Source organism: Marmota flaviventris, chromosome 5 (genome assembly GCF_047511675.1).
Source record: "Marmota flaviventris isolate mMarFla1 chromosome 5, mMarFla1.hap1, whole genome shotgun sequence".
Classification (NCBI taxonomy): Eukaryota; Metazoa; Chordata; class Mammalia; order Rodentia; family Sciuridae; genus Marmota; species Marmota flaviventris.
Genome location: NC_092502.1, coordinates 114,647,210 through 115,108,197, shown reverse-complemented (window position 1 = coordinate 115,108,197; position 460,988 = coordinate 114,647,210). Strand labels below are relative to the sequence as shown.

Sequence of the window (460,988 nt, the reverse complement as noted above, 5' to 3'; positions counted from 1 at the left end):
TGAGAAATACATAAATTCAAACCTTAGCAGGAAGAAACCATTACTTTATTTATAACAACTCCTAGAGGCCACCCACACTCCTTAATGCACAAAGCCCCCTTTCTACAGGTTGAAAGCCAGGAATATAGCCTCTCTGAATCTGCTTCATTGCCACATCGTCTTCTGTCTCTCTCTTCTGACTCCCTATTCTGCTTCTAAGAACCTCTGTGATTATATTAGACTCAATGAAATAATACAGGATAATATTCCTATTAAGGTACACAACCTTAATTCTATCCACAATTTTAATTCCCATTTTCAATTTAATTAACACAGTCACAGATTACAGGAATTAGGACATGGACATCTTTGGAGGAAAGAGAATTAAAGTTAGGGGTAGCCATTTGACTCATTATGGTCAACAAAATGGTACATGAAAGTAATATTTGCCACTTTTTAGCAGAAACTTTAGAAGTACACTACAGTGGTCATTGAAGCATTTGTTGATATAAAAATCTCAGTTTTCTGGGTTTCTGACCAAATACTATGATCAAAGACCCACTGCCAATCTTCAACAGATGTGTGATTTGGGAAGAATATTTTCTTGCTTTAAATCACTGAGATTAGTCTTTATTTAGTTACAACAGCATCAACTAGCCTATCCTGATAACTATGTCTTTCAATATGAACACTCTGAAGTAATATCTAAATTGTATTTTATTTGCATTTCTCTAATGAACTATTGATGTTGAGCAATTGAGCAATTTCCTTTTTTTTAATGCTGAAGAGTAAACCCAGACAAAGACTATATTTTTAATGTTATGGAATTTTCTAGAATTTTTTAAAATTATCCTTTTTGTGTTTTGCAGTAGGGGGAATCATTGAACCCAGGGTCTTGCATGTGCTAGGCAAGTACTTTACCACAGAACTACATCCCCAGCTCTTTTTATTTTTATTTTGAGAAAGCATCTCACTAAATTTCTTAGGATTAACTCCAATCTATAATCCTCCTGCTTCAGCCTCCTGAGTAGCTGGGATTATAGTTGTGCGCCACCATGCCCAGCTGTCTTTTTGTTTTAATGTAGACTGTATAACCTGAACCCCATGGAATGTTTTGAGTTTTCTATTGTACCCTATGTTGTAGGGGGAAATGTCCACAGATTCAACCTTTCAAAATACTACTCTTGCTAAGTGCACATGCCTGTAATCCCAGTGGTTCGGGAGGTTGAGGTAGAAGGATCATGAATTCAAAGCCAGCCTCAGCAAAAGCAAGGCTCTAAGCAACTCAGTGAGACCCTGTCTCTAAATAAAATACAAAATAGAGCTGGGGATGTGGCTAAGTGGCTAAGTGCCCCTAAGTTCAATTTCCAGTACCCCTCTCCTCCACAAAAATATTACTCATATGATTTACTGTTGACCCTCATACAGAAAAAAAAGGAGTGATCAATCATCAGCCAGATGTCAGAGACTGTCATTCTTTGGAATTTTCCATATGAATTTTAAAGATTCTCCTCTATGTAAGAGTGAAATATAAAATTCTCCCATGAATACCTTCCATGAATAGTTTCCAGTCATACATGGAAAGGAAGGCATTACATTTACAAGTAAATAAATATATAAGATGTAATTTTAAAAGTAGGGAAATCACAGCAAACTGATTTAAATATGTAACTCCAAAAATACAAAGTATCTGTTCAGAGGATGACTGGGAAAGACATTGAAGATCTGTTATGGACTACCAGCTATTATTCAATGACTAAAACAAGAAGAGTATCTTTGTTAGTTACAAGTTAACTTTTAAAATTCTACTTATACTTATTTACTTAACAGTTCAGTAAATAATGAAAAGAATGTGTATTCTATAGGGTGTGAAGTTCCCTGTATATCCACTTGTTCTGACAGCATTTATGCATTCTTTCTTTATCTGATTGATCTTTTCATTTCTAAAAGCGTTTTAAAATCTGCAATAAAATTATTGATTATCTGGTTTTTTCTCCATAACTCTGGCAGTTATTGCTCTATTTCATGACTCTTGCTAGACACAAATAATTATTTTTTATGACCCTCTATTTCATTGTGCTAAGAAATATGCTTCCTGTCTTTCGTATTTTTTGCCTTGAAATTCTACTTTCTAAATCATTGTTAATTAAACTTCCTGTTGTTTCACACTTTCCTGTCATATGTATCTTATCTTCATTTTAATACTTATGTAGCTTTTCACCTTTAAAGTGTTCCTTACAGACATTATTGAATTTTATTTTTAAAAAATCTAGTCCAAATCTATCTTTTAATGGATTTAGCCATTTACACAATTTTAACTTGACATTTTATTTTATTTTTCCCATATTTTTACTGGTGCATTATAATCATACCATATGTAATGGTGGACTTTGTTGTTACATATTCACATATGCACATAATATGACAATATAATTTGGTGGATATCATTCCCCAGTATTTCCCCTTTCCCTTCTTTCCTCCTTCCCCCAGTTCCCTTTACTTTACTGATCTCCCTTCAGTTTTCATAAGAGTCCCCTGCATACACACACACACATCTTTTTCCCCCTTTATCCCCTCTAGCTTTAAACTATGAGAAGAAACATACAACCTTTTACTTTCTGAATTTGACTTAGGTCACTTAACATGATGTTCTCAAATTCTATATATTTTCCTGGAAATATGTATTTCATTCATCTTCATGACTGAATAAAATTCCATTGTGTGTGTGTGCGCGCGCACACACACACACACACACACACACACACACACACACATATATATATATATATATATATATATATATATATATATATATATATATATATATAAACATTTTCTTTATCCATTTATACATGGACAGACATCTAGACTATTCATAGTTTGGGTATTGTGAATTGTACTGCTATAAATATGGCTATGTGTGTATCATTATGATGTGAATTTAATTCTTTAATCCTTTAGGATAAATACCGAGGAATGGCATAACTGGGTCTATGGTGGTTCCATTCCTAGTCTTTTGAGGAATCTCCTCTGTGATTGTACAAATTATACTGATTTACAGTCCCACTAAGAGCGTGTTTCTTTTCCCCCACATCCTCTCCAGCATTTTTTCATTTGTATTCTTAATGGCTGCCATTCTAACTAGAGTGAGAAAAATCTCACTATAGTTTTGATTTTCATTTCCCTAATTGCTAAAGATATTGAATATTTTTTGATACATTTGTTGCCCATTTGTATATCTTCTTTCGAGAAGTGTCTGGTTAGTTAATTTGCACATTTATTTATTGGGTAAATTGTCTTTTGGTGTTTTTTTGAGTTCGTTATTGTGGGTATTAATCCCATCGGAAGAGTCACTAGCAACTTTTTCTTCCATGCTGTAGGCTTTCTTTTCATACTCTTAATTATGTCCTTTGCTATGCAGAAGCTTTTTAATTTTTTGCCATCATATTTGTCATTTCTTGGTATTCTTTCCTAAGCTTTATGAGTTCAATTGAGGAAGTCATTGCCTGTGTTTCTATATTAGAGTGTTGACCCTATGTTTTCTTCTAGAAGCTGAAGTTTCTGATCTAAATCCCATATCTTTAATCAGTTTTGAGTTGATTTTTGTGCAGGGTGAGACATAAAGGTCTAGTTATGGGAGTATAGGAAAGCTATTGATTTTCATATGTTGATTTTGTAACATGCTAAACATGCTACTTAGATGAATTTGTTAGCTCTGATCAATTTTTTTGTATCGTCTAAGTATAGGATCATATCCTCTTCAAACAGTGATAATCTGACTTCTTTCTTTCTTACTTCTAAATCTTTTATTTATTTATCTTGCCTAATTGTCCTGGCTAGAATTTCTAATACTATATTGAATAGGAGTGTTCAGAATGGATATATATGTCTTGTTCTGGATTTTAAAGGACATGCTTCCAGTTTTTCTCATTCACAATAATATTGGCTTTGTGTTTTTCATATAAAGCTTTATTATGTTGGGGTAGATTACTTCTATTCCTAGGTTTTTAAAAATGTTTTTAACATTAATGGGTGTGGAATTTTGTTTAATAAATTTTGTCTTTATTGAGATGGCTGTACAATTTTTGTCCTCAATTTTTTTGTGTGTGTTGAATTACCTTTATTGTGTATGTTAAGCCACATTTGCAAATCTGTAATAAAACCCACTTGGTCATGGTATGCAATCTTCTTAATATATTGTTGAATATTGTTTGCTAATATTTTATTAAGGATTTTTGCATCTAAGTTCAACAGGGATATTGGTCTGTAATTTTCTTTCCTTGACATGTCCTTTTTAAATTTTGGTATGAGTGTGATATTGGCTTCATGGAATGAATTTGTAAGTATTCCACCTCTTTCCATTTTATGGAATATTTTGAGAAACATTGGACTTAGTTCTTCTTTAAATGTCTGATAAATTTCAGCTGAGAATCCATCTGGTCCTAGGCTTCTGTTTGTTGGAAGGCTTTTTATTACTGCTTTGATCTCATTGGTCTGTTTAGATTTTCTATGTTCTCTTGATTCAATTTTGGCAAGTCATATATGTTTAGAAACATATCCATTTCTTTTAGATTTTTCAATTTATTGGAGTGTAAGTTTTAAAAATAGTCCCTAATAATCCTCTGGAGTTCTATGATCTCTGTGGTGATTTTTCTTTTTTCATGTCTAATTTTATTAGTTTGGATCTTCAGTATTTTGTTTTGTTTTGTTAGTTTGGCTAAAGGTTTATCAATCTTATCTTTTCAAAGAACTAACCCTTCATTTTATTTATGTTTTGTATTGTTTCTATTCTCTACTTCATTGATTTTAGCTCTGATCTCAATTATTTCCTTCCTTTTACTGATTTTGATATTGGTTTGTTCTTATTTTTCAAGTGCCTTGAGATGCAGCAGCAGGTTGTTTATTTGGTATCTTTCTAATTTTCTTTTGTATGCACCCATAATTATAAACTTTCCTCTTAAAACTGTCTTCATAGTGTCCTAGAGGCTCTGGTATGTTGTATCACTACTCTCATTTGATTCTAAAAATTTTTAAATTTCTCCTATGATTTTTTTCTCTCACTCATTCATCATTTAAAAAGCTTAATTCCCATGTGTTTAAATAGATTATGTACTTTTTTGGAGGGTGTGTATTGATTTCTGATTTTTTTCCATTATGATCAGATAAGATGAAAGGAATTATATTAATATTTTGCATTTGCTAAGAGTTGCTTTATGGCCTAAAATATGGTCTATTTTTGAGAAGTTTCCATGAGCAGCTAAGAAAGTGTATTCAGCTATTGTTGGATGGGATATTCAACAGATGCCTGTCAAATTTATTTGACTAATTATGCTTTAGCTATGAAGAGTCTTTAATGAGTTTACGTCAGGATGACCTATCTACTGGTGAAAGAATTGTGGTGAAATCACCTAGTATTATTATACTGGGGTCTTTCTAAGTCTTTAATTTGAGTAGTGCCTGTTTTATGTAATTAGTTGTACTAATATTTGGGGCATAATATTTACAATCATTATATCTTCTTTTTTATTTTTATTTTTTACCAGTATGAAGTGACTTTCTTTTAGTCCTTTGACTAATTCTGGCTTGAGGTCTGCTTTGTTGGATATGAGAGTAACTATTGCTGCTTGTTTCCAGGTTCCTATTGCATGAAATATAAATTTCCATCCTTTCCCTTTCACTCTTTCTTTACTGTAAGGTGAATCTCTTGCAAACAACATACAGTTGGGTCTTGTTTTTCAATCCATTCTTCCAGCCTATGTCTTTTAATCGGAGCATTGAGACTATTACATTAAATATTAGCATAGAGAGATGTTTGTTAAGTCCTGCTATTTTACTTTATTCTTAATATTAATTTGGTCTTGTTTCTCATTTGCTTTGTGACTCTTCAAATTAGATTTGTCCATTTGTGAGGTCTAGAATTTGTTTTTCAGTTTTTCTTCTTTTTTATTATTTATTTATTTATTTTTATTGAGTTTTTTTTTAAATAAATGAAAGCAGAATGCATTACAATTCATATTACACATGTACAGCAATCAGTTCTTCTTGGTGTAGTATTTCCTGAAGTGTTTTCTGTAGTTCCAGTTTAGTTCTCATGACTTCTTTTAATTTCTGCTTATCTTGGAAGATTTTTATTTCTTCTTTAATTCTGAAGGATAGTTTTGCTGGGTATAGCAATCTTGGTTGATAGTTATTTTCTTTTAGGGCTTGAAACACATCACTCTAAGACCTCCTGGATTTTAGAGTTTGTGCTGAAAAATCAGAAGTAATTCTGATTGGCTAGCCTCTAAATGTGACCTGATGTTTTTCTCTTGAAGTTTTTAAAATTCTATCCCTGTTCTATCCATGTTCAGCATTTTAATTATAATGTGTTGCAGAGAGGTCTTTTTGGTATGTTTTGTTTTGTTGTTGTTATTAATCTTGTCTATTTGGGGTTCTGAATACCTCCTGTCTATGTGTCCATCTAAGTCTTCTGGGATATCATGTTGTTATGAAATTTTTGATGTATTTCTTAGTGAGTTTTGTGGTAGTTTCCCTGAATGTTCTTTGTTGATGGTTAATGTATTTTGATACAATGTATGTTGTATAGAATTTGAGAATTCCACTTTCTGTGTAGGTCTCAAAATGTTGGGTCAATCTTGTGGATCTGGCAATTGTGCAGAGTATGTGAGGAACAGCATCTGTGTATCTTCACTTAATTATATATATTTTTAAAGGTATATAGGAATGATATAAATTGAGTGCCTCATAGGTATGTTGTTTATACTCTTTGTGTTAATTCCATTTTTTTGTAGGGGTGGATTTCCTTGAGTGGGACCCCTCCACCAATAATCCCTACTTGGACCTAGCCATTAGTTTTGGGGTTTTGTCTCTTCTATTATTTATATTAAAGTAGCATTGAAGTTTGAGTATTCATATTTTGTGTGTGGATTATGGTGCACTGTCTCTTAGCTGGGTTTAACTCAGCAGAAAAGTATCTAATCTGTGAACTTTTAATGTCTCAGTACATTCCCAGCACCTCAAATAAAATGTCAAAACAAACAACAAAAGCAGAAGCAAACAATATACAGCATTAAAATAAATACCCAGTGTCGATTTTGACTTCTACAATACTAATTACCAAAAAAAAAAAAAAAAACAGGAATGAGAGGATTAACAGTTGCTAACAGAAAAACCAATAAATAGCTGTGAATTTGATCCAGCATTAAACAGCAGGTGTCAACTACTCCAGCTTCAGTGCTAATAACATGAATGGTGGGAGCAAATAATTATACAAATAAAATAGTTCTAAGAGATAGCAAAAATACAGTTTATTAAGAGAAAAGAAAAATGATAAGCAGGTAAAAGTTTAGGATGTTCAAAATGTGAACAGAGAGAAAGAAGAAGAAATGTAACAAGTAATGGCTGAAAGGAGAAAAAAATAAATAAAAGAAACAGAGACAGAGGGAGAGAGAGAGAGAGGGAGAGAACAAGAAAAATTGGCTATTAAAGAGAGAAGAAAGTAGAGAGAGGGAAAGAAAAACAAAAACAAAACCAAAAAATAACAAAAATCCCTAACTTTAAAAAGATAGGATAAAGGAAAATAATAATATTTTCAAAAGATGCTAAAAATAAGGAGAAAAGAAACAAATACGTACATGTACATATATCCATGAACAAATCAGCACAGCAAGAACACATATGCACACATACAAAAAAAACTTAATGAAGAATGAAGAATTGTCTTCACTGGTTGGTCAACACTGTCAAAGAGGATGATGATCACTGCCTTTTCTGTTTCTTCTTTGGGCTCTGTACCCTTAGAGAGAGTAAGGGATGGAGGTTGTTACCCTTCCTCTTTTTGTGTTGCTCACAAAGCTGCCAGCTGGAGTGGCCTATAATTGAAGCGGGTTGAAATAGCTTTTAGCTTCCCCTCTCATCAGTGTAAGGTAGGACAGAATGAGAGGTACTATAGATTGTTGTTTTGTCAGGACAGACCAGATTGATGCACTCCTAGGGTGGGGCTGTTGCAGAGTTCTAAGTGGGGAGTTGTGGCAACCGGGTTTAGTTCTCATCAGATTTTTGGAACTTTGTTGGGTGATATATGCTCTGGAGAGATCACATTAATACATCCCTAAGGCCAGGCAGATGCTAATCTCTGCTGGGACTCTGGATCTCAGGAGCCTCCTGAGAATTTTACTCATAGAGAGAACCAACCTCAGCAGGTCTCTCACACTTCCTTGTCCACAGATAGTGCTTTCCCTGGCTCGGTCCCCAAGTGTAATCACATCTGTCTGTTCTGTTTCCTGACCCTCCAGTTTATCACATGAGCCACCATACTTAAAGGGAAAGTAAGTTGAACTCTCTTCATGTCTCTGATATGACTCCTCCCTGGGTACAATTTTCTCTGTGCCTGTTACACTCATGTTCTGTTAGGTACATTTTAGGCCTAACAGTAGGTGCTTGCTAGGACAGTACAGCAATATTTGCTATGATCTCTAGGTCTCCTGCAGCAGCAAGCTGTAACATGGCCTCTTCACCTCAGTTGAAAAGCACAGAGCACTTTTCAAACAACAGCTCACTCTGTTGCCTCTGGTTCATCTAAGTTCCGATTGCTTTTCTGATCTACAGGTTTTTCCACGCCAAATTTGCTTTCCTCTCTGTTTGTGTCACCCCTCTGTTCTGTGGTGAATTGGCATCACTGCCACAACTGGCTTGACTCCAATGTATTCTCTCCCATGCTTTGTTCAGTGAATTCAAATTTCTGGGCCTCTAAGAGTCTACCACTGTCCAATATTGAATTTTAGTGAATTGTCTCTCACCCACCTCACTTAGAAGCTGTACTGCTGCTCAAATCCCAAGCCATGGAGCAATTGGATATTCAAGGCTTCCTCTAATCTTCCATCGTGAATCTCCTTAACTTGACATTTTAGACCTTGTGTCTATCATCTTATTTGAGTTTGCTATTAAACAAAAATTATGAGAGACCATTGTTTTGGACTGACCTCCTTCAGTAGGCCTCAACAGACCATATGAAGTAAAAATGGAGTCACTCATACTAAAGGGCATATGATTAATCTGAAACTTTAAGGAAACAGATCTCAAACAGACCGGTTTTTCCCGAGAGTCTACCAGTATCAATGCAAAGAAAGTCCTGTCTGCTTTAACCCTTAAAAAAATAAATAAAGGAACAAAACCCAAAAAACTGAAGTAATCTAATGTTAACCAATTTTTTTCTTGTCGTTCTTGTTCTGTTTCCTTGTTCCCATGTTACAAAAGCTACTGTTCTACATCTCCCAGTGGGAGTTCTCATTCTGTTTTGTAGAATAGGAGTTGCCCCTTTCATGAATCATGAATAAAAGGCAATTAGATACATAACAAGACATAATTTTGTCTTTTGACACTACCATTAACTATCCTTTATTTTTTTTTCTCCTTTGTTGTTTTCCATTTGGGAGTTTGAATAATTTTTTCTTTGTCTAATAGTTGTACATTATATATATTTTTTTCTTTCAGTGACTGTCTTTCACTTACTACCTATCATCAAGTTTATTTTCCCCTATTAATTTCTTAAACTTATCACCATTTGTAATTTCAACAAAATTCATTTAACACACTCTTGTCTTTGTAGTAGTCCCCATCTCATTTCCTGCTTATGATGTTGATATCTAAAATTTTAATTTGTTTTTATAAGTATAATTTAATTTTTTTCTTTAGTTTTGATTTTCAAAGAAATAATAGACCTTAGCGAGTTGTTTGGTCATTCTCATACTTCTTGTCATAGACATTTCACTCTTTGTCCACAAGTATTTTCAATAAGAATCTTTGTGTGGCACACCTTCTGAGACTCATATAGGTGATAATATTTTCATTATGTTTGTGAATTTGTTTGACAATTTGGCTAGATAAAATTGTTGTTTTGAAAATTTTCTCTTACAACAACAAATATCACTTCATTACCATTTTGTGCCTTATACTGCTAATGAGAAATTTGATAGGAATATGATTCTTTTCTGTTGATCTAATTTTTTGTCTTAACAGTATTTCTTATTGTTTTTGTTTGTTTTTTCAAACCCAGGACCTCACAAATGCCAGGTAAGCGTTCTACCACTGAGCTACATGCCAGCCCTGTCTGTGATCCTCTTAAATTTCATTGTCATTTCTTTCTCTTCCTCTCCCCTCTCCCCCCCCCCCCCCCGCCTCTCTCTTTCTCTCTTCTCCCCACCCTGAACCCATGACCTCATGCATGCTAGGCAGGTACTTTACCACTAAGCTTTATCCCAAGTGCAGATACCTGGATATTATTACTAGAGGATGAGAGCAAACTGTAGAGTTATCCTCTGTTCTTGGGTGTAATGCCTAAGATTAGAGCAATTACCTCAGTGCAGAAACACAAGTGCAGCAAGGCAGAGATGGTAATTACAGCAAGTTTACTGTAGGGTAAGGAAAAGCAAAAGTGAAGATACAGCTGAAAGAAAAACAGGCAAATCGGCTAGGGGCCAAAGTGATTAGACTTTGGGATTTTGTTAGAATAAAGGGTGGAAATTCCTAATGGCAGATTGCCACAACTCTTTGGGCCCAGTGTATTTGTGCAGCTGTTGCCTGTTTGAGGGAAGTTACAAGCCTGTGCTGTGTCAAAACTGAGAGCTATGCCTTGGGTCTTTGATCACTTTGCCCTCTCTGGTCTCTCACCACTAACAGATCATACAATGATCAATTGACTCTTGGAGCAGATTGTGGGCCCATGCTTCATCTCAGGAATACTGTTTGCCCTGAAACTCCATGGAGGAGGGAGATGGCCTCCCTTTGTGGAATGGGGGGGAGTGCTGGTGGTGCCATTCAGAGGGACAGGAGAGTGCCATTCAGATGAGTCAAGGGCACCAGGGAACCACTACCAGTACTCTGCTGCCACCTCAAGGCTTTACCATTTACCGTTGAACCACAGGGAAGAGGAGCATGGGCAATAGACAACTTTGAGGTCCTATCATGAGGGTTTGGAAGGTAATGTTGTCAGGCAGATATTAACCTGTTCTCATTAACACTTTTCCCTATCAGGACATCAGTTCTTCCCTGATTTTGTCCTCAGGGATCCAGAATCAGAGATGAAAGGGCAGATGATAAATGTCCCAAAGCAATCCAAAAGAGATACAAGAGCAGAAATTACAAAGTTTTCTTCAGTTTCTCCTCCCACTGCCACATGTAGTAACCCTCCACCACAAGCTGAACCATTTAACCCCCGCACTGTTTAGGACACACTTCAATCTTCCCAGGGATTTTAAACTGATTAGAATTGTTGTTGGTATAGCACCTGGAATTTTTATTTTCTGCTCAATTCTATAGTTACTCCAGAATTGCTTTGGGGGAGCAGAAATCTGCAACCCATCCTAGTCAGTCATCTGGCAGAAAGCAGCAGCAGACATTTTTTTCCAGCGTTTGATGTATGGGGTCATCGTAGGGCCCAAAAATATTGAAGCAACTTGTAAAATCAATAGAATGTACCATAGTATCCACTACTGTCTATGCTCATCAGCAAGGTGCATAATTATTACATATTTTTCCTAATTCAATAGAAAAAGAAGCAAGGCTCACTGGAGATTTGCGTGTCTTTGTTCACTAATGAGGTTGAAATGTTTTCTCCTGTTTATTGAGTAAATAGCTCTCTTTTCATGGAAATTAGCTACCCATGCATGTATTTGCTTATTAGCTATTTAAGGCTTAGAATTTTTCTCATTTATTCAGTCTTCTATAATTTACTTTGATTTATCGTTTCTTCATTTATTTTAATTGGCACTGAAGATTTTTGGTAAAGCATATTGTCAAAGGTCTTTAGAGCATCATAACAGCAATAATAAAAGACATGGTGATACCACAGTGAAAGGATCTCCTATGAGATCTCTGTATGACAAAAAGACCAATTCTTCATTTTTATATGCAAATGTTATTATTTATGTGCATTTAAATCTGTCAATATTTTACATCTTTATTTTACCTATTGTTTCTAAGCTTGTTATTTTGAATAATATCTTTTTACAGTCTTTGAGCTGCTAAATTATATTTAATTCTGATTTCTAAGTTTTGGTAGTTTATTAGTTAATCTTTTAATCCATCAGAAGTGAATTTGGGGGATGAGGAAAAAAGTTTAAAATGCAAAAATTACAAATTGACTTTCAAAATAGACTTTCTTTGTACCTTTTATCCAGCAAAGTTATTATTACAGTGGATGGCATAAGACTATGAATTCAGGCATTACAGGGAAGATAAATACTCTGTTGTCAAAGAAAGATTGCTCAGCCCAAAGAGAATAATGACAGAAAGGAAACTCATAAAATGTCCATATCAAGAGACTGTTTCGGTTTTATTTTGCTCCTCTGATAGCTTGATTGTTGGGGGAAGAGAGGAAGGAAAAATGGAAAAGGCTAGCTTATTTTAACTCTTTATCTTATTGCAAAATTGCCTCTAACTAAAAGAGCTAGCTTGAGTAATATACTACAGCCGGTACAGCCCAGACTAGACAACAAAGAGTTTGGGGGATGAGCTGAACCTTAATTGTTATATTTTGCTGATTCTCCTTTTATTTCCTGAATAAAATCAGTACCTAAGATTCACTATTTTTTCCCCTTCAGTTTTCCTTTGAGTCATTGTTAATGAATATTATCATATTGTTTACAGATCACACTCAGCTCCATTTGCCTTTCTGAGATCTGTCACTAATTTCAGATCCTTATTTCGGGCTTCTAGGCAGTCTTTATAAAACAAGGGGGTAAAAAAATCACATGGTTCCCTTTTGCTAATTGTCTGGAAAAAACAGATACTCAAATGACAAAAATGTTCTCAGCACCCCTCCCGTGTGCTTTCTCCCTGTGGAAATAATTTGCTTTATTGGATTTATATAGTTCTTGCTTTCACTCCAGTGGAAGGTAGTTATCAAACCGCTTTCAGACTTCACACCTGGATAATTCTGTTGCTTGAGCGCTTTTGCATGTTGGTTGTCAAATAATTTGAACTAAGTCAGTTTCCTTCTTTGTGTCTTAACATTGCATTTGCAGTAATGTTTGTTTCTCTCTTTTTGAGGATTAAGTTACTCAAAATTTATTTGTATAATTATTTGAGGATCGTAGTTGAGTTTCCTAATTGCAAAGGAGACTTAAAAAGGAAATGAGAGGAAACAGAGTTTAAACTAGTTTACCCTGACAGTTAATAGAAGCTGTTCATTTTTAAATTTTTTTTTTAGTTGTTAATCGACCATTTATTTTACTTATATGTGGTGCTGAGAATCAAACCCAGTGCCTCACACATGTTAGGCAAGCGCTCTACCACTGAGCCACCACAGCAGAAGCTGTTTATTTTTAAAGTGATATTTTCTGGCTTTTGATATATATATATATATATATATATATATATATATATATATATATATATATATATATATATATATACATACATACACACACACACACACACATATTTCTTTGAAAGACCACAATTTCTAACATATAGAAGTATCCTTTAAATAAATTAATAGCAAAATCCAACAATCCAAATGCTATATGTACTTTAAAATTAGCTAAAGACTATATGGTAGCTTAAATAAACCCATTTGAGCAACTAATTTGAGGAAAGTACATTAAATCATTAGACAGGTCCATTCTTTATTTGAAAAATAAATAAATAAATGTAATACTATTTAGTAACTTTAAAAGCTAATACTGTAAGAAGGCAATTAAAAACAGCTCTGCAGTACTTTGATTTGGGCTGGTTTTCTTATTCTATTAAAATAGCTAATTAATATTCATGTTGAATGTGTTTAATTCAGATTAAATGAAGAAAAACAACAGACTTTCCTATTTTCAAGTTCTTACTATACCGTGGTTTCCACTGGTCTTACTTCTCTATATTAGAATACCTTTCTTAGGTGTGTTTCACCTAGTGTAAGCTGGCATTAAATGATAGGTTCCAAGGACTGGGAATGTGGCTCAGTGGTAGAGTGCTTGCCTAGCATGCACAAAGCCAGGCTCAATACCCAGCCTCACCATAAAAAAAAAAAGGTGATTAAACTATCCCATTGTTACCCCCAACACCGTCCTAGAAGAATAGACCCAATGTGTGTAAATTTTCAAGAAGGTGGAATAGGAAGAGACAAAAGGAAAGGGTGAGGGAGTTATAAGGCAGCAGGAGGATACCGGACATCTCTTTGGTTATAGGGGGCAGCAGAAGGGAGATAATTACAAAGGAAATGAAGTCTGTCAAAATGATAAGGAAGAACTTCATCCAAAACTATCTTCACTTACTATCCATTTTTTTCAACCTATCAACATTTATTGAGCATCTGCTGTGTGTATTACTATGACAGATTCTGTAGTAGAAAAAATGAGGTTTTCAAAGACATACCCTCTTTCAGTCTTTGGAGAACTTACAATCTAGAAAAGACAAGATAAAAACATACATAATGATACAAAGAGAAGGTAGAATGAAGGTCATGGGGTTTCTTTCGTGCATTCACTCCTCCTTTACTTCTTCTCTCATTTTCTTTTAGATGCACTCTATGGCTTCCCTCCACCATTCCTCCAAAATTGCTTTCATAAAGATCACCATTGACCAACTTCTAAATCTAAAGGCCATTCTCCATCCTTGTCTGACCATCAGCAGTGCTTTTCATGACTTATTATTCTTCCTTGAAATACTGTCTTCTCCTGGCTCCCAAAACAACATATTTTCTTGATTTTCCTTCTTCCCTCTCTTTATTTTCTTGGTTTTCCTCCCCTCCCCCACCCCACCTCTCTTTTATTGATTCATGATCCTCTCTTAGATCTCTTTATGTGGAAGAACCTGGTCACCAGTGCTCTTCTCCATCTACACTCACCCACTTGATAACTTCATCTAGACCTATCATTGTAAATACTACTTTCTTGCTGATGACTTCCAAGTACCTATCTTCAACCTAGACCTCTCTTCTGACACTGAGATCCATATGTCTCACTGGGTTCTGAACAACTCCACCTGAACATCTTCGATGCAGCATGTTCAAATCTAATCCTGATCTTTCCCCCTAAAAACCCACTTAACCCACAATTTACTCTTCTCAGTTTATGGCAACTCTACGCTTTCTTCTGCTCCGACTAAAAACCTTGCACTCATACCTAGTTTTTCTTTTTCTCACATCTCATATGCTATCTTATATCATATGCAAAATTTGACCATTCAACCATTTTTCACCATACCACTATGATCACTGTGGCCCAGACAACCTGGTCCTATCAGATTTTTCTACCTTTTTACTGGTCTCTTTGCTTTTACACTTGCCCCGTTCCTTTTTCTCTCTGTATCAATCCAGCTTCTCTAGTGTTTTTCGGGTTTTGTTTTGTTTTGGTATCAGGAATTGAACCCAGTGGCTCTTAACCCCTGAGCCACATACCCAGGCCTTTATATGTTTTATTTAGAGACAGGGCCTCGTTGAGTTGCCTAGTACCTCGCTAAGTTGCTGAGACTGGCTTTGAACTTTCGATCCTCCTTCCTCAGCTCAGCCTCCTGAGCTGTTGGGATTACAGGCGTATGCCACCACGTGGCCAGAGTAACTTTTTAAAAATACACATCAGATCATGTCATTCTTCTTCAACACTCTAAAATGACTTCCCTTTTTACTCAACATAAAAGTCAAAGTCCTCAAAAAAGTCCCAGAACTCTGGTCTATAGTATATGACCTCTTGTCCTACTCTTTTCTTGCTTGCTCACTCTGCTCTATACACACTGTGTCCTTTATTCCCCTCCAAACACTGTGGATGCTCATATCTCTAGGAGCCTTTGCATTGGCCACTCCCCCACCTGAAATACTCTTTCCCTAGATGCCACCATTGCAATGGGACCCACCTGTTAAAGGCAGGGAGGCTGCTCCTCTGGAAACTCCTGTGTTTAAATTCCCCAGTTTGAGAATGCCCAGATCGTGCTGGCCTCTGTCTTAGCTCACAACCTTAGGATCAAACCACCTCTCCAAGATGGTTGTAGCTTGCCAAACGCCAATCAACCTATTTACCACAAGACCCCTGCCACCCTGAGAAGCAACCACTGAAAGGAGACTCCCGCCACTGAAAACCTTATCCCTGCCTTTAAAAAATTTCTTTTAAATAAAGAATTGGGGCCTCTTTCAGTTGTTCAGTTTCAGTTCCTATCAGGACTGGAAGACCTATTAAATGCTCCACTTTTTTTTTTTTAAGTTTGTATATTGTAAGACTTTAATATTATCCAAGTTGTGTACAATTTCAGTAATATATCCAAATTCTGGTTATCTCTTTTTTCTTACAAAATTATCTGATTTAGTCACATTTTTCAATTAATGATTTTACATAGTCCATAAAGTTTAAAAGTGATCTTAATAGCCTATAAAATATCCAGTATGTCCACATATCCCTATGGTGCTGGGCATATAAAAAAACTTACTGATCTAAAAATAAACAAATTTAAATTTAAAAGCATGCTTAAAATGATATCAAGATTGCTCTTTAGGCAATATGGGCATAGGAATGGCCAGTATTTTTAAACTTATCTACCTATCAAACATGCTACATTTACATCATAAAGCACAGATAACTTGTGTTTAGAAAATTTTGCAGAATGCATTACTACACCTCTAATAATGAAGAATTAAAGGCTAAATGAATTCAATATGCCTGTTAAATTTCTTCAGTGGTTCACTTAATGAATTTTCTAGTTCAAGTTACTGGTCTTAAAAAAATTATTTAAAATTAGAAATGACCAATTACAAAAAATAATTACCTTCATAAGAATTAACTTATGAACTGTAAGAATACCAAGACATAAACTCTTGAACTCATCTATATAAATATCAATATAAGCCATATATGTAAGCCCAAAATGTCATTTTTTGAAATTTTACAAAAGAGAGGATATAACTAACTTAATCAGCCCTGGCACTTTACTGTTATTACAGTATTAAATATTTTAGACATTAAAAGAAACATGGGAAGACCCTGTCTTTATTTATGACAGCCATAAATAAAAGACTCTAGCCAAATGTACATTTACAACCATTCCTGCAAACACTGCAAAAACTTTGTCCTTAAATATTAGGACAAGGATGGCAGAGTTTTGAACTCACTTATTAACTGCTAATGAATGGCTAAGTGCCTGTCTCTAATACTACACTGAGACTGACAACAACTTGAGGTTTAATGACAAAGAGGGCCAAAATGGATTATAAAGACTTATCACTGACATAAAGTATGGTATCCTGTGCTATTCTTGTCCTTAGCCATCTGCTGATGAACTTTGTACTGCAATACTTCACTTTTGCTTCTGTTGGACAGGGTATTTCACGGTTGCTTCTCAATCAGATGTGTACTCCAATATAAAATATAACAAGGTATGCAAACAAAATACTCATTTTGCTGTATGTGACAAAACAAGCAATAAACAATATTGGTTTTCTAGAAAGTACTATCTAATTGATAGCTTTGGTTGAAATGAAGGGTACCTTTGTCTCAAACGTTTATTCATCTAGAAAATTCAGTTATTTATAAATGTTATACACATATATAAATATACTATTTTAGGAGAAAACAGCATTTCATCTTGATATTTTAAATAAGGTCAGTTAAACATGTTTATTTGTAATAGTAAAACTTCCCATAAGTGAAACACATTACAGTTACCTATAAACATTTTCACTATTTACAATTTGAATTATTATGGAATGTCTGTATATTGCAACCAACTGAGTTATAGAAAAGTCACATAAACAATATAAACCTGATGCCCAATCCTTTACAAATATGAAATCATTTTTATGGGTTTTTAAACTGGGCTTTTAAATAGGATGAGGTCAGTGATACTTAAGATTGGGCACTTTAACAATTACCCAAAAAGGTTAAGTGTACAAAAATGTAAAACAAAATCCTTGGTATTAATCTTATCTCTAATTTCAGGTGTAATTAATCTGAGATGGTCTATATTAGGAGTGATATAAACTTTTATTTTTTGCCTTTCTGCCTCCACTTGACCCAAGGCAACAAAACTGTAGAATACATAAACTACAGACATCACCACACCACCAGGTACTGTACTCACATACAAATGAACTGAACATTAATTAGTAACACTTGGGTTTCAGAAAGTGACCACTTCAACATTAAAACTTCCACATAATTTTTCATAATCATATATAAACATATTAGCCTCCCAAGGGCAAACAGCATCTTTACCATACTTTTAGACAAGACTGCCTTCAAATGCATTAGCTGAATCACACTTTATGTCTTGGTATTCTTAAAACATTAAATTTTAAAAATACTTACTTAAAAATTAAATTTATCACTATTTTCCAGATTATAATTTTAAGATTAAAAAAATAACAAAGAACAGATGCTATATTTAACCAACCTTTTGTTAAATATCTTTTAAACACAAACATTTGGCCAACTCATTTTCAACCTTAAATCATGTTGTCTATATTCCTATGTTGCATGTTTTAGTAGTTCAGATAATTACTGGTTTACAAAGAATTCCTGTTGTTTCAAAATTTATTGTACCGTATTTTTCCCAGCTGTCTGAATTTGACATTCCTTTATTACTACAGAAAATGAGTATCAAAATTTAAAGTTTATGCAGAATGGATTAAAATTTGGCATGGAAAAGAATTTGGAGACCCATCAACTGTTTTAGGTAAAAGTAATTAAATCTCCTTAAGCCTGTTTATTTCTGGCAGTTTATAATTTGAATAATTTCTAGCCCAGATACCAAATACCCAAATATCTTTTAAAGAAAACAGGAATCAATACTCATTTGAACATGGTTAGCTATTCCAAGTCCATTCTCAAAACTGAGTGCTCTATGTGCTTGTGTATACCTGTACTCCTTGATTCCCTACAACAGTTTTGATCCTCTAAAAAGAGAAATTAGGCTTCAGTCAATATGCTACCAGACATTTAAGTCTCTTCTAGAATCAGAAGCTGGCTAATTTTAAAATAAAAGGAAAGAAGAAATACGTATGTAGACTGACAAAATTTAAGCTTGGCAAAAGCAGTGACTTTTATTTACAATTGCTTGTATCAAGATTACAACAGAAAGACTAGTGATACCATCTGAACAAAAGCAATGATTTATTGGTAATGGCAATGAATGAAACATTGACAGTCTCTGGAGAGAAACAAGCAATTATCCAGGAGCTGCAAATCTGATTGCAATAGGTCTTCCAGTATCTTTTGTACCTTAGTGGCTTTCTCCTTTTTTGCCCACTACCTGGTATTAATTTTTATTCTTGAATTTCTGCACATGCAGTGTACTTTCACTGTGGAAGCAAACTGTGACACCCCTTCCCCAGGCCACAAGGAATTGAAAATGAAACACATGCAGGCTATTTTTGGTTTCCCACCTCATTTGAAGTCATTCATATTTGTTGCCTGAACTGGAGTACCAATAAAAGTAAAATACGAAATTCTTGTTGTTTCTTCTTCATTCTGATTAGACTGAACAAATATAGTTACACTGTTAACATTCTGAAACTTAACATAAGGAAGTGGAACAATGCCATCTTCTTTGATATCATCCTCTGTCAGTTCCAGAGCTTGAGTTGGTTCACTTCTTTCTGTCTCTTCAAAATCCATAGATCAGGGTAGGTTGATAAAAAATTTTTACATATTTAGGACCCTGACCCTTATCTGGCCCTTGAAATTTCATGGAATAAAGCTTAACAGGTTGATTGAATGCCACAGTAATAAGTAGCTGTTCATCACAGTCAGATTCCAAGAAGGTCATGTCTTTTCGTAAACAGTTGTCAAAACCATGTTCATCGTGTTCATTGAGACATTCACAACCAGTCTTGTTAATAAAAGACATTAAATGCATATAGCCTTTTGGAATATCTGTGCCCTCATTGCTTCCAGGGTCATTTTCTAAGTGTTCCTTGATTTTTTTCTTCTAATCCAACAGCATCTGCTCCTTGATATTGATCAATTCTCACTTTGTTTCGAAAAAACAAAAACGTAGGTGTTGCTGATATATTGTTTGTGGCAGCAGTTCCCTGACACTGATGTACATCTACTTCCAAGAAAACAGCCTGTGGATATTTATTACTCATAGAACTGAAAGCTGGGGCAATCCTCAAACACGGTCCACACTCTCTCATGGTGAACTTGACCACGACAAGTGTGGAGCCCGCGCTGCTCAGCTCCGGCTGGAAATCAGGGTCGCTCCTGACCGGCTTCACTCCCACCATCCTCACAGAGAGCTTGGCAGGGCAGCTTCAAAACTGAATGAGAAGACAACCCGGGAGAGGAAGGAGAGAGGCTCAGGAAGGCTGAGGCCTGGACAGTGGAGCTGACGACAGCGGAGTCTCCTCCCAGGGATCTCAGTCAAGCGCTCCACTTTTTGAATCTAATCTTTAACTTTGTCTTATTTCTTACTGTCTATTTCAGACTTTTTATTTCCCCAGGTGGCTCATGTGTCCTGAGCAGGAACCTGCTTTGTCAAGGTACTGGTCACCCCATCACACCCACCCTAACCATGTAATTCAGTACTGAGAATTGGGTGCCCCCATTGTCCTGCTTTACTTTTTATTTTTCCATAGCACTTATTATTTTCTAACATATTACACAGTTTATTTATCATGTTTAGCATCTGTGTCCTCCTGCTAGAATCTAAGCTCTATAAGGAAAGTGATTTCTGTCTTTATGCACTGATAGACCTTGAGCCCCTGAAACACTGCCTGGTACATTGTAGGAGCTTAATAAAATGTATAGAATTAAAACTGCATTCATGCAATGCTACTTGGCAAATATATATTTAGTACCTTCTATGTGCCAGGTTGCCGGCTGGAGGTTTGATATTCAGATGTGAATAAGGTAGACCTGTCCTCACATTCATGGAATTCAGAATATCAGGGGTCGGACTCAGCAAGTGATTGCACTGTGATGACAGTTATTGGGAAACACATATAAGCCTCCCAAGTGAAAGGATTTAAGTTCACACCTAAATAAAATATGAGCAGGAGTGGGGAGGGCAAGGAGAGAGTTCTAGACAGAGGGAACAGGTAGGGATGGCACCAGTGAAGCATGAACAGAAGGAATAATTCATTTATGGCTGAGAATGGAAGAAGGCAGCAAGGATGAGATCATATTTGAAAAGCAAATTGAATTAGACAGGGAATGTGGTAGGGATTGATAAGAGGGTGGAGGTGAGAGTGTGCAGGTGAAGGGACCAGTTCGAGCTTAAAATTAAGAAGTAGGAAAATGTGTTCTTATGAATTGGTTTGCCTCAAGCATAGGGTCCAGTTTCTACAGGGAGAAGTGAGAGAGAAAGATAGGTCAGATCAGAAAGCAGCAAGGAAGTCCTGAAAGTTTCGGTGCAAGATTGTAACATGATCAAAACCACTTTAGGGCAAGATATCATTTAGTTTCAGGTTGTAGACACTAGAAGCAGATGGAAGCACTGCAGTGGAGGGTCTGTAGCTGATTCTCACGTTCTACCCTGTAGGCCCCAAACAAGGACCTTGTTTCCATCAAGGAATGAAAGACAACATCATCATCATCATCATCATCATCATCATCATCATCATCATCATCATTTACAGGAGCCAAATGAACACAGGGATCCCAATTTACATCTCTTCTGTGAGAAACATAACTGCCAGATGGACTGGAAGATTCTCCAGTTAATAAACTGAAAACTTCATTTTTGATGCCTCCAGAAATAACCAGCTCTGCACAACTTGACACTTCTAGGCACTTTCTCTGGGTTTGTTAATCCATCCTAAGTTTCCTGAGCAGAGGTTTCCCTGCAGCCTTGGGGCCATCCTGCTTTAACCTCCTGTTTCCTGTCTCTGCTCTTTCCCTTTGAAGTGCTCATATAACTTTTTTAAATGGTGAGGCCATCTTCACTTTCAAGTTCTTGGGGCAAGAGGGTATTTCCTAAGATATTAGATGCACCTAAGGGAAACACAAGAGATGGAAAGACCAGTTAGGAATTCACACAAGTCTACACACTAGATTGTAACTAGGATGAAGGCAGCAGGGCAAGAAGGGGGTAGGAGGGAAGGAGAAGAGCAGGAAAAGAAATGGAAGATTTATTGTATTTGGTCTCTTCACACAAAACTTTTAAAAATTTGTGGAGAAGTAATTTAAGTCATAATTAGAAGAGACTCACAGAGCATCATAACTTAGGAAATTATGTGGAAATTGATCTCTGTGACATTGATTCACTGACAATCTAACCACTGTTTTTAATTTACCATTTGTAATTTTTTATTCCTAAGCAACTTTGAATTTATCACCATTTCTCTGTCCCTGAATTATATATTATATAGCAATTAGGCTATTAGGGCAGAGGATGCAATAGAAGGCTCAAACTTTCAATAAATGAATTTTAGAAACTCTACTAAGCACTTGGATAATGCAGGTGTAGACCACACATACATGTATAACCACCATGGTATAATCAAAATGATGTCTGATTCAGTGGTATTAAAAATTTTGCAGATCTTAGCTTTTCTTTGCATGGACAGGCAAGGAGTTAAAAGGCAAATAGACAAAACAAAAATGTTTTAAAATAACCACTAAAATGAGTATATCTTACACATTGGTCTGTTTCTTTTTCAGACACAGAGATAGAATTGAATTTTATCAGGGTTCCTAGAGATAGAGACAACATGTTGTTTACCAAATCCCTTTCATATCTTTTTTTTCTTTGTGTGCAGGAATTTTGCACAATTACATAACTATTGATACAGCTGCCCACTGAGTTCATAATAGCACACATAATTCTTCGTTTTAAAGGTTTCCTCTTTTACTATTTAGATTCAATGACAACAAGTAAACCAAATTGAAAAGTTTTTAAGAGAGGTGAAATATGAATATCTAAAATTTTAGAAAACCAAACATTTGCTAAGTGTTAAATACAATAGCTTTAAATATGGATTTAAAAAAAAAAGTGTACACACACACACACATAAACTTTCCAATTTCATACAGCAGGCCCTGGGGACTTAATGCTCTTGAAACACAGCATATACAAATGCCTGTGGGAACTGGATATTAGTCAGTCTCATTGGAATTTGAGCACAGACTACTGACAGTAGTAGATACTCTGAGGTGTTTGTTCTATCCCTGCTGCATCAATCAACTTTTGCTGCAGGAATAGCACACCTCCCCCCAAATCTCAGAGGCTTACAACAACAGGTCTCTGTCTTTCAGGTCTACAGATATGCTGCTGCTCAACTGGTTAAGGCCTGGCTCTAGGCTATAGTCTTGGGTCTGTGCCCTGTGTCTCTCCTGTGTTTTACATTCTGCAACATAAAAGTAGAAGGGATAAGTATGAGTGCATGGTGTCTATTAAAGCTTCTGCTCAGAACTGCCCTCATGTTCCATTAGTCAAAGCAAGTCATGTGCTTTGAAGGAGTTAGAGGGGCCTCAGCAGTTTTTCTTCCTCTCTTTCACTTCCCAGCTGTGAGGTAAGCAGGGTTTCTTTTTTTTTTTTTTTGGGGGGGGGGTTTGTTTTGTTTTGTTTTTTGTTTGTTTTTCTTTGCTCTACCACGTGCTTCTGTTATGTTATCTGCTTGGCCACAGGCCTAAAAGCAACAGGACCAACCAATTATAAGTAAATTATCTCAGGTATTTGTTATAGTGAGAGAATACCGACCAAGACAGGTGGCAACACCTATTTTTCCCACAATTGTTACTACTACTGTTTAGTTGATTAAATGGTATTTGTTTTAGACCAGATTTTCTATGCATCTCCATATTATTTAAGGTTCAGTCACTTGGATAACTGGAAGAATAGTACCTCTTTACCTTCCCTTACTCATTCCTCTCTCCTCTTCCTATCTAGGCTTCAGGCTGTGCCTGACACACTGATAGAGCTTGATAAGTGTTTATTGAATAAATTAATGAGGAATGAATAAAGGAGCTGAAGTTCAGAGAGTGTCACTATAAACTGATGTGGCAAGTTAGATGGCAAACCTCTTCTCTTTCCAGAAACACACTGCTCTAGTCTTTAGTCATGTAGGCTACAAAAATTGAACTATAAATTGAGATATTTTTCCAAACAACACTCAACATTCTACAATATAAATGAGGTCTTAGTGTGTCCCCTTTCTGTTCCGAAGATCACATGTCCACTACAAAGTTTATTTAATTAACTTCCTCTGATAATTCTCTCCCTGGTTCATGTTCATGCTCCTTCACTTATCTATTGACTATTTCTTGTATGCATTGCCTTGTGTGAAAGTTATTCTTGTAAGAAAATTAATTTTATATTTTTTAAAAGTCAGTGTTCTCAGCAAACAAAAGACCAATAAAAATAATGAAAGATATAATTCCTAGTCTGTAAATTGAATTTGCAATAATAGGACCTTAAATAGTATATAGCTTGGCTGCCAATGATGAGCCAAAAATGCTGCCATGTTAGGTAACTTGTGAAGTACTTCATTGCCTGGTCTCATTTCCTGCACATACCAAACCCTGTCAGACTCCATGCCTTCAAGAGAGTTCCCTTCACCTAGGAGACTTTCCCCCCAAAACCCCATTTAACTTTGAAGGCTTCAAATTATTTTTGAAAGTTCAATTTATGCTGAACCCTGAATCAAAATTGTTCAGGGAAACCTTCAGACCACCATTCAGATCCAATAGTCTCAGTCACCCTAGTGAGGAGCTCTGCAGCCCACATCACTGTGATGGTTAGTGTTATGTGTCACCTTAGACCATGGCTAAACATTATTCTGGGAGGAAACACACTCGTGATTTTTTTTCTCCATGCACACTAGTAAATTTGAATGCCTTATTCTCCTTTAGTAAATAAATAAATAAATCTATGTTATTCTAGATATTTTTGTTAAGGAATTTTTTAGATGAGATTAACACTTAAATCAGATTCAGAGTAAAACAGATTATCCTCCACAATGTCAGTGGGTTTCATCCAAACAATTGAAGGCCTTAATGGAAACAAACAAAAAAACTGGCCTCCCCTAAAGAAGAGGCAATTCTGCAGTTCTTCCATGGGTTTCCAGCCTGCCAGCCTAGATTACATGTAAGCTTCCAAGATTACATGAGCCAAGTTGCTAAAGCATCTCTCTCTCTCTCTCTCTCTGTCTCTCTCTCTCCCCCCCCTTTCTCTCTCTCCCCTCCTGCTGCCACCAACACACACACACACACACACACACACACACACACACGTACACACACACACACACAATGTCCTATGGGTTCTATTTCTCCCGAGAACCCTAATACAGATTTTGATACTGAAAAGTGGGGTGCAACTGTAACAAAGACCTAAAAATGTGCAAGTGCTTTTCACTGGAAGAGTTTTGAAATGCACATTAGAAAAAGCTTAAACTGCTTTAATGAGACTGTTGGTGGAAATATGGATGATAAAGGAGGTTCTAGCGAGAAGCTAAAATAGACCTGCAGAGAGAGCTTCTGTCATCTAAGAGGTGAACATATGTCATCATAAACAGAATGGTGTTAGAAATATGAATGTTAAAGTATTTCTGGTGAGGTTTTTGACAGAAATGAATAATATTATTGAAGATTGGAGGAAATGTTATAAAGTGGCAACGAACTTAGCAAAATTCTGTCCTAGTGTTTGGTATATTTTAAGTGACTGAACTTGGATAATTAACTGAATGTTGAATAATTAAGCAGAATGTTGAAGGTGATTCCTGGCTTCTCCATGCTATTTATAGCAAAATGTAACAAGACAGAAACTGAAGAAATAATTATTAAAAGCAGAGGAGCCAGAACCAGATAATTTAGAAAATCCTCAGCCTTTCCCTATTACAAAAAGTGAAAGAGTGTTCTGGAGAGAACACAGGGTGTAGGTGGATCTGCTTGCTAAAGAGACTACAGGGGGCAACTCAGGGGTTGGGTCATCTGTGTCAGCAGAACTGCTGCCAGTCTGGACTGCAGGGGACTGAGATGGGACAAAGGAAGACAAGGTGACTTAGAGGTCAGCAGTAAGCCCACTGCCACCATGGCTGAGAGGACACAAATGATAGATAGGCGGGGATGGGAGATAAACTGTCTCCTGGTTTCAGTAGGCAGGACTGCCACCCTGGACTGACATCCCAGTAGAACCAGAAGTCAGGGCCACCACACTGGTAAGACTCAAAAGGCAAGAAAGGATTATTCTTGAGCCATAATCAAACAGAATTTCCCTTGCTAGGTTTTGGATTTGCTTGAAACCCACAACTGCTTTCTTCTTTTTAGTTTCTGTCTTTTGGAAAGGGAGTGTCTCTGCTGTGCCTGTACAATGGCTGTATTTTGGAAGCAGATAACTAGTCTGATTGTGTTAGTCAGCTGTTCATTGCTGTGACCAAGATACCTGATTAGGACAAGTTGGAAGAGGAAATGTTTAATTTGGGCTCACAATTTCAGAGGTTCAGTTCATGGTCTGCTGGATCAGAGGCAGAAATATCATGGTGGAAGGGAATGGCAGAGGAAAGATTCCCAGCTCACTGTAGCCAGGAAACAGGGAGGAGAGAGAGAGAGAGAGAGAGAGAGAGAGAGAGAGAGAGAGAGAGAGAGAGAGAGAGAGAGAGAGACTCCCAGTGGCAATCCCCCAGGGACCCACATCCTCCAGTCATGCCCTATCCCTGCTAGAGTTACCAGTAGTCCATTTAAATTATTAATTCATCAAATGGATTAATCTACTGATGAGGTTACAGCTCTAATAATCTTATCACTTCATCTCTGAACATTCCTGCATTGCCTAAAACATGAGCTTTTGAGGGCCCCTCAGATCCAAATCAACACTGGTCTTATAGATTCACAACTATAGAAAAATTTGGCTTCAGGATGAGTAATATTTCATCTCACCTGTACATGATCTAAATGATATTTGGATAAGATATGGGACTTAGCTAGTGCTAAAATGGGGCTTTGGGAATGGAGTTACTGCAAAAAGGACATTTATTTTAGAGAGCCAGAGAGCAGAGTGCTATAGGTCTAATTGTATCTCACCTATTGAATTCCTAATGCCTGGTATCTCATTGGTTGAATTCCTAATACCCAGTATCTCAAATGTGACTATATTTGGAAATAGGGTATTTAAAGAGGGAATTAAGATCAATCAATACAACATGACTCATATCCTTATAAGAAGAGGAGAATAGAACACAAATAGGTGCACACAGATAAAAGATCACAAGAAGGCAAAGGGAGAATACCAGAAGATGGCTTTCTATAAGCCAAGGAGAGCAGCCTCAGAATGAAACCAATCCAGCTGACACGTTTGTCTTTGACTTCTAGCCTCCAAAACTGTTGGAAAATGAGTTTGAGTTGTTTAAGTACTTCTTGTCGTGGTAGCCTTAGTACACTAATACAACCACTCACCTAGTCACATAGAAATGACCAGGTGCTAGTATCCATTGTCCTCAGTCATTGGACAGGGGCTGGTGGAAAGAAAGTGACTTCAAAGCTGCAGTGGATCAGGAAGACCCTGCTGTTAAAGGCTGGTCATTCCTTCCTATAGCTGAATGTTCTTCTCACAGCTGAAAGGCAAGTCCTTTCTTAAAGGATGAATCGAGCGGGGCACCTCCAAGCTGCTCAATAGATGAGGGAACAATAGAGAAGAAAAAAATAAGAAAATATTCTGCCTTCAGCCACAAACATGAGACAACTTTGCTAATGCTCTAATTTATGCTGATTATTTTTGTGATAGATCTGTACTGAGTTGACTTAGTGAAGCTGGAAAACATTTACAGGAATTCCCTTTCCTGTATAGTTTCAGGTTAAAGAGGGCTGCCAGAAATGTTTTGGATGAGATTCATAAGAGGGAAGTAGAATCGCAACCACATTCTTTTTATACTTATAAGGTCAGAGTAGGGCATGGAGCACCCTGGCAGCTCACACATACATCATGTATTATTTGATGGCCCGTCCTAACAGCAAGGCTGCAACTGGTCTTGTTTTACTTCCAGTCTACTATATCTCTTTCTTCAATCAGCATCTGAGACCTTGAATTAGGTACATGTTTAGATCCTAAGGGTCCTCTGAAAATCCTTTAGAAAAACAAAACAAGTAGGATAGATGGATAACTGGATGGATGGATAGACAGATAGATAGATAGATAACTGAGGTACTTTACCACATAATTATGAAGGCTAAATTCCATGCCCTGGCATCTGCAAGCTGGAGACCCAGGGAAACTCGTGTTATATTTCCAGTCTGAGTCTGAAGTTCTGAAAACCAGAAGAACCAATAATGAAAATTCTATTCTGGGGCAAGAGAAGACCAATATTTCAGTTCAAGATATCAGACTGAGAGCAAAATCTCTCACTCTCCACTTTTGGGCTGTTCAGACCCTCAGTGGATCATGCCCATCCAAATTGAAGAGGGTATTCTGCTTCACTGGTCTACAGATTCAAATGCTACTCTTACCCAAATACAACCTCACAGTCACACCCAGAAATAATGTTTAACCAAATATCTGAATAACTCACCACCTATCAAGTTGACACATAAAATGAACCATCAGAGCAGGAGATAAAATAGCTCTATGGTGGAGTAAGTGCTTAGCATATGCAAGACCCTGGGTTGGATCCCATTCATCTCCACTCTAAACCAAGAAAAGAATTAAACATTATAGACACTACCTGTTATGGTTTTTATATGAGGTGTCTCCCAAAGCTCATGTGTGAAACAATGCAAGAAGGTTCAGTGGAGAAAGGATTGGGTTGTAGAGTCTTAACTGAAGTAGCAGGGTGTGGCTGGAGGAGATGGGAATTGGGGCATGACTATAGGGTGTATATTCTGTATCTAAAGAGTGGAGACTGACTCTCTCTCTCTCTCTCTCTCTCTCTCTCTCTCTCTCTCTCTCTCTCTCTCCTTTCTGATCACTGTGATGTAAGTTGATTCCCTCCACCACACTCTCCTGCCATGACATTCAACCTCCCCTCAAGTCCTGAAGAATTGAGCTAGCCTTCTATGGACTAAGACCTCTGAAACTGTGAGCCCTCAAATAAACTCTCCTCCTCAACAATTTTTCTGATCAGATCCTTTATGTCACAACAGCGAAAAAGCTGACTAAAGCACCACTGTTTGCTGGAAGAGAATCTTATCATCATGGTTGGAATCTTGGCATCAGTGAGAGACACAAGCAAGTCACAGTCTACTCCCAAGGGTGCCACTCATTCTCTCAGGTTCCAGTTTGCCCCCACTTCCTTTGTGTCTTCTCTTCTGACTGCCTGTCCTGCTGAACTTAGCTGCAGTTTCAGAGACAAGACACCAACTCCCACAAACAGTTCGATCAGCTCCCACAATTATGTAAGGCCAAATCCCTAATCAAATCTCCCTTATTAAATGTATTGTTTAGTGGTTCTGCTTTCTGTTCAAGCTCTGACTGATAAAATGATTATTCTTAGGGACAAGACTGACTCGATTTATAGTCAACCTGGAATTTGCCTAGAAATTACTTTGGAAGAAGGACTACACATCATTAAACTGGAGGATTAAAAACTCATGGCACATGTTCTGCCACCCCTACTCCTTCACCTGGGGTGGCATTGCTTCTCAATGGTAAGATTCTTTCCTGTCTGACTGGATACACCTCAGAATTTTTTCATTAAAACAGTGCTTAAATTTGATTATGTTCAGCATCTTAATTGAAACCTATTTTTTAAGGGACTAGCACAATTAAATTTTAAATTTCATTTAAAAAAGCTTCAGAGATCTTTATGGAAATCACCATCACATGTTTCTTCCACAATAATGAATTTTTAATACATAATCAGAGCAAACTATAAGATGAAAGAGAGAAGATCATATTTTTATCCTGGCATTGTAGGGGATTGAACAGTGGTCTGCAAAAGATATGTTTACATCCTAATTCCCAGAACCTGTGAAAGTTACCCCATTTATTTTTTAAAAAGTAATATAATTACTTTTCAAATGTAATTGATTTGAGGATCTGGAGGTTAGGGGATTGTCCCAGATTATCCAGGTAGGTACTAAATCCAGGGACAAGTGTCCTTATAAAGGAAGGGCAGATGGACACTTGAGACAGAAGGAAAAGGAAAAGAGAAAAGAGGAGCGGGCGATGAGACCACAGTGGCAGAAATTGTAGTGATGTCGCCAGAGTCAAGGAATGCCTGCTGTTTTAATTGAGTCTAGTAACCCCTTTAGGAAGGAAAGATTCCCACTCCAGTGTTTTAGGGAAGATGAGATCACAGCAGTTTATTTGTCACCAGTCACTGTGGAGAGCAGACTTTGTAGTATCAAGAGGATGGAGCTAACCATAGTTTCTGCAGGAGGATGTCATAGTCTTTCACGACTAATTCTATGGCTGGCATGAACTGAAACTTGCTACCTGGGGTTAAAGAGGAACTGTTTCTGGTCCCTTTCATAGGGTGGGCTTTCTCTCCAAAGAATCTTATCTGAGGGAGGAGAACGTGCAGTTAGGCCATTCAAGACTCTTCTGTCTGTCTCTGTTGATGTCCAGACAGCATGTAGAATCAAGCCTCAGATGGTATTACACTATACCTATAGCCACCACAACCTGCAGAGGCAAAGAATAGATTCTCCCCTAGAGCCTCCAGAGGGGTGTGGGTTTGCTGACACTTTGAACTCATACTTTGGGCCTTCCAAACTCCCATGAGACAATAACATTCTGCTGTGTTATACCACTCCGTTTTTATATTTGTTACAGCAGCCTCGGGAAACTAATAAGGCTCTCTACCATTTCCCCGGAACTGAAAGAACATTGTTCTGGTTTGGATGTGAGGTGTTCCCCAAAAGCTCATGTGTGAGACAATGTAAGAAGATTTAGAGGAATAATCAGATTATGAGAGCCTTAATCCAACCAGTGAATTCCTGACGGGATTAACTGAGTGATGGATGATGGCAGGTAGGGTGTGGCTAGAGCAGGTGGGTCATTGGGGGCATGCCTTTGGGGTATGCATTTTGTATCTGGTGAGTGAAGTCTCTCTCTCTCTCTCTCCTTCTCCCTCTCCCTCTCCCTCTTCTGATCATCATGTGAGCTGCTTCCCTCCACCACACTCTTCCACATGTTGTAAAGCTCTCCTCAAGCCCCGAGGAATGGAGTTGGCTGCCTATGGACTGAGATTTCTGAAACTATGAGCCCCCACAAAAACCTTTTCCTCCTGTACAATTGTTCTGGTCAGGTCTTTTAGTAACAGCAGCAAAAAAGCTGACTAAAACAAGCAATGAGTACTTTGGGTTGGGAAACCTGATCTGACTTACATCAAGATGACATGCTTAAGGTATTAGGGAAGGAGAAAGAACCATCATCTCTTAAAGAGCAAAAGTAAGAAAAGTCAAAGTTATCCCCCTGCCTATTCTTAAAATTATAAGATTTTCTATTTCTATTTTGACTATTTATAGTTAGTCTTTAACAATAAAATAATCCTCAATGTACAACATATGCATTGAGGCTAGGATTTCATGTGAAATTCTATGCTTTTGGCCTTTAAGATAAAAATCCCTATTATTTTAGCATCCTTTAACCATTTATAATTTTTTGTTTCTTCTGTTTTCCTAATTAATGTCTTTGAGGATTTAAATATTTTCCTGATTATTTATTTTCCAATTTTATTTGTAGGAGGAGATTGAAAACTTCATTAGAACCATATATTTATAAGAGATTAAATTTATACCATATTTGGCAGCTTGAGATTTTTATTATATTGCATCCAAGATTTCATAACTCATTACATGTCTATGTGTATATTTTCTTATTGCAATGTATTTTCTATTTATTTAAAGGTTCAGTTTATTAAATCAAGGATTAAAATGTGGTGGTGTCTTCTATTTACAGTGTGTACTTATGCTACCAACACCACACATTATATGAGTTGCCTTCGATATTTTTCTACTTGTTGGACTTTCTGTTCTGATTTTTAATTTCTTGAGGAATGATTCTTATGAGAATAACTTGTGTATAAAATGGAATTTTAATAAATGATGTTTTAATTACTCTATGTCATGTTATTTCTCAGATTTTCATGCCTTTTTATACATCAATTATGAAATAGTCTCAAACTTAAAATTTTCCAGTATTTATATTAGTTTATTTGTTGCTCTCAAGTTGACTGCTTGACTATTTGTTGCCTTTTTGCAATCTTTTTTCATCTGCAATATGAAAGAAAAATTATTTATTTTTGTCATTTTTTTACTTGGTACATTAAAATTATACATAATAGTGGATTTATTATGCCATATTCATACATGCACACAATTTGATCAGTCTCATTCCCAACTACCTTCCCTTTCCTTCTCCTTTAGCCTCCCCTGATACATTTGTTCTACTCTACTGATCTCTCTTCTACTTGTTATTGTTATTATTAGTAGGGAATTATAACAATATACGTAAGCAGGATTCATTGTGGTATGTTCATTCATTAACATAGCATAACCTGGTAGATTTTATTCCCCAGTACATTCCCCATGCTCTCCCCTCTCCCTCCCTCTAAATCCCCTTCTACTCTATTGTATTTTCTATTTTCCTCTTCTTTTTAAAAATTCCTCTTTTTTTCTTTCTCTCTCTAGTTTTCACATGAAAAAAAATTGATCCTTGATTTTCTGAGTCTGGGTTATTTCATTTAGCATATTGTTCTCCAATTCTACTTATTTTACCAGAAAATGATAAGATTTAATTCTTCTATATGGCTGGCTAATCCTCCATTGTGAATATATACCACATTTTCATAATTCGTTCATCCCTTGATGGGCACCTAAGCTACTTTTCATAACTTTGCTATTGTTAATTGCACAGCTATAAACATTTTTATGTATGTATCACTATGATATACTGATTTTAATTCTTTTGGATAAATACCAAGAAGTATGTGTTAGTCAGATTTTTATCACTGTGACCAAAAAGACCTGACAAGAACAACATAGAGGATGAAAAGCTTATTTTGCCTCACAATATGAGAGGTTCATTCCAGGATCAGCTGACTCTATAGCTCAGGTCCCAAGATGAGGCAGAACATTGTGACAGAAGGATATGGTAGACAGCTGCTCAGTTCACAAGAGACAGGAAGAAGAGAGAAAGAACTCCACCCTCCAGAGACAAAACATAAGCCCTGAAGTCATTCCCTGTGTTCTACTCCTCCAGTCACATCCTACCTGCCTGTAGTCATCACCCAGTATGGTGGTCCTTTCAAATTATTAATCCATCAAATGGATTATTCCATTGATTATGTTACAACTCTCAATATAATCATATCACCTCTGAACATGTCTGAATTGTTTCACACATGAGCTTTTGGGGGACACTTCATATCCAAATTATGACAATAGACTAGCTGGGTCATATGATGATTCCAGTCCGAGTCTTCTGAGGAATCCCCACACTGCTTTTCAAAGTGGTTGTACTAATTTATAATCCCTCCAAAAGTGTAAAAGTTTTCCTCTTTTTCCATATCCTCTCTAGCATTTGTTGTTATTTGCATTCTTGATGACTGCCATTCTAACTGAAGTGAGATAAAATCTTAGTGTAGTTTTGATTTGTGTTTCTCTGTTGCTAAGGATGTTGAACATTTTTTCATATTTTTGTTAGCCATATGTATTTCTTCTTCTGAGAAATATCTGTTTTTATCATTTGCCCATTTATCAGTTGGGTTATTTATTTTGGGGGTGTTAAGTTTTTTCTAGTTCTTTGTACATTCTGGGCATTAATCCCCTGTCAGAAAAAGTAGTTAGCAAAGATTTTCTCCCATTCTGTGAACTCTCTATTTATGCTCTTAATTGTTTTCTTTGATGAACAAAAAGTTTTTTAATTTGATGCCATCCCAATTGCTGATTCTTCATTTTATTTTTTGAGCTTCAGAATTCTTATTAAGGAAGTCATTGTGCCAATATATTGGATTATTGATCCTATGTTTTCTTCTAGCAAAGTTGCCGGTCTAGTCACTAGGCCTTTGACCCTCTTGAAGTTGATATTTGTGTATGTGGAGTGTGATAAATAAGAATCTAGTTTCATTCTCCTATATATGGATATTGAGTTTTCTTAACAGTATTTATTTTAAAAAGACATCTTTTCTACAACTTGTGTTTTTAGCACCTTTGACAAGGGTGAGATTACTATGTATCTGTGTGGGTTTGTCTGTTCTATTCCACTGGCCCTCATATTTGTTTTTATGCCAATACTAGGCTCTTTTTGTCACTGTTGTTCTGTAGTATCATTTGAGATCAGGTGTTACGATGCCATCACTCCTATTATTCAGAATTGCTTTGAAGAATATCATTGATATTTTGATGGAGATCACTTTGAATCTGTAGGTTGCTTTTGGTAATATGGCTATTTTTTTTTTGTATCATGTAGATGGACACAATAACTTTACTTTTAATTAATTTATTTTTATTTGGTGCTGAGTCTCAAACCCAGGGCTTCACACATGCGAGGCAAACACTCTGCCACTAAGCCACAACCCCAGCCCAATATGACTATTTTTGACAGTTTTAGTTTTGCCTATCCAAGAACACAGGAGATCTTTCAGTCTTCCAAAGTGTTTTTCAGTCTCAAGAAAGGAAAATTTAAATAACTTTATGCACCCATAGAGACACTTCCAATTAATTTTATTAGAAAGTGTTACTTGTTTTTCACAGTTTTTTGTATGTAACAGTTTTAACAGCTTTATTAAGAAATAATCCACATACCATACAATTCACCCATTTAAAGAATACATTTTAGTAGTTTCTGAAATGTGTTTTTAATTCTTAATTAATTCTTTGTATAGGTCTCCCCATTAAACATGGTAATTTCATTGCATGGAGGATTTGCAGCCAACTTGTTGAAGCTGAAGAAGCTATAACCTAGGGTTTGTAGATGTACTACACATCAGCAGGGGGAACAATTCCCTCACCACACAGTGCTCACAGGATGTACAGATACCTGGGACTGTGTCAAAGGCTCATGGGAAAGTCTGTAGAGGACTCAAGACAGCCTTGACCTGGAGGAAAGCCATGGGTCTAAAAACAGAGTGAGTGACAATATGCACAACGAAACTGGGTCTATAGTCTTCTATAGTGACTAACCCACTCCCCCAAGTGCCAGTAGCCAAGATAACACATATTAGAGGATTCTTTTCTGGAAAAACTGAATAATCCAGAAACAAAGCCTTCCCTCAAATGGCATTTAGTGGTTTCCCAATACAAATCTGGCAAGCCCACACAACTCACAGAGCTTCACTTGAGATTTTTGGTATTTTACCTTTCAATCTGAACAGAATCAAATATCACCAGCATTTAAAGAAAGTTCTAGTATGAAAGAGAGAGACCAAAATAGGCACACACAGAACTTGAGAGAAAATGGAAGAGATAATGTACCATGAGGAATGAAAGAATTTCAGGATGAATAAAACATTACATAAGAAAGAAGCATGATCCCATGAGATGACTTCATGCATAGTGAATAGCTGCAACAATTATTAACTATATCATTGTAATGCAAAGGTAGACTAGTGAGATGATATAATTATACTGGTAAGAAAAGGAAGGGTGAAGAAAAATTTAAAAAGGTAAATCATCTATCCCAAAAGTAAATCAATATATAAGATCTAAAATTGATAAATCTGTAATAGCAAATAAAAGTACAGACATGAACAAGATAGTGTCGTTTCAGTAAATGATACACTACTGTGGTGGCCCATAAGATCACTCAGTGATGTAGCAGCTGTCATAAGGTCATAATGAAATGCATTGCTTACATGTTTGTGGTGAAGCTGCTGTAAACAAACCTACTATGATGCCAGCTGTATAAAAGAATAGCACATACAACTACGTACAGTATGTGATACTTGATAAAGGTTATAAATGGCTACCTTACCAGTTTATGCTTTTACTATACCATACTTTTATCATTATTTTAGTTATTATTCAAATTATGAAAACAACTGTTTACTATAAGACAGTATGCCAGAATATGCTGGTAGCAGTCTCATTTAAAATAAAACATAAAAAGGGCTGGGGTTGTGGCTCAGTGGTTAAGTACCTCTGAGTTCAACCCCTGGTACGTGCTGCCCCTCCCCCCCCAAAAAATAAGATCTGCTTCACTGAAGGCAACAGAACTAGAAAAAATTTGAGAAGGATCTATATCAAATATAGAGGAAATCTAATGGTCTGGATCGAAGAACAAACACAGAAGCATTTCCCTCTGAGCACTTGACAATCAGGTCCAAAGTAAAAACTCTGTGATGTCAAAAGTAAAGGTCAAATCTGACTATGATGCTAAATTTCCTGCCAATTCTGGGTGGTTTAAGTGATTCAAAAATGAGCAATGTGAAAGTGAGCAGTGTGTCTGCAAGTGCTAATATGGAGGCAGCTGAAGAATTTTTGGAAACACTAGATAAGCTGATAGTAGAGGAAAATTACTTGACAGAGTAAATCTTCCAATATGGAAGAAATCCTATATTCTGAAAATAGATATTGGAAAGGACTTTCATCAACAAGGCCAGATCAATGCTGAGTTTCAAGGCTTTTAAGAATGGGATAACAGTCTCCTTTGAGGACACATTGCAGGCTACAAATTGAAATCCTTTCTGATGTAGCACAGTTACATCCCCATGGCTATAAAGCATCTCAGTAGACACACTCTGCCTGTATGCTACAGGAGCAAAAAAGAAGTCAGAAATGACCCAGCTCCTCTTCCAACATGCCCTCCTGAATTGTTATGCTAGCAAAATGGAGAAGTACTGCTTTGAGAATAAGGTAACTTTCATGAGTTTGTTTATTGTTGAAAATGCACCCCCACATACCCTCCTGTTTTTGGTGATCTTCCTTTCAATAACAACCTGCTTTTTCTCCCTCAAAATATCACTTCTTTGATCCAACCATTGGATCAAGAGTTATAACAGCTTTTAAGTCCTACTGCCTGAGGAAGTTCTTCTCCCAGACCAGTGCTGCAGCTGAGGAAGACACTGATGCAATTCTGGAAGGATTACAACATCTATGACCGCATCAAGAGTTTGCTTGAGCTGGGATATCCAATAAGGACTGTGAGTCTGAAAGTAGACACTAGAGATTCATCCATGACTTAAGAAGATTTGCCAAGGATGAGAAGGTTGCAAATATCACTAAGGCTTTGTTGAGAGGGTGAGCAGCTTTAACCAAGTGTGGATGAGGATGACACTGTGGAGCTCCTAGAATTGGTCACTAAGGAACTGAGTAACAAGGAATTGTTGAAACTAGAATAAGAACACATAGCTGAAGAAGAGGTGAGAGAGAAAGAAAAAAAATGCAGGGCAAGAAAAAAAAAGAGAGTTTCCAAGAAACTCTATTGTGAATGCTTTAACAGAAACTTTACCAGACCTCAACAAGCTCCTTAATAAGTTCGAAAGTATTGACCCCCAAGCCAAAAGGTTTTCATTACTATAGAGGAAGGTTCACGGTGTATTATCTGCTTCCAAGCAAACCTGTGATATAAAAAAGAAACAAACCACTGTGGACATATTTCTAAAGAGTGACACCTCCATAAAATAGACCCAGGCAGGTCCTTTAGAAGGGATTCCAAAAGAAGACACTGTTATCACATGACACCAACTCTGTGCATGTTATGACCTCTGAAGACCTTCCCAAAGAACCTTCCAAATGAAGACAATGATATTAATGATCCTAGTCCTGTGAAAGCCCAGGTTCATGTGTGTTTGTGTCTTAGTTTTTAATAAAAAAGTTTAAAAGGTAGAACTCAAAATTTTTAAATGGATAAAAGTTTATAGAATAAGCGTATGAAGAAATAAAAATACTTTTGTATGATTAAACAATTGTTTGTGGTTTCAGCTAAGTACTATTACCAAAGAATCAAAGTTAAAAAAAATAGGAAGCTAAAGTTAGAGTAAACTAAGTTTAATTTATTCTAGAAGAAAGAACATTTTTTAATATATTTAATATAACCTAAGGGTACAATGTATATAAATTCTATTGTAGTACACAATAATGTCTTAGCCTTCACTCACCAATCACTGTCTCAGCTGGAGCCACCTCAAGTCCTTCAAGTCTTATTAGGTAAATGCCCAATCCAAGTGTAGCATTTTTATATTGTATTTTTACTGCATCTTTTCTATGTTTAGATGTGTTTAGACACACAAACACCATTGTATTGCAATTGCCTACAGAATTCAATACAGTAACATGCTGTACAGTTTTATAGCCTCAGATCAATAGTTATACATATAGCCTCTACCTTATAGCCATACATAGGTGTGCAACAGGCGATTTCTTCTAGGTTTATAAATACATTCTGTGATGTTCTTGCAACAATGAAATAGTCTAACAATGCATTTCTCAGAATGTATCCCCTTCATTCAGCGATGCCTATGTGTATATTATTTTTAAATGCAGAGAAAATTATAAAAATTAAGAGTCCAACCAATTTAAGTGATTGCTTCCAGAAAGTGAGATTTTATTTGGATGGAGACGAAATGGGGCAGAAGAAAACTGGTAAAGGACTACTGTTTTTCATTTTAAAACTTTCACTGTTAACTTGAATTTTTAATTATCCATGTGCATTACTTTGATAAAGAAAAAATTAAATGAAAAAATCTAGGTATAGTATTATAGTTGGCACTGCTTGGTTTATTTTTTGAATTACAGTTTCAAAGGAAGAGAGCAAGCACTTTGGGGCTGATGGCTATATAAATTAGCCAATCACTTAGTTTTTTTTTTTTTTTTTTTTTAAGTAAACTAGTTACATCCTTAGATGATCCCCCAGTAGAGAAAGGGAATGGGAAGAATGGGAACATAGTAACTTATTGAGAAAATAAACTTTGAAATTTAAAAATGAAACCAGGCAACAATTTCTACTATGAGAAGAATATAAAGACCATCAAGGGGTGGTAATAACAATTATTTTCTCGGACATCTGTGCCTGGATTGCCTAGAGACTGTGAGGAGAGCCAGGTGAGTGAGGAGGCTCACACGTCTGACTCCCTGTCCATCCACCCCTGCCTCCTCAGCCCTTCCACTTTCCTGGCCTTCCCTCCTTCTTACCTTCTTCCTTCCCCACATTTTCTCCTCTCCTTTCCCCTGTCTCCTGCTGCAACTTTTATCAGTACTAAGTGTAACATGACCTAAGGGTTTCTTTATTTAGCTATACCTCAGTGAATAAATAGACCACGGTGAATGAAATGGTAAAAAGAATTTTTAAAATTCACAAAGACCAAAAGAAATATGTATACTTTTTCTTGCATGAGAACCTTTGTTGATGTCAGTATGAGTGTCAGTGATACCAAAGGAAAAGTGATTTTAAAGGAAAAATAATGGTCAGGCATATTTTCTTGCAGGCTGTGGCTGGTGAAGACATGGAGTAAGGGCTTTACTAGATAGACACGTAGACTCTTTCAGCTTGCTGCTCTAGGCACAATTGCCAACAGATTTGGACTCCATCACTGGCAGTAGAATGTTTCCCAGCTAACAATTTGTCGGGTGGGGAAAAAAAAATTCAATCCTTAACCTTGACTTTGTAGAACTGTTTTGAGCACTATTATGTCATCTAATTGATGAATTGTCCTTGATCTACCTTTCAGAGAACAGAATTTCCCAATAGTTTTAAATGTTAACACTTAATTACACACTGCCATTCTGTGTGTGTGTGTGTGTGTGTTTGTGTGGTGTGTGTGTGTTGCTGGGGATCAGACCCAGGGCCTGTGCATGCAAGGCAAGCACTCTACCAACTGAGCTCTATTCCAGCCCCACACTGCTGTTCTTGAGAAACATCTCTGGCCCATTTTAATCCAGAAGTTTTAGGCTTTTGAATGGACAGACATGTGCTTTTCTTTGCATTTGAAAAAAAATCAAATGATTTTTATACTAGAATGAGAATGACTATAAAAATATTTTAATATTTAAAACATGTCTTCTAGGATTTAAAATCTCTCTCTCTCGTCCACCCCACTCTTCACCCAGGATATACGGATTCCATAGAATTTCCTTCAATCCTTCCTTCCCTCTGCTCTCCATATTTGGGTTCAGCACAGTGTCCGTCTTGTTGCTCCTGGTACTTAGAGCTCCCTGTACTGAGAGTGTACTCACTTTTAGTGGCAAGTCAGCTTGTAACTGGTTGGACAACCAGGCCTTTGCCTTGTTCCTTGTAGACCCCATGTACCTGATTTCATAGTAGATAGCTAGAGGGAAAAAAAAAAAAGAGAGAAAACTATGACAACTCTGGTAATGAAGGAGGTGGTTGTTGCTAAGCAACGGAGAGGAAAGCAGGATGACTTGTGCTGGGGTCTTGGCAGTGTGCTAGGAATAAAGAAGACCTTCCAATCACTCCTTGTCCTCAGGAGACCTTTTCCACAGGCAGGTGCAGGGTGGCCCCTGAGTACGGAGATACAGCACTAGTATCTGGCTCCTCTCCCAGGCCCCAATTTGCAGCTTACCACCACTCTTTTTCTGATGTCTTACTCTGATAATGGGGTTCCTTTGCCTCAGTAAGCACCTCATCCTTTAATACATTCTCCCGACACATTTTTATTTCTAAGAGCCCACTTCTCAATGGTCCCAGCTGGAGATCTTGCTTCATTCTTAAGATCCTGCTTAGAGTTCCCAATTGTAACTCCAACCTTGGACAGGTGTGTCAGTATTGGCAACTATTTCCTTACAGCTGTCATCTTCCCTGGCTTTACTGCCATTGGGTCCTAAGTATTAGGACTTCCTGTATTCTCCCTGATTTCTGACTCAAAGGGACTATTTTCTGGATCTTTCTGGGTCCCAACCCAGATTTTGCTCTGCCTGACTTAGAGACTAATGCCAGGCCATAGCCTTCACCCTCCTTCTACCTATCTTCCTATATCACAAATTCCAGCATCCATGACTTTTCAATAAATCCTGAAGTGTGATACCACTATCTATTATTCCTTGGTGTGATGTCCTTATTTTTATCCTTTGTTTGACCATGGAGGCCCTTCCAGTGCTTGTGGAATAGCCTAGAGCACCGTCCAGACTATATGTGAATTATCGGGGGGATTCTAATTTACAAATGGGCTTTGTTCCCCCAGAAAAGTCTATTATAAGACAATAATTGAGCCTATAGGACCATACTTTTTGGAGATGACCTTATACATTGTATAACCAAAAGAAATATGTATACTTTTTACTTGCATGAGAACCTTTGTTTATGTCGGTATGAGTGTCAGTGATACCAAAGGATAGAAGATTTTTTACCTGATTTTAAAGGAAATATTATTTATTTATTTATTTATTTATTGGTACCAGAATTAAAGATCTGATGTCAGCCTGTAACACAGAGCATAAATGGGTGGGTTCTTTGTCTCCCAAATTTAAAGAATGAAATCCACTGACACAAGGGTAAGTGCAAAGTAACTATATTTATTAGAGTAATAGAATTAAAGCAGAGCTCCCAAAGGGGAGGGGTCCCAGCCAAGGGTTGCCAGTGGTTGTCTGTTGTCTAGGGGTTTTTATGGGCTTCATCTGTCCCTAGGTGATTGGTGGGACAACATGTAAATATAAGATTCATAAAGGGAGCCAATCAACTCTATTTTGTCTTCTTTAGCAAATCTAGAGAAAATTGACATTTAAGCCTTCATTAGCACAATGTTGGGGGTAAGGGTCTGTTGGTGCAAGAGGAAGTAACTTTTACTATTGGTTGTATCTGGGGGCTGTTAAGGGACTGTCAGAAGTTTGATATCCCAATCCTCTCTTCCTTTTTTTCTTCTCCAAGACCCTTTTCCTGGCTGCCTATGGGTGGTCTATCTCTATCTCAAATCTGCATTAAGCCCATTTGAATCAAAATGCATCAGATGTACCATTTACCATCCTCTCATTTTATTTCAATTGGCTCTGTGGGAAAATAAAATTTGGGTTTTAACTAGTACTCCCAGAATCAAGCTTCAGCCGTTGAAAAGGAAACTTCATTCGTTTCTAACAAAGATAGGTGGAATCAGTAAGGCACTGTTGGATGTAAAGACTTAACTATGACTGGGTTGGAATGGAAGGGTTAGTGGTAAACTGACCTCTGTTATTGGTACCAGAAGCTGAGTGGTGGGGGAACCCAACTAGTGGGGAAAGGCAGATGGCGAAGATACTTCTCCCGTTGAGAAGCCTCATACCTGAGCTGCCAATATGACTGGCAGAGTGACAGGGGGCTGAAGATTTAGCTCAGTGGTACTTTCCTAGCATGTGTGAAATCCTTGGTTCAATCCCCAGCCCTATCGATAAATAAATTAATAAAATAAAACCCTACCTAAAAAAATGCTATAGAGAGAGAAAGCAAACTAACCTGACTTAGGTAGATCACAGAAAGATTTGCTATATCAAATTTGGGACAAGACAAACCTTGGACAGAATAAAGATCATGAAGAAGAGATATAAGGAATGATAGAACCTGTGGGGACTTCTGCTCAGAACCCTCTTTGGGGGAAGTGTTTTCTGCTCCCCACCTGTACAGAGCCATGCCACCACAGCCTGGAGCCACCAGGGTAATTCAGTGACTTCACCTACACCAAGTAGATTGAACTAATAATGGACCTTTCATAGGTATTTTATTCCAGGTTTGGAAGAACTGAGACAATTTCAACATACCCAGTGGCAAACTACAAAACTCCAGGGAACATGTGCCATCCTGTTAGGCCATGGGGCCATGCAACAGAGAGAACTGGCTTGAGACAGAAAGGAATCAACACATTGGTCCATCCGTTTATTCAGTGACAGGGGAAAGAAACTGGAAAGGGAAGGAACTAAAGTTTATTAAACACTTATTATGTGCTCATCAGAACCTTATACCAAAGGTGCTCAGGAAACCAGACTATGGTTCAAGAAGGGGAGATGTGGTCAGTGGGCAGCCATTTGGTTGTGATGATTAATTTGGTAAAATGTGGAATCAGAGACTAAGGGGCTACTTTGGTATTTTGGGGTATCCATACAGGACTTCCAGTCCTACCTGTAAAGAGGGTTACCCTTGCTGAGTACACTTAGATCTAAGAGAACCTCCATAAACATCTTCTGAGAATTAGTAACTTCTTGTTTATTATACCCACCTAGGAAATTAACCATCTAGTCTGAATATCCACCATGTTCTGAATGGAAAACCCAGGGCAGTGTTTAGAAGAACAGAACATCCTGAGACAGAATCCCCAACAATTGGTAGGATGAGTTAAGTACTTTTGTACAACATTATGCACAATTGGGTGGTTGAATGTTTAAAGACCCATGGTTAAACCCCAAGGTTTAATTGATATATTCCATCTTACAAAAATGCGATCTTCTATTATCTGCAAAGAAACACTATCACCCACATTATTCACAGTAACACATTTTACTGAGAAGACCACAGAACAATAATATAATCAGGGATGAATACTGTCATAGCCCACAAAAATAAAGCCAAACTGTAATTAACAAATTCAGTGACTTAAGTATGATATTTCTAAGCTGTTTGATTTAAGGGTACAGAAAAAATGCAATCATTTTTACTTCTCTAAAGTGATAGTTCCTTACTTGCAAGAATTGCTGTGTAAGTAGAAGTCCACAGTACTCTTGACTAAAGTGGCAAAATAATCCAAGAGAAAAAAAATTAACTCTGTGTATTAGTGTTCTCCAGAGAAACAGAGCCAATAGGAATTGGAGAGGAAAAAGCTTATTATGAAGGATTGGCTCACATAATTATGGAGACTGAGGGGCCCCATTATTGCATCAGTAAACTGAAGGACCAGGAAGCTGGTGGTGCAGATACAGTCCAATCCCAAAGGCCTGAAAACCAGGGGGAACAATAGAGTAAGTCCCAGTCTAAGCCTAAGGGTCCAAGAACCAGGAGCACTAATGATCAAGGGAGGAGAAGATGGGCATCCCAGCTCAAGCAGAGAGCATGTTCCCCTTCCTCCATTTTCTTTGCTCTATTCAGGTCTTCAGTGGATGATGGATGATACTCTCCCAAACCGGTCAAAGCAATCGTCTTTACTCAGTGAACAGATTCAATGCTAATCTGTTCTGGAAACACCCCCATGTAACACTCAAATATAATATTTTACCACCTACCCAGGCATCACTTAGCCCTGTCAAATAAAATTAACCATCACATTATAGTCATGTTTCTAATTTCAATCAAAACAATGAGATATATTCCTCCAAATTCCTTATCCCCACTCTAGCTTATCTGCTTCTAGTGAGAAATACAAAGAGAAGAAATTTGAGCTTTACTTGCCCTAGGGCTGTACTTGAGAGAATTTTGTTTTCATAAACATAGACAAAAAGCAGAAATGTTCAGCAAGGCAGAATTGATGGGCAGTATGTGCATACTCAGGAGCTATGCAGACTCTCCCAAGGACTGTTGGGTGGAGCTGTCACCTATCACATTTGAACTGATCTTGAGGCCACCTCAAGATCACTTTTGAACTGATCTGGATTGAATACTAGGGCAGGATATAGTCAGCACATTTGACACTAAGAGCCAATCATTTTTTTTACATGTTTTTCTCTGTATGAAAAAATTATTTTCAGAATTAATCAAATATTAATAATAATTACTTTCTTGATTCACTCCGTAGTTTTAAAACAACTAACAAGTACAAATGTAAAATTTTTAATTTAAAAGACATTATACATGGCAACAATCAAGAATCCATGTAACAATAAATATTGGCAGGGATGTGGGGAAAAGGGTACATTGCTCGTATGACTGCAAATTGATTCAACCACTCTGGAAAGCAGTATGGAGATTCCTTAGAAAACTTGGAATGGAACCACCATTTGATCCAGTTATCCCACTCCTTGCTATAGTTCCAAAGGACTTAAAATCAGCACACCACAGTAACACAGCCATATCAATGTTTATAGCAACTCAATTCACAATAGCTAAGATATGAAACCAAACTAGGTGCCCTTCAACAGATGAATGCATAAATAAAATATTGTATAAATACACAATAAAATATTAATAAATAAAATATTCAGCCATCAAAAGGATGACTTTTGACTTTTGCCAGTAAATGGATAGAACTGGAGAATACCACGCCAAATGAAATAAGCCAATCCTCCCCCACCAAAAATGTCAAATGCTGTCTCTGACATATGAAGGCTAACATACAACAAGGTGAGGGTGAAGGGGAGGGGCACAATAGAAGTTCATTGGATTAGACAAAGTGGAATGAAGGGAAGGGAGGGGAGATGGGAATAGGAAAGACATTAATTTCCTATGTACATATATGAATACACCACAGTGAATCTTCATTTCATATACAATGGTAAGACTGGGATCCTAATTAGAATAAGATGTACAGCATGTTTGTGTAAATATGTCAAAATATATTCTACTTTCATGTATAACTAAAAAGAACAAATAAAAAACAAGACATTATACAAATTCATTAATACAAATATGAACTAAAATACACAAAAATAATAAGCACTGCAGTTTGCACTCTGATGCACAGTTTTAAATTTTAAACAGAAATAAGAATTCCAAGATACCATATAGAACGAAAAATTTGAAGTGACTAAAGTTTTGCATCTGTACAATCACTATGTTATTATTGTTTCTTTGGGGTCTACTATTTAAATGTAGAAATATGTAGCACCACGGGCTGTGGCTCAGTGGTAGAGCACTTCCCTAGCATGTGTGAGGCACTGGGTTCGATCCTCAGCACCATATAAAAATAAATAAATGAAATAAAGGTCCATCAATGACCAAAAACAAAATTTAAAAAGGAGAAGTATGTAGCACAAATAGGTTCACTGAAATAATTCCTAACTTTAGTAATTCATTGCTAAACAGATGTGTATAATTGGTCTTTGACAGGTGTGGGAAGGGATGGAGTAGCAGGGAATAACTAACTGAAGATTCTTCTATTCAAAGCCCATGTAGACTGAAACATTTATTAAAGAATAAGTAATCAAAGTGCCCATCCATAGCTTATATTACATATTATTAAATTTCAACAATATACATAGCACTTGTTTGGAATTTAGATCCATGAAACATTTTTGTTGAGGACAGAATGTTTTATCAATGACTGTTTAAAGCTGCAAGCATATGGTGATCATAAAAATCAGGATGACTTTATATTGGCATTAAATTGGTTTTAATTTCCTACAAAAATACAACCTCTTATTCCTGGACCTGGGGCAGATTGTTCCTCTTCTTAGTACCCGCAAGTTGTTTTGAAGTGCATACATATGCTCCCCAGGACATTTGCACAACCAGTGGGAGAAAAAAAGTTCTTACAAATGTAACTGAGATCTCCTATCAGGTAGACTAACATTTGGTGTCAGATTTCATTTGACTTCAAGAAAAAGATTGAATGTGTCCTTTTATCTGAATGATTTAAATTCATATCAGTTATTATAATATTTTCATAACCTAACATAAGTGGTATATTATATAAACATTTGGGTTTTTTCTAAATAAAAAAACCCCTAAGCATTGAAGACTTTTTTAACTATTAAAATATGGGAAGAGATGGTCAAATTTTCAAAATGTATAAAATAAATAAACCATAGAACTTTGTAAGAATCTTTTCTAGACAATTCTACTGAAAATCTTTATGTAGAGATGCTTAAAAAAAAAGGTGCATGTGCACACATATGTGTGTGTACACACACACAAACACACAAACACACACATATAATTTTTCCCCTCTTCCACCTGGGAATCACTAAGTGTTCCAAGCTTGAAAATTACTCAGCCTGTAGGGACAGGTTGTACCAGGTTGTCCTCAGTTTATACCACTTTAAAAGTAAAATGGTATTGTGCACGCGTAACAGTTGGCAGCATTTCTCTACCTCAGCTCCACCCACTATTCAGCACTTTGGCCACTTTCCACCTACTTAATTACCTGCTTTTACTTATAGGTGAGTACAGGAGGAAAGCTAATTTTGCAAATAAGCCCTTTGAGTCTCCATTAACTCACAGATCTCTGCTTTTTGCAAAAGCCCTGAAGACTGCCTAGGCTGCCACCATGGCCCTCTGTTTCCATCAAGGACTCCGTGCCACCTCCACAAAGGTTTTACTCTTGATGCTGTTTACAGTGGTGGTGCAGTGGCCCAACTTAGGCTTAAGCCATGAAACCTCTATGGACATTTTAATATGGGCAGCAGCACTCGAGGTTACCACCCAAGTTAATACTACAGACATTTTTATTCTAGGAGAAGAACAGGAAGGAGTCTTCCCCAGGAGGCATGAGGACTCTGAGGTGGCCAAGGGAGAGTCTCATGCCCCAGTGTATAAAACACATGATAATTTCTCCTGGGAGACACATCATTGACCTAGGGATAGTAAAGCCTAACTTCATCTGATTACCAGATGCACACAATCTAGCTGAGAGAGAGGCAGAATCTTAGAGCAGTTATTATTTTAGTCAAGTTTCTCTGGCCATGTATAATAAACAGAACCTTAGTATATGGACTGTGAATTTTGTCCTTGGGAACTTCTAGTCCCATGAATCAAAGATGAAGATCTAGATGTGTTAGGTCTCCTATCTTAGTCCATTTTCTACTTCTCTAAAAGAATAGAGAATGAGGGCTGGGGTTGTGGCTCGGCAGTAGAGCACTTGCCTTGAACTTGTGAGGCACTAGGTTCCAGCCTCAGCACCACATAAAAATAAAATAAACAAAATAAAGGAATTGTGTTTATCCACAACTAAAAAAAAAAAAAAAGAATAGAGAATGAGATAACAGAATAACAGAATAAAACCGGACAATTTATAAAGAAGAGAATTCCATTCAGCACAGTTCTGGAAGCCAGGAAGTCTAAGATGAAAATATATATATATGTGTGTGTATAATATAATATATTATACATATAATATAGTATATATTATAGTATGTATATACTATATACTATATAGTATATAATATAGTATATTACATATTATACTCTATTATAGTATACTGTACTATATACTATATATAAATATGTATCTGGTAACAGAAACCCTAATAACTTTATGAGCATAAAATACATGAAAAGTATATATATAAAATGCATAATTTAAAAGTATGAAGGTGAATATCCTCTCACAAATCATTGGAGGGTTTAAAGGGTAGAAAAGTGGGTATGGCACAGAAATTAAGAGAATGGAGTATTCAGGCTAAGAGATGAAAGTCAGATAGCAGGGATGGAATTCCTACTCTGCCCTTACTAGCCATTCCATCCTACTTGCTGTGTGCCTCAGTGTCCTCATCTTTGAAAAGGAAAAAGCCATAGTCTTACCTCAAAGGACACTAAAGACTAAGTGACATAATACATGTGAAGTGTTCATGAGAGTGCCCAGGATATGGACAACAATCCATAAACAGTAATCATTAGTGTTGATTTTGACTGTATGTGGTTGCGACCTTCTAGTAGAAAGAAATGGGAAGCCGCTCTGCTTTTCTCCGGTAATGAGGGAATTACACATGAGAACAAGGACTGTAAGTACTGGCTAACTTCCTAAACTATGCTTCTGATTTCTCCCTAGTATTGGGGATTTGCAGTTTTTCTGTTTCCATTTTGCATATAAAGGATGCTCTACAATCTGCCAACTAAGACTGCTGTTGTCACTGATGTCTGTGTGTCAGCTATAAAAATTAGTCACATGGCTTTTAATCTAATGCATGATGTATTCATGACACCACTGTCCCTTTAGTAATTTACAGTGGAACTTAGGCTGCTGGACTCCCAGTTGAAGCTCCAAAACCAGGCTCTAGAGCACAGAAATTATTAGCTTTTGACCTGTACTTCCTGCTCCAACCTTCTAAATCACCATGGCAGGGTATGTACAAATTGGCCAAAATGATGTAATGTTCCTCTTCTTTCTGTAGGTTATCCATAAAAGAACATCAAAGGAACACCGTGTTTGGTAGGATTCTCCAGCTGAAGTAACAGAAACCCTAATGCAAAGAGTTAAAAGTATAGAAGCAATGAATTGGTTCATGTAACAAAAACCTCATGGAGCTGGCTGACCAGCGGCTCTGTGTGGGGAAAGGACCCATTTTTTCTTCTGCCCCTCAGCTCTGCCATCTCTAGTGCCCTCTTAATCCTAAAACAAGCTCCCATCAGGGTTCTAGGATAACTGACTGCCAACTGCATCCAGGCCTGTGCTTCCCTCATATCTTGCAGAAGACAGACAATTTCTGTCTTAGTGTTTTGAGCAAGAACTTGAAACTTACCCTGATTCAACATGCTTGGTTGGGTCAGTTGTATGCTGAACCTTGAGCCAATGACTGGTGCCTATCAAACAGGGGCCATCCTGGTGTTGGGGAAGGATCAGCCACTCCCAAAGAGTGTGGTCTGAGTAGAAAAACAAATCTATGAATAATCTTAGAAAGGAGGGCAGGAGGAATAGATGCTAGTAGGCAACAACAAACATACTTCATAGGGATTTTATGGTTTGGAATTTTTATGGAATGTGTATTTTGATGATCTGTGTTCCAAATAGCTGTGATGTAGAATATATTCAGGAGGAGCATCCCTCCCCATAAGACACAGGAATCCAGGAATACTAACTCTGTGGTAGACTGGTACCATGAAGGACATGGCTCAGCTCTAGGGATGAAGATGGTTCACACTTTCTGCATCAAGAATTAATCAGGCTGGGCATGGTGGTACATACCCGTAATCACAGCAGCTCCGGAGGCTGAGGCAGGAGGATTGCGAGTTCAAAGCCAGTCTCAGGAAAAGTGAGGCTCTTAGTAACTCAGTGAGACCCTGTCTCTAAATAGAATACCAAATAGGGGTAGGGGTGTGGCCCCGTGGTCAAGTATCCTACTTCAATCCCAGATATGCCCCCCACCGAAAAAAAAAAAGAATTAATCAGCACCCTTCTCATCCAGTTTCTCTCTTCTCCGTTTGTAATCTTTCTTTTACTGTCATGAATTTTATTCATATGTTCTGTTGCCAGATGACTTGTAAACCAGAACTTCAGCTCTCTCACAATCCTTCTTTCCTCTTGGCCTTTCTGTGTTGTCTTTTCAAGATCTTACTCTGTCCACAACTGCTCACTCAATTCTATCAATTTTGGTGAGAAAATCCTGGAACTGGGCATTGAGAACTGGATGAGATATAGAGACAGAAGGAAGTCATAGCATTCCTTAGATAGAAAAACAAACATTCAGATATTTGGGGGACAGGAAGAAGACTAATTTTTATAACTGGCACACAGACATCAGTGACAACAGCAGCACATTAGAGATGATCAAGAGAGAAATTAAGTTAGAAAAATAGAGTAGCATTGATTACATGTGCTTTTAGAAATAAGGATCTGCAGAAGATTTTTGAGCAAAACACTCATCTGGCCTCTTCACTATTTCTACAGCCAAGTTGACTTTGTTGGACTTCTTATATCCTTTTATGTACTTTCTTAGTCCTACTCTCTGGCCACTTGTTCTATCAATTAGAATTAAGGAGCACCATTCACCTATGTGGCACACTATTTACTACTGTCTGAACGAGAAATTGTACCAGCAATTCTCAGTCCTGTCCGACTCAATGTCCCCATTTGATAAGAAGTACTTCTAATTTCTCCTTTTGCTATCTTGAAATAAAATTTGTACGTAGAGATGATGTGTCTTACCTTCCATAATTGTTATGGGTTTAATTGTGTTCCCTCCTAAGAAGTTTACATGTTGAGATCCTAACCCCCACTATCTCAGAATGCACCTGTATTTGGAGATGGGCCTCTAAGGAGGCATTTAAGTTAAAATGAGATCATTAGTGTGAGCTTAATCCAATGTAACAGGTGGACACAGACACATACAAGAAGAAGACCCATCTCCAAGCTAAGAAGACAGGCCTAGAACAGATTCTCCCTCACAGGGCTCAGAAGGAACCCCTCTGCCACTTTGATCTCAGATCCCTACCCTCCAGAACGGTGAGAAAGAGATTTCTGTTCAAGGCTGTTCTGGTCTGTGGTACTTTATTACAGCAGCCCTAGAAAATGAATATATTAATTATATGTATATTTGTGTATATGTAGACTTAGTGTATTATAAAGACAAAATAAGTGATACTTCATTTGCAATAAAATATGTATTTCTATACGTAAATGCTCAAGCACAATACAGCAAAAATCATCATTCTTACACCAATACTCTGCATGCAACAGCTATACATTACTTTGGAGTGACAGTACAAATGCAGACTGGCACAGTGTATGACTCTAGCAACACAAATACAAAACCTTTAGCAATATTGCTTTTGGCACAGGATTTTCTGAAAGAGTGAACAGCTCTTGGTAAAGTTCCAAGCAAAACAAAGAACAATCTTCCTTCAATTTACATGGTAGTTGCATTCCTGGAAAATTCAAGAAATACATTGTATTTATTTGGAACACACAGATAGGTTCTAGTCAAAAATAATTATAGATAGGTTTTTCACCTACATGAATGTCTTGTAGAGCATTTGAAAAGTCACAGACAGTTCATTTTGCAAGATGTCAAGTTGTCTAGCAACCCTGGCCCACATCCCTCAGTGCTACTAGAGTATCCTGTTAGAGCAACACACCAAAACATCTCATTTCCAAAATATTCCCTAAAGGGGAACCTTTGCTGATAATCGCTTAAATAAAAGGAGAAAATGAAAGATATAATGGAAGGCTATCTTTTGGTTGTTGGACCAGTCACACCCCACTCCCTGTCAGAACTCCTCCTACCAGAGGAGGCTGAGGGCTACAGCCACAAAGCAAGCAAGCCAGAGGTGAGGCATTTTCTGAATGATTGAAAGCCAATCTTTACAGTGCTCTTAAGACTCGCTTCTGTGCCTCAATGGTTGAATGCTCATTGTTGGAGAAGTTCTGCTGGAAACACATGGCTTCTCGCTAAAACTGGGCCTTCAGCAAGGTACCTACTCTTTTTATTCCATTCTGCCTGCTACCCAACCTTGTTCCCACATTCTGTCCTGTTGACTCAGGCTCCATAGAACACTTTACATGCTTTATTGTGACAATCAATATTGCCCCAGATCACTTTCTTTCTTATCTCTAAATTTCTTTTTTTTCTTGTTCTATTTATCTCCCTTCCAAGGGAAGTGTTCATTAATTAAATAACTTCAGTTTTTCTTCAGTTGCCTTTTCTCGGCACTTTTCCCTATAGATATTTTGCCTGAGGCTCTTTGGTTTGCAAGAATAGACAAGCATCATCTGTCAAGGACACATTCTGAAAAAAGTCACTGTTAGGTGATTCAGCCATTGAGTGAACATTTTAAGAGTATACTTATGGAAACTAAACCCGCTATAAGGTCACTAGGAAATATAATCCTATAGAACTACTGTTGTATATGTGGCCCATTGTTATCCAAAATGCAGTTATGAGGTAGGTACACAGCCATAGTAGAAACCACCTTGAATGCACTTTCACCAGAAAGGGCGATTTTTCTTTTAGGTAACAGGCATCTCAAGAATTCCAGGGTAGGTATGCCATGGTCCTTGGAAAAGAAGAACAAAAATTGCAAGACCACCTTTCAACCATTCTTTTCTGCTCCCCTTTGCTTCATTTTTCTCTTTCCTGTACACTAGCTTCTTGTGGCCTCCTGTCAACAATAATGGAATTCTAGTTCCAGGAGAGAAACCCTACCTGACCTAGCTTGGATCAGGTCTAATTCCCCAGATGACTTCAGCACTGAGACAAGTAAATAATCAAAATGTATGACACAATGGGTTCTGGACATGGTTATCAGGCAGTGCAGGACAGGGATACCTACTCCCTGTCTGGAGAGTTTGCAGGCTGTACTGCAGGGAGGGGAAGCCCAGGTAGAGCCAGGTAGGCTCCCTAAATTGAGAAGGCAGAGCTGGGAGACCAGGGAAGCCATAGAGGAAGAGGGGGCAGGACCCAGTGCCAGAGAAGAGAAAACTGAGGTAGGGAGGAAGGGAGGGGAGGAGAGAGAGGAGAGAATGCACATATGGGCATTAGCTTTGGAGATCACCAGAGTCTTTGAGTACTGATCAGTGCATGCCTGGGAGAAAACTGCTTCCGGCCAGGTAAAGAAAGACCTGAAAGGAACAGAGGGAACAAGCCTCAGCACTGTCACAGGGCTGGAATATTGGGTAGAGTACTCAGAAGTATATGGACTCAGTAGTAGGGGAGAATTTAGTCCTAATGACGGTTCTATTCCTGCCTAACAAAGCTTAAAAGCACACCTGAAAGAATCAATCTGTTTCCAAGTAACTGTATTGCAGAGCATATTTCTAGAATATATATAGGAATATAAAAATATCCTGTTCACAACAAGGTAAAGTTCAAGATGTCATCACTCAATCAAACTCCTGGCCAAGGGAAGGAAGCAAAGAAAAGGAGAAGGAAACAATGCTCTATCTATAAACTCTGAGTGTTAGCACCTCCTGCCCTCCCATCATAAGGCTATTATTATTTTCTTCTACATACCCCTATGTATTATTTGGCATATTAAGTAAGCACGGATTCGCTATTATTTTAAAAGACTGTGAATAAGCCAATTAGGAAAATGAGAATACCAAGCAGGAAGGGGACAAGAGCCCTTTCTGCAATCCTTCAACACTGACTGAAGGTCTTGTTCTTCCTATTTCCTCTGTCTCTCTCCTTTTCTGCCACCCTTTATGGAAAGTTCTTGCTTTCTGAGACAAGAGGGAGCAAGGAGGGGAGGGGAGGGAAAGGGAAATGCGGGGAATGAGCAAATTATATTGTGACTTTGTGTGCATGTACGAATATGTAACAATGAATCCCAACATTATGTATACTATAATGTATCAATAAAAAATGGAGGGAAAAAGTTTTAGTTTTCTTTATCTCCATCTCTTCCTTCCTTTTCATGTTGTTTATCTGGAAAAAGAGCAACAGTATTATGTTTTTAAAACACATGGCTAGTTTTTTAAAAAAAAAAAAAATTTTATTTTTGAGTTGGACACAACATCTTTATTTCACTGATTTATTTTTATGTGGTGCTGAGGATGGAAACCAGGACCTCGCACGTGTGAGGCAAGGGCTCTACCACTGAGCCACAACCCTAGCCCCTCATGGCTAGTTTTTGGAGAATTTTTTTCTTGTTTTTGACTTTAAAATCAGCAGATTTTAAATATTTCATGTGTACTTTTCAAAGAAGGAAATCACCCACCACCCTCACTAGCAGTTCAGCTGCCTTTTATTTGATCCATTCCCCCACTCTTGGAGTCAATGGCCCTGGAGGCAAATGCTCAGCTCTATTTGCCCGAATCCATCTGCCCAGTCCCTGGGCAAACAGAACTGCGACTTCAGCAGCATCTGCCCAGATTGCAAACATGTTCAACTCTCCCACTTTTTCTTCCTATGAGAGCTCTCTGGCACAGAGCGGGGACAGCTCTTGATGGAGTGAGGGAAAGTAGAGGGGAAGCAGCAGAGCGCAACAAGAGTCGAAAGGAGCAGGCGAAGAGGTCTAGAGCTGAGACCGGCAGATAAAAGGACCACTCAGTAGCGAGAGACTGTAGGCGAAAGTAAAGCGCGTGGACCGAAAGAGAGCAGAAGGGGCGCGCGGAGGCTGAGCATCCAGGCAGCTAGACCCCAAATCAGAAAAGACCAGCTGGGCGGAGCGGCCCGCGGGCGCCAGGGACAGCACGCGCTCAGTCGGAGGGCGCATCGCTCCGCCGTGCAGACAGCCACCCGCGATGAGTGAGACCAGCCGGCTGTGCTCCGGCTACTACAGCCTCAACCATACCTTCGTGGAGTCCTTCCAGTGCCCTCGGCGCGGCGAGGGGGCCGCGCTTCTCTACTGCTGCGGCTTCGCGGACCTCAAGTACTGCTGCAGTGAGCCGGGCAGCTACTTCCCCTACAAGCACAGCTACATGTGGAGCCTCAGGTGGGCTGGGCTGGGCTGGGCAGGGCAGGGCAGGGCAGGGCGCCCGCGCGTCCCGCGCCCGGGGCCGTGTCTAGGGTGGCGATGAGTGGTGTCGCGCTGGAGCCGGGGAGTTCACCTGGACTCCTCCACCGGTCCTGGTCAGGTCCCTTGGAAGCATGCGGAGCCTCCAAAGGGTTTGCGAGGGCCCAGGAGAGAAACCTCGCGGGGGCTCAGAACTCCGCCAGGAGCCAGGAGCGGAGGAGGGCGGACTCTGGGTCCCGGGCGCACCCGAGACCCGCCAGGACTGACCAGGCTCGGTTTCCTGTCTGCCTTGCGGACCTCTGGCCTTGGATAGGAGGAGAGGTCAAATAGATAAGTTAGGGTGAAGGTTTTAATTCCTCTTTGATTTGTTCATTTGATTCATTTAAACACAAAGGAGTCACCTGTGGGTCTCGTTTTAATGGATTAACCAAGGACCAGAGTATTTAGTCTCTTTGGAGGGCGGTGAAGAGTTGGTTTTGTTCCTTCAAACGTTAAAAAAAAAAAAAAAAAAAAAAAAGATGTGTGTGTGTGTGTGTGTGTGTAGGAAGGCGACTGGGCTTCATAACTTGCTCTTTTCAGAGGATCTGATACTGACCTTGCAAACCAAATTGAAGAGATTCCCAGGGAAAGGTAGAGCCTTTCCTTGCTCTGATTACACCCGCTGAGTAACCTTTCAAGGGCACCCTTTTTCCCCAACACCTGAGTCATTTGACCATTGCAGAAAAGTGAAGAGCCTTTCCAGGCAGTCTTGTTTTTCCTATGATGGGAATTTTACTTATTTCGACTAGTATTTACACAGACATTTTCATTGTGCAATGACCCCATTCTAAAAGTTTGAAATTGAACTTGATTCTTTGATTTTTGCCTGGAGAATAATGGGGTTCCAAGATTGTAGGAAAGAATCCCCTCCCACCTTGAACTGTTTCTTTCAAACTAATTAGTTAATTTAATTAATGTATGGGCAAGGAGGTCTGGAGGGAGGTGTGTGTGTGTGTGTGTGTGTGTGTGTGTGGAGAGAGAGAGAGAGAGAGAGAGAGAGAGAGAGAGAGAGAGAGAGAGAGATTCTGCTAGGAAGAGTTACAGTATTATTTCTCCCAGTCTCATAGCATGATCCTGAGTCCACAATAGATGACTAAACGTTATTTCTTGAAATAATAAAATAATTTTTTTCTGTATTGCAAATTTTGAAAAACTCTCAAAAGGAGTGCCTGCTTACAAGTTGTACTCATTAAGTTGTACTGGAGTGAGGCAAAACAGCAGAAAATGCCAGCTTCTGCTTAGCTTACTTGAGGAAGGAATCTGTATGGCACTGGCATATTACTTGGCCTTTTGGAAAATAGCAGTAATCCATCTCTGAGTCTTTGAAGGTGTTAATAACAGCAGAGCATTTCCAACAAAGACTGGCAACGCCTAAGTCAAACTCAATTGGAAACTATGCCTGAGATTCTCAGATCCCTAAATAATTCCAAAAGTGACAAGCAGCAGAAAATATAAAACCTTTCTAAGATTCATGAGGAAACAAAAGAGTGAACGACTTGCGGGGGCTTCATTCAGCACTGGCATAATGGGCAGTACAACTCGGTTCCTGAGAAACAGAAAAATTACTTTGATGGCATCAGCTGGCAATGTTAAACCTGTAGTTCTTGTGAGTTCTTGAGCTCTGAGAATACAATGGGGAGGTAAATTTATTAGAGCTTCATTTCCCTCCTAGTCTTTGCTTTTCACTTCTAATTTAAAATAGTTCAACTGTGAAAAATAATCCAGAAGTCACTAGCCCTTGTATTGAGATTCTGCATTTGCTGGAGAGAGACACACACAGTGGTAGTTCCCACAGGGTAACTGCAATCGCTTAGTAGGAACATTGCTACAATAATGTGAAAGCAGCTTCCAATGTTCTCTGAGGGCTTAAAAAACAACTGTTACCTGGTGCTATGAGGAGAGGAGAGCTTTCCCATGTGTTGCCCATTCCTGTTTTCTCTCCCCCTATGAATCCCTAAGTTCTTAGGATTTCCTTTGATACTTTATCTAGGACCCAGAAAGATAGTGCCTATTGGACAGGGCTATGCATAAATGGATTTAAGCATTTGTTGAAATGTATATTGAGGAGACTCCTACAGCTCCATCTCTACCCAGAGTTTAAACTAGAGTTTTGCATACATAAAGCAATGCTTTTATAGCCTGGAGCTGTGACATTTTCAGCTTGAGACATTTTCAAGATTATGAAGAACAGCTTTTATACCAAAAAGCAGAAATGGCATGTTTTCTTTTTATCTTCCCTTCAAATTTCATGGCCTGTTTTTAAAATGTGTACATGACAAGTTCATATAATAGATGTTGTCTTTATTTAAATTGACAATTTTACTTTTTAATTGACTAAATCACTTACTCACTTTGAAGACTTTTTAAACTTCTCATTTCAGGAATCTATAGATGTCTAATCTCCTGTGGGCCTTGTTCACCAAATAATATTAAGTGGATTACATTTCCATGTGTTTGTATAGAGCAGAGAGATTCCAACCCACCCTGACACTTAGAATGTACAAGTCAGCTTTGGTGCAAATATGAAGAGCTGCCACACACAGAGAATCTATCCATTTAGAGGAAAGTGCACCAAATGGGGGCAATCCCCAAGTTTAAATATATAACTCTGTACTTCCTCAGCCATAAAATTATCCAGTCTTCACTTAGGTGCAGGGCTATTGAAACTGGGCCAATATTAATAAATCAAGCACAAGAATCTCTGGAAGTCTGACTCCATGTTGTAGCTCAGAAGGTGATTTCTTATTTGCAAGGATGATTTATCTCCTCAATCAAGAGTAAGTAGAGTGTCCTTAGCCCTTCTCCTTTAATACTATTCTCCTTTATCCCAAAACAATGATGCTTCTAGCATTTCTCATCAAATTCCCTCTTCCCTCCCTTTTGTTAGGCTTGTTAGGGCTCTAATCTCTGCGAGACAGCAGAAGCCTTAAGGCAAGCCAAGAAGATAATGAAAACGGTTGTAATTTTCAGTGATGTATGTTCCATATTACTACAGATTGATCAATCAGCAGTCAGTTATTACCTACTTTCATTTTTTGAATATGTTCTATAAGCTAAGCCCTTAATAAGTGTTTACAGCACTATGAAAAAGTCAACTGAAATATTTGCTCTTGAGCAGCTTAAAATCCAATTGTAGGGACTGGGGTTGTGGCTCAGTGGTAGAGTGCTTGCTTAGCATGTGTGGGATCCCGGGTTCAATCCTCAGCACCACATAAAATAAATAAATAAAATAAAAGTATTGTGTCCATCTATAACTAAAAATATTTTAAAAATCCAATTATAGATATGCACACACACATATGTGGTTCGAGAAGCATATGTTTGAATGGTAGTCATTCAAAATGATGCTTTTTTTAAGCTCCTATTTTAATTTAATAGAGCTAAGTTCACAGGTTCAAGAAGACTAAATTACTTTTGAAATGGTTAGCTTTATGGGTAACTGCATAAAAGGAATTATTGCAAATTTACTGCAGAGAAAATATGATTGAATATATATCATTTTTGGAGAAAAGTACAAGAGCTTTTTTTTTTTCTAGGTGCTGGAGGGCATAGTATTAGGCCTTTCTAGACAGGAAAAATTCAGACTGAAGATGGAATAAACAGTTTGTGTACACTGTTTTTCTTTCATTCAAAGCTTTTTCTCTTTTATAACAATTATCGTTTTTTATATCAATAAGTGGTATCTCAAATATGTTTCCAAAAGAAAAGTTTTATGTTCCTAAATATAAAATAAAAATGTTCCTAAATGTAAAACATAAAATATATGTTTTATATTTAAGAATATAAAACTTCATGACTTTCACAGAAGCAAATATATTTTCTATTCATCTTTTATTGGTTAGCCTGATATTTCTTTCTAAAAGATGGTAATTGGAGATGTTTATTTGAGATTTTTTAAAGTTATCTAGGGATCATGTGACCTTATACCTATATCATGAATTCACAGTTTTCCCTACTTACAAATACATTTAAAAGGGCCTTGAAAACATATAGAGAAGATTTAATAATAACATGTTGGTAGAAAAAAGTGAAGTACAGATTTTAGTCATTTACTGTTTATGTGAAGGTATAATTTGGTTATGAATGATCGAAAATGTGAACCAACTTGTTTAACCCTGCTCCATAGTTTGTGTGCATACCAGCCTGTGTGACATGGTTTTTCTGTTTTCCTCAGCATTGGTGCTCTGATTGGATTGGGGATTGCTGCCCTTGTTTTACTTGCCTTTGTCGTCAGCGTCTGTGTCCTTTGCTATTTATTTCTGTATACAAAACCTCAAAGATTAGACACTGGCCTTAAACTTCATCACCTAGAGGCTTCTTCTGCTCAAGAAGGTAATCAGCATCCATTAATTGTAATCAATTACCTGTGCTCTATCCAAAATGCTAACTGTGCCTAGGTAACCTATCATACTGTTAACAATGAATGCCTTTTAAAAAATCTAGTTTATTATGTATCTTTGTAAAATTTACCCTGAATCAGACCTTAATGATGAGATACCTCAAGGAAATTGTACTCAAGGAAAAGTAGCAGCAGGATATAAATGTTCTCATGAACAGTAAATCGTTGTTCTAGTAAATCCACTTTTATGTCCTTTTCAGTTATTAAGGTAAAGCCTCTTGAAATTTTTAAATTTTGGTTTTTGATGAAGCCAATGAAGTCAAGTAATTAGAAGAACAAAATATCTGATAGTTGATTCTCACTGTTGTATTGCTTTAAATTGGTTAGTCCGTGGGTGGTTAAGAATTTACTTGTGTGCAAAATCTGGAGGAGCCATAAAAAATAGGTATATAAAATAATTTCAAAATTAGAACACACTTTCAGTTCTCTGTTATTGAATATATTACAAACTAGTTAATTTATATGTGAGTATAATGTGACTATAAAGTAGAAAGAAATTTTTATGTATGGTTTATGGAGTAGCATCTCATTAGTCTCTCAACTATAAAGTGCTGTACAAATCATAGTTGTTATCATTATTATAATCAGAAAGAATTGTTAAAATTTTGTGAAAATAAGTGTTTATTAGTGCATTAAAAAGAACTAGTCATGAATTCTATTTTGACATGAATATATTTAGAATATAAAGTATAGATATGTATCCTAAATATATATATTTAGGATACATAGAGAATATGACAAATTAGAATATATGTTTAGAATCTATATACATATTTAGAATGACACACAGTGCTTACTTGCTTCTGTTTAAAAGAAAAGGAAAATCTTTATTTAAAAAAACGGAGAAAGGCCCCGCTCATATGATTTTTAGCTGAACACTGAAACTTATCTTGCTTATGGAATATCTGTCCTTAAGGAATACCTTACCTTATAAAGCACATCACCATGGAGTGATTCCATTAGTTCTAATCTTCCTCTCTGTAGAGGAAGGAGAGGAGTCTCCTCTCTCAGAAGGTGTCCTGTGTCACAGAATAGGGGGCCAAGATTCTTATGGAGTTCTCTTCCTGAAACACTGGTTGGAGACTGCGTAACCAAATTGATAGGTTGGTAGCTGAATTTAGTCCAGATGATTTATACCTAGTTTCTCTACAGGCACAGTGATGCAATGGATGGTGATTTTCAAATAATCGGATAGTAAAATCAAGTTTTTTTCAATTGCTTAGATAAAGTCTCAGTTCTTAAATTTTACTGTGCCTAAGAATCACTTAGGGACCTTGTTAAAAACAGAAATTTCAAACTCTGCCTTTTTGAAACAAGTAGCTCCTCTTCCAGCTTCTGCCCTTGCTCACCTGCTTTCTTCTCTCCACAGAGAAGCCAAGGAAAGCCTGTTAAAACCTAAGTCAGACCATGCCACTCTTCTGCTCAAAACCCTAACCTCCCCATTTCTGTACATAAATGAAACTCTATACTGTGAGCTACAAGGACTTCCATGGTCTGCACCCTTGTTTCTCTCATCTCCTTTTGCCAAGCCACATTGACCTCTTTGTCATTCCTTGATATTCTGAACTCAGAAACTCTGTACATGCTATCAGCATTGTTTAGTATGCTCTGCCCTTAGTTATCTACATGACTTTCTACTTTCACCATCTTTACTCTAAAGTCCCCTTCCCAAAAGTACTTCCCTGGTCACCCCATCCCTACCATATTTCATACCCGCTTTGTGCTTTATTTTTCTCATAAGCATTGACCACTAACACACTTTATATTTTGCTGATCAATTGTCTGGCTTTTCTCTACTCCAAGTAGAAAATGGTTTCTAAGAAAGTAGGATTTTTTGCCTTGTCTGCCCACTATTATATCCCTAGTGCCCAGAATACTTAACAAACATTTCTTGAATTAAACAAAAGGAGTAGCACTGCATCTCTAGTGGAGGTGATCAAAGGAGCATATTTTGAGAAATACTGACAAAGTATTGTCACTGTTATAGTCACCCAACATTCATTGAGTGCCTCCTTTGCACAATACATTGTGCTAAATAAAAATTGATTATTTTTCCTGATTTACATTTGCTCCCAAATTTTGTTTTATGTTGGCTTTTTGATTCAACTTTGTAGTCTGCTTAGCTAAGGCAGTGTGTAAATGTTTTTCCTATGAAGTTAGATAAGGCTGCTTTCTTGCAATGCAATATCCCCATTCTGCTCCTCTCAAATATATTATATGTATCAAACCAGTAAATTAATTCAGTACACCTTTTTCTGAGTCATTGCTATTGGTAAAGCAGGGATTTTATGATCTGCCTTCCTGTTGGTTTAAAACGGGATGGATTTGGTCCCCCTGGTTGATTTTAACCAAATCAGATATAGTAGAGACCCCCAAACAAAAAAGTAATCTAAATGCCACTGGAATAGGGAGAGAAAATGGCTTATATTTGAAGTGATAATTGAATATTGCTGTACAATTTGTTAAATAGCATGTTCCATTCTAGTGATTCTCCCACCTAGCTAAAGATGCCATTGTTATAGCTATTGGGAAAACAAGTCAGGGGACTTACTTCATTTAAGAGATATCTTAAAGGTTAAAAACATAATAAAATATTTGTATATCAAATCAAGCATGGAAACTACACCCAGGAAAATTGGTTTCACCCGCTAGGGCTCTTTCCTTCAAACCTATCTATTCCGAAAGGTCAATCTCCCATTATTTTAGATTAATTTTTATAATTGAGACTCTTTTTGTTGTGGGCAATTTAAATGGCCTAAATGGAAATGTGCTCTTTTGCATATGTTAACACTGACTTAGGGCGCTGGACTTTTTCTTTTCCTACAAATAACAATAGTCTAAGTCTAAATTAGTCTAATCTTATCTTAAGTCTAAGATAAGGGGTAAGAAAGATACCCCTCAGTGTATCTTTTTCCTATTATATTTCATTTAAAAACATTTTTTTGTAGTTGTACATGGACAGAATGCCTTTATTTTATTTGTTTATTTTTGTGTGGTACTGAGAATGGAACCCAGTGTCTCATGCATACTAGGCAAGCACTCTGCCACTGAGCCACAGCCTAGCTCTTGTATTTCATTTTTAATATATACAGTTTAAGGCTTTAAATGAACCTGGAAGAATCAGGTCTGTTCCTGGTAGGGATTGTAGACTTCAACTGGGATACTTTCCATGCTCACTCTATCCAGAGCACCTTTTGCTAAGCAATTGGTGGGCTTTTAAATTGTGTCCTATAACCATTTTCTTCTTAACATTTAAAAATTTGTTCTAATTAACTATACATGAAAATAGACTGCATTTTGGCATGTACATAAATGGAGTACAACTTCTCAATCTTTTAGTTGTACATAATGTAAATCAAACCAGTCGTGTAATCATATATGCACATAGGGTAACAATGTCTGATTCATTCTACTATCCCATTTTTGTGTTTTAGTATATATATATTTCAAATGCCACTGACTGAGTACCATGACTTGTGGATTGTTCTGTATAGGACATTCAGTTCCTGAGCAAAAGATGGTTCTGTAAAGGACATTTTTGTGAGCGTGCAGTCCTGGAGGTGAGGGCTCATTTCCTAGGCTGTGGAAGAATTGATGGCTAATAGATAAGCAAACAGAGGAGCAAATGTCCTAGATTTCAAACTTTTCCTTTGGTGAATCCTTTAAGGTTTATCAGAAAGGAACTCAGCTCCCCAGAACTCTTAAGGAGTGGAAATTCTAGAGGGGAAAGCTCTGCTTCCAGCCTTATATGCTTAAAATTTGAAGTTTCCTATTTTGTTTTTAAAATTTGTGGAAATTTTCTATTTGACTGCATAATATAATGTTTGCTTTACTGTGAAAATGACATCTTTTGCCTCCCATGTCTGTGTAAAATTGCTCCAGGAAGATAAAGCATATTTATCCCCTGGCTTTGATTATCCATTGATACCCTGGCATTGTGGAGGTGATGGAGAAGGAGCAAATAGAAGTGTCCTTAGAAGCAGAGGTTTTTTTAAAAAATAAAAATTAGAAGACGAGATTTTACTAGAGTTGCTTGGCACACACACACAAAATAATAGTCATGTGGGAATAATAAACACCTCAAGTCTGTATTTGATGGTTTTGTTTGTAAAAGCAACTGATATAAATGAAAATGGGTTAAATAAATTAGCAGCAAGGCATTGTCTTGGAGAAAGACATAAGTTATTTTTGGAATACTGAAAAGTAAACTGGAAGATCACATAATCATTTATTTTGCCTGTGATCAAAGTAGGACTAATATTGGCTTAGAATGGTCTGTTAAATTTCTTCTTCTTAGAAGATACCCGTGCTTCCTGAGAAAACTTTTCTTTCAGTTCATGTTCATTGTAGAAAAATTAGAAAATACATTGAAACAAACAAATAAATGTCACTCATGATCCCAGCACAGAGAGGAGAGATATTAACACTGTGGTGAATTGAACTTCATGGACTTTTCCCCCTTTGCATCTATGCATAGATAGATGCATGTAACAACCTGGGAAAAATGGGTCTTATGTTCTCTTCCACTATAAAATATTGACATCTTTTTTGCCAGTAAATACCTTGCCATCAATTTATTTTATTTTTTTATTTAATCGATTTTTTAAATTTGTTTTAATTAGTTACACATGACAGTACAATGACCTTGACATATCATACATTTGAATCAGATGAGAAATAATTTCTCATTTTTCTGAGTGTACAGGTTGCAGAATCACATTGGTCATGCAGTCACATATATACACACAGTAATAATAATGTCTGTTTCATTCTACTATCCCTCCTATCCCCCATCCCCTCACCTCCTCTCCCATCACTTCTCTCTACCTAATCTAAGGTAACACTATTCTTTTTTTTCTCACACTTTCATACACGTATTTTGTGTAATGATGAGGGTCTCCTTCCACCATCCATACAATTCCCCTTCTACCTCCCTTTCTCTCCCACCCCTCTTCCCTATGTAGAGGTAATCTTCTTTCCATGCTTTTCCTCCCTACCCCATTTTGAGTCACCCCCCTTATATCAGAGAAGACATTCGGCATTTGTTTTTTGGGGATTGGCTAACTTCACTTAGCATAATCTGCTCTAATGCCATCCATTTCCCTGCAAATGCCATGATCTTATTATTTTTTAGTGCTGAATAATATTCCATTGTGTATATATGCCACATTTTTTTTTTATCCATTCATCCATTGAAGGGCATCTAGGTTGTCTCCACAGTCTAGCTATTATGAATTTTGCTGCTATAAACATTGATGTGGCTGTGTCCCTGTAGTATGCTGTTTTTAGGTCCTTTGGGTATAATCTGAGAAGAGGAATAGCTGGGTCAAATGGTGGTTCCATTCCCAGCTTTCCAAGGAATCTCTATACTGCTTTCCAAATTGGCTGCACCAATTTGCAGTCCCACCAGCAGTGTATGAGTGTACCTTCCCCTACCCCCCGCATCCTCACCAACACTTGTTGTTGTTTGTCTTCATCATGGCTGACACTCTTACTGGAGTGAGATGATATCTTAGAGAAGTTTTAATTTGCATTTCTCTGACTGCTAGCGATGATGAGCATTTTTTTATATATTTGTTAATTGATTGTATATCCTCTTCTGAGAAGTGTCCCTTCAGGTCCTTGGCCCATTTGTTAATTAGGTTATTTGGGTTTTTTTGGTGTTTAGCTTTTTTGAGTTCTTTGTATACTCTAGAGATTAGAGCTCTATCTGATGTGTGAGGGGTGAAAATTTGTTCCCAGGATATACTTGCCATCATTTTAATCCATTTTGTTACATTTATGATGTAGCATGATTTTAAAATTTTAAAGTATTTTTATACTTCCAGGAAAGTTTCAAGAGAAGTATAGAGCACCAATATATATCTTTTCCTGGGTTTTCTAATTGTTTATATTTTGTCTCATTTATTTCATCATAGTGACTCTGTTTTCTGAACTATGTGCCTTTTTAATGATACATATGTCAGTGTGTATTTACTATGAACAAAGATTTTCTCTTACATAATCACTGTACATTAACCTAAGTCTGGAAATACAACACTGGTGCAGTAACGCTATCTAATTTGGAGTTTATATTCAGATTTTTTCCATGTCCTTAATAGCTATTTTTTTCTTATCTATGATCTAGTCCAGAATTACATCTTGAAATTAGTTGTATTTCTCTTGTTTCCTTTAATCCTCAGGCTTTGTTTGCCTCACGATCTTGACTTTAATTTTTTTTTTGTAGTTGTAGATGAACAGAATGCCTTTATTTTATTTGTTTATTTATTTAGTTATTTTTTATGTGGTGCTCAGGATTGGACCAAGTTCCTCCTGCATGCCAGGCAAGCACTCTGCCACTGAGCTCCAGCTCCAGCCTGATCTTGACATTTTTTTGAGAAGTAAAAAAAAAAACCAGAAAACAACTATTTTATGTAATATTGCTCAATTTATGTTTATCTGATGTTTTCTCGTGATTAGAGACAGATTATCCATTTTTGACAGGAACATCACAAAAGTCATAGTCTAATGGCATCACAGGGGACACATGATATTGGTTTGTCCCATTATCAGTGATATTAACCTGGATTACTTTGATTAAGTTTGTAATTGCTGGGTCAATCCATTGTAAAGTTACTATTATTTTTTCTTTGTGATTACTAAGTAGTTTGTGGTAAGGTAATCCGAGAGTACAAAAATATCCTGTTTCTCTTCAAACTTTCACCCAGTCATTGATGATTAAAATGGAGACTTTCTAATCTAATTTTTTCCTTCTATGTTTATTAGTTGTTATTTCACTACAAAGAAGAGATTTCCTTCTCTTGCCTATCTTAGTCTAATTGTGCTACTATAACAAAATACTTTAGACTGGGTAATTTATAAAGAACAGAAATTAATTTGTACAGGGCCTGAGGCTGGGAAGTCTTGGATCAAGATGCCACCAGATCCAGTGTCTGGCAAGGGCAGCCGTCTCTTTCCAAGATGATGCCTGTTCCTGTGTGTTCACACGGCAGGGGAAGGAGTGGGAGAGTGGAAAGGAGCTACCTGGTTCCCTAAGCTGTTTTATAAGGGGCACTATTATATCTAGGAGGGTGGAACTCTCATGGCAAATATACCTCTTAATACTAGAATTTAGGGGTTAAGTGTCAAAATATGAATTTTGGAGGGACACATTCATTCGAGCCACAGCATTACCTTTATTCATTAATATTGGTGTGGACCCACGAATTTTTCATTCTAAAATACTCAATTTCAATTACTGTTTACTCTGATCCATGCATTATCTAAGATTTGATCAGTGGAACTCTATTAAATTGGACCTTGTGTCCTTTTGAAATTTGTTCATCATTTTAGGAACCCAACATTTTTTTTACTTTTATCACAAGATACTCCAGGGCATTTTGTACTTTCCCTGTTTTAGTCCTGGAATCTGCCATTTCTCCAAGAAGCCTAGTTCATTTTAGCTGGGAATGGTATTTAGAAATCAAGATCTCAGTGTAACATATTTTATTGAATTATTGACTTTGAACTAGTTTCCCTTTTTTTCCCCTATTACACATACAGTGGACATTAAAGAATTGTCTTAGCATAAATTCCCAGGAGTAGAATTCCTGGTTGAGGGAGGGCACAAATATATTAAAGGCTTTGGATACAGGTTAACAACTACCCTCCAGAAAATTATCATTTCATACTTACTTGTTTGCATATGTCCTCTGTGATACTGAGGATTATTATTTTAAAAGATATATATTAATTTCATTGAGGAATAGTGTTTTATTTTAAATTTAATTAGCATTTTTTATCTTTCCATTTATTTTGTGGTATATTGTTTACTCATATCTTTCACCCTTTTTTTCTATGAAAGTGTTTACTCTTTTTCATCCACATTATGAGTGTTTTTTATAATTGTTTCCCTTTTAGTTTTGTAGTGACAATTTTTCAGTGGTAGAAGTTTCTCTTATTGTGGTTTCTCATTTTGGTTCGTAATTTGAAAGCTCTCCCCTCACTATAAGAGATAAATATTTTTACCTACATTTATTTTAATATTTATGCCTTTTGTACACATTTAAGTCTTTAATAGTCCTTTCATTTTGGTGTAAAATGTGAGATAGATATCTGCCTTTCTTTTATTTTCCAGATAATGTGCCAGTTGTTCAAATATTTATTGCCTAATCCATCTTTCTTGTGACAATTTAGATTGTCATTTGTCATAAACTAAGTTTTTATGTATACTATGGTTTGTTTTTAGGCTTTTTGTTCTGTTAAATTGATTGGTCTGCTTATTCTTAAGCTAGTAATATACTTTAAAATTATTGTTGTTATGTAATTTAATATGTGATTAAGTAAGACTACCATCTCCTCTCTTCTATTATGCTTTTCCTTTTTAAAAAAGGTTCTTGGCTATTCTTACAATGTGCAAGTTTCCAAATAAACTTTTTAATCAGATTGCCAAATTTTAAAAAGTGATATTTTAATGAGTTTATCCTCAATTTATAGATAAACTTGGGAATCTACTTTTCTAAATAGACTTAACAGTCTCCCCCGCCCCACAAAAGAAAAAGAGAAGAAGAAAAGAAAAGGAAGAAAAAAAACAAACTTCCACTCAAAACACTTATTAATTAGACTGTCAAAAATATTTAGTAATATCACTTTTTGTTTCAGCAAGACTTTTAAAGAACCATTGCATTTTTCATAGGAAATGGGAAAATTTGTACTCAATGGCATAAAAAGCCACCCATATCCCCCTAAAAGGAACTTTCAACTTAAAATAACAAGCCTGGAACTCCTATGACTGATTTTGTTCCTAGAAAGTAGCAGCAAAGCTACTGCTACCTTTAGCATTTTGAGAGCTGAATGCCTTCTCAGGGTATACAGTCAGGTGGTTCTAGCTCATGCTGGAACCATCAAGCAAAATATAAAAATACTGTGAAATATTCATTTTAAAGAATTTAAAATATCTGTTAAATTTTCTTGTAAGCCATGTTAATATCAAGGGTTGGAAAAATTTAACAAAGCAGAAAATGAAAAAACAAATGACCAACTCTGGGAAAAAATTAGAATAGGGGGAAAAATTCTGCATAGATCTGTCTCTACTCATTGATGAGTGGGTGGAGCAAATATGCAAGTCTAAGAGTCTAATTTTCCTGATGATTTTTAAGCTGTCTTTATGTGAAATATCATACATATCAAGGGAAAGACAGGGCTCTGAACAATGGAGACATGAGTAGACCGATAGACCACATGGCAAGTTTTATGCACTTCACTTTAACTCCAATTCAATCCCATAAATCCTCATGCACAATTTAAACAGATAAATTTCAAGCAAGAAAATAGAAGGTACCATCAAAAGCCTACCAACCAAGAAAAGCCAGAACCAGATGGATTCGCAGCTGAGTTCTACAAGACCTGCAGGAAGAATTAATACCAATTCTCCTCAAATTATTCCATGAAATAGAAAAGGAAGGAACCCTTTCAAACTCATTCGATGAAGCTAGTATCATCCTGATACCAAAACCAGGCAGAGACACATCAAGGAAAGAAAATTTCAGACCACTATCCCTGATGAACATTGATGCAAAAATTCCCAATAAAATTCTGACAAATCACATACAAAAACATATTAGAAAAATAGTGCACCATGATCAAATGAGGTTCATTCCAGGGATGCAAGTTTGGTTCAGCATACAGAAATCAATAAATATAATTGATCACATCAATAGACTTAAAGATAAGGATCATATGATTATATCAATTGATGCAGAGAAACATTTGACAAAATATATCACCAATTGATCATGTTTAAAAAACTAGGAATAGTAGGAACATACCTTAACATTGTAAAAGCTATCTATGCTAAACACAAGGCCAGCATCATTCTAAATAGAGAAAAATTGGAAGCATTCCCTCTAAAAACTGGAACAAGACAGGGATGCCCTCTTTCATCATTTCCATTCAACATAGTCCTTGAAACACTAGCCAGAGCAATTAGACAGACAAAAGAAATTAAAGGATACAAATAGAAAAAGAAGAACTCAAACTACCATTATTTGCTGATAACATGATTCTATCCTTAGAAGATCCAAAAACTCCACCAGAAAACTTCTAGAATTAATTAATAAATTCAGCAAAGTAGCAGGATATACAATCAATACCCGTAAATCAAATGAATTTCTATACATCAGTGATGAATCCTCTGAAAGAAAAATTAGAAATACTACCCCATTCACAATAGCCTCAATAAAATAAAATACTTGGGAATTAACTTAACAAAAAAGGTGAAAGACCTCTAGAATGAAAACTACAGAATACTAAAGAAAGAAATTGAATAAGACCTTAGAAGATGGAAAGATCTCCCATGCTCTTGGATAAGCAAAATTAATATTGTCAAAATGGCCACACTACCCAAAGTGCTATACAGATTAAATGTGATTCCAATTGAAATCCCAATGTAATTCCTTATAGAAATAGAAAAAGCAATCATGAAATTCATTTTGAAAAATAAGAGACCCAGAATAGCCAAAGCAATCCTTAGCAAGAAGAGTGAAGCAGGAGGCATCACAATACCAGACCTTAACCTATACTACAAAGCTATAGTAACAAAAACAGCATGGTATTGGCACCAAAATACACCTGTTGACCAGTGGTACAGGATAGGAGACACAGAGACAAACACACATAAACATTATTATCTCATACTAGACAAAGATGCCAAAAACATACTTTGGAGAAGAGATAGCCTCTTCAACAAATGGTGCTTGGAGAACTGAAGATCCATATGCAACAAAATGAAAATAAACTCCAATCTCTCACCCTGCACAAAACTCAACTCAAATTGGATCAAGGACCTAGGAATTAGACCAGAGACCCTGCACCTAATAAAGGAAAAAGTAGGCCAAATCTTCATTACGTTGGATTAGACCCCAAATTCCTTAACAGGACTCCTAAATTGCAAGAAATAAAATCAAGAATTAATTAAAGGAATGGACTCAAACTAAAAAGCTTCTTCTCAGCAAAAGAAACAATCAATGAGTTGAAGAGAGAGCCTACATTTTGGGAGTAAATTTTTGCCACATGCACATCAGATAGAGCACTAATCTCCAGGATATATGAACAACTCAAAAAATTTAAGATTAAAAAAACCCCAAACAACCCAACCAATAAGTGGGCTAAGGAACTGAACAGGCACTTCTCAGAAGAAGATACACATTCAATCAACAAATATATAAGAAAATGTTCAACATCTCTACCAATTAGAGAAATGAAAATCAAAACTACTCAAAGATTTCATCTCACTCCAGTCAGAATGGCAGCTATGAAGGATACAAACGAAATAAGTGTTGGTGAGGATGTTGGGAAAAGGCCACACTCATACATTGCTGGTGGGACTGCAAAATGGTGCAGCCAATCTGGAAAGCAGTATAGAGATTCCTTGGAAAACTGGGAATGGAACCACCATTTGACCCAGCTATCCAATCCTTGGTTTTCAACCAAAGGACTTAAAATCAGCATATTACAGGGACACAGCCACATCAATGTTTATAGCTGCACAATTCACAATAGCTAAATTGTGGAACCAACCTAGATACCCTTCAGTAGATGAATGGATAAAGAAAATGTGGTATATATACACAATGGAATATTACTCAGCATTAAAAGAGAATAAAATCATGGCATTTGCAGGTAAATGGATAGAGTTGGAGAATATAATGCTAAGTGAAGTAAGCCAATCCCAAGAAACAAAATGCCGAATGTCTTCTCTGATATAAGAAGGCTGATTTATAATGGGGATGGGGAGGAGCATGGGAGGAATAGAGGAACTTTAGATAGGGCAAAGGGGTGGGAGGGGAAGGAACAGGCATGAGGGTGGGAAAGATGGTGGAATGAGACAGACATCATTAACCTAAGTACATGTATGAAAATGTGAATGGTGTGACACTACTTTGTGTATAATCAGAGACGTGAAAAAATGTGCTCTATTTGTGTAATATGAATTGAATGTCATTCTGCTGTCATATATAACAAATTAGAATTAATAAAAAAAACAACTACTCTAAGATTTCATCTCACACAAGTCAGAATGGCAGTTATCAAGAATACAGAGAAAAATAAGTTTTAGCAAGGATGTGGGGGAAAAGGCATTGCTGGTGGGACTGCAAATTAGAGCAACCAATCTGGAAAGCAGTATGGATATTCCTTAGAAAACTTGGAATGGAACTACTATTTGATCCAGCTATCCCACTCCTCAGTATATACCCAAAGGACTTAAAAATCAGCTTACTATAGTAATGTAGTTACATCAATGTTCATAGCAGCTCAATTCACAATAGCTAAACTGTGGAACCAACTTAGATGCCCTTCAATAGATGAATGGATAAAGAAACTGTGGTATATATACACAATGGAATGTTACATTAAAAGAGAATAAAATCACAGCATTTGCAGGTAAATGGATGAAGTTGGAGTGGGACTGCAAAATGAATCAATATGCATTTTGTTGTCATATATACCTAATTAAAATAAATAAATTAATTAAATAAATTTTAAAAATCAGGCTGGGCATGTGGCTCAAGCGGTAGTGTGCTTGCCTGGCATGCGCGGGGCGCTGGATTCGATCCTCAGCACCACATAAAAATAAAATAAAGATGTTGTGTCCACTGAAAACTAAAAAATAAATATTAAAAAATTCTCTCTCTCTCTCTCTCTCTCTCTCTCAAAAAAAAAAAAAAAAAAAAATCAAAGGAAACTGTTTTATTACAAAAGCCAAAACCGAAATCCTTTTAGGGAGCAGTTTTGAGATTGCCTGTTTGTAGAAGTGAACCAGCTAGGTTAGTAGCTGCTATAAGATTTCAGCATGGTACCCAGAAGTTAGGAGGCTCTGCCAGACAAAGCAGAAAAGCTTAATATAGTTTTGCCTGAGAGTGAAGAGATAAACACCTACAGAGGTCCCAAGATTTTAAAAATATTATGAGATAGCAGTCAAGAGCAGAGTTCACAAGGAGAATGGTAGGATAAACAGATCTCTGAGGAGTTGCTCTGAAAATAAATGCAAAGTTTAAGTTTTAACATAAAAAGTATGTTGGTCTAGCTGTGATGAAGACAGGTAGAAAGACTGTGGCTGACAAACTGGATTTAAATTTTGACAGAGGCCAAAGATTTAATTAATTAATTAATGTTTAAAATTTTGTTCTTTTTAGTTATACATGTCAGTAGAGTGTACTTTGACGTATTACACATACATGGAATATAACTTATTCTAATTAGGATGCCAGTCTTGTGGTTGTACATGATATGGAGCTTCATTGGTTGTGTATTCATATATGAACATAGGAAAGTTATGTCCAATTCATTCTACTGTCTTCTATTCCCATTCCCCCTCCTTTCCCTTTATTACCCTTTGTCTAATTCAACTTCTATTCTTCCCTCCCGTACCCTTACTGTGCATCAGTATCCACATATCAGAGAGAACATTCAGCCTTTGTTTTTTTGGGATTGGCTTATTTCACTTAGCATGATAATTACTAGTTCCATCCATTTACTGGCTAATGCCATAATTTCATTCTTCTTCATGCTGAGTAATATTCTGTTATGTATATATACCACCTTTTCTTTATCCATTCATCTGTTGAAAGGCACCTAGGTTGGTTCCATAGCTTAGCTATTGTGAATTGAGCTGCTGTAGTCACATCACTGTAGTATGCTGATTTTAAGTCCTTTGTGTATATATTGAGGAGCGGGATAACTGGGTCAAATGGTGGTTCCATTCCAAGTTTTCTGAGGAATCTCCATACTGCCAAGTCTTTAATTTAAATGCCAGTCTAGGAAGCATTGGATTAAAGAAGGTTGAGATTTACATATGATAACCAGACCCTGCCCCTCAAAAACCAAAACAAAACAAAACAAAACAAAAGAATGGCAATAGAAATCAAGCTACATAAAGAGGAAGGTGTCAATCCAAGGAAGAACTGAGATGCTGGATTTTAGCGATTTCCACTCAACTAAAGAAATGGAGGAATTAAATCAGAGAAACTCTTTATGTGCAACAAATCCCTTAGGAGTTCAGCGATTTTATAAATTTCTTATTTAAAATCAAATCCATTTTGTAACTTTGTAACAGAAAAGAGGCAGCTTCTTTTATCCCTACTTTGTTGGTTAAGAAATTCATTTCTAGTTTATAAAAGGAAAACTCTGAAAACCAGAGGTCACTGAGATGCTTCCTTTTTTTTTTCTTTTAAAATTATCCCAAAGAGATGTTGACTGAAGTCTGTTATCACCTCAGCTCCATTCATTGAAGTTGTTTTTCTGTATATTGAATTATTCTAAATTACTGGGGGGGGTATTCATTGAAAGCATTTTAGTATTTTTATGAACTACAGGAAAAGAGTGAACACTAAAAATGTTTGAATGCTTATTTAAGAAGTATTTTCTTGTTCGCATAGCAAATTGGTTTTGCTGGGAGAACTGCTTTGGCCTAAGAAGTCAAACAAGAAATTATCTTTGTACCTGATACTGGAAGGATCCAGTAGCCAAGTAAATAAGGAAGTGGAATTGGGGAGTGAGAGTCTTTATAAGAACTAGATGAAGGAAAATTGATAATACTGGAATGTATTTTGAAAATCTTTAAACCTCACAGGGCAGTAGATGGTTCAAGAAATTCCTTCAGTTGTTAAGAGAAATACATAGTGGAGACGAGAGCTGTTAGAATGGAGACAACTTTAAGAGAAGCCCCAAGTAACAAGGTTAGGAAGTTATGTTCAGGTTTTTTCCCATTAAATAATAGTGATGACAAAAACCTGCATTTGACGAAGTAGGAAAAAACACTTGGAAGTCTGATGAAAATATTATGAATTTAAGTATATATAAAAACTTAGGAAAAATGAAGGAATTGATTTAAGAAACACTACATTTTTTTCAGGCTTTCAGGAATTTCAAAAGATTAAAAATTTAGATGTTGAAACAAATGCTAGAATAAGATACAAAGGCTACATAGATAGTATGACACTAATTTAGATGTTGTAATCTTTATCCTTACCTGCTATGATACTGAAGAGTAAAAACAATGCTAAGCAAATAAAAAAAATATCCCATAAATATCTTAATTCATGTCTTTTTCTTTTTAAAATAATAGTGAAAAAGTGGATATTTAGAATTAGCCAGTTGGACTCTGTTTAGATCATCCCAGTTTTGTTGGCAAGATTCAAAGCATCAGGAGGCAGTGGGATATAGGCCTTCTTCTCTCCACCAGGCCTGACCAGGGTGTTGGTCTTGGCCACATCAGTCACAGAGCTTCTTGACAACCTATTTGAGCTGTTGCTAGTTGTCTTCACCTTCTTCATCAGCCACTCAGGGGCTGGGGATCTTGATGGCACAGTGATCAAGCTTCTTTCTGCCAAGACAAGGGTATTTGGATAGCCTCCACATCTGCAGTTGTTTTGGCCACTAGAAGGTGAGTGGTGTATCTTTGTGTGGTGTGTGTGGTGTGTGTGCGTGTGTATGTGTGTGTGTGTGTGTGTGTGAGAGAGAGAGAGAGAGAGAGAGAGAGAGAGAGAGAGAAAGAGAGAGAGACACTAAGGATACCTTCTGCCTTTTTGGCCTTCAAGACCTTTGCTTTGGCTTTGGGAAAGGGCAATAGTTTCCAGCTTCTCTTTTGGCACCATCTTGGTGAAAAGGTTCACTTTGGTTTTCAAATATTATGATAAATAATTTCAAGGACCACTATGTAGAATATATTCCATTCTTAAGAGTTTAGTGACTAAATTTGAATCTAATGTATGTTTCAGTCTACTTTGTAAAAAAAAAAAAGCCAAGAATTTTCCAGTTCCTAAGTTTCATGCCAGCTTTCCCTACTACATTTATCTTAAAAAGCTTGTTATTGGGCAAAGGGCTATTTCTCAGGATAAAGAATCTTGTACCTATAACAAATTAGCTTTAAAAAAATCTAAAATTATTGGTTAGACATTATGATGGATGTTTGGAAGTAGAACATTAAATAACATTTTACCACCAAAAAAGTTCAGAAATAATGTAATAAAACCATACAGTATACTACTCTAGACTCTGGATATTAAATTTACAATATTTTAAATACCTACCCCAGAGATCTATACTCATGTTTCAGATCTTTGGACTGAATCTGAGAGCTGCAGGGAGACATCATCCTTCAAAATTTGTAAATAATATTGCCCTTTGAGTGATGAACCATAGAATTGACCCAGAGTAGGGGAATCCTGTTTGACCCTAGAAAGTTGTTTACTTATAGGAAAGTATTTTTTACTTACAAAAAGCAGTTTACTTACAGAAAGCAGGTGTTTTGAAATGAGCAGAGCCAGGAAGTATTAACATACCTAAAGTGAGGCTTAGACTTACCCAAAGAAAAACAATTGAAAAAAGGCTAGTTGAGCCCTGCACGTTGGTGTATGCCTGCAATCCCAGCAGCTCTGGAGGCTGACACAGGAGTATGACAAGTTCCAGGCCAACCTCAGTGACTTAGTGAGGCCCTAAGCAACTTAGTGAGACCCTGTCTCAAAATAAAAAATAGAAAGGTCTCAGTGGTTAAGCACTCCCGTGCAATCCCCAGTAAGGGGAAAGAGCTAGTAGTGACTTTCCTAATAGAATAGGGAGTGTTGTCCATTGGACTTCCTCTTAGGCAGGTCTGGACAGATTTTCTAAAGTCTGGTTGCTGGAGAATAAGGGACACTAGAATGCTGAAGGTGGCGGGGAGAGTTAGGTAGATAGATTGCGCCTACATGCCAGGCAAGTGCAAGGAAATACTTGTGTATACTGAAATGCCAAGTATAAGAATGGCAGTGGGGAGGTTGAGCCAGGAGAAGTAAGCAGGGCCAGATCTATAGCCAAACCAAGTTTAGATATGACCCTGAAGAGTTTTAAGCTGTCAGCTCTTGGTGCTTTGTGAGTCTAAATGTTGACTGCTATGATATTGTTGATAATGATGCATACTTTCTCAGTTGACACTGTGCTTTGATCATTTTCTTGGAAGCCACCTTTTAAAATTAAATGGCTGCATAAGACCTCATGCATGGTCCTTTAGTTAAAAATCCCCCTATTGGAAATTTAAGGTGCTATTTTTAAAAAATTGAAAATAATTAGTGAACATCTTTGTGCATATGTAGAACTTTTTGATCTAATTTTCAATGTTTTTCTTGGGAATTTCATATGAAACTGGATCACAGGATAGGAGCATTTCAGATTTCAGATGTATGGCTTTACACTCTCATCATGCTATACCTTTCATCAAGAATTACTTTTTAAAAATCTGTGCCCAATTGAAAGATGAAAAATCATCTTACCTTTTAAATTTACTATTTTAATTAGCAAGATTGCAGGTTTTTCATGTTTAGGAGCCATCATATATTATCTATTTATTTATCCACTAAGAGGTTTTACTGTTTTATGTATTCACATGTAAGAGTTAGTATATCAGACTTGCATCATTTGTTCTAAACAATGTTTCTTAGTTGGTTTTCCATTTTGTCTTTTGCCACCCACAATTTTAAAGTTTTTATTATTGTGAACTTTCAATCTTTTAATTTCACTTAAACCAAATTTGTTGAATACCAGCTACATGCATTTTTCTAGACATGAATGTCGAGATATATGAATGAACAAAATAGCTAAACATCCCTTGGCATGTTACATTTTAAGTAATGAGAGACAATATATAATAAAACAATAAATCAGTAAGCTATATTAGAAAATAAGTGTTTTGGGAAATGAAGGGCAGAGAAGATTGGAGATGGAGGGAATATAGGCTGCAATTTTCAAATGTTTAGGTTCTAACTTCTGGGTCAGGACTTGAAGACAAAGGAATTATTGTACAAATTGGCTTGGGGAAAAGCTACTTGATACAGTGAAGTCAATACAAAGGTTCTATGGTTGGAACATGCCTGAAATTTTTGATCAAAGTGGTTAGTAAACTAGGTAGTGAGTAGAAAAAGACAAAGTTGGGGAGTTGGTAGTATGAGTATGAGATCATGGGGACCATTGTGAATACGCAGGAGAAATGGAGAGTTCTGAGAAGACATAACTTATTTAGTTTTTTAAAAAATTTTATACCTTTATTTATTTTTATGTGGTACTGAGGATTGAACCCAGTGCTTTGCACCAGCTAGGTGAGTGCTCTACCACTGAGCCACAACCCCAGCCCCTGCCTTATCTCTTAAAGGATTACCCAGAGCATTGTGCTGAAAAGAGAATAAGGGTGGTAGTAAAGGTAGCGAGAAGCAGTAACAGATATATCTCAAAAGTATAATCAATAAAGCTGAGTGTGGTGGCACATGCCTGTAGTCCAGTGGCTCGGGAGGCTGAGACATGAGGATCGCGAGTTCAAAGCCAGCCTCAGCATCAGCAAGGTGCTAAACAACTCAGTAAGACCTTGTCTCTAAATAAAATACAAAATGAGGCTGTGGCTTAGTGGTCAAGTGCCCCTGAGTTAAATCCCTGGTGATTGTGTATACACATACACACACACATCTGGTTGGATATAGGGTTTGCTTATATTTTAGTGCCTAGGATACTTAACAAACATGTCTTAAGTGAATTGAATTGTGTAGCACTGCATCTCTAGTGCAGGTCATCAACGGAACATAGTTTGACATAGGTAACAGGTGGTCAAAGAAAGGGCATCCTGGAAGCCAAGTGAACTGTGTCAAATGGTGCCAATAGGTCAAATGAAGATGAACTAAACTGATAATGTAGCAACAGGGAAGTCATTAGTGATGTCTGTGATTTTTTTCCATTGCATCTTACACATTTATGTATTATTTAATTATCTAAAATTTTATGTATTGGTAAAACATACATTCATTATTTCCACATTCAACTTTTATAACACTGTTCATTGAATAATGATCCATTTCTTTGTTATGTTCGTCAAACTGCTGATTAGCGAAGATCCATATTCCTCTATCTTGCTCATTTTTGACTATTCACATCAAAGCTGATTATGATCCAAAGACGTAATACTGTTGCAAATTATAATTATTGATTTTAAAGTAATTATTCAGTTTATGCATAGGACAGGGACAGATACTTTGATGAAGCAACCCAGAAATTTTTCCCTCCTTATCAAATGTGTAGTTTCATTATAGAAGCATGAAGGAAAAAGGTAAGCATGGAATTAAATTTTTACTCCTGCGACTGAATATTTCCTTTACATAACTTTTAGAAGAATGATTTAAAATCAACTTTGAAATGACTCTTTCTTAACTCATCCACATAGTATTTTCAGGACACCATGCTTAGAACACTGCTATAAATTTTTTTTTAGCACAAATGTTAGGCCAAAATTTTTAATGTTATAATTTCAAATATTTATTTTTTTTGTGTTTACAGGCAACCTAAATAGAAAAACCAAAGCCCTCAATTCAAATGCAGCATCAAATTCTACAAATGAAACATTCTATGAAGCTGAAGATAAAATTCAAGAAAAAGAAGTGGATACAATACAAATTAATATTGCTTATTAAATAAAAATCCTGTTTTCAAAGCTCACTGGAGAGCAATAAAAATGAATTTTAAACAATAGTTCGTAATGTTGCTTTTCAAATATTTGCCACTCACAAAGCAAGACACAGCTGCATTTTAGTCATTCAATTTATTCAACTCTAAGATTTTGATTGATATTCATGTGCATAAGTTTACTTTTATTTCTAATTAAGATATTTCTGCATTACATGGAATTATACTAATTCTTCAGGAGAAATAAGAATGTATTGACAATACAGATAAACAAACATCTCAGTGAGGAACAGTGAGAAATTTATGTCATATCACTACATTTCACAACTTTTTTGATATAAGCAAATATTTTTATAACATATGGAATTGGATAGGTAAATGTTAGGGGAAATTGTCTTATAAATTTATGAGAGCTAGCATGTTCTTAAGTCTCTTAGAAATCAACCCATGCCTTTTGGAGGATTTTCTAGAGATACAACATATTATTCCTTATAAAACATAACAAAAAATCACATTATATAATCTGTGCAGTATTTTCTGTATTTTAAGGGATACCATAACAAAAACCCTTTGCTTGATAAATTCCCTAAAATCTCTAAAATGAATAAAACCAACCAGTTCTCTGGTTCTACCTAATACTTACCACCCAAACATGTAGAAATAACACTTGATTTGGCAAATTACAAATGTTTTTAAAGACTTATTTTTAAGTCCATAAATGTGATTTCTATTTTAAGAACACAGACATGGTTTTATAAAGGAATTCAACAGAAAAAAGGAATAACCAAGACAGCTCCTCTGTATATATCTGCTGCAGTATGTAAGATTTCTGTAGTTAGAACACCAGCCTTTCAAAATGTACTGAACACAGCTTCTCTGGTCTTGTATAACAAAAGAATGCCTTATTGTTCTTGAGCATGCAAAGCTCAGAAACTTTTCCTCATTAGGCTTTCAAAATTTCTATGAAAAACCATGGATATCTATCTTCTAGACCAGTATCGTCCAAGAGAAGTTTCTGTGATGATAGAAATGTTCTTTCTATAGCTTTACCATCTGGTACATTAGCCACCTAAAATGAACTTAAATACCCACATGAGGCTATATTGACAGCAGAGTCCCAGATCATTATCACAACATCCTACTGTTTGAGTTGGATTTCACATTCAAAAGGAGTACAACTTTGCCAAGGTTGGAATATTAAAATTGCTCAGAGTGTATGTGAAGTTTGAAAGCTGAGATATTTCATTATAAAAATTATATTTTACAAGGTCATAAAAGTGGGGAATTTTCAATTATTTTTGTAAAGTCATATTGAGCTTTTAATGCTTTACATAGCTTTGATCTTAAAAAAACATGAAATTTGCTATCTTGACACAGAAAGTAATAATTAATATTACTATTTTGTTTTAGATGAATATCTAGGTTGAGAAAGTTTAGTTAAGGCACAAATACAGTTCAACTTTTGTTGTTCAGGGGCAAGGGCAGATGCCATATGACATGAGAATCAGGAAACTTAGACTCAAGGCCAGTCAAGTGCTCATGTCCCTCCGACTCCTCCCATCCTATGGGAGAAGCATACAGAGGCTGGGCCTGGCTGGATGCATCATGTGTTGTGCCCTAGGTAAGGCACCCATTTCCCTGATATTCTGCATACTTTTAGAATAGTTGAGAAGAGACAAGTGAGGTCAGAAGCCCCTGGGTATGGTAACTGGAGTTCTTGGATGCCAAAGGCCCAGAAAGTTTGAATTCCAGCACTAGCATCAGCAGAGCTCTGCATGCTCCCTGCTGAGGTAGCTTATCACCAGGTTACCTGAGGAAGAGTCAGGGCTCCTCAAGTGAACTAACTGGTATGTGTCTCTGGTAGCTCAGAAGCAGTTGTGCTTCATAAATTGAAATAAAATACCAAAAGCAAGAAGTCTTATTAAATTATGGCCCCATCTATACATTGAAAAATATATTTTACATTTGAAATGATTTATTATTAACAGTGATAACTTTGTCTTTTTTAAAAAAAAACTAAAATTAAAAACCAAACACATTTCAGAAAATATATATGTACACATAATTCTAGAAATGGGGATGATAAAAAATACAGTAGAGTTTTATGTGGTTTTAGATAACTTAAAGTCACTATGGAATTTTTGATAAAGAATTTATCAGATCTTAGGAAGAAAAGTGGGTCTAGAAGAATACAAATAATAAAGCATAAAAATTATTTTTGATGTGGCCTTCTGATGACCAACTTCATCTTTTAAATATTATAGAATATGATTATGAAATGAATGAAACCAAATCCCAATAAGTTATTTCCTTCCTTCAAACACTTGAATGCTGTCTTATTGCTTATAGATTTAAGTCCAAACTCTCAAACATGGAACTCGAGACCTCTTTTAAGACCTCTTTTTCTTGATACCAATAATCTAAAATGGTAGTATCAATTTTTTAAAAATATCTTTATTATTCTTTTTTATTTGTTTATTTTTACGTGGTCCTGGGGACCAAACCCAGGGCCTCATGCATGAGAGGCAAGCACTCTATGGTAGTATGAATTTTTACTGCTTCCTGCCTTACATGTGGCACACTAGCAACACCAGATTTGATTATAATTCCTACATACAGCACATTAACTCAGCTTTTTCTGAATATGATATTTGTTCACAGTACCCACTCTGTGGGGAAATGACAGAGGGCCCACCATTGTCTTCAATCAATATGCAACTCAGAATTACTTTCTCTTGGTGGCCTCTTTTAATTTCTCCAGACTAGATTAGGTACTCTCTTTCTATAAATTCAGGTCAATTACTGCACTTGTTATATAATGGTGTGTTCTAATGTTTCTCTTACCAATGAGACTGTGAATTCCTTTAGGGAAGCAAATTTATCTGTGTCCTCACTACTCAACCATGTTCGTCAGGCTAGGGATCCAATAAACGTTAAAGAGAGGAATCAATGGCATTTTTATCAACATTACTAACAACTCTTCCACTTAGTTTACTACTGAAGGTGACCTAATTATACAATTTTAAGTAAACAGGAAACAGACACACATTTAATTGTTTTACTTCTCATTTATTGATTCTTTGGCCTCACAGAACTAAAGATGTAAATGGAGATATATTAAGTGTGAAGAACTAAAAATACCTCTGAGGGGTTGGGGATTTAGTTCAGTGGCAGATTGCTTGCCTAGCATGCTCAAGGACCTGAGTTTGGTCCTGGGCCCTGGATAGGGTTGAGGATGGGGGAGGGGAAAACTCAGAAAGATTTTAGCCAACAGATGATATGGAAGAAAAAAAATGGGAAAACTGTGTGGGAGTAGGTCCATCAGCCTAAAAATAACAGCCTTACTGCTTCTTAAAATCTGGTTACAAATGCAAATCTAAATATGAAGTCTGTCTGCATCTGGTGAAAACAACATTGGATGGGAAGAAAATTAACCAAATATCATTTATCTGCTTAGATAATAGATGAATTAATAAGCTGAAGGCAGACTGCTTATCTATAATAAAGTTCTAAAATGAATATCACTTGAATTTTGATTAAATACTGATACTCAAATAAAGACTGGAAGAGATTTCAGAGATAATCTAGTACAATATTTTATCTATAAAAGACATCAAATCAAGGCCCAGTAAAGCTAAATAGGTCTGTTGACAGTTATACAGGTTGGTAGAATAGCGAGAACTTAATTGTTACTATTAAATTTAGTTTTCCCTCTGTTATATTCTATGTGGGAGGAAATTTCATGAATTTTCTTCTTAAATATATTAGGTGAGATTTGTATAGAACCCCATTAATAATAGGATCATCATAGAAGAAAATTACTTTAGAAAAAATTAAATGACTTTCATTCAGATGGAATTTATAAATTATGCTAATATGGGAAATTTAGTTAAGAAAAATTCTGAAAATTATTGAAGGAAAAATTACAAAGCCATTAAAATCTTTTATTTTCTGTACTAGTAAATGAGGGCTGACTTTTATATATCTCTTCTGAGTCATTAATTGTGCCACCATTCAGAAAACAAAACTCAATGAGGTAATTTATAATCTTTACAAAACACATATATAAAACTAACAAATAACTTGATTAACTGTTTCACTACGATTACTGTCACTTGTTAAGCATGTTATACTCTCAATGGGATGAGGCCATCCTTTCATATGAAGTATCTGCTAATCATTTTTAAAAGCTTTTGAAAAAACTTTTAAAAAATCTTAATAACAAATGAATTATATTTTATAACATGAGAAGCAAAGACAAAACAAACCCTTAAATATCTAATAGTTTTGTGTTTCCTCTTAATTCTTTAAACTAAATAATTTATTTCTGAGGAGCCCAAATGAGTAAATTAGGTTATGGAAAACTGGGAAGTGTGAGAGCTTCCATAGTTGCAAGGCTAGGAGAGTAGTGTGTACCAACCACTTTGCTAGAACTTGAGCTTGGATGAAAAGAGTTATGAGGCTTCTGTGTCTTACTTGGGGGCATGCCAGGTCAGGTGCTGGTGAAGGAAGAATCAGTAAACTTTCCAGCCTGTGAGAGTAATTATACTTACCTGATTTCACCATCATGAATTTACCTGCAGCCGTCTCTTTAGAAGTGTACCACAATGAGGTACTTGCAATCTTTGGTGCTATGTCATGATGACAGGATGATTTGCAATGCAGTTATAACATAAGTATTTAACTAAATGAGCATGAAAGGATACTAAGTATTAAGCAAATTAAGTAACACTGATCACTGTGAAATTAAAAATGTAAGAAACATTTATATCTAATAATAAATGTTTGAAAATGCTTACTCATATAAAACTTCCATCATTATATAAAGGCTTTCATGATGTGACTCCCTGGTTCTTAACATTTTAAAATGTACAGAATAAAATTCTAAACTTTTGTCACTGCTACTGAGATTTGTCACTGAAGTAAAAGAGGGAAACACCTCAATAGTTGTTTATGAAACCAGAAGTTCTGTGTGAAACTTGCTTCAAAACTATAAATCATTTCAGACAAAAGAAATATAAATGCTAACATTTATAAAAATTTTCCACATTACTCATAGACACAAGCTTCATAAAATTCACGTAGTAAATACAATAAAAATCAGTGCTAATGAAGATTTAGCTGTCTTCCTAAATAAAATTTCCGTGTTTGAGGTATCACTGTAAAATATGCCAATATGGCACAACTATAAAACAACCCAGGAGTCTATCCTAAAAATCCTGACCAACACAGCATCATCTCTGCCAGATTTCTAATAGGCTGAACTAGTCTCTAAACAAAGAAGAAATATTTTAAGTGTTATAAAAACAAAGAAGACAGGTTTTAGAAATTCTGCCTTTCATAAAATAATAAAACTTTTGTTATATTTTCATTGTCATCTTCCTGCAGACACTATTCATTTAAAAAGTACTAAAGATCAGTAAAGCAGCTTCATCTCCTACAATATTTAAAAAGCTCAGAGATCTAAAAACAATAGTGAAGAATTTCACTACTTTTAAACATTATATCAGAGTATATAAAGCTAGTAAAATATTCAGTATCAAGAGCAAATCATTACCCGCAGCTTTATCACCGGAAGGTAGACACTTGATTCAGCACTACTAGTTAACACTAGGTACATTACTTGTATTAACTGCAGTAAAGCCATAATCAACATAGAAGTAATAGCACTAGCCAAACACACAGAGACACAAATGTCAAAAAGGATGTTTCATATGTACAAATATCTATACTTGGGGCATGGATACTAAGTAACAAGGCTGACTTAATACATATGGCCAGAGGGATAATGGTTCTACACATGAAAAATGTCTATGTGAAAAGGTTGGGATATATTGCAAAGCATAATCATACAGCAAATTCTAAGGAGGGCAAATAATTTTTATAAATGAATTTTTAAATTTAGTGACTCAGGCCAAAGTTTCAGTTACTTTTTGGTGAATTCAGAACGATAAGAAGTAGAAGAATGCTTTTCTTTTTTTCTCTTCTTTTTTTCCTTTTTATGATGTTTCCCTTTTTTTGATTTGGTCTTTTTTTCTTTTTTCTTTTCTTTCTTCTGACATTTCTGTTTCTTTTGTTTTGAAGTATCCTCTTCAGTGGAACTGGAATAAGACCTATGGGCAATAACACACACTGATTGAAAATCATATTTATTACTGATAGGTAATTTTAAATGGGATTTGAGCTATCTTAAATTCTTCTTGGAGTAAAGAGGAAGTATAAACATAAAGAAACTCAAATGTACTTTGTATTCTCCAAAAATGATGAATTAACTATTTTTCTGCCTGGTTACAAAAACTGACAAAAACTAATATCTCTATTCTGCTTGATTTTAGTAATGAGTTTTTAATTTAACAAGGTTGAAATTACTTTTTCTGTGATTTTCAGTTTGGAGGCTGTGCTACCCTTCAAAATTTATAAGGCAAACAAAGCGATATTCATCAAGCCTCATTATATACACAAGTGTTTGTATACAATGTATTATATACATCATATTTGTATATAATGACTTGTTAGCATATTCTCTTAAAAGAGCACAAAAGGCTGCAATTATCATACATAAAAAAGATGGCTAAAATTATACCTCAGTATGAATGAATAAAAGCTGAAAATGAACAATAAGAGCACTTTTATAATTCCTTTAATTTTTCAAGTTAATGTACTTGATCCCTTTAGTTGCAGAGTTATACAGATGGATACTTGGATTACAAAGTAACTTTCATTAGTTACAGAAAGTATACTTTTATTTATTTAATTATTTTTTTTTCAGAAAGGATACTTTTATTTTTTATTTTTTTTTATTTTTTTTTTATTGTTGGCTGTTCAAAACATTACATAGTTCTTGATATATCATATTTCACAATTTGATTCAAGTGGGTTATGAGCTCCCATTTTTACCCCATATACAGATTGCAGAATCACATCAGTTACACATCCATTGATTTACATATTGCCATACTAGTGTCTGTTGTATTCTGCTGTCTTTCCTATCCTCTACTATCCCCCCTCCCCTCCCCTCCCCTCCCCTCCCCTCCCCTCCCCTCTTCTCTCTCTGCCCCCTTTACTGACATTCGTTTGTCCCCCTTGTATTATTTTTCCCCTTCCCCTCACTTCCTCTTGTATGTACTTTTGTATACCTCTGAGGGTCTCCTTCCATTTCCATGCATTTTCCCTTCTCTCTCCCTTTCCCTCCCACCTCTCATCCCTGTTTAATGTTAATCTTCTTCTCATGCTCTTCGACCCTACTCTGTTCTTAGCTACTCTCCTTATATCAAAGAAGACATTTGACATTTGTTTTTTAGGGATTGGCTAGCTTCACTTAGCATAATCTGCTCTAATGCCATCCATTTCCCTGTAAATTCTATGATTTTGTCATTTTTTAATGCAGAGTAATACTCCATTGTGTATAAATGCCACATTTTTTTTACAGAAAGGATACTTTTAAATGAATACATTATACACATAAATGAGTACGATTTATCATTATTCTTCATTTTTTAAAATATCACACTAACACAAAGTTGGGAAAAACAAAACAAAAAATGCTTCCCCTAATATTGAAAAAGAAAAAAAAAAAACCAAAAAAGCCATCTTTTAAGATTTTATATAAAGAGGTATGTAACACTCTATTTATGACCTAAGCCCCAAATACATATGACAAGATGGAAATTGAGTTATTTTAAATTAAAGCAGGCATCTAAAAAGTTAGTGCAGTGATGTAACTATTAGGAATTAAAACCCAAACTGAGACTAATATAAGAGAGGAACAAAATTAAATGCATGAGACTATAGGGTTTCAAGCTATCTTCAGTCTTCAGAGTGACTTCCGTGACTCAAAGTTTCTCTCATTTCTATAATGTTGCATCTTTTCTGCTTGTCTATCTACTGCCTTAGACTTCTGATCACCTACTAAGCTTATTTTCTTATGTATTCTCTGGCTCCCTTTTCAGCTCTGCTCTTGTCAAATTTGGTTTACTTTCCTGTTTAAAGACCCTGCTTGACTTCTGTATTCTGAATAGAATGACTTCTCTGCTTGCTCTCTTTTCTTTTGATTTTGGGTTCTGGATTTTTATTTTTAAGGAAAAAATTTAGGCCTAGCATAGCATATTATAAGGTGGCCCTATCTCTAACTACATAAAGGTTTTAATTTCAGGCCCTAAGATCTCTGAGGTTTGAGAGACAGCCCTGAATAAATAATCTGTTATTATAAAACAAGTATATCAGAACTTAGAAGACAATGAATAATCTCATGTTTCATGTAAGCAATTCACCCTACTGAGCTGGCACAAATATGTCAACAATAGTCAGAAACGGTTCCTAGCAGTTTCTATGTTAAAGATTATTATTTACTCCTAAGACCTGAAAGTGAGTTAACTTTTCCAACACCGAAGTGTTCAAATACATGTAATTACAAAAACAAAAAAACACTAAAAAGTAACAACATCAAATATAGAGAACCTACTGAGAGAGGTCCAAATAAGACCTAACTATGGTCAATTGGTCAATTGCTTTTAAAGAAAAGGTATATGTGTCTATATGTGTATATTTATTCTAGTCTGAATGAAACTACTCATTCATTAACCAGGGAAGAAGTAGCCTTTTACTACTTTTGATTAATTTATTTAATCAGTTAGTTGTTAAAATAATAGTAAAAATTTGAAGGTGGTTGATGAAGGTTCTGAAAGACCCGAAAGAATTTTTAGCTTGACAAATTCTATTAAATTATATTAATAAATTAATTACTTAGGCATGATAATGATTATATGAGAATTCAAATATTTAAGTTCCAACTTCATCTTTATGAAGATAAAATGTGAAAAGTAGCTTAGCTACTATTCTGAAATTTAAAACTTAAAATATAAATAAATAAAATATAAAAAAGAATAGGTGTTATCACACATTTATAACTTGATTTGTTGTAAAAAGAAAAATTAAGGTGAATGAGTACTGACTTTATTTTTGATTCTTTACCTGACTTTACTATTTTACTGAAACAACTGAATATCTAACTTCTATTAAGAAAATGTTAACATTAAATTAACTGAACTATATATCAAAAATAAAGGTTTATAATCCTTCCTGGAATCATGGTTCTACTTTTTTCTTTTTTAAAGATGCTATTTATAAAATACCTTTTTCTTTTTTTTTTCAATTTGATTTTCTCTTTGCTTTTTTCTTTTTTCTTCTCCTCTTCTTCATTTATTCCTGTAAGAAGAGGGCAAGGAAAAAATCAGATTACCATGAAGCTACCGATATTAATATGATGTGAAATATTTTAAAATTTTAGTTGTTGGTTAAATAGATGGAGACATATGAAATGGGAACAGGCAGTAAAGCCAAATGACAGAAGCCTCAAAGATGTGTTTTCTTTTCATAGCTGGTAAAGGTAATACGATGATATCTTCAACATATAAAGACACATGTAAGAGTTACTGAAAAAAAAAAGAAGAAAATAGAAATCATTGAGAAGTACTCTGTAGATTAGAGAAAATGTGAAGGAAAAGTGGGGGGGGGGGGAGAAACAAACAAACAAAAAAGAAAAAATGGCCAGACCAAATATAAAATATATTAAGGGGAAGAAAATTTGTGAAAGTCCAGAACCATGTTTAATGAATTCCAGTTCTCAGTTACCCGTTTTCCTTTCTAATTCTGATCACCTCTTTCTCAAATGCTATAAGCAAAAGATGTGAAAAAGGTAGCTTGGTCAAAATTTTGAAAAAAAAAAAAAAAAAATGAAAAAGAGCCAAGGGAAGTAAAACAGGATGAGGGAATAAAGCAAGCATTTAAAAAGACATATCAGGCTGGGGATGTAGCTCAGTGGTAGAATGTTTGCCTAGCATGCGTGAGGCCCTGGGTTTGATCCCAAAGCCTGTAAAATAAATAAATTAAATGAGTAAATAACAAAAACTAAATGACAACATGTATGCACAGACTCAAATCGCAAAACCAAAACGAAGTGACTTATCTCTAACTCATCTCTGTTTCTGGTATCCAGGTTTTGTTAGTTATGCCAGCAGCTATTTAGTAAACTGATGAATGCCAGTTGCCTGGAAAAATTCTCCATTACAAGAGAAAAACTAAAATGGTGCAAGTGATAGATGCTAGAAGAGATTCTGAGCTATTTTTTTCAGTCCTACAGATTGAACCCAGGGGCACTTTATGAGCCACATCCCCATCCCCCCCACCTACAGCTTTAAAAAATTTTTGAAACAGCGTCTCACTAAGTTTCTTAGGGCCTTGCTAAATTGCTGAGGCTGTCCTTGAACTTATGATCCTCCTGTCTCAGCCTCCCAAATCACTGAGATAACAGGCATGTGCCACCACATGAGCTATTTTATTTTTTACTTTTAATTAGTTATACATGAGCTATTTTAAACAGAAAAAATATGATTTTTGATGTATGAAATGGACACTCTATTACTCAGTGACTTCTGTTAGAAATACCAAGAATGGGGTGCCTGGGAGCTTTAAAGGGAAGGTCAAGCCAACATGTATGTCAGAGGTTGTTGACTCCATCAGAATACTAGTACTTTTGTATTTTTTTTTTACTTCCTTTTATCTCAAATTAGCTTTTATTTCCCAATTATGAGTTTTGTTACTAGAGGAGAGACATGTACTGAGAAAATATGTCTAACAAACTTAAAAATTTTGTATATTTATCATGAGAAACAGGCATGAGAGGCAACACGCAGAGCAGCTTTGGAGTTAGGCAGACTGATCTTTGCATGTAGCCTACTGAATTACTAGTTATATGAACTTAAGCAAGTTTCAAGCTAAAAAGGGAACAGAACATATTAACTTCATTAAGTTATTGAGGATAAAAGAAAGCAAGGTATAAAAACATAGTGCTATTTTGGCATATGATAAGTGTTCCATCAGTGGCAAGCATTATAATTACTACTTTATTAAGATATTAACTGGCATATAATAAACTGCATATATTTAAAGTATAAAATTTGATAAGGCTTGAGACCACAATCAAGACAAACATTCCCTTTACTCCTCTCAGACTTTTGCACCACATTGTAATCCCTTCCTACCCCAGGCAACTACTGAACAGTTTCTGTGAACAGATCTATTGTATAGACATACCACAATTTGTTTATCCATGAACCTGTTGAAGCCATCTAGGTTGTTTCTAGTTTGGGGGTATTATAGACAAAGCTTCTATGAACAGTTGTGTAAAAATATATGCTTTCATTTTTCTTGGGAAAATATCTAGGAGTAGAATAATGGCCATATGATAGGTGTATGCTTGATTAACTTTGAAGAAACTAACTGCTTCCCATAGTGGTTGCATCATTTTACATTGCCAGCAGTGGTTAAGAAAGTTCTAGTTGTTCAACAAACTTATGAACAGTTGGCATTTTTAACTTTTTAAATTTAAGACATTCTGGTAGGTACAGAGAGATATCTCACTGCAGCTATAATTTATATTTCCTTAATGAAAAATGATGCCGAGCATCTTTTCATGTGCTTGTCATTTGTCATGTTATCTTTAGTGAGCTGTCCAAATCTTTTCATTTTAAATTTTACTTTATTACTTAATTCTGAGAGTTCTTTGTAAAGTCTAGATACAAGCCCTTTATCAAATATCATTTGGCAAATATTTTCTCCCAGATTATGGCTTATCTTTTTACTTGCCAACAGCAAAGTCCTTGATATGATGAAATCCAATTTATCATCTTTTTCCTTTTATGAAATGTGCTTTTTGTGCCATATTTAAGTAAACATTACTTAACTGAAGGTCACAATGACTTTTTTTCTGTTTTCTTCCAGAAGCTTTAGATATTAAACTAAGGCCTATGATCCATTTTGAGTTAATTTTTTTATACTTGTTGCATCATAGGGATTAAAGGTTACTACAATATAATTCTTCTAGCATTGTTTGTTGAAAGACTCTTCTTTTTCTACAAAATTACATTTTTCAACTCTGTCAGAAATTAGTTGAATTTCTCCTTCTGGGAAGATGGAGTAATTTTCCCATTTCTCTCATTAAGTACAATTAAAATTCCTGGATACTATAAAAACAAATAGAAGATGACTCTGAAAGATAGACAAAGACAGACCAGTTAGTGAGTCTGAAAAATATAGGGAATGACACGGTAGTAACTTCTCTGAGATTCCTTTTGGCCTCATATATCCTAGATTTGCAGCTGAAAAAGCTGGCATCCTGGCAATGCTAACAGTTTACCAGACAAAAATGTCTCCCTACCCCCTCAAAAAATGTCCTTCATAGTCAGAGAACTGAGAAAATGGCAACCTAAAAAGGAAATTTTAGAAAATAACTGCCCTATACTCCAGCTAAATACTAAAGAAAACATTATGGCACCAACTGTACCCATGCCGGTAAAGGCCAAATGGGAGTCTAGGCTTCTACTCTTAGGCATCACCTTGCTTGGGCATTTGAGAAAATTCCAATTACAAAGCCACAACTTTAATCCCCAAGGGCCAGTAAGGAGACCTTCACTAATGATGTCAATGGAAACCAAATGGAGAGCCTCAATTTCCATCCCAATATCTGGCAATAATGAGCTATCCCTCCACCCAAACTAAGTGTTATCAGGGGAAGCCTGGTGAAAGCCAGAATTCTTACCATTACCTAATGGAAACAAGACGACCCACTTAGGGTGTATCAGTGGAGACCATATGGGGAGTTGGAACTCCTACCCTGACCTAGCAGTAGGAAGGAGCCATGCTGACTTTGGGTGTTGATGATTGCTGAGTGGGGAACTAGACTTCTTACTCTGCCTGTTAGTAAGAAGTCAGCACCCCCAATTTTCCTTCTGGAGTGAACACCAGATAAAACAAAAGGTTTAAAGACAAGACAGAATTTCATAATACAAATTTTAAAAGTCCAAATTTCAATGGAAAATAACTTATCAAATCAAGAACCAGGATGAAAAATGAAATATTCATTAGATGACACCCCCACAAAAGATATTAGAATTATCTGAAACAGTTTTCAAAACATTATAAAAAACCATTATAAAAATGCTTCTATAAGTAATAATGCACACTGAAACAAATGAAAAACAGAGAAGAAATAGGAGATACAAAGAAGAACCAAATAAAAGTTTTAGAACTAAAAATATAGTAAACTGAAATTTAAAAGCTCAGTAGAAACCAGGCTTAACAGAAGAATGCAAGGAACAGATAAATAATCAGTGAATTAGAAGGCAGATCAACAGAAATCACTCAAACTGACCAAGAGACAAAACAGACTTTAGAAAAAAAATGAACAGATTTTTAGAGACCTATGGAGAAAAACATCTAACATTTGTATTGTTGGAGTTCTATAAAGAGAAGAAAAGAAGGCAGGGCTAAAAAAGTTTTGGAGAAATAATAGCTAAAACCTCTCAAATTTGGCAAGACATAAACCTACAGATTTAAGAAACTTAGTTAACCTCAAATAGGATAAACTCAAAGAAATCCACATTAAGAAATATCATAACTAAACTTCTGGATTTTTTTTTGGGGGGGGGAGTACAGGAGATTGAACCCAGGGGCACTTAACCACTGAGTCATATCCCCAGTCCTTTTTAAAAAATATTTTATTTAGAGACAGGGTCTTGCTAAGTTGCTTAGGGCCTGGCTTAGGCTGGCTTTTTACTTGTGAGCCTCCTGCCTTGGCCTCCTGAATAATTAAACTTTTGAAAGTAAATAATCAAAAAATCTTGAAAGCAGCTAGAAAAAAATGATAAATTATGAACAGCAGTAAAACAACTAAACCTCCCAGAAAAAACTAGAAATGGAAGAACTTCTTTAGTTTGATAAGGAAGAAAAATACAACAAACAAAAACTCATCTGCTTTCTTGATACTTAATAGTGAAAATATGAACTTTTCCCTAGGATTGGAATGAAGAAAGGATGTTATCTTTAAACACTCTTTTCAACATGGTGCTCTAAATTCTAGTCACTACAATAAAACAAGAAGAGAAAATAAAAGAGATACAGCTTAAAGGGAGGAAATAAAACTCCATACTTACAAATGGCATGTTTTACATAGAGAATCCCAAAGATACTACAAAAATCTAGAAAAGATTGATGAATTCATCAAGGAGAAAAGATAAATATACCAAACTTTATCTACCTATTCATCCATCCATCCATACACCAGTCCTGCGGGTTGAACCCAGGACCTCATGTATGCCAAGTAAATGCTCTACCACTGAGCTATACTCCCAACCCCAAAATCAATTCAATTTTTATTTATTGGCAATGAACATGCAGATAACAAAATTAAAGGCATAATGTCATCTATAATTTTTTTAAAAAGCACTAATCTAATGAAATATATACTGTATAGAACATGGATGATAATAAAAGAAATCAAAGACCTAAATAAGTGAGAAGACATGTGGATATCATATTGTTAACACTCAGTGTATCCAATTCAAGACTTACAACACAGCTGTATCAATCAAGATTATGTGGCCATTAGTAGAGGGAAAGACACAAAGATCAATAAAAAAGAGAAAGACTCTAGAAATTTACTTATAGAAATATGGCCAAAGGACACTTGGCAAAAATGTAAAACAAGCCAATGGAGGAAGATAGCCTTTTATTCAAACAGTGCTAGAACAGTTGGGCATCCTTAAGGAAAACGAACAAATGAGCAACAACAACAACAACAAAGAAAAACCCTTGAGATAAATCTTCCACCTCATAAAAATTCCAATAAAAATGAGCCACAGACTTAAATGTAAAAAAAAAAAAAAAAATCAATTGGTCATATATATTTGAGTCCATTCTTTTTCATGGGCCTATCTTTACATCAACAGTACAATGTTCTGATTACTTGTAACTGTATAATAAATCAGGAAATTAGGTTGTTAGTCCTATATTACATTATTTGTTTTGAGAGTATTTTGACTATGTTAAGTTCTTTACGTGTCCACAAGAACTTTAGAATTGACTTGTAGATTTCTAAACAGACTGCTGGTATTTTGATTGTGATGGTTTTCAATCTATAGATCATTTGGAAAGAAATGACATTTTAAAAAGACTGAAGCACCCATTCAATAAATATGGTATATCTTTCTGTTAATTCATTTAATTTTCCTCAACAATGTATTGTATGTTTCATTCTTGCATATATTTTGTCAAATTTATTCTTAATACTTTTCAAAGCACTTGTTAGTTCTAGAAGATTTTTGGTGGATTCCATAGGATTTACTATATAGATGATAATTTCATCTTTAAATAAAGACAGTTTTTACTCTTTCCTTTTCAATCTGGTTACCTCCCCTGACCCCCTTATTGTACTGGTTATGATTGCCAGCAGTTGAGGGGGTAGAAGTGGATATCTCTGTCTTTTCCTTTGTGTCATGGAAAACATTCAGTATTTTATTACATATAATGTAATCTTTTAGTTCTTTTTTTCATAGTTTTTATCACGTTGATGAAGTTCCTTTGAATTATAGTTTGCTGAGAATTATCAGATATGTATATGACATATCTATATATATATCTAAATATATCTGTATATTTCTAAATTTTATCATATATATCTCTATAATCTCTAAATGATGGATGGACTTCCTCATATAAATTTTCCTAAACTGTTTTCTTTTTTAGTCTATTAAAATGGGTAAATTACATTGATTAACTTTTGATTGTGAAACAAATTTTGCATTCCTGGGGTAAACTCTCGTCATAATACATCGTACTTTTTATATATTGTTGCGTTCAATTTGCTAAAATTCTGTTAAGAATTTTTGCATCTGTATTTATGTGACATTCTAAGTTATTTTTTGTAGTGACTTTATCTGGTTTTGTTATCAGGGTATTCTGATCTCATAAACTGAGTTAGGAAATAGTTTCTTCAACTTAAATGATATTTTATACAGCAATAATATTATTTCTACTTTAAATGTTTAGTGGGATTCATGAAAGAGGCCATTTGGGCATGAAATTTTCTTTGTTGAAAGTTTTAAACTAAATGTTTAATATCTTTAGTAGATGCAGGATACTCTATGTATTTATTCACTTTTGAAAGTTTTTCTGGGTTGTATTTTTCAAGTAATTTTATCTAAGTTTTCTAATTTATCAGTATATATCTGCTCATAATATTTCCTTATGTCTTTAATATTCATATCTGTAATGCTGGTGTTTCTCTCTTTACCTACTTAGTTTGGATAGTGATTTTTCGACTTTATATATCCTCTATAGAATCAGACTTCACTTTCATTAGTTTTCTGTTTCCCGTTTCACTGATTTCATCTCTGATTGTATTACTCCTTTCTTTTAATTTCAAGGGTTTCATTTGTCTCCCCTTCCTACACTTGGTAAAGTAGAAGGTAAAGTCATTAATTTTGACACATTTCTTCTTTTCTGACACATACATTAGTGCTGTAGAGTTGCCTTTAAGTCCTGCTATAGAGCTACCCCAGAAATATTCTTTTTTTTTTTTTGGTTCTTTGTGGTACTGGGGATTGACAGGGTTAACTCTATCCTCTGTAACATCCTCAGCTTTATCTTTTAAATTTTGAGATAGGGTCCACTAAGTTGCCTCAGACTTGCAATCCTCCTGCCTTAGCCCCCTGAGTTACTGGGAGTATAAGTATGTACCTCCATGTCTAGCTATACTTTTATTTTCATTCAGTTCAATATATGTTTTAATTTTCTTTTGCTGCTTTTTTGATGTAATTAATTATTTGGAAGCGTGTTACATTCTAAACATTTGAGAATTTTCTTGGTAGCTTTCTGCTATTGATTTGTAATTTAATTTCCTTGTGGTCAGAAAGCATCTCTGTATGACTTGAACCTTTAAAAATTTATTGACACTTGTTTTATGGCACAGAGTTAAATCTATCTTCGAAGATGTCTATGTATGTTGCTTCTGTTGGATGACATGTTATATACATGTTAAGCAGGTCAAGTTGTCAATATTGCTCTTCATGCCTTCTGTATCTTTACTGATTTGCTGTGTACTTGTTCCACTAATTATTGAGAGAGGTGTTAGAAATTTTAACTGTGATATTTTTCTTAATCCAGAAAGATTTTTCCTTATAGATCTATCATAGTTTTTGTTACTCAATGTTATTAAATACATAGAATTTTTATGTTCTTTTGACTAAGTGAACTTTTATCATTATGAAAACCCCCCCCCCCCCCTTTTTCTTGGTAATATTCTTTGTTTTGAAACCTTCTTTGTCTGACACTTTAACTTCCTTTTGAGTATCAGCCTTTTTTTTTGTAACTGCAATAATTTTGGAACAGTTTGTAAACATGTTCAAAAACAAAGTTACCAAAAAAGTAAGGGAATAAAAGAGTAGCTGAGGGAATGATTTCCTTTTCCATTTAGGGATGGTGGGTAAGATGTCAACTTTCTACATTATACAGACCATTTAGTTCTATTAAAAACAAAATAATCACAGACTTCAATAAATCTGTTTTCCTGACCATCTCCCTTAGAAACCAGCAGCATCAAGAATAATAGGATCTGAAAACTCAAGCGAAGACAAAAGTGAATTTTGGAGGGATGGGGTTGTGGCTCAGTGGTAGAGCACTTGCCTAGCATGTGTGAGGCCCTGGGTTCAATTCTCAGCACCATAAATAAATAAATAAACAAACAAACAAACAAACAAAGGTCCATTGGCAACTAAAAAAAAATTTTTTTTAAAAAGTGAATTTTAGATGGTTTAGTATTTCTCTACTACTGCAAATTCTTAAAGTTCTTCCACTTTTATTTATTGAGATTAGTTCTGAGACAGGATGCTGAGATGTGCAGAGGTTAACAGGAAAAAAAGACTGAGTTTTTGTAATATAAGAAGATGTTGGAAAAGAATACAACTTATCTTTTGTGTACAAAATAGTCGGGGATAGAAACCAAATTAAGCAGATTCTATGTACCATGTGACATATTCTAGTATAATGGGAAAAAAATAAACAACAAAAAGGCAAAAACGAGGGTTATGGAATCAGAAACAAAGTTACCTCCTGGTTCTATGAGGAGGTTTTCGATCTTAGGCAAATTACTTACAATGTGAAAAGCTTATTTCTTACCAATATAATAGTAGCTTTTACATAAAATAGAGAAAACTTCTTAATGATAAATACGATATATGAGCATAACATAACACAGCAGGACATCTAGAAACATTAGGGATGAAAAAAATTATTGCTTACGTTTTTCCTGTAATGCCTGCAATTTATTCAGTTCTTCATTCTCTTCATCACTATCTTCACTGCTTGTACTGCTGACATCCAAAACTATGTCCCTTTTGGGATCTACTCGGAGAAAATTGCGGCACTCAAAAGTCAGATGACCAGCTAAGTGAACAAAAGAGAGAGAGAGAGAGACAGAGAAAGAAAGAGAAATAAACTATACGCTGTGTATTTTTATTTTATTGCCTCTTGGTAAGCAACAAATTACAATTTCAATAATATAACATATAAAATACTTTAGTTTTTATTTAGTTGATGGTAGTTTAGTTATTTTCCCTATACTTTTCTTCTGAAAAGAGATCCTTTACCTTTCTTTGCTGGAAGTTCTAATTCAATTAATATTTTGGGGGACACTTCGTATGAATTTTAGAGTGTTGAATTACTGTATTTTCCCTTTCTAAAAGTATGTAATATTTTAAACTAAACTAAGTACTATTATATTTGAAATGATATATTTTACTCCTTTCTATTCTTTCTCAGCTTAACTACTATATCATGCAATTATACAGTTTTCATCTAATTAAAATTGTCACAATTATATACATGCATTAAATTAATGTAACTGAATATGCTTTTTTCTAAAGAATACCTAAAATTTTAATTCTGACATCATTTTCCTAATGACTCTCCCTATAAGAAAACTGTAATAACTGTCTACTTACTGTGTAATACATTTTAAAAAAATCTAATATACAAATACCAGAAAAGTACAGGAAACAATTTAATCAATACTTAGATACCTATCACATACATGTCAACATTTACTTTCTTTTAAGGCAAATGTTCACACACACATGCATGTGCACACAAACACACACAAAGGTAGGCAGTTTATATTACCTTTGAAACTGTCTCAATCTCATTTATTCTGTCTTCGGAATTAACTACACTGAGGTTCATGTCTACCTTTCCCAAACAATGCTATTGTATGTTGTGTTTTCAAGAAATAAACACCATTATACCTATCATTCTGTAACTTGTTTCTGCCACTCAGTACGGTTTGTGATTCACTTACATTACCATAAGTAGAAGTAATTTTCTTATTTCATCTAACAAATCATATTTCATTATATAAAAATCATATTTATTTATTTATCCTACTACTGATAGAAGCTTAAGTTACTTCTAGTACATTCTAATTAACTACCAGTTTTCTCTAGGGCAGTAGCTTTCAAATTTTCTTGATCATGATTGACCAATGGTTACACAAAAATGATTATGATGATAATGATGATAATGATAACACACACAAAAGAGTAAAGGTGAACTCCTCACTTCATACCACATGCAAATGTTAACTCAAAATGGATTAGACACCGCAGAATGTAAGAGCTAAAAGCATCAAACTCTTAGACAAAAGCACAGAAGTAAATATTCATCATTTTGGATTGGCAACAGACTCTAAGATGTGACACTAAAACTACAAGCATTCAAAGAAAAAAATGATAAAACTGGATTTAATCAAAATTAAAATTTTTTGTGCAAAGAATGTTTTCAGGAAAATTTTAAAATTACTATGGTAGAGGAGAAAATATTCGTAAATCATCTGTCTGGTAGGGTTTAATATCCAGAATATATATAAAAAAGAAAAACAACAAAAAGACAAACCAGTTTAAAAAAATGTGCAAGTAACTTAAATAGACATTTATCCAGAAACGAAATACAAATGGCCAAGAAGCACATGAATACATTTTTCACTAGGAAAATGCAAATTCAAACCACAAGAAATAACTTCATGTCTTTTAGGATGGTTCATACTTTTCTACTGTCAAAATTTCTGACACCAAGTTTGTGAGTTTCTTCCACACTTCAACAAGCAGTTCTTTCTGGACACTAACTGGGTATTCTACAATTAAATTAATTTGACATTACCTGGAATTATTGTAGACCCTACAGATTAAGGGCTCAATCCCACAAGATTCCCCCAAATCCAGATGCCCATCATAAATCTGGGCCACCCATTCTTTTGACTGGCTATATAGTCAGAGGTTCTCACAAGCCCCTCTTAAGTTTGATAATTTGCTTAAATGGCTCAAAGAACAGAGGAAAAAGATTATTTACCAAGAGCAGAAACAATCAAATGGAAGAGCAAAGTGCAGGTAAGGAGAATGGAGCTTCCATGTTCTCTCTGGGTATGGGATGCTTCCAGGACCTCGATGTGTTTCCCAACCCAGAAGCTCTCTGAATCCTTTAGTTCAGGGTTTTTTGTTTGTTTTCCCCTATTACATAGGCATGACTGATTAAATCACTGACTGTTGGTAAGTAAAGTCAGTCTCCAGCCTCTTGTCCTTATTCTTCTCCTTCTGGATTGATGGAAGCTGGGCTAAAAGTGTCAATCTTATATAGTTGGTTCTTTTGCAACCAGTTCCCATGTTGACGCTGTCTAGGGGTCCATAAAGAGCCATCTATTTGTATTAGTATAAACTTAGGTTTGGCTAAAAGGGACTTGTTAATGAATAACAAAATATATTCTTATTACCCCTATCAGTCAGGAAATTCCAAGTGTTTTAGAAACTCAGTGTCTGGAATCAGGCACAATGATCAAATATATATTTCTTATTATCACAAATGGCTACAATTAAAAAAAATGGAAAATAATAAATGTTGGTAAGGATGTGGAGAAATATCAAGACGCTGTATATTTTTAGTGGGAAATAAAATGATTTAGCTGCTATGCAAAGCAGTTTAGAAGTTTTTCAAATGCCAATAGGTGACCTAGTAATTCCACACCTAGGTATATACCTAAAATTATTGAAAACAGGGACTCGAGCAGAAACTTGTACAGCAATGTTCACTATAGCATTATTCAAATATCTATCAATGGATGAATAGATAAACAAAACATGGTATATCCATACAATGGAATATTATTCAACCATAAAAAGCATGCCACAATGCATGCTATGGCATGGCTGAACCTTGAAAACATTAAACTAAGGGGAATGAGCCACATGAATATCTTGTGATTCCATCATATGAAATATCTACAACAGGCAAATTCATAGTGGCAGAGAGTAGAGAGAAGTTGCCAGGGGCTGAGGAAAGAAGGGAGTAGAAGAAAGATATTGCTTTAATGTTTATAAAGTTTCTGTTTTGGGTGTTAAAAATGTTTTAGAATAGAGTGTTAATAGTTGTCCAGCATTGTGAATATAATTAATGCCACTAAATGATACACTTCAAAATGGTCAAAATAGTATATTTTATGCTGTATACATTTTACCAAAATAATAATAATAAAAAGGAATAAAAAAGGAGCATAGTACAGTGTAAAATCTTACAGATAACCAGAATCCCACTTAGAATAACCCCAAGCCTCTGTTTTCTAAGTTGTTAATAACAATAATCCATACCAATTAATATTTAAAAAATTTTTTTTGGTAGTTGTAGATGGACAGAATGCCTTTATTTTATTTGTTAATTTTTATGTGGTTCTGAGGATTGAACCCAGTGCCTCATGCATGATAAGGAAAGTGCTTTGTCACTGAGCTACAGCCCCAGCCCATCCATAGCAATTATTGAGGACTTCCTGTGGCCAGGCATTGATCTAAACACTTGACTTGCATGAATTCATTTAATCTTCACAGCAACTCTATGGAATTAGGTAATATAATTATCTCAACCTATAGAAAGAAAAATGAAGGACACCACAGCTAGGCAATTTGCCTAATATCACATAGCTAGTAAGTGCCAGCTGAAGTTTGTTGCTTAGTAATCTGGTGCCAGAGCCACTAATCTTGAATGTTCATAAAAACCAAGATACCTATTTCATAAAGTTGTTTTAAAAATGAAAAGCAAGGAAATTTAGTTTTGAAGTGTTTAGCAAACAGTCTAATACCAAATAAGTATTTAATACATGATACTAGCTTATGACCATATATTGTATCAATATAAACAAAAGTATATTCTCTTGTTTCCTTATTCCAGGAGTGGTCACATGGGCAACTCAGTAAATGCCAAGTAACAATAAAGTCTCTAGTTTCATTTTGACTGTGGCAGATAAAAGCCTGCCAATGCATAATTAAAAACAAAACTCTTGTTTTATAATTAGGGCTCCTAAATGACTACTTCTTGGCCTATGGTATATATAAACCATGCTAACATACTGTTAACTTAAGCAAGCTTTGGCTCTACCTAAAATCCTCAGATTTAAGAATGCAAAAGCTACTAAATAGATAATTAAACTCAATTAAATAATTAAATCCCAATTAATCAAGCTTCATACCCCTCTCATTTTGGTTAAAAAGATATAGGCCTCTGTAGTTATTGAATCCTAGCCATGTACTACAGTTTATGCTCTCCTGATCACTGCCTTCCTCTTCTTGTCTTTTTACTATAGTTTCTGAAACATACTGAAAGTTAACTCCAGTTTGGACAGTGTCACCATTTATCTACAAGTAAATAAACATTAACCAATTCTAAGATGAATTGGTAACTTTAAAAAGTTGACCTCATATTCTGGGATACACAAGGAAGACAGCTCACTTGTCTAGTAAGTGTTTTCTATTATATAGATGAACAGCCACCTGCTGCAGGTGAATAGCTCTATTCAGTGAGGTCTTTGGAACTTCTTACCTGCCATAAGCTTTAATGGGCAAAGCAGATTGTTGGCTTTTCTTGGTTCCCTGATATTCTATCTTCCATGACTACACTCCCTGTCACCTGCAACTACTGTATCTCTGAGAATTTTAACTTCAGTATTGCATTGACTTTCAATCTTCTAGTTTTCTCATTTCTTCACACCATGCATAGATATATTTGTGAATCTCATTAAGACCTACAGTGCCTCAATCCCTTCATTTTCTCCTAGCCTCAAATCTTTCATTACTGATCAACTCTTGTGTCTCTTTGACTCTTTCATACCCTTGTCTGTCTACTTACTATATTTCATTGCAACATAAGGTTTGGCTCAAATTTTCTGGATTATTCCCACCCCTGCAAAGTCAAGCTATGCTTGAGAACAACACATACTCATAAAGATTAGCATAAAAATAAACTAGTTGTCTCACTTTTTATTTGTCCTTAGTCTACTTCCTTTCCTACTTCTAAATGACTTTTCCAAACCTGTGCCTGACTCAAGAAATTCCTTAGCCCAGTTGTCCTATTCCACTCCAACCAACTTCCTAAAAAGACAAGTCTATCTCCTAGTTTATAAAGAAAATTGAGATTACCAGGCAATATTTCATTTTACTTTTTGTCTCTATACCTAAAAAATTTATTCCTGCCCTCATTTAGTTTCTTCCAAACTGAAGAGGTATCCTTGCCATACCTCCTTGGGGAATTTACTTAATCTTTTAATCTTCTTCTGTGTCAGATATCTGTAATGTCTCTGCTAATGCCTCCTCAGTCTATATAAACATAGCTCAAAAACCCTCCACTTTCTCCACATTACCTTTTAGGAATTTCTTATTTTTCTTCTAAATTTCTTGAAAATGGAGACTACATTAGCCTTCTCTACTTCTTTATCTTCCCATTCAGGCCAGAATCTACACAGTTTATTTCATGACCTACATTCTAATTAAACTACTCTTGCTAGAAAAGCATCCAACTTGCCAAAGCCAATGAACATTTTCAATTCATTACTTACAAGTCTTACCTGACAACTTTCCCTCAACATAAAACAGTCTGATTCTCTGGCCTATGTGATACTGCACATTCTTGCTTCTACTGGCAATGAAACTTTTCAGTCATTTTTCTTGTCCACTCATCCCTATACATCGTATTCCATCAGTTGATATTTTACTCTACTAAGAGTCTGTTAGTGATTGATTATTCTGCAATCTGTTTAATTAAACATCATTTAGACAAATAAAATGTGAATGTAGAAAAAAGAAAGAATGATAGTTTTTATGAAACAAATCTGTACTTATGGAAAGACTTGATTTAAATAAGCAATTGTGAAATTAGAGATTGGCAAGAAGGCTATGGAAGATAGATGAAATTCTAAAACGATGAGGGGCAGAAATCTCTTAATTTTCCAGGATGTGTGTCCATAATATGGCAGGAAGCTTATAATTCCAGGGTTCTACATTTCAAATGTAATAGTGCTTTCCCTGCACCCTGTTATTGTGAGCTACAACCTATCTTCACAGATTTCTAGGTAGATAGTACTGTTTCTAGTTGAGAAGTAATGACAGAAGAATTCTACACTTAAATTCCTTTACATGTATCTTAACTTGTTCTTTATCTTCAAAGAAACAAACTATAAAAAGTAGAAAATTCATTTGAGATGTGAGTTCCAAACAAAACATTTGTCAACATTAATAAGCAGATTATAGGCAAAAAAATGTAAGGGCTCTATATAAAAAAAGTTAAATAAAACATTAGAGGTATTGAGACATCTACTTTTATTTCCTGCCGTTGTATACAAATATCCAACCAATGAGTCTACTATATTGATCTTTTTAAAATTGTGTTTTCTGAGAACTGTCATAATTATTTGATATTTACTCCATAGAAAGGCTTAGAGTACTTATAGTTATTCATACATTTCCAACTTCAAAAAAATCTAATAAAACTCACTGTAATAATGCTTTCTATAAAATTCTTTTAAACTAATTTTGCTAAGGAAATTCTGCCATGAAAAGGAGACATTTTATTTAGCAACATGTTCATTCCTACCTTGAAATTAACATGAAGCAGCAATATACCCACTATTGAAACATAAAGACAATAAAATATTTTCAAATACTAGAATTCTTAAAATTGTACAATTGATAGAGAAACAATATTCTTTTGTAACTAAATGAAGAATGCTCATATTTCTGAGCACTAAGACATTTCAAATAATCTTATTTGTCTTTCCCTTACCTCTACACTAGCAACACAAAGATTCTGGCCCCCAAATAAAAGATGAGCTTACTTTTAAAATGTAGTTTCTATGTCAAAGATATATAAAATGAGGAGACTACCATTTCTAACAGTTGTAGGGATGTAACTTTAACAAAAAAGGGAAATATTACTAAAATTTTTCATATGAGACAAATTAGAAATTGTTTAATAATTTAATCACTAAAATAATAATAATAATCTGAATAATAAAAAAGAAAGAACTAAAGTTGGAAAGAAGGTGAAACTATTTGCTAACTTGGCTTCTTTTAAAAACTAATTGCTACAGATGCTTCCATTGTTATCTAAAATAAAGTAGCAATTAGGAGACTAGATGAACAAATATTCTGTTTCCAGAAAATGAGTTTAACTGCCTTCCTAGAAGTCTTAGTTATTAAAAGAAGTCAAAGAATAAACTGATATAAATAGAGAGACTAGGAAATCCATTCCAGACTTTTAAGTAAATGTAGCATTTCTATCTGTAAAAGGTTCCTAAGTTTTCTAGAATAATGAGACATGTAAATCAGCAATAATTGAAACAATGTAAATAAAGCAGAAATAAACATGAATAAATTAAAGAACAGAAAAGAAGGCAATCATTTTTTACATGCAAGTCTGTCCTTCAGTTTTCATTTATATGAGAGATATATACTTATGCAATCACTTTTGCTTCTTGAGCAAACTTCCTCTGAACCAAATGTGAGTCTTTGCTTGGAAGCTTGTGACTTACCTCCGTGGCATCTTTCATTGTGTCCATCTGATGGAGATGTATATCCTGAGTGCTCTTTTAAACTATACTCTTGCATGGATTTTTTTTTTTTTTTTTAATTAAACCACCCTTACATTGTTAAACAATCCAGGCTGATTTGCACAGTCTCCAAACAACTTAGAAAACAGCAAACACTGTCATAATAGCTATTAGTAAAGCCTTAGGAATTGTTACAAAAAATTCAACTATGAAAATGTTACTTATTTACAGTATAAAATTATAATTTTTTTAGTATTATATATAGTTTAACCTGTTTAGGTTTATCTTTTCAGTTTATGACAGTAATCATAATGGAGATTAATGGTTGTTTAAAACAAGTATTTTTTTGTCCATGAGAAAAATTTCTGGAATCAATCAAACCCTAATTAAAAAAGGATAAATATCTCAATAAACATGAACAATTTTCAAAAATAGTTTTCAATGCCTTCACCTCTTTGTCTAGTATCCAGGTTAAGGAATAAAAGAATAAGTATATATAGATTTGAAAAAAAAAATATTTTCTCCAAACTCCTAAATCTACTACTAACCACTTGTACTTTATGACATCTTTGCTAGTCATCAGATAGATGACTACCTGTTACTGGGTCTACAGCAAGAAAGAAAACTGCATATTTAATGCTAACAGAAATTTCTGAATCAACTGTAAACCTTAGTTTAGGAATAAGAAACTCTGCACAGAACCCCTGAAATTAGGATGCCAAGGTATACTGCCCAAAGAGCAAGGAATCCAGTAAGAGCAGTGTACAGAATGCTGCCTTTAGTATACTTACGGTAGCCACATTTTTTACAGCCTGCTCTGACATTGTCCTTGTTGCAACCTGAAATGCAATTGGATACATTTTAGGAAATGTATATAAACAAAAACATAAAAACATTGTAAAATTTCTTGAAAAGAAAATACAAAAATGATGTCCAATTCATCTTAGTAATATTACTCAATTATAATTAGAAATCAGTTTGCTCAAGGCCAGTTTACTCAGATTATTTGATAAATACTTCAAAGAATTTTTTTTCTAATTCAATAGAAATGCAGTCACATAGCCAAGAACTTAAACATTTTAGGAATTCTACCTCACAGAAGAAATTCCAGGGTACTTTGGCCTGTCCCTCAAATGTAAAACAATTGATTTACTAGATACATATGTGAACATTAAGGTTAATAAATGTTCTTCTGATATCCATTATAAGAAAAACAATACAAACTTTCTTAAAAGAATTGGTGAAATTTTGGGAAAATCACTGTAGCTGCTAGGTATTATAATAAATATCTAAACTCAAAACTCAAAACTCTATTTTTTTGTTTTGAAAATTTAACTACTTTTCATTGAAAACTGCACTGAATGCTAAATGTCCACCTTTACAATAAACAAGCAGAGTAATGCTAACTCACACTAAAACAAAACACTTCTGATAGCCATTTTTCCTTTTGGGACAGGTTAAAGTTTTTCTTTTGTCACAAAAACAGGAATGTACCTATATAAAAGCTCAAAATAGGCCATCTTTTTAAACAAAAAGGCAATGATTCACAAAAGGCTATGAATAGAACATGCAACTAGTTGATACAAATCTAATAGGATTTGTTAAAATCAGTCACATATAATAACACATCTGAAGTCAACAATCAAATTTGATAAACATTTACAAATTTTTCTAGTAGCTCTGGGTAATCAGTAGTACAGGCAGGTAATTCGGAAGACATAAATAGATAAAACAAAAACTGAGTTTTTATTGTGGTAAAGCATACACAACGTAAAATACACCATCTTAACCATTTTAAATGTACAATTCAGTAGCATTAAGAATATTTAGTGTTATACAACCATTAGTATTATCCATTTCCAAAAGAGTTTCTTCATCCCAAACAGTAACTGTACCCACTAAATAACTGTGTATTCTCTACTTTTTCCAGCTACTAGTAATCTGTATTCCACTTCCTGTCTGTAAAAATTTGCCACATGTATGAGGAAATCATACAATATTTATCCTTCCAAGTCTGACATATTTTACTTAGCAGAATGTTTTCAAAGATCATTTTACAGCATATATCAGAATTTTATTCCTTTTCATGATAGAAAAATATTCCATTATGTGCATACATAGTTAAAACTAATTTTCACCACTTTTAAGAAAGTTTGGATTGTTTTTCTTATAATGGAAATCAGAAAACATTTATTTTTTTAATATTTATTTTTTAGTTGTAGTTGGACACAATACCTTTTTTATTTTATTTATTTACTTTTTATGTGGTGCTGAGGATTGAACCCAGGGCCTCAAACATGCTAGGTGAGTGCTCTATCACTAAGCCATAACCCCAGCCCCAGCAGAACATTTATTAAACTTAATGTTCACATATATATCTAGTAAATCAAAATTAGTGGCTTCCATCAAACAATAAGAGGTCCAGTACAGTATTATTCCATTTTCTTGATGAGGGGTATCTAGCTATTAAAACAATGTAATAATACATTAAAGTATATTAACACAAATATGAAAGTGTCAATTTCAATGAAAAATCATTTTTAAAAAATTTCTTTAATTCTTGAAGCCAAAACATTGATTATTTCCCACAATTCCAATTTTCTTTAAAAATATACATATAGAGCTACTCTAATAAAAATAGAGTATATTTACTCTAGTATAAATAGAGCTATAATGCTTGTTCTAAAAATGAAAACGTTATTTCTTTTTTTTTTTTTTTTTTTTTTTTTTTTTTTTTGAAATTTCCAATTCCTTTTATTGCCTTTCCTACTGTCACCATTCTGCATTCTTTTTTTTTTTTTTTTTTTTTTTATTTGGAAGCTTCATATTTACTTTATTTTTTTTTTTTTTTTAATTTTTTATTGTTGGCTGTTCAAAACATTACATAGTTCTTGATATATCATATTTCACAATTTGATTCAAGTGGGTTATGAGCTCCCATTTTTACCCCATATACAGATTGCAGAATCACGTCAGTTACACATCCATTGATTTACATATTGCCATACTAGTGTCTGTTGTATTCTGCTGTCTTTCCTATCCTCTACTATCCCCCCTCCCCTCCCCTCCCCTCCCCTCCCCTCTTCTCTCTCTGCCCCCTTTACTGACATTCGTTTGTCCCCCTTGTATTATTTTTCCCCATCCCCTCACTTCCTCTTGTATGTACTTTTGTATACCTCTGAGGGTCTCCTTCCATTTCCATGCATTTTCCCTTCTCTCTCCCTTTCCCTCCCACCTCTCATCCCTGTTTAATGTTAATCTTCTTCTCATGCTCTTCGACCCTACTCTGTTCTTAGCTACTCTCCTTATATCAAAGAAGACATTAGACATTTGTTTTTTAGGGATTGGCTAGCTTCACTTAGCATAATCTGCTCTAATGCCATCCATTTCCCTGTAAATTCTATGATTTTGTCATTTTTTAATGCAGAGTAATACTCCATTGTGTATAAATGCCACATTTTTTTTATCCATTCATCCATTGAAGGGCATCTAGGTTGGTTCCACAGTCTAGCTATTGTGAATTGTGCTGCTATGAACATCGATGTAGCAGTGTCCCTGTAGCATGCTCTTTTTAGGTCTTTAGGGAATAGACCGAGAAGGGGAATAGCTGGGTCAAATGGTGGCTCCATTCCCAGCTTTCCAAGAAATCTCCATACTGCTTTCCAAATTGGCTGCACCAATTTGCAGTCCCACCAGCAATGTACAAGTGTACCCTTTTCCCCACATCCTCGCCAGCACTTGTAGTTGTTTGACTTCATAATGGCTGCCAATCTAACTGGAGTGAGATGGTATCTTAGGGTGGTTTTGATTTGCATTTCTCTGACTGCTAGAGATGGTGAGCATTTTGAAAACGTTATTTCAATGCAACTGATATATTAGGGGAAAATTTGAGGATAATGTAACTTTCATCCATAACAAAAGTAGGTGAATGCAGAAAACTGCAAACAGTTGGTCTGAGCTGCTGAGGAATCCACAAAACATATAGGAACATACTCTAAACATTTCTGGTGATTTCAGTTCACCTCAGTGTTGTGGACAGCACTCATCCACATCTGGTGTTAAGATTTTTCTCATCAATTTCACATCATCACCCTCCTTCCACCTTTTTATAACAAGTGACTAACTGCATCTCTTCTGAACTCTACTTCCACAACAACCTCCAGGTCTTCTTAAAGGTGAGTGCCATACTTATTGTAGTATTTATGTACTGTATAAGCAATTAACTTATTATATAACTATGCTACTGTTTTTATCAGGTTCCTATCCTTTTTTTTTTTCTTTTAGTATGCCACTAATGACGTTTTGAGCATTATGCCCCAAATCCCATTTTCCCCATAAACCTGTGGTTTTTACTGCACAGCTGAGGAACACACATGCCACACTATATTGCTGAATTGTGAAATGAAATTGGAATAATATATAATCTGAGGCTCTTCCATTATGAAAATAACTGCATATTCAGAAAAAAAGCTCTGAGAATAGGGGCAAATGGTAAGTCTGTTTCCATAGAAATTTCAGATGCTGAATAATGCTAAACAAAACTTCAATAAATGCACCATTACATTACCCACAATATACTAAAAAATATTGTAATGGACAGATCTGAAATAATCTTAGTATATATTAGAAGTGAATTCCTTAATGAGAAAACATACTGATAAAATTCATTGTTCAATTTTTTCATATTTTTTGAATGAACAAAATATAAAACGTTTTCTAGGAAATCATCTTTATCAAAATTGAAACTTTTACATAAAAGGGAAATATAACAAAAACTTTATATATAAAGTAACTCCCTATCAGTTATTTCCTGACCAGCCTTTGCTTAAATTAAGATTCCAGGGCCAGGTACAGTGGAGCATGCCTCTAATTCCAGCTACCTGGGAGGCTGAGGAAGGATTGAAAATTCAAGACCAGCCTGCGCAACTTAGTGAGACCCTGTCTTAAAATAAATAAATAAATAGATAGAAAAATAAATAAAACTTGTTTCCAGCTTCATTTGTCACTAATTTTCATGACTGCTTGGCTAAATGTCTGGGTCTTTGAATCCAGGGCAAATGACAACAGATCTATGTCTTAGATCTATATGACAATTAACACAATGATGTGGAGACAATTCATTTTGTCAGGATTCGCTGTCTAGTAGCATTGATGACATGGGCAGCAGCAGCCCTAACCAGGTCTCAACCCATGCAGGATCTTCAATACAGATTCCCTTGGACTTTTCTATTTTCCAAGAATTATCATCCAGGCTTTTCTTAGATTCAGTAATACCTTTCTTTATTCTACTTAAGTTAACTAGTAATTTTCAGTTGTTTGGAAGAAGTACAATGATACTTGTAACCTATGGCAAACTGAACAGTTAGGCTATCCTGTGAGGCCCCTACTCAGCTATCTATTTTCCCCCTTTAGGCTCCTTTGGAACTCTTTGTTCCATTCCTTTCTAAAATCTGCTAAGGTTTTTAAGAAAAATGCTGCCTACCCACCTCAAAGTTTACCTTTCTATTCATGACATGCAATCAAAATGCTTTCAAGACAAACATAAATTTGATCAGGAATAAAAAAACATGAATAATGGCAAAAACCATCAAAAGCAAACTCAAAAGAAGCTTGAGGCAGGCATGGTGGCGGACACTTGCAATTCCAGCAGCTTGGGAGGCTGAGGCAGAGTATGGCAAGTTCAAAGCCAGCCTCAGCAACTTATCAAGGCTCTAAGCAAGTCAGGGAGACCCTGTCTCTAAATAAAACATATTTTTTAAAAAGGGCTGGGGACGTGGCTCAGTGGTTAAGTACCCCTCTGGGTTCAACTATTGGTACCAAAAAAAAAAAAAAAAAAATTAATGTCCATTTTGGATTTGGAGGATGCCTGTCAAATTTTTCTTTAAATTATTCTCTATAATCACTTAAACTTAAAAGTAAACAGCTTAAGTAACTAAATTTTCTTTGGATTAAACAATTAGAAATTGTAATCACTGCTGTCATAGGATGCATTATTTCATTTTTAATTTGATTAGATTTAATTAGACTAGGCTATGTTGTTTTCCTTTTTGTAACAAGTTTTAAATTGGTTATTATTCCATTGTGGTTTTAGTTAATATAATTTTAGGATCCTTAAACAGAGCATCAATTTACTGAGCTTCTAATCTCCAAATTGTGGTCAAATTTTATACGATGTAGGTGCTAATATGTATATAACATCTGTATGTCCTGCTGAAGTGGAATACAAATAAAACCCCAAATATTTAAACTTTTATATTGATTTATATGAATAATTTAGATACACTCCTTGTTTGGGATCCCAAATATTGAAGGGAGGATAATTAGCAGAACTTAGAAATTCTAAGAAATGAATTTAAGAAATAGATTAAATGAGTTCCTTTTTGAAAATATATTGAAGGAGCAGATGTCCTAATGTTCAATTAAAAATGTCTTCATAATTTATTTGACTCCCAAAAGAGTGATAAAAGTAAAACAAAGAGTTGATAACTGATATGAAAGCACTAACATTTAAGTGAATGCATAAAACTCTTTCATCCACTTGCCTCACAAAATAATCTATGAAGAAAATTGTTTTAGGTATTACCTGTCTCAAGAGACAGAAATTCATTATCAAATGAAACAGTGAAACAAAATCAAGATTGCCATCTAGACAAGTCTGTTTGCTTTAGTACTAGATTTTGCTTAGCAGCAATTCTAGTGATCAATCATCTAAGTATTTATTATTTACTTATCATTGCTATAATTCTGAATTGGATGTTAGAAAAGCCACAAAGATAAATAAAGGTAAAGTCCCTCATTCAAGGAAGCTATGATATCAGGTGTGTTAGTTATTTTTCATAACAAGAACAAAATGCCTGGAAAAAAAAAAAAAAACAACTTAAAGGGAAAAAGGTTCATTTTTCTCATGGTTTCAGAGGAGTAGGTCATGTTTTGTTAAGTCCACTGCTTTGGGCCTGACATGAAGCAGAACATCATAGCAAAAGGGGAAGGTAGAGGAAAGCTGCTCACTTTACGACAGTTGGGAAGGAGACTGAGAGCTAGAGAGCAAGGGAGAGAGAGGGGAGAAAGAGGGAGAGAAAGAGAGAGAGGGGGAACGAGAAAGAGAAAGAGAGAGAGGCATAATAGATTGAGCTTGGCCTTTCTTGAGGTGGTTCTGATAGTGATTATTATAAGGTATTGCTATACTTATAATAGTGAGAGAGAGGGCTGGGGACAAGATATAGTTACCAAGTACTTGCACATCCCAAGGGCCTACTCTTCCAACTGTCTATAGTTTTCATCAACTCCCAATGCCATCAAATCCACTGATGAGTTTGGGAACTCTCATGATCCAATCACTTCCCCAAAGCCCAAAAGTCTTCAAAAACATGAACCTTAGGGGATTCATTCTAGATCTAAACCATAACACCAGGTTATTTAGGATAATAAACCCTTATTGTTATACATGACAGAATGTGCCAGGTGTCAAAAAAGACATTATTTTTTCTGCTAATAAGCATGAAGAAGCAGCAGACAAGAACCTCAGCTGAAAAACATGGAATGGATAATAAAAGGTATAAGTAGTAAAAGTAGGCATGGATAATAAAAGTGGAAATGGACAATAATAACAAAGGCAGGTAGGCAGGAAAACATCTAAGAGGCCAGAGAATCTGGCCAAGTCAGATTTTTGCAACACTGCAGAATGCATGAGAAGAGTGGTGGAAGGAAAGGGTAAAAAAAGCGATTTGGTTTGCATTTCTCTGTTTGCTAGAGATGATGAGCATTTTATGCTCAGGAGTACGTACTTCATTCTTGCAGAGAGAGAGAGAATTTTGATATTACAATGCCTTAGAAGCTTAAATCTAAGGCATCAACTTGTCATTATGCAGACAAGGAAACTGAGTTTCAAGAAGGTTAAGTGGTTTGAAGAGAATCACAAAATTCACAGGTAGAAGTTTAAAATTAATTTACTGCCTCCCAGAAATGACAGGATTAGGTATATGATTTAGGAAAATTATTTCAATAGCAATTTGCATCATGAACAAGAAAGAAAAGTAATTACCTATATAGTTTAGGAGTGAAAAGAAATTGGATATATTGTAACTTAGACATTCTTTTACTAAGGTGCTATAGTAATATGTTTAAAAATCTTATTCATTTTGATATGCCAGGCTGAATGAATTGTTGACTTAGCCATTAATAATTCCCTACCTTGGCTACAGACTTCACTAAAGGAAAGGAAAAACAACAACAACAACATCAACAACAAAAATAGACCTATCTTCCCCAAAATTGAGTTTTTGTGCTGACTATATCAGTAACATATATTGCTATTTATGCCATGTCAATTATTCATGGAGAATGGTGAATCACTGACATGATTTCAACAACTGAGTTAATTTCAACAACTGTGAATGGGAAAAGCAATTTTCCAAAGAAAGTAAACTTCAATGAAACCTATGTTCAAATGTCATTTCTCTAAAAACAACTAAGCATCCAAGATTTTTCTAAGAGTCTACAATATTTCATTGTGTAACTTACATAATGGTTTAAGCTAACACACAATGCTAAGGAAAAACAGCAGAAGCATGTGACCATAAAAAGACAAAGCTGGTTTTCCTGTGTGGTTTGTGGAAAGTAGCCTCATTACTTTATAGTCATACCTTATAATAATCACTAGCAGAACCACTCCAAGAGATGCTGAGCTGAATCTATTATACCTAAAATAATAGAGCATAACATAATACTTGTCCTCCTTGATGATTACCTTAAAAGGTTTCAATAGAGCTCTATTTTTCTTTTATATATTGTCTGGATCAATCATCCAAGAAATTATCTTAACTTTCTCTGTATCTATATTTTCTAATGGCACTTGCATTGTACTTTTATAGCACCTGCCATGCCTATTATCTCACTTTCTGCTGAGTTTAAATAGTTTATCTATGTCCTGCCATCTAGCTTAATGGCACAATTTATTATTATACCTTGAAGCATTATTTTGAATTGAAAGAAGATTAACATATCTATAACACTGGTCTAAGTTTACTGGAGTTAAATGGGGCTTTGGAAAATCACTTTGTCTTCTTCCTTAAGTAGCACAATGACTAAAGTTTTGCAAGGGCACAGACTATGACATTGTGTCCCTCAGAGTACCCATACCACACAGGTATTTTTTAAAAGCTTGCTCAAGTAATGTAATGAACAATGACAACAGTCCAATTTGGATGCAACCATGAGAAGCTAAACTCACCAGAGCTAATTTGGTCTATCAGGATACCCAGAAATCTACTGTGCAGGTTTGTCTCTCTCTCTCTCTCTCTTTTTCAAACTGGTCACTTAGATTGTGACATTCCCCAGGCTTCAGTCACAGATCTTCCTTTCACACTGTACACATTCCACCAGATCAGTTATACATTCTTTCAGCTTTAATCTTTCCTAAGTGCATGTGGCTGACAGATCATTTTCTTTGGTTTTTATTTTTTTTCCTAATCTAAATACTATATCTCATAATGTCTACTAGATATATCTATTCTTATGTCAGACTAACCTCAACACAAGCTTGGAACAGGAGTCATCATCATCCACCTACACTCTGCTCCTTGTCTTATCAGTAACAAGCCCCACCCAACTACCTAACAGTGAAACCCAGATAAACTGCATTTCCTCTTTTTCTTTTATTATTATTATTATTATTATTATTATTGCATTGCAATTCTTAATACACCATTATACCACAACTTATCATGTCTCTGATTGTATATGAGGTATATTGACACCAAATTCACATCTTCACACATGTATTTTGTATGATGACACCCATGTCAAATCAATCACCAACTGCTAGTAATTCAGCCACCAAAAATATGTCTCCAACCTATTTGTTTCTGTCCTTTTTTAATGAGACCATATCTTAGCAGGCATTATCATGACTTAATCAGAATTACTCCTAACTAGTGACTGTACCTCCAGGCTAACTCCCCTCCAATCTACCCTATAGACAGAATGATTTTTCAAAATATGAGTTTGCTTAAAAACTCTTGAATGACTTCCTATGATTTCTAAGATGGCATCCAAACTCCTTGTCACTATTTGCAAGGTCCTTCAAGAGCCAGAAACTACCTTGTAAATCAATAATATAGTGTGGCAAAATGAATTAATGCACATGGTCTAGGAGCCAGATTGATTGGTCAGTTATGAACTTTCTCATAATAGAGGCAAGTTACTTGATTTCTCTGTTCCTGTTTTCTTATGTGTAAAATGAGAACATCAATGCTTATCCCATAGTGTGGCTGTGAAAGTTAAAGGAGATAAAATACAATATTTTCCATAGTATCTGACACATATGATAACATAGTAAATCCTTAGTAAATATTAGCTATTTTTGTCATCTCTTTTTAGTTAATTTCTCACTTCTCTTCATTTGTTTGCTGAGTGACATCTGTAGCAAATCTTTCATGTCCTCTTCACCTATCACCTCTTCCTTTACATATCTAGTGCCTCTGACTGCAATCTCCCTTCCCAGAACTCTACCCTTCCCATAATTCTTTAGGTCTAATCCCAAATGCTACATTCACTGGAAAGTCCTTCTGGCCTCTGTTGTACCCTGTTAAGAGTCCCCTAAGTGCTCCCCAAGGCCTTGTGTTTTCCTTGACATAGTACTAGTCCCATTTTGTGTAAATTTCTCTTCACTGCTAAATTGTAATTTCTGTGTGAAAAGCAACAGTGTCTATCTTGTTCACAACTGTATTCCAAAAGCATACCTAGGATAGTGCCCAGCATATAGTAGGCAGTTAATAAAGAGTGTACATTTCCTCTCATAGATCCAGAGATGCTCCTCCCCAAACTGCGGAAGGTAGAAAAGTAGTGTTCCTATAACCGCTTTCTTCAAATAATCTTCAGAAAAAGCTTCCACAGAACAAAAAAACCTGCTCTAAAAATCCTGGGAACCCTTTACTTAGGGATAAAGTAAAGTTGGGGCTCTAAAGCAATACTTTTCAGAATCTTTGTTATACTAAAGTGCGTTGTTAATCTCCAAGTAGGGGGAAGGGGTCTATTTACCAAATATTCTGCAACCAGGGTTCTGCAGATTTAAGTTCCCCTACTAGAACTTCTAAATGCTGGGAGTCATGAGCAGGACATCTCTGGGATACTTAGTCTGCAGGGTTTGTCACTTTTAGGAAGGACGTACTCTCTGGACACAGAAATTAAGAGCCAGAAGGTACACTACTAGTTATCCTTTAACAATGTAGCTCCTTCTTAAACTGAGGCCACAAAGGGAAAAGCAACTGGTCTACTGCCACACAGCGACTACACACAACAGGAAGAGCTAGAAGTACACTTGCATTTCGTCTCCGTGTCTTCCAGTCCAAATGTCTCTGGCTACCTGGGTCCACCAAGTATTCCCACTTCAAATTTTATTTTTAAGGCATACCAAAGTGAAAGTCATTTCTCCTCGGCCGCCGGTCCCCTTTGGCCTACCATTCCTCACTTCTCTCCCTTCCACAATACACTTTCCCTATAATCCTGTGCAGTCGGGGCTTGGCTAGGGGCGACGACAATACGTTTTTGTTGTGTGTTTTTTTTTTTTTTTTTTTTTTTCCCTTTAGACTTGTAAACTTCTTCGTGTAGGACAACCAAATCAGGTTAGGCCTCCGCCTAAATCCCCATGGGCTCTGCTCCCTACCCCACCGTACCCTATCCTACTTCACCCCACCGGTTCCCTTCCTCTCCCGGACACCGGGGCCCCTCTGTTGGTCTTCACCTGGGACTGCCATGATGCTCCTAAGAGGGGTCGTTGAAGCCCTTAGCTTTCGAGAACGCGTTTGCTTCCCGCCGGCTGTGAAGACAACACACAAAGCGACCTCTTGTACCCGTGCCTCGGCACCTTTCCGACGGTGGGGAAAAGCCTGATAAGCCTCTGGGGCTGGCGGAACCAAGTAGCCACGGTTGCTGTTTCCGGGCGACTAATATTGCAGAACATACATGGTCTGAACCATTACTGCCAGCTTCGGGAACTATGTGTTACCTGCGCCCTAGTGAAGTGAACACCGCTAGGATTTACATATTATTTCTTTTTATTTCGTTATAAATAATAAAGTCGAATATTATATTAGTATATAACAGCTTTGTAATCATTTTTTGTTTTCTGGAGAACACGGGAGTCCCCCTTCTCATGGTTAGCGGTGCTCGGGTCCAAGAGCAACATGGCGGCGTCCGTGAGGGGCTAGTTTTGAGGCAGGATAGTATTTGGTGTCGCTGTCTTGGGTGACAGTGACCGAGTGGAACTTTTCCTGACAACATAACTTAAGGAATTGTGTTCTGATAGGCGTCTGGATTTAGTGACTGGCTGGCCTCTGGCGTCCTCACTAAGGAGCGGATTCCTGAGCACTGAGCAGGATGAGCAACATCTACATCCAGGAGCCTCCCACGAACGGGAAGGTGAGAACCTCACCTATGGTTCCTGGGCTCCTCAAATGAGATCTGCCCGATAGAGGGGTTCAGGGATCTTAGGGTTGAAAAAAGACCACAGAAACCTAGTTCCTTTCCCTGCCTAGGGACAGTGTTGCATCTAAAACACCAAAGTTGGCACTTCTCAGCATAGACTTGAAAAAGTCCTGAAGTGGAGATGTCTCTGTCTGCTTTCTGGACCGGTTTCCTGCTTTGTCCCAACTCTCGCAGCCGTCTTCTAGCGTCTCCGGGTTTTTAATAAAAGTGCAATTTTGTGCAATTTTGAGTTTGATATATTCTTAGTTTAACTTGGAGAGCGATCATTCTCCATTCTCTCTGTACTTATTTATTGAGCACTTGCTAGGGACCAGGCACTATCCTAGCTGTTAACATAGGATAGCTATGGTTTACTTTGAGAGGCAGGCAGGTGAACAAGAACCTTTGGCATGTCTGATAAATGAGCTTTTGGAAAGAAGATTTTTGTCGCTATGGCAGTGATTTAGGAGTAAGCAACTGGGAATGTTGGGGGAAAGAACCATGCAGCAGACATCTATTGAGCTGGTCTTAAAACAAAGCAGTTATCAGAGAAAATGGAGAATGTTACCACATTAGAATGGGAGAGGATTTTCTTTTTCTTTTTTTAATACTTAGTTTTTAGTTTTCGATTTTTATGTGGGGCTGAGTATTGAACCCAGCGCCCTACACATGCCAGGCTAGCGCGCTACCGCTTGAGCCACATCCCCAGCCCCAAGGGAGAGGATTTTCTGATAGATTTGATGTCCAAGGCATGTCACTTCCCATCCAGGGTGTTCATGTAACTTTGGATGCAAAGGAGACAATTGTGGAATGTGTCACCTGAGTTCTTGAACAGAGACCTAGTCCATATCACATATTAAATGTGATAAACCAGCAAAATGGCAAATATAGTGGGATTGGAAGTATGTGGTTGAGGGATTGGGGACTGTCCGTAATAGAAGGTTTATTTATCATGCACAAGACCCTGGGTTCAATCCCCAGTAAAACACACACACACACACACACACACACACACACACACAAATGTGTAAAGTTGAATTGAGATAAAACTACATTTATATAAAATGCAATTCTGTTGGTAATTTTATCACAAATCACTTATACAATCTTTTATTCATTAAAATTTGGTAATGTAATCAGGGCAATTTGAAAGTCAAAAACAAAAATGCTATAATTCCCAGCGCCCCCACCAAAAACAATTAGTGGGTATCTGGGGCAAACACTTCTTTGCTGTTTGAACTTTTCCTGGGCATTATAGGTGAGCATCCCCATCCTAATCTCCATTCACACCCCACCCCACTTCACATCAGTGTGAAAACTCAAAAACACCTACCTCCTTCTATTTCTAAATGTTTCTTGGGGGGCTGTGTTAACACCAAATGGTAAACACTGGTAGAGACTAGATTGCCTGTCTCACCAGGCAGGGCCTTCACAGTTGCTATTCCTCTTTCCCGTGTGCTGTTTTACTGCTCCCATGTCAACCTTAGCAAGAAGGCCTTACTTATCTATTTTCTGTGAAATTGCAAACCTTAATCAGGCCCTGCATCCCATTATCCCTGGCTGTCTTAACTTCTTTATGTTTTTTTTCCTACAGTATTTATTATTTGTTTATTGTATCCTGTCTACCTTTACCGTGTAGAATGCAAACACTGTAGGTGCAGAGACAAGAATCTAGAATAGTGCTTGACACATAGTAGAAGGAGTTCAAATATTTACTGAAAGAATGAATGAGTGGATGGGTGAATTAATATTACATTTCTCTTAACTTCTGAAATATACTAAGCATTGAGGAGTTTGAAGTTATACTGTTGCTCACTGAAGGCAGATTTAGTTGCTTTATTCTAGAGGATAGTTTAACATGGTCATACAGATGAAAAGCTTTGACAAGGATACATTATAAATGTTTATTGAGCATCCAACACATGTCAGGCTTTATATTAGGTTTTAGAGATGCTCTGGGGAGGGGGGGAACTGCTTCGTACCTGTTATGCACTCAGTTGAGTGAAATATATGTTGAACAAATAATTATGTAAATAAAGGTATAATTACAAGTTGTGATTAATACAGCCTGTCTTCTGAAGAGAAATGGGCTGAAAGAGAACATAAGGCATGCCTCATCCAAGTTTTTTCCAAAATCCATTTGGGACTTTTTCCTAGCACAAGAATTGAGGAGATTGAAAATTTAAAGTTCTGTACTGCAGAGAGCATGGGCCAAGAAAGAATGTAAAGCAGATGTAATAATTACAAGTGTGTCAATGAATGTTTAATGCCTTTACTGTCTAATGGTACATTAGGCATTGAAAGTGTACAGAGATATTTAGAATGAATGGGACAAAATTCCTCCCTTCAAAGATCATGGTATCAACTTAGAAAATAATTGATACACGATGGCAGTTATTGACCCCTGGATGTTGTCCATAAGTGTCTTATTTTGCTGTGTTGTGCTCTAAACTTAGCTCCTAAAGGTAAGGCCCAGAAATGTAGCACTTGATAGAGATTTTCATAAGTATAAGGTAATCTATTGAGGTTGAAATTTCTCCATATTATGATCACATAATCTAAATTGCCAACATCTTATTTGGGTCCTTTAAGAAAAAGAACCACTGAGGTCTGACAAAGTAGTCATGGCCAAAGGAGGAAGGAGTCATGCCTTCTTTATTAATTCAGTAGCTTTGTCAAATGAAACAATTAAGAAATCAGGTAGTCAGGGTAGCCCAACCATATGTGCATTCTTACTGCTAGGAATAAATTGCCTAGAGCAAAAAATATGTATATTTATCTATGAATAATAATTAGAATAATAATGGCTATCATTTTAAATTTTATTTGTTCTTTTTAGATATACACGACTGCAGAATGCATTGTGGCATATTATACTTCCCTGGCGTATAACTTATTCTAATTAGGATCCTATTCTTGTGATTGTATACGATGTGGAGTTACCCTGGTCATGTATTCAAATCAAGGATGGGAAAGTTATGTCCTATTTTTCTACTGTCCTTCCTATCCCCGTCCTCCTCTCTTCCCTTCATGCTCCTTTTCTAATCCAATGAACTTCTATTCTTCCCTTCCCACCCTCCCTTGTTGTGGGTTAGCATCCATATCAGCGAGAACATTCAGCCTTTGCTTTTTGGAAATGGCTTATTTCACTTAGCATGATATTTTCCAGTTCCATCCATTTACTGGCAAATGCCATAATTCCATTCTTATTTATGGCTGAGTAATTTTCCATTGTGTATTTATATCACATTTTCTTTATTCATTCATCTGTTGAAGGATACTTAGGTTGGTTCCATAGCTTGGCTATTGTGAATTGAGCTGCTGTAAACATTGATATGGCCGCATCACTGTAGCATGCTGATTTTAAGTCCTTTGGGTATAGATGGAGAAGTGGGATAACTGGATCAAATGGTAGTTCCATTCCAGTTTTCCATAGTGGTTGTACAAATTTGCACTCCCACCAGCAATGTATAAGAGTACCTTTCTTCCCACATCCTCACCAACATTTATTATTACTTGTTTTCATTATGATTATGGCTCTCATTTTTTGAGCACTTATTTGTGAAGCACTACTCTAAGCAGTCTTTATAGTAGTTCATTTTGTCCTGCAGCAAACCTATGAAGATATTATCCCTGTTTATAGATGGAGAATTGAATCATACACATGTTAGATACCTTGCCCAAGCTAAGAAAGATAGTAAGTGGAAGTGTCATCTTTGATGTTGGGCAGCCTGTGGTGGGAGGGATGATGTGCATTGGTTTGTTTTTTTTATAGCAGTGATTGTACGTACATACATCCTAAAATGTGAAAAGCCATTCATTCTTGGGAGTTGGGAGAAAAATCTACATCTATTTGTATTTATCTTCTCTTTTATTTGTTTAAGTGTAAGAGTTTATATATATTTAAAAATCATGTAAGTTCAATTACTTGTTCAGTCACTTTTTTTCTATCATGATGTGGTTTAATGACTGGCTAACTGGATTTAGAAACCTCACAAATTTCATATTGAAGATAATATTAGTATAAATATAATCAAATAATAAGAAAATGGTAGAATTGATGCCTCAGAATGGGAAGTCTGTGAAAAATTTAGAATTATGAATTTATTATCAAGATTATTTGAAATATGAATTTTTGTTTATTAATGTTCATGGTAAACTTTAAAAATATATATATTTGTTTGAAATACTTATCACTATAAGTATAGAAACCATTGCACAATCTCTCTCTTTTTGTGGAGGATTGAACCCAGGGGTACTTCACCACTGAGTCACATCACTAGTCCTTTTTATTTTGAGATAGTCTCCCTGAACTGCTAAGGGTCTCATTAAGTTGCTGAGGCTGGCCTCCAACTTGTGACACTTCTACCTAAGCCTTCTGAGTTGCTGGGATTATAGGTGTGTACTATCATATCTGACCTTTTTATATTCTTTATTTTTTTATGACTCAATTATTTAATAATGTTCAATTTTGCAACAAAATTATAAATATGTTTTTTATGAAGTATACTGGTCTAATATTTCTGATGAAAATAGTATTTAAATTGAGATATGCTATGAGTATAAATATGTATTATAATTCAAAGAGTTAATAATAAAAAAGAATATAATATTATTCATTAATCATTTTATATAAATTATACACAATGAGATTTTTTCATACATATACAGCACAATTTTTCATATCTCTGGTTGTACACAAAATAGAATCATATCCTTTGTGTCTTCATATATGTACTTAGTGTAATGATGACCATTGCATCCACCGTCTTTCCTACCCCTATTCTCCCTCCTTTCAGCTCCCTCCTCTTTTCCCCTTTGTCCTATCTAGAGTTCATTTAATCCCCCCCTCAGCATATTATGAATCAGCATTCTTAAATCAGAGAAATCATTTGGCATTTGGTTTTTTGGATTGGCGAATTTCACTTAGGATTATATTTTCCAGCTCCATCCATTTTGCAAATGCCATGATTTTATTCTTTTAATGCTGAATAATATTCCATTGTGTATATATACCACATTTTTTTTATTCATTCATCTACTGAAGGGCATCTAGGTTGGTTCCACAGTTGTTTAGCTATTGTGAATTGTGCAGCAATAAACATTGATGTGGTTGTGTTCCTGTAATATGCTGATTTTAAGTCCTTTGGGGTGTAAACCGAGGAGTGGGATAGCTGGGTCAAAAGGTGGTTCCATTCCCAGTTTTCCAAGGAATCTCTATACTGCATTCCAGATTGGCTGCACCATTTTGCAATCCCACCAGCAATGTAAGAGTGTGCCATTTTCCCCACATCCTCGCCAAAACTTATTGTTGTTTGTATCTTTCATAGCTGCCATTCTGATTGGAGTGAGATGAAATCTTAGTTTTGATTTGCATTTCTCTAATTGGTAGTGATGTTGAACATTTTCTCCTGTATTTGTTGATTGTGTATCTTCTTCTGAGAAGTGCCTATTCAGTTCCTTAGCCCATTTGTTGATTGGTTTTTTTTGTTGTTGTTGTTGTTGTTGTTTTTTGGTGTTAAGTTTTTTGAGTTCTTCATATATCCTGGGGATTAGTGCTCTATCTGATGTGCATGTGGCAAAAATTTGCTCCCAAAATGTAAGCTCTCTCTTCAACTCATTGTTTTGCTGAAAAACAATCTTTTTAGTTTGAGTCCATCCCTTTTATTAATTCTTGATTTTATTTCTTGCACTTTTCATATTCTTGATTGAGTTTTCAAGACATTTGAAAACTAAGTGTGGGAAAAAAGAAAATAGACCTTTTGAATAATTTGAAAGCAACATTATACCAAATGAAAAAGCCAGAACAAAAGGACACATATTCAGTGATTCCATTTATATGCAATGTCCATTTGGCAGGTACATGCAGATAGAAAGTAGATTATTGTTGCCATAGGGAAATGGGTACTGATTGATAATGGATACAAGGTTTCTTTTTAGGGTGATAAAACGTTATGGAATTAATGGCAATGATTGCTCAACACTGTGACTATACTAAAAACCACTGAATTTTTTACTGTAAAAGGGTGAAATGTTTGATATGTGGATTATATCTTAATAAACAGATTCATTATACCATTAATAATAAATAAGAATTATTTTAAAATACTGTTTATTTAATCTTATAAAATCTTATTTTATTTGCTATATATGTTACAGCAATATAGTACTACATATATTTAAGTTTTAGAAATGAGCTCTAAGCCTTTACTTATTCTCCACCCTCACTTTTCTTTCTCTTCCCCCATTCCCTCCCTCCCTCCTTCCCTTCCTTTCTCTCTTCTTCTCCTTCTTTCCTTCACAGAACTAGGGATTGAACCCAAGGGTATTATACCTCTGGGTTACATTCCCAGCACTTTTTATTTATTTACTTATTTTTGAGGCTGGTTTTTGCTAATTGCCCAGCCTGGCCTGAGTTTGTGATCCTCCTGCCTCAGGATTGCAGTAACTGGGATTGTAGTACCACTGTGTCAGGACTTTTTAAATTTTTTGCTAATTAGTTTGCACACTTTCAAAAAATTTGGAGAGCATTGCTTTACAAAGTAAAGAAAACGTGTTAACATTTTCTTTACCAATAGTGCCTCATTTTAGCTATATAAGGGGATAATGAAATAGGATAGGATATTGTCTTTTTAGGTGTACAATACTTTAAAGATTTGGATGTACATCAAGCTTCATGGAAAAATCAGAAGACACTGCATAGTTTTGTTCCAGATCCGTTCTCAGTAGAAGGAGTTTTTCAGTCTTCCTATTTATAGCCTAGTGTTTATTTCCCAGGGAAGTGAGAATCAAGTTGGGTTGGTTTGTCTCTATCCATTATAGAATATCTCTTGTGCACTGTTTCATGCCAAGCTATGCTAGAAGGTCTTACTTTCCATATATTCAGCCAATATATAATTGCTTTTGACTTAAGCATTTTTCTCTACTCAAATCAGTTGTGACCAGGGCAATCTCAGGGATTTCTTTTGAGATATATGGCAGGGTTCTAGAACTTGAAGGACTTTTTTTTTTTTTTTCCAGAATAGTATAGAAAATATGGAGAACTTTTTGGAGGCAGTATGATGATATAGGGAAAACTTTATTCTTTATATTCTTTACAGTCTGAAAACTTTTGGCTTAAATTCTATATTCTTTATAGTCTGAACTTTTGGCTTAAATCATTCACTGTGAAATCTTGGATAAAGATATTCTGAGTTTCTGGTTTGTTCATCAGTAACACGGGATTAATAATACCTACCTTGTAGGTTAGAATTTAATGGAATAAAGTATCCAAAATGTCTGGCATAGAAGCTGACATGGGAGACATTTTAACAAATGTTCCCTGTTTGGTACTAAATGGATTAAGAAAATTGTGCATGTTTGCATTTCTAATTCTTTTATATTTCCTTAGCAGTTAAGGAAACTATTTAAAAATCTACCTCAGTGCAGATATTTTCATTTCTCCCATTCTCGTGGTCACTGAAGAGTAGTTGTAGCAGAACTATGTAGCTTGTAGAAGCCCAGAAAGATTTAATGAATCCATCAATGTTATAAAAATTCATGACAGCATTATCTGAACTTTTGAAATAGAAATTGAAGGGTAGTTGTAGCAAAAAAATGTACTGAATAGAAAGAGGTGATTGAAATGCTTTTCTTTTTTAAAAAATATTTTTTAAATTGTAAATGGATACAAAATGTGTATTTACTTATTTCCATGTGATGCTGAGGATCAAACTGAGTGCCTCACACATGCAAGGCAAGTGCTGTGCCACTGAGCTACAGCCCCAGTCCTGAAATGCTCTTCTTGCTTTGCTAACTCAGCTTTCTTAACTTGGGCAGTTTGCAACTCTTAGGCATCCCTACAAGGCAGGGGCATGGACTTAATTGAATGATTTGTATGCTTCCTCCATTTCCAAAAAAAATGTTTTTGTGAAAACTAATGTAGGAGTTGTAGGGGAAAAAAAGAAGTATGGCTTCTATCAATGATAGTGACTTTCTCTGAGAATCAGTTATTTTTAAAATAGTGCACACTGCATATACTTTATTTGTAAGAACTTTCTAAATTATTGTGGTGGCCACAATCTTGACATTGATCAAGTTTGGTGTACTTGGGGCAAAAAACGGAAAAGATGGATGCCATAGTGTTCAAACTTAGGGTTTAACATTCCTCCTCCTCTTCCTCCTCCTCCTCTTCTTCTTCTTTTTGTTATTTGTGGTTATTAGTAAGTCAGGTATAAACTGTTGCCTCCTGCATACTCAGTAGGGGTTCTGGTTGTTTCCCAAGAAGTAATCACTGCCATGAGCAAGTGGAAAGGAAGCTAGCAAAGGCTTCTATTTACTTTTAAAACATATCATTTTAGTCTGAATCAGAATTAGATTAAGAATATTATTCCATAAATTATGAGTAGCAAATGAAAAAGTAGAGTGACAGTGTAATTATAAAATTATAATGTCATAATTTAATGAATCTGCATTTAAATTTCTTAATACACCAATTTTATTGGAAGTGATGATGAGAAACAATTATAAAAAGTTTGATTATCATCTTTAAATAATTAAGTTCTTTTCTGTGATTAAAAAATGGTATATATCATTTTTTCTTAAATCCTAAACTATTTCTGAAAATGATATATTGAGAGATCTAAATGTATAATAATTTACAGTGCATATTTGAAATTTTGTTTAGTATAAAAACAAAAGTCAAGCAGTTTCTAATGTTCTGAAATCAGAAAATCATTGGTGAATGCTTCAAGTTGAATAGTGATTCAACTCATTATCAAAATGTTAATATAATGATATAATATTCTTTCTGCAGGTTTTATTGAAAACTACAGCTGGAGATATTGACATAGAGTTGTGGTCAAAAGAAGCACCTAAAGCGTGCAGAAATTTCATTCAGCTTTGTTTGGAAGGTAATTATAATTCTTGAGAAATCATAGTTAATTTAAAAATAAACTGTAGTGTATTTTTCACAACATTGAAGATTGGTGTTGGATAGTGGTAATGAGTAGTGCGTGTTGATATGAGTGATATGGTCTTGAGCTATGTGTCAGAAAATAGAGAGGGGAGATAACGCTTTCTCCAAAATAAACCTATATGGTTTTAACAAAAATTTATTTTAGCAAATAATACTTTGATCATTTTTTTCTTTCTTTAATATTCTAAATACAGATATTTCCTAAGATTGTCTCTAGTTCTATTGTCTTCACTCTTCTGTTATTACTTTCATGCAAATGGCTGTTACAACTAGAACTCCAGCCATTTCTTCCCTTCTTAGCACCAGTATGGAATTACTTAGTGGACTTTTCTTCTGGAACCTTCCAATGTCAGCTACAACTAAACTAATGTAAGACTAAATTTATCAAATTTTTTTTCCCCAGATTGCCTTGACTTTCACCTTCCTAACTGCAGTTGCCTATTATCTGGTCTTCCTGACTTTCATCTTTAATTTCTTTTTCTTCTATTTAATCTTCTAATATTTGAATTCTCAGGCAGTTTGGCTTTCTAGCTTTCTAATTTTATTTCTCATTGCATTAACCATTTGGTTTCAGCTATTACCTTTATTTCCTGAATATTTCCTTCTCACTTTCATTTTCCTTACACTTTCATGAATATCCTCATACTGGTTTTCCTTTGTTGTTGTTGTTGTTTAAGAGTGTTTTCTCTTTTCATTTTTTAGTACCTAGCTTTTAATATCTGTTCAAAATTCCAGTTTTTCCGTAGTCTTGGCATTCACTAATGTTATTATCAATGTCTATTTTTTTTTAAGATTTGAATCATAAGGTGATGACTTTTCTTTTAAAAATGTTACAGAAATTTACATTCACTTGAGTGTTTTTTACTTCACAATATTTTCTTATCAAACATTTCTAACATTTTTAGAATGTCTTGTTGGGTTTTAGAATACATTGCATATGGTTTTGAATATCTTTAGTGGGGGCAAATCATAGTCCTCCTAAGTTATATATGATTTTTAGAGAAAATATGTTTTAAAGTATCAGAAAATAGCATTTTGGGCCAGAAACAAGATGTAAAAAGAGAATCCATAGTATCTAGTATTATGGGATAGTGAGAACTCTCCAAATAGATAAATACCAGGAGAAGATTTAAGAAATAAAATTAAAACAAAAAAGACAAAGAGAGAGAGAAGAGAAAGAAGATGTCTGCAAAAACCATTATTAATAATTGTTATGGCAGGCAGGAAGGAAATAGAGTCAGACAGGTAGTTTAGTTAGAGAGGCCCCAAATAACTGTCAACAAAGCTAAGAAGCACATGAGACACAAAAAAGTCAGACTTGCTTCTGGTAAGAAGTTTTGAAGAATAAAAAGCTCAAATTTTACAGGAGGAGAGTTAAATTACAAAAACATTAGAAAGAATGAATGGTAAATTGCAAATCATATCCAGGTAAATGGAAGAAACAGAAAATATCTGGATATAAAATAACAATGAAGAAAAATAATGAGGTTGGTAAGTTGGATGATGAGGAAGCTCAATTATGGCAACCAAAAAAATCATTCTCAATTTATAAGAATACAAGAAGAAAGAAAAAAGAATAGAAAAATAGTAAGAAAAATAATCAGAGTAATTCTCCTAATTTAGCAGATAAAAGATTGAATTGTTATTGGAAAGGCTAACAAGAAGGCTGACAAGAATGATTTGAAAAAGATACTCACAAATGAGTAAAGTCAAGGTTTTAAAAATATAATTCAGAAAACCCCAGTTAGATTCTTTCAAGTCTTTGATTCCTTGATCTTATAACACTCAAATCAATACTACATATATATATATACTACATATATATATATACTACATATATATATACTACATATATATATACTACATACATATATATACTACATATATATACTACATATATATATATATACTACATATATATATATATATATATATATATATATATAGGGAGAGAGAGAGAGAGAGAGCGCATTGTTTAATGTAAAATAGTTAAAGGGAAGATCACAGCCTTTCCAAAAACAAAAGATCTACTATTATACAAACTAAATCTTGGATTTTAGGTCTTTGTAGTATAGTTAGGTGAACATTTATGATGAGTGTAATTTTTAATAAATTGTCAGGTCAAAAATGTATTATAATGAATACCTTTTATAATTTCATTAGTTATCTGAAGTGCGAGGAAGGAATAAAATTAATTCATGCCCATAATATTTATGCCAATATTTTGCCTTGTCTCTTCATGATATATCCTTCAGTTATTTTTATCCTCTATTTCCATTAACAGTAGTTTATTCATTCTTTAGAAGTGAAAAATATAAATGTGTACATTAACATGCCACAAGTTATAAAAGTTTTTTTAATTAAACTAAAATATATGTTTAAAAAAATACTGGAGAGGCTAAAGTAAATAGGGCAGACTCATCACAAATGAACTTTAGATATAAAAAAGTTATCAGTGACAACAATATGCAAAATTAAACACAAAACACAATTCTATTAGAAAAAATACAGAAAGCTGATATTAAAATGCAAATATAAATTCCTGTATGTATTTGGACTGGAAATGTAAATTAGTCAAGACATATCATAAAACCATTGGACAGCCAGAAATAAAAACTGTAATGAGAAATAGTAGAATTACAGTGGAAACATAGGAACTCTGTTTCGTATTTGAGATTCATTTAACTTTGTTTTTTCAATAGTAGATAGCATTCAGGAGGATATTATGAGTATATGTGATGAACTAATAAAGCTTCTTTATTCAAAAAACTTATGAATATGATGCATAAATATAAGAGTAAAATAAACTGAAAACTGCAAAATCTATATAACACATGGTTTGCTTCCGGAACAACTTTAAATTCATAGTTCAACAGCAATTATTAATAAGTTATAGGGAAGTAGAAATAGTAGATATAAAAAATTTGTGGAAATTGGAAATGCCAACCATGATATAACACAAAATTATGGTGTAAAGATTCTAGAAAATTTATACTCATTTATATATGATGTTATAAAATTTTATGCATTCCACAAGAATATGATTGGGAAAATTATAAAGAAAACCTTAAAAGAAAAAGCTGACATCATGAAAGACTTCATAGGAAGTAAGGAAAAAGAATAGGATGGCATAATTTAAAATTTGAAGACATAGGTTAACAACGACCTCTTTCGTCTCCCCCTTCCCTCCGCTGTAATATATATATGGGTCTTAAATATCCTGCTTTTTAAATGTGTTGACTTGGGACAATAGCGTGTTTGCACATGAGCTCTATTTCTCTGATTTTTATTCTGAAAACAATAATCCAGAGATTGAGAGAATCTTGGAAATAAAAACAAAACAACCACTACCCAAGGTTTCTGTTGAAGCATGTGCTGTTTTGAAAGTAAATACTTTATAAGAAGTAGAGAAAAAAACAGTTTTGATTTGGAAACCTATTTAACATTCTTGAAAATAAATCTTGTGATTCTGGTGACATATTAATTCTGATAACCATAGATAACACTTAATTTTAGAAATTGATAAATTATTTAAAAACTTTTTTTTCAGCTTATTATGACAACACCATTTTTCATAGAGTTGTACCTGGTTTTATAGTCCAAGGGGGAGATCCTACCGGCACAGGGACTGGCGGAGAGTCTATCTATGGAGCCCCATTCAAAGTAAGACTGAATTACTATTATCATTATTATTTTGCAAGTCAGCTTGGATTGTTTAACTGAAAATGATTGTGCTCCACAAGAAGAAAAATCATTTCACATTAGTATACAAAACCAACTGTCATTTAGAATTATACAAGGATAAGAGCAACACTTACCCTACCAAATATTCTTTCTAAGTTGTCTTATTGCAAGCGTTTTATGTTAGATTGAGTACAGGTAGAACTAAAGATGGTAGTGAAAATAATGTGATTCATAAAAAAGACCATATAGCATATTTTCTGATGTCTGACTTTTTCTAATCTTTGCATCTCTATAAATATAAAGCATTTTTAGAATATTGCATATGCTATTTTATTTTAAAACAATTTACTTAAATCCTTTGGAATCTTAGAGTTGTTTGCTTAGGCTGCTATAACCAAATACCACACACTGCGTGACTTAAACAACAAAAGTTTATTTCTGATGGTTCTGTGGGGGCTGGGAAGTCCAATTTGGCAATTTGGATCCTGGTGAGGTCTTTCCCTGGTTTGTATTTGGCTTTCCTACTCTGAGGTCTCACATAGGGCAGAGAGAATGAACTTTGGTGTCTTATTCCTCTTCTTGTAAGGACACGAACCCTGTTGGGTTAGGGACTCATCCTTATGACCTCATCTAACCTTTATTGCCTCCTACCAGACCCAAATGTAGTCATATTGGGGATTAGGGCTTCAATGTAAAATTTTTGAGGGAATACAGTTCAGTCTCACTTAGCAAAATTTATTTTCAATTATACACAATAGTCTCTAACACAGAATGCATGCCACAATGGGAAACCACAAGGAGAATAGAAGAAGCAACATAAGAAAGCTTTATAAAAAGGTATATTAGTTAAGAGTAAGTGAGAAATTTCTTAATTTCCAACACAGATCTAAGAAGAAAAAGAATATCATACTAAAGAAATTAAGAGGCCAGGGGAATAGCACATTCGTAGAGTGCTTGCTTAGCATGTGCGAGGTGCTGGGATTGATTCCCAGTATCGCAAAAGAAAACAAAGTAAGGAACAGTAGAGAGTTTAAGTAAAAAGCTAAAAATTGTGTTTGTTATTAGTCTGATGGTACCAACATTAATTCCTTTGGGTGAGTAAAAATTAATAGTTCCTAAATAGGGGAATTTTTAAAGAACTTTGTGTTTGTTCTAATGGGATAGAGTATCTGGAGTCTCCTTTCATCTTTTACTGGATCATAGTCTGATGTATGATTCTTAAGAAAAATAGTTAAAATTTTGCTTTAATTTCTAGATAATGATCTTAGAAAATGTGAATGGTTATTAAAAAAAACTCAGATGTAATTGTTAAGACTATTTTATATTTTACTAAAGTGAAATGTCTCATGGTTTTAGAGCCTACATTCTTGTAGGAAGCATTCCTTTATTCTATTATTTGGTGTAACAGAATAGCTCTTTTTGACAGTTCTTTCCTAACTTGAAATCTTTGTTTTGTTATTTTCAGTTAGGTCATTTTAAACACATTATTCAGAGTTATGATGCATTGAGTTCAGATCTCTTAAGAATTATTCATTACTTCTTTTATGACAAGTATTGATTACATAACATGCTATATAACATATGATTCCAGTATCAGGTCTGGATGCAAATTATGTTAACTCAGAGACTAAGGAATCTGTTAAGTAGTCCTATAAAAACAAGAAAACCACTTTAGAAAGGCTTTTACCTGCTATTTTGAAAACTGGCAAATGAGTTCAGTACCAGGTAAGAGAATATTTAACTTAGGATTGTGTCAAATCACATTAGCACTATCCTGGTAGGTTCTTTGAATCAAAAAAAAAAGAAAAAGAAGAAGAAGAAGAAGAAAGGATTATTTCTTGACATTTAAAAGAGTTTAGGAGGAGCAATAGTTGAAGACTTCACAATGGTTCAAAGCTGAATTCCTTGGAGAAATAATAGGTTTTAAAAGTTTTGATGATTTTGACTATGAAAATAAGGAAATGAATCTTAGAAATCTATTCCCCTTTGAATGAGTTCTTTGCTCTATGTGTACGTATGCAACTTTCCACAAAATAAGCTATATTTATGGCTGAGTATATTTAGAAGACACAGGCTAGTGAATTCAAGTTTAAGAGTACTGAATAGTAAATTTTGGATTTGATTATACTTGAAAATCAGTTAAATAAAACTTTAGCAATTTTTTATTAGACATTATATGGGACCTTGCTGGTTAGCTGCATAATGATTGAATATGAAATGAAGTATCTTGTAACTGAGAACATTCACTGAATTTTTTTTTTATGCTTCAGGATGAATTTCACTCACGGTTGCGTTTTAATCGGAGAGGACTGGTTGCCATGGCAAATGCTGGTCCTCATGATAATGGCAGCCAGTTTTTCTTTACACTGGGTCGAGCAGATGAACTTAATAATAAGCATACCATCTTTGGAAAGGTTTGTGTCCTGTTGTCCTAAACCTGTGATTTGGTTTTTGGTTTTATGTGATTCTTTAGGCTTCTGTGACAGATATGATGAATTTATCTAACAGCTGCCTTCATGAAAATATCCCTTGAATTGATTTATTATTTTAAAAAATGATGGAATATGTTCCTATTATAATGAACTTTAAAAGACTTGTGAATTCTTTATCATGTTTCAAGTCAGTTGTTTGTTATGAATTTAATGTTTTCTGTCCTTAAAAATCATACTAATGGTATCAGCTACCATGCCATTCAGCAATGATGTTTTTTACATTTTTAGAAAGATACTTAGGGGCTGAGGGTGTGACTCAGTGGTAGAGTGCTTAACAAGCATGTGTGTGAAGGGCCTGAGTTCTATCCCCAGCACTGAAAAAAAAAAGTCACATAACACTAGTTTAAAGTTTTCTTTATTAATGGTAATTTTATTAATTCCCTTTAGTTTAAAATAGAAGTTGACATTGAAAGCTTTTATTGGAAATGTTACTTTGGATAGTACTAATTTAATTCTGCTCACATTTAATGCCTTTCAGGGCATATCCTTTCCATAGAATTTTCAATAATTCCCAATAAATAGGGATCCTGAAAGTTTTCTTCTATCTTCTCATAAATATATTCTTATATATTTTAATTTTTAGACCTATTAGATACCTCTAGCTTATCAGCCCCCTGTACTGGTTGAGTAAGAATTGTTTTCTCAGATCCTAGGCAAAACTGGATTTTGTGATGATAAAAGAGGAAAAAACAAACAATACAATTGAAAAACTCATTTTTATATCTTGGGAAATGTTGAATTAAAGGAATCACATTAAAATCATGAAATGTAATTAGTTGTCTTTTTTTTTTTTTTTTTTTTTTTTGGTGCTAGAGATTGAACCCAGGGCCTTATGCATGTGAGGCAAGCAAGCATTCTACCAACTGAGCTATATCCCCAGCCCCTATTGTCTAATTTTTAACACCATGTTTAGAAAATATACATTAGCCTATTCTTTCAAGACACTCCCATCTCAGGTTTTCTAATGACCATAGATTTTTCCTCCATATTATTTTTTACAAAAAAAGAGTGTAATAGAGGCTGGGATTATAGATCAGTGGCAGAACATTTGCCTCACACATGTGAAGCATTGGGTTTGATCCAGCACCACATAAAAATTGAATAAACCAGGCTGGGGTTGTGGCTTAGTGGTAGAGTGCTTGCCTAGCATGTGTGAGGCACTGGATTTGATCCTCAGCACCACATAAAAACATAAATAAATAAAATAAAGGCATTGTGTCTATATACAACTAAAAAAAATTCTTAAAAATAAATAAATAAATAAACAAACAAAATAAAGATATTGTGTCCATGTATAACTAAAAAGCTTTTTAAAAGAGTGTATAATAAAATGATATTTAAGTTACATTTGTACTCTCTTTTACAAATGGTACTATATAATTTATACATTAGTGAAAAAATTTAGCAAAGTGGTTATAAGTTGGAAAAGCCACTACTGTTGACTCTATAACCTCTTTGAGTCTCGGTTTTTTTAAATATAGAAGAAAAATAATGATTGTTATTATTAGTTAGCTGTTTATGTGGATTGACTGAGGTGTCTGCATAATGTTTATCACATTGTTATTACTTACTTAGCCTCTTACTCTAAAAATCTAATTTTGTGTATGATGTTTGAAAAGTTGTCATTCAATAAGATGGTAATTGGCATTACATTTTTAATTTTAGTAAAAGATGGTACTAAGTACATATTGGAAATTTATCAAAAAGCCTAGCAAGAGATTGAACCCATCTGTGCTTTTCTCCCTTAAAATGAAGTCACCTTATTTGCATTATGTTTAATACATATATTCTTATGGAATAATATGAAATTATTTTTTTATGTATGTATGTATATTTTTAATAATATATGGACACAGTACTTTTGTTTTATTTATTTATTTTTATGTGGTGCTAAGGATTAAACCCAGTGCCTCACACATGTTAGGCAAGTGCTCTACCACTGAGCTATAATTCCAGCCTCTGAAATTCTCTTTTAACTATTTACAAAATATTTACAAAAGTCCCTTAATTCAAAGGATAAATAAATATATTTGTAATTACACTTTATATTTATATTAGGTTACAGGGGACACGGTATATAACATGCTGCGACTCACAGAAGTAGACATTGATGATGACGAAAGACCACGTAATCCACACAAAATCAAAAGCTGTGAGGTAGGAGCATGATTATTATGAGATATGGGACTTCAATTGCCATTTAAGAGGAGTTGACTTACTCTGTTTAAACTATTAGATGATGGTTTTGTACTAAATACAATGATTCACTTATGTATTTAGGCACAATTTATGATTTAAGAATTTTTTAAAGTAAAAAAGTAAAGGTTTTGAATTCAAGATGAAACTTTATATGATAGTCCAATGAATGAAAAACTCAACTCATGTTGGAAAGTTGGAGGAGTTAGATTTATTTTAGCCTAAAGAAATGACTTCATAGTTAAAGAGTTATTTTTTATGAAGGGAACAAGGCCCTTAAAAGCATTTGATTTGGAGTCAAATTGTCTGATTTTGTTTCTCTTACTGTGTGTCATTTACATTTTCCTAAGTATTTTTCCTTTTGTGAAATAGAGATAAGAGAGAATATCCTTTACTTAATAGCACATAGGTTTCTTGGAAGAATCCAGTGAGACATATAAGTTTAAGTACTTCAAGTAGTAGATCTATCACTATGCTAATAATATTTATGGGGGGAAATATGGACACTTTTGATGCAATTGAATATTGTGTTTTTTGAGTGAAGTTTAAAAAATAGAATAATGTTTTCAACATATTTCTTTTCATAGGTTTTGTTTAATCCTTTTGATGACATCATTCCAAGGGAAATTAAAAAGCCCAAAAAAGAGAAACCAGAAGAAGAAGTAAAGAAATTGAAACCCAAAGGCACAAAGTAATCATAGTAGAAACATTTTTCTTCAACTGGGAAAAGCAACACTAATTTATTTAGTTTTTCTATTTCCTTTTAAACTAATTGTTGACTAGCAAAGGAAAGACCCGTTTGAACCAGGGAGGTATCATAATATAAGTCTATGGCTTTTTTTAAATGGGCATTTCTTGTATTTAAGTACATTATATAACTTTAACTTAAACTAAAAATGTATCATTTCAGATGTCCACATAAAATCTGTGTTAATAAATACATAAGTGCCTTGCGTTCTCTATACCAATTATTTATATAAATTATTTGAGAAACATTTTTGCTTTCTTTTAAGTTAATATATGCTTACTTAGTATAAAGAATTTGGATAGTATAAAGAATAATATAAAAAATATTTGTAATCTTACTACATGATTGTATAATATCTTTAACTTTTTGACTCCTTTTTTAGATACTCTTAAAAATAATCTTTTTATAAATGTTTTTTTTTAATTTTTTATTGTTGGTTGTTCAAAACATTACAAATTTCTTGATATATCATATTTCACACTTTGATTCAAGTGGGTTATGAACTCCCATTTTTACCCCATATACAGATTGCAGAATCACATCAGTTACACATCCATTGATTTTAAAAATACTATTCTAGATTCATTATTCTAGATTATTTATTGAAGACAGTCTCTCCAAAAGTAAATTTTTTTAAAAAAAGAAATTTCAATAGTTTGTGTTAATATTCTTTACATTATTATCTGTTTTATTAAAGTAGATACTGCAGAATTAAATTTCAACCTACTCCTTTACTGAATTATAACATTCTTTTTAGAGATTTTATTGTACTTAGGAATGTTAGATTCAGACAACTCTATGTTTAATCCCATCAAACACAGTTGATAAGAATTGAAGTTTATTAATCTTTGTAAGCTTCAGTTATCTCATCATGTAAAAATGGTGCTTATCATAACTATAACATCTGGTTGTTAAGAAGATTAAATGGAAAGGTCTATGTGAAGATACCCTATAGGTGTTCAGTACACGTTAGTTTCTTTCCTTGATATCCTACAAAATAAAGTAAACTAAATTGCTTCTATAAACTCTCAGACAGGACTAGGCACTTTAATAAGCAGTTGAGACTTTGTGGCAGTGTAACTTTTTTCATTGCTATATATTGGATTTTCTTTGTTCTTTGATTCTTTTATTTTGACTAATTTATCTCTGGATGAAAGGTCATTGTCGCTATATTTATATATAGTCTTTCAGCACTATAATTACCTTGACAACAATCTCAAAAGGTTTTTTTGTGTGTTTTATAGTGTTTTGTTTTTATTCATAGCATATAATGTTAGGATGATATTGTTGTCATTACTTACATCTAGATTTTAATGTGAAGGATCAGAGTAGAAAAACAGTTTTTTTCTCTCCTTGGACATACATACACAGACAACACACACATATATACATATATATGTATATATAATCTGACAATTTTATATTTCTGATTAATTTTAAAATATTAAGATATATTTTGCCAAATACAAGAATAATTGCTACTTTATAGTGCTCTCAGGTCCGTAGATTTATTAGTTTTTCAGAAATCTTCATTTTGCTACTAGTTTTGATAAACATCAAAAATTTATTTCTGTTATACTTCACTCAGTATATATGGTAATGTTCAGGTTTTTAGTCATTAGTTTTATATATGTAATATCAATGGTCTGAGTCCAAAAGCCTTTACTGAAAATTATAGATGCTTAGGATACTTCTGCTGAAGACTAAATAATATTCTGTTCTTTAAAAAAGTGTATTTTTTCTTGCAGATTCTGTCCTATTACTTTAAAAATAGGATGTTTATGAGTTTTAACTTTTTCTAATTTTCTCTCTTTATTCTTTTCTTTTTTGACTAGAAATTTTAGTTTACTTTCATTTGGAGAAGAAGCTGAGGAAGAAGAGGAGGAAGTAAATCGAGTTAGTCAGGTAATTTCTAATTTGTCCTTTCATCTGAATTACAAAAGAGATCAGAATGTACTTCTTCGTCATTTTTATATCTCCTGCTTCTGCTGTACTTGGAACAGTACGTTTTACATGGTACACACTCAAGTCAATTTACCTTGAATGCTTTGTAAAATAATTGGTGGTCAGTAAAATAACTTTTGAATTGATTTGCCTTCTTAAAATTGTTGAATTTTTTCTTTATTTTTAATATTGGCATTTTTCTATCAGTTAAAACTAGACCTGAAGACTTTTGAATTGTTCAACTTTGTGATTCAGATTTTAATTTCTACTTGTTTGGTTTGCTAGATGATAATGATTATTACTATTTTTATAATGGTCACAGGCCAACTCATTTTCATATCAGTGTTACTTGCATATATTTTGTTTGCTTCATTAATTCTCATCCAAGCCTTTTGAAAGGTGTTATTATTACCTCATTTTAGGTTATAATTTGCTCAAAATCACATAAGTCGTAAGTAGCTGGAAATTGAACTCAGGTCCAACTATAAAATCTGTGTCTTTGTATGTTGTCTCTTGGCCTTTTATTTCACCAATCCTTCCAGGCTTCTAACTGTGGTTTTCTTTTAACCCACTTTTATCACAAAAGGTATTGCTGAAAGGCCTGCAGTCTCTTACCATTGTTTGGATTAGGTTCAGGTATATGTGCCCCAAGAAAATCACCTTCATAGGGATTTTACTCCCAAAGGTTCTGCTATGGCTTCCTTTCTTGAATGTAAATTAGTACTGAGGCCTCAATTCAAAATCGTTATCATAGTAATCATAACTTAGTTACTTCATACTGCCTTAGTTACTTGACATAGTCACCTATTTTTTTACCAACACTAATAATAGCATTGACTTAGAAGTACATTATTATTTTTTTTAATCTTTTTTTTTAATCCTTGTTTTTTCTTCTTTATCTCTGTGCTTCTTTTATTAGTGATCATGGTTTGGGGAGATAAATATTTTTAATGTTGGGCACATTTATACTCCTTGCATTAAAACTAAATTAAAATGGGTATTTCTCTCTCTCTCTCTCTCTCTCTCTCTCTCTCTCTCTCTTTGATACTAGGGATTGAGCCCAGGGGTACTTAACCACTGAGCCACATCCCCAGCCTTTTTTTAAAAGTTTTTTAAAATTTTTTATTTTGAGACAAGGTCTTGCTAAGTTATTAGGGCCTTGCTCAGTTGCTGAGGCTGGCTTTGAACTTGTGATCTGCCTGCCTCAGCCTCTCAAGTCACTGGGATTACAACAAATGTGTATCACCACACCCAGCTCATAAGTTTTGTTAATCTTTACTGTTTCTTTAAGTAATCTGTTAGATACTCTTGATTCAGTTACTACCTCCAGTATACCAACATTCTAAATTCTCGGAGATAAAAGTGGATGTTTTTTTTGAATTCTTATCCATTATTCTAAGCAGCTTTAGGAAATGTCTCCATATTAGATGTCAAAACTAATTTCATTTCCATGAAAATAGGAGATCAGTGGAGAAGAGGAAAGGGATTGAGGGGGAAGGAAGAGGTACAAGAAAAGGGAAAAACTGTGGGATGAATTCTGGCTTAACTTTCGAATGTACATATATGAATATACCACAGTGAATCTCATCATCAAGAAAACCCATAAATAAATAGCAGAAAGATCAGTAGAACAGAGGGAGAGAAACTGGGGGAGGGAGAAGGAAGGGGAAGAGGGAAGCACTGGGGTCTGAATAGGAGGGTTTATATTCCATGATTGTATGATTATGTCAGATTATGTCAAAAAACCCTAATATATGTATAGCTAAAAGGAAATAATTAAAAAATTTAAAAAAACTGAATTTATTTTTACATGAAAACCTTTCCCTAGTCCATATAAATATCATGAATCACTGCCAACTTGATATCTCAGGAATTATCTTCTGTAGATGTCAATGAACTAGTTTTGTATTGTTCATAATTCAAATTTGCATCTTATCAAAATAAAATATTTACTATATGCCATGTTTTTTTAAGTATATATGTGAATGGACAAAACTATGGATGTTAGTTCCTGGAATTACCAGTATTCCTTTATATTGATGTTTTCTGAAGATGTCAAATTGCCTTGCATCCACCCATGCCTTCTCATAGTAGTAACTCCACCCCTGTTTTCCCTTTAGTTAATCTGGAGTATGCACTCTTATCCTTTTTGGTTTTTTTTTAATCTCATTTTTCTGTTTTAAGATTAGCTTCACTATTACCCCATAATTATTTCTACCTCCCTCCTTGTTATGGTTTAGATATTAGGGTATTCCCCAAAAGTTCATGTTGAGACAATGTAAGGTTTAGAGGTGAAGTGATTAGGTTATGAGCTCGTTAATCTAATCAGTGCAATAATCCCTCTGTAAGGATTTAACTGAGTGATAGCTATAGACCCGGAGGATGTGGAGGAGGTGGGTCCCTAGGGGCAGGTTTTGGGGGTATATATTTGCTTCTTATTGAGCAGAGCTCTCTCTGATTCCTGGTGCTATGCTCCCAGCTACTTTCCTATGTCATACTCTCTACTGTCATGACATCCTGCCTTACCTCAAGCCTCGAAGAATGGAGTCGGCCGTCTATGAACTGAGATCTCTGAAACCTTGAGCCTGCAAATAAACTTTTCCTCTTCCAATTGTTCTTGTTAGGTATATTGGTCACAGCAATGAAAAAACTGACTGAAATCTCCTTCACCAAACTCCCACTCAGGTTGAGCTAAATACTTCTTTTTGTGATAATCTGTCTATGCCATCAAAGTATTTATTATACTTCATTATAATGATTTATTTTCCCATCTTCTAACTGTGCTAAATATTTATTTATATAATTTCTGTAAAAATCATATAGACTTTTTTAAATTCCCAATTTATAGATAAAGAAATGAATACTTGGGTTAAAATTGTTCAAGAACATGTAATTAGGAAGTGATGGAATCAGAATTTTGAACTTATATTTTTGAAGCTTTTTAAGTCTCTGATTTGAATGTGAATGCTGCAGAAGCTGTCTCCCGAAAGGCTAAAAGGCTGCTGAGAAATTTGACTCTTAGAACAGAATCCTGAGGTAGAAGGCAACTGTGCAGCACAGTGACTGACCACCTGCCCTTCCCCAACTCCCATAGGGTCCTTAATAATTGGTTGAGCAGGCTTGGAAAGCAGGGGTAAGAAAGCAGTTATTTTATGAATATTTGTTTTGAAGTTAAATTTCTGGTCTAAAGAAAGTTTTGAGCAGAATTACTTTGACTTCACTAGGAAATTAGTTTGATTCTATGTAACAGCAGCATGTGTTAATGTTCAAAGCTTATCTTCTTTCTGCTGCTTCCTATTGTGTCAGTTAGAAAAAATGATATATTTAATTTGATTTATTTTGAGAAATTATACTCCAAAAACAATTTGTGTTTGCTGTTAAGACTGCACTGTGAGAGAATACCACGAAGATAATGCTGGCTTGCTTTTTATTTTCACTCTTCAAACTGAGACAAACACTTTGAATGATTTAGGAAGACTAAGTAAAGTCTTTCCTTTCTGCCAAGAAAATTACAACCCACAGTTCATTATCAAAGGAGCATCATTATCCTAGTATTGTGTCATTGTTATTTCTCTCATTTGACTCTTTAACAGGAGTGCGGGGTGCTGTGTGATAAAATGATCACCACACATCTATATTTTAAGACTTGTTTATTCTTCTTTTCCCTGGCTGCCTACTGGATACCTTTCTATGTGAATATGTCACTAGTTATCCAAGTCCTGGCCAAGGCTTACTTCCTTATCTTTTCTTCCCATACTTCTTTGTTTTGTGACTCCTCTTTCTATTCCCTGGTGTCAGTATCCTCCAAAGAACTTTAGATTCAGTTCGACTTTTGTCTTTTTCTCTGTATTACCAGTTAGTTGCACTATTCTAGCAAGTTTTCACCAAAGCAATATCTCAGATCCATTTTTTTTTTTTATCTGCTACTGTCCTTGTTCAGATCCTCCATATCTCTAGTCTGAACTGCTGTATTATTCTGCACACTGCTCTGCTGTTCCTTCCACTCATAGCTATCAGAGTGGCCTTCCTGAAGCTTAATATGTTACTGTTGCTCTCTGCTGATTATAAAAATAAACTAAATTTCTTGGCCTGTTATTTTCAAGTCTCTACTTTTCAGGACTCTCCTTCACCAACTTGGCCCTTTTATCTATCACTTCTTAAACTTCTCTGGTGATAGAATAACTTGTGCTACCTTCTAAAAAACAAGATTCTTAGGTCCCATCTCATATCCCCTCAATCAGAATTTCCAAGGAAGGGGCCTGGGAAGCTGGACTTATAAGGAATTTTCCTGGAATGCATGACAGGAAAATGTAGGAACTTTGCAGTAGCAGATTTGATTAGCCGATATTCTGCATTTGTGCCTTCTTTCTCTCCCACTTCTTTTGTGCCTTTGGGCTTTCCACTATATAAATTGTCCAATTGTCCCATCCAGCCTCTGGATATCAAAATCATATTTATTTTCAAGCACCCAATATACTATTTTTCTAAGTGTCTTTTAGGTTTTTCCTAATCTTCCTAATTTAATCTAGGCCTTTTTGTATTCCTTTATATTTTCCTTTTAAAAACCTCTTCCCCCCCCCATTATCATTACAAGAAGCATATGACTGTGTTCTCATTTTATACTACTCTAACATCATGCACTTTATTCTCTGCCTTTTTAATTGCATAGAGTCGTGGGCTACCAGCTCGTTGGAGGTAGATTCTGAGTCATAAATGAATGACAGTGTGTTGGAATCGATTTGGTTTGTGATCATACAAACCATACTGAACCTTCATTTCCCACTGACACTATGTGATTTTGAATAACCTAGTCTTTCTGAGTCTCAGTTTTTCTTTTTGCAGTATAGAAATAATATGTACTAGTTAAGATTATGAGATAAGGAGGTGGATAATCATTATTTTGCTACATTATGAAATCTTGAAAAATGTCTTTGAAAGTCAAATATCTTAAAATAGAACAATAAACTATATTTTATAGTTGGTATTTTATTCTCAGCTAAAAAGTATAAAACAATATCTAATATGATTATAATTATTATGTAGACACTGAAGTCCTCATGCCTAACCAGTCCAGAGGGCTGAAGAGCAGCTCAGCCTCTGGAAGCCAAAAGCTTGGCACAGTAGAAGTACTGCCCTTCCTGAGGGTCTCTGATAATAGTTTGAGCAGCCCTGGGAAGCATGGGTATACACATGACATCATGCCCCATCAACAACCTATTTTCCTCTGTGAGTACGTCTTAGTACATTGCAACATTTCTGGCCTACAGAATTTAGCTGGTTTGTCTACTTTATATAATGGACAAGCAGGTAGTTTTGTTTGAGAAAAGAGAACAACAAAAAATTGTTGAAATTTGTGTGCTTAGAGAAAAGGAAATTGCTCTAGAGTGCATGAAATAAATTTTGGACTGATTTCAAATGGAAGTGTCTTTTTGTTTATTTTGCTTAGGTACAGTTCTTCAGACTGTGAGCATGCCTCAAGTACATTTTATCTTTTTGGTAATATAAAAGCTTGGTAAGAAAAAGGAAAGCTAGCTGACTATTGAGAAAATATAACCAATGTAGTTTTTAAAAATTTAGCCTTACTATCTTTAAATTTGTGAAATAACTAGTGTCAAAGCCAAGTAAATGCCTTTTAGAATCACTAATAACAATTTGCAGTTTCAGTAGTTGCATGAAATTAAATATTTCTAAAGGGCTTTAAAATAATGTTTTCATTATTATTTGCTTATCAAGTTTCTTATTTCAGTGACTCCTTAGTGTTAAGCTTTATTCCAGAACCCATCTGATCATAAGTTAATAATTGGTAAGGTCTGAATTGAAGCATTACTTTATGTGAGAGGAGAAATAAGATAGTCCTCTCTGGTTTGTGGATTATCAGTGTGGGATTACAGGCACTCCATCACCCCACTTGTTTATTCATGACAAGGTGTCTCTCCCACATGGGTTAGCTTTCCTCCCTTATTTATTTCAGTATCTTTCTACTACCTGATAAAATCTCTTTAGAATCATAGAATTTTATAGCACAAAGGGATCTGGTCCAACTTCCTTTCTTTATAGATGAGGAAACTAAGACACTGGTTAAGTGACTTGCCAGACTGACTTCATTTCCTTTTTGATAGGATTGCATGATAGAGGGATGCCATAATAATCGTATCTTGGATTCAGAAAAACACATTGTCAGACTCTCATGGTATTCTTGTGAATAACGTGAAGAAATGTGATCCAGGAGATGGTGTAGTCAGATAGATTTATAACTAATTGAATATTTCTGTCTCATGGGTGCTTTGTTGTCAATCTGTGCCTATTTTTTTTAAAGTAAGTAGAACTATATTGGGTATACATGTAAATTCTATACTTTAGTTCAATAAAATCATCAGAATATATATGGCTTAATAAGCCCCAGTTGAATTATTAAGATTAACATATCTGGAGTAAGGAATTTAACATTCTCTGCATTGTCTAGATCACATTTGCAGCATTTTGTTCAGTTCTATACATATTTAAGAAACGTATTAACAAACTAGATCTATCCTGAACAAGGGAAGGTGGTGAAAGGGATGGGAACAATGCCCAAAACCACTTGAATAGAGAATGCTTAAGGGACAGGATATACTTGGAGAAGCAAACACTAAATGAAAATATGATCTTAGACTTCAAATATTTGAAGAATTTTATATGGAAGGTCCCTTCGATGATACTGTTTTTCTTTAATAGTAGTTTCATACAAATGTCTGTTTGGGTTTTAAAATTCATTCATGAATACTTGTGTACAATTTTTGTGTAAATCTTAGAAAATATTTTCTAAGTAAGTGCTTATAGTCAGAAAGGTAGTTTTCATAAGGCCAGTTAAATTATAGGTCCATTAAAAAGTATCTCAATAACTAGATTTTGATACAGTGATGAAATTACTCCATATTCACAGCAATACACAGTATTTCTCTCACTGACATGTTAAGATTTTTACATCAGACCCAGAGTTGTAGAAGAGCTTTTTCTTACCCAGAAAAGGCTATATTGATAGACAAATAAACTGCTTTTGAGAATAAATAAGAATGTTTTGTCCTATTTTACTTTAGCCTATGAAATTAAACTTACCCCCAAAGTTGGGAGTTGTGTTAGCATGATACAGATTGCTGCCATTGGCACAGAGGTTGTCAGAATATTGAACAGTCTAGTTTATTAGATATATCTGTCACACCAAGTTATATGCAACTTTAATTTACTTAACTTTCTAGTTGTTTATATTTTATTGATTTAAAAAAGATGCATTACTTTATTAGTTTTGGATTACTATGGTGACATTTCCATAAATTTAGTAATTTGAAGCAAAACAAATAAACTGTCTTACAGTTCTGATGGTCAGAAGTCTGCAATAGGTGTAACTGAGCTGCCTTCTTTCAGGAGGCTCTGGGAGGATCTATTCCCCTGCCTTTCCAACTTCACTGCCTGTATTCCTTGACATAGCCCCTTCCTCCATCTTTAAATCCAGCAATGACTGGTAAAGTTTTCTCATTGTATCATCCTGAAACTGATTCTCTTGTCTTTCTCTTTCACTTATAAGGACCTTTATCATTACATTGGACCCACTCTGATAATCTAGGATAATTTTTCCATTTCAGAATCTTTGCTATACATGCAAAGTCTCTTTAGCCATGTAAGGTAATATTTACAGGTTCCAGGAATTATGATATAAACATCTTTAGAGGCCATTATTCTGCCTTCCAGTCTCTATCTGAATTAAACTCTACATAGTATATCTTAATAACAGGACTTGTTTGTAGTTCATTTATAGTTCTAGAAGGTAGAACTAGGGTTGGTTGGATGGTGGGAAATTACACATAAACCTTTTTCTCCAGCTAGAGAATTTTTTCATTAATGGTAACTATTTAGAAATAATTGTGTGTGTGTGTGTGTGTGTGTGTGTGTGTGTGTGTGTGCATGTGTGTCTGTGTGTGTGGGAGTGAAAGAGAGAGAGAGAGAGATCCTTTTACCTGAGAGACATGGGTGACCAGTTAATAGTTAGGTCAAGGAAATTCTGATGAGGTGGGAAAATACAATAAGTGGACTCTAAAATTCCTTTATTTTTAACTAAGAGGAAGAAGAAGGAGAGGGAGAGGGGAAAGGGAGGAGGGAAATGGGGGAGAGAGGGAGAGGGAGAGAGGATTTATCTATGAGTTTACAGTAATTGGCTCATGTCATTGTGGGAACTGGCAAATATAAAATATAGAGAGTAGATCAGCAGACTGGAGACACAAGGAATAATTAATGAGTCTAAAATACACAGGCTGGAAGCTCAGGCAGGGTTTCTATATTGCAGCCTTGAGGTAGAAATGTTTCTCCTTTGGGAATCTTCTTTTTCTTAAGGCCTTCAGTTGATTAATGAGGTTCATTTACATTATGGGAGTAATCTCAAAGCTTACTGATTTAGATGTTAATCACATTTAAAAATATTTTGATAGCATTATCTAGACTGGTATTAGCTAAACAATTGGACACTATGCCCTAGACAGGTTGCCACGTGATATTATCATCACTCAGAATTAGAGGCTGAAGCCAAGGTCTAACTTCTTGGCCAGTGTTGTTCCCTGAACCACATCCTCAGTCTTTCTTCCTTTCTCCCTCTATCTCTCCCTTCTTCCTTCTTCTATTTCTTTCTTCCTTTCTTCCATTTAATTCCTTCTGTTTTGCTACTGTTTTATTCTTTAGTATAAAGTTCAAGATAATAATGTGATTTTCCTACTTTTTTTGATGTTCATTTTTAGATTTGCTTGCAGACAGTTTTGAGTTTTCTGTGGAGCTCCTCACAATGAATTCACTTTGTATACTTAAATTTTTTTTTTTTCCAGTAGCTAAACCCTTTAAATAGTCAGCTTTCTCTGTACAACTTTTATAACATTTAAAAATATTTTGGGGGGCTTGTTCTTTCTTTAAAATTATTATTATTCAATGGCATAAATAAGAGACTCAGACTAGATGACTTGGGAAGAACAGACATTAAAAAGAAAGTTTAAATTCATTTTTACCCTCTTTGGGTAAATTTATTTTCTTTGCCTTCAGGATGCAAGAGAGAGGAAGATCTGAAAAAATTACTTTTAATTCTATATTTCTGTGCTAATTCAATTTAAAAAGCTAATTAAAATTTGAAATGATAATGATTATTCAGGTTAGTTCACAGATTCTTCCTGTTGTTGGGTTTTATTTTAAATTAGTATAAAAGAGTTTTGTGCTTTTTCCCTCAAGCTGTTTAAAGTACGCTTTGGGAGATAAACAAGAACCTTTTATTTAAAAAGTAATAACTTATTCTAAACTGACAAATAAAATTGATATATATTTATCCTGTACAAAATGATGTCTTAGAATATGCATACATTGTGAAATGGCTAAATTGAGCTAGTTAACATAGGCTTTGCCTCACATGATTTTCATTTTTTGTGATGAGAACATTTAAAATGAACTTTCTTAGCCACTTTTAAAAAAGCAATGCAATAAGAAGTCTCCTGCCCTTATTTTTTTGCTGTTTGTGTATGCTAGGCAAGCCCTGTACCACTAAGCTACACCTGCCAGTATCTCATTTTAAAAAAATGGATAACCACAATTAAAGGAACAGTTGTAAACTAACATTTACAAATAAGTGAAATAGTATAGCTCATTAATGAAACAGGAGTTTAGAGACCTGAATTATAATCTTACTCCTGCTCTTTATTAGGGTAACTGTAATTTTCTGATCTGTGAACCAAGAGGCTGGAGTAGAGGGTCAGAGGCCAACTCTGGCTGTGGTGTTTATGATTGTGAGGGAGGGAGTCAAGTGGGGAGAATTTATAAGAGTATATTTACTAGGGTAGATGTAGACAACCTGATGTCCAGAGATACAGGGGGAAGGAATTTTAGGGATAGAAAGCATTGAACAAAATGATATTCAGGTTTTGTTCTAGTTTAGGTCACATTTTGTTCATTGTACACTTTTGCATATATCTCTTTCTCTTGTGTGAAACAGACAGGGCTGCTGTTCCCATTTTGCAGGGAAATGTTTGGAGGTCTGATGAAGTCATTCTGTTTCTAAAAATGGCAAAAGATTATGGACTAAAACTTGTAGAATTATAAAATATTAGGTTTTGAAATAACAACTACCATTTTTTAATTTTGTGTTCTTTTTACTATACCACTTGCTGTTTTTTGAAACTTTTGTTCCATTTTTTATAGTTGGACAAACATTATCAAGCAATTATTTTACATTTTTTTTCTTTTTATCACTTCTTAGTTTTATATAAGGTTATAGGATTAAAAATACATAATTAATTACCTAACTCAGATTGTATATCTTTTTAAAACTGCAAATAATAGTATATTTAGATTAATTCTTTGAGAAAGTTTTTTTTTGTTTTATTTTGTCTGGTAAAACTGGACTCTAAACATGTTTTGATTGGATCTTTAAAATGTGGGGAATTCTATGTTAATGCAGAAATTTAAAAATCTGTTATTTTTATCATGGAAGTTATTTCTTAAGGTATGCGTCCACCTCAGAGTAAAACCTGACAAATTTAAGAGCCCATTCTCAAAATTAATAGTGGTACAGAGGGCTTAAAGGAAAAAGGTATTTTCACTTCTCTGTATCTAGGCATTTTAAATATGCAGTTAATATATTTTGTTATGAACTTTTCAACATAAAATTCCTCTTCAGAATAAATAGAAATTATTCTTTCTGTCAATTATAACCTCCTACTGTGCACTTTTATTTAATTAGTTGTGGGGTAGGGTGAGCAGCTTCCACCTCAAGGCACAAAGTATGCTCTGAAACAAGGCCAGTGTTCTGGATCCATAGGGACCTGTAGCAAAAAAAAAAAAAAAAAAAAAAAAATGGAAACACATGAATTTTTTATATATTATTGCCAGACAGAACTGATTTTTTTTTTAGATCCTCTTCCACTTACTAGCTTTGTTTCCATTAGTAAATTACTTAATCTTAAGCATCTATGTAGCATAGCTTATAATCATCTCTTATCCTTTCATTTGAGGAAAGAGGAAGTGAGGGATAGAAATACTGTTTATAGCACAGTGTCTGGCACAGATATCCTAGCAATTTGGAGGCTGAAGCAGGAGAATCACAAGTTCCATGCTATCCTTGACAATGTAGTAAGGCCCTCAGCAAAAAATAAAATTAAAAGGACTGAGAATGTAGCTCAGTGGTAAAGCTCTCCTTGGGTCAATCCCTAATACCTAAATAAATAAATGAATAAATAAGACCGATGACAACAGTAGTAGTTATTTTATAGTTGTACTTCTTATAGTAACTTCTTGTAGTAACTATTCCTATAGATGTTTCTTCTTAATTATTTATGCTAAAATGTAAATTTATTGAGAACATGAACTTTCAAACTAAAGCACCTGAAAAACATTAGTTCCTGATGAATATTCCCATACTTGAGAGGTTCTTTATTTATCTGTTTTCCATTTATTAAATAGTATCTCATGGATGTACTTATCTGGTTACTTGAGTATTTTTTAAAATACAATTCTGTGCATTATAGATGGTATATTTGAAGAATACTTGTGCGTATTTATTTCTAATTATTCTTATGATCTTCTAAGTTTTAATATGAGTCATAATAAATTAGTGATTTTAGTTGTATGTGAATTATGATGGGGATTTAGTGCTTAAAATTGGTAATTAATAGACTTGGTTTTAATGATGTGTCACTTTTCAGAAGAAAAGATTGTTTTTTAAATATTTATTTTAGTTGTTGATGGACCTCTATTTTATTTATTTATATGTGGTGCTGAGGATCAAACTCAGTGCCTCACACATGCTCAGCAAGCGCTTTACCACTGAGCTACAACCAAAGCCTGAAAAGATGTTTTTAAAATAGTATTTTCAGTCAATGAAAGGGTGGGATTCTTTTTTCTTTTTTTTAAATATTTATTTTTTAGTTTTAAATGGGCACAATATCTTTCTTTTACATTTATGTGGTGCTGAGGATCGAACTCAGTGCCTCAGCATGCTAGGTGACCACTCTACCACTGAGCCACAACCCCAGCCTTGAAATTCTTATTTCTAAAGCTTTAATGTATACAGAACTTTTTTTTTTAGTTGTCCATGGACCTTTAATTAATTAATTAATTTATTTATATGTGGTACTAAGGATTGAACCCAGTGCCTCACACATGCTAGACAAGTGCTCTACAACTAAGCTTCAACCCCAGCCCCATGACAAACTTATCAGGAACTTATTTTTGCCAAACACATTGTGTCAGTACTAGATTTTGTGTATATTTGTACTTTTGCAAGACTGTTTATTTCTCTGCTTATGGTGGTATTATACATTTTTTTTCCAGAGCATGAAGGGGAAAAGCAAAAGCAGTCATGACCTGCTTAAGAATGACCCGCATCTCAGTTCTGTTCCAGCTGTTGAAAGGTTAGTCTGGTGCTGGTATGATCCTAAGTTCTTATTTTCAGGCTCAGATCATTTTCTTGTTTCCTTTGTCAGCAAATGCTCAGATCTCATAAGTCAAACTTTTAAAAACCCAACTCCTCCCCGCCAAAATAAACATTTTAATAATGGAGGTAGAGAAGAACTTCTAGCATGATGGAGAGAAGCACTGTAGTCACTTTCACTCTTCTCGGTATCTAACTTTGTTGAATTAATTACATTTAAAATTAATTCTCAAACTTTTAAATCTTAGAATAATCTGAATACTTGGAACTGTTTGCTCAGAAAGTTTAATGTTTAAGTTGTGTTTTTAACTTTATTTGAAACATTTTTATATTGGTTGGTGTCATGGGTAAACAAATCAAGATTGAAAGGTTAGTGTGAAGAAGTCACCATATTTTGGGCCATACCACTGAGTGTAAATTCTCACATCCTTTTAGAGATTAACAGAAAATTGTCTTACTTTCTTGGCTCTTTTTGCAAAGATATTGCTTAGTGTCAGATACAATTGCACATGATTATTGGGCCAGTGTCTCAAAATGGGGAGCTAAAATAGCATTGTATTGAGTTTAATTCATTTTCAAAAGTCCTATTTCAAAACGTTCTTTTCTTAACATTCTTTTATTTGAAGAATTAGGTTTCTTTAGCCAGAATACTGCAAGTTAATAGAAAAAAAATTATTTTCTACAGTTAGTTGTTCATTAAAAAAAGTTCGTTGGTGGCTTTTGCTTTAAAAAAGAAAATTTCTGGGCTGGGGATGTGGCTCAAGCAGTAGTGCGCTCGCCTGGCATGCGTGCGGCCCGGGTTCGATCCTCAGCATCATATGCAAACAAAGCTGTTGTGTCTGCCGAAAACTAAAAAATTAATATTAAAAACAATTCTCTCTTTCTCTCTCTAAAAAAAAAAAAGAAAGAAAAGAAAATTCCAGTGAATCATTTATCTGTTAATGTAGCATACCTCTTATTCATTTTATTAAAAATCATCTGCTGTAGAGTGCCATTTTGAGATTCCTAAGATGAAATAAATTTTGGAACATTAATCCCTGCAAACTATTCTAATTTTTTTAATTTTTAAATAATTTTATTTGTTTCACTTTGAAGCTAAAACTTATTTGTTTTACTTATTTTTTGTAGTGAAAAAGGTGATGCAACAGGAGATTTAGATGATGTGAGTATTAATTTTAGTACATATATGGCTTGAACAATTTGTAGAAAGTTTACATTTTACAAAAAATTAATTTTTTTCCTTTAAAAGATAACATAGAATTGGAGATGTAACTAAGCGGCAGAGTGCTTGTCTAGCATGTACTAAATCCTGGGTTTTATCCCTAGAACTAAAAAAAAGTAACATATATTACTTTTATAATTTTACATGCAAGGTATTGAAAATTTTGAAAAATAAAAATTGTAATATTTTGATATTAGAATATTTTCTTCCAAATATATGTGTTGTTTTCTTACAAAAGTTGAGTCATATATTTGATTTTCTATCCTGATTTTTCTCCTCAGTGATATTACATGAATGAGATGTTGTAATTTTGGTTTATTATGTTAATAGTTTAAAGGTGGATGGGTGAGCATCTGACATGACATATGGGAAATGCTTGCATCAGTTGTTTGTAGCAGTATTCCTTTTTATACAGACATTTCAGAAGATTGTCATATAAGACTCTAGTGATCTTTATTAGGTACACTGGCGAATAAAATTAACAAAATAGAAGGAAGGTGCCCTTTTAATATGTATGAAATAAAATTTTTCTAATTATCCATATGGTACTTTATATAAAAACCCATTGATCTGTGCATTGTATAACTCAATGGAAAGTACATAACTTTCCATTTATGAATATAGATTTATTTATTACTATAGTCAAAAGAGAGGATTCTCAGACTATCTCTAAACTGTTATGTGTTCCTTTTAAATGACTCAATCTAGGAGTCCTTTCCCAGGAAAATGTACTATATCCACAAATAAAATTGTGTGTCTTTGCAGGGTGTGTGTGTTTTAGATCTGAGGCCTAAGCAAGGCACATATATGTCAGTGATTATCAGCTTTCAGTGCTTAAGAATTTAAACATCTTGCTAAAACATTCACAGTTTCTATCCCGAGAGGTTTTGGTTCAAAAAGAATGCAATGAGGACTAGGATTTTACTCCTCCCACCCCAAATAGCCATGTAAGTAGTTTGAGAACCAGATTTTGAAGACCACTCACTGATGTAGGGATTCACAAGCCTCAAATTAAGAATCCTGCCTCACCATGAATCACAAGATCAAAGAATCACAAAAGGAAAACTTGATATAGTTTCTTCCTTCTCTTTCTCTCCCCTCTCCCTCTCTTCACTGCTCCCTCTATTAATGCTGGGAGCTCTTCTAGAAATCAAAGATATAGCAGTAAGCAAAACAGTCCAGAATTTTAGCTCTCATGGAATGTTTTCCTTAATTGGTCGAGAGACGATAAACACATAGATACTAAGTGCTTTGGAAAATTAGCCAGGGAAGGGTAATGAAGAGCACTGGAAGTGGGAGGTTGGTTCTGCCATTTTAATGGGATGATCAAGAAAAGCATCACAGAGAGAGTTGTATATGAGCAAAGAGCTGAAGGAGAGAACAAGGCAAATGATGCAGATACCTAGAATATGAGTTGCAAGTTAGAGAATAACTCCAAAGTTGGCTAGTGTTCCTGGGCTGCAGTTATAGAACATTAAATTATGTCAGGGAGAGAAGCGTTTTGAGTAAGTTGGGAATCCATTGCATGTTTTTCAGGAGAGAATTAATTTCTATGACTTAGATTATAGGAATAAATCTCAGCTTCTGCATTATACCTCCTCTACTTGAATTAATTCCCTGGTTGAGGTCTATTCTGGCCAACTGCCTCCAAAACCACTTTCCCATTGGGAGAAGAATAGGAATGTAGATAAGATACAATATCCCTGGTGATATAGATTGAGTAGTCTATGCAGTACAGAGGAACTAGATATGAATTGAGCATACAACCCTTTCTGGGGTTATGTAGTTGGCCTAGAGCAGACCCTAGGGGCATTCCCACCTGGGGCGGAGTATTCAAGCTTTTAACTAGTTAAAAACACAAAGCTGGCTGAGAATGCAATAAAGAGAGTCTGAGATAGATTCCTTGAAGAAAAGGGGAAATTAAATGACTGACAAATACTCTGTTTCAATTTCTGCAGGATGGAGATGAAAGTGCTGAGCATGATGAATACATTGATGGTGATGAAAAAAACCTGATGAGAGAAAGAATTGCAAAAAAGTTAAAAAAGGACACAAATGCAAATGTGAAATCAACTGGAGAGGGAGAAGTGGAGAAGAAATCAGTCAGCCGCAGGTGAGTCAATTGTTGTGCTCTGGCTATTAGAGTTTTTTGTCTTTTTAGGTTTGACTGAGTCCTTTACTAAACTTATATATTTTTTTCAAACTGCCATATCATAATGTTTAATAAATGTAACAGTTGTGCAAATTGTCCCATTTAGGGGCCTCAAAGAAAATGGACTAGGCTTAAAGAAAGTCTGTTCAGCAATAATAGTCCCATGAGTCAAATTCCACTTCATTTTTCTCTGATCCCTTTGTGGAAAGGCTCTGTATACTTTTATATGTAGGGAAAGCAATGTATTAGCTAGATGTAGAAAGTTGTGTTTGTTTAATACCAACGAGAATAGTTGAATCATTTTCATAGAAAGAAGAGAGACATCCTCAAACAATTTAAGTGATTAAAATTTTTCAAAATTGGTGAAGAAAGTGTGTGGGCCTGAAAATATTCTTAAGTGTATTTCCAGGTCTGATTTACCAAATACCACATACCCCTCCTAATCTCAGTAGTATCATAAAAGAAATTTCAGTAAATGATGAGGAATTCACTGTTGGATGGTAAAATTTTGTTGGATTTTGTGACTCAATGTTTTATTCTTCTGAAATTCAACTCAACTGAAAAACTCCTCTTTATGATTCTGTGATCACACTTAATGGTATACATTTTAAATGTTGCTTTATGAAAGTAATGGTATTTTTTTTCCTCAGATGGTCTACATTTGGGTAAGATAGATGTAACTACATATAAATAACACTTTTTTTCTATTATATTTTTCAACCTCATGTAGGAAAAAAAAAGCAAATTTTCATTGCAGAGGTCCTTCAGTTTTCTTTTTGTAACCAGAAACAAAAGTGATTCTTAGGAATTTTCCCTGAAGGTAGAACTTTTTGCATTCAGAAATGGTATTTAATTATCTCTTTTTTTTCCCCCCAGCCTCATTCACCTGGCAGTCAAGTAATCGCTGTTGAATAGTTTAATATAGATTAACTTTGGGCCAAACTGAGGGAAGATATTAGTGATCAGATAGATGCTTCTACATACATGGAGTTAGAGCCTCCCATTGACTCTCTAACTTTTAGTCAAATCATCAGTATAATCAAGGATGTGTAATGTTTTTTCTCTCTCACTCAAGGCAATGTGTCTTCTGACTTTTAAAGATTAAGTTTATAATAGAACAAAACCTTTAAATTTCAAATAAATAAACCACATACTTATTTATATTATATTTAAATGCTCCTTAGGCCTTTGACTATGTCTTCTTGGTTTTTGTGTAACTTAAAATACTTACATATGCAGTAGTTAATGTAAATTATAATTTGGCAAAACTGAGTTTTCCGTAAAAACTAAATAAAGCTTATTTTACATGTAACTTTCATAATAGTCTTTATAAAATTGGTTGCTTAATAACAAATAATTAAGAGATTACATTTTGCAAAATATGTTCATTTTTAAAACAAAGGGTTATCCTTAAACGATCCTCTTATTATATGGCCTAATGAGCAAACACAGCATTGATGGCTAGATGTAGAAACATGATCTTGATTGGGAGACTAGTAGGGGCCATTTAAAAGTTTTTACAGGTGAATGATACATTGAAATTGTATTTAGTGGAGAGAATGAATTTATGGAAGGGTGTGTTGGGTTGCTAAAGAAACTGATAAAATACCATAGACTAGTGGCTTCAACAACAGACGCTTATTCTCAGCTCTGGACACTGAAGATCAAAATCAAAGTGCTAGCCAGTTTGTTTCTTGGTGAGGACCCTATTCACACTTTCTTGTTGTGACTTTACATGACAGAGAAAGAGGGCTCTGGTGTCTCTTCCTCTTCTCATAAGGACATTGATCTCATCATGGGGGTGTACAGTTAATTAGCTCCCAAAGGCCCCACCTGCACTTAGCATCAGAATAGGGTTTAGAGCTTCTACATGAATTGGGGCACAAACATTTGGTCCATAATGAGAGGGGAGAATGGAGGAGCAAGTTTGAAAGCTTTTTCAGTAAATCCACTTGAGAGATGGTGTGAGCTGAACTAAGGAACTTGCCATTTTATAGAATTTGCATGAACATGGATTTAAATAATAAGAAATATTCTCAATCTCATTTGAAGCTTAGTTTTATGATAATTCTTAACATAGGAATGTCTTGGTAGTATCCACTCATGTTAACAATTTTTCCTTTTTTTATAGGTGAGAATAATTTGCACAGTTAAAATCAGATAACATTAACTGCATGAGTATTTTGTGTATTCATTGTATTGAAAGGAACTATATTCAAATGGTTTAAGGGTCTACCAAGAAAAGTAAACTAAATGAGAAAATTAACTCCCAAGATGACTTAAAAATTTAGATAAATACATGAACATTGTAGGCATTATTTGATTTTATCTTTTAGAATAAAATAGTTGGCAAAATGAACCTATAAAATGTAGTGCAAACATTTATTTAAAACTGTTCTTTTCTTCACCCCATATTTTCAACTTTGAAATACTTTTCTCTCTTTCCTTCATCCTACCTCTCCTACCCACAAAGAGAAACAAAAGAAAAATAAAAGAGTTCAGACAAGAGGAGAAAATATAGATTTTTAAGAGAAAATTCAGTTTTTCTTTCTGTTCTAGAAATTTCCATGATTATCTCATGATCACATATTTTTAAGTTCAGAAAATTTCCAAAACCGTTAGTACTTTTTGTTAGTTATATCAGCTTCAGTATTGCTTAAGTTTCTGGAGTTAATTTTATAGTTAAAAAAATAAATAAAAAAACAACAACAAAAAACAAGAAACTCCCAAGTTTTAAAAAATTATAATGTGGCAAAAGAATAATTATATCTAAAGGAAGTTCACTGTTTAGTTTGAGTTACATTGGGTATAGTCAGAAAAAGAGGTCAGTGTGAAATCATTATCTATTCAAATCAGTGTTCTGGATGTATACAAACTTTCATCTGGATGTACTTGAAATACTTACTCTGTTATCCTTCGGTAATTTTCTTATTTGAGCAGTGGGATCAGAGACTAGACTAGCCTACCAGCCCTTTAGGCAAGGAGCTCTTCAAAAGTATACTTTTACTGAAAATTTATGGTATTGCTTCTTTTGGTAAGAAAACATCTGGAATCTGTTAAAGTTGTTTATCACTTTGGATGTTAAAACCTACAAGCAGGTTTACTGAGTACATAATATTTAAGCTGGAGAATGGTATTTGACAATGTAATTTTCAAAAACAAAAAAAAAAATACAGTAGAATCTTCCCCTAATAATGTATTCTCAATGTCTCTGGTCATGTCTTTGAAAAGTACTTAGGGGTTCAAGGGAAAATCCAAAACTTTCCCTGACTCTGTCCTTATGGAATAGGTAACCTTATACCTATTCTGATTTTTCTAGGATTTCCCTTGCCTCCTCTATTTTTTAAAACTTGTCAATTTATCTTTCTTTCTTGTTCAACCCATTTTGATATGCCTATATCTTGACTATGGATGTTGTTCAACAGAATCACATAGCTGCGTACAAGTGGAGTTTTAGTTTCCAGCCTCAGCTGTGCCACTTGTGCTTATCTTATGCCCCACAATGTTTACATCAAACCTCCAGCTCACTCTCAGCACATCACCTAGCTTCCTGTTTTATAAAATAAAAGGAAACTTCTTCAATTCTTACTCTTTTCTCTTTCCTCTTACCCTTTTAGACCAATTCACACCTCCTTCTGTGCTTGAAATGAAGGAATCTCTCTCCCCATTCACAAGGGACTATCCTCTCCCTTGCCTTCAGTTTTCTCCTTTCAACTGGTCATTTCCCTCAGCTTGTGAATACAATTAAGCCTGTCTAACATTTGAGAGTAGGAAGAAAAGCATTCTATTTTATTTCCTGTCCCACCTCCTTACTTTTTCATTTTTTCTAAGTCCATATCATCTGGCTTTCATTCCATCACTTGACTGAAATTACTTTCATAAAAGCGATCTGCAGGCAAATCAAATGGGATTTTCTAATTTTTGTGTGTGTGTGTGTATGGTCTATCTGCTGTGGAAATTATCTTTTCCCTCTTGAAACTCATTTTCCTCAGGAATTTTGCCATTTAAATTGTTGTATGTGATTCAGGAGCATTAGTATAATGTAGGAACTTAGTCTCAGACTCCACCCCACACCTTTTGAATCAGAATCAGCTCTTTAACAAGATTCCCAGGTGGTTTGTATGTACAGTACATTAATGTTTAAGAAGCAGTTTTGTAGAATCCTAAGCTGGGGACATTAGGGGGAGTGGGAATTGAATCCAGGAGTGCTCGACCACTGAGCTACATCCCCAACCCTTTTTAATTTTTTTATGTTGAGACAGGATCTCACTAAGTTGTCCACACTGGCTTCAAACTTGTGATCCTCCTTCCTCAGCCTCAGTCCCTGGGATTGTGGGCATATACTACCGCATCTGACTGGAATACTAATTATTTTCTCTACTGAAACTTGACTGCAACTCAAGTTTTATATTATATTACCTCCAAGGTCAGCAGCTTGGTACTATATTCTCTAACTCTAGAGGGTATACCTATTATACCCTAGTCACACTTGCATGTTAGTGAGTATGATATTAAGTTATACTTTTTTTTCTTCTTTGTATATCCTTATACTTCCTTGAATGTATCCATTTTTTTTCTTTTTATCTTCATGGCGAAATCTTATAGATACCCAAATATTTATATAAATGAATGAATAAAGGCTGGGTAAATCCTTTGTTGACAAACTATTTTCTCCTCTGGATCCTATAACTTGCTTGTATTTCACATGGGATTTATTGATTTGTCTATTCTTTGCCTGAAGTAACTAAGCTCTTTTAGAAATATCGTCTTATTCTCAATGAGCATATGGTGATTGGTCATTAGAATTTGTGGAATGAGTAGATGAATAAATAAATTATTATGTTGTGTTTATTATAGGTTTTCACTCCCAATTTCACATTAGATTTTCTAAGGAAGCACTAAAAAATACTGATGCCAAGGCCATACATAGCGATTCTGAATCATTTGGTCTGAGGTGAAATTTGGACACATCCTTTATTTCTTTTTTTCTTTTTCACTTTTAATTTAAGTGTAATATACATGCAGATTATAGCTATATAATATTTCATAGTGCATGCTATACACCTTGCCAAATTTCTGTAAACTACATGCTTCCATATACCCATATACCCATTATCATGAAAAGGAAAATTGCCATTATTCAGAAATCCTCTTCTGTCCCCCATTCTGATCACTTTCTCCTAAACACTTTTCTAACTTCTATGAGCATGCATTGATTTAGGGCAACAGTATTTTTAAAAGCTCTCCAAATATTCTAATGAGAAATCCTTCTCTTCAACACATATTCTCTTGATTGCCTCTAAGGTTTAGAAGAATAATGTAGAAGTAGAAGGTATTTCCATAGGGTGAACTTAGATCCTTTTGCAATATGACAGAGGTGTTTACATCAGATCTTATGAATTTATCTTGATTGGTTTAAATCTTGAAAGATTAGTGAGAAGGTCAATTTACAAGGTTATTTTAGTGAGAATCAAATAATGTAAGAAGAAAAAATATGATATTTGAGTATACCTGATGTTTTAAAAGATGTGTGTTGGTAAAGTATTAAATCAATGTCTCAGTCTTGTTTGTACATTTAATCACCTGAGAACAGGCCCTATCCCCGATCAAGTTAATCAGAATTCTTTATTTACAGCCAAAATATAAATTTAAAAACACTCTAGTTTATTCTGATGTATACCTAAATTTTGTTAAGCTTTTGAGACAGTTGCAGCTTATTTTTCAGAAAGTCCTATTTTAAAGTTTATTGTGAAGAATCTTTTTGTTGCCTGTAGGTGGAGCTCAACAGCTGCAAATTAATCATATAACCCAAATTGAGCCTTTTGCCCTGCTTGTTTTCAGCATTTGTTTATTGATTCATAGTAAATGACTAGATAGTAACATCGGATGTAACAAGCAGACCAGATAGTCAGAAGTCAGTTGTTTGTTGTGATGATTACAGTCATGAAAAGGCTATCTCTTATTGCGTAATATCTATCTGTAATTTTATTGTGATTATTTTTCTAACTTTATTTTCGTCAAATTGAAATATAAATCAAGGAAATCTTGACAGACTTGTAATCTTTTAAGTTTCAGTCTTGGTGTTTGAACAGGTTCTGGTTTTATCAATGCTCTTCTATTCACCTGACATATTTAATTGACTGCAGCATTGTTTTTATTTCATGAAACAGCTCTCTTATTTGGTAAAATTTGCATTTTACAAATGAGCTGTATTGGGTTGACTAAATATGAAGTATCTCACTATAATGATAGTAACATATTAAAGTTGAGGTTGAAGATCTTATGAATTGATTATACTTTAAATTATGAATCAAGGATAATACAGACATAAATAATGTAGTTATATCTTCTGAGGCCTGTATGAATACTTACATGAGCTGCTACTAATTTTAGTCTCTCTCATCTATGTTGGATTTGTGATATGTGACTAGCATTTCTTATTGCACTTTGAATTATTTTCCTCCCCAGGATTTCTAGACCTCTCATAGTAATTGATAAGCTTTCTTTCAGAGGATTTTTGAGTCATAGTATACTTTGTGTTTTGGTTTTGCTTATTTTATGGTCAGACTGAGAAAATATAGAATAGTCCTATATAATCTTTGCTTGATATTCAAAACGGTAGTTCAGTATTTACATTTTAAAAAACTTAAAAGGTAGTACATATTTTTAAATAATAGTACAAACTTAAAAGAGAGTATAGTAACAAATATTGAAATCCACATTCTAACAAATCAATTTGAATCATCATCTTTATGATAACCCCTTCTTACCTCATCACGATATTTACAGGCAAGAAATAAAATTAACCAGGTGGAGTATTTTTGTTTCCTTTCATCTCTTTTCCCCAAGATATTGGACTGAAGAGGACAGTAAAAAAAGAAGAAAACTAGAAATGCAAGATCTAAATGCAGCGTAATTTGCCTGTAAATAAAGAAAATTTGCAATTATTGTTCGGTACAGTATTATAGAGTATTTTCAGGAAATGTTTGGATCTAACAGCAAATGCTAAACTTTGAGCTAGTCTTGGTTTTAATGAAGTTTGCATGCTTTTACTAGAACTTAATTTTTTAAAAAATACTTTTTCTCCTAACCATACTATTCTTAAATATGTTATTCTTATTGCCAAGTGTGCAAGAACTATTATATGATAGGTTCCAGGAAAATGAAATATAGGGAAAATGGTTTCTGTCTGCACATGTTCATAACATAGTTGCTGTGGTTTAAACTTGTGCCCAAAGTTCATGTGTGGGAAACCCAATTCTCAAAACAACAGTGTTAAGAGGTGGGACCTTTAAGAAGTGATTAGGTCATGAGGGCTCTGCCCTCATGAATGGATTAATGTGATTATTATGGAAGTAGGTTAATTATCTTGGTAGTGAGTTCCTGATAAAAGGAAGAATTTGGCCCCCTCCCACACCCCCTTTCTCTTGTGCTCATGCACCTGTCTATTTCCTTGCCCTTTTTCCTTTCATTATGGGATGATACAGCAAGAAGGCCCTTAGTAGTTGTAGGAGCCTTGACCTTGGACTTCCCAGTCTCTAGAACTATAAGGAATAAATCCCTGTTCTTTGTAAGTTGTCCAGTCTCAAATATCTGTTATAAAAGCACAAAACATTTTAAGACAGTAGTGTAAGAGTAGGAATTGTAAGTAGTTAATTGCCATTCAGTATAACAAGTACTCTACTTCCAATTTTCACACATGCAAAGTATTAGGGATATTAGTAAGTAATGTATATATATATTTCATAGAAAGATCAAAATACCAGGTTAAAAAAGAACTGAAGATAAAATTATCAGTTTGCAAGACAAAAACAGTCAAATGCCTCATTTCATATGTATCACCTTTATGCTGGTAAGATAAATCATATCTCAGAGCCAGTATTTAAAAGGAATAACACCTTAGCATTGAGTTTATTTCTTTTAATTAATGTTGCATAATCTCGCAGATTAGATATTTTGGTTTATTGTCTTTACCTGTTATGATAAGAATTTTGGAATAGTATAAATTATAATATAAACCATATCATGGTTTGGTATTTCTGGCAAGCTCCTTTTTTCTTCTGTTTGGATTTTTGTAGCAAGAATTTTTGGATATTCTAAAAAAAAAAAAAAACAAAAAACTGTTTCTTGAGCTCTTTGAAATAAAATACCACTTTTAAAATGCCGAGTCAGTTCATTGAGAACCAGTTAATCCATATCCAAGGAATCAACTTCAAAATAAGACCAAAAAAAGTCCTTGAACTTAAGTTACATTGTCCAGAAGTCTGATGTCCTTGCTGTTTTTACAATTAGAGTTTGTATGGCAGACAGGAAGCAGTGAAATGCACATATGGAAGAAGATTCTTATGTCAAAATGGATAAGAAGTATTGACATCTCATTTGAACGTATTGATTTATATATTACCCTTGAGAGTTATGATCTTTTGATCTCACAGCATCAGCTGTTTATAGGGAATAAAATTGTACATTTGAAATACATTGAGATTATGTACAGAAAAACATTAAGTTATTTATCATTTAACAAAGTGTTTTCTTCATTGGAACAAATGCATTCATATGGAAGAATTTTGAAAAACTCATAGTAGTCATGCCTTTCTAGGCTGTACATTGTGAATTCACCTGTAAATTAAATCAGCAAGTGTAGTTGGGAAAGATAAGAAAGAGAAGGGTTTTGTTTTGTACCAAATTAAAAGTGCATGAAATTTCACAAGGACCCAAGAGAGCTTTTCTCTTTTCTTGCTATCCTTCAGATATCACTTGGATTTTGCATATTCATTGAGACTCTCTTTTGTGCCAGTCAGTGTGCTAGATCCCAACATACACAGATTAGTGTATCTCATTCTCTTTTCAAGTTGCTTAGTGTCTAGTCAAGGAAGACAGTGAATAAATAAATAAGGGTTATAAAGTGTTCATAGGTGCTCTAGTCAAGGAGTTGTTCTGTTATTCCACAAATATTCTTCATCTACAAATTTTGTCAGATTTTTTTTCTCCAGTTTGAACCCCACAACAAATCTACAGGTATAGTTTGAGTTGTTATACTTATTTTACAAATAAAATAAAACTGGACCTTAAAAGGTGAAATGGCTTGCCTTATGTCCTATGGTTAGAAAGTAGCAAAGCCTAAAGAGGGAGTTTGTCAGAACCAAATTATGTGTGTCCAGCTAGGAGATTTACCTGGACCATTTCTACCAAAGGTGTGATATCATTTTAGATATATTACTCTGGATAATTGTAAGGGATAAATTGGAGGAAGGAGGCTAAAACAGAAAGAGAAACTAGTAGATTATCACATTATTCCAAAGAAAAGCAATAATGATCTAACTACCTAAGGTAGTATCTGTGGGGATGAATTTGAGAGTTAAGCAAGTAGAATTATTAAAACTTGATGACAGATTGGATGTAGGAGACCTGAAAGGAAAATATATTCTAAGTGACTCCTAGGCTTCTAGCTTAAATGAATGACTTAAGTAGTGGTGACAGCACTGAGACAGGAACACTGGATGTTACTAATACTCCACTTAGACATTTTTATTCTTATTGTCCTTCCTGATCAACCTCAGTATCCCTGTACATAAACATACATCCTAAATTGCTTCTGAGTCAGTTGCTTCCTTTATTAGTCAGCTTAGGTTATTATGCTTTGGTAACAACAACAACAACAAAAATCCCAAATCTCAGTGGCTTAAGACAACTGTTTGTTTTCTTGATTTTTCTGCATCCTGGTGGGAAGTTGTATATCTGTTCCACATCTTCATTCTAGGGCCCAGAATGAAGAAGCAGCAGCTTTCTGAGATATGCTACTCATGGCAGGATGAAAGAGTGATAATGGTGTCATATACTTGCTCTTAAAGTTTCTACTTAGAAGTGGCACACATCACTTCATCATTTCATTGGCCAGACCAAGTAATATGGTCACCAATAGGGTGAAGTTTAAACCTTTCACATGGAGTATCAGTGAGTGGTTGGGAACAGTAATTCAATCTACTATGCATTAATCAAAAGTTTCTTTAGATACCTATGGCCATATAATAAATTTAATCATAATCCTCCTGACATCTTCTTTGTCCTCTTCCAGGATCAAGAAGATATAATGAAGATGATATAATTGCTATTACCAGATTTTTTAAAAGAAGGAATTCAATTTATAATTATTCAGACTTTTAGAAAGTAGAGAATTCTAAAGGAAATTCTGTCTTACTAGTCTTTACACCAGGGATCTAGAAGAAAACAATGGACATCTCCCACAACTTTCACAGGTGCTGCAAAAATACTTTATATGCACAGCACATTAAATCCTAACTTTCTTATTAGATATCTTAAGGATCTTTTGGTTATAGGGATTAGAAACATTCAAATTAATTTAAGTAAAGGAATTTCTAAAGGGGTAGGGTAACTACCCTATCAAAATCCAGATAAAATAATTTTGTACAGTTCTCATGAAAAAGCCAATTATCAGAAAGTTATGTTTTCTCTTTTACAGCTTCAGATTCTCTTCTTTCATCTGTTCTTTTGTTTCACTAGCTTCTGCAAACCTGTTTTTTCTATAAGGCTGTATGTGCTCCTTATTGCAGATCAGCTCTTCAGAAGAAAAACCAACTTGATTTCTGTGTCCTAAATACAAACATGAAACTGAGGATCTTACTGGCTTGAGTTAAGAGGAGAGGGAGTTGGGAAGCTATGAGGTATGTTGATAAAACAAGGTGGTTTAGTCCCTCCATCATCTAGCCTTCCCTTCTCAGTTGGTAATGTGAACTCCAGTGTGCAACTGGATTCATAGCTGCCTAGCTGAAAGCATTTGCTAGTTTCCTTTGTAATTAAGCATGGCCACATTGACCAAGTCTGGCTTATGAGATGAAAGAGAAGTATGTCAGGCAGTTTTTTGGTACCAGGAATTAAACCCAGGGGTGTTTAAATACGGAGCAACATCCCAAACCCATTATATTTTTTATTTTGAGACAGGGTCTCACTGAGTTGCTTAGGGCCTTGCTAAATTGCTCAGGCTGGCTTCAAACCTGTAATCCTCCTGCCTTAGCCTCTTGAGTTGCTAGGATTACAGGTTTGTGCCACCACACCTAGTCAGGCAGTCTTTTTTAAAGAAAGGAAGGAAGAGGCTATCCCTCCTTCATTCCTTTCTCCTCCTGCCAACCTGGCACACAGATTCATCTGCTGGAGCTAGGGATGAGCTAGGGATGAGAGAGGTAGAAGGAACCTGGATCCTTGAAGGCTTTGTGGAACCACTACTCCAGCACAAATTTCTTACCTGTAGACTTTTTCTATATGAGGTAGACTAACCTTCAAGTTGTTCCAATCACATTATTTGGGCTTTCTGTTATGTGTAGCAGAGCCTAAACCTAAGTGACAAAATAAGTGCTTTTTTTCAAGATAGGTCTCCTCAGGTGAGAATGTGGGCAGGGAGAAAATGAATAACTGTTTCTTTATTTCTGATAGGTTTCTTAGTTGATTTTCTGATTTTTCCTGAAAGATAATCACATTAGTTTATAATATTCAACATTGCTTCCCCTTCTTACTTTTGGCTGATCAGCTTGTTATTCCCTTAGGAAAATTAGAAAAAAGAGAACTTGGCTGAGTGCAGTCGCTCATGCCTGAAATCCCAGCAGCTTGGGAGGCTGAGGGAGGAGATCTGCAAGTTCAAAGCCAGACTCAGCAAAAGCAAGGTGTTAAGCAACTCAGCAAGACCTTGTCTCTAAATAAAATACAAAATAGGGCTGGGAGTGGCTCAGTGGTCAAGTGCCCCTGAGTTTAATCCCCAATACCCACCTCACCCCCCAATAAAAGAAAGAGAACTTTGTTCATTTTCGTAACACTAAATCTACCCATTTGCATCTGAGTCCATAGTCTTCTGGCAAAGGCAGTTCCTTCATTCTGTGTCCTGGTCTTTATACCTTTCACTTTCTCACCTGCTTTGTCATACTTCTATCCATTTTACTCTTTCAGCTTGCTTTGCACCAGTGTTGTTATGCTTCTTGCAGTTCCACATGCATACCAATCTCATATCTCTTTTAGGCCTTTGCATTTTGTGTTACCTCAGTTTAAAACTGCCTTCCCTGAGATATTCCTGGTAATAATTCCTTCTTTTCATTCATTCCCTTGCTCAAATACCATATGAAAGAGGTCTTTTCACACTATACTGTTTAAAATAACTCCTTCCATTTCTATCAGCAATACCTATTCCAGTAATCCAGGGACAGATTTATAAAATTTGTTTGACTTTCATGAATATATATGTATGTTAGGATCTACTTCCCTCCAAACAAAATAATCTCATTCATTAGTTCTAACATGTGATGTAGAAATCAGTTTTTCTACTAAGTTTTACAATTTCTATAGAATCAGCCTTATAACGTTATATCAACATTAACCTTCTAAATGAGAGGATTTTATTTTTTGGTTTTATTGAATCTTTGTCTTTACTAAAGTTGTCTTTTTTTTTCTTCTTTCTTTTTTTTTTTATTTTTTATTGTTGGTTGTTCAAAACATTACATAGTTCTTGACATATCATATTTCACACTTTGATTCAAGTGGGTTATGAACTCCCATTTTTACCCCGTATACAGATTGCAGAATCATATCAGTTACACATCCACTGATTTACATATTGCCATACTAGTGTCTGTTGTATTCTGCTGCCTTTCCTATCCTCTACTATCCCCCCTCCCCTTCCCTCCCCTCCCCTCTTCTCTCTCTACCCCCTCTACTGTCATTCATTTCTCCCCCTTGTATTATTTTTCCCTTTCCCCTCACTTCCTCTTGTATGTAATTTTGTATAACCCTGAGGGTCTCCCTCCATTTCCATGCAATTTCCCTTCTCTCTCCCTTTCCCTCCCACATCTCATCCTTGTTTAATGTTAATCTTCTTCTCATGCTCTTCGTCCCTACTCTGTTCTTAGTTACTCTCCTTGTATCAAAGAAGACATTTGGCATTTGCTTTTTAGGGATTGGCTAGCTTCACTTAACATAATCTGCTCTAATGCCATCCATTTCCCTGCAAATTCTATGATTTTGTCATTTTTTAATGCAGAGTAATACTCCATTGTGTATAAATGCCACATTTTTTTTTATCCATTCGTCTATTGAAGGGCATCTAGGTTGGTTCCACAGTCTTGCTATTGTGAACTGTGCTGCTATGAACATCGATGTAGCAGTGTCCCTGTAGCATGCTCTTTTTAGGTCTTTAGGGAATAGACCAAGAAGGGGAATAGCTGGGTCAAATGGTGGTTCAATTCCCAGCTTTCCAAGAAATCTCCATACTGCTTTCCAAATCGGCTGCACCAATTTGCAGTCCCACCAGCAATGTACAAGTGTACCCTTTTCCCCACATCCTCGCCAGCACTTGTTGCTGTTTGACTTCATAATGGCTGCCAATCTTACTGGAGTGAGATGGTATCTTAGGGTGGTTTTGATTTGCATTTTCTGACTGCTAGAGATGGTGAGCATTTTTTCATGTACTTGTTGATTGATTGTATGTCCTCCTCTGAGAAGTGTCTGTTCAGGTCCTTGGCCCATTTGTTGATTGGGTTATTTGTTATCTTATTGTCTAATTTTTTGAGTTCTTTGTATACTCTGGATATTAGGGCTCTATCAGAAGTGTGAGGAGTAAACATTTGTTCCCAGGGTGTAGGCTCCCTATTTACCTCTCTTATTGTTTCTTTTGCTGAGAAAAAAACTTTTTAGTTTGAGTAAGTCCCATTTGTTGATTCTAGTTATTAACTTTTGTGCTATGGGTGTCCTATTGAGGAATTTGGAGCCCGACCCCACAGTACGTAGATTGTAGCCAACTTTTTCTTCTATCAGACGGCGTGTCTCTGATTTGATATCAAGCTCCTTGATCCATTTTGAATTAACTTTTGTGCATGGCGAGAGAAAGGGATTCAGTTTCATTTTGTTGCATATGGATTTCCAGTTTTCCCAGCACCATTTGTTGAAGATGCTATCCTTCCTCCATTGCATGCTTTTAGCCCCTTTATCAAATATAAGATAGTTGTAGTTTTGTGGATTGGTTTCTGTGTCCTCTATTCTGTACCATTGGTCCACCCGCCTGTTTTGGTACCAGTACCATGCTGTTTTTGTTACTATTGCTCTGTAGTATAGTTTGAAGTCTGGTATCGCTACACCGCCTGATTCACACTTCCTGCTTAGCATTGTTTTTGCTATTCTGGGTCTTTTATTTTTCCATATGAATTTCATGATTGCTTTCTCTATTTCTACAAGAAATGCCGTTGGGATTTTGATTGGCATTGCATTAAACCTATAGAGAACTTTTGGTAATATCGCCATTTTGATGATGTTAGTTCTGCCTATCCATGAACAGGGTATATTTTTCCATCTTCTAAGATCTTCTTCTATTTCTCTCTTTAGGGTTCTGTAGTTTTCATTGTATAAGTCTTTCACCTCTTTTGTTAGGTTGATTCCCAAGTATTTTATTTTTTTTGAAGATATTGTGAATGGAGTGGTTGTCCTCATTTCCATTTCAGAGGATTTGTTGCTGATATACAGGAATGCCTTTGATTTATGCGTGTTGATTTTATATCCTGCCACTTTGCTGAATTCATTTATTAGCTCTAATAGTTTCTTTATAGACCCTTTTGGGTCTGCTAGGTATAGAATCATGTCTCCTGCAAATAGTGATAATTTAAGTTCTTCTTTTCCTATTTTTATGCCTTTAATTTCTTTCGTCTGTCTAATTGCTCTGGCCAGTGTTTCGAGAACTATGTTGAACAGAAGTGGTGAGAGAGGGCATCCCTGTCTTGTTCCAGATTTTAGAGGGAATGCCTTCAATTTTTCTCCATTCAGAATAATGCTAGCCTGAGGCTTAGCATAGATTGCTTTTACAATATTGAGGTATGTTCCTGTTATCCCTAGTTTTTCTAGAGTTTTGAACATAAAGGGATGCTGCACTTTGTCGAATGCTTTTTCCGCATCTTATCGAGATGATCATATAGTTCTTATTTTTAAGTCTATTGATGTGGTGAATAACATTTATTGATTTCCGTATATTGAACCAGCCTTGCATCCCAGGGATGAATCCTACTTGATCATGGTGCACAATTTTTTTGATATGTTTTTGTATCCGATTCGCCAGAATTTTATTGAGGATTTTTGCATCTACGTTCATTAGAGATATTGGTCTGTAGTTTTCTTTCTTTGAAGTGTCTTTGTCTGGTTTAGGTATCAGGGTGATGTTGGCCTCATAGAATGAATTTGGAAGTTCTCCCTCTTTTTCTATTTCCTGAAGTAGCTTGAAAAGTATTGGTATTAGTTCCTCTTTAAAGGTTTTGTAAAACTCTGCTGTATACCCATCTGGTCCTGGGCTTTTCTTAGTTGGTAGTCTTTTGATGGTTTCTTCTATTTCCTCAATTGATATTGGTCTGTTTAGGTTGTCTATATCCTCCTGACTCAATCTAGGCAGATCATATGACTTAAGAAATTTATCGATGCCTTCACTATCTTCTAATTTATTGGAGTATAAGGATTCAAAATAATTTCTGATTATCTTCTGTATTTCTGAAGTGTCTGTTGTGATATTGCCTTTTTCATCCCGTATGCTAGTAATTTGAGTTCTCTCTCTTCTTCTCTTCATTTGTATGCCTAAGGGTCTGTCAATTTTATTTATTTTTTCAAAGAACCAACTTTTAGTTTTGTCAATTTTTTCAATTGTTTCTTTTGTTTCAATTTCATTAATTTCAGCTCTGATTTTAATTATTTCTTGCCTTCTACTTCTTTTGCTGTTGTTTTGCTCTTCTTTTTCTAGGATTTTGAGATGAAGTATGAGATCATTTATTTGTTGGTTTTTCCTTTTTTTAAGGAATGAACTCTAAGCAATGAATTTTCCTCTTAGAACTGCTTTCAATGTGTCCCATAGATTCCGATATGTTGTGTCTGTGTTTTCATTTATCTCTAAGAATTTTTTAATTTCCTCCTTTTTAAAAAAATTTTTTTTAGTTGTTCATAGACCTTTATTTTATTTATTTATTTTTATGTGGTGCTGAGAATTGAACCGATGCTATATAGTTGAGCTGTGAAAAACACTTAGTATAATAGAATATGCAGATTTTTAATCTTGATGGTACTAGAGAAGGGTCTAGAAATAGAAGGCCATGATGACACTGCAGAGTATTCAAAAGTCTTAATTATTTGGCTTTATGCATATTGTAATATTCTTGAGTAGGATTTACCAGCATTCCAGTAAAGTTTTAAAAATTGTATTCTGTTTCTTTTATTGTTTTGGCCTATGCTGTGTAATATGGAAAGAATTTTGAAACAAAATGTATATCATTTTATTAGATATTTAAAGGTCTTTGCTCACAGTTTTTATAATCAATTAAATGCATATTTGCTTAATCTTTCCTTATGTTGGGAGCATAGGTAAATAAGATAAATAAAGTTAAAAGCAAGTTGGAATGTAGATTATTTTGTCTTTTTCAATGCTACTCTCTGATGTTTATAGAAGACAATGGTCACTCTAAGAAAAAGTGAGAAGAACCCTTTTCTAGCAAAACTAGCTCTATTTTTAAGCTGTGTCAGTGAATTGCAACAATTTTCAGTAGGAAAAAGGGAACAATGACATGTTACAATACTTAGTCATAGGATCCTGGCATGATCATAGTTAGGTTGCAGTGTCACTGCTCTGGGTTTTGGTGCTATTTTCATAATAGGGGGAGATGTTTGAATTGCCTCAGTTCATGGAACCAAAGGTCATTCAGAGCTTCTTACTATGTTCTGAAACTCCTGGCAACTGTTTTGTGTTGTTGTTGTTTTAAGTTTTAACTAATACTTTAAGAATATTTGAAAGTTCGTTCTGTATATATCTTTAGTATTCTTTTCTTAAACACTGTAATTGCTGAAGATTATATTATACAAGTTAAAATGAATGCAAACAAATAAAAACCTTACAAAGCTATAACTGACATGGAAATAAACTGTGCCAAAGGGATTCGCTTCATCTGGCTTATTTGAGTTTGAAAAATTCCCAATTTTCAGGCAAAGCAATTGCCTACCCTTGATGTAGTATTGTATACTGCAACAGCCTTTATTTGTTTCATATTACTCAAATTCTGTTTAGATGTTTGAAATAGTGGAGCTACTTGTATATATGCTGTTTACCAGACTCTAGAATATTACATACCTATTGAATATAAGGAAAAACATAATGGCTTAAGGATAGAGAGATAGATTAATAGGACAGAATACAGAAATCTGAATGAGATCCACACAAACATAGTAAACTTACTTTTTACAAAGGTTCAAAGATAATTTGATTGAAAAATAGCAGTCTTCTCAACAAATGGTGCTGAAACAATTGCATACACACATATAAAATGAACCTTGATACATATTTCATACCTTATAACAATTAATTCAAAATGGCTCATAGACCTAAATGTAAAACTATTAAACTTTTAGAAGAAAATGTAGGAGAAAAATCTTTATGAACTTGGGTTTGACAGTGAGATTTTAGACTTCATCAAGATTAAAATAAAACTTCGTTTCTGAAAATGAAAAAGATACTATAAGGACAAGCCACAGACTGGGAAAGCAACATTTTTGTAAATATATAGCTGATAAAAGACTTAGATCCATAATATGTAGAGAATATTAAAAACAATAAGAAAACAAACAAGTGTTAAAAATGACAATAAGATCTGAATGGATACTTTACCAAAGAAGATATTTGAAGCAAGTAAAGATGAAAATATGCTAACATCCTTGCTCCGTTGGACCATTATTGTAAGCCCAAACAGGATTTAAAATTTTCTATGCACTATTATTTCACATTTTAGCATATAGTGAATAAGGAGTTAAAAAAATGTTTAAAGCTTATTTGTTTTAAAATCTGGAACTCAATTACTTCTCCTTGCAAAGAAACTAGAGCTTAGATTATAATGCTTACTCTTAGTTTTGTGTTTTGCAGATAATGCAGAAGTTGCTCACTTTAAAATAGGAGCCAAGTAGTGTTACAAAAAAGAATAGGGAAAGAATGATGACACTAGAGAGATTTCTAATCTGTCCCCTATTGTATTTTTAAAGTTTAACTTATTCAAGATTACAGTTCCAGTAATGGGCAATCTAGGATTTAAACATATCTAAGTTTTACTTAACTTTTATATCATGTTTCCCCTGAGATAACATTTATAGAATGAGATATTAGAATGGTGCATCAAGGATGCAGATAATAGGTGCAAGGGAATAGGTAAGATATTGCTTTTTGATAACTGCAAGAACTTGTTTATGCATAGATGTATGTTTGCAGGATTTTCGTAGAAACTATTAGAGAAGTAAATTGTGACCAGGTCATAATGGGTTTTGTGTCATATATTTGAAAATTGGACTGTGTCCTTTGAATGATGAAGAACAATATAAAGATCAAAAAAATTGGAAAATGACATGATTAGGTTTTTATTTTAGAAAACTCACCATTGTAATGATATGGAATTTAAACTGGGGGAGCCAAGATTAGAGTTTAGAGGGAAGGATATGATGAAACCGTAAACTAAGGCAGCATTCTGTTTGCTAGGCCCCTTTTATTCAAACATCTACAGTAGCCACGTAGTATATATAAAGATAAACACTACTCTTGCCCACAAAAAAGTTCCCAACTGAGCTATCAGATAGATAGCCATCTGTACAGAATGAACTCTGTATGAAACAAAAGCTCAGAGAAATCACAGCAGCTTCATGTATATGGAGAGACTAATTTTGATTTTATGGATCAGGAAGTCTGCATGTATGCAAGCAGATAGCATTAGTAGTAGGCCTTGAAGAAAGGGTAGAGTTTGAATACTAGGAAATGGGTGGGGAAGGGAATTTCCAGCAGAGGAAACTAAGAAAAGTACAGACTATATTTGAAGAACAATCTATTGTGACTAGAAGAGTTGGTGTACTTGGAAATAAAACTGAAAAGATATGTTGGGACTAGATCATGAGGTACTGTCCAGGGTAATAAAGTGTAAATATAACTCCTTTTGATTTATTTATGTATTAATCAAATGTACAGATAAACATAGATCAAACTTTTTCAACTACATAAATGAATTTAAAAGATTCAGATGGGTAAATATTGGATTTTCTACATTTTGAGAGAGGAATAATATGAATAGGAAGTGTTGAATAGATTACCATTTAATTGTGTTATTTTTCTTTTTTGAATTTGAAAATGAATACCAAATTACTATAATTATGGTATCTTGATGAAGGTATGCTTTCTTTCATTTGAATACATTTCTGTGCCCGTGTGTTTTAAAATCCAGAAGACAACCAAAGCACAGGTTAACTCTTAACATGATTATATATAGTTAACCCTATAGTGTGCAGCCCTTTTGAAAAGCACTGATGCACCCAACAGTTATATGGATCATTTCAAAAAGAATGACACTGAGTTTGTCATCTTAAACATTTATTTAAATAATGACTGTTACTCAACTTAATGACAACAATGCTCTATGAAGATCATAATAGCAGTGATTTTAGTAGAAATGAGATCTGAGTAAATCAACCTTTTGAACCTGTTTTTTCTTATTTTTACATGTGATTAATACCTGCCCTTCCTATTTCGATAGGGTTTTAGTGAAATTAATGAAATATGTGAAACTACATTTAAAATATGCCATTAAGGCCCTTTGATGTCCACAGTCAAATTCTGTCATTTAACAATCACAGCATAGCTCACTTTCTGGTACTCTCTTCCAGCCTTGACATATTTGAAAATAAAATTAAAATTAATTTGTTAGGTAATTGATCAGAGTTATTAAACATACGTGGTTACCATAGCAGTATTTAAGGACTCCATGTATTTTAAAAGTGTAATACCACTGAAGCAGAAGAGATGAACGAGTTCATTGGGATGATTTGGACAGACAAGTGAAGCCTAACTAGAAAATTAGTACCTGCCATTCTTCCTAAGCATCCTGGTTCTCCCACCTCCTACATCCCTTTCTTGAGTTACAGAAAATGTAATTCTGTATCAGATGCAATTGTTGTTCAAATCAATTTTTGTCAGATGAGCACATGAAATTACTTCAGAAAAGAATAAGTTAGAAAAATATTAAGTCGGGTAAGTAGACTGAGTACCCTAAATGAATACAAAATTTCAAATAAAATGGTAAGTCAGATGAGGTTAATAATTTTTTCCTGAAGGTGTTTTTAAAGGCAGATTTATACTGCTGACAGCCAGTAGATTGTATGGATGATTTTGTTAGTAAAAGGAATGATCTTACCTAAGAAAATGTGTTTAATAATTTGTTGTATTTTCCCTACATCATTAATTTACTATTTTTATTTCATTTGTTTAATATTAATTATTTATAAGAATGAAAGTATTATTTTTGAGAACATTCTGTTTATAATAAAACCTTTATGAAAACGTCCTAAAACAAAAATAACAAGTATTTACAAATGTGATTATGGACATGTTCGCTTAAGGCAACAAATTTAAAAGATAACGTTTTAACTTTGGCTAGTGTATGCAACTATTTTATTTTTGATGGATAAATGTTCTTGCTAAAAATTCATTGACATTTATTGCTTAGGAAAACATTTTTTTTTATGTTTTTTCATCTATGTGTTTTTTAACTATAAATTACTACAGAAACATTTCAAATCTCACTGAAGAAAACATTAAAAAGCTATTTTTTTAAAACAAAATATTGGGAATAAAGTTCTTCTATTCTACTCTTGACGTTGTGATTTTTGCTTGAATATTTACAATTTGAGAACTTGGGCATGCCAGAAGTTTTAAGACAATAGTTTTTTGTTTATTTGTTTGGTACTGGGGATTGAACTCAGGGGCACTCGACCACTGAGCCACATCCCCAGCCCTATTTTGTATTTTATTTAGAGACAGATTTCACTGAGTTGCTTAGCACCTCATTTTTGCTGAGGCTGGCTTTGAACTTGTGATCCTACTGCCTCAGCTTCCCAAGACCTGCTGGGTTTACAGGTATGCACCACCATGCCCAGCTTAAGATAATAGTTTTAAAAGTCATTTTCCTATGTGGAACTAATTTATAAATGGAATATTATTATGGAATGATATTACTTGATTTTCTGCATTGACAAGATGGGGAATGATTAGTAAGCAGGGTTACTGAAAATGGTTATATAGGTTATAACCTTAAGAAGGTTATTAGCCATGTGGTGTGAGTCTGGGCTGAAATCTAGCTTTCTGCACTTGTGAGAGACCACATCAGCCCCGAGGTATGGATGCTGTTTTCAGATCCTTTAGTTTAGAAAAAGTGTGTTTTTGTTGTTGGTTGGTTTTCTTGTATTTCGCTTATTTTTTCTTTCTCTAGTTGGTATTTCTAGAGAGTGTGCCCTTTCTAATTACAAAACAATGCCTCATGTGCTGGCCTGTGGATAAATTTAAAAAGCAAAAGAAAATGAAAAGATAGACACGATGATTTGTTAGGCCAGTGGCTACAGCACAGTGATCTAGATGTGGCAGATTTTTACTAACATCTTGGAGACAATATGTTGCAATGGAAGGAGCTGTAGGAAGGAGTTTAAGAACCAGAAGTTTAGATCTTCTACATCTTTTTTTTCCAGCTTTTTGAATTTGGGTGTTCTTTTCTTGAAAACAAAGTACTTGAGCTCCCTTGATGAGCATATCTAGCCCTGGACCTCTATGAAAGCTGTATCTGGAATATGGTAAACAGGGAGAGAGTAGAGCTGAGAATTTTCCAAATTGACAGATGTCATATGTAATTCAAAGTCTTTAATATAGCTATATGCATCTCAAAGCATGCCTTAAAATCAGGTAGTGTTCCAACTTCCTTCTTTCTACTTATTTCATTTATTTCTCTTCTTTTTTTTTTTTTAACTTCCACAATAGATCTTACATAGTTGATTTTGGGTCTTTCTTCTTTTCTAATGTAAGCATTTAAAACTCTGAATTTCCTTCTAAACATTGCTTTCTCTGCATTTCACCAATTTTTAGTATATTGTTATGACCATCAATTTTATATGTCAACTTGGCTGGGTTATAGACTCCAGTTGTTCAAACACTAATCTAGGTGTTTTTATGAAAATATTTTGTATATGTGATCAGAATCTATAATCAGTGACTTTAGGTAAAGCAGATTATTCTAGATAATCTGGAGACCTGATTTGATCAGTTGAAGAGCAGGGCTGAAGCTTCCCTAAAGAAGAAATTCCATCTGGATAGCAGCTTCAGTTCCTGTCCAAAAAGTCTTCAACTTGTCTTTGCTGATGGCCGGCTTGTGTTACAGATTTCAGACCCAGGGAATTGCCCAGGTATTGGCTCATCCACAATTACGTGAGCCACTTCTTTGCAATAAATATCCCACCCCCTCTCTATACATATATACACACATACATAAACACACACACACACATACACATACACACATATCCTACTGGTTCTTGTTTTTTCTCTGAAATTGACTAATAAATTGTGTTTTTATTTTTATTCAGTTCAAAGTATTTCCCAATTTCCCTGTAGCTTCTTCTTTGATCTATGGGTTGTATAGAAGTGTACTGTTTAATTCCCAAATATTGGGGAATTTTCCAGGGATTTTTCTGTTACTGATGCCCAAGTTAATTTCACTGTGGTCAGAGGACATATGTATGATTCCATTTATTGTACTCTGATGGAGACTTTGTTTTTTGGCCCGACATATGGCATATCTTGGTACATGTTTTATGTGCTCTTGAAAAAAAGTGTATGTATTCTGCTGTGGTTGTTTGGAATATTCTATAAATACCCCCAATATATTTTTTATTACATTTTGACTTGCATTTTAATGTTTACATTATTATGGGAAACCTGCACATTATTTTAATAAATCAATTTTTTTGAGAATTGCATTCCTAAAAAACTGAAGGACCATATAGTAAGTTCTAACTTTATAATCCATTAATTATTTTTATTAATAAGTGAGTAGTAATTTGTTATTTTGTTTCTTGCTATAGGTCATAATATAATGCACACATTAGTTTTATATCTTCAACTTTCAATTTTATCTTGTATAGTACTTAGAACCCTTAGTTTCCTTTTGATTATCCAAGAATAAAATTTTAGTTGGTAAATTTTCTTGGACTTGTCACGTTTAATTTTCTTCAGAATATTTTTTATGTATGTGTGTGGCAATTTTGTTTTCTCATCCTAAGAACAGAAAGTGAATGGAAATGAAAAATCAAATCACTATATTCTTTTCTGGAGCAAGTTTTCCTCATCTTTGAGAAAATTGCGGTAACCAGGATTAATATGGCCTTTTGAATTTTCACTGTATTTTTCTTTAAAATAAGCACAGTGGGAAAAAAATAGTTAAAAATAATTGGTCTTTGGATTCTTTCCTTAGATTTCCCATATTACTCCTTTAAATAGTATACTTGCTATCTGTGATTGCTTCACAATTTATATAATACAAAATTGTAAGTTTCTGTAATAAGTGGGAAAAAGTATTAGATAACCAGTTTAAGTTTTAGTGAATTGAGAATATTCTTTGAGATTTGGAAAGGGCCTTAAGAAGCCATCTAAGGCCAGCTTCAGAGTCATTTTATCAGAATATATTTGATGTTATAAGCAATTATATCATGTTTAAGTAAGGCTTTTTTTCCCGTGTTGCCCTTTTCCCAATACTATTAGTAGTTGTGCAGCTATAAAAAGGGGACTCATTTGTAGGAGTCAGAAATGTTTTATGTTTTAGTAGTGAAAAGAGTATTGACTTAGAGGTGAACATACCAAGGCAAAATACAAGTTGTTACAGTTTTTAATCAGTTTCTTTGAATGAATTATTTAACCTCTCTGATCCTAAGAAATAAAAGTGCCCATCTTACCATATTGTTGTAACAATGGAATGAGTTAGTAGGCATTCAATAAAATCATAGCTATTTACTTCAATTATAACATTTTATTTTTCTGTTTTTAAGATACTACATATAAACTATGTTTTTAATATACTACATTACAAAGGTATTCTTACTATAGTTTCAGAAATTTTCAAGTGATTCAGAATACTTTTTTTAAATAGTATAAATCATTTGTACTATGACTGTTTTCCCATTAAGTAGCATTTAATTTTCTGCCTCACTTAATCTTCCTTTACCAAATGTTTATAGCACCTTAATAGAATTATTGAAGTTTAAAGTTGGAAGTGTCATGTAAACCATCTCCTAGTGTCTTACCCCGTTTGGGCTGCTGTGATATAATATCATAAACTGGCAAGCTTGTGAACAACTGAAATTTTCTCTTACAGTTCTGGAGCCTGGGAAGTCCTAGATTTAGGCACCAACAGATTCCTTGTATCGTGAAGGCTTGATTCTTTGTTCATTGATAGCCATTTTTCACTGCATCCTCATCTGAAGCAAGACTCACAGGGCCCTCATATTTTATACGGGCATTAATCATGTTCATGGGGGTTCCACACACAAGGACAGAAACACTCAGAGCATTCACTCAGTTTTCTCATTTTTCACATAAACTTTTGAGAGGTTAAGTAATCTGTTGAAGATTCTTTTGCTGCTGACAATGTAGGTAGTGACACATCCATGTAAATCTGGCATCCTTTTTCCTTTCTCCCAAATCACTCACCAGTCTACAACATTTACTCTGAAGCAGGTACTAAACTCACATTATTTTCTTTGCCCACTAAATTATTTTAAAAATGTACATGCAGTGGACCTCCCTCAAAAAAACTAGGAACCACCTTAAGACCTATCTTTCTCATTCCTCAGTACATATCAAAAAATCTAAAATCAGCTTACTGTAGGTATGCAGACACATCAGTGTTTATAACAGCACAATAAGCAATAGCCAAGCTCTGGAACCAATCTAGGTACCCAAAGAGTGGATGAATGGATAAGAAAATGTGTTATATATACACAATGTAGTACTGCTGAGCCATAAAAATAATGAAATTAGGGCATTTGCCAGTAAACAGATAGAACTGGAGACCATCATGTTAAGTGAAATAAGCCAGACCCAGAAAGTCAAAGGTCAGGTGTTTTCTCTGATTGGCTGAAGCTAGACCAAAATAAGGAAAAGAAGAAAAAGAAAAGTAAAGGGGGCAGGGAATTCTATGAAAATAGAAATCAGTGAAGTAGAGGAAGGAGATTGATTGAGGGGCAAGACAAGAAAAGGGAAAAGTGATAGAATGAATCTGATCAAACTTTTCTATGTTCATGTGAAAATATTACATTGAAACTCACCTTCATGTTTATCCATAAGACACTAATCAAAAAATAAATAAATAAAGCTATGAATAAATAGAAGAAAGATTAGAAGAGTAGAGAAAAGGGAACAGAGTGATGGAGGAGGGGAGGGAAAGGTGGGACACTGGGGATTGAAATGAAATAAATTAAGCTCCATGTATGTATGATTATGTAAAAAATGTACACAACCATTATGTGTGACTATAATGCACCAATAAAAAGGGGGAAAAAAAGGTTCATGGGAGTAAAAGGCTTGGAAGCCACTGTTGAGAAGCTGTTCACAGCAGTTGTTCTCTGTGGTGTATGATATATGAGGGAATGGTTGTTTTGATCATATTATAATTATTGTGAAAAATGGAAATGTGATTTTTAGTGTTTTTGTATTTATTTAAGGAAAATTCCATTGCAATAGAATAATCAGTTTATTACTGTTATTTCTTATAAAATGATTTTCCTTGATTTGGGTTTTCTACAAACAAGCCTTTCCCTGAATCCCCTGACTCATTGTTTTAATCTTTGACCTATGAGATTATTTGTTAGATTCAGGAAACTCAGTTTCCAATTTTAGAATTATTGGTTCAATGTCAGGGTACATAACTGACTCAACTTATATGTGGATCATGTTTGCGCTTTTATTTGCATGTTATTTAGAATTTAAGAAAAATTTTTCTCTAGAAGCAGTCTGTAATTGATAATTGCTCTTCCCTGATTTGGGGCAATTTAATTTGGAGCTATTGGAACTCCACAAGGAAAACAATAAATCTCAAATATTAAATATGTAACTATTTGTATGCATATACAAATACATGTTTATATATATAAAGTCTATGAAATGTCATTAGAACTATACATCAGGCCACATACACTTGATTGCTGAAAATTTGTGACAATAATTTCATTGGCAAATCTGAGGAAAGATCATTTAAATCAGTTTATTCCTTTATTTTTTCAGTTAACATTGAGTATCTGATGTGTGTGATATATAAGGTTCTTATATATGAGACGGATCTTTGAATAGATGGTATATTACATTATGTTGTGTTTATATCAGTAATTTACCTTTTATTAGAATAAATGGTTTATTTGCAAATCACACTTTTGATTTTGTGTTCTTCCATGCATTCAGGATTGTTCAACTCAGTTTGTTGGCCATTTCTTTCTCATAGCTTTCCAACTTATTATTACTATTTTATGTTTAGTCAAGATACTGCATTTTATTAAATGTTGATAATTTCTTGAATTGTGAAGTAATTTTCATGTTTAGTATATTCTCTTCTTAGTCGGTGAGTAGAGTATCTTAACTTTTTTTTTTTTTTTTTTTTGAGTATCTTCAATTCTAAAGCCAGAGTTCCAAAGCCAGAGTTCCTGAAGATGAGCTCCAGACTAACCAAGAGCTAGTGTCTTGCTTCCACTTATGCAAGCTCACAGTTGTCAAAGAGAAACACTGTAGTTTGGCTTCAACATTTTTCAAATATTTTGGTCTCAGGACCCTTTACACTTAAAAATTATTTAGTATTTCAAGGAAATTTTGTTTATTTGTGTTATGTGTATCAGTATTTTTTTGTATTACAAATTAAAATTAAGAAAAAACTAAATATGTAATAAATATGTTTAGAAATAGCAATAATAAATTCCATCAAATCATAATGTAAATACCATCTATTTTAGAAAAAAATGACTATTTTTCCCAAAAACATTTAATAAGAAGAATGGTATTGTTTTACATTTTTGCAAATTTCTTTAATTACTGACTTAATGGAAGGCAGATGAATTTTCATATCAGCTTCTTCGTTTGATCTATTGTATACACTATGTTGTTTTGGTTAAATTATAGGGAAAAAATCTGACTTTACACAAATATGTAGTTGGGAAGAGGAAGGGATATTTAGCATCCTTTTCAAATAAGTATGGTTATTCTTTTTGATACCCCCAAATACTATGCCAAACCTCAACAGGTAGTAATTTCTTATAGGTTAGAGGCACTATGAAATCCAAAGCTAAATCAATAATTAAAATTAAATTCATTGATTTATTTCACAATTGAAGTAAATTATTTCCCCTCACATGATTTTGTAATATTATGCATTGGTCATTTGGAAAATACTGGTTCATCAAGTTAATCAGATATTCCAAATGTTAATACATTTTGTTATGTAAAAAAATCACATTTGTTAAAATTATCATTGATCCTCAAATAGATCTTCCAGTGTTCAGTCAGTTTCACCATAGTTCTTTCAAGTTTTTTAAAATTCTAATTTGTGCTAGCGTGCTCAAACTTTATCATTGTCAACAAATATTTTCAATCTTTCTTGAAACAAGAAGCTCACTGTTTCCAAATCTGAGTAAACAAAGTTTGTCAGTTATTCTTTCAAATTTCAGGTGTACCATGAAGAAAACCTGACAGTTATAGCTTACAACTTGAATAATTGTACAAGTGTTTTTCCTCCAAACAACTCTCATACTTGTGTGTTCAGTAAAAGAGTTTTATACATACTTCTTTTATTACATAGAATATTGTGCTCAAAGGCTGAAATTTCTTAAAATTAATAACTTTTACTGTGTTATCAAGATATTTTTAAGTGAAACTGGCTTTTTTTTTTTTTTAACTGTGGTTATCTGGGAGATACAAATACAATGACTTCAATGACTTCTAGCACAGTTTGCTGACACTGCTCTAATTCACGCTTCAATTCCAGCAGTTTTAACCACCATCGCGTTTGTACCATCAGTGAAAAATGTCAAAAGAGTGAAAAGGACAAGTCACATCTTACTATTATTAAATAGTTTCAATCTCATGGTCTCTCTTGAAATGGTTTCAGAGCCTTCTAAGGTCCATGAGCCATATTTTGAAATTGCTAGTATAGTCATTTAAGAATGTAGAGCACAGACTCCAGGCCCAAAAGTATCTGGCTCTGCCTTGTTATGAATCCTAGAGCTCTAGAGCAAGTATTTACTTTAGTTTTCCCATTTGTAAAGTGAACTTATAATTGTACTGTATATATAGGATTAATCTGCAGACACTGGGTGTTATGGTGTACCCAGTCACTCAGGAGGCTGAGACAGGAAGATTACTTGAGGCCAGGAGTTTGAGGCCACCCTGGGCGACGTAGCAAAAGTCTGTCTCTTAATAATAATAATAATAATAATAATAATAATAATAATACAGATTAAAGAAACTCGACAAACAAATGCAGTGGGAAAATGAATGAACCTAGAATCGGGATAAAAAAGACTTGGATTGGTGTACAGATGAATGAACTAGTATACATATATAAAGCTCTTAAGATAGTATACAGTAACCTTATATGTTTACAAATTATACTGTATTTTGCACTATACACATACATACATAGGTATATATTCTGTTAACTCTGGATATTTTGAAAAGACTGTTCAGATTCATCTCACTGCTCACATTCACTAGACCAGATAAATGACACATATTTTAATTATAAAAAACCCTTAGAGAGAGTTCTTTGTCTATCTTGTTTATACCACTTTAGATTGCCAAGAGTTTACTTTGAATTGCTTTGATAGCAGTGGTAGGGAAATAAATATTATTGTCTTTATAACTGATTTCTCTTACTGATGTACCTACAAGTTGATTCCTTCTGTAGTTTAAATGGCTTTGGGAGGTATTTCCAGTGTGATGTAAAAGAGTTGGTTGGATGATGATACAACTTGGCTAATATTAAAAGTTAAATAACTATTTGTATTGCTCTCTTTAGGCTTTTGCTTTTAGTTCATTTATTCTTTGCAACCTGGATTTATTAACAAGTCTGTGCATGCTCAAATAGTTTTGATTCTCCTTTCCTGTGGGCTTCATCCAGAGCTTTGTGTTAAAAGACTAGTTATTATTTTTCCACATAGCATAGAAAGATAATATTGAGTCTTTGACTTTAATAAAAATTAATCTTTCCTTAAATTAATTTTATTATTTATTCAGGGCATACAAGCTATTGATTGCTTCTATCTTTCTTGAATATATTTGTCAGAATTTCTGATTTAAAGTAAAAGTAAATTAACTGTACTTTGGGGTCCAACAGGGGCTTTTGTGCTGTTGATTAATCATAGTAAATGAAATTATTCTGTTAGAATAGTAAATAATAAAGAAGGATTACTTAAGTCTGGTAACATCTTAAACATAAAATGGAAGGGAAATAAACTTTGAGTATTTTTAATGGAGGCCATCTCAAAATTTGTCCTTCATTTTTAAGAACTGATGTTATCATTAATATTCAAGTTGTACCTTTAAAAGAAACTAAGTTGAAATTAGTTTTTTGAAAAATCTCTACATTTATTAAATTATATCTATTTGAATAATAGTGTAATAAAAGTAACTTTTTTCCTTCCGTCTTTGGAACCAGAAACATGACCCTGTACTTTTTGATCCAAACTTCATCTTCAAATGAAGTCTTCTATGAAGCTCTGCTGTTATGTCTCATACTACCTCAGTATTCTTCTATGTATCATAAGCACAAAAGGAACTTTTCTTTCTTTCTTTCCTATTTTAAATCAAGTGAACTTTGATGTAATTTTTTAGGCCCATATAAGAAATGAGTAATTTCATATTTTGTTTTAATCTCATGTTTATAATTTGGGATTTGGAGTTCTATGAAATGCCTTTCACTCTAAATTAGGCTAGATGATAATCACTCTTCTCAATCTGGCCAAAAGGTAATTTTCAGTGCAGTGACACCTTCAGAAGGAAAGTTGAGAGACTTCTAAGTATAAATCTTTATTGTTAATGATTTTGTCCTTCCTTGTATTTTCTGCTGTTTATTTTCTTTGAAACAAACTAAACTGTTTCTTTGTAGACTCCAAGGACACATATGTGTCCTATACCTAGGGTCCAAAAGTTTCCCATTCCTATGCTTATATTATGCTATTTCTTCAGGCTTGTGTACACCTAAGCTCTTAATCCTTTCCCCTGAGCCATCTCCAAAAGCTAGCTTCATATTTGGTGAAGAAAGAATTGTTTCTGAAGATTGTCCTTGGATTCAGTTGTAGAACAGGAAAAGAGTTTGCAATTCTGGGAGTTCCCCTGGTCCCACCGCCAAAACAACTGAAGGTTTCTGGAGTCTGCATTGATCCCTTCTTAATAGCATAGAGACATATCTTTTAAATTCTGAATTCACAAAACAGAAATGGAGAACACTATGAAAATGTATATTTTCTTTTTCTTTTTTTTTTTTTGGAGAGAGAGAGAGATTTTTTTTTTTAATATTTATTTTTTAGTTTTTGGCGGACACACAACATCTTTGTTTTGTATATGGTGCTGAGGATCGAACCCGGGCCGCACGCATGCCAGGCGAGCGCGTTACCGCTTGAGCCACATCCCCAGCCCCGAAAATGTATATTTCCTTATGGGCTTTAGATTAATAAGCATAATTTAATTTATTTTGATGAATAAAAGGCTACCTTTTCAGGTACATAATAGTAGACTTTTCTAACAACAGAATATTTCCACAAAAATTTTTAATTATGTTTTAACATAGTGTTTTTAAATAGTTAATATCTTCTAACATCCCAATTGGAAATTTTATTTTTCAAAATGTTAAAGGTCTGAATCAAATTTTTCAAAGGATTATAGTCTAAATCAATGTTCCTCTTTCCTTTACATGCATGTTCATAAAACAGATGTAATCCTGGCTATGACTGTCTTATGCATTCAAACTGTGTAGATTGCTGAACATTTGGCAAAGACAATTATATACTTTGGCTTGGGATGTGGAAACAGCAAACGTTTCCACTTTCCATTATGTAAATTAGCAGTGGAAATAGCTGTATATTGCTCTATGATGTTATCTTGCTAAATATAGGTAACTCAGATTCATTCCTGTTGGAAGGAATAGTTTGTCATAAATTTATGGTGAAGTTTTTAGTATAACAAATATATTTGTTTATCGTAATGGACATTCAGTCTCTTTTAATTTTTTTTTCCTCTAAACATCTACAGGATCATAAATTCTAGCAACATTGATCAGATTTCTGTAGTAACTTTTATTTTCAATCTTTATATTTTATAATTTTTTATGATGGTGAGCACTATATTCAAGGAAAAAATATTTTAATCTTATGATGAATATATTGTTTGTGTATCTCTCTCTTTTTTTTTTTTTTTTTTTTGAACCTATTTCTTGGTCATGTTGAAATAAGGCAAGAAAAATCAAATAAAGATTTAGAACTTCTTAGTTTAATTTTGGCAATAAAATAGGTAGACATTAAATTGTAAACTCAAGAAGATTTTTAAGGAAGCAGTGATTTAGTTTATAAATTATACCCCACATAATTTGGATATTATGTTCAAATAAGTATTAAGTTATTATGTTTAAGCCAATTGGTTGACATTATATTGTTTTTACCATGTTTATAAGTATTAATGGCATCACCTAGTGAACCTTCAGCAAATGGTTTACATTAAGTTTAAATATTGCTGAGACCCTAGTTTTTATCAAAGGGCTTAGAAGTGCCACACTTCTGAGGTAACCTAATGTTCATAAGCGGCTCTAGGAGACAATGGACAGGAAGAAGAAGACAGACAGATCTTAAGGCAGTCCAGCACACAGAACCCTGATTGTTTGCCTGTTGCTTTGCAGAGCATTATATGATATATTCTATTTTGGGATTTCATCTTACTGTTAATGTTTTTACTTTCATTCAATTGTTAATCAACAGTTTCCTCTGTGAAGATGTTTTTGCCATTCTTGGAACCACATAGAATTTTTCCTTTAATAATACTGTTTGTAGAGGTCCCAGGCATGTGACCTTTAAAAAAAAAAAAAAAGAGGCAAATCGTTTTCCTACTTTTAGTATGTGGTTAGAGTGAGTTGGCCCATTCACATCAAGCCTAATTTAATGTGAGTTAGTATGAACCTTTGACAAAATCCATGGTTTAAAATTTAGACTGGAAGGAGACAATAAATCTCACTGTTTAAATCACCCAACAGAGTAACAGTACTGTTTGTAACATTTCTCCAGTCTTCATTCCTAAATCTGTTATTCTGTGATGTAAAGCCTGGTTACTTTTCAGTACTTTTAAATTTGTTTGTAGAAGGTGGAGCCCAGAAAATGTGCCCATCATTGAGTGCTCTAAGTTTAGCTAAGGAAAGCAAGGCTGCTGTAATGTTTCTATTCCAGAAGAGTTGTATTTATCTGAGTTACAGGACTGGTTTACATAAATGAGAAACTAAGATTTTCCATACACCAGGAAACGTTTCAAAAGGATGGCTTTTGTACTTGCCACTTCATACCCACCAAATGTTACAAACACTCATGTCTGCAGTAGGTCATTTGTGGGTGTGTGTAATTGCGGTTCACAGTCATTCAAGCTCAAGCCTTTTCCAGGTACCAATGAGAAACCATCAGAAAATGAGTGTTCCCTCTGCATTTTGGAGTTAATTCAGCTTTTAAGGTTTATGTACCTTTTTTTTTTGCACAAAAGTAGATATATATAAAGAGAGGGTCTTTTTTTCCAGAAAGGAATTCCAACAACTTTGATGTGAAATGGCAGTATTATAATCTTTATCATATGTAATTACTTTTTTGGTTGTTGGTACTTGAATTTAAAAATGTTAAATCTTCAATAGCCTACTTTATTTTAGTTACTTTTTCAAAAAGTTCTATTTTCAAAAATAGAACTTCTGTACACTGATAAGTTTTTTAAGGTGACTACTTTGCTAACTTTGGCTACTAAAGTGTCAAATTTGGTTTCAGAACTCATAAGAAAAGCTTGATATTCTTTTTAATGGAGGAACCAGAAAAGATTCAATGAAGTCTTTGTGTTTAATATCTAACATTAGTCTTGTCACTAAAAAGTAGCAAAATACTTGTTCTTAGTGAAGCCAATTAAAAAGAGGTCCAGACTTAAGGGAATCTATTTTGCTACTATATTTTTCATTTTTGATGCTTAAGGAAAAAGGAAGAAGGAAAGAAAGAAAACCTCACTTTACAGGACTCTTTCTTATTTGGAGTATACAAATTAGGTTAGTGTGAAATTTTGGTAAACTTGTTCCAAAATATAAATAGTTTTTGCTGTTCTAAAAATCCTTTTCCTTTCTGAGTATTTTTGTAGTTGAAAACTTTCAATAGTATTTTTCAGGAAAGCATTTTAACATTTCCATTGTTTTGGGTATTATTTCTAAAAAGTTGAAGTATACTTAAAGAGCACCTAATCCTACATTTTTCCTAGAAATTTTTTAATATCGACATTTATTCCAAGCAAAACCATTCTCTGCAATTAGAATTGATTATATAATTGATTTCTTCCTTAGTAATTAGCATGCTTATTCAGTTGAGGTGATCAGATTGCCTTTGCTATCTTAGTTTTTCTGTAAATCAGTATACTGTTTGGGTAGTTTATGGATTGACCAGTAGAGAACATACATGCTTATATACACATTTGTGCTTTTGGCTTTGTTTTACCAATTTAATTAGCTAAAAATTCTGTGTTTTATCCGAAGGAAAGTCAGGGTAGAAATAAGTGTATTACATCTCATCAGTTTCTCTTTGCTTCTAAGGACCTTAATAGGGATAAACAGCTGCTAATAATAATATACAAGCAAGATAGGATTCCTGAGTCAGGAAAGTTCATTTCTTACTGTTCCTGCCCATTTATATTCGCTATTCTAAAAGAGCTAACAATCTGTGAACTATTCAATTTTCATCAGTATTCCAGAAGAACTTGAACTAACAATCTGTAGGCTTCCTTTTAAGGAAATGTTTATAATTACCAGACTTTCCTAGTTCTTGAACCAGCGTCAGCAAGGACACTTTCTCATCCAAAGGGAGAAAGTAGAATTAATACCTAGATGTCCTCTGCCTCTAACTTAGAAGTGTTCTGGAAAGCCTATTTCCCCGTAAGCATTAAAGCTAAAATTTATAACTTTGAATCTTAGAATAACCAGTAAATTCCTGATTTTTTTCCATCAAAGAAAAGGAACAGAGTAGAATAATCTAAATTGAACAAATTTGTAAAATTACTTATGTTTAGATTTAGAATGATTTCTATACTCAGGTCTGAATGTGGTCATATCTGTTTAAGGAATTTATGAAAAATAATGAGTCATACTGTAAAAACTTGACCCAAGAGGAACAAGAGAAGCTGTCTAATCTGTCTCTTTTATTGATAGGAAGAGTATCTTTCAAAACAGTGGAAGGTTGGATCATTTTCAAAAATGTAATTTAATCTTTTTCTGAATTCTTAATTGCAATGCCTAATATATAGCAGGTGCTATGTCTATTGAATGAGTGAATAAGTGAAATGCATGTATCTATTGAGTACATTCATTAGGCCTTAAATGTGTTGGGTACACAGAAATTTGAGATATGAAGACAGAGTTTTAGTTCTTAAAATAATTATTGAAAAGGGACATTCATTCATTCTTCATCTACTGTATATTGAATTATGTCAATCCTGTAAAAATTCCAAGGATGAAGAAGATGAGGGTTATAAAGAAATAATGGGGCCAGGAACAGAATTTAGTCAGTAGATATGTAGATAGAAACTGTGTTATTTTTAAAAAAAATAATAGAAGAATAGTTACTTTTGTGAACAAGGAAAGTATAAGGGAATAGGCAGCATTTAAGCTAGGTTATAGAAGTTTAGCAGGATGAAGGAAGCTGTTCCTTTTTGGAGGGAATTGAAGAAGTACCTGGAAAGAAGAAAGGACAAAGCCTAGTGAGAGGAGGAATTGCGAAAGGTCCAACTATCTCCATAGACAGATACTAGGAAAAGAAGTTTTGGACTGGAGAGTAGATGTCTTCAGGCAGGCTGTTTCACATTTCTTTGGGAGTCTCTTTAAAGTTTCTGAGCACTACCTTAATAAAATAGATTATAGTGGGGGAAATCTGGAGGCTAAAAGATCAGTTAGGAATCTATGGCAGTTGTATAAGGAAAAGATTAAAGCCCTTGAAAAAACACAGAAAAGATGGAAACGAGTTGGTATGAAAGAAGAAATGGCAACTAGATATGGCAGCTGAATGGGTGGCCAAAGAGGAAGGAGTCAAAGAGGACTCCTGACACTTCTTAAAAGGGACATGGTAACTTCTTGAGCAGGGTCATTTGTGGCACAACACTACAAATTATAAATTCCCTTAGATCTAGTCTCCAGGAGCTGTTTTTATGTGGAAACTATTGCAGATAGGCTCCCTATCAGGGACATAGCCCTTTAGGCTTGCCCTTTCCAGAGCCAATCTCTGAGTCTATAGCTAGGATTCAAAGCAGAAGAGTCAATGTGTGGAAACAGTAGCTAGAAGTGCCAGGCAGAGAAATGAGCTCTGCATGAGCTCTGTGGGAGCTTACATGTTCTGGAGGGCTAATAGCAGGAGCCAGATAGGGAGGATTGACTACTAAACCCAGTATCCTGCAGGCTTCCCAGGGACTGAGCAGGAATTGGCAGAACATGGAGTTGACTGTTGTTGGTTTCTGTCTATATTTTTAACTTTCCCCTTCTTTTCACTAAAAACATAATATTTATTCATGAGGGACTTTTTAGAAAACAGAGACATGTGATAAAGAACATCTTTCACTATCTATAAAGAACTGTTAAAATTTTGCCATAAATGCTATGTACAAATCTTTCAATGATTCAGGTATGTTTTTTTCTTTTTCGAACTAAAGATAACATCATATACTATATAAAGACAAAAAGGCTACTAGCTTGCTTGTTATTATTAGTTATAACAAGTAAGATAGGAGTCAGATTTACAATTTCCAATATATTTTTTTGTTTTTTGGCTAGGGCAGGGGTGGGTGCTTAGTGTGGGCAGTGGATCAGAAAAGACACCAATGCTTAAAGCCTACAACCAATTCCAAGGTCAGGTCATAAGGGGCTAAACAGGGCATTGGGTAGAGGCAAGGGGAGTAGCAGAGAAATTTGAAAGCTTATGGGAAAGAATTGGCAGAATGTGGTGATTGATAAATTGTGGATGTACAAAAATACATTGTACCATCTCAATTAGTTCTCTCATAGGAACCTCAAGTTCATCATGTCCAAAACAAATTATAATCATTCTTAACAAATTTACTCCCATCCTGTATTGCCTGTCTCGTTGAATATATTCTTCCGTATCTAGTTACCTAAGCTAGAAATTTGGAAGTCATCCTAGACTGTTTTTTGTTATGTCTACCTCTATATGTAGTGAGCCACAAAAACCTATCAGATATTCTGCTTACATCTTTAAGGCCCATTTCTCTACACCTTTATTTCTGCTTTGTCATCCTCATTTTCCAATTTCAGGTATTTATTTCTGACCTAAAAGAGTGATTGGCAAACTACAGAGTACAAACCAAATCTAACCTGCTGCCTGTTTTTGAAATAAAGTTTAATAGAAAATAGACATATTTTCTTAGATTATATCCTACCTATTGCAGCTCTTGTGCTATAATGGCAGATTTGAATAGTTGTGAGCAAGACCATGTGACCTACAAAGATTAAAATAATTACTATATAGTCCTCTACAGAAAGTTTGCTGGTTGCTGGTTTGTAATAGCATAACATACATAGCTGATTCCCCTGTACTGTGTCTTTAGTTGGCTTTTACTAAAACACTGTTCTACTCATGTAGTGGAGTGTCCAGCACCCTGGAAGACCAGATTCCTGCTACGAGGGATAAGCTGCCTGGGAAATAAAACATCTGAAATAATCAGTAAGAATTAAAGACAAAGCCAAAGATTGGATTTAAGAAGGCGGGGTACCTGATGGGTTTTCCAGCCTTGATATGATCTGGAACTGAACAATTGAAAAAGGACCCAGTTCTTTATTTAAGGGGGAGTACATCAATGGCAGGGATAAAATTTCTGTGGGAAAGGTCTTGTTTCTTGGTGTGGCAGGGGTCTTGCAATAAACAGATTGTTTGGTGTTTGGAAGGTTATACCCATCTGCCCATCTCCAGGAGGCTGTATGTGCATGTATCTATTGTTTGAATTTAATGTTTGATCCTAAGGCTGTGAGCTAAGACAGGGTGCCATCATGATCTGGGCTTTCTCAAACTGGGGAATTTTACCCAGGAGTTCCCAGAAAAGCAGCTTCCTTGCCTTAACATTGGCTCAATCAAACCCATAGTCCCTATACAGCTTCCAACACTCATGTCAACCCCCCTTGCTCATGTTTCTTTAATGGCACACACCAGCCAACAGAATTCAATCTGCATCTCCTTAGCATGGAAGGTAATGAGTTCTTACATAGTTTTTCAAATTCTAATTCTTCCTCAAAATGCTTTTGCCAATTAAAGCCCTTTGTAATGATTCACTTTCAGTGGAATTGCCTATGTAAGAACAGTTGATCTCATTAGTGTTATGAGTTTTAATCTTTCCAGGTCTTATGTGGGTTTCCTTGATGAATGTATGTTTTTATTAAATAATATATATTTTTTAAAAATCCTAGTCTACTGGTTGTTGGTTGCATGTGTCAGTAAGAAGGAAGATAGTGGGCTAGGGTAGTAGCTCAGTGATAGAGCACTTGCCTAGCATGTGTGAGGCATTGGGTTCGATACTCAGCACCACATATAAATAAATAAAATAAAGGTCCGTCAACAACTAAAAAAATATTTATTTTTAAAAAGGAAGATAGTATATTGCCAGATATAAGTTTTACTTGTTCAGCAAAAACTCTAAGGGCTTTTTAAAGATATTAACACCTCTGGCTGTTCATCTTTATTTTTTGAGATTCTAAAAACACCACTACTATATATTATCAGGAAACTCAGAGAGCGTTTCATTGACATCAAGATTCACCATGATGGAAAAAAAAATAAAAATAGCAGTTTTCTCTGTAAGAGAAAATAGAATCAATGATTTGTTGCATTTATTTGGGAATGTTGATTTTAATATATCACTTCTAATTGAATTATATTGAGGTTATATTTTTAAGTATTAAGGTATTTCATTTTCAAATTTAGTCACAAATGAACTCCATTAATGATATAATTTCCTAGAGAGACAGGCAATATTCAGGAATTAGTCCTGTTTACTCTTCATCCCAATAAAATTTAAAACTATGTAAATGTTTTGATCTTTCTGCATTTGGTAGAAGTCTAATACAGGGAAGATTCTTATTTTTTAGAAGAAAAACCAAAGAAACTGATACTTTTCATTTGGGGAGCATCACAGATATTTCAAAAAATTACTTCCTTATGTCTTCCCAACATTAACAATTTTTTATAATGTTGGAAAATCAGGATGAAAACATAGGTAGAGTCCTTTTAATAACTGCATGACTTTTAAAAATAATATATACTGGAAACCAAACTTACCATAATTTAATGTAAATACTAGTTAAGCAAAAATACAAAGTAAAAATCTTTGCTTATTTTAATCAAAGATTTACTTAACACTTAATGAGTATAAGGAAATAATGCTAGATGCTCATTTATTCAATACTTTGCTGAAAAATTAATCACATTTAATTTATTCCACTTCTTTTCTATTTTCAGAGCTAATAATGTTTCAATTAAGTACTTGAGACCAGTAAGTTTTCAAAAAACTATTTCAGCACATGGCATAGCCTATCAGTATAGTTTAGACAGAATGATATTATTAGTTAAATTACTTTTATATCCAGAAATAAACTTGTACTAGTATTAAAGCTCAAGAGATTTCCTTAGAGACGAAAACATAAATTATTGATTGTAATGCTTCAATCATTTAGTATTTGTTGGTAACTATGCCTAGTATTAATCCATGTTTACTTATATACAAACAAACTCAAAGATCAGTGACTGAAAACATTTTCATCACTTTAGGTTGTGAAAGTGATTAACAGTTAAGTCTCCAATTCAAACAAAAATGAAATAAATTATATAAATAAATAAATAAATTACTAAGAAGATATTATGACTCTGTCTTAAGTTTTAGGCCAAAGCATTTTTGCTAATAGAATATCTTAGATATATTAGAGTTACAAGAGGGAGAAACCAAAGAGCCAGACAGGGGTTGGGGATATAGTTCAGTTGGTACAGTGCTTGCCTCACATGCAAAAGGTCCTGGGTTCAATCCCCAGCACCAAAAAAAAAAAAAAAAAAAGACAGTATTTCAGAGTCTGGCCACAGCTGATTCAAGAAATAAAACTTAGTTTTTAAATTAAGGGCTTTTCGTATTAAATAGAAAATCTAAAATTATACGTGGCTTCAAATAAATTAGCATTTATATGAAAACTTCTACTTATAACAACTTGAATTCTTAATTTTAAGAGAAAAAACTTAGAATTGTATGGATCCTATGGCTTATTCTTTATAGCATTGGGGTAATAGACTTGTTAACAAACTAGACTATGACGTGGCATTATCTCCTAACCCTTTTATACTGAAAGTGTCCAAATGAAAGAAAGACTAGGATATTTTTTTCCTCCCTAGAGCTTCTAAAGACAGAACCAAGGTCAGTGAATGAAAGTTACTAGGAGGAAAACTGGGACTCAACAATAAGGACAAACTTTTTTAACAGGCAGACCAGGACCAAAATGAAATGAGGTTGCTGTATCGTAATGAAGTCCCAATATTCAAACAGGAGTTATTGCCCTCTGCCAGCAATGCTGGATGGTGAAATTTTTCTTTGTAGGTACAAGAAATAAGCTTTAGTGCTACTTTTAGCTCAAATGATGAACCTTGATGAACTATGAGAGACTTTATTTTCAGCATATCATCAAGAATCTAATTTATTTAATATTTATTGAGGACCTATTACATGCAAAGTATTGACATAATCTTTTTCCTCCCAGCCCCCTTAATTTACCTTTAAAAATATGTATATTTTTATTTTTAGTTGTAGTTAAGTACACAAAATGTAAAATTTATGGAGTGGGGAGCAGCTCCAGGCAGTGATCCTGGGAGAGCAGATCCTCCTCAGAATGGTGCTGCAGGTGTGGTAGGTTCTGGACCTGGGCACCAAGGGGTCCTTGATGACTTACCCAGTTGCAGGACCCTGCCTCTAGGTCCTTAACACTCACCCACCATGGTACAGGTGTTGCTATGGTGATGGGGCATCTTCCTGCCCTGGCCTTGATTTGGACTTTGGGAATCACAGAAAGTAGACCCTTCTTGTGCCAAGCCACCTGACTACCCTCCAGCACTTGGAGGCAATTCTCTGTGTCCTGTCTCTTCCCAGGAACATTGAACTCCACTCCTTCACATATTCTTTCCTGAAGGCCTGCAGGCAGCTCACTAGCTGTGGATCTGTTAGGTGAGTTCTGCCCCAAGCCAGCCAGGGCAAGTGTCCCATCTGTAAAATGGGACATAGGCCTTTCTTTAAGGATTCAGTGACCTGAGCTCTGCCCCTCTGCATAAGGCCAGGTATGTGATAAATGCCCAGATTGCTCCCCAACCCCACCCATCATTATTTGGGTTAAAATGTGGTGCTCAGCAATAGATATTTTGTGTAGGGCCTGGAGCACGTCTCCATTGGTACCAGGTCCTAGCCTCTAGTCACACTGGCCAAACTGCACCACTGGCCACAGGCTGAGAGTCCATCCTCTTTGTCTGTACCTCCGAACTCCAATGCAGAGGTAAGTCACTTTTTAGCCCATCTTTTTAACCTCCAGATCCCATCCATTTTATGCAGTCTGCATACTTGAGAGGCCCACCTTCTTTGCCTTTAATATAGTTCTGTTTTTTCCAGTGCTATGGATGGAACCCAGGGCCTATGCATGCTAGGCAAGTACTGTACCACTGAGCCGTATCCCCAGGCCACAAATAAAATTTTTTACTGGAAGATAAACAAAGATGAGTTAGCAAAGCCCAAGAGAGAGGCCTGTGGACCTCTGGGGATGACTGTGGGTGAGCTCTGAACAGATTTGATCAGCTTCGGCAGCTGAGGGTAGCCTTGGAGGGATGCCCATGGGTCCAGCAGGGGAGATTCTGGTCAGGTGGGAGTCTGAGTAAGAGAAGCTGAGCTCCAGCTTTAGACCTGTAGACTCCCATTCCACCCCTACCCCCCACACCCAGCAGGAAGCATCATGGTAATTTAACCTTTTCTTGCCTCAGTTTCCCCTCATCCCCTCCTCCTTGATCACTGCCTCACCCCCACTTTACCCAAGTCTGAGTTCAGAAGAAAACTCATACTTTTGAAAGTATGTCCATTCGGTGGGTGATGGCACCTCAGTAGCACCTCAGATTCTAAAGCAGTGGCACAAAGTCACCAACGCAAAGCAGAAGAGCCAAGCAGGCTGAGGCGGAGTAGCAGCTAGTGTCCACTGAGGGCTCATCACGAGTTTTAAGAACTGTGTTAAGTATTTTCAAGGTTAAATTTATCCTTGCCACAGCTTTATGAGGTTATAGTTACTATAACTTTTAAGATGAGGAAACTAAGGCACATAGAAGTTAAGTAACTTTCCCAGTGATTGGGGCAAGAGTCCTAACTGGGGTGCCTTCACTATATCTGACCCTTAGAGGCACATGCCTACCAAACCCACTGACCTAACCAGGACAGAATGGCCATCCTGTGTAAGGGCCTGCCCCAGGGCTTCCTCTACCCTCGACCCTGAGGCGCAAAGTCAGAGGCTATTTAACATCTTATACAAAGTCCATTCCACTCTTTTACATTAATTACTGGGCCCCTAGGAGCATTTTGACTCCTTAAAATAGGGAATAGGGAGGGAATATGGTAAATTGGGAATGTATCCCTTGTAAAGGACCACACCTCCAAAAAGGATGACCCACCCTTAGCTCCATCTGATTGTGTCCAAGTGTATTATTGGTGGCCTTGTATTGCCAGTGTTATAATTTTTAAAGAGATTCTGGAATTCTGGGTTTTGGATTTTTTTTACATGAAGTCTCCCAAATTTTAAGGTTGGTGCCTAAGTATAAAGTGTTTAACACACACAGGCACACACACACACACACACACACACACACAGAGTACAATTTATTATCTTAATGTACTATCTTAACCATAATTAAGTGTAGAGTTCATTGCTGTCAAATATATTCACATTGTTGTGCAAGGAAATTTCAAAACTTCATCTGGCAAAATTGAAACTCTACCCCATCCTCCCAGCTACTGGCAGCCACCATTCTACTTTCTGTTTCTATGAGTTTGATTATTCTGGATATATTATAAAGTAGCTGGTATGTGTAGGGTACTGCACAAGGTACTGATGTCAAAATTATGTCAATACTCTTCAAATCTATTAGGATGGCTACTATTGAAAACAAAGAAGAAAAAAGTTATACAGGATTATTGTGTGTGTGTGTGTGTGAGAGAGAGAGGGGGGGGAGAGGGAGAGGGAGAGGGAGGTGGGAGGGAGACTAGCTTATGTCACTTAGCATAATATCCTCAAGATTAATTCATTTTATACTATGTGTCATAATTTCCTTCCCTTTTAAGACTGGATAATACTCCATTGTATGTATATCCCTCATTTTCTTTATCCATTCATCTGCATAGACATTCAGGTTGCTTCCATCTCTTGACCATTATTAATAATGCTGCTACGTGCAAGTAATCTCTTTGCCAATCTGCCATCAGTTTTTTTGATATATCCTCAGGATAGGATTACTGGGTCATGTGACAAGTCTTTTTTAAATTTTTTGAGAGACTACCTTATCATTTTCTATAGTAACTGCACCATGTTACATTCCCAACAACATTACATAGGGTTTCAATTTCTCTAGGTCCTCTGCAATACTTCCTATTTTCTACTTTCTCTTGTCTTTGTTTTCAGTAGTAGCTATCCTAATAAATGAGAAGTATTGACATAATTTTGACATCAGTACCTTGTGCAGTACTGTATACATACCAGCTACTTTTTAGCTCATGCCTGAGATGTGCTAAAACATTTTCATAATGTGTTTGCTTTATAAAGTTGATATTGGATAGAGATTAAGTCAATGTTCTGTACTTTAGACTAAAATAAGGACACATCTTAGACTTATTTTAGTCTTCTTATAACTCTTCTTCTTGTAACTGTTACTCTATTAATATTTTAATTTTCAGCACCAATGTTGATTTTTATGTGTTATTCTTATAAACATCCATCACCGCCCTCACTTAGGATTATAAACTAGCCATGGCTTTACTACTCTGCTTCTCTCCTTGATTCCAGCCATTTTTTCTAGCACTTGTAAAACATAGACTTGATAATTCCTCTACAAGAAAACTATTCAATACACCTAGAAATTAAGATTTTTGAAGTTTTTTTATTTACAAAAAAATCTTGTAAAAAATGATCTAGCTTAATACATTTAGAGTTGTGTTATTTCATTTTTTCTCTTCTCCTTTCTGTTTCTGCAGTGCCTACAGGCTGATATGAGATCACTGGTTCTCTGAGCCAAGTTTACAGTTAGTGTGGTCATGTTTAAACTTTTGGTATCTTGAATTAATGCTTGGTAACCTCAATATTAATGGTCTAACAATAAACAGTTCTTAGCCCTTGAAAAAGAGGTTTATTGTTGTTGTCATATTTGGAAAATGATGATTTGGGAATAAATAAAAAGAGCAGTAAGTTTTACTTCCAAATATTATTGCAGAAGAATGTTATAAGTAGTATTTTATTAGCAGTGAGTGAATTATTCTCATTGACTGTCGTGCTTGCATCCAGAAAATATGTCTTACTCTGAATATGTTGACATAATCAACAGTCAGGTGCTTTGTAGCTGTTTCACTAGGTATAGATAGCTCATATTTAAAATGAGAAGATTTGGTTCGTATTTAAAATGAGAAGATTTCAATTAGCTTCTTAACTGTGTATGTAAGAGGTTCCTAGATTTTAATCTGTACGTTTAATAGTTTAGCCTTTAAATGAGATTTATGTTTTTTAATGTTGATATTTGGGGATGAGAAATTGATAAGATTAACTTATTGCTTTAGGTTTAAAAAAAAAATAAAGTAATCCTGGAAAGAATTTAGCAGCTTGGATCATCAAGTAGGGTTACATGTTCATTAAATGAAAGGAGCATATTTAAGAAGTGGTTGTTTTAAGGGGTAAAATTGGATTAAAGAAGAGCATTTGAAGGCAACAAAAACTAACTAATTTAGTTGTCTTTTCACAACCATTCTGTATAGTAAATTCCATTTTTTATAACTCTGAAAATCAAATCTGCAGTATGCTTTATTATTTCTTGTAAATTATCTTATTAAAATAACATCTTGTGATGGACGACAGATATTGCTAGCTAATAAAATTAACCCAACTTGAAAATATATTACATGTTGATAAAAATATATGAATATATAGAAACTTATAAAGAATTGTAATATTTTAGTAGCAAAAAAAAAAAAAGTGTCAGTTGAGAATGCATTTTCCAGCCATTCTCCCTGAGAAGGTACCAGATTGGAGACATTATAAGATTGCTCTTGATTTAAGCTTTGAGTAAGTTACCAGCTGGGCAGTATATTGTTTTGAAGCATAAAGTCTAGGTAGCACTGTTTATTACTGGTTTAAATTTCAGTATTCAGTTCATTCATCACTGCCTAATAAAGACTGTACTTCTTCCTTTTACCACATTTATTCACTGACTGGTATTCTACCACTGTCCAAAAAAAGACAAAGACAGACCTGCCTTTGTGTGGGCAAAATATGCACAGTCAAGCTGGCTACATGTTGTCTACCAGGCTTAAAAATAATCCAGCAACATTCAGCAATAGAACAGGTAATTTCAGGCTGCCATTCGCCTGTGGCTTGCAGACAGATTACTCAGGCTCAGTGCCTGAGTGCTTCTTGGAGCCTGCTCTTATCAGAGCATACACCGAGCACGGAGCGGCCGAGTTCCGGCTCCCAGAACTGCCCTGGCCCAGGGCTAAGGAGCCCACGAAAACTGCTTCTTGGAGCCTGCTCTTATCAGAGCATACACCGAGCACGGACCGGCCGAGTTCCAGCTCCCGGAACTGCCCTGGCCCAGGGCTAAGGAGCCCGCGGAAACTGCTTCTTGGAGCCTGCTCTTATCAGAGTATACACCGAGCACGGAGCGGCCGAGTTCCGGCTCCCGGAACTGCTCTGGCCCAGGGCTAAGGAGCCCGCAGAAATTGCTTCTCGGTCCGGGTCCTGCTGAGGGCCGGTCAGGACTCACCCGTTGCTTTGGTTACCCGGCAAAGGGAATGAAATGCTGCCATTCACATAGGATACCAACATGGCAGAGATCTGATGTCATCAGAAAGCGGCAGAGGAGAGAACTTCATCAATACCAGCGGCGACAGAAACGGTCTCCTGGTAGGGAGGGTGAGGCACAGACACCCGAGTCTCTCTCGATTTGTCGTTGAGCCGGAGGGGAGGAACCGGGCCGCCGCCCACGCCCGGAGCAGGCCCAGTGGCTCGCTGGCATGGTGATCGCGTGACCCCAATTGGAGAGGGGGCGGAGCGGAGCCACCACCCGCGCCCGCAAGGTGGGCAGACCCGCAACCCAGTGGTACACGGGCGTGGTAGGAGGGACAGGGCAGAGCCGCCGCCCGCGCCTGCAAGGTAGGCAGACCTGCGACAGACAGGCGGATCAGGCCAAGGAGCCTACCGGCGTGGTTCACACGTCACCCCAATTGGAGTAGGGGGAGAGCAGAGTCGCCGCCCGGGCCAGGAACAGGCCCAGCGACCTGCCGGCATGGTAGTCACGACACCGCAATTGGAGTAGGGGCACAGCAGAGCCGCCACCCGTGCCCGAAAGGTGGGCAGACCTGCGACCGACCAGCGGGACAGGCCCAGTGGCCTGCCGGTGCGACAGACACATCACCCCATTTGGAGTAGGGGCAGAGCAGAGGCGCCGCCCGCGCCTGCAGGGTAGGCAGACCTGCAACCGACCGGCGGATCAGGCCCAGTGGCCTGCCGGCGTGGTACACTCGTCACCCCAATTGGAGTAGGGGCAGAACAGAGCTGCCGCCCGCGCCCGGAACAGGCCCAGTGACCTCCCAGTGTGGTAGTCACGACACCGCAATTGGAGTAAGGAGAGAGCAGAGCCGCCGCCCGCGCCTGCAAGGTAGGCAGACCGCCGCCCGACCCTGCAAGGGAGACTTTTCAACTATACAAGAGCAATATAAATATATAGGAGAAAAAAACATTTCAAAAACACAACAGTTTCACCAAGCAGAAAGAAACGCAAGCAGTATGAAAAGACAAGGAAAGAAAGGACCACAAGCAATGCAGGTCAACTCAACTTTAGAAGAGGTAACAGCTGCAGCAGATGGAATGTCAGATTTAGAATTCAGGATATACATGCTTCAGATGATCTGGAGTATCAAGGAAGACATTAGACAGCAAAATCAGACAATGAAAGATCACTTCGACAATGAATTACACAAACAAATCCAGGAAGCAAAGGATCAACTATACAGGGAGATAGAGGTTATAAAAAACAAACAAACAGAAATCCTAGAAATGCAGGAAGCAATAATCCAACTTAAAAACTCAATGGAGAATACTACCAGCAGAGTAGAACACTTAGAAGATAGAACATCAGACAATGAAGACAAAGTATTTCAACCTGAAAAGAACATAGACAGCTCAGCAAGACTGTTAAGAAACCATGAGCAGAACATCCAAGAAATATGGGATAACATGAAGAGACCAAACTTAAGAGTCATTGGGATACAGGAAGGTACAGAACTCCAAACCAAAGGAATGAGCAATCTATTCAATGAAATAATACGAGAAAACTTCCCAGACTTGAAGAATGAGACAGAATCCCAAATCCTAGAAGCCTACAGGACGCCAAATGTGCAAAATCATAAGAGATCCACACCTAGACACATTATAATGAAGATGCCCAACATACAGAATAAGGAGAGAATTTTAAAAGCTACAAGAGAAAGGAAGCAGATTACATTTAGGGGTAAGCCAATCAGGATAACAGCTGATCTTTCAACACAGACTCTGAAAGCTAGAAGATCCTGGAATAACATATTTCAAACACTGAAAGAAAATGGGTTCCAACCAAGAATTGTGTATCCAGCGAAATTAAGCTTCAGGATGGAAGATGAAATTAAAACCTTCCAAGATAAACAAAAGTTAAAAGAATTTGCAGCTAGAAAACCATCTCTTCAAAACATCCTCGGCAAAACATTACAGGAAGAGGAAATGGAAAATAACAATGAAAACCAACAGTGGGAGGTAGGACAGTAAAGGGGGGGGGGAAATAATCAAAGAGGAAAACAAACCATGTTTAGTAACAGAAATAAACAAATATGGCTGGAAGAACAACCTATATCTCAATAATAACCCTAAATGTTAATGGCTTAAACTCACCAATTAAGAGACACAGGCTAGTAGAATGGATCACAAAACAAGACCCAACAATATGCTGCCTACAGGAGACGCATTTGATAGGAAAAGACATACATAGGCTGAAGGTGAAAGGTTGGGAAAAATCATATCACTCATATGGACTTCGGAAACAAGCAGGAGTGTCCATACTCATATCAAATAAAATAGATTTCAAGCCAAAGTTAATCAAAAGGGATAAAGAGGGACACTACATACTGCTTAAGGGAACCATACACCAACAAGACATAACAATCATAAATATTTATGCCCCAAACAATGGTGCAGCTATGTTCATCAAACAAACTCTTCTCAAGTTCAAGAGTCTAATAGACCACCATACAATAATCATGGGAGACTCCAACACACCTCTCTCGCCACTGGACAGATCTTCCAAACAAAAGTTGAATAAGGAAACTATAGAACTCAATAACACAATTAATAACCTAGACTTAATTGACATATATAGAATATACCACCCAACATCAAGCAGTTACACTTTTTTCTCAGCAGCACATGGATCCTTCTCAAAAATAGATCATATATTATGTCACAGGGCAACTCTTAGACAATATAAAGGAGTAGAGATAATACCATGCATCTTATCTGATCATAATGGAATGAAACTGAAAATCAACGATAAAAGAAGGAAGAAAAAAGCATACATCACTTGGAGAATGAACAATAGGTTACTGAATGATCAATGGGTTATAGAAGACATCAAGGAGGAAATTAAAAAATTCTTAGAGATAAATGAAAACACAGACACAACATATCGGAATCTATGGGACACATTGAAAGCAGTTCTAAGAGGAAAATTCATTGCTTAGAGTTCATTCCTTAAAAAAAGGAAAAACCAACAAATAAATGATTTCATACTTCATCTCAAAATCCTAGAAAAAGAAGAGCAAAACAACAGCAAAAGAAGTAGAAGGCAAGAAATAATTAAAATCAGAGCTGAAATTAATGAAATCGAAACAAAAGAAACAATTGAAAAAATTGACAAAACTAAAAGTTGGTTCTTTGAAAAAATAAATAAAATTGACAGACCCTTAGGCATGCTAACGAAGAGAAGAAGAGAGAGAACTCAAATTACTAGCATACGGGATGAAAAAGGCAATATCACAACAGACACTTCAGAAATACAGAAGATAATCAGAAATTATTTTGAATCCTTATACTCCAATAAATTAGAAGATAGTGAAGGCATCGATAAATTTCTTAAGTCATATGATCTGCCCAGATTGAGTCAGGAGGATATAGACAACCTAAACAGACCAATATCAATTGAGGAAATAGAAGAAACCATCAAAAGACTACCAACTAAGAAAAGCCCAGGACCGGATGGGTATACAGCAGAGTTTTACAAAACCTTTAAAGAGGAACTAATACCAATACTTTTCAAGCTACTTCAGGAAATAGAAAAAGAGGGAGAACTTCCAAATTCATTCTATGAGGCCAACATCACCCTGATACCTAAACCAGATAAAGACACTTTGAAGAAAGAAAACTACAGACCAATATCTCTAATGAACCTAGATGCAAAAATCCTCAATAAAATTCTGGCGAATCGGATACAAAAACATATCAAAAAAATTGTGCACCATGATCAAGTAGGATTCATCCCTGGGATGCAAGGCTGGTTCAATATACGGAAATCAATAAATGTTATTCACCACATCAATAGACTTAAAAATAAGAACTATATGATCATCTTGATAAGATGCGGAAAAAGCATTCGACAAAGTGCAGCATCCCTTTATGTTCAAAACTCTAGAAAAACTAGGGATAACAGGAACATACCTCAATATTGTAAAAGCAATCTATGCTAAGCCTCAGGCTAGCATCATTCTGAATGGAGAAAAATTGAAGGCATTCCCTCTAAAATCTGGAACAAGACAGGGATGCCCTCTCTCACCACTTCTGTTCAACATAGTTCTCGAAACACTGGCCAGAGCAATTAGACGAAAGAAATTAAAGGCATAAAAATAGGAAAAGAAGAACTTAAATTATCACTATTTGCAGATGATATGATTCTATACCTAGCAGACCCAAAAGGGTCTACAAAGAAACTATTAGAGCTAATAAATGAATTCAGCAAAGTGGCAGGATATAAAATCAACACGCATAAATCAAAGGCATTCCTGTATATCAGCGACAAATCCTCTGAAATGGAAATGAGGACAACCACTCCATTCACAATATCTTCAAAAAAAATAAAATACTTGGGAATCAACCTAACAAAAGAGGTGAAAGACTTATACAATGAAAACTACAGAACCCTAAAGAGAGAAATAGAAGATGATCTTAGAAGATGGAAAAATATACCCTGTTCATGGATAGGCAGAACTAACATCATCAAAATGGCGATATTACCAAAAGTTCTCTATAGGTTTAATGCAATGCCAATCAAAATCCCAACGGCATTTCTTGTAGAAATAGAGAAAGCAATCATGAAATTCATATGGAAAAATAAAAGACCCAGAATAGCAAAAACAATGCTAAGCAGGAAGTGTGAATCAGGCGGTATAGCGATACCAGACTTCAAACTATACTACAGAGCAATAGTAACAAAAACAGCATGGTACTGGTACCAAAACAGGCGGGTGGACCAATGGTACAGAATAGAGGACACAGAAACCAATCCACAAAACTACAACTATCTTATATTTGATAAAGGGGCTAAAAGCATGCAATGGAGGAAGGATAGCATCTTCAACAAATGGTGCTGGGAAAACTGGAAATCCATATGCAACAAAATGAAACTGAATCCCTTTCTCTCGCCATGCACAAAAGTTAATTCAAAATGGATCAAGGAGCTTGATATCAAATCAGAGACACGCCGTCTGATAGAAGAAAAAGTTGGCTACGATCTACATTCGGCGGGGTCTGGCTCCAAATTCCTCAATAGGACACCCATAGCACAAAAGTTAATAACTAGAATCAACAAATGGGACTTAATCAAACTAAAAAGTTTTTTATCAGCAAAAGAAACAATAAGAGAGGTAAATAGGGAGCCTACACCCTGGGAACAAATCTTTACTCCTCACACTTCAGATAGAGCCCTAATATCCAGAGTATACAAAGAGCTCAAAAAATTAGACAATAAGAGAACAAACAACCCAATCAACAAATGGGCCAAGGACCTGAACAGACACTTCTCAGAGGAGGACATACAGTCAATCAACAAGTACATGAAAAAATGCTCACCATCTCTAGCTGTCAGAGAAATGCAAATCAAAACCACCCTAAGATACCATCTCACTCCAGTAAGATTGGCAGCCATTATGAAGTCAAACAACAACAAGTGCTGGCGAGGATGTGGGGAAAAGGGTACACTTGTACATTGCTGGTGGGACTGCAAATTGGTGCAGCCAATTTGGAAAGCAGTATGGAGATTTCTTGGAAAGCTGGGAATGGAGCCACCATTTGACCCAGCTATTCCCCTTCTCGGTCTATTCCCTAAAGATCTAAAAAGAGCATGCTACAGGGACACTGCTACATCGATGTTCATAGCAGCACAATTCACAATAGCAAGACTGTGGAACCAACCTAGATGCCCTTCAATAGACGAATGGATAAAAAAAAATGTGGCATTTATACACAATGGAGTATTACTCTGCATTAAAAAATGACAAAATCATAGAATTTGCAGGGATATGGATGGCATTAGAGCAGATTATGCTAAGTGAAGCTAGCCAATCCCTAAAAAGCAAATGCCAAATGTCTTCTTTGATACAAGGAGAGTAACTAAGAACAGAATAGGGACGAAGAGCATGAGAAGAAGATTAACATTAAACAAGGATGAGAGGTGGGAGGGAAAGGGAGAGAGAAGGGAAATTGCATGGAAATGGAAGGAGACCCTCAGGGTTATACAAAAGTACATACAAGAGGAAGTGAGGGGAAAGGGAAAAATAATACAAGGGGGAGAAATGAATGACAGTAGAGGGGGTAGAGACAGAAGAGGGGAGGGGAGGGGAGGGGGGATAGTAGAGGATAGGAAAGGCAGCAGAACACAACAGACACTAGTATGGCAATATGTAAATCAATGGATGTGTAACTGATGTAATTCTGCAATCTGTATATGGGGTAAAAATGGGAGTTCATAACCCACTTGAATCAAACTGTGAAATATAATATATCAAGAAATTTTTAATGTTTTGAACAACCAACAATAAAAAATTAAAAAAAAAAAATAATCCAGCAATAAAAAGTCTATAAATGTGGGACCCCTGGCAGGGGCCTATCATTAGGTAATTTAAGAGTCATACCCACAGAGGACCTGTTAATGTCTTTTGGCAACCTGGAGGGTATATTGAGTTCTTGTGCCTTGTAATATCCATTTTGTTGACTTTACAACAGGAGTCAAGATAATACTCAGTGTATTTACATAAATAAGGTAACTCAGCTAACATACTAGAAGTTAGCTGGGTGACCATAAAAATAGCCAGTCAGGTCAGATGTGTCAGAGCAGTGGTGGAAACCCTAATTTTAGAAGTCAGTAACAGATCTAGGTCTTTTATTGAAAACTCTTCTTGGACCTTGTTGTGTTTTATTTTGGATTTAATAAGTGACTTTTAGCATTTTGATTGCACTTTACATTATTTCAGTATCATTATACTTTAAAGGGAAAGCAAGGACTTAAGCAAAATTTAAATCGTCAGTTTATCGAGATAAAATATTAAGATTAGGAGAAAACATTTGTAATATAAAAGACTTGTATCTAGAAACTTACTATTCACAACTAAGATAATTTTAACAATGGGCAAAAGACTTGAATATAGGAAGACAAATAGCCAATAAGCACATGAAAAATGTTCAACATCATATTCAAGGAAGCACAAAAACACAAAACAAAAAACACAAAACCCAGTAGATTGGCTTTAAAAAAAGAAAAGAAAAGCAGAGAGAGAAAATCCTATCAAGGATTTAGAGAACCAGAACTGTCAAAGACAATTGCTAGTGGGCGTATAACCTGTGCTAAGCAATTCAATAGTTTTTGTAAAAACATACACATACTCTATTAATTTTCATGCATGTATCAAAGAGAAATGAATGCATTTACCTACAAAAAGACTTTTACATGTATGTCATAATGATTTGTGGAAGCAACCCATCCGGTCTATCCTATCCAATAGGATAATGACTAGATAAATTGTGTATGAAATCTGTGCAGAGAATACTACCTAGCAGTAAAAAGAAACAAACTATTGATACATACTACAGCAATTTCTGTGACTCAGAAACACTGTGTGAAGTGAAAAAGCCTGACACTGAAGAGAACATACTGTATCATTCCACTTATATTAATTGTTAGATTAAGCAAAACTAGTCTATGATGATGAGAAGCAGAACAGTGGTTGTGGTTGGAGAGGGAATAATGACAAGAAAGAATAGCAGACATGTGGAAAGGGGTATAAGGGAGCTTTCTGAGATGATGAGAACTTCAATTACACAGGTGTATGTATATTTCATAACTCATTGAGCTGTAAACACTTAAGCCATTGTTCTTTGCATTGTATCTAAATTATATGTCAACGAAAACAATGTTGAAATATTCTAAAAAAAGAAAGTAAAAGTGATTCAAATTCAGAGTAGAATGGTAAACAATAACTTGTGAAAGAAAGTAGACCTATTAGGAATGATAAATTCCTAAAAGATTGAGCTCACTGTTAGAAACTGAACAAACCATTTGTATAAAAGTTTGTCTGAGGAAGGTACTATGTGTGCAAACAATAAGGAGGCAGAATTCTAGAAGCAGAATCAGATGATTTCTTATGATCCTTTTCTATCAAAATTCTATTACTAATATTAGTGTTTATTGTGTCTCAGGGACTGTATTTATCCTTATGTTCATTTTTCTTGCTTTCAGTGAAACCTTTCCCAAAGTGTGAAGGTTCACAATGTGTTGTGCTTTTGAAACTCTACTATTAACATTTTATTGTTGGCAAATGTAAAATGTAATGTTAATTGCATATGCTTACTTGGTATACTATATGTACAAACTCTTCTATGCTAACTCATTAAAACTTCTCAACAACCTTACTAGGTAGTTACTATTATTAGACGCATTTTCCAGTTAAGGAGCTAATAACAAGTTAAAAAATACCAGAACCAAAATTCCAACTCTGTAATCTTACTTCAGATAACTATGCATTTTTCTTGCTATTCCATAGTGAACCTACCAGTACATTCTCAAACTTAAAAAAAGTCACACACGTTAATCATTTTATTTATTTGTTGATATTTTAATGAATTAAATATTAATAGTGGAAGAATTACAATATTTAGTACATTGTTGCTGTATTTTTAAACGTATTTAGACCCTCAGTGTGAATAAAATGCAAAAATTATTGATATTTAAAGTGAATTACCAAAAATCAACAACTGTCTAAAGAACTTTTGCCTGTTAACACTGTTGGGACTGAGAGTCTACATCACCCCTTCATCAACTGCCCTGGATTTGATTTCAGAGTATACCACTATCCTGTGATAGATGTCATCTGATAAGGCTAAAGTGTCAGCCCAAACTCCAGGTTTTCAGGCTAAATTTTCAATTTTACCTATGATTGTTTTGACTATGTTTTATGATGAGCACCTATAAAACATAAGGGCCTCATTTAGAATCTGCTTTGGTTTTTAATATTGTTAATATAGCAGCATTAATTTTTCTGCCATTAAGTCTCCCATCAAATTTTTGAGTGGGTATTTTATACATATAACAATATTTTTTAAACTTTTGTAATATAAACATTTGTATTTCCTTATAATTCCAAATACTTTGATCTGTATCTCTGTGGGCATGATTTGAAAATATAAACAATGGTGAATTTCTTCAAAAGATATCCTTAGTTAATAGCTTATGAGTATGTGATTATGCATGTTATATTATCAAAATAGAAATGACTACACATCATAGTATAGTCTTGCTTCAGTTATCTCTGTGTTAAAATTACCCCAAACTCAATATCTGGAAGAAAAACTTGTAATTCTGTAGACCAGGAATTGGAGAGACTACAAAGTAAATGGTTTAATCTGCTCTGCAGTATGTGGGACCTTAGTTGAGGTTGCTCAAGTGTCTGGGAGTTACCTGAATCAGCCTGTGGAATGTCTCAGTGGGACATGTCCTGGACCTTGGCTCTGTGTGTTGGATCAATTCCTCTGTTATCTGTTATGAGTGATCTTTTCATGTGGTAACTTGAGTTATCTCATTTCATGGTCTTAGGTCCAAAAGGATATATTCCAGTAGTGCAAGCCCTCATGTGCTAGTGATTATCAAGCCTCTTTTTGTTTTGTTTTGTTTTTTAGTGTTTTATTAGCCAAATCAGATTTTAAACCAGTTTTCTCCACTTTAGAGGTGTCTTATCGCTTCCTAGAGTCAGTGTAGGAAGGGACTAAACAAGGGTGGAAACACCAGAAGTAGTGGTCCACCAGGAGCTGCGCATGTAACAGTTTATTGCATGTTCTTAGCATAGTTTGTTCATGTCATGTCCCCTGTACTTAGTGCCAATTTAAAAATCAAGGGCATTTTTATACATGCTTTTCCTTTTATAAGAATTTTTTTATTTTACTATATTAACTTTTATTTATATATTAAGGTTTGAAGAATAGAGAGATTTGAATAAGTAACCATTTTAAATGGAGATCCGTGAATGGACATCCTTTATGCATAATTTAGCAGGAAGATAATTTCAGATCTCAACTATCGTTATACTGTCTTACATTACACTTCCATATAAAATTTGTATCTCAATATGAATTTAGGTCATTAAGGTGTCAGTCTCATTACTTTCCAAAGGAATATTCAATGTCATGCTATTTTGAAAATTAAATATGATAATCATTTTAATACAGTATCATTCTTCTGATGCTTTTATGCTGATATCTATATTATCCTATGCATCTTGTTATGAGGATTTTAAAATCCATTTTAGGGGAAGTTTTTATGTGCAGAGCACAAAGTACTAGACTTAAAGTAGGTTTGGTTTATTTCTTTAAGTTCTTATTGCTATGTAACAGAAACCCTTTTGGTTAAACCATAAATGAACATACCAGAAGGTTATTAATGAACTTACAAAATTGATGGGAAGCCTGAAGAGCCAAGCTGAGGGAGGATGCAGGGTTCCTCAGCAGATGGATCCTTCCAGCAACATCACTATTGCCTATCTGCCAGCACACTTCCCAAGTAGAGTAGTCCCTCTGCATAGTCACCATTGTGTCAGTGGATTTTGTGCCAATATGGCCCACTTGAATAATCTTTTTAAAACTTTTCATTATAAAAAAAAAAATGTAGACACATCAGAAAACAACATATAATAATACCAAAAAGAAAAAGAAGCCACATGCTTGTAATCCCAGCGGCTTGGGAGGATGAGTCAAGAGGATTGCAAGTTCAAAGCCACCGTCAGCAACTTATTGAGGCTCTAAGCAACTTAGTGAGACCCTATCTCAAATAAATAATTAGGTAAATATTTTAAAAGGGGTCTGGGGATGTGGCTTGGTGGTTAAGTGCTCCTGGGTTCAATCCCTGGTACAAAAAAAAAAAAAAAAAAACAACTCATGCCTATAACTTAGATTTAACCATTATTAAGTTTCCCCTATTTGCTTTAAAATACTTTAGCACAGAAATAAATTACAAAGGTCATGATGTCTTACCACTAAAATCTTCCATGTAAGACTTATATAACCATAATGATATTCTTATATTGAATTATATCATTATATTTAATAAATTAATAATTCCCTAATAATCATCATCTAGCCCAGCCCACATTCAAATTGCCCTGTGTTCTTCAACAAACAGGCAATTAACAGTCATACTGAGCAAATTTTTCAGGATGAGTCTGTCTAGTACTATATATTAACATTATCTTCTTAAAATATTAGTATTAAAATAATATATCTTGAATCATCTTTTTAAAACTTTATTTGAAGTCTTCCAGCCACCTCTGTCATATGTTGTTCCTACAAGAAAATGGATCTGGAGTTAAGATGGTTAGAACTCCACATAAATCATTATAACCAAAGCATATGAGAAAATCTTAGTAAAACTCATCACAAATGTACATAATAGAGATTTCAAAAGTTAAGGGAACTGAGACACTATCGTTTAAGGAGCCCTCTTACCTGTACACTCAGAAAAATGAGAAATTATACCCATCTGATTCAAATGTATGATATGTCAAGATCATTGTACTGTCATGTGTAACTAATTAAAACAAATAAAAGAAAAGAAAAAAAGAAGGAAAAAAAGGAGCCTTCTTAATTTAAACCTCAGTTATAAAATAGCCTCATCTATAAAACAGATGATATAAGCCCATTCCTATTCTCTTGAGACTCTAGTGAAATTATATGTGTATACATATTTTGCTGATATAATTTGAATATTTGATTCAAGGACCAAGGACCAAAGCCAGTGAATTTTGTCTCCAAGTCATTACATTAACATTTAGGACCTCCTCCCCAGAAGCACAGTTCCCGATTTGTAATTGATGAGAGATAGATTGGTTTTCTAAATATATTTAGAAATTCACTGGCTGATTGTTTTCTTTTTATTTATTAATTTTTTTACTCCATCTGCTATTATTTTTATTTATTTATTTTTATGTGGTGCTGAGGATCAAAGCTAGTGCTTGGTGAGCACTCTACCACTGAGCCATAACCTCAGCCCCATTCGTTTCTAGATATATTATAGGGAAAAATGCCAAAGGTACCAGGCCATGAGAACAATGTTATTGATGGCTTATGTTTATCTTAGGCTTATACAGTACAAAGCAGTACAAAGCACTTTTCTACTTTTAAGATCTTTCTTCTTTAATATACAGCTGTAAATTTCCCTCTAAGATTGTTTTGGGTTAATCCCATAAATTTGAGTATGCTGTTTTCATTTATTTAACTCAAAAATACCTTGATTCCTCGGAGACCTCTTTGATCCAATTAGTTATTTAGAATTATGTTGTTAATTTCCACATATTTGTAAGTTTCCCAAATTTCTCTGTTATTGATTTCTTTGGCGGGGAGGAGTGGGGTACCAGGGATTGAACTCAGAGGCACTCGGCAAATGAGCCACATCCCCAGCCCTATTTTGTATTTTATTTAGAAACAGGATTCATTGAGTTGCTTAGCCCCTCACTTTTGCTGAGGCTGGCTTTGAACTCTCAATCCTCCTGCCTCAGCCCCCCAAGACTCTGGGATTACAGGCATGCACCACCACACCTTTATGCTTTCTGTTACGATTTCTAATCTCATTCCATCTGGTTGGAGAACATACTTTGTATGATTTCAGTCCTTTTAATTGTGTCAAGGCTTGTTTCATGAGCTTGCATATGGTCTATTTTGAGAATGTTTCATATGCTCTTGAGAAAAATGTGGATCCTTCTCTTGGGTTAAGTGTTCTATACATTAAAGCCCACCCTTTTGATCACTCACTGTAAAGTATGGGGAAGAACTTATATGTGTATACATATTTTGCTGATTAATTTGAATATTTGATTCAAGGACCAAGGACACTTTAGCTTTGACATTTTCTACTGAAGTACATAATCATTATTTTACAAACATGAGGATTATGGATAAATAAAATTTAGCATCTCCTAGCAAAAAGGGAAACAGTTTGGGTTAGTTTTAAGATTTGTTGAAACTCCTATCACTACTGTGGATCTTCCTTCTTTTCACATATTAGATAGAAGCCTCAGGGAGTTTTATATAAACTTTCCCAGTGTTACACAGCTGGTGAGCTTTTGAACCAGGACTTGAACCTGTATCTTTGTGATTATAAAATTTGTGATCTTTTCATGCAGAACTTATAAGTGGGAAAACATAAGTGATACTTGCTTTGGTATTATCATTGTTATGAAGTTTTAATGCAATAAGAGGTATCACAGTATGAATTTGCACTTTAATAAGAACAGGTTTCTATTTTATTGGCACATGTTTTGCATGGATGTTGAGAGAAAACATCCACTAGTCAGCAGTTAGTGCTTTATCGTTAGCTTATTTTGAACAGCCAAGGGAACGGAGCCAATCAGAATCTGAACCATGTGGAAGACTGCAGCAAGTCTAAGTTTATAGACTGAGTCAGAGGTCCTGGCAAAGAAAGCCTTGTCAGGCATTAGTACAAAACTCCAGTGTCAATTACAAGGAATTGCCCTGCAAATTAGTGGAACATGGGAAAGTAATCTCAGCCATAATATTTCAGCATTTTTAAGTAGACCTGACCTCCTGTGACGTCTGAGCCATACTTCACTGAATGACATTGCAGACCCCACTTCAAGATACCTGTAGCATAGTGAGAGTTGTAGGTTAGTTTTAATGCAGAACATTAGGACTTACCTCTAATCCTAACCTCTTCTTTTTAGAGAAAGAGGCTGCTTAGAAGAAGAGGAGGAAGGACTTTTTAAAATATACCTCCAAAACTCATTTGTTCTGTTTTTGTTGCATTAGCTTTGTATATTTGCTGCCATATCACGTACCAGATTTGTATCCTTTTGAAGTAATAGTAGTATTTTATAAAGAATTGATTATATATATTACATAGTGCAGGTTCTAAATACACATAAAAAATGCAGAGTACAGTACTACCCACAAACTAATGGCAATTGTTGAAATTTATCAAGAAATTATCAAAATGTTAGAAGACTACTCTTCTCACCCAAAACTTCTTATCCCCCCAAACCACATTTAAGGAAAGTCATGTGAAAACTCTGTTAAATGCAGCAATGAATTACTCTTATAGAGAAGCTTATTCTCTGACTCCTGGAGAATACCTGAGTTTACTAAAGACTCTGAGAGAAATTTTTTTTATTTACTTACGTACCATTTTCCAGTTGTCTCTTAAGTTTTTAGTGTGTCCAACTATAAATACTGAAGTTTGACCAAATGTAAAGTAACTAATTCTGTTACCTCCTTGAAGAGGTTTATTTTCAAAGCTAATAGAATAATAAATTTGCATATTCCATGTGTAACATTTCTTTTGAACCATTGGTTCTCAAAGCTGGTCCCCCGACTAGTAATAGCTTCCCCATATATTTGTTTGTTTGTTTAATAAACACAATACTTTTATTTACTTTTTGTGGTGCTGAAGATTGAAGCCAGTGCCTCACACGTACAAGGCAATGCTCTACCACTCAGCCCCAGCCCCACGTATTTGTTATAATTGGAAATGTCATACCCCACCCAAACCTACAACATTAGAAACTCTGGAATCAGCATCATGTGTATAATCTATTCTTTAGGCAATGATGATATTTGCTACAGTTTTAGAAATGCTATTTAAACTGTACTCCATTGAAAATACTTTCCACCTAGCACCTATTGTTTTCTTAAGTGATCTTCAGGTTCATATGTCCAATAAAATTTTATTTTCATATTGATGATGTAGTATGTGTGAAATATATCATTTTTTTCTCCCAGGTTTATTCTTTGTGTTTCTACTTATTGTACACTATAGTCCATGTAAGCTGGAGTATTACTTCATTTTCCTTGCTGTTTCTTACTACATTATCTTTGTATGTACTATCTTCTTTCCAATTCCCAGCACCATTCCTTGTGGTCGATTCCTGCCTGTAAAAATAACATCCGTTTAGAATTTGATGTGAGGGTGTAATGACACATGGTTATGCTAGCACAGCATTTTTGGGATAGGGAAAAAAGTAAAAGCAGCCATGTAAAATTTTAATTATATTACTTTATTGATTTTATATTTTTAATGAGCTTTTTTGCAAAACAAAATTTTTGTTTATTCACAAAATTAAGGACAAATAGTGATTCTTGCTACATTTCTCATATGGGGTTAGTGAAGCGTGTAAGGGTACATGAAGGCCAAGTGTTCACCTTATTCTATAAAATAGTAGTTTTTATTCATGAAGCATGAATCGAGCCTAAATTAAGAACTCACATAAATAAAGTGTCTTTTCCATTGGACTGAACTACTTTGGATTTCACATTGATTAAATTAAAATATGTTTTTATTAGGTGTAAGTAGTTTCCAAAGTGCTTTTCCTGGCTCCTGTCTTGTCCTTATTTTCTTGAAGAGGTGGTGTAGCACAGTTCAAGCAGGCTTTTTGATTTTGTTTTTCTGCCAGGTGGTAACAAAGTAGGAAACCCATGGAGAGGTTAAGTCTTCATAGACTTGTGTAAAAGAAAAACTGGCATTTTCTGCAGCAATCACCTGGGAAAGAGTCAGCCCTTACATCCAGTCACTAGTGCCTCAGGATGTAGCTTGTTTTCACCTAAATGCCAGCCAAAGTTTCAGAAGCAGAGAATCTACAGATTCATTTAGAGTATATCTTTAAGCCATAGAATAGGTAAGTTTATTATGAAAGTCAGGTAACATCAAGTGATGGCCTCTGCTATGGCTCTGTGCCTGTTGTATCCACTAGGCTATATACTCTACTATGTGTTACGTGACTCTCTAGAGAGGAAAGGCCACAAGATTTAGTTTTTTTTTTGTTTGTTTGTTTTTTTCCTCTGAAATTAGAGGCCTAGTTTTCACTGTTAGGAAAAAAAAAAAAAATCATCCCTCTTCTTCCCTTACTATCCCCTTGCTTCTTCCCCCTGTCCCCTTCTCCTAAGGGCTCTCAGAATTAAAAAGAAGCTTAAAAAATAAAAAAGTAAAAGTTTGTATTAATTCTCCAAAAATACCCTGTTAGTGGCATAGTACTTTTGTGTAAAAACTGACTCACTCCCAAAAGTGTATAGTAGTGTAGTTACCAAAATGTTTCATTTTGAGAGTTGAGATCAAATTTGAACAAATTATTTTTTAGTTAGTCTCACAATTTTATCAAATTCATACAACCAGTGTATTTGTCCATACTTATGAAGAGTAAAATTGTAATGGAAAGCTTAAGAAATCTTTGCTTAATGTCTCTGTACTGTCACTGAAGTTATAGATTTATTACTTGGTACAAATTGGAACATCCCCTATAATAAAATTAATTTATTCCACAGAATATGTCACACCTTTTGTTCTCTTCTTTACTTAATATATTTACTTCAAAATAGTTGAGACCGTGGTGGAAATCAAAGTTTTAACAACTGGATACCTAATAAATTAATTAATAAATAAATATCCCTGAACACCAGAAAACTTTTTTTTTATTAAATATAATTTCTTAATTATTATTTGTGTTTTAATTTTTGAGAAGGGCACAGAAGGAAGGATGACTCATAATACCTACCAAATTTGTTTAAAGAAAATTATTTTAAATGCTACCCTGTTTAATTTCTTTATCTAAACAAAAATAAGTTTATCTTTATAATCAGACTTAAGAGTTTATAAAATCATTAAGTCACATGAAATTGAATTCTACAGGACTAACATTGTTTTCATTTTAGTAAACCACATCTCAAATCTTTACTTTTGTATGTTGGCATGTTTTTATGTAAATGGAATAATACTCTGGTTTTATTAGGTAATTTATATGATGTAGTCTAGTTATTTGAAATGGAAATTCCCCACTATAAACAATGTTGTAATGAATACCCTATACATTCTTTTTTTGTGCTTGAACACTTTGGCTCCTTAGGATGAATGCCTGGAATTGCTGAGTGGAAGGGCACATACCTTTATCATTGATACATTTTGCCAGTAGTGAAGAATTATTTTTAGTGCTAACTGTACTTTTTAACCTACCATGTTAATGAAACATTACAGCACTACCAGTTTAGTTCTGTTTGACATCTTCATCGACTACTGAGTATTGTTTATTTGTCAAATTAAGTTGTTAGAGTTGCAAAAGTGGAATGTCAGTTTTGTTTGACTACTGGACTTGAGGAAGAAGTGAACAGGGCATTAAATTATGACATAGTAAATGTGACAGCAAGAATAAATATAATAAGTAGCTTGCACATTGGTATTGGGGTTTCAGAAGAATCTTTGTGGAGAAAGTGGCATGAAAACTGAGATCTGGAGAATGCTTGTGAGCTCTGAGGAGAAAGGCTGTGGGAGGGAGAAGTGTTTTAGGCCTTCCTTAAGGGAAAATGTCAATGATTGTAGTAGGTTTTGAGAACTAATAAGATTTTAACATGTTTGGAAAGCATATGAGAAGTAGGATAAGAGATAAAGATGTTAAATAAAGCAGAACAGATGCCATGAAGAATATTATAGTAATGAATTTGGATCCTGAGAATTAAGTAGTGCTATAGCAAGGAAATGATGAGGTCTACTTGGAGCTTTAAAAATTTCTTTAGCTATACTTTGGAGAGGGACTTAAAGGCAAGCAAAATCACAGAGCCACAAGGGCAAAAGTGTAGTGACCTTGATTTGGGCAGACATATGTACTGAGAGTCTAAACTTACCAATTGAATAAAGCAATAAATAAGGGCAGTTTTCAATGTCAGGTAAGCAAAAGCACCATTTATCTAATAGCTTTATCTGTCTTGAAAAAGCAAATAGTGTTTCCTGTAGGACTGGAAGACTGGAGAACTCCCACCCCACCTCAGTAAGGAGAATCTGGAATTAGAAACAAGGCAAAATAATAGTATCATCATCAACATCATCATCATATAATTATTATCAGGAAGGCTACATTTAGGTACACTTGATTTTGGAATTAAAACAGAATGACTCATTTTAGAACTTGTTCTTGAGTGGAATAGAATAAGTTTATGATATACCTTTCTTCTTATCACAAATAGTTGAGGAGTTAGGTGGAACTGGTTTGCAGGTGAAGGAGAGACCTCCTATGTGTACCTGCATTGGATGACACAGGCAGGGCCAACGGTGCCCAAACTTAAAATGTTTTGAAAAGTTTCAGTGATTTAAGAGGATCATCTATGTATATCTCCCTGTGTGATACACTGTATAAAACCTTATTGTCCTCTAGAAGCCATTTTAGATCATTCTGGTCTATACTGATCAAAGTAGCTGGTCAGCCAGAAAAACTTCCACCTCACTTTTTTTTCTTTATTCAATCCATACCATGTGTACTATATTTAAAATCTTTTGTCCATGTATTCATTCTTTTACTTAATGTGGATGTCAGTAAAGCAAATTTAGCAAAGCAAGAACTCTGTGGGAAAATCTAACTAATGTACATAATGGTTACTGTTATGGAGTATGGCCTTCACAAAAATGACCTCATCCTTCTCAGATGTACATTTTTTTTAATATGCTGCTTTTTCTCAGTGATTTTTATCTGATGTGTTACATCTAAGCTTTCTTTATTTTCACCAAACTCGTTCTTTTCCCAGCTCCCACATTTTCCTCTGATAGTTTCCAGAATTCATATTCTGGTATACACTTTGTCCCTTAGTTCATGCCTTTGTTTATTTGCACTAACTCCATATTGAATCACAGTGTCAGATATTGTGACAAATGTAACTTATTAATTTTTTCAAATGAATTTAGTTTTTTGTAAAAGTTAAGCCTAATCATTATTAAAATATCAAGACAATATATTAGTGAAAGAGTAAATAGAAAATTGAAAAGAACACACCTCAAAATATCCAGCAATAACAATCATTGAGTAAGTCAACATTCTTCCTAAACATTGCTTCATGCATATAGAGAGGGGAAAAAGCAAGCTTAAGTGATTTTACTAAAAGAGAATTATATTGCATTTTTTAAAATTCTGTATTTTACTTTACTTGAATTTAACATAAAAATACTAAATGAAAATAAAATTAAAGAAATTTATTCTTTCTGGGACTCATGCATGCAAACACTCTACCACTGAGCCACATCCCCAGCCTAGGTTAAAGAAATTTCTAATTTCTATATAAATATTTCCATTTAAAGAAGTATCTTCATTTTACACAAAAATGTTATGAAAATATTGAAATTGGATTTTTTTTCAAACTGCATAATTCAATTGTTAGATTGTCCTGATTAACCTGTCCTAAAAGTTGAGAAAGTTAGGATATTTAAATTTTTTTTCGCTTTTCTCATCCTTCAGTTTCCAATTTGGGTTAGTTACATCATTATTTTTACATTGTTGATGTTCATAACATTTGTATGGAAAATGTTCATAGTTGTGCATCTTTAGTTCTATATTTAAATGAATTCATCCTTTACTGCCATCTCTTTTACCTTAGTACCTCTAATCCTGAGTGCTTTATTTTTTGTAATTTTGTTTTTTATTCTAATTTGTTATATATGACAGCACAATGCATTACAGCATTACACATATAGAGCACAATTTTTTATATCTCTGGTTGTATACAAAGTATATTCATACCACTCGTGTCTTCATATATGTACTTATGGTAATGATGTCCATTTCATTTCACTGTCTTTCCTATCTCCATGCCTCCTCCCTCCCCCTCCCATCCCTTTGCCCTATCTGGAGTTTATCTAATCCTCTCTTGTGCCCCCTCCCAACCCCACTTTGAATCAGCCTCCTTATATCAGAGAAAACATTCAGCATTTTTTGGGGGGTGGAGGAGATTGGCTAACTTCACTTAGCATTAGATTCTCCAACTCCATCCATTTACCTGCAAATGCCATGATTTTATTCTCTTTTATTGCTGAGTAATATTCCATTGTTTATATGTGCCACTTTTTTTTTTTATCCATCCATCTACTGAAGGGTGTCTAGGTTGGTTCCACAGTTTAGCTATTGTGAGTTGTACTGCTATAAACATTGATGTGGTTGTGTCCCTGTAGTATGCTATTTTTAAGTGCTTTGGGTACAGACTAAGGAATGGGGTAGCTGGTTCAAAAGGTGGTTCCATTTCAAGTTTTCCAAGGAATCTCCATACTGTTTTCCAGATTGGTTGCACCATTTTTCAGTCCCACCAGCAATGTATGAGTGTGCCTTTTTCCCCACATCCTTACCAACACTTATTGTTGTTTGTATTCTTAATACCTGTCATTCTTACTGGAGTGAGATGAAATCTTAGAGTAGTTTTGCTTTGCATTTCTCTAATTGCTAGAAATGTTGAACATTTTTCATATATTTGTTGATTGATTGTATATCCTCTTCTGAGAAGTGTCTATTCAGGTCCTTGGCCCATTTATTGATTGGGTTATTTGTATTTTTGGTGGTTACCTTTTTTAGTTCTTTATATATCCTAGAGATGAGTGCTCTATCCAATGTGCAAGTGGTAAAAATATGCTGCCAAGCTGAAGGCTCTCTATTCATCTCACTGATTATTTCTTTTGCTGAGAAGAAGCTTTTTAGTTTAATAAATCCACCCCATTTATTAATTCTTGATTTTAATTCTTGCACTATAGGAGTCTTATTAAGGAAGTAGGAGCCTAATCCGATATTTCGGAGATTTGGGTCTACTTTTTCTTCTATTAGACGCAGGGTCTCTGGTTTAATTCCTAGGTCCTTGATCTCCGTTGAGTTGAATTTTGTGCATGGTAAGAGATAGGGGTTTAATTTCATTTGGTTGCATATGAATTCCAGTTTTCCCAGCACCATTTGTTGAAGATATTGTCTTTTCTTCAATGTATGTTTTTGGTGCCTTTGTCTAATTTAAGATAATTGTAATTATGTGGGTTAGTCTCTGTGTCCTCTATTCTGTATCATTGGTCTACAAGTCTATTTTGGTGCCAATGCCATGCTGTTTTTGTTACTATTGCTCTGTAGTATAGTTTATGGTCTGGTATAGTGATGCCACCAGCTTCATTCCTCTTGCTAAGGATTGCTTTAGCTATTCTGGGTCTCTTATTTTTCCAGATGAATTTCATGACTGCTTTTTCTTTTTCTATGAGGGAATGTAATTGGGATTTTGATTGGAATTGCATTAAATCTGTATAATGCTTTTGGTAGTATGGTTATTTTGATAATATTAATTCTGCCTATCCAAGAACAAAGGAGATCTTTCCATTTTCTAAGGTCTTCTTTAATTTCTTTCTTTAGTGTTCTGTAGTTTTCATTGTAGAGGTCTTTCACCTCTTTTGTTAGGTTGATTCCCCTGAGTTCTTTATTTTAATGCATATTCTGTTTATATAGATTTCATCACCATAAACTCTGTAAAAAGGCCTCACAGAGCTTTATACTCTTCCTCTGTATTTGATATTGTGTGTCCAGTCTGTATAACTGAATGATAACTTGGCTAGATATGATATTCTTGTATCCCTTTTCTTTTCCCTCATTAAATTGTATACATTTTTCCCCTTGTCTTCTTGCACTATCTATGTAAAAGCCTGAAGTCAGTCTGCTTCCTCCATCCTTTGCCCATACTAACTTGTTTTTACTGCCTGATTATTTAAATGTTTCACTCCTTATCCTTAAAAGTTATTAATTTAATCAAGACACCTTCGTTATCAGTCATCTTGTATCATCTTTTTTATGATTAAATAACACCTTTTGTATATACAGATTGTTTCTTTCCATAAATTGTATATCTTTGAATTATTTTTCCTCTACCATTGTTTTGTCTTTTTTTTTCCTAAAGAGAGAGGAGTGTCTCTTGATAGATATTTGAGGAGAGAATAATTGATTGTGTTTCATCTGACTACTTCATCTAATGGCCCATTATCTCATTTAAGCTCATGATATTATTCCCATTTTAGCACTTCTAGGTATTTGATCACAAGAGTTTTTATGTTATGTAGTATGCTGTCTTACTGGAAAGGGAAGTCTTGTTTGTTTTTCATGTTGAATTAATATCATTTGTAGAGTTGGATTGTAGAATGGACACAGGGCTAAAGACTGAATTTCTTCCACAGCAGATTTACTTCACTTCTGTAAAGTATTTGCTAAGTTCTTGTTATGAAATAACATGTTTGATTCTGAAACTTTTACTTAGTGTTTAGACAGTATAGCAGTATTACCCAGTGTTAATCATGGACATTTATTTTTGTTTATGTGTTTGTTTGTTTGTTGCAGGATTTACATTTATTTAGTCTGTTTTAAAAAAAAATCTTAAGATTTGGAAGCAATCTTACAAAGATTAATGACATTCTATATCAGATATCTCATATTTTTATTTAAAAATACATGCAATGTTTTATAGAAAATAAATAAGATTATAAGCCTAAAGCCACAAATGGACTTAGATTCCCTTGTCTTCTTCCTACTTTGCAGTATTCTTAATGCCAGAGATTTTTATTTCTAAGTATTGATGTAGCATATTATAAAGGGCATAAAGAACATATATCTCTGAGATTAAATTTTATTTTCTGATGATGCTTTTCAGAATTACTTAGACTAAAATAATATAAGTTCTCTGTTAGCCTTCCTCATAAAATTTTTAAGTATATATATACACGTCTTTATTTGCTTTCTTATTTCTTACCTTTCAACTAGGTTATACAGAAAGTAAATAAGCAATTCGGGTCTAAGTTTTTAGTGGCCAGAATTTGGATAGAAGAAATTTGTAATTTTTAATTTGTTTAAAATGTTACATTTTTTTACTGTTATAGCAAATGATATTTTGTCCAAGCAGTATATCAAACTCAAAAACTTATCAGTAAGCTTTGAAAATCTTTGTATCCATGAAAAAAAAATGGAAAGATTTGTCTTGTTACTCACTTTGACTGAGTTCTCATTTTATCAGTAATTTATTATTTAGATTCTTTAAATAGTAAGAGTACCACTAGTGTTGGTGATGGAGGTGAGAACAATAACAGTAATAACACAAGCAGATTTCTATTGAGTACATATTCTGGACCGAGCATCATGTTAAGTATGGTAACTTCTACAGAATCATCTTTGTTTCTTACAAAAACCTACCATTATTCTTGTTTAAAGATGAGGAAACTGAGGCTTCCATTGGCTTACTTAGTTGTCCAATACCATACTACTTGTAATAAGGGTAACAGAGCTTTGAACCCACACAATGGGGTTTCCCGGGTTTCATTTTGTTAGATACTTGCTGAATAAATGTATTTTTTTTTCAGAATTCATCTGTAACTACAGTATATTATGGTATTTTTTGCAATGTAAATCTATGTCTCTGTTCCAACTGATGATATCATAATCCTAAAAATTATCCCATACATCTATAGTTAGTACTTATGATGGGATTTTATTGTGGTCATTTTATGATTTCGTCAACAGCCAAGCTTTTGTATCATTACAAACATATTTGATAGCTTTGTGATTAAAACAGCAGACTAACAACCATGAAGGGTGTACTGTTTGGTTTTCAATCATTTCCATGTGTTGTGAATTCTTATCAGATGTAGGGAAATAGCATGATTAAGCTAACTACAAGTGGTACATCCATGGTCCAAGAAACAGTGATCTGTAATGGACATGTGTTTAGCCATCAGCTTGTTTAACAAAGCCTCTAAGCAAATTTATTTATCATCTTATGTAAGAAGCTTACACATATTTCATTTGATTTTTGTAGATTAAAGATCTCTGCAAAGGTTTGTCCAACACTCATGTAATCTTGATAATCTTTGCCAATTTTTAAAAAAATGTAACTGTTAGTTCACCTCCCTTGTAGTAAGATAATATTTCTCATGAAAGAAAAAGGAACAGACATATAGATATATAACTTAAAATTTTTCTAAGTCACATTTATGGAAACTAGAGAAAATTATCTGGGAATAAATAAAAACTGACTGAAAATTTATCAGTGATATGAGCTGCCATTTTTTTTTTTAATTTTTTTGTGCTGAGGATCAAACCCAGGGACTCACACATGCAAGTCAAGCACTCTTACTGCTGAGCCATACCTCCAGCCCAAGATTGCCATTTTAAATCTTCAGTCTCAAGTTCAGATGCTGCAGGATTAAAGAAAAATTGCAGGGAACTCTTTTAGATTGCTGGTAGGATTGTAAATTATACTACCACTATGGAAATTCAAATGGAGGTTCCTCAAAAGACTAGGCATGAAACCACCATATATGATCCAGATATAACACTCCTTGATATCTGTCTTAAAGAATTAAAATCATCATACCAGTGATACCCATGTTTATAGCATCACAATTCACAATAGCCAAACTATGGAACCAGCCTAAGTGTCCATCAACAGATGAATGGATAAAGAAATTGTAGTATATATACACAGTGAAGTCTTATTCAACCATAAAAATTGTCATTTGCAAGAAAATGGATGGAACTAGATTATGTTAAATGAAATAAGTCAAACTCATAAGGTCAAGGGTCATATACTTGCTCTCATATGTGGAAGCTAGAGAGGCAAATGGAAAAGAAAGGTAGCAGCAGGGAGAGGGTCTCATAAAAATCAAAGGAAGATTAGTAGAGGAAAGGGACCAGGAGGTGGAAGGCAGGCAGACTGTAGGGAGAGAGCTGGGGAGTAATATTGGCTGAATTATATTGTTACATTGTGTGCATGTATGCATATGTAATAACATATGATTATGTACATTATCATACAACTATGATGTACCAATTAAAAATGTGGGAAAAAAGAATTTCAGGACTTTAAAAAACTAATAAATGATTCAAATAGTCTGATAAAAATGAAATTATAATAACTTACTACAATTTTAAATTTTTCTTGTGTAGTTATTTATTCATGGTGTCTTCTGTTATATCAAAAATATTAGTTTAAAAGTAAAGTGGAGCTGGGCATGTAGCTCAATGCTTGCCTAGCCATGTGTGAGGCCCTCAGTTTAATCCCCAGAACTGAAAAAAAAAAAAAAAACACGGGCGGTGGCTCTCAGGGTTATACAAAATTACATACAAGAGGAAGTGAGGGGAAAGGGAAAAATAATACGGGGGGAGAAATGAATGACAGTAGAGGGGGTAGAGAGAGAAGAGGGGAGGGGAGGGGAGGGGAGGGGGGATAGTAGAGGATAGGAAAGGCAGCAGAATACAACAGACACTAGTATGGCAATATGTAAATCAATGGATGTGTAACTGATGTGATTCTGCAATCTGTATACGGGGTAAAAATGGGAGTTCATAACCCACTTGAATCAAAGTGTGAAATATGATATGTCAAGAAGTATGTAATGTTTTGAACAACCAACAATAAAAATTAAAAAAAAAAAAACGATAAAAGTGAGAGGTACAAATCTAGACATACTTTTCATTAGTGGGTAGTTAGTTAACTTGGAAACCAAATAAAAAATTAGGATGTCTATATCATATTTATATTTCCATTATTGACTTGGGTAATTTTGAAATACCTCTTACTATCTCTATTCTTGATCTTCTTTTTATCTACAATGTATGTGAAAATATTGGCATCTCACTATTTCCTTAGATGTGAAAACTAAGAGGAGATTGTTTTAATTCATAATGTGCTTTAATATCCTAAATCCAAAGAAAAGAAATAAAATCATCTGGGTAGTATAGTAACTCTTAGACTTATATAATAGTTTTGGTCGTGCATTTCAGAACTATTAATGTATATCTAACTCACATTCTTCTTATATGATAATAAAACTGAGGTCAAGAAAGAAAATTGATTGCTTTCTTGGGGCTATATAATGATGTTGGGCCTAAATCTGATAACCAAGCTCTCCTCCACTTGTTTTGTCTAATGTTTTAGAATGTTAAGAATGGACGTTAGTTTTTCCAGGAGTGGTGGCACAGGCTGAGGCAGGATGATTGCAAATTAAAACCAACCTCAGCAACTTACCTAGGCCGTAAGCAACACAGCAAGACCTTGCCTCAAAATAAAAAATAAAAATGGCTGAGGATGTGGCTCAGTGTTTAAGTGCCCCTGGGTTTAATCCCTGGTACCAAAAAACAAAGAATAGACATTTAAAAGGAAAAAAAGAAATCAGTAACATTAGAGTAAATTTCATTAGTGTAGTAATTAGTATCATTTAAGTTTTAAAATTTTTAGTTCTTTAAACTGCTGATGCAATTTAACAGTTGTGAGTTAATTGTAGTATATTTGGATTATAAAAATAACTCTCTTCTAAGCCCCTGGTAAGATGCTTAATCAGAGTAATCCGTAACCTTTGTATCAGTAGTATTATGATACATATGTTGGATAGAACCACAGTTTGTGGATGAGAAAACCTTCCCCATTGCTATGCCCAGGTACCACTTTCTCCATGAAGCCCAAAAGATAAAGAAGACTTTAGTAGGAAAATAGGGATAAAACACTATTTTAAGTCACATAAATGGCTTGAACAAAAGGGTATGTGTGTCCAAGCTCAAAGTTTGCCAAGGTGATTACGACTAGTATGATTTGACTGAAATTGAAAGTAACCATAGAGGATATATGGGAGATATATATGAAAAAAAATATTTCAAAGCCAGCTTAAGAGAAGGACTTAAATACTTGAGAAAGAAAATTAGTGAATACTTTAGTGGGATTTAGGAATCTGTGAAGCTCAGGGGAGAACAGTCATAGGATTTAGCATATGTGTTACAAAATGAATGAAAGAAAGGTCAGACCAATGGCATATAGACCTAGTAAGTAGGAGGTTGTTGCAGGAGTGAAGCCAAACCAGATGGCTATCACTGATGACAGAAAGGAAGAGACTAAAGGAAAAAGGAAGGATATAGTAAGTAAGGAAGTGATACTAGAAGGTGGGTATGATGATAGACATTATGGTGGCTTTATCAGAAATAAGATAAAGGAATAAGATGATTTTTTTGAGGATGCAATGTGATCAATCTGACTTTAAATATGATAATTTTGATGCATTTGTGTAGAATGTTTAATGGAGGTATTGATCTGGCAGTTAGAAATGTAACTTTAAGCTTGAAAAGAAATGTATTAAGAGAATCAGGCTGTTTGATTTTGTATACTGGTTGCATTAAGATAGAGGACATTGAAATCCTCAGTGTGGATGAAATTCATATGGAAGGAAGAGGGGAATGAGGGTTGTGTCTGGACTACTGAGAAGCAGATAAGGTAAAAGAGTAAAGCTAGTGTAAACAGAAGGAATATCAAAGAGGTGCGAAGAAATCTGGCATGACACTCTCTGAGACAACAGAGAAACTGAAAGAAGTAAAGTGGTCAACAGGGTCACATTCTTCTGAAGGGCTGTTAAGTCTAAAGGTAAACCATTGGAATTAGTGATTAAGAGAACATAAGTTACTTCTGAGAGAGCAATTTAAGAAGTGTATGAATTACTCGTAAGGCAACTAAAATGGATGAATAGTAAAGTGAAGATAATAAGAGCAGTTGAGAAATTTGTTGTAAAAATAATTTTCAGCTTAAGGGTATAAAAATATTGAAAAGAAATATTTTGACTGTTTGCATTTAAACTTTACCACAGGTATTCTTCCAAGTTCTGTTTTTAATTACTAGTTACTCCTCCACCTTTAAATTATTTTACTCTATAGCTAAATACCTTTTAGCATACACCCTGTGTTTTTGCACTTTTCTGTCTAGATTTAGGCATGCTGCTTGGATTCATTTTTACACTGACTTCACAAGGATAATTCCTTTCCATCTTTCAGGGTCCAGTTCAGATGCCTTCTTTGTGAAGCCATTGCTTGTTTAACTTGCAGTAATCTTTCCTTCATTTAATTTAAAATTGCTTCAGTTATTTCTTTTTCATGGTAGTTAGCACTCTTTATCATGTACTGTTTTTGTTATGTACATGGTTTATGACCTTTGTTGGTATTAAAGTTTCTTTTGAAAGTTTACCCAGGTGTTTGTAGCCTCATGAAAAAAATATAGACTTAGGATTCAGAGTGTTTAGAGTGTCATCTTCAGTTTTTAGCTCTATTACTTACAGAGTATGTGACTTCAGTCAAGGTATTTATTTAATGCCCATAAACGTAAGCCTTCTTGTAAAATGCCTATATCACAGATTATCAAGAAGATTAAGTGGGAATTGAGAGCTTTAAAGAACAAATGAATTTAGATTCTTTAACTTCAACTTGATTTCTGTGCCTATACCAAGAATGGTACCATTTAAATATTAGAAATTTTTGAATGAATTAGTAATTTATTTGCCATTACTAAATATATAAAGGCTACTGTAATTTTTAGGCTATTAGTACTTTGTTAGGATGAATTTTTTAAATGGAATTTTTTTCAATTAGGACAGGAGATATTATAGATTTACCAGATTTATATATATTATATATATTATGTTATAGAAATATACACATAACATAAAAAATATATATAATATAATGCAGAATTTCCTGGTGGTTAACAGTGATATATATGAACAATATTAACATTCAAATGAATTCAAATTAGAAACATACCTATTAAGAAAAAAATTAATTAACTGAGAGTTAATAGCAATTTATTAAAGCCATTTCTTTTATCATTCAAGTAGAACTAGGCTTTGAGGGGGCCAAGAAGATGCTTTCTGAACTCTAAAGCAAGCCCTTGATGTGGCAGTACCATGCCATATATTTCAAACTTATATTTTTCACACTCATTTTAACAGATTTAAATATATTCTAGTGCCAACTGATAGGATTATTCCAGAGGATATAAGATTGGCACCTTAAAATTAAACTCTGATCTAAAGAGTAGTTTAAAAAGTTATGCTTCATCCCAAGAATTATGGATTCCACAAGTATTAACAAATGGTGATGTTTGAATAGTCTGAAAGATTTTGACAACATTGCAAATCCTCAATCACTTGAAAAATTTAACACAATGAAACAAGTTTTAATAATATGTGTAGACTTACCCTTTCTTTCTCAATTTGTCTTTTTTGAGCCTTTATTCATCATTGTTCACTTTGTATTAGATTATACACTTCAATAGTATGTCTAGTATGACTATTTAAGGATAAAGTTTTAGAAGCAAGCATTATGCATTCAGTGCCCTTTTAAAATTATGAACAGAGCTGAGATCCATATATAGTAAAGGTAGCAATTATGTGTAATAATAACATAATTAAGAAATATTCCTAAATAGCAAATAGACCATAATAGTAGTGTTATTATAAACATATGACCTAAATAATGATAGCTACATTTGTTGAACCTGTATTGTGCTTGATATTTTACATCTTTCCCCTGTTATATAGTTGAGGAACTGAATCTGAGAAGTTAAGTACTGTTCTCACATCATTCAACTAATAAGTAATAGAGTTAGCTTCTAAGTCAGGACTTTTTTGAATTCAAATTATCTCTTTTAATAATTGTGTTTTACAACCATGTCTCTACAATAATATCTTCCATGGTATACACTTTCTTTGCCTCATCATTTGAAATTATTCTCTCATCTGCTTCATTTTGCCTAGTAAAGTAGCATTTCCTCTTCAACTTGCAAAGTCACCTTAAAGAGCTTAGTCTTCAGAAACATCATCTAAATTACTGAATGACTTACCAAATTAAAAAATATGCAAACTAGCATAATAAATGGTAGGGAGATTCAGTGGATGGAGCAAATATGTGGTTGCTGTTCCCTGTGTAGGTTCTATACTATTCCATTAGAGCTCATGCTGACTAAAGAAGAGATTTCTAAAATTGTATTCATATAACTTCAAGAAAGAGGAAGTAACTGCACTTGTCTGAGACATACATAAGGAGAGACTAAACTTGGCAAGAAGAATTGTTATACGTGAGTGAGATTGGAAAATATACTTCAACACTGATTCAGTGAAAGGGAAAGGAAACAGAGGTTTAAAATCTGTTCATTAGAAGGATAGTGGTTCTATGATCAAATAGATTCATTTTAGAAGAAGGAATAGATTTGGGTAAGAAGGAAATAACTTAAGGTTTGAAAATAAAGTATTTGTAATAATGTCAAGACATCTGCATGTTGTCCATCTAGATCAGAGTCCTTGAACTGTAGCTAGTTGAAATTGAGATGTGCTATAAGTGTAACATAAACACCAGATTTTGAAGACAATGCTGTCACATTGATTTTTTTTTTTTTTATTGGTTGCATGTCCAGGTAATACTTTTGAAATAATTTAAGCTTTTCTTTTTGCTTTATCAAAGTGTATTGCTTGGAAACTTTAAAATGCTTTATGTTTTACCATATGTTTTACCTTGACAACATTGCAAATCCTCAATCACTTGAAAAATTTAACACAATGAAACAAGTTTTAATAATATGTGTAGACTTAACCTTTCTTGGATAACACTCACCTACATAGATGTTTGTTACAAAATTTAGAAATACAGAATCAAAATTAAGGCAAAACCTCTAGGTTTGGGAACAACTTATATAGGAATGATGTTTGATGAATGCCGAGTACAGGGTATGGAGATGAGAAAAATGCCAATAATTGTAAGACAGGAGGAGAAAGAATAACCAGGAGAAGAATTGGAAAGCCAAGAGTCCAAAGTGATATAAAAGTCTCATTAGGATAGAATTTCAGGAAGGAAAGAGTATTTAATATCATTGAATGATAGACCAACGAGGAAGAGAGAACTGTGAAAAGGCCATTGAATTTGGTTTATATAGGAACAGTTTCAGTAGAGTATTAAGAGGGATAGATTGCAAGAGATTATGAAGTAGACTGTGTATGCAAACTATTCTTTCAGAAATGGAGTCCATTTGTGGAGATGATAATCATTTGATTCAGGCAGAGTCCAGAGAAATTTGAGCATGTTTATTTGCTGAATAAAAGGATCAGTGAAGTAGTAGTGCTTAAAATTGTAAAAGGGACACTATAAAGTCTATAGTAAAGTGCTAAGCAATGGGTCCCAAACCTGAGTGTATAAGGGAATCATCAGTAAAAGTTGTCACAAGGGCAAATCCCCAGACAACATCTCACATCTAAAGTTACCCTGTTCTTTGGAGGTTTGTCTCCTGGAACAGATCCCTTGAGGGGAAACAACATGAAACCATATTCACAATTTCTTTTAGATGATTGTGATGTATCTGCAAAGGTCAAACAAGTCAAGAAAATTAAAGGAGCTGATGAGGAGGACATTAGTGAAATGAATGACCATACCATCCACAATAGGTACAAAGCCAATGAGGATTACAGTGAGGCTGATGGAGCATGAATAACAATTAAGGAATTGGCTTTCATTATTATGAGTGAGTGTAAGTTCAGTAGTAATGAAAGACTGAAAAAATAAAGAGGTAATGGATTTTGATCAGAGAGCGTTGTTTCAGATTTCAGGGTCTTGAAGTCTAAGCAGACACAAAATGTGATTGTGTTTTTCTCATGTGGAAAACAGTTAGAAAGAACTGTTAGGCACATTATAAAGCTTATCAATTTTGTAAATGTAATATAGGATAGTGAATGGTAAAAAGATATATGAGATTTAGGATAGGTAGGAAGCACTAATGGTTGTATATAAGTGTGGAATGATCTTTACGATTCAATTAAACCTTGGCTTGGAGAGCATTAGAGAACATTTCCAAAGTGGGCTGACTGCTTGAGCTTACAAGCTTCTCTGAGTATCCTTCATCCAGTCTAGTTTTTATTGACAATAGAGTGGATGCTTGACATTCAAAGACACAACACATATAACTTGACTATTCACAAGGGATCCTATGGGTTTATATTAGTCATCTTTTTTTGTTACTATATAACAAAATATCTGAAGCAGACTTTTTTTAAAAATGAGATTTATTTTACATTCAGTTTTGGCTGCTACAAGTATAAACAACATAGAAGTCTCTGGAATGGATCCCCACCTTAGCTGTGTCACCTCATAGCAGATGGCAATGGTGATGACACCTGTGAAAGATTATATCTTGAAACAGGAAGCCAGAGAGAGACTAGGGTACCACAGTACCTGCATTTGATCTAAAGACCTCCCACTAGGCACCATCTTTAAAGATTTTATCACCTCCCAATCCCCCCTCCCTCTCCTCCCCCCCTCCCCCGACCAAATGTCCAACACATGAATACGGGGGTGGCACACTTAAACTATATCCAAATCATAGCAAGGTTTATACATGAGTAGTTAATAATTTCCTCCAAGAAATGGATTTTGTTCTCATATATGTCATCAACACATGTCTCAGTTTGCCTTTAACACCTGAAAGCAGTACATTAATCATCAGAGTACTTTGGTGCATAGTACATTTCACAAAAGAGGAAATTATATGCCAAATTATGGTATTAAGTGAGTTACAAATTTGAGTTTGAATATGCAAATGAGTTTTTGAAGTTTTAAGCAGTGGACCTAGCATGTAATAATTGCTTAATAAATGATAATTAGTGGTGCCAATTCAGGAATTCAACAAATTTGAAGCCAAATTGTTTTGTATAAATACAGGTTTAGTGAATATACTTACATTAAAATTTTTGTTTTGACTTCAAATCACCATGAAATATTAATTGAAACTAGAATATTTAATCCTTGTGAATTAAGAAGGTATTGGGTCATTTATTACTTACCTTCTTGTGTTTGATATACTTGAAAAGAGAAATATTTTGTAGTAACTCAAAAAGGTTTTGGTGAAAAATTACAACTTTAAAAATATCATTTTAGTGTGTTTCTGTACAACAAATTTATGTGTATAGAAACAAAATGAGTGAATTATATTATTCCCTTTTTCGTAGACTTAGTACACCTAAAAGCCTATATTTCTGTTTTTGCTAAACAATTTTTTGTCATCATACTCACATATAACTGTTTTTGCTTTATAGTGAAGAGCTCAGAAAAGAAGCAAGACAATTAAAGCGAGAACTCTTAGCAGCAAAACAAAAAAAAGTAGAAAATGCATCAAAAGCAGAGAAAAAAAATGAAGGTAAGGCCATTTATCAGGCTTATATTTTCTCTTGTAACTCCTCCTCCCATTTTGCTTAACTTTTTCCTTCCTCTCTATTCTTCTGCCTTCCTCCTTTTCCTTCTTTCCTCCCTCCTTCTTGTGGTGGTGTTGTTTCCCAGATACATGCTTTGGACAGTTAGCTAATAAAATAAATTTCCACTGAGGACATTTTTCTGAGAAGTAAATTAAATGTAAACATGATATTAACTATTGCTCTTAAGTAGGCCTAATGAGAATTTGAGAGTACTTAAAATCAAGCAAAACTTCCTGTTGCTATAGCATGTAACTGGAGTAAAAATGCACAGAAATGGGATGCTCATTTTTTAAATATCACATACTTTAAAAAAATTATAGAAAATTATTTGGGACCAATGTTTAGGACTTGTATAAACATTTGTGTGTTGGTTTGAATAATATTAAATATGTTATTGCTTTTTGTTTTTACTTTTTCATCATGTGTTAAGACAGGAAATCTAAACTATTGATAAAAATGATCAAAACACACTTGCTGTTTGTACAGATTGAATATGTTATGTGCTTCACTATGATTTTAATTAAACTAGAATAGCTTCCTAAAAAGCTATTTCCTTTCACTAAAAATCTTTAATTTATTTTAAACTGTTTTACAATAAAGTATGTAATGTTCATTTTCCAAAATTGCAGCTTGAACACTCAAATCCATTTTCTTCTTACAACAATAAATTACAATCGTAGATCATGATTGAAAGTTTTATTCATTTGCCTCTAATAATGTATACTGTTTGATGTGATAGATTTGCTTTGCATGTATTTCATCTGTATCCTCATACTTTTGGAAACCTTGAAGTCTTTTTATTATCTACTAGATTCTGTAGATAAATATAGTCTGTAGAGGCATATTAAAAATAGGATAAGGGCTAAAGATGTAACTCAGTGTAGAGCACTTGCCTAGTATGCACGAGGCCATGGGGTTCAATCCCCAGCACCACTAAAAAAAAAAAAAAAAAAAATACAGCATCTAGTCCTAAAGCATACATACTCTGATATAGAATAGCAGGTAACATTTGGCCAATATATTCTTATTGTTTTAAATAGCACAAGCAATACCATAAAACTGTTTGAAGTGCATAGGGCTTAGATTATTTGTACCATATCCCAGTGACCATTATAATAAAGGCAGGTACTTTTTGACAAATTGAAAGTCTCTGAAATATGTATTCAAATGAAACTAATTGCTAAAAAAATTAATTCACCCATAATGGCACAAATTATAAATGAAATTTAAGAGAATGGGTAAATTTATTTATGACTAGTTATAAGCAAAATATAACCCAGAACAGAAGTAAACTGTATTGACAATATTAAGATTTGAAAAAAATACACTGAGAATTATTTTATTTTTAATTTTATACATAATTTTCCCAGGGAATTGCTTCTTATAATTAAAAGCACATTAAACTCATGAAAGTAATTCCATTCAACTAGAAAGAACTTTTTTGGGGGGGTACTGGGGGTTAAACTCAGGGGCACTGGACTACTGAGCTAAACCCCCAGCCCTATTTTGTATTTTATTTAGAGGCAGGGTCTCACTGAGTTACTTAGCGCTTCGCCATTACTAGGGCTGGCTTTAAACTCACAATCTTCCTGTCTCAGTCTCCCGAGCTGCTGGGATTAGAGGTGAGCTCACTGTGCTCAGTTTAGAAAGAACTTTTACTAAGGAATTTTATTCATTTTTTGAGCTAATAAATATGAGCACCCCCATGTCTCAAGAACTGTGCTGAACTAGGGCTATTAAGTTGGTAATAGATGGATAGTTCTTGCTTCTATTGTTCATGATCTTCTAGGAGTGAGAGAAATGCAGTAATTACTATACTGATGCTGTATAGGTACAGACTATGTTACACATAAACAGTATATGTTCTTATCTGCCTTTGAGATACTGAATATAATTAGGTAAAGAAAGGTTTGAGTCTTAAATGACTCATTTCTTTAAACAAAGGGAAGCTTCTTTAAGAGCTTATTTTAGTCTACTAATATAAAAGTTAACCATGTTAAAATCATTTTTTTTTTCACACCAGGGATTGAACTCAGAGACATTCAACCACTGATCCACATCCCCAGCCCTATTTTGTATTTTTATTTAGAGACAGGGTCTCACTGTGTTGCTTAGTGGCTCACCATTGCTGAGGCTGACTTTGAACTCACAATCCTCCTATCTCAGTCTCCCCAACCACTGGGAAGGTGTGTAATCTTTTTATATACCACGATTATATAGATATTTATATAAGTAATTATTTTTCTGAGTTTAATTCTTCTCATATCATAGAGAAATACCTTGATTTGCCCTAATCTGGATGACAATTAAAATTACTTCTAAAAAAGTAGGTCCATGTAATTGCTACCATTTTGTTTTTCTAGTCTTGAAACTAGAATATTATTTACTAATTTTTCTTATTTTTTAAAATAATTTTAGACTTATCCAGAAATTGCAAAAATAATTCTGAGTTTCCACATAATTTTAATGTTAAGATGATAACCAAAGTGCCTAGGTCAACATCAAATAATTAATGTTGGCACAATACTGTTAGCTAACTATAGACCCTATTAGAATTTCACACCAATATTTTTTTTGTGTATTATGCTTTTGTCCAGAATTCCATATTGCATTTAGTGATCATTCTCTTTCGTGTTCACAAATCTGGGACTCTTCTTCAGTCTTATCTTTCATGACTTTGACACTTTGAAGACTCCTCGTTAGATCTTTTGTAGAATGTTTCTCAATTTGAGTTTTGATGATTTTTTATGATTGGATTCAGGTATGCATTTTTAGCAAGATTGCTACAAAAATGGTTTGCTTCATCAGTTCATTTTTCAGTAGTAACATGATGTCTACCATCTTATCACTGGTGACATTGCCTTGATCGCTTGGTTAGTGATATCTGCTGAGTTGTTACTTTGTACAATTACTCTTTCTATTTTTGAGATTTAGAAGAATGTGGGGGAAAAAACTTTTAGACTGTACAGTTATCCTCTTTTAAACTCTTCAAACTATTCCCCATTAATTTTAGCATTTCTTGGTAGATGATAGATCTTGTCTACAGAAGATATTTATTGTGGTGTTCTAATGATGACATTTTATTTCCCTTATTCCTATTACTTTTACTACTTAGAATTTCATAATAAAAACTCTTTTTCATTATTTACTTATTTAATATGGGTTTGTATTTTATTCTGTATATTCAAATTATGTTTAGATATTTGCAATTTTGGCCATTGGTAGCTCTTCCAAGGTATCTTCTGTCTTTTCAGCTTTCCACATACTTTGAGCACTTCCTTACTTTCTACCACAGGCTTATCATGCATTCTCCCTTTTTCAGACCTACCATAAACTACTTCTCCAAGGAACTCTGGTTCCTCTTATTTGAGTATTGTGTTTAGAAAAGAAGAGCTGGGGGACTGGGGCTGTAGCTCAGTGGTAGAGCACCTGCCTTGCACATGTGAGGCACTGGGTTTGATCCTCAGCACCACATAAAAATAAATTAAAATAAAGATATTGTGTTCATCTACAATAAAAGATATTTTTAAAAAAAAGAGAAGAAGAAGAGCTGGAAAGTAAGTGGGCCATTCTATTTTGATTCTGATGTTTTTAGAATATTATTAGAAGCCGTATTATCACTATCTTGTTAGAAGGCTCTTTTAGAACTTACTTATGATGCACATTATAGATTACCTTTTTCTTGAAATCAAATTTCTTATAAACTTACTTTGATCTTTTAAAATTAGCAGGTATTGATGCTATGCTGATAGAAACTTGTTTATTATGAAAGATTTATGTATTTCAGTAAATACCATATTATATTGGAAAATCAAATGTTGCTTTGCAGTTTCTAAGTCTAGTAACTTAGATCCTGTGGTTACAAGTGATATACCATGAGCCATCTCACAACATAACATTATAGAAACGAAGTAGAATTTTAAGCATCTTTTAATGTATGTCATAACTTAGCCTGTCTTCCCAGTCAGCAGATATTCCAAGGTTAGAACTACGTGAACTATGGGAACAGATCCAGAGGTTCTCATGTGTATATGAATAATAAGATTCTCACATGAAAGAAGTTGGAAAATGTTTTTTGACCTTGGCTTTCTAACTTCATGCATTGCTTGAGCTGAATACTCTCATGAATCCGTTCAGAAAAAGATTTCTTGATTGGGATATATGTCTACATATCTGGCTTTTATAAACCATTTTAGTTTATTCCAAGACTAAATTATCTAAGTATTCTGGCAATTCTTTATGCTTTGGTCTTTTGAACATTTTCTGCTCTATCTAGTAATTTAATTTTAACAATAAACTTAGAAGCAGATAGTATATTTTAAATCCATTTGGAGTAGCAAATTAATATGTAATATAGACCTGACTTCTGTAAGAATTTCCACTTGATGTATGTGCTACCCTTGCTAATACAGAGAGACTAAAAATACATTTCTTTTGGTATTTTTGATAGTTATTCTGATAGTAATGTGAGGTGCTTATTTTATGTAGCACTAATGGAATATTATAGCTTCTCCAAAATATAAGTAAGGAAGTATTAAAATTCTTTATAGTTACTGGCAGTAAAATTATTTAAGCCTTGATGACTCAGTTTTTGTATCATAAATCCAGAGATAAAATGTCTTAGAATGTACCCCTTAGGCTTCTTGTGGAAAGTAAAACAATGAGAAACTTTTTAATAAATTGATACTACTGTATAAAAATAATTTTAAATTTGTAAGAAGAAAAATATACCCATTTTTTTTCCTATCCAAATCCAAGAAATTGAAAATATTAATTTTCATGCTGTGTTAGTTGTAGTTACAGCCTGTAGTCAATATGGTCATATGTAAACATGACATAATTAAAATCTCAAAATAAACTTTGTGTTTTTATGTTTTTCAGAGTTACACTTCTATAATGACATTCTTTGTTAAAAGGAATGTATATGTATAAATTTATGTGCATTCTTTAAGTAAAGCTCCCAGTCATATTATTTCCTGGGTTTTTTAATCCATCTGGCAAGTCTTAACACTTGCTGACTATTGCCACTTCATTTTAGAATAAAGTGTATTATACTTGGATTAAAAGCACTTGGAACGAAATTTCTTATAAGAACAAAAAAGCCTTGTGTTCTAATGCCCATGCATTAAAATACCTAGTTTTGTCCTCTTGCCTGAATGGAGGCCTCCCATTGAGCCAGGTGGTCTGACAGATGTTATGCTTTCTTCAGGGATTCTCCCATCTTAGGAAATCACCTTTGATTAAGGGATTAATATTCCATTGGTTTTATAATCTCTACCCAGTTGCCCAGGCCAGATCCTTTGCCAGATTTGTAAAGACAATTAAGGACTTACATTCTAGTCATAGTTCTATTTTTAAGTCTATCCTGTCACTTTGGGGAAGCTACTGTAAAATCTGGACCCATCTGTTTTTCCATTTATCAATTTAAAATAAATAAGATCTTTGATTCCTTGAGTCATAAGGATGTTTTCAGTTAATAGATATAAGTATACTACAAAGGAAGATATGCAGTATTTAAATATAACCATAATTTTGCCATTTGTTTGCTTTCTACTTTTTTAATGACTTCAAATATTATGTAAAGGAGTAAGTGAAAGAAATCAAATGTCAAGGAATAAATCATTAGTATACTCATATAATTAAAATTTTGAATTAGCATTAAAGTTGACTTTGTAAAATCCAAAACAGTTGACTTTCTAAGTTGAGTACAGAATCTTCAGTAGACTCTAAAACCCCAATTTAGATAAATAAGGAATGTGATATTTTACTTTAGATATCAGCAACGTCAAAGGAGATGTACTGCAGGACAATCCTATTTACAGCCTTGGAGTCTCTTTAGTAGCACTGTAAATCATCCCAGCCTCTGCATAGAATTGTTGCAGGGAGGGTAATAAATTTCAAATAAGTTTGATAATTAAGAGGAGATAAAGTTGTTTTCCCATGTTGGCTCTGTCAAGTTTTTTAATAAACTATATAATCCTTTTCATTAAATTATGTCTCTTAAGTCCCTTCCAGGTTTTTATTATTATTATTATTATTATTATTATTATTATTATTATTATTATATCAAAACCTTTAACAATCTGAACATAGTAACAGAGAGAGATACAGGTTTGGACATATTCTCTAATCAGCTTTAGGGAGATAAGGTGTCAGATCCTCTTTTCAGAGTTCTGAGCAGACAATACCTGTTCTATGACTTGTGCCAAAAATTAGAGAAGGAAGAGCAATCTGAGCTTGTAAATCAAGAAAGAATTTTAAAGCCTCTTCATGAAATACATCCCTGAGGTGCTTAGTACCTCTCAAGTTGCACTGGGCCATTTCCAGTTTCTTCAAACTATTTTTTAATACTGGATTAAATTAGACTAGGGCCTCTCAGGCTTGATAGGTTGTGAAAGTATATAGTTTTTGACTACTTTTCATCTATCTAAGATATAATGTTAAACTAGCTTAATCTTGGTTTTAATAAGAAACAGAAACCCTCTTGGAATATTGGCTCTGTGTTATGCCTAATACTACACAGAATTATTTTTAATTTTTAAGAAATAGCCTTTGAGTCGTCATTTTTTCTTGGAGGCCAAAAGTGTCAGACTTATTTTTCCTCATTGTCTACTCTTAATCCATGTGCTTATTTTAACTTATTTACATGAAAAAGTGAAAGTATATGTGTACTTGATCTATAGAAAGCCTTTCTGGTCATCTGTCATCTTTATTTTCTCCTTACTTTGGGCATGGTGCTAACAAATGATTTTTTGGTGTTTTAAATTCAAGGAGATTAAAAAGCAATGAAAGTGAGGGCAAGTATACCCTAAAATGGTGAGTTTTATGGTATGTAAAGGATATTTCAATAACTTTTAGGAAGAATAAATTAGCAAAACAAAGCCAGAGCAGAAGTCAACCTGTGGATCTTTCTAGCCCAGTATTAACATTAAAAAAAAAAAAAAATTCTATAGTCCAACGGAAAAACATGGCTAACAATATTCATTCTAGTAGCAGAAAGAGGTAATAGGCAGGCATTATCATACTAAGTCAGGACACATAAGAAACTAGTGGTTGAATATTATGGCTATATCTACTATAGATATTTCTTTTCCTCTGTTGTTGCTGCTGCTGCTTTATTTTGGTATTTAGATTCTCTCAAGGGAGGAACTAATATCATTATTAAAGGTTTGATTATAACCAGTATTCCCATTTGGGAATGGAGTTGTTAACTTTTCCAGTCTGCTGTCAAGATCTTATTTTAAGTAAGATTTCTTTTATATGACATTTTCTGAGATTTTGATAGAAATTACATCAAACATATAAAGTAATTCGCTTGAGTTTCTTCAACATCTTTCAGCACTTAATCAAATTTGAAAATGATATTCTTATCACAACTTTATAGTGTAAACCTGTGAATATGTTGCATTAAAACTGATTTTGAACAGTTTAATCTGCATGGTATTACATTGATTTTCCTAAATAATTAATACAGTATGCTGAAAGTCTTAAATGATTATATTTTCAAAATTCCTCATAAAAATTCCTGGCAGATGATATAGGTTGCAGCTTTGGAATGTTAGCATTTTTTCATTCAAACATAGATAATCCCTAAATTAATTAATAACTATGTAAAAGAATTTGAAATTCAAGAAAGAATAAAAAGGAATAATAAATTTCCCTGAACTAGTAAGATATCCAAATATAAATAAATCATGAAGTTTTTTTTTTTTCAGTACTGGGTATTGAACCCAAGGCCTGGCATATGCTAAGCATGTGCTCTATTACTGAGCTACATCCCCAACCTTTTCTTATTTTATTTTGAGACAGTGTCTCACTGAGTTTCCCAAGTGAATCTTGTTATTGCAATCCTCCTGCTTCAGCATCCCAAGTAGCTGAGACTATAGGTGTGCACCGCTGTGCCTGGCTAAGACTCGATTTTTATTTATATTTTGTATTTTGTTTGTTTTTTTTTTAAATGGACACACCACAATGTAGGCTTATTTCAAATATTATGCTGAAGTATATTTAAAAGTAAGCTAACCTTAAGGAATATGCTATGTATCAAACTATGTTCTTGATGCTCTATTTATATTGCATATATCTGTACATAGTTTTGATACTGAAAGAATTATCTGTTCCTACTCCTCTGTTATATACATCAGAAACCAAGAGCCATCCAATTAAGGGGCTTACTAAACCATCACACAGCAAAGTCATAGCATTAGAATTCAGACCCTCTAGCTTCCAGTCTGGTGTTCCACTACTTTGTACTTCAATTTGATCCAGCCTTGAAGAAATTAAGTCTGTAAGTTTTAATTGATATTTATTAAAGTCTGTTCTCAGTTTTGCTAGTATAATTGTTTCTAAAAACCCCTTGGCAGACTTGCAATCTTTAAAAGAGTATATTACATCATAAACTTGTGCCATTTCAAAAATTAAACATAATTACAAAAGATTTTCTTTTTAATGTTATAGAAAATATAAATTTAAGTTATGCAAAGTTTATGGGAAATAATGCAAAACCTAAGGTCTTCCAAAGATGGGGTAGGTCTCTAGGTGGGGACCCAATGGACTTCATCATTAGAGGCAGGGAGAATTAGAAAAAGAAGGATCATTGCAACCCCAATGGAAGATGACAAGGAAAAGTTCCTATCTAGAATCATGGCACAGAATATTTTGAGGCAAGAGCAAAAGTTCCTGAGGATTCTAGCAACAGGCCACGTTATGGTTAATTTAGAACCCAAATTTACTTTGCCTGGGCAGTCTCAAAATCTTTCAGCCAAAATTTGAGTAGAAAATAATCCTGAATCCTGAGTGCCCCCAGAAGCAACTTAAATCCTTTCAGGAGGAATCTACTTTCATTCCCAGTCCTAAAGAAAATACAAGAAGAAAGTGAATGTTTCAGAGTTAACACACAGCGCACACACACACACACACACACACACACACACACAAGAAATTCAGACATCCTGACCAAAATCTAATAGAAACATCACACAAAACGACCAGACCCACAAAAAATTCTATTTTATTCAGACACTAAATGTTAAGTATGCAGTATACTTTTATAAGTTTGAAAATGTAATGAAGCAACTTTAAAATAAAGAAGATTGCCTACAAATGAAAAATGTAATAGTTGATAGTAAAAAATCAATAGGTTTTATAGCAAATTAGATTAAAAAGAGCCTTAGTATCACAGGTGTGATGGTGCATGCCTGTCATCCAAGTGACTCCAAAGACTGAGGTAGAAGGATCTCAGAATAAAAAAGACTGGGGATGGAGCCCATTTTAAAGTGTCCATGGGTTCAATCCTCAGTACAAAGTTGAGAGCCTTAGCTGAACATTTTCTATGACTAATGAAATATATTAGTTCACAGGGTAAAGAAGCTCCCCTACAAACTAAAAGAGGATTTTAAAAAACAAAAATCCTTTACCAGTATAAATTCTGATACTTCAGAGCATTCAATATGAAGAAATCGTAAAAGTAATTACAAAGAAAAAACATTGTGACTTTAGAAAAACAAGAGCTGATTTCTCAACAGCAACAAGTGAGGACATAGGGCAAAATATTATCTTCAGCATACAGAGGGAAGTTGTCCTTCTGATAAAGACTGAGAATCTTTGCTACCTGCAGACCCTCACTGAAAGGAATTTGAAAGTCCAAATTTCAGGCAAAAGATAAGTGAGCCCAGCAGAAGATCTGAAATTCAAAGATTAAGGCCATGGAAATGGGAAATATATATTATGTAATATGTATGCACATAAATAAACATTGAATAAAACAACAATAATAATTATTTCATTGCATTCAAAATAAAGATAAAACTAAAATGCATAACAACACTGCATTAAAATTCAAGAGACAGGTAAACATTTTGAAAAGCATTCAATGGGTCATATCTTTGGGGGAAGAAGGTAAGGAAACACATTAACTTTGGATTTGGGGTTGGGGATGTGGCTCAAGCGGTAGCACGCTCGCCTGGCATGCATACGGCCCAAGTTCGATCCTCAGCACCACATACAAACAAAGATGTTGTGTCTGCCAGAAACTAAAAAAATAAATATTAAAATTTTTCCTCTCTCCTCTCTCTCTCTCTCTCTCTCTCTCTCTCTCTCTCTCTTTAATAAAATACCTTTAAAAAAAACTTTGGATTTAATAAATATGCATATCAATATTTTTAGGAGAGCTGCCAAAGGTATAGGAAAAGGTCATAATTTCCAAACTAATACAAGAAAAGATGGACTTATGGAAACAAAAATCAACCCAAAGGAACTAGAGAGAAAACATAATGTTAGACTGGCAAGACATTAAAAATTATTGCACAAAATAGGATACAAATAAAATACAGACATATTAATAATTCAATTGAAATAATGCAAAAGGTCAGATGCTTTAGCTAAAAGATCAGCTTTCTCAATCAGTGCTGAAAGATAAATTCAATTATATGCTGTTATGTGAAAACTATCTTAAATGTATTGGACAATCAAATCTTTAAGAAAAAATATGAAGGGAAGGGAGGGGAAATAGGAACAGGAAAGACAGTAGAATGAATCTAACATAATTTTCCTATGTACCTATATGAAGATTTCTAAGTGAATCCCTCTATCACATATACCCACAATAGGGTCCTAATTAAAATAAGATTTTTCCATGCTTCTATAATTATATCATAAATGGAGTCCACTGTTATATACAACTAAAAAAAACTAGTATATAACATCATTTAAAAAAAATTAGGGATAAAAAAGGTCTCTGTGTAATCATAAAACTTAATAATTTACCAGCAATACACTTGAATGGACCTAGTAACAGACTTAAAATGTATGAATCAAAAATTGATAGACCTGTAATAAGTAAGCAAGTCCATCGTAGTGGGAAAGTTTAATATATTTCTCTCAGTAATAGATTAAATAAGCATATAAAAATTTTAAAATTAGTTTGGACCACAGAGGTACCAGGCTTCATATAATTAGCATAAAGAGAATATTGAATGCAATAGCTTCAGAATAAACATTCTTTGATGAAACTTCTGTGTGTGTGTGTGTGTGTGTGTGTGTATGTGTGTGTTGCTTAGAATCAAACCCAGGGCCTCACACATGCTGAACACACACTCTACCACTGATGCCCCAACCCAATTTTAGCACTCTTAAAACATTTGTAAATAGTGGCCACTTAGGGAACCAAAAAGTAAGTTAGAGAATCTTTAGAGTGTTATTTACAAACAGAGCATATTCTCTAATATAATACAATTATTAGGAATTACAGTTGGCTCCATATCTGAGTTCTATATCCATAGACACAGTCAACCAGAGATCAAAAATATTCAGGAAAAACTTGTATCTGTACTGAACATGTACAGACTTTTTTTTCTGGTCATCCCTTAACAATGTAGTATAACAACTATGTACATAGCATTTACGTTGTATTAGGTATTATAAGTAACTGGGGATGATTTGAAACACACAGCAGGATATGTGTAGGTTATATGTGAATACTGTGCCATTTTATTTAATAAGGGACTTGAGCATCACAGATTTTAGTATCCACAGAATGGTGGTATTCCTTGAACAAATCTCCCAAAGATATCAGGAGTTGACTACACTAACAATGATATTAGATTATTGATTTCCGAGTATGTTATAATTATTGCAGTACTTGGAAGCAAAGTTATTGCTTCAGAAGCCAATATTTCAGGATATTATTGTAGAAGTTCCCCATTTAAAGTTGACGAAATTAACCCAGTAAAATAGAAGAAAGGAAACAATAAAGAACAGAAATCAGTAAAATAGAGAACAGTTTTTAGAACTGTTTATAATAAAAATGACTAGCAGAATAACTTCTAAATTCCTTACACATAGTAGATAACCAGAAAATTCATTTGATTGTATTATGTTAGATATTTGTCATTTGTTCTTTCCAGACTGCTTTATAACAGAGAAAGTAAGATCTACTTGTTATATACAAGGAGTATAATAAGCAAAATTTCTGTTAACACTGCTAATAGTATTAGGTACAAAAGATGTTACTGTTAAAAAAAAGCGGGGGTGGGGGCAAACAGGCAGCTAAAGACTCAAGAAATTCTGTTTACATTTCTCAAAAGTAGAAATACAAATGTCCAACAAATAGATGGGAAAAAATGTTTAATGTCTCTAGAAATCAGGGAAATGCAAATCATTTAAGATTTCATCTCTCTCTAGTCAGAATGACAGTTATCAAGATATATTTTCAGGTACACATATGAAAATACCTAAGTGAATCCTACCAACATGTCCACTGACAAGATTGGGGTACTAATTAGAATAAGATATATTCCATGCCTGTGTAATTTTATCAGAATGGATTCTACTATCATATGTAACTGAGAAGAACCAATAAAAAAAGAATACAGGTAATCAATGCTGGTGAGGATGTGGAAAAGGTACACTCACAATTTTTTTGTGTGTGTGTGTGGGCTTCAAATAAGTACAACCACTCTAGAAAGCAGTATGAAGATTCCTCAAACAACTAGAAATGGACTACCATATGACCCAGCTCTCCCACTCCCTGGTATTTATCCAAAAGAAATAAAATCATCCCACTGTAGCAATACAGCCACTTAAATGTTTATAGCAGCATAATTCACAACAGCCAAATTATGGAATCAATTCAGATACCCATCAGTAAATAAATGGGTCAAGGAAATATGGTCTGTATATAAAATGGATTTTACACAATCAGAATTAAGAATGAAATTATGGTATTTAATGGCAAATAAATAGAAATAGAAGCTATTGTGCTAAGTGAAATAAGCCAGACTCAGAAAATTAAGGTTCAGTGGTTTTCTCTCATATGTGGAAGCTAGAGCAAAAGAAAGGAAAAAAGCCAGGATGAGGATCAGCTATATCACATAGTAAAGGAAAGATCAGTGGACTAGAAGATCAAGAGTGAGGGATGAGGAAGAATGGGAAATGGAGGAAATATGAAATAAATTTAACAAAATAATGCTATATGCATATATGAATATGCCACAAGGCATTTCACCTCTATGTATATATAGAAAGTACCCATCAAAAATAAATGAAGGAAAGAAAAATCAGTATACTAGAGGAAGGATATTAGGGGGAGGGAAGAGGGAAGGAAAAGGGGTGAATAGATTTTGAAGTCAAATTCCATGCATGTATGATTTTGTAAAAATGAACCCAACTATGTATAACTGTAAGGCCTTGATTTTAAAAATGTGATTTTAAAATGTTGCATTTAAATAAGATTGAAGGTTATTTGACTCATACAAAACAGTCTAGGGGTAAATCTTCAGGGCCAACAGGTCATTCTGGGAACCAAGTTTTTTTCATTTTGCTTTTCTGTCATCTCCTCAGGAGTTATTGTCCACATGATTGAACCTGGTTCACCTTCATGTCTATGTTCTAGCTAAGGGGGAAGGGAAAAGAACAAGTATCAATGAGTAACTTCATGTTGAAGGAGATGACCCAAAAGTTGCACACAGCATACTATTCCTGAAATCATATAGGCATACTTACCTATAATTAGACTGGGAAATTAGTCTCCACTTGGGTGTCCAGGTGCCTGGCTAAAACTTAATGTCAAAGGTGGAGAATATGACATTGGTTCTTTTACTGAAGATAAAAGGGAAAACTGCATTTATGAAGAAAATTAGGCAATTCTGATATATAATATAAACAAAATTCTAGGAAGAATCAAAGACACAGTAGACCATTTGTTCACGAGAAGCTTGACCAAGTATTTGAGTCATGTTTTCAAGACAAGTAAGATTCCACTGCCAAATAGGACAATAAGTGATACAGTAGTTGGAAAGGTGCCCTGCAGGACAGAAGTCAGGACATCTCTGTGTGTTTGGTATCTGACTCAATGACTGACAGAATAACAGGCATGCAAAAAAACATTTGCTTAAAGTTGAATGAAACTGACCCTTATTTGAATGAATAATGATATAATTTATAAGCAAAGAAGAAAGAGCTATTGAGAATGAAGAAATCTCAATATAATGTTTTAAGTATGAATCCACAGTAAAATGAAGGGCTCAGATACTCAAATAATGAACAAAGTAATTTCATAGAATAAGAAATATGAAAGTAATATGAACAGGACAATGTGATATAATGGTATGAATCAGGAAGGGACCAGTCAAGAGGCAGAATCCACAGAGAGTAATTTGAACACAGAGAAAAATGTTTTAATAAATTCATTGAAAAATTTATTTAAAGTGAATGGTTTAAAAGCAGAAGCATAATATAGTGATATAAGTACATCAATGTTTAAAGCAGTGCAATTCACAGTTACCAAGTTATGGAACCAGTGCAGGTGCCTATCAACAGATAAATGGATTATGAAAATGTGGTACATATATACAACGGAGTTTTGCTCAGCCATGAAGAAGAATGAAACTATGGTATATGCTGATATGTGGATGCCATTGGAGAACATCATGCTAAGTGAAATAAGCCAAACTCAGAAAGTCCAGGGTTAAATGTTTTTTCTCATATTTGGAAGATAGACCAAAATAAGGGGAAAAAAATGGGGAGGTCGCATGAAAACAGAAGGGAGATCAGTGTAGGAGGGGAAGGCAATAGAGAGGGAGGGGAGAGGGAAAGTGAGAAATGGTGGATTATGCTATGTACATATATGAATATACCACAGTGAAATTTACCTTTAATTATATCTATAAAGCACTAATTTCAAAAACTAAAATAGAAGAAAAATCAGTAGAGTTGAGAAATGGGAGTGGCGGGAGGAAGGAGGGGAGGTAAAGAAGAAACACTGAGGACTTAAATAGAGTAAATTATACTCCATTCATGTGTGATTATGTCAAGATAAACCCTCATATTATGCATAATTATAAAGTGCTAATAAAAACACCAAAAATAAATGTATAGATTGAAAAAAATAAAGTGAATGGTTTGACATGTTTTTAAGTAGAGTTACACACACACACAGACACACATCTATGAGGCCATCACCACAATCAAATTATTGAACATAGCTATCAATACATAACATGTTCTCATGTCCCTTATAACCCCTAGTACCTACTGAAGTCTATCACTATAAAATAGTTTGTATCTGATGGAATTGTGTAAATGGAATCATATACTGCCTGAACCCTCTTTTACCTGGCTTTTTACACTCAGCATAAGTATCTTGAGATTCATCTATAGTAGGTGTATTGTACTTTATTTTATTGCCAAATGTTATTCCATTGTACAGATATACCCCACATTTTTATATAGCCAAATGCTTTTATTTCTCTCAGACAAAAATACAAAAGTGAAATGGAGAGGTCATATGATAGGTGTTTGTTTAAATTTTTAAAAACTGCCAATTTGTTTGCCAAATTAGGTGTGCCAGTTCATAATTCTACAGATAGTGTATGAGATACCCAGTTACTCCATACCCTCACAAATACTTTGTATAGCCATTCTTTAATTTTAACCTTTCTAATAATTTGCAGTGTTACCTGGTGGTTTCAGTTTGCTTTTCTTTAGGTTCTTTAGGTTAATAATTATGTTCACCATCGCTTTATGTACTTATTTGCCATCCATATATGTGCTTTGCTGCATTCTCTATTCAAATCTTTTGCTCATTTTTATAGTGTGTTGTTTATTAAATGCTATTGGATACAAATCCTTTATTACATGTATTATTTGCAAATATTTTCTCCTAAACAGTGGCTTATTTTTTCATTCTTTTAACAGTATCTTTCAAAACACAAAATGCATATTTCAAGGAAGTTTTAATTCATCAACTTTTCTCTTATTTGAATTGAGTTTATGGATCTAAGAAATTTTGCCTAACCCATGGTTACAAATATCTCCTCTGTGTACTAAAAATTTTAGAGTTTTAAGATTTTATAATGAGATGTAGAATTTACTTTGATATAATTTTTGTGTATTATGCAAAGTATGGATGCAAATACTATACACATATTTCCAGATTGATACCCATTTTTTTCTAGAACATTTGTTGAAAAGACAATCTTTTCTCTACTGAATTGTCTTGGAACTTTTGTTGAAAATCATTTGGCCATATATGCATGTGCTTATTTTTGTTATCTCTATTCCATTCATTCCTTTTTTTGTCTTTATATTGGTATTACACTGTCTTGCTCAATATAGTTTATAATAATTCTTGAAGTCACATATAAGTCCTCCAACATTTTTAAGTTATTTTGTCTATTCTAGATCCTTTGTATTTCCATATGAAATTTAGGCTCATCTTGTCAATTTCTATTAAAAAAAAAAGTCTGCTAGAATTTCGATTAGGATTGCATTGAATCTGTAGGTCCACTTGAAGAAAATTAATATCTTTAAGCTATTGTGTATTACTAACAATGAATGTGATATAGCTTTCCTCTTAATAAGATCTTTATGTTTTGTGAAGCAAAACATATAATTTTTAGTGTAGAGTTTGCATGTATTTGTCATATTTCTCCATAAGTATTTCTGATTTTGATGCTAATGTATATGATTTATCTTTTGAAATTAATAAACTTAAGGTTTTTTAGAAGAGTTTAGAATTATAGAAAAACTAAGCAGAAAGTATAGAAAATTCTCACATGGTCCTCTCTTCCCCCATTCCATAGTTTTACCCATTATTAACATCTTGTATTAATTTTTTTGTGACTGGCTTCTTTCAGTTAGGATATGATTTTTAAATATTCTTGTGTATTCACTTTGCTTTATGCCTTTGCCAACAGTTTCCTCAAGAGCCATCATACTTTATAGTTTTATTAAGACTCTTGAAGCCCCATTAACAAATTCCTCAAAGTCTTCCAGCTTCTTCCCATTGCAAAGCTCCAAAACTAATGACACATTTTAGGTTTTTCTTTAGGGCAGCATCGCACTTTCAGATACCAAAATCTATATGCCTATTGCTGCATAACAAATTACTCCAAAATCTAGTGGTTTAAAAATAAACATTTGTTATCTCATAGTTTTTGTGGATTGAGGATTGAAAGCAGCTAAGCTGGGAAGATTTGCAACTTATAAGGTTGTAGGGAAATTATCAGCCAAGACTATAAATCTGAAGCCTTTTTTTTTTTTTTTTCCTTTTTTGTAGGGGGTAGGTAATTTGTTTCTAAGATGGCTCTCTTAGCTGTTTATAGGAAACAGGAGGCCTTTATCTTTACCTTATGGGCCTCTCCATGGCACTGTTCACATCTTTATTGTAAGGTATCTGAGTTATCTAAAAGCAAGTAATTCTGGTGGCAAGTCCAGTGGGATTGGGGCAGGCAGGGTAGTATGTATAGAGGATGATCAGGAGAAAGCATCAATGACTACTGTTTATTGGTTTGTAAAGTAATACATGTCACCAAGTGCAGCCAACATTTAAGGGAAGGAGAATTAGGCTTTATCTTTGGAATCCCTTCAAAGAATCTATAGATATATTTTCAACAACCACAGCAACCAGAAATAAAAATTGATTGATAAATACAGTTAACACAACCACAACTCAGGTAAGGGAAGGAATAATTTCCTAAAATCTCTTTCAACATATGATAATCTGATCACAGTATCTTCTACACAGCCTGAGTAGTCTTTTTAAACTACTAATAAATACTTATCTTTTCTGTTCTGGTCAAGCTCCATGATTACACCTTCTCCTAAGATGCACTGGATAGGAACACTTTCCTAAATATCAGATCAGTTTCCTCTGGTAGTAAAGGTTAACAGGAAGTAGACAGGCATCTTTAAGTATACAGCTTCAAATCATCTCTGACCCTGAACTTAGATTAAATTGAACAACAAATATACCATTTACAGTAACTTTGAAATAATTACCATGTTTACAGAATTGAAAAGTTGGAACTTAATGAGTTAAGGAGGTCTTGGCAGCCAAATGTAAATTGACCCTAGAAGAACATAATATCATCCTAGGCATCACATTTTTCTCTAAATAATTTGACAAATTCAGTGTCTAGTGCACAATAAAAAATAGTCAAGTACACAAAGAGACAAAATCAGTTGACTAAAACCCAGCAAAAACAACAAATAGAGTCCTAAAGGGACAGCAAATATTGAAATTATCAGAAACAGACTTTAAAATAAATATGCCTACATTGTACAAGTAATTCAAAGATAGAACTGAATGAGTATCCCTCTCAAGAAGATTTTGAAAAGAACAGAAAATTAAATCCAAAGAAAGAAAGGAAAAATAAAATCAGAAATTAGTGTAATAGAAAACATATAGTATGGGATGATAAAACCAAACACTTGCTCTTATGAAGACTCATTAAAAAAAAAACTCATAAGAAATTTGCATAAGAAAAAAGAAGGTAGAAATAATCTTCAAGAATTTTTTAAAGGTCATAATTTTTACCAACATTAAAATGCTCTAAAAAGGCTTAATATACAACCTCTGCTGCTAAGAAATACTGCCAATTACCAAGACTAGTGTAAGAAAAAGTAGGATGCTGAACAACCTTCTTAAGAGAAATCAAAGCCAAAATTGAGAGCTCTTCTTCCACATAAACTAATCTTACAAAAATTCTTCCAGTTAATAGAGAACAATTTGCTGTTCAGCTTATGAAGCCAATATAACCTTGTTATGAAAACCTGATGAAGACATTATAGGTAAAGAAAATTATAGATCAGTTTCCTAAAATTCAAAACAAAATACTAGCATGTCAAATGTAGTAATATTTTAAATGCATAATACATCCTGACAGATTTGGATTTATTCTAGGAATTCAAGCTTGACTTATATTTAAAATCAGTCAATATAATTTATCATGTTAATTAAATTGGGAAAATCATTTCATCATTTGATAGAAGAAAAAATATTTAACGAAATTCAACATACATTCATGATTTTAATGTTATGTAGTTCACTAGAAATAGGAACATACTATTATTCACACACACACACACACACACACACACCAAAAAATAAAAAACATAGCAAATATAATTTATAATGGTGTGGTGGGTCATGAGATAAAGAGATCCACTATAAAGGCTTTTATATAATATTATTTCTTGAGTGAATATTTACTGGAGATCCTAGCCAGTATAATAAGGCAAGAAATATAAATGGAACAATTTAGAAAAGAAGAAACTGTCTTTCTCAGATAAAATTATTTACATACAAAATTCAAAGGCTGTATGGAAATTATAAAATTAAAAAGTGATTATATATGATAGCCAGATATAAATTCAGTTTATAAAAATCAATGTTATTTTCTACATACAAATAACAAGGGTTTTGAAATACCACTTATATTCTAAAAGTAGTCCTATAGATATTAGAATAAAATGTCAAATACCTCGGAATAAATATTATACAGACATTCAAGACAGAAAATTTCAAAACCTTATTGAATGACAATGACATTAACAATTATCTAAAAGAATGAAGAGTATGCCATATTTATGAATTGGATAGATTTAGTATTATAAAGATAATTTTCCCTACACTCTTCTAACTGCAATTTCAGTCAGAATCTAGCAGGGTCTAAAGAACCCAATAAGCTTATTCTTAAATCTATATGTTTCTAATTTAAAATTATATCATACTGCAAAACTGCAGTAATCAAAACATTGTGATACTGGTATGAAAAACAGACATTTAGGCCAATGGAACAGAATAGAAGGCTCAGAATAAATCCAAATTTATATGGTTAAGTAATTTTTTACACCAACAGGACACCAAGAAGACCCATTAAGGAACAGATACTCTCTTCAACAAATGCTGCTAAGAAAACTAATTTTCTGGATACAAAAGAATGAAATTGGACCCTTATCTTCTACCATATACAAAATCTACCCAAAATGAATAAAAATATAAAACTTCTAGAAGAGAACATAATGGGAATGCTCCCTGTTGCCTTGGCAATGATTTTGTTTTTGTGTGTCATACCAAAATTTCAGGCTACAAAAATTAAAATAAAGAAATAAATAGAAAGACATCCAATTAAAAAACTTCTGCACAATAAAGGTAACCAGAAAAATAAAAAGGCAACCTATGGACTGGGAAAAATAATTGTAGAAGAATAAGGAGGCATAAGTCTTTTCTGATAAGGGTCAATATCCAAAAACTTGTAAAGAACTGTTGCATCACAAAATGGAAAAATAAATAGCCTAATTTAAAAATGTCCTAAACAAACATTTTGCCAAAGAACATATGAAAATGGCTAAGAGGTATATGAAAAGGTGCTCATCATCACTAATCATAAGACAATTGCAAGTTAAAACCACTATGAGATACCATCTTATATCTATGATGATTGCTAATAAACTATTGGTGGGAATTTAAATTGGCACAGCCATATTGAAAAACAGTATGGAGGTTCTTAAAGAAATTAAAATAGAATTACATAATGATCCATCAATCCCTCTTCTGGGTATGCACCCAGAGAAGATGAAGTCACCACCTGTACAAATATCTGCACTTTCATGTCATCACAGCATTATTCATAATAGTGAAGATGCAGAAATAACCTAAATGTTTATTAATAGACAAATAGATAAAGAAAATGTGATCCTGCCTTCTGTCACAACATGAATGGACCAGGAGGATGTAATATTAAGTGCAATTATTTTCCTTTCTGTGTCTGGGGTTTGTATGTGTGTTTCTGTGTGTAACAGCTCAGGGAAAGGATAAAACAGGTTATTACAGGTAGAGTAGAAGAATCGGAAGGCGTAAGTCAAAGAATAACAAATATGTAGGATGAACAAGTCTGGAAATCTAACATACAATATGAAGAATAAATAAATTGTGTTAGGGATTTTTTGTTAAATAGTATATTGTAGCTGCTTTCTCACAAAGAAAAAATATTCACATGAGATGACAAATATTTAATCTGCTTTATCATACTGTTTTTTAATCCATATATATCCAGTAGCATCATGTGATTAACCTCAAATATGAAAAATAAAATTTATTTTAAACATAAATAAAAATTACAGAAAATTTTAAATAGCTAACACAGTCTAAAAAAACTTTTTAAAAAAGGAAATGAAATTCAAAATTCTATCTGATATTAATGGAGTGTTATTACAAAGATTGGTAATTGAGACAGTGTGGGATTGGTATAATAGAGGTCCTGGACACATGTAAAAGGTGGGACTTCAAAGCAGTGAAGAAAGGAGAGTGTTTTCAGTGATGTTGCTTATATTATTGGATTATTAATTTTAGGAAAGAAAAATACTGAACCCCTAAATCACATCAGATACACAAATCAATTCCAGATGGACCTTAGATCTAAATGTGAATGACAAAACAATAAAACTTCTAGAAAACACTTCAGGAAAATGTTATTATGACATTGGTTTAAAATTTTAAGGATTAAGTCAAGTAAAAGAACTAATCAAAAAGGAAAAGTTGCCTGGCTTGGTGGAGCACGTCTTTAGTCCCAGTGGCTCAGGTGGCTGAGGCAGGAGGATCATGAGTTCAAAGGCAGCCTTAGAACTTACCGAGGCCCAAAACAACTCAGTGAGACCATCTCTAAATTTTATATTTATTTATTTTATATAGAAAAAATATATATAAAGGGCTAGGGATATGGCTCAGTGGTTAAGTTGCCTCTAGGTTCAATCCCCAGTACAAAAGAAAAAAAAATTTCTCAATTTTTTATTTTATTGAAATTAAGAACTTCTGTTCAAGATTTCCTGATGTGACCCAGCACTTCAGAAGGCTAAGGCAGGAGGATCGTGAATTCAAAGCCAGCCTCAGCAAAAGTGAGACAATAAGCAACTCGTTAAGACCTAGTCTCTAAATAAAACACAAAATAAGGCTGGGGGTGTGGCTCAATGACTGAGTGCCCCTGAGTTCAATCCCGGTACCAAAAAACAAACAACATATCCTGATGTAAATGAAGAGGCAAGCCATAGACTGGAAGAAGAAATTCACAGCATACAGCATAGTCTGGATATATAAAGAACTATTTTTAATCAATAAGAGAAAGAAATAACACAGAGAAAAATGGGCAAGAGATTTCAATAGGTACCTCACAAAGGAAAATAGCCAGTGTCCAATAATCATAAGAAAATTAACTCAATTTTGTGAGTATGTAAGGAAATGCAAATTGATGCCAGACCATAGAAGATAAATACACACATACACAAATACTCTCATCCTCTGGTACTTGGAATGGAAATTTATACATACAACCATTTCAGAAAACAGTAGGCATTTTCTGCCAACATTAAAAAGGCACATACTCCATGACCCACTCATTCTACTCTTATGTGTGCTTAATTATGAGAAATGTGTGTATATATAGGAGTATCATGATAGGATTATCTACAATAGCTAAAAACAAGAAACAGCACAAACATACATAATAATAAGTTGTACTCATAAAGGAAATACTATTTACCAATGAAAATAAAGGCACTATAATTATGTAGAACAATATGGATAAATGTTGTAAACATAATGATCTGTAAAAGAAGCGAAATACAAAAGAATGTAAATAATGTGATTCCCTTTATATAGTATGGAATGAGATAAAAATAAAAACCAGGAAAATTAAGTAATATTGTGTTTGATTTTGTATTATCGGGAACATGTCTGGAAAAAATTTAATGTTTTTGTTGTTGTTTTTAGAAGAAGTGCTGTTTTTTGTGCTGCAACTTCTTCCTACTCATTCAAGATAATTCATTTGCTTGGTGTTCTCATATACTCTTTGAAAGTGGATAATGTAGGTTTTGTATCTGTACAATAGCAAAAAACAAGTGGTAGTGTTTAGTAACACGTGGTTGAGTGGTAAAACTGTAAAGAAAAGAAAATATGAGATTGTCACATAGGGAAAGGTAATGGTAGCATTTTTAAGAGAGGGAGAGGTTAGTAACTGGGATGGGCAACAGGGTTGCTTCTGCAGAGCTGGCAAACCACAGAATCTCCTGACTTGGGCCTTAAATTTGTGACAAGTCATTGAGGTATACATTTTAATTTGTGCACTTTTCAGTATGTATGTTATATTTCATAATACATGGAAGATATACACAACAAACGCAAAGATAATTTGGTACTAATAGAGTTAAAGATTCCTATACATAAGAAACTTCTAACCTTTTTACTTACAACTGTGTGTTACTCCCAGGCTCTTCTCAGCAGGCTTCTCCTGTCAGCTCTCTACTGTTGTCACATGACTCAATCTAATGACCTCTACCTCAGCGATAGCAGCTACATTTCATACATACTCAATGTATGCCAGAACATTTCACAGTTGTGGAACTGGAAGAATCTGGATGATTGGTTCTTTGCATTGGGTTAACCTACAAAAGAAAGCCTGTGCTCTTCTCACAGTCTTCACCTGCTTCAAAGTTTTTTGTCATTCATTATTACTGATTGTGAAAGAGCATAGCTGAAGTATCATTTTCTTATATCTTTGGCTATCCCTTTATACAACATCCAAATAACCCAACTCAAATATGCCCATTAAAGATTTTCCCTTTCAACAATGGAATTATATTTTATAAGGTTATTTTACAAGATTTTCCATGTTAGCTTAACTATTTCAAAAAACTTACTAAAGAATCCAAGATATAAAACCCATAGAAGCTATAATTTCTTTTGGTGGCAAATAATATTACAAAATCTCAGTTTTCAAAAACCAGTGGGGTGTCCTGGTTAAGAACATAGTCTTAGAAGTCAAAAATGTAGATTTGAATCAACTCTTCCAAAGTAAGCCTATGTGATCTAGGATAAATTATGTAATGTAACTATGTATTTCTTAAGTTCTCTTGGCCACAACCAACTACATTTTAAGCCACAGGATAGGATACTTAGATACCTCATCAAAATGGAACACCAAAATGGAACTAAGCACTGAACAGTCAAGCTTCAAGTGGGATGAGATGATCAGGGGTGACTCCAGGGACTTCAGTGCAGGAGTGTATTCTTCCCAGGTTCTGTCATTTAGCATCTTTCCAGCCTGCTTGAGCACTCACCCCTCTGGAGAGAGATACTGATTGATTCATTTTGGTCACTCTGTTATCAGGAACAGGATCTGTTAATCAGAAAAAAAAAAAAGGATGAAAATTAGATACGAGGCTAACAAACTAGGCAAACCTACAACATTTGGCCTCTCCACTTCAGTCTCATGAAATAAGCTTATTCGTTTATTTATTATAAGATTTAAGTATATAAAGTCTACAACATCTGAATATATGGTAAGTTTGGGGGCAGAAGTGACAGTAGTAGATTTATATAGAAATGCTGGAAGAAATTGTTGTATAAAAATTTTTGGAAAGTGGTATTCAGATTCAGAACCTAAAGTGGAGAGTCAAAGGGCATATTATCCCCCTTTTTATTATGAGCTAGCCAAAGACAAATTCCCCATGTACCTATAAGGTTATGTTCTCATTCCTCCAGAAACCTGGCTCTGTTCCCTCTTAACTCTGTAACTTGGGGCTGACAAATTAGTTTGCAATGCTTTATGATGTCCATTTCTTTCTCTGCATTCCCTCTTCTTCCATCCATGTTCCCAACCAAGGTATCAATGATTTTTTGTAGGCCGCTCCACAAACATTGTGATTAGAAGAGACAAACTGAGGTACTACAGTATTTTGACATTAGTTTGGTTTTCATGGTCCAAATAGGGAATCTCCTTTATATGCCTTATTACATTGACCTCACTGCTTCAGGAAAAATGAATTCTGTTAGTTTTTTCCATGGAAGAAACAAAGGCCATTTAACCTGATATGATGGTTAATTTTATGTGTCAGTTGACTTGGCCATGGAATGCCTGGATACTTAGTCAAACAGTATCCTGGATGTGCCTGTGAAGGTATTTGGGGATGCAAGTAACATTTTAATTGGTAGATTGAGTGAAACAAATTGCCCTTCCTAATGTGGGACCCTCATCCAATCAGTTGAAGGCCTGAATAGAATAAAAAGTCAAACTCTCTCTCACCTAAGAAGAAATGCCTCCCACCTTACTACCTTGACCTGAACCATTGGTGTCTTCTGCCTTCAAACTTAAACTGAACCATTGGCTTTTCTTGAGCCTAAGCCCTACTGACTTTCAGAACTTAACATTATCAGCTCTCTAGAATCTCAAGCCTTTGGACTCAGAATGGAACTATATCATTCTCTCTCCAGGGACTCTCTCTTACTGACTAAAGAACTTGAGACTTCTCAACCCCTCTAACCATGTGAGCCAATTTATTGTTTTTCATAAATAGACTCTCCCCCCCCCCACCCACACACACACACAACACTTTAGGGTTTCATTTATTTGAATAACTTTGATTAATATACCTAATAAATTAAAAAAAAAAACAGCTTTTTTTTTTTTTCAGTATCTTGGTCTCAACCTAAAAAGGGAAGGGAGGAGGGGACAAGGAGTCTTCAAAACTATAACCCCTCAAAAATATATTAATCCAATGATAATTTAACTTTCAAGATGGAATGACAGTTGGAAAACAGACCACTACCCACATAAAAAAACACTATAGAAAATGGAATTCATTTAACAATAAAAGGCTGGTTACCAACCAGGAGCTAGGACTGGGGATGATGATGGGTGGAGATTGAAGAAATGTTGGTCAAAGGGTACAAAATTTAACTTACACAGAAATAATAAACTAAGTAGATATATTATACAACATGGTGACTATAGTTAGTAATACTGCATTATTTATTTGAAAAATCTCAAGGAGAGTAGATTTTATGTGTCCTCCCCCCTCCCCATCCCCCTCAACCCCCCAGCTCTCATGCATACACACACACACACACATACACACACACATACACATACAGAAAAATGATATGAGGGAGTGAAGTAATGTATATGTTAATTAGCTTGATTCTGCCATCCCGTAGTATTTAACATATTTCAAATTATCATGTTGTACACCATAAACATGCAATTTTATTTGTTATTAAAATAGGCTCAAAAAGAAAATGGAGATTTAGCAGATTTTTTTATCTTGAAAGTATTCACATATGATTCTAAGATACAAAAATTAATTTATTAATTTTTTTCAGACTTAAGCATAATATAGTCTTAACTTGGACCTCTTCTGCTCTTCTTTACTCATGGTTTCAGTTTAGTAATGTGTTTTACTTCCTTTTTAAAAAAACTGCTGTGTTTTATGGAACATCTATCATAGTCCTGTCCATCTCTCCACCCACCCCCACCTCATCCCTCAGTGGATTGCACATTTAACATGAACAAAGCCATTGTTCTAGGACTTATAAAGCCCTTCAGGGTTATTGAGAATGAATGGTGTTATATAAACGTCAGATTGTTTCATAGCAGTTCTTAAAACAATGAGATAATGTCTGTTAAAGGATTTTAAGTTCCATGAAGATATGCAGGACATAAATATAAGTCATTTTTATTACATTATTTCCATGTATGTTCCCTGTACAATTTAAAACATTATTATATCCATTAGAAACATAAATGTTTTGTTTGTTTCTATGTGTGTGCCTGCTTACTATATAAAATTCATAACTAGATTTTATTGCTTCATTTTGTCATTTGAGCTCAGTAAGTTTGTCACTATAAATACTGATTGAAGTAAAATTAGAAATCTAAAGCAGTATCTTTTTGGAATTAAATGCAGTGCTTATCTCTTCATTTTAAAGATTTGTACTTGTGCACTTTTTTATCTGTGTGCATTGATTTCTTGAATTTTATAAAGACGTAGTGAATTCTCTTATTTACAGATAATTCCCAAATTCATTTTCTATCTCTATTCAATTCTCTCACATTTTCAATTCTTTTAAAATATATTTACTTAAAACTAAAAGTGACCAAAATTAATTATATTGTTTCCTACAATAATAATCCCCAATGCAAGTCCCTACTACAATTATTAATAGTACCACTGTTATAATCAAATTAAGTTCTAACCAAGTTAAACAATTTAATATCATCTTTGGCTTCTTGTGCTTTACTTAACTACTCATCCCAACCACCATACACTGCCTTTTAAATTTTTACCTGTCCTTTCACCTGTTACCACATCCCTTGTTCTAGATGTGTCATTCAGTATCTGTTTCTAAATTATTCTAGTTATTTCTTAATCATTTCCTTATTTCTGGGATTTCTATGATCCAGTTAGTCCCATATTTGTGGAGTTAAGATGCATAAACCTAGATTTTACTCCCCATTTCAACTCATTCTTTCTGTTATCTTGGGAAGTTTACTTGAAGTCTCTGAATCTATTATCTTGAAAATAACTACCTAATAGGTTGCTATGATAATTTACTTAGATGATGTATTGTTTCTGGTCTGTACTTCATTGATTTCTTGGTCCAAGAATTATTCACACCAGCTTAAGTAAAGGGGAGGTGCTTGTAAGCATACAGTGGAATCTTGTGAATACGCAAAAGATAAAAAAATAGAGTAGAGATTTGGAATGTGATCAGAAACTGAGGCTTATCTCCTTCCAGTCTGTATAATCTGTTCCTCTCTTTGCATCTCTGATTCTTTCTCTATACCTACCCTACACTCTTTTTACTCACAATCTTCTCCTTTTAGTTTCCTTTATCATTTGGTCTCAAATTACTACCCCAAATCTGAATGTCCACTTCCTTTTGCTACACCAGTTGGCTCAGGTCACCATGTTTTCAAGGAAGCAATTCGATTAGCCTATCTCATATTTTGATTGGCTTTATAATTGGTGAACACACATGACTCATGCTATCTCTGGTCCCAACATCTGAAGAGAATGGAGGGAGCAGCAGTCATGAATGAGAAAGATTTTATTAGAAGTGGATATTGATAAGCTGGTAATGATCAGCATCTATAGAAATTTTATGTAAAGTACTTAGCACTGTGCTCAAAGAGTTGGAGTTATTATTTTTATATGCCAAAATAAAGTAACCAAAGTTTTATTTTCTCTCTCCCTCCTACTCTTAGACTCATATATGTGAAAACTCACAAATAAAAAAAACTATAATGAACACTGTGGGCTTAGAAAGTTATCAGATACAAATTGACACTGTAAATCTGTTATCTAAAACATAGTAATCATGGACAAATTACTTACTTTCTCTATCCTTCAGTTTATTCATTTGTAAATTGGGAAGGGCATTTTACCAGTTAAGAATTATGTTTTCTAATGGCTAATATGGCTTATACTAAAATGCTTACACTGGAACTATTGGCAGAACTGATTTCAGGCACAGCTTTATCAAAGACTACAGATGACAGGTGCACCTGAATTTTTTTATTGTTGATTCTGATTCTGCTTTCACATCTCCATTCAAGCCCCTACATATGAACCCTTATTTGTGCCATTCTGAGACAGGATTTCCCCACAATGAATTTAAACAGTCAAACAAGTCCTCACATCTTCCAAGACTCTAATCTAGTGGACAAGAATGCTTACCTTCATCCCAGATGCGAACAGAATCTTTTACGATCTTATTATTGCTGATTCTGTTTTGTATCTATCCTTGAATCAGTTACTGTAGCTGGGGAACTAAAGGTTCTCATTGGTTGATGCTGGATCACATGCCAGTTCTCAAACCAGTGATAGAGGCAGTACCATTAGAATCATATGGACTTAGGAGTACAGGGAGAAGCACCCTGAGTGCCTCTTACCACAATGATAATACCAACTTACATGATGGTCAAAAGAATTAAATCAAAGCAAGTAAAGACCCTTCATCTGTGCCCATCCTGTTCTCTGGCAAATATTTAGACTCTTCAAGATCCACAGTAATATAGATCTCAGGGCCTTTCTACTGTTCCTTCCCCATGCAGATTCATAATTCTCCCCAAACTATCTTGATGAATCATTGTCTATTATCTAGGTCATGTTGCTTGTACAATTCCATTGGCCTGAACATCTTCCACCATTTTCCCCTGTGGAATTCATGTTTCACCTCAAATACCTTTGCCTCTTATGAACATTTCCCAAATTTCATTTCTAGCTCCAGGCTTCACACACACATTTTTAAAAACATGTGCTGGATATCTCAGTGAACATCTTATACTACTAATTACATTCTGCTTTGTGTTATTCTTCTGCATCAATCAATATCTTATACTCTGTGGGCTCGCAAAAATACTTATTTCATTGAATAATTTCAACTAAAAGTAGATTCTTTGTGAAACTTGATTTTATGCAAGACAAAGTTTTAACTTAAATTCTTTAATTAGGAATTTTACAAACTCTTGACCCTGGTATGTACATATTTAATAATGATCTAGAAAACCAAACGTATTCTTAGTAATTCACAATGCAAATTTCACTCATAACCATTAGAACCCATTTTGATCTGGCTTGCTATTTTCTTATGTACATTAGTGTTCTATGTTTGATTTTCCATTAATGAATCCATATTTATTTAGGGCTTACTACATTCTAAGAGTTTTTCAAGTATTCATAATAAGTCATAGAACAAACTACAAACTGATAAAGTGCCTTGGGGCTTCAAGTGAATATGGACAGCAGTGAAGAGGTAAATACACACGGCAGTGTTAGGTAATGGCCATTCCACTGGTTTTCAGTTGTCAAAAAGCAGTTTGAAAGTAGTAAGATTAGTATCTGAAAGGAAATTCTTAGGGGATAGATTTCAAATAAAGAGAAAGAAAAGGCCATATTATACTACTTCCTTCCCAGAATTATCCCTTTTTATCTTTAACTTCCTTACTTTTTAATCTTTTCTCTGAGCTAGAACTATTTTCACCATTTTATATTATGAGTAGTTGAGTTCCTTTGATTTGCTTTAAAAATCAAGAAGCATTCCTAAAAACTGTTCTCCAAGAATGGTGAGTTTTACGATGTAATAGCATGTCTATTGAAAATTAAACTTTCATTCAGTTCATTTTCTTAGGTATATATAATAAGAAATGGAATTACTTAGTTCATATTATTACTAGTTTATGTGATGGACACCATTATCCAAAGTACTTGTATGAAAACATGAATTGGTGTGAATATATTTTATATACAAACAGAGATATGAAAAATTGTGTTCTATATGTGTAATAAGAATTGTGATGTATATTCCACTGTCATGTATTTAAAAAATAAAAGCAATTAAAAAGTAAAATAAAAAATAAAAATTGCAAGTAAAACTGAAAAAAAATAAATAAAATGTAAGTAGAATCATAAATAATGCAGATTGAACAAGCACTGTATTTTTTAAGTTCGGCTTTCAATTGAGTTTTATATATTGTTTGTGACTTTATAGGAAAGCTTAAAATCTTTAGTTGAGTAAGAGAAGCATGGCAACAGTTTCAGAACAGTTGAATCATGTAGTAAACCTGGCAAGTACTCCACTAAAATAGGGAAAAATCAAAAGAGTTCACTTGTCATTGACATCATCATTTTTAATGTAGGTAAGTGCACTCTACATTATTAAATTCCCACAGATAAAGAAATTTCAACATAGATTGTCATGTTTATAGCGTTCATTCTGTGCTGTTCTCTACATGGCCTTTCAATACCAAGCATTTTCCATAGTCCTTATATCCCTAATGCCAACCCTTACTCCTGCCTGTTCTTAACAAATTACTTCATCTTTGCTTTGTAAAAAGACCATCTATCATGAACTTCTTCAACTCTACTCCCCTTAACCACCAAATTTCTGTTTCACCACACGTTTCCAGCCTGTCTTTTATCTCAGGACAGAGTGACCCTAGTTCTTTTCAAGGCTAACCACCCCCTTCCTTCCCACAAATTGTCAGGATTTTTCTCTTTTCCTGCTTCCTTTGCCAAAGTCTCTCCATCTTTGTTAACTTTTCTCCTTTGCTCACATGCCTGCTTATTTCCTCCCTGGCCTCAAAGATAATTTTTTAACCTTGTTTTTTCCTTGTGCTCCCCTCTAAACCCTGCCTTCTACTATTGAACATACTTCTGAAAAGTCTTAAATTCCTTGTTCACAGCTGCTAATCATTTCCTGAATCTGTCTTATTAATTTCTCAACTGTACTGAAATTGTTTATAAAAGATAATAGTAACAGTTACCCATATTCCCTGCCTTTCTTAGTACTCACACTCCCTTGAGGGACTTTGCCGCAGTCCGGCTGCAGCAAAATAACCGGGAGGTGACGAGCAACTTGTGTACATTGATACAGCAGGAGTGGGAGCCGTTTATTGAAGGACAAGAGGGGTATATATACATTTCACACAGCTTATCTTAATTAGCATAAACTAGATACAGCAGTCAACCAATAAGGAATCTCCACACTTAATGGCTCGCTGGGGTTACTTCACAAACCACTCCCTCTGGCAAAATGCCAGGTGCCATCTTGACTTGTTTACAGACCCTAACAGGACTTGATTCTTTTTCTTATCACCCTTGCCTCCTCAGGCTTTCAACATAGTGATCCCAAGTACTTCTCCGAAATACATTCTTTACTATTCTGTAGCAAAAACAAACAGTTAAAAATCCATATAAACATAATATAATATTTGGTAATGACAGTCCTGCTCATTTTCAATTATCAGAAAGTGTTTTTTATTTTTCTTTGCTTTTTATAATCTATGTTGTAAGGCTAGAACTAGAAAGGGAGTTATTAGTGGGCAAACTCAAATAAAAGCAGGGAAAGAGCCATAATGTACCACTTCCTTCCCAGGACTGTCTGAGGAAAATACCTTTTTAGGATCTTAAATGTTTTGGGTTTTTTTTTTTTTTTTTTTAGATTTTTTTTATATTCATTTTATTTATCTTTTTACTTTTTTGAGCATTATAATTATACCTAGTATTTGGGTTCATTTTGACAAATCAATACACACAAGGAATCTGATTTCAATCTCTATTAACCCCCTCCTCTTTCCCTCTCCTCTCTTCTGTTGATCATCCTTTCACTCCTTTATCTATTTATGTGTGGTTGGTATTTTCTACAAATGAAATTCTTTTTAGTGCATTCTTATATGTATATAATAGGCTATTAGTTATTTCATTTCATATTTCTACCCCCTTCTCTCCTTTACTCCCTCCTTCTTATTCCCTTTATTCCACTGATCTATCTTATATTCTTATGATATCCAATCTCCTTTCCTGCCACCTTTTTTCTCTTATTTTGCTCTAGCTTCCACATATAAAAAAATACATTCAGCTCTTGATTTTTCTGAGTCTGTCTTATTTCACTTAGCATGATTTTCTCTATTTCCATCCATTTACCAAAAAATGCCATTATTTTATTTTTCTTTATGAATGAGTAAAACTCCATTTTTGATCCATTCATATGCTTGTTAATGGGCATCTGAATTCATTCCATAATTTGGCTACTGTGAATTGTGCTGCTATGAATATTGCACTGGCTCTATCTCTATAGTATGTTGATTTTAGTTCTTTTGGATACATACCATGGAGTGGGATAGCTGGGTCATATAATGGTTTTAGTCCTAGTTTTTTGAGGAATCTCCAACACTGCTTTCCACAGTAGTTGTACTACTTTACATTCCCTCCAGCAAAGTATGAGTGTACCTTTTTCCCTACATCTCTTTAACATTTATTAATGTTCGTGTACTTGATAATTGCCATTCTCATTAGGATGAGATGGAATCAGTGTAGTTTTGATTTGTATTTCCCTTATTGCTAGAGATGTTAAACATTTTTTTATATATTTGTTGGCCATTTATTTGTATTTCCTCTTTTGAGAATTTTCTATTTAGTTCTTGGACCCATTTATTAATTGAGTTATTTGGGGGTTTTGAAAGTAAGTTTTTTAAGTTCTTTTATATTCTGGGTATTAATTCGCTGTCAGAAGTATAGATGTTAAAGATTTTTTTTCTCTTTCTGTAGGCTTTCTCTTCACTTTCTTGATTGTTTCATTTGATGTGCAAAAGCTTTTTAGTTTGATGGCATCCCATTTATTGATTCTCGGGTTTTTTTCTTGAGCTTTAAGGGTTTTATTAAGAAAGTCATTGCCTGTACCTATATGATAGAGTGTTGACCCTGTGTTTTCTTATAGCAGTATTATGGTTTCTGGTCTAATTCCCAAGCCTTTGAGGATCTTAAATTTTTTTATCTTTTGAAAGTAAGTGGGAAAAAGCTAAGTACAGATCAATAGATGTCACACACATACACATACCCTCCCTTACTTTTGCAAAAATAAACTTAGGAAGGATAAGATAGAAAACATTAAAGATGGTTATTTACAACGAGGGTAGGAAGTGGAGAAAAAGTGGAACTAATTGGGAGAGAGGGACACTTTAGTTTTGACTGTTAGAAATATATTCATATTCTATATATTTAAAAAATTAAATCAGCAAGCATGGGCAGGAAAAAAAAACTAAGACTGAATACAAACAGGAACAAACCTAATTCTGTTTCAAATGAATAACATTACACTGATGGGAGTTAAAAAATTCAAACTTCGAACAAAGTATTTTGACTATATTCTCTAGGGATGTGGAAAGAACTATAAAAACAAATCTTAAATTCTGCTGTGGTGGGTTTGTTTGTTTGTTTGTTGCAGTATCATAGATGTTCTAAGTATAAAACTATTTAATGTATATAGTAAGATTTAGTAAGTAAACAATTAATGTTGATGTTGTAGGGAATTAGGGGTTTCATTATAAAGAGGAAAGGAAATAAAAATATGAAATAAGGGGAGATAAAAAGTTTGAGGGATAGAGTGGTAGGTGTGAATAGATTGCATTTGCGTGAACTTATGGTTTCTTATATAAACATATACACATACATTTCCTACCTCTAATTGCTAAAGAGACTACAAGCAAAGGATCAGTGGTACTCAGCACAACTGGCACCTACATCTTGGTTTTTAATACCATTTCCTTCTGAAAGGAATAAGGACTCTTTGGAGAAATGGCTGATTCCCAAGGTCAGAACACTTACTGTTTAAGACTATTGAAAGTACTCTAAAAAATGATAGCAGCATGTCAAGGCACGATAGAAGCCTTCTTGAAAGGGCCCACCCCCACTGGCCAAATCTGAAAATTACTTGAACTTGAGATAACTGAGGATACACAACTCACTAATAAGAATAAAACCCAATAATTTAAGGAACAAAGCATTTGAATACTACTTCATAGCAAGCAAGCAAGCAAAAAGGACAGAAAAGGAGGGAAGGGAAGGGAAAAGGAGAGGAAAGGGATTAACAAATTTTGGAAAGGATGTGGAGTAATTGGAACCCTCATAGATTATGAGTAGGATGATAAAATGGAGTAGCCACTCTTGGAAAAAAATTTAGCAGTCCCTTAAAATGTTAAACATAGCATTATCATATGACCCAATAATTCTCCTAAGTATGTGCCGAGATAATTGAAGACAGATGTTTGAACAAAAATTTGTGCTCACATAATCATAGCAACATTATTCATAATAGCCAAAAAGTAGAAACAATCCAAACAAACAACCTAAACAAAAGGTGATATGTCTTTACTATGAAATACTATTCAACCATAAAAAGGAATGGGATGACTGATTTATGCTACAACATGATAAAACTTGAAATCATAGACACTAAAGGAAGATTAGTGGTTGCCAGGAAATTCAGGGAAGAGGTAACTGGGACTGTGTTTCTCCTAACAGGTATATTGTTTGTTTTTGAAGTGAATGATATGTTCTAGAATTAGGTAGTGATAATGGTTCTACAACATCATGATTATACTAAAGACCACTAAATTACACACTTAAAGATGGTAAATTTTGTATTATATGAATTTGATCTCAATAACAAACAGTAAATAAATTTCAACCAAGGGTGGGGGAGAAATAGGAATTCATTACATACAATGATATAAATCAATGAGAGCTCTCAGAAGGGAAGTCTGCTCCTTACAAAAAGATGTCAACCAGTAAATATGAAAGGGAGTGTGGAGTTGGAAAATTACCATTTTCATCGAAAAATTGGTTTGGGCAAAAGGTTATCAATAAATACTAAATATAGAAGAATGTTGACTGAATAGAAGGATATTTGATTGATCTTAAAAGCATCTCCTCACTAATTACTCACTAGTTAAATGGGAAACATGCATTCTTTCCTTCTATAATAGAGGAACTGGGTAATACTGTGATTAATTAGAATTTATATCAGCAGTGGGGAATATGTGAATACCACATGTCTCTTAACAGTATCCAGAGGACACAAAAATCACTTAATACAGTATTCTGACTCAAGATGCATAAACTGACTCTTATCATAGGGAACATCAGACAAACACAAATTAAGGAATATTTTATTAGAAAAGCAACTGCCTTGTATTCTTTGAACTGTTTATTTTTTTAATACCTTTATTTTGTTTATTTATTTTTTTATTTATGTGGTGCTGAGGATCGAACCCAGTGTCTCACAGGTGTGAAGCAAGTGCTCTACCACTGAGCCACAATACCAGCCCCTGAAATGTTTATTTTTAAAAAGTCCTTGGTTAAGAAAAAACTATATATGCAAAAGGAGAGAAAATTATAAAACAAACACAGAGTATTAAATTGGTAAGTTTGGGTGGAAAATGAATTTTTAATATTTTTCAAAAGTTTTTAAATTATTTCAAAATAGAAATATATTAAAATATGAGTTTTTAAAATGCATTAAAATTGATGGCTTTTATCTATCAAGTTTTCTTTCAAGTTTTTCTTTATCTTATGAAATATTTTAAACATATAGAAAAGTACAAGACTTAATTTTTTTCAAGTTTTCCTTTATCCTATAAAGTATTTTAAACATAGAGAAAAGTATAGGATTTAATTTGTTAACCAGCTAATCTTAATACTTTTCATATTTGCTTTAGACACTTACAAATATAGTATTAAATCCCCCGTATACTTTCCAGTTTGCTTCCTTACCCTCCCCAAAAGTGTTCAGTACACATCAGTGAGAATATTTCCTCCCTATGCACATTTTTAATTGTTTTACAACATGTGTTTGTGTGTAGCCATTGAAATGATATTTGTGTTGCTATATGACTTTATATAAGTGTCATCAAATGGTATCTATCCATTTGCACCTTGTTTTTTCTACTTAACATTATGCATTTGACATTTGCCTGTTTTATATGTAATACATATTTATTTATTTTAGATGACATATAGTACTCATCGAATGTATATGCTACTTTTTTGTGTGTGTGTGTGTGTTGTGTGTGTATGTATTTGAGGTTCTTTCCATACATTTTCTATTTAAACATTTGGCAGAAAACAACCTTGTGCCTTTCTCCTATGCAAGTAAACAAGAGTTTCTATAAGGCATGTCTTATATAACCAGTACAGTTATCAAAATTAGGACATTAATAACAGCCAAAATTTAAATTTTCTCTTTTCTCCTAATAATAGGTTTTATAATTATTCCTTCTTCCCAATTCATCTAATCCAAGATAAGGAAATTTTGGTGTAGGACATTTTGAGATTATGTAAATATCTCATTCCTCAACAAACTTTTACCATTTTGGTATGCATACGTGATTTTCCAGCTCCATTCTTTCTTTTATATTTATAGTTTCCATTCCATTATATAAAGGACTTTTCTTTCTTCCCCATATACTATATAGTATAAACTCATAGAATCTTATCTCATGGGTTATAGTTTGTTTTTATGGTTACTTATTTTGATGCACAAAATGTATATTGTTTCATTTTTTATTTGGTATTCCTTCTAACTGACTCTGTGTTCTTTTGATATAATCCCATTATTATTTGAGTACTTCCTTATTTTTCTAAGAATACGTAACAAGGTGTTCTAGGTTCATATTACACTTTGCCTTCTTGAGTCCTGAAATCACCAAGTTTTCTAAGGAGCTGTAGTTACTTTAAAAAGAGAATAGTTGTATATAGAAATCAAGAACTGGGTGCTAGAGTGCTCATTGACATTGCTTCTAGGCTCTCAAAGTGAGCAGAGCAAGGAGATATGCTAATAGGCCAATTACAGATCCACACCAGAATACATTCTAGTTTTCCCTTCTTTCCATATTATAACTATGGTCTCAACAGTAAGAATCTTTTCTCCTTTGCTACTTTTTTTATTCAGGCACACATATTATTTAAAAATTAATATGTGCTTACTATAGAACATTTTTATCATAAAACAAAAGAATAGAATAAAATTACCTTTATTTCCACCCAGACACAGCCAATGCAATTACACTTCTATTCTTTTTATTCTCTGAACATAAGAGTATATCAATATAAAAATAATGGGTTTTTAAACTTTAATCTTTTAAAAGAAGTTGGGAATTTAAATGCTAAATGTAAAATTTTATTTTTGTGAAGCATTTTTGTCCCTGTTTCATACTTTTGGGGGTATGATTTCACAGAATCTTGCTATTTCAAACATAGATAGGCTTCATTACTTGCTCTGATTTGGGACTAAGCAATCTTGAGCACATCATTTCTTTTTTTGGGGGGTGGGTAATCAGGGATGGAACTTAGGGGCACTCAACAACGGAGCCACATCTCTAGCCCTATTTTGTATTTTATTTAGAGACAGGGTCTCACTGAGTTGCTTAGCACCTTGCTGTTGCTGAGGCTGGCTTTAAACCCCCGACCTTCTTGCCTCAGTCTCCCGAGCTGCTGGAATTACAGGAGTGTGCCCCCATGCCCAGCTGATCATATCATTTCTGAGTGTTAGTTTCCTTATCTGTAAAACAGGATTATAAAATATTAAATAATATATACATAAGTCACCAGTTATAGACTTGGTATGCAGGCAGTTAGCAAATTGTAACCCTTTTGCAGGTTACTAAAGCAGTAATTTACGTATGTAGGAAAGTAGCTTATTAATAAGTTTATCAGTATGCTAAATATATTATCCTAGCTTAAAACACTTTTAAGGGCAAAAAATGCTATATTTTATACTAGTAAAGAATTTGCAGTAAATCTTTTTAAAATAAATGAGCAGCATGAAACACATACGCATAATATATTTAAGATAAAGTTAGCTATGCCCATACTGTATATAAATCCATAGATTAGGAATACCAGTTTTATATGCACCAAAAGATTAATGAATACTTGTGTTATTTTGCTGTCAGAATGTGCTTGGTCAGCCTGTTTTTAGCTTTTATGCTTATAACAAGAAATGAAAACATTGGTTTTCCACAGTCAACCAAATATTTGTTTTGCTGCTACTTACTCATTACTGTAGACTAAATAATTTTTCTTGCCTTCAGCAGCATAAATATGGTTTCGGTCCAGGCTTTGAACACTTCAGCTTTAATTTTACTTCTCCGCATATAATGCCACATGTGTTCTTGTATAATAATGTTGTAAATACTTTATCTTGTGTTGTATGGTGAAGGAGCTCATTGTGCTCAGGTATACAAAAATGCTTCCAGAAAAAAAGATACTGGTATCTGCTAAAAATGAAAAGAGGAAAAAGCATGCTGGCATAGAACATAGAAATACAACTCTTCTAAAGAAAAATACAGCCATTGAAACTCTTAAATGTTTAAAACAGGGCATCTTGTATGGTTTTCAATAAAAACTGGTGATAGCTGTGGTAAAAAGTTTTGTTAGTATGATTTTTCCTAGGTCAAGAAAAAAAAAAAAAAGGATGGAGACAAGAGAATGGGGAGTTAATGAATAAAACAAATGTTACCCCAGATCATGGCCCCATGTGTGTCTTACAAAGTAAAAATATAAGGATTTATGAAATATATTTGTTTTCAACTTATTTTTATAAAAGAATTAAGGAAATTACTGGAAAATACTGATAGGGAACAAAGCATGAGTGTCAAGCTGACTGTCACTACCATATATGATGCAGTTCATTGCATTTAAAGTCAAGGGTAGCAAAACCTGCCTCAACATTCTGAACTACCCCTGTCATACATTTACATCATGGAATGTAATCCCTTTATCTCCTGTTGTAAACTACCATACTATGAGTTTCTGACAAATGTGACACATCTTGATCATACTTCATTTCAACAAATACTTAACTCAACGTGTACTATGTGGCAGGCACTCTTTTGAACTGTATATATACAATAGGGGAACTAAATATAGACCACTGCCCTCATGAACTTTACATTCTATCTATATTTTCAAAGTTCCTGGCACACTATAGATTTCCTATCATGGTCATAAAGTGTCTGTGGCAACTCTGTACATCTAAGAAGTTCTACATAATCTGTATCCTCTCTACTCCTCTTTACCTCTCTGATCTCATTTCCTTCTCTCTTGTGCACTCTGTTCTAGTCACAGCAGCCTCTTTGCTGTCTCAGTATTAGAATCTTGACAGAACAGCACCCAAAGCAGGAAGGAAGGTAAAGGAAAATGTCTTTCTCCTCTGCACCTTTTTATGGAAAGGAAAATCTTTCCCCAAACCACTTAACAGACTTCTGTTTGTACATCATTGGCCAAAACGAAGTCTACTAAAAATGAACATATGACCTAGACACTTCACTTGGAAAAAGTAGAATTTCTGGATTATAAGCAACCAGAAGAAAGCTTCTATTACTACAACTACCAACTCTCCTGCATCTGTGCTGTTTGGTTGCTTGCCTTCCTATAGTTACAGATGAGCAATCTATACTGCTAGGCCAACTCCAGCACTTGTACCTTACTACATCTTTCCCCCTCTCACCTACGTTACTCTGACAGTTCTCATATTTCTCTCCTTTATCATCCAGTTTCTCTCTTTACTGAATTGTTTACCATCAACGTTACTTAAAACAAGTAGCAATTTCTCCATTAAAAATTCTTTGGCCTCGGGCTGGGGAAGTGGCTCAGCAGTAGAGCGTTCGCCTAGCAGGTTTGAGGCCCTGGGTTCGATCCTTGGCACCACATAATTAATTAATAAATAAATAAATAAATAAATAAATGTATTGTGTCCAGCTACAACTAAAAAATAAATATTAAAAAAATACTTTGGCCTCACATCTCCCTCTAATGCCTTTAGTTCTGCTCCCCTTTGTCTTTCAGTCCCATGGATCTATACATCCTCTATATAGTAATAATTATATGTTAATAATTCACAACATGGTTAATAGGCTTCTTAATCTTAATATGTCCCAAAGTAAACTTACCTTCCAAACCTATTCTTCCTGAAATCATCCCTGTCTTAGTTAGTATTAGAATGATTCTTGACTCCTTTTTCTTTAGCACCCTCCTCCCCAGGCAATTGATTACCAACTGGTCAGAGCCATAATCATCTCCCACATAAGATTGGTGCATTTGTCTCCTAATTGATTTCTACCAGGGTCCTCTGACAGTCTACTTTTAACATTGCTGGGGTGGTCCTTTAAAATCTAAGTTAAATCTTGTCATTTGTTAATTCACTAATGGGTTTCATTAAAGCCAAAGCCCCTGCATCTAAGAAGTTCTACATAATTTATATCCGCTCTACTCCTCTTTACCTCTCTGATCTCATTTCCTTCTCTCTTATTCGCTCTGTTCTAGGCACAGCAGCCTCTTTGCTGATCTGAGTACATGTCTGGCATGCTCCATGTCTCAGGGCCATTGCATGTGTTATTACTTTCTTTGGACTGAAGTTCTTCCAGATACATGCATGGCTCATTCCCTTACCTCTCAAGTCTTTTCCCAGATGTTATCATCTCATTGAGACCTTCTTTGAGTACCCTGGCTGGCACTTCCTAATTGTCCTCCCCTACTGTATTCTTCTCTATATTATCTCTTTCTGACATATGCTTTATGTATTTATTGTTTCCATTTTGCCTTCCCTCCTAGAATTTTTGTCATTTTTATTGTTATTGTTGTAACACCTATAAGAATATTTGACATTCTTCAAAAATAAATTTTGGAAAATGAATAAGTTGAATAAATGAATGATGATAATATAGCTTTAAATAGTCATAATTTGTCATTTGAGGGCTGAGATTGTAGCCCGGTGGCAGAATGATTTCCTGGCATGCAGAAAGCACTAGGTTCAATCCCCAATGATGCAAAAAAAGGAAAGACAAAAGAAAGATTCCTGATTTGTGGTTTAATACTAAGCATTCAGGTGCCTAAAACAAATCTGATTTAGTTACCAAAAAAGAAATTAGGAGAATTATTACTTGAGCAATTAACTGTGTATAACACAAGTCTGTACTTATGAAACACTTTATATTTTTTGCTCTCCACCCACGACCATTTTTCTTTGACAAAAGCCCATGAACAAAATAGGATGAGAAGGATTTTGCACAGCAAACTGTGACTCAACATAAAACTTCGTTGATTGACCTCTAAGAGCACCAGCATAGGTGATAAGACCTAGATTGCCAGATAATAACTGAGTTCCTCATTCCATATGGTAACAGTCAATATTGAGTACAGTGTTTTGTAAGATGCTTTAAAACCTTCGTGTGAGCTAAGAGAGCAACCCTTTACTTACAGAAAAGTGATGTGAATCATTCTTTGTGTGGTAGAGGGGAAATGGCTGTTACTTTAGAATGTAAAAAAGAAAATATCTTGCTATATATTTAACATTTGGGTATTTTTTCTATATCTTGGGTTGAAATCTTTTGTAATAATTGATAAAGTAGTTTCTTATGTTTACTGTCTTACATGTACTTTTTACACAATGGAATGCAGAATATGTTGCTTTGCCATCAGATTCCTCCAGATTCCACCCACATCATCCCCTTCTCTTCTCAAACAGAGAAGCAACTTCAGCAATTATTCAAGCCAAAACCACAGTCAGAATACTCAAAATACTAAATAAATTTGCTATTTTTAATCAGTCAAGTAAGATCATAATTTGGCTAATTAATGTCAAATAATTATTAACTTTTTTGAGGTAATAGAGAAAAAGATATTTGTACACTATTGTCTAGAAGAAATTATTTAAAGTTATTAACTATGCTAATTGCGTACACACTATATATAGCATATATATACATATGTATGTGTGTGTATGTATATATATACATATATATATATACTACAACTAAAAGAATATATATATTCTTTTAGTTGTAGTTGGACACAATACCTTTATTTTATTTATTTATTTTTATGTGATGCTGAGGATAGAACCCAATGCCTCACACGTGCTGGGCAAACACTCTACCGCTGAACCACAACCCAACCCTATATATAGCATTTAATGAAATATCTAACACTAAAACTGTACAGAATGTAATTTATTTCCTGTTGATATTTCAAAATACACTTCTGGATTTTGTGGGTCCTGTCAGTAGACAATCAGGGTTATCGGTTATCACTGCATTGTGGGTAAACAGATGTTCAGAGTCACAAAACTAGTGCAGAAGAGTAATGAACATTCAGGTTCACTATTCTTTGGAGAAAACAAATAGCTGCCCTGGTACACTAATTTGAGATTAGAGGAAAGAGCATATGAAAGCAGATGTGGGTTATTGGTCTGGGACTTGAGAATGAATATATCATTTTAGTAAGAAAGATGTTTAAATGAAACTACTGTTTCCATTTGCCCTTGGTATTAGCTTAGTAAAGCTATCTCAAGTTTTACTTCTTTTCTGCAATTGGATAAGAAATTTGATTTCCATCTGTTTTTTATATTGGCATCATAGTTTGAATGTGGTTTTTGATTGGCAGAGTAACTAGTCAGCCTTCTCAGCAGACTAGAACTTACTATTTTTGTCCTTACTATTCTTCTCTTGCTTAATCTGCCTAGTGCAAAAAAAGTCCAATTAGAACTTGGCTTAATTGCTAATACACGTGTTTAGAGTACCACTTATTATTTCTTTTAGACATATTTTTCATGTGAGTATTTGAATGTCTTCTTATATGCCTTTTCCATTTATTTGACTTTCTTAGATCCTTTGATTTTTAAAAATTAGAACATTCTTGTATCAGCAACCTGTGATAGTTCATTCCAACCATGTTTCCATGTATCATCTTACTGCTACTTCCTAAAAAGGAAACATTCCCTCCAGTCAGCAACTATTCCACCTTGTTTCTCATCAGTAAGTTTGGCACCCGTTCAACTTCTGTCAACACTGTTCCATCAGATAAATAGCTGTTGGTAACATAAAGGATGAGGGGGAGTGGTGTGCCTGGATGCCATGCAAGCACCAAGGAACAGGCTAACAGCATTCTCACTGATTTCGTATTAGCCATGTTCCTGTGCTCCTGCTTGCAGTCTAGTCTAATTTAACTGTACCTTAGTGCTGGTGGTGACACTTGTGTATGCAAGTATCAGCATCTGTCTGACAACACTTGAGTCATTTGATTAAGAATGCATGTCTTCTGGTTTTCATTGACAAAAATGGTTAATTAAGCTTTTGTATATGCTCTTTATATAAACATCCTTTTTAATAAGTTAAAAGCCTAATCAGAATAAAGCATTATGTCTTCAATCTGCTATCCTCTGAACTGTTTCACTAGTTATTAGCAGAACTGGATAAGAAGCTTCACTTTTAGAAAATGTTATATAGCAAGCTGAGTTTCAGCACATCTAACACAATTATGATCTTCAGGAAAGCACAAATGTCAGATAGAAATGCTCCCTATGAGTTCTGTCTCTTTGTAGAAAGAAAATATGACTCCATGTATAAATGTGTACGTATGTATATGCAAATATATATAATATATACATTATATTATACATATATATTCTATATATTTATATAGAATATATATGCACACACACACACCTTTTTAAAAAATTCAGGAAAGGACTGTGGAGTCTTCTAAGACGTATCAACCAACCACACTGAATCATCTTCTGTATTATGTAATCAGTTTAGTTCTGTCAAATTAGAAAAAAAAAAAATTAAGTCAAAGCCTTTATTCTTCGAATGTTCTGCCTTTATTATGGTCCTTGTCAGTCTGCTAAGTGTTCATGGATACATAGAGAGTTTTCAGACAGAACACTATCTTGATTACTTGCTTACTGTTTTTTCTGATTCAGTGGACCACTTATGGGCCTTTAAGAAACATTTTATACCATTAGTTTCAGGCTTAAGCTAGAGGCAAGTCTCTAAGTTAGAGGTTAGAACATGGTTTTTTAAATTATATGCAGTAATTTGTTGGTGGATCATGAAATTAATACTGTATTTCAACTAGCATTTTTTATTTAATGGACTGGCACAGATCAGAAAACATGAGAGGATATCACATGTAGTAAGCCTAAATAGTGTTTTTTGAAATTTTGATTTTTTAAATTGTATTCAGTTGAATATGAAATTAGCATTTTGTAAAAAAAAAATGTAATGTCAATAATTTTATATGGTTCGAGCTTATTTATACAGTTTTGTACTATTAGACCTATTCCAAACATCTATAGAGTTCAGATTTAAGATATAGTTTTTAATACAATTCTAATCAAAAGAATTTAAAGCCACCAAGTTAGAACACATCTAATAGCACTGTGTTAGGCCCAGAAGAATCCCACAAGACACTTTCCCCTAGTTTTGAAGGAGCTAGACTCTGCTAAATAGAACAAGACCAGTTCATGGGAAATAAACATTTTATAGTTAATATTTTAAAAGAATTAATAATTAATAGTTATAATGAAGCAGTATTCATGATTAGTAGGTAGTATTTCAAGTGCTAAAATTTGGTGTGCAGATGAACTATGAAGACATTTAGAGCAATGAGGACTAATATCAAAAAAAGTTTCTCACTGAGCAATGTAAATGAAGAAATGATTCTGGCCAGATGAAAGGAGACAGAATGCTCATCTTTCATTTATGGAACATGAGTCTAGCAGTCATCTAAAGAACCTGATCCCTGGGAAGAAATAAGCTGTATAAAGCAAAAAATCATCAGTAGTAAATAATTTTGGTGAAACAGAATCAGAAAACAGTTCAGCTTTGGAAGACACTGGCTTTAACATGGTCAAGACCATACTGTTTGTAAAGACTTAAAATCTCTCTTTAGAGCTTATAGTATCTCATAAACAATTTTAATTTCACTTAGATTTTTCTTTTAAGAACTTTGGGTTATATAGAAAATATTACTTCTAATATTACTATTTTACTTACTAAATTAAAAATTACTAAGACTTCTTAAAATGGATATGAAATCCAGAACTTAAGAATGATTATTTGGGGGACTGTTTCATTGTCTAGATACCTAGAAATATTTTTTGAAAAACTAATTTATCATATATTAATGAGGATTAAGTATTTGAATTTTTTTCTGAGTGAATTGAATTAGACTTAAATTGCAAAATACTGGGATATCCTCAAAACAAATCTGCTCTTTGTATTTTTCTCTTGCAAATGTCACCCCTTTCCCTACAGGTTTCAAGTTGGAGCCTTATGTTCTACTATGACCATTTTAGCCACAGTACTTCTCTTGGGCTATTTTAACAACCTGCTAACAGGCTGCCAACAGATTTTTGTTGCTAATCTCAGATCCTGCCAATATGTTCTGTGTGTGGCTTTTCTTAAACACAAACATGATCATGTGTCAATCCCCTTCATAAACTTCTTTAATGGTGTCTCATTTCCTACCGGATAAAGTCCTGTGCATGCCATACAAGGTCCTACATGGTCTATACTTTGTCTTCCACACCAATCTCATCTCTTGCATGGATTCTATGCTTCATATAGACTAAATTTTTCTACATACAAACTCTTTTACACATGGGCCCTTGCTGTCATGGCTCCCCCTTCTTGGAATGCCTTCTATTTCTATGAATACCAATATTATTGTCATTGCTTAAGATCATTTCTCTAAGATACCTTTCCTGATCCTCTTTCTTCATTGGACTGGTGGTTTCAGATTGTTCTATACATTACAATAATCTGAAAATTCCCAAGCTAGAGGGGCATAAAGCTGTTGGCATCCCAAGCTCCTTGAGCATCAGTACTTTTTGAAGATCTACTGGTAATAATACTATGAATTGAAATGTGACTAGTTTAAACTAGGGAGTGCTATAAGTATAAATATACACCAGATTTTGAAAACTTAATAAAAACTAGCTCTTTAATAACTGTATATTGGTAGCATATTGAAATAATTTTATACAATGGATTAAATTTTCAAATTATTTTAATTTCATCTGCATCCTTTTATATTTTTAATAAATTGCTAGAAAACTTAAGTTTCTATTGGTGGCTTACATTATATTTTTATTGGATAGTGCTAATCTAGAATAAATCATAATGATACTGAACTACAGTCATGTACCACATAATAAAATTTCAGTTGACAAAAGATTACATTTACTACACTAATCCCATAAGATTATAATGGAGCTGAAAATTGTTAATACCTAGTGATATCTAGTCATAATAAAATTATACCACTACATATTACTTATGATTTGTGGCGATGTGGGTACAAACAAACCTACTGCATTGCCAATTTTATAAAAGTATAGCACATACAACTATGTACAGTACATAACACTTGACAATGACAACAGTATGGTCTTGACCGTGTTAAAGCCAGTATCTTCCAAAGCTGAACTGTTTTCTGATTCTGTTTCACCAAAATTATTTACTACTGATGATTTTTTGCCTTATACAGCTTATTTCTTCCCAGGGATCAGGTTCTTTTTTTTTTTTTAATTTTTTATTGTTGGTTGTTCAAAACATTACAAATTTCTTGACATATCATATTCCACACTTTGATTCAAGTGGGTTATGAACTCCCACCTTCACCCCATACACAGATTGCAGAATCACATCAGTTACACATCCATTTATTTACATATTGCCATACTAGTGTCTGTTGTGCTCCGCTGCCTTTCCCATCCTCCACCATCCCCCCTCCCCACCTCTCCCCTCCCCTCCCCTCCTCTCTCTCTACCCCCTCCACTGTATAACCCTGAGGGTCTCCTTCCATTTCCATACAATTTCCCTTCTCTCTCCCTTTCCCTCCCACCTCTCATCCCTGTTAAATGTTAATCTTCTTCTCATGCTCTTCATTCCTACTCTGTTCTTAATTACTCTCCTTATATCAAAGAAGACATTTGGCATTTGCTTTTTAGGGATTGGCTAGCTTCACTTAGCATAATCTGCTCTAATGCCATCCATTTCCCTGTAAATTCTATGATTTTGTCATTTTTTAATGCAGAGTAATACTCCATTGTGTATAAATGCCACATTTTTTTAATCCATTCGTCTATTGAAGGGCATCTAGGTTGGTTCCACAGTCTTGCTATTGTGAATTGTGCTGCTATGAACATCGATGTAGCAGTGTCCCTGTAGCATGCTCTTTTTAGATCTTTAGGGAATAGACCGAGAAGGGGAATAGCTGGGTCAAATGGTGGCTCCATTCCCAGCTTTCCAAGAAATCTCCATACTGCTTTCCAAATTGGCTGCACCAATTTGCAGTCCCACCAGCAATGTACAAGTGTACCCTTTTCCCCACATCCTCGCCAGCACTTGTTGTTGTTTGACTTCATAATGGCTGCCAATCTTACTGGAGTGAGATGGTATCTTAGGGTGGTTTTGATTTGCATTTCTCTGACAGCTAGAGATGGTGAGCATTTTTTCATGTACTTGTTGATTGACTGTATGTCCTCCTCTGAGAAGTGTCTGTTCAGGTCCTTGGCCCATTTGTTGATTGGGTTGTTTGTTCTCTTATTGTCTAATTTTTTGAGTTCTTTGTATACTCTGGATATTAGGGCTCTATCTGAAGTGTGAGGAGTAAAGATTTGTTCCCAGGGTGTAGGCTCCCTATTTACCTCTCTTATTGTTTCTTTTGCTGAGAAAAAACTTTTTAGTTTGAGTAAGTCCCATTTGTTGATTCTAGTTATTAACTTTTGTGCTATGGGTGTCCTATTGAGGAATTTGGAGCCAGACCCCACCGAATGTAGATCGTAGCCAACTTTTTCTTCTATCAGACGGCATGTCTCTGATTTGATATCAATCTCCTTGATCCATTTTGTGCATGGCGAGAGAAAGGGATTCAGTTTCATTTTGTTGCATATGGATTTCCAGTTTTCCCAGCACCATTTGTTGAAGATGCTATCCTTCCTCCATTGCATGCTTTTAGCCCCTTTATCAAATATAAGATAGTTGTAGTTTTGTGGATTGGTTTCTGTGTCCTCTATTCTGTACCATTGGTCCACCCGCCTGTTTTGGTACCAGTACCATGCTGTTTTTGTTACTATTGCTCTGTAGTATAGTTTGAAGTCTGGTATCGCTACACCGCCTGATTCACACTTCCTGCTTAGCATTGTTTTTGCTATTCTGGGTCTTTTATTTTTCCATATGAATTTCATGATTGCTTTCTCTATTTCTACAAGAAATGCCGTTGGGATTTTGATTGGCATTGCATTAAACCTATAGAGAACTTTTGGTAATATCGCCATTTTGATGATGTTAGTTCTGCCTATCCATGAACAGGGTATATTTTTCCATCTTCTAAGATCTTCTTCTATTTCTCTCTTTAGGGTTCTGTAGTTTTCATTATATAAGTCTTTCACCTCTTTTGTTAGGTTGATTCCCAAGTATTTTTTTTTTTTTTTGAAGATATTGTGAATGGAGTGGTTGTCCTCATTTCCATTTCAGAGGATTTGTCGCTGATATACAGGAATGCCTTTGATTTATGCGTGTTGATTTTATATCCTGCCACTTTGCTGAATTCATTTATTAGCTCTAATAGTTTCTTTGTAGACCCTTTTGGGTCTGCTAGGTATAGAATCATATCATCTGCAAATAGTGATAATTTAAGTTCTTCTTTTCCTATTTTTATGCCTTTAATTTCTTTCGTCTAATTGCTCTGGCCAGTGTTTCGAGAACTATGTTGAACAGAAGTGGAGAGAGAGGGCATCCCTGTCTTCTTCCAGATTTCAGAGGGAATTCCTTCAATTTTTCTCCATTCAGAATGATGCTAGCCTGAGGCTTAGCATAGATTGCTTTTACAATATTGAGGTATGTTCCTGTTATCCCTAGTTTTTCTAGAGTTTTGAACATAAAGGGATGCTGTACTTTGTCGAATGCTTTTTCCACATCTATCGAGATGATCATATGGTTCTTATTTTTAAGTCTATTGATGTGGTGAATAACATTTATTGATTTCCGTATATTGAACCAGCCTTGCATCCCAGGGATGAATCCTACTTGTTCATGGTGCACAATTTTTTTGATATGTTTTTGTATCCGATTCGCCAGAATTTTATTGAGGATTTTTGCATCTAGGTTCATTAGAGATATTGGTCTGTAGTTTTCTTTCTTTGAAGTATCTTTGTCTGGTTTAGGTATCAGGGTGATGTTGGCCTCATAGAATGAATTTGGAAGTTCTCCCTCTTTTTCTATTTCCTGAAGTAGCTTGAAAAGTATTGGTATTAGTTCTTCTTTAAAGGTTTTGTAAAACTCTGCTGTATACCCATCCGGTCCTGGGCTTTTCTTAGTTGGTAGTCTTTTGATGGTTTCTTCTATTTCCTCAATTGATATTGGTCTGTTTAGGTTGTCTATATCCTCCTGACTCAATCTGGGCAGATCATATGACTTAAGAAATTTATCGATGCCTTCACTATCTTCTAATTTATTGGAGTATAAGGATTCAAAATAGTTTTTGATTATCTTCTGTATTTCTGAAGTGTCTGTTGTGATATTGCCTTTTTCATCCCGTATGCTAGTAATTTGACAGATCAGGTTCTTTAGATGACTGCTAGACTCATTTTCCATAAATGAAAGATGAGCATTCTGTCTCCTTTCATCTGGCTGCTGATGTACATATACTCTACTTTTTGTTGTTATTTGAGGGTGTATTCTTTCTACTTATTAAAAAAAAAAGTTCATTGTAAAACAATATGTCATGCTATGCTAGCAGCAGCCTCAAACATCTCATGTTTAGTACTAAACATCTCTTGATTGCATTGAGGCTCCATCAGATGATTAATTTATACCTGTAAGTTTGTGTCAGTATACTCTATGATGCTGGAATAATTATGAAATTTGCCTAATGACACATTTCTAAGAACATATCCCTATCATTAAACATCACATGAGTATATTATACAAATTGTTACTAATTGTCATCTATGATATTCATCTAAAGTATACATTGGTGTTTTTCTGATCCTTTTTTCCTTCACTGAAAAATTAAGCATTAGAGAAAGTTTCATTATACCAGAATTTTGCCCACAAATTCTTCATTCATTAATTTCTTAATTCAGCAAACATTCAAATGCTTATTATATGTAAAATCCTGAAAATTAACCAAAATAATGATACAAAAGTAAGCTATCAGGTACAGATTTCAGAGGAGTGAGAACTATAACCAAAATTATTTAAACCATTTGAATTATTTTGCTGTTTTCCATTATAGAGAATTAAGATAAGATGTGGTACCTTTAAAAATCAGCTTTATGGGGGCTGGGATTGTGGCTTAGCGGTAGAGTGACTCGCCTAGCACAGGCGGGACTTGGGTTCGATCCTCAGCACCACATAAAAATAAAGGCATTGTGTTGTGTCTATCTACACCTAAAAAAATAAAATATTTTTTTAAAAATCAGCTTTATGGAAGTATACTTTATGTACAACAAAATTCACCCATTTTAAATATTCAATGAGAGTTGACAGAAGTGTACAGTTGTGTAATCACCAGTACAGTGAGGACATAGGACATTTCTATTACCTCTCAAATGTTTTCAAGTGTCCCTTTGCAGCTAATATCCTCCAATCAGAAACCTAACAACCAATAATCTAGTCTCTTTTCTCTTTCTCTATAGTTGTCTCACTAGAATTTTATATGAATGGAATTTTATATGAATGGAAGAGAAGCCAGTATTTGTCTGGCTTCTCTTACTGTGTTAGCTTTTCATCATTATGACAAATACCTACAAAAATAACTTAAAGAAGGAAAGATTTATTTTGGCTCCTGATTTTCGAAAATAGTGACTGATTCCATCACTTTGGGTCTGAGGTGAGACTGACCATTTTGTTCAAAGGGTACTGTGGAGGAAGGACACAACACAATGCCTTTATTTTTTATGTGGTGCTGAGGATCGAACCCAGGTCCCGCCTGTGCTAGGCGAACACTCTACTGCTGAGCCACAATCCCATGAGTTAGCTCATGGCAACTGAGAAAGAAAAAGGGGAGATGGTGGAGGACAAGAATTACCCTTCCAGGGCATTCTCCCAGTGACCTACTTCTTCCAACCTGGCCCCACCACCTATAGTTTCTACCACCTCCCAGCAGTCCTTTCAGCTATAAGTGGATTAATCCACTGATGAGGTCAGAGCCCTCTCATCAATCACTTCACAAAAGCTTCACCTTTAAACTTTGCTGCATAGGGCACCTACCCCTCAAAACACAATTTTGGGGGGAACGTTTTATATCCAAACCATAAAGCCTTAGCATAATGCTTTGATGATTCATTTCCTGTATTAGTAATTTGTTCCCTTTTATTGATAAATAGTATTCCCTTGTATGTGTATACCATAATATGTTTGTCCATTTATCATGAATATTTGAGTTATTTTCCATTTTTAACTATTATGAATGGCTGTTATGAACATTCATAGTACTCATCTGTCTTGTAAATACCTTGAAGTAGTATTTCTGGGACATATGATAGTTATGTATTTATAAGAAACTACTAAATTGTTTTCCAAAGGAGCTATACCATTTTTGTTCCCTCCCAGCAACGTAGAAAACTTCTACGTTCAAATCCTTCGAATTATTGGTACAATCAGTCTTTAATTTTAGTGATTCTAGAGAATGTGTAATGGTATTACGATTATAGTTTTAATTTGTGTTTCTCTGATCATGGATGTCAAACAATTTTTCATGTGCTTATTTGCCATTCCTTCATGAAGTTCTTATTCAAATCTCTTTTTTTAATATTTTTTAGTTGTAAATGAACGCAATACCTTTATTTATTTATTTTTATGTGGTGCTGAGGATCAAACCCAGTCCTCACATGTGTGAGGCAAGCCCTCTACCACTGAGCCACAATCCCAGCCCCTATTCAAATCTTTTGACTCTTTTCTGATTTTTTTTTAAATCAGAGTTCTTACTTTCTTTATTTATTTGTTTATTTATTTATCTATTTATTTATTTGCAGTGCTGGGGATCAAACCCAGGGCCTCATGCATGCTAGGCAAGTGCTAGACCACTGAATTATATCCCAGCCCCTCTTTTTGCCAATTTATAAAATCAGGTTGTCTTTTGTTATTTTAATCATATTTTATTGGATTGTCATCTTGTTGTCTTATTCTAGATACAAGTCCTTTATCAGATATGCTTTACAAATTTTCCCCAATCAATGGCTTATTGTTTTGTTTTCTTAAGAGTATAATTCAAAGAGGAGTTTTAATTTTTTGTGAGGTCTAATTCATCAGTACTTTTCTTTTATACTATAACAAATCATCACCTAATCCAATCACAAAAATCTCCTATGTTCTTTTTATTTCTCATTGGTTCTTTTTAGTTATATATGAAACTAGAATCCATTTTTATGTAATTATAAAAGTATGGAATATATCTTGTTCTAATTCAGTCTCTAGTAACTCCCCTCTTCCTCCTTTCCCCATGATGCCTTCTTCCTTTTCTCTACTGATCTTTCTACCATTCACCCAGTTATTTATTTTTTTATTACTTTCTTGTGGATGTACAAATCGTGTGATTCACTGTAGTATATTCATGTATACACATAGGAAAGTTATGTCAAGATTCATTTCAGTCTTTCCTTTTCCCATCCCCACTTCCTTCCCTGTGTTTTCTTATAGAAGTTTTATAGCGTGAACTTTTACTTTTACACTTATCATTGAGCTATAGTAAATTTTTATGTGTAATAAGGTTCTTTTTAATACGCGTTATCAAGCTTTTATTTTCTTGTCTGTGAATACCGCGTTTGTTGAAAATCCTTGTCTCTTGATTTACCATGGTGAACTATCCTTTCCCCTTTTGCCATTGAATTATGTCAGCACTTTTATAAAAAAAAATAATTGGCCACTGGGCCCAGTGGCTCACACTGGTAATTCTAGCAACTCAGGAGGCTGAGGCAGGAGGACTACAAATTCAAGGCCAACCTGGGCAACTTAGTGAGACTCTGTCCAAAATAAAAATATAAAGGGCTGGGGGTGGGGGGAAGAAAGGAGTTTGGGGATGTAGTTCAGTGGTAAATTGCCCCTAGGTTCTATCACCAGTACCAAAAACACAAAACAAAATACTTGACCATTTATGTGTACATTTATCTCTAGACACTGCTTATTCAATATATACCTGTCTTGACACCAGCATCACATTGTCTTAGTTAATTTATGTTTACAAGAAGTCTTTGAATAGACCAGTCCTCCAATTAAAAAGTCCTCCTGCTTTGCACTATCATGCCCTTGCTCAGTCAGGATAAGAATCAACTTGCCAATTTTTACAAGTCCTGTTAGACTTATGTTTGCAATCATGTTAGACCTACAGATAAATTCGGGAGAATTGATAGTTGAATAATATTAAGTTGTTTTTTTTCATAAATATACTATCTCTCTTTTATATGTATTTTTAATTTCTTTCAACTATGTTTTATAGTTTCCCAGTATCCAAATATTTCACTTATTTTTAAAATATATCCCTAGTCATTTTACATTATTTGATATTCTAAATGGTATTTTTGTTTCAATTTCCAAATATTCTCTGATAGTATAAGGAAATTCAATTGAATTTTGTTTATTACCTTTAAATTCTACAATTTTGCTAAGCCTTATAACTTGTACTAGTGGCTTTTCTATGGATTTCTTATTTTTGTAATTTCTTTTTAACTTGAATTTTTTATGTCTAAAGATAATTTTATTCTACTTATTTTAAATTTTCCTTTCCTGCCTTATTGCTGTAGAAGCACCTATGGAATAGAAGTGGTAAATACACATATCCTTACCTGCTTTCCAGTCTTAGAAAGAAAGTATTCAGTCTTTCACCAACAAATTTGATGTTAGCAAAGACTTTTTTGTAGATACTCTATTCTGATGAAAGTAGTTTCCTGCTACTCCTATTTTGCTAAGAGTTTTTTGTCATGCATGAATGTTGAATTTTGTCCACTGCTGTTGTATCTATTGAGATGATCATGTGATTTTCATTTTTAGTCTTACTATAGTGTGTTATATTGATTACTTTTCTAATATTAAAGCAATCTTGCATTCTTGCATCATAAACCCCACTTAATGATGAATTAATTATCCCCTTTTCCCCCATGTTGTTGAATTCATTGTCAAAAAGATTCATGAGAATTTTTACATCTATTTGCAAGAAAGCTATTGGTCTATAGTTGTTGGGGTTTTTTTAATATTTATTACATGTTGATGGATCTTTATTTTATTCATTTATTTATATGTGTTGCTGAGAATCAAACCCAGTGCCTCATACAACTAGGCAAGCTCTCTACAACTGAGCCACAACCCCAGTCCTGGTCTATAGTTTTGAGGTTCATTTTTTGTAATATCTTTATATAAAATTTGTATCAGAGTGCCCAATTTATAAAATGAGTTAGGACACATTGCCTCCTGTTTTGTTTTGGGGAGAGTTTGCATAGAATTAATGTTATTTCTTATTTAAATAAGCTTACTATTTTTACCATTGCTTTGTAGTTTATTTCTGAACATCTTAGTGTCAATATTATGATATCACATTTATTATTAGACATTTTTACATGAAAATTATTTACCTGATGACCAGAATATCTGATAAAAATTGCTTAAGCAAATCAGCCATATCATCCTCTATTTTATCATTTTACTTTTATTTGCTCAAACCATCTGAAAATTATTTTAGTCCATAACGGGAATAAAGATAAAGACTTATAATTTAGCAGAGGGAGGTATATATTCTCATGAGGTTTAAAGGAACAAAGAAAAAGCAGTTAAATCCAGAAGGCACCATTATTTCTAGATACGTAACCCAAGTAGAATCATGTGTTATTAAGACCAGTGGTCTCCAAAAATATTTTATTACACCTGAAAAATAAAGATATTTCAATTTATTTTTAATAGCTTTTTGAGATATAGTTCACATACCATGTATTCGCCCAGTTAAAGTGTATAACTTGATGATTTTTAGTACATTCATAGATATTTGCAATCATCATTACAGTCACTTTTAGAACAATTTCATGACCCCCCACAAAAAAACCATATATCCTTTAGCTATCACCTCTACAGCCCCAGGCCCCACTCCTCTAGACCTAGACAACCACTAATCTACTTTCTATCTCTAGATTTCTGTCTCTGGACTGCTTGTATAAGATGCAGTCTTTGGGGCTTCTTTTTATTTTGCATGTTTTCAAGATCCATCCATGTTGTAGGATGTGTAAAGTATTTCTTTCTCTTTTATGACCAAATAATATTCTACTTTATGGATATACTATTTGTTATATTATTCATTTGACAGTTGATGGACCATTGGATTGTAAAATAAATGTTAGCACTTTCAAAATAAATGTTGAACTGTTTCAGAATATGTATTTTTGAAATTTATTTAAGACTCCTGTGTAGGTACAACTAAATATATACATGGGGTATTATTTATCATATAGCCAACAAAGAATAGTTGAAAAGATATAATTAAAATAAATAGCATTTCAACATTTTCTTTTTACTTCTTGGTGGGTCATTTTGTGTACTAGAAACCCTTTGCTTATATAAATTTTTTAGACTACTGCTTCAGGTCAATAAATTAGCTGAATAAAGGTGTTTCTGACAGAGGATAAGCATGTACAAATTCTTGCTGATAAGAGAAAGCATCATGTTATTTCTTACAAATTGTATCTGAAAAGGTGTGGAATCTTTCATTCAATATATTTTACTCTTCCCTTTACACTAATAATTTAAGGCATAATGACAGAACATCTATATTCTTTCAGAACACCTAAGAAAGAATTTTAAATTACAGCTTTATTATATTGTGTAAGTCTATAATTTGATGATTACCATGTGGCAATGCATACTAGATACTATATTACTATTCTTTCTCTTTAGAAGCAACTTACTTTGGATTCCTTTCAAATAATTCCAACCAAGAATTAACAGCATTAATTTTCTTTTTTTCTAATTTTCTGGTTTATTTCTGAATACTTAGTTGCAGTTTTATTTGAGACTTCAGGAATCTGGCTTGAGTCTGCTATAGAAGAACCTGAAAAATAAGTCCTTTATATTTTCCCTTCTATAAAACCCATGAGGAAGTCCCTTATTCTTCATTCCATACTGTGCTAAGTTGCCATATGAGACATTTATAAAAGAATAATTATTTTTATTCTCATCCATTTGATTGTGGTTGAAAAGAAAATGGTTGCAACATTAGCTCTTCTACTACCATACATATCTTGTGAAAATGCTGGGAAGACTATTGGGAAAGAATCCAGTAAACTCAGCTTCTCAGAAATATTTCTCAATTTTGGTTACTTATTTTTCTATTATTCAGACTGTTATTCTGGGTAGTGTAACAGTGTATTACATGAGTTAATTCACTATATACCTGAAAAATAATACTAATTAATAGTGTGGTTTTCATCTTAAAAAACAGGTAAGCATTTGTCAGGCAGCTCGAACCTTCACCCTAGTGAGTGACAGCTGGGAGTAGAATATAAAGCTGCTAACTCAAATATTCAATCCACTCAATGTGTTTACTTTGTATAGTGACTGAGCCAGAGGTTAAAAAAAAAAAAAAAAAATAGTAGGGGCTGGGGATGTGGCTCAAGCGGTAGCGCGCTCGCCTGGCATGCGTGGGGCCCGGGTTCGATCCTCAGCACCACGTACAAACAAAGATGTGTCCGCCGAAAACTAAAAATAAATAAATAAATAAATATTTAAAAAAAAAAAATAGTCATTGAGAATGTGTCTGTAATTATGTTCTAATCCAAAATAAGAAGGTGATAAATTTTTCACTTCACCAAGAAAAAAGTGTAAGATTACTTTAGTGATGAATTCATTTTAGGGAACTTATCAGACAAACCCAAATAATCTCTTTACCAAAGGATCAATTAATGCCATTCCAAAACAAAAACAATTTTAAAGTACTTTTGTAATATACAATTAAGAGGCTTTGATTGACAGAACACCTTGATGAGCCTTATATTTCTATTGTTTCTTAAGAACTCCTTTGGTGTTGAGTATCTGAAAAGAAATGCTCCGTGACATTAAGCCTGAAATGGCATGTGATGATGACCTCTTCTGTGTTTAGAACAAGGAAAGTTGGTTACTGACCCTACTCTGTTTTGTCCATCTCTCCAATTTTTGACATGGTTTTTGGTGACCTTAAACTCCTGAGCTAAGATAATCTTCCCACCTCAGCCTCCTAAGGAGCTAGGACTACAGGAACACTCAGGCTGTGCCCAGCCCTCCATTCTCTAAGAATACATTTTCCACTGAAAAATCATTTTCCCTTTTTTAAAAAATCATTCATTCAAATAATATTTTTCAAATATAAGCTAGATTAGATAATATTCTAGACTCCAGACAGAAAATAGTGAATAAGAAAGAAAAGTCTCTACCCTCAAGAAACTCATATTCTTGTATGTGACATTGGTGGCCTTCTCAGCCAGAACTCACAGACATTCTCTCATCACATACTTTTCCTCAGTGTTTAGCTTTGACCAGAACGTTAAGTATCCAGGGTAAAACTGTGGTCTTTCCAGTGGCAATCATTATATTTAAGTGAGTTATTATGCTTATAGTGCTTTGAATACTGCCTGGCACATGGAAAGCACTATATATAAAAGTGCCAACTATAAGTAGAAGATAAGAGTAGCAAAGCACTTTCCATCATGTCAGCATGCCAGCAAATACCTTTTTTTGAGAGAGAGAGAATGTTCATTTATTTTTTTAGTTTTTGGCGGACACAACATCTTTGTTTGTATGTGGTGCTGAGGATCGAACCCAGGCCGCAAGCATGCCAGGCGAGCGCGCTACCGCTTGAGCCACATCCCCAGCCCCAAATACTTTTTATTCTTCAAGTAAATTCAGAAATATAGATGAGCCCCATATAAACAATACTACATTTAAGCATTTGAATTTATAGAAAATATAAATTAAATTTTGATGATTCACTTCACAAAAGAACTTTCTACATTTCTTTGATTTATAAGTTTTATTGAAAATCGGATTTAAAACATAAAAATAATTTTGAACAAGATTATTACTAAAATGAAAAATATTGTACCTACTACCTTCATCCTCAAATGAGATTTAATTATTTGAAAGGAGTCATAACTATAAAATCACTTAAAATACAGTGCCTAGTATTCACTGCCAAATAATAATATCTCATATTTATATAACATGAACATTTTAGAAAGTCCTGTCACATGCTTCATTACATTTAGTTCTATAACAGTCCTGAGAAGTGGATTGAACAAGTATTATAGTTTCCATTTTGCAAATGAAGAAACCAAAGCATTAAAGATCTTTATACCCTAACCATTTGAGGAGGAGTCAGAACTTCTGTCCAATATTCTTTCCACTGTAAAATTGCAAAACATTGTTTCCTTAAAAAATAAAATGAACCACAAGCAACATGACCTGTTACTTGTTGCCAGAATCAGCAGACTGAGTGTGAGCTTACAATTCACAGGATTACCACTAAAATTGAGCAGAGTGATCCCCATCCAATTCACCCTACAATCCTAGGTTCCAGAAGCCCATTTGGATACAAACAAAGCATAGTTTGGTGACCTTTTTCCCACCTTCACTCCATGTCAAAATTGAATTTGTTAGAGCTGTCATTAAAGATGGGGTTGATAAAAAAGGCTGAAATCTGAACTAGAATCTGTGTACCTTGTTAGGGAATATGGTGTAGGCAGGTAAACATTTTGAGACAGTGAAAGAGGGCCAGAAACAACTGGACATGGTGCTTTAAAATCATTGTACATATTTTCCCATTTAAATTGGAATATTCTTATAGGTATGGAAAAATAACTACTAGGATATTTTCCAAAGTTCCTTCCTAAAATTATTAAGGAAAAATCCCAAGTTTTGGGGAGCCAATATCTCTCTCTCTCTCTCTCTCTCTCTCTCTCTCTCTCTCTCTCCTATTGAGAATGCATTGTTCATTGATTAAGTGTGGGCATCTAAAAACTTGGAACTTCATCTTCACTTTGTCAACTAATTTAAGCTAGTACCAAATTTTTTTTAAATAACTCATTTAAAAAATTCAAGCAACATAACAGTCTAGAGTGGTACACACTCCATTTAGTTTTATGAAAGGCTCACAAAAATTTATGAATGATTTCTTTGCAGTACAGACCAGAAAGAAAAAATGTGGCTCTTTAATTGCTTACTAAAACGAAGTTTCAGTTCTTTAATCTGATACTCAGGAACTTTTACAATTAAACTTTTGTCTTATTTTTCTAATTCCCCATCTTATTCGCTCATTATTCATTTTCAGAGAACAGCTTTTTCTTTTCCTTTTGTGCCTCCTGCACTGTGTTGCCTTCATGCCTTGGTTACAATGTCTCTTCTATGTGCTATGACTGTCTTCATTTCTATTTCAAGGTCCAATTTACACTGCCAGTTCCTCCATCAAACTTTCTCTCTTGCTCCTCTATATGAATTTCCTGAATACTTGATCAGGATTTCTCTCATGTCGTCTGTTCCACCACACAGTTAACGATGTATGTCTTGTTCCTTATCCAATATACAAACTTCTGACATAGGGATCTGTCATTGATTCCCTCATTCCCATGCATAATATCACCAACCCCCTAACCATAACTGTGTGTGTAATAGAGTAGAAGCGATGTGGGCTTTGAAGTCTGACAGCCCACATTTCAAGTCCTTGCTCTGTCATTTACTAGCCATACAACCTGGGGCAAGAGACTTAACCTCTCTGAATCTCTGTTTCCTCAAGCAAAAAATAGGGCTAAGAATACCTCTTCTGTTGTTACAGAATTAAGTGAAGTGAAAAAGCATGCATAGAGCTCTTAGTATTTTATATCAGATATGCCAGGTCCTAAAATGTGTTCATAATGCTGGTAGTAGTGGTCATATTTACATTTTAGAAGCCACTATATTTATTGCTCAGTTTCTGCAATCATGTCAGAAAAATAAAGAAAAATGCCATACCACATACACAAGTTATTGTGAGGACTATTTTGAACTGGTTTGTAAACTCTTATAACTCTTAGGTAAAATTATCTCAGGAGTTTATTAAAAAATAGTAGAACCCTCCTTTAAGTAGTGTTAGAAACACAGATATTCTTTGATATTTAATTTGCTGGTATAATCATACCTGATTAGCTTCATGAAATCTTTTCATCTTGAAGAATTTTAGGGTTTTTTTTTTTCCTTGTTGCTACAGCACAGCATACATAATTTGTAGTTTCCATATCCAGAATGACAGGGCAACATGGGGATGTTGTCAAAATGGTCATCAAACTACAAGAATTGTGGGTCACACCATCTGGAGAAGTACAAAGTATGTTCTGTTGAAGGACCTGAGGGCAACATCAATCAGCCTCTGTGCTAGTCTAGAGGTTCTCATGAGAGACTAGGAGGTGAGTGTGAACAGAAGCAGCAGACTACAGCTGATAGGTAGAAAGCCGGAGACCCCAGAAGAAAAGACATTCATGTCCCTCAATAATTCTCAAAAATCTTCATAATCATTTGTATATTAAAGTTGTTTCTTGGAATCATTATTAAGAAAAAGGGAGAAATACCTGGTTAAAAGCTACTATTAGAGAGTTCAAAAATCTCTCAATTTATAGAGTAAATGCACTACTTGTTTTAGTAAAAGATATGACATCTAAGGCCGATTCAAACCAATTTGTTTTGTTCAGAATTTGGCTTTTTTAAAAATTTATTTTAGTATGTTTTATAGTAGCTTAAATTATGTGCTATTTTGACTATAAATTATTACCAATGTGACTGCTATTTGAATTATAAGCTCCGGATAATATCTAAAAAGATGAGATAAAATTTTGTATTTGGAAAGGAGTAGAACTTTAAAACAAATTTTTTTAAAGTTTCTTAAATCTTAAAGGAAAATAACAAAAATTATAAGAAATCTTTATTGGAGAATTAAAGTTATAATTAAGGGTATATTTCATTTCATAAATTTTCACAGTGTACAGTTCCTAAATGGCTATTAGATTGTGATGAAATATATCTGCAGTGAGTATTACTGCAAAGAAGAAGTGCACATGATCATATATATAGAAAGGAAACAATATCAGCTTGTCAAGAAATCTGGCTTCTGTTATTTCCAGTTTAGCACAATCATTTAATTTCTCTGAACCTGTTTTGTTCATCTGTAAACTAAGCAAAATGAGCAGATTGTTGGTGCCTAAGAACTTCTGACACTAACATTTTATATTGTGATTTTGGACATACTCCTTTTATTGAGTTTAAAAATCAAGATTAAGCATCTGTAAATGTGTAATATTTCTAGACATAAGCTACAACCTACTTTTCTGGAAGCATCTCAGGGAAAATACAGCTGAAAATTAGTGGCTATTTTTATAGTTTGTATTCCAAAATATAATTCAGTCTGAAAATCTGGATAAATTTTAACCATATTACTAATTCTCTGAAACAACTTGTACCTATACATTTCTCAAATTAAGTAATAGAAAACTATAGAGGAAAAACATTTTTTGTTATTTTAAGCCCCAAAATAATGCGAAGCAATGAATCTAGGGTTAACTATTGGAGAAAAAATTAACACTTCCATCTACATTAAACTGAATTGCACTTAATCAGTGTTCAGTGTTGAGGCATACTTCATTGTTTAAGTATATTTCAGGTAGCTCTTAAATTAACAACTTGTGACTAATTTTTGTGAAACTATAGAGACTTACTGACCACCAGATGGAGCCAGTATTGTTCCATTTGTAGTATGAAAGTATGCTGAAAATGAAAATTGATTGAACAGAATGAATAAATGGTAGATTTCTTATTGTAGCCCACAGTACAGGAAAATTAAACTTTTGGCATTATTCTGCCTCGTTTTTGTAAGTGCATATATACAGAGAGACAACCGCCCCCATTAAATAATTTCTTTATTGTAAGTAAGTTTTTATTTTGGCAGTTTCATTGGATGAAGAGAATGGTTGTCTTCTTACTCACTTTTTGAAGATATCATCTGAACAAGTATCTTTAAAACAAAATAAGTAAATATTATGGGTCCTAATTATAAAAAATTATAGTAATGAATATATTTTATGTAAGCTATCATTTTAATATTACTTAGACTATTTTTATTGAAGTTACCTCTGTAGTGGATTTTTTAATAGTGAAAAGGCATTCTGACTTGGAGAAGGATATATCATTCATCCCCAGTAGCTCCTCAAGGAAGATGGTAAAGGAGATGGTAGAACATCTACCTCAGTGAATGACTGCAACTCATACAGGAATTCAGCCAGAAAAATCAGTGTCCAGGGGCTTTAATCAGGGGCTACTGCCTTAAAATAAAGTTCACTAACTCCTTTCACCTCTATTTAACAAAAGTCAGAAAATATCTAATTCTTAAAACTCAATGTAATTAGGCATCTATCTATTGAAATAGTATTTGTATTCTAAAGGCTATAAGACCCTGCAGGCTCCAAAGGGACATATCCCATCCAGCAATAAAGTCACTTTAGACACTGTTGTAATTCAAGACCTAAAAATGATCAGTTTGTTTTTCTGTTTAACTACTATTCATGGAGTTTATAATATGTGTGAGGATTCAGCCTGGGTGAGCTTGCGGCCTTGGGGGCAATAGAGATAGAAGCAATTATGATACAGTGTGCTTAGGCGCTATGACATGCTTTAAAGGTTCAAATGAGGGAAAAGTATGATTCATTAGGGAGAATCAAGACAAAGCCATAAGGCATCCTTCCTGCATGGAAACTGCTTAAATTAACCCACTGTTTGGCAGGCTGCTCTTCTCTTATTTTTCCATTATCCTTTGAACCATATATTCTGATCTAGGGGAAATAAAGGATCCTTTTTATATAGGCTTTTATTTCATCAAGACATGGATATGTTATCTGATTCCTTTTTATGTCCAATTGAAATGATCTTCCAAGTCTTCTTTTTTCTCAAGCATAAAAAAGAAATAACTAAGCTAGAGCTCATATTTTAGATCTAAACATCATGGGTTTGTATTTCCAGGTTTATAATCCCTGCGATGAATCATTTAATCTCTTGTTAATACCCTAGTTTCTTCATTGGCAAAATGAGGTTAATAACTTGTCTTTCTCAGAGAGTTATTGATTTTGAGGATTAAACAAGTAATTCACCTACTAGTGTCTGGCTCATAGCAAGTACTTAAAATGTTAGCTATCTTGTTAGCTCTTTTTAAGTCTGGAACTTTTCCTGAAACTAATTAAGATCTGACATTAAAATTTTTGAAAAAACACTTTATTCAGAATGATGATAAGATATAGCTAGACATCTGTAGCATTAATAGTTTTCTATATCTGTTAAAGTCTACCACTTTTGTTATTCAAATGAAGTTTACGGTTATTACCACATAATCTTTATTTATGTAACAGTATTCTCTTATTATGGGAATTTTGAAAAAAAAAAATCCTTGAATTAATGAAGCTATTTAAATCATTCACAACAGTTTTTGGGATATAATAGCCACTCAATTCACTTCTCTTTTATTTTTTAAATGAATGAATTTGCAGTTACTTGGAACTGATAGCCTCAAGCTCTGGTCCTGAGACAATAAAAAATGTGGATATAATGCTCATTTTATAGATGAAATGAGATTTGTGAATGGATATATTTGAATGATTAGCTAGGTAGCCAATGAAAAGATTCAAGTGGAGCAAGTATTCAGTTTCTGACTAGCTCCTAGGAAGAGGGTTAGGGACACTATAACATTCAGGAACAAAAGTTTAGTGTGTACTTAATTTGCAGTCTTACTACAGTTTGTTCTCTCTACTAGGTGTTGAAATTCAGTAAGTTTTAACTCAGACTCTGCTGCTAACATTTATGGAACACTAGTTAAGTAACTACAGTTATCAAGAACTTAGCTACTTTATCTATAAGCTGAAAAGTTAAATTAGAAGATACTCAAAGTACCATCTAGCTCTGCTGCCCTAGTAGGAAACTGATGGTTCTAGTGATATTCTCTTCCCCAAGTAGTTTTATGTACATTACCTAATTTTATCTCATAAAGGCTAATACATTTTAAAAGTATTATTCTAATATCATAACATCTATAATCTTTCAGTTCTCTAGGATCCTGGTATTACACCCATGAATCTAAAATTTTATACTTACACAGTATATTCAATGGCTTGATTTCTTAACTATTTTCACAAATTAGGTTCATTTTGCCCTTTAAATTACTTTCTGGAATGAACAACATGTATCATATATGTTTTATATGTCTTTCATCTCTCAAAGTACCAGGCTCATAGAGGATACTTTAGAGTTTTATTTTCTGAATTTAAGTTTTAGTGAAAACAATAGGACAGAGTGGGCTTTAGTGTAAAACAGACCTGGGCTCACTTCCCAGCTTTACCATATCCCAAGTGCAATCCTATCCTCTTTCTTTGTTTGTAAAATAGAATGATGGATACTTTTTCCAAAGATAATCAAAACACCTTAGAATAGTGCCGAGCAAATAATAAGTTCTTGTAAATGTTTGTTTTTATCCTACTTATTTAGCGTGTTTCATGGACATTTCAGTTAATGATAAGCAATCATTATATGACATCTTTATTAGTAGAGCACTCTCTATATAGAGCACTCTCTTTATTTACCTGATATGTTTTCCATTTTGGTAACTCTAACACATCTACATTATGAAAACTTAGAGGTCAGTTTTCTGAACTCAATTTATTGCACTGAATCAGTCTTCCTGAGCCAAATTTTATTCCTATTCATTCAATCATTATATTACATCTTGATTAGTAGAGCACTCTCTATATAGAGAAATTAATTTTTTTTAACTTCCTATGCATTTAATTAGCCAGTATTACATCACTAAAATTAACCTTAGATTAATTGCTTATTCAATTTTTGCTTAATCAGAAAGTAGCATATAAGAAATTAATGTGCTACTTTCTGTTCTGGCAACATAGACTGAGCTGATACTGAAGTTTCTTCTAAATATATATGGAAATGCTGGCTAAAATATGATCTAGCCCAATTTAAATTTTTTGCCAATCTGGGGGGAGGGGTAGAAATTTCTAGGTACCAGAAACAAAGGGAAGACATAACCAGAACATTAAGAAATAAAGCTGTGGAGCTTGGGCTAAAGCTTAGTGATAGAGCACTTGCCTAGCATGCTGAAGCACTGGGCTCAATCCTCAACACCACATAAAAAGAAATAAAGGTATTATGTCCATCTACAACTTAAAAATTTTTTTTAAATAAATCAAGCTGACTACATTTATCTAAGAGGATATTGGACCTAGATGTAGGCTCTAATAGGAAAGAGCTGGAGTCTTAACTCACATTTGGATAGAAGATGTATCCTTGGGTTAGAGAGGAAAGTCTAAATGTACACTATGTATAAGGTATAAGAATCTTAAATCAAGAAATTAATACAGACAAATAAATGGCCCTGGACCAATGAAATCCCTTGATTATCTAGCAGAAAGAAATACAAAACCTTTCAATGAACCTTTATACAATATTGGATGCCAAGAATTCCTGTGGAGTGTGATAAAGATGCTGCCCTAATTGAAAGTAAGGTCACAGTAAAAAAATTAGAAAACATTTAGAGGAATTATCACTCTAGGAAGAGAGTGGACATTAACATATCTCAAAAACAATTGGAAAGGTGCAACATAATGTGTGTTTTACATAATTGAAGAGATTCTAAAAGAATAAAAATCATAATAAAAGACTAAAGCTATGAAGAGTGGATGAATCTGAAAAAGAGCCAAATAGAATTTCTTTAAAAAAAAAAGAGAGAGAATTTTTTTTAATATTTATTTTTTAGTTTTTGGCGGACACAACATCTTTGTTGTGCTGAGGATCGAACCCAGCGCTGCACGCATGCCAGGCAAGCGCACTACCTCTTGAGCCATATCCCCAGCCCAAGTAGAATTTCCATAAATAAAAATTGTTACTATAATCAATGACTTAGTTTATGATTTAAAAGCTGAGTAGAGCCAAGCATGGTGGCACACGTCTGTAATCCCAGCAACTGGGGAGGCTGAGGCAGGAGGACCACAAGTTCAAAGCTAGCCCCAGCAACTTAGTAAGGCCCTAAGCAATTAGTAAGACCCCATCTCAAAATTTAAAAATTTTAAAAATAAACAAATGAAAGCTGAGTAGATACAAATAAACAGAGAATTAGTGAACTAAAATATAGAGCTAAGGAAATTACTCAGAGTGTATTGATGAGAAATTAAAACATAAAAAAATGAATGTCTTGTGATTATTCATAGTTGATTACACTTTATACTAATGTGCTATACCCAGTCAGGAAATAGAAGAGTTGTCAGCTTCTTTATATAGATGGGTTTGTGTAGCAGGTATCACTGCATTCAGCTTTATGTATTATAAAAAATGTTTTTTTTTTACAGTTTCCATGCAGTCCAGATGGAGCCTTAGCAGGTTTAATCCTAGTATGACAAGATTTGTAGAGTGAAAGACTAGGAGACGTCACAGCTATTCTCAAGCTGTTAACTGTTCATTTGGGGCAAGAAAAGCAAAAGGAAGAAAAGACATCCTTAAATCAGGTGATTAAAAACGTTTCACAAAACAAAGAACTAGAGCAGCTAATGAGCATACCCAGAGGTATGCCTAGGATTGTCTGATCTTAATGGTTTAGATTTATGACTTTCTAGGAAAAAAAAAACTGACATACCTTGAATTTGATTGAGTTTCTTTATTTACCTGATATGTTTTCCATTTTGATAATTCTAACACATCTACATTATGAAAACTTAGAGGTCAGTTTTCTGAACTCAATTTATTGCAATGAATCAGTCTTCCTGAGCCAAATTTTATTCCTAATTCTTGATGCAAAGCTGACTTTCATTTTCAATGGCATTTGGCAAATGGCTAGGATAAATTACCAAATTAGTCTTTTCCACCTGGAATTTTTGTGAACACTGTTAACCACACTTGACATTTTTCTTTTCCTTAAATTCATTACCAAACTGGAAGTCTGAGAGTAAGTCCTTACTATGAAGCAGTTGTGAATATTAATTTGGATAGGGAAATTGCTTTTGTGAGAATTAAAGTTTTGGACTCTTTTTTTCTCTTCTTCTTCCTCTTCCTTCTCTTCTTCCTCTTCCTCTTTTTTTTAGTGCTGGAGATAGAACTCAGGACCTTGTATGTGCTAAGCAAGCACTCTACCACTAACTTACATTCCCACTCTGACTGAAGAATTAAAGATTTTAAGGATTCTATTAGTTGGGATATTTAAATTAGTATTAACTTTAGAAAGTCTTTTAAAATCTTAGGATGGAATACCATTTCTATATGATAGGATCTGTCCTTTTTATTTTATCTAACGAGAATAATTGAGTAGTATATGGCATCTTAATTATTTGGAGTTTCATCAAATTAAGTAATCCTTCATGTAGGCAAGCAGACAAAATATAGCATCAAGTTGTCCTTTATCTTTACTTTAAAGAACATTGGTTTTTATTTTATAACTTTTTGCAAGAAATTATCACAAGATTAAATCAACATAGGCCAAAGTGCTACATGTTTCACTGCTAAGATTGTGTATTATGGAAATAGACTGATTAATGAGAACACTCTTTTTCACACCTCTATTGAGTATATCTTTTTAAAAAAATCAAATTGAAATTAAATGATTAATATCCACGATCAAATTAAAAGTTTCAGAATGTATCCAAGAAGTCAAACCCAAAGATAGTTGAGTTAAAAAGCCTAAGTCCTAAGCAACTAAAGAATCTGTGACTCTTTTTAAAGCATTCTTTACTAGGAGGAATAGCAGAGCATTTACAGCTATGTAATGATAGGGTATAGCCTGTGATTTACCCATTCAACCCTGAGGCATCAAGAATTTGAATTCTTAACTTTCATTACAAAATCCAGTAGTTGTATTGAAGTCAAAATGGTCTCGCTCGTGACCAGAAAGCTGAAAGTCTAGTTTTTACACACTTTCCCCCTTAGGAAGCCAAAAGCTGCAGTCAGGATAAGATTACAGCCCAAAACCTTATCAGATGACAGTCGGTTTAGGAATTGAGGCATAGATGGCATCCTAGAATTCTGTACATTCTCCCTCCATCTGTTGAAAATTGCTCAACTGGAATATTGCTAAGACTGGATATAGTTAAAGATGTGGTAGATACAAGTAGTATTGGAAACAGTTTTCAGCCCTGTGAAAAGAGAAAGTAGTTATTTGATCTGGGATCATTTAAATAATGATGAAAAGCCCTACAGTTTTTACAAACTATTTACTTAACATTTTTCAAAGTAAAATCCATTTCATTCATCACTCAGAATGCAAATAATCTCTTTATCATTTTAAAATTTACTCCTATTACAAAATTTTAGGATTCATTTCATACAATCCTAAAATTTATAATGGCCTTATACAACACATTTATTAAGATGGTTATGACTACATTTAAGAATGAAGACAATGTTTAGCTATATCAGCAGATATGTTCAGGTATACTGGTACTACATACTGTGTTTTCATATCATATCTAGAAAAAATCAAAAGAAATGTGGTTCATGAATATTGAGAAAATCAATTCATTCAAATTGTCTTAATTAACTTTTCCATTTAAGTTAAAATGCAAAGAATGCAAGGGAAAAGTAAAATTAAAAAATGAACCATCGTGGGCTGTGTGTGTACTATGTTGCGCATCGTTGCCTAATGAGGGGATAAATCTGGCATTGGGAACCTCCCTTGGCACCCCCACAGGGATTGACCGCCTGATTGCAGATGAATTTCCCCCTCAATCTCTGCCAAAGATCCCACACAGCACCTGAGATAGGTATGACCTGAGAAGATGCCAATCAACCTACTGTCTACTAGACATCACAAAGCAAGACTCTGCCCTTGAAACCTTATCCTTGATTTTGATGTACCCCCCTTAAATAAACCACCAGAGCCATCTTTTCTTTCTCTAATTCCAGCATCCATGTGGACTAGATCTACCAGGGGCTTTGCTTTTGTAAATATATTTCTGGCCATTTGTGTTTTGTTATTCACTAATTATTTGAGACTTTAAGTCTTAGGGTAGCTTATATCCTCCTGGGCAGGAAGAAGAACCCCAATGAGATGCTGGCTGTTATTCCATTATAAGAGCATCACTACTGAGGAATCCTTATCATTATTTTTTCAACTGTCAGTTGCTTCATAGTTTGGCCAAAAATGAATAAATAAATAAAAGTTTCCCTTTTCCTTCCATCAAAATAAAAAAGTTCCATAATATAAAAGGAGTATATTTATATGTAGAAGAAGATCAAGATAGGTTCAACTTAAGCAAAAGTGTGCAATATCTCTTGAAAGTTGTCAAAGTCAATTGTAACAAAGAAAAATATATATAGTATTAACATATAAATATGTAGTATATGTGAGTATATTTTGATACCATGACATTTTGTATCTGAATGGGATAGTAATAAGAATAGCTTGTTAAGTGTTCACCAGTGTGTCTGACATTTCATTTATTCTTCACAATAAGTTAAGTAGATATCATTATCCTCATTTTACAGCTAAAGAAATAGAAACACAGAAAAATGATACAACTTATACCTATGTCACACTATATAATAAATTCTGGAACCAGAATTCAGATTAGTCTCACTCCAGGGACTGTTCTAATCATACCTTGCTCATTGACCCCTTCTGTAATAGGCTTTTTGTAACCATCAGAGAAAAAGTATGAGTTCTTAGTTCCTGTGCTAGTTTTACTGCCTTAAGAATACCTTCAGAGTTAAATAAGATTGCTCACAGATTATAACTATTGGCAGTAGGTGATGTGTAAAAGAGGTTATTGTACTGTTTTTTTTTTCCTTTCCTCATTTTTATTGGTGCATTATGGTTGTATAATGATGGGATTTGTTGTTACATATTCATATAGGCACACAATTTAACAATATTATTTAGCCAATATCATTCCCCAACACTTCTCCTCTCCCTCCCCATCTCTCATTCCCTGGTCCCTTTCCTCTACTAATCCCCCTCTGATTTTTATGAAATCCCCACCAGCCACCACCTTTATTTTCTTTTTTCTTCTAGCTTCCACATGAGATTAAACAAACAACCCTGGACCTTTTGAGTTTGACTTATTTTGCTTAACATACTGCTCTCTAGTTCCATTCATTTTCCTGCAAATGAAATAATTTCATTTTTCTTTACGGCTAAATAAAACTCCATAGTGTATATATACCATATTTTCTTCATACATTCATCATTGATGGACACCTAAGGGTGGTTCCATAGTTTGACTATTTTGGATTGTGCTGCTATAAACACGAGTATATGTATCACTGTAGCATGATGACTTTAATTCTTTAGGATAATACCAAAGAGTGGTATAGCTGGGTCAAATGGTACTTCCATGCCTAGTCTTTTGAAGAACTTCATTTGATCTCCATAATGGTTGTACTAATTTACAGTCTCACTAACAGTGTAAAATGTTCCTTTTTCTCTACATCCTCTCCAGCATTTATTATTATTTGTATTCTTGATAACTGGTGTAAGGTGAAATCTCAGTGTAGTTTTAATTTGCATTTCCCTAATTGCTAATGTTGAATTTTTTTTCAAACATTTCATTCTTCACAGAACTAGAAAAAGCAGTCCAAAAATTCATTTGAAAGAATAAAAGGCCCAGAATAGCCAAAGCAATTCTAAGATCCACCCCCCCTCCAAAAAAAAAAAAAAAAAAACAATGTCGGAGACATCACAATACCTGACTTCAAATTATACTACACAGCTATAGAAAAAAAAAAAAAGCTGCATGGCAGAAAAGCAGTCACATAGACAAGTGGTACAGGATAGAAAACAAAGACAAACCCATACAGATGCAGTCATCTGATCCTTGACAAAGGTGCCAAAAACACCTTGGAGAAAAAACAGCCTTGTAAACCAGTGGTGCTGGGAAAACCGATTATTTATGTGTAGAAGAATGAACTAGACCCTTATTCTCTCACCCTGAACAAAAATCAACTCAAAATGGATCAAGACCTAGGAATTAGATCAGAAACCATGCAACTTCTAGAAGAAAACATAGGATCAACACTCCAGCACAGACAATGACTTTCTCAATCGAACCTCTAAAGCTCAGGAAATAATAGCAAGGGTTATTAAATGAGATGATATCAAATTAAAAAGCTTCCACGCAGCAAAGGAAACAATTAGGAATATGAAGAAAGAACCTACAATATGGGAGAAAATCTGCTAGCCAAAAACTCTTTTTTTAATATTTATTTTTTAGGTGGACACAATATATTTTATTTTTTATGTGGTGCTAAGGATTGAACCCAGTGCCTTATGCATGCTAGGTGACTCTATCACTAAGCCACAACCCCAGCCCCTAGCTACTCTTTTGACAAAGGATTAATATCTAGAATATATAAAGAACTCAAAAAACTTAACGCCAAAAAAATCAAATAACCCAATTAATAAATTGGCAAATGAATTAAATAGATACTTTTCAAAAGAAGAAGTACAAATGGTCATTATACTATTTTATCTTTATTTGTGTTGGAAACTTTCCATAATAAAAAATGTATTCATTGTTGTTGTTTTATGAATACTTTTTACCAATTAATCCATTTTGGCGGGGAGTTGTTCACTGATGTGTTCATCAGTGAATGTTCACATGAGAATTAATTGCATTGCATATACCTTTTTTTATATTCTAGTGATGTTTTATGCAAAAGAGGTACAACTATGTTTTTCATCCCATAAAAACTGTTTGTTTATTTTTGCCATGCAATTATTTTTTCTAGAATGAATATAAATTATTCTGCAACTACCTGTAGTTGTTTCAAAACATTCCTGTCTTTGATCTATTGATCCTGGGATGGTTACAAAAGTTAAAACAAATAACTACTTCCCATTTGTACCTCACAACTAGCACCACCACTCTATATGATGGCTGGAATCAAGTCAGTAAAATTTATTAAATTCCATATTGTTAAGATTGCAATTCTCTCCAAATTAATTTATTCATTCAGTGCAGCTGCTATCTAAATCATAGCAGATATCTTTTGAAGTAATTGCCAAGCTGATTCTGAAATTTGTATGAAAAGGCAGAGGAATCAAACTCAATAAAATAGTATTAAAAGAAGACAAAGTTAGATGCTTTACACTAGTTGATGTCAAAACTTACTATAAACCTACAGTAATCAAGATAGTATACTACTGGCAAAAGGAGAGGCATAGACTAATAGAACATAGGACAGTGTCCAAAAAGACACATATATGACCAACTGATTTTCAAGAAAAGTGCCAAGGTAGTTCCATGGGAAAAAGCCTTTTTCTAAACAAATAATGCTGGAACCATTTATCTGTATATACAGAAATTAACTCAAAATAAATCATATGTCTTTTTAAAGAGCTAAATTAATTTTATTCTTTTAGGAAAAATTCTTGGAAAAATCTTTTGTGACATTGGGAGAAGCAGATTTCTTAGAGAACACGCAGAAAGTACAATATATAAAACAAAAAGTTGATAAAATACTATTCATCAAAATGTAACTTCTGCTCTTCAAAAGACACACCAAAGAAAATGAAAAGGTAAACCACAGACTGAGAGATACCATTTCAGAAAATATTCCTGACAGGGGCTTATACCTAGAATCTATTTTTAAAACTCTTAGAATACATTAATAAGACGAAAAAATTAATGGGCAGAAGATTTGAACAAACAGTTCAAAAGAAGATATATGAATGCCCAATAAAACCCATAAAAAGGTTTAATATCAGTTGTCATCAGAAAAATGAGAGTCAGAAACATAATAAGATACACCACCTAGAATGGCTAAAGTTTAATGATAATACCAGATAGAGTTGAGGATGTAGAGCATCTAGAACTCTCCTACATTGCTGATTTTGGCTGGCAGCCCAAATGGTACAAGCCTGTTTTAAAAACAGTATGACAGGACTGCAGTTGTGGCTCAGTGGTATAGTATTTGCCTAGCATGTGTGAAGCACTGGGTTCAATCCTCAGCACCACATAAAAATTTATTTAAAAATAAAGGTATTTAAAAAACAATATGACAGTATCATATAAAATCAAACATATTCTTATAAAATGACCTGGTATTTGCTAGATTTTTACCCAAGATAAATTAAAATATATGTCCACAAACAGAGTTGTGAATGTTCATCAAAGTATTCATTATACTAGACAAAAACTGGAAGCAATTCAAATGTCTACCAACTGGCATAAGAATAAACAAGGGCTGAGGTTGTGGCTCAGCAGTGCACCTAGCACCTGCAAGCCCCTGGATTCAATCCTCAGCACCACATAAAAATAAATAAATAAAATTAACTTATTGTGTCCAACTACAACTAAAAAATAAATTTAAAAAAAAATAAACAAATTAGAGTATATCCATGCTATGAACTTCTATTCAATTATGTAAAGGAAAGCCCCAAAACATAGTTGAATCTCAAGAATATTTGCTTAGTGAAAAAAGTCAGACTTAAAAAGACCACATGTGGTTTAATTGCAGTTATATGAGTTTCTGGTTATGGCAAAACTATGGTAACAGAAAGCAAATCACTGAAGCCTGGTGCCAGAAGAGGAAAATTAACTAAGAGGTACTTTATAGAGCTGTGAAGCTGTGTTATCTTGATTACAATGGAAGTTATATACTCTATACAACAACAAATTAATTAAATTGTATACCAAAAATGAATTTTACTATATATGAAGTATACCTCAATATAGCTACTTTAAAATTTTTTCACCATATCCTCACAAACATTTATTGTTACTTGTCTTCTTGATAATTGCCATTCTGACTAGAGTGAGATGAAATCTCAGTGTACCTTTAATTTGCATTTCTCTACTTGCTAGAGATGTTGAACATTTTTTCATATATTTTTTGACCATTTGTATTTCTTCTGTGAAGTGTCTGTTCAGTTCCTTTGCCCATTTATTGATTGGGTTGCTTTTTGGGTATAAACATTTTTTAGTTTCTTTATATCCTGGAGATTAATGTTCTCATGTGTATCTAAAAACAACAAATAAAAAAATGCAATAACAATTTTAAAAAATACCTTGTCATTTATCCTGCCAGGCAAATCCCTTTTCATGTACATATATATTTAGATTGTGAATTTGTTTTTCTTAAAATAATAACAGAAAGTCTTATGAAGAAAATTTTTATCATTACCAGTTTCCAAGATGAGATGACTACTTTTTTCTGTTATTAAAAGACTTCCTAATATTATAAATAGCATAGCTATAGATTTTCTTTACTGTATTATATATCTAAATTTACCTATCCTTGACTTTTTGAAATTGATTCTTAAGGCTTCTTTCTGGCACAGTTTTTTTTTTTTCTTTCTTTCTTTCTTTTTTTCCTACACAGTCCTAAAAAGTGAAATCAAGTGGTCCTGGTTAAAGGGGACCACATTTAAAGGAATCCACGTTAAGTACATTAAAATGAGATCACTGTATCTGTTTTGAAGGTTGTGAGATTGACTTACCTCTGACATGAGTAGCTGAATTCCTACCCATCAGCCTTTCCATTTACTTTAAGATTGTCACCAAAAATAAAGGTTTTCAATCATTTGTAGCTGAAATTCTGCTTAAATAAAGAACTTGTCCTTTCTTTTTTGCATTTGTTTTAACTATTAAAACATTAGACAGTTCTAAGGATACTTATCAGAATTTACCTTAGGATTTTATGAGATTCCTGTGATAATGGCAAAAAAAAAAAAAAGAAAGAAATATCATTGGCTCCCTAAGTGTGAGGAAGCAGGAGATTCCAAGTGCATGGCAAATATTGCTGTAACTGTGAAACTGGGGGGTTAGGGGAATCAGCCTACTACCTGCTAATTTTCCCTTTCTCCACTTTTCTCCACTTCGACTATTTTCTCCACTTTGACTATTTATTGAGCTTCCAGCACTTGCCAAGCACTACCCTCAGTGCCAGGGAAATGTGACTTTTCCTCAAAGAGTTTAATGTCCATTGAGGATTAAAGAAGAATAAACAGGAAATTACCATTAAGTGTGATAAATGGTAAAGAGTGCTGTGGAAGCTCAAAGGAGCAACATCCAAACCTAACTTTATGACTGGAATCAAAAAAAGTCTACCTGAATGAATTGGCAACAAAGCTGACATCTAAAGAATAGGTAGGAATTAAGCAAGGGGAAAATTAATTGGAAAATGTAGAGATGGAATGTTTTTAGTATTCCTGGAAGAAGAAACAGCAGGTGCAAAGCCTCAGGCTCAAGAGAGCAGTATGAATTTAAAGAATAATATTTAGGAAACCAAGTGAAAGGATTTCAAGGTGAATGTGGCAAGAAGAGTTGTGAGGTCAGACTGGAAAACAGAGCATTAACTGCTGCATTTGGGGATCCTAAGATGTTAAGTTGCTTGTTCTTTATCTCAGGACAATGCAAATCCAACTATTATAGGATTCAAAGAAGATATAATTCAAAAGAAAAATATGAAAGTAATTTTAAATCCTATTATAAGAATCACTTTATATATACCAACATCTATAACATCCTGTCTTTGCTAGTCGTTTCTAAGCATATGTGCCTCAGATATTATTTCTGTAATAGCTCCTTGTTCATTAATTTGCTCAGCTTTTGGCATTTACAGCTGTTAGTCTTGAAAGCAGAGTACATTAGAATTGTTTATAAAACAAATTATTCCTTTCAAGTTCTATCAAACCCATATTAAATAACCACAAAAAGACAATTTATTAGTTCATTCTCTGAATAAGATTTTAATATATTACACATGTGTAATGTTCCTCAAACTAAGTAACAGTGCAGCAAATAACTTAGGCTTCAGTAGAAAGACAACAGTCTTCTTTTGTTTGTTTCTTCTAATTTGTTATACTTGACAGAATGCATTTCAATTCATAGTATACAAATGGAACACAATTTTTCATTTCTCTGGTTGTCCCCAGTAGAGTCACACTATTTGTGTCTTCATACATGTACCTAGGGTAATGATGTCCATCTCATTCCACCATCTTTCCTACCCCCATTTCCCTATCCACAGTTCTTCCTTTCCTCCCATGCTCCCCATTCCCACCCCCATTATGGATTAGCATCCACTTATTGGAGAAAACATTCAGCCTTTGGTTTTTGAGGATTAGCCTACTTAACTTAGCACGATATTCCCCAACTTCATCTATTTACCTGCAAATGCCATGATTTTATTCTCTTTTAACGCTGAGTAATATTCCATTGTGTATATATACCACAGTTTATTTATTCATTCATCTATTAAAGGACTTCTAGGTTGGTTCCACAATTTAGCTATTGTGAATTGTGCTGTTATGAACATTGATGTGAGTGCATCATTGTAGTATGCCGTTTTTAAATCTTTTGGGTATAAACTGAGGAGCTGGATAGCTGGGTCAAATGGTGGTTCCATTCCACGTGTTCTAAGGAATCTCCATACTGCTTTCCAGATTGGTTAAACCAATTTGCAATCCCACCAACAATGTTTAAGAGTGTGCCTTTTTCCCCACATCCTTGCCAACACTTATTGTTGCTTATATTCTTAATAACCACCATTTGACAACAGTCTTCTTGATCACATCTGATTCATGTTTATTTTCCAAAGACAAAAAGTGATAGGTTCTTTGAGGCTTATATTATTTTGTTTTAATTAGTTTTGTTTTTAGTCATAATATTCATTAATATATAATATATACATATAAGCCATTGTGTTAGTTACTTATATTTTTTAGGAAAAACTGTCCACATTTTTTATGTGAAAATAAAATGTTAACTAATCTTCACATGGAATTATTACAGGATCAAACCCATAGATTTATTTTCTAAATTCTAATTTGGTGAAAATTATTTTTGTCTGCTTCTGATCTCTATCCTGACTGATTTGTTAGATATATCTATTTATTTTCTATGGTACCATCAAGTTGAAGTTTGTCATTGTTATTGTAACTGGGGAAGGAAATTGACAAGTAATTGTAACATCAACCAATATTTTAAAGGTTCTGTCTTATAAGGCAGGAAAACAATGTAAGGTGAATTATTTTAAAAGTGAAAATAGGTGATTTTATGATCTTACATTTGCCTGAAAAGAAAAATTAAACTAGTATGGGATAGAATAAAGATCTTCATAAAACTGGTTAATAAATTAACACCAGTCAGTTTCTAATGGAAGAAATGGTTGTGGAACTGATGAAAGTTATTACTTTTGTTTTGAAATTAAATGGAGAAAAACCAAACCCAAATTTAGATTTCCTCTTTAGTGATATGAGCATATATATTAGTATAAATCCACAGAGCTTTGTTTTACTTATTCTTATTCTCTTCTACTATTTTTTAGAGGAAGAAGCTATTCCAGATGGTGCTGTTGCAGAATATAGAAGAGAAAAGCAAAAGTATGAAGCTTTGAGGAAGCAACAGGCAAAAAAGGGAACTTCCCGGGAAGACCAGGTAACCTCAACAAACCAAAATCCTGGGGCTGGGGATATAGCTCAGTGGCAGAGCACTTGCCTAGCATTTGTGAGACACTGGGTTCAATCCTTATCACTATATATATATATATATATAGGCATCCCGTCCATCTACAACTGCAAAAAATAAAAATAAAAAAATCCATCCATACATTGTTTTCCAGTGTTGCTAAATTGAGCCTATTTTGATTATATTGGGAAAAGCAAGATCTCTTTTTAAAGGATGTATTTATATAGGATAGGGTGCAAAGGACTTGGGCCACTCATATCAGGATCCAAGTTCTAGGGTTTTTTTCAGACATTTAAGTGAAAAAGCCTGACACTTTGAAGTTTTAACCTGGTACTCCCATATCAAGTACAGGAACTTCATAGACACATACCTTCAGAAATTCAGTGAATATTATGAAATGGAAAAGAGGTAATTGCAAATGATGGAAGAATCTCTTCCAGCCCAGCATGTAATATGCTAGCTATCCAACTCAATTTGAAATGGTAAACTACCTAGAAATAAGGCATTTGACCTACAAGTTGATTTCACTGTAATAAACCCTGTTTATTGCAAGTAATCACTGAATCTTTAGGTAGCAATATTAGGAAATTACTTAAAATCAGGGATGAGAAGAGAAAGATCTAGCACAACAATTTGGGAGCCAGCTGCATACACCATGCAATATTTGGCACTTGATAAAATAAATCTCTTCAGCAGCCCTTTATGTTGAAAAGGTAGGGGGGCAGACCAAAATCAATTAATTTTGATGTTGCCATATATATACAAGGACATACCATTTTAGGCATAATAACTAAAATAGGCAAAATGAAAGTAAATTAAAAAGCCCAAACCTATTTGTTTAAATTAAACTAATCAGAAACTATACTATAAATGACACCTAATTACTGGTAAAGAAAGATTACCAGTAATTAGGTGTCATTTATAGTATAACTGATCATGCATCAGTTTTTAGCATAGGGAAAGTTGGACAAGAAGTTTGGTATAGGAAATTTTAATTACAGAGTACTGAGTTTTATGCAGTTTTCAGAAGAAATGGCACATCAAGTGAAAATAAGATGAAGTGCATTATCAACTTGTTTTCATGGAATCATAGAATCTTTTGAATAGTAATCATAGTAACTATTCTACCAAAGATGCTGAGGATCACTCTTATTCATGCATTTTTTTCTCCCCATTCTTAAAGCAACTAATATTTAAAATATATCATATACTAATAACTATATTAGTGGTGGTCAACAGAAAGACCCATTGCTGCCCTTTCCAAACTGTTAGGGAAAGGAACCAGTTAAACAAGTAATACCAATAGAAGGGATTAAGCATTATGAAAAGGAGAGGTTCAGGGAACAATGTAAATGGGTAACAGAACTAAACACAGCCTAAGAATTTGGAAAGGTCTCCCTGAGAAATGACTTGTCAGCCAAATTTTAAGTTTAATAGGAGATAACCAGATGAAGTAGAGACAAAAGGAATAATATGTGAAAAGTCTTTGTCCTCTTTGCAAAGAACTGAATGATATTATAACCAAGAGAAGGAAGGAGATGAGGCTGAAGAAATAGGCAGGAGTCAGTTTATGAAAAGGTATTTTTGATTCACAGGAAGGATTCAGTTGACCCTAAGGACAGTGAGGAACCATAACAGAAGTGACATGATCTCATTTGCATTTGGGGAAGATCTACCCAACCTGGCAGCAGTGTGAAGAGTAGATGGGACCCAGGGCAGAAGTGGAGGCACAGACATAAAATGGGAGACTCTAATGTAGATATGCACCAACAGTCTACTAAGGCTGGGCACCTTCTCCAAGTGGAGAAGTTTCTGTGCTGAAGAGCCATGCTATAAATGATTGACAATTCATTCCTTCAACAAAAATCAGAAGACTAAATAATTCCCCATGTGATGCCAAACAAAAATGTCTCCACATAGATGCTTCTTCCCTATAATGTGTGTCTGTATTTTTGTGATGTTTTCTTTCCTGCCCATTGTGTTCTCTTGTTTTGGAATGCAGCTAGACAAAGTCTAGTCAAATATAGGAAAAGCTAAGAAAGGCCCAAGAAGATTTTTTGTTTGTTTGTTACACTCCCCACTTTTGAGCCAATGCCAGTAGCACATTAATTGGCTCTAAAAACAAATTGGTGCTGGGAAGAGTGATGCATGCCTGTAATCCTAGCTACTCAGGAGGCTGAGTCAGGAGAATTGCAAGTACAAGGTCAGCCTGGACAATTTAGCATGATTCTGTGTTCAATCCCTGTACCAACAGAAAGGAAAGGTGGTGGGGGGTGGGGGGATAGAATTACAGGTGTGCACCACCATGCCCAGCCTAGTCACATGTTTAACTCAATCAGTCACACATCTTTTTCCTTATGAAATGTGAGAATTTTAGTTCAAATTCACCATGCAAAAATCACTATTAAGCCCTTGATTTTTCAGAAACATAGTATTTTATGCCACTTCACAAGGATGTACTCTTTAAAAATGTAGAACAGAGAACGTTTTCCTAGCCCATGTTCTCTGCTTAAATTCTGGAGAGGCTGGTAAAATATAGCCAGGAAACAATGTGATTTTAAGATTGTCACCACTTGGTGCTTCTTGCCTACAAAGGATATGGGAACCAAACAAGAATTCAGAGATATCTCTCTCTCTCTCTCTCTCTCTCTCTCTCTCTCTCTCTCTCTGTCTTTCTTTCTTTTTAATATATTCAACATGATACTCCTTCTTTCACTCAAAAATATAGTATAATGCTTTTTGGTATAATTTTTAATTACAATATAATAGCATATCTATTGCTTGTTACCAAATTTATGTGTTTTCTTATTGATAGACATTGAATGTTTCCATTTTTTCCATTTATATGAATATTTCTACATAAGCCATATTCTCTGTTTCAGATTATTTTTCTAGAATATATTTGCAGGATTAGAAATACTGCATCATCAGAGAGTAATCAAATTCAAGTTTTTGATAGATGTCAACAGCTTTCTAAAGCTATTATTCAATTTGCCCATCTTCCAACAGCTAGTGGGTTCATTCATTCCACTTTCTCAATATTGATATTTTTACATTTTTAGAGATTTATTAAATGAAAAATATATTTGTTTGTGGTTGTTTTTGCTCCCACATATCTTAGTGAATTACCTTTCTGTTTGGGGAGCATTAAAAACCTAACTAGTAATAAGCAAATTTTTTTTTAAATGAAAGTGTCTTCTACATAAGCAAATATATTTTCCCAGAATTAGAAAATGGTGAACTATCTCTGAGGAAAAATGTCACCAAAAATCCAAACAGAACAATGTCAAGGTTTATTAATATCATTGTTACAGCCTGAAGACAGTTATTTTCCTTCAAAATTCAAACATTTTTGTAAGTGCTTTATATCCAAGTAGAATATTTTCTTAGCAATCAAATTGTTATTTCAGACCCTTGCGCTACTGAACCAGTTTAAATCTAAACTCACTCAAGCAATTGCTGAAACTCCTGAAAATGACATTTCCGAAACAGAAGTAGAAGATGATGAAGGATGGTAAGAGCTTTGATTTCTTTGTATTAACCATGAATGAACAGACACAAATAAGAGACACTATGCAAACATTTCCACTATACCATCTTTTTTTTTTTCATACTTCACCATCATATTACAGGGCCTCAGAACTCTTTTACTTCATTTCAGTTCAATATAAAGTGAAATATTTACTATAAAGTAAAGCATTTATTGAGTGTGTGGTGTGTCCCCAATATTGTACTAGCCAGTTGAAAATGTGTAAGAAACATTGGACTCTATCCCTGCCCTAAGTACTTCTAAAATTTTAGAAAAGGTAAAATTCAAGTTAAATAACTGGGAAACAGCCTTAAAAACAGTAAATCAATAATTTTTTGCACTTTCCCACAAACATTTTAAAACTCAGTAATCTATTTCATAATCCTTCTAACTTCCTCTTCAAGTTTATGATCTACAGGCTCCTAGCAACACATACATAGTTAATCTTATTTTTATCTTTGAATACTTTTCAGCTCTTAAAGACACTGATAAGAAATAAACTAACGACATGTACGTGTCCTATGCTTAGAACTTTATCCTATGCTGGCAAAAAAAAAAAAAAAAAAGAATAAGAATCATGTTTTCCCTTATCACAACCCTCTGTCCTCAAGTTGACTTCACATGCAGTATATTAGGCCTCCCCACACCTAACTGCCTCCACCTCCCTCTACATCCTGGCTCAGGCATGTTGTTGCAGACAAGCCAGGGTATCCCCCCACACATACACTCATGACTCACCCTCTGAACCATCAAATATGCCATTACCCCAACCCAGAATCATGGCCTCAGAGTCCCCTGCCAAACAGCATCTCCTCTATTTTAAACTGTTCAACACTCCCATCCTCCAGGAAACCAGTCAGCATGATTTGTTGAGCACTCACAAATCTGAGGTTGGAGGAAGGAGGGCTGGGACACACATTTAAAAAACATAAAAACACTTATTAGGGAAACATTTAAACTAATAAGATTCTGCAACTGCATATAACTTTAAGTAAAAGGGCTGAGAGGATTATGATTTGAATGGAATGAAGACATAGAACCCTGAAAGCACTTGTGTACTTCTCAATTAATATATAGTTTCCAAGTTATCTGGTTTATGATGCCAATTTTTATAAAATCCTCTATCTCTTGTGACAGGTTTCTTTTACTTATGTATTTATTTATGTTTAAATTTAAAGTTTCTTGAAGACAGAAGCTGGTTCCTTCCATAGTTCCAGGCCAAAGATGAAGGCTCAGTGAATGTTGATTGACCCATAGAGATAAATGCATATTTGCATAAAAGAACTTTCTGCTTTTTTATTTTGGATTCCTTGAATATCTCAAAATATCTTTCAAATATTTTGGGTTCAGCCACCACACACACAAAAAATGTTTTGCCAAGTCTTCTTCCCCTTATTTTTGAATCCATATGCATTTTTTAAGGAAATATAACCCATGTGTTTCTGATTCATTTACACCTAACTCATCAAGATGGTGTTTTGTAAGAGCAGTTTGATGCCCAATAAGTTTTTTTAACCTTTTTATAAGCCATATAAGCCTTTTTTTATTGAACAGAAAAGTCACCAACAAATTCAAACCCCAGAAGTTTCATTTGAAACTCATAACCCACAGGATTCAAGTTTATTTTCAACTTGGCAAGATCATTTTACTTCCCAAGGTTCTTCCTAGCCCCTTGGCTCAGTATTCTCACATTTTGAATTCTTCATTATCTTCACATATCAATTATGTATTTTTAAAAGTGCCATTCTTATTTTTGGTGGGATTTGATCATACAATCAATGTTCCACCTAACAACCTTATTAGAAAGTTGAACAAATGGGAAATCTTTGCCAGATGGGGGGAAAACAATCACTAGTCAGTGTTGGCTAATTCTTCATCTGAAGAAAAAAAAACGTCATAAAAGAGGGGGAAGTAAGTTAAAAGAACCATTAGCAGGTCTTTAGGGGGTTCACTTCTGCTTTCAGTTGCAGTCTCCTAAACAGAAAGTCAGATCTATATACTGTGTGCCTCCAGAATAATTTGGGTATTTTTTTTATTTGACATCTAATAAAAATACCTGTAGTGTTCAAGGCACTGTGCAGAATCATATAGAATAATAGGTACCTTATGTAATGCCTTCTTATTGCAATGTAGACCATTGGAATTTTATAACGTTATAAGCAATATCATTTCTGTTCATAAATAAACCAGCTCAGCTTTATCAAGTCTTTGGCAATTTATATCTTCTCTCATAAAGTATATTCTACTCAGGAAAGGAGTCTTGTATTCAAAATTATTTATAGCAAATATTATGAGTGGATGGCATGTGCATGTGTGTTATGCATAAATTACATGGTTCCCAGACTATTTTGTAGGTCATGGTTGCCATTTTTCTAAGAAGTCAGACAGCCAGTGTGCTGAACTACACTGTCAGAGTCTGTTATCTGAGGTAAAATGATTGCTTCTAAGACGTTTTTATGTGTCCGCATGAGTGGCCACACATTGAGGGATCATTTTCATTTTCTGTCAAGATAGAAACCATTACCAATTTGTTATGTTTTCTTTTACTTGGCAAACTATTCTATTTGCATTTTTGGCTGGGCTGCTGTATTGGCATGGTATACAACAGACATTTGGGTACCATTCAGCAGCATTCTACTTTTTATGCAAAAAAAGGGGGGGGGGGAGTGGGAGGGGGAGAAAAAGAAAAGAAATCTAATTCTATTGTAAACAGTGTGTATGGTGCTTGATAATTATTCCCAGATTTCACTGTCTAACAAGGCATTTAAAGAAGTGTTATTAGTAGATCTAAGCTGAAATGCATGATACAAATTTTTTACTCACAATTACTAGTATCCTTCCTTCGTCCAGATATATATCGCCAATATTTGGTGGCATTGATGGCACTAAATTCTAGTTTAGCAGCTGGAGCAGTCTCTATGCCACTGTATTCCTTAGTCCCACTGCATCAGATCCAAGCATGGATTTTATAAAATGATTAGACACATGGCAGAAGTCATCAGCCAAAGGATTCATATGAACTTGTGGATGAAACCCATATGCCAGTTTGGGTTTGGTTAGATAAAGCTTGATGAGCTCAGAAAACAAGTTTTGAGCTATAGCTAACAAGGCAGTGGAGAAACATATAAAAGAGAAAGCCACCTGTTCCTTTATACAAAAAATTAGATCTGTAAGAGTAGACTGAAATCTTAAGAACATTAACTATTCAGTAATATATTCTATTGAAAATTTTTTTCCAGATTATCAAGTCTAAAATTGTCTTAAAACTTTGTATATGTATATATTCAACAAATATACATGATAAAACAATAAATCATATGATGATCTATCTGCATTCTCCTCTTTCTCTTCCTTTCTCTCCCCTCCACCATATTTCTCCATCGTATATATAGTATTCAATATTATAAAAATTTGAGAAACCTTAACAATTGCATGGTTGCCTCAATTAAATATTTAATGATTATTATATAAGTAAAAAAATTGACTATAGAATAATTAGATTACCAGACCTTTCAAAAGAAATCAGCAAAAATCAACCAGAGACATAGTTCAGTGTAGACACCATATTGGTACATGACCCCCTTCTCCTTAGAATATTCTCTTGCTTTTGCTTATTAATCTCAGATTCAAAGATTAATACTATTAATTTGCACATAACAATTTATACTAAATATTTAAACATGTTTATATTATAAATTATACATGTGGATGCACATATACATTTAAAGCAGAATTGGGATCATATAGTACTACTACATTTATATTTATAACTTGGTGGGTTTTTTTCCCTTAGCAATATATAGTGACTTCTTATACATAATTCTGATATAATTTTAATATATTATGTAGTAGTTCCATTATATAATGAACCACAATTTACTTGACCTCATTATTTTATATTTAGGCTCTTTCCAGTTTTTAACATAATAAGCAGTGCCAAAAGGAATATCCCTGTATCTATGTCATTGCCCATTTTTCTCAGGATAAATTTCTAAAACTAGATTTGCTTAGCCTGGGAGTATGAATGTTAGGCTTTGGCTAGATATTTTCAAATGGCTCTCCCAAAATGTCATTCCATTTATACTCTCAAATAAATATCATTTAAGACTTGCCTTTAGGTCAGTTAGAATCTCAAAAATTAATTAAGGCTCTTTGAAGTGCTTAGTGAAAGAGAATCACATTTTAGAAGAAATGCTTTTTGACTTTGGAAAAAAGAATTTTAAGTATACATATGATGTCGTTTGCTTCTGTTTTTAATAAAATTATACATGTTTTAATATAGATCCTCTTCTCAGGCATGTCATCATCTCTAAGGAGTCTTATTCTTGATTTTAAAAAACTCTCCAAGATTATCCTGAGTTAGAACTTTTGAGTCTGGACTTTTTTTTTTTTTTTCCAGTTTTGTTACTACACCTTGGCTTGTGTTAAAAATCAGTTTGTTTCTGCTAAAGATTGAAATTTCAAGAACCCAAATTTAGCTTCAAGATATTATAAAGCCTTCCTCTGGAATTAGCATTGTGCAAAAATGACAAATGCCAGTTGTCTTGAGCATATGAAACAGTGAAATACCAACAATGCAGATATTTTTTTAAAAATTTATGGACTTTTAGATCCACCTAGTCAGATCTCATTATAAGGTGCCATTACAGACATAGCTTCATCTCATTGCTTTATGATGTATGTCATTTTATATCTCCTTTAAGAAGGCTTTTACCATCTCCAAGGTTATAAAGACAGCAACTGTTTTTTATTAACAATTTTAAAGAAAGGTCTTGTAATTTTCTTCACATCTTTGCACATTTTCATTAAGTTTATTACCAGACACTCTACATTTCTGTTGCTGTTGTGAGCTATTTTTTCTAATACATTTTCCATTTGGTTGTTTCTGGGATCGAAGAAAGTTACTGAACTTCTTGTGTGTGAACAGTGTTTTGTATTCCCTCGTTAATCCTAACAGTTTCTTGGGTAATCCTCTGGATCCTCTTTTCTCCTTTCCCCTTAGGGAAGGAGTGTTGACATATCCTGTTGAGCCCATTCCTTCTCTCCCTAAGAATCTTTTTATTAGTTGAATCTATTTTATTAGTTGTGTCTTTCTGTTTCTGTCCCTCTCTCTTGCTCTCCTTTTTTTTTTAGTTGTCCTCTTTCTCCTGTATCTTTCTCTCCTTCCTTAACTTCTCATCATCATTAAAACATGCTTATGTATCTCTCTCCCAACAAAAAACAAGGACTACCTACTCCTCTTCTCTCTCTCCCTGATCTTATGGGCAAAATTGTGCACTATTGTCTTCCCCCACTGTCTCCACCCAACTTGATTTATTTGGTTCATAGCACACTACTGCTCCATCAGAATGCCTGCCAATGTTATGAACCCCCTTTTCATTTAAAATCTACAGGAGGCTTCCCAAACCAGAGACATAGTTCAATGTAGACACCGTATTGGTACATGACTCCCTTCTCCTTAGAATATTCTCTTGCTTTTGCTTATGTAAGAGCAATATAGCCTGATTTTTTTTCCCCATCTCTTCAGCCACGTCTTTCCATCATTATATGTTCTTCTCCCACTTCTTTAATGTCAGATTTCCTCTTTTCTGGAACCTCATGCTTTTTATTTTGGTCCTCTCATCCACTCAATCCTCACTGAGTGAGTGGACCTAGTTAGTCCACATAGTGATCTATACACTTACAGCAGTTCCTGCTAAACCTCCGCACAGACTTCTTTGCTAAACCATACAGCCAATATTCAGCTTCCTATTAAGCATCCCTATGTGGATATGTCCTAAGCAATTGGATGTTTCTTAAACACAACATACACATATCTGAGTTTATCAGCCCTTAACTTGCTCTTCCTGGCTTCTCTCAGTTTAAGCCCCCATTATCTCTTGTCTGAATAACTACATTTCTTAGCTGATCTCCTTGAAGTCATGCTCCTTTTTAGTCTATTCATTATTGTGCAGCCATATTGACTTTTCTTATTCACAGATTGGATCTTACTAGTCCTTCTTTAGAACTTTTCCTTAATTTCCCTTACCTTCAAGATAAACTCTACTCCTTTTAGCCTGATTTACAAGACTCTCAAAGTCAGGCCTCTACTTGCCTGTCTTCCCTTGTCTCTCTGGGCCTAGCACATGTTGTCTCCTCTACTTAGAAAGCCTTGCTATCCCATTCCCTTTTTCCTCCTCCTTGATTTACCTCCCTGGCACTTTTTCTTGGGAGACTTAGCTTTAATGTCACCTTTGTTTCATTTGTTAAAAATTCTGTTTTCTCTAGTGAACCATCTTTGCAACTTTATCACATATCAGTTCAATATATTTATGTGGGTCTTTTGCCTGGGCTCTGTATTCTATTCCATCAATCTATATGTTTATCTTTTCACCAGTACCACATTAGCTTGATTGCTTCAGCTTTATAGTAAGTTTTAAAATCAGTTTGTCTATTGATAAAATAATAAGATTTTTATTTTTATAAAAAATTTTATTTAAAAATCTGCTAAGATTTTTATTTGAGTTTCATTAAGTTTATTGATCAGTCTGAAAAGAATTGACATCTTTTCTATGTTGATTTTTTTTTTCTGTGTTGAATTTTAGACCCTTATTTTCCTACAGGACCCTAGATTCTGTTATTTTTTTTTTAAATCACTTTTCTTTCAATTCACAATGGACAGTTTCCAATAATCTGTCTTCAGGTTCACTAATTTATTTCTCTGTTACCTCTATTCTGTTACTGAGACCATCCTGTAGGTTTTCAATTTTGATTTAATTGTATTTTCCAGTTCTAAAGCTTCCATTTGTATCTATTTTTATGTTGAGGCTTTCTATTTTTCCATTTATTTCAAGAATACTTCTTCAAATAGTTTTACAATACCTGTTTTAAAGCCTTAATCAGTTAATTACAGTCTCTAACTCTGTGTTCCTGTCTATTGATTGTCTTTTCCCATACAGACTGAGATTTTCATAGTTCCTCATATGCTGAGTAATTTTTTTTATTGCATCCAAAGTAAGTTGAATATTATGGGTTTCTGGTCTTGTATAAATCCTATGATAATTTTGCTACAGTAGACAATCCATTTTAGTTCAGTCCACAAGTTCTAACCTGTTTTTGGTGAAATTTGGTTTCAATGTCAGTGTTTAATTTCTTTGCATTGCTATTTATGTCTGTCTTTCATAGAAACCACTGCAAGACTGGGACGTGGCTATTGACTATCCCTTATTTAAGTTCTCCAAGTCTTTGGCATGAAGTTTAGAATTATAACTGACTTTATGTGGTCTCTTTCTTCACAATATCCTTAATGTCTTCTACCATCCTGGGCCTCTCCTTTTCCACCCTCCAGCAAGAAATTTGGAGTATCAGTTACACCATTCCACTGTGCACTTCCTGCACTGAACCCACATTCACCACTAAGCTGTGGTAGGAAAGACAGAGTGAAAAGAGCAACAATATTATTACACCTTCTTGGGGCATCAAAGCTGTTTAACAGTACTCCCTACCTCCTTTGGATATTCTCAAATCTGCACTGTGCTCCTGTTCTTTTAAGACTTACACATGACTAGTGATTTGTCTCACTGTGTATTGTGCTGAATTGTTTCACCCAGCCAGATGTCGTGTCTTGTCTCTTTCAGATAGTACCTATTAAGATCCATTTTTTATTGTCAGAAAACTCAGAGGGTACTGAATTCTTAGCATGAATAATATTTTTTTCTTTAAAAAAAGTTTATTTTAATAGTTGGCTCTGAATTGATCTTAGTAAGAATAATGTATTTCTTGGGAAGAATATCAACCTCAGTTGTTGAAGAGCAGTACCTTAGTGCATCCTCAGATCACAAACAGTAATCACCAAACTGCTATGCTGGTCATTATCAACAGGTGCCATACCAATGTGAACTATAAGAATCTCTTAACAGCCTTTAGTGAAATTGTATTTATGTGGATGGTATTTACTTGAAATTCAGGAAAATCGTGAAACAAATTATTTTGATACAGTGTAGGCCAGAAAAAGCTACAGTACAAGGGGCAAAGGAGGCTTGAAGATCAAAGACATGCTGACAATTAGCAGAAATTTCTGGAGGTATTTCTATTTCTGTGGGCTATGGAGGGATACAGAGGGCCCACTAAGAGATGGGAAATAGGATAATACCTGAAGTTTTAAATCAAATTAATAAAATGTATTTGGCTCAGTTAATCTGAACAAAGCAATACTGACAGTTCTCAGAGTCAAAAGGAGATTGTATTTTGTTATAAACATTTGTTAATAATCTCTAAAGAAGTTACTTTTTATTCACTAGTTACAAATCACTCCCCCTTGTTCTTTTTGGCAAGACTTGAGAACCCCTTAGCATTAGAATTTCAACTAAATGATCTGCAAATCACATATTCATTCATAAACTTATAGGGAATAATCTTTTCAGTAGTTACTGTAATTGTGCTTTATGTAGCCTTTCTTGGAGCTCTAGAGTTTGTGTTCAGATGCTGTACTTACCTCAGAAATTCTAATTTCCAGCTGAAAGGTAAATTGTCCTGTTGTCTTTCATTCAGATCTGAACCATTTGTATTCATTAAACTGCTACTGTCATAAAGACCTTACTACCAACCTAGATGTCCTTCAATAGATGAATGGATAAAAAAAATGTGGCATTTATACACAATGGAGTATTACTCTGCATTAAAAAATGACAAAATCATAGAATTTGCAGGGAAATGGATGGCATTAGAACAGATTATGCTAAGTGAAGCTAGCCAGTCCCTAAAAAACAAATGCCAAATGTTTTCTTTGATATAAGGAGAGTAACTAAGAACAGAGTTGGGAGGAAGAGCATGAGAAGAAGATTAACATTAAACAGGGGTGAGAGGTGGGAGGGAAAAGGAAAGAGAAGGGAAATTGCATGGAAATGGAAGGAGACCCTCATGGTTATACAAAATTACATACAAGAGGAAGTGAGGGGAAAGGGGAAAAAAAAACAAGGGGGAGAAATGAATTACAGTAGATGGGGTAGAGAGAGAAGATGGGAGGGGAGGGGATGGGGGATAGTAGAGGATAGGAAAGGCAGCAGAATACAACAGACACTAGTATAGCAATATGTAAAACAGTGGATGTGTAACCGATGTGATGCTGCAATCTGTATACGGGGTAAAAATGGGAGCTCATAACCCACTTGAATCAAAGTGTGAAATATGATATGTCAAGAACTATGTAATGTTTTGAACAACCAACAATAAAAATTAAAGGAAAAATAAATAAATAAAGACCTTACTTATGTTTATCAATTAAGACCTCTAAATAATATGTCCTTTTTTTTTTTTTTTTTTTTCTTAAAAAGTACTTAAAGGGCTGGGCCTGTAGCTCAGTGGCAGAGTCCTTGCCTGGCACATGTCAGGCACTGGGTTTGATCCTCAGCACCACATAAAAATAAATAAATTAAATAAAGGTATTGTGTTCATCTACAACTAAAATATTTTTTTTAAAAGTACTTAAAAACATGTAGGATGCATGGCAAGTAATTATATGTCCTCAAGTTTTATATGAATGTTTTTAATCTAATGAAACTAAAATCTTTCAGTGGCATTAATATTGTAGTCCAGTATTTTTTTTATTCAAATAGGTCAAATTAATTAAGTTTGTATATTTTGAAAGCTATCCTCATTTGAATGATGTTCATGTAAATAATGCATGAGGTGTGTAATGTGAAATAAAGCTAGACATGACACTCATCTATATTATTGAAAGTCTAAAATCTTAAATGAGATAAATGTCATTGTGAGGAAGATTTCTGCTTAGAACAGACATTAGGAGGAAATGATGCGGTGCTTTCATAGTCATTGACAAGGAACCTTGCATTCACATAGAATCCTTAACTCTCCTGGTGTGGTTTCATCTTTCCCATATAACTTGGTACTGTTGTCCTCTTGTTACCTGAGGAAACTTGAGGTTCAAAGATCATAAGATGTAGTATTACTAACACACCAGGGGCAGGAATCCAGGGATGTTTTTGATAGTACTCTACAATGTCCTTCCATATTTTTTTAGGTATTTACTTGACCAAAGAGGTTTCTGAACTCTACTATCATTTGTTTAACCCAAGTTTGGTTCTTGTCAGTTCACTGCATTTTTAAAAAGTGGGAATTAAGTAAAGGATTAAAATGAACAAATTTGCCCTGCCCAAGTAGCATATATATTTCCATGGGCTCTTTTGGCATTTCTGAAGAGTTTAATGAAAAATTTTTTCATTTCTTTTGAAACTACTCATTTAGTATATTTTTAAGCAATCATAAGTTATTCAGATTAATTAGTAAAATATACAAAAACAACCGATATTAGGAATCACTCATACTTCATTTTTAAATCAAATATACATCCTTTTCATTAGTTTTTACTCTTACACTGGTAATAGGAGATGAAGGTGACTATGGGTCCCATCAGTTTATACTTGAGGCAAGCACTCTACCAATTGAGCTATATCCCCAGCCCTTTGTTTATACTTGAAACAAATATTTGCACGTGCTATATTTCAAGCACCCCTACTGCCTTTATTCTGTTGCCTCTCATTTAACCTTCACAATTCCATCAGATAATTATTATTTCATACTGTAAATGAGAAAGTGAGTTGAAAGAAATTAGGTTATTTGCCCCAAATTACATGGTAATAAGTGGTCAAACTGTCTGTCACACTTCAGAAGAGCCCATGCTACTTCCAGAACTCCAGATTTGACCAACAGTGATTCTAACATGAAGTAATAATCACTAGGATAAGAAACTTGACTGAACTTGACTTTGAGAAGCCTTTGATTCTAAACAATATTACCTATCTTGAAGAACAGGTTATTGCCACTATCCCTCATTCCCATCTTTGAAATACTGTGCACATTCTTTTAAATGAAGCACCATGGAGGCTCCCTTTGAAACAATCATTCTTTTTTCCCCTGAGAGTTCTGAGATCAAAACCTACTCTGTTATCCCACATATTGAATTATCACATAATCATACACTGGGCTATCTAATAAAACTACCTGGGTTCAAGTCCCTGCTCTGACAACAACTGCTGAACGACCTAAGTAAGCAGCCTGACACCTAAGTCTCAGTTGCTTCACCTGTAAAGTGAAGATAACAATACCTATCTCAGCGTTACTAGAATTGAATGAGATAACTTACATAAAACACTAAGAATCAGTGTCTGACTCTTAGAAGAAGCTTTGGACATTCTAAATTAAATTGACAAAATGTTATTTATACAGTCCTCTTGATCTAATAATTTCAAAGTAATATATGAAGAAAAGACAAATGTTAATTTACATCAATTGCTATCTATAACCTAAATGGAATGGGGACATATTTGTTAAATTCACTACTAGTGCTCAATGTTTTATTTTATAAAATGCTGATAAAAAGAGAATAATATAGCCTGTTTGTTTTTTTGTTTTGTTTTGTTTTGTTTAAAAGCATGTTCTTTAGCTGAATCCAGATTATAAACTGCTAATGTTGGCAGAATTTCGCTAATACACATTTAGCAATCATAGAAAAGGAGGAGGAGAATGGGCAAGATTACCTTTTTTATGTTGGGAATATAGAGTGATATATTATGGACTTCCTGCAGAATCTTTTTTTTTTTTTTATTTTACCTGATAGGAACATTGTGAAACAGGAAAAAAAAAAAATACTCTACATGCATGAGTCATTCACTTATATTAGAAAGTTTAAGGAGCAGAGGTCCTTGGGATTGGCATGATAATATAGTTTTTAAAAAAAAAAGTTCTTTCATGATGATTGTTATAGATAGTAACAAAACCAGTGCAAAATGAGTTACCCTGGTACATAGGCAACAAATATATTATCACCAAATGTTCTGATCTTTTAACTATATCTAAGAGAAAGTTAAAGAGTACTTAAAACAGGATAGAAAAATCCAAGTGGTAAGATTCCAAGTGAAGTTTAGTGAGATCAATGCATAGTTTCTACATAGTTGTTTGTACTTCTTCATAGGCAATTTTAAATAATGCATCAACTTCTTTATAGTTATTAAATGAAATAAATACTGTTATCATACTAATTTTTCAAATAACAATCTGTTTATAATACATGTTCATTTTTCATATCATTATTTATTCTTCACATCTCATTTGATGTCTGTAATATTCTATCATGCAGATATAGCATAATTTAATGTGTATCCTTTTGGATAAAATTAATTTAATGTTTTATTGTAAAACTTTCATCAATGAATAAAATAGTAGTTAAATATTTTATAAATCCATTATTAAGCTAAAAGGAAATCAAATTGCTGAGTCAGGTAGACTTTTTTTAGGGGAAAAATTTAATTAAGGTATAATTTACAAATGAGAAAACACAGTTGTTTTCTGTTCACTTTGAAGAAGTGAATTATATACAATTGCCAAAATTTGTAAACCCACCAGAACAAGATATAGAACATTTGCATCACACTAAGAAAGTTACCTAGAGCCCCTTCCCAGCTGATGCCTGCCTGGCCAGTTTCTAATTTCTGTATGCCTTTGGAAACACTTTCTTTCACTATATTATATTCTAGAAAGTTGAGTCATTTATACCTATACAAGGATTGTATGGAATTACTGGTTTCTCCTTACCCTGGGAATTGTGTGTGTGTGTGTGTGTGTGTTGTAGCATAGATTGAAGATATAGATTTACTGATCCTTGCTTATTTCTACCTTATATTAATTTGTATTTCTTTGTTTACTGGCCAAGTTGAACTTTTTCCAATATGTCAACTGATTATTTGTATATCGTTATTGTGGCGGTGGTTGTTAATTGTCTGGTCTGTTATGTTTATATATTTCTTATTTGCCTTATAAAAGCTCTTAAATGTGAAATATTTTGTTGTTGTTTTTGTTCAAAATAGTTTTACCAGTTTGTCATTGCCATATAATTTTCTTATGGAGATTTTTGTTTGTTTTGAACGTGGACTTTTAAATATTTGCATTGCCAAATCTGCCAATATTTTCCTGCATGTTTTCTGCCTTCTATTATTCTTAAGGCCTTCAAAATCCCAAGTCTACATAGTTAAGTCTTTCTCTCAAGTATTTTATATATATATATATATATATATATATATATATATATATATAAAACATTTATTTATTTATTTATTTATTCATTTTTATGTGGTGCTGAGGATCGAACCCAGAGCCCTGTACGTGCTAGGCACGCGCTCTACCATTGAGCCACAACCCCAACCCCTCTCTAGTATTTTTATTGTTTTATTTTTAATTTTCAATTTACATCAAAAACCCACCTGGATTTGATTTGGCATATTAGGTCAATATTATAACTTTTTTTCTTTTTCTAAATTGTTAACCACCATAACTAAATAATCCTGTTTCCCTCACCAGTATCAAATGTGTGCTTTATTATAGAGTGAGAGCTTTATGTATACTTTGGGGTTGGTTTCATTGTTTTACTTTTTTTTACACTGATTTTTTTTCTGCCTATTCCTATGCTTGCTTATTGTAGCAGTATAATACTGTTTAGTATCTGGTAAGGCAAGTTGGACCTTTATTATTCTACATTTATATTTTTAGTTTCAAAGCCTGAGTGGATAATATGCTACATTCTTATTTTCTTGTAGTTATCCACACCTGGAAAAAGCTTAGACAATAGACCATGGAATCAATAAAAAGGCCCCATTATTTAACAGGTGGCCACTACCTGAATTGCAGCCCCAGTGCCAAGAAGGAAATAATTAGTCTTTAGACAAATCCTTCAAAGTAATGGAAAAGATCGCATATGGAAAATAAGTAGCATGAGGAATAAAAAAGAATGAAATCTAGCATGTTTGATTGCCTTTTACTGGTATAGAGGTATATAAGTGTTTTTATGAGAAATTTGATCAGAAGTTTTTCCATTTCCCTACCCACTGACCAAAAACATGAAAGATTAACAAAGTCTCAGAATATGTACCATCTCAATTCCTTCTATTTTATCTGATATGAATCCCCAGGACATGTTTAGGTGGCCATGTAGAAATGCAAGCTACAAATTGCTCTCTCAAAGACTTTGTTACTCTCTAAATTAGCTGCCATTTGAAGTAAGAATATCCCTCCTCTCTTGTATTAATGCAAATAATCAAGTTAAATATATCAATAATATTTAGTTCTTTCTATATAGATAATTCATTTGACCATAATAAGCAACTATTACAATTGAGTGCTGGTTTTTTAGTAGAAATAGAAGTCAAAGTAAGAAGCTAGTATCTACTGAACATTTACAAAGCAAATTTCTTTTAAACCTGTAAGGTAGATATTGTTACTGTGTCCATATTATATGGGCAGAAATAGAGGCACAGATAAGTAACATGGATAAGTTCTCATAGCTAGGAAGTGGTAGAGTTCAGAAATAGCCAATCATGCATGGCTCAGCAGTTTGGTTCTATTTATTTTCAAAGTCATTCTGTCTCATTTGAAATTTTGTATTGTTTACATGTAATATCATCACACTTTATGCTATTTTTTAAAAAAAGCATTACTAGCTTATCTGGTGAAACTTAATGTGTCCACGTTTTCTTAGTATTATATATCAGAGGTTATCCCACCCACGTGACAATTTCTCTGAGATAGCCTGCATATTTTTCATGTCTTCTAATACAGCTGGTTTGTTGTTGATGTTGTTGTTGGTGGTGGTGGTGGCATTAAACTGTCATAGTAAGCCCAAACAAGTGACTCTTAGTCAAAAATTGTCTAGCTCCTTTTAAATCTTGGAAGATATGAAATTTCATCTCTCTCATGTGTTAGTCCCTGTATTATTTGAAGGATTAAAATTCAGAAAGTTATTTTAAAAACTTCTTTAACTTAAACAAGAAGCTCTTGCCACATTTATTCATAATTTTTCAGAGGAATATAAATAGTAAAGTGACTATGAGAATGGGATTTGGAGTCAGACCTGAATTTCAACCCCAGCTTGAAAACTCACTAGCTTTGTGATCTCAAGAAAATTACACAACTTTTCCAACTCTGTTCTTCAAAGTGTAAACTGAGGATAATAATAGCACCTTTTTGATAGGTCAGGTTATGGATTAAATGAGATGCAATTTTAAGGATTATTGTAGGGTGTCTGAAACAATCCATGCTCTACAAATGTTCTATTGTTCTCATCTTTGTTGTCATTGTTATTTTTAAAATTTAACACTGTCAGTTGATCGATCAAGATACTGATTGGAATTTGTACCATTTCTATAATGTTTGTCCATTTTTACAGTCTTTTCTTCATTCATAATTATTCATAGTGGTCAGTGTTAGTTTAGTGTCTATCATGATTCTCACATTCTGAGATAAAAGAAATTTGAATTTTGATATTTTTTTCAGTGACTAGTAATGCCTCCATTAATGAAATGTTGGTTTTTTCCTTGAGGCTAATACTTAAAAAAAAAAAAAAAAAAAAACTTGGGCAAAGCACATATGAAGGAATAACCTATAAAACAGAATATCATTACTTTGTAGAACATAGAATTATAAGCTCAGTGTAATATAAATGTTTTTATTCCATCCCTCTCTCTTAGCCAAGTTCTAAGGTAGTGATAAAATGAAGCAAAGGAATATGATTCTCCTGTTAGTGTTCATTTTATACAGGACTATAAATAGTGCTTCAAGAAAACCAATGTGGTTCTTTATAAATAGGATTTTGTCCAAGTTGCTGACCTGGAATGGTGATTGTTTTAATTCTGAGCTGTATAGCTGTTAGTCCCTGAAGTCACCTGTTTTTTTGTTTTGTTTTGTTTTGTTTTTTCCTGGATAAAAAAAGAAGCTCTTCTGTATTCTCTGTGCTTTCATATGATTTGCCCTAAAATAAGTTTCTATCACATTAGAGAAGCTTTCTTTGTTCACAATCTGAGAGACAGGCAGCCAGCCATGTGCCCAGGCTGATTACCAGTCCTTTTTGATTTCGAACTCCATCGAACACATCTATGTTGTGCTATTACTCCACTGGCCATAGATTACATATTATTAGCTAAGCGGTTGGTTAAACCCCAGGCAGGTGTAAGAATACATATGACAGATTTATTCTGGAAAATTTCTTAAATCTTTCCACCTGTGCCCTGCTGAGTGTTAAGCATATTAGATAGTCAAGAAAGCCAAGAAACTGTATTCCCCTATTTCTGGAGATATTTTGAAAATTACATCTTTCACATTTAGTCCAACAATACTCATTATTTACCAAAGACATTCTGTAACATAAGGATTTTTTTCCTTAACTGAGCAAAACAAAGACATTTTTTAGAGTTGGCTTTTCAAAACCCCAAACTGAGGGGGCAATATTAACATTCCTTTAAAATTCAGAACAAAGGAGGTTTTTTCCATGTAGTGGTGAACTGTAAAAGAAAATCCATTGGTTTTCATCTTTTTTTTTTTTCTTTTTCCAAAGGTCTGTGTCTATTTTTCTTTTTGCTTGACTTTTCAAATGTTCTATTTTCCTATCCTTGTTTTTGTTTGCTCAAGTATTTTAATTTTTTGCTCCTATTTTTTCCTGTCAATTTTTAAATCTCTCTTCTGATTTTTTTGTTTGTGCTTTTTAAACATTTCTGTCTGCATTTTCTCTGCTGCTTTTAAGCTATTGTCTCTGTTGTCTCTTTAAGAAATTCTTCCTTTGTCTTTACTTTTCTTTCTTGATTTCTTTTCTTCCCTTGACCTCTCCTTTTTCTCAGTCATCTCTCTCCTGTACCACCTGCTCTGCTAGACGTGAACAGTATCACTGACCTCATTTTTCTTAGGATTTTTTTTTAATATACATTGATCTCTAGACTCATTCATGTTTTGTCTATCTGTCCCTCTCTCTTCATATGAGCTACTATTTTTGCTGTTCTCTACTTAATGTTGAAAAAAGATTTACACCTTTCTTTTTCACATGTGCTGGTTCTTAAACCCTCTACTATCTAATTCCTATAGATGCTTTGAACATGTGTGAAAAGAGAGCCCTAAGTTACTTGTAATTACTGATGGAGAAAGCCCTAAGATTAAAAATTCATAAGGTTTTTACCCATGAATTACATTTTGATAGTAAAAATGAAGAAGTGAAACCATACAATCAATGTTTCTAAACATTCTAGAAATCATAAGAAAATGTCAAAAAATTTTAAACAAAAAAACCATTCATATGCTAAATAGTAGCGAAAATATGAACTGAGAATAACAGAAGAAAAATGGTTATGATATTTGGGTTAATAATGTTATTCTTTATATATCTGGTTTAATTCACTTGAAGTGAATCTTAGAGTTTGTGATTTTTGAATTAGTTGTGCTTTCTTAGCACAACTATTATAATAAGCACCAAATGTTTGTTAGCATAGTTATCAAATTCTCTAAAAACTATTTTGATACTTATTTTCCACTAGCCGCAAAAGTACCTATAAAAGTATCAGTTGTATTTAGGCTTCCAGATTTCCTAGGCTGTAAACTAGAACTCTGACTTCACTTGGTAGCTAACTCTATGATCTTTGATGGCTTTCCTTCAGGAGATTATCTGTAAAATGGAATAGAGAAAATTAAACTACTTGCATATATAAAAATCCAAGACTATCTACCAAAAGTTCTCACAGTTCATTATTTTAGCCAGTTACAAAATAAATAACAAAAGTCAATAATTGCTCAGAAATAACCACTTAAAATCAGAATATTCTTAAAAGAATCTAATTTGACAAATATAAATTATCTAGAAATAAATAAATAATTTTCAGAACCTTTATGTAAATGAATAAAATTGCACACTATTATGGAAAAAGATATACTATGTTTCTAAAATAGTTCTTACTTTATAAAAACCAAGTTACTTCAGAATTATTCTATAAACCTAATATAATCCAAATAAAAATACCAGTAGAAAGAAAGAGAAGAGGAATAAAAATAGCCAAGAAAATTTTAAATAAAAAGAATAAGAGAGGGCTGGGGGTGTAGCTTAATGATAGAGCATTTGCCTAGCATGCAAACTCTTGGGTTAGATCCCTAGCACCACCAAAAAGAATAAAGGAAGTCACCGTGCACTCCTTTGGTGTACGTTTTGCACAGTGACTTCCTTCTAAAGAGGACAATGTAGAAGACAGGAGAAAAGAGTAACAATACAGTGGAAACACACAAGAGGCACTACCTCAGCAAGGTGATTAAGGTTCACATTAGCAATCATAATTTCTGCTGATATTGTCTACCCTAGATATAATGTGATGAAAATATACTTTAATGGCTCTTTATATCTGGGATCTTGCTTCCAGTAACACATAAACCATCATGAGAGAAATATTAAATTGCAGTGGTGAAGCATTCTGATAAATACCAGTATGCTTCAAAAGTGCCAAGATGATTTTTTTTAAAAAGGAAATTTTGATAAATTGCCACAGCTGAGAATAACCTAAGGAGACATGACAAGTAATGAATGAGATCCTGGAACAGAAAAAAAAAGGACATTAGGTAAAAACAAAGTATGTTAGTGTGCTGAGACTGCTATATAACAAGATAACACTGATTGGCTGACTTTGATAACAGACATTTATTTTCTCACAGTTCTTTAGGCTGGAAGTTCAAGAACAAGATGCTGACCAGGTTGAATCCTGGTGAGGCCTCTCTTCTAGGCTTTCAGATAACCACCTTCTCTGTGTCCTCATAATGACCTTTTCTCTGTACATAAGTGTTCCTGGTGTCTCTTCCTCTTCCTATAAAGACATGAGTTCTGTTAAATTAGAGGTCCACCTTTATTACCTCATTTAAACTTAACTACCTCCATTAAAGAAAGGCCCTATCTCCAAATATAGTCATTCACACTAGAAGTTGCGGCTCCTACATAAGAATTTTGCAAGGATACAGTTCAATCCAAAGCACTTAGGAAATCAAAATAAACTATGTGCTTTACTTAATAATAACATCTATATTGGTTCATGAAGTATAACAAATGTACCATATTAATATAGATGATAATAATATAGGAAACTGGTTTTGAGGTAAGCAGGAACTCTCTGTTCTATTTGCTCAATTTTTCTGTTTATCTACACTTGTTCTAAAAATAGTCTATTAAAAATAAATTTTGAGAAACGTGTAAAGGTAAAGGTATTCACTATAAAGTTATAATAATTAAAACAATGAGTCACCACTGTACAGAGTAGATTATTCAGTAAATGAAGTTGAGACAATGAGGTAGCCATTTAGGGAAAATAATTAAATTAGAACTGTATCTGGCCCAACATACTAAAATAATCTTCTCACTTGATTAATGATTAACAAATAAAAAAAAAAGAACTGTGATAGTGACAGGTGAAAATATAGATGAATATTTACCTGGTCTTGATGTGGGGAAAGACTTAAGTATGACCTTAAAGACAGCCCATAAAGAAGAGACTGCTTGCTATGACTAAAAAATTGTGAAGTTATGTGGAAGAAAATAAAAAGAGAAGAGAAGGATAGAGGGAATAAGACAGGAAATACATAGAGGAAGCTCCACTAAAACAAAATTAAAGGGCAAATTACAAGCTCGGAAAGATATTTGTAATTTAAGTGATAAAAGGGGATTTACATTTATAACACAGGTAACATTCTCACAACTCTATAAGGAAAATATTAATGTGCTGTTTTTTAATGGTCAAAAGACACAAACATACATGTCACAAATAGCCAAAAACACGAAAACAAAATCAATTTTACTGGTAATCATAGCAAAATAAAGTACCTTATTCAGGACAGTATGAATGAATATGTATAACCTTTCTGAAGGACAGTCAGACCATATTAATCAAGAGACTAAAAATTGTATAAGTCTTTAAGAATTCTAATTATAGGAATTTATCCTAAATATTAGTAGAGATTCTCTATTACAAATGATAGAAATCGCTTCTAAAATGGGAAAATTGGTAGTATGGGAAACTTCAGGATAAAGCTTGGGCATGGATGGACCAGAGAGTTCCACCAAAGTCAAGTACTTTTTTTGTTAGTTTGTTTCCTGGCTCCATTTTCATTTCTGTGGTCTCTTCTGTAGCCAGGCTTCCCCAGGGTGGCAAAGATGACCTCCAGAAGCTCTGGGTTTATATTTCCATTATACTAACTAACCTGTGTAGTTAAAAAAAAAAAAAAAAGTACCTGAGCCAATTCTGTTTGCCCTTCCTGAGTTCAAATGTCCATGCTGTGATTCAATCACTGGTTATTCTGGGAAGTACTATCCCATGTGTCCCCTTACTAGGATGAGGATGGAAAGCATCATCATCCCACCCCAACTACCTGGACTGAGAGTGGAAAAGAATTGTTTCTGAAAGGAAATAAAGGACTATGTAGATGCTTCCTACAATTAAGAAAATTCAAATATTGAGTCACATGGATTTTATTCACAGCATTTTTTGTAAAGGTGAAGATTTGAACAAAAGTTTTATAATAAGGGATTGATCTTAATTATATGATCCAGTGCTAGACAATTAATAAAATTATATATAGTTATCTACATAAAAAGATAATTGTGGTATAGTCAGATAGGAAAATCAAGTAATAAAATGTATGCATTCTTATCCTGTATGTGTGTGTGTATGTAAATATACATGCATGTACATATAGATACACACAGAAAAATGTGAAGGAAGTGATGTGCCTGTGTATTTTCAATAGTTATTGATGAACCATGGAAATATAGGTATTTATTTTATCTTGTTTTTCCTTTTTGTCTTAAAAAGGAAAATTACCTACTGGGCAAAAAGCAAAACACAAAAGCATTGAATGTGTATTACCTATTGTAATACACTTTGAAAGGGGTATGCAATATCATAGAATACCAAATTATAAAAAAATGATAAATGTGTAATACATATGTACACCATTATGGACTGAAACGTGCCCCCCAAAAAAAAAATTTCATATGTTGAAGTTCTAGCCAATATGGCAGTATTTGGAGGTAGGACCTTTGGGAGCTGGTTAGATGTAGATGAAGTCATGAGGGTGAAAACCCAAAATGAGATTGGTGTCCTCATAAGAAGAAGGGACCAAAGCACTCCCTCTGTCTCTCCACTCTTGTACTGAGGAAAGTCCATGTAAGGACACAGCAAAAACTATAGCCATCTGCAACCCAAGGAGAGAGTCCTCACCAGGCAGATACTCGCCCTGCTTGATCTTGTACTTCTGTATTCAGCACTGTGAGAAAATAAATTCCATTGTGTAAGTTACCTAATCCATGGTATTTTGTCATGGCAGCCAAACCTAGTAAGGCACATACACAAACTACAATATAAGTGGTAGTAAATATTTGAACCACTCTTCACCATTTGCAAAGACCTTTTGAAGGCATGATGTTTGATCCTCATGCTAACCACAATGAGATAAATAGGGAGCACCTTACCATCCCTTCTTCACAGATGCGGGGGAAAGAGACCTGAGAAGCAATGTGACTTTCCTCTAGTCACAATTAATGACCAAATTGTAACTCCAAACTCAGGTCTTCTGACTTCAATCCACAAAGGTTTCCATAGAAATTCAAAGGCAGGAGCAGGTCCTGAGGCCCAGAGTAGTCAGAAAAGACTCTTGGGAGGAAATGGGGATTAAACTGGGGCTTGAAAGAACCAGGCACATTCATCAGGGAGCCGGAGGTGGTACAGTGTTCCAGAAAAGTGACACTCAAAAAGTATGTACAGCCCATCCCTGATACAGAGAAGTGTGGTCTTTTCAAAGAATCAAACATGAGCAACAGTTAAAAATTGTTTTGTCTTGCTGAAATTTTTATTTAAAAGCAAAAAAGACTGTTTTTGCTTTTCAAGTACAAGCCGCCTTTCAAGCCACCCCTCAAAAAACTTAAACCAGATCATTTAAGTTTGTGATCCATAGTTCCACAGAATGACAAACTTAGGGAATAACCAGGAGCTGTTTAGTTGGGTTTCTTAAGAATTTTAACTTAATAGAGAAATGAGAAGCTGTCAACACAGTACACAAATTATATGTATGACAAATTATGTGTATGCTGTTCACAGAGAGCACCAAGGTCTTTCAACCCACATAGGGAAAGGCTGTCTGAGGACAATGTGTGCATTTTCCCCCTACTTCAAAGCTAAGCAGACCAAAGACAATGTTAATCTTTAAGCAGTTTAACTGACCTGTTTGAGAAAGATAAGTGCTGGATTTGCACAGCACAAATTTAGTGTTGGTGGAAATACCTTGTGGTTGTTTTTGAATACTGTCCTATTCTCTGGTGTTGTAGAATTTTAAAGGTGAGTTGCCTGCTGGGAAAACCAGAGGTCTGTAAAGATAATTGCTAAGTAATTTGGAATTACATATAGATACTATCAAGGAGAAACATGAACAAAATAAGAATTCTAGCCAAAGATTTTGGAGGTGACTGCCTTCCCAGAAACATTTACTTATTCGCAAGCATTTATTGAGAATCTTCTTCCAAACATTACTGAATGGTGCCAGATACAAAGTCCAATAAGACAGAGCCACCATTCTTAAGCACACCTGTGGCCCATTGAGGGTGACAGCATGAGGAAGACTAAACCAGAATGAAATTCAGGGATCCAGGAACCCAGAAGAGAGTCTTTATGCTGGCAGAGAAACAGCAGACCAGCCAGGAGAGGATAAGGGTGCTGCCTCAGGGGGAGGGAGGGGGGGAGTTTATGGTAAGTAGAGAGGCAGCAAGGAGGCAGGAGAGTGCAAGTAAATTGAAATGTCTGGAAGTTAAGATGTGATGGGGAAGGTGATGCTAAGGGAAACGAAAGCCAAATTATAGAAGCGACAAAAGAAATTTAAGTCTCCTTATGTAGACAGTGGAGTCACCAAAGGATTTAAACCACGGTAGGGAGTATGGCTTGATTTGCTGCATTTTTGAAAAACACATAGAGCAGAAAAGACCTGGATATCCTCATAGACCACAGGCAATCCTTAGTAATTTGATGCCTGAGAGGAGATTGTCAGACATCATCCCCACAGGGCAGGCCATTGCCCTTGGTTCTGCCCTCTTTGGACCTCTAGCTGAATGGAATCTTATGTGGCACCCTAATTTTAGGAAGAACAAGGAGAAACTGGGGCTGAGGTTCTAGAAAGCAGTGACTTAAGGCAATAATGGAATAAAAATTTATAGCGGAAATTAATGTTTTATTTCTAAGTAACGTTTTTCCCAAAGATGTACCCACAGGTCTCAGGACATTTTGGGACTTCTCTTTTGGAATTGCTCTAAAGGCTAGACTGGGAGCCACACAAGTAATTGTGTGCTGCATTTTGAAAATTTTCTAGTACAGGATAAGCACTACCCAATCTGATTTTTTTATCTTCCTTTCTGCATCTAGCACTGAATTAGCATTTGACTTATTCCCAAAATGAAATCCATCTTCATAGAATGGAAGTTTGCTACCTCCGAAGACATTCAAGAAAGTACCTAGGCAACAATGTACCAGCTCCAAGTTTCTTAACCCTCAGTCTTGGAAATTGCCTATGAAATGGGCTGGGGGTGTAGTTCATTGGGAAACTCCTTACTTACATACGTGACACACTGAGTTTGATTCCCCATCACCACAAAAAAAGGAAGAGAAAGAGAGGTGGAGGGAGAAGGAGGAAGACAGGAAAAGAGGAAGATAATATCTTTCTACTCCATCATCCTGTTTATTGTGGATGCTACCAGAGAATATGGGAAAGCTTTTGGTAGACCACTGTCAGTAGATGCTCTGTTTGTTGTTTTACACTTTGTAGGCAATTCCAAAATGTGTGTCTGCCATGTTATGGTGTCATTGTGTTCTCACTAGTAGAAAATTTACTTCAGGCGAACAGGGCCTGGGTCCTGCTGATCTTTGTATCACCAGTATCTAGTATTTGCCTTGCCTATAAAAAGCCCTCAGATGGTGAATGGAAGCTTGGCATTCATAGTTTTTAAATCTACCCAGGTGATTTTAACATGCAACCTACATGTTAAAACTACACTTTAAGAAGCATTGCGTTAGGGCTGGGGATGTAGCTCAAGCGGTAGTGCGCTCACCTGGCATGTGCGCGGCGCTGGGTTCGATACTCAGCACCACATAAAAATAAAGATGTGTCCTCCGAAAACTAAAAAATAAAAAAAAAAAAAGAAGAAGCATTGCTTTAGGGCTGGGGTCGCAGCTCAGTGGTAGAATGCTTGACTAGCATGTATGAGGCACTGGGTTTGGTTCCCAACACTGCATGTAAGTAAATAAATAAAAATAAAAGGTCTATGAACAATTAAAATATAATTTAAAAAAAAAAAAAACATTGCACAATGGTGCATGCTGGTAATCCCCATAACCTGGGACACTGAGTTGGGAGGATCGCAAGCTCGAGACCAACCTCAGCAACTTAGCAAGGCCCTAAGCAACATAGTTGAGATCCTGTCTCCAAAAAATATAAAAAGTGCTGGGGATGTTAAGCACCTCTAAGGGAAGGAAGGAAGGGAGGGAGGGAGGGAGGGAGGGAGGGAGGGAGGAAGGAAGGAAGTTTTAAAAAAACAATAAAATCCTCTCTCCAGTTCTACATTAGGTTCCATAGGAGATGGAAAAGAACATGAGGTATTCTCGTACTGTAGTCTATCAAAAAATGAAAGCTTGCCATCTGATATGAATGCAGTGTAAAAGCAACTACCAGTATGTGCTGAGCTGTGAGAGGTCATGAAAAGATGTACTTGAGACTTTCTGCAGTCTGGTAGATGGTTTAGAGAGTTTGTCATTAAAATAAAAGACTGCCCTTCCCACAAAATGAGGTCAAGTGTTAGCTTAGCAAACCGTCTAGTACCAGGCAGCAGTCTTGGCCAGCATAAGCAATCTGAAGGCTTCATTCCCATCACAGATCACTATGCTGGGCATTGGGAATATATCTATGAACAAGGCTCAGACCATCTCAGACAACTGACAATCTGTTCACAATTCAGTAAACAAGCAATTACTAAATGGTGAGAGTTAATGAAAAGAAACAAAGTAAGTTTGGTGAGATAGGAAGCAACCAGTTGTTAGAAAGTTTTAAGGATCAAACTGAAGTATTTCAGTATAATATAATAGCCAGTTATTCCCATTGAAAGAAATGCTATAAAAGAAACTTATTAGAAATATTATTTTAGAGCTTTTGGAAGAATTTGGGAAGGGAGCAATAGTACAAATGTAGAACAATTAGGATACCTGCAATAAAGATCATAAATATTAAAGTTTCTTTCAAAAGGGAAAAAATGTTCCTAAATTATGATGACTTGGAAATGAGATGGAGTGGTATATTCCCTATGAACAGAGAGCTGTTACATTATATCAGCATAAATAAATGCATATCAATCAAGTGAATTGCTAATACTGGAATTCTATATTGGGATGTTTACTGTATGTCTGAGAATCAGGTCCCCTTTTTCATTCCCCATTGATATTAATTATAATCATAATCTATTTCAAAGTTGAGTGAGGAATGAAAAATTGTTTACTTTTGTTTATAATTTTTCAGTTCCATATCAAGAAAAAGAAAAACTTACAACCTCTAAGTAAGTAGTAAGTCTCCTTCTTTCTGAAACACACTATGGTCAATGTTTTTGAGACTCTGAACCTGTGTTAAAATATTTATTAATCAGAACTAAATTTTTGTCTTTGCCTTCAGAAATTGAGCAAGTTCTAAAATATTTATGTGTAAATAATTAGTGTGTAATTAATTCCAAAGAATTCACTGCCTTTATTAGATCAATTCTATGACCACCACAGAGTGGATAGTATTGTTATTAGGACATACAAGATTGTAAACTACCAGACCCTTGTACTCGAATTAAGTCTGTGTTCTCAGGCTTCATGCAAATCCTCAAAGGAGACCATGAAGTGTGGGCATGCTTTCAATTCCTTCAGTCTATGATTTATGGAGGCATGTAGGTCAGGAGTTTCTATGCTGAAAATCATAATAACTGTTTTGTTTGCCTTTTTTAGATGAAGTGACCAAAGCATGTTGAAAGATAAATGGGTGAAGCATTTTGACTATGCTTTTATTCCTATTAAATATTATTGCTGAGTAACCATCCATGCTAAGTATTATGATATTAATCTGAAGTAGTTTGTAAACTGATAGCTCCTTCTTTCCTTTGGGATTAGGTTTGTTATTAATCAAAATGTTGGATTTGTTTAGTACAGTGGTGTATGAAACAAACAGTTGAAACAGACAGCTCCTTTAATTTACGACTTTCTGTTTTTTCAAGTTTATAAGAAAATCTGTTTCTTCTTGTAGACTTTAGGCTGTTGTTCACATGTCTTAATTTCATTTCTCATACCAGAGCCAGCTAAATCCAATAGCTGCAGATACTCTTATGGCATAGAAAGGAGGAAGGTGCCTTTGTATGTTTTCAATCGACTAAGTCTGGTAAAGTCATTTTTGAAGCATGGAAGTTTCTGCTAGAAATGAGTATTTCAGAAAAATCTATATGTTGGTGCAGAGAATGGGATCATTTTTAAAACAGAAAGATCTATATGTGGAAAGGTATTAATAAGTTCACTCGGATAATAGGGTTTTTTAATACCAGTATTGAATAAAACTCTTTTAAACACCGTGTGATTCCAGCAACTTCCTGATGTTGGCCTAAATACCAACAGCACCTTTAAGAACTTGGAAAGCTACAAAGAACTTACTGAAATGCAACATAGGAGTTTGGGCTCCCCTGATGTCTGGTAAAGGACCTTCACAGGACAGTCTTGGCACTCTTCTAAACTTGTTTCCCTTTGGTAGTAATACACTTCATACTTTGTAGGGAATGCAGTATAGATTGTAAGAAGTGTTGTAGAAAACCCCATCCCTGAAAAGGGTACACTTGTACATTGCTGGTGGGACTGCAGATTGGTGCAGCCAATTTGGAAAGCAGTATGGAGATTTCTTGGAAAGCTGGGAATGGAGCCACCATTTGACCCAGCTATTCCCCTTCTCGGTCTATTCCCTAAAGACCTAAAAAGAGTATGCTACAGGGACACTGCTACATCGATGTTCATAGCAGCACAATTCACAATAGCAAGACTGTGGAACCAACCTAGATGCCCTTCAATAGATGAATGGATAAAAAAAATGTGGCATTTATACACAATGGAGTATTACTCTGCATTAAAAAATGACAAAATCATAGAATTTACAGGGAAATGGATGGCATTAGAGCAGATTATGCTAAGTGAAGCTAGCCAATCCCTAAAAAACAAATGCCAAATGTCTTCTTTGATATAAGGAGAGTAACTAAGAACAGAGTAAGGTCGAAGAGCATGAGAAGAAGATTAACATTAAACAGGGATGAGAGGTGGGAGGGAAAGGGAGAGAGAAGGGAAATTGCATGGAAATGGAAGGAGATCCTCAGAGTTATACAAAAGTACATACAAGAGGAAGTGAGGGGAAAGGGAAAAATAATACAAGGGGGACAAATGAATGTCAGTAGAGGGGGCAGAGAGAGAAGAGGGGAGGGGAGGGGAGGGGAGGGGGGATAGTAGAGGATAGGAAAGGCAGCAGAACACAACAGACACTAGTATGGCAATATGTAAATCAATGGATGTGTAACTGATGTGATTCTGCAATCTGTATATGGGGTAAAAATGGGAGCTCATAACCCACTTGAATCAAAGTGTGAAATATGATATATCAAGAACTATGTAATGTTTTGAACAGCCAACAATAAAAAATTAAAAAAAAAAAAAAGAAAACCCCATCCCTGTTATCTGAAACAAAATGCTAAATATATTTCTTAACTATGAAGAGTTATGCATTCTTTTTTTTTTCCCACTCAGTACTGGGAATCTAACCCAGGGCCTAACACATGCTAGACAAGTACTCTACTATAGAGCTATGTCCCCAATCCTTTTTTTTGCCCCCTCTTTTTCTTTTTCTAAGTTGCCCAGGTTGGCCTTGAACTTGCAGTTCTCCTGCCTCAACCTCCCAAGATTTTAGGCACATTCTTTCCATGCAAAGTAGTTGCAAATTTTTTTAGTGCTTTTAAAGTCAGGACTTATTTCCGAGTTGACATAAGCTCAGAAGCACCTATTTGAAAGTGACTGTTACTGATTGGCTGGCCTTCAGATGCACTTCACAGGAGTGAGTCTGCCACTGATTGGCACAAGACTGGCTGATTAGTTGGCTTTCAGAGGTGTATTTACTGGAATGAGTTGTCACTGATCATTTAGACCTAGATGAGTCATTATTAATTGGTTGAGTTCAGTTTAACTGTTTCCAACTGGTTGTAATGGTTATTCATTACCATAGCAATGGAAGAATCCACCTTTTTCTAGGAATTGGAGATTGTTTTACTTTCAGAAGCTAATACTGAAACACTGTAGGAAATTGAAAGTACTAGAAAATCAGACACTGAGGAATTCATCTAAGTGTACAATAGTGTTAAGATGCATTTTCTAAGTAAGGGTATTTACTAAAGCAACAGAAGTTTAAAAAATCAGCGCTCATGGGTGACATACATGTTCGTGTATTGAGAACAGTTATGAAATTTGATGCAAATAATATTAATATAAAATATAAAAATGTAAATGTGATTTACCTCATTTTGTAAAGTAGATTCTAGGTCATCCACATACCACTCATACTCACTGCATTCTGATAAGCCTCCTCAAGTGGAATAGAAGGTGTGGGAATGGCACAGAAGCTTCAACTTGTCAGCCCTTCAGCAGCTCCTGAACCCTTAGAAATGGTAGCATCACGAATATTGTAGCACTTTATTTCCGTCCCAATATCTCTGTTAGGCTTCTTCAAAATCTGGGTATATCCATAGGAGTTTGACACACAAATAAATGCCACTCGTCTTTTGTGCTACTATGCGGGGCGGGGGAATAGGGGATCTTTGCTAGCATCTACTGCCCAAATCTCTGCTTGTAAAGTAAAAGAAATTAATATCATATTTGGGTTTCATCTGAGAATTACAATGGTATATACAGAATATTAACCCTATAGGCAGCTTAGTTCTATCTGCTGGGATGAAGAGACATGCATGTGGGATGGTTTTGTTTAACTAGAAGGAAAAAAACTTAACAGTTTTTTTGCTTATATAAAGATTGAACTTTTCTCTTCCCAAATTCATTCAACTGCCTAGAAATCTGTTCTTTTGACTTCCCTGTTTATTCCTGACACCTTCTACTGGGGGCATATCTAGTAACTTACACAGTTCCCTGCTACTAAGGATAGCCAGCTTATGACCACTTAGGATTCAAGTACATGTTGATACCTTAAGACCAGTAAGCATTTGTTAAAGTAGGAAAACAGGATGGTTAGATTTGTTGTAATCAATGGTAAAAGGAGAAAATAAGTCCGGGTAGTTATGCCATAAGTTTGATTTTCATTTTATGAAAAAAAAAAAATATTAACCTAGCTACTCCCCAGAAAAGACAGTCATAACATTTGAATATCACTTATATTTTCATAATGTGTCCCCTAATATTGACCCATTGAACTACTGAAAACAAAACAAAATCAGATAGAACTGATTTATTATCTAGCATTTTGCTCTTCAACCTGGCTCGATCTGGTTTAGTGAGTGTGCTTTTCAAAGGAAGCAGAGTTCTTTGAGCATGGTTTGAAGAATACTTTGGGTTAAAACTCTTTTTAACCTCTTGCTAGGAGAGGAACTTCAAGTAAAGACCATGGCAGAGACACTCACTACTAGAAATACAAGCCAGTGGAACAAACTCTGAGCATGTTTTTCAAATTTAAGTGTTTTCTGAGAAGTTGCTTTCCATGCAGTATAAGCACCAGTAAACAATAACTCTGTCTTGGTATTCCATACCCTTATAGCTCATTGTGCTGGTGATAGTGGAGTGTAGAATTTCTACTTTCAGTTCTCATACCAAAATCACTGAACCCTCTCTTTCCTTTAGGATGTCACATGTACTTCAGTTTGAGGATAAAAGCAGAAAAGTAAAAGATGCAAGCATGCAAGACTCAGACACATTTGAAATCTATGATCCTCGGAATCCAGTGAATAAAAGAAGAAGGGAAGAAAGCAAAAAGCTGATGAGAGAGAAAAAAGAAAGAAGATAAAATGAGAGTAATGATAACCAGAACATGCTGGAAAGGTACCTGCAATAAATGGCCTTGTAGTGGCCATTGTTCCCAACAGCATCAATTAGGGGTGTGAAAGTATTTTTGAACCTATTGTCTGGTTTTAGAAAAGGATTATCTTGTTTGGTAAATTGTGGAATGATGTAAGCAAATGTTTTTGGTTACTGGTACATGCTTTTTTCCTAATTGACCTTTTATATTGTTAAATCTGAAATAAAATCTGTTTCTTTCCAGTTTATACCTTAAGCATTTGCAAACTGTACAAACTTGTTTAAACCCTTTTTCCCTGAAATATGTGAAGGCTTTCTCTTCAAGATTTTTTTTTTATAAGAATTTCTTGCAGAAAAAATATTTGAGGGAAACCTCCCTGGCCCTAACATTGGAATATAACTTAAAAACTGTAAAATATAATAAAAATAATATAAATATCAGTGGAATGTTTTGCATACAAATATCTAAAAAATAGCCAAACCTGTAAATCTCAGTAGCTTCATATGTTAAATCTTGAGGAACCCTCAAATGAATGTTCACACCTCCATCTAGGCCAACACCCAGGTTTTATGGATGCAGTCAAGACTAACACTCTACCTACTGTCAGCCAAGTTCACCAAACACCCCAGGCTGACACCATGCCACCTGCTCACTCCTCTGTTCTTCTCAGCAAATAATAGCAGGGGCACATGCACAAGTCTCATTCTGGCAGTAGAACTCGTTGAGAATTTTACCTTTGATGACAATCATTCATTTTGGGTATTTATATTATCTATATTTAATCTGTTCTAGAATTTGAATGCCACAATTATACCACAGGGTAATTTCATTCACCTAATAAAACCTTACCAGCCTCATCTTTTCAGATAGTGTCTTATCAGATCTTTCAACAAACAGTCTTTTTAAAAATCTTTTTAAAAAATGTAATCCAATAGGCTTTCTGTAAGCACAGTTTTTCAAAATGTTGTTCCAGTTGAAACACTACAGCAGCAGCAGCCCTGGCAGACATGTTAAAAATACAAACATTTACCTTACTACCCACCACCACCCTCCCTCTCTGCTGATTTTTCAGCTGCTTTGGAGATTAGCAGTGTATGGTGAAGTTAAATATATGTATGTTCGGTGCTCAAAATATGATGATCATGAACCTGTACCCTAAAGAAATTTTCAAACATTGCTCAAGGAAACTAGAAGATACTAAACTGTCCTTTGAAGCATCATCCAGATGGTGGATAGTTGTATACCACACTATGGAATAATTTATAGAGGTAAAAGTCAATAATCAGAAACTATGAATATTAGCATATCTTTAAAATATGTGAATAAAGGAAACCAGCTATGTAACAATTTGAAACCTAACATCATTATATATTTTTTATACATGTATAATATGTAGCAAAAGTATGAAAACAGTGGGTTTTGCTAAGGAAAATGAGAAATACAAAGTGCTTCACTAGTGTGTGGTTTTATTTCTTAAGCTAGATGATTGGTACTTAGTTCTCATTCTATACACATTTTGAAATGCCTGAAATATTTCATCATTTTTTTCTTGATAATTATATCTATAACCTGAGGTGAGAAGACAGGAGGACTCCCAGTATTGATAACTTTTCTTTTTTGCTTCAGGAAGGAGAAAGTTTCAAAGAAAAGGTGAGGGAGATAATAGGGGTGTTCTGGTTTGATGGCAGTTAATTCAAATGTAGGTGACCATACTCAGTGCCACCCAAAAATAAGCACCTTTAGGAGTGCACTCTATCTTCCCCTCACCACAAAGGTTGTATTATCAATTTCATTTCAGATATTCAGAATTTTAGTTTCCGAATTCACAGTCTTTGAGGTTATTATAAACTGTGTTACCACTGAGCCTGTATTAAAATACGCTGTACATTTTTCAGTCATTCCTTCTCAAATACAACCACCTTTACCAATGCAGTATTATCCCAAGAATGAGAGATCCACAGACCTAAGGCATAAGTCAGAGATCAATATTTGTAGTTTTAAAAAATAATAGACAAAATTGAAACCTCAGTTTGGTAAAATGTTCCTTATCTTACTTAAACCTACTCTGAAGTTCTAGAGATTAGACTTTTAACAGAATAATTTCATCATGATAACAAAAGTCACTAGGAATTTAACAATGTTAGCAATAGTGGGGTTTTTTGGAAGAACAGAAATTACCTGTTAAATGTTGTATTTTATCTGCCCACAGTAAAGTCTTTGGAAATATCACAGGAATATGGTTGGGCCAAATGAATTAATTGCAAATAAAAAAAAAAAAAAAAACAGAAATCCAAAACTATAAAAAATACAAAAACATATTTAAAAATTAGCCTTTAAATTTTACTGTAATTATATATTTCGGTTTATTTTTTCTTTTTATATCCTGCTCTGAGAACGTTATCTTGAGACTCATTGTCTGACAATGCTGAATATTCTGGAGAGCAAAAAGAAAAGCAACTTTGGGCTATTTTTGTTCTCATTCTATGACAAGACATTTCTTTCACTTTGATTAAAACTTTTGGCAAGGTGAAAGTTAAAACCTTTGACTTTTCTTTTCTCAATAAGTAACTGAAGTAAATACAGATCTCTCTAGAATTTTTAATAGTGTAATATCCACATGCACATCATCACATGCCCTCAGCTCTCTATATCCTCTGAGGCCACACAGTCAGTAATGCATCTAAAAATGGGGACACCATAGAACAAGGTCATTAAAAAGTGTGAGGAGATGAGTGGTTTGCTGCTGTTGTTTTTAGAACAAGTTTAATAAGCTATGGTGGCTGTCTTTATCAAACTGTCACTACCAAGTTTCTTGATAAGATCTGAGGTGTGAGGTACATAAACCTTTTGTGCTGTGTCAGTGTGGCCTGTATGGAAAAGGTTAGATAAATGCAGAATATTGCCTAAACACATTGTTTAATCTTGGTGATAACAAGAAAGAAAACGGAGGTGTGAAGTGAGTTACCATTGAGGGTTGTTATCAGTATAAGCAATTTGTATGTATGGGGTGTAGAGAAGTTAAGAGGGGTTACATTCTTCAACACTGTCATTCACAAAACAAGAGCAGATATGCTTTCTCTATGGTTGTGACTCTCTTCCAGTAACTGAACAGTTTATCAGGAGGCACCGTTTCTGCTTACTAGAAAGCAGGAAGTTTTTCTGTCCCAAGTGTATTTTATCTCCTTTCTTCATTTAGCTTTTAATGAAGAGAAGTGAGACAGGAACCACATTGTGGAGAAATCCTTTCCAAGAGGAACTTTAAATTTGAATTCCAAGAGAGGCAGTAAAACACCAGATCTTACTAGGATGGGTGTTAAAAGTCCTGTTTGTAGAAATAGTCCCAAACCGCCCCCTCTCACCAAAGGTATAGGTGACCAACTACCTCTGTCACAGGTGCCAAAAGTGTCACTGATCCCTGTGGAAAGGTATGGTAAACCAGCTCAAGGAAGGCAGGGAGGGAAGACCCTGATTTGCCTGAACTACAGCATTTGCCAGTTTCCATGGTATTGAGTACCCTCACCATTACAGATCTCAAGTGACCAAAGGTGGCTCCAGTATACAGCTTGTTCTTTTCCCTCATTAGGTTTCACTTCTGGCTAAAAGCTTTGCTTTGGTCATCACTGTGACCAAAACACCCTACAAGAACAACTCAAAGGAGGGGAAGTTATTTTGGTTCATAGTTCCAGAGGTTCAATCCATGCTCAGCTGAGTCCACTGCTCTGGGCCCAAGGTGAGGTAACATGTCATGGTGAAAGAACATGCTGCTCCATTTATGGCAGCCAAGAAAAAGAGATAGAAGCAGAAAAGGGCCACAAGAAAGAGGAATCCTTCCAGGGTGCGTACCCAAAACCCTACCTTCTCTAGCCATGCCACGCCTGCCTACAGTTACTACCAGTTAGTCCATTCAAACAAGGATGGACTGATTATGTTACAGCCCTCACAATCCAATCATTCCATCTCCAAAGATTCCTACATTAACACAGGAGCTTTGGGGAACACCTCATATCCAAACCATAACAAGCTTGGCATAACTGTTGGCATCAGCACTAAAGAGCTCATAAAAAGGGTTTTGTTTTGCTACTAAGGATTGATCCCAGGGGTGCTTAACTACTGAGCCACATCCCCAGCCCTTTTTAAAATATTTTATTTAGAGACAGGGTCTCACTGAGTTGCTAAGTGCCTCACTAAGTTGCTGAGGCTTGCTTTGAACTTGTGATCCTCCTGCCTCAGCCTCCCAAGTCACTGGGATTACAGGCGTATGCAACCACACCCGGTTCATACAAAGGTTTTAACCCTTTACCAGTATTACTATCCTTATGCATATTTCTACTTTATGTGATTATTTAATAATTTGGTCAAGTTTTGAGCTCTAGCAATATCTACACTCTATATTTTTATGACAAGTTTGTAACTAATTTTCCAAAACTACTTGCCTTACATGTATTTTTATCCTGCTTGTCTACCCACCCCACCAAGTTATTCATATATCCAATTCAAAAAAATTTCCAAATCTTAGAAAAAAGGGAGCAAGGTTGTAATGATACTTCTTTGAATTAATCTATGTAAGCAATAATGTAAAAACTCATCGTTTAACTTTACAAAATGGTATTTTGGGCTAAGGGGTGGGATATCCTACCTGGAAAGAATAGCTTCTAAATGAAATGCAGACAGGAGTCTGGTCTCTCTCTTCCACATCTGCTGAGAATTATTCCCTTAAGATTAGATCATGGTATTAATTCATGTTACTTGGTCAGCAAAAACATCTTCTGGAGGCTTTCTACAGCAATAGTGAAAAAGAAGGTGTTCTTGGTCTTTTAGGAAATGATTATTTTCTTGTCTTCATGATGCCAAAAATGATGGTCATTGCTAAAGTTCTGGCACTTTTTTAAAAATTAGGATAATTTTGAAAGTAGGAAACTCTTAAGTGACTTTACCATTTATTTTCTGACTTTAATCTAGTTGGAAATTTATTATGATATTCAAATATTTGACCAATAATATGTTTGAAATGGAAGGTATCGCATTTAGAAAATAAATGAATCCTTTAAAATATATGCTATATGGTTAGTTCTCAACACTTATAAAGTAATCTTGCAATTTGTGGGTTTTCAGTTTTTCATGTGGTATGTACAAATTGTTCTTTAATTTGCAATCTTTGGGGAAATATTTAGGATAAGAAGAATGTGACCATTTTATCTCCGTTCTAAAGCCTTGTAATAATAATAACTGATATAAATAAACTTATTAAGAATAGATACTATCTCCCAACCAAAGAATTCAACAATTGATTTTTTAATTAATTTATAAAAGAGATCTATATGACTTCATGTGAGGTCTATTTCAGAGTGAAATCCCATGTCTACCAAACCTGATAGGTTCAAAACTGAACTTCCTGGCCCAAGCGCTACCAAACTGCTTCACATGGCAGTTTTCCCATCTGTTATTGGCAATGCTGTCTTTCCAATTGCTCAGGCCAATAGCTTGGATTCCTGTCCTTACCTCACACACCCAATCTCTTATGACACTCTGTTGGGTCTACCTTCAAAAAAGATCCAGAACTTCACCATTATTTACCCCTCTGCATTGCTCCCACCCTAGCCCAAGCTTTCATGTGGGTAATGAGAATAGTGTCATAATTGTCTCCACATTCTCATCCATGTTTCCCTGTAAATTGTTATCAACAGAGGAGTGAATGAAACCTTTTAAAATATAAGTCATATTATTATACTTCTCTTATTAAATTCCATTTAATTCAGAGTAAAAGCCCAAGTCCTTCCAGTGGCTACAAGGCTCTCTGTAATTGCCACCCCTTCCCCGCAATCCCTCTGACTTCCTTTCTTACTCCCTGCCATCTCTTTTTCTGCATCATTCATACAATCATTCAGGCTGTTTATCAAATCAGCTATGTGTGGTTTATCTCAGGGCCTTTGTACTGGTCATTTCCTCCACCTAGAACTCTCCCTCCACTCCTTTAGGTCTTTGCTCAAATGGGACCTTCTGTATGAGGTCTATAGTAATCTCTCTATTTTAAAATTGCAACCCACTCCTCCATGTATGCTCAATCACACAACTGCCTATTCATTTTTATTCAATAGTACTATTAGCTCCTATGCACTTTGCCTGATTAACTTATTGAATTTTTACAAAAAATTCAGTGAAAAAGGGACTCTTGTTGTCTATTTACAGATGAGGAAACAGCCTTAAAGGTTAATTATTTTTGTTTTTCATTCATCTCTCACCCTTGAATGCACTGCATGAAACCAAGCATTATATTCACTATTGTCCCAATGTCTACAAATAATAGACAACAATAATATAGTAAAGAATATAATATAATGTATTATATAATATAAATAATATTTGTTGAATTAGTAAATAAACCAGTACATTAAAAAAAAATCTTGGGGAGCCAACATGGAGTTATTACATATGTTAAGGTTGAGTTTCACCACATTTAATTAAGACAGGACTTGCTTACAGTAAAAATGAAGGACGGATACTGCCTCAGTTCAGGGGCAACTCTAACAATTGAATAAATGTTGCTGCAGGAAAACCTCACCACGTGTCCTTTGGTCATTTTAACATAAGACACTCTGTCGCAGTTGTTCAAGGAAACAGTCTAGAGGAGTCAGGTCTGTAGCAAAACACATGTCTACCTATATTATTTCCTGAAATACCTGTTCTTTATAGAAAGCAATTTTCTAATTCCTGAGACTAGAATGAAGCAAGGGCCAGCTGCTAATATTTAAAAAAGAAAAAAAAAAAAAAAAGGTCATGAGAAAGCAAGGCCCTGAGGCTTCAGACCTGAAACCAATTGCACGGGCAGATGACAAAACCTCTAGATATGTTTCCTCCTCTCAGATAGGGTCAGTAACAGCTGCCTTACCCTCTAGCTAGGTGCTGCCACAGTCAAGAAAAGACAGGAAAACCAGGCTTTTACAGAAGTAAAGACCCTGAAATGATAAGTGCCAGCATTTAATGGACTTACATCAGCCACTCTTTTACACACTTTCTCAGTATTAACTCACTTAATCTTTATAAACAGCTCTGTGAAGTAGGCTTGATTCTTATTAGATTTTACAAATGAGGAAGAGACCTGAGGCTTAGGAAGTTAAACAATTTGTCTAAGTCACACAGTAAGTAGAGGAGCTAGAGTATAGGACAAGACTGACTCCAGAGCTTTTGCCCTTGAGCACTCACTACAAAGGCTAAATTGCCTTCATGGTAGTCCTTCTATTTACCTGTCCTATTTATACTCTCATGATGTAGATAATGAGGATAACGCCCCCAAATAAAAACACAAAACAGTGATTTCAGTTGAAAAGAATTACATATGCGAAAACTATGTGAATGCTAGAATGGTCCAAGAGATGAAGTTAGTGGGATTAATCTAGAACTGCTTCGTAGCAGTGGGAATTCTGACCATAATTTGGAAGGAAAAAACATAGTATTGAAGAGACAGGTTATGTTCCAGGTGGAGAGAAGGTTGTACAGACAAGCTATTAAGACAAATGTAAGAGACAGCAATGTGTCTTTGTAAGGCCAAAACATCTGGTCAATTCAGTGGGAAAAAAAAAAAAAAAACCTCCATCAATATAGTGTTATTTCTTCAGTCAATCCAGATGTTTGGCGTCTTGTAGACAAAACATCCAGATGATTAACTGAAGATTTGACAGAGTTGACTGGATTAACCAGATGTTGTAGTATTGTATAGACATAGTATCAGGACGTTTGCTTGGCTGGAGTGAGGTCCAGCTGTAAAGGAGATAGATGGTCCAGGCAATGAGAGGGAGCTTTGGAGCAGAGGACCTGAGGCCTGGATTGGATGCAATTGGAAGCTGCTGGAAAGGCTTAGAGTCTGATGGAAATGATGCTCAGGAAGAAGATTCTGTTTGAGAAGATTAAAAAAAAAAAAAAAAACCAGAAAAAGTTGTAGACAGGAAAGAGGATATTAGGAGAGTGCAGGTGTGTGTGAGGTAATTAGAGCCTGGACCAGAATCAGGCTTGGGAAGGCAACAGGAAGAAGCGGATCTGAAAAACATTACAGAAAAAGAACAGGAAGTCATGATGGGCTTGACAAGGGAGTAAAATTGCACATCACCCCAAGGTTGGGAACTTGAAGGCCTGGGAAAGCAGCTGCCGGCAGACTCACCACAGTAGTAGACCTGGAGGGAAGCCCCAAGAGATGCCTCCCCAAAGCCTCCCATCTGCCAGGCCTATGGCAGGGGGAACACAGAGACCACAAACAAAAGCCTCATCTTCACATCACTTAATCATTTTAGAGCTACCCAAATGAATTTCCCTTTAAATCTAGTTTAAAGTGAAGATCAAGAATGCTAGATTTAGATTATCAACAGATATAACTTCAGTGAAAAGTCTGTAAAGTCAATGACATTTGATTTGATGCAGTATATAATGTAAACCAGGATGCATGGGGGTATAAATAAATTAGGTGAAATGAAATTATGAGAATTGCAGCATATCTTCATTATTGACATATTAACATTTTTTTGGTGGGGTTGGGTACCAGGGATTGAATTTAGGGGCACTCAACCACTGAGCCACATCCCCAGCCCTATTTTGTATTTTATTTACAGACAGGGTCTCACTGAGTTGCTTAATGCCTCACTTTTGCTGAGGCTAGATTTGAACTAGCAGTCCCCCTGCTTCAGCCTCCTGAGATTACTGGCATGCGCCACTGTGTCCAGCTTAGCATTTTTCCTTTTCTTCCTTTTTTCTTATTTTTTTTTTAGTTGTGGATGGACACAATACCTTTATTTTGTTTGTTCATTTATTTATTTACTTACTTACTTATTTATTTTTTATGTGGTGCTGGGGAACTAAACCAGTGCTTCATGCATACTAGGCAAGCGCTCTACCACTGAGCCACAACCCCGGCCCCCAACTTAGCATTTTAAAACGCCTTTTTACAGACAAGATTTAAAGGCTGAATCCAAGCATTTATGAAATCTTTTAAATCCCTAATTATAAAACTTTGGAATGTAACAAGTCTTAGTTTAGATATTTCACAGATTTTTAAAATTTCAAATATATTATTTGATAAAAATCAAATCTCTTTGGAAATAATCACAAATTTGAATTTATTAGGATTCAGACTTTAAGAGTTGTAGGACAGGGTGCTAAGGTTTGAATTTTAAATTTCCCTCAAAGGCCCCTGTGTTAAAGGCTTGGTCACCAGCCTTGGTGCTATCAGGAAGTGGTGGAACCTTTAGAAGGTGGAACCTAGTGGAAGGAAGTTAGGTGTTTGTGTGTTCCTGAAGGTGATCCTGGAATCCAAGTCCCTTCCTTTCTCCCTGTTTGCTTCTTGGCCACTATGAAGTGAGCAGCCTCCTCCTGCCATGCACTCCCACCATGGTGTACAGTGCTACCACAGGCCCAAAGCAATATAGCCAAATAAGTATGGACTGAAACCTCTGAAACCATGAGCCAAAATAACTTTGCCTCCCTTAAACTTTGTTTTTCTAAGGTATTTGTCACAGTGACGGAAAGCTGACTAACACACAGGGAATGTTCCATTTTATTAAGAGGCATTCTGAATATCCGTGCAATTCGCAGTTTTGCAAATTTGAAGTTTCAAATATTTTTAGTCCAAGGTCTATCAGCCCACACAACCAGTTGTGTGCCCTTTATAAATACACCCAGGTTTTCTCCAACTACTTCCTTGCTCATTTCAACAGAGAAAAACTTTCAACAGAGGCTGATCTGTCTCTGTTCATGGTTTGGTACTGAATTAAGGATCTTTTCTCTCTCTCTCTCTCTCTCTCTCTCTCTCTCTCTCTCTCTCCCTCTCTGTCTCTCTCTCTCTAATACACACACACACACACACACACACAACACAAAATGTAAGATTATAAATTTATTAATGTGCTTCAGAATCACCCTGGAGGAGATGAAGCGGTCAGGAATCTTGTCAAAATCAGTTTCCCAAGCCTCAGAAATGACAAGACCATTGGTCTATGCTGGGATCCAGAAATCTGCGGATTTCGCTTTTTAATAAACTTCACCCAACTAGTTCTGAGGACATTTTTCTGAATATCAGTCTTGGAGAGAAACTGCAGAAAGCTGAAGAGTGAAAAACATTAATGAATGTGAGACTCTAAAATGGCAAAATAAACCTTTCTCTTTCTTACCCAAGAGTCATGTTCCCTTCAGTGTTACTTTATGAAATGAGCAGGTTCATTGTATTCTTTGATATGCAGAATTTTTCACAGAAGCCACATAAAGTCAAGGCCATCTAAGAAGCCAACCTGAGAAGCCTATCAGCCAAGTCAGAGAGCTTGTCGATCCTGAAGTCCCAGCACTGCCCCTTCCTGAACACGATGATTACATCGTGGGGAAACATAATTAATGATCATGGTAAGTCTTTCTAGTGCTCCAAGGCTAAGCCAGTCACTTGTTTATCAGATAGGATAAAATGGTTCAGTTCACTGAAACAATGAATGATTTATCCAGGTGTTTGAATATACCCTTGCCATGGCCATTTCATAAGAAATACCTCAAAGCTAGTAGATACCAAACTAGTTATTCAAAAAGCTAATCAATGGAATGCCCTACATTATGACATCAAGATTACAGTGTTTGTTCTCCACCTATAATCTCTTTGGTGCCTCTTTTTTGGCAGCACAAACTATACCTACAAGAAAGATTAGTGGATTCCTGCCCCCAACCCCCCAAGTACTGTGGTCTCATTTATCTTAAGCTAAACTCATGTTCCTAAACTTCTTTTTCTCAAGAATATAGGAAAGAAAATAAGAAATTGGCAGAACTTTATTAGAGGACATTCATTATCTAGGGTGTTATAAATGAAAGTCAAATTTGCATTTAACTTGCTTTGAATGCTTCTTTTAAAAAAAATAAAGGATTTCATACCTAAACCAAGTAGATTTGACTTGAGTAGTCATTCTTTCTCACTTACCCATTCTCTAGTGGCTTGCAACCACAGGAAATGGTGTCATGCACTAGTGGGTGGGAGTTTGGACAAGATCAGATTGCAAAAGAAAATCCTTGGGAATTTTCAGAACATAAAATACTTGTGTTCTGATACAGGTTAAGACAGATTCATTTCCATTGATCTCTTCCTTATCTCCCATAAAAATATTAACTTTCAATATCTCCATCTGAACCATAATATTGATAAGGGTAGGAAATAAAAAGAAGTTCTTCTTTAGGGTATGTCATTGGTTCTACTGATCTAATGTGATTTATTACCTGGAATGGCTTTTGAATACATTTTCCTCAGGGTTATTGTCAGCCCATACAGTACCTTTGTGTGAACTGGTTAAAGGCACCCATTTCCCAAGACACTTTACTCCCAAATGTCAAAAAAGTGTAGCAACATACTGACTTTGTTTAAACAAGACACTTTAGTGAATTTTCAGAAAATTTTGTCAATATAAATGTCAAATTTATATTGCTGCTGATGAGAAGCATGTCCTTTTAGACAGGATACCCCTGTGCAACACTCCTCTGCACAGCTTTTCCTTCCCTCCCTCTTCACTGTCCATCTTCCTCATCTGCTAGCAGGCCAAATGCTCCTCATACTCCTACTGAAACTGCTCTCTGAAGATCACTTGTGAAAATTTCCCACCAAATCAATGTCTACCTTTCCAGAATTCTCTTCAACCTATCTTCCTCCTTTCCCCACCAGCAATTACTGTCCTGCCCCTGTTTTCCGTGAACTACACTCATAGACTTCAGTTCCAAGGAACCAGTCAATCCTCCCTAAGATAAAATGGGCCTTGGAGCCAAGAAGTTTAGCAGGTGGAAGCTGTAGGCATGTCTGTTCCATGTGACGTGGCCTGTGCCACTTCACAGTTGGCCACACAAAAATTCCAGTCAAACACTCCACAAATTTGCAGTCAAACTTGGGGCCCAGGCCTTAAGATTTAGTAACAGGAGTCTATGACTTGGGCCAAGTAATGATTCATATCACCTGCAGAGGCTCAGGGTTTTTACATGAAAAAGTCCTAGGAGTTCAGACTTCATATAACTGAAGAGCCCTCAGTACAATCACTGCCCTGGACCACAGCCCTCTGCCTCTGGCCCCTAACATCTGAAGTGCTCTGGGGAAGATGGTTCTTCACCAAACCTGCAATACAATAGCCACCCCATTATAAGAGGAGCAAAGCCATTCCTCCTAGCCCTGTGCATGATATGAGTAGTAAATGCACCTCTTCCATTAGCTGGTGATGGTCCCAGGTTTAAGAATAGGTTGCCACGAGCTGCTGAGGCGAGGATCAGCATATTCCTGGATGACATTCTGATGTGGTTTATGACCTGCCTCTAGCTCCTGGGTGAACCCTCTCTGTATGCATAATGTGGGTAACTTACTCATTGTCCCCTCCCCAAGGAAAATCTCCTATTAATGAGATTGGTAATGTTTTAGAATGGTACCTTTACCATACTCTCTCTCACTCACTAAATATCCCAAACATTCAATGTCCCCTAAGGTTTATTGTTTTAATAACATGGCTTTCTTCTTAATCTCTTAACAATCTCATTAGAACCACTGGACAGACTGAGGATGCAACTCAGTGGTAGAGCGCTTGCCTGGCATGTTCATGTCTTTGGGTTCAATCTCCAGCATAGAGAATGAAGAAAAAAGAAAAGGGGGGTCGGGGGAAGAGCTCCCTAAGAAGAAGCAGCTTGTTCAAAATCTGTGGTGGCCAAAAGAAGTCTTCAGTATCTAAATGTCTTCTTTCTTTGTGCTTTATTCTACATTTTCCTTTCCATTGGTGAGTAAAATCTTATCCCACCAACAGGGGGAGAAATGTTTTGTTTTACTTTGCTTTTTCACAAGTGGACATTTTTCTAACCACTTGATGTACAGTACTGGAAATGATGTGATTATTAACCAAAAAATGTTAAAGCACCTTCAAGAACCAAACCATATTTTTTCCCTTCTCAGCCAATATAATAGGGGCAAATTTTGGCATTTACATAGTGTTATAAAATTGCTATCAGGCTAGAAAATGGCCATGGTGGTCATTGGCCTTACATGTGTCTGGTTAAACCACAGGGGAACTGCCTCCAAGACAGAACTTAGGGGCTCCAGAATTTGTTGACATGTGATCAAAAATGAAAATAAAAATTTAAATCCTTATTTACTTTGCCTGAAGGACCTCCATGAGGCAGATTCTATACAGGGAATAGTTCCATCTTCCAGAGTGAATATTTACTCCTTTGCTTTTCCAGCCAGGAGTTTGGAAGAAGCCCGCAGGCCATGTAGTCATTTGGTAATGTTCTTCTCTCTGCCAAGATGGATTAATGCTGGGAGATCTTACAACTGGTGAGTAATGGGCAGTGCTTGCAGATCCTCCAAGATCCCCAAGGTGTGATTATTTTCAGACATAGATTTCTGTCATCATCCTCCAAAGGGTGCTTTGTCATTTCCTTTACTCTTCCCTCAGTGGACTCTCAAGTCTGTATTACAAGGACAACAAGGTTTCCAAGTCATGGTCAATCTTCTCAAACCAAATTGGTGAGCACTTTAGAGACACTGCTAAAAACGGTGATACCAACAAAATCACACTGGTTTCCTTTTAAATGATTCTGGAGAGGTACACATAGCTATTTATTAAAATATGATTTTCATAAGCATCCTCTAGGACAACTGCTTGGCTTATGATGCCCTACCTAACCCCCAGGTTGATTCTAGATGTCATAAGCTTATTCAGTTCTCAGACTATGAAACAACAGCCCCCAAATATTTGAGGTTTTAAAAACTAATTGCTCTTTGCATTGTTTAGTGTTATTGTCATTCATTCCCTTGGCTGTGGTCATTAGTACCACCCCAACTCTTCACTTTGTAACTGCTTCCTTTCTGTGACTAAACAGTGAAATACCTAACAAAAAAAGAAGGTCACACTCTACAAACAGCCCTCAGATTAAGTTCTGTCTCTGCAACAAACTAACCGGAAATTCTTAGATGATTTACCTAAACTCTTTGAGCCCCAGGAGCCTATCTATAAACTAGACACATAGTAATCTCAAAAGAGTGCTAAAATTTGTAAAGTGGTTAGCACAGTGTTCAGTAAATGCTAACCACAATAGCATCAGTTTCTTTAATGATTATTTCCTCTTTCAGTCGAAGCCAGAGTAGTTGAGAACACCTGACTAACTCTGAGTCCTAGACTCCTGTAAGATTATCTTACCATTTTTTAGCCTACCTGAGCAGCTGGATGCCCCACAGAGCTGAGCAGCTGCCTTGGATTCTCCCATTATTATCCTCTGCACCATTAGAATTATTGTCATGCATTCCCTAAACTGTTGTCATTACTACCACCCCAACTCCTCAACTTGTATTCAGTTCTCTTTTGAGACTAAACAGACCTGTGAAATGAGATGTCTTGACATCAAAGAAGCCCGCACTCTAGGAGTCAAATGGCCCTAAGTTCAAGTTCTGCTCTCTGCTCCCAACTACATGGAGTCTGACCTGAGCCTAAAAAATCTTCACTATGCCTTTCAGTACCCGCTAAGCCACTCAGGAGACTCAAATCGTAAGGCCACCCCTATGGCAAATCCAGAATTTTGGAAAACTGGGCCAAATGTATCTCCAGAACCTGGGAAACTTATCAGCATCTCCACCCCCAGGGAAACACTGTGTCACCTAAGTAAAGAGCTGCCCCCTGACGCAAAGAAGCCAAGGCCATAAGCCAATGGTCCTGCCTTGGCTGATGTCAGTCATCCCAGAGCTTTGAAAACAGAGGTCTGCCCTACTCCCAACCCTGGGACTCTGTATTTTTTTTAAAGTTTCCTGAGAAATTTTGATGATTATCCCAGTTTTAGAAGCTCTGATTTGAACAGCTACCAAACATCCCTATCTATTCCTCCCCTGCGTTGGAACTAGATTATCTTTCCTGAGCTACAGAAACCTACTGCTATTTCTCCTAAACCCAGTTGTTATTGATGCTGATTATCCTTTGCTCCAAATCCTCATAGGGAATTGAGCTGCTGCTTTTGGCTTAAAAACCCTTTTGCCCTACACCCAGCCCCTTGAGCCCACAAGAAAGCAAGGACATCATTTTTGAGCCAAAGAAATATAATCAAGAAAGAACAGGGGTTGTAGAATCGGTAGCAGCTAGTCTGGAACAATGGATGTGAGTTCAAAAGATTTAAAGGTCTGAGACTCCAACAGTGATCAAAAGTAGATAAAAGGCCTTTTTCCCTGCCAAGGCAATCTAACATGCTATATCACTTACTGTGCTGGTAACCCTAGTGAGACCTTTGTTTGTAAGAGAAAGGAAAAAGGAAAGGAAAAAAAAAAGATTGTGATAAGCCTTGGTGTGATTAAAACAAATGAGCAGAGTGGTCTGTGATTTTGGGGGTGGTGATTTTGAGAGTTGCCAGTTCTGCTCACCTGGAGCCAGACTCCATCCCCGGGTTCCAGGTCCTTTCCTACATCCTGCCAACTGGATCACCAGGCCTCTGTGGCTCACTGTTTTCACATCTGCCTAATCAACAAGACTACAAACACAAGATGAGGCAGCTGGGGTGCTGAGCTCCACTGGGAACTCCTTCAAGACTGACCACATGGCCAATTTAGTTTAACAATCTGCTGCAAGATGAAATGCCCTAGAAGCAAGATGGAGGTGTCCCTCACTCATCTGCGGTTCCCTGTCTTCTCCTGAGCAGGGACCAGTGGTTTTCCCACTTCATATGCTTCAATTCTTCTTCCTATTTACTCTGGCTAAAAACAGCATCTAACCTCACCCAGAATTCTTAGAAGATTTTGCAAAATCTAAAATGAACACCTGATGTTACCAATTTTTGACCCCAGACTGGGTCTTTTTCTATTTTACAATTGTTGAACCAATAAGAATACTGAGCATACATTGAGTAGCAAAAAATAGGCTAGTAGAGGGGAGGAATAGTCATATCTTTTCCGGAAATGGGCAGAGATTTGGGGGAAGTTCAGATGCCACCCCTTTTTGCTCATTTTGCAGGTCTTTCCCATCTTGATATGGCAGTTCTCAACAGTCATGGTGCAGGGTGAGGGGTGTCTTTAACATACAGGTGTATAACTATAGTGAAGTCAGAGGTTGTCTGGCTGTGACTCTGGCAACCATCATAGATCCAACTGGTTGCAGCTCGCCCACCTGAAGAGGAACTTATGGACAGGATTCCTGTCCTCAAAGAAACAAGATTAGGGCAAGGTAGAATTTCAGCGAGTTCGCCTAGGCACTACAAGATTAGGGCAGCATCCCATGGGCATCCCTCCTTACTCCCGGTCCCAATCTTTAATCACTTTCTTTTCTCCTCTTTATGCAATTTTTTTTTCAGGATTTTCTGCAAGGAAAGACTGATTACAGGAAGGTTGTTATTTTTTCTGAAGTCCTCCTCAGGAATCAGCAAATCTGTTCCTCAAGACTGTTAGGTGCCCTGCATGGCACCCATTCTCTCTCTCCTGTAGACCCTCATGGTTAGACCAAGTGGGGAACATGGACCTCCAGCCTGGCTGTAGACTCAAATCCTACCTTCCTGTTTTACTCAACTTTTTCACTGCTGTGACTAAAAGATCTGACCAGAACAATTTTAGCGGAGGAAAAGTTTATTTGAGGACTCATGGTTTCAGATGGCTTAGTCCATAGAAGCCCAGCTCCATTCCTCGGGGCTCAAGGTGAGGCAGAACACCATGGCTGGAGACTGTGGCAGAGGGAAGCAGCTCCCATGGTGATCAGGAAGCAGAGAGAGAGAGAGGTCTCTACTTGTCAGATACAAATATGTACCCCAAAGCCACGCCCCAATTCCCACCTCCTCCAGCCACACCTACCACTTCAGTTACCCTCAGTTAATCCCTATCAGGATTAACTGGTTAAGACTTGCATAACCCAATCATTTCTCCTCTGAACCTTCTTACATTGTCTCACACGCAAGCTTTTGGGAGACACCTCACATCCAAACCATAGCACACCTTCCAACGGTGTACTGGGAAAACCTCCTCGTCATTCTTTAAGGTTGCCAACTGCTGTTTTGACAACAAGATGAAATCAGTTAAATATGATTTAAACAAAAATAAAATTATGTAGAACATGTGACTATGGTACAGGTGACTATAAAACCCTATACTTTTAAGAAGCATGATGTCTCCCTGTAGGTGTCTTCCAATGAACAGTCTAGGCTCTAATACGCCCATTTTGGCTCAAGTACCAACACAGGATTTGGCCAAACAACTATCTCACCAACAGTAATAATAGCCTCCCCCACCCCCTGCCCTGCTTCTTTCTTTGTGTGGTGCTGGAAATTGAACCCAAGGCCTTGTACATGCTAGGCAAGCACCCTACCACTGAGCTACCTCCCCAGCCCCACTGATTCCTGCACAACCACAGATCAGCAGAGACCTGGGTGAGAGGCACCCAGCCTAGGGCCAAGAGCAGAGGGCCTGTGGGGAATGAGCTGCAGGTCAGCCTGTAGCCTGACACAGTACAAGGGCCAGCCAGAAGCCCAGTGAGGTGAGATGGGGTGGGGCAGAGCAAGGCATCCGAGCAGGCAGTTTCTTCTGGGGCACCCTCGTGTCTCATCCAAGTGCACTTCTTTTCGGGGATTAGTCCTGACTTTATGATTAATCAGCACTTTCTGGTTTTCTTAGTGTGCCGTCATCTCTGCTCAGAGATAAAACAGGTCCCTCTTTGATGGCTGTTGCCTAAGCAGAGGCCTGGATCTTGGGCTGTCCCTGGGACAGCCAGATGCACCTTGGGTGAACAGGGTGCTCTAGCTATAGCACCTCTATTTATGGCTTTAGCTGATTGGTAAGTATACAAGCTCATAGTTTTCTTCCCTTTTAACCTAATTATAAATGTAAGACATGATCTTTTATTTTTATTTTTTTAAGATTTATTTGTTTTAAACCTTTTTTTTTTTATTTTTATGTGGTGCTGAGGATTGAACCCAGTGCCTCATGCATGCTAGGCAAGCACTCTACCACTGAGCCACAACCCCAGCCCAACACATGCTCTTTTAAAAGGTGAAAAATTACAACTGGAGTTGTAGCTCAGTGATAGGCCTCTTGCCTAGCATGTTCAGGGCCCTGGGTTTGATCCCCAGCACCACAAACAAACAAAAATGGAGAATTATAAGAAGCAATTGCCCAAAGCCCCACCCTCCTGACTCTATCTTAGTTAATTTTGAGGCATTTCTTTCCAGTCTTTTCTCCCTTCCTTTGCAACCAATTTTCAGGTCTTTAACATTACTTACTTGCAGTCATTTTATAATTTTTTCACTTAATTGTTTTTCTTTAGCAGAGATATTTTATGTATTTTTTTTCCAAACATTGCTTTAAAGTTCAGAGTCTTCTCAGTAGCTGTACCATCAAGTATTTAAATCTTATTTCCATTTACGGGCCTCTCTGTTTACAGTTTGAAAGTGTACACAGGGAGTGAGTGAACCATCCCTTTCACCCTTCCCCATATTTGTAGGATTTGAAGGTTAGTGGAGCACACAAGCCCAACAAAGTCTTTGATGCAGTATATGTTAGAGTTACTAGAACTTTGTGTGCTTTTCCATATTTTTGACAGTAGACAGTAGACTAGGGTAGAATTTGATTGTTTGAAGAAGTGTTTTCATGTTTTTGACCTAAGGCCCCAGCCTCAGTGGCAAGTGGAAAGCTTTGCAGTGGGGATGGAAGCTGGTGCAGAAGGGGAGAGCAAGAGCCTAGCCTGGAGGGGCTGACTTCATTGAGCTGGATTGCAAGCAGGAAACTATTCTTCAGAAACAGGAGCAGTGAGAGTCCCAGGAGATGCAAAGAACCAAGCAGACGTGGAGATCTGGGAGCTAGTGGGTTTATTGCTGGCAGCCACATCTGAAGGGTTGCCCTCAGAAGTCTGGTCTCTTCTGTTTTTTTGTGCAAAGCTCCCCCTATGGAGACATGGTGACCTACCTTCTAGGCGGAGATCACAGAGGCCAGGCAGGTGGATTAGTGCTGTTCCCAAAAGGCAAAAGGGAGACCAGCAGACACCACTACTGGGTCCAGAGAGAAGAAAAAGCCACCATAACCCATCTCTCCCTTCTGGAATTATATCGTTTCTTCACTGCTAATTCTTAGATGGCTCAAGAATTGTCAGCTACTTTGCAAAGTATATGCCAGTTACACAAATTTGCCTGCTTTATCATCTTTCTCTCATTTAGGTTGATTTTTCTCAGGTATTTTGTCACAGTAACAGAAAACTAATATACTGTCCCACTTCATGAAAGAGCTATAGGAAGTTTCTGTAAGATTCCAGATATGTAGGATAAATAGAGACCATGAACCATTCAAAACTTCTCTCTTAACTAAAATTATGTTATGTGCATGTACAAATATGTAACAAATCCCACTATTATGTATAATTATAATACACCAATTTTTTTAAAGGCTCTTGGAGGTCCTGCATAAGCCTCCTTCTATTTACCACCTGCCAACCACTTTGACTGAAAGTTGTGGTAATGAAAGGAGATGGTGAAAGAAAGGCTGAGGTTTGGAGAATAAATTCTGCCTCCTGTGGCCTTTTGTCCAGAAGGTCTATACACTACTGTTAGTTAGTCTGGTTAGTAAAGGGAAAGCCACACTCAATCTTATATTAATACCAAAACATTGTGGGCTCCTGTGCTCAGAGCTGTGACTATCTATGACACAGGTTTTAGCTGGAAAAGCCACTCTTAGCACCTCCCTCTTTCCTTGATCTGGAGTGACTTTCCCTTATGAGAGAAAGTGTGACACAAAATCTGTCTCCAGCTGAACCAGTTTTCTCAATGCTGAATAGATCTATAAGGAAAGCTAGAATGACCAACTGGCTGAATTCTCTGTCTTGGTTTAATTTGCATGATAAAGCAGGCAAATTTGTGTAACTGGCATGTACTTTGCAAAGTAGCTGACAATTCTTGAGCCATCTAAGAATTAGCAGTGAAGAAACGATATAATTCCAGAAGGGAGAGATGGGTTATGGTGGCTTTTTCTTCTCTCTGGACCCAGTAGTGGTGTCTGCTGGTCTCCCTTTTGCCTTTTGGGAACAGCACTAATCCACCTGCCTGGCCTCTGTGATCTCCGCCTAGAAGGTAGGTCACCATGTCTCCACAGGGGGAGCTTTGCACAAAAAAGTAGAGGAGACCAGACTTCTGAGGGCAACCCTTCAGATGTGGCTGCCAACAACAAACCCACTAGCTCCCAGATCTTCACATCTGCTTGGTTCTTTGCATCTCCTGGGACTCTCACTGCTCCTGTTTCTGAAGAATAGTTTCCTGTTTGCAATCCAACTCAGTTCTCACTATGTCCAGTGAATTCAGTCCCTCCAGACCTGGGCCCTCAGCACCCTTCCTCCAAGTCACAACATTCTCTAGACACTTATTGACCTGGCTGTGTTGTCTTGTTAAAAGGTCGTCCACTTTTTGAATTCTTTCCACTCTCCTCCCAGTTATTTGTGATAGCCTCTTAGAAGCTTAAAAATAACATTTATTTCCTCAGTGGTTTTGTATATTTCCATTTGGCAAACTTTATTTTGTTCCGTGCGTTTCTAAGGGAACAGAAACAAAAAATGGTTTATGTCCTACTTCCTACTTTGGCCTGACTGATGTTGTCAGAACTGGAATTGTCCTTCTGTCCAAAGTGGGTACACCCAGGCACAAGCTGAGCCTTAATGTAGATACTGTATAAACTACAAAGACAATGGACATTGTGTAGTTGTTGGAAAATCTACTAGCATTGTACTTCCTTTAATCAAGCAGAGAATTTTTTAAAATAGATTCAAGCCACTTTGTATGGACATAATAACAAGGTAAAAGTGGTTCGTATTCTAAGCATGACCATCATGCTGTGTTCTATTATTAAAATAAAAATGAGGGCACTATAAGAAGTCAAGATAGAGGGTAGTGGTTACTGGAAGGGATGCATGGTGGGCCTCTGGAAAGCAAATTCTTTTTGAGAAACCAGGTGATAGTTACATGAGTGTGTTCACTTTGTAAAAATTCATTCAGCTCCATATTTAAAGTCACATTTTTCTCTATATGTGTCCTACTTCATTATGTTTACCTAAAACAAACAAAAGCAAACAAATTAGAGCTTTTGTTGAGGTTGGCAACTGAAGCAATGAAAGTAATTACTCCTTCATTTAGCAAACATTGTTTTAGTGCCCAGCTGTGCTCATGGTAAGTCTAGGTTTTTGCATATTACAGAAATGAATAAGTTAGAGGCCAAGGGGCCTGACTTCAAGGAGTCTACATTTTACGGGCAGCTAGTGCAAAGTGAAAAGTGCCCAACATTTATAACAATATTAAATTCTTAGTTGTGTCAAATGTGCCATAGTAATGTAAGCTGTGAACATTAGGGGAGCTTAGGGGTAGGTGGAAATTCTCTATGGAAATTCTCTATGCAGCTTTTCCTAAATCTAACCCTATTCTAAATTTAAAATGGTATTTTTAAAAATTTATATATATATATATATATATATATATATATATATATATATATATTTTTTTTTTTTTTTTTAAGTTGTTGATAGACCTTTATTTTATTTATTTATATGCAGTGCTGAGAATCAAACCCAGTGCCTCACACATGCCAGGAAAGTGTGCTACCGCTGAGCCACAGCCCCAGCCCAAAAATGGCATTTTTAAAAAACAAGTATATTTTTAAAAAAAGACTCAGTGTCATGAGAATGACTGTGAGGGAGATATTATTTTGGGACCAAGGGAATCAAAAGTAACTGTTGAAACGATGTTTGCATGGGGCTTTTACAGGAAGAATGAGACCATGATAAAGGGAGTGGAAGAAAAGGTTTCTGGACAGGGGAAGCTGTCCACAAGAAAGCATAGAGTGCAAAAAAGGGTTAGATAGGGTTCTGTCAGCCTGGGAATTGTTTGGGAGCCAAAGCGAGTAATATGTAGGACTAGAAAAGCAGAAGTCCCTATGAACAAATCCGGAAGAGTCTTCAATTTTATTTTATTTTGCAGTGCTAGGGATTGAACCCAGTGTCTCCCACCTTCTGGGCCAGTGCTCTGCCCCTGAGCTACATTCCCAGACCCCCAGTCCAAATTTTAAAAGTTAGTATACAAAAAGTTTGCTCTGAATTGCTGCTGAAATTCATTGTTTTACAATGAAAAATGTTCATTTGAAAATAGATAGAAATTAATGTAGTTAGATCAACTCCTCATATCTGTGTTTATCTACAGCAGAGCTAAAGGAATTAAGACATAATATTTATGGAGCACCCACTATGTACCTTTTATGTCTATTATTTAATTACCCTAATATCCTCATGAAGCAGCTGTTCTTATTTTACAGATAGAAAATCGAGAAATGTTTGTTTCCAACAAATACAGAAGAGTCATAAATATAAAAACCAGATACAGCCACCTGAGATCTTGTTTGTTTCCAACAAGCACAAAAGTCATAAATGTCAAAAATAAATATAGCACTTGTGCCAGAATGTGCTTCAGTGGTAGAAATGGGATTCCGAGTTGGAAATAGGCTTACATTTACATTTTATTTAAATTTATTTTTTAACTGAAAAGAAAATCATCTGGGACTAATTTAAGTTCCTCAAGACATAATGGTCTTGATAAGCCCATTTATCAAGTATGTTTTATGGAATAATTCAGACAAGCATGTTTGGCAAGGGGTAATTATCACAGAGTACCAAAAACTGATAAAGTCTGGCTTGTTCAGACTAGACATGGGACAGGAGGGCTTTTTCCCAGTTGGGTTGGAAAGACTTGTTTTGTGGAGTCAGAGACAATACAGCTATATTACATGGATAATGGGACGACTTCTCAGCTCTGAGCTGTGAATATTTCCAAATCGATCTGAAGAAAATCAGGAAGACTTAACTTTCCCTATCTTGGGGTTTCTCTGAGCTCTTGATGTGCCTTTAAAGTCAAGTCACTGTGTTTTGAGAGTCATAAGGCTCAATAGTTAGTAATGTCATTTTTCCCCCCTTGGATATGACACAGTGAGAAATAAAAAGTAGGTTTTATTTTGGCTTTTAGTAACTCTCTAATCATACAGAAATAAAAATTTCTTCAAAGATTCATTTTCCATTGAGAATTTTCTTCCTTTGGCTTTTTTCTAAGACTTCCCCTTTCTCCATAATAAGCCACAAAACATACCCCCTCCCCCGCCCCCTCCCCCCGTTTATATTGGTTGGAAAAGAATGAAACTCTTGAATGGAAATTTTGCTTTCTTTTAATTCCCAACAAACTATATCCTACACCTGACAGTCACAAGGTAGGAAGGTAGCTGAGTTAACAATGAAGCAGTTTGTTCTTGATCTTACCATTTAGTATCAGAGGGTGTAATGAAAACTGGAACAAATATGGAAATCACAGAGGTGCCAGAACATTACATTTAAAAAATGGAATTATTTGAGTCAATCTGGAATGTCTGGTTCTTTTGGTTTAGGCCTCATGGGTAGCATTGTGCTTCAAAAACAACTTGAATTGGCTACCAGGATTCCAGAAGGGTAACATAATCCTGTACCTTTGTGGAGAGATGCTTATCTTTGTCTACTGTTAGCAGAAAGAGGCTGGATTCTTCCATCCTTTCATGTTTTCAAAATGAAAATTGTTCAAATAAGTTCCAAACCTGAATGGAATTTGGAAATATGAGTGGGTGGAGATACTTCCTCCAGTCTTTTTGGTTTGTGCTGGGTTTTATTTGAAATAAATGCCCTACCATGAGTCAATATCCTTTAGAGCTACAGAAATACAGGCACTGGGGAAGGTTCATCCTCACCACTTCCCTTTATGTGATTTGGCAGTTAGAAAAAAGTCCCAGCAATGGTTAATAACCCTGAATATGGCACTCAGCTTGTCTGAGGGGACAGGCACTTCAAGTGAGACCCAGGAGTTGGTGACAGCTCACCTCTTCTGAAAAATGCTGCTACTTCTGCAAAGGGCTGCATACACTGGGCGAGTCTCACTTCTCTCTTGTATCCAACAGACAAAATTGTAGGGGTGTGTCTGGCTTTGATAAAGGGCTGGGGATACCAAAGGGAATTACAACATCTGAAGGAAGGAATTTTAAACTGTCATCCAAGAAGGGGGGGAAATTTCCCATTGAGTTTAGGGAACACTCCCGAACTCCTAGCCTTGATGACTTGTTGTTCCATAGTGGGAAGGAATCCCTATGTACCTTTGGAACTCAGAGACCCCCTCCCTTGGGGCTTGGTCTGATTCTAGTATTTTCCTTTTCCAGTGTAGCACATGTCTTCAAGCCTGGCCTATCCAGCCTAGAAGATTCTAACGGCTCAAGGACAATCCATGGTGCCATCCAAGAGACTGGATTATAACATGCTTCTGAATTCTACTTGGAAGACTTCAGACAAACTCAGGCAATGCTACCACTGCTGCTGATCCACAGCCCACACTGGGTAGCAATCTAGCATATAATCTATATTTAACTTTCTTCAGTTGTCCCAAAATATCTTTTATAGCTCTTAGTTTTTTCCCACTCGGTATCCAGGTGGAAATCGTGCATTACATTTCCTGTTGTGTCTCTTTGGGTGGAGGATGTGAACGATTTATTGGCTGATCTCTTAGTTACACAGAGATCCAGTGAAATGTTGGGATTTTCCTTTGCAAGACACTCCCTTCCCCAAACAAATACCTGGGCAAGAACCACACTCATGACAGTTGAAGTAAGAAAGGGACCAAGAAGAGAGGTATCTTATATAGTGACTTCAGGAAGAATGCACTTCCCACCCAGTACAATATCCACCTACAACATTTATATAGTGGTGTTTTAGTCTCTCCATGAGCATTTACTGTGTGGGGTCCACAATATGCCTTCATTCTCACAGAGCATATAACACTAATAGCTAGCAGTGAGCAGTCAATGTCAGAAGCTATTGAAAGTGGCAATGGCTAGGCGCTATTGTGTTTTTTGTTTATGAAAACCACACACATTTACCAGGAGGGATATAGTGCCGCTTCTGAATAGCAGCACATTCAAACACAGCTTCAAAGTCGTTGTGCTGTTCTTGTTCCTAGACTTAAAAGATCTTATATTTTCTCTTCAAAGATATTAGAGTTCAATACCACACACAAGCACAGTGCACATCCATCATCTCTTCAAGTGTCATTTCCTGTTTTCCAGGGTTTAGAGTTCAGATCAATTTAATCCCCTCTAGATTAACCCTCCCAAGGGCTCCAAGCCCTTAGGATGGGCCCCGGGGACCTACAATTGTCCAAATTTCTCTGATATGACCAGTGTAGGCTCTGCTTTCCCTGCCCTCAGTTAGCATGCTCGTACTTCAGAACCTGCTGCTTCTTCACAGGGGCCTCCATGAAGGGCAAATATTGCCCAGAAGGAAGGATTGTAGATTAGTTCTTCCAGTCAGCTGGCTGGCAAAGACTCTTGAAGAGTCAGAACTCAGGATAGGGTCCTTGTCAAGCTGATACAAGGGATATGGTATTGGCATACGAACTTATCCAGTGGAGGACTGGATACACAGAGGGAACCCAGATGAGCAGGAAACAAAGCAGATCATTGGCATTTAGGGCAAGAATAAGCAACTCATGAAGGGATGCAGCATTGCAGGAGGCCCAAGAAGTTCCCATTCACAAGCCACACATTTTGTCCTAAGGTCAATACAGTGTATGCCTAGGCAGCAGATAAGTTGCTTGGTAGAAAGAAAAGGAATCTACTATTAGAAGATGTTAGATCCAGGGCCTCAACTTCCCACCCAGTACAATATCCACCTACAACATTTATATAGTGGTGTTTTAGTCTCTCCATGAGCATTTACTGTGTGGGGTCCACAATATACCTTCATTCACACAGAGCACATAACACTAATAGCTAGCAGTGAGCAACTACTTTCAACACAAGCACCATCCTAAAGTCTTTTCACATGTTCAATCATTTAATCTCCGTAACAGTTCCAAGGTAGTAGTGCTAGTATAATTCTCATTTCCCAGATGAGGACACTGAGGCACTGGGAGATTTAATAACACAGCCAATACAACTCATTTCTAATTTGGAACCAAGAAGTAGGATTCCTCCAACCTAGATGCCATTTCATAGATGAATGGATAAAAAAATGTGGCATATATACACAATGGAATATTACTCAGCAATAAAAGAGAATAAAATCATGGCATTTGCAGATAAACGGATGGAGTTAGAGAAGATAATGCTAAGTGAAGTTAGCCAATCCCAAAAAACCAAATGTTGAATGTTTTCTTTGATATAAGGAGGCCGATTCATAGTGGGGTAGGGAGGGGGAGTATGGGAGGAATAGATAGGGCAAAGGGGTTGGAGGGGAAGGGAGGGTGCATGGGGTTATTAATGATGGTGGAATGTGATGGCCATTATTATCCAAAGTACATGTATGAAGACACGAATTGGTGTGAATATACTATGTATACAACCAGAGATATATGAAAAATTGTGCTCTATATATGTAATAAGAATTGTAATGTATTCTGCTGTCATATATAAATAAGAAAATTTACATTAAAAAAATAAGTAGGGTTCCAAGGCTAGTAACCCTGTTTCTCTAAACTGCCTCCTAAGGAGACACAAAACAAAAACAATTGCTGCCTTACAGAAGTTTAAATCCTAAAATAAGTATCACCCATCTATTATAACTTAACTTTTTTAAAAAATTTATTGCACATTGCAGTGCTCTTGTCCTTAAATTTTCTGGCCTTGGTTTTCTGCTTTTCCTATTTTCTATATTTTACTTATTGAGGGCTCAGCACAGACCTCCTGGGGAAACACTTGTGCCAGAGAGGAAAGATAAAGATTCCATCCATAACTCACTCTGGACAGGGGCCCTCTCCAAGGCTGCAGGTGGGATTTGAAAAGGGATTTATAGGGGAAGGAGAGAGGAGGGCAACAGCCTATTGGATGGGTGTTGTGAGGTTTGCTGAGGCATATGAACAGCAAAACGTTAGGGAGATTATGTTATTTGTGAACATACTGGCAGAGAGCCCTTAAAGGTCTCCTCGCCACATTCTTCTCATTACTGATGCCCACCACCATATTGACCCTTGCCTCCTTCTTCAGGGAGAACATAGAGGCCATCATGTAAGATCACCCCACCTCCTACTTGTGCTGCTACCTGCATCTCTTTCCATTCTTGCCTCCTTCCTTCCATCTCAGAGGAAAAGTTGCCCCCATTAGAGATGAGTCCTTCACACTGTGCTTTAACCTCCATTTCCTCCTTCCTCCATCTGTCATCTACTGATACTTCTGTACTTCCATTGACCTCTTCCTCTCAGGATAGGTTTATACTGAAATTCTTCTTCCTAAAAACTAAAAATTTCCCTCAATCATGCCTCCTTGTAGAAGTTTTCTCTCCTTCCTTCTCGAACACAGGTCTGAATTTATCCCTTCCATTCCTCACCTCCTCCTCTGCAGGACACAGCCTCGCCTCCGCCTCCGCCTTCTCTGCCATTGAAATGTCCTAACAGCTGACTCCAGAGGGTCTTTGTGTCTGGCCCACCTGCTTTTTCTTTTTCTTCTTTAGTTCTTTTTAGTTATACATGACAGTAGAATGTATTTTGACATATCATACATATACGCAGTATAACTTCCCATTCTTGTAGTTGTACATGATGTGGAGTACATATGTTCCTATATGAATACATGAACATAGGAAAGTTATGTCCAATTCATTCTACTGTCTTTCTCATTCCCATCTTCCCCCTAGTCCCTTCATTTCCCCTTGTCTAATCCAAAGAACTTCTATTCTTCCCTTCCCCCACCCCCTATTGTGTATCAGCATCTGCATATCAGAGATTTGCAGATCTGCATATTTTGGGGATTAGCTTATTTCACTCAGTATGATATTCTCCTGTTCCATCCATTTACCATCAAATGCCATAATTTCATTCCTCTTTATAGCTGAGTAATATTCCAGTGTGTATAATACACATTTTCTTTATCCATTCCTCTGTTGAAGGGCACCTAGGTTGGTTCCATAGCTTAGCTATTGTGAATTGAGCTGCTGTAACCATTGAGGTGGCCATGTCACTGTAGTATGCTGATGCTAAGTCCTTTGGGTATATACCAAGGAGTGGGATAACTGGGTCAAATGGTGGTTCCATTCCAAGTTTTCTGAAGAATCTTCATATTGCTTTCAAGAAGAGTTACACCAATTTGCAGTCCCACCAGCAATGAATGAGTGTACCTTTTCCCCCATATTCTTACCAACATTTATTGTTGCTTGTATTCTTGATAATTGCCATTCTAACTGGAGGGAGATGAAATCTCAGTGTAGTTTTAATTTGCATTTCTTTAATTGCTAGAGATGTTGAATATCTTTTCATATATTTGTTGACCAATCATATTTCTTCTGTGAAGTGCCTGTTCAGTCCTTTTGCCATTTATTGATTGGGTTACTCGCTTTTTGGTGTTAAGTTTTTTGAGTTCTTTATATATCCTGGAGATTAATGGATGATCATCTTTTCCTCACAACCTCTCCTGTCTTTCAAGGTTTCTGGGTCATGATTCTCTCCTGCTTCTTCTTGTGCCTGCAAATCCATCTCAATCTATTTTCTGAGGAAGTTGTCTCTGTTTGCTGGTGTTGCCTAAGTTTCCATCCTCAACTTCTCATATCAATTTATACAGTTTCTCTGAGAAATATCAGCTGTGCCTATGACTTCAGCTACCACTGTGCACTTAAACACTTGTCCACAATCACTGTTGATTGACCCCACTTTTTGCTTTCTACTTGCTCTTGAGCCTCCCTACATAGCTGATCTCCCCCAGCTCTCCACTTAAATTGTACTTGTGAAGGTTCAACCAGTAATTTCCATGCCACCAAATCCAATGGTCAGTTCTTTGACTTTTCTTTACTTAAACTTTTAACAAAATTAAAAATATTGATTACTCCATCTTGAATCTACTCTTTTCCTTTCTTGATATTTGAAAGAGAACAGCCTCCTGGTTTTCATTTTCACCTACTTAAACTCTACTGAAGTAGAGTTTGGGCCTGAACAAAAGGCTCAATCTTAAATCCCCTTCTCTAGGTGCACTCATGCTGGTGACCTCATCCAGTTTTGCAGCGCTAAATACTGAGATGATGATTTGTAAATTGATAAATCTAGACGCAACTTTTCCATTTATTATTATTATTATCATTATTATTACCATCTCCAACTGAGATCCAAACACAAATATTTGATTTCCACCACCATTCCCCACACTTCTACCTCAGTAAAACCTATCAGCTGTCACCTGATTCCCCAGCCTAAAAACAAAAGAATTATCCTAGATTTCTTTCTGCCTAAAAATCCCATAGCAAGTCCACCTTGTACCTTCTAAAGATATCCAGTATTCAACTCCTCCTCCACTGTGCTCAATGCCTCTTTAATTCACCATCACTTGTAGCAGGAGTTTCAGCACCAATCTCCCAACTCATTTGCCTTCTACTCTTTGAACCCCTAGAGATTCAGCATGGCAGCTGTGATCTTGCAAGCATTTCTGCCCCTGCACAAAACCCTCGAATGGCTTCTCAACCAACAGAATGAGAGAGAGATCTCTCATTGTGGTCAATACTATAGACTCTGTGTGATCTGGTCCCTGCTTCCCTCTATCATCTTCTACTCTTCTCCTCTTGCTCACTTTACTCAAGCCACATTATCCTTCTCTGTGTTCCTTACATACCCAAATCTTATTTTTCTCTTCACAATTGCTGTTCCCTTTACTTAAATTGCTTTTCCCTTCTCCCCAAACATTTGTAGGCCTCGGTCGCTGATTCTCCCCAAATGTTGCCTGCTCAGAGAGAATTGCCCTGGGCACCCATTCAAAGATAGCTGTTCAGCCCCATCTCCAAACATCACCATTTGTGTCTTTGTTATGCTCTGTTTTCTTGTAACATCTGTCACTCCTGAGATTATATTTCACTGCGGCTTGTTTAATTATTCCTGGTTTATTCCACTAGATTATAAGTTTTATGAGAGCAGGGGTTTTGTCTTATTCACAATTGTTTCTTCAGTGTCTGGCACATTGTATGTGCTTAGTTACTACTAACTTAGTAAGTGTATCTGACAAGTCCTAAATCTGGATTTAGCCTTTTTTTGCTGATATTGAGATTCATATTCTTACTGTCTTTGATCCAGAAGTCTCAAAGGAAACTCAAACTCAGAATGTTGGAAACTAAACTCATTTTTACTTCCCATTCTCTTCCATGAACTGCCCTTCTCCTCATCATCATCAAGCTTAGTTAATAGCCCTATCATTAAAAAAAATTGCATTATCATTCACCTAAGCACCCATGGGAGAGATCTGGTGTCATTCTAAATTCTGCCCATCCCCAATCTATTTTTTTAAATATTTTTATAGAGGTTGATGGACATTTATTTATTCATTTATTCATATCCGGTCCTGAGAATCAAACTCAGTGCCTCACACATGCTAGGCAAGCACTCTATCACTGAGCCACAACCCTAGCCCCACCAATCTATTTTTGAATCTTGTCATTTTAAGCCAGGCTCGGTGGTGCACACCTGTTATCCTTGCTACTGGGGGGTGGGGGTGGGGTGAAACAGAAGGATCACAAGTTCAAGGCTAGCCTCAGCAACTTAGTGAGACCCTCATGAACTTAGCAAGACCCTATTTTAAAATAAAAATACAAAGCACTGATAATGTATTCAGTGATAAAGTGCCCAGGGTTCAATCCCTGGTACCAACAACAACCACAAAAGAATCTTGTCATTCCTACTCCTCTCAGATTGTGTTTTAATTGTAAATAACAAAACTGCTCTACTTTAATGGGGGGGGGGAAGGATTAATTATTATTAGGTTGCACACAGGATATTCAGGAGGGCCCACTGGCCTAAGTCAAAAGCTTTACAAGTAAGAACAAAGTCCAAATCACCCTTCCAGGCTGTCCAGTGGAAACCCTGCTAGAGCCACAGATTACACACCAACTTTACGGTGAAAAATAGCTGGTTAGGACTGCTGTCTGTCAAAACTCAATGTCCCACCACTATCCTTGACAGAATGAATTCCATGTGATAGCTCCTTCTTCATATGCGTATCTTCCAAAAAGCTCTTGAGGCATTTGATGGGCAGGGCTATTTTGCTGGCTTATACCCATCAGCCAGGAAAACTGGGAAAGATGGTATCTGGCTTTCTCCTTGAGGAAGATGAACTCAGGACTTTGGAACTTCCCCAACATAGGAAGAGTGTTTGAGAAATGCCTGGCAGCCACAAAGTATCCCAGATGTCAACTGACACTACTTTCTACATCCGGAGTCTCCTCCCCCACCACTGACTCAGCTCTAATCTTCAGTTTGTGGTCTTGACTAATGTGGTATCCACCTCTAACTGGTTCCCTTCCACTCTTCCATCCTCCACACTAATGCTAAAGGCACAAAGCAAGTCTTACCACTCACTTATTTGCAATACAAAAGCAAAATGTCCCTCAAAACCTCTGCATTGCCAATAGATGATGTCCAAACTCCTTGGAATGGCATAGGAAACTTTTTGCACTGTGATTCTCATATTTTGAGGATCCTCTCCTGGCTCAGGATCCTGTGCTTTGCCCTTCTCCAAATGTCACCCATTCTCTCCTACTTATTTTCTCTTGTACCTACTTGTTTATGCCCCTTGGAATAACTCCCTCCCTGACAAACTCTTACTTAACCTTCAAAACGTATCTCACATGTCACCTCCTTTCTGCATCTATCCCAATCCCTCATTCAGTATGAGATACTCCCAATTTTGCTCTCCTTTGACACCTATCTCTGTCACTATTTATTCTACTGTTTTATAATTGTTTACTTCCACATCTGTCCTCAGGACAGGAAGGAACTAGACTGTGAGTGCCTTGAAAGTAGAAATCCTTATCATTGCCTTATTTTTGTGTCCCCAACATGGCTTCTGGCTCAGAAGCAGACACAGACTTTTGTTGGAGTGAACGGCAATGGTGCTGCTGCTGCCTCTGCAGGTGATAGTTGCACCCATTGATGGAACACTTACAGTGCCTTCCTCTGTGTTAGGTAAAAAGACACACACATACACACAGGTTTATAAATGTGCATCCATACATTCAGTCACCCTTGGTTTATCTGCAGGGGATTGGCTCTAGGGCCACCCCACTAATACCAAAATCTGTGGAAGGTCAAAGTCCTTTTATAAAATGGTGTGGTATTTGCATGTGACCTATGAACATCCTCCTATTTTTTTTTAAATAATCTCTAGATATTTATAAAATTTAATACAATGTAAATATAATGTAAAAGATTATTATACTGTATTGCCTACATATGTTCACTACAGATAGAATTTTTCAAATATTCTTAGTCTGTAATTGATCAAATCCATGGATTTGGAGCCTATGGATATAAAAGACCAACTGTGTATATATATATATGAATATGTGTGTGTGCATATACACATACAAATATAGTGCATATACACATTATATATTATATATATGCATATTGTGTATATACACATTATATATACTATGCATGTGTGTTTTATAATCCATATAATGACCTTGTGAATAGGAATGATTATCCTCTTTTTATAGATGGGGAAATGAATCTTAATGAAAATATATAACTTTCCTATATCACATGACAAGAAACAATCAGAGCTGAAATTTGAACTTGGGTTCATTTGACTCCAAAGTCTATACACTTAATGAACATATTCTACAGTCCCTTGTGAATAAATGAAACAATATGTGAAAGAAAGAAAGAATAAATAAAATGTGCAGCTTTATGTTGTACTCTACAGTTACAAGTGCTCACTCCATAGCCTGTACCTAGAACACATCTTTATTTTTTATTATCTTAATTCATTCTCCTTTAAATAACATCTGTTCATGCCTCCCCCCTCCACCTTAGAAGACATTAAGCTCCTAGAGGGCAAGAAGTCATACCTTTTTCATTTCAATGTCTGTCCATTTGGATTCATTTCCTAGAGTTGCTGAAATATGCTGGTTGTCTTAAACAACAGAAATGTGTCATGGTTCTAGAGGCTGGAAATTCAAGCTCAAGGTTTGGGGAGAGCCCTGTTCCCTCAGAACCTTCTGCAGGAGGATCTGCTTCAGGCCTGCTTCTTAGTCTGCTCAGGTTACTATAACAAAATACCATAGACTGGGTGGTTTCTAAACAACAGAAACTTATCTCTTGTCTTTCTGGAGGTTGAGAAGTCCAAGACTAGGAAGTTAGCAGAGTCAGTGTCCGGTGGAGACCCACTTCCTCATTCACAGGCAGCAGTCTTCTTGCTGTGCCCTTTCATGATGGGTACAAGGGTCTTATTTTGAGATAAAGCCTCACCGAGTCACTCAGGCTGTCCTTGAACTTGCAATCCTCCTGCCTCAGCTTCCTCAGTAGATAGGATTACAGGTGTGTGCCATTGTCCAGCTCCTCTGGGATCTCTTATGAGGGAATTAATTCCATTCATGATAGCTCTGACATCATAAACTAAACACCTCCCCCAAATCCCACTTCTTTGTACCCTCATATTGGTGGTTAGAATTTTAGTATGTGAATTTGGGGGGGACACATTCAGTCTATAGCAACCTCTCTCCTAGCTTCTGAAAACTCCTTGGCTTGTGGCAACAGAACTCTTGTCTTCATGTGGTGTTCTCCCTGTTTCATGTCTCTGTTTCCAAATTTCCCCTTTTTATAACACCATTCATACTAAATTAGGGTCCACCCTCATAACCTCTTTTTAACTTATCACCTACAATGATCTTATTTCCAAATAAGGTCACATTCACAATTTGATCGATAGTACCACGTGCCTAGCAAAGTGTCTTGCACTTATGAGATGCTCCAACAAGTTCTCTTAAAAGACATTAGGGACTAGGGATGTGGCTCAAGCAGCAGCGCGCTTGCCTGGCAAGCACGGGACGCTGGGTTCGATCCTCAGCACCACATAAAAATAAAAATAAAGATGTTGTGTCCACTGAAAACTAAGATAAATAAATAAATAAATATTAAAAAATTCTCTCTCTCTCTCTCTCCCTCTCTCTCTCTCTCTCTCTCTCTTAAAAAAAAAAAAGACACTGAAGCCTGGCTGGGGTTGTGGCTCAGTGGTAGAGCACAGGCCTAGCATGTGTGAGGTACTGGGTTTGAGTCTCAGCACCACATATAAATAAATGAATAAAATAAAGGTCCATCAATGTCTAAAAAAATATATTTAAAAAAAAAAGACATCGAAGCCACCTATGAGACATGGTCTTCAGCCAGCCTGTAGGAGACCTTTGAGCAGGGGTGAGGTGGACATGCTCTATCTGGTGGTCACATCACTCCCTGCTGAATCTCTAAAGAGCTGGTGGGCTGGAGCAGCACATGGTGAGGCATCTTCTTCTGAGCAGTTGGTATTATGGCAGTCCTGCCAAGGGTATAATATCCCGGAGCTGATTTATACATAAGAAGAAAGGGTTTGGGGCTGGCTGCTTTTACAGCAGTGGTGTCAGACTAGGAGGCTGTAGACATGCCATCCTCTGGAATGCATCTGCTCTGTTCACTTGGCAGATTCCTCAAGGGTTGGACAAGCTCCAGCCAACATCTGAGTCTCTGCCTCCCACATGTGGGCCCATGAGAACATGTCCTGCTGCTCACAGCCCACCCCTCTGCACCCTCCTGTCTCATGGAAGAACTGTTTCATTCTGTGTTTTAGATTTAGACATATATCAAATTGAGAACTCCTTAGATGTCTGGCATTTTATGTGTCTTGTGTCATTCAATCTTTGCCACAATATTAGATGAGTTTTCATCTAATTGGCAAATATATCATATACAAAAATGAATCAAGGGTATCCATAGAGTTTAAGAATAATAATGAAATGTATGACCCACCCAGGATAAGAAACAGAGCATTATCAGAGTTATAGAGACTTCTGAGCACATCTCTCCCATCATATCACACCCTCCTCCCTGCCTGGGAAGCAGCATGTGAATTTTCTATTATTCATTCCTTGCTCTCCTTTATAGTTTATCACCTCTTAAAGTATAATGCTTAGTTTTGCCAACTTTTATTCTTTACATAAATGGGATTACAATGTCTATAGTCTGAGTAGCTCTTATTTTTATCAAAATTAGGTTTTGAGATTCACTCATGTTGATAAGTGTAATAGCAGTTCATTCATTTTCTTCTGCTGTGCAAATATTCCTTTGTATAAAGATACCACAATTTATCTCTTCTACTCTTCCTGGGCATTTGAGGTGATACCAATCAGAGCAGCATGTACAGGCTGCTGGTGACTTTCTTCTACATTTTTGCCCACATACTTAGAGAAACAAGGGAACAGGTAATGCTGAAGTGTGTTTACAAATCCTTATACCAAGTTACGTTCCTACTACCAAAGAATTAGAGGTCTCATAGCTCCATGTCCTTGCTAACATTTGGACTTATCAGAATTAAATTTTTCCCACCCAGTTTGCATGAAATTGTAATTTTCTCTGATTACTAAAAAAGATGAGCACTAATGAGGTTAAAGTCCTCTCTCACAAAGTGTCTCATTTTTCTATTGAATTGTATGTCTTTTTCTTACAGATTCATAGAAATTTTTCATATGTTCTGGATACTGGTTTTATATTTCATGTGTTGAAATATTGTCTTTATGATTTCTCTTTTCACTCTATGCATATATCTTATGATAGAACTGAATTTTCTAATTTTTCTTCTATGGTTTATGTTCTTCTATCTAGCTTAATTTTTTTAACCATTAGAATATCATAAGAGTACTCACCTAATTTGTCTTCTAATAGTTTTTCTATCTTTTCCTTTCATATTTGTCTTTATTCCACTTGAACTTGATGTTTGTATATGGTATAAGGAAGGTTTTAATTTTAGATTTTTCCATAAATATAACCAATTGTCTGAACACCAGTTTGTTTTCTTCATATTGACCTACAATGGCTACTCTGTCTTAATCAGAGTTTTCATGTGTACTTCAAAATTTTTGTTTAGTACCCTTTAGTCTATTTCATTGGTCTGTTTAACTATTCCTGCATCCATACCACATTATTTCCTGTAGCTTTGTTGTGTTTTGATGACTGGTAGAGCAAATATCCCCAGTTTTTCTTCTACCAAAGAGTATTGGCTATTCTAGGCCTCTGCTCTTCGATAAAAATTTTAGAATTAATTTTTCAAATTCTAAGAAGATCTCCAAAAGAATATTGACTGGAATTCCTTTGAATCATTTTATATTTAACTTAAACTATTAAATCAATCTATATTGCAAAACCTGATACAATAGCTCCATCAACTTAGGTCCTCTTTAATCTCTTCAATAAAGATCTGTAATTTATACCAAGTTACATCCCTTATAACTTTTTCTTTTCTTTTTTTCACAAATAGATGTTAAATTTTACCAAAGGCTTTTCCCAAGTCATGCTGTTTCTGCTGGTTCTTGTTTTGTTTTGCCTTTGTGGGGAGGGTATGTATGTATAGAAAGATTTTAAAATGCTAACCCAACTTAAAAATTATTATAGGACTCTTCAGATTTTCTACTTTTAATCAATTTTTATGAATTACACAGTTGTAGGAATCAATGTATTTCTGTTAAATATTTAAATTTATTGCCACCAAGTTGTGCATAATGTCTTCTTTTCATCTGTTAAATTTTTCATAATTTTAGTTTTCATAAATTCTAATTATGCCTCTCTTTTCAATTCTGATGTCAGAAGTGTCTATCTTGTCAGAAATTTGTGTATTTCATTAATTTTTTTCAAAGAACATATTTGAGGTACTATTGATTTAATGTACTTCATTTTCCCCATTAACTTTCCTAATTCCTTCCAACTACTTCCTTTGGTTTTATTTTGCCTTTTCTTTCCTAATTTCTTAACTTGGATGGTCAACTTAGTAATTTGAAATTTTCCCTTTTTCATAATGTAATTACAGTCTTTAAAGTTTTAACTTTCCTTCTAAGTATAGCTTTAATTGTAACCCACTAGTTTAAATATGTAGTATTTCTGCTGTTATTTGATTTTAAATATTTTTCTCACTTTCATTATTAGATCTCCTTGAATTTCAGGTTATAAGGAAATTTAAAAATTTTTTCTAGTATGTGAGCATCTCTCTTTTCATTTGATACTTTAATTGCTGTGTTTCATCCTTAATTGCACTTTTACCAAGGATGATGGTCTGTGAGTAGTCTTTGACATTTGTGTGGAGGCTGGCTTTAGAGCCTAGAATAATGTGTGCATTTATTTCTGTGCTCTCTCTTCTGTTCACTGGTCTGTGTGTTTGCTTTTTATACCAGTACCATACTGTTTTGGTTACTACAACTTTGTAGTAAATTTCAAAATCAGGTAGTATGATGCCTTTAAGGGGTTTGGGGTTTTATTTTTGTTTTTTTTTCTTTTTACCCCCTCAAGATTGCTTTGTCTATTAAAGGATTTTTTGGTGGTTCCTTATGAATTTTAATATTGTTCTTTTCTATTCCTATGAAAAATGCTCACTTTGCTCTCCTTGTGAGGTGTATATCTCTCCCAGACTGTGCTGTGTGGGCTTTGGGGAGGCCACAGCATAGGTTATGTGAAGCTGTTTTTCCTACCATATTCAATGCATCTTTTCTTATTTATGTACTCCACCCATGTGGTGTAATCTCTCACCTGGATTCCTTAGCCCTTGTGAAGGAATTTTAGAGAGTGAATGGTCTTTCAAATTCATGTTTATGTGAGGGGATGAAGACAGGAACTTTTTCTCCATCTTGTTCTAGATCCTTTTTTATTACATAGTGATACACTTTAGCTCTAGTAGCACTTTTTGCCTTGAAGTCTCTTTTTCCTAATATTAATGTTTGCTTCAGCCTTCTGCTGGTTACTATGTACCATCTCATCTTTTGACAATCTTTGTGTCTCCTTGTTTTAGGTTTGTCTCTTCTAAACAGTATACAGAGGAAATTGAATTTTATTCAGCCTGTGGTTTTGTCTTTTTGCTTGAGGATATAGGTCATTGAAACGTATTGCAATTGAATTTCTGCCATTGCATTATATGCTTTTCGTTTCCCTTTTTCTCCCACTTCTCCTCACTCTGCTTTAGCCTTCTTTTGGATTGATTTTTCTTTTTATTTATTTTTTTTTCTTGTCTAAAACATATTCCCCCACAATTTGGACATTGTTTTTTATGGTATTTATGATTTGTTTAACTTGGGGCTGGGGAGATAGGTAAGTGGTAAAGCACCTGCCTAACATGAGGCCCTGAGTTCAATCCCCATCACCACAGAAAAAATAAACAACCATAACAATTACATTTTTAAAATTTGCTTAACTTTACCCACATACTTAATAATTTTCCTATAAAAATTCCTTCTCTGCATCTCAGATCTTCCATGTGGTGAATCATTTTCCTGTTGCCTAATGGGCATTCCTATGCATTGGTAACATGATATTTGCTTTATAATATAGAGTCCTAAGTTAACAGAACATTGGAAATAGTGTTCTACTATATTCTGGCTGTCACTGTTGCTGCTGAGAAGAGTTAATTGTCATTGTAACTATTGGTCCTCTGATGGCAATCTGCCTTGTCTCTGTTTTTTTTTTTTTTTGAAACAACTTTATTGAGATATAATTCACATGCCATAGAAAACATGGAATAGAACCACCATTTGACCCAATTATCCCACTCCTCTGTCTATACCTGATGGACTTAAAAACAGCATACTACAGTGAGGCAGCCACATCAATTTTTATAGCAGCACAATTCACAATAGCTAAACTGTGGAACCAACCTAGATGCCCTTTAATAAATGAATGTATAAAGAAACTGTGGTATATATACACAATGAAATATTACTCAGCATTAAAAGAGAATAAAATTGGATTTGAACTGTAGTGGCAGGGCACTTGCCTAGCATGTGAGAGGCACTGGGTTGGATTCTCAGCACCACATAAAAATAAATAAATAAAAGCATTCTGTTCATTTACAACTACAATTTTTTTTATTTAATAAAGAAAATAAAATTTTGACATTTGCAGGTAAATAGATGGAGTTGGACAATATCATGCTAAGTGAAGTAAACCAATCCCCAAAATACAAAGGCCAGATGTTTTCTCTAATAGGAGGAGGGGCATAGGCTGAATGGACAAATTTTGGATTGGGCAAAGGGGGGGGGAGGAGAGGGGAGAGGACATGGAGTAGGAAAGATGGTGGAATGAGATGGACATTATTACCCTAGGTACATGTACGATTGCACAAATGGTATGACTCTACTTTGTGTACAATCAGAGAAGTGAAACATTGTGCTCCATTTGTGTACTATGAATCCAAGTTTATTCTGCTGTCATGTATAACTAATTAGAAGAACAAATAAATAAATAATTTATAGATTTAATTTTTAAGGTATATAATTCAGTGTGTTTTTAGTACATTCGAAGTTATGCAGGATCACTATCTTTTAGAACATTTCCCTCACCCCTGGCAACCTAGCACCTACCTTCTGTGTCTGTGTGTTTGTCTGTTGTGGACATCTCATATTGATGGAGTCACATAATGTGTGTGACCTTTTGTGACTGGCTTTTTTCACTTAAGCATAATGGTTTTCAGGTTCATCCATGTTACAGCAGGCATCGGTCACACTTCTATGGCTGAGCAACATTCCCCATTATGTAGCTATGCCATATTTTACTTATTCATGCATCAGTTGATGGACAGTTAGGTTATTTCCACTTTGAGTTATTATGAGTAATTCTACATGAATGTTAATTTACAAGTTTTATATGAACATATGTTTTCAGTTCTGTTGAATACATACCTGGCAGTGGAATTTCTGGCTCATATAATAATTCAATGTTTAACACTTTGAGGACCTGTCAAACTGTTTCCCAAAGTGGCTGCACAATTCTCTCTGCTAGCTTTTCATATCCTCATCCTCATCATTTTATCATTATCATCATTACTTGTTTTCAACAGTTTTACTCGCAAATGTTTATGTGTGGATTTCTCCTCTAATACTTTTGGGTATCATTGGGATTCCTGGACCTGACGATTGTAGCCTTGAGATTGTTCTGAAAAATACTCAGCTACTAATGCTTCACCTCTATGTTCCTTCTGTTATTTCCTTATGCTTTAAAAAGTATACTCTATCTTTTCAATATATTTCCATTTAATCTCATTCAAGTTCTCCATCTACTTTTATTTTTGGTGTTGCATTGTGAGTAAATTAACTTTTTTTTTTTGGGGGGGGGTCATTATTTTGAAGTGCTGGGATCAAACCCAGCATTTCACATACTAAGGCAAATGCTCTACCACTGAGCCATAATCACAATCCTAATTTCTTCACTTCTAATATCCAAGTCATCAATTTTCTCTTAGCTTAAATGCCTTTTTTTAAAAAGTTCGTCCATTGAATTTTGAATTAATAGGTTTTTTTTTCAGAAGTTCTTTTATTATTGTTTTTTCAAATTCACTTGTGTTCCCTAATGTTTTGGGGTTTTTTTGTTTGTTTGTTTGTCTTTTGTACTAGAGATTGAACCCAGGTGAGCTTAACCACTAAGCCACATTCCCAGCCCTTTTTATTTTTTATTTTGAGACAGAATCTCATTAAGTTGCTTAGTGCCTTGCTTAGTTGCTAAGGTTGGCCTTGAACTTGTAATCCTCCTGCCTCAGCCACTGGAATCACTGAGATGACAGGTGTACATGTGCCACCACGCTAGGATATTCTTTTGTTTCTTGAATCCATTAAGCATCCTTGTCAAATGGTCTATGTCTGATTGTTCTGATAGCTGAAAACTGGTTATGCTCTTGCTGTCACCTTTTTCTCATTCTTACAATGACTTGTTTTCCTAGTCTGTTTCTTGAGTTTTATTTTCTTAAGAGTTGCTCATATTCCTTGTAACTTTATCTGCAAAATTCTTTGAGGCCTGGGCTGAAGCTGAGTTCCTCTCAAAAAGTTTCAAATCCTTTCTGCTCTTATCCTGGGGACACTACCCTGTTAACTACCTGAAGTCAAATTCTTCACTCTGTAGTTTTTAAGCACATAGGTGGCATGAATTCAGACTGATAAATCCTATGAGGGCTTTGTTATGATTATGTCATCTTTGGAAAGGGTTTTTTTTTTTTTTTTCTCCACCCAGAAACCAGGTCAACATACACAGGTCTCCTTGCTCTCCTTTCTGTGTGGCAGGTTTTGTTTGTTGTTCTTGTTCATGCCTTTAGGACCCCAGTCTGTGCCAGGGTACCATATTCAGTCCCCACATCCAGCACGCTCCAGGTTTAGTCTCCTACTTGTTGAGTCCTTTACATCCATCAAAAGCGTTTAAGTTTCTTGGTCTAGGCAAAAAGCCTCCAGGTGAGAATCACCTTGGTGCTCAGTTACCTCTGGGTTTCGACTGTCACTTCACTTTGGGGATTTGAAGATTCGTTAGTTTGAAGACAGCTCGACAACGTGTACTTTAAGTCCCAACTGTGTTTTTTTCTTTTTCTTTCTTTATTTTAGTTGCTTTGCTTGAAAGGGTCATTCATTTATTTAATTTGTTTTACTTTCAGAAACTGAAACTCAGGTGGTCTTTCCCAGATGAGTAAAACAAGACTTAGTAAAGTTATATCTGAGTCCAGAAGCCAGCCAGCAATGCTGACACCTGGAAGGGCACAGGCAGTCTAGCCTGGCACACAGCGCTCTGGGCAGTGGACAGGGGCAGGAAGTTTAATTTAAAGCCAGAGACTCTCAAGCGAAGAGTCCCAGACAGGATCCTCTATCTCTTGGAAAGTGGAAGATCCTGTAAAGTGGCTATCCCCCTTTTCCTATGTCATCGGCCTTTTAAAATACCATCTTTACTCATGAATCTTGCAATTCTGTGTGTTTTATAAGGTACGAAGAGATAGGAAAAGGGACCTTTCTATAGTCAGCCAAGGTCAGAATTTTGACCTAGAGGTAATCCCTTTATCACTTCATTTTACAGATGTTTGTGGAACACTATTCCAGATCCTGGGGGACTCATTGGAAATGAGACCCAGTATTGCCCTCATGGAACTCAGCTGGCAAAGCAGACAGAATGGAGCATTTTGTAAGGGGAGGATAGCTGTTGCAAAGGGCCAGGCAGCAGCTGGTATGGCAGCACTGAGGGTGGGGGTGGCAATGGGTGCTTCCTGAAACAAGCAACATCAAAGATGAGACAGATTGGCCTGGAAAAAAAGGAAGGGGCTGCAGTGTTCCATACACAGAAACCACCTGCAGAAAGCCTGGGATTTGAAGTGAGGAGTCAAAAAAAGCAGGCTGGAAGGTAGGTAAGGGCACCAGGGAAAGGGCTTATCAGTTGCCTTAATAAGTTTGGACACTGAGTAGAGAGTAATAGATATATAGATGGCTTTAAAGAGAGTTCATTTAGAAAAATTGCTGTGGTACATTATGGGGGATGAGTTAAAGGGAGACATAAGATAAAGGTGGCCTGCAGGGAATGATCAATATTTACATGGTAGGGTTTTACAGTCACAGTGCTTGGGTTCCAACCTTGGCTCCATCACTTCTGAGCTATGTGACTTTACGCAAGTCACTATTGCCTCAGTCTCCTCTTCTGTACATTGTGACACACTCTGCCTTACAGAGTTCCTGGGAGGTTCAGATGAGTCAACAAGCCTGACATACAAGAAGTGCTTAATCTTACCGTCATTTAAATGGACAGGATTCAATGGGTGGTGGAATAAAGGAGGTGAGGCAGAGAAAAGGGTCAAAATGATCAAGGGATGTGGGGGTGAATGATAAAGATCCCAGGTGGAAACACAGGTTAATTCAGTCTGACAAGCCTGGGGGATGTCCAGAGAGGTGTCTAGTCACACTCGGGAGTCTTTCCTTTCTTGTTCCCCAAGTGCCTCTGAAGCAAAGGACACTAACACCTGGGGAACAATGGCAATAGGATTCAGCCTCTGCCTTTGAGGAACTCACTGATCAGAGTGGGAAGTGTTTGACAGGAGAGGCCGGAGTGCACTTGGGATGCCTAAGCTCAGGTGGGTGGGGAAAGACTGAGCTGAGCTGTGAAGGACAGCTGATGGGGAGCAGGAGGAGGAAGAGGGCTGTTCTGAGGGAGCTGGGAGCAGGAACAAATGTGCAAGAGCAGAACAGCGGGAGGATAATATGGTTGGAACAAAGACGAAGGAGAGAGAAAAGCTAGAAGAAACTAAGAGCAGGCAGGGAGCTCTGATCAACAGAATTCAGGCTTTACTTTCTTTTTTCTACCACTACAACCTGAAGTTGACTTTTCTTTCCTTTTTTTCTCATTTACCTTTTCTAGAAAATTCTAGCTTCTTAAAATGTCTCCAATACACCAATGCCCTTGACCCACTGCTTGCACTTAATGAAAACAGTCTATTATGATAAAATAGACCTAGAAGGTCTATTTTATCAGTACGGTGGGTTTTTACACATTGTCTTTTGTGGCTCTGGACTCCTCTGTAATTCTGCATCAAAGAGGCTTGCTCCAGGGGTATAGCCTCGCCATACCTTTCTCTCCATGGGACCCCCAGAGAGAATAAGAGTTTGACGGTAACAAGGAAGCTTCTCTGCTCCTCTTCATGTGTCAAGTCTATGGCAAAGAGCCAGCCAGCACTCAGGTCTTGCTCACTCGTCAGAGCGCCTGCCTCTCTCAACATGATTTGTTTTTTCCGCCTTTGAGGCTTGGTAAAGCCACCCAAATTTTCAGCCAGAAATGTAGCTGCAGGCCAGCGTTGACAGAACATCCTCATGATTTTCCAACATGAGGAGCCCAGGTGCGCTGGTCATGACTCTTCATGCCCTCTCCCTCCCTCTTTACAGACCCACTGTGAACCACCTGCAGGGTCCCATTAGGCAGCCTTCCCCCCGATTCAGTTGCTGACTCCCCATCCCCAGAGAAATTTCCAGAAAGCCCACATTTGGTGTGTGTGCACACAGTAGTTTTTCAGGAATGAAGATCAATGGTCTTCACAGCACTTTCCAGAACAGCTAACCTCCCCAAGTAGATTAGGTCCTCTTGGAGCCACAGGTTCCTTCAGGACTGGGGAGGCAGCTGGGAGTAGGAAAGCTAGATCTGGGTTCAAATCCTAATTCAGCTACATCAACTGTGTGACCTCAGAAGAGCTAATCCTTTATTTCTTCACCCATAAAATGTCCTGTACAGATGGGGATGATAATAACTACTTTGGAGAGTTGTTGAGTGGATTAGAAACAATTATATAAAGAGCCTAGTATGAGGTAAGCATTCAGAAACTGACGACTACAGTTAATAATAGCATTTGGTAGAATTTGAACCTTAGGGTAATGGACTGCATGATTTCAGAGTTTCCGAGGGCAGAACATGGACAGGCAGTTTCCTGACACGCTAGGCAATGAGTAGGTTGTGTAGGGAAGTGATCATAACCTGTACTCTGGGGACTAAGACTCTCCCTGATTCCTGGCCTGTTTCCCAGGAGACAGCCAGGAAGTTAAAGGGTAAATTTTTTTCAATGATTCACCCCTTCTCTGGTCAGGGCACAGACACTCTCCAACTTCAAGAAACTCTTCTGTCTTCTTTATGAATCTCTTGTGCAATTTCTCCAAAGCTAATATTTAAAATGTAATTTTACAGTTAGCATTTCCCAGGTGCTATCTCCAATAGCCTGGGGAATTAGCTGTGACCAGGCTTTAATACTTCCCCTCGTTACAGTTGGCTGAGGAGGCAGGTGCAGGGGAGTCTCTCCCTCATTCCTTGTAGGTCCATTCCAGGCATTTCCTCAGGCATGGCAGGTTGGTGCTGAAGTCCAGCTGTCATCTTTGTTCTGGAATCATCCCAGACAGGGATGGTCAGATATACATAATGCACTATAATTTACCTTTCAGGCCTATGAGCTTAAAAATCCCCTCCGAGAGTGTGTCTGAACTTTAGGGGAAAACAGGACACTGCCAGGCTCCTCAGGATAATCATCTGGGATTTGAGCAATCTTCCCAGCCAGACGTTACAATGTGCTAACACCCTTGTGAGTCATGAGCTAACTCATGGTCAATTCTGTTTGGAGAACAAGATGAATAATTGAAAGTCACTGGGTGTTTGCCTGAATTGGGGCCTAACCCAGCATTTATTCTGTTTTCTTGTCTGTGTTTGCCTAAAACAAACATGTCTATTTTCCCATCTTCCTGCACGTACCCTCCATAATCCTTCACTGTTTCTTAAAGTTCAAAGTCTTTAACATGGTCTGAAATCCTTATAGGGTGAGCTTGCTACTTCTCCAGCATCTCTGTGTTAAGCTGACTGAGGGCAGCCACCTCCTTGGGTTACATGCCGAAAAATCACAAACTTAATTCTCTTTAACTTTTTCTCTCAGGATGATTTTAGTCTTACAGACAAGTTACAAAAATAAAACAGAGTGTAGCTTCCCTTTATGTTAACATTTTATATAGCCCTAGTACAATGATCCAAACCAGGAAAATAACATTGGTCTATTATTATTAATTGAACTACAGTCTTCATTTGAATTTAAACAGTCCTTTTTCTGTTCCAGGATATGGTCTGGATTACCAAATTGTACTTTATTGTCTTTTTAGTTTCCTCCAAAATCTGTGAGTTTCATAATCATTCATTATCTTTCATGACCTTGACTCTTTAGAAGAGCTCTGGTCAGTTATTTTGTAGAATGATTATGTCTGATCTTTTCTCTTGGTTAAATTAAGATCTTGCTTTTTTTTTTTTTAGCAAGAATATCACAAAAATGATGTTGTACCCTCTTGGTATGTCATTTGGGGGCATACATGATGTCACCATTACTACTAGTGATGTTAACTTTGAACATTACTGACTAGAAATACCTTTCTTATGCTTAGTTATCAGCATTTGTTCCTCTTCTATAGTTGTCCTAATTCACTTGGTAAACTTGCCCATGAGTTTGAATATTTTTTACCTTCACCTCAAATATTCCCACATTTATATTTTTACTCCAGATTGTTCCTTTGAATTTCAACAGCTTACTCATACTTTAGACTGAGATATCTACTAAGAATCTCAAACCTAACATCCAAAATCAAACTCCTGAATTTCTGGATGTCTTCTACATTTTAGTAAATGACAACCATCTTTCCAGTACTAAATCCAAAATCTTGGAGTCATTCTTCCCTTTCTTTCTCACTATCTCCAATCCATCAGAAAATGCTGCTAATCTGTATTGTGCTACTGATACAACAGGTCAACCATAAATATTCAAAATCTATCTAGGATGCAACCATCTTCTAATTAGCACCCTGATCTAAGTCCACCACCATCTTTCATCTGGATTATGGAAAACAACACCCAACTGGTCTCCTTGATTTTGGCCTTGTCCCCTTGGAGTCTTTTCTGTATACAGCAGCCACAGTAATCTTTCAAAAATGTAATTCAGATCATATGATTCCTCTGCATGAAACCCTCCAACAACTACCCATAGTACCCAGTTAAAAACTAAAATTTTTTTCCAGTGGCCAATAAGGCCCTACCAGATCTGATCTACCTCTCTCTCCAATCATACTTCTATGACTTTATCTTCCATTAGAGGTTGAGTATCCCTTATCTGAAAAATGCTTGAGATCAGAAATGTTATGGATTTCTTATTTTTTTTTCAGATTTTGGGATATTTGCATATACATAATAACATATCTTGAAGATGAGACCCAAGTCTAAACACCAAAATCATTTAGTTGCATGTACACCTCATATATAGAGCCTGAGAGTAATCTTATATGACATTTTTAGTGCACCTGCGTTTTGACTGTGACTCCTGCTTCAAGGTCTTTTCTCAGGATTTCCCCCCCATAATTTAGACCTTCTTTTCACTATTCCCCCATACAGTAAATGTGCAACAAAGCCAGTCACAAAATTGAAATCTCTCAATCATCTTTAACAATTGCCTCCCACTTATTCCTTATCTCCAGTTCATCTTCAGTTTCTGTGTTTCCCCATAGAGATAATGCTCAAATCTATTCACTTCATATCTTCACTGCTAACATCTGGTTGACCATGATCTCTCCTATCTGATCTCTGACCACTGCCCATCAGTTCTGCCCACTGCAGCCCAAGTCATCTTTTCAAAATACAGATCCGAGCCAACTTTGGCCCTGCTTAAACACACTTTGATGACTCCTCTCTGCTAGAGGATTACAGACAACGATTCTTAACATGGTCTACACAGCCTTCCCAGTAAGGCCCTGTTCTCTAAGCTAGCAGCACTGGCCACTCAGGTGGGGTCATACTTACCCCTGACTTTCTCCTTCCTCTGTTTGGAATATGCTCTACCCACCCTCTCTTGATGCTCATGCCCAACCCCTCCTTCATCTAGTTAAGACCTACACATGCTTCACAGGGAAACATGCTGATCAGATCCTTAGGAGAGCCTCTTCTCACTCATTAGGGAAGTCCCTTTGTTTCATATCACCAAAGAATCTTGTTTCTTGCCCACAGAGTGCTCATGCTAGCTTATTATACATCTAATGGTTATCTGTCAAATATCTGACTCTCTCACTATGCTGTAAACCTTATTATAGCAGAGAGCAAAATGCTTGACCCACAGTTGGCACTCAATAAATATTTGTTAAATTAAAGGATAAATAGACTGATGAAAGTAAAATCATGCTTTCTAAAGAGAAGCCTGGCAAATCAATTAATAGAAGGAAGAGAAAGTAAAGAGAAGGAGTTCTGAATAATTAAGAGACCGGTAGAGCAACACAGGACAGGAAAGAGGAAATGAAATCTTAAATTAGGGTGTTGAAAGAGGGAATGAAAAGTAACTGTTTTTTTGGGGGGGACTGTATTGTGCTACTGATATAACAGGTCAACCACAAATAGCCCAGAAATACCCAAGACTGTGCTCAGTGCCAGCTTCTCACCCCACATGTGGGTGGGGAAATCAACAAACTCTTGGCTTGGGTAGCAGTCTCAACACTGAGGGAAGTTCTGTGGCAAGGACAGAGACACTTTCTAGGACATCTTGTCTTTTAAAAAAGACAAAGTCATTTAAACAACAAAGAAATCCCAGCACTGTTTTGCCATCCTCTGGACCTTGGGGGCTCATAAAAAAAAAAACAAAAAAAAAAAAACTGGTTCCTGTGTTTTTAACAGCCTCTGATGTATTTGATTACATTCTCAATTCAGATGGTTCCATTACTACAAGAAGCAACTTCATTACCAGGAGGGCCCAGGGCCCAGACTATACTAGCTCCCTGTCATATAATTTAGCTTCAGTCATACCTCAGACAATATTTATACAAGGTCACTTCTTCAAACTATGTCTAGCCTTCCCAAATGACAATATTATTTATGCCAAATGCTTCTCCTCAAGGATGGAAAACTGCCAACTCTGGTTTAATAGGCTATGTGGACAGGCTAGAAAAACATCATTTGTAGCACACACAGTTTATGTATTTGGTATATAACTAGCAGTACAGACTGATCATTGGAAACATGGCCGAAAACTGGCCCCAGGAAAAAAAAAAAAGCCACAAAAGCACTAAGGTTTGGATCTTTCCTCTCCGATATTAGTTTTGGAAGCCCTAGATTTGGCCAGAATTATGAATGCACAAGAGAGAGCTGCCTCGGAATTTAGTGGCTACCTGAATATCCAAAATAGGGGGGAAACCTGCAAAAGGAAATTTAACTTGGGCGTATGTGCCCAGCAGCCATCCTTCTGTGGTTGCAAGTTAATGTGACCATCCAGTGGAACAGGCAGCCCAGGGGCTTTTGGTAACAAAGAACAGTCTAACCCATTGATGTTAATTTACCAAATTATTCACATCCCACAATCTGGAATAGAAATCAGCGGCCAAAAAAATGCCTCCTCTACACCTCAGTCAAAACACCTATAAAAATCTAGATACCAGGAGGCAAAGTCTGGAACATAAACTACTTCATCATGTCGCCAGTGAGTTATTAAAGCACAGATGATGGAGCTGCCAGGGTGTCTGCTCTGCCCTGGCTTCCAAGCTCCATTCTTGGTGGTGTCTTTAATAAGGCATTTGGTCAAAATATATCGGTGACAACTCCTTCCTCTTAAAAGCTAGTGAAGGATACAAGTCATACATTCCACTTAGTCCTTTACGGACCACTAGGACTTTAAAATATCTCTGGCAGGGAATTAGCAAACTTTAGATTGCTGAGCTTTCAAATAAAGTACAGAATGTCTGTCTGACCTTGCACAACTTCTTATATATACCACTAATAAACAATTCATATATTATTGTCCCTTAAATAGATGTTTACAATTTCCACACAAGAATACTCTATCTAATTTAAATTTTAGAAAGTAAACCTGTCTGACTGGAAATTCAAAATTGTTTCTTCATATTGACAAACTTGGAATGGATCTTATTTCTTAAAACACATTTTTTCAAGGCTTAAATGTTATCATTTTTGCTCTCGAACATTTTCTCCAAAGGAGTTGCCACCCAATGGAATAATGTTTAATAGTACACAATTTTATTATCATTACTTATTTATAATAATAACAGACAATTTACAGTAAATACCTCCTCTAGCATTTATTTATTTCAGGACAATAATTAGAAATGAATACAAAGGCATTCACCATGGAATTGTTCATTTTGAGGAATAATTTACAACAATAGGGGACTGGTTAAACAAACCCCCATGATGGAATCCCATATAACCATTAAAAAATTATGCTACAGAAAAATATCTTGCCCATTGATGAAAGTTCATAGTACATTTTAAAGTGAAAAAGAAGATGAAAAAGCAATATATACAGAATGAATGTCTGGAAGAAATGATATCATATTAACCCATGCAGGATATGGGTTCCCAGAATGATGTGGATGGGCTTTAAAAAGGAGGCTGAGCACCAGGTATAGTGGTTTATGCCTGTAATCCCAGCAGCTCAGCAGGCTAAGGCAGGAGGATCACAAGTTCAAGGCCAACCGGGCCGCTTAACAAGAACTTGTTTCAAAATAAAAAGTGCTGGGGATGTGGCTCAGTGGTTAAATACCTCGAGGTTCAATCTCTGGTACTGAAAAAAAAAAAAAAAAAACAGAGAGAAGCTGAGGAGTTCGTATCAATGAGATTTGTTTATATCTGCAGACGAGTGAGACTTATGAATATAAGAACCCTGGGAATTTTTCCTTGCACTTTTATTTTAGAAGTGATGTGCTTCCCAGGTGTCATTATCCAAATGAAGATGGAATGGCATGGGAATTTTTTGCTGCTCCTAGCTCAGTGGCAGCTTGGACAGAGGCCGTGTAAGACTCCATGCTCCTGACACTCCACCGGAATCTCTTAAGTCAAGAAGAAGCCTGGCTTGAATCTCACACAGTCAGTTCCCTGTGTCCTTGACAGTGAAGCATTGCCATATGCTCCATACATTACAGTACTCACAGTAACCTTGAAACCATCTTCATGTCCATATGGTCCTATAGCACAGAGATTTATTAGGATATTGTAAAAATATACTTGGAAAAACAGAAGCATGAAATGGGAGACCCCACAGGTTAAAAAAAAAAAAGTCAGAAAAATAGATCTGCTTCATCAGCCTCTTTGGCAAGCATATATGACCTGTGATTTATTAAAACAGGAGCTTTTTTCAAGGCATGATTACAGACAAGAAAAGATGAATGGAATTTTTGCTGAAGACTGTCTCTGTGTGTACTAGGAGACATGGACCTGCTGGACTCTTCTCTTTGGACATCCTGCCGGACTCCCCAAGCTCGAAGTTTTGGACGCAGGGATTATTCTCCTATTTTTCTTGGCATCATTCTGGATGGCACCTGGCTAGAGGTAACAGGTAAAGCAATAGGGAAGACTAAGATCTCTGTGGTCAGGAGCACTGAGACTGGGGAAGAATACCAAGAATACTCTGGGGATAGTCCCACATTTGATGGGAGGGGAGGAAAGAAAAAAGTCAATACAAAAGAACCATCCAACAAGTAGGAGTATGAATGAGTCTTTTCTGCATCAAACCATATAAATATCATTTGCCTTAAGGTAGAAATTTCAGTCAAAAATATAGTTTGAAGACAACATAGTTTTGTTTCATGTCATGCTAATGGATCATTGCCTAGGGCAAAAGTAATCCAGATGTACTGGATAAAACAAAGCAAAACTGTGCTTAAATAATTCCAAGAACTCAAATATTTCACTGCCCCCCCCCAAAAAAAAAAAAGATTTTTTTTTTTTTATAAGAAAGTGCTTCTTAGGGAAGCAAGTCAATAATTACAGACATGTAAAGAAGATCCAATACTTCGAATATATCAAGAAAAACATACAAATGGGTACACCTCAAAAGGCTGGTTTTACTGGCTTTATAGACCAAGGACTCTCATTCTTAAGAGTTACATTGACCTTTTTGTTTGACTATAGTATTAAAAAATGGGAGATAATGTGGGTTCCCTTTTGTTTCCTAGTTCTAAGTGCTGTCTGGCTCACTCTGCACTGAAATAACCAAAGGGCTCACTCACTGGGCAGCAAGGCTGGGAGGGGCCTCCAGGACTGGAAGACTGAAAACTGTTGCCTCTGTGGTTCCTGAGGCTGGGTTCAGACTAGAGCAATTGTGCAGTCAATTTGGCCCCTCTTGGGAACCTTGGCTTTCAAATGGCAGGGACTGTTCAGACTAAACTAGAGGTTATTTTACAAGGACCATCAAAATCCTCATTTGCATGTGTGAAATTCCTGTGGAGAGGCTGGTTTTTTGGAATCAAGCTGAACCAGATGACAAGTGGAGTCTGCTAGTGTGAGCATGAATAGCACTAGCCAGCTTTCAGCCCTTCCTAGTCAGCCTTTCCCTTCTCTGGACCAAATCACTAACCAATTGTTCTGAGTTTCAGCACAAGTGATTTCAACCCCTTCCATTCCCCAAGTGGAGCAAGTGGCCTTTCAGCTAACAGGAAGACCATGAGGCTCCCATGAATAGAATGGAGTTTTGGACAAGAGCAGCCCCCATCACTACAGTGACACCTTTACAAGGTGCTGAGCACTTTGCATACACCATCTCCCCAGTACCACTCAGCCTCCTCACAGCCTCTCCTTGAAATTTGGTATTACCATTATTTCCATTTTTTAAAGGAGACAACTAAGGTTTAAAGTCAGTCAAGGTTAACGCATCCGGGCCACACAGGAAGAAAACAATAGATTTGAATGCAAATAGTTCACATTGCACATCTATATTTTTAAGACTTTATGCCTGATGCCATTTTGCTCTCTTGTTAGCAGGCTGGCCTTGTTCAACAGCCAATAGTAACAAAGCATACTGGGACCAAAACCCAAAGGCTGTGTGACCTGGATCGAATCATAAAGTTTTATGCTGGGGATAGAGCACAGGGGCAGAGTGTTTGTCTAGCACACATGAGTCCCTGGATTTAAGCCCCAGTACCCCCAAAATAAAATGAATTAGCACAAAGTTTTATTAGCAATCAGCTCATTAGAGTTGTGTGAATCACTGGAAGCCCTACCACTTCTGGATGGTGCCGTAGTTCTTACAAAATCTAGGCCTCATGGCTAAGGCCCAGCCACCACCGTTTCTTTATTTCCCAGTAGCATCCCGTATGTGATTTCAGTGGTTCTGAGATTCAGAGCACTCTTTCTATCTATAAAGTCTTAGGGGAAAAGAAAGCAACCTGTAGACAAACACTTAAATCTGAGTTGTCAGGGAGGGTGCCCAGGTTATGGTTGGTGCATAGCCTCACCCTGCCCCATCCCTCTTTCTGGTACAGTGCTAGGGATCCTAAGGAAAATAAGCCACTTGTTCTTCAGCCTGGAGAATCTTGAGTCATCAGGACATACTTGGTATTGGAGATGTGTGACACAGGTCCCTGATGTCCTTTTCAGGGAAGAATGCAGCACAGTAGTTCCAAATTTCCCAGCTCTCAGTCCCTCCAGATCATCTTGCACATATGGAGGGAGGTGTCCTGTACTCATCACCTGGACAGCAGTCTGGCAACTACTGGCCAAAAGTGGTTTATAACATCTGCATAACAGTTTCCAGATGTGGCCTTTCCCTGAAACACTTGATTAAAAGTTTCACACTCAGCATCTTGTAATAACTGACATGCAGAGAGCTTCAATCGTCCGGACCCAGGGTGAAACAGTGGGGTCACTCCAAAGACAAGAAACAAGGACAGTTCAGAGGATCTCAACAGCCAGGAACACTGTGTGGCAGAGTTCCTATTGGGTCCTGATGAAAGCCTGGCCAGTGGAGCTGAGCCTGGAAGCTATAAAGTGGACTGGACAGAGCGAAGGCTTTGGAACCAGACAGATTTGCATCCAAATGCTGACTCTACCAATCAACAGCAGGAGCCCCAGCGAGATACTTATCCTCTTAGAGCTTCAGATTTCTTCTCTGTAAAATGGGGATAGCAAGACCCACTTCAGAGGAGGAGCATCAAGTGCCCAGCACCTAATTGGCCCTCAATATATGGTTGCTCCTCTTTTTTATTGTTAGTTGAATCTCTATACACAAATCACTATATTATTACAAAAACTGTTAGTTAAACACAGGACTAGAAGTTCCTTTTTACTCTTTAAACAGAACAATAACATGTTTAAAACACAAACAATAGTAGCAGATGTTTATAACATGTCCCTTTGAGGAACAGCTCAAACATTCCATCAAGTAAAGAGCAAAAACAACCAAAATAAAAATATTCAACCCTGGATTTCTGAATTTGTTTTATGAATAGATTCAGACTTAAGTCTTGAAGTCCTTCACATCTTTTGGAGCTAGAGGTCTCAGGGAAGATGAATGTCTGCCAGACCTAAAGCTAAGACTCTTCAGATTTGTGAAAATGATCTTCACTTAATAGGTCCAAGGTAATTCTGACATTATAAGTGTTGGATTGAATGTTTAGTCCAAATGAGAAAAAAAAATTTCATTCATTCTGAAACAATTTTCCTTTATTTTGAAAACCATTATTAACCTAATTTTTCCATAATCTATGGAGTAGCTACAATATTCTAGGGCAAGGACAGGCAATTTACAATCTTATTTACAACCTACCTATAAAGAAGGTATTGTTATCATGCCCATTCTTAGGGTAAGGAAATTGTAATTCAAAGCTAAATAGCTTACCTCGAATTTTAAAGCCAATCAGGGGAGACCTGGAATTTAAACCCACCGACCTGCCTCCAAAGGCATCTCCCAACAGCTTTCAAACAACACTTTTACTTTAAAATTCAAAGTTCATAAAAACTAATGAAAATTATTTTTCTGTTCATCACCTAAAATCATTGATAGTTCCACCTGTGATGACCCTTGTTTACTGTGTCCACAACTAAGGCCCTGTCCATTGTACCTCACAACCCCTGAAACCCTCATCTTGTGCTCCGAATGCCTGGACGGACAGGTGTTCTGTACAATAGCCCTTTTTTCCCCATCTGCTTCTCCTTGCTCAGTGGGGCGCTGACCGTCATGGACGGCTGCTTCCCACATGTGCTTGCAGCCCCAATGATGAGAAATGGCAGAAGCAGGTATTAAAGGTGGAGGTTCTTCTGGCTTATTGCTCCAAATGTATTAAAAACCATTCCCAGACTCCACATAAAGAGTTTTACACACACAGCACATATAATACAAGGGAGACAGAGAAGCAGACGTGGGGATAACCACAGTGAGACACGTAACCACAACAGAAGTCTGGAGAGACAGGCGCAAGGAAAGCTACTTTCACAGACTGGGGTGATGGATCGTCTCCTCAGCAGACAGACAGACAGCTAGAGGTACTTATTTTTATAAAAAATTGACAGAACAAACTCCAGACATCCAGGCCTGCTGTCTTCTAATTCTCTTGTCCAGAGCTGACTCAGCCCTGTCTGCTTCCTTTTGCAGGAGAGTGAGTTATTCCATGTGCTCCTGCTAATTATCTACAACCCCTCCTTCCTTTCCTCACAGGTCATTTAAATGTCTATTGTCTGGGTTAGAACTTGGGTGGATGTTGAATTCCCTTCTGTAGTCTTCCCTGTGATGGGTTTCTCATACCTAGAATAATGGTTTGTGGAGAAATTCTTTGAATTGAAAGCCCCTGGAGGTGGCTATCCAAAGAATTTGTTTTACTGGGCTCTTGAAGAAGATACTTACCCTTTATTGAGTATACAGCAAGTGCCAAATAATTTCCATAAGCTATCTCCCATAACCCTCCAGGGAATCATATAAATAGGCATATTAGTTTCACTTGTCCACAGGGTATACATTTGACAACCCCCAATGGATGCCTGAAACTGTGGACAGCACCAAACCCTATCCATACAGTTCTTTCTATACATACAAACGTACGACAAAGTTTAACTTACAAATAGACACAGTAGAAGGTTAACAACAAGTAATATAAAATAGAACAATTATAAAAATATGCTATAATAAAAGTAATTAAAAACTTATGAATTGTGCATTTCTGGAATTTTCCATTTAGTTAACTGCAGGCAACTGAAACTGGAAAGTGAAACTGTTGATAAGGGGGGACTACTGTATTTGCCCCATTAGACAGATCACTAGCACATAGGAAATATGCAATAAAAAAGAAAAACAAAGCCAGATAACATATTGACTTTCCTGAAATCCATGAGCCAGAGTGGCATGGTGAAAGGAACCGTCCCTGAGCCAAGAGACTTAGATTCTTATCCTGGAATTGCCACCATGCATGCACTTTTGTGGTCTGGACCAAAAAAAGACAGTTTACCTCTGAGTGTGCTTCTACACACACACACACACACACACACACACACACACACACATTTATTTATTGCTGGGTGGACTCTTCCTATAATTTTCTATGGCTATTGCCTATTTTTTTAAATTTCCATTTTTTTAATTGTAGATGGACACAATATCTTTATTTTTATTTATTTATTTTTATGTGGTGCTGAGAATCAAACCCAGTGCCTCACACTTGCAAGGCAAGTGCTCTACCACTGAGCTACAACCCCAGCCCTATTGCCTACTTTTATACCTAGTCAATAATAAGTTAGACTCTCCAAGAATAAATTACTAGCACATAACTAGTCTATTGGTATTGAATTGATGTGCATCACTACCCAGCTGTGGAGAGTGACACATTCAAGCCACCTTAGTGTAGCAAGTTAGAGCAGCTGCCTCACCTTTCTAGACTAATTGAGCATGTTATACCTTTTAAAGGCAGATGTTGAAGCAGAACTTAAGCCCTGTTGCACAACCACAGATTCAGTTGTTTTACTACTTTGGATCTAAGAGGTTTTCCTACAAAAAAGAGATAGATGGTATTTCAATAATCTATTGCAGCACAACAAACTACACCCAAAATTTAGTGGTCTACAACAAGTTAATATTGACTTTCATGGTTCTGGGGGATAAAGCGTTCAGTTGAGTAGTTCTCTTCTGAAGTCCTTCACATAATTGTAGCTGGATGGAGGCAGAAGCTGGAGTTTTGTTTTGTTGTACAGTGCTGGAATGGAATCCAGGGCCTTACGCATGCTAGACAAGCACTGTGTCCCAGCCAAAGAGTCCTTAAAGGTGTCTATCTGGGATGAGGAATTGTTGATTATATTTTAGTCAACATGACTTCTTTTTTTTTTTTTTTTTTTTGAACTGGGAATTGAACCCGGGGCCTTGTGAATGCAAGGCAAGCACTCTACCAACTGGGCTATATCCCCAGCCCATCAACATGACTTCTCCATATAGCTACCTTGAACTTCTTTGTGGTATAGTGGTCTCAGAATGTCCTATCTCTTATGTCATGGCTGGATTCCCCCAGAGTAAGCCTTTCAAGAGAGGCCACAAAGGAGCTGTAAGCCTTTTTTGCAGCACAACAAACCACATCCTAGCTTTACTTCTGCTTTATTCTATTGGTTATAGCTTTCAGAGGCTAGACCAGACTCAAAGGAAAGCAGGCATATATTCTACTCCTTGATGGGAGAAGGACTTGTGCATACAAGAAGGGAGGGAATTGATGGCATCCATCTTGAAGATCAGTTACTCTATTTGGCCTATCTCTGAGCAAAAGGAACTATAGGTAAAGGAGTTAGAGTCTCTTTCTCTCTACTAGAGCTCTCTCTCACACACACACATGCATACACACATACAAACACACACACATTTTAACACAAACCATTACAAGTGGTTCTCATTATAGTATCACACTTAACTGTAAAAGCTGCTTACCTAACATGAAATGGGACTTGCAGGTTGAGTCTATCTCATAAAGAATAAAAGTTGATGACCAAAAGGACTTTTCAACTTCTCTGTAAGGTCTGTCATTGACAAAAAAAGGAGAGCAATGTAATTGGGGAAAATCACTTCAGAAGAAATTATAAAGGCATGTTAGAGATCTAGTCAAGTCTGTCAGGATGGACATTGATATTACAGTATTCTTAAGACAAACCCAGATGTCCATTTGCAATCATCCCTGAATGAAGGCAAACCCAACAGGATGAAGTTGCCAGACTGTGTTTCAGACAGCCACGCAGATAAGCAGGCCTGATGTGTGGCAGTTTTGATGGGCAGGCTTAAGAATGTTGAGAAACAAACTGAGGGTCTGGACAACATCACTATCAGGAAGGCATATCATAAACCTCAGAATGTGACATAGTCCCAAGAAAAACAGCAACTGAGAGGCCAGCTAAAAAACTGGAGATGTGGGGGAGAAAAGCAGAGAGAAGTCTGGATAACATGTTGGAACCCAATGAGCATGGCATAAGCCCTGGAATTAAAGACCCCTAAAGGGCTGAGATTATCTGTAAAAGAAAATATCTGCAGCTCTTGGGGAAGGAAAGAGAGTTAAAGAACCATCAAGGAAGCAGCACAATGATCCTTTGGGTTATGGATGCCAGAACAAAGCTAGAATTACTGTGGCTTGGAAGATGAATCTAAAGGCACCCGAAAGAAGCATTTCTTTCTCTTCATGACTCAGAGAAAGTCAGGAATGAATTCCCTAGACGTGAAATTTAAGGAGGTCTCTGGCCTGTATCTGGAATATTTAGGAGCTGTCAGCCTTGCAATCTGATGGGCACTGCAAGAAGCGCCGTGAGTCTATGGGGCAGGAAGATGGAACAGAAAGTTATTTTCCTTTCTAGGTCGGCCTCCAGATGGGAATGTGAGGCATGTTCTTTAAGTTATAGAACTTTAAAGGCAGAGAACCCCAACTGCCAACCAACCCACCAGCCAACAGAGGGCACTAACTGGACCAACCCTCAGGTTAGTGCATTAGGCCACACCAACCCCTTTGGTTCTTAAAGCACTCTCCTGAACTTCTGGCAAGTATAAAAATCTGCAAGTCCTTTAAACACATAATCTCCCTTCTGGAAATTGAATAAACAAACTAAGCCATTCACAAGCAGAAGAGAATATGTTCATGAAGATGTTCACAGCAGCATTATTTACAAGTGGACTAACTCAGGGCTTCTCAAAATTTGAAGTGCATTACTTGGAGATCTTCTTCAAAGGCAGACTCAGTAGGTCTGGGGTGGGACTCAAGATTTTGCATTTGTAACAAACTCCCAGGTGATATCCATGCCACTGGTCTGCAGGTCATATTTTGAGTAGCAAGAATTTGTATGAAGCTTAAAACTAAACAACAACAACAACAAAATCAGACACTGGTAAGACGTGACCAAATAAATCCTAGGGACATCATCTCCTAATGATATTGAGATAAATGTTAAAATCATTCTGAAGACTAGCAACATGCAAAGGTGTATATGACACAACCGCCTCCCTACCAAAAGTACCTCAGTTGATGCACTGTGTGGTCCTATTAGGTATAGACCATGTCTGGTGGCTGCTTGTGTTTTTTTCTCTGTTACTCCAAAACAAGTTGAACTGTCCTCCTGAGGGAGGGTGTGAGGAGGGAAGAGGCCATCTGGCATGCACATTCTTTTTTAAGGGTACATTTAGATTGCTGTATAAGGCCTCAACAGTGTAGGCATAGGAAATACTTGACAAAAATAAGAAAGCTAGAAATTCTGAAACAAGGAAAATTTAGGTAAACCTTTGCTATCCTTTTAAAAACTCTTTCTTTTAAGGTAGCTCTTTCTTACTTTTTCTCCTTATCACATACTATCATCTCATAAGACAATGCCCCATATGTCTTTGGACAATACAGTTTTCTCCTATTATTGCCAAACAATTTTTAAATCCATTGATTTTTTTTAAAGAAAAAGTTATTATTTAAGAGAAAAACCTTAAAACAACAACTGAATTAACCAAGTGCAAACTAAATTGTTTATAATACTTCCCACCATTTCAATTCTTTATTGACTTGGAATGTTATTATATTAAGTATTATATTTAGAATTTTGAATCATCAACTGCAACTTAAAAAATATCTTGCAAATATAGTTTCTGTTACATTTTATTAAAATTAAAGTGCAATGTTATATTTTGGCCTATGATGTATATTGAGTTTTCATTGTTCATATACAAATTATATATTTATATCAATAGATAGGTAGATACACATGCAGTGGTAAGAAACACTTAGGTTCTAGGCCTGATGTGTTTGTTGTGCTGTGTCCTCTGCTGGTGATAATAGGTGGGGACCCAAAGAATAAGGATTCTTTGTTCTTTTGTTCCCCAGATGTATATTCTATTTCACCTGAACAGAGCTAAACTTACACCCCAAAGGACAAATGACACTAGGTGGGTGACAATAGGAGATTCTAATTTGAGAATAGCTGTCTAATATGGGTGGAAGTTCAGAGCAGTGGCGCTTTTAGAAACAAACAAAAATCAGGAAACTTTGGGATGGATGTTAGACTTTGCCATTTAGGCATTTAGTTCACTTTAAATAGCAGTGAAAGACAAAGGAGAGAGAAAGGGAGAGAAGCAATAGATTGCTATTCCAAGGAAATAAAAGAAGACAATAAAGCCAAAAAGCAATACCTTCATATATATATATATATATATATATATATATATATATATATATATATATATATATAGAGAGAGAGAGAGAGAGAGAGAGAGAGAGAGAGAGAGAGAGAGAGAAAGAAACAAACAAACAAAATAAGTGAAATGAAGTGTGAACTAACTCAAGGGAAAGCTTAAAAAACAAAAGTGCTTAGGGGACAAAGTGTTGCTAAAGAAAGGAAACCCTAGCTTGTGAGACTTCACTTAAAACAAGAAGATAAAAATCCTTTATACAATCAGCAAACAAAAGTAAGGAAATATAAAATTTCAAATCCCACGGAGAGCCTGGAAGGGAAGTCAGCGGGACAGTGCTGAGCGTGCAGTGGAGAGGATAAATCATTTCTTTACCTCATTCTGTTCAAAAAGATAACAGACCAGGGATGAGGCGCCTTTCCAGTGGAAGGGTAGGGGATTGCTGGAATGCATTTCCTTACCACAGAAAGCTCACAGAACACCCGACTCAAATGAACTGGATTCTCACAGAGAGGCAAAGCCTAAAGAAAGGAACGTGGATGAGGTATTCGGGGATGAAGGAGAAGGAGGTTGTCCCCTTAGGCACTGCACAGAACAGGGAGTTGCTGATGAAGCAAGATCAGTGAGGACCTTAAATTTGCTGTACCAGCCTCTACTGAGGAAGGATTTCAAGACTCTCTGGGGATGCAATCCCTGAGCAATTGGGAAGGGGAATCCTTGGGGGTAGTCAGACCATGAGTTTCCCACCCTAACCACAGTGATAGAGGGGAATTCAGATTGCTTAAAATAATCAATACTTCTTAAAAACACCGTTTACTTACATGTCTCAGCATTTACTTAAAACAACAACACATACACACACACACACACACACACACACACACACACACGACCCTAAATTCCAAGAAGCAGAGGCCCACTAAATTCTTACAAACTTAAAAAAAAATGGCATAATACTGAAACCAAACATATTTTATCTTGGCCAAAAAGCATTTAAAGTTCATCTCTCATGATAAAACACAAGACTGAGGAAGAGTTTAACACATACATGCAATGTTTATTTTTAAAAATAGTTGGAAAAATAGGTAACCAGAGCATGGAACATCAATGCCTATTGCAGATTAATTTTCCAGAATCAGAGATAGAGGGGAGGTCAAAGGCAATCCCCTGAGTGACATGAGGACTTGGAAAGGGGCAGTCTCAGGGCTGGATTTTAGAATCACTAGTAATTCTTACACCTGCAAAAATTAACTCTGTGATTTTATTGGCTTTTCTCTATGCTGGCTTTTTGTTAAAACTGATATTCAAATCTATTTTCAAATGCTTAGAAAAAGGTCTAAGAGTCTCTGAGAAACAGTGTTGAAATCAGCTAGAAGCTTAGTAATTCAATGCAAATTAACTTTTATACAAAGTTGGACTTCAGTGCTATGAAGAGAGAGTTTTAAAAAAATTGGATATCTTTTCCTGAAAAGTCTTTTCTGGTTAGAAAGAAATCATCATGGAGTTATTAGAGGCTATAGGAAACCTAGTGATATCTTGAACTACCCCCACCACCCACCATTCTTGTTTTTCTGATTTAGTAATTTCCCACTTGGCAAGGAAAATGCAATAATTGTAGGAATAAGCAAATACAACTTACATTTTCCCTGGCGAAATGCAGGTTTCTCTCCTTTTGGGGGCATGAAAAGATCATCTCTCCAATGGGAAACAAATCGATAGTCAAAGCCTTTGATGTCTATGAGCAGCAGGCATAAAGGAGATTATCAATAGAGAATTTCCTGCTCTTTGAAGCACCGTGTGGAAATCGGCTTTTCTCAAACTAAGCTAAGAGAAAACAAAGTTAGTAAAAAGTGGTTATAAAGGATTAAGTGTATGAAAGTATTTAATTTGCTCCTAGGGGGTTTATTTCTTTAAGAATTTGTTTAGATTATGTGAACATACATCTTTAAAACATCCTTTTTTTTTTTTTGATAGGGATATCGCCAAAGGAATGGTCCTTAACTTTTCTGCATAACCAATAGAAGCCAAAGTTAACTATTTATATTCACAATTATTTTATGAAGTCTTTTGTCCAGCAATGTGGTTTTGGATGTTCGGCTATAAATGTCTTTAGACTACGTGTTTGTCTTGTATGTTTAGCTCTGAACTCCAACATATTAGCCTATTTCATTAATTATAAAGACTTTTTTGAAATAAGAAAAAAACCCTGTGCTATTGAAAGATGATAACAAGTAAGAAAAGAGACCTTTAAAGCATAGTTTCCATGTTTTTGCTAGTCGACAATGATTTTGTTATGGAAAACTTCTGCTAAACCAGGAAATCCTGTTAGAACTCAGAAACTTGTTGGATTATCTGAGGTCAATGTGCTTTTAGTTTGTAGTGAATCTCTTCACTCAAAGCTATTAGGAATGAAAGTCCAGTCTAGAAAATAACCCTTTGGTTTGTTTCTATGTTTGAAAGAATTGATTTGCCAGTATTAAATTTTTTTCTAGGACAAATCACACTGACTTTTCAAGTGCTGTTTTTTTTTTTTTTTTCAGGTGAACCCAAGGGACATTTCTAAGTCTTAATAGGGGAGAGGCTGCTTCGAGGCCAGGCCTTCCATTCATTACTCACCAAAGCATTCCGATCAGTCAGAGCAGGACCTGCACTCTGGCCCCCAACCTGAAATTTGGCCAATTACCCCTTTCCTCCTCTTCATCTTTGCTTGTTCTTCCTTTGTTCTCTTCCCATTTTTTCAAGATATAATATGTAGGTATAAATAAAATAACCTTTTGGTTTTAACACTGCTTCCAAAGGTATAGGAAGATCTCAAATTGTGAACTGACACAAGATCATTGAGATAACTTTATAGCAGCTAAATCTACCTACCTACCTACCTACCTACCTAACCATCTACCTATGTAAGTATATAGATAAATTAATTGGTAGGGTCTAATTTTTATATATATTAGATATATAACATATATTCATATGTTATATATGAGTATATTAATATATTTTATAATTTTGTGTTATATAAAATATATTCTTATATTCTATATGAAATATTGATTTATATTATATATAGAGAGAAACCCTATTAATTAGGAAGTTTTGATAATTTGATCTGGTTAAGACTAGAACTTATTTTCTTACTATTTAGAAATGATTTTGTAGGAAAGTAATATTATAGTATGAATAGCATTGAGGCCAGGCATGGTGGTATACACCTGTATTATCAGCTACTCCAGAGGCTGAGGTCACAAGATCCCAAGTTCCAGGATAGCCTGGACAACTCAGCAAGACCCTCTCTCAAAATAAAAAATATATAAAAAGGGCTGGGGATGTAGCTGCATGAATATCTGGGTTTTATCCCTAGTACTAAAAAAAAAAAAAGAAAAGAAAAAGAAGATTAAGAAGAAAAAAAATATAGCATTAGGCTTAGTTGAAAGTGTTTGGATACTTTGGTTAGAGCCAAAAGGATATTATTATCTACTCAACAAGATACATTCAATAAGAAGTCTCGATGACATTTTCTTATCAGCTAATTGAAATTACTGTCGTATTTTGAAAGAAAGACACCAATAAAACTTTAAAATATGCCTTTAAATCAAATCTGTGTGTGTGTGTGTGTGTGTGTGTGTGTGTGTGTGTGTGAGAGAGAGAGAGAGAGAGAGAGAGACAGACAGATAGATGCTGGAAATCAAATCCAGGAACTTGCACCTGCTTAGTAAGTGCTGTACCACTGACCTGCACCCCCAATCCCTAAATCATATTTTAAAACATTAATTCAGAATATCTTCCCCTTTGGGTTGTTAATGAAGTTTGACTATAATTAGCTGCCCTACCAGCAACAGGGTCTCTTATGAGGAGGTGATTCTGTGTCTTCCACTGATTTCTGGAAAGAGACCTAACATCGAATAGCAATATAATCCCTTTATAAAGGTCATTTTTCAGGTGACCTTAGTGTCAAAATATATTTTGTATGAGAAATTGAACAGAAATCTCTGAGTAGTGAAAAATGACTCTTAAAACACACTGAATCTCTTGCATTAACCCAGAAGGAAATCTCTTAGATGCTCAACTCATGTTCTACTCAGTTTGATTTTTTTATATTTCTAAGAAACTTGCATAACAGTCTCTCACCCCCTTGAGAAATGAATTAACAAATTAAACAAAGCAATGTTAGAAGCCAATTCATTGACAGCAGCAAAAAAGAATGACTGATAGACTTCAGACTAAACTCTATAAATGCTGAATATCACCTCAGAATATCTAAGACAGTTTAGAGTGGGCACTCCACAGTTCAACATATTTCAGTAGTACCCAACAAGACAAATGAATTCAGCATCATGCTAGGACTGAATGTCCTTGACACTGGCCCTTGAGTAACGTATTTAAGAAGGCAAATTAGATGTACTGTATTTCAGAATTAGTCTATCTAAAATTATTAATGGAATTTTTAAACTTCAGAGGCAAGAATCATAGTTATCTGGAAAATTTGTTCATATCAACCATCATACTCCTTGAAGATGCCAGAAAAATGAAACCTCTGTGACTGTCAAGATTGGAAAACTTTAGAAAGTAGCTGAGTAAATTGCCTCTGAGCTATAGAATAGTGTCCATTGCTTTTTATTTTCTCTTAGAAAAGTAGAGAACAAGTCGCATAGATACCCAAACAGTGTGGCCAGTCAGACCATGGGCTCTTTAACAGCATTCTCTGCTTTTGATGGCAAAAGCACAGCTTTTGAAGTTAAATGTCTTTCACCCCTGACTCTGCCACCCACTAGCTTGATAGCTTTGAACCCACTACTTCAGACCTCACTTTTCTATCTGTAAAGAGGGATGATAATACCTGACTTCAGTGAGCTGTTGAAGTGGACAGTGCAGGATTTCCATTAATTCACCAACCATTCAAGCAGCATTTATTATGAGAACATCACCTTCCCAGAACTGCACCAGACACTAGCTCAAAGGCAAAGCTTCTAAACTCAGGCCTGTCATGGCCTGGTAGACACACAAGTGGCCAGAGCCTTGGCACTGAAGGTGTGGTTTACAGACCAGCAGCATCAGCATGACCTAGGAGCTTACCGGAAATTCAAGGCTCTTGGGCCTAAAAAATCAGAATCTGCACTTTCATAAAATTACCAGATGGTTTATGTGCACATTATAATTCAGAAAACACTGTTTTATTTTTAAAACAGCTGATGGGATTGTGGGATACATCTGGGACAAGGTAGGGCACATTTATTTGAATTTTGTGTGGCTCAAGAAAGACTGTACACTAAAAGTGATTTGTTTTAGTTTGGTAGGACTGCCATTAAAACGGACCGCAAACTTGGTGGCTTTAACAACAGAAATTCACAGTCTCACCTTTCTGGAGGCAGGAAATTTTAAATATTGGTGTCAGCAGGATTGATTCTTCTGAGGGTTGTGAGGAAGAATGAGTTCCATGATGGTGTCCTAGCTGCCAAGGGCCTCAGTTATTCCTTGACATGTAGATGGCTGTCTTCTCCCTGCATCATCACATTGTCTTCCCTCTCTGTGTGTCTGTCTCTGTGTCCAAATTTCTGATCAGGGCCCACTCTAATGATTTCATTGTCCCATCTGAGAGGTGATCATTTCATGTCCCCAGAAGGATCTAGACTGTTTTGAACTATGGGAGAGAAACCTGCATTCCACCAGGGAGCAGGTAAGTTGTGTCTGCCTGTAACTACAATTCCTGCATCGTTTCCTTCCAAGTTGGAAATTACAAAATCAGAAGACAAGGGAACAGGGAGAGAAGATGGAGATGTTAATAGATTTCCCAGAGCCTGCAAATACCCTGTTTCCAAATAAAATCATATTCACAAGTACTGGGGTTAGGACTTCCACATCTTTTGGGGGGATATAATTCATCCTTAACATGACCTTTGACCCCAACTTGGAAAATGATTAGGTGTTAGTGAAGCAAACTGGGGAGGAGCAGAGAAGGACACTTCAGGTGGTGGAACTGCAAGAGTAAGGGCAGGGGTGAGAGAGTCTGCTTAAGGAACTGCATACCTCTCAGTAGCCATGGTTGAAGGGTAGGTACAGACGGAGGTAAAATCAGGAAACAGGCAGATCTCAAAATGCTGTGGCAGAGTTGATCTTTTATTCTGTAAGCAATGGGGAGTCAAAAGAGAGATTCTACCCTTTGTTGACTCCTTGGAAATAGGCTATAAGAAAGACTGCATTTGCTTTTGGGATTGGAGCCATCAGTGACGAGGCCACTGCTATGGTCTCAGTAAAAAATGATGAGGACCCCAAGCCAGGGACCATCAAAGAGGATGAAATGAGAGTCTGAAAGAAATGGTGATGGACACCAACACTGGAGCTTGTTTAAATCTTAGGTTTTGACTCTGTGGGTGTGGGCAAGGAATTACTCTATCCACCTTAGCCTTGGGATTTGTGTTCCTTCAGAAAGAGAATGTTTGGCCTCAAGAGAAAGCAAGACAATAGATGTTCTCCTTTCCACCCTCTTCCCCTTAGCATCTGCCTGTAATCAGCCTAGAGGACACCAGAAGACCAAAGAGATTCAAGACACCCTAGTGTTCAGACAAAGCTGCAGCCCAGAAACATTCATGTCTCTCCTGGGATTCAGATCAAAGAACAAAGAGGAAGAATCTGGATTGAAAGGCAATCTCTATCAGACTAGAAAGTTTAGGAATTAATTTAGAATCTTATCTCCCCAACTCACCTTGGAGTTGGGCCAATTCTCAAAGAAAGGTATTGGAAGAAAAATACTGAGCTATCAAATGGCTCAAAAGATCTGATAAATATGCATGCTTGCTCAAAGGCAGGCACACTGGAAGCCCTGCCATGGCTGGAAAGTTAGAGGGGATCTTCTAGTTTGTGTTCATTCTAACTTTTTGTAAGTCTTGGTTCTCCACCCAATCACCCAGTGAACACAATATACAGCAGGCTTGGTTGGAGGGGGTGCTATCCGAAAGTGGTGTAGGACACCCCAAAATTACACACAGTTCTCATAGAGTTCCTTAAGTCAAAGCCAAATTCATCTCCCAGGCCCACTGACCAATGCACATGGATTTTGAAGGGGAAAAGAAGCAGCATGGCAGCCTGAAATGAGAAACTTATTTATCATTGCACCCTCATAGTTTTCGTTTTTGTTTCTGTTTTTTTTTTTTTTTTCTGAAAAGGGTCAGGTGATAATTTTGTGGGCCACATACAGTCCCTATCCCAAATTCTTTGCTTTGGGATTTAAAATAATAATAATAATTCTTTAAAGTTATTTTTAGTTTGTGGGCCCTGCAAAAAGCCAAAGGCCCTCAGTTAGCAAACCTCTGGCTTGGAGCGGGCCATGATGCCTTAGACAACATCAGATAAGCAATCTGTTTGTTTATTCATTTGAAGGTTGGGGTGTTATTCTTCACGCCTTCTCCTACCACAGAATCTGATTGATTGGACTCTTGCAGTTAGCAGACTTGTTTGAGCGCTCTCCAATAATTCAGGAGTGAGGCTTGTGTGGCCTGTCTCACACAAGCATAGCCTGAGGTCTCAGGGCCAGAAGTGATTGATGTGCAGGAAGCAAATGGCCTCTTGTCTTCCATGGGCTGCAATAAAACCATCAGCACTATATAGGAAACAGGATCCCCACTGAGAAGCAGAAGGGATGGGCCTGCTGCTAGGATGGTTTGACTTTGCCTTCCCCAAACAGTCCAGGGTTGTACTTCCAATTAGCTCCATCCCTCACATCCCCCTGTGCAGCAGCTCTTGGGGGAGTCATCTGGCCAGTTCACACATGTCAGGTGTTATATTAGAAGCACACATCACAACACCAATACAATAGGCCTGGTGTTTGCTTTCTGACTCATGGGCACAGTTTCCATGGAACTGTAGCACATACCACCAACAATGCCCACTCTGTTCAAGGTACAGACTCTTTTAGGAGTGTCCAGTCTAAAGCCAGGTGGAAATTTTAAAAAAAGAATAAAAAAATCTATATAGGCGGTTCTCAATTCCAAATCCAAGTCTCTATTCCAACATTATAAAACACAGATATGACTGGGTACTTATATATTGACACAATGGAATAAATTAGGCTCTACCATAGTCCATGCAAAGATGTGTATTTATGACCCAAATGGTGGAAATGTTTTACTCTAGAATTATTGCCCAAGAAGTTGATTGGCATGTACATGGGGATAGTTGGACATTTTCCTAGTGACCTAGAGGAAACAAACACTCAGTGCACACTCTTTGCGCTGCTGGAAAAGAGAAAAAATTGCTTGGGCCACTCTGTCAGTTTCTCCTTTCCTTCTCATCCTTCAGCTCTGCTTAGCACTCAGGCTGTTGTCAGCTTATAGTGGACATTGTTCCAATAACCAGAAAGAAAATGATGTATATGTCACTTGAGTGTGAACTTTTTTTGTAACATGAGCCCAGAAGAAAACCATTATCTTTTTGATGGACAAGGCTGTTCCTGGCCATATTCATGGTGTTTTTCTGCATACCTTGAAATCCCCACAAAGTGAGCTCATACTTGTGTTATCTGGAGGGGTATCAGGTAAAAAAATAAAAGCTTATTTTTCAGTTATTGTATTGTTGGCTTGATTTATGTCCAGAATTTGTATTTAAGTGGGGCATTTGTAGAACTTAGTATAACATGAAAAATTCTCATTAGAATTTCTATATTATCAGTGTAAACCTGTTTGGCTTGAAATTTAAACAGACTCATGAGCTACTATTGAACTGCTCAGGCTGAAAAAAAACACCTATAAAGAAATGAAACTGACCAATATAGTAGACCTATATAATAGGATAAAAGATGAAAAGTAAATTGCCCTCTAAATGACCTTCATTTTAATAATTGAAATCATTGTACTGCACATGAAGGATTTTACAAGCTATAGCATTTTAATTGCTGTTTTTCAATGCATTCTTCTATCTCTTCCATCTTCTTCTAAAATGCCATAACCCAAGGCCTTACAAATGCTAAGACAGGACAGATTATGAGTTATTACACTGGGCTCTGCTACGCACATCTGCCTTTTTAGAATAGTAGAGCCCACTGCCAAAATAAATGAACAGCATCTTTTTGTGGGACTTACTGTCAAAAACGCTCTAGTCTCACGTCTGCAAGTTTGATTGGTAACAGAAGCAATCCAAGGAAAAATATGTATCGCCTGCACTCTGCTTAATGGTGCTGTCTGTACATTTGTTATTTCAGACCCAGCTTTTCATAGCAGGCACTGAATATGCAAAGTGAATTTAGGGGTGTCAGAGTTAATTAACACCAGCTCCACTTGATGGACGAGCTTTGTAAACAATCAGGATTTTAACTTCTCTGTACTTGAATTGGAGAGCCTGACAATTTTTATCCCATGGTGTTAGGACTTTTGAATAAAATATAAATAGATGAGTTCAGATTGCATTTGCTTGCCAAAATATGGAACACAGATTGGTAAAGATGCTTTCACATGCAGAGGCTACTGAGTGTAGGAGGATTTTCATGTTTAATGTCCAGCAGTAATTCTTAATTTAAATTCAGAGAGCTGTCCAGGCCTTCTCTTCATGCAGAGACAATGACTAGCTTATACCTTGAGCAGGCTCTTCAAAGTCATAGATTTTAACTTTTGCTAAATTTTCTTCTATGTGTTTGAACTGACTATCACTTCGTAGTTCTCACAGTGACCATGGAGTTGGTTGGATGTAACAAAAGAAATTTTAATTTTTTTCCGTATTATACAGTGACACAGATTCTTGCCAAAGACAAATCTCCATCTTCTCTCCCAAGCTGCTTACTTCACAGTTCCATTTGAACTGTTCCCCACACAAATTCATCCATTTGCCACAACCCGGTTCATCCCATATTTCACACCTGGTACTGGAGGCTCACATTCAGAAGTAATGAAGCCAGGAAGATCCTAATCTCTGGGACACTTGTGGACTCCTGTGGATTCTTATCTTCCCTGCGGCTCTTCCCCTGGCTATTTGCCTTTTGGCACTGTACTACCCATTCACACCTCCACCAGAGCCTGGGCATGGGAAGCCAATGAGGTTAGAATTCAGATCGGCCAATTTTGTACCTTCTTGTTAACTGCCTGGTGAAGGACTTGGCCATGAAGTTTGCTGCCATGTCAAACTCATTTTAAAATATAAATTATCTATGGATTGCAGGCATTCCTGTTGGTGACAAGAACACTTTTTTATATTTTTGGGAAATGAGCAACTTGGTCCTGCATCCTAGGAGGAATGTCAAAAGAATCAGGATCCAAAGGAAATGAACCAAGAACCAAAATATGGAGGAAGTTTAAAACACTGTGTCACTGAATCTGAAAAAGGAAAAGCTCAATATTGACTGTTTCTTGATCTGTAAAATGAAGGAGTCTTGTTGGATAGCAGCTGCAGCTCTTTTCCAGCTATTGCTTTCTACAATTGTATGGCTCAATATAAGACTGATTCAGAGATGTACTCTTTTCTGAAACTTAAAAGGCAGTCATATATATATATATATATATATATATATATATATATATATATATATATATATGACTGATTGTTACTTGTTCTGGTATGAAGTGGTACAAGGAAAGATCCTGATGTCAAGGGCAGGGTTAGCTTGCTTTTCCTATTCATCCAGGAAACTGTCCTTTCTCAAGTTGCCAAAGATATCCTAAGAGTCACTATGAATCCATCAATCTCTCTAATGTGAGTACCTAGTATGTTCCTGGTGCTGTTTTATCATCCCAGGATACGAAGATGAGTAAGACCCAGTCCCTGCTACATACTAACTCACAATGACATATGGGAAAACTGTCCCAGGATCATGTTATGGTGCTTGCTAGAGTTGATATACAAAGTGCTGTGAGTGGCCCAAAAGGGCAACCAACTTGAAGGGAAATCTGGAAAGGCTTCTCCTGACAGTTTAGTCAGGTCTTGAAGAAAGAAATCAGGGTGTTCTAGGCAAAGAAAAGGAGGGAAAAGTATTCCCTGGAAAAGTGAGAAGGAGCAACAGGAACAGGAGCAGATTATAGGGTTGACATGGGATGAGAGATAAGGTGAGGAGAGCTAAGTGACTGAAGAGACTGGAAACACTCATTTCCGGAATTTAAAGAATCATATAGCGCACTGGTTAATTTGGATGTCATCTTCAAAAATGTGGGAGTTGGCTGATGATAAATAGTCATTACAAGGCATCCAAGTATCCACCAATCATTATCTGCAGATTGAATATATCTTATGATTCTGAATCTGTATTATCATAAGTTAAATGTACATCAATGATATGATATGTTTATTAGTTACAAAAGAAATCTAAAGTTCTCTGAAGATTAGCTTTTGGCTGATTTATTCTTTCTTTCTTTATTTTATTTAGAGACAAGGTCTAAGTTGCTGAGACTGGCTTTCTTTTAAATAACTTTATTTATTTATTTTTATGTGGTGCTAAGGATTGAACCCAGTGCCTCAAACATGCTAGGCAAGTGCTCTGCCACTGAGCCACAACCCCAGCCCCTAGCTTGCGGTTTGTATAATTTCTCAATCAAAAGATATGTGGACATCCACAATGTTTGAGATATGAAAAAGGCTCTATGCAAAAAGAACAGGGAGCCATGATTTGAGGCAACAGCAAAAAGGTATACATTTTAAAACAGCAATGTAGGACGATCAGATTGGTATTTTAGAAGGATGGTTCTAAACAGATATTGGCGGATGGATTTGAGGGAAATGAAAGGAAAAACAAGGACATTAGCTAGAAAACTGATCAAGGTGAACACTGATTAGAAGCTCTGATGGTAAAGGGGAGAGAGGAAGGATTCAACCCAGAAGGTAGGTAGAAGGTAAAAATAAAAGGAGTTGTGAAAAAAAAATGGATTCAGAGGAGGGGAAAATGGATAGGAGGAGGGAGAAGAAGGAGTGAATTAGGAGCACTCCAAGTTTCAACTTTGAACTGTGAAATAGGAACGGAAATAGTACAAGTAAGAAATAGGACTGTTGGAGATGATAATCAATTTGATTTAGAATCTGTTCACTTGGAGGTGTCTGAGAAACAGAGAAGTGGAGTTTGGGTAGGAGATGGAAAATATGTGTTGGGATCCCAGGAAAGAGGCAGAGGCCACAGATAACGGCTTGCAACCACTAGAATAATTAGGAGAAGTTGAAAATTCAAGAGTGACTGACCTTACTCAGAGAACATTGTTGATTTTAAGAAAGGAGCTCAGAAAAGAATGCTATAAAACATTAAACTTTATGGATGAGCAGAAGAAGAGAATTGCCAAAGGTCACAGAAGACTCAAGAGGATGACAGAGAATAGCCACAGGAAAAAATGGTAAAAGTATTACAGAGATCAACGAAAGAAGAGAAAATGGCAATGGAATCTGGCCACCACAAGGGATTGGTAGCCAGAATTGGTGCAAAGAACATTTTAGGAAAAGTATGAATGGAGACCCCAGTGCACAGGAATGACTGAGGAATTAATTGGGAAGGGAAGAAACAGAAGATAAGAACAAAGGGGGAAGGAAAGAGCCAAGACACTAGATTGAGGGACAATCAAAGAAGAATAATGACTTTAGGACTAGGGAATTGAGTTTATAGGTTTGGACCAAGAAAAAGCAATCAAGGGAGAGAACTGATTATGATACTAGAAAGAAAGGAGACAGCTGATAAAGCAAGGTTCCAGGGGTAATAGGAGGTTCAGATCAGGTTGTTCCTGGTCGAGCTACCCTCATCAGGCTACCCCTCTTCTCTGTGCAGCTAGAGGCACTGCTGGTCCTTCTTCAGGCTGACCCAGAAGGCTCCCTTCTCTATGTCACTTCTTACGCTGCTCAATCAGCTAGAAATGACTTTACTTGCTTCCTTGTCAGAACCCTTATATTCACTCTTCTGATTCAAGGCAAATCTAACCTCTGAGAATCCTTCCCTGATTTCCTCTGCAACTCCCCACTTTCACTCCCTGTCTGCCCAAGCAGAGATGCACCTTGTATATACCTTGATTATAACCCTTATTTGTACTGTAATTACTGTTCATTTCCCCCATTAGAATGTGAGCTTCTTGAGGGCAAAGAAATTGTTTAATAAGCCCAGTGTCTTAATTTCCCAGCACAGAGGGACAGGGAATTTCTATGAACAGTTAACTTGAAGGGCACTTCAATTCTGGCAAGAGCTCTGTAAGATAGGTAAAATGAATCTCAGTTTTACAGATGAGGAAGATGAGACTTAGGCAACTTGCTCAAGGTCATGCTATTAAAAGTAGTAACAAAGTCACAGCCAATAGTTAAGGCAGCACTTAACTAAGAGTAAGCTAAGTACCACCTTCTTAGCTACCCAACATTCAAAATCAAAAAAGTTCAGAGCTGAAATGGCTGTGTAAGCAATCTGCCTTGGAAGGTCTTCAAGAACAATACAAACACATTTCTGAAGTAGCTTAGTTCCATTGCTTAAGCAATTCTCAGCTCTGCCCTCAGACTTGTACTTCTTCAGGAATGCACTCTTAGTGTACGCATTCAGGAAAGACCATCTTCTAGGCCTAAGTTTGGAGCATAATTAGAAAAGCCAACTAGTGAGAATACCCCACTCAAGGAGGTACAACTAACTAGGAGGACCCCTGATGATATTAGATGGTGTCTGAATCAATTCATAAACAAAATAAATTTTTGAGATTTTTCACAATGAATTTATTTTCTCTAACTCCCATATTGACACATTAAAATGAACAGATTATAAACAAAGCAAGGAGAGGGTGTTGGATTAGCAGGAGTCTTAAAAACTTTGCAGATGCCTGACATGGTATGACATGTTTATAATCCCTATGACTCAGGATTTTATTAAATTAGCAAGACCTTGTCTCAAAGTAAAATAAAGAAAGGGCTGGGGATGTAGCTTAGTGGTAGTGCACCCCTGGGTTCAATCCCTGATACCAAAAAAGAAAAGAAAAAAATAGTTAGTCCACTATGGAAAATTTTCTATTATTTTAAAGCTATTTCTCATATTACCTGAATCTTCTTGCCCCAATTATAGATATCACATCCACTGAGCTCCCTGTGGATTCTCATCCTCCTACCTTGTCCTAGTGTCAACATCATTTTAGGGTCATCAGGTGAAGTGTTGGACTCAGACTTCTCTTTACTCTCCAGTGCTGCTCTCAGACCTAGACATCCTCTCTTTCCAAATCTCCTGACTCAGTACCATCCAGCTCTACCACTCTTCATTTACTGTTGTTTCAAGAGCCATCTCCCCCAACTCCATTACGGTCAGTGTTGCCTCTTCCATGGGCCTGTTCACCCAATTCTGCAGTTAAATTCATAAGATGCAACTAATGGCAAGGTCTACATCACATGCTTACAGCCTGTCTGCTGGAGATTGAGAAAAATAGGTTTGGGGGTTGGTTTTCTAGTACCTACCTTAGAGAAAGCAAGTGGGTAGTGAAATTAAATAGATGTTGTATAAGTCAGTCTTCCTCCATAAATAGATTGCTTTTCTCTCCAGTGCAGCCTATTCCAAATGAAAATGTTTTTCTATAAGTTAGATTTTTCTGCCATCTCATTTTTTTGCAGAGGCAATACCATTCTTTCAGTCTCCCAGAACAAATCATTTCAAGCCAACTCTTTCCTATTTCATCTGCCATGTCTAATTTTTTACATAGACCCAATGTTTTCTTTGAAAGAAACTGGTTTGTGGATACACACTTTCCACTCTATCCCTAGTGTCCTTAGACTATCAAGTGTCTCACTGCTTCCTGCTCAGATTGCTTCAACTGTCCCCTAGGCTAAATGCCTCCAAAACATGTCCTGTAAAGTCAGACATCTTTCTCAAAGATGATTCTTGTGGCCTTGACTGCCACAAAAAAATTAATTATTAACATAGAGATATGATTAAAAATTTCCAATATACTCTCTTCTATGAGCTAAAATAGCCGTGAATAGAACAAAACAAAAAACCAAGATTGACAGCCAACCAACTTCCAAAACCTGGGAGGAAATTCTACTAAAAACAAAACATATGGAACTGAACTGAGAAATTCCATAAAGTACAAATTTTTGCCACTTAAAATTGAACAAACCTAAAAGATTATTATTTCTTCCCTACTTCCTGCTCCTTGTCAGACATTCAGGTATTTAAAAAATTGGGCGGTTCTCACTGTACTGCAGGACTGCTGCTTTCACGTGTGGTACATTACAGTCCCCGATCATGTCCTCTTAAGCACTTCCCTTTCAGTATCCTTTTAGGTCTGTGACTCTGAGAACATAATAGAATGGGGACTTAAGGAAGTGTTAAATCCAACCCTGCCATGACACAGTGTGCCATGAACCATGTGGAGGCAGAGAGAATTCTGCTCTTAATAAGGCAGAGACTTCTGGTTGTCCTTCCAACATCCAGTCTGGCCTTGTACAGAAAGAGTGTCTAGCTAGATAATGGTTCCCCAGAGTACACACTGCACTACCCAGCTTCCCCTTCACATAGGTAACCCCATAAAGTAAGTTCTAACCAGCAGAATACAAGAAGAGGTCACAAGTCTTTTTACAGAACCACTGGTGTATTCCCTTTGCCCCTTCTCTTCATCTCTTTTCCCAATCTGCTGCCCAGCATTCCAGTGGCCACTTTGGAGAAACGTTTATGTCAGCCTTGAACCATGTCTTTGACTCTTATTATGAGAGTGAAATAAATGTTTATAAGCTACTGTGGTAATTGCTTCCATTTCATACATTGAACACAATCCTAATTAATTCATAATATGTGTTGGAAACTATATTTTCCATGAACCATACGTTCTGAGTGTCAAGGAATCAGAGAATAGGGAAAGAAGAATGTAGCAGTTCAGATTTCTTGGAACCAGATATACTAAAGAAAGTATATCTAGCCATCTTCACTCCACTGTGAATCTGAGAAAGGGAATCTATCGACCTACCAAGATAGCAAAAGGAACAGGGAACTACCATTCAGTATGTTAGCCAACACCAGATAGGGATCTCTTTCTGGTTTAGGATAACAGAAAAAGTAAAATAAAACAAAACAGAAAGTGAAATTTAAGAAAATAATTATTATATCAATTTTCAGAAACTTTTAAGCCAGACGAAACTAATAGATGGCAACAGCAGTTGGGATAGTGGTTACCTTAGGGGATGGCACCAGAGGTATTTCTCTGATGCTGATGCTTTTCTCTTTCTTGATTTGGGTGCTGGTTACATTTTAAGAAAATTCATAAAACAGTCCATTTATAAGTTATGTGCTTGTAGGTAAGTCATTAATCACCAAAATATTTATAAAAAGAAATAAATATAAAAGAAAAAATGCCAGCCCCTTGGCACATGCCTGTAATCCCAGTGACTGGGGAGACTGAGGCAGGAGGATCACAAGTTTGAGACCAGCCTATGAACTTAGCAAAACTCCTGTCTTAAAATACAGAAAGGGCTGGGGATGGAAAGGTAGCTCAGTGCTAGAGTACATCTGGGTTCAATCAGGAGGGGGTGGGGGAGAAAGGGAGAAAGGGAGAAAGAGAGAGAGAGAGAGAGAGAGAGAGAGAGGCAAAATAATGACATCATCAGACTGATCATGTATATATTCACATTTAAATATTTAATAAAGCTGGCATCATTGATAAGACAAAAGAACATGTGTACTTGATGAAACAAGAGCAGAAAACTATGAGTAGCAAATAGGCTAGGTTAACAAGGAAGCTGCTGGAGATTTCAAAAAAGGAAAAACTGTAGTGGTAGAAGTGAAATATGCAGCTGAAAAGTGCCCAAGTGACCTTGCTGAAAGCAGAACAAGAGAGACATAGAAAATAAACTTGCATTTGGTTTTGCCATATTGAGAGAGCAAACTAGTTAGAAAAAGGACAACTTAATTCTTTATTGCATTTCCCAACATTTCTTTTAAATGTACTTAAAATAATCAAACAGATAAAAATTAATGATAGCTATGAGAGCTAGAGCCTGAAAGACAATCTCTAAATTAGTCATGTTCCTGAAAATAGGTCCAAAACAACTGTGCAAAACAGACACACACACACACACACACACACACACATATATATATATATATATATATATATATATATATATATATATACACATACATATACATAAATGTATGTTTAATTCCCATTTTTAGTCTTAGTTCATATATGTATCTATATACATACATTTTTATATATTACTTTGATTCCTTTGAAAAGAAATCAAAACATAAATATTCTGATAAAAACATTTAAATGTAAAAAATAAACAACGAAGCCTAAAAAATTAAAATTGTGTTTGAAAAAGGAGAGAAAGAAACACGAAACCATTATCTAGGGGTTAAAATATAGACTTATCATGGAACAAAAAAAAAATCATGCTGATCTTCAATCTCTGCTATTCTACTAGATGATAATTAATTTTCAATTAAATTGTCATTTTTGAATGACAATAACAGAAAGACATTCTATGTATGATATGCATAGGCTTAACATCCCTCATTCATTTATTTCTTTATTCATAAATATTTATTGAGTACTTACTTTAAGATAGACATTCAAAAATACTTAAAGGCATATACCAGCTAAGTGATAGAACAAATTAAGAACTTAAAAATGGAGAGAAATGTCATATAATAGGACAAGTAATAAGAACCAAGATCAACTTAACAGAGTCAAGATTAAATGAGAGTAGCAAAAATTATTATAAAACTCTGCAAAATAAAATTGAGAGGTTAAAACTTGAAGCTTTGAGTAATGATTTCTTAGGCAAACGTTGACCCCAAACACAAGGGAACAATATTAATTTTAGGTAAAATATAATTAAAACAAAAAACATCATAAAGGACAAGAAGAGTCATGCTCCTTTACAATATCAATAATCATAAACTGTTAGGCACTGAATAACAAAGCATCAAAATACATAAGATAAAGACTATTAAACTACACAGAAATTAATAGACATACAACAATAGTGTTATTTTTGATAAAGCAGGTACAGTTTAAAAATAAATAAGACAAATTCTAGGATTAGATAATTACATTAAAAATGAAACTATTTTAAAAACCTAGGGGAAATATAGGTAGCAAAATTAATTAATCTGGGAATAGGTACATCTAAAAATAATGGAAAAACATCAAATGGAAGGAATGATAGATTTGCTAATATAATTAAAAGCCCAACATGTTTTAGAAGACATTACAACAAGTAGGACAGACAAAAGGCTAATAGCATAAATTCCTCTTGTAAATAAAGATTAAAATGCTAATTTTTTTATGAAAACATGCTAATGTTCTATATTGGTACTGTTCAACTGAATTTTTCTGCTACAATGGGAATGTTCTGAATAAGAAGCCACAAGAGCACTTGAAATGTGTCTGGTAACAGTAGTAAAATGATAATATTTGAAATATATTTGGCTACATAAATTCTATTATTAAGGTTTGTATTCCTAATTTTAAAATTTATTTTACCTGTTTCTTTTTACTTGTTTAATGTGGTAGTGAGCAAATTTAAAATTACAAACATGGTTTACATTAGGTCTCTATTGGACAGGTCTATTCTAGAAGAATAATCAAGGAAATAAAGAGAAAAATCACAAAAGAAATACAATTGGCCAATAAGCTATGACAAAAAAAATGTTCTGCCTCACTTATCATCCAAGAAATACAAATTAAAACAAGATACATTTTTTTTCTATCAAACTGACAAAGTTAAAAAGAAACTAAAAAAAAAAATTCATTGTTTGCCAGCGTTCTTTAAAATGGGCACTCTCATACACTGCTGGTGGGAGTATAAATTGATTCAACTCCCACACTGCTGGTGGGAGTATAAATTGATTCAACCTTTCAAGCTTTCTGGAAAGCTCTTTGGCAATATGAATCCAGAGCCTTATAAATACTTATAGTGGTTGACCTATTGTCTCTCTTTCTAGGAATTCAGACTAAAGAAGTATTTTTTTAAATGCAGTTAAAATTTTATGTGTAAAGATATTCATCATAGTGCTATTTCTAATTGTGAAAGATTTGAAACAAACTCAATAGCCAATAATAGAGAAATTGTTAAACATACTATCGTACTTCTATTTTGTTAATATTCTACAGCCTTAAATATTTCTCTAATGCTATCTAGTGATGAATAAAACAAAAATGAAAAAGAATAGCTTATTATACAATAAAATCATAAAGAATACTACAAGTAGCTGGGCATGATGGCACATACTTGTAGTTCCAGTGATTCAGGAGGTTGAGGCAGGAGGCTAACAAATTCTAGACCAGTGTGGGTAATTTGTTGAGACGCTGTCTCAAAATAAAAAATAAAAAGAGCTTGACGTGTAGCTCAATGGTAGAGTACTCCTGAATTCAATCCCCAGCACTGCAAAATCAAAAACAAACCCAACTTTATTAGTATTATATATTATGAATATTTAAGCAATCTATTTCATAAAACTGGGATCGTAATTTCATATTTTATAACCCATGTCACAGAATCAAAGTTATATCAAACAAAAAAAGATTAGAAGTGGTTATCTCTGGGTGATGAGATTATTTTATTTTCATCTTCATACTTTCATGTGTTGTTTTCAAAATATTCATGAGCATTTTTCACTTCTAACATCAGAAAAGAACAATGAATTTGTTTAAGTGTCAATACCACATCAGTCCCCACCCTCTGGTTTAGGTTTTAAGGTCCTCTATAAACTGGGTCCCTTTACCCTTCCAAATTTATTTCCCACTGCTCGGCATTAGTCATGTCCGAGTTCCCTCTGTGAGATGTCTGTCCCCACTCCCTTTCCCCCAGTGTGGTCTGCCTTCCCACTGAGCCCCAGGCAGCATCTGAAATGTTCCTAGACACTCTCATTTATCCCGCTGAACAATCCTGAAAGGTAAGTATTTTAATCTGCACTTTACAGAGAATGGAGGGGGAAGGAGCCATGTTTTCCCACTAAATTACTATTTCCACCCACCTTCTTCTTACCTTCCCCTACACAGATGCTTTTTGTCTCAGCTCTGCCTTTGATTTGCAGGGTGACCTCAAGCAGGTTACTTCACTTTCTTAAGGCTCAATTTCCTCAAATATGAAATGGAGGAAATGACAGCACAAAGATCATAGGGCTGGGTGTGAAGATGAACAGAAATGACCTGGATCCGCTTAGCTCAGTGCTTGCCCATTATCATTATCATCACTCAGGTCCCTCCTCACTTTCCAACTCTCTGCTCTTCAGACCCTTACACTTCTTGACACTCCTAGTTTCCTAATGTGCCTGATTGTTTTATGCATTAATTTCAAATCTTCAACGGCCATACAGAGCACCATGGAATGTCTCATAGTCTGGATGCAATAAATACCTAACTGTTTGAATAGTCAGTGGCGTTGTTTCTTTATGGTAACTCCCAAAAATTTTTTCATAAATACTCTTGCACAGGGAGCAGTCATCCATGTGGGTTTGGTGGGGTCTCCCAGATATGTCTACTTGGCAGACAAACATGGGGAAAGACCCACTCACCTTATTCAAGAAAACCTGAGCAACCCACAGTTGCTAGAGGATAGATATTAATTAATTAGCAGGGCTCCTGAGGAATACCAATTTTCTAGCTGTTTCCCTCATCTTCTCATCCTAAATCCAAACATTACATGCTAGATTTCAGTGAGATATAGCATCTCAACAAGGGAAGGAGATTTCTTCAGAAAAGCCAAACCATCCTGAGTCCAGTGCATACTCACACCTACCTTGTACAACTCTGGCTATCAGACTCACTCCTAGGCAGTCACAGGCCAAGATTAGAATGATGAGCCTGACACATTTCAAGGTTTATAACCATGCCAAAAAAAAAAAAAAACCACCAACTTTGCTCAGTACACAACATTACTAAAGACATACTGATAGAGATATTTGATGAATTGAAAAGGAGTTACCTTAAGGATAATAAAAGATGCTCATCACCAGAATATTTCATTCTCAAAAAGATTCAACAAATTTTATGAGCATCTGCTTTGTGCCAGCCACAGCTAGAGACATGTGGCACATGGTAGGTCTACGTTTGCGAACTCCTCTAACTCCTGTAGACCTTTCTTCTTTCCTTGTGTTATGGTTTTTATATGAAATGTCCCTCAAAAGGTCATTTATGAGACAATGCAAGAAAGTTCAGGGGTGAAATGATTGGGTTGAGAGAGTCTTAAGCTAATCAGTGCATTAAACCACTAGGTGGTAACTGAAGGCAGGTTGGGTATGGCTGGAGGAGATAGGTCTCTGGGGGTGTGCCTTTGGGGTATATATTTTGTCCCTGGTGAGCAGAGCTTTCTGTTTCCTGGTTTCCATGTCTGAGCTGCTTTCTTCCTCCACACCCTTCTCCCTGATGTTCTGCCTCACCTCAGGCTCAGAGCAATGAGGTTGGATGCCTATGGACTGAGACCTCTGAAACTGTGAGCCCCAAATAAACTTTTCCTCCTCTATATTGTTCTTGTCAGGTCTTTTGATCACAGTGACCAAAAAATGCTGACTGAAACGCCTTGCCATCCAGACCTCAATCTCTCCCCACCCAGGACTCAGAATCACACATTCATTCCCAGTCTACCTCCCTTGACAGTTTGGTGAAGAGTGATGTGGGCATCGTAGGTAATCAACAAACATGGGTTGAGGGAATGAATTGGAAGGGAATCCAATTCTTTAGCTTCCTCAAACCCGAAGCACATGATACTCAGAGTGAGAAACAGTCGCTGTTTCTTCAAAGGTCTTCACAGCATCACCTGAAAGCTAATCTCATTGGATGAGCAGTGTGCAGGCTTGCACCAGGGGGCAGAGCAAGTAGCACTTTTGGGTGACCTACAGCCAGCTCCTTTCTGAGGGAGTCCTCCAGGAGACACTTGAGACCTCCCAGTAAAACATTTTTTCTGTGCTTTTCAGCACATTTGTGTCTCTAGTCTGAAGGCTACAAGGAAATGGAAACTTTTTGAACCCCTTTTCATTGGTAAGACTGAAGGAATAATGGCTGCTGGGAGACAATGTGACACAATTTCACCGTGTGAAGGGCCTTTCACTCTGCCTGAAAAGCCAGCCCCATGTGGCCTACAGTAATCCAATCAGTGGGAAGTAGTCTTGGTTTTATGTAGCAAGAAGAATGTGTAACCTTTAGCGCAGAGTAAACCCCACACCCACATTGTTCATGAGACTCTTCCTTACTAGGCAGTAGGCACCACTCAGGCACTATAAGCCCAGCATTATCAGGAAATAATTCAGAAATGCAAACTGAAGGAATTCAGCTACAAATGGTATTTATTACTTCAAAAGAGAGAATTGTTTTCCCTTTTATGGTATCTAAGATATCCATTTTTTGAAAATGTTTTCCCAGCACATTACAAATTACTTCAGAGTTGGGAAATGCTCCTTGCTAGGAAGAAGCTGAGGGCTCCGAGGGTTGGTTCTGAGTCTCGATTGAAACATTGTTTATTTGGGCAACTACATTCTTCTGTCAGTAAGGCCTGGGGAGTTTACTATTAATCCCAAATGTAAACCCCACTTAGAGTTGCCGCTTACAAAAGGCGATTACTATTTAACTCTTATGTTCACAGTGCATCTTATAAATTTCTCCAATAAAGGGGAATACAGTTCTTACCAGTAATAATATCTCACATCGGAAATACCAATTGCTTGTTTAGGTGATCTTAAATTGCTGCACCCTTGGTCCACCTCCTCCTTTATACTCTTCGGAGAGTGTCAGACTTCCCCCAGAAAACACCTGAGGACTTAGCTTGAAGCTGAACATGTACCAGTTTTAGAGGGGACAAAGCAGGAAGCAGGAAATTGGGCCTGGTCATTCTGCCATGACGGCACACCCCTTTCCTGTTTTAAAATGTTGCTGTCTGGACAGGAATTAGGAGAATCAGAAATACTAAATCGGGGTTGCCAGATTTAGCAAAACAAACAAAAAATAATGCAAGGACATACTCAAAGTTAGTTGCTGTTTATCTGATATTCAAATTGAACTGGGTGTGCTGTATTTTTTCTGGCAACCCCATAGTGAATGGATAACCCCGACTTGAAAGAAACAGTGTCTGTGGAAGATGGAGTCCCTCAAAATCCCAAAGAGGGGTTATCAAGATTTCTTATCTAGGGCTTCCTCAAATACCCATAGAAATAGTGAAGAGGGAGTAAGGGCCTGGAGAGTAAGGGCTAGTCTTCCCCTTAAGCATGTATGCCTGGAGGGCAAGGGTTCCTCTATCCCACAAGCCTGGTTACCTTGGGAAGGAATCCCTATGAATGCAGACTGGTAAGGTCCTGCTTCTTCTTCTCACAGGTTCCCTATCTTTCCACCAACTCCCTTTCCTCCATGGAAAGTAAGCTCCGCCTTCTTACCCCCACATTCCCCAGCCAACACAACAGAAAACTCTTCTCATGGTGGTTTTAATGTGCCTGATCAAAGACGTGGGCAAAGCCATTAACCCTAAGGGGCGAATGGTGGGCAAACTGGGATACACAGCAACCGGGGGCTGTGATGCTTGCTGCCTGCCCAGCCCAGGGCCTGCATTGCTGTTAATTAAACTGTTTGCACCAAGGGCTCCTCCGGGCGGCACAGGCCCACTGGCCCTGTAAAGCTCTGGGACACACGCAGCAGCCATGCCCTTTCTGCCTCGGCTTCCTCTCCTTACACATCCCTTTTCTGCACCTCTGGGTAATTTCCCCCTCCTCAAACCAGGCTGGCCCTACCTGCCACCCCGTTAACTGCCCTTCCCCTTGCCTCAGGAACGTCCATCTCGGGTTTTATTTCCTCCCCAGACACCCGAGGAAACCTCAGGTGGGTTTCCATGTCAACCTTCAGTGAAATCCAAACATTTGGCTTTTTCAAAGGCAGTTTAACCTCTGCCATCACATCCTTGGAGTGGCAGGAGATTTTTTTTCCCCCAAAGCTAAAGGAAAAAAAAAAAAAAAGAAGAAGAAGAAAAGACTAGAGGTTTCCCAAAGAGCCAGGCTTCTGGGGATTTCTCTTCACAGGGTGATAACACATCTTGAAACAGGATCTTTATAATTTGTTTGGTTTCACGTTTATCCTCACATAGCTAAACGGTAATGGCTGAGAGCTATGAAAACACTTAGGTAAGGAGAGGGGCTAGAGTAGAGATAAAATGATAATTGAAAACAGAGAAGAAACCAGAGGGTTGCACTTCAACGAATGCTGTCACTGCCTGCAGACGGGGAGCTCCTTACAGCATCCTCTAATTCAGGGCACTTCGCAGCCTCTCCTATTCCAAGCTTGACTTATGCAAGCTTAGCTGCAATTTCCCACAGATACACATCCTGGTCCTGGGCCACCTTCCCCACTAGAAGACCTCCTGGGATGGATGCTTGAGGAAGAACATGTGGTGAACACAGGTTCCAAGCTTTGGGAGAGGCCACCTGGAAATGGGGAGATAACCTGTGGAGATAAGGAATTTACTGAGGCCAGGGTGTAATGTGGGGAGGGGGAGAGCAGTGGGGTGCGGCTCCACATGTCCAGCCATGGGATGATGAAACTGGGAGGTAATATATGAGTCTAGTGAGACCACACGGGGAATACTATGTTCCTCATCGCCTCCCAAGGAAGATGCACATAATGAGCTGGCTGCCGTTCAGAGAAGAGCAATTAAGATGATTAAGGGGCCAGAGGGAGTGACTTAGGGGGAGAGATTAAAAGAATTAAGCGTGTATACCTTGGCTAAGCTCAAAGCAGAGGGAATGTGGAAAGTCTATAAGCATCCTCAGAATATAAACAGAGGAGAAGTGGAATTGTTTCACATGGTCCCCGAGGGATGTAACTGGAAGTCATAGGATGGAAGAAAAGAAAACAACTACCTATTGAAGAAGGCTTCTGAACAGGCCCAGACACCAGAAGTGTCGGAGTCACACCTAATGTTTTCTAAAACAAAGTTAACAGACAGACGCAACATAATAGGACAAAAATAAGTTTAGATAACAGAGACTGGTTCCACAAGGATACTTTGAGGGAAAAATAACTCAGGACAATTTATTTTAGGAAATATTTAAACTAAGGCTCCCTACTAACTGAAGTCGATTATTAATTATTTTAGCTTGGCATTCAAGGACTTTTTTGTTTGTCCTGAATTTACCCCTCCTAAAATGATCTCCGTAGCATAAGCATGTGTCCTAATTGATTCTAGTAGAGGTCATCCTTTGTGCATGAAATCCTCCAACCTGCAGTTCCTCCCCATATCCCCACTACCCAACTATTCAAATCTTACTTATTCAAATCTTTAAGGATCTATTTAAATCCTACTTCTTCTTAGTATTCCAATTTACAGTACTCTTTCTTTCTTCCTCTTAGAACTTATTTTAGTATGTCCCACTATTTGTTTTGTTAGCTGGTATGTTCTTATTTCATCTTATATGGGTTTCCCTCTTCTACTTTCTCACTTTCTCTCCTTCATCCACTTTCCTGTGCCAGGCGTCCCAACTATTGTGAACAATAATTCACATAACAACATGATTCTTTCCTGGTTTCTTCCTTTCTCCTGTTGCTTCTTAGTTTTCTTTATCCCTCTTTTTGATATTGATGCTCGCCAGAGTTCCACCTCAACTGCATTCTTCTGGAAGATCGCATTCAATCCCAGGCTGCAAGGAACTGTCAACACCGATGATTCTCACCTCTCTGTCCAGCTCAGCTGTTTTCTGCATTCCACACCCTTATGGAACTTCTCAAGTTGGACAGCCCATGTGCTCTTCAAGACTCCCCAGTACAAATCTGAACTTATTATCTTGTCTTTCAAACCTGCTTCTATTCCTGTGTTTTTTTGTCTCAGAGACTGGCCCCCACTTCTCTTCAGTTGCCCAAGCTAGATATCTAAGTGTCATCGTTGGTATGTCCCTATCCCTCCACCACAGCCAATCAGTCACTGCTGTCACTGCCTACAGACTGGGAGCTCCTTGTAGCATCCTTTAATTCTGGGCACTTCTCAGCCTCTCTTATTCCAAGCTCGACTTATGCAAGCTTAGCTGCAATTTCCCACAGATACACAGCCTGGTCCTGGGCCACCTTCCCCACTAGAAGACCTCCTGGGATGGATGCTTGGGGAAGAACATGTGGTGAACACAGGTTCCAAGCTTTGGGAGAGGCCACCTGGAAATGGGGAGATAACCTGTGGAGATAAGGAATTTACTGAGGCCAGGGTGCAACGTGGGGAGGGGGAGAGCAGTGGGGTGCGGCTCCACATGTCCAGGCATTAATAACATTAATTCTACCACCTGTAGGTGCTTCATGTCTTCCCAGGACTGCCAGCACCTTCCTGCCCCTGATCTGGCAACAGACCTGACCTCTTTAACCATCAGTATGAGCATGTCTCTTGGTCAAAGAATCCCTCCCCTTGGTCACAGAGCTGAGCCCAGTTGTGAGATAGAACCCAAGCCTGGCCTATGCTTTTTCTGTGAGCCTATATCTTGAATCTATTCTGAATTTGAGAGAAAGGTTCTCCTTCTTTAGTCAGAAGCTATAAAGACATGAATCGAGAGCCACCAACAGGTCACATACCCTATCAGGCATGAAAGATTAAACAGCTAACTTTAAGATAAGCAGAGATGACTACAAAAATAGAAGAGGAGTTCTGGCAGCACTGTGTTCTCCCGAGCCAGCCACTAGAGGGTCAGCAGCTCCCTTGCCTTTACATGATTCAGTTACCGAAGCCAAGAAGTTCCTCACTTTTAATTGAGCCTTCTGAGGTGGTTTCTGTCTCCTTGAAAGAATCTTGATTAATACAATAAATCAAATCTGTTCTATTTACTCTGAACGTACCACCCTTAGTCTTGTAACTGATTTCTGCAAATAGCCTCACTCCCTTCTGTGTCATTCTCTTAATGCAGCCACCATGATTTTTCTAGAACTCAATCTTATCCAGACAGTCCCAACCAATATGTCTGAATTCCTTCCCAAATCTTAGAAGGCTCTGGACATCTTTGTTCCTGCTTGCGTCTCACTCCTGTCTCTAGTATTTTTGAATGCCCTCCATGTCCTCAGTGATCAGTGCCTTCCTACCTCTGAGACTTTCTACATAGTATTCATTCTGCCTGTGTCATTCTTCTCTGAATAATTGAAGCACATGGTTAAAGTCAAAGTGGAAAATTCACATTGTCAAGGAGGTGTCTTTTGAAACCTACTCTGGGTTAGCTATTCTGAATTTCCTTAATCATAAGACTAATATTACGGCTTAGAAATGATGTATACCTCAAAAGCTCATGAGAGATGACAATGCAAGAAAGTTCAGAGGTGAGGTGATTGGGTTATGGGACCCTAACCCGAATCGGTGATACATCCACTTGAATGGATTAACTGGGCAGTAACTGAAGACAGGTTGGTTGTGGCTGGAGGAGGTAGGTCACTGGGGGTGTGCCTTTAGGGTATATATTTTGTCCCTGGTGAGCAGAGCTTTCTACTTCCTGGTTTCCATGTCATAAGCTGCTTTCCTCCTCCATGCCCTTCCACCCTGATGTTCTGCCTCACCTTGGGCCCAGAGCTATGATGTCAGCCAAAAATGGACTGAGACCTCTGAAACTGTGAGCCCCAAATAAACTTTTCCTCTTTTATGTTGCTCTTATCAGGTCTTTTGGTCACAGTTATGAAAAAGTTGACTAAAACAACTAATCATCACGTCTTATTATAATACCAAAGATGTTAAGGGCCTTCTAAGATTTGGGAAGGAATTCGGGCATATTGGTTGGGGCTGTCTGGATAAGATTGAGTTCTAGAAAAATCATGGTGGCTGCATTAAGAGAATGACACAGAAGGGAGTGAGGCTGTGTGCAGAAATCAGTTATAAGACTTAATAAATAGCCTACCCTTTTTTCCAATAGTCTGTTAACCCCTGAGAGCAAGTTTGTGTTGTAGCATCTCCAGTACTTAGTAATATAGGAGATAGCACCTATTCATATTGCTCTCAAGTGTGTATTTCTGGAATATCTCCCTTGGGTGTGTATCAAACTATACCTCATTTTCCTCCTCTTCCTATGGTTCTTATCCTCTTAGGGTAGGAACACAGGAGTCTCTTTTTGTCACTTTCTTTCTTCTCCAATACCCAATTCAATCAATGAAACTTGTCCATTATTACTTCTACTCTCTGTTTCTGCCCCCTGTTCCTTGGTACAAGTAGTAGTCTCCTAACTGGTCACAGCCAATTCTCCCCTTGCAGCCAGAGTTATCATTATAGAGATGCAAAATTGATTGTGTTGGTCCTCAAAGTTCTCGAATGAAATACTTGAGATATAATCTCTTTCTACAATGATGTGGCTCCAAATGATATTTCCCATTTCATTCTTTGCCTCTTCTGGACATGTGCTGCCCTGATTACCTCAATATTTTGCTCCTGAGACTTGTCATTGTCTTTTATGCCTCTGTCTCTTTGTGAATGGAATTCCCTCTGCATTGAATATTCTTTTCCCTCTTGCCAACCTGGCCAGCATAAGACAATTAAGATGCGGGAAACTTGCCATAACTTCCTCTTGCTAGCCAATAATGGTAAATCTACAGGAATAATGATGTGATAATGATAAAAAATATATTGCATATGTATCATAGTCTAGTTCCTCTGCTACCAGGCATTAATCTATATGAATTATAATCTATAAAATGAAATTAGGGATGCACGTGGTGATGTGCATCTGTAATCCCAGCACTTGGGAGACTGAGGCAGGAGGATCACAAGTTCAAGGCTAGCCTGGATGACTTAGCAAAACTCCATCTCAAATAAAAAATAAAAATGGCTGAAGATGTAGCTTAGTAGTACAATACCTCTGGTTCAATCTTCAGTACCACAAAACAAGAAAAAAGAGAAAGGAAGAATTAGGAATTGAGATGGAGATTATATGACTTGCTCAAATTTCCAGACTTAACCCCTTTCAGGATCTAAACCCAGGCCACAAGGCACCAAGGTCTATGCTCAACTCTGGCACACCATGCTGCTTCATGGATCTCTGTCATTGCATTCCCACATCTTATTTTTCTTCTTACCACACACAGTATTATAATTTCTATAAGTCCTGTGTGCAAGTAACAAAGGTTCCTTAGTCTGTCTTCTACCTGTACAACCCTTTTACTCAATTCCTATAGTGAATTCTAAAATTTTGGTTATTGTACTTTTCAACTCCAGAATTTCTGTTTGTTTGTTTCTTTTTTTAAAAAAATCATTTCTGTGTATTTATTGATAATCCTTATTTGATTCTCATACTTTCTTTTAGTTCTGTGTATATGACTTTGCTTTTGACCACATTGAAAGTAGTTGATTTAAAGTCTTTGACTAGTAAATCCAATGTCTGGGCATAATTTTGTTAGATTTTCCCCTCTTGTGTATGGGCTATAACTTCTTATTTATTTTTATGACTCATAATTTTTTTTTGCTGAAAATTGGACATCTTAAAGATTTTAAATATTTTAATGTTACAACTCTGGAAAAGTTTTTTTTTCTTTCTTCCCCAGGGTTTATTTCTGCTGTTGTGGTTGGTCTTTATTATTATTATTATTATTTTTAATTTTGTGAGGTTTGTATTCTTTGCTGTGTATAGCAACAGAAATTTCATTTCTTTAGCTTATTGAGTATCTAGTGCTTTGAAGATTTTGTTTTTTAAATGCCTAGAATAAAATAAGAACTCCCAGTCTTTGCACATGGGCTCTGTGTATTCATGGAGAGTTTACAACTCTGTCTTAGGCTTCACTTCCTGCAAGCAACAGAATCTGAAGGTGAATCAGAGATGATAGTTTAAGACCTTCTCAAGTCTGAGAATTCACCAAGCCCTGCAATATACATGGCCTTCGAGATACCTAAGAACATATGGGAGCTTTGCAAAGCTCTTATTCCTCAAAGCATGTTACTCTTCAGCCTTTCCTTCCAAGCTTCTTGTTTTGCTACCAATGATTGTCCCTTGGGTATAGTGGGTAATACATTTGCCTTTAAAGTTTTTTGAAAAATGCCATTGTGTAACCATCTCAGCCTTAGGAGAGTTTCCCTTTTGGCGACCATAAAAGCAAGCTCTCCAGAGAGGTAAAAATGAACAACCACAAATCTTTGAAAGTTTCGTGCCCTTTGGTAGTAGGAACCTATACTGGGACTATTGTCCTCAATGTCGCCTAGCTGAGGAATGGTGTCAGGGCTAAACTCAATACCACAAAGCTCTCTTATCAAGATTCAGGTGTGTGTGTGTGTGTGTATGTGTGTGTGTGTGTGTGTGTGTTTTCTTTACTAAGTATTAAATGAAGAAATTTGTAAACTCTTAATTCATTTTCTGAGTCCCAATAAAATTAATTCTGATGCTTTTTTGATGTCTTTTAAAATTTATTTGATGTTGAGGAGAAAAAAAATTTTCTCTTTTAAAAACTTTACTTATTTACTTTAATTAGGTATATATGACAGCAGAATGTATTTTGATTCATTATGCACAATTGAAGCACAACTTTTCATTCCTCTGGTTATACATGATGTAGCGTTGCACCATATGTACAGTCATACATGTACCAGGGTAATGATGACCTTCGCATTCCACCGTCTTTCCTGACCCATGCCCCATCCCCTCCCCTTCTTCTCCTTCAAAACCTTCTTCTTCTTCTTCTCCTCCTCCTCCTCCTCTTCCTCCTTCCTCCTTCCTCCTCCTCCTCCCCCTCCTCCTCCTCCTCCTCCTCCTCCTTCTTCTTCTTCTTCTTCTTCTTCTTCTTCTTCTTCTTCTTCTTCTTCTTCTTCTCTCTCTCTCTCTCTCTCTCTCTCTCTCTCTTTTTCTTTTTGTGGTAGTGGGCCTTGCACATGCTAAGCAAGTCCTTGATCACTGAGTTACAGAACCTTGGCATTTTCTATTCAACCACCTTTACTTATATTACTTTCTCATCTGACCTTTCCATAACTAAATTCATGGGAATGAGATGCAAGATGATCTGGCTGCAGCAAATGAAATGCTTTTCAAAAAGGAAGAGGAAAGTGTGCATCAAGCCTTCTTTGAAAGTGTCTAAGGGGTGGATAATAATGGCATAACAGTGAACAAACTATGGCAGAGCAGTCAGGTAACAGCTACATGAGATAGCTGGGAGATTTACAAAGGCAGATTGTGTAGACATTGCCAAGAACTATATGAAGAAGGGAGAAGTAAGATCTACTTGCTTGTATCAAGGGAACTTCTCCAGGGATCTTAAATTTAAGAACTCTGATTCCTCCTCAGGATCATCCCTAAGCTCATACATTACAGATGCAGACTCTTCTCCCTGCAGGCCAAAAGGCTGGAGAAATATAGGCTGTTTTAGTCAGTTTTTGCACTGCTATAATTAAAAGGATCTGACCAGAACAATTTTAGAGGGCTCACTGTTTCAGAGTTCTTAGTCCATAGAAGGCTGGCTCCATTCCTTAGGATTTGAGGTGAGATAGAACATTATGGTAGAAGAGTGTGGCAGAGAGAAGCAGCTTATCTGATATCAGGAAGCAGAGAGAGACTCCACTCTCCCAGATATGAAATACATACCCAATAGTAAACCACTTCCTCCAGCCATACCCCCTGCCTCCGGTTACCACTCAGTTAATCCCATCAGGGATTAATTCACTGGTTAGGTTAAGAATATAGCCCAATCATTTCTTCTTGAAACCTTCTTGCATTATCTCACTCGTGAGCTTTTGGGGCACACCTCACATCTAAACCACAGCACAGGCCTATTCTCTTCCATACTATCCTTAGCAGAATAAAAGAAATTGTATAGAAAATGAAGGTAAATAAAGAAAGAAAAGAAAAAGAGGTGAGAAAACGGAGAGGACTAAATCAATGTAAAGTGAGTAAAATAATGTGATCTGGTAGAAAACCATGAGAAAAAGAAACTGTGCTTTCATAGTCATTAATGGCCTTTGTTTCAATTTTATTTTGAAGCCTGGAACACTAGCCACTAAGAGCTTCCCAAATATCATCCTGTCAAAAGGATTCTGGCTATTGCCCAGCACACACAGCTACATTGGCCGTTGAGTCTCTGCACTCAGGATATGGAAGTTCCTTAACTGTGAGCTCTGGAACTTGCACTTGAGCCCATCCTTGTCTGCTGATTCACATAGAGAGAACTAGATAGAGTCAGAAAAAGTGTGAAATGTATTTTTACTGACAGAGATACTTGGTAGAAGATGGAAGGAGGAACAAATTCTTTTAAAAATCTTCTCTGCTATTTTATGATTCTAACAATGCAAAGTAAGCAAATGGTTTTGCCAATGGTGTCAAGAAGTAGTTCAGTTTCCTGGACTGTGAACCAGAAAGCATGGGACAGATGATGCCATAAAAAGTCCTGCAAGAATGTATTTGGCAGAAGACTTGCCAAAGAAATCAAGAGGGTTATAAATCAAATTTTAAGAGCAAATCATTTTAATAACAGCTAATTCTTATTAAGTTCTGACTGTGTACACTGACCTCAGCATTTTGAACATGTTCACTCATCTAATTCTTACAAGAACCTTACAAAGTACATACTATTATTTCCCTGTTACAGACGAGGAAATTGAAGCACAGAAAGGTTAAGTACTTGGTCAAGAAAATAAGACTCTTAGGTAGTGGAGTCAAGATGATAAATGGAAATTAAAAGCAACTAAATAAAAAGTTAGCAAAATATACCCTCTAGGAAAATACTATGGTTCCCAGGAGGAAGGAACATAGTAAGGAAGGTCCCCCAGAATTCCCTGTTGAAAAGAAAATTAAAGATGGCTAAGAACCAACTGTTGGCTTTGTGATTAGTGTATTAACCGACTAAAGGTGGAACTAACATGGTGAACCAGTAAAACATTAAATAAAAATCTCAGAAACATAAGTATATGCAGGAATTACTTCATATGATGGGTTTAAAGGAAGAAATGGAATGTTGTAATGAATTAAGATAACTTGAAAGAGGAGATTCATATAGCAACAGGATTAGGGGAAGAGTCATGAAGATACATACCTCCAGGGAAACTTGGAAAACTGAGGGCAGAAGGCAACGAACATCTGGATGAAAAGTAAAAGAATTCAGAAATGGAGGCAATAATATTATAAGAGTGTATTGCAGATGGCCAGACCAGACTGAGCATGTGAAAAATATTTTATTTTTAAATAGTCTTTTCTTAATACAGATTAATAAACTGATGTAATAGCAATGAAATATTTTAACCATGTAGCATGTGTTAGAAGTATTATTCAACTGAAAGCAGAACATTTGATACAATTTTGGCCTTCCTTTACCTACAATTTCATCTCTTAAAAGAATGAGTAAACAATAGGGAAACTGCTATTCTGGACTTCATTTTGGCCAAGAAAAATTTATTGGGGAAATAAATCAGAGAAACCTTCAGGAAAAAAAGTCATAAAATAATCTGTGAAATAATAATGCTGAAAAAAGATAAGTGTTTCTCCTAGACTTTTGTAAATAAAGTTTAATTAATTATTGGTTTCTAATTTTATTGGACTGTGATAAAATGATAGGATAAGCATTAAGCCAATCCCTTCTATGCCTCGTTTACTGAGAGTTTTATCATGGATTGATATACACTTTTGTGAAATGCTTTTTCTATATCTGCTGAAATGATCATATTTTTTTTCTTTTTGTTTTACTAATGTGATGGATTTTTAAATATTAAACCAATTTTGCAATTCTGGGATAAGCTTCTTTGGTCATGATATTTCTTTTATATATAGCTGGGTTAGATTGGCTACATTTTTTCATCATCATTTTGGCTTCCATGCCTATGAAGCATACTGGTCTTAGTTTTGTGGTTATGTCTTTTTGGGATTCAGTATCATACAATGAGTATCATACAATGTTAAATTCTCATGTTTCTTGATCTATTAAAGTGGCCTTTAAGCTTTGAGAATTATATGAAATAATCAATTTTAGCTTTAGTATTTTGCATAACAAGGTCAAATATCCTGTTCCCATACAGTCACTGGTACCTTGGACCTTCACCTCCTTTCACTGCTCACATATCAATGTTTAATTATTGTTCTGATATTGTGTCAACTTTCGGTTATTGTATTTTGTTCCATATTACTTTATATAGTGGGAGGGTTCTAGCCCATCTTAATTTAGTCTACAGTGTTAAAGAAAGTTTCAAAAAGGTGAGGGGCAAAAATTTCATGGGTAAGATCAAAGAGGACTATGCATAAAAGTTCTGAGAAGTTCTTAAAAACTAAGTAGGCTGTTTACATATTTAGGGTATTATATCAGTAGAGGAGAATACAGGGGTCAAAGCAAAATATCAGTCTTCCGAGGCATGTATGGCAAATAGTAACTATAAAGCAAATGAAATCAGATAACTATCGCGAAGCTCCATAGACACTAGGAAAAGAAAGAAAAGGCTGACTGCAAATAACAGGCAATTGAAAGTGAAGTGGAAAATAAAGTGCTTCCCAGGTATTTGATAAAGAGATTCTCAGCTACTGCATGGTGGCAGGGATGAGGACCAGGGCTTATCTATAGAGTAGCCAAACTCCAAAGAAGGTTAAGTTCCAACTATGTAGCAGGGTCCAGGCCCTAGTTAGGAAAGAATGGGACCCTAACACATGACTGAGGACAATAGATTGATGCTCCTAAAAATTTTAGATTCCCAAATTCCTTGACACCATCTGAACACTTAGGAGTGGCCCACTCTTCTCTGTTCTATTAAAAGGTAGCATCCCCTCCCTTTCTTCAAGATAATGAAGATGCCTCTCACCAGATTATATGTACTTTCCTTAGGGTCTGTTTTCAATGCCCTTACATTCTACCTGGTCTATAGAGAACATGCTAGGCCTGAGAGGAAGGAATGTCTACCCCAAAACAGGTACATGATTGAGCTAGCATGTACCAGCAGGAGCCAGGAAGTACATGGGTCTGAATTGTAAAGGTGCTTGATTAAGGAGACTAGAATGTAAGATTGGGTAAATGAGAGTTTGTTGATTGAATAGAAGAGAATTTATTGATTAAGTACAGAATTTAATACCTTGGCAAGGACAGTAAGAGATGATGTATGTTCACTATAGAATGGCTCCTGGAAGCATGGAAAATATGATGGCCATCCTAAGTGAGATTGAGATGTTAGAATTATTTTATCAGATGGTGCAGGAGGGATTAATAGACTCTGGAAGGTGGGCATGCTAAATGAAGTAGACATAATTGTGTAAGGTGGTAAAACCTACCAAGTGATAATGTTCATGGGATAATCCAGAGGATTCATCATTGTTATGGTCTGAAGGTTTGTGTCCTCCAAAATTCATATGTTGAATTTCTAACCCCCAAGGTTAGGGGCTGGGTTCTTTAGGAGGTGATTATGTCACGAGGGTGAATCCCTAATGAATGAGATTAGTGCCCTTACAAGAGGCTCAAAAGAGCTTGTTCACCCCTTCCTCCATATGATGACACAGTGAAAAGACTGTTCTAGGGTGTGAGCCCTCAACACACACAGAATCTTCCAGAGCACTGATCTTGGATTTCCCAGCCTATAGAACTGTGAAAAATAAATTTCTGTTGTTTATAAGCCACCTGGTTTATGGTATTTTGTTCTAGCAGCACAAATGGACTGATACAGTCATTTACTAAATCCAACACCAATGTACTCATGAGAAAGCCACTGATATCACTAAGAAGTTCAATAATGGTTGGTCTCTGCCCAGGTATGATGGTAGAGAGCCCATTTTAGAACCAGATTGACTGATAGCAATGAAGATGATATATCACTGAAATAATATAGTTGAGAGAGGGTTCTCAGAAGCCACACAATAAATGTGAACACAATTACTGTACTGCATGATAAGTCTCAGTGTCTGCTAAGGGACTCTGACTCTCAAAGAGTTATGGAAATAAATAAGAACATTGGTGTTTTAGTGAGGGATCTCCAGAGAAACAGAATCAACAAGATGTGTATAGGGAGAGAAAAAGAGATTCATATTAAGTAATCAGTTCACATGATTAGAGAGTCTTGGTTATGTCTAGAATATGCAAGGATAGGCCAGTAGTTCGGAGACCCCAAGAAGAGTTGTAGTTTCATTCCAAAGGCAGAATTCTTTCCTGCTCTGAAGAGGTCAGTCTTTGGTCTTTTAAGGTCTTCAATTGATTGGATAAGGCCCACAATTTGGAGGGCAATCTTCTTTACTCAATGTTCATTGATTTCAATGTAATCCCATCCACAGAACACATTCACAGAAACATACTGTTTAACCACATATCTGAACACTGAGTCCCACCCAAGTTGACACATAAAATTAACCATCACAGGGGGACAAAGTAGAGCAGTGTTCTATTTGTTCTATCTGAACCAAAAGAGCATTAGGAACCTGAGGAAAGTTATTCTAAGAAGTCACGACCTCACCCAGTTTCCAGTTGTCAGACCTGGAATCTTTAAAGTGAGAAGAGAAGGGCTCCACAACACCTCAGCAAATGGACATGGCAATAATTCCATAAATACTTCCCCAAAGGGACCTACAGACATGTAATTGGGTGAATGACACTGGGAGAGGAGAATGCCCAAAATTTTGAGAACTGTTTGACACAGGTCTGAGTTGATATTGATGACAGAGTCCCAAAACATCATCAGAGCCTTTTATTGATGTAGGAATATAAAGATGTCAGCCCATTTGTACCACTATAAAATATCATAAGTTGGGTACATTATAAACAATAAAGATTTATTTTTCACAGTTCTGGAGGCTGAGAAGTTCAAGATTAAGGTATTGGAAGTTTTGGTGTCTGGTGAGACTCCACATTTTGATTCCCATATGTTTCCTCTTTGTTAGGTCCTCATATGACAGAGGGACAAACAAGTTCCCTCAGCCTCTTTTATAACAGCAATAATCCCATTCATTAGGACTTTGCATTCATGACCTGATCACCTTGTAAAGGGTCCAGCTTTTAGTAACACCACTTTGGGAATTAGGTTTCAACATATGAATTTGGGAGGCACACATTCAGACCATAACAGTAGAGAAAATCATAAATGGATAGGGGGTCTCAGTGTCCATGGATATTTCCTCTGTTACCAGATATATAATTTAAAAAGATAAACTTGATGGTTAGTGCAACCTCAAATTAGCCTGTGGGATGAAGTCTAGATCATTATGGGGAAGGCAAAATAAAAATCTTGGGAAATTGCCCCCAAAATAGAGAAATTGAAGTCAATCCTGTATCCCAAGAGAATAAACAAAATTGTGTGCTGGGATATAACTTCAGGAGTTATTTTCCCTGTCATATCATCATTTGATTCTCCAGTTTGGCCCCTGTAGAAACAATCTTAGAAAAGAGACAGTAAACTATAGCAAACTCAACCAAGGAGTAGCTCTCAATTGTAACCACCATGGCAGATGTGGTAAACTTGCTAGGGCAGATGAAGGTGGTCTCAAGTATATGATGTTTGACTGATAGTTGGGAAAATGTGTTATTTCTTACCGCCATAACAAAAGAGTATCAGAAACAGTTTGCAGTCATATATAAAGAATAATAGAGATATTTACAGCATTTCCCCAGGGCCACATTCACTCTCCACTTTCTCTCATAATGTTGTCTGAAGTTTTTTCGACCATCTGGATATCCTGCCCAACATCATATTGTTCTACTACATCAATGACACCATGCTAATCATGCCCAAGAAAGATGTGACCAAATACCAGCACTTCGAAGAGTGAGAGATAAATCCTACAGTGATTTAGGAGATTACACATTGTTAACTTTTAGGGACAAAGTAAGACATCCAATCTAAAAAGTGGACAAATTTTCTCATTTTGTACCATGAAAAAGGAAGCAGGATACCTGGTTGATCTGTTTAGGTTTACAGGCATATTCCACGCCTCAGGATAATGCTCAGTCTGTAGAGGAGAAAAGGTCAAAGTTGTACTATTGGAGTTCTTGGGCTAAAGCCCCAGCCCTGGTGGTCCCAACAGATCAGACTTGAACCCCACCTTTCCAATATATCAAAGAGATGAACAGTGGTGAAGGGCGGAAAAGAAGCTCTCATCAGTGTGGTCATGCCTGGAAGAACGCACATGGGGTACAGTGACCAAAGATCTGCCTTCAAGGGACTGAGAGACACTTGGAGGTTTTGTAGAAAAGGGGAATGAAAAGGCAAGGATCATGGGGTTGCGTGACACAGGGGTGGGGATGGGAACTGCATGGTTGGCAGAATAAGTCATTCTGGTCAGGCCATGGTCTGGTTGATCAATTTCCCAGGACTAGTTTCATGAATCTCTAGAAAGGTCATCAGGTTTGAGGGGGCAATTAATTCCCATTATGAGATGATTGCTCCTGCTTAGGAGGACAGCTTTGATTGGTAGGTTGATGTTCCATGAGGCTCACCATTCCTTGGGAGTAATTTTAGTCCCATGTCATAAAGTTGCATATCAACCAGGACTGTTGTTCTGGAATTCAAAGTAACTGCAAAAGAAAGTAGTTGGAAAAAAATAAGATTTAAAAGACAAATAGAGTCAGAGGGGCAAAATAGAGTTGATTCAGTCAGTGATGGGCCCTCCTTTTATTGCAGTGCATGTAGTTCTGATGCTCAAGTCATATGACTCAGCAGACCAGGTGGCATCAGTGGCAGAAGATGATGCCATGGAATGTATGGTAAGCTCTGCCAGGAGAATCACAATGCAGATCCCTGGGATTCTGGAACAAGACTATCCCATCCCCAGTGCAGCATTTAATCCCCATTGAAAAATAATTGGGCCTAGATGGAATGTCTGACCATTAGACATCAGGTGTACAGAACAGCTGAGCTATCAAGAGGGCACAATAGCTATCATCCCAGAATTATGCACCAATAGGATCAGAGAACACAAGCACAGTGGATGAGAAGGTAGGCCAGACCTGTGTGGCATCCACTGTTGCATTCGCTCCCGTCCTTCCCTCACACCTATGGTTGTATGCAACAGTCCTCTTACCTAGCTCTTGGAGGAGAAAAAATCTTGTTTCCCAAATGGATCAACTTATATTTTGGGTGGGTGAAAGCTACAAATAGATGAAATTGTACTACAACCTCAATCAGAGTGGCCTTGAGAGATAGTAGTGAAGACAAATCCTCCGAATAGGCAGGGCTTTGAGTGGTGTGCCTGATCAACTTTGTGTTGACAGAGAAGTAGCCTCACGTTAGAATATAATCTGACTCACGGGCAGTGTGGTGAATGGCCTGGCCAGTTTGTCAGGAGCCTGAAGGAAGAAAGATTGGAATGTAGGAGGCAATGAGTTCCAGGCATATGGTTAGATAGATAGGAGCAAGTGCAAATGGGAAGATGCTTACAGAGTTTGTCTATGCTCCTCAGAGGACATCTTCTACAGAATAGGCGCTAAAAATAAGTAGACCCAATGCCTGTCAACAGCTGTCACTGCGCCAGTGAGCAAATGAACAAAATAACCTTGGTGGCAGAGATAGGGAGTGTGAATGGAACTCACAACACGGGCAACTACTTATGAAAGCTGATCTAATTGCCACTGCTGCTGCGGATGTCCAACCTACCAGCAAGAGGGATCAATATTTATTTAGTCATTGAAAAGGTCCTACCCCTCAAGGAGATCAGTGATTCATTTGGTCAACTGCATTGAGTCCCCTCCACTTCAGAAGAGCTGATGATCCATTCTGAAAAGAATAAACAATCGTCTGGATGTGGTTTTACATTTTCTGTCCATGGAGGGTTATTCAGTCCTACTATCAAAGATCTGTTGAAACATTCACTCTACTGACATGAGATCCACATAAACATTAGACAGGGGGCCCATTTTATGGCAAAGAAGGTGCAAGCATTGGTCCTTAACTATGAAATCTACTGGCAAGATGGCCTACCAAGCCACTCAGATGCTCCCAGCCTGACAAAACACCAAGAGAGCTTATTGAGTAGGTTGGAGCAGCTTGGCACCATTCTTCATGAGGCAATATTTGCTGTAATCAAGCTTCTTTATGTATCTCTGTGCCCCAGGAGGGTGAATACAAGGGTCTTGAAACCAACAGGTGGAAGCCAGGAGAGTCCAGTGGATCATTGTTTTTAAAATGTCATGCCCAGAACTGAACATGATATTCCAGGTGTTTCATGGAGCACAGAGGGATCTCCATATTCTGGGATCCAAACAGTACAATTCCCTTCTCAGAGTTAGCTCTCATGGTGAGCTTGGGGGTCAGCCTTCTTTCTCATGAACTGGTATCAAGCCATGTAACCCCGTCCTGTACTTATTTGTAATGTAAACTTTATACATATCTGTATTAAATTTCTCTGTGAGTCTTTCAATCTCTTGGTTGCGTCTTGATTTTGATGTATTTTGTATTTCCTATCTTGTGAGATATGTGTATGGTCGTGTTTTGTCCTGGTTTCCTGTCATACAACTCCTAAAATCCCTGGCCTTTCTGAAGTGATAGTGTCTTTTTGTATGCTGATGGGTAGTGGCTGGCAGCCTCTAGGTAGCTTCAGGATAGGGACTGGTCACTGGAAAGACCAAGGCAGAATTAGAGGAATGGGTCTTTCAGCCCCACCTCCCAACTTTCAGGGAGGGGTGAGGGGCTAAAGGTTAAATTACTTACCAGTGGCCAACAATTTAATTAAGGATGCTTGTGTAATGAACCTCCATAAAACAAATACTGGGTTAGGAGAGTTAACTGATCAAAATAAACGTTTCACCGAGTTCTGTGACCCACTCCAGCAAATTAATTAAATCTGAGAAGAGGGTTGTGGGAACCCCAGTTTTTGACCTGTCAGTCAAAAGCACAAGTAAAAAAAAAAAACTGGTTGCTTGTGATTGGCATCTGAAGTTGTGGGGACAGTGTCTTGGGGACTGACTACTCAACCAGTGGGATCGGAGGCAATTGCTGGGTACACAGTGTCAGAACTGTTGAATCTGAGGGCAACAGCTGGTGTCCACTGCTGAGGAAAGTCTACCTACACATGGGGTCAGAAGCTTGTAGCTAGGACATGAGGGACCTGGAAATCATACATGCTAGGAAGAGCTTGAGGGAACAGAAATTAGAACCCAGGGAGTAGAAGACAGAGGAGGAACATAGTAGTTATCCTCAAATATTTGAGAATTAAAAAGACAATAACCTGGGTAGGGTTATATTTGAGAATTAAAAAGACAATAACCTGGGTAGGGCTGTAGCTCAGCGGCAGAGCACTTGCCTAGCATGAATGAGGCACTGGGTTTGATCCTCAGCACCACATAAAAATAAACAAATAAAATAAAGGCATTCTGCCCATCTACAACTACAAAAAATAAAAAAAGACAATAACCTGTATTTGGGTACAAACAACAGAATGAGAACTATAATCACTTGGTGATAGATATTCATGGAGTTCAGGAAATATTACCCCATGGCAGGCTAAGAGTTTTAAGTTGAAGGACACTAAGAAAAATGAAGAAGTGGAAAGTTCTCTCTGAACTTCTCTCCCACATCTCTTCTGCAGCCTCTCATGTGACAGGTGTCTGGCCCTATATCCAGAGGGGAGGAGGCTACACAGAGAAGCCAAGAAGAATCTCAACTAATGGGCCTTGCAACATTCCCGCAGTTTGTCACCATTAGGTCATGTCTTCGTCTTGTCTCATCAAACTTCTACGTGATTCCATTTTTCATCAAACCTAAGCAGATAAAAAGAAGACAAAAGGAAGGTCAGGGAATTCTAATTTTAAAGTTTCAGGACTTTCACTCCCCAATCCAGTCTCTCTCCTAGCCTGTCACTACCAAAATTCTGGGAAATCTGTAATCTTAGAGTCATAGTAGATTCATACATGTATCATAATTACCTTATGCACTATTAATTGGCCCACCAACAACCTGATTAAGCAAAAAGAGATATGATATTTTAAGAAATTTATAATTTAGGGGACTTTCCAGCATTATATATTTATCAGATAGATAATGGAGACCAGGTCAGTCTAAGGATTCTGAGAACATCCAGATACCTTAAGCCATCTTGTGGTCACCAGGCTGATATCATTCCTACCTACCTTCCCATACCCACCCTTCACCAAGTTGCCTTTACCAAAGGGAGGTGGTGGGGGTGGGACATGCAAAAGTGTCTCTCTTACCCTCCAGGTAGCCTACATTGTCCCTTGAACATGTCTCTGCTTTCCTAAATAAATCTCTGTGTCTCTGTCTGACATGTGCTCAAATTCTCTTCTGTTATCTTTGTCAAGGACCCCACTTGTCCTGCGTTGAAGTTTACCTCTCCAGGATCTCCTCAGACCTCTTCCAGTGACAGATCTTTGAGTTTATTTCTGAAGGCTCTTGTATCCTGTAAAAGCATAGATTTCTTATGTTTTTCTCTTACTACTCTTCTTGTCTGTCATGAACCTTGCAATGATTAAGGAAAAGTTTACTCTTTTTCCCATAAAAATCCCCCCCGCCAAAAAAAAAACCAACCATGCCACAAAACTTTGTTACAGACTAACTGGTGTCAAGGAGTGGCCATGTAGCAAGACACAGTGAAATTTGGGAAGGAGGAATTTAACAGTCGCTATGGACTTTCTCAACTCTAATATTATATGATTTCTTCTGTTAAAATCTTTCATTTCAGACTCAGGCAAAAATGACTGTTGATAATCATGTAGCCTCTCCATCCTCCTGGGAGCTACACTTGAACAGAATTAAGGACATAAGAAAGAGTTAATTTGCTAGCTGGTGGTGTGAGGCATTTTAGCTCTGGTTGGACTGAATGCGGGAGGGTCTGGAGTCCTTTCCGGCTGCTTAAATTCCCATGGGCATAGCAGCTTTCTTTCCCCTGTAAGGCTGGGCTCACTTTGCTTTCCTGGCACAGGGAAACTTCTGCAAGAATAAAGTATTTGTTGTTAAATCCGCTCTTCCTGCAAAGCCTGTCATTGCTTCCCAGGGAACATCTTTACATCACAAAAGCATCCGTCTCCTTTTAAAATGAATGAATGAATGAACCAAAATGTCAGTGCTTTCATTTCCTTGAATCAAAAGATTGCTTACAGTAATAAAAGACAACCCAGAGTAACTGAGTATACATGAAAGAGGGAGGAAGTACCCAGTAAAGCCTACATGATAAAAGCCCCTTTGGCTGAAAGATAGGCCTGTCTGGATACAAAATTGTCATTTCAGAGCCATATAATTTATGGAAACGGTAGTCAGAAAGATATTTTATCTTGGTCAAAAAAAAAAAAAAGTACGACCTTGAGGTCCTCCCTGAGGACAACTTCCTGCTGGAGCTTTCTGGATGATTAATCAAGAGGCTGGATATGAGGTCACCTCTTCAGGTGCTGGATACCTTAGATGGAATGATTACGACCACCACCTGGGCACCACTGGAGTCTGGTGGGGGGCTCCTCCCCCACCTCTCCAGCCACGGCCTCAGCTGCACTCACGCAGCTACTCTGCATCCAGCTTGACTGGGACTGATTAGCGGGCCTTGATGAAGCTCTTCCCCCACTGAGACTCCCTGGCAAGGCTCTCCTTTGGCGACAGCCCTGTGTGTGCTCCTGGCCCGGCGTTTGCTGCTGTCATAGCCGTCTGGGGAGTCTGGCAGGAGGTTTACAGCAGTGCTTCAGAACAAGCGGGTGGTTTCTTGGGAGTGGGGGTAGGGGGTTGTCTATACTTAGCATAATTCTACCCAGGGGTGAGAAAATAGGAGAAGTGAAAGGGTTGGTAAAAATGGATCTCAAGTAGTGAGAGAGCCCAGGGAGTGCCTTGGCCTGGAGTCACTTATTTTCATGACCTCACAAGCTTCAGAAGACCCATTGAAATCACCATCCTCATGTACATCCGCAAGACTGGGATTCTAGTTAGAATAAGATATATTCCGTGTTTTGTGTAAATATATCAAAACGGATTCTACTGTCGTGAATAACCAAAAAGAACAAATAAAAAGTAAAAATAATAGAATAAAGAAGTCCCAGCTTCAATGTAACTTACAGGGGCCTCTTGATAGTCTGAAAAACAGCTGGAAAACAAAGACATCCATCAAAGGAAGGGCCTTGGTAGCAAGTGGAGCACTTTCAGTCACAGAGTTTTAAATATGAGGAGACGTGTGGCCACTGGTCACGGTGAGTTTCGGATCCACAGGCACCTTAACACAGGTGTAGTTGGGTAGAAGACGGGAGCTGGTACATTCAACCTGGAAGGCACTTGCAAAATGATCATGGGCATTTCTTTTTCCTTTCTTTTGTTTGGGAGAAGACAGGGATGCCAGGGATGGAATCCAAGGTCTTGCACATGCTAAGCACATGCTACCCCTGAACTACACCCCGGACTCCAATCATGAGTATTTCTATTTGGCAAAGTATTGTGTTTTGTTTAGTTTTGAGATTGTTCCTGACGATTCCCTATTTGTAGCACCAGAGTTACCCAAACCTCTTGTCTGCTTGGAAATTGAGGGATTATGTTAATCAGTGCTGGGGATGTAGCTCAGCAGTAAGAGCCTAGCAGTCATGAGATTCTGGGTTCCATCTCCAACACAGGGGCTGAAGTGGCAGGTAGGGGTTAGAATTCTGTTTATTTACTCTTTATTTTAGTCTAACAATTCCATTTTACACTACCAGAGAGCAGGCTTAAACAGTGCAGTTTCCAGATAGTATCTGAAAGAAAGAAAGAAAAAATTACAGAAGAAACTAATTCGGAGTAATCTGATCCCTTCAGAAATGGATAAGATCTAAGAAATCTAAATCTATAATGACATGTGGGGCAACTTGTACATTCAACTTACTGACTCCTAAGTGCTCTCTTTCCTACTGAGTAGGTTTTTGTCTTTTTCTTTTTTTAAACACAAAGCCCTTAACTGTTAACAACTTATTTTTAAATGACATTAGAGTGCCCTTTTTAATTGGTCTAAAACAATCCCTTGCATCATGAAGGATGACTCACTGCAGGACCCAGATGTCCCCTCAGTATCTAATTTCCTCCACAAACACTTAGGTATGACAATGGCTCAAAGGAGCCCAGCGTCCCAGTTATATTCTTTCTTCTATGTTCAATTCAACATTGTTTTGTACTTATAAGGAATTGTTACACTAATCATCTTTTGGCCATAATATAATCCACCTACCACTGACCAACTACAGAAGAAAAATTAAACAAACGTTTTGCTGTTGTTATCCTTCTTTTTCCTAGGGGTTGAGCTTCTGAAGCCAGGAGGTCACTTGGATTATGTATACAACATTGGTAATTGCATTCCTAGGTTCTCCAAAATGCCACGGCGCTCACTGGAGTCCAAAATAGCTGTTGCAAACAATGACAATTACAGCCCAGACATTTTCAAACACAGCAGGTTATTGGCTGAGGCTGTGATGGAAACCCTAAAAAATATATAAATATTTTGAAATGCTCTGTAAATCAAACTGATGCCCCAGACTCGGAGAGGGTTGTCTCGAAGCAGCTGAAGTCATTTGGAGGCTGAGAGGCTTTGTTGAAGGGTGTTGGAAAACTTTTGAGCTTGTTAATATTAAGCCCAAATGTCATAATTAAATGATTTTAAAGTTTTCTCTCTCTCCAGGAATAGAGATCACAGTTCTGACTGTTCACTCTCACCCTATAATAAAGGTTCCTACTCTTTAAGAATAAGATTACCAACCCTCAAATCCACCACCCCCACCCCCCACATACACACCATCACTTCCATTGGTTTAGTAATTACAGCATGGGGTGAATGCTGTGGAGTGGAAACTCTGACAAGGGTTCAGGAAGGGAAGCCTGTGGCGGTACCTGCTGTCATCTTCAACTTGTCCGGGTCACAGAGCAACAGCGATGGCTGCCATAGGGACCAAAGCCTCGAGAAATGTCATTGAAATGTTTGAGCAGTGTCTGCTGCCCTGGGCCAACCTGTGGAGGGTTGTGATGCCTGCTGTTTGGGGGTTTGTGGGACTAATGTGGGGAGGCTTCTGAGTCTTGCTGGAGTCAGGGCTGAGATAAGAAATGCAATAGTAATAAAATCCCACAGCCTCAGGACTGCCTGCCAGAAGGGCCAGCTCTTACTCAGGATATGAAAGATCCTTCTTTGGATACTGACATGTGAAATGGGAAATTAGAACACAATGCTGCCCTACTGGGAAGAACCCAGGGTGAGTCAGGACAGTTTCTTTGTCTAATGAGTAAACTTGCCATTTTAGGTAAATCCCTCAAAAGTAAGTCATTTCCTTATTTATTTATTTATTTGTTATTTATTTATTTATTTATTTATTTATTTAGTGGTGCTGGATCCAGGAGGGGGTCCTCTGCCAAAGAAGCATACCCTCGTCCTTTTTATTTTGAGACAGGATCTTACTATATTATAATTCTCAAACTTGTGATCCTCTTGTCTCAGCCTGTTGAGTTGCTGGGATTACAGGCATGCACCACCCTACAAAGCAATTTCCTTCAAATGCTGCAAATTATTAAAACAAACAAAAATCCACCCATATTCCAATTCATTAATAAACATTTGTACCAGGTCCTGGGATACAATACAAATATCAGAAAGACACAGAACCTAAGTCAAGGAACATATGGCTTATGAGGGGAGTAGATATCAAACAAAGAAGAGCTGAGAAATAAATTTACATTGTAACTGAATATAGTATTAATTTATTTATATCACTTTGCTATCTTTTATATCAAAATGCATTATTTTCAGCTTACCAATGACTAAACTGTGAAGGAAGAATATCACTGTTTTTCAGGGATTGGGAAGCAGCAGAGAACATATCTGGTCCAAAGGACATCTTGATTTTTCACTACCCAATGTCCCCATTAAGCTTCTTCTTGACCCTCTGAGAACATGCCCCATGATGGGGACACGTTGCTTAGTGACTGCCTGCCTCTTGTCATGCAGCTCTTATAGGTCTGGGTAGGACATTTTCAGTTGCTTGCAACATGAATCCAGCTCTTCTTTGACAAAAATGGAAATTCACAATCCAAGTACAGGTTGAGCATCCTTAATCTGAAAATCCCAAATCAAAAATGCTCCAAAATCTAAAACTTTTTCAATGTCAACATGAAACTCAGAAAGTTTTAGACCTTGGAGAATTTCAGATTTGGAATTTTTTAGATTAAGGATATTCAACTGGTAAAGGCTATGCAAATATACCAAAATCTGAAAAATTCCAAAATTTGAAATGCTTCTGGCCCCAAGCATTTCAGACAAGGCATACTTAACCTGTAGCAAACAATGGGAAAGGCCAGAGCACAAGTTCTATGACAGACCAAGCTTCTTGGTCTACCCCATACCAGACAAAGAGGTAGAAAAACCATACTATAATTTTGGGACAAAAGCAATGTTTCTTGTCTTAGATGATAATTCTGTCCCTATAACTTACCTCTCTAGATCAAACCTTGGCAAGTTTAATTTCTCTCCAACTTGAAATTCTTTAAAATATTTAGATAAGCCAGGCAGGGTGGCTCATGCCTATAATACCAGCTACTTGTGAGCCTGAGGCAGGAGGATCACAAATTTGAAGACAGCCTGGGCAATTTCAAATAAAATAAAAAGGGATGATGATGTAGCTCTGTGGTAAAGCACTCTTGGGCTCATCCCTAGTACTACCACACACACACACACACACACAGAAATCCTAAAAATAATGAAATATCTAGACAAACACAAAGAAATTAAAATACTGTAAACCAGGTATCTTATAAGCAACAGAAATTTTACTTCTGTGGTTCCAGAGGCTGGAAAGTCCAAAACCAATATACCAGCATATTCTGTGTCTGCTGAGGCCCTATTTCCTTAATGACAGACTTTTCCCCATGTCCTCACATGGAAGAAGGGGTCTTACAGAATGGAACTGATCCCATTCATGACAGCTCCATCCTCATGACTTAATTGCCTCCCAGAGGCCCTTTATGCAGATACCATCACCTTAAGAATTAGGTTTCAATATATAAATTTGGGGTGGGCAGCCCAACATTCAGGTCATAGCAAAGTCACCTCTGTGCCAAATATTCTTTGATCCAAGACCTCATTCTTTAATTTTGTCTCCTTGTCATGGTGTTTTTATGTGTTTATTGTCTAGTTTAACTGTGTCCACTGCTCCATAGTCCCTAACACAGTCTCCAAATACAGCATCATGAGAGAAGGGCTGAGACATGCCATGTTACTGAAAAGGAAATGTATAGGTGTCCAACCCCCACAAATCCCCAGAATTTTTCTAATATTTATATGTATCTGTCCTTGAGGTATTTGGAAGTAAGCATATATCTGTCTTAAAATACCATGCATAAAAAAGACCCCACTGATGTTGCCTTTCTTATACCATCTAAACACTGTTAGATATCACAATATATAGACATATTCTGAAAAATATTCTACTTGTAATTTATAAGATATGGCTGACCCCAGGGAACATTTCCTAAATAATCATTCGATTGTCAGGAAGAGTAGGACAGGTATCAGGAGTTTCTTCTCATGACTCCACTCTCCTTTGCTTAACTACACTGTGGTGTCCTACACATGACTTCCATCCTAGCTTGACTTTTAAATCCAGGAGCCATCTGTTAGCTGGGTACTGTGACATGCACTTGTCCCAGTTATTTGGGAAGCTGAGGTGGGCAGTTGGCTTGAGCCCAGGAATTCAAGGCCAGCCTGAGCAACTTAGCAAGACCCTGCATCAACAAAACAAAACCACCATCTATTGAGAAGATGAGCAAGATGTTACCTCAGATACATGTCAACATTTGTTTGTTTTGTTTTGTTTTTGCAGTAGTGGGGAATGAACCCAGGGTGTTGTGCATGCTAGGCAAGCACTCTATCACTGAGTCCTATCCCTGGCCCTTGACATGTTCTTTAAATGGTAGTTTAAGGAGCTGCTACTTTACTCTATGTACAATCCCCATTCCTCATGGAATGGCGTGTGGCTTTGTTCACTTGATCTGCAAGTTTTTTTCGTTTCGTTTATTTTTTTGTACTGGGGCTTAAACCCAGTGGCAATTTACCACTGAGCTAACATACCCAGCCCTTTTTATTTTATTTTATGTATTTTTGGAGACAAGATCTCACTTGCCCAGGCTGGCCTCAAACTTCCTTCTGCTTCAGCCTCCTGAGTTGCTGGCATTTCAGGCATGTACCAGTGCAAGGTTGATTAGTTAAGATTATTAGAATTGCAAATAGAAATCAACTGGGCCTAGTGAAATTTAAAAAAAAGAAAGAAAAAGATGAGGTAATATAGGATTCAGGAGGATTTCAGAGTATACCAGTGAATGAGCTGAATTTCACAAGGAACAAGAATTGGCCTCCACAGTATTGTGTGGAGCTAAAGTAGTTGAACCTTTTTCTCTGCGAGGCTAGACAGGCCCTTTTTCTCTGACTGTCTCTGTATGCCTGTTTTTTGTTTTTTGGTTTTTTTCCTCCTCTGTATTTAGATAAGCCTTTTCTGCATCTTGACACAAGTGGCCGAAGATGCCCTCCCTGTGGAACACAAGTTTACAAGTCCTGCAGGTCCGGTCAGACCCAAAGAGACTGGCTGCCTCGTTGGATTCCAGTCCTACATTCCCAGGGAAGTTCCACTGGCCCATCCACACCAAAGTCCTACTTGATCAGCTATCGTCAAGGAAGCAGGTCCACAAGGAACAAAGCTGGGGTAAGGCTCTCACCAGGGATGGGAAAGCCTTTCTCAGGGAAGAGAGGCTGAGCTGTCATCCCAAGTGCAAGTGTCCTTCTCAGTCTGACTTCACCTTACAATGTCGGCATGTTTCTGTGTTCATGTATTCACTGCAATCATCTCGACTTTTGTCTCATCAGATAATCCTTCCTTCTGTAGTGATGTTTCATACTGTTTCCCTGGCTTTACTGTCTCCCCATTTTTATTATCTTATAGTTGAACTCTTCTCTATTGACTGTCTTTATTAAGCTCTGATAGGGAAGAAAGCATCCACGGAGAATTTTCTTCTATTCCATGAATTGTTTCCCCTCACTGTGGATTCTTTATCTGTCTTTGTCATGCTGTGTTATCCTTCATCCAGGGCCTTTCCTATGATTTGCATAATTTCCATGACATTCTTTTCATCTTGCTGATTCTTTACACTGGTGGCTTCATGGGACCTTTGAACTGCTCTGCATATAGATATGCAACTATATGTACTTGTACCCACATGAATTCTACTTGATCTCTTCCTACTGCATCTGTGGCCTGTCTTCCCTTCAACGTTACAGATCCAGTAGGATTGGATGTTGTTATGTTTGCTTTTCTGTGATGGAGTTAGGATGGTAGGTAGGAAATTAACTGTGTGAATCCTCAGTTGAAGGACATGGGCTGTGGTATCCTTTGAAGATTTATTTATTGGCAGTGCTGGGCATGGAACTCAGGACCTTGTAATGCTAGGCACCCTTTGAAGATTAAAAAGGAAAAAAAATCGTACAAGAGTTCATTCCATCTTCCCTGTAACAGACGATGTTGGCTGTGGTTGTTGATGCATTTCATCATGGAGCCTGAAATCCATCAGCTTCTGCTAAGATGGACTTTCCTCATTTACTTGTTCAATCCACATCTCTCCTCTAGTTAGGAGATAATAGTGCTGATTTTCAGGATTTGTCAAATGATCTTCTTTAGGACTGATTCTTTGGGACAGGGTTGGGAAACACTCAAAGCCTTGCCAGAATCTTTAGTATATTTGCTTGGAGGGCAGCAAACATTGGATTTCAGCAAACATGCTGCGGGCATAGGCACACCCACTGGGGTATCAATGCAGTCACTAGTTGACAGTCACCCAACAGAAGCAATGACCAACCTATGGGAATATCCAAGGAAGCAGCACTTATGAGGCCTCAAGAATGGAAAGCCAGGGTCCTACATGGGACTAAGGTGATGGAACAACAAGCCAGGGCCATGGTAGATAGCTGTAGGACGCCCAAACCAGGAGAACTTACGTTTTACACCTAGAATGTTATTGAAGCCTCACATCAACAAGTGGGAGAGTTAAGAACGAGCTCTACTTTACTGAGAGGGAGCTGAAGCTGGGAACAAATAGACAGGTGTCAAAGGCAGGGGTAGAAAACAGCTCTTCTGACCCCTCCTTTAGGGCTCTTTCTTGCACAGGGTCACCTTGTGCCCTCTTGTTGACCTGTGCTGGGGGATTCTTCTCTCGCTGTCTGCCCCTGCTTCCTGGGGGGACTGCAGCTAGGTTTGTGAGGCATGGGGCTTGGAATACAATGCTGTTTTAGTATTCCAAGGAACAGATGTAAACAACTGTGATCAGGCCATGGCAACACCATCCAAAGCCCATCTCCCTGGAGGCCTGTACCCATCAACAACAATCGTGTCATCTTGGACAGCTGGTCCATTATATTCAACATGCCATGTCTCTCAGGACTGGCAACTTCTCTGAGCTTTGTGTTTTACCCTCTTTGGTGGCGTCTAGTGAATTTTTTAAAAACAGAGTATCTTGCCTCTATGATTAAACAAGTTGGGTTCTCTCCCCCTCCCCATCCCAACCCTGCCTCTGACTCCCTCTTCTTTCTTTTTTTAGAATAATTCAGTGTATTGACTTTTCCCTTTGCCGATAAGCTCCTTGGCAGCCATGTCTGTGGGGAAGCCGTTTAGTTTTCTGGTTGTTTTAAGTCAATCTAGGCATTTCAAACTGACCAGACTCGTTGAAAGGAGGCAGCAGGTCCTGGGGGCACTTGAGGGGGTTTTGAGCCATGTGATCATTTTCAGAGATGGGGCTGTGCTGGGTCAGCCAGCGTCTCAGATGTCGAAGGAGCACAGAGGGGCGAGTCTCTCCCACTTGCCAGGCTCTGCCCATGGGGGCTGCACTGCAGGGACAGCAAGGTATCTGGAGTCTGTCTGCTTCCCTCCAGCAGAGGACACTGAGGGTTAGAGGCATATTCACCTCCTGTTTGGTTGCTTTCCTGCCCACTTTTGGGAAGGTCTCCATTTCAACGTCACCAAGTTTGTGCCAACTTGAATTCAAAGCCAAAGCCGTGCTGGGCCTTAGAATTTTTTGGATGTTTGGTGGGTGACACTTGTATCAGAAGAGTGCTGTGAAAAAGACAAGAGGTCTGAAAAATGCCTCCCTTGGCTGGGAGGCAGGAAACCTAACCCTGGGACTATTTGTGCCATATGACCACGGAAAAGCTGACGCACATCTGTACAACACAACTTCCCCATCTCGAAAACAGGGATAATCCTGTCAGTCAAAGCTTTCTGAGGGGCCAGTCATGTAGCTCAGTGGTAGAGCACTTGCCTAGCATGCAAAAGGCCCTGGGTTTGATCCCCAGCACTGCAAACAGAAGAACAGCTTTCTAAGTCTTGGGAATTCTATGGTAGATAAAGCTCCATGCTCATCAACCAGGTTCTGGGGACACTTACAGGATTGTTTGTTTTGTCCCAGAGCTTGAACCCAGGGGGCGCTTAAACACTGAGCCCAGCCCTCTGTATTTTTTTTTTTTTTTTGAGACAAGTTTTTGCTAATTTGCTTAGGCCCTTGCTCAATTGCTGAGGCTGGCTTTGAACTTGAGATCCTCTTGCCTCAGTCTCCCTAGCTGCTGGGATTATAGAACCTGGCTTGCGGGACTTTTAAGCCTTGTGATCATTCTCAGAAAGGGGGCTGAGCTGATTATTTATCATTTTGTTACAACTTTTCAACCTGGCCAGAAGTGGACTGTTGGCTGAATCCCATTTCTCTCTTCTTGGACTGAGCACTTGAGTGAACTACTCAGGGAGTCAATTGTCCATCTCTCCTAACAGTCGGACAGATCATCAAATGATATTTATTGAGCAGCCCAGTGCATCTGGCAGGCCACTGGCCTCCCCATTTCTACCTCTGCGTTCAGTATGGTAACTAGAAATTAGCAATCAAGAGAATGAGTTGAGATCATCATCTTAGGCAATTTTCTGTCTGGCGAGTATGTGAATCCAGGCCTTTGCCACAGGCCTTTTTGTAAAAACCTTTTCTCATTCCATTTGTCGGCTCCATAACAAACCCAGGGGACAGCAGCCTGCATTTTGTGGGCAGCAGCAACTCTCATGACTGTACCTATTTTGGTCAGATACTGAGGGAACAGGCAAGAATTCCTATAGAGTTACACTGGGAATGGAAAGATCTGCCCCAGATTTAGCAATTACACATCTCAAATGGGAAGTGTAGAAAAATTCTAAATACCAGAATTGGAAAGAAAACCAAAAACAAGGAAGGGTGTATTTATACAGGCTAAGGACACAACGTTTAGGGATCGGGCTAAGGTGAAGTGTTCTTCCACTCCCAGTTTGAGTATCTAGTCTGTCTGAAGCAATGGCCTTTCCCCTCAATGCTCTGACAAGAGCCTTAAGCTCATGATGGTGGCCTCTTTTCACTTCTCTAGATAAATTTGGGAGAAAAGAATTTCCCAGATGGGAATAGAAAAGACAGAAGAATGAATTGGACATAATTTTCCTATGTTCATAGATGAATACACAACCAGTGTAACTCCATATCACGTTCGATCACAGGGATGGGAAGTTATACTCCATGTGTGTATAATATGTCAAAACACATTCATGTCATGTATAACTAAAAGACAAATAAGTAAATAAATAGAGAATTTCCCAACACAATCTCAGACCAGTTACCCTCAGCTAGGACCTACTTCCCAGACTGGGAAACCTGGGGTGTGACAGGGAAAAACCCCTCTACCCAGGGCAATGCTTTCAGAAGGCATCACCCTACTGGGGGAAGTACAGGAAAGGGTTCTAGAGAGAGGAGAAGGCAGAAGAGGATCACTTGTCAACTGGAATATGAGCATTCCAAGGACATAATGTTAACTGTCCTCTTTTTGTTCTTAGTGTAAATGTGTCCTCTAGTGCACGGAAATGAGCATCCAAAGGGGAACTCCTCTGAGCAGAATCTACTGAGACCAAGCCAATCTCATGGGTTGGAAGAAGAAAGGGCTCAACACCAATGGCTAGGAGGAGGACAGCTGGCCACATTTGCTCACATACCATTGGCTACACACAGTGAAGTCAAAGCTAGGTCTGAAGTGAATGGGGCAGGAAGTGATTTCTCTCTCTCTTTTTAATATATCTTTATTTTGTTTATCTATCTTTACGTGACACTGAGGATCAAACCCAGTGCCTCACATGTGCGAGGCAAGCATTCTGCCACTGAGCCTCAACCCCAGCCCCAGGAAGTAAACTCTTTCATAGCAGGGGCCACTGAAAGTCACGTGGCAGTGGGCAAATCTGAGGAAAGAAGAGACAGCGGAACTGACAGTAAATTCTACCGCTGCCTTGTGCGGTGACCCACTTTTGTAGTGGAGAAAAGCTGCTTAGCTCCTGGGGCAGTCAGGAAGCAAGGGCCAGAGGAAGGGCCACAGGGAAAGAGTGCCCTTCCAGGGGACATCCCTAGTAACCCTCTTCCTCTAACCATGTCCCACCTGCCTGCAGTTACCACCCAGTTAGTCCATTCCAACTAGGATAGACTGATTAGGCTACAGCTCTCACAGTCCTATCTCTTTACCACTGAACATTCCTGCATTAATACGGGAACTTTGGAGGGACACCTCACATCCAAATCATAATATCCCTCAAAAGCTCACATGTTGAAGGCTTGGTCCACAATGCAGCAGTGTTCAGAGGTAGAGCCGTTGGCAGGTGATTGGATCACAAGGATCCTGAATTCATGAATGGACTAATCCATGTATGGATTCATAACCTAAGGGGCTGTTGGGAAGTGGTAGAGACTTTAGGAGGTGGGGTCTGTTCACAGAAAGTCAGTCATCGGGGGTGTGCCCTAGAAGGGTATATTTTATCTCTATCCCCTTTCTCTCTCTCTGTCTCTCTCTCTGGCCACCATGATGTTCTGCCTCACCACTGGTCCAGAAACAACAGAACTAAGTGACCATAGATTGAAACCTCTGAAACAATTAGCCAGAATAAGTCTTTCTTCTGTAAGTTGATTCTCTCAGGTATTTTGTCACAGTGACAGAAATTTAAGGTCTTTCTTTCTCTTTTTCTCTTTCTTCCTTTCATGGTGATGTAATATATGTGATATAAAATTTGTCATTTTCATCATTTTTAGCATATAGTCCAGTAGAATTAGGTATATTCGCACTGTTGTATAAACACTACCACCATCTATCCCCAGAACTTTTTCAGATTCTCAAACTGAGACTCTATGCCCATTGAACATTCACTTCCTCTTTCCCTCTTTTCCTGGCAAATACCATTCTACTTTCTTGTCTCCATTTATTTGACTGCTCTAGAGAGCTCATAAAAGTGGAATAATGTAGTAATTTGTCCTTTGTGTCTGGCTTATTTCACTTAGTATGATGTTGTTAAGGTTCATCCATGTTGTAGAATGTGTCAAAATTTCCTTCCTTTCAAGGGCCAAATTATAGTCCATGTATATGTATACCACGTTTTATATATCCACCACCTGCTGATGGCTGCTTGGGTTCCTTCTACTTTTTGACTACTGTGAATAGTGCTACCATGAACATGGGAGTAAACATCTCTCTTCAGTCTCTCCTTGTGGGTGTACATGCGGAAGTGGAATTGCTAAAACAGATGATCATTATTTTGAAGAACTTTTTCACAGATCATGGACTTCTTCATCTCTCAGGCAAGGACTCCTGCTCTCGATGATTTTTCCCCATTTTTCTCAGGGTCATTGTGCCTCTCAATCTGCTTCTATCAATGTTTGGAAGTGTAAGTGAGAAATTTTGGGATTTTTCAAGATTGTTAGATTGAGGGAAGACCGAGTCTATTGTATTGTTCCATTCTGTCATCTTATCCTACCAATCTGTTTCTTCAGTTTTTGCCTAAAAGTTTCATTTGTCTTCTATACAGTCATGGTACGTGCCACAGAAGAGATGGCTGCTATAGTCTAAAATGTTGTTTTAAAATTATTTGTGGGTTATGACATTTTCCATAGCTTCCAAGTAGTAAAAAGTTCATTTTAATTATACTAACAACTCTCACTAGGAGTTGCTACAATTCCCTTTATGTAGCAAAGAAGGCCAATTCTGTGGGTTTGAATACCTTTGCTTTCATGAATAATTCAATAAGGCAGTTAATAAAGATAAGTGATTGTTAATATCCAATGGGGGTAAAATTATGGGTGATTATTCAAGCTTTTCTCAACAGAGCTATGATATCATTTGGCCAGGATTCTTCAAGTTCCCTTGCAATGCAGGAAGACTTTGATAGTTATTTACACAAGTCTTTGCTCTAAACTTGGATGGAGCTACACAAAGCGTTTCTTAGACTGTAGAGACAGGCTCTGTAGCTCCACAGACCTCAGTATGAGAAATACTCATCAACTCACTCCCAAGCACTGGAATCCAGACTCAGCCACAGATGAGGCTCTCTGAGACCTGATGAGTCTCTTAGTCTCTACTAACAGCCAGCCTGCTCCACTGTGGCAGAAGCAGCTTGTAGGACAGAGGCAAAAATATTGCAAATTGTCTCTCTCCTCTCTCTGATGCTAGGGCATGGGCATGTGACTGAGTCTTGGTTCCTGTGTCCCCAGGGGGAAGCTTTCTAGAGGTGTGGAGAACACTCTTTCTCCCTGATAGAAAGTGACACACCAGCAGAAACAGCCTCTCCTATTTACTATTCAGTCTTTTCTGCAAGTGTTCCTGGTACTGCTGCCACCATCTTTTTATGAAGGGAGTCAGGGATGCATGGAGGTAAACCTGGGGGAAGATGGAAGAGGACCTGGGACCTGTGGAACCTCCAACTTCACTTGGAAACTGCCCAGCCTTCAGTGTTTGTTTGTTTGTTTGTTTAAGTCTCCTGTTCAGTTTTCTATCTTTGCAGCTAAGTCTGAAAAAAATATGAAGTAGAAAAATAAAGGTGATGCAGTTACTTCTACTAAAGCAAAATGTATTCATTTCCTTAGTGCTAAAATGTAGTTTCTTACAGAAAGATGACTTTTATGGTAATAGTAAACTAGACTCTTTTTAAAAATTTGTCCTTACTTGGCAAGTAAAATGTTAGCCACCTTATATCAATCTTCAAAGTATTTTTGAAATTTCACTGGTCCATGAAATCTGAAAGTCTGGAAAGCACTGCTCTAACTTGAGAAAAACTTGTGCTAGGACTACTGTTCAGAATTGGTTTTTAGGCCAGTTGCTCTCCTCCCTGGCCACCTTTCTACATGAAAGACTTATGCCTCTTGACTTCCACCTTTCCTTTGGTTTCCTGCTTTAAACTTTGGACTGAATTATTAGCACACATTTGTGCACATTTTCTCTTTCTCTCTCCACACACAAACACTTTTTTCAGGCATGAGTTCTTACTTCCTATGTGTTTATCACCTATATTCACTAATCATATGCTTTTGCCACTTCTTTAGCGGCAGGGGGGTGGATAGTTTCAGGATTGAACCCAGGGCCTTGTGCATGCTAGGTACATGCTCTACCACTGAACTATACCCCCCAGTCTACCACATTAATTTTATTGCTTTCTTGATCTCTAACTGCTCTGTTAACATAAAAAAAAAATCAACTGTTTAAAAGCTCTTTGCAGACCTCAGGACACTTCGCTACAGAGAGAACATTTAATTACACATTCTAGTCCACATTGAGCCTAGTGACAGTGAACTATTAATTACTAATGGTTAAGGCTGGGGATTTTGCAATGGAGTTAGGGACTGAAGGGGAAATTTGAGAGAAGTTTCTCTAACCATTGTAGCTTTTCATGCTGATTGCAAAGCAAAGAAGGGCTGAAATCATCAGCATGAACAAGGCAGTTGCACTGAGTCAATGTTGACATGTGTGGCTGAGGCTCAAAGCAGCCAGGATCCACAGGGGCCAAAGAGGGAAGATTTATTTTCTCCATGAGTTACTTGTTTATAGCATTCTTCTGAGCTCTGCAAGCAGAGGGTGATGCTGGATGTCTGGCTACGTAAGTGTGACTTCAAGGGAGGAACCAGCCAGGCAATGGTGGCAGATGGTTGTTTTCCTGTAAATCCTAGGCCCGCTAGGCTCAAACCTGCTTGTGGGCCAGTCTTCCCACCTAGCAGCCTGTTTCCTCTTCTGTAAAATCAATAATAGCTGTTAAGATAATGGACAAAAAGCACCCACTAACCCACCTGCAATAGAGCACATAACAAGTGCTCATTAGCTGATATATACAATTACTAAAGTCTTACCCACGTTTGGTGACAGTAGAGAACAAAGAGTTTTACAATGAAAACATGAATATTTTATTAATAGAAGTGTAGTACTTTTCTAAGTCCTTACCTTTTAGGAATACATTCCAAAGTATTTAATGATACACAATGTCTGCTTAAATTGAGGTGTATCAGTAGAAACAGAACTGATCATGTGTTGATATCTGTGGAAGCTGAGTGAAGAATGAGAAGGAGTGATTGAACTGTTTAGCTACAAGGGAGACAGGAGTCTTTAGGGGTAAACTCCTATGTTAATATACCTTCTGTGTCCTTTCTTTTTGTTTCAACTAAAACTTTCTGGAGAAACTTACAAAGAGCCAGCCAAGGTCACAGTTTTTCTGATTCATTCTTTTAAAGTATCCCTCACCTTTAAAAAGGATATTGTCTTAACTAAATACATAATTTCTCACCCTTTTCTTCATCAAGACTCCCTGAAAGGATTTGGTCTGTCTTATCTGCCCTCTTCTAATCAGTCATCATTGAGTTATGAAGCTGATGGAAAAGATCAATCCGGTTAGAATATTTGTGGTGGTGGTGATGCTGGTGGTGTTAGACATTACTTTTAAATGGAAGTTTTCTTCTCAATCCTGATATAAAATCAACTCCAACAGTGTCCATGATCATAGCTGTTACTGCTAACTTTGGGTAAGAGGAATTCCTGGCCACCCACAGAGCCTTTCAAAAGCTTTTTAGGAAGAGAGGGTATAAATTTAAAATGATTTGGATCTTTCGGGGAAACAGATTTTAAGAAAAATTTTTTTAAATGTTTGAAAAACATAAAAATTGTGAATTTTAAGGTAAATTCCTGCAAAAATGTTGGGAAATAATGTTTAATTTGTATCTTGGTATCTATACACGTATCTCTTATTTAAAACCACTGAGGAAAGTTTTAAACTTCAAAGTTAGATAAATTAGGGAGTACTTATCCTATTCAAAAGATCCACTTTTAGAATTCCTTACAATGCTGGCATTCTCCCCATAGGCTTAAGTACTTGTTTACATATCATTAACCACTTCCTGAAAACCTCTTGGAGGAAAGCAGGCCGCTGAAGAGACACTGTTAGAGGGTCAGTTGGTACTTTGAGCTAGTTAAGGATCAAATGACAGGCTTATTTTGGAATTATCATGTAAGTAAATGGGACATGATTCAAGCTGCAGAAATGGAACCCACATACACTTGTGCAGAGTGGGGCACATCTGCAAGGTAGGGGTCCCTCTGACACAGGGTGGAGCCAGCCCAGCTCTGAGCATTGACCCTTGGCAGTGGTTTTATTAATGTTGCTGACAGACCTTGGCTAATTAGCCCTTCTAGAAGAAGGGTGTTTTCTCCAGAGACTCTGGGAAGGTGAGGGTGGAATTAGCTGCTTGCTAGTTTCTAAGGTCTGGGAAAGTGGATTGGCTTCCTGGGCTCAGGGGTTATTCAGTCCTTGTGAGGTCCTGAGAATCTTTTTTCACCCTGACAGATAACATGCTATTTAGGTGGTGCGGGTTCCCACTGATTTTAGAATTGGAAATAGCAAAGCATTTAGCAAAATGTTGTACTATATGAATTTTACATTGAAGTTATGAAGCAATGCCAGTAATTTTTAGACTAAACCTTGGCACGTTTTGTATTCAAATGAATGAAAGCCTTCAAAGTAGTCATTTTCCCAAAGCATATTCAAAGTTCCTGTTATCAATTTGTATATTACATAAGCTTTTTGGGGCCAAAATTATTTATTTATTTTGTAGTTGTGTATGGACAGGATGCCTTTATTTTATTTGTTTATTTTTATGTGGTGCTAAGGATCAAACCCAGTGCTTCATACATGCTAGGCAAGCACTCTGCCACTGAGCTACAGCCCCAGCCCCTAAAATTATTATATGCTAATTACTTTCCAGTTGTGGTTTTGAGAGTTTGGGCTTTTTCAAAAATCAAAAGTCAACTGATGTGATTCTGCAATCTGTATATGGGGTAAAAATGGGAGCTCATAACCCACTTGAATCAAAGGGTGAAATATGATATATCAAGAACTATGTAATGTTTTGAACAACCAACAATAAAAAATTAAAAAAAAAAAAAAGTCAAATCCACCCGACCCTGGGAGAGAGCCTCAATAAGCAATTTTAAAACTCTTTGGAGTAATGATTTTATTATGAGAATGAGTGCAGGTTGAACTCTGGTAATTACATGAAGGAGGCAACATGTATTTGAATAGTTAAATTCTAACGTGTTGCTTTTAAAAGCCAGACATAGGGAATCATTTGTACAAATAATCTCTCAATGCAATTAAGTATGGGATTAAAACAATGGGTATCATCATTTTCCTTCAGCGGAAGCCTCCCACATTGTTGGGGATGTAAGATGTTATTTATTATATCTTCCTGATCCAATCTGCGTTCACAACTTCAAATCTGAATGT

General features: G+C 35.8%; 3 protein-coding genes and 1 pseudogene across 3 annotated transcripts; 2 read left to right on the top strand and 2 right to left on the bottom strand.

The window, feature by feature from the left end:
- Positions 1-19,337: 19,337 nt before the first annotated feature.
- LOC114105241 (thioredoxin-like protein 1 pseudogene) lies at positions 19,338-20,179 on the bottom strand (annotated as a pseudogene).
- A 34,269-nt stretch (positions 20,180-54,448) lies between these two features.
- On the top strand, positions 54,449-78,558 carry Shisal2b (shisa like 2B). Its single transcript, XM_027951613.3, has 3 exons — positions 54,449-54,639; positions 58,874-59,031; positions 78,425-78,558. Exons 1-3 carry the CDS (start codon positions 54,449-54,451, stop codon positions 78,556-78,558), a joined length of 483 nt encoding a protein of 160 aa, XP_027807414.1.
- Positions 78,559-81,598: 3,040 nt separating this feature from the next.
- Positions 81,599-116,201, bottom strand: Srek1ip1 (SREK1 interacting protein 1). Its single transcript, XM_027951621.2, has 5 exons — positions 116,035-116,201; positions 105,086-105,133; positions 96,683-96,826; positions 87,682-87,754; positions 81,599-84,663 (listed from the first exon to the last, which is right to left on the bottom strand). Exons 1-5 carry the CDS (start codon positions 116,045-116,047, stop codon positions 84,477-84,479), a joined length of 465 nt encoding a protein of 154 aa, XP_027807422.2. The 5' UTR covers positions 116,048-116,201; the 3' UTR covers positions 81,599-84,476.
- A 265-nt stretch (positions 116,202-116,466) lies between these two features.
- Cwc27 (CWC27 spliceosome associated cyclophilin) lies at positions 116,467-341,476 on the top strand. Its single transcript, XM_027951600.2, has 14 exons — positions 116,467-116,711; positions 125,551-125,647; positions 129,263-129,375; positions 131,667-131,810; positions 133,947-134,045; positions 134,672-134,775; positions 136,668-136,737; positions 149,107-149,186; positions 150,335-150,368; positions 152,387-152,541; positions 230,260-230,360; positions 307,431-307,540; positions 310,981-311,084; positions 340,862-341,476. Exons 1-14 carry the CDS (start codon positions 116,670-116,672, stop codon positions 341,022-341,024), a joined length of 1,416 nt encoding a protein of 471 aa, XP_027807401.1. The 5' UTR covers positions 116,467-116,669; the 3' UTR covers positions 341,025-341,476.
- The last annotated feature ends 119,512 nt before the right edge of the window (positions 341,477-460,988 follow it).

Bases quoted from the DNA above. Each gene is read 5' to 3' on its own strand.
- Shisal2b (XM_027951613.3), top strand. From the start codon at position 54,449: ATGAGTGAGACCAGCCGGCTGTGCTCCGGCTACTACAGCCTCAACCAT. The intron at 54,640-58,873 runs GTGGGCTGGGCT...TGTTTTCCTCAG, and splicing joins AGCTACATGTGGAGCCTCAG to CATTGGTGCTCTGATTGGAT. The intron at 59,032-78,424 runs GTAATCAGCATC...TTGTGTTTACAG, and splicing joins GGCTTCTTCTGCTCAAGAAG to GCAACCTAAATAGAAAAACC.
- Srek1ip1 (XM_027951621.2), bottom strand. The intron at 96,827-105,085 runs GTAAGTATACTA...TTGTTCACTTAG, and splicing joins CTGTAAAAAATGTGGCTACC to CTGGTCATCTGACTTTTGAG. The intron at 87,755-96,682 runs GTAAGCAATAAT...CTCTTCTTACAG, and splicing joins GCAGGCATTACAGGAAAAAC to GAATAAATGAAGAAGAGGAG.
- Cwc27 (XM_027951600.2), top strand. From the start codon at position 116,670: ATGAGCAACATCTACATCCAGGAGCCTCCCACGAACGGGAAG. The intron at 131,811-133,946 runs GTTTGTGTCCTG...TATTTATATTAG, and splicing joins AGCATACCATCTTTGGAAAG to GTTACAGGGGACACGGTATA. The intron at 150,369-152,386 runs GTGAGTATTAAT...CAATTTCTGCAG, and splicing joins CAACAGGAGATTTAGATGAT to GATGGAGATGAAAGTGCTGA.